Raw genomic sequence first — 576,716 nt, 5'->3', positions numbered from 1 at the left:
AGGCAAGTAGGAATCCCCTTGGACTGCCCTGGCTTCAGGAACAGGCCCACATAAGGGGTATCAGGGCGGCCCTAGAGAACCCGCAGCTCTTTGAATCAAGGAGAAATGAGTCAACTGCTAGTTCTTCTTAACTCTTGAACTTGAACACTCTGAGTTGTGGTTCAGTGTTTGAGGTGGTATGTGCATTTGCGGAGGGGGTGGAGGGTGACGAGGATTCAGAAGGTGATGATTAGGTTCTTTGAGCCGTCTGGGGGAGGAGGGAGAGCATGAAAGGGAGGTGGGTTTCTCCCCAGTGGCGGTGGAATAAAGCAATGTTAGTGGGTCGGTTGGATGTCAGTTCTTTCCCTCCTGGACCGCGGTGCAAAGAGCATCCAGTGGAGGTTTTCTTTGGCAGAATGACTCTGTGTAAACTGGAATCAGAGGGGAAAAAATGCTGCATAGGATTGTCTGTGACAGAAAATCTGTTGTGACCAACTTAATTCAGCTCCACAAGTCATTCTCAAGTATATGCCCAGCAGAAGGCCAGACGTGTTGTGGGGAACAGGAAGAAAGGCTTTTCAGTACTACTACGGTCAATCTTATTAAGAAATCAAGAGCCATCTACATGGAGCAGACAGAAAATGAGATTGGAAAGCTTAAATGCCAAAAGTCCCGGTATAGACAATGTATGTTCTGGAAAATGATGAGGAAAGGGGTCTGGAGGAGGTGGAATGTGAGGGAGCTGGAAAGCCACTTGTTTTGGGGGCTGTGTCTTCTCCTGGATGTGTTTCCCGGTATGAGGCTTTGCCCATAGTAGGTGCTCAATAAAGACCGTTTCAGTGATGGAGAGAGGGCAGGGCAGACAAGAGCAGAGGAGAGTATGTGAAGGTGATCAGAGGGCTGAGAGGACCAGACCGACCTAGCTGAGCAGAGAGGGTATGTGACAGACTTGCAGGGAGGGTGGGAGAGGATGGGGAAAGTAATCCAGTGTCACCATGGGACGTGTGCAGAGTCCGCGGCTTTGTGTACATAACTTGTGGAGTGGGGATTCTACCTGTATTTGTAAAAGAGGGTTTGTCAAGAAAATTAGTAATGTAAACAAGGGAAATGTTAGCCCATGGAAGAGGGCAAACCTTAGCAGCAGCATTTACATTTTAATAATGCTTCTGCTAATTGTTAGTGAATATGTCCTTTCACTAGAGGATTTTCAAGATTCTCTAAAGAGGGGCATGTCTGCTCTCTGGTTCATTTGACACTGTGGCTGCATGTGCTCAAACGAAATAAAACCACATTTTGTTTCAGTATTTGTTCATTCAATTCATTCATTGACTTATTCCACCAATATCTACTTAGTATTCTTTTTGTGTTAGGCACAATGCTAGGCTCTATAGAGATTACGGAGAAATATGAGAAGAAATCTGTATTCTTAGAAAATTTAAATAAAATTGTTTTCTCATTACACTTATTTTCCTTATTTAAACTCGAACCACCACCTTCCCTCCCTTATACTTTCTCCACCAGCATCAAGGCCTTTTGACAGCTACGTGTAAGATTACACTATGTTTAAAGTCCTAGAAGCTAGAAACAGAGAAATCAGAAAGTCCCCATCAGGGTATTTCGAGGAGATGGGCTGGGGACAGGAAATATAGACTAGAAGAGCAGGAGAGAGAATGGGGGGACTGAGAGAGGAGGGAGAGCAGAGAAGAGGGCGTGGTGGGCAGAGGGGTGAGCAAAGGTGGGGGGCAGAGAGGATGGAGCAGAGAGGGAGGGGGAACAGAGAGCGGGGAGCAGGGGGACGAGGGGGGGACCAGGGAGGGGGAGCAGAGGGGGCAGAGGGGAGCCAGAGAGGGGAGCAGGGAGGGGAGCAGAGAAGAGGGGGCACAGGGGAGCCAGAGGGGGGAGCAGGGAGGGGGGAGCAGAGAGGGGGGAGCAGGGGGGTGAGGGGGGGACCAGGGAAGGGGGAGCAGAGGGGGCAGAGGGGAGCCAGAGAGGGGAGCAGGGAGGGGAGCAGAGAAGAGGGGGCACAGGGGAGCCAGAGGGGGGAGCAGGGATGGGGAGCAGAGAGGGGGGAGCAGGGAGGGGGAACAGAGAGGGGGGAGCAGGGAGGGGGGAACAGAGAAGGGGGAGCAGGGAAGGGGGAGCAGAGGGGGCAGAGGGGAGCCAGAGAGGGGAGCAGGGAGGGGAGCAGAGAAGAGGGGGCACAGGGGAGCAGGGAGGGGGGAGCAGAGAGGGGGAGCAGGGGGGTGAGGGGGGGACCAGGGAAGGGGGAGCAGAGGGGGCAGAAGGGAGCCAGAGAGGGGAGCAGGGAGGGGAGCAGAGAAGAGGGGGCACAGGGGAGCCAGAGGGGGGAGCAGGGATGGGGGAGCAGAGAGGGGGGAGCAGGGAGGCGAAGGGGCGACCAGGGAGCGGGGAGCAGAGAGGAGAGATTTCGAGGGAAAGGGTCTGAGACAGGAAAGCAGAGAGCACAGCAAGAGGCCAGAAAGGAGAAAGGAAGGAAGCAGCTTCCAGGGTGCAGGCGGGGAGGAAAGGGCCCAGAGGAGGGAGCAGTGAGGGCAGAAGGAGGCTCAAGGGATGTGCTTACTAAGCTACGGTCCCCCCATCCCCCCACGTTGAATAAAAATGTTTAAATTACGCATGTGAGGTGAGGGGTTTTTCGTTTGAATCGCGGTTTTGTATCTTCAGCCACAGCTAAAAGGAAAGCGAGGTGGAGACGAGAGCGTGGTGGCGAGGCTGGACTTCCAGCGCCACCCCGGCAGGGCCTGGTCTCCATCCGCGGGGGTCGCGTCTCCCGCCCCAGGTGACACTGCCTACAGTCCCTTCGGGACACGAAAGGAGCAGGACCCTGCCGGCCCCGTGCCTGCTGACGCTGAGTCTCCCCTGGCGGCCGAGGCCACCTCCTGCAGCGGCTCCCCTGAGCCCTGCCAGCTGCCGCTTCCCCAAACTGCGACGGCCTCAGAACCGCTCTGGCGCAACCTTGACGCCGCCCTTCCTCTTCCGTCACCTGCGGAGGGAGAGCGGGGTCAGGCCGCAAAGGCTGCCTCCGACTGCCTTTAATTTTCTTCAAAACGCCTTCCCCCTTTCCATTGTCCTGTGTTGTATGTCCCCGAGGCTTTCCTAAAGTAAGAGACTCAGGCTAAAAAAAAGGCAGAACACACCCGGGGCCCCAGAGGCTAAGAAGGAAGAGTTGCGTGTAAATAATCAGTTCACTTTGCCTTGGAGAACGACCAGGCTGGAAGGGCCCGCAGACAGCATAGTTGTTAGCCAAGAGCTGCGGGCCAGAAGCCTGAAAAATTCCACAGTCTGAGCCAAGTGGTCAGATCACTGGCTGCCTCAATCAGCAAAACTCTGAGGCCAGGTCTGGCCAGCCCAGGAATGGCTGCCATCGTGGTGCGTCTCAGCAACCCCGCACTGGTTTATCTCTTGGGTTATGATTTCAAGGACAGAACCATTGTAGACTTGACAGGAAGCCATGCTATTGCATGTCAATTTGGGGGCTTTTAAAAAAATTACACCTAATCTATTTGAAAGATGCTAAGCTATTAAGTACAGTAAGTCAGGCAATTCCTCTCTGAACTGGACTCTGCTGTGTATCTCGGACCCTTCTGAGTTCAGGCTTCCACGTTTCTGTGCCTCATTTTTGCTTTGCATCGTTAGACTCTTAGGATGCTTTTAGGTATTACTCAACTGCCTGGACAGTCCATTTTCTGAACAAACTCACATAGATGGCATCTGCCCAGTGCTTCCAGAGGCTCAGGGCTGGCTTGGAGATGATTACATTTAATTATGCTTGCATATCACGTAATAGTTTGCAAACACTTTCCCCGTGCAGTATTCCACTGAAGCTTGAAACAACTCTGCCAGATGGGTACAATTATTCCCCATTTGTTGATGAGGAAATGGAGGTCCAGAGAGGTGAGCTGACTACCCCAAAGTCTTAGAGCTCGTGGCAGGTCCAGATTTCCTGCCTTAAACTGTGAGCCTTTCCACCACACCTGTTGCCTGTCAATGACAGAAAACTAAAGATAGTAACTAATATGGATTGAGTTTTTACTGTTTGCCAGGCACCATGCTAAGTACGTTAACATGCATTATCTCATTTAGTTTGCTCAACAGATACAAGAGGGAGCTGATGTTATGACCCCTATCTTTAGATAAGAGAACGGAGGCTTAGAGGGATTAAGGAAATTCCTCATCAACACATGAAGTAGTAAAGGGACCTAAATCCAGCACGTTGGATCCCAGAGCTGGTTCCCTAACCCCTGACCGCTTATGCAGCAGGCAAGAGTTAGGGCATCCAGGTAAACTTGGGTCGTTATATTTAATTGTCTAAGTGTTTCCTTGTCTCCTGTTTTAAATTCTCAGTGCTCTGGGATACCAAAAGCCCTGTTCACCAAATCCTCTGCAGACAACACAGTTAAACTGGTTGCCAGGAGCCCTGGTTTGGGGTGATGGAAGAGAGCAGGAGGTTTTGGGGGACAGAAGGGAGCGTGAGCCCGGCATGGAGAAGGAGGAAGGTGTTTTCCTTTCTGATACGGCCACAGTGACAAGGACTGAAGGGCAGGATGGTGTTGGTGCCGTCACTTCTTTCCAGCCATATGTGCAGTCACAGTCTTTTTTTATAGTGCCACATATGGCACTTTCTTAATTGAATTTTTCATAATTGATCTGACCTGTATCATTCTGTTAGTTTTAGCAAAACAAACTCTGACAGGTTTTGATATTAGAACTAAAAATATGTTTTCAACTAGCTGAGGAGCCATAAAGCAGGCTGAAATCATGCTAATGATAATGTACAATCTGCTTGCTACCATAAAGTTCTTATTATTTACATGGAGCAAACCATCCAGAGATAATGTGAGCCTTGAGTCTCCTTCCAGTTTTTACTGATCTTCTCTAATCTACCAAATCTACCTCCCCGCTAAGGGGAGGGCTGAGAAAAGGCTCCCCAGGTCACCTTGCTCTGTCCTTCCTGTTGCCTCGGTGTGTCACGTGGAGAATTCCTGGTGCCACTGCTCAGGAATCTGTGGGATGGCCATCCTCGATGGGGCTGGAGGGTTATTTCAGTTAAAAGGCCCATGTTTCAGGGAGGGGAGAGGCAAGCTCATGTTCTCAGGGGTTTCTTTTCAGGCATCTTCTCTGAAACAATCCTGGTGACATTCAGTAGGGTGGAGTGAGCAGACTGCCCTCACCTGGGCTCCACCTGCACTGGCCTCTTCCCATCCACCTCTCCACATAGGGCAGAGATTCTGCAGGGCTGAGGAACTCCATTCCACTCAGAGCCCATGCCCCTCCATACTTCAGGTGCCAGAACCCCAAATTCCTGCCCAAACAGCCCCAAACCCACTTCCGCACCCAGGCTTCTCCTCTGGGTCTGACATCCTGAGGGTCCGCCATGCTGTTGGTATACCCCCCGAGTTCTGAGGGGTGTCAAGAGGCAGCTAAGGCAGGGGGCTCTGGGTGAAGCTTGGACATATGGTTCTAGGGGTCTGTATACATGTCTCACAGTGTGGGACAGAGCTGGGGGGTGGAAAAGATGGAGTATGGCCTTGGGCTAGGGGCCTCCTTCTACCCATGTTCACTGAGGAGCTCTGAGGAGTTTGAAATTTGAACTTGGCCTTCCAGGTCATCACGAATGTCTATTTGCTAAGGCAGGGGGTTAGAACATATTTTCTTCAGCAGTTCGTTATGCTTACTTATGCCTGTAATGTACTTAGACATGTGATATGGGGCTCTCCGTTGTATTCTTGCTCCAGCCCATGAAAAGGTAATGATGGGCCTGAGAGGGTGAGGACCGAGCTTGATGGAACTTATAGGTGGAGTGTGGGCTGGGCAGACATCGGACTTCTTCTTTCCTCACTCTCAAGGTGATGGGTTCATGGAAAGAGTCTCACTAAAGAATGGGAGGAGCAAGGGACTTGGCTTCTCCATTTGGATTTGTGATCAAGTAGCCAAGTGTCCTGAGCCAGCTCCTTTGAGGGCCTCAGCTTCCCGGTGGATAAAGTGAGAGAGGATGGATTAGCATTCCCCCAAGTGAGTTACTGGACCACTTGCCCTGCCACATGACCTATGAAAAAGGGGTTCCATGGTCAATTACATTTGGGAAACAAAATTCTTCTTTGAGAGTCTTAATGCATATTTGCATAATAAAGCCTTCTAGAAATCCTAGAGTTAAAAAAAAACTGGTTAATTTTAATTAACCTTGTTTCTTACACCAAGCATTTATTGAGTGTTTACTGTGTGCTAGGGTCTATGTACATTTGTTTAATTATCACACCAGCCCTATGATGTAGGTATTATTAGCATTCCATTTCATAGCTGTGGAAACCAGGACTCAGAGAGGCTGGGTAACTTGCCCAGAATCAGGACTGAAGCCTTGCCATCTGACCCTGGGGCTGAAGTTCTCACTCATCCCCAAAAGCAGTCTTGTGATATCTTTCTTTCTTGTGAGTCATGGAATCTTTTTTGTGCTTTTCTCTTCTGGTGTTTATTACCACAGGCTAAGAGAAATCTTCAGTGCACTTCATTTTTATTAGAAAGAAATTTTTTTCATTCTAAACATTTTTAAACATAGGATCAAAAATACAAACGGCCCATAAGCACATTAAAAGATGATCAATGTTATTAGTTTTCAGAGAAATACAAATCAAAGCTACAATGCCATTTTGTACCCACTAGGATGGCTATAATCAAAAAGCCCACAAAATAATAAATGTTGGCAAGGATATGGAGAAATAATTAGAACCTTCAAACACTGTTGGGGTGAATGTAAAATGGTACAACCAATATGGAAAGCATCCTTGTGGTTCCTCAAAATTTAAACATAGAATTAACACAGGACCCAGCCCTTCTGCTCCTTGGTATATGTTCAAGAGAAATAAAACTATTATGTCCACTGAAAAACTTGTATACAAATGTTCATAGCAGCATTTTTCGTAATAGTCAAAAGGTGGAAACAACCCAAATATCCATTAACTGATGCATGATGAACAAATTATGGTATATCCGTACAATGAAATATTATTTAGGCATAAAAATGAATGAGGTACTGATACATGATACAACATGGATGAAACTTGAAAACATTATGCTAAGTGAAAGAAGCCAGAAACGAAAGGCCACATATTATATGAGTTCATTTACATGAAAGGCCCAGAATAGATAAATCTATAGAGATAGAAAGTAGATGAGCGGTTGCCTGGGGCTGGGGAGTAAGGGGGGATAGGTGGGGGAGGTGATAGTCAAAAAGTTTATAGTCCCTTTTCGTGGTAATGCAAATGTTCTAAAGTTAATTGTGGTGATGTTTGCACAACTCTGTTAATATGTTAAAAACTATTGTTTATCATACTTTAAACGAGCAAGTTGTATGGTATGTGAATTATATCTCAGTAAAGCTGTTACCTCCCGAAACCTCCCACCATATTAAAGACAATTTTGAAGAAGAGAGGCTAGCCTACCCCAATGCCACGGTCTTTCATGTTTCATCTTTCCTTCTTATCGCTGTTCACTGCACTGCACAAGCATGTGCACGTATTCCATTACTCACGCAAATAAGACAGCAGTGTGGCCAGTAGCAACGTTATTTATCGATTGATTTCTTTGCTGATTCGCTCACTGATCATTCTTTTATGTATCCGTTCATCCGGTGCACATCCGTTGAGCCCCTCTGTATGCCAGGCACTAGGTGAGGATAGAGCTATGAGTAAAGTAGGCAAGATCTCAGTTCAAAAGAAGCTCTCCGTCCTCTTGGGGCAACTGAAAAGTGCACAGGCAATTGCAGTGCAGTGTGAAAATGCTGAGAAGGGGAGTCTTGTTGTAAAGAAGGTCATGGAAAACTCTCAGAGAAGTGATGCCTCAGCTGCCTGCTGAAGGGTGACACGTCTGGGCAATTTCTAAGGTCTCTAAATAGTCAGAGACAGTTAGGGAGCGGGGTGACCAAACAAAATAGGACCTGATGACCATTTTAAGGAGGCTGTGCTAAAACTTGATGGCAGTAGGGAGTCAGTGAAGGCTTTTAAGCAGGGCAATGGTGTTCTTTTCAAATTACTGTAATTGAAATATCCATACTTGCATGGTCTGTGTGTTTGTGTCTCCTCAAAATTCATATGTTTGAAATCCTAATGCCTGATGTTATGGTATTAGGAGGTAGGCCTTGGTGAGGTGCTTAAGCCATAAGGGTGGAGTCCCCATGAATGACCTTATAACAGAGGCTCCAGAGAGATCCCTAAGCTCTTCCACCATGTGAGGACACAATGAGAAGGTGCCACCAGTGACTGAAAAAGAGGGCCCTCACCAGAACGCGACCTGGATCTGGCGCCTGGATCTTGGGCTTCCCAGACTCCAGAACTGTAAGAAATAAATTTCTCTTGTTAAAAGCTACCCAGGGCTTCGCTGGTGGCGCAGTGGTTGAGAGTCCGCCTGCCGATGCAGGAGACGCGGGTTCGTGCCCTGGTCCGGGAGGATCCCACGTGCCGCGGAGCGGCTGGACCCGTGAGCCATGGCCGCTGGGCCTGCGCATCCGGAGCCTGTGCTCCGCAACGGGAGAGGCCGCAACAGGGAGAGGCCGCAACAGTGAGAGGCCGGCATACCGCAAAAAAAAAAAAAAAGCTACCCAGTCTGCGGTATTTTGTTATAGCAGCCCAAACTAAGATGATACTATTTTGTATTCTCTAATATTTCATTCAAAATATTTTTCTAGGTTTCTACACAGGTTTCATAATTATTGTTTATAAAGGCTGTATATTTAATCAAATGGACACTATGTTTTATTACAATTATATCTCCGTTGTTGAGACATGAAGGGTTTTTTCCCCAGTTTTTCTCTCACAACCCTTCTCTTGTTTTAGTCAACACAGCAATGGACATCTTCATTTTCTCATGCATAAAAATTACCCCCTCCTGCCCATTCCCCATTCTGGTTAACACTGCAATGGACATTTTACTCATATTATTTTTCTAGGAGTTATTTCCAGGACTGACTGTCAAAGGGATTGAAAATCTTTCAGCTCTGACTTGGTTTCACCAATGCACTTTCTAAATAGGCTGTGCTAATTGATACTCTCTTTAGCGGCACAAGATAAGTACAGCATTTCTTCATTTTCTCTTTTCCTCTTTTTGGTGAAGGGACCGTCTTTCTGGGTGTATCATTTGTCTAAATTCACCTGCTGAACTGTGTAAAGGCTGGACTGTTCATCACCTACGAGGCCTGACATACACAAAAGTAAGAAAACCACATAGAATTTGAGATTATTAGTCAGGGATGGAGTTTGTTTGAGAAGGAGAGTGTCAGAAACATGAGTTAAGTAAAGTAAAACCAAGCTTACATCACTAGTGTTGTTCATGCAGTTTTGCCAAGTTCCTTACCCTATAGTTTTCTGTCAGAATTTGAATTTTTTCCTTGAGGGTCATGGTTGCATTATTTTTTAAAACCATTTTGGAGCCTTTTGTCCATCAAGAGAATCCAATAGGGAAAGGCACTGGTCTTTGGTTTCATAAAAACCTATTTAGATAGAATGTGGCATTAATGCCTTCCTCTGAAATACTGTCAAAATAAAAATGACATTTACACATTCTTGTTACTACAGCACATAAAAAAAGAATGACCTCTTATTCTGTGGAGCCCTACAAGTAATAATGTATTTTTATAACAGCAGTAGCAGTTATTTTAGCTAGATTAATGTTTGTCTTTAGCAGGAAAAGTTGGTTCCAGGAAGGTTCCAGCTGAAGGAAATTGTCTTGGCTAATGTTAGGCATGTAGGAGAGGTAATATATAGCATGTTGGCTTCAGAATGATGGATTTGAATCTTGAATGTGGAAGTGCATCACTTCCTCTTTGAGATCTCTCTGCCAGAACACTGGGGTATGGGAAACTTCAAAAGAGTAGAATCTATGCTATACAGAGAGTCAGGAGAAGCAGGATCTAATCTCTACTCTATCCCTAATTAATTCTTTCAGTATCTGTAAGGTCCTGGATAAAAACTTTTTGAGTATCCTGATAAAGCCCACATGGATTTATTGTAGGAAAGTAACAAGGGATGCTTTAGTACTTGCAAGGAAAAGGACATCGAATTCTTCCCGGAGATCGTCTTATCTGTTGGTTAAAACATGTTGGCAATGTCTGGGGCCACCAATGCCAAGCCAGCTTGTTCAGGAGACTGAGGGATTTAGTAATGGGAAGACTTGATGACAGGTACTGTGGAGCATGGTGTGAGTGTCAGGAAACTTGAGTCCTGGCGTGGCTCATCTGCCCTATTGTTGGGACTTGAACATCTCAAGTATCTTCCCTGACTTTTAGGGAAGTATTGATATCTTCAACCATCAGGGGAGTTAGCTGGTTTTGTGGTATCTGTGGATTTCTTCCAGCTTGGGCATTTGGTGGTTCTCTGATTTTTTCTGAGGAAGTTCCAGTCTCTGCATTTATTTCCACATGGAATTTTCATTGTCTTGAATGGACCAGCTCCTGGAATCTCATCATAAATAACTGTCTGTTAAGGTGACTCCCCTGTGCTATTTTGATCATACTGCTGAAGTGTAGTTGGGATGGCATATGTTATCATGTATTGCCAAGTGGAAACAGAGGAAGAAAAAGACAGCATTCATATTTCATTCAGGTTTCCGTAAGGGGTTACACACAGTCCAATGAGTGAAGGGCTTGGAGAACTGGGGGCATTAGGTAGTGGTAGAAGGTCTCTTTTTGTGAAATAAACAGGGTGTCAATAGGATATTCAAAGGTTAGGAAGTTGGAAGTAAAGAAAAGTTGCAGGCGGTCCAGGTAGAAGACCTATGTCTCCTACTTTGTTGAAAATAAATTTTGGTTGATTCTTAGCTCAGCAGGAGAAACCTAAATCATCCCACTGACAGGACTCAGGAGATTTCGTGTCACGTGAATGTCTATTACTTTTCAGAGATCGTGTTCAGCATTTGACTCCTGCATTTTGCCTTGGTGGGCATATGCACCTTATAAATATTATCATTTTCAGGAACAAAGAAGCCCCTCGTGATGTATGAGATGCTTACGTAAGTAGACACTCTGTGCTTGCTGGTTGCATGATTGAATCAATATTATGAAAACTCCCCTTTCATTATGTTCTTCATTGCCATTATGATTTTTTCCTCATATGATTAGATTTTATTCAAGTCTCAGGGTTGTTTTAGAACGGAAAACAACCCTGAGACTTTTCAACCAGCTTTGTCTAAGAAAGGTGAGTGTGGAAGATTGGGATAGGGAAGTGAGGAGGGGTCACTTTGTCCCAGCTAGATCCTTCTCTCTGAAGAGGATTTGGATGCAGAATTAATTAGGCCTTTAGAGCAGAACAAATACATCTTCTTCTGCCCTTGTTTTCTACTTTCTGTTTCCATGAAACCAGCTCACTAGTCCCAACCGCAAGCTCTAAGATTTAAGAGCTGGTGTGGAGTTTGTAAACATCCCATCTTGAAGATGTTCTTCTAGGTTGCAAGAGCTCAGTTCAACGAAGAACACAACTTCCAAACAGCTTTTCTGGGTTCTTGTGACAACCTCCCACCTGTGGGAGGAGTTTGTATTCATACATTGAGCCTTCTCTACAGGCTCGGGGGGCAGGTCACATTATTCCTTGGCCAAGGCAGTAGTTTCTTCCCACAATTAGTACAACTAAACCATAATAGTAAGAGGCTTAGATAATTGTGGTTCATGTACCTGTGGTTTGTCTTTCTGGTTCGCAGCCAGGGAATCCCTGGGATTTACCAAATATTCTATGTAGAAATTAGTTGCTGATATAGGGGAATGAAGATTACATACTGTGATGGTTAATTTTACGTGTCAATTCAAGTGGGCTAAGGGATGCTTAGATGGTGGTAAAACATTATTTCTGAATGTGTCTGTGAGGATGTTTGGGAAGGAGAAACACATGTGAATCAGTAGACTGGGTAAAGAAGATCTCTCCCATCAACGTGAGTGGGTATCACCCAATCCTTTGAAGGCCTTAACAGAACCAAAAGGTGGAGGAAGGAAGAATTTTCTCTCTGTTTGAATTAGGATATCCATCTTCTCCTGCCCTTGGGCATTAGCACTGTCAGTTCTCAAGCCTTTGAACTCAGACTAGGATTTACACCATTGGCTCTTCTGGTTCTCAGGCCTTTGGGTTTGGACTGGAATTACACCACCAGCTATCCTGGGCCTCCAGCTTGCAGACAGCAGATGGTGGGACTTCTCAGCCTCTGTAATCATGTGAGCCAATCCCTCAGAATAAATCTCTTTCTATATATCTATATATATCCTATTGGTTCTGTTTCTCTGGAGAATCCTAATTAATTCACATACTAAAGCTTTTAAAAATTACTACTACTGGGAACAATCAAATCCTTTGATTAATGTACAAGCATTTATCTTCTCAGCATGTAAAATGTGTCAGGCACTGGGGATACCTCCAAATTAAAGAAATGGCCCCTTATCTCAAAGCACTCTCTCTGGTGGGTCAGATTAATAAGCAAACCCCAAAGTACAATAGTGTAATAGTGTCAACAGGGAAAAGACCTGAAAAAGGCATCCCAAACTGAGGGCAACACGTGCAAAGAGCACAGCCCTAAAAAGAACATACCTTTGTAAGAACCACAAATAGTATGGGATGGCAAATGTACAGCGCATGTGTGTATTTAGGGGTAAGGTTGAATGAATAAGTGGTGAGGGATGAAGTTGGAGAGGGAAGAAGAGGCCGAGTCACAAAGGCCCTGCCTCGTGTACCATTTGAAGGAGTTTGATCTTTATCCTTTACTGATAACGTGGGGAAGCATCCAAAGATTTTTTTTTTTTTTTTTTTTGCGGTATGCGGGCCTCTCACTGTTGTGGCCTCTCCCGTTGCGGAGCACAGGCTCCAGACGCGCAGGCTGAGTGGCCATGGCTCATGGGCCCAGCTGCTCCGCGGCATGTGGGATCTTCCCGGACCGGGGCACGAACCTGTGTCCCCTGCATTGGCAGGCAGACTCTCAACCACTGCGCCACCAGGGAAGCCCCATCCAAAGATTTTAAGCATGAGAATGACATTCACTCAGTAATTCAGCAGATATTACCAGGTACTGACTATGTGCCGCGTGGTTTTAGGTCCTGAGTTTACAGCAGTAGAGACTGCTGGGCTCGTGGCAGACACTATATGATGTGCATGTGAGAAGAAACTGTGTGGCAGCAACATGGGGGTAGATTGGGCTTAGGCTAAGTGAGAAGTGAGAATCCTAGGCTCATTGTTTTACCTGCATGGAGACTGTCTGGGATGTGTTGATTGTTATTTTCAGCAGCCCCCAGAGTAGGACAGTAGCTTATTTGCAGTACTTAAAAACTTTTTGAAACACTGTGACCTGGGTAGGTGCTCATGAGAAGTCTGATGAATCAGCAAGCAGGACATTTATAGAAATAAAAGTCACAGTTTTTATATAATAGGTGACTGAAAGATAGAAACACAAGCAAGACAGAAGTTGTACAAAGAATCTGGGAAGTGACCTTAGGACATACCTTCACTTAGGAAAGTGAAGACAGGGAAGAGGTTATATAGCCAGCTGCCCGCCTGGGAAATGGAGTCTAAGCCCACTGGGGAATTCGGGGAGACAGTGTAGAACACAACTGTCTCAACTAAAGGGCTAGGAGGCTGGAGTGTTTATTTCACCAACTCCTAGCCTCTCAGTGGGTAAGGGCTGCTTACAGGGACATCAACTTCCAGTTTGCCCTGTTCATGGACTAACCATACTCCTAAGGCCAGAGGGTCCAGGTGATCATGGTGATGAGGTGGATGCTAAGGAGGGGCAGTGATGGCATCTGTTGTGGGAAGGAATAATTCTGGGATGCTTTTCATTCATTCATAGGTACCGTACTCTGTATTTGCAATAATATGTATAAAACAACAATCCTAAGGATTGATTAGGTTAGTGGTCCTCAACTGGGCAATCTAGCCCTTCAGGGGACATTAGCCAAAGTCTGGAATTGTTTTTGGTTGTCACAGCTGGGCGGGGGAGAGTGCTACTAGTATCTAATAGGTAGGTCAGGGGTGCTGTTAAACATTCAATAATGCACAGCACAGACCCCACCCCTACCCTGCTGTCCCAACCCCACAAAAACGTATCCAGTCTGAAATGTAAGGAGTGCTGAGACTGAGAAACTCTGGGTTATACTACTGCTATTTCAGAAATAAGAACTCCAAGTTTCAGAGAAATTGAATAACATTTTTGGGCTTATAAACCCAGTGCATGGCCCAGCCAGGATTTGAATCAAGGTTTATCTGCTTCCAAAGCCCGCGCTTTTTGATTTATGTTGGTTTGCCTTCCAGAGAGAAATTGAGAGAGAGAGAGAGAGAGAGAGAGAGTGAGAGAGAGAGAGAGAGAGAGAGAGAGAGAGAGACAGAGGGTGGGGGGGACTCGAATACCAGAGGCTCACTGAAAAAAGCCTCAGCATCAGTACTGGCCATGTCTTTTGGCCCAAGACTTCAAAGGAGCCTGGAGCTGGCTGGAACTAGAGGGAGGTGCGGAGAGAGAACACCTTTCCCATCTCTCCCTGGCTTCTCTTTCCTGGGCAAGTTGGGGCAGGCTCGGTGGGCACAGATCCCAGAACTGCATACCAGGGCTGGCAAGGCGCCCTTAGCTGGAAGCCCTGACTCCTTCCCAATGCACAAGGACGCCCTTCTCTGCCAAAGCTGGCTGGTGGTTCTTTCTGGAATGGCAACTCTCCCCATCCCCCTAGACTTGGGACAATCTTCTGGCAAGCATATGTATTGAAGAGTTACAGGTGGTGCAGACACGGTTTGGAAGAAATCCCAGCTGGGCCTCCTCCCAGGAGTCTTCTGATCACTCACCAGATAACTCTAGCTGTTTGCAGAATCCCAGGAATCTTCACTGCTCCAGGAAAGCAGCTTCAAGGGCAGCAAGAGCTTCTGAGAAGCTAGAATAATTCTGGAAGCTGAAACCGATTTGTCCTTTTGTCTCCTTCGGTTAGGACTATTTTTGCAGTACCACTAAGTTCTCCATTTTTTTTTCTTATGGTGGGAATGAATACAAAAATTAAGAGGGAAAAAAATTAAGGAGTGGGAAATATGGAGGAAAGAAGGAAGGCTCAAAACCTGGTGACTTGATCCAGGTACTTCCATGTCTCTGAAATTGACCTCTTTCTTTTTTGGGACGTGAAGTATACATTGTTTTTCTTTAGGCATAGGATATAGGCTCTTTTCAAGAACTTTCAGCTCTGTAGTGTCAAGTCTTCTGGTTTCCAGACCTACATCCTGCCCTAGGGGAAATTCACATCTATCACACATGCTGTTCCTGGTCTGTTTAATCAAACTTTCATTTGATGTTGGTTGGAATTTCACATGTGGATCAAGTATAGAAAAATTAAATGATTCCAGCAGCTTTAGTCTAAAGGGAATCATTAACCTTTGGCATCAAATAAAAATTTAAAACCTAGGACATCTCAGTAATCTGCTTTTGGAGGCATCGAGTAGTAGCTAGTTTACTTGCTTATTCATTATTTCATTTCTTGCACTTACTTGCCAAGTAGTCATTGAGTACTTAGCATGTTGAAGGCTCTTAGTAGAGGCTGCAGGGATATTAAGGTACATATGGTCAAGTTCTTTCTTGTCCTTGAGAGCTTAAAATATAATGGGAAAGGAGAGATAAAAAGCTATCTCACATTGCAGGATATAAATGCTATAAGAAAAGTATGAAAAAGCACAGTGATTCTTTTCTGTTCTACGCTATGAAACAACTCTGGCATGGTGATGAGGCAGCAAATGTAGGCTACCTTTTTAAGAAAATACGTCCTGCAGAGGAAGAGAAAAGAATCTTTTAGTCTGAGGGGTAAAGTTTGGGGAACATATGTTGAGAGGGTTTGGTTCCCAAATAATTGAAGTTGCCTTAAAAACTTCTCATCCTATTCTCCCATAGGAGGCTCTTTAAAGCAGCTAACTTGTACTACATGTCACTGAACTCAAACTGTGGCCTGTGGACCACTGCTGGTGTGCAAACTGTTACCACTCCATGATGAGCTAAGTACAGAAATTGATGGTAATTGTTTGGAAACAGTTCGGCAATTTGACAGTAATTTAAGATTATTGATTCAACTCTAAAAAATTGGGGCCTGTATTTTACATATCTCTTAAAAATTTTATTTTCTAGTAGTTTATTTTTATTGTACTTTTCAAAAGTATCGATCTGTAACACATTGGAAATAAAATAATAAAAAGAGCTATTCCTTACCATCGATCGTTTGAGAAGCACCATATAAGTGATTGCTACATCTGTCTTCCCACTAGACTATACGCTTCTTCAGGGCAGGAGCTGTATTTTCCATCTCTATTTTATTCATTTCCTCTCTGATATTTATTATTTCCTTCCTTCTGCTGACTTTAGGCTTTGTTTGTTCTTTTTCTAAGTCTTTTAGGGGGTAGTTTAGGTTGTTTGTTTGAGATTTTTCTTTTTCTTTTTTTAACATCTTTTTTGGAGTATAATTGCTTTACAATGGCGTGTTAGTTTCTGCTTTATAACAACGTGAATCAGCTATACATATACATATATCCCCATGAGATTTTTCTTGTTTTTTGAGGAAGGCCTGTATCGCTATGAACTTCCAAGAACTGCTTGTGCTGCATCCCATAGATTTTGTTCGGTTGTGTTTTAGGAGTTGTATTTTTCATGTTTGTGTTTCAGTCCCAAGCCTCTGAGTAGGTGCTCCTTAATTATCAGTCGAGTGAAATGGAAACGTATATGGGATTTGTATCAGTCATCTGTGCATTGCTTTCAACCTTTAAAAAGCCTATTTGCATTTTTCAGCTTGAATCAGCTCTTGCATTCATACATTCATTACCTGTGAAAGCAGTGCTCAATGTGATTGTCCTAGTGAGACTTTTAACCCTCAGGGCTGCTGTTCTAGATTTTAGTGTTCTATTACTCTGTGAACGTGTGCTCCCTCATCATATCCATGTCCTCCATGAGCCTAAAGACCAAGTCCTTTCCACCCCTATTCTTACTCCCTCACCTTCCAAACTTAGTATACTGATTGAACCTTTTCCTGTTTTATATTTTTCTTAAAAGGCAGAAACAGAAACTTTTTATAATGCCCACTGTTTTACTGACTTTTCATTCGTTCATTCCATCGATTCATTCATTCCACCACTTATCCCCCAAACATTTATTAAATACCTAAGATGTGCTTGACACTGTGCTAGCCACTGAGGGTACAAATAATAAACAATCTTCCCACTTTTTAGGATTTACAGTCTAGTACGGGAGAGAGGCCTATAAATACAGAAGCATTCTAAGGAATGAAAGGTACTGGGATGGACAGCTATACAAGACACAGAAGAATCACAACATTCCAAGTGGTCTGTTCGAAGGTGGAATCCAGGAGCGGCATCGCAGAAGAGGTGTTTCCTGAGTTGAGGTGTGAATGTGAGAAGGTGCTTGTCAAGGAGAGGCCCTGTTGGCAGAGAGCACTCGGGGAAGATGGATGGTAGAGGGACTGAGATCACAGACTCTGTGCCTGGTGCAAATTCTGACTATGCCACGTCAAGCTGTGTGACTTGGGCAAGTTAGTTATCTGAGCTGGCACACAGGTTCCTTCTAAGTCAGAAGGGAATACTAAGAGCTGCAGATTCAAAGAGCTCTTGTGAGTTTTAAAGGAATATATACATATATACACATATTTGTGTGTATATATACACATATGTATATAAAGTGCTTTTAACAACATGCGTTTAGGGAATTCTATACATTTTGAAATGAAGTTTTGAGGGGAACAACAAACCAAACAAGCCAGTAGAGTTTCACCAGAGCTCATATTATGTGGAGCTTTCTATATATGCTAAAGAGTTTCCACTTTATCCTGAAGATTATGTGGGGTTACTGAAGACTCTTAGCAGGGAGTAATATGATCAGATGTGTGTTTTAGAGGGTTACTTTGGCTCAGAATATGGAACAGAGTGTGCAATACCAGAATTAGCAAAATCACTTTGGAGACTACAGCAATCTTCCTGATGAGACATTATAAAAACATGGAAAGGGAGAGGGGATGGATTTGGCCAGTAACACTGAGATCAAACCAAAAGGACTGAGTGATGAACTGCATGATGGGAGAGGGTAAGGCATGACTCTCCTAGAACCTGACATGGTGGGTAGTTGGGAGGTAGGGCATGGTAGCTTTCACAGAGATAGGGGCTACCAAAGGGCCAGCTTTGATGGAAAGGTGATGAATAAGTTTGTACCAGATATGCCTTATTCACAAATTTATAACAAATATTAAAGTTAATTAGTGATAGAAATGAGGATTATGTCCTTCAGTGCTTCATAAGAATTATGCCAAGCACTTACTATGCATTAATCTTATTTAATTTTCTCAGCAAATATCCCCATTCTTCAGATGAAAACACTGAGGCTCAGACTGGTGAAGTAACTTGCTACAGGTCTTATAGCTAGTGAGTAGAGGAGCAGGGATATGGTCACTCCTCTGGGTGCCTACAGAGACTGCATTTTTATGCCATTACTTAGAAATTGGAGTAAATAGTAGGAGAGTTGACAATTTAGGGAAAATGTCAACTTCCCAAATGGCTCTATCTTTCAGAAGTACTTATTTTATTTTGTTCTAGCTTTCAAAAGCCTGTAGAGACAAGGCAGAGGAAACACCCAGAAATGTTCCCTGTGCCCCAGAGTCTCTGAGCTACTTGGGGGTGGTGCTGGCTCTTCCCTGTGGTTTTATAATGCATTTTCCTCTCCCAGCCTATGTTGAGACTGCTCCAAACAAATGGCAGGTCTGTTATCCTTCCACTAATGGGTAAATTTGTCGACTTACTCTATCTTGACAATTGTCTTGCAAGAAACTTCTAAAAATTTAATTATTGGGAATGTTTAGTCACTGAAAAGAATTTCAAAGGGAATTTAAAAACAGATAAACAAATCCTGTCTTACCTACCCAATAAGATGTAGTGGGGGCCCAATGAGATGATATGTTAACTTTTGAAAATTACATGCATTTATTCAAATAAATATAGAATATGTTATTAGATCTTGACTCTTGTGCCTTATAAGCAAGGGCATCTTAATGCAGTCGCTCTGAAGGAAGTTAAAGGAATAAAGTCTGGGCAGAGATGCTGCAGAGGAGGGACGTATAGTGGGTGTGTTGTTGATCAGACACAGCAGATTTCTAGTTCTGTGACCTTGGGCTAATTTTCTAATACCTCGAAGCCTCGGTTTCTTTATCTGAAAGACGGGGATACTCATAGAAGCTCCTTCTAGGGTTACTGGGACTATTGTATAAGCTAATATGGTACTTAGTATAGGAACTGCCGCAGAGTCAAAGCAGCAAAAATAATAGCTATTGTATTCTTTTTCTTTTTTTTATTTTTATCAGGAATATAGGTTTATTTCATTAAAAAACAAAAGAAAACAGATTCATCCCCCCAAAGAGTACTGTATCCTTTAAAGCAGCAGCAATCACAAGGCACATATGTACAAAATACCTCAAGCAAAATAGAAACTAAACAGTGAAAAATATGTGTTATTTAAAAAGATGTTGAAGACCATTTGTTAATATGAACATATATTATAAGATGACATTTTAAATATAATTTTATAATTAATATAATGAATGAAAAGTCAGTGACTCTTCTATTATTTTTCTTGATCACCATCTTGATCTACCTGATAATTTCACCGGACCAGCTGGGTGAGCTCTTACTTGTCAGCTGCTCTGTGGCACAACTGTTCTGATAGAAGGCCAGGAGGCCGCCTGGTTGCTGACCAGGGATTTTCTTTTGCCCATTAAAGTGCTATCATGTTCTTTATGCAAACCATAAACACACTGGCAGGAAGGAGGCCCTGCCCCAGGAGGTTGCCATGCGTCTGGTTTCCTGCAGCAGTGGCTCAAGAGGCAAAGGAGTGGTTTCACCTTACTTAGGGAGAAAAGATTCTGCTGAGTTTCTAAGTCGGGAATTCCCCCAATTGGCCAGAGTGCTGTCCCTTTCATCACCCATGTTCTCAGGTTCTTCTGAGAAAAAAGAAAAAGAAAAAGAAAAACTAAAAAGGAAAAGGAAAGAGCTCAACTCCTCTCTTGTCCCAGATCGCTTCTTTAATTGGCTGGTTTGAACGTGGCCCCGAGTACCCAGTGGCCGCGTTAGGGTTTAATGACTTGATCAGCTGTTTGCACTAGCACTTGTCCTAGTTATTCAATACTTTTTGCTGTAGGTGACAAAGTGACTAGACATTCTGGTTTTGCAGGGACTGTCCCTAGTGACATGGCTCCCAGTGTTCCTTTTTAGCCACCGTATGATGTAATGTGGCCCCTTAGTATTCCCCTAGCCTCACACAGACTGGAGACATGAAGTGATTGCTCTTGCAATATGTTCATTGGAAGGATTAAATATCACCCTTCTTTCTTTCTTTAAACAGAGGCTGGAATTAAAATGGAGAAGGTCCAGGGTAGCTTGTAATTGCAATCTGAAAAAACTGGGGACTCAAAAACCAAACAGCAATGTAATTTCTGTAGAAGAGGAGGCACAGATTTGGTTCAACGAGTTTGGAGAGGCAGGAGAGCCGCTTATTAGAGCAAATTGGAAATTAAGAATCAAACCCCCTCAGGAAAGTGGGTCCAAGCCAGTGTTAAGAAGAAAATTAATCAGAGGAAAGCCCTCAGATCAAGGCAAAGAAAGTGGCTCATGAAATAGAGTTCCAGCCTTGACACTCACTACAAAGTTTTGAGTAAACACTGTAACTGGATCTTTGCTGATGGTTTTCAATTTGACTTCCTACATTTTAAATGTATTATTAGCCAATGGAATTCTAACACTCTAGGATCAGAAGGGATGTTGGTGGTCATCTAGTCTAACTCCCAGATGAGGATATTTTGAAAGTGTGTGTACAGGCTGGGCTGTAACTGTGTCCCCATCCATGGTTATTATAATGAGATCTAGAGGATTACACTGGAAATTCTTTGTCCATTTGCAAAATTTAAATTGTTCTTGATTAGGTTGCTTCCCAGAGCCTTTTTATATCATTTAGAATAAGATAAACTATGGTGGGGAAAGGTGCTTGAATGTTATCGTTGGGTTGCCTGCCTGCCTTTGAGATGTGGCAGTTTAAATGGTTTAGTTGTGGGCAAAGTGGGCACCTGCCATTTTAGAAAATTTGTGGCAGGGGGTCGGGGACATCTGACTTAGCCAAGATATTCATGGTCATCAGAAGCTCACAAGATGTTGAATTAACTGGTAATCACTCTGTAATTTCTGATACACTTTCTTGGGATTTTTGTATCTGATATCATAGGAAGAAAGAATCACAGCCTAATGATAACAATAATGAAAGTTATTATTACAGCAGCTACTTTTACTGAGTGCTTACCAAGTGCCAAACACTGTTCTAAGTGTGTGTGTGTGTATATATGCGCACACACACACACACTTTGTATATATTTACGTAATTACTTGTTTAATACCCACTATGGGTACTGCTTTTCACATCTTGTTGAAGAAATCGTTCTCTACCCTAAGGTCGCAAAGATCGTTTTTATTTTCTTCTGAAAGCTTTATAGTTTTGTCTTGCACATTTAGCTCTATAATCCTCCTGGAGTTGACATTTACATACAGTGTGAGTTAGGGGTCCATCGGCAATTTTCTCCACAAATACCCAATTGTCCCATTACAATTTATTGAAAGACCATCCTTTTCCCACTAGTCTTCAGTGCCACCTCTCATACATTAGATCTATATATGCATGTGTCTATTTCTGAGTTCTACTGTTTTGTAGTTTTATTTATGTATCCTTGGGCCAATACTACCCTCTCTTAGTTACTATAGTATATGTAGTTACTATACTGTCTTTAAATTATGGCTTGGTAACCGGTAGAGCTAATTCTCTCACCTTGTTTTTCTTCTTTAAGAGTGTTTTTGCTCTTCTTTTTCCTTTGCATTTCCATATAAATTTTAGAATCAGCTAGTTAAAACCATAAAAATAGCTTGTTGAGATTTTTATTGGAATAACAATGACTTTTAGAGCAATGTGGGAACTGACGTTTTTTAATAAGTTCTCCCATTCATGAACATGGACCATCTCTCTTTTCTTTAATGACTCTCTCAGTAAAGATTCCTAGTTTTCCCCATAGTAGTCTCACGCATTTTTACCAGATTTATTCTTAGGAAATTGATGTTTTTGATGCTGTTATAAATGGTATCTTTCAGAAATTTAATTTTCTAGTTTTTATTGGTGGACTGTAATAATACAAATGATTTTTGTGTATTGATTTTGTATCCTATTATTAATTCTTACAATTTAATGCAGTTTCTTTTAGGCTTTCTATGTTCAGAATGATACCATAAGTTGTTTCCATATTGTGGTTATCGTGAATAATGTCTCAGTGAACACGGGAGGGCAAGTATCTCAACGAGATAGTGATTTCATTTACTTTGGATGTATATCCAGCAGAGGAATTACTGGATCATATGGCAGTTCTATTTTTAATTTTTTGAGAAGCCCCAATACGGTTTTCCATAGCGGCTGCATGAATTTACATTCCCACTGACAGTGTGCAAGGAAGGCTCTGCACTTTGACTTTTAACTATCTCACCCACAAATCCACCACAACTCCAGTACGGATTTACAGCTTTTACTTTATATTTGGCAAATGCCTTAGGATTAAGCAACTTTGAATGTTGGGCTTATCTCTTTGGGTTCTGCCTTATCCCAGCTGTTGTCCCAGGAATTTGTTACATTTTTTGTTTGTTCTTTAATACTTCTCTCTTTTTTTTTTAACATCTTTATTGGAGTATAATTGCTTTACAATGGTGTGTTAGTTTCTGCTTTATAACAAAGTGAATCAGCTATACATATTCATATATCCCCATATCTCCTCCCTCTTGCGTCTCCCTCCCACCCTCCCTATCCCACGACTCTAGGTGGTCACAAAGCACTGAGCTGATCTCCTTGTGCTATGCTGCTGCTTCCCACTAGCTATTTTACATTTGTTAGTATATGTAAGTCCATGCCGCTCTCTCACTTCATCCCAGCTTACCCTTTCCCCCTCTCCGTGTCCTTAAGTCCATTCTCTACGTCTGCATCTTTATTCCTGTCCTGCCCCTAGGTTCTTCAGAACCATTTTTTTTCTTCCTTTTTTAGATTCCATATATATGTGGTAGCATACGGTATTTATTTTTCACTTTCTGACTTACTTCACTCTGTATGACAGTCTCTAGGTCCATCCACCTCACCATAAATAACTCAATTTTGTTTCTTTTTTATGGCTGAGTAACAGTCCATTGTATATACGTGCCACATTTTCTTTATCCATGCATCTGTCTACGGACACTTAGGTTACTTCCATGTCCTGGCTATTGTAAATAGAGCTGCAATGAACATTGTAGTACATGACTCTTTTTGAATTATGGTTTTCTCAGGGTATATGCTCACTAGTGGGAGTGCTGGGTCATATAGTAGTTCTATTTTTAGTTTTTTAAGGAACCTCCATACTGTTCTCCATAGTGGCTGTGTCAATTTACATTCCCATCAACAGTGCAAGAGGGTTCCATTTTCTCCACACCCTCTCCAGCATTTATTGTTTGTAGATTTTTTGATGATGGCTGTTCTGACCGGCGTGAGGTGATACCTCATTGTAGTTTTGACTTGCATTTCTCTAATGATTAGTGACGTTGAGCATCCTTTCATGTGTTTGTTGGCAATCTGTATGTCTTCTTTGGAGAAATGTCTATTTAGGTCTTCTGCCCATTTTTCGATTGGGTTGTTTGTTTTTTTGATATTGAGCTGCATGAGCTGCTTGTAAATTTTGGAGATTAATCCTTTGTCAGTTGCTTCATTTGGAAATATTTTCTCCCATTCTGTGGGTTGTCTTTTCATCTTGTTTACAGTTTCCTTTGCTGTGCAAAAGATTTTAAGTTTCATTAGGTCCCATTTGTTTATTTTTGCTTGTATTTCCATTTCTCTAGGAGATGGGTCTAAAAGGATCTTGCTGTGATTTATGTCATAGAGTGTTCTGCCTATGTTTTCCTCTAAGAGTTTTATAGTGTCTGGCCTTACATTTAGGTCTTTGATCCATTTTGAGTTTATTTTTTTGCATGGTGTTAGGGAGTGTTCTAATTTCATTCTTTTACATGTAGCTGTCCAGTTTTCCCAGCACCACTTATTGAAGAGACTTTTTCTCCATTGTATATTCTTGCCTCCTTTATCAAAAATAAGGTGACCTATGTGTGTGGGTTTATCTCTGGGCTTTCTATCCTGTTTCATTGATCTATATTTCTGTTTTTGTGTCAGTACCATACTCTCTTGATTACTGTAGCTTTGTATTATAGTCTGAAGTCTCGGAGCCTGATTCCTCCAGCTCCATTTTTCTTTCTCATATTGCTTTGGCTATTCAGGTTCTTTGGTGTTTCCATACATATTGCAAAATTTTTTGTTCTAGTTCTGTGAAAAATGCCATTGGTAGTTTGATAGAGATTGCATTGAATCTGTAGATTGCTTTCGGTAGTATAGTCATTTTCACAATGTTGATTCTTCCAATCCAAGAACATGGTATATTTCTCCATCTGTTTGTATCATCTTTAATTTCTTTAATCAGTGTCTCATAGTTTTCTGCGTACAGGTCTTTTCTCTCCTTAGGTAGGTTTATTCCTAAGTATTTTATTCTTTTTGTTGCAATGGCAAATGGGAATGTTTCCTTAATTTCTCCTTCAGATTTTTCATCATTAGTGATAGGAATGCAAGAGATTTCTGTGTATTAATTTTGTATCCTGCTACTTTACCAAATTCATTGATTAGGTCTAGTAGTTTTCTGAGTCTAGAGTCTTTAGGATTCTCTATGTATAGTATCATGTCATCTGCAAACAGTGACAACTTTACTTCTTCTTTTCTGATTTGGATTCCCTTTATTTTTTCTCTGATTGCTGTGTCTAAAACTTCCAAAACTGTGTTGAATAATAGTGGTGAGAGCGGACAGCCTTGTCTTGTTCCTGATCTTAGAGGAAATGCTTTCAGTTTTTCACCATTGAGAATGATGTTGCCTGTGGGTTTGTCATATATGGCCTTTATTATGTTGAGGTAAGTTCCCTCTATGCCTGCTTTCTGGAGGGTTTTTATCATAAATCCGTGTTCAATTTTGTTGAAAGCTTTTTCTGCATCTATTGAGATGATCATATGGTTTTTCTCCTTCAATCTGTTCATATGGTGTATCACATTGATTGATTTGCGTATACTGAAGAATCCTTGCCTTCCTGGGATAAACCCCACTTGATCATGGTATATGATCCTTTTAATGTGCTGTTGGATTCTGTTTGCTAGTATTTTGTTGAGGATTTTTGCATCTATGTTCATCAGTGATATTAGCCTGCAGTTTTCTCTCTTTGTGACATCTTTGTCTGGTTTTGGTATCAGGGTGATGGTGACCTCATAGAATGAGTTGGGAGTGTTCCTCCCTCTGCTATATTTTGGAAGAGTTTGAGAAGGATAGGTGTTAGTTCTTCTCTAAATGTTTGATAGAATTCGCCTATGAAGCCATCTGGTCCTGAGCTTTTGTTGGTTGGAAGATTTTTTGTTTTTTTTTTTTTGAGGTATGTGGGCCTCTCACTGCTGTGGCCTCTCCCTCCACGGAGCACAGGCTCCGGACGTGCAGGCCCAGCGCCCATGGCTCACGGGCCCAGCCGCTCCATGGCACATGGGATCCTCCCAGACTGGGGCATGAACCCACGCCCCCTGCAGCGGCAGGCAGACTCTCAACCACTGCGTCACCAGGGAAGGCCTGTTGGAAGATTTTTAATCACAATTTCAATTTCAGTGCTTGTGATTGGTCTCTTTATATTTTCTATTTCTTCCTGGTTCAGTCTTGGAAGGTTGTGCTTTCCTAAGAATTTGTCCATTTCTTCCAGGTTGTCCCTTTTAGTGGCATATAGTTGCTTGCAGTGATCTCTCATGATCCTTTGTATTTCTGCAGTGTCAGTTGTTACTTCTTTTTTTCATTTCTAATTCTATTGATTTGAGTCTTATCCCTTTTTTTATTCTTGATGAGTCTGGCTAATGGTTTGTCAATTTTGTTTATCTTCTCAAAGAACCAGCTTTTAGTTTTATTGATCTTTGTTATCTTTTCCTTCATTTTTTTTTTCATTTATTTCTGATCTGATATTTATGATTTCTTTCCTTCTGCTAACTTTGGGGTTTTTCTTCTTTCTCCAATTGCTTTAGGTGTAATGTTAGGTTGTTTATCTGAGATGTTTCATGTTTCTTGAGGTAGAATTGTATTGCTATAAACTTCCCTCTTGGAACAGCTTTTGCTGTATCCCATAGGTTTTGGGTCGTGGTGCTTTCATTGTCATTTGTTTCTAGGTATTTTTTGATTTCTTCAGTGATCTCTTGGTTATTAAGTAGTGTATTGTTTAGCCTCCATGTGTTTATATTTTTCACAGATTTTCTTCCTATAATTGATATCTAGTCTCATAGCATTGTGGTTGGAAAAGATACGTGATAAAATTTCAATTTTCTTAAATTTACCAAGACTTGATTTGTGACCCCAGATATGATCTATCCTGGAGAATGTTCCACAAGCACTTGAGAAGAAAGTGTATTCTGTTGTTTTTAGATAGAATGTCCTATAAATATCAGTTAAATCCGTCTTGATTAAAGTATGATTTAAAGCTTGTGTTTCCTTATTTATTTTCATTTTGGATGATCTGTCCATTGGTGAAAGTGGGGTGTTAAAGTCCCCTACTATGATTGTGTTACTGTTGATTCCCCCCCCTTTTTTTTATTCAAACAGAAAGTCACAAAAATTATAATCATCCTCTTCAGTTCACTCAGTCCCATGTAATTAATTTTTTTTTCATCTTGATCTTTTGTTAGCACTTTTATGAATTCATCAGTTCTCCATTAGAGTTCTGAAAATGCCTATTCATTCAGTTCAGCAGTATAGTCAGTTACCAGAAACCTGTACTTGTCAGAGTCTTTTCCATGAATTCCTTGAAGATGAAACCCTTTTATAGGAACATATTTGCAAAAGCATCAGAGTATACCCAGAACTTTCTGTAAATGACAAAAGACTTAAAAATGACCACAGTTAAAGATTTGATGAAAGTTCATAATAATGCAATTGACAAGGAAATTTAGTTATTTCTGAGATATACATTTTAAAGTAATAATTATGACTTATTATACTTATAAGATTTTTAGAAATTTCATGTAATGTCTGAAACATTTATATTAACATATTTCCATACAAATAACACAAAGAAAGTTTAGTATTAGTTGTTTTGTTTGTTTGTTTTTCGATTTCCCCTTTTATGGCTGTTAGCATTTGCCTTATGTGTTGAGGTGCTCCTATGTTGGGTGCATAAATATTTACAATTGCTCTATCTTCTTCTTGGATCGATCCCTTGATTATTATGTAGTGGCTTTCTTTGTCTCTTGTAATAGTCTTTATTTTAAAGTCTATTTTGTCTGATATGAGAATTGCTAATCCCACTTTCTTTAGATTTCCATTTGCATGGAATATCCTTTTCCATCCCCTCACTTTCAGTCTGTATGTGTCCCTAGGTCTGAAGTGGGTTTCTTGTAGACAGCATATATATGGGTCTCGTGTTTGTATCCATTCAGCCAGTCTGTGTCTTTTGGTGGGAGCATTTAATCCATTTACATTTAAGGTAATTATTGATATGTATGTTCCTATTCCCATTTTCTTAATTGTTTTGGGTTTGTTATTGTAGGTCTTTTCCTTCTCTTGTGTTTCCTGCCTAGAGAAGTTCCTTTAGCATTTGTTCTACAGCTGGTTTGGTGGTGCTCAATTCTCTTAGCTTTTGTTTGTCTGTAAAGCTTTTAATTTCTCCATCAAGTTCGAATGAGATCCTTGCTGGGTAGAGTAATCTTGGTTGTAGGTTTTTCCCTTTCATCACTTTAAATATGTCGTGCCGCTCCCTTCTGGCTTGCAGAGTTTCTGCTGAAAGATCAGCTGTTAACCTTATGGGGATTCCCTTGTATTTTATTTGCTGCTTTTCCCTTGCTGCTTTTAATATTTTTTCTTTGTATTTAATTTTTGATAGTTTGATTAATATGTGTCTCAGCGTGTTTCTCCTTGGATTTATCCTGTTGGGACTCTCTGTGCTTCCTGGACTTGATTGAATATTTCCTTTCCCATATTAGGGAAGTTTTCAACTATAATCTCTTCAAATATTTTCTCAGTCCCTTTCTTTTTCTCTTCTTCTTCTGGGATCACTATAATTCGAATGTTGGTGTGTTTATTGTTGTCCCAGAGGTCTCTAAGACTGTCCTCAATTCTTTTCATTCTTTTTTCTTTATTCTGCTCTGCAGTAGTTATTTCCACTATTTTATCTTCCAAGTCACTTATCCATTCTTCTGCCTCAGTTATTCTGCTACTGATTCCTTCTAGAGAATTTTTAATTTCATTTATTGTGTTGTTCATCATTGTTTGTTTGCTTTTTAGTTCTTCTAGGTGCTTGTTAAATGTTTCTTGTATTTTCTCCATTCTATTTCCAAGATTTTGGATCATCTTTACTATCATTACTCTGAACTCTTTTTCAGGTAGACTGCCTATTTCCACTTCATTTGTTTGGTCTGGTGTGTTTTTACCTTGCTCCTTTACCTGCTGCATATTTCTCTGTCTTCCCATTTTGCTTAACTTACTGTGTTTGGAGTCTCCTTTTTGCAGACTGCAGGTTCGTAGTTCCCGTTGTTTTTGCTGTCTGCCCCCAGTGGCTAAGGTTGGTTCAGTGTGTTGTGTAGGCTTCCTGGTGGAGGGGACTAGTGCCTGTGTTCTGGTGGATGAGGCTGGATCTTGTCTTTCTGGTAGGCAGGACTGCATCTGGTGGTGTGTTTTGGTGTGTCTGTGATCTTATTATGATTTTAGGCAGCCTCTCTGCTAATGGATGGGGTTGTGTTCCTGTCTTGTAGTTGTTTGACATAGGGTGTCCAGCAGTGTAGCTTGCTGGTTGTTGAGTGGAGCTGGGTCTTAGTGTTGAGATGGAGATCTCTGGGAGAGCTTTCACTGTTTGATATTATGTGGATCCGGGAGGTTTCTGGTGGACCAATGTCCTGAACTTGACTCTCCCACCTCAGGCACAGGCCTGACACACTGCTGGAGCACCAAGACCCTGTCAGCCACATGGCTGAGAAGAAAAGGGAGATAAAAAGAAAGAAAGAAAGAGAAAGACGGAAAGAAAGAAGAAGGAAAGAAGATAGAAAGAGAAAAAAATAAAATAAAAAGAAATAAAGTTATTAAATAAAAAATTAAAAAAATATTAAAAATTTAAAAAGTAATAAAGAAAAAGAAAAACAAAAGAAAGAAGAGAGCAACCAAACCAAAAAACAAATCCACCAATTATAACAAGTGCTAAAAACTATAGTAAAAAAACAAAAAATGGACAGACAGAACCCTAGCACACATGGTGAAAGCAAAGCTATACAGACAAAATCACACAAAGAAGCACACACATACACACTCACAAAAAGAGAAAAAGGAAAAAAAAATCTATGTATAAAAAAATTTTTTTAAAAGGAAGAGAGCAACCAAATCAATAAACAAATCTACCAGTGATAATAAACTCTAATTACTAAACTAAGCTAAACATAAAACTAGAAACCTGTCAACTGCATACAGCAAACCCCAAGTCTACAGTTGATCCCATAGTCCACTGCCTCAATTTTGGGATGATTGGTTGTCTATTCAGGTATTCCAGAGATGCAGGATACATCAAGTTGATTGCAGAGACTTAATCCGCTGCTCCTGAGGCTGCTGGGAGAAATTTCCTTTTCTCTCCTTTGTTCGCACAGCTCCCAGGGCTCAGCTTTGGATTTGGACCTGCCTCTGCGGGTAGGTCGCCTGAGGGCGTCTGTTCTTCGCTCAGACAGGACGGGGTTAAAGGAGCCGCTGATTTGAGAGCTCTGGCTCGCTCAGCCCTGGGGGAGGGAGGGGCACGGAGGGCGGGGCGGGCCTGCGGCGGAGGCCGGCGTGACGTTGCACCAGCCTGAGGCGCGCCGTGCGTTCTCCCCGGGAAGTTGTCTCTGGATCCCGGGACCCTGGCAGTGGCGGGCTGCACAGGCTCCCTGGAAGGGAGTGTGGAGAGTGACCTGTGCTCGCACACAGGCTTCTTGGTGACGGCAGCAGCCGCCTTAGCGTCTCATGCCCGTCTCTGGGGTCCTTGCTGATAGCCGCGGCTCCCGCCCGTCTCTGGAGCTCCTTTAAGCGGCGCCTTTAATCCCCTCTCCTTGCGCACCAGGAAACAAACAGGCAAGAAAAAGTCTGTTGCCTCTTCAGCAGCTCCAGACTTTTTCGCGGACTCCCTCCCGGCTAGCTGTGGCGCACTAGCCCCCTTCGGGCTGTGTTCACGCCGCCAACCCCAGTCCTCTCCCTGGGATCCAACCGAAGCCCGAGCCTCAGTTCCCAGCCCCTGCCTGTCCCGGCGGGTGAGCAGACAAGCCTCTCGGGCTGGTGAGTGCCGGTCGGCACCGATCCTTGGTGCGGGAATCTCTCCATTTTGCCGTCCGTACCCTGTTGCTGCGCTCTCCTCCGCGGTTCCTAACCTTTCCCTCTCCGCCACCCGCAGTCTCCGCCCGCGAAGGGGCTTCTAGCGTGTGGGAACCTTTCCTCCTTCACGGCTCCCTCCCACTGGTGCAGGTCCCGTCCCTATCCTTTTGTCTCTGTTTATTCTTTTTTCTTTTGCCCTACCCAGGTACGTGGGGGGTTTCTTGCCTTTTGGGAGGTCTGAGGTCTTCTGCCAGCGTTCAGTAGGTGTTCTGTAGGAGTTGTTCCACATGTAGATGTATTTCTGATGTATTTGTGGGGAGGAAGGTGATCTCCACACTTACTCTTCCGCCATCTTGAAGGCCTCCCTGTTCTTTAATACTTTTAATGGAACATTTTGTTTTAATATTCTATCCAGTTTTAAAAATTGTTCTCAATAAGAAGATTGTTCTGTTGTAATGGTGTTCATCTAGTATTTTTTTTTTTTTTTTTTTTTTTTTTTTTTTTTGCGGTACGCGGGCCTCTCACTGTTGCGGCCTCTCCCGTTGCGGAGCACAGGTGCCGGATGCGCAGGCTCAGCTGCCATGGCTCACGGGCCCAGCAGCTCCGTGGCATGTGGGATCTTCCCAGACTGGGGCACAAGCCCGTGTCCCCTGCATCGGCAGGCTTACTCTCAACCACTGCACCACCAGGGAAGCCCTCATCTAGTATTTTTTAACTTTATTCCTTTTCAGCAGTGGAGATATTTTTTTCAAATTAAGTCTTAGATGGATTCATAATATATAAAACAGATGAAAAAAGAGCCATGCTTAAAATTACACAGGTATCATTGGGCCATCCATCTCCCAGAAGCCATTTTCCTTGTGGCATGAGGAATTGCTTTCTGCTTCCTGTTTGGACCCTGAGTGGTCTGTACCAGTTTGGTTCCATTATACCCTCACCTTCCACCTTAACGACCCTAACCAGCACCCCTTAGAGGGCTTGATATATTAAAATATTATCAGGACACTGCCAAAGGGAATCATAAGTATTATGCTATATTGAAATTGCTTATCTAACAAATTAATACTGGTGAAAATGTCAAATATTGATTCTCCTCCTAAATAAAAGGCCTGGATCTCATGCTCTTCAGCTACCTTGATATGTCCTGTCTTAACTTTTGGTCACTATCCTTTTGCTGCTATGAATCCTGTTCATTGTCCTTTGCCATCAGAAAAGTGGATTTACACACCTTGTCAAACATGTCCTTGTTGCCCTTCCTTCCTTCCTTTTAGTACTTTATTGATTTTTGCTGGTAGTCGAACAAACTAGTTGTAAACTAGGAAGTATCCTAAGTTCCCTGAGGCTCTACTCTAACAGAGATGGTGAATAGGAATCTTTACAAGATGGTGAGTTGGCCATTTGAAACTCTTCCTCAGTGATGGAGTTAGAGTGGCAGGGAGGAAAGCACATGAACCCTGACTCAGAGTAGTTGGTGGCTAGGACCTATTTTCAATTACGTGAAATCAGAAGTAGAGTTACCAGACATTCTTACTTTATGAAGTTGGAATGCCCTATGCTTTTTGCTTCAAAAGTTGGGTGGAATCCAGGTGGATGTGTAGGAATCTTCAGTAATCCATTAGAACATAATTTATTCATATTTTTCTCCCTCTCAAGCCATTTAGGGAGAAGAAAGCTTTGGTTTATTGCTCCTTTAAGTGAGGAAGATAAAAATGAAACCAACAAAACCAAACAAGTGTCTGAAATCCAGTCACTGAAATGACAACTTAGAGTTTTGCAAATGGAACAAGTCTTTGCATGGATATGAGAACTTGGCTCTGGAATTAAGACTGAGGGGTAAGTGGATGAGTTCCTAATCATATATATATATGGAGTAGCATTTCTTAGGCCAACTTTTTCACGCTCATGCACTGCTAGCAAAGAAGTTATTGTCAAGCTTTACTTTCAAAGTTTGTATTGTGAAAGCAATGTATTTTGTTTTCTAAATAGAACATTGTATTATAATATTGAATGTGCTTTTCGAAATACTGTTCCTTGCCCCTACCCCCATATTGTCCCCCGCTCTCCCTCTCCCTCTTCTTAAGGGTCACCAAACAGCGCAATTCAACTGCCCCGCTCATGATACTACGAATCTACAGCCAGTTCTGGCAAAGTGTCTTAGGGTATTTTTCACAGGAAGTTCAACAGCAAACTTTGCAATGTTAAATAAAGTAGGGGAAGGTTTGGTAATTCTTTAAAAATATAATGCAAATGCAGTGGTTTAATTTTCTCAATGAGACACTTTTTAAAAATTGTCACTGTGACACAAATTATGTTGTTTGAGATCCATGAGATTCAAATGGACTATTGATATCATTATGATTTTTGACTGAGCAAAATCTTTCATTTAGCTCTCCCAAGCCATAGAAGATTCTAATTTTTTGTATTATGTCTAGTGGCTAGAAAAATAGATCATAGGAAAATGCGGGAAAAGGATACAGAGGCAAATTTTTCCTAAGTCAAGAAATATGCCAAAACAAGAATTCTTCACAACTCCTGAGCGCCTAATATAGACCTGGGTGTTTAGGTGATGTTTAGTAAATATGTTTAGACCAGCAATTGAAATTTCCTGTATAGCCTTATATATTTGAGGACTAGTCTTGCTGTTTTGTGGGGAAGATGTCAGATGAGGTAACAGAGACACAGAGAAAAGTGGAATAATATAGATATTGGTTTTAAATGTCATCTTCTGCCTCTTATTATGTGATCTTGGAAAAATTACTTCCCTCCTGAGCCTCAATTTTTTCATCTGTAAAATAGAAATTATAATACCTTGCAACATTATTATTTATAAGGATTAGAAAGAGTATGTGTATAGACAACAAGGATTGCCGTATGGCAAGGAGAACTATGTTCGATATCTTGTAATAACCTATAATGGAAAAGAACTGGAAAAAGGAATATATATATATATATATATATATATATATATATATATATAACTGAATCACTTTGCTGTACACCTGAAACTAGCACAATATTGTAGATCAGCTATACTACAATAAAAAATAACTAATAATAATAAATAAAATTCAAAAAAGAAACAGTATATGTAAAGTGCTCACCCATACTTGTCCCTCATTAAGTGGCAGACACTATTATTATTGGTTAAAAAAAAAAAAAAGAACAACAACAATATTAACTGCAAAATTCTTTCATTAGGGAAAGGTTTCCCTGAGCTAACTCCCTCCTAAATCCCCACAGCAGAGTCTGGCTTCACCCCAAGTTTCAAAAACATGTAGCCTTGGTGTGAACTCTGGACCCAGTCCCTTTTCTGTAATCTTCATAGACCCCAAGTTCATCTGACCCCAAAGTGCCTTAGTCAAAGGGGAATTAATGGGACATTTGGCCAAAAATTCTGAATGGAGATCTTCCGGGCACAGAACATTCTGGAACCCACAGTGTTTTATATCCTCTTCTCACAGTGGCTGGGGTCAAAGCAAAGCTGGAGGGAAAACTGTCTAAGGAGACCTGGACCCAAAAAAGGCCAAGAGTTTTTAATTCTGAATCTGTGTTGTGAATAGTATGTATTGGCATCCTATTTAGATTCCTTTTGGCACATTGGCTGGTCTTATTAGCAATAAAGTCAATTTAAAACAAATGAAACAAATTTTAGCAGTTGAAAAGTAATTCTTTGAAAAACCTTACTTTAATGATTTTAATATTACTTTTTAATGTTATTATATTAATTTTATATGCTATAGCTCAAGTGAGAGCAGTTGTCCCATTTAAAATTTGATCATCTTATTTGCAAATACAATTTTTAAAAACATTGAGAGTCATATAATTGGTAGAAGTATTTTCTGTTAAATTCCCTGGGTGTTTGTGGGGGGTATTTTCTTAAATCGTCTTAGAGGGGAAGTACTTTCTTTTATTCATCTTTGGATCAACAGAACCTATTTAGCATCGCGACTGATATACAAAAGATAATAAATAAAAGTTTGTTGAATAAATGGAAGAGCAAACCAATGAAGTTTGTTTCCAGCATAAAGTGGTGGAAAGAACGCTCCACAGAAACCCAGAAGACCTCCATTTTGGCCTTGGCTTTATCACAAATTTTCTGTGTGACTTAGACAAGTGACTTAACCTCTCTGAGGCAGACTCGTCTGACATCGAGGCAAAGTAGTGTAATAATACTTATCTCATAGGGTTGTTCTGCTTGACTCATAAGACTGGCATGGGGTGCAGATGAAATAGTGAATATGCTTTATAAACCAGAGTGCATGACACAAATGATGATTAAAAAATATATAGAGAACTCTTTGTCATTTCTTAAATTCTCAGTCAAGATACCCACTAGTTTCTGAGAGGCCAGTCGCGTTGGGAATAGCTGATGTTCTCACTTAGGCTGTGTCATATAATGACGTAAATAATAGTAATAATATTGATAATGACTATCATTAATTGAGCAGTTATTACAAGCTACGTCTTGTGCTAGACATGGCACATTATTTTTAATCTTCACAAAAGCCCTGTAAGACAGGAGTTATTATTGTCTTTATTTTACAGACAAGAAAATGGGGGCTTAAGTCATATCCATCACTTGGTCTGTCTGACACCAATATTCATACCCTTTCCACTAGGCCATAATGCCCTTTACAAAAAGTTTTACCAGGTTTTGAGCTCCACTGTGATATGGGTTTCTTAACATAGCAGATTTCACTGAATCCTCACCACAACCAAAGGAGTAGGGTATTATTATTATCATCCTCATTCAACAGATGACAAAACTGAGGCCTAGAGAGGCTAGGTAACCGGGTCTGTCTGATTCCAAAGTGTGGCTATATTTACACAGTGCTAGAATTTGTGATATTTTTTTTGTGTGTGATTATGTAGAAACACACAGTGGGATGCACCTAATTCTCTATTGTCTGAAAGAATGTAGTCATAATGTGTAACATTTCTCCCATAGCAGGTGACCTTTTTCTTTGTAGAAAGAAGTTAAGGGTAGCATGGCTTCAGGGGAAACCTTTCTGTACAAGACAGAAAAGAACTTGAAAATAATCTCAGTGGAATTCAAGGAGGACGCTTGCCCTCCAAATTTGTGCTGTCTCTCTGATTTGGGGAAATGCTCCTGTTAGGAATCTTCTTACCCAGTAGCTGCAGAATTCATGCCCAGACTCCAGTGCTGCTAGCATGCGGGGTGGGACCCACGTCCTGCCGATCCCAAGCTCCCAGTAGAGTCATTCGTTTGGAGGGGAGGGAACACAGAACAAATGGGCTTGGTCTGAGTGCGGTTCTTTCCTTTTTGCTGCAGTGGTGTCTGGCATTCTGTGGAAGCAGCAGCAGAAGCGACAGCTTCCTAGGGGATCTTAACATGCAGTTCCTGATGCAGAAGTGGCTTCGGGGCTGGTGGAAGGGTCCTACAACAGGGATTGAGCAGAGTTCCTGCCTTTCAGTGCTTGGATTTTCTCATCCTGGTCTTGGGCAATGCTATTGGATGCCTAACCTTGATTGGCTTTTCTAACACCCCAGATCTTCTGTGAGCCTTTAAAAAAATAAAATTCAAAATATCTTCCTCCTGATTAAATGAGCCAGGTAGATTCTGTTTCTGGCAAATAAAACTCACGCCAGATTCAGTAGTCAGGAAGTTTAGTGAGTAGGAGGGCTTGGCCACCTCAAGAGACTTTTGCCGTAGCTGTGCTCTAAGCAGAACGTCAGATCTGTCTTCTCCACTGTTCTGTGGCACCAAGTAAGGGGAACCCAAGCCCTATATTTCTCAGAGTGCTTCTGATGCCGTGGTGTGCTGGAGCCTGCTTGTACTGGCTTCTGAAAGCCGAGTGTTAAATTTTCAGGAATTTTATGAGTCTGTTGACAACACTGATAGCTTGAAATCAACTATGTTGGGAGTATTTATATTACAGAAATGAGCAAATGCTACAAATCAGGCCTCCCTCACTTCCCAGTAGGTTAAACATTTACCAGCCTATCCCTGTCCCACTGTCTGGTAATTCTGTACACTTTGCTGCAAGATAGTTTGTGAAATGTCCTTCCCAGCCTCATTCAATGTTGATAGCTTTCTAAGACTTTTACTGGGAATCAATCTCAAATCAGAAAACATGCCTTGTAAGAACTTTGCCAGCGTTGTTTCCTAAACCCAGAGAACCCTTCCATTGCTCTTCTGCCCGGCAAACTTCAAGAGCAAGAACCAATATCACCTTTTGTTAGTCTTAACTGACTCCCCGGACGGAATCAATTATTCCTTCTTCTGAGCGTGCCCCCTTCCCCCTTCAGCACTTGGCATATGAAGGCACTCACCTCATTATTGTTCTTTTTAAAACATTACATGATGCTTATACATGTCACGCTCTTTCCTAAGACATTCTAGTGCCTTAGATATATTCACTTAGTAAATTCATATAACTGCCCAACAAGGGAAGTACAATTATTGGGCCTATTTTATAGACGGGAAAACAGAGGCACAGAGAGTTAGGTAATTTGTCCATGATCACACATCTTAGAATTTACATAGTCTGGCTTATGGTCTGTGTTCTAAGTACTCTTGTTTTTATGTAGCTGCCTTCCCGGGAGATTGTAAAAGTTTATTGTTTGTCTTTTTGTTTAAGTGCATTTTGAGGGTAAGATCTGAGTCTTACCCATTTTTGGATCTATAGTTCCAAGGACAGGATGTACTACCACCAGGCACTGTGCACTCAACCCATATGCAGTAGAGGAAGGGATACATCAGCCCCTTCCTCCTTTTGAAGATTCCTACATGGATGCACAATTCAAAAGATGGATAGGAATAGAGCTGCTCTGGAAGAAAAACGGCCCTGTGGACTTTATCATGCTTCTTGAGGCAGCTTCGTGGGTATCACTGTGGACCCTTAGGCTCTGACCACACCGTTGTGCGTATTACTGCGTTGGACCATTGATCCCAAGTTTCCATCTAGAAAATAAGGTCTCAGTTCCTGCTGCTGTTAGTGCTGAAGTTTTAGTGCTATCAGTGTTAGGGCTGTGATCTAGGGAGGGGTCGGACCAAAACAGAACAGAGAAGGAAAGCCATTTAAGAACAAAGAGGTCCTCACTTCAAGGATAACCAGTTGCTTTCGACTGTGGGAGGTACCTTCAGGAACATTAGCATGGGAGAAGGGGAGACTGAGCTGAGATTTGGAAGGATGGAGCTCCACTCGCTAGAACACCATATTTGCTGGGTTGCACGAGCAGCAGAGGGCACCTCCCTCCCCTGCCACCAAAGCAACAGGCTATCTCCGATTAGGCCTTTCAAATGGCAGTTCCCACCCCCCACCCACCCCCTGCCTTGGACTCCTCTTCTGGATGGGACACACTGCTCATCACCCATGATCCCACTCAAATGTCATTGCCTCAGGGAAGTCTTCTCTTTCCCCCCTATGCAACACCTACTGCGTAGATGATCAGGGACTTTGTGGAATCCATAAAAGCATCTAGGACTATGGCTGATACAGCCAGCGCTCAGTAATCGCCTCCTGAATACGTGAGTTAAGGCCAAGAAAGAAAGGGATTGAGGAGGCTCTTCCTGTGATGACTTCAAAGAAACCATTCTGTTCTTTACTTGCATAAAGTAAATTCTCCACCTGCTTATGGTCTTGGGGACATAGCCATATGTGCTCCTTTGAAAGCTGGCTCCCATCTCCCATCACATCTTTTTTTTTTTTTTTTCCTGGCAGAAGATAACTGGGCTGTGGGAGATGAAGTCAGGCTTGACCCCAGTGTGAAGTGTGGGTCATGTGTCAGGGGGGAATGTTAATTGTCCTCCCTCTGTTGTCCCACCTCTCCAGGCACATCTCTGTTTATGCCATGACAGTTTCTTTACACAGCCAGGGCAGTGTCTGCCATCCAGGAAGCTGTGGAGAAGAGCACATATCCCAGTATGCACCAAGTCCAAACGAAGCATGCCAAGGGACAACAAGTGATAGCCCCAGGGGCAAATTTCTGGTCAATTTGGTCTGTAATTAGGCTAAGTTATTTCCTAATTCCACCTCTGGGGTGTCTCTAGGGAACAGTAGTTGCCTCCCATGGCTCTGTTGGGCATTCTCTGTTCTTCCTGGACAGCCCTGGGGTGCAGACTCTGAAGGAGACTGAGGATGGACACAGCCTATACAAGCACTCAGCTCACTGTTTAGTCTCAGTAATAGACTATAGTAATGCCTGGAGGGCTTGGGCCCTATTCTTATTCAACCAGATCTCTGACTACAGCCAGGCTGAAAGTGGCATGGCCTGCTTAGTAACCCTCAATATCCTCTTATGGGATTCTCTGACTCAGAACTCAGACAGGATGTGATCTCAGCTTCTCGCATACCTTCACACACATGGGCACGGTCCTGTGTTTCCTCCAGTTTCAATTGGGGTGGGAAGAAATGCTAAACATGTGTGTGTGTAAGACAAAGAGGAATTTCTTGGGGAGGATCTTTGAAGAGACACTTGGCTACCTCTAGAGGATTGCTTTTCCTTCTTGACTTATTGCCCTGTTTTCCAGCTCTCAGCCTTTTACCCAAGAGTCACTACCCAGTAGGCACCTGGCTGGTCTCCCTTCCTTCAGTCTCTTAACTCCTTGATTGCACAGAGGTGCCAGAGCCACTGTACTCAAGCACCGTTCCATCGCATCCAGCTCTTTCTATCAAACCAAGTCCTCCCTTCCCCATCCATTCTGGTCAACAAAGTTGTCCATCAGCTTACCTGCATTCCCATCTTCCCTACCTCTTATCGTTCTTTCCTTTAGCTTCTCTGCTGCCAGCTGGTCAGTTTCCTTGTAGTTTATCCCATATCCTGTCAGTTCCCCCAACCTAGTGTTGAAGTTTATCCTTACTGGAAAGGACGTGTGCTTCAAAAGACCCTGAAAATACAACCGTCATCACCATCAACACTATCATTACCATTTATTAGCACATCCTTTACATCAGGCACTGTGCTGAGGGCTTTACATGAATTAATCCATTTAATCCTCACGATAATCCTATGATTATCCTCATTTTACAAATGAGAAAACTGAGGATCAAAAAGATTGAGTGACTTGTCAAAGGCCTCAAGTGTGCTAAGCTTATACCACATCAAGGATTTGAACTTAGATTTGTCTGATATCAAAGCCAGAACTCTTAATAACGATAACGTACAGTCTCCCATTGATCCCATGCTTTCTTACCTTGAATTCACTCTGAGTTTATGTATGTAGTTTAGGGTCCATCCTTGGGCATTTGGGTATTGGAGACAAGGAGGAATTTTTTTAGATCGGATGGTCCAACACCTTTTTTCAGTAGTTGAGAAAACTGAAGATTAGAGGGGCAAAAAAGCTTGTCAAAGAGTCTGAAGTAGGTTAATGGAAGAACCAGAACCTGGTCTCAGGTCTGGTCTCAGGTCCCAGGTCTCCTGACTGAGGCACATTCAGTGCTGGTTCCAGTACGGCACATAGCATCCTTTTGTGTTTTTGAAAATTTGTTCTCCATAAATTTCAAAATTATACATCTTTCCTACTCAATTATAGTACTAGTTAATTAAGGATAGAAGCCATATTTCACACTTTAAAAATATATTTCCAGTCTTATGTAAAATGTGGAAACTAAGTGGTTTACATGGTGGTCACTGAATGGTAAATGCAGAAGTTGCTGGCAGTGCCTGACACATAGTCTGCTCAGTAAGTACTTTTCAAGTGAATGAGTGGATGAATGAAATGGTGTCAGGAAGACTATAGTTGAATTTGAGCTGGGGGGTGTTTCCAGGAATATGGATGAAGTTTTGCAACAAAGGAAAAGCACCCAGCTTTGAATGCTGCTGACAAGCTGGTCTTTAAAGAAAATTACAACACATGTGTATGAAGAGATGAGTCATTGGAGAAGAGTTATTGAACCTGACAGGCATGGTGAAGAGAACAGCAGTGGTCTCTGACTGCTCAACAAATATGCTGAACATCTGCTTGGCATCATCGAGAGCATCTTTGCCTGCTGGCCGATGGGATGTGCCCCTGTGTCAAGTGGTGGCCTCTCATGTTTGGCATTGTTCATCCAGGGCTCTGAAAGATGTGGTTACTGCAGTGGGTAAAGTGCCAGGTGTTTCGGCACTTTAAATGAATCACTTGAGCATCTTTTTAAAAGGCTGATTCTAATTTAATAGGTCTTGGGTATAGTCTAAGATTCTGTATTTCTTACAAGCTACCAGGTAATGCTGATGCTGCTGGTCTGAGAAATACTTTGAGTAACACAGTTCTAGGTGCTCCATGGAAAAATACTAGAGAATGCAACAAATGAAAGTAGCTCTCGTTCACTTCTCAGCATTCTCCTCTGATCAAGGATCCCCATTCTGGACCAGCTTTCCAGCAGTGGGCTGGCCTCCCAGTGGGTTGGTTATGATGCCTCCTTGGGGTATGATTGGATCTAGGAGTCATAGAGATATTATGGGAATGCAAATCAAAGAAGCATCAAAGCTCATACTTCCTAGAGGTTTACACCTAAAATCCATGCAAGGAAGATCTAAGTCACTTAGAGATTCCTCTTCATTTCTAGGGCCTAGCACATAGTAGACCATCCTACTAAAAATGCCAAATGAATGAACAAAAGAAAATGGAGGAGGCTTTGATAAGAAAAATCTAGAGTCATACTACACTAAAATTAACTTTATTTATAGGATTAAGAACTGTGCCAGAAAGTCAAATAAACAAAAATGGATGTTTCAAGAACCGTACCTTAACTCTCAGGCTTATTACTTATGGAAAAAATTCTAAGTCCTCACTCAGAGCCTATTTGTGCTTTTTTATTTTTAAATAAAAGAGTGAAATAGTTTATTATCAATATAGTGATGTGATATCTCACCTTTCGTAAGATTTTATAGTCTGCAGTTCACTTTAAAAATAGCTTTATTGAGATATAATTCACATATCATAAAATTTACCCTTTAAAAGTGTTATTTGTACTTATTTTACAACCTATTTTACAGAGCATGGCTGTCTTTAGTAGATGAGAAAAGGCAAGTTAAAGGGGTTTGGAGAGAACAGGAGACAGATAAAGGCAGGCAAAGGAAAAAGTGCTCATGGTAAGAGAGAAGGCAAAAATAATATTAAAAGAAGCACAGAGATGTACCAAGAAATCCCGATAACCTGGAACTATTTAGTTTGGTGGAAACCCCTTTATACTATGCTTCAAAATATTCCAAGAGGATGACTGTATACAAGCTGGGATAATAATGGGTATTCGTGGTGATGTCCTTGAGTTGTCAAGGAGATGTTGAGTTATACTCAATGTACTCTGCTTAGAAAGCCCAGATAGCTGTGATCCATTAACAGATTTTCATTACAAGGGTGATAGAAATATATTTTTTAAAGTTTTGGGTGCTTTGAGGAGTAAGTCGTCAGCTCTCTCCACAATGAGTCAGTCCATGCGGATTCCAGAAAGTCAGTGTTTTTCGGTATGAACTTCAAAGCTCAGCCACATGCCCTTGGCCCTGCTGGCTCATGAGAGGAAGTCTTTACCAGCACCACGTGTGTGATCAAGGGCATCCAGGCTTCCATGGTGGCACATCTTCCTCCCATGGACACCATCCTTCCCTCCCGTTTTGGACTGGACTGTCTCCTGAGATCCTCCTGATCTTAAAACTTAAACCTTTCTGAATGGGAATCAGAATGGTCCTGTGTCTGAGATGCAAAGAAAATGCTGGAAGATTTTCTGTCAAATTTTCCTTTGGTTTAAAAATCTGAAACTCATTTGCTCCTCTGACCCATTCCCAGATGCCACGGGAAGCAAGCACATGGATACACAATGCCAGGATGCCACTGTCTTCAGTGCTCTTATTTTTGATTGTGCAGAAAGCTTTCTATTCTTTTTCTTTGAGGGGCAACACCATTGCAGTGTTAGGCAAGTCATTTTCTGAGCTTTGGTTTCCTCACCTGTAACATGAGGATGGTAATACCGGTCCTGGGCACGTCACAGGGTTAGCGTGAGGTTTATGGATACTTTTAAAGAGTAGGTCAAACATATTGAGTGCTTACTATTTTTTTCAGGCACCATGTGAAAGGCTTGGCATATATTATCTCACTTAATCCTTACATTAATGCTTGGAAGTCAATAGTTTTATTATCCCCGTTTAACTGATAAGGATATTTTAGCTCATAGAGGTGACTGGCCTAAGATCACCATGGCTAAGAACTGGTGGAGCCTAAATTTGAAGATGGCCCTCTGATTCCAGAAATTAAGTGGGATAATGCCTACAAAAGTGTTTTGGAAGCTGAAGAGGTCTTAGAAAGATATGAAGCTAATTCTGTCTAGGATTATTCTACAGGACCACATTGGAGTCCACCTCCCACCTTCATCTTCCTAACTTGGCCTTCCTACCTGGCCCTCTTTCCATACCACAGTGGACTTTAGAAGCTTCACAGCTTCTTATGCTGCTTTTTCTGATGGTTCTGGACCACAGACGTCTTTGGCTATAGGATCCTGGAGATCATTGCTGGGATTTGAGTCTTCGACATCACTGATACTTGATATATCACTTGTGTTGGCCTGAATCCTCACTGGGGAGACATGCTTCCCCTGATCTTTGGAGAGGAAACATCCAAACTGTTTTCTCCTTTATCATTGGGAAATGCAGCCACTTTGCTTCAAGGATCAAAATGACTCAGATGACACCTCGCACAGATCCCCAGTGGCTGCTGTCTTTCTCTTCCCTTCCCTGTGCCCCATCTCATCTGGAAAACTGCTGCCTGATCCTCTTAGGGAGGAAGGACCGTGCTGATGAGGGCCCCTTAGGGTTGTTGGAATAGTTTCGGGATTTGTGAATATTTCATCTCTGGACTGCCCTTTTATTGCAAAATGTCTGTTTCCTAGGGTATGCTTGCTCTACACAAGGAAAAAACTCCTCAGCCTCAGGTTTCTTCCTGGCTACTTCTGTTTCTTCCCATGGTCAATTCTAGTCGTCTTTGCCCTGGTGTGTGACTCAGTCTAAGAGCATCTCAGTCTTAATCAAGTTTATCTAGCTTGTAAACATATATTACTTTTTTTCCTACTATATCTCACACAGACTCTCCCAAACTCTTAGCATGATTTTCTATTTAGGCTCAGAGCCACAGTCAAGTTTACAATCAAGGGCTGTGCTTTTGATTCCTCTTCTAGCCCTTCTGGACTTCCACCAACCCAAACCTCTGATGCTATCAGTCCTTTACCAACCATCACCCATGGAAGCCTCCGTTGCTAGAGGATCTTTCTGACTGCCACGGCCAATTCCTCTTGCATCACCGCCTTGATAGGATGCCATCAGCTCTACACCTTCACCATTTCCCTTCCAAGCCCACCATTCCACGTTCTGTTCCCTCCTTCTTTTAACTTGATATTTGCTTTTCAGACAAAGGTTAGGGAGAGCTGGTGGTGAGCCCACAGCTGCAACCATGGAAGAAAGCAAGGCATCTAGATGATAGCATTACTTTTTCTCTAATCAATAATTCATTTGGAGCCAGAGTGTTTGAGGAAATGGAGACTCGGCCTGACATAGCCCTTCACAAACAAAAGAAAATGAGCAGAAGTCTAAAACAAAATACAGTTTGGGACATGGACCAAACAAAATGAAAACATCTTCAGCGTGATAAAGACTGTGTAAACATCTTTATGTTTCAATGGGATTGCTTTTGCAAAATGCAGGAGTATGGATTATATTTTCTTTTGAAATGTATCTGTGTTATGTAAATACAGCAACCGTGGCTTTTGACTTGTCCTTGTATGAACGGAAGCACCCTAAAATCTTACATAATTTTAATGCTGCAATTTAATGGAGGGCAAAGGCTTAGGGCACGGTATCACAGCAAGTAAAATGACCAGCAGAGGAGATTGTTATTCTTACACATGAGGATAGGTCTTATCTTCCTCTGGAGAGGGCCACCAGGATCAGGAATTTCAGGAATGATTAACTGGCTTCAAAGGTCCAGGGTGCCCATGTAACACTTGGGCCCCTTCTCCGTAAATGCATTGTTTGTTCCCCATCAGGCCTGTTCCTTGCTTTTTCTGCTCTCTCTCCCATGCCCTAATTTTAGTCACTTCATACTCATGTTTAGTTGCTAAACCTTGGCCCTTTTCATGTTCCTCCCATGACAGGTGACCATCTCAGCCATCCCCATGAGTCACCCCTAGGTGAATCCACCAGTTTCCCCACAGAATGGTCCACGGCTGGGTCCCATTTCACCAGCCTTGCTTCTAGGCCCTGTGTCATCAAGGCCAAAGCCTGGTCTGCTCTCTGAAGCCTCAGAGCCCCAGCCTGAGGTCTCAGGGACCTGTGCGTAGTTCCTCTTCCTCAACCCATCCCAACTGGATCCCCAACACCCCTCTGCCCATCTTTGTTCTGGAGGTTCATTCCCTTCCTTTACCCCCTCTCCCTCCTTTTAGTTTTTTTTTAGAAAATGTAAAACTGCCTTTGTTCACAGACAACATTGCCTATGAGGAAATTATGCTTTTAAAACATTTTTTTTAAATTTAACTATAGTTGATTAACAATATTGTGTTATTTTTAGGTATACAGCTTCAGATTCTTTTCCATTATAGGTTATTATAAGATATTAGGTATGGTTCCCTGTGCTCTACAGTAAATCCTTGTTGTTTATTATACATAGAGTAGCATGTCCCTCCCCCTCCCTTTTCCCCTTTGATAAATATAAGTTTTTTTTCTATGCCTGTGAGTCTTTTACGGTTTTGTAAATAAGCTGATTTATATTATTGTTTTAGATTCGACATATAAGTGATAGTATATAGTATTTGTCTTTCTCTGTCTGACTTAACTTCACTTAGTACGACAATCTCTAGGTCCATCCATGTTGCTGCAAATGGCATTATTTCATTCATTTATATGGCTGAGTAACGGTCGATTTTGTGTATATATATATATATATATATATATATATATATATATATACACATATATATACACACACCCCGCATCTTGTTTATCCATTCCTTTGTTGATGGATGCTTAGGTTGCTTCCATGTCTTGGTTATTGTGTATAGTGCTGCTATGAACACTGGGGTGCATGTATCTTTTGGAATTAGAATTTTCATCTTTTCTGGATATATGCCCAGGAGTGGTATTGCTGGATCACATAGTAGCTCTGTATTTAGTTTTTTAAGGAACCTCCATACTGTTCTCCATAGTGGCTGCACCAATTTACATTCCCACCAACAGTATAGGAGGGTTCCCTTTTCTCCACACTCTCTCCAGCCTTTATTATTTATAGACTTCTTGATGATGGCCATTCTGACTGGTGGGAGGTGATACCTCACTGTAGTTTTGATTTGCATTTCTCTGATAATTAGCGATGTGGAGTGTTTTTTCATGTGCCTGTTGGCCATCTGTATGTCTTCTTTACCCCTGATTTTTTTTTTTTTTTTAATATAGAAGGTTTTCCCAGAGTTGTGGGCAGGATTTCTCACACTGCTAACTCTCTCTTTGTCCTTCTATTTTCCTTTGTGTGTCTGACTCTCAAAGTCCTACAGATGCCCCTTACCTTGTATGAAATATCTGCTGTGAAGTAGTATTGTCACTTTATAGTAAATAAAAACAATTTTTTTCTGTGACTATATGAAGGGGCCAGAGCTTGAAATTCAGGAAACACCTAGAACCTGAGAACTGTAGCCTCAATGGGGAAGGGGATATAGAAGAATGGGGGAACAGAGTTAGACTTAACGCTCCCCTTCTCCGAGTGCCCCCCACCTTGCTTTGCTTCCTCTTCCAGCTCTCCTCCGTTATCACTACTATTCCAGCCTGTAGTTTCTAAAGAGCCACACCTCCAGCTCTCTATGCAGTGCAGACCCTGGCCCAGCCCCAGGCAAAATCAGAGCCCTTTCTAAAAAGCAAATGCAGGTTAATTTTCACAGCAGGGGAGAAAAGAATTAATTAATTATTGTTCTATCGAAATTTCTACTTTCAAAGATAAAGATTTCTTTGATTATGCATTCTTGAGAAAGCATTTGCTAAGACAGGCTGCTGTTTATGAAACAGAGGGTTTGCAGACCATGAGGACCAATCTTCTCTTATGGATGACCATGAGAATGGCAGGACATGTTATTTAAGGAACACAAAACAAAAATTTAAAAAAAGCTTTTGGAGGTAGAGACATATATTAAAGCAGTCTGTTAGTTGTTCTCCCTACTGTAGAAGTGTAGAGTTTAAAGTGTGTTTTACACACATACCTGCACACAAGCAATCAGCTGTCCCTCCTCTTTGTGGCCACGGGAACCATTGGCCTTGGGTTCTCTCTCTGTAGGACCACGAGTTGGCCATTTCGTTTGGGGGTGGGGATTGGGGTGTTTTCTTGCAGGGGGAAAAGGATCTCATATCAAGGGTTGTATATTCTAAATTTTCAATTGCCTTCACTAGAAGTGGCACACTTCTGACCATTTGGATGACTTAAGAACTTTGGCAAGGCTGCTCTACATATATTTTTAGTCACATTCATCGTGAATATTCCCATACGTAGAGATAAGTTTGAAACAAAGTATTTTGTCATTCAGTGGCTCAGTGACACTCTCTTGACCAAGTTTGTCTGCGACCTACATATGTATTATTTCTTTGGCCTTGACTCTTTTTGGCATCTAGATTTAGCTATTGGCTCTGCAGATTCTAATAATAATTTAGATCAAATTTTAGTTTACTTCTTTATTATATATTTGGGAACTGCTAAGAAAATAGCCTATTCATAGCAAGATCCACGTACAAGATCATATGTATAGTGTTTAGTTTGCCGCCTCCTTCTCTTCAAACAAAGTGATATCCAAAGGTACCATGCTTCATCCCAGTGACAGATGCCTTTCCAAACTCCAATTTGACAAAGAAAACTTTTTTTTTAAATATAAAAACAACCAAAACCAAAAAATCAATAGCTCATACTTTCTTGCCGTGCTGTCGTCTAGAAGTGGTTGAACAGATATTGTTCATAGTGAGGTGGTTTGATTCTTCTCCTGCTGAGGATCCTCTGTCAGGCAGGAAAATCCTCTGATTTTCTTTTTGGCTTTCTTTGGCACAGTGCCATAGTTCATCAAAACAGAAGACTGTGATCAAAATAATGCTGGAGTTTTAAGGAAGATATTTCATTATATCTTTTACAGTGCAAAAAATAATTTTTGAATCACAGATGATGGAGCAAGAAAATTAGCAAAATAAAAATAAACAGACATGTGGTTCTCAAATAGCAGATTACTGTTCAAGAGCATTCCTGAGTAGGGTTTCTAACTATCTCAGGAAAAACTCAGGGTACAGGACTGAAGGCCACAGCCATGGACACCCTAGGCATGGTTGCTCCAAATAAATTATGGATTTTGCCTAAGGCAGTGACCCTCTATCCTAGCATTATCCGAATTACATCTGTACAACATTATTCCTACAAGATGAGTAAAGTTTCTATGGTCGAAGGTATTTGAGACAAATTCACAAAGCTGTTAGCAGTCAGGACTCATTTAAAATGTTGTTTAACCCAATATTTCTCAAAGCCACTCCCCACCCCTCTTTTCCCATATCAGACCTATTATTATCCTATGGAGGTAGAGCCCCACTGATGATACTTTGGGAAAAGGCTGTAGCTCTTTACTCCTTGGCTGTCTTGTGTGGGTCCTGCAACCTGCATGGACCACCTGGTTGTTTTTATGAAGAGGGGTGTTCTTAAGGCCAGACAACTTTCTTACAATTTGATTCTTACAGTTTTGATTCTTCTGCTCATTGGCCACATGACATTTATCATTTGTCACTGAAACAGAGGGGAAGAAAAGTGGAAGATGCCCTGATGCTACTAAAGCATTGTGGCATCCTCATCAAATCACTGGGCATTCCATTCGCTCTTTCTTCAACAGTGGAATTCGGTGGCTGAACACCAGATTCTCTCCCTTCCCCATGGATTCTCCCAGCTCTGAGCTGCTGTGATTCTGAGGCACTGTTTCAGATTCCTCCTGCCCTGCCCCACCAGCAACCCCACATCCTCATACCCAGGAAGCATCTCTCTAGGGATTTACAGTCTGGCAAACTTTTTTTTCTTGGAATCTTCAATAACTGGTTAGAGGAGGTCAGTGGGCCCTCTGCAAGTCTTTAGAGAGCTCCAGTGAACATATTTTTGTTGGATTTCTGTCTTTAGCCTGCAATTTTCTGAGCAATCTTTCTTCTCTGCACCCGAGGCTTAAAGTTCATTTCCATGATATAAGTGGGCCACCAACCCAGGTGCAATGTCATCAGGTGTCAAAGTGCATATTTCTTCCAGACTGTAGCTGAGTTCGTTATTCAAGGTTATATCTCAAATAAAATGAAGGAAAGAAAAAGAAAATCTCACGGCCATCTCAGCTACTGTCTGGAAGTGAGATTTTCTTTCTTTTTCTTTCCTTCATTTTGTTTGAAATATAACCTTGAATAATTACTTTTCTTTCCCAATTTGATTTCAAATAAATTGCATACATATAGAAAATGTGAAAAATCATACACACACACGTACACGTGAATGCATTCACGGAGGAAACTAAAAATTACCCATAATTTCATGACCTGGGAATAATAACAGTTGACTTAAGGTCTTTACCTTTCACATAGCTCCGTATATATGCAAGAGTGTGCTTCTGCCAGGGACGTGGGGTCCCGCTTGCTCTCAATCATGCAGCAAGCATAGGGGTAGGTCTACAGGAGGTCCATGGGGAGGCTGGGTGGTTAAATTATGCTGGTTAGGAGTTCAGGATTAAGAAATTTGTTTACCAGCAGATGTAAACCACCATAATGAGAATTAGTTTTTGCTCAGACTTGCAGCAAGAAGGATGAGAGTTGAGTCTTCATCTGCCTTCCTCTTCTAGGTTGTCTCCAACCCGGTTCAGAAGTCAGCAGGAAAGAAGATTGTTGTTTATGGTCCCCTGGAACTCCACCATCTCTAACTCTAACTCTCCATCTCACCTTGAGTCTTGTTGGACTGGCTGAACTGAGGACCAGGTGCAGTAAGTGCTAAAAATGTGACCCTCACCCCACCTCTCCCTTCCCTTGGAGTCTATTTGCACATTATAATGCAAGGGGAATTTTGTTTTATTATGGTGAGGAAGGAGAGTTTGGATTGATGGAGAGAGCAAAAAAGCTGGTATGAATAATATAGTGTCTTATCCCTGCCCACCTTTTACTGGATTTGAACGTTTATGGTTAGAGGGATGAGGGTCCCAAATCACAGAACCATTCAAGAGAGACTGTCAATTTCTGGGCCAACCAGAGCTGCTTTGGGCCCTAGTGACAAAGTGTGGTCCACAATTGGAGAGGAGGACATTTTTTCAAGCTCTGGCTCAAACCCGGCAGTAGTTTGGCACTCTGAGGATTGGAAGTGAATCCTGGGCACAGATGATGGGGTTTTGACTGTGAGCAATGGTGACAATGATGTTTCATGGTCAGAGGGCATTGACAAGTAGACCAGCATGCTGAATGCTGGGAGGATGCTGATGGTGGGATACATGAGACACTATTTTGGAAACTTCCTAAAATTATGGGGGAATATTTTTAAGAGGGTCTAATTTCTAGGTGTTATCCTGGTAAGGATCTGGGTTGTGACAGCCATCCATTTATCTGATAAATATTGTTGAATGCATACTATAAGCCAGATATTCTTCTAGGTTCTAAGGTATCAAGGTGAACAAGGCAGAAAAAGTGCCCTTTCCCCAAGGAAATCAGACTCTAATAGGAGAGTTAGGGAGATAAATTGATGATGGTGTTGGTGATGATTACTTTTATTTGTCTGGTAAGGTCTGGGACATATATATGTGTTTCTGTGTGTATTATATATGTGTGTGTATATATATATATATATAGTACATATACCCATATGGATTACAAAAATTTATTTTTGAATTTTATTTTATTATTTTTTTTATACAGCAGGTTCTTATTAGTTATCTATTTTATACATATTGGTGTATATATGTCAATCCCATATGGATTGGCCATTGCAGCGGGAGAGGCTGCAGTTCTCCTCAAGCCATGTAGAAGGGCCAGTGGCTGCCACAGTGCTCATGGTAGCAAAGCTGTGCAGGGTCTTGTGGTTGAATAGGAAGAGCAACTCTCTCATCTACGTGACTTGCCTTCTCCGCAAAAGTTCCCGAGGCAGTGTTCCTTGGGCCCCAGAGTATCTCAGAGTTTAGTGAAATTACTTTCTGTTTTCCCTTCTCCCCTCCCTCTTCCTGGGCCTCAGATATGACTCTAAGGACTGGATGGGGATGGATGTTAGATAATAACCTTCATTCTGCCTCAGCATCTCTATACCCCTTGCAGGTACAAGCCTTTATTCCTAGGCTAACCTTGACCTGCCTGGTTTCTTCCCTCTGGCTGAGCTGCTTCCCAGGATGCTTTTCAGCCTCTCTCACCACCCTCAACCTGAACTTCTGTACCATTTGACCAGTGTCCCCAGACAAGCCCGGCTCTTTCTGATCCCCAGCAGGGAGCACAGCTCCAGTTCTCCTGCAGCCGGCTCTACCAGTGCTCCAAATATACCAGACCTTCCTGAACCCCCAGCAGTAAACATAGCATGGCAAGATGATCTCCTTGTTCTGATGATCTTAATAGTATTCATATTAATTTATATGTCCCCGATTGTTTCCTTAAGCTAAAATTCCTCGAGGTGAAATCTCTAGGCCCAAGGCTATGAACATTTTTAAGGATTTTGATACCTATTGCTGCATTTGGCCAGACATCAGGCTTGCTTTAGTATCAAACGTGTAGAGAATACAGACCCTGTTCCGTTTTGAGCAGAAGGGCATCTAGTGCACAGAAATTATATAAAACTGTTAGCATCAGTCCTCTCTTTGGTAGAGTAACTCAGTCACCAAAACGAACAATCCTCAAAAGCTCAGGGTCATTGGGGGAAAAAATCACAAGCAAGTCTCTTATTTTTTTCCTTCCTACTCAACCGCCACCCCCTCTGCCCCACCCCAGTGGTCACATGGTGTCACAGGGCTTTGGTCCAGCCAGGTGGGAGAGCTGTTCTCTGACAGCCTGGGAAAGATGGGCTCAGTTATTTGTGCCAGACACACTCTGAGGGGCAGAGTCACTGTTCCGTGAATAGTCTGGAACTGGCGCTTTCATAGGACAGGGCTGCTGAAGGATTCCTCCGTGTCCCATCAGAGGACCAGGCCCTTTGAATTTCTTCATCTTTCTGGAAGCATTTGCTAGAGGTGTCCTCTGGAAATAGCACACATGGCCTGAGAATGGAGTCTGCTGATTGGAGGGGAGCATGGCTATCATGGGCCCTACTTGGGCTGGAAGTCCTGCCTGCTGTGGTGACCAACTCTCCTAGTTCACTCAGGACAGTCCTGGTTTTAGTACTGAGAGTCCAGGCAAACTGGGGCAGCTGGTCACCCTGTTCCCAGATAAGTGCCAGGCCCAAAATTTCCACCTTTGGGAGACTAACAAGTTAGACAATTGGAAGGTGGAGATAATGACTCTGGGGCAGTCTGGTTAAAATGTGGTGACAATAATTGGAGGCTGGAAACCAGAAGCCCTGCGCTGAGTTCCTCTCTTCTTCTTGTGAGTTCTGAGATCTTGGGGAGTTAACACTCTTCCCTGTGTTTCATTTTTTTTCACCTGGAAAACCCGAGTAGTAAGCTTGCCCTGCCTGCCTCACAGAATGCCTGCGAGGATCATGCGTGAGGTTGCCCAAGAAAGCACGCTGTAAACTGGAAGAGCTGGGCCAGCATAACGTGCTTTTATTGTTCTAAGGAATTTATGGTTAATGACACGTGAGTCTCAGTGGTGATTGATTCTATTTTTTCTGAATTCCATTTCTCAGCCTCACCTTTAGTTCAGGGTAAATGAACACACATGTCAAACGTCATAGACCGACTGGAGCAGTGTCTGAGATGGTGGCGAGAGGGTGAGTTTCTAGCAGAGCTGCAGGGAACCTTGCAGAGCAGCTCTGAAGGCATCCCGTGAAAAGGCGGGGTCATTACTTCCGGTGCCTCTGGGCACCTCCACCATCTGTGGGTCTTCTACCCTCTGCTGTCTCAAAGAAGGGAGGATGAGTTTGGGGTGAAGGTGGATTGAAGATTAGTTTGACTCTGTCAGTCACAGAACAAGCTTTTCCAAAGATCCATCAGTAAATGACTCGAGAACGGCAAAAGGAGATGGGCTGCCCTTTTCCCTTCTCTTCTTTATTTTTTCCATTTTGTAAGAGCCCAGTTTAGTGAAATGGGTCTTTAGTGGGTTGTGTTTTAAATGAGACACTCTGTGGAGCACAAAACATGGTGGGCCATGTGAATTGCTTTTTGTGTTCCGAGTTTTGGGTGCCCACATTTGCCTGACTGCAGTTCACTGCTCGAGAGAGAGGCATAGCCTGGAAAATGCTGTAGGCACTACAGAGGGCCCATTATCTCAAAATAATTCTTCCCTTTGAGAAAGTCACCGCAGCCAGGCTGGGGGCACAGAACAGATGTGGCTCCTAGTCAAGAATACTTAGAACCCAAAGCAGAAATCCAACTATGGGAAGAGCTGACACCCAGGACGAAAGGCCATTGTTGGCATGGTCCTTACTGAGCTGTAGTGTCTAGCCCCTTGAAATGCAAATGCTGTTGTTTGCAGCACAAAAGCACTGATTTTCCCTTCAACAGAGCTGGTACTATTAAAATAGCATGTCTTGTGTGTAGTTGCCGCACATTCTTTCCATTTTTTTGTTTTCCTGTGTGAGTCAGAATGCAGATTCTCGACAAGACCAAAAAGAAAGCAAGCCATCTCATTTACATGGGCACGGAGTATCCACATCTGGATAGAGTTAGAGTGAGCGGGAATTATTTGCAGCATTTAAATATAGGCGTGCAGAGCTGCTTTCTCTTGACCATATGAGGCATTCACATATAATTCCATGAAAGAAAAAACGTAAAAAGTCTACTTATTAAAAGGGGCTGTTACCAGAGTGATTCAGCCATTACACGAATGGACCCAAACTTACAGGAACTGACCCAAACCTGGAGGCAGACAATGAGTGGCATGAGGCCACCAGACTCTCACCACCCCTCGGATGCCCAGAGTTATACATCATTGTTGGAGGCATGCTAGAACCCACCATGTCTGTGCCAGGATGCTTGCAGGATCTGAGTTCTGTCCTACTTGGAATTCCCAAGCCTGGTAGTGAGCTACAGATGCTGGGAAAGCCGGATGGAAATCATTGATCATATCAGGCCCCATGCTGGATGAATCTTGGGCATATTAATGCCAGCACCGACAGACATGTTTTCAGTTCAAATAAAATGGGGAAGGAGAGACTACGAATAGCAGACACCCAGGTACCAGGAAAGAGAATATAAATAGCTGGCATAGGCAATAGAAAGACAAGGGGAAAGATAAATGATTGCCTTCTGAAACTGCCGCTCATCAATACCTCATTACTGGTATCTAAGGAAGAACTGTATGGATTTTACAACTGAGCAGATACCTTCATCAGTGTGTGGATGGTGGTGATATTGCTAAAGACCTTAGTGAGGAAATTGGTAGACAAATATAGAAGATTATATCGTTAGAGGGCTAACTAGGCAGAAAATAAGTATCATTTCGTGGACTTGTTCTCAAAATGACTCACAAAGTGTTAAGACAAAGCTCAGCTCTATGGATTTGCTGAATCCCAATTTCTCTATGTTAGATTTGTGTCAGGTGCCATCTGGTAGAATTTTAGGCATCTGACCTTGACTTTGATATCCTTCCCTGGGTCCCCAATAGTCTTTTGAAGCATTATGGTAATGTTATTGTCTTTACAGGTGACTCCATCAGAATTCCTTTTAGGGAGGGTATCTATCTTTATTTAGGAAAAATTCTTGGTGCTGTCAGTGATGAAAGTGAGACTTTGAGGGCATAGGTTCAAAGGGCCGAAGGAAAGGGAAGAGAGAGTGGACCTGCTCTACCCTGGACACAGGCTGAAGAATGAGGGAGTGGTGATGGAGGAGGGAGCAGAGAGGGTGAGGAGAGAGAAGACCATGAGATTGGAAAAGGCTCCAGCCCTGTGGTTGTTGGGTGGCAGGAAGATAAGAAGAGCAATGTCTACTATCCAATTTGAAGTTGCTGTTGCTGCCGTGATGGAAATCCTGCCTCCCCAAAGCCATGGCTTCATAAAGTCAACCTCCCAGATGCAAACTGACTGAGTGAAGACATTTGGGGGATCAATGAACTGGTTGAGTTTGATAAAATAATGAGTTGGGAGATAACGCATTAGCTGTGGAAATAGGAATTTGGAAGCAGAGGTACAGTAAAGGCTGTTAGTTCATTCTTAATATCCATTCTTTCTCTTTCCTATCATTAAAAAAACCTGCTGAACTTTAGCTGGGAGCATTGTTATCCAGGTAGAGACTACATTTCTAAGCCTTTGTTAAAAGTTATGTATGAACATGTGATTAATGGATGGCTAATGGGTGGGGTAGAAATAATATGTATTATTTCTAGGTTGTGCCTTTAAAAGGAATGAACATGCACTTCCCTGACTCTTTCCTCATTTTTGTTGGCTAGTAAGTGTTGGAAGAGTTGGAACACCCACCTCAGACCCAAATAGGGGAGTCCCACGTTAAGGATGATAGCACTGCTCTGCTCGTCCTGGATTGTCAATGTCTGGACTGTTCTATGAGAGAGAAATCCAATCTGAGACATCATCAGTTGCAGAAGTCCTATTACTCAAGAAGAAAAACACACATAGCCAATTAAGCTACGACACAATGTGAAGATGCTATTGATTATAAGACACATTCCCACTTCAGAATTGCTTAAAAGTGAAAAGAATTTTATTTTAAAATTGTTGAAATGTGATAAATCTGTCTTGTTTAAGCCACTGCGCTTTGGGTTTTGTTGTGACAGCAGCTTATGCTATATCCTAACCAATACAGAATGTGCTATCAGAAGGGGCGCTGCCATAACAAAGCCAAAAATAAGTGGCTAGTGATCAGATAGCAGGAGGCAAAGAAAAACATTGCAAACTAGGAATCTGGTGACTCGTGTTATGCCATGGCAGAATATTCGGGAAAATTGTCTACAGTGAAACCTTGGAAGATAAAATGGTTGGTGATAGATCCAGAAATTTTAGTGAAACTGGTTGGGAAAACTCAGAATGTTGATGTGTTCAACCAACCTTTCGCTACTTCTAGATTGATGACCTCAGGCTAATTACAAAAAGTGACTCATATTCTAAAGGGGCAGCTTTGGCAGGTGATAATATAATAGCCCCCAGACTTCCCAATCACATCCCAGGAAGACTTCTCATCCAGATAGTGGGAAGCGATTCAGAAGCCAAAATCTGATGAAGGGTTTTCTATCCCACTGAAACATATTGTTTCAGATGATTTCAAGGGAACTAAAATTAGAGACACAGAGAGAGAGAGACAGGGGTGGAGCACAAAGATGAGTATAAGATCAGTTAAAAAAACCCCACAACTCTGGATGAGCTCTTTGGCCATAGTTACATATGCACGGAATCAACTGGAACCAAACAGCCAAAAGCATGTAATTCTTCCATTCCTCAAAACAGCCCTAATCCCCCAAATACGTCCCAAGCAGGAAGTGAATTACAAAAGCTGTACAGCTCCCAAGGAAGGTCTGCTCTTCGACACTCGTTTCAGAATAACAGAGAAGGAAGAACTTCTTAGTGGGCAGAAGCAGGATCAAATCAAGGACATTTATTCGGTCAGGGGAGGGGAACTTTGGTCATTGCTGTGGACAAGTGGCTGCTGTGTTTTTCCATTTTCCCTTTTCCTAATGGGAGTTTTAAATTGCAGTCTGTTAGTTTCTACTCTACCACTGTACATAGGGTGAGTGTGTGTGTATGAAAGAGGCAGATAGAACTTTAGCGGAACCCGAGGAGCTACATCTTGACCATGGAAGATTGCTCCTATTGGATAGAGCCCAGACTTGGAGCTAGAAACAGCAACCAGATGGGACATTAGGCTGAATCCCTCAGGGATGGGGCAAGTCCCAAGCTATTTGTGGGAAGAAGGGTGTGAGTGGATGTTGGAGTGGTTGGAGATGGGGACCGGGGTATAGACTGCTGGCTGTAACAAATGCAGTTCCAAGCTTCTTTTGTAGCCAGTTGTGCAATGCAATGAGTTCTAGGTAATGAGATGCGAGCAGACATTATATGTACCACTTCTACATCATGACTTTGTAAGGCATGAGCGTGTCATTTCCCTCTTCCTGCTGCCTGGGATGCCGATGTGGGGGCAGGAACTGGACTAGTCACCTTGAACTCAAGCACATGCATTGAAAATGGCAGAGTGGCTTTACCTTCCTTATTCTGGCAACCTCTGGACCATTACTTGAGAGAGGATATACTTCTTCGTTTAAGCCACTGCTGTTTTGAGCCTTTTTATTATAGCAGCTGAGACTGAAACAGAATCAGTAACCAAGAGCATGCCCAGCCCGTGAATTCACAGAAATCTTCGGAAGGGCTTCTGCACTAGAGATTCAAGCCAAATCTTATCTATATCTCAAGGGGCAGATGAGGAGAGAAGATAAAATCTAAATCTCCTGTGGGCCTTCCATTTCCCAGAACAGCCCAGAAAACCCAGACAGGAAGTGGAAATGCTAATATTGCCTTAGCAGCTGAAAACTGGAGGCAACGTGACCTTCACTCTCTGCTCAAAGATGAGGGTAATTTTTATATGCTAAGTGTCATCAGGCCCCTTTCTGCCTCTATTGCTTATAAGCCAGTATTTTACTTCTGTCAGGGAGAGGCAAATAGGTCATTTTTCTTTCCTCACAGAAAATTTTATCCAATAGTTTTTAAACGAAGAGAAATGCAAAAAGATATTTTACTGCTACATTTGTCAGTCACTGGACTAAACTGAGAAAGTTCTGTTATGGTTTTCTTGAGAGATCGTACACAAAACAATAATTAACATCGTGGGATGCTTGGAGCAGTCTCTCTATGTACGTCACCAGGATGCTGTAGCCACAAGTAAAATGGAAAATGTAACTTGCTTTGCTGACTCCAGTCAGGCTTTGATAAGGGCGACTGAAGTAAGTCTGAGCATACGGCCGTTAACTAAATGCTGATCCAATTGCTTATTTTCCCCTCGAGGGAAGCAGGAGTGACTTGATGGTTAGGGGCAGCAGTGGGACTGGAGCGTGGTCTCCCAACATCCAACTCACGGTTCTGCCTCACTCGGTCCCTTTAGAACTTCCACTGGGGACCTTATCAGGGGAGAGACAGTGTAGGACTCCTACTGAGATTTTCAGCAGATTGCTTGAGAGCTCTGAGTTGAAGGTTGTGATATCCACCCCTCCTTTTTATTTATTTATTTATTTTTAAAATTTTATTTATTTATTTTTGGCTGTGTTGGGTCTTCGTTGCTGCTACGGCTTTCTCTAGTTGCGGTGAGCGGGGGCTACTCTTCGTTGCAGTGCACGGGCTTCTCATTGCGGTGGCTTCTCTTGTTGCGGAGCATGGGCACTACGCATGCAGGCTTCAGTAGTTGTGGCACACGGGCTCAGTAGTTGTGGCTCGCAGGCTTTAGAGTGCAGGCTCGGTAGTTGTGGTGCATGGGCTTAGTTGCTCCGTGGCATGTGGGATCTTCCCGGACCAGGGCTCGAACCCGTGACCCCTGTATTTGCAGTCAGATTCTTAACCACTGTGCCACCGGGGAAGCCCCACACCTCCTTTTTAGAAGAAGCTTCCTCTCTTGAAGGTAGGTAGCCTTCTAGGCATTGAACAGATATTTATAGAGCATCAACTATGAGTCAGGTCCTATGGTAGGTGCTGAAGATACAGCAGCAAGAAGCAGACAAAAATCTCTGTCCTCTGGAACTTAAGAGTAAACACAATAGATAAATTATATAGAATGTTAAACATGCAGTAGAAGAAAAGAAAACAGACAAGAGGGATGAGCAGTGCCAGGCTGGGGGTGGAGGCATAATTTTAAATTGGGTGATCAGGGTGGGCTTCCCTGAGAAGTTATTATTCCTGCAAAGTCCTGGAGGAAGTAAGGGAGTGGAGTGTGCCACTATTTCATTGAGGAAACCCCTGGTTGAGGGGAAAAGCCAACTCAAAGGCCCTGAGGCAGAAGGGGGCCTGGCTAGTTAGCAGAACTTTAACTTCTTGCACGCTTTATAAATGGTCATGACTCTCTTAAGGATGCTTTCTTTTCTTTTTCCTTTTCTTTTCTTTCCTTTCCTTTTCTTTTTCTCTTCTCTTATCCTCTTTCTTCCTCCCTCCCTCCCTCTCTCTCTCTTTCCCTCTTTCTTTGACTGATAATATCCTAAATAGTACTGCTGCCTCCTTTACATGGTTCTCTTACAAGTGCTATTACTATCACATATCACACAGTGTTCCAAATGCTTTATATGTTTAATTCACTTAAACCTCACAACAGTTCTAAGAAGTAGGTAATATTATTATATTCATTTTACAAATTGGGGCACACTGAGGTTAAATAACTGGCCCATGGTACAGCAGGTAGTAAAGATGAGACAAGATTTGGACCCAAGGATCTTGGAACCCTAGGATTTTGGTAGGAAAGAACATACTTTTTTATCATAATGTTATAAGATGCTCCACCAGTCTGCTACTTATTGGACATAGTCTGCAGTCGAGTTTGAGTTGAGGTCAAAGGTCTTTGCTAGGTCTCCTAAGAATTAAGCCCACACTTGCTGACTGATTCTAAGTATGATCCCCAGGGTGGAAGTGGATCTTCCATAAACAGGAATAGTTGCTGAAGGGGAAAAAACCCTCTGTTTTTCTTTAGAACAAAAACATCCAAGTTTCATGGGAATGCACCACATGATTTTTGTGAATTGAAGTCAGTTTGGCACCAACAGAAATAACCTTAGGAACAAAGTTTGTATACAGTGTGTTCTTACGGAAACCACAGTTAGAACGTAGAGTAAACTGTTAAAGATAGACTCTTCTTTCTGGAATTGCATTAGCTGTCTTTGGGTGGGGACAGCAAATTGTTTCGTTTATAAGCTTTGTACATCAAAAGCTAGATCTGCTTACACTTTAAAAACCAAAAGGAGGAGAAGGACTTATTTTTAGCTATCTGAAATTTAAACCAAACCCAACATTGACATATGGAAGTCTCAGGCTACACCATGTCAGAAAATTTCTCAGAGATGACATTGAACAATAATATATTATTGCAGCTGTAGAAAGTCAGTGAGGTTCTTCTTTTATAACTTGGTTTAATGGCTACTGGGCCACTGGGATAAAGATATTGGATGTCTCAGAGTTAGGGCCGGCTGTGTGGGATTGGGGTTGTCATATGGGAACTGAGTTGAGTTCCATGAGAATGGGAATATCACTGGATCTAGGAGAAACATTTTCTCGCGTTTTGGGTGGGTCAGTCAGCTGGCCAAAGGGCTATATACTGCATTCAGCTTGTAAGAGAAAGGTTTAATTTTTAAGCTGTGTGTGTATGGGGGGCGGTGGTGGGTAGAGGATATACTTAAGCATTTTAGGTAAGTTTAAAAATATATGTTAACCTTAAAAAATTCACCAGTAATTGTCAGCCTCAAAAACCACTCAACATTTTTGCCTAGACCTTTCCACCTAGATAGATATATAAATATTGAATCGTTGTAGAGCTAGGAACAGATACATAGACATATCAAACTATAGATTACTTTTACTCTATAAAAATGAATGAAACCATCCATACTGTTGAGCAGCCTGTTTTTTTTAAAATGTTTTTCAATATTTCACTTAGCATTTTTCCATGCCATTAGATATTTTTCAACACCATTACTTTTATTGATACTCTGTTTAAGTCCGTGCACGTTCCATGCATTACTCAACTAATACCTATTTTGGTAGGCCCCCAAAGATCAACATGACCTTATCTCTGGAATCTGTGACTATGTTAAATTACATGACAAAACGAATTTTACAGATGGAATTAGGGTTCCCAACTTTCAGATAAAGGGATTATCTTGGATTATTGGGTGGGCCGACTGTAATCTCAGAGCAAGAGGGAGGGAGAAGCACAGGTCATAGTGATGTGATATGAGAAGGACTGGTCCCACTGTTACTGCCTTTGAAGATGGAGGATGGGGGCCATGTGGCTGGTCTCTAGAAGTTGGGAATGGCTCTCAGCTGAGAGCCAGCAAGAAAATGGGGATTCCATCCTACTATTGCAAGAAAACAGGGACCTATTCTCCCCTACAACCTCCATAAGAGAATGCAGCCCTGCTGACACCTTGATTTTTAGCTCAATGAGACTCGAAGCAGAGAACCCGCCAAGCCCACTGCACCTACTGAATTGTGAGACAATAAGTTTGTGTTGTTTTCACCCACTGAGTCTATTGTAATCCATTATAACAGCAGTAGGAAACTACTACACCACTTGTATTTCTAGGTCATTTTCAATTTTTCACTAATGAAATAATGCTGCAGTGAACATCCTCCTAACTAAACCTTGAGGTACCTCTGATTATTTCCTTAGGATACGTTCATTGAAAGGGAACTACTGGGTCAGTGGTATATAAAAATTTCAGGCTTTTGATGTGCAATAAGAACCTTGTCAAGTTTAAAGAGTATGCTTTTCTGATTGGGTATGGAGCAAAGGGCTAAAGGAAGCCACTGTTCTTTTCAGCTATTGGTTCCAGCTGTTGGTTTCCAGTGTATACAAGTATAACTCTTTTCTCTTCTTAGCTGGTCACAGCAGCCTTTGTGTTTTCTGTGCAGATTGAAATACCTGCTGCCTTAGTGGCATAATGGCCAACTCAAGAGATGTTTGAGAAAGTCTCTATGGTGAAGCTGTTCCTTAAATTTGGAACATTAGTCCAAGTGCATCAGACCGAAGTTTGGAATCAAAACGCAACTTGCTTTGCTCTTCAAATACCACTTATGCTGGCATTAGGGAAGGGTTGGGGGGGTAAGTCAAATATCCATTACTGGGCAAACAACTTGAAGTATGTTTCTTTTCTGGGATTCTCTCCATACATATTAGTCAGAGTTGGTCATAGGCTAACTGCCTCTTTTATGAGCCTCAAGGGTAGCTGCTCTCAGATACGTTCAACCACATCAGAACTCAGAATTGTCATTTGGGAGGTTGTTCATCTGGATGAAGAATTTAGAAAAAAAAAATCCCCCCAAGGTCACTGGATGTACCTCAGCCATGGTCCCAGGTCTAAGCCAGCACTCATCTTTCATGTTTGGGATAGCTTAAAGTTTAAATCGGCATTTGATTTCAGATCATGTATTTAACATTTTGGCTGTTTATTCTTTTCTGGAGGCACACACTGATCACACTTTTTTTTCTTTTTGGATACAGAATGCACGGGGATAAAACTTTAGAACTAAGCTATTTTCATATCTGAAATAATTCACAGTAAATAATGTAGTAGCCACATAAAAATTTTTCATTTTATAAAAGGACCCATTTCAGTATTCTTTTAAACAATACTGAAAGTCTCTGGGGAATCTATTGGGTTGGCCAAAAAGTTCATTCGGATTTTTTCCGTAAGATGTAACATCACACTTAATTTACAAAACTCAGAACTATATATAAGTAGTGTATAGTGGGGGTACATCTCTCTCTTTTTCTATCTATTTCTGTCTCTCTCTGTCCGTGTGTGTGTGTGTGTGTGTGTAATTTTTTTTTAACATCCTTATTGGAGTATAATTGCTTTACAATGGTGTGTTAGTTTCTGCTTTATAACAAAGTGAATCAGCTATACATATACATATATCCCCATATCTCCTCCCTCTTTTGTCTCCCTCCCACCCTCCCTATCCCACCCCTCTAGGTGGTCACAGAGCACCAGGCTGATCTCCCTGTGCTATGCGGCTGCTTCCCATTAGCTATCTATTTTACATTTGGTAGTGTATATATGTCCGTGCCACTCTCTCACTTCATCCCAGCTTACCCTTCCCCCTCCCCTTGTCCTCAAGTCCATTCTCTACGTCTGCATCTTTATTCCTGTCCTGCCCCTAGGTTCATCAGAACGATTTTTTTAGATTCCCTATGTATGTGTTAGCATACGGTATTTGCTTTTCTCCTTCTGACTTACTTCACTCCGTATGACAGACTCTAGGTCCATCCACTTCACTACAAATAACTCAGTTTTGTTTCTTTTTATGGCTGAGTGATATTCCATTGTATATATGTGCCACATCTTCTTTATCCATTCGTCTGTCGATGAACACCTAGGTTGCTTCCATGTCTTGGCTATTGTACATAGAGCTACAACAAACATTGTGGTACATGACTCTTTTTGAATTATGGTTTTCTCAGGGTATATGCCCAGTAGTGGGAGTGCTGGGTCATATGGTAGTTCTATTTTTAGTTTTTTAAGGAACCTCCATACTGTTCTCCACAGTGGTTGTATCAGTTTACATTCCCACCAACAGTGCAAGAGGGTTCCCTTTTCTCCACACCCTCTCCAGCATTTATTGTGTGTAGATTTTTGATGATGGCCGTTCTGACCAGCGTGAGGTGATACCTCATTGTAGTTTTGACTTTCATTTCTCTAATGATTAGTGATGTTGAGAATCCTTTCATGTGTTTGTTGGCAATCTGTATATCTTCTTTGGAGAAATGTCTGTTTAGGTCTTCTGCCCATTTTTCCATTGGGTTGTTTGTTTTTTTGTTATTGAGCTGCATGAGCCGCTTGTAAATTTTGGAGATAAATCCTTTGTCAGTTGCTTCATTTGCAAATATTTTCTCCCATTCTGAGGGTTGTCTTTTTGTCTTGTTTATGGTTTCCTTTGCTGTGCAAAGGCTTTTAAGTTTCATTAGTCCCATTTGTTTATTTTTGTTTTTATTTCCATTTCTCTAGGAGGTGGGTCAAAAAGGATCTTGCTGTGATTTATGTCATAGAGTGTTCTGCCTATGTTTTCCTCTAAGAGTTTTGTCTGGCCTTACATTTAGGTCTCTAATCCATTTTGAGTTTATTTTTGTGTATGGTATTAGGGAGTGTTCTAATTTCATTCTTTTACATGTAGCTGTCCAGTTTTCCCAGCACCACTTATTGAAGAGACTGTATTTTCTCCCTTGTATAATCTTGCCTCCTTTATCAAAAATAAGGTGACCATATATGCATGGGTTTATCTCTCGGCTTTCTATACTGTTCCATTGATCTATATTTCTGTTTTTGTGCCAGTATCATACTGTCTTGATTACTGTAGCTTTGTAATATAGTCTTGTGTGTGTGATTATTAACTTCCCATGATGTAGAATAAGTATTGCTTTTGCCGCACCAGAAACTCATTTCTGAGAAGTAACTTTATCAACAGTGAACGTTTTTGTTATTTTTTAATTGGGACTCCAGCAAGTGAGTGCCCTCGGAAATGATACCATTAGCAAGTTCAGTGTGGAAAGGCAGCCTAGTAGAGTGGCAAGAACACAGACTTGGATTTGGACAGACTAGCTTTGAATCCTACATCCCTGAAGTTGCTCAGATACTAGTTGAGGGTATACTGTAAAGTTCTTACTATTTATGAATGTCACATCGAGCTAATCTAGTGATATATGGATTCAAATAGCAATCAATAATGTATCTAAGTTTATCTGTAAAGCTCAACATTCTGGAAGTCTCTGTTGCAACCATACATCTGCCTTGAGAAGTCTCTCTCTGTGGCCCTGAAGCCCTCCAGGTCTCCCACCAGGGTACCAATGCTCAGAGGCTGTGGAGAAAAGGCAGAGTGTTTTCAGTGACTCCATGTTCTTTGTGGATGGGTGCCCTCTCCTTGTTCAGTCTTGAGACTATGGAGATAAGGGAAGAACTAGGCTTTTAAAATCTCCTGTTGCTCTGCCTTTCCTTCAGCATCAGCTGATCAGCAATATAGTCAATGAGGCCAAGGTTGTATAATAAATAATAGAGACAGAGTTTGTCAAAGAGCTCATAAATTCAGACTGGATGTGCCATCAAAAATGTATTAGAGGGCTTCCCTGGTGGCGCAGTGGTTGAGAATCTGCCTGCCAATGCAGGGGACACGGGTTCGAGCCTTGGTCTGGGAAGATCCCACATGCTGCGGGGCAACTAGGCCTGTGAGCCACAATTACTGAGCCTGTGCGTCTGGAGCCTGTGCTCCGCAACAAGAGAGGCTGTGATAGTGAGAGGCCCGCGCACCGCAATGAAGAGTGGCCCCCGCTTGCCACAACTAGAGATAGCCCTTGCACAGAAACGAAGACCCAACACAGCCAAAAATAAATAAAATAAATAAATAAATATTAAAAAAAAATGTATTAGAGAAGGAAGGGATCTAGAAGTACTGGTTTTGCCATTAATATCACTCACATTCATTAATTAATCATTTGTCTCTATCAGTTTCACCTTTTAAGTCCCTATCATCTCCACTCCATTGGTCACTAAGATATATGATCATTTTACCTTTGAAATATCTCTCATTCTATCCCTTTCTCTTCATTCTCACTGTCACTGGACTAGCTTCGATCTCATTTAAAATATTACTCCCTTAATGGTCTTCTTTCCTCTTTTATATTATTCTTTCAATCCATTCGTAATACTGGCAAGTTTATTTTGTTAAAACACAGATTAGACAATATGCTCTCTCTGCCTCAAAGCTTCTAAAGGATCTCCTTCTACATAACATATTCCAAACTCCTCACCCTGGTCCTCAGTATTTCCCATGATGTGGTTCCAACTTACTTTTCACATCTTATTTCGTCACATAAGGACTCAATGTAAATTGAGTGTTGTTTTCTTTACTCATTGGTCACATTCTTTGACTAAGCCCTATGATTCAATCAAATATGTTGATGTTAGTGCTATCCTAGATATTTTGAGACCTGTTATGTAATAAGTTAGAGAAAAAAGAAATGTCAGGCTTAAGCTAGCAATGAGAGGTCATTTTAAAAAATACAGTATTAAGTCTGATTCATTGGGCTCCAAAACCAATAAAAATTTAATCAACATCTTGGAAATAAAAAAGGTGCATTGAAAAACATAGCCAAAAATAGCTCCTGGTCTCGATTTTACTAATCGGTTTCAGTGGAACAGTCTTTTCTTACCAAGGGTCTGTTAATATTTCCAGGAAACAAGTCTCCAAGCTCTTCTTTCCTGGGAAGTATTGCTGAACTGTGAATTTCTAATGTAACAAGTCCAGAGATTATAAGTGAAGACCAGAGAAGATAAGGAAAGTCACAGTTTGAGGAATCCCAAAGTAAATAAATAAAATTAGATCAGCTGTTAAAATGAAATGAGAACATTCACCAGCTTGGTTGGCAAACACAAAGGCAGAGGGTTTAAGCAGACTTGAAAAAAAGCCATCACTTTTTAATAAACGAGCAGATACTAGGAACTTAAATAAGGGGTTCTGGGGGCTGCAGGCAATGGAAGCAGTTATGTTAGATCATGTATTTCAGCAGAAGAGTCACAGTAAAATCTGCTAATCCCATATTTTTAAACCATCAGGATGGAGTTAACATCTTCCATAAATGATATAATGTATAAATGCATAGCCAAGCACTCACACCTCACTATTAAATTCACATAACACCCTCTCTTTCCTCAAAGAACATGTATTTTACACATGTCATGTCTGTTCATCTCTCGCCTCATTATGAAAACCCAGAGGAAAAATGATGAGTGACTCAGTCAAGGTCACAGCGTGATGGCAGTGCTTAGGAGCTGGAAGGGAACCCAAGACACCCCATCTAGTGCCATACGCCTGAATTTACACTGCTGGGTACGGCAATCACATGCATGTTTAAGTGATATCAGTGCTAAATGGTAACAAATGTAATGCTTCCCACTTAGGATATGTTCTTGGCTACCTCTATTGGAAAATATTATATGGAGATTTCTCCATGGTAAAAAAAAAAAAAAATTTTTTTTGAGCAGTTTAAACAAAAACGAACAAGATCTGAAGTCCAGAATATTCCCATGCCCATTTTTCCAAGGGTGGCAGTGGCTCTAGCAACCTCGCTTTACGGATGCTCTTAGGTGTGAAAGCAGAATTGCACAGTTCAGTTATTTTTTCTAGAGAGAATTATCAAATTCACGTAAGCAAAACCACGTCCTGCAACAGAAAGTAATGCCACATAACAAACTGCTTGAAAAAGAACAAAACTCTTTTTTACAACATTGTGCACTCAAGTCTCATAGCTGCGTAACCACGTTGTCCCCGGAGCTGGGAAATGTGTAGGCACCGCAAGAGCTGGCAACAGGCCAGCACATCGGAGCCTGATCCTTTTACAGGCTGAGAAACACTGAAGTCTGCTATGAAGGCTCTTCAAAAAGAAAGAGGACTTGAGCATCCCAGGAAGGTAAAGGGACTCCGGAGGAATTTGTTGTGGGTATGAACTAATCAGTTCTTAGCACTGATCAGTCTATATAACAAGTTAAGAGGGGGCTGGAGAAAACCTCCTGAGGAGAATGAGGGGGTTAGCCTTCACCTTCCCCCAGCATACATTCTGATGGAGGCAGATGAGGGTGAGAGGGTGAAACAGACGTTTACTCCTCATTGTAGATACACATGCTCCCCACATCTCAGCCCCCCTGCAGGTAGATGGCCCATAGGCTGAAACATTTGAAAGCTGATACAAATGAACTTATTTACAAAACAGAAATAGACTCACAGACATAGAAAACAAATTTATGGTTACCAAAGGAGAAAGCGTGGAGGAGATAAATTAGGAATTTGGGATACACGTATACACACTACTATACATAAAATAGTATAGCACAGGGAACTACATTCAATATCTTGTAATAATCTATAATGGAAAAGAATCTGAAAAAGAATATATATATATATATATTATAGAATCACTTTGCTGTACACCTGAAACATTCATTGTAAATCAACTATACTTCTATAAAAAAATTAAAATAAAAAATTAAAATAATTTTTAAAAAGCTGATATGCTTCCTTGAGCTTTCTCTTCCATTGCCATGGTGACCTTAAAACTATGTGTTCCCAGTTTCATAGCTATGGGATGCAAGCAGACTGAGTCTTAGGCTGCCTTGGAGGACCCTTGTACAGGCAGGCAGAGGCCTTGTGGGACTGAGAAGTAAGCCTTTCTGGGCTAAACCACTGAGATTTAGGGAAGTGTTTGTTATCACAGCACAACCTAGCTTATTCAGTCTAAAGCACACAGGACTGAGATAACTTTCTTGTTGTAAGGGAACTTGAATAATTATGACTAATATCTCACTTTTTTTTCTGATCTGTTTCTCACCTTCTCACTCTTAGGACACAGGGTTAAGTTTGTAAAATCTTGGCCAGTCCTTTCACATGGACAATAAGATGTACGTTTGGTATTAAATTTGCATAAAAACAAACATGCACCCTTGCAATACTGGCCCTGAAATATTGGGTGTGCCTCTATTGGTCACAGGCCTTTTTCTTTACTTGAAAATAAATCCTCTGCTGTTTCTTTATCTAAGTCTTTTAAAATGCACTTCAATTTGCTTGACATTCTGTGGATTTCACTTTTTCTTTTCGATAAATTATTCATCCATGGCATCTTTGAAAACATCCCTTCTCACCGTGGCAGCATTAGGGACTTTTTTTTTTTTTACTAAGCTGTTAATATGACATTTCTGAGGTCAGATGTATTCTACTACAATATCTATTTTTTAAAATCAGACTTTACAAGCAGAGTATTATATCAAAGGTGACTGTCAAGCAGAGATTGTGCTTACATGGCTTTTCCCTCTGGACCAAACCCTAAAAGGCACTACAGCTACAAGGTCGCACTATGTAAGAGGTCCACACAATACAACCAGTGGCTGAAGTCTCACATAATTAAAGTCTCAACACTAATTTGTATTCCTTTTTGGATTTATTTAAAAATGAATTAGTTAGCTTTTTAGAAAGCCAACTCCAAATTCTAGGAAATACACAAAAGAGACAATTATTACAACAGTCACCAGCTGAACAATATAAGTAGAATAATTTAGAATTCATTATTCATTTGACCTTTATTTTGCTAGTTAAAATGATCACACTTTTGGAGTCTCTTCTTAGTTGCTCTATGAAAGCAAGACTGTACCTTTTCCTGGTGCCAGAGTCTTGCTTTTAGATTTGAATAACCCCCTAAAATGATGTCGATAGAAACTTTTCTTTGCTGGTAGTCAACAGACATGAGTTCTAGTTCTTAAACTGAGTGTTTGATGATGACTAAGTGATTATCTGAAATTCAGTTTCATCATCTCCCAAGTTTTCTTAGTTCTAATATTCTCAGCTTTCAGGGTAGTGATGTACATTCCAAGGACACAAAGAAAACCACCTATATGTATGTATGTATGTAGCTATCTATCTAGATGAATGTGTGTGGATAGAGATAAAATAATATACATTTTTTAAAACATTTCAGATATGACTTTAAAAGCTTTTAAGGGAGGATAACATTTGACTACTATTTTCTTAAGTCCTTCACTTTATAATTATTTACATTTTTCACTTGTGATTTTGAAGTGTCAATAACATGAGTATAACATGTCAATAACATCCTTACATTCTATGTATTTTAGGTTGACCAACAAAGAAAAGTAACAATTCGGGTCTCTAAGGGGTTGTAGTAATAATTTTGCTATAGAGAAAACTTGTGATGAGATTTAACCTGAAACTATGAACATTACTCTTCCAAGACAATGGAAGTATATGGAAGGAGGGAAGGAAGGAAGGAAATTTCCATTAGGCTGGATGGGAAGCTTCCTGATGTCAGGGACTGATTCTTGGTTTTATTCCCTCACATTCACAGAGCCTTGCACTGTGCTTGGTGCATAGCAGGCAGTCAGGAAATATTTGTTGACTGAATGACAATTTCATAGTGACTGACTGGAGCAAAAGTTTTGGCATCGAAACAATCAATGACTGATTTTAAATTGTTCATCTCTTGACCAGGCATGCAATGCAGCGAAGTACTGGGGGATAGACGTTTATGGCATCTATGTTGTTCTTAGGGTGTAAGAGATGTTTTTCTGTTTATTCTTTTATAAAGTTTTTGTATTTTCACACTTATGTTTTTAGGACCTGGAAACTTAGGGATATGGTAGGAGCCTGCTATTTTTCTTTTTTTTTTTTAACATCTTTATTGGAGTATAATTGCTTTACAATGGTGTGTTAGTTTCTGCTTTATAACAAAGTGAATCAGTTATACATATACATATATCCCCGTATCTCCTCCCTCTTGCATCTCCCTCCCTCCCACCCCTCTAGGTGGTCACAAAGCACCAGGCTGATCTCCCTGTGCTATGTGGCTGCTTCCCACTAGCTATCTATTTAACGTTTGGTAGCGTATATATGTCCATGCCACTCTCTCACTTCGTCCCAGCTTACCCTTCCCTCTCCCCGTGTCCTCAAGTCCATTCTCTAGTAGGTCTGTGTCTTTGTTCCCATCTTGCCCCTAGGTTCTTCACAACCCTTTTCTTTTTTTTAATGTTACATATATATGTGTTAGCATATGGTATTTGTTTTTCTCTTTCCGACTTACTTCACTCTGTTTATACTTTGCACCTTTACAGGTGTCCCAATCAAGCGCGATGGGCATATTTAAAATACTGACTGCCTGCGCCTTTAACACAGCACCCCGCACTCCCCACATTCAAAGCACCGTAACGATGCCGATGTCTGTCTCCTTCTGTGGGCCAGGGATGAACAAATGATATCAGGAATGATTTCACACAAAGGCAGAGGGATAAGGGCCTCTGCCCTGGGATCGGCCCTAAGTTTGAGGTTCCCGTTCTGTGGGACTCTTTCTTCAACTTCTGTGACCTGCTCTGGACCTTTCCTGCTTCCATTTTAGATACTAAACTCCTCAAGATGCATTTGTCTCCCTGGGTTTTCCACCCATCCTCTGCTCTGACATAGAGGGGAAGTGCCTCATTTTCTCTTTCTCTCTCCCTCCCCCTGGGCTTTTCACTCAACATCTGCTCTGATCTTGGTGACCTGACTGAGACTTGAGCCATGTCTCCTGCTGCCTACAGCCCGACTGACCCAAGCAGACAAGACAAACATAGGCAGAGCCATTAGAGACTCAGGCACATAAAGGGGAGGTCTGTGTGGATTACAGAGATTAGGGAAGATTTTTCAAAGGAAGTGGAATTTCAAGGGTGGATTAACTGTTTTCCCTCTTGCTCCTGTTCCAAATGTTGTGTGAACCCACACGTAGTAAAATGGGACCTCTTCTGTATGCTAGAATATTGAGGTTTTCTACTTTCCATATATTATAAGGTTTTTCTGTTTCCCTTGTATGCTATAAACATTTTGTGATTTGAATGGGTTGGGCATAGGATTCTTTTTTTTTTTAACATCTTTATGGATGTATAACTGCTTTACAATGTTGTGATAGTTTCTGCTGTATGACAGAGTGAATCAGCTGTATGTATACATATATCCCCATATCCCCTCCCTTTTTTATCTCCCTCCCACCCTCGCTATCCCACCCCTCTAGGTGGTCACAAAGCACCAGGCTGATCTCCCTGTGCTACACGGCTGCTTCCCACTAGCTATCTATTTTACATTTGGTAGTGTATATATGTCCATGCCACTCTCTCACTTCGTCCCAGCTTACCCTTCCCCCTCCCCGTGTCCTCAAGTCCATTCTCTACGTCTGCATCTTTATTCCTGTCCTGCTCCTAGGTTCATCAGAACGATTTTTTTTTTTAGATTCCCTATGTATGTGTTAGCATACGGTATTTGTTTTTCTCTTTCTGACTTACTTCACTCTGTATGACAGACTCTAGGTCCATCCACTTCACTACAAATAACTCAATTTTGTTTCCTTTTATGGCTGAGTAATATCCCATTGTATATATGTGCCACATCTTCTTTATCCATTCATCTGTCGATGAACACCTGAGTTGCTTCCAAATCCTGGCTGTTGTAAATAGTGCTGCAGTGAACATTGTGGTACATGACTCTTCTTGAATTATGGTTTTCTCAGGGTATATGCCCAGTAGTGGGAGTGCTGGGTCATATGGTAGTTCTATTTTTAGTTTTTTAAGAAACCTCCATACTGTTCTCCACAGTGGTTGTGTCAGTTTACATTCCCACCAACAGTGCAAGAGGGTTCCCTTTTCTCCACACCCTCTCCAGCATTTATTGTTTGTAGATTTTTTGATGATGGCCGTTCTGACCAGCGTGAGATGATACCTCATTGTAGTTTTGATTTGCATTTCTCTAATGATTAGTGATGTTGAGCATCCTTTCATTTGTTTGTTGGCAATCTGTATATCTTCTTTGGAGAAATGTCTATTTAGGTCTTCTGCCCATTTTTCGATTGGGTTCTTTGCTTTTTTGATATTGAGCTGCATGAGCTGCTTGTATATTTTGGAGATAAATCCTTTGTCTGTTGCTTCATTTGCAAATATTTTCTCCCATTCTGAGGGTTGTCTTTTCATCTTATGGTTTCCTTTGCTGTGCAAAAGCTTTCAAGTTTCATTAGGTCCTATTTGTTTATTTTTGTCTTTATTTCCATTACTCTGGGAGGTGGGTCAAAAAAGATCGTTCTGTTATTTATGTCAAAGAGTGTTCTGCCTATGTTTTCCTCTAAGAGTTTTATAGTGTCTGGCCTTACAGTTAGGTCTTTAATCCATATGAGTTTATTTTTGTGTATGGTGCTAGGAAGTGTTCTAATATCATTCTTTTACATTTAGCTGTCCAGTTTTTCCAGCACCACTTATTGAAGAGGCTGTCTTTTCTCCATTGTATATTCTTGCCTCCTTTATCAAAGATAAGGTGACCATAGGTGCGTGGGTTTATCTCTGGGCTTTCTATACAGTTCCATTGATCTATATTTCTGTTTTTGTGCCAGTACCGTACTGTCTTGATTACTGTAGCTTTGTAGGATAGTCTGAAGTCCAGGAGCCTGATTCCTCCAGCTCTGCTTTTCTTTCTCAAGATTGTTTTGGCTATTCGGGGTCTTTTGTGTTTCCATACAAATTGTGAAATTTTTTGTTCTAGTTCTGTGAAAAATGCCATTGGTAGTTTGATAGGGATTGCATTGAATCTGTAGATTGCTTTGGGTAGTATAATCATTTTCACAATGTTGATTCTCTAACCCAAGAACATGGTATATCTCTCCATCTGTTTGTATCATCTTTAACTTGTTTCATCAGTGTCTTATAGTTTTCTGCATACAGGTCTTTTGACTTAGGTAGATTTATTCCTAACTATTTTATTATTTTTGTTGCAATGGTAAATGGGAGTGTTTCCTTAATTTCTCTTTCAGATTTTTCATCATTAGTGTATAGGAATGCAAGAGATTTCTGTGCATTAATTTTGTATCCTGTGACTTTACCAAATTCACTGATTATCTCTAGTAGTTTTCTGGTAGCATCTTTAGGATCCTCTATGTATAGGATCATGTCATCTGCAAACAGTGACAGCTTTACTTCTTCTTTTCTGATTCGATTCCTTTTATTTCTTTTTCTTCTCTGATTGTTGTGGCTAAAACTTCCAAAACTATGTTGAATAATAGTGGTGAGAGTGGACAAGCTTGTCTTGTTCCTGATCTTAGAGGAAATGGTTTCAGTTTTTCACCATTGAGAATGATGTTGGCTGTGGGTTTGTCATGTATGGCCTTTATCATGTTGAGGTAAGTTCCCTCTATGCCCACTTTCTGGAGGGTTTTTATCATAAATGCGTGTTCAATCTATTGAGATGATCATATGGTTTTTCTCCTTCAATTTGTTAATATGGTGTATCGCATTCATTGATTTGTGTATATTGAAGAATCCTTGCCTTTCTGGGATAAACCCCACTTGATCATGGTGTATGATCCTTTTAATGTGCTGTTGGATTCTGTTTGCTAGTATTTTGTTGAGGATTTTTACATCTATATTCATCAGTGATATTGGCCTGTAGTTTTCTCTCTTTGTGACATCTTTGTCTGGTTTTGGTATCAGGGTGATGGTGGCCTCATAGAATGAGTTTGGGAGTGTTCCTCCCTCTGCTATATTTTGGAAGAGTTTCAGAAGGGTAAGTGTTAACTCTTCTCTAAATGTTTGATAGAATTACCCTGTGAAGCCATCTGGTCCTGGGATTTTGTTTGTTGGAAGATTTTTAATCACAATTTCAATTTCAGTGCTTGTGATTGGTCTCTTTATATTTTCTATTTTTCCTTGTTCAGTCTCAGAAGGTTGTGCTTGTCTAAGAATTTGTCCATTTCTTCCAGGTTGTTCATTTTATTGGCATATAGTTGCTTGTAGTAATCTCCCATGATCCTTTGTATTTCTGCTGTGTCAGTTGTTACTTCTCCTTTTTCATTTCTATTTCTGTTGATTTGAGTCTTCTCCCTTTTTTTCTTGATGAGTCTGGCTAGTAGTTTATCAATTTTGTTTATCTTCTCAAAGAACCAGCTTTTAGTTGTATGGATTTTTGCTATTGTTTTCTTCATTTCTTTTTCATTTATTTCTGATCTGATCTTTATGATTTCTTTCCTTCTGCTAACTTTGGAGATTTTTGTTCTTCTTTTTCTAATTGCTTTAGGTGTAAGGTTAGGTTGTTTATTTGAGATTTTTTCTTGTTTCTTGAAGTAGGTTTGTATTGCTATAAACTTCCCTCTTAGAACTGCTTTTGCTTGCATCCCATAGGTTTTGGGTTGTCATGTTTTCATTGTCATTAGTTTCTAGGTATTTTTTGATTTCCTCTTTGGTTTCATCAGTGATCTCTTGGTTATTTAGTAGCGTATTGTTTAGCCTCCACGTATTTGTATTTTTTACAGTTCTTTTTCCTATAATTAATATCTACTCTCATAGTGTTGCAGTCATGTTCCATGTGTTGGTTTGAAAACTCACACTGTGGAGCCTTGTTGCCTGGATGACACAGGCAAATTCCTTCCCTGCTCCCCCTGCTCCCTCACTGTGTATCTCAACTGCAAAATAAAGCCATCCTATCTGCCTCTTACGTATGATTCAAGGATGACATGAACTAATATTTTGTAAAGTGTTTAGAACCGTCCCCAGTACATGGTAAGTGCTTGTTGGATACCTTAGTGCCCATGAAATGTTGGTAGGTGTACTATTATAGAAGAAATAAATAAAAATATCTCCAAGTAAATAAATTCGTTTGGAAAATCTGGGTTGATCAAAGTAAAACACATTTTTTTTTCCTTTAGTACTTAAAACATTTAGTGTGCTGCTCTGCAGGAGAATTTTGAAACTTCCTTGGAGACTGTGGAAGGCATAAGGTATTATTTGGAATTTCCCAAGCTTACTTGACTATGGAGTTGTTTTCATGAAACACTTGCTACAGTCTCAAGGAACTCAAGTGCGTCTCACGGAACACAGTTTGAAATGTGGCTCCAGATACATGGAATTAGCGCCCCAGCTGTTCAACCTTCATCAAAGGTCTCCTCTGTTGGTCTGGTCCTCAGACTCTTCTTATCCAGGGGGATGACTGCCACTTGCTGTGCTGTCTTCTCTTCATTCTTTTCATATTTGTATAAAATCTGCCTTTTGTATTTATACTTTTACTTGAATAACTACTTGCCAATTTTAAAGATTGAGAATAGCTTAGATGGAGGCACCCTGTTGAAGGAAGCAACCAAACATCAGTCTCTACTGACATGGAGTTAAAGAGACTGCCTCAGCCCAATTACATGGCCCAGTGAACTTATCTCTAACTATCCCCAACCTGATAGCAAAGTGCTGGCTTTGTTAAGAAGGAAAGGTGGTCTGTGAGCTCCTGGGATTAATAAGAGTCGGAAATCTGGCTCCATGATGCTTAGGATGGTGGTGTTTTTGTATAAGCTAGAAATTCTTCTCCCCATACTCCTGCTATTACCTGCAAACAGCCCAATGCTCTTACCTGTCACCCAGCTCAATATTCAACAGGCCCCCCAGAAAGCCGAGTCTGCAGCTATAAAACGGATACTGAGCAGGAGGTGAAGGTGTGGGGCTAGACCTCCCCGAAGTCATATGCCTATTACCTCTGCCCAAGAACTGTTTAGAGCCCAAAGGATTGGATTAGGGGGAATTCCCTGGCGGTTCAGTAGTGGTGGGGCTCTGCACTCTCACTGCCGAGGGCTCGGGTTCCATCTCTGGTTGAGGAACTAAGATCCCACAAGCCATGTGGCATGGCCAAAAAAAAAAGATTAGATTAGGGATTAGAGCCTCCTAGGATCTAGGACTCGGGTGGCCCCTTATTACATCCAGAATAAAGCCCTATATATTAGCCAAGCAGTCAAAACTTTCCCAAAGTGGGCCAACCTCACTTCTCTCCCTCACATATCAATGGGACCTTCATCTTCACTCTTCTGGGATCACCACCCCCACCATCAACACCCAGTACTTTGTTGGCTCTGAATCATTGCTTGAATAACCTTGTTTCTATGTCTTTGGTCAAACTCAGGCTTATTTTTAAGACCAAACTAAAAACTATCATACCTGCTTCCCCAATTCTTCTTCCTATGCCCGCCTACCCCCTGCCCATCAGGAGATTCAAGACTCCCTGTTCTATTTACTGCGGTTTCATATGCTCCATTTTGAGTCCATTTCTTTCTACATCATGGCTCTTGGTGTCAACATGATCTCCACTCATAGAAAATAATTTATTTGAGGGCAGGGACTGTGTGGTTTTACCCATGTCTCTAGCCACATCTGAACAAGTTTAAAAATATCTGCTAAAATCAATCATTTAGAATCACTGATCTACTATGTTGTGGTTTCCTTTGTGTCAAAATCTAACATGCATATGTCTACGGGGAGCCATTTATTTTTCTTTGACTTATGACTTAATCTCCTTTGGGCTAATTGTTTTGCAGGCACAGGTGATTTTCTTTATTCTTCTAAGCTTACTAAATATAAAACAGTGTTTAAATGCCTAAGAATGGCATTCAAGACCCTCTACCGTCTGGGCTCAATATACCTTTTGAGCACATGGAGAAGGGGTGTAAACTCTCCACATTCCCTTTGAAGAATCGCTGGGTCTAAAGCAGAGTTTCTCCATCTCGGCATAGTTACCATTTTGTGTGGGGTCACTTTGTTGTCGATGGTCCTGTGCATTTCAGGAAGTTTAGCAGCATCTCTGTCTCTACCCACCAAATGCAGTAGCACCCTTCCTAACTACCCCCTCCTCCTGAGATTGGGATAACCAAACATATCTCCAGACATTGTCACTACTGGTTGAGGATCACTGATCTAGAGGTCTCCAATGTTTTACTCTGAATCTTGGGATAAAATGACTCATGTCTACCTGTCTAACAACTCAGGTGATATCTTGCTCATCTTGAACCAAACTGGGAATGAATGTCACCAGGGTTAGGCAAATGGTTTCTGAAAAGCAGGAACAGGCAATGTACTGTCATTCACTGGTACAGGCAGAAATAGGCCATGATCCAAGTGACATAGGGGTAAACCAAAGAAAACCAGAGAGGAAGTTAGATCAGCATTTTTGAGTCCTGTTCATCATGAACCACATCTTTTGGAGAGAGGATTATAAACGGAGATTGCTGGGCTATTCTCTGGACCTACTCTATTGAAATTTGGATTTTTCACAACTCCCAAGGGGATTCTTATACACCCAAGAGTTTGAGAACCAGTGTATTAGACAACAGTGCTTATTTATTTATCTTAAAAATATTTATTTTTTAAATAACTAGGGACAGCGTATTAATAGCACACACAGAAAATGGAACTTGGCCTCAATATAATAAAAAATATTGTACCTTAACTTTGTTTTCTTTCTTTCTTTTTTTTTTTCTCTCTCTCTTAACTTAACTGCCTCCTAATACAATCCATATGTCCTGGAAAAAAGAAATCATTCTCGCCAGAATGTGAGGTTGGTCGGGCACACTTGAGTGAGTCTATCCACCCCGACACCTGGTGTGTGTTGGATCCAAGTTCCCTTCTGCACAATGTGGGCACCCAGTGCCCTTGCCACTCCCTTTTCCAATCTGCTTGGTCTGTGCTTCTTCTTTTTTCTGACCCAGGAAGAGATATTTTTGAGACTTAGAAGGAAAAAGAAAAAGCTCAGATAAGGTGCTCTTTGGCAAAAGAATAGGATAAAATGCATTCTAATTGCTTCTAAATGAGTTATCTGATTTGGGTCTGTGTTTTTATAAGCAAAGCCCCAAACTCTTAGCCCCCAGTTCCCCAGATGTAGTGCAACTAAAGTCACAGCAGCTCAGATTGTAACTACTTTCTGTAACTACCTTTGTCTTTCTTTGCTACCTTCCCTTGCCTGGTATCAGTGCCAGGCCCACTGTAGGAAATCTGTAACTCCTTGATGATTGGAATTCAGGGCTGCACAGCCCTGTAGGCCCTCTAGTTCGCGGCAAAAAGACACCTGGATGTTGGATTTTCCTACAGTCTGTAAGAGATGGGGAGCAGGGGGGTACCCAGACACTGCATGGACCCCTAGAAAGTGTTTTCCTAGTGTCCTTGCTCCCTGGGAACTGAAATAATCGGTATTGTGGTGCTTATCTGAATAAGACAGAAAAACAGAAAGCGATGCCGGGGGAGGTCTCTATTGAAAAGACACAGCAATCCAGTTTTCTATTGGAACTGTAGCTCCCTAGTTCAAAAACAACCCCGTCATTAGAACTGCAGAGCCAACACAAGGAAATGTAAATACAGCGATATCCAGTAATGGGATACCACCAGAGGCTGACCCTGACTTCGGCAATAAAACCTGGCCCCAATCCTTTCAGATTTATGTTTCTAGGGTCTTTCCTTTTTTGTTTCATTAGCATGCTTGTTCCTATTTGTCAAGCAGTTAGGCTGGTGTCTGGGTGTTTGCAGGTTATAGGGGTGTAGATAAAACATGAAACGGGGACTCTGAGACCCCAATGTAGAAGAACACATTTTCCACAGCCGTTTACCAAATGCTACTTTTATAGATGGTTGAAACTTGAGACTGGAAGGATCTCTCTTTTTAGCCAGGCTTGCCTAATATTCTGGCATCCTACAATTTTGTATACGTTTTAAGGAAAAGGAAAAGGAAAAGGAAAAGGAAAGTGGGGCGGTGGGAGGGTTTGTCTTTCATTATCTCCCTTGGAGAAGTGAGGAAATGTGTTTTATTAATAGGCAAATTTTTCTGGCAAATCTTTTAAAAGTTAGTGGGATTTTATAGATCCTCTCTGCCCACTCCACCCCCTCTATGTTAGCCACTCCCCATTAAAGTCAGAAAATGTCTTTAGTAGACAGAATTATTGGCCTTGATTCTTGTCCACACCCTTTACTGTGTGGCTCTGTAGTCCTTCCCACAAAAGGCAGAGTGAACTTTTCCACTGCTGTTGACTTACTTTGGCCAATGGAGTGTGGGTGACAGGGACCATGTTCCAGTTCTGCACTTGTGCCTTAAGAAGCATCATTGCTCCCATCTCTATGTGAAGAGATTTCCCCAGGGAGCTGCTACCCCTCTACCTGAGGCCTGGATTAATGCATAGGTAACCTGCAGTCCAGAACCAAGTGCAGCTGGATCTAGAGCCACTTAGCTGAGCCCAGCCGAGATGAGCCAATACCCAGCTGACCTGTAGACCTCTGAGCAAGAGTAAATGATTATTGCTTTAATCTGCTGAATTTTGGAGTGAATTACTTGTTAAGCAATGACCTTAGTCCCTTTATCTCTGCAGTTCATGCATTAATTCTCAGCTTAGTGTGTTTAAGGGCGAATGGATAATTTTTTCTGGCCCCTTCAAAATGCTGCAAGAGCTGGTTCTATATGGTGGCTTTGGTGACAACATGTTGTTAGCAACCTGCTCCTCTTTTAATGAAGAATGACTCAGGGGAAGGGACTACAGCTTCCAATCTCTATGTCCACAGCATTGAGCTTGTGCAGGAGACGGTCCAGTCTTGGAATTAAGTCAAGCTTCTGCCACTTAATCACTGGGTAACTTTGAGCCCATGAACCTCTCTGAATCTCCATTTTGCCATCCGTTGAGGTAGTTGGGAGAAAGGAGAGACAATGTACATAAAGTGCTCCACGTCGTAAGTGTTAAATAAATAACAGCTATTAAGTTTGTGGAATAAATCAATGAATGCTGTTTCTTGTCAATGTTGGTGACCCTTTATAAGGTACCTACCTCTTACTTCCTGCCAAATAGGGCTCCTTCCCTGAGTTCTTTCCAGCGCCTGTCTGTCTGGGTCTGATATTGCATGTCAGCACTGTGTCTTCCTTCCCTAGTCCCTACTCAGTAAACTCCTTCATAGTGGTGTCAAGCAGTAGACTTAGCTTTTCTGGTCAGTGGGTCCTGGTCAGCACTAGCAACAATGATAATAATAGACATTGAATGTTTACTAGGTGCCAATGCTTTGCACACAAGGCACACCCCACTGCAGAGACAAGCAGGAGCCAAAGCAGGGTTGTGGGTCCCTTACCTCCCATTTAGATTGACTCCATTTTTGGTGAGAAGCACTGGGAAGGGACGACATCCCTGATGACCTAAACAAGATGGCGTCACCCAAAAAGAATTCAAACTGGAAGAGATTGAGACATCATTCACTGACATGTTTAAAATCTTCCCTTCCCAACTACCCAGTGCAGTGCGGGAACTCCTGAGGAATATTAGATCAGAAATGAAAAAATTAAGAAACTGCATCTCCTCTGCACACCTGAAGAGCAGTATGAGTGTGTGTGAGTCCATGATGTGGTAACGATAGTAACAATAACAGTATAAACACATACCAAGTGTTCACTTCATGCTGAATACTCTGCAGGCATAGTCTTATTTAACCCTCAACAAGCAGCCCTGCCAGGCAGACCTTTCTATTGTGGTCTTTTCCTTACTTCTGAAGACACTGAGTTGCAGCTAAGCTTAGTTATTGGTCCAAGGTGTCCTGGCTGGAAAGTGATGCAGTTCCCAGCCTGGGCGAGTCCAGAGCCCAGATGCCTCAGGATTCCAGCATGCTGCCTCCTTATTGCTGTAGCATTTTGTGTCTATGTCCCAAATTCATCCATTCATTCCTTGTGCCATACTTATAGGACAAATGGTGCCATTCCATTTCTTTTCCATAGCAATGCTTAAAGAGAGCATTTAGTTTCTATTGAGCACTGATTTCTTTTCTCTTGGGAGCTCAAATACTCTTCAGACTGAGAAGGAACTAAAGGGAGCATTTGTTGTAGTAGATGATTCATGGTAGAGGATTTGCCGCACCCAGAGCAACAAAGATCCATTTGTGTGCAGACTGCAAGGGTGGCATCTGTGTCACACTGAATACCATAAGCAGAGCACTGAGAAATGAGCTTCTCCCCAGGCCCCATGGAGTGGTCCTCAGTAACGATGCTTTGTAGATTGAGTTTCTGGATACTTCGTAGCCCTTCCCCTGCTGTTCTTTCTGAAGCAGCCAAGAACTCAGCAGTATCAAAGCTAAAAGTCAATTACACTAAAATGAGTCTTTTTTTGCTTGTTTTTAAAACTTAAAATATTTTTTTCGCAGATATCAGTTTCTAGTTTAATATAGCTTTTGGTCTGGAAACAGTGTCTTCATGAACCTGAGCTTCCTCAGCACTCAGCTTCTTGTCTGAGTATGAAGAACAATCACTGGATATCCAAAACAGCCCTCTAGTTTTAAGAAAGCTGAATCTTTGCAGCTTTGTGAAAGAACAAACTTTTTTTATTTTTATTTTTGGAGTCATTGCCATTGGGTAGATTTAATCATGTTGGAAATTGATGTTTTGTTTACATGCTGACTGTGGCAGATTGAAGATAGCTTGACATTTTCTGATTCTCCTCCCATGGAGCAGAGGGTTCTAGTTCTCCACTTGAATCTGCACTGGCTTATGATGTTTTGACCAATAAAATACGTGGAGGTGATGCTGTGCCAGCTCTGGGCTTTGCATTTAAGAGGACCAGCACCTACAGACTTGGTCTGTTGGAACACCAAGGCCCCGTGTGGAAAGTCTGGCTGCCCTGAGGCTGCTAGGCTGTGGGAAGCCGGAGGCACACAAGTGTCTGGAGGGTGAGTTGCCAAGTAAGGAGTGAGAGAGAGACAGAGAGAGGTGGAGGGAGGGAGGGAGAGAGAAAGAGAGAGAGTGAGCGAGCAGAGCACCGAGGCATCTCTTAGGTGGGTGAGAATCTCAGAATCTCAGAAATGGATCATCCAGCCCCAGCTGGAATCAGAGCCACCAGGCTGAACTCTTCCTAAATTCTTGACCCACAAAATTGGGAGCAAAATGAAAAGGTTGCTTTTAGCCACAACATTTTGGAGTAGTTTGTTACACAGTAATAGATAACCAACTTTTCAACTGCTGATGATCATTGTAGCGAATCCTAAGAAATTTCTAAGGCATATCTTGGATATACTATCATTCTTTGGATGTTAGAGCTGGAAGGGGTCAAAGACATCATCAGTTCCAATACCTTTATTTCACAGAAGAAACTGAAATCCATAGATGTTAAAACAGCAGGGCTGATAGCCACTTAGTGGTAGAGCAAGGGTGTTAACCGCTGTTCTAACAGCCTTGTGACAACTTTCCCAGATAAGAATGTTTTTTGGTCATCACATTTCTTATGAGGATATTTACTGCTGCCACGAAATTCAGAATCTCTCATCACCCTCTTCCCCCCTCCCAGTGCCTGCGCTCCATGGCAGGGCTCCCCCCGAGGGGCCATAGTCTAGTCTGGGTACCCAGAAACCTACCTTTCTTCTTCCTCCACCTCATCCAGGAGCAGAGCTTATTCAACGTCAGTTGTAGACAGAAAGGACACTGTGATTCACATTGTCAAGTTTCCCTCCTTCAGAACAGGAACCTGGGCCGTTCCCCCGAAAGCCAAGAAAGGGCAAACCCGAGGACAGCAGAATGAGGGCAGGCTGCTATGTTATCTGCCTCGTGACTGGGTGCCTGAGTCCCTCAGGTTCGTCCCTCACTTTTCCACAGCTGCTCATGTGTGGCAAGTCAAAGCCCTGGATCCCACCCCCACCACGCCGGCCCACACAGCTGTGTTTCTGTGGCCATGTGCTCTGTCCCGAAGTTAATCATGTCGCTTTTAAGTTCACAGGGAAGGGGCAGCTCACAGGAGACCCAGTTCAGCTGACTTCCCTCAGTTTAAACTGCTCTTGGTGGAGAAACCCCTGAAGAAAAAATCTTTCTGGTATTCTCTGTCATTGTTCTAGCTGAGATCCAGAATAAAGCAGTCTCCACTACACTTGCCCCAGCCTTACTCAATGAAAAGGGACTTTACCTTTCAGAGACTAAACAGTTTCCAAAACTGGAAAAAAAAAAAACCCAGCTGTGCAAATGATGGGGCTCAGGCTTAGTGGGAAAATTGGGGAAAATAGTTAAAAGTTATCCCCCCAATGAACAGAAGGAAAGAAAAAAAATATAAAGAGAGAAAAACATAAACCTTAGACTGGCATTTTTCAGAGTGGTTCAAGGACCATTTGCACTGGAATGACATGGGATGCTTGTTAAAAATAAAGATTCCAGAGCTCCATTCTGGACCTCCTGAATCGGGCTCTCTGGGAGTGGAAATATAAATTTTCAGCAGCTCTCCAGGTGGTTCTTGTGCTCACTGAAGTTTGAGAATAGCTGCGTTAGATTTATTTTACAAACAAATTTCATGAAACATTTTCTGAGAAGTCCATGCAAATTTTAGCTCTGATTTGCTCCTCCCTTTCTAATGCTTGCATGTGCATGTGTGTATATGTGCGCGTGTGCGCGCACGCACGTTTTATAAACCTGTAATGGGGATGGGGGAAAGGCGTGGAGGCAGACTAATTTAAATCTCTCTATGTGTGGTTTTTAGACCTCAAGACTCACCCCCCTCCACTTTGCCTTATCTTCTCCCTTTAACATTTTTTTTATGCATGAAACATTCCCCGCTTCGGGTTTTCTGGCCACAAGGGAAATTCCCAGGTGCAAGAACCTACAGTCCGCAGCCTCAGGAAAGACTCTGATGTGGATCTTTGAAGGTGGAGGAACTTAAATATTAAAGGATCCACCAGGTGCCAATAGAGCTGAGCGGGAGTCCCAAAGGGGAATTTGTTTTCAACATAAATACTAATAATATAGTAATTGTGAAGCGAATATTTTGTAGTGTGTGGAGGGCTCTGATCAGCCCTGCCCTTGCTCTCTTGCGGGATGTCAGGGTGGATGAGGCAAAATAGGAAAATACGGGAAAGTGGTGGCCTGGGGGATTTGTGCTGAACGTGTGTTCCTTTCTGTCCTTCACCCCTGACAATTTTTAGTTCCAGGCCTCATCCTCATTAACCCTTCAGTAAAGGAGCCTTCTGCAAGTGGTCCTTCACGTTGCAGAATAGAAAACCTAGAATTGATTACACAATTGGAAAGGCATCCGGTAAAAACACCTTTCATTCCTTAGACATAATGAAATAGCCAAATATTGCTTAAATGTATCCATTTTTCAAGATGGAGCTGGAACGCCAGATTCTCCATGAAGCACTTACTGCATTACAAATAGTATTATTATATTGTTAGCTTTTTATAGTTTATGTTGTTATACTATTATATATATAATATATATATTATATACATAGTTTGTAGTAATATTATTATACTGATTAATATTATAACATTAACTATATTTTTATAGAGATATAATAATATGCTAGTTTTAGTATGCTAGTAGTGTTATTACCCTGTATATTAATACCTATAGCAATATTACTATTATCAAGTTAAAATAATAGTAGCTGGGTAATAGAAACAGCTGCAACAATAATGGCTAACATTTATTGAGCACTGACCAGGTGTTGTGTCCAGCCACAAGCATTATCTCATCTAATGTTAACCACCATCCTATGAAGTGGATACTCCAAGTACTCTCACTTTGCATATGAGGAAGTGAAGCTTCTCCCAGCCAGAAAATAGTGAGACAGCGATTTGAACCCAGAGTCCATTTTCCCAATTAAGAGATCACCCCTCCCCACTCCTTGGGTCCAGAGCATGATCTGCACTTTTGCTGGAACACTTGATCACCGTCTGCCTCTCTTTATAATGATTTATGAGTTTCCAGCTCCTGGAGGGCAGAATGCGATTTATCTCTGAAAGCTTCAGAACCCTTAGCCCTGTGCCCTGAACACACAGATAAGTGCTGTTCAAACGCCTGTCTGAATCGGTTAAAATTCCACGCTCCCAACAGGGTCAGGCTTGCTGATGACAGTGGCAGCCCGTCCTCTCCTGTGTGCGGCACCAGGAGAGCACTGATTACTTACAACTTATTTCTAGTGACAGCAGAAGGTATTTCCTTCATGATTTCCATGCTCGTTTCATTCAGCAAGGACCAAGGCAACTGTTACCCAAGCATTCACAAAGCGTCAATCAGGTTTAACATGAGTTCCATTAAACTATACAATAATAATGAGAATAGTGATCATTGAGCGCATACCACGGGCTGAGAACTATGCGAAACCCTTTGCAAAATTAATCTCGTAATCCTTATCATAACCCTTTGAGGTAGATATTATTATCTTTTTTCCATAGACGAAAGTTGAATAACATGCCCATAGCCAGCCAGCTGGTGAGTTGCAGTGTTTTGATTTGAAATCCTGTTTGACTCCAAAGTCTATACTTTTAATCATTTAATCACTATTCTAATCAACCTATTCTTCCCTTCCTTCTTTCTTTCCTTCTTCCAAAAATAGTTAACGAATGCTTCTTCTGCACTGGGCCTGTGTCAGGTGGTTAATGCAAAGGTGAGCCGATAAGACATGGTCCTTTCCCTAACAGGGTATTAGGAGAAATCAGAGGTGAAATAAATAATTATAAAATATGGTGGTTAATGCTCTGGTAGAATCTACAGTGTTCTGACAACAGATGCATAACAGCCATGACAGCAGCCTGGGTACCTGCTCAGCTCTTGAAGCTCATTGAAGCCTCACAGCATCCGTTTGGGCTGCGTGTCAGTAGCCCCCTTTGTATGTGACGATGCTGAATTTCAGAGAGGGCAGAGTAATTGCTCAAGGCCACACAGACAGCAAGTGGCAAACTTGCTATAAATTCCAAAGCTTGTGCTTTCCTTACCAGACAAAGTCACCCGGAACTAATATAAAGTAAACTAACCTGAAACGGCTGCCTTTCTCCATAGTGGGCAATGTGTTTTCTACTAAATAAAATGAAGTTAAATTTTTTCCTAGCCAAACTGTCATCCCTCCACATACTTCAGAAAAACAATGTCCAAAATTCCTGCTTTTTGATAATTCTTTCTGTGAGGATATGAAGGAAACCCTTAAGATAACAGATCTCATAATTTCTTCAAGTTCTGCCGTAATGGAGTTTGCTAGGAAAGTTATTCCTCAGTTCATGTTTATTCAGATTTTAAACCTTCCCTACCTGGGATTAAAAGAAAGAAGCAGTAGCTTCATTTTGGGCCATGATGAACTGTTCAAGGACCAGTAGTACTAAAGGCTGAAAAAAAAATACAAAGAAATATGAAGGTCCTTGGAATACGAGGTACTTGATCGCTGGTGCAAATTTAAGGATGTGAGGTTCCATGGGGTACTCGGGCCTGAACTGTTGATACACTGGAAGTTTCGAGGCATTTAACCTCTTGCTGGTCCTCTGAATTTTCTTCTTCTTTTTTTGTAAAATAAGCACAACAGCATGGAATGGCTTCAGAGGAAGGATTAACTGTCCTAGTGCTTTGAGAATACCACATATGCCCTGGAAGAGGAGATGAAAGGGGTTCAGAGGCAATATTCTCCTGTAAGGGCAATGGAAAACTTTCACTTCTCTGACAATGCATTTGACAGGAGTTCAGGACTGCTTTTGAACCATTACTGAAACAATCAACAGAGTAGCAGAGTCACCTATGTAAGTTTTGCAAGTTTTACAGTCATTGGTCCAAATCGGCATCTCAGCTGTAATAGAAATTTTATGCATGTACAGAGCACTGGGGCTCAATAGTTGTCTTTGCTCCTTTTGAGTTCCTGACATTTAATGCTGTAGTGGTTTCAGAGGGTCCAACAAAGCTTTTTCCCAATACAAGTCTCTGCTAACTTCCCGCTGTCCCTCGCCTGTGGTGTGCCCATCCACCCAGAGACATTCTTAAGCCCCAGCACTCTCAGGACACATCACACATTCTGAACCGCACCCTGAATTTTCGTGGTATCTGATTACATTTTCAAAAACTGTTCTCGTGAACAGTATTTGGATGTGAGACAGCTAATTTCCTGCATCATGTGTGGATTTCCAGAACAATGCCAGAGGGGCTAAGAACACTCTTTCTCTGTTAAGGATACAAAAATGTTTTTTGCATCTGCCCAGGGCCAGAATTTTATCTTCTCCAACATATTAAAAACACTACGACGGAGAGCCTGTGTTAAAGAAAGAGCATTTAATTAGTCAAGTGCTTTTGAAATCATCTTTTTGAGTTCTGAGATAGCATTGAAGAATAAAGGGCCCCAACTGGCACTGACCCTGATTACTTGAAAGCAAAATTTAAGCGGAAAAGTCTGGTTTTCCTCTGCCCCTTTTCTTTTAACCCCCTTCTCTCCACGATTTTCTCATTAGTTAAAGGTCAGCAATAGTTGGCTGATGTGGTAGACTGTTAATACATTGTGCTAGTGAAGGTCATTTTCATCTGACCAGTGTCCAAGCTAGTTCAGATTCAGAACTAAGCCATCATTTACTGTTTTTCTCATTACTCTATAAAAGTATTCAGACATCCAATATTTTTTTAAAAAGAAGGCATTGATCTTCTGTGTAAGGAAAAGACAACCCTGAGTGAGACTTATCACAATTTCTTGTGAGAGATGATGTGTTGTGAAAAAGTTCAGCAAGGGATTTGTTAGCCTTGCATGATATAAAATTTGGGATCTGAGGGATCATGCTATAAGTAAGAGGTTATAAACAGGTGACCCACAGGCTACATGGAACCCATAGATGTGCCTTGTTTGGTCTGCAGAGAACTTTCATCCAGCCTTTTAAAATGGGAAGAAAGAAAATATAGGAGAACATCATTATGACCTTGGGCTAGCCAAAAATTTCCTAGATAGAACACCAAAATCATGACCCATGGAAAAAAAACATAAGTTTTTTTTCTGGCAAAATTAAAAACTTGTGTTTTTGGAAGACACTGTTAGGAGAATGAAAGATGAGTCATGTATTGGGAGAAAATATTTGAAAATCACATATCTGATAAAGGACATGTATAGAGATTACATAAAGAACTCTCGAAACTCAATAATACAAAAATAAAAACCCAGTATAAATGGGCAGAAGATTAAATAGACACTTCACCAAAGAAGGTATGTGGACAGCAAGAAAACACATAAAAAGGTATTCAACTGAAGTGGTCGTTAGGGGAATGCAAATTAAAACCACAATGAGATATCACTTCACAGCTATTAAAATGGCTAAAATTTTTTTTAAAAAATGGCTAAAATTAAAAAGACTGGCCATACCAAGTGTTAGCAAGCATGCAGAGCAATGGAACTCTCATACACTGCTGGTAGGGATGTAAAGTGCTAACAGTCATTCTGGAAACAGTTTGGTAGTTTCCTAAAAGGTTAAATATTTAGCATATACATATATGCTTATAAAGTTGTATATTTTATTTTTATTTTATTTTTTTAGTGAAGTATAGTTGATTTATAATATGTCAGTTTCAGGTGTACAACATAGTGATTCAGTATTTTTACAGATTATACTCCGTTTAAAGTTATTACAAAATAATGGCTATATTTCCCTGTGCTGTATAATATATCCTTGTTGCTTATTTATTTTATACAGAGTAGTTTATATCTCTTAGTCCCTATCTTGCCCCTCCCTCCTCCCCTCACTGGTAACAACTAGTTACCTCCAGCCCTCTATAGCTATGTGAGCCTGTTTCTGTTTTGTTATAGACATTCATTTGTTTTATTTTTTAGATTCCACATATAAGTGATAACATACAGTATTTGTCTCTCTCTGTCTGACTTACTTCACTTAGCATAATACTCTCTGGGTCCATCCACATTGCTGCAAATGGCAGTTTTTCATTCTTTTTTATGGCTGAGTAATATTCCATTATATATACTTACCACATCTTCCATTCATTTGATGTGCTTATCAAGTTGTATATTTTAAATATGTGCCATTTATTATTTGTCAATTATATTGCAATATAGCTGTTAAAAATTGGCATATTACATCTAAATTTTTTGGATATTGGGTTTCACTTACAAACTAAACAGGACACCAACAGGCTAGAGCAGGGGAGCCATGGCTTTCATTTGACAGGATGTCTCTCTTGTGTTCACTGTGAACTAAACTAGTTCTGCTTCACTTATTGAGGTTGCCTGCTCGGCCTTCGCAGGCTTTCAAGTCTAGATCCCTAGGCTGCCATGCCTCTTGCAGGCATCTGAGTTTGCACATGTTCTCCTTGCTCCCCAGATTAAGTCCCCTTTAGATAAGTTTTTCAAGTGTAAGCCTGGTGTCAAAGATCACTAAGACAGAAGGGAATTAGGGAATTTTTGAGGCTGAAACACTTGTCTTGGGTCCCACCTGCAACCTGAGACAATTGTTCCCTTACCTGCTCAGGAGGCTGATTTCACCTCTTCAGCTCATAAATAACGGTGGTCAGTATCAATCAAAGGAATGCTTTATTAAAAGAAAAGAAGAATTGATAAGGCATTTCTGTCTTCCATAGCTAAAATCACAGGGCTTAAAAGTTGAGCAGGGCATTTCCCAGTATGACACTCTGTCAGTCCTTGGATGAAGAGTCTCTTCATGCTGGGACTCGATTGGCCTGACAGTGTCCCACAGTCCCCATTGCTGCTTCTAGAATACCTGTTTGCTTCACTAGAGCCTCTGACAAATCGCCTTGTGTTCCCTAGATTTTGGCACAGGGAACTCAGGAATCCCTGTGCTGATCTGAGCGATAGTTAGAACCCTTCCAGAACTCAGAGCCAGATTAGGACTTCCCTTTTTTTTTTTTTTTTTTTTGCGGTACGCGAGCCTCTCACTGTTGTGGCCTCTCCCATTGCGGAGCACAGGCTCTGGACACGCAGGCTCAGCGGGCATGGCTCACGGGCCCAGCCGCTCCACGGCATGTGGGATCTTCCCGGACCGGGGCACGAACCCATGTCCCCTGCATCGGCAGGCGGGCTCTCAACCACTGCACCACCAGGGAAGCCCAGGACTTCCCTTTTTTTTGAGCTCTATGCCTTCTGTTTATGGCTCAGCTGCCTCAGCAGACTTGGAGACCCCAGAATGGGGTCATCGTGTCTGCTCAGCCGGATACAGCTCAGTCCTTTGATGTCAGAACTTGGTCTAGACCACAGGTTAACAGCACACTAAGTGACTGAAACTCCCTCGAATCCCAGTGTGCTTTCCATCTGTCTATAGTGGAATTCTGTAACACTTCCTCAAGGGACCACTTCCTATTTACTCGGGTGCTGATTTACTCCTGGGTTTCTCTTTCAGAAGAGTCTCAGGCCTTTACCATCTTTGGGTATTCATTCCTCATGGAGCCTACCTTCAAGTTTCTACATCCTTATTTTTCTTTTTTAAGAGCTGATCTTGCCATGTTGGCTAAAAGGAAATTTCCCATCATTTTGAAAATCAAAGCCCTGCAGTAATCTCGGTTTTCATTAGGCATCTGCCTCCATCTAAAATCTGCCTTCTTTAAATTAAGGGATTTCATCTGAGACTGGAGAACATCCTTGACTTTCTGTTTCTATCAAAACATGTATAAATGCTGCCTATCTAAAGAAGTGTATGATATTTCTACAAGTGCAAATGGTGTAACACAAAGCTTGGAGACTGGAAGTGAAAAGGGAGTAACTCAGCTTGAATCCGTTTCTGGCCAGATGAAATTTAGAAGACACCCCTTTTATTATTATTTTATTCTTTTTGAGTGAATAGCTCTAGTCTCTTTGAAATGAGTGTCAGTTGGTAAGCAGAAGCATGCATGAGTGCACTCTCTGTTCCACACTCATGGAGGGACGAAACAGTGGTCTAACTAAAGCTTAAATTGTGAGAATGTATACACAGAGTCAGATATGATGACTTTAAATTAATCACGATGGTGGCCACGTCATATTTTTCAATAAAGGGGCCAGCTTCCACTTTCTGAAACATGTCTGGAACTCTTCTTTTTTGCTAGTTTTTGTAAAACCTGCATTGGACTATTTTGAAGGTCCTCAAGAATGTAAAACTCTTTTTTTTTTAAGAGTTTGATTTTGGGATCTGTTATGGGTTGAATAGTGAACCCTCAAAATTCACATCCACCTGGAACCTCAGAACGTGATCTTATGTGGAAATAGGGTATTTGCAGTATAGTTAAAATAAGAAGAGGTCATAGTAAATTAGGGTGGGCCCTAAACTGTATCAAACGGGAGTCATTATAAGGAGAGTAGAAGAGACACAGAGACAGAGATGCACAGGGAGGATGCCATGTGATGATGAAGGCAGAGATTGGAGAGCTATGTCTACAAGCCAAGGGACATCAAGGATTATTAGGGACCATCAGAGCTAGGAAGAGGCAAAGAAGGATCCTCCCCTAGAGCCTTTAGAGAGAGAGCATGGCCTTGCTTCTGAAACCTTGATTTTGGACTTAGCCTCCAGAACTGTGAGAGGATTTCTGTTGTTTAAGCCACCCAGTGTGTAGCACTGGGTGACAGCAGCCCTAGGAAACTAATATGGGAACTAAGTTGGATGTCTGAAGGAGTAATCAAGCTGAGTAATTCTGCTGCTAGTCAGAAAAACTCCATGATTACCTAACAAGACTGTTTTTATCCTATCGATCTAAAACTGAACTTAGATGACGCAAGGAATGGCTGCCTTTGGTGGCCAGCGTGCTAAGACTGGCGCTTTTCAGCATTATATCATTGATCCTCCTAAAACTGTAGTGTAATAGCTTATTTCCATTTTACAAGAGTAAAAAATCTAAGGAGTTGATAGGTTAGGAAACTTGACTATGCTCGTGCAGCTGGTGATGGTCAGAATTCAAAGTTTATGCTTCTTTAACTACATCACCCTACATCGCAATGTCTGAAGAAGCCTTCCAAAAATGTTTGAGCAATAGACACATCTCTGAACTAATTGTACCATACCCCAAGGTGATGGATATGCAGAACAGCTCTCTTGAACAGTAAGTTCTGGTATTTTTGTTTAAAAGACTCCCTGTCATTACTTTATAACCACACCTTATCTATATTATGTTGAATTCTTTGCCTGCCTAACTTATATTATCACTCCCTGAGGAGGGACTGGGACTTCTTTTCCATCTTGCACAGAACTGAAGAAGCTGTCAACGCTTAGTAAATACTCAGTATCCAAGCCAGCACAGTGATCCCTACAAATTATGACCCTCGGGCTAGAAGACAAAAAAAAAAAAATATCCCGTTGTGCAATTTTCCACTCTTTTAGTAATCTTAACAGTGTGGGTCATGTTAGTCCTAGTTTAATATTATAATCCAAATAACATTGGACTGAACACAGAGTGAGGCTAGGGGATCACCTAGGCCATGTGTTCTAAGACAATTCATGGTAGCTGGCTGGGCTGTTTTGACCTTTCCAGTATTTGCAGACTGGCTGGTCTTTCTGTCCCTCCTCTGCCTACATGGCACATACCACGCACATAATAATAGAACAATGGTAACATTTTAATTTTTTTCTTCTTTTTTAATCTTGTGGAGAAGGACCAGCTGAGCCTTGTGGGTTGGGTACGTTGAGGACCAGCTTACATGTTTGCTGGCATTCCAATCCGAGAGGAGTCGGGCTTAAGTGTGTCCATGTCCTCTACTCAAACTGTGAATCTTTGTCATTCTCTGTCCCCAAAGAAATTGGCTCACCCCATGTAGAAGGGGTTATTTACAAACTGCCTTCAAGACTTCACATTTCCCTTTTTCTGTGTGTGAGTGTGTCTGGGTGAGGCTTGTGCTGGTGTTCATGACGTGGTACAGAGGGAGGATGGCCCTATGTTTGGTTCTAAGGACGACCTTTCAGTTGAGCTCAATCTGAAAATCCTCAAATATTAATAACTCCTCTAAGAAGCATTTCTAGACTATGCACTTGATTTCATGCCTCCTTCTTTTAAACCTTTCTTTTTCTGAAATGAAACCTTTGACTTCTTTCCCTTCATTCCCCAACCTTCCCTTCCTATAGAATCAGTTGTACCTATTTTTTTCTTGTGAATATCAATTTCATCGTCTCTTGTTTTGTCACACTTTGTATTCAGAATTGTTTAATAATTAGTTGCTTTCAAGGTAAAATTCAGAAGCCTTGGCTTATCCTTCGAGGCCTACCACAATCCTCAATCCCCTCCTAACTTGCTTGTATAAAATTCATCCATCCATCCATCCATCCATCCATCCACTGAGCAAAACTTTGTCGAATATCTAACAGGTGTCAAACATTGTACTATGTGTGGATAACAGAGTGGCAACACAGAGAAGACTGGTCCTTCTTCTCATGCAGCTTATAGGCTAGTAGCAAAATGGAACAATAAGCATGATCATGCAGTGCAACAAGCTCTATGATAGAAAGCACGGGGGGCTGTCAGAGAACATAGAGAGACATAGAACCTGGATGCTGAGGCCAAGGGCCTCTACAGAGGAAGTGCTATCTAGGCTGAAATCTGACCTGTAAATAGGAGTCAGCCAGGTGAGAGCCAGGGGAAAAGTTTTCTTGGTGAGAAATACCATGTCTGAAGCCCGGAGGTGAGACCATAGCACACTTGGGAATTGAAAGAGGTTCAGCGTAGCTGGAGGGCAGAGTGGCGTAGGGCTGGAAGGTCAGGATTGGGGGCAGAAAACAGATCCTGCTGGACTTGAAAACCTAGTGAGTTGGGACTTTGATCTAAGGTCAGTGAGGAACCACTTTAAACCCTTTTAAACAGGTGAGAAAACTGATAAGATTTATCTTTAAAAAGATTATTCTTGCTCCCTTGAGGACAGTGGATCAGAAGAGTGCAAGATAAAGGGACTGGAAACCCAACTGCAGGCTACAATCCAGACAAGAGATAATTGTAGGAACCAGGAGTAGAGAGAGCAAGAGATGTAGACAGATTAGAGATGTTTAGATGTCAGGCGGGTCCCAAATATGTCACACGATTGCACTCACACTCTACGTTCCCTGCCAGGTAAGCCTTGCTCCTTCTATCCACAGATTCAAGTTCTACTACACTGAGGCTCTCTCTATGTGAAGTCTTCTCTAATTTTCAACCCCAGTACCTGTATGAATGCTTGTAGGATTTTTTTCTCTGCACCTCCTTATTTCACAAAGAAAATTAATTTACAATGTCAGTTCTTGTTTCCTTAGCATATTTATTTTCTCAAGCGGATGGCGAGCAATATGGGTGGAAATCATGTTGATACATCTCTTTACCTTCCTCCCCCTCAGTATTTCCCACTTCATCTTGTGCAGGTGGATGAACCATAACATAAATATCTGTCCTGTTGACCAACTGTGTTGCTACTCCACTTCCAAAAATTCTCCAGGTGGTTCTCTTTCAGGTTTCACTTCAAACGACACAACCAACCAATCTAGTAGGTCATTCATTTATTCATTACCTTGTGCTTTTATTCATTCACTCAGCATATACTTATTAAATGCACTATTCGAGAGCTGACCTTTTACTAAACTATCCATTTCCTTTGGGGTACTGTGCTTTTTATCACAGAGCCAGACCACTTCTCCTGTTTGCCATAAAAAAATGAGGATTGAATGTACTGGAAATGTTTTTCTGCTATAAGCATAGCTGAGCCCATGGTACCCAGATGAGCCATCTTATGGCATGGGAAGGAGCTAAGGTGCGACTGATTCCTTTGGCTTCCTAGATGGAGCGCTAGCCTTCTGTAGTTAGCAAATGTCTTGCCCAAGGGACTTAAACCTTGGTGTTTGAATGTGTTAATTCTGAGTTAATCCTGTCTTGATTTTTAAACTGTTTCTAATGTTTACCCAGTAGAAGTCAGAATTAAATGGCACCAGATACTCCAAAATGCATGAATCAGAAGAATGTTAGAACCCTAAGTCAAAGTTCTTAACGTAAAGAAAAATTTTGCCTTTTGCCCCTGCTGCCCGCCCAGCTCTCCGTCTGCCATCACCCTGCACTCCATATGCTGCCAGGAACAGGCACCGGACTCACTGTGGTTTGGTAGTGAAGCTTCTGAGTTCCAAGATTCTTCTGAACTGTGCTTGCTGTGATTTTTATGCTAGCATTGCATCAAAGCTCTTTTTTGGCAAAGAATTTGCCATATATGATTAAAAATAATTTGGGGGGCAGGATTTCTACCAGGAATTGAACAAACAATGTACTGTCTTATGCTGGTTCCAAATTCCTAATGCATCTGCTTTGTACAGTCCCTGTTTCATAAAACTACAATTCCTCATTTGTCTGAGTTCTTTCTGCTTGTGTGCTAGCAGAGTCACACCCCTTTATTTTTGGACCTAAAGGCACCTTCCCAAGTTTGGGAAAGCCTCTTACTTGAAGTCACAGAAGCCCTAAATAATGCAGTTGTTGCAAGCTTCCTTGTTCAACATTTAGCAAGCTACCCCATCGCTTTTCCCGATCAGGGCAGATGTTGTAAAACGGCTGACTCCTCAGCCAGTTGGCTGAAGAGACCTCCCAGTCCCTGATCCATTTTCCTGCCAGAGCCACCAGCTTGGAGTTTGATACCTTTCCTAGTTTCTCTCTAGAAACTCCCCAGTTGAACAGATGTGGCCACACAGCAGAAATCAGATGTTTTAGATGTTTAATTATTTTTATCTGAAGGTGCCTCCTGAGTTTGTGAATCAGCCTGTAGAAATCTCTAGGTTCAACACGCTTTTGTTCTGGGCCTCAATCTCTCAGCTACGATCCTAGAAGTTTTCCTGATTTGCTGATGCCTCATTTAAACTTAGATATTTCTTGATTTTGTTTGTTTGTTTGTGATACCAGATCTTTATAGCGTTAGGTCACTTTAGCTGGCACGTAACAAGATCCTAGCCTAAACTGGCTTGAACAAAAAGGCAATTTATTGGCTTACCTAACCTGGAAAGTTCAAGGAGGAAGGTAGGGCGCAGCTTGATTCGGGGCTCACAGGGGATTCTCAGGACTCAGTTTCTCTCCAGTTCTGGGCTCTGCCTCCTGCTAGTTGCTTTCGTCCCATGTTTCACGTGCAGGAGTAGTAGCAGTTGGCAGTGGTATTGTAGAAACATCCTCTAATTTCCAGGTCCTGTGGAAAAAAGTGTCCCAAGATGTTCAATAAAATTCTGAACCTATCATTAACCAGAGTTTTTTTCACATACTCATCCTGAACCCATCACTTTGGCTAGGCTTAAGCTGGTTAGTGTAGAACATCCTGATGTGGTAGTCCTGGTAAAGAGTCCTAAACACAACAAAACAGAGGAACTGCCCACCTCAACTCCCAGCTGGAGCGGGGAGCCTCTTTTTCTCTTTCCTTTATCACAAAGAATCCAGGTTAGCTTTAAAGGAGAGCCGACCCTCTAAAACCACTTAAAACCCAGTTATCAAGGTCTGAATGAACCATCATTATAAACATGTGTATATTATTTTTACATTCATTGTCACTACTTTGTTTTTCTGTTTCTTCATTGTGGCAGAATTTGTTTTTCAGTTTTCTTTTCAGTTTTAGCTTTAGTTTTCTTTCCATTATGCCATATTTTAAAAATGGGGTAGTCTAGACTACATTTCCAAAATCCTTCTTTTAGAAAGTTCATCTGTCACTTTAGATGCCATTTGTAGAGGCTGAACAAATGAGTAGAATATATTAGCTTTTATCTTTTAATAAAGATTGTATAAAATCCAACTGTTAAAGAGATCTGCTAGCATTATTTTAAATGTGACATTTTGTCTGAATTGAGACTAAGCAGAGGTTAGCATAAAAAAATCCTATAAAAGCGTTTGAGAAATTTGACTCAGTCAAGGTACTTTATATTGGCCTCCACACAATTGACCCAGAGCATTCTTCTTCCATCTCTTTGCTCCCCTCATCCTTACATGCTGGTCTAAGAGAACACCAAAACTTATCCATGGTAATTATTCTTAATTTTGTTTTATAGGCCTAAAATTCCAGTTATACCACACACATGAAATTTAAATAGAAATTTAAATAGAAGTGAGAAAACTCCTACTGCCTCTATTATTATTACAATTGCTATTACTAATAATTATACTAATGATGGCTACCAATTATTGATTGCCGACTCTGTGCTAGTGACCAGAGAAGGTACTAAGATTCATAATTTAATTGAATATCGTCAACAACCTATGAGATAGGTAACACAACCAGTAAGTTACAAGCCTTGAGAGTTAAATACAAGTCTGCCTAATTTCAAAGCTCACGATTTTTGTTTGGCTCCTGTTAACTGACAGACTAGTCTTTAGGTCTATGCAACAGAAATAACGTTGCCTTGGGAAGTCCTTTTCCCTGGCCTTGATTGACCCATTCTGGAGAGAGGCTTCACTTGGATGGCAGATAATGTGTCCTATGTGGCTGCTCTTCACATTTAGACCCTTCATTATGTCAGTCCTCACACAGGCAAGCCATCTGTACATTTTGCTATTTGATCATTACTTTGTTATGTTTGGTAAAGAAGAGATTAAGGATCTTGCTTAAGATGAGTCGGAAATGGTTGTAGTGTTCACAAAAGCTACATATTTCTATCTTGTGTCTTAATTGCTGGATAAACAGGGATGAATCAATCCATTCCTGGACTTCAGCACACTGTTATGGCCAGGAAGAATTCCATTAACAGTAGGCTCGAAGTACCAAGGCATCAGATGGGAAAGGCTCTTCAAGGAGAGTAGCTTTGCTCAAACTGCCTTAAGCAAGCAAGGGAGTTCGTTCGGCTAACATCATTGCCAAGTTCAGCAGCGTCAACTTCAGGCATAGCTAGGTCTAGGGGCTCAAATAATGTCATCAGACATCTGGGTCTCTCTGCCTCTCGTCTCTGCTGTCCTCTCTTGGCTTAGTACTCCAGATGACAGGAGGGCCCAGAGAGGCCTCATACTCACATTCTATCAGCTTTCAAATGTGGCACAAAGACAGTATCTCTTTCCTAAGAGTACTAGCCAAAATCCTGAGAATGACACTTTGGCTTGGCTTGGGTAATACACCCACCTCCTAAGTCAGTTACTGAAACTGAGGGAAAGAACTGGCCGGGCCTTTGTTGTATACTGTCCTCTGGAGCATGGGAGTGGGTTGAATCCCTCCAGAACCATATATTCTGGAAATGTGTAGAACAATGGTTTTCCAAAAGAAAGTCAGGAAGAAGGGAAACCAAAGCAAGAAACCAACCAGCCAAACAACAGCAGCCATAAAAACGCAGGTGTCCATCATACTTCGTCTAGAACACAATTTCTCTATCTGGAAATAAATCCAACGTCAGAATCCTGAGCTGCTCGGTACCCACTGCTGGAGGGAAGCAGGCAGAGACAGATGTGTTATGTGGGCTGCTGCCCAAGCATTAGTTAGGGTAACAGAGATGGACTCTGTGCATTCTAGTGACCCAGGAGGCCTGGAGGCTACAGTAACTAAGATGAGAGTGTGTTCCAACTGGGAATGTTTTCCAGTTAGGGGGATGGGTGAGAGAGAGCAAGATCTGTCCTGAGGAAAAACAGATTTATGTTCAAACATCCATTTGGGGTGATGATTAAACAAGACATTTAGAACACTTCCAAGCCCCTGCTGGGCTGTGCTCTTAAGATGTGACATTTGGGAGATAACACCCACTGTTACTAGTGCCCAGAAAATAAGGACGAAGTGGCAAAAAGTACATCAGACAATACAGGACAGTCAGGAACAGGAGTGATGTGGTGGCACTGAGTTAATCAGAGGGCTTTTGGAAGGGTGTGGATTCATAGAGTTGGCGGAAATCGCTTTTTCATCAGTTGAGCAAAAATATTAAAAAGATTTGGATTTATGTTTCAACATTTTCAATAAAAAAGAAAGATAACAACCCCCCCCCCCCAAATCGTGTCTTCCCACTGGTAGAAAGTGATCCTCACTCTATGAGTGGTATTTGATACAGAAAGCCAAGAAACCTTTGGTTCAGAGTAGGGGATACTAGGAACATAGTAATAAATTACAGGCCATCCAGGAAAATAAAATAGATGGCCTCAGCTATAAAGAGAAACCCAAGTTAAGAAGCTGCTCTTGGAGTAGAGTAGTTATAGATCAAATAAAAATTCTTATGACTTTTTTAAACTCAGAAATTTAATTCAGTTGGATGTTAGAGAAAAACTCTTGTTGCTTTCAAATTTTAAAAAGGGGGAGAAAAAAATAAAAAGGTACCCTATTTTCTGGTTTCCTGTACTGTGAATAGTGCCAGAGATCTGGGCTCCAGGGCTAATGGATGCCACCTGGAATGGGTGCCCAGGCCACTTACAACCAGCCCTCAGCAGGGACTAAAGTCAGCACCTCCTCCATCCTCAAGTGGATGTTGGCTAAAGCAACCAGCCCTGTGCCTGTCAAAATATAAGCTAAGGATGGCGTATGGGATTAGAGCAGGAGCATAAGACCTTAGATGTTCCCAAGAAAAATGAATCGTATAAGGCCTGGCCTTGGGTGATCTGCAGCACATTAATCCCGCCTTTCCACAGTGGTGGGCGGGCTGCTGGCGATGTGGGCTGTAGGTGGGAAGCACACTTTCCTGGGGTTTTGTTCTATTCTCCAGGCTCCTCTTAGGCACCAGAAGTATTCATTTCCTGGCACACGTGGGGATTTGGAACGCGGGTGTCCAATTCGCTCTTTGGACAGCTTGGACAGCTGGCTGGGCCCTGGAATATTTGAAAGGGCCAGTGGGAACCCACTGTTATGCGAGATTATGCCTGACCCAGCGGTCCTGTCTTTCTGACTCTGCAACACAATCATGGCCCTCAATTGACCTCTCCTTCCTCGATTCTCCTACTTCTGACCATTCCAAACGTTGCTGCCAGATACGACTTCTTAAATCACCATTTAAAGTTGTGAACCCTTGTCTCGAAGGTTGGCAGGGACTCTTCTTTGTTTCCAGGAGAGTTTTGAATATCTCCATCTCAGTCAGGCCAGTGTCCCAACCCCAGCATCCTTCAAACACTCTGCTCATGCCTCCCTCCGAATCTTTGCCCATCTCTTCCCCTGGGCTGGAATGTTCCCTTGCACCCCTCACCCCCCTGCATCTACCTGCCCTGTCCAGACCACCCCAACTCTCAGGGTTTTCGTCAACAGATTGCTTACATTGTACAGTATCGACACAGCTCTTTGGACAATTAATTGTGCCTTTTTTCTCTTTTTATTTTTAGTACATTTTTATATACTTACGTTGATGAGACTATCAATTTCTTCCTCTCTTGTATCTCCCAGAGCAATGATCACACAGGAGATATTTTAAAATTATTGAGTAAATGAATACATAACTGAGGGGCATTGATAGCACTAAAAAATTCTTGTGATTCAAGTAAAACAGGTTAGAAAAATTACAGCCTACCCCCAACCTTGCTATTTCAAAATCTGAATTTGATCTACTGGTAGGTCAGTGTGCCCTTTGTACCACTTGTTTTAATTTGCAGCAAAAAAAGATACTAGAAACATCTTTCATCAGCAGAATATTTCTACTGTCCATCCTTTACTTAGAAACCTCTAGTGATTTCTTATCAGTACAACATTAATAACAAGCTAGCCCCTCGAGTTCTCTGTTCTCCCGACTCCTTGCTTTGATCGGCTCCCGCAAGCTCATCTGGTTCCTACCTCATTCCACGTCCTGGTTCCAGCCTCATTTTCAAGGAGGCTTGAGCAGCCAGTCTTTGCCCCTTCCCTCTCCCAGTCAGATGGCTGCCTTCCCTGCCCCCTGGGCAAAGAACTACGGCCTTCTGAAGTTTTATCTTTTTTTTTTTTAATTTTTTTTTTATTTGTCTACTAGCTCCCTAGGTTATTTCAACCATTTTCATGGATTTATTTATTTATTTTATAAACTTATTTATTTTATTTTTGGCTGTGTTGGGCCTTCGTTGCTGCGTGCAGGCTTTCTCTAGCTGCGGTGAGTGGGGGCTACTCTTTGTTGCGGTGCGCGGGCTTCTCATTGCGGTGGCTTCTCCTGTTGCAGAGCACGGGCTCTGGGCGTGTGAGCTCAGTAGTTGTGGCTCACGGACTCTAGAGTGCAGGCTCAGTAGTTGTGGTGCACGGGCTTAGTTGCTCCGCGGCATGTGGGATCTTCCTGGGCCAGGGCTCGAACCTGTGTCCCTGCATTGGTAGGCGGATTCTCCACCACTGCCACCAGGGAAGCCCCATGAAGGTTTTTTTTTTTTTTTTTGTGGTACGTGTGCCTCTCACTGTTGTGGCCTCTCCTGTTGCGGAGCACAGGCTCCGGACGCGCAGGCCCAGTGGCCATGGCTCACGGGCCCAGCTGCTCCGCGGCATGTGGGATCTTCCTGGACTGGGGCACGAACTTGTGTCCCCTGCATCAGCAGGCGGACTCTCAACCGCTGTGCCACCAGGGAAGCCCCCCCCTCCCCCATGAACTTTTATCTTTAAAGCTGTGTAAAAGCTCCTCTAAAGCTGGAGTACCAAAGTGGGGGAGGTTCAGAAATCTGATTTACCATTCGGTGTCTATGACTTGTTGAGATTAAAAAAATAAACAAAAGCAGGCATATTTGAAACATTAAAGACACATCAATTACTTCCAGCTTGTGCTATTTCCTTTTGAACTCTCATCTTGTGAATGTTATTGTCTCCCTGCTCCTGAGTGCCTTTGTCCCCTTCTTGGGTCTGAGCCCACCCTTCAAGGGAATCTCCCCCAGGGAACAGGAAGCCAGGGAAAGTGTAGCCGTCCCTGAACCAAGCTGGCGACCTGATGGCTTAGCAAACCTTGCCTGCCACTCCCTTGCTACTGACAGAGCTGGCTCTCCACATGAATGTTGGAAATCAGAGCCACAGGTGGATGGAGCATCTTGACTTTCATGGCGGCCAAGCAGCCTAAGCCCTCCACCTGACGGTCCCTGATTCGCAGGTGAGGGGGCTGAAAGCCCAGAAAGAGAATAGTGCTGGTGACAGCAATTGATATGCGTGAGCAGGGGCTGGAATGCATCCCTAGGTCTCATTTTCGCCTTCGGTTATCCCTTGTTTGAAAATCTGCTTTCATTCGCTTGGAGTCAACTTCAGGAAGAAGGGGAGCCTTACAGGATCTCTGGATGGTCAGGGTCAAATCTTCAGGGGGGACTTAGCCCAGGGACAGCAAGTGCTGAATTCTATGATCTTCCCTGGGACTTCAGTCTCGGCCAGGACAGTACCCAACACGTAGTGGACTTCAGCATCTGTGAGAAATGCAAAGGTTGAAAGAACATTATTGTTTAAAGGGACCTGAGAAGCCAGTCTTCTTACATAGATGAAAAACCTGGGGCCCAACACGTATGTAAAATCCTTCTTGGATTTTCTTATTCATTCATTCATGTATTCTGCAAAGATTTATTTAGTGCTTACTGCATGCAAGGCAGAGGGTCCAAGGTCCCTATGCTTGTTTGTAGCACAACTGAGACCAGCACTCAGGGATCCTCATTCCTGGCCCAGTATTGCAGTATTGTTTTCCGTACAAAATGTCATAAGCCAGCATGTTAATTAGTTACTTGGCCATTCATCAAGCTCCTACTAAATTCTAAGCACTCGTGTGTGACATAATTATTTCAATCAATTTTATACCATCCTGGAAGATGCATGATGAGGAAACCGAGGCTCTGAGAGGTAGCACACCATGTTGGGATCCTGCACTAGTAAGCGGTAGAGTTGGGATTCAGTTGGGAGTCCATTTGACTACAAAGCCCAGGCTCCATTTTCACCACGGGGCGTTAGCTTCTCAATTGCTTCCAATACTCCATGCTCTAACGGAGTCGACCTCACTCCCCACCAAGGGGATCCCCTCCTTTTTACCAGCAGACCTTTGGGAATGCAGTTTCCCTGATGGGCATGCCCTCCTTTCTTCCTCTCTCCCTTATTCTCACTTCTCCCTTGGAGCTCACACCTTGATTAGCTCATACTTCAGGAATGTTTAGAAATGATGAAATCTGGCCACCAACTTTTAAGTTAGCTGAGCTTACTGTTTAGAGAGCCATCATTCCTTCAAATGTGTTTTATTTTGTCAGGTTTTACTGACAAGCCCAGGTCAGACTGGCAAACAGTATCGCTACATAAACGTTTGTCAGTGGCCCTTTAGAAAATGGAGGAAGACCTTGACCTGTCTTCTGTCCTCTTGTCTGGAACAAATTGCTACTTGCCTGGGGGAGGGTTATTTGCGATTATTCAGCCAAGTCAGGGAATGCTCTGAATAATCAGATATTCTGTTGAATAGGGTTACATCACACGGATCATCAGCTTTCACAGAATTAGAATGAAATACACTTAACACAAATACTGTACTAAGCATAATATAATTTTCTTGCTGGGTTTGGTGCTGATCCTGTGAGCACCAGTTATCACTGTCAGGAGTTGAGGTGTTACGGAAAGAGCCCTAGAAACCAGGTAAGTAACCTGCTAAGTGATTCTGAGGCATTCCATCTCTCTTTTCTGAGTCCTGTTTCCTCCTCTATAAAACAAACATGTTGGATTAGATTCAGTTTGGTATACATGTTGCATGCGTGCCTTCATACTCTGCTCCTGGGCCTGTGTCAGACATCACTAATCAACTGAGGCACTTTTTCCTTTGATCACTGACAGCCTCAGGATTCCTTTACACCCAATGTTCCAGCAGCAACCCTCAGTGGACTGGAGTTGGCACATGAAATGAAGTCTGTTTGCTATGGTTGAACTAGATGATCTCTAGGGTCTTAGCTTTTATAAGTTGCCTGGAGCAAGTGCATGGTGGGTAGAAAGCTGGATGGTGGATAGTTTGTGGTATTATCAAGCATTAAGTATTTGACCACTCAACTGAGATTTTTTTCCCCCCTCAATCCACTGAGACCTAGGCTAATGTGGCTACTGAAAGCTGTGGCAGGAATCGTATCTAAAATCCTGGGTGGGTAGGTCCGAGTGACTGGTGACAAGAGAGGTCTGGTCAGCTTGGCTCAATGCCTAAGGCTCAAGTCAGCTGTTAACTTCTCTTGGAGCCCCCCTCATAGAAATAGGCAAAAGTCATTAAGCCCACATCTGAGTTCCCTCTGCCCGCAGCACTAGGCTGGGATGTGTCATTCTATGTTATGGTTAGTGCGATGTGAAATACAAAACTCCTAGTGGATTATAAGCTTCTTGGAGTCAGGGAGGAGCTTCTAGTTATCTTTTGGATTCACAGATAACAGACTGTTTAACCTCTGACAAGTTACTTAACCTCTCTCTGCCTCGGTTCTTAATTTATTAAACAGGGAAATAATAATAGTATATACTTCTGGGGTTCGTGGTGCCCATCAGATGAGATCATTGATGTAAGCGCTTAGAAGACCACCTGATACATTCTTGTTGTATTATTATTGTTATAAAATCACAGCCTAGCACAATGCCTGATGAACACAGCTGCTAATGTATGTTGACTGGTTGAGTTTTTAAATGACCATCAGAGGTGAACATGCACCTTTGGAGGGACTCATCCAAGAACCGTCAGGGACCTGGATATGACAGGATCTGTCCACAAGACAGTGGGGAACTGAACAGGGCAGATTTTAGTACAAAGGGTCTGAATCCATCTGCCTTTAAGGCAACCAGAAACTGCTGAAGGGAGTCACATGACAAGGGAGGAAGCTCTGCTCAGTTTTCTGGGCTCAGGAAATTTTTATTCTTTTAACTAGAATCTTCTATATATATATATATTTTTTTTTTTTTTTTTTTTTTTTTTTTTTTTTGCGGTACGCAGGCCTCTCACTGTTGTAGCTTCTCCCGTTGCGGAGCACAGGCTCTGGACGTGCAGGCTCAGCGGCCAAGGCTCATGGGCCCAGCCGCTCCACGGCATGTGGGATCTTCCCGGACCGGGGCACGAACCCGTGTGCCCTGCATGGGCAGGCGGACTCTCAACCGCTGCGCCGCCCGGGAAGCCCTAGAATCTTCTATCTTTTGAAGCATATTCACAAATCATAAAAGTACTTTTGTGAGAACACATCATTCTTATCTCATTGTGTCCTCAAACAAACTTGTGAGTTCAGGCCCAAGGCACTCACCCCTACATGACTAATGAGGGGAGGCTGAGGCCCAGAAAGGTTATGTGACTTTCCTAAGGACACACAGCTTGTATGGGAGGCACAGAGCCTATGCTCAGACTCCCATCTCCACAATCTCCTCTATTCTTTCTCCTTCCTGTTCTCTCCAGAAGCATAGTTCAGTTTTAGGTTTCCCAGCAGTTTATTTTTCTAAATAGCATTGAGAAAAGGCAATTTTATTAATATATTAATATAAAGAATGAGTTGATGAGTGCCTTTTATCTTCCTTAAATCCTCCAACCAAAATATTTCCACAAAAGGAGTCTATAAAACATGCTTGAGCATGATTGGAAAAAGAGGAGCGGAACAGCATCTAATGCTTAATGAAATGTGTAAGGGATAGAACTGGGCTTTTATTTGAAACGCAATGTTCATTTTGCTGCCAAATAAAATAAAACAAGTATGAAACAAGAACAAACCACTGTTGGACGTGTTTCCCTAAAGACTTGGACACAATGTGAAACCAGGAATTTATATGTTGCCTTTTTAAAAAAAAATAAAGGAACATGTACCTTTTGAGTAGACATGACTTTTAGTTTTCTTTTCCATGGTGGGACTAATTTTGCAAGAGACCAAAATCGATTCATCCCTCATTCCTCCTGGAGACCAGGACATACAATAAACCCATTTTCCAAAATGGCACCCCACCATGACTTGAGATGAGTGGGGCTGGGTTTGGACACTTGAGAGCCCCCATTCTCATCATCCTATGGCTTCCCTGATTAAGATGAGGTGACCCCAAGGGGAGCCATAGCTGGCGAAGCCAACGAGATCCCTTTCTCTAGATATTTTCAATCGCAGAGAGGAGGATTCCAGCTGGTGTAAATACTTGAGTAGGGAGAACATGGAGATCGGAGCTAAGATAGCTACATTGGGCCACGTTCAAAATGAGCATGCAGAGAAAAAAGGTGAGTAGAGAAAGAGAGAAAAATGGAGTAGAGACAAAAAGGGTAGTGAAGGTATGAGAAGATATGAGAAAGACTGTGTAGGTCTTGAGAAACAGAGGGACAATTTTTCGAACCCAGATTCCAACTCCAGTCTAGGAGGTCTGGCTGGACTTCTTGTCCTAAGAGTCCATAAGTTTCCATAAGTTGCCCTCATGTCTTGGCAGAGTATGATATTCTATTTGTTGGGTAAAATATTCATTAAATAACCCTCCTACTTCCTTGGGCTACTTTGAGTGGATTTTTGCTCCTTACGTCCAGAGGCTTTGGTTGGTATCATACAGCTTTCTCTAGCTGACGTACAGGTTGGTGGGGTTCATTCCAATGATCAGGTGAGGGTTTTTTCCTCTCTTTCTTTAATGTGATGTTTTATTGTACATTTAACATGTTCCAGAAGCTGTGCAAAATATTTCACTGCATGATCTCATTTAAGTCACACAACAATTGAGGTTAGTACATACAATTTAGTACACACAATAATCAGCAATAAATACTACTTTAACCCAGTTTTATAGAGTAGAAAACTAAGGATAAGGGAAAGAACAACTGGGCTTCTCTGGTGGCGCAGTGGTTGAGAGTCCGCCTGCCGATGCAGGGGACACGGGCTCGTGCCCCAGTCCGGGAAGATCCCACATGCCACGGAGCGGCGAGACCTGTGAGCCGTGGCCGCTGAGCGCATCCGGAGCCTGTGCTCTGCAACGGGAGAGGCCACAGCAGTGAGAGGCCCACGTACCGCAAAAAAAAAATAAAAAAAAGAGTAAGAACAACTGGTCTGACCCAAGGTCATGCAGGTAGTACATGGCAGAGCTACTATTAAAACCTAGAACTGGGCAGGTCATTTAACATTTCTTTGCTTCAGTTCCCTAACTGTAAAATGGGGACAATAGTATTTACAAAGAAGAAATGTTTTGAGATCTAAAGTCAAGAGGTAAAGATATAAAAGTGTCTAACATGGTGCCTGACACTCAGTGCTCAATGAATCTTTGTTTAAAATAACAATAAGGCCAGGGTTCTTAACTGAATTTCACAGATGGGCTCCAGATCTGTTTACTCCCCACCAGGTTACATGCGAATTTTATGTATATGACTATGTCCACTCTTTTTTTTTTGCTCCTGGAGAGAGTGTTTGCTTTCAACAGTTTTCACCTAGGTCGGTGCTGCCTCAACCCCACTCCCAAAGTGAAAAATATATACTTTATAGGATGATTAAGATCCTCCTTTGCTTCCAGTCATTACTCACTCAACTCCAAGAAGGAAGAGTTTTGCAGAGTCACGGTGAGCTAGGTGGAGTTTTTGTGTGATAAGGAAACATAAAAAATGCTTGACTTCTACGTGGGAGTCCTGGCCCTTTTGCTTATATTCCACACTGCTTCTCTCACTTGGTGATCTGTGTGGCTAAAACTGTTAACACTGGGCTGTCTTGTATTGGGGAGATATTTGAGGAGAGGTGGGGTCTCTTAGGCCTCCCCATCCCAGGCAAAATAAATCCTCACAGGTACGTAGGTCTGAGCCCACATGTTGGGAGATTGGGGCCAAATCCTCAGGGGGTAATAAGTCTTCCTTTGTCAGCTCTCCTTATCACGCCCTTATTGTTAGTAGCTTTTCAGCAGGAGAGAATTTGAGGTCAAGATCCCATCTGATATTTCTCTGCCTCTCGATAAAATAGTTTAGCAATTTCTTATCATCCTTTGTGATTACACACACATACACGCACATAATAGCAAAGTCTCAGGTGGAAGGTTTCCATCCATTTGACTGACTTTAGTTGATAAAGATCTAGATAACTTTATTTTCTATTATAGCTTCAAAATTTGGGAAAGTAATTCCATGAATAAAATCAGCCATTTTGTCTCTTTTTAACATATAACCCAAATAAGAGCACAAAACATTTATTGAGCACTCATTTTATGCCAGTAACTAAACTAGTGTGTTACATGCGTTCTCTTTAATTCCTAACCACCCTATGAGATTGGATATATTATTATTTCCACTTGTAGACTAAGAAGCCATGCCTTGAAGAGGATACAGAATATCTCCAAAGTTACCTGATGGGTATCTGACTGGAAACTACAGTGACTAAACTGTCACTGGTGTGCTTCATGCTATGGTAGGAAGTGTGTGATGTGTGAGTGGAATCCCATCTGTGAGGACATTTGGGTTTAATTTTCGTGTCTCTCATAGCTGGAAAAATCAATTCTCAGTTTCTCCACCCAACAAATCAGGTATCCTGATACCTGCCTCCTCCTACATCAAAGATGAGGCCTCTCTCTGAGTGTGCACACATGCTCCCCAAACACAAAAAGTTATCCACTTTAGTTTTTACAATCCAGATTCTTAGAGATCAGCCAGCAATGTCATACTCTCTGAACTTAGTAGGAAAGAAAATCCAAATTTGTTACTGTCTATGGAGCCAGCAAGTGTTAGAAATTAAAGTTTTACTAACATCCTCTATCTTCTTAGTTCTCTACTATTACACTGTAGAATTGTTGTATTGGTCGGCTGGAGCTGCCATAACAAAATATCATAGACTGGGTGGCTTAGACGATAGACATTTATTTCTCACAGTTCTGGAGGTTGCGAAGTTCAAGATCAATGTACTGGCCAATGTGGTTCCTGGTGAGGGCCTTCTTCCTGATTTGCAGATGGCCACCTTCTTGCTGTATCTTCACATGGCAGAGAGAGGGAAATCTCTCACTCTTCCTCTTTTTCTACAGCCACTGATCCCATCATGACCTCATTTAACTCTAGTTATCTCCCAAAGACCTCCCAAATAATATTTCTAAATTGAGGGTTAGGGCTTCAACATATGAATTTTGGAGGGCCACAACTCAGAACACAGCAATTGTAGTTTAAAACAACTGGGGACCAACAAAGGGTTAATAACATTATTTTACTGAGTAACTAATTATTTAAAATTAATTAAATTTCAGTATTTAACACAAAAATAGACTAAAGGAAGGTCCTTTAAATGCACTTAGCTATGCAAAATACACTGGTGTCCTATTTTTTTTATCCCACTATGTACTGACAAAACTTTGTCATAAAGTGAATTTTGTAAACCATTGCTGTTGAAAGGTTTTGTATGACTTTACAGTTGAAGAGACAGAAAATTTACTTTATTTAAAAAAAGTGTTTTGGAGTTCAACTAATTTGTGCAGAAAGTTTTCCTAAATTTTGAACTGTTGGAATTCTGCTCTGAGGCACTGCTTAGTGGCAAAGAAGTTGGGAACACTCAGTCATTGACAGACATTATAATTTAAGATATGTTTATTCAGCCCAAAGTCAAGGACATCAAAGTGGACAATTTTAGCTCTTTATCTGTGCATGGTTCATATAACCCTTGGTTATCCAGTGTAAAATGTTAATTTTAATCTTCAACAAATAATACTAGATAAATAGAATATCAATCTTTGATAAGTAAAACTAGACTCAGAGGTATTAACCCCTGCAAGTAATGTCTACCCCAACTAACTATATATCTCTGGATACAGTTGGAGAAGAATTTCAGCTATTTAAGATTCATAAGGTCCCAGCTCCAGCTGGGACTTCAAATCATGTTTCCAGAACACAAGAACACTTGATAAAGTTGGAGAGAAAAATTTTTTGAAAATATGTCACCAGGCAGCTTGGGAGTGATTTAACAGAACCATCCTACAGGGTATGAATTTAACCTTTGATCTCTGAAATGAAGGTCAGCAAATTTGTTTATACTCTGCATCTCTTATAATCAACTCAGTGTCTGGGTAAATCAGTTTTTAAAGAGGAGGCTGTGTTTGCAGATAAGTGATACTTTCACCCTCCAATTTTTAACCACTTAACCCTCTCTTCCCTGAATTAAATTCTACTGCTATTCTCAACTTTTTGTGGGAAGGGAATCTAAAAACTTAAGATGCCATATATTAGAAAGGGGGAAATGCCATACTGCTGCCTGCAAAAGAAATAAAATGTCCAACAGAATGTTTTAGGGAATTTTTTTTCCTTCTAGGAGATGAACACATGAAAAGATACTGGTTTTTACCTATCAGTTCACCTGAAGTCTTCTTGCTAATAATCCAGGACTGGCAAAGTATAGCCCATGGGTTAAATCCAACCCACTGCCTGTTTTTGTAAATAAAGTTTTATTGGAACACAAACACACTCATTCACTTAGGTATTACCTCTGGCTGCTTTTGTGTTACAATGACAGACTTGAGTTGTTGCAACAGAGATCATATGTCTCACAAAGTCTAAAATATTTGCTCTCGGGGCCTTAACACAAAATGTTTGCCAACCACTGCTTCAAATCAAAGAAAGAGGCTTGGAGTGGTGACATTATGAAAATACATCCTTAGCCCAGATACGCCAATGGCTTGGGGGTAAATGAAGATGGACATCGGTGTTCATCCAAATATTCACTTTGCAGAAACAGTCTGAGAATGACATTAAGGTGATGAAAAGAACAATAGTTGGGGGTGCATCCTAATGAGGTATAGACATAGTGACTAAAATTATTCCTCTGATTCTCCAGCAGTCTATCTAATAAAAATATGCTACGGTGGAGATGAACCCAGAATCTTCAGCTAATGTCAGCCATTTGGGAATAAGAGTTCCTTCTCTGCAGCAGATGTGTGGCTCAAAGTTCACCACGAGTACACTCACAGAGAGAGCACAGCATGTGCTGTTCAGCGAGGGACCAGCACTGGCCTGTCAATGGAATAACTAATTTCGTTAAAGGACTTGGGGAAACAGTGGGGGTTGGGAGCTAGGCTAGAACTGGGAAAAAACAATTTTAACCCTTTCTGGGAATGACTGTTTTACTTCTTAAATAGTGATGATTCTGTCCAAGAAATGCCTATTGAATTTAAACCAGAAGAATGCCATGCGCTCTGTAGCCGTCCTTGCCAGTCATCCTACATGGCTAGCTGCCAGGAGGTTGACACACAAAGGCGATTGTTGCATGCATGGTTATTTCAGTCATAGACACTCGTCATTCCTTGAAATTGCTCCACTCTGAGGATTCTAAACTCCAACCTCCTCTTGCCCATCTTAGAAGTCAAGTGCATGGGCTGACGTGAGTGGACTCCCTCGATTTCCTCCTCCAGCCCACACTGCCAGGTATTCATCCTGGGTCTGTATTTTCACTTCTGTCTTGGAAGAAGAAGGGCAGAGACCCACCTCTGGGCTTGAGCATTGCCATGTTCTCTGCCCTCTTTGGGACGTTGCTTTGTCATCTGCAGGTGCTTCCTTTCTAATGACTCTTTCTGTTTCCCTAACTAATATGCTTGGGTCTCACTTGCCCTAAAAATAAGAAAAACCAAAACCAAAACCATCCTTTCTTGAACTTAATGATTTTCTTTTGCCATTTTCCTGGCTTTCTTCCTTTTCACTATCCATAGCAAGGATAGGACTAGGTCATGCTGTAATAACACACAGCCCCTACATCTCAGCGGCTTTCCACAACCACCCAACTTCTGTAAGGATGTACCTACACTGCTGCCACCTACTTCCTCTGTCCACTCACTGTCGTCCCCACCCACATCTTCTAAAACCTGGCTTTTGTCGCCATCACTCCACTAAAACTACATTTTGTTGTTGTTGTTTTAAAATTTTTTTTTTCTTAAAATGGTCTCTTTGTTATCTAGCTAACCATATTTTCCCTGCTATTTCCTCCTTGGTTTCTTTGTAGAATTTGACCCAGACTTTAATCCCCTTCTTCCTGAAGCCTGTTCTTAGTTTGCATGATAGTGTTTGCAGGATTTTCCAAATTTCCCATGTCCTTTCTATATACTTTTTCTCTGTCTCCTTCACTCATTTCTCCTGCTCAGTGGAGGTTGTCCAGGCAGCTCAGATTCTTCTCTGCACTCTTTCTGTGCTCTCCCTGGGTCTTTATTTAGCCTTTAGCTTGGAGCATGGAACTCCTAGCTAATCCATCCATCCATCCCTCCCTCCCTCCATCCATCCATCCCTTTTTCCAGATCTTGAACTACATTTGAAACTTTCACTTGGATTACACTTGCAAATTAATGTAAATTCACAACCTCTCTGTTAAACCAGCCCTTCTCCTTCCTGTTCATGGAACTGTATCAGTTAAAATGCTGTGGCTACAAGTGATGGAATATCCCAACTCAACTAGTCTAAAATATAAGAAAATTTATTATCTTAAGTAATGGGAAGTTTAGGGGCTTCTTTTGGCACTGACCTGCTCTGTGGCTCCTTTCCTGGTAGGGAGACTATTATAACATCCCTAATGATCATATTCACATACATTGGCCTCCAGAAAGAGAAGCCAAGTTTACTTTGTGTGTGTGTGTATGTGTGTTTTAGAGCAATGAAATCTGTTCCAGAAGTCTCCCTAGCAGTCTTCCTTTTTGGTTGTTTAAAAAAATTAATAACAGCTTTATTGAGATATCCTTTGCATAGCATATAATTCGTACAATTCAGTGTTTTTTAGTACATCCACAGAACTGTGCAGCCATCACCACAATCAATTTTAGAACACTTTCATTGCCCCCAAAGAAAGCCTGTATCCATTAACCATCACTTTCTGTCCGCCTCTCCCCAAAGCCCCTGACAGGCACTAACCTACTTTCTGCCTTTACGATTTGCTGATTCTAAACATTTTGCTCAAATGGAATCACACAATATGTGGCTTTTTGTATCTGGCTCCTTTCACTTATCATAATGTTTTGAGGCCCATCCATGTTGGGCCTCCATGAATCAGTATCTCATTCTTTTTTATTGTGGAATAATAGTATTCCACTGTATGGACATACCACGTTTGTTTATTCATTCCCTAATTGATGAACATTTGGGCTGTTTCCACTCCTTTGTTTCTTTTTGCCAAGAATTTCGCCATATGCTCATGCCTAATCCAATCACTGGGAAGAAAATGGAGCCACGTGGATGTCTTGGACAAATCAATACCCACCCCCTGGGGCTGAGGATAAGTGCATCTTCTCTTAAGCAGTGGCCACTTAGAGAAGGGTGAATATTTGAACAAAATTGGAGGAGGGGAAGAGAGATGGGGAATGTGGGATAGACGAAAAACAGGGTCTGCTAAAGGCAACAATCAATACATTTTTAGTCCGAAAACTGGCTCTTTCTTCTTCCTGACCAGGGATAGCCAGTTGGTAGCCAAGCTTGTATGTTCGATCTCTGCAGTTCCCTCTCTCTCTCTCCCCTCTCCCCGTCCCCTCCTTTGCTGGGTGTCCCCTCCCCTGCCCCTTCATTCTCCTATTCTCATCTGTTTTTTTCTAACAACCTCCTGCTTACGCCAGTCCTTCTCTTGTACCCTTTTTCCCCTCCAGTCCATCTTACACATCTTGGTGAGAGTACTCTTTTCTCACCAGCATTCATCTACTAGGAATAATGTCTCAGCCCCTGCTCAAAAGTCTTCTGCAGCTCCCTTGCCTATAAAACCAAGTCCAAATTTATCACTCTCACAGTTAAGGTCAGCCTCATAATAACTTATTTATCTTCTAAGCTACAAATCCCTTTTTCTATTTATGAAAGTCCTACCCACTCTTTAAGACATCTCAAATAATAAGAGCTAACGTTTGTTAAACTGTGGTTATGGTTATGTCTCAGCCCTGTTCTAATAGTTATGGAGATAATTCCATTGACTGCTCCTAAGAGGTCTATGAGATCCCTCTCTCCCTGCCTCGACTTCTCACTCTCTCCCCCTCTCTTTTTCTCCCTCTCCCTCCCTCTTCTCCTTCTTCCTCTCGCTCTCTTATTCCCACTTCTTCAACTAGACTTCCTGACCCCCAATACATTTTTGTGGTGACCTAATTCATATCCATTTGGTGACGTGATCATTGGCTTCTGAGGGGTTCAGTCTACCAGACTGAATGGGGCAGGGTGCTGAAGGAGAGTGATGGCGCCATCCTTCAAATGAGTTATCCTTTCCAGGTGTACAGGGTTTAACGGCCTTCTAGAATCTGCATTCCCAGATTTCCAAGTCCCAGGCTTGAGTAGACTCAATTCTAGGTGTCACCTGTCATGTGTGACATGCCAAAGAGATACAATAATAACAACAGTTAATATTAAAGGAGCATCTACTATGTGTCAGGCACGGTGACGAGCACTGTACATGCTCCAATCTCATGTCACCCTCACGTCAACACTGTGAGTTCCTTCATTTTACAGATGTGGAGACTGGGGCCCAGAGAGGTAAAGCAATTTGCCCGATGTGTCCCAGGCAGGGCGTAGCAGAGCCAGAATTCCAAACCTAGTCCACTTGACTCCAAACTCTTTCCTCTTTACCTCTCAGCCCCTCCACACTGCCTCCACAGTTGGCAAGCCTGATTGGATTGCAGTCTGCAAGCAATTAGCGAAAGCAGCTCTCCAGCAAATCTAAGAAACAAGCCAATCTGTAAAAGGGGAGGGGAAAGCCATCTTAGAAGAGAGAGCTTTTTTCCTCCCCAGCTGGTTGAGGGGGAGCAGTTTGCCACAGGCTGCTGAGGGCAAGGAAGGGGCGGAATGTTCACTGAATGTTCATTTTCCCAATTGTTTTTCTATGACATTGAGCTCACACTCCAGGGAAAATGCAGGGCCTGAATTGAAATGTCATCCAAAGCCATTCAGCCAGGGCTTTAAAAGAATCTTTTGTTGGTGAAAATCCCTTTACTGTCCTGACTCTCCCTGGGCTTAAGGTTGCTTGATAAAGTACAGGATAATCAGTTCAATTTGAATTTCAGATAAACAACAAATATTGTTTTATTATAAGTATGTCCCGTGCAATATTTGGGACATACTTATACTAAAACATTGTTCATTGTTTATCTGAAATTCTAACTGACCCGGGTGTCCTGTATTTATCTTGGTAAATCTGCCAGCCCTGCCTGAACTTCAGGGAGAAGCCTGTTCCCTTCTGCCCTGATGGCTGACCAGAATCCGACAGGTTATGTCAGAATCTAAGGACGCATTCTGGAAGCTGCATGCTTATGCTTATTCTATGTTGTCCCTTTAAGGAAACTTAAAAAAAAATGATGTAGGCTTTGTATATAATAATGACAATCAATAAGACTAATAATCCTTTCAGGATCTGGGAAATGCCTGGAGGGTTTGGGGAAATCAACTTTCCACTCAAGTTTTTGGAAGCTTCTCAGTGTAATTTGTATTTAATAAAGAGCAGCAGCAGCGCTGCCACAGCATCTTGGGAGAGCATCCCACAGAGGAAGTGGGAGAAGGCCCTCACTTCACGGGAGCGGAGGCCTCTTCCTCAGTACTAGGGCTGAATTCCAAGCTCAGTAAGACCAAGCGACAATGGAGGACGGGGTACAGGAGAGGGAAACGGGAGGATGGAGAAGGAAAAGGGGGCGGGAGAGGGAAGAGGCTTCGGTGCAAATTCAACATCGGTTTCTCTCTTGCGATGCTCCCTGCTTCCCTCTTAGTGATAAATCTGAGAGCACATTCTTGGCATTGAGACTCTCCTACTTGGACCCTTCTCTTTTCTTGGTTCCTGGCACAGTGAACTTGGCCATTTGCTGCAGTGATGGACCATTCCAGGGAGTGCCCCTTCTAACCAGCAGCAGCCCAGCTGTCAGAGCAGCCTCTTCAAAAGGGAAGACACCCTGGGAGGGAGAGTGTTTGCCAAGCAACTAAGTGGCCATGTTTCCAGGTGTTTAGTGTATGTATGTGGGTGTATGCAGCAGCGAATACAAGAAGCCATTGTGTTCTGCACGCTGAAGCTGGCCAAGAGCCTGGTAGCCAGGGTGGGTCACAATTCACTGCAGCTCAACACATTTTTATTGAGCTTCTAAGTCCAATGCCCTGTGCTCAGCCTGTAGAAAATGTAAAGATAAGACTGATCCCTGCTTTCAAGGGACTCAAAATCTAATTGGGGATCAGGCAAAGAGACAGTAACATGACATGCAGAGCAGGGAAAGTATCCTCAGAGGGGTAAAAGCCAAAGTTTTTAAGATGTTCGAGAGAGTGAAAACATTTGCATGGAAGAGAGATCAGGAAAGATGCAATGGAGGAGGTGGCATTCAAAACGAGCCTTGCTGGATGGATGAGATTTCATTAAGTCGGGCATGGAGGAGATATATTTGAAAACTGGTGTTTATTGTATTTCATATGGAAATACATTCATTCTTAACAGACCTAAAATGAATTCCACTAACAGTAAGCACGGTCATACCAGGGGTCGTGTTCAAAGCAGACTGGCTTGACCAATTTTATTATAATGTTTTCTCCTCTTGGAGTAGCCTGGGTGGTATCAATAACTGACATGGTTGGCTAGAACAAAACACCAAGCCCACGTGCCAGACGTGGTGCTGTGTGGTTTGTAGGTTTGTATACCGTATCTCAATACGACGAATGAATGGCAGCCTCCTGAATAATATTATCATCTCAATTGCAAGATTAAGAATATGGTCAAGGGCTTCCCTGGTGGCGCAGTGGTTGAGAGCCCGCCTGCCGATGCAGGGGACACGGGTTCGTGCCCCAGTCCGGGAAGATCCCACATGCCGCGGAGCGGCTGGGCCCGTGAGCCATGGCCGCTGGGCCTGCGCGTCCGGAGCCTGTGCTCCGCAACGGGAGAGGCCACAACAGTGAGAGGCCCGCGTACCGCAAAAAACAAAACCAAAAAGAACATGGTCAAGATGGACCTAAAGATGATCATACTAAGTGAAGTAACTCAGAAAGAGAAAGACAAATATCATATGATATCAGTTATATGTGGAACCTAAAATATGATACAAATGAACTTATTTACAAAGCAGAAACTGACTCACAGACATAGAAAACAAACTTATGGTTATGAAAGGGGAAAAGGACGAAAAGGGAGTGGGGGAGGGATAAATTAGGACTTTGGGAGTAGCGGATACACGCTACTGTATGCAAAATAGATAAACAAGCTCTTACTGTAGAGCACAGGGAGCTATATTCAATATCCTGTGATAAACCATAATGAAAAAGAATATATATATATATATCTGAATCACTTTGCTGTATACCAGAAACTAAGATAACATTGTAAATCAACTATACTTCAATTTAAAAAAAAAGAATATGATCAAGTCAATTTATACAAATCCATCCCATCCACTCAGATTCAGGTATTCTTCCATTGACATTAAAAAGCAATTTCTCTATTATTTTTCTTCCTTCAGGTTTTTTTCATTGAGATACAATTTTTGGCAATGTGTAGATTCAGTAAAAATGACCAGTATGGGTTAATAGATAGCTAATTTTCTCTATTTCTAAATTTATATTGTAAAAGTATTGCACAGGTGGAATCCTATTTGTAATGCATTTCAGTAAAACACAGGTTTTGGTTTTGGGAGTTATGTGCCCTTTTGAGCTCTTGTCACTGTGGGCTGCTGTATGTATAAATATAGCACATTTATATTAATTAAGAAATCAGGTATAGTAAGTTTTTGGTAGTTCCTGATCAATATTTGTCCACCTCTTTAGAAATTTTTGAACTTTCAGTAGAGTAGGTGATGATTGCTACTGAACACATATATTATACTTTAATACCTTAATAAGATATAGGAAGGTTTCTAATATATTTTAAGGAAACTGTGGTATAACGTTGTTTGAAAGTGGCTGGGTTTTGCTTAATTGTGGCATGAAGTTCTAGAAAAGAAAGGCCCTGGCTCCTTTAAGAAAGAGGTGGAGAGTTTTGGCAGCCTGTAAAAACTGCTGGCACACTCCTTGGAGCAGAAGCCACTTTCCAAGTCAATGAAGTCTTGATAAAGGAAGGAGAAGTAGAGCTCTGAGCTGGCTTTATGGGGGCCTAAGTAACCATTTCCTGATTTAGAAAAAAAAAAATTTTCACAGGGAAACAATATCATATAGGCCTTGATCGTTTAGCTTTCTTTATAACTAATCATCTTCAAGGGATCAAAAGAGTTTTTCATTTTTTCTTTTAACTTACCAGCAAAAGGAAAGGATACCCTTGAAAGTAGCCCTCCAGATATATTGATGAGGGTGGGTACCAAGGTAGATGGTTGCCTTCTCGCAGGAGGGCTCAGCACAGAGGCTAGTCAGAGAGACAGTGGTACAAATCAGGCTCTGCGAAGATCTCAGGCAAGTGACTTGTTCCCTTCACATTTGAATTTCCCCATCCAGTAAACTGGCCTCCTGCTGCTACTTCATAGGGCTGATAGGAGAATGTATTTTCTCGACAAATAGGTATTGGGCACCTCTCGTGTATCAGCCCTCCTCAAATAAAAGAGACAGCTCCTGCCTCCATGGAGTGATTAAATGAGACGATGCCTTCAGAGTCCACCGAAAGGAGCCAGTACCTGCTGTGGGGAGGCTATTTTCGCAATGATAAGACGTGCAAGTGAATGTAAAGACCCATTTCCCAGACTTCTATTGGAAGAATATCCCGATCTGAAGCACTGATAAGAAGAGTGATACTTAGAAGTTCTAGAGTTTAGGTAGACTCCCAGAATGAGCTTTCCTTAGGCCTGGAAGTACGATGGCATTGGGCAAAGTGGGGGAAAGATCCCCAAATTATATTTCTAGGGTTGGAATTTATTTTTCCTTTCAACTTTCTTATATTGACATACTTGTTATGTGTACGAGTCATTAGCTAATAAGTGGTTAAATCACGTATGTGGATATTTTAACAGAGTTTCTTCCTTCCTTCCTTCCTTCCTTCCTTCCTTCCTTCCTTCCTTCCTTCCTTTTTCCTCACTTGCTCTCTCTCTCTTTCCCTTCCCCCTCCCTTACTTTCTTTCTTAATACAAAAAGCATCAAGACTAGATCTTGTACTCTAAAAAAACCTGATTAGCTCATCTACCGAGCATCTCTCATAACTAAGGCTCCTCAGAAATGGCTGTCATGGGCCTACTAGAAATTAATCAACATCTCTGTCAACAGAAAACGTCACTGCAGTGTTGCAATATTTGTATACTTGCTGTCTTATTTTACTGCATAAAACACATTATTCCCTCTTAAATACTGGTGTCTAAACCTAACTTGAGACCACAGAAAAGGTCTTCTAAAAAATATTTCTTCTAAGTACGGTCTATAAAAAAGTAGCAGAGAATGACGCTTTTTGTGTACTGCAACTTCAGCTGTCATATGGTACAGACCAGACTGTATTTTTAATATCTATTAATGAACAAATTGATCTGTCAACAAACAGTTGTTGAGTATGTACTTTGTGCAGAAACTCATGTTGGATCCTGAGGGGGTTACCTCCAAAATTTACGTAAACGAAAAATAAGACAGAATTTTCCCTTTGGGGACCATGAAGTTGGGAAGATCACAAAAAGTTAATTAACAACTCAAAGCCAAGTGATAGTTGTCCCCTCCAAAAATGACAAAGCAGAGAGTATTGAGAAGGCTTTGTCAGGGAAGTCGTTCTTCAAACACAGGTAGGGTTTAGGCAATTCATTTTCTAAAACTTGTATAATGACAAACCAGGGACAAATGTCTTCCTAGCAACCTCAGCTGCCATGTGCTACAAAAACAGACTGTATTTCTCATATTTATCAGCTAACAAATTCCTCAGTCAACAAGCATTCCTTGAGTATCTGCTTTGTACAAGAACCAATGCTGGATCTTTTAAACTTGTTTTTTAATTTTGGAACTTAATGAATTTCAGAACATATGTGTTGAATATTTGGAGGACAGATTTTTTTAACCTCTGTAATGTTCTGGGAGAAGTTGAGTTCAGCTTCCAAGAGTCAGCCTCCTCCCCCACTTCCCAGAGCCTCTGAGGCGATGCATTCAGCATCCCCCAGAGCACAGATCACTTGAAAGCCCAAAGTGTAAGAATGATGACATGCTGCTGAGCCCTTCTCCACTCCCAAGCACTTTGCGTCTGAGTGAAAGGGAAGTTGAGGCTAGGAGATGGATGAATCTTGAGGGGCTACTTCCTTAAACTTCAAAGCAAGCAAAGTTCCAGGCATCAGACAATGGAATTACTTTAGTTTAGAAGGAACTCAATGCGCAATAACCTGGTAACTCCCAAAGTGAAAATACGGACTTGCTCCTTGTTCATTCCCAGGTCCACGGATCCAAGCCATGAATGAAGAGTGCTTGGCTCATTAAGAAGGACAGATCTGGGGGTGTGCTGTGGAGCCACCCAGGTTTTCTGAGGCTGGGAGTGGGTTACACAAAGGGCCACAGAGTGAGAAAGGACGATGTTTGGAAACAGTTTTCTGCTGCCAGTGCTGAGATTGCAAGCGTTTTCTTAGCCCTGTGGATTCCTCTAACAGCCTGGGGATTTCCAGGTTTCTAAGAAGCTTGAGGTGGTTGTTAACCTAATACACAGTCGAAGGGAGCCAAGACAGCCTCCCTATGCCAGCCGTGTGGTAGGATGTCTTCGTAAAAGGCTCTTTAAAATCAGGGGTGTAAGGGAATCCTTCTCTCCTGAACTAGGGCCTCTGAAGCTGGCTCAGTGGCTCTTATCCTCATCTTCCTGCTTGCTCTGCTGGAGCATGGTGTAAGCAAATAAATAACAACCAATTGCTTAATGATTTTCACAAGGGGCCGTGTTTTCAAGGCAAGGGGCTCTCCTGAAATGTTTGATCTACTCCATATGACTCTGTTTTCCAAATGGCCGGCACATGTCGAGGCCTGCTGTCCTCTGGGTTACAGGAAGACGCCTTTGATGGGTTAACCACAGAGTAACTGAACTCTTTTTCAAGTCCCTTTCAAAAGTTCCTTTGTCCTGCTGTGGATCCTGCCCCTTGGATGATGGTTCCAGCAGGAGATTGCTCCTGGCAAAGGGTTCTAGTACCTTCTCCCTCTGATCTGGGTTTGGTCCTTAGGTAATACAGTCTGTAATCTGGTGTCCCAAAGGTTTAAGCACCAGGCAGTTATGAAATAATTACCAGACTCTAGATGGGTCACTCATACTTTTCTGGCACTTGCCACCCAACTCCACACCTGAATGAATTTCCTTAAGGCCCAATGAAGTCATCGTCATTCTCGTAGGGAAGCCCTGATCTTACTCTTAACAAAACTTGTTGGCAGCTGCCTGGTGCTGCCTGCTGTAGGTTGTGACTGCTTTCAAGGTGGCCCTCCATGCTCTATAGTCTTGTCCACTGGGTCCACTGCATCCAGCCTGGGAAAAGAATGAACAGTGGGATGTTTAACCAATGATTTTCCTGACACTTTGCATATACATAGGAAAGTGGTGATTTAGTTTGGTTTATTTCTATAGATTTTGATATGATTCAGATCACAGCATACTGAGTGGGACATACATAGATATTAACAAGTTGGGAGGGAAAATTGAAGAAATGAAGAGGGAAGAAAAAGGCAATTCTTGTAGCTGCCAGCATGTGGACACAGTGCTTTGGGCACATGGGAATCCTTGAGGACCAAAGTATTAACATTCTGTGATTTTTCTATACAAATTAAACCTGTTGTGAACAAAGCTTAACTTTTAATTCAAAAATGTAATATTTATAAAAACATAATGGAATATATGATAGAGCAGGATTTAAGAAAAATGAAAATATCTTTCCCTCTTTGCTCTGTTTTCAATGTTAAAAATATTTGTATCACTAATATTACCATTATTAGGTACTTCTTAACCCTAGATTAACTATGTACTTCCAAGGTAGACTTTATTTTTTCTTGCCTGCTGTGATGCTGGGTACCCCACAGCCTCAGCTTCTCACTCATTCATACAGTCTGTAAACTGCTGGTAGCTTTGGCCTGATTCAGTAGGTGTTTATCAAGAGGCGACTTTGCCAGGCCCAGCTCCAACGTGGGCTTCAAAAGCAGGTAATGCTTTTCTCTCTCTCTCTGTCCTGCTATTAATTGAAATCCAGTGATGGCAAAAGCTCTTTTTCAGGCTGCTGAGTAGTTCTCTTAGTTATTTTACCCTCATGCAAGAAGACTTGCTAATTTCAGACAAATCTTCAAACTGCATTTTCAATTTTGAGTAATTGAATTACCATCCACACAATCACCTAGTGCAGAAAGCCAGGAGTCATAATGAACTCCTGTCTCCTCACTACGACCCTCCTCCCACGCCCAGTCAGTCAGCAGCTTCTATCGGTCTTCGTCCTAACTATGGCTGAAATCTGCTCTCCCCTCTGCCTCTACCATCAGGACTTTCCTCCAGCCTCTGAAGGCTGTGTCTCATACCTGGATTTGTCATGATGACCTCATAATTGTTCTCTTTGCCTCCATTCTCTTTCCTCTTCTCATCCACTCATTTCCTTTTTTGTACAAAGCTTAGATTGTCTTTACCTGAATTAAAATTTATTAACGAATAAGTCATGGAGATATGATTCATACCAGTTGGCAAAGATTTTTTTAAAAATTATGAACAGGTGTCGAATTTCCCTGAATGTTTCCCATTATGAATTGTAATATGTCAATGTGATAAATTATATGATTGATTTTCTAATGTTAAACAATTCTTGCATGCCATGTAAAATATACTTTATATGACATTTATATATACACACTCATTTCGGATTTCTTACTTACATTTATTCAGCATTTCTGCTTCTTTGTCCATATGTGAGATTGATTCTTATTTTGTCCTTCTCTGGCTTTGACATCAGGATTATAATGACTTTATAAAACACGTTGGCAAGTTTTCTCTCATTTTCTATTCCCTAGAATGGTTATTTGTGAGGGGTTATTATTTCTTCCTTGAAGTTTTGGGAAAAAGTTGTCCGTGTACTCCTCTGGAGCTAGTAGTCTTTGTGGTGTACTTTTGACTGTGGAGTTAATTTTTTCCCCTTACTGGTTATGGGTTTATTCAGTGTCAATTTCTTCTCAAGTTTATTTCCATAATTTATGCTGTCTAAAAATTGTATGGTGTATCTAAGGTTTCAAATATATTGCCCTGAAGTTGTTCACGTGATTCCCTTATGATTTTTAAATATTTACTTTTTTCTGCTTCAATATCCCTGTTCATATCTAGTACTGTTTAGTTCTGCCTCTTAAAAAAAAACCAATCATGCAGGAGTTTGTCTATTTAATTACTTTTTTGAAACAACTGGCTTTTCATTTTGTTGATCAGATGACCAACCATTCATTCTTGACAGCACCGCAAGAGTAATTTTTTGGAAACTCAAATCCACTTTTGAAAACCCATCAGTGGCTCACCACACCACATTCTAGACCCAGCCTCCTAACTACTTCGCCAGTTCATCTCTCCACACTTAGCCTGTCTGCTCTCTCCTCCAGCAATATCAGATTCCTTCTGGGCCCCTTCATGCTCTGTGCCTTTGTACAGAGTTTTCTTTTTTCCTCCGTTATGCACTTAGTCAAAGTCTTTAAATTCCAGCTCAAGTTTTCCTCCTTTGTGAAGCTTTTCCTCACCTTTTCCTTCTCTCTCTAGGTAATTACGTCCCCTCTACCCTATTTCTGTGCCTTGTACCTGTTCCTATTTTTCATCTCTCATACTGTTTCGTTAATGTGTCTGCTTCCACTTCTGGACCGTGAGATCCCTGAGGGCAGGTGCAATCCATTTTTCATCTTTATTATTACTAGCACTTTTTTGGGGGGAATATTTGAATTCCATTTAAAAATTTTTTTTATACAGCGGGTTCTAATTAGTTACCTATTTTATACATATTAGTGTATATATGTCAATCCCAATCTCCCAATTAATTCATCACAGCCCTCCTCCCCACCTTGGTGTCCATACATTTGTTCTCTACATCTGTGTATTACTAGCACTTTTAACTTGTTTTTCCTATCCCCATATCTTTCCTGTTTTCAAAAAGAAAGAGAAAAATGTAGAGAAAAGATGATATTATGTCTTTTTCCTCTACTTTAAGAGAGGTTGGCATCCACATCCTCCCACTTAGTTGCTAACTAAATTAATTTCCCTCTTCCTGCTTTGTCAATGTGCACTTAGCACCGAGTCACCTGTGTACTAACATCTTTAACCTTCCAACTTTTCAAACCAATATTTTCCTCTTATAAGACCCAAACTATTTTATGTCTGGATATCTCAATGCATTTGAAATATCGGGGTATATATTGTCTTCCTCACAGAGAGTTTATTTACGAATATGTGCACTATTTAATTAAAAGCGATGGATGCTAGTGTTTCACGACCAACCCCACTACCTTCATATTTAGGCAAAATATGGCAAGTAGGTAATTGAAAGAAAGCTCTGCTTCAGCTCATAGTTTTTCTTATCTAGGAACGTACACTTTACAGTAGTCGACCCAGATATGAATACACAAAATAAGATGCTATTTTAAAAAGGCAGTTAAGTGGTTCTGAAACATGGAAGTTAGAAACCTAGACTTGAATCCCAGTTCTACCACTTACACGTCAAGCAAAGAACTATAATCAGTTCTAGCACCATCATAGCCCCCAGGTACTTGTGAGGGTTAAATCATATCATGTGGGGGAAATGCCTTGCCCAGTGCCAGGAACCCAGCACAGTGATACTCGCTACCTTTTAACTGGCATGATAAAAAATCACCAATATACCTACCGTGCAAATGACAATTTCACATTTACAGCATTATTACGGAGGCATTCAGCCTCAGCCTACTGAAAGAAAAGCCTACTTTCCTTGAGGCTGTGCTTGCTTTCTGAACTTTGGGGCCTGGAGCAATACCTTTTGCTAACCCATTTTATTTTCATTGTTTTAGTCAAAGGACAATGAATCAGACACTGGGGTTTGGGAGTCTTGAGTCCCATTTTGAGCGTGCACAGTCTGGCGACCTTGAACAATGAGTGGAATGATGCTGTTTTGGGAGCATTTTCTTGCATCGCGCGGAAGGCAAAGCATTCGTCCTCTCCCTCCTTTCTGCCTGCTCAGCACTAACTTGTCAGGACATCGATGTTTTAATTCACAAGAAAAATCCAATTCATGTAATATCTTTATCCCTCTATGAACTGTGGGGGAAAGGCAAGTAACCAAGCCTAAATGTTCAGCCAAAAGCATTTGCCAATATCCCTTTAAAGTAATAACCTCTCCGCGAGGCCAGCAGCCCTTTAACTGACACCTCATTTTGCGGCTGGAAAGAAAACCTTTTCTGCACTCTCTGCTCCACCTAAACTGCTCGGGAGCTGCAAGTCACTTTGTTTCTCCAGTCACCCTCGGCAGCTACACGCACCTTACCCGTCCCTTCACTGTCTAAGTCACGGGCTGAGGAAAAGTCCCCGTGGGAAGCGTGGATAGCCAGCAGCTGCGTTGGCCTGGCCAGCTGAACTTCAGCTTGCTCGTTGGCTCAGCCCCAGGACTGATAAAGCCTTTGCTAAGCTTTAGATTTCCCAGGCTTTTGTGAGCAAAACGAAAGACTGCTTTCGTCTGTCCCGATGGCCTCTCCGTGTTCTTTGGGCCTGTTAACTCTTGTCTTGGGTAGCAAGAGAGTGAGGGGGACCGGGCCCGCTGTAGGGTCCACAGGCTTCCAGCCTTCTTCAAGTTGTCATTCCAGTGACACACACCAGATCCGAGTAGGACAGAGCTGCCCAGGGGGCCGCCCACCCCTCCTCCCCCTCCTTCCTCAGCCAAGAGGGCAGCCAGATCTCTTGTCAGCCCGATGGCATGACAGGGCTCGGGGGTGGGGGGGGGGGATGAAGGGGGGCTATTAGGAGACGAGACCCACGCAGCATGAGCCTCGGGTCCAGCCCACACTCCTCCAGGGAGCGTAGCAATAAGCAGAAGGGCGCAGACAAGCCCATCTCTTGGGTTTGTTCAAAATGATTTCCTTCCAGCCATTGTTTTTGGAATGCTTTGCTGCGTTTCTTTAGAGTGGGCAGATGGCAGGATCCTGGAGGTGTAAAACAGCTACAAAAAACAAGATGATTCAAACAGAAGGAATATGTATAAACCCTGCTGGATCATCCTGATATTAATCAGGAGAATTGGCTTTTTTTTTTTTTTTTGGTTTCTTTTCCAGGATGTTTAAAGTTTTCACCGCCCCCTGCCCTTTTGAAAAAGAAGAACACAATGTATAAATAGGCCACTTTTAGGGCTTTGGCTGGGAAAACTGGTGTCGTTTTCTGTACTCAGCTTATTTTGAGGATGAGCCCAGTTGAAAGACTTTAGAATAAGACCACTTGCTTTGAGTCGATGGAGGAAAGCGAAAATGGAACCCCCATAGAGGCAAGCTGAAGCTGGGCAGCCAGGGCTGGTGCCATCCAAAATACAGGAACCGTGCCTGAAAGAGATAATTTCAAGTTGAGCTGCGGTTTACCACAGTGTCCTCGTGATCAGTCGAGTGGTCAGATGTCAGGGGTGACTGAAAATAAGTTCATTTTCCCACAGTGAAAGAAAAAAGAAAAGAAAAAAAAAAGAGCAGCTTTGCGCATACGAAACCAATACTTGCATATTTCAGAGTTTGGCTGGAGCAGGCTTGAAAATGTACCATCATCCTTGTGACTTTTGCGAAGACAGCTGAAGAAAAAACAACAGTTATTTGCTTTTGATTAGCCTAACAGTTTACCCGCTCCACTCCCCCCTTTTCTTCCCTTAATGATCACAAGTAGTCTTTCCTGGTGTGATTGCTCTGTCCCATCATTCGTTCTATTCGGAAGATCTTCCGGGAGCGAGGGTTACGCATTTATGTCACGACATTGCCGGTGGGGAGAAGAGAAGGAGTCACGGACTGATCTCAAGTTGAGGGCTTTGGTGATCATGTGCAACCAGACCTTTCTCCTTCCATCTCCGGCGCAGCCTGGCTTTAGGGTGGCAGCTGCCGAGGCATCTTTTCCTGCTGGGTGTGTGCAGGAGGACTCTGGGAATCAAAGCGTTAAAGTGTCATCTGCAATGGGAGACATGGCTTAACCACAAATGCATCCTGTGCTGGTCTAGTTATGTGTTACTGTGTGTGTGTGTGTGTGTGTGTGTGTGTGTGTGTGTGTGTACTTTTTTTTTCTTTTTCCATTTCAAAACTGTTCTCTTTCATGAGCTCGTATCCTAAAATGTCTCCTTTCTAATTCAGTAAGAGGGATTCCATCCCCAGTTCACCGCTCAGAACAGGGTGCTTTCTCCCATCACATCTGCCAGAGAAGCACTGAAAATCTCAAAGGTGAAAACACAGAACATCAAATCATTGACTGGAAGACCGAAGGCTTGATTTGGAAACCACACACCAGGCAACCGGAAATCCCACTGTCCTGGTGCCTCTTCTTTCTCTTTGTCTTTTCGCTCATAACGCATGCATCCTGACCTGATCTCACCGAGCCAGCAGCACCTTGAGCGATTCAGTGGCTGTAAAATCCCCTGCCGACTTTGTTTTGGCTGCAGTTGCAACCCACATATGGGAGAATTAAGCTAAAACATCACAGAGCTAATAGCGTGCCTCTGTGCAGTGGTAGCAGATCAGTAGAAAACGGTGACATCATGGATATTCCAGAACTTCAGGTTTGCAGTGCGAAGCGGCTTCCCTGCTGCACGTCAGAGTCCAAACCTGGATCGGAGACAAAAACAACTCTCTCTTCTCATAAATATCTGCTCTGGAGCTCGAAAAATATTCTAAGTGCAATGGCTCAGAAATTGTCCCTTTCCTCGGAGACCCATCTGATTTTCCGAATCCAGTCACAAACTTTTTAATAGCATGTCGTGAACCTCTCAGCTCATTCTTTCTCTTCAAAGGCCTCTGGTTTGCCAGCTTAGAGCCTGTGACGTGTTTGATGATGTGCTGTACCATAAATAAATGCATATAGTACATGCTAAAGTCCATCCTTCACTACTCTGGCTTTCCCACCAGGAATACTGCCATGTAATCAGGGTTGTGTGATTTGCAGCAATTCCTCTGGATTGGTCTTTTTTTTTTTTTTTTTCTTTTAAACACACCCAGTGTGTAACGTAGGTAATAGAACAGATTTATCACGTTTATCTAAATCCCATTTTTTCTCTTCCTGTTCCTTCCCCTCTTCCCCCACCCCCCTCTCGTGTTTAGGACATTGGAAGTAAAGAGGGTAGGAATATAGACAGGCCCCCTAAACCAGCAATCACAGCTTTAACCATTCCTTACTGCAGGAAACCGACAGGTTGGATAATTTACCATGTCTCTAATGCCCAGTGTTCCCTCGGATGTTTTGAAGTTGTGAGCAGACAACCGTTTTACATGTGTAACCAGCCATGAAGGTTAGCATACAGAGTGGAGGTTATTGTTGTAATCAAATAAAGCTCACAGAAGCTAATCTGACATGTGTTTTGACTAATTTTTGATTGCATGGTAATTAGGCAAAAATGGTAAGCAATTGACCCAAATAACTGTCACTTGTATTGTTTTGTTGCAAATAATGTGACATTAAAATGGTTTTGGGAAGCGGGGGGGGGGGGGGCCAGGGACATAGGAACACATGGATCCTACTCCCAGTCAGACTCCTTTTCCTGCAGTCACAGAGGGAAATAGACGGGGAGGGAACAAGGGTGTGCAAAGGATCTTTTTCTTAATACCTGGGGCTGTGGACACAAAGCCCATTGCATGGCCCGAGGAAGCATCGCCAGAAAAACTGCCTTGGCTTGGGCTCCATGCTGTCCCAGGACTAGGACCCAAACAGTTCAGGTCTTGCTTATTGGCTGTGGACTACATCACCTGGGATCTTGTTAGAAATGTAGAATCTTGCAACTCCTCACTCCCCACCCCGACCCCTCAACCCTGCCACAGCTGAACGTAGATTATAATAAGATCTTTGCTGATTTCTATGCCCACTCAAGTCTAGGAAACACAGGCCCAGTCAACTTACTCTGTCTTCCTTCCCTAGATCAGTGGTTATCAAAGTGTGGTCCCTGGATCAGCAACATCATCAATACCTGCAAACGTGTTAGGAATGCACATTCCTAGGCCCCAACACAGACCTACTGAATCAGGAACGGAGGGCAGGGCCAGCATTCTGTGGTTTAAAAGGCCCTTTGTGTGACTCTGAGGCCATTAACGTTTGAGAAGGACCACTCTCGGCCAAGAGTTCTCAAGCTTTCATGTGCACTCAGATCACTTGGGGGCTTCGAAACCTTCTGATGCTCGGGCTGATTCCAGGATCAATTGAATCGGAATCTCCAGGCCTGAGCCCCTGGCATTAGCGGTGTTTAAAACTTCCCCGATGTAGAGCCAAGTGTGAGCGCCCCTGCTTCTGAAACTTCGGCGACCTGGTAAAAATACAGAGCTCCAGGCTCTCTCCTAGTGCAGTGATCCTGGGCTTCAGGTGATGAAACCGAAGTCTGAGAATGCTTCACCACTGCTTCTCAAAATGTGGTCCAGAAACTAGCCAGACCAGCACCCAGCCACCTGGTGGGAGCTTGCTGGAAATGTAATTTTCCTGACCCCACTGCAAAGTACTGATTGGAAATCTCCAGGATGGCACCCAGATGAAGCGCGAGTGATTCTGGTGCACACTGATGATTGAGAGTCCCTAGTCTAGACCACCTTCCCTAATGTGCTTGTTTTCCAGGCTGAGCTTATCAGCGCTGGCCTCGTGAAAGAAAGACTGCTGAGAAACAAGAGGAGCTACCCAAGAACAGGTGTATTTATCCTCCTCCTACATGGCTCTTTCTTTAAGAAATGTGGTCCATCCAGTGTCTTTGATTTTGACCAACGGTGCTCATAGAGAGTGGGGTAAGAAGAGGCATGGACTTCTTCTGAACATTAGAGGCAAAGTCACTTTCCAGTTTTCCAGTATCTCTAAAGAGAAGTCATTTGAGTGTTTCCCATGTCCTCACATCCACAGCCAGGACAAGCTCACACACTGTTATTTAATTAATTTAGTACTCATTGAGATGCTACCAAACATGCTCTGAAGCGGTGGAGTTTGGTATCATGGCAGAGATGGTTTTAAGCACAGAAGTAACTCAAATAATCATGTAATTACAATCCTGATGAGCAAACACAAAGGAGGAATACAGGGGGCCGTTAGAGGGCGTAATGCAGGCCCTAACTCACTTTTGAGTGGCCTGTGTAAAGCTGGGACCTGAAGGGTGAGGAATTACCCGAGCAAAGGAGCCGGAAAGCCAGGCTAGAGGAAAGATGTATGCAAAGGTCCTGAGCTCGGGAAGAGCTTGATGAGTTCAAGGAGAAGGAAGGTGGATACAGCCGGAGTGAGGAGAGCAAAGGGAGACAGTGGAAGGAGAGATGAGGCTGGAGCGGGCCGGGGGCTGGTTGATTCAAGGCTCTGATAAAGACTGGGGATTTAATTCTAAGAAAAGACTGAAATGTACACAGGTGATCAAGCGTAGCTATGGTACACCCAACAGAACTACTTGGCCTCCTCTGTGGTATCAGAGAAGGCTCCCCTGATTGAGTGGCATGTGAGTTGAATTTGATGGATGAGTAGAAGGTAGCCTGGTGACGAAGGGAAAAGTGGGTGCTAAACAGAGGCAACAGCATATACGAAGGCCTCGAGGTAGGAAGAACATGGTGAGTTTGTAGAAATGAATAGCAGAGCTGGACAAGCCTGGCATGGAGTCCCCAGCCTGCCATTTACTGTGTGACCTTGGGCCGACTATCGTCGCTGAACCTCAATCTTCTCATCTGTAAAAGTGGGGCAGAATAACACCTACCTCATAGAGTTGTAGTGAGGATTAAGTGAAGTATGTTAAAACAATGGTACATAGTAAGTGTACTCGTCAGCATTCTGCAGAGAAGCAGAATCAATAAGATAGATAGATGGATAGATAGATAGGTTTATTATAGGAATTGGCTTACGTCCTTATGGAGGCCAGAAAGTCCCACGATCTGTCATCTGCAAGCTGGAGACCCAGGAAAGCTGGCGGAACAATTCAGTCCACATCCAAAGGCCTGAGAACTGGAGAGGCAATAGTGTGAGTCCCCCCATCTGAGCCTGAAAGCCCGAAAACCAGGAGGACTGATGTCCAAGGGCCGGAGAATTTGGATGTCTCAGCTTAAGCGAAGACAGGGGACGTGCCCTTCCTCCACCTTTTTGTTCTGTTCAGGCCCTCAACAGACTGGAGGATGCCCATCTGAGGGCAACGAGGGCGCAGTTCTTTCCTCAGTCCTCTGATTCAAATGCTAACCCTTTCCAGAAACACTCCCACAGATACACCCAGACATACTGTTTTACTAGTTATCTGGGCATCCCTTAGCCCAGTCAAGTTGATCTATAAAGCTAAGCATCACAAGAAGTTCTTGTGGTAGGCAGCATCATTGACCCACACAAAGATGTCTGTATCCCAATCCCCAGAGCCTGAGGGTATGTTATGTGACGTGAGGAGAAGGAGAAGACGTTTCCTAACTGCTGACCTTAAAGTGAGATTACCCTAAGTACCTGGGTGGGCCCGATGTAAATTACAAGGGTCCTTTGAATGTGGGAGGGGGAGGCAGGATTGTCACTGTCAGAGTGATGCGATGTGAGAAGTTTCCACCTGCCCTTGCTGGCTTGGCGGATGGAGAGGCCACTAGGCAAGGCATGCAGGCAGCCTCTGGAAGCTGTAAAAGGTAAGACAACAGAGTCTCACCTGCAGCCTCAGGAAAGGAACATAGTCCTCCTGATACCTTGATGTCAGCCCAGTGACACCCATTTCAGACTTCTGACTTCCAGAACTGTAAGATAAGAAATTTGTGTTTAAAGACAACCTCAGAGCAGTCAGTCCGCTTACACGATGGCTCAGGGCTCCCAACGAGAGTGTTCCATCTAGTATAAGGCAGAAGCTCCCTTTTGTGTCCTAGCTTCTGAAGTTACACAGCATCACACTCCTCCTACTCTGTTCACTGAAACAGTCACAAGTTCACCCAGATTCAAACGGGGTTGGTGGCGGGGGGTGGGGGGGGTGGCAGGGACACATCCCTCAATGGGAGAAAGGTCAAAGAACTTGGGGGCCATGTTTTAAAACCACCCATTCCTGGGTTAGCGATTTACAATAGGAAACTGCTCCATTTTCCTTACTTAGAATGTTTTCTGTTTTCCTGGTTGGACCCTGAACGTTCAGTGCAGTTATGTTCTCTACTAAAACTCTGTAAATTCCCCTGATTAAAATTGGTCGCTCCCACCTTTGTACTACTGTGACTCACCATAACATTTGGAGAAGCTGTTCTAATCACGTACATGTTTCTCTCCCTCACTAGTCCATGGGCTCCTGGAGGAACCGAGTCCTATTTATCTGAGACTCTTTCATTCTTAGCACACACCTGGAACATAGTAGACAATAATATTTGTTGAGTGAATTAATGCATATTTTCCTCTAACTCCACGGATCACCAAAATCATTTTGCACTCAACACCTGGAGAAAATTGGTTGGAAGCCTCCACAGAGCTTTGTAAAGATTTTGACCCCTGATACTAAGCAGAGGTCATGAACTCAAGGGCCAGCAGGGCCTGGCATGTGTCTGAGTGAGTCAGGCAGTTATAGAGGAGACCAGGGCTGAGGGGGGCTGTGGCCAGTGTTCTCCTGTCTAAACAGGCTACCCCGTAGACAGCCCTTGTCAATTCATGCTGTCAGTGAGTGAGACTGTGGCTTGGTGTTTCAAGAACTTCTGATTTTGTAGGAGAAGCTAGAATCTTAACTTGTATGTAATAATCTCCTGATTTTTAAGTCTTATGAAGTAATTCAAAAATTTAAAAACTGCTGTGTGGGCCAACACTCTGCCAGCCAAACCAAATATAACCTTTGGCTGAGACCACACATCTGTGTCCTCTGATTTAAAGTTCCCTGGGAGTGATCCACAGATAACTTCATTAACCCAAACTTTAATGGCTTGAGATCATCATCCTAAAAATACAGTTTGTGGAAGAGGCATGTAAGTTTGTTAACTAGTTAGACTCTGTAACAAAGCAGACAGTAATCTCAGAGCTTAGAAGAGCAAACTGCACATTGATTTGCTCCATTCTGCCAACCTTGATTGTTTTAAAAGCTGGAACCCTAAAACTCATGATAATTTTATCTGTTGAGGTCGAAATAATTTCCTCCATGTTTTGCCTTTGATCAAAATGCTTGCATAGTCAGAGAGAAGGTATAGATTGCTATCTAGAGATTAGATCACCCTTCCATGATTACCCAGAACCAAAAACATAAATTCCAGGTTATAAAAGGAGAGCACTGGACTGGAAGTCCAGATAACTGCCTTCTAGTCCTTGCACTTGCCAGTGCATCATGCACAATGCCCAGCATGAGGTAGGCACTCAGTAATAGCTGCATGAATTTATACATGAAAGAATGAGCAGCAGCGGAATTTTGGACAATTCGTCTCAACTGGTGTGTCCTTCAGTTTCCTTGTGTGTACAATGAGAAATCTGAAACGGTTATTATTATTTATTTTTTTTGCGGTACGCGGGCCTCTCACTGTTCTGGCCTCTCCCGTTGCGGAGCACAGGCTCCGGGTGCGCAGGCCCAGCGGCCGTGGCTCACGGGCCTAGCCGCTCCGCGGCACGTTGGATCTTCCCGGACCGGGGCACGAACCCGTGTCCCCTGCATCGGCAGGCAGACCCTCAACCACTGCGCCACCAGGGAAGCCCTTTCCCTGTTCATCTTGACAGAGATGAGGTTGCTAGTCAACAATCGTCAGATAAAAATCAGCCAGTGAGTTTCTACTCGTAAGCAGCAGCTGGGTCACCTGGCCTGCCCAGTACCTCTTCCTTTACTTCTTTCCTCCACCCCGGACGCTTTCCCACCTCCCCTCTCTTCTCTCTCTGGTCTTGCAGGAGTTATTTATCCCACTCCCCCTGCTCCCTGGCACACAGTAGGTATTCTACATATTCAATGAATTATTCAGATTGACTTGACCAGTTTGTTTTGGCAGAAAGTTCTCTAAACCGCCTATCAGAAAGTCAGATTTGGTAATAATTCCTGGAAGAAGGAAAGCTTTTGTTTTCATTTCTGAGTGTCCAGCTCCTCACGCCATCCAGCTCTCCATGGAGATGTATAGGCTTGTGCTACTTTGGCAAACTCAGCTCACCACTGGCTTCATGATATGTGGTGGGTCAGAGGCTGTGGCTGGAGGGTCTAGGGCTACAGTTTTGTTTCCCATATTCCTCTGCCCACATCCTTAATTTCCTTTAGGACTCCTCAGATCTAGTCTTTGCTCTCAGAAACCTTCTGACCCTTCAAGATCCTGCTAAGTTTCTGTTGATGCACTAAGTCCTTTGTCCTTAATCCCACAAGCATTTATCATCTTGTTCTGTCATTGCTTCTGTACGTATCTTTTTCCCTTAATGGACTGTAGACACCTTGGGGCCAGACTGAGTCTTATTCACCATTTTATACTCAGCTCCTAGTGCACTCCTGGGCACAGAGTAGGTGCTCAATTAATTGATGACCTTACTGAATAGATGCCTCTTTCATAAATGTGTTAGGTAGATAACTTTGCAGGTCTACACTCCATAGGACACAGGCCTCAGGCTACAGATAAACACTGCTGAAATTGCAGAAGTTGGTGATATTAAGGGTTTCAGTTAAGACAATAGTTGTGGACTTAGGTTACCAGGGGATAAGTGGGGGAGGGATAAATTGGGAGACTGGGATTGACATATACACACTACTATATATAAAATAGATAACTAATAAGGACCTACTGTATAGCACAGGGACCTCTACTCAATACACTGTAAAGGCCTATATGCGAAAAGAATCTAAAAAAAAGAGTGGATATATGTATATGTATAACTAATTCACTTTGCTGTACACCTGAAACTAACACAGCATTGTCAATCAATTATACTCCAATAAAAATTTTTTTAAAAAAAGACAATAGTTGTGGAAACAGAAAGGAAGTGTCTCTAGCTTGATCTTCTAATTTGGGCCTTGAATACTCGCTCCTTAGGGGGCAGTGAATTTCTCTGGAGCTCTGGCCTTATATAGTTTTGCTGAAGATAAAAGCAGAGTTTAAGGAAACATTTGGGCAATGTCTCAGGGCAGCCAACTTGAGCAATTTCAAAAACAATGTTTCTACTCTGCAGCTCGGGCTGTGGATGTGATTTGCCCACTGCATTTCAGAGCCTGGGGCACTGTCCAGGCAGGAGTCTCAGGGGTCTGTCTCTGGGGTAGGAGTGAAGCTCTCACAGTGCTCTCAATGTTGCTTCATGAGTCTTTGGCTTTAACATGACAGTGACCATCTGTCCTGCCCAGTCCTTGGGGGAAACGCTAGGGGCAGCAGCACACTGACATTCAGGCTGAGGAAGCAGGGTGCCAAAGCCGAAATGGAGAGACTTTTCCAGGGTTATCCTCACTGCGTCCAGGGGTGGGACCCGGGGACAGAGTGCCAGATGGGCCCAGAACCTGCTGGGGTGAGCGTGGGCATATTTGTTTCTATAGAAATGTTTCTAGAGGTCTGTAGGGTCTTTAGAAGTTGGCACCAGCCTTGCCCTGAAAACCATGTGGTGCGTTTCACAATGTTTCTGATGCCTTTTTATTTACCAAGGGAGTTTTCTGGTAGCTGCCCTGTCTCGGGCCTGAAATTCACTGATGTCCTGTGAAAATACGATGGAGACTTCAGAATTCTAAGCCAGGCATCTGCCTTTCCAGGAAGAGAGGGTCTGGTCACAGTATTCATACACCGTGAGGAATAAGAAGCTTGTCTCCAGTGCCCTTGGCACGTCCCTGCTCCCTCCCTTCTCTTCCCCAGGCCTGGATCTGTCCCCTGGGGCCTGGCTCTGAAGCCAGTTGTCAACTAATCCTTGCTAAGGTGTTAGGTGGCAACTGGCTCAAGGGTTAGCAGCTTTCCACATTAAACAAAGTTTTGTTACTAAATTAAGGGGCATTAAAAAAATCATCACTGCAGCATAAAGACAATTTCCTTACGATCCCTTTAGATCTTTACATTTATAAGTGAATCTAGTTATGCTTACAACATGTATGCTATATTTGTGGGGTTTTTTTCACACAGAAGGACATTTCATACATTTCTTCACATTTCTAAATGCCCCATTTTCATCATCATAGTAGTTTGAAGGTACTTTTTATAGCAGCTGTACATCTCATGATGATTTCTAACCCCCATACCTGACTGCCCTCCCTCTCTGCCAGCACCCCTACCAATAAAGTGGGCCCCAGGTAGAGGAGGCCATCGTATAGCTGTGACCTATGCCTGACCTACGCCTGAGCCCTGCCGTGGCTGAGTGAGCAGGGCTAGAGCCAGATTCAAGGTGAGTCCGTCAGAGTCTTTCCCCAGAAACGTGAAATTAAGGCCAGGAAAAAAGACCTGTGTAGGTCTCTTTTTAGGGACCTGAATCTGCAATATGTCAGCTCAGGAGCTGAGAGGTGGGTTTTCTCCACCAATGACGTGGACCTGAGAAGAGAAGAAGCCGAGAGGAGCATAGAGCGAATGTGCAGACCAGGAAAGAGGTATCCTGAGGCCCAGGTACATTCCCGCCCTTGGTTTCTGTGAGACACACCTGTTATTTTTTTTATTAAGCCAGGTTCATTCTTTTTTTTTTTTTTTTTAAGGAGATGTTGGGGGTAGGAGTTTATTAATTAATTAATTTATTTTTGCTGAGTTGAGTCTTCGTTTCTGTGCGAGGGCTTTCTCTAGTTGTGGCAAGTGGGGTCTACTCTTCATCGCGGTGCGCGGGCCTCTCACTGTCGCGGCCTCTCTTGTTGCGGAGCACAGGCTCCGGATGCACAGGCTCAGTAGTTGTGGCTCATGGGCCTAGTTGCTCCGCGGCATGTGGGATCTTCCCAGACCAGGGCTCGAACCCGTGTCCCCTTCATTGGCAGGCAGATTCTCAACCACTCTGCCACCAGGGAAGCCCCAGGTTCATTCTTAATCATTTTCAAATGAAAGAGTCCAAACTAAGTGTAGTAATGATATTATTGACTACATTCAGCATTTGCCATGGGCCAGCTACTCTACTCACACTGGCTCGTTTAATCCCTTCAGCTACCTAATGAGTTAGCTCAGAGATGTTTAGTCATTTTCCCAGGATAGTACACCTTGGTGAATTATGGACCAGGATTTGAACCCTGATCTGTCTGGTGCTACAGTCTTTGGTTTTAACTATTACCTTAAGTGACCTCCTAAGGTAAGTGTGTCATCCCGGAGGTAGGATGAATAGAAGGAAGAATGAAAATGCCCTCAGGAATACATTTCAAACACTCTACTTACAGAAAGAAGACATTTTGAGGCAGAAGCCCCTCCCTGCTCAGCCCCCTCAAACAACTCCATGCAGATGGCACTGCTCTTCCTGTGTCCTAGCTCCTGGCTGTCCTCGCCTGGACTTTGGTACCTTTGAGAGGGCTACCCTCTCTCCAACAGCAAGAGAAACCTGTGTTGAGTCAGTTTGCTGCATACAGGTGCTATCCATGTGTGGATTATCTAGGGTACATTTGCAAGGGTTCTCCTCATGCCATCAACCCCACACCAGAACCACCTTTCGTTGCCTCTGGGTGGTATATTCTTAAGCTGTTCAAACTAGTGCCCATCCCTCGTGCATTTATTCACTATCTACAAAATGTCAGTTGGCCCCAGTCTCTGGGCCTGTCCTAATACTGGGAGCACAAACAGGACAAATTAAACGCTATCTCTGCTTCCTTAGGGATCACAATGGCATCTGAAGACACCGCCTAACAAAATCACACATTCATACCAGATGTGAGGCACCCACAGGCTGTCTTGGGAGCTCAGTGAAGGGAGTAACTCTGAGGAACTAGGGAAGGCTTAATGGAGAAATGGACTTTGGAGGCCACGAGCTTTTGTACTAACCTAAGCAAAGCAAATTCACAAGTTGTGGTCCGCTGTGATCAATCATCTGTTGGGAACCCATAGCGAGTTGCAAGGCTGTGTCTCCCCTTGTGTCCCTTCAAGGGCACCATGATCTCAGGAACTGACAGGATGGGTTTCAAAGCTCCATAATGCACTAAGGATTTCTAGCCAATCATCCAGGAGTATTGCCTCAGCAAAGAGAGAGTGTTTGAGTGAAGCCCTGGCTTCATAGTTCTCCTGAACAGTAGTACGTCTCTTCAGAAACATCCATCCAGTGGAGGGGGAGGATGGTCCTCCCATGCTTGACATCTTCAACGATGGCAACTAGGAATCATGACTATGTGCAGAATTTCTCTTCCTCCAGGATGGGTACAGGGGAGCAAAGTTATAGCTGCACCAGAAAGGGCAGAAAATAAGAGTTTCAGGAAATGCAGACAAAACGAGCCCGTTGGGACTTTTTTTTTTTTTAATTCCAGGCAAATGACTGGATCAGAATACAGTCAGTGTTCCAGTGTAAAGACTCTCCCTTCTGGCTATTGATCTTGCAGTAATTCCGAAAGCTCTTTGCAGGGAAATGGTCACTCTTTCCCTTTACATAACGTTCATAAACGTGCAGGCAAATTAAATGTGTCATAGATGAAATTACCAACCAGAGTACCACCCGGCTGTCTCATGTGAGCTTGGTTTATGTATCCAGCGTTCTCCAGCGAGCATCACAAATCCACATAATGTTCCTGAGTGCTAAATCTGGAGCTCTGATTTAGCTGACAGATGTTTAAAATCACTTTTAGTTGGACAACTCCCTGAGGAGGACACAGCTGCAAATGTGAAAGAGCGCAAGTTCTTCCAGTTAAGGTCGGCGGGAACTCAGCCTGAAAGCCTTCCGTCTCCATCTGCCTTTTTCAGACAGGATAATACGGGCGAAGGAACATGTTCAGGCTGATTCCACCCACCTTTGGCCAAACCTCATCCCCTTGTTGAACTGTTGCCAAGATAGATGCAGAAGTTGCTTTTGGGCGAAGTATGGGTGCTCCAGGCAGCCTTAAATGAGTACAGAGGGGGCTACTAGCTCTTTCAAAGCAGGCACAATGCCACGTTTTGGAGCCTGCTTTGCCCTTCTGGTGGCATCTTAGGCCTGCAAATGAGTATGATTCTGGGATTTTGCACTTCAGGATCAGTTATTTAGATGTCGACGTCTCTGGGTAGGTTGAGGTCCCCGTGCTGAAGGAGGATGGAGAGGAAGATGGTGCCATTCTTCTTCACTCCCTCCTCCGCCATCCCAAACAGTTCCTCCTTCGTTTTTACAAGACAACAAATTTAAAATTATCCTAGAAATTTCTTTGCAGAATCACATATTTTAGACTTGTCTCAAGACTCAGACTGAAATGGATTTGTTTAAAAAAAAAATTGTCTGTGTATTTGATGTGGGAGACTAGTGACCTTTGGTATTTTGTGTTAAAAAAAAAATGTTTGATGTCTAAAATTTCCCTACTGAGCTTGCATTGTTTCTGGTCCCCTTCCGTGATTTTTCCATCCTCCATCATTCTCCACATTCAAAATCAGTTCTTTATTTACTCAACAGAGGTTTTGACATAGTTATGAGCTCACTCTGATGGCAGCCTCAAATCAATGTAAATCACATTATAATGTCAAAATTGATGTGATGTGAGAGTAAGTTAAACGATTGTAAACCAATTTTAGGACAGAGCCCAAGAGACACTCTTACACTGTCAGGAGAGTGGCAGGAAGGGATTAGTGGATGGATCTGCTGCATTCAGGGATTTTGCACTTCAGGATCAGTTATTTAGATGTCCCTGTGTGTACCAAGACTTCACTCCCGATTTAAAGTTCTTGTAAAGTCATCTATAGACACCACAAAATACCCTCAGCAGAAATTGAGGGGCAGCTGGCTAGGGTGACAGAGTGGGTTTGGTTCATAATTTTTATGCACAAGGATGAACACATATTATGTCAAGTGGGTGAGAAACTGGGAACATACCGAACTCAACAAGTGCCAATTAATCCTGGGAGCCTTGTTTGTAACTGGTTAGGCTGAGAGGCCTGGAGCTAGGAAGATGGATTCAGGCATGAGATGAGTAGGGGATGCAGCAATAGACTCTAGGGTCAATGACGGAACCTCAGATGGATTCCTGTGCTAAAAATTATCAAAATCACACTTCCTGACTTCCTGGAGGACGTGCATTTTACTACATGACTCGGTCTATGATATTATCTTAGAAACCGTGGATTTTCATCGTCTGGAGTGAAAGTGGGAGATTATATACCAATCCATTGCCATGGATAACTTTGGGAAGGTGGAATTGGAAGAAGAATGAGGAAGGTGATTCATCTCAAAATCAGATCTGTACTGTTTGGTTTGTCACAACAAACACTGATTCTTTTACCTAAAAAAATCCAATAGAATAATTAAATCACACATGCATAAAAACACACATTCCTCCTCCCAAAAGAAATTTCATTGGATGAAGAGTCAGGAGACTTTACAATTGCCTAGGCAAATTCTTTGACCTCATCTCTCAGGAATCATAGTATTTCTGAGAGAATAAAATGCATCAGCTGATATGGATAGTACTTTGAGAAGTTGAAAGGGAGTCTGGAATGTAAAATGTTACTGTCATTATTCTTGGTAGGACATAAAGGGTAGTTTATAAATATCATTGACTGACTGTGACTTTAACAGTAATTACTGTAAGAGGGTCTTTTAGGCATACATTTTCAGAGGACTTTGGACACCGAAGATAAATGTTTAAAACTATGCATTCTGGATCCTATTAAATAAAACCTAATTTGACTTGTAGAAAGAAGAGTCTTTAAAGTCATGTTTGCACCCTGACTTCATAACTCATTTGTTTTGATACGTTTGAGTAAATTAGTTAATTTCTCTGAGCCTCAGTTTCCATGGCTATAAACAGAGGATATAATAATGCCTTTCTCCTAGGGCCATAGTGAGAAATACATGAGATAATTAATATTAACTGTGTAACCCTGATATGTATGCTAACCAGGACTGCTCATTTCCATGCAAAGCACAATTATTATTTGATGATGGCAAATGGTCATTCTTCTCTTTTACAAGTGGACAGACTGAAATAATGGGGAAAGTGATAAACTCAAAGCTGCAAGGTGAGTTAAGGTGATGGTTAGTAATAAATCCCAGGCCTAAGATTTGGCCATTAGGTCATAATAGGAACCATTTGATCAAATTCTGTAGAGGTACTCCTACCTTGGAGTGTTAGGGGCTTGTGATGTCTGGATGTTGGAAGAGACAGCCTCATCCCTTCGCCAGAGACCTGGGGATCCTTGGCATAGAGGTCATGAGGAAGTGGGGGAAATAAAGTGCAGTCTCTGTTGCTCTGTTACCAATAAGCACAAATCTCTCAAGCTGAAGAGCACTGTGGATGCCCCTAGTTTCCCGCACATGGGAAGGAGGTAGGGGAGAACTTGCTTAGATATCCCCTGAAGGAATAGCTGCTCTACCATTTCCTGACAATGGCTGGAAGCTGGAAAGGAAGCAACAATTGGGATGCTCAGTGTGGAAGAAGATTGATTGCTTTTCTCCTTCTCTATTCCTTAGTGGTCTGGAAGACAAGCTCTATCATTACACCTAGCAGAGTTCAAATCCTCACTCTGCCACCTACCACCTGGGTGACCTTAACTCATTTATAAAAAGAGGATAATATTAGACCCTCTTGGTATTAGTCAGAAAAGGCTAAGTCATGCTGCAGTAACAAATACAAAATATCAGTGATTTAAAACCACAGAGATCTATTTCTCACCCATACTGTATGTCCAGTGTGGGTCAGCAGAGGGTGACTGAAGCTTCCCCACCTTATGACGTTGCCTGTCCAACACAAGGCTTTAGGGCCCACCATTGCAGGGGAAAAGAGTACCTGTTCTTGGGTAATTCTATGTGGAGGTGACATATATCACTTCTGCTTAAATTTCATTGGCCAAAGCAGGTCATGTGGCCATGTCTAAATTTAAGAAGAGAACCAGAAGCCTTGGTGAGCACTGGTAGTATCCACCCCTACCACACCCTCCCTTTAGGATTATTGTAGGGATTGAATGTTACTGATATTGTTACAGTATTTTTAGTACCCACTAGAGCCTAGGCAGTACGTGATTAAAAAGATGACCAACATTGGGTCTCTGACTTTAAGCAGTTCAGAGTTAAATGGAGGGAATAAAATTAAACCAAGAGCCAAAATAAAATGTGGCAAGTGCTAAAAGCCCTGAGAACCGTGCATTGAGAGAAGAGAAAAGTGATCAAACTAATCCTTTCTGGATGAATGGGTGGGGAATGTGCTGTCTTCATGGGAAGTTTCACTGTGAAGGTGACACCTGTGAATTTTGATAAATGAAGGAATTCCTATGGTGGTGAGTAGGAGGAAAGGCAATCCAGATGGAGAAAGCAGCCTACACAAAGGCTCAGAGCAGAGAGAGTTGTTAGGGACTGAATGTTTGTGTCCCCCTCCCAAAATTCATGTGTTGAAATCTAATTCCCAAGGGGAGGATATTTGGAGGTGGGGCCATTGGGAGGTAATTAGGCCATGAAGGTGGAGCCCTCATGAATGGAATTAGTGCCCCCTCTTTCCACCTTGTGAGGATACAGCAAGAAGTCGGCTGTTTGCAACCTGGAAGAGGGCTCTCATCAGAACCCAACCATGCTGGCACCTTTATCTCAGACTTCCAGCCTCTGGAACTATGAAAAATAAATTTCCTTTGTTTATAAGCCACCAACTTCTGGTATTTCATTACAGCAGCCTGAGCTGAGACAAGAGCGCGTAGGGAGTACTTTCTGGGAAATATAAAGAAGAAGGGTTCATACTGGGGAAGTGCAGGAGATGATGGTGATAGGTAGGCAGAGCCCAGACCAATGAAAACCTTGCATGTGTACGTCATAGATAGAAATTTTTCTAAAAAAAGATCACAGGATTACTGATCCTGTGCCCAATGGTATGTCTTAACCATGGGGCAGTGGAAAGTCCTCTATCCTAGCCCCATAATCAGTTCAGTTAGTTTTCTGAATGAATGATGCTCATGAGCTCTGTGACTTTTGGTATTTCAGGGTCTCACTGCCTTCATCTGTAAATGAAGGGGGTTTGAGCTACATAAATTTTGAGCTTCCTTCAAACATTGAAGTTCGAGGAACGTGACTCAGATATGCACTCTCCATGGTGCTTCAGCCCCAGGAATACTGCCAAGCCAGTTTGACCAGATAATCTGACACAACCTCTCTAGTCTCCTCAGGCACGCTTCCTGGTTGGCGACCCGTTTTCAGGGGAAGCACAACTTTCTGGTGTGGGTAATTTGATAATGACGAAAGACGTATAAAACTTATGATAAATATGTAAATTCAGGCACTGCCAAGCTTATTTTGTGGGTTTCAGCAATTGCAACCCAGGGGGAAAAAATGTCTTTCTAATCAATTAAATCACATATTTCAAGGTCTTGTATGTCTCAGAACTGCTGACTCGACTTGAAATATATCTTTGATCTTGCACTGTTCACAGGTGCCTAAAGGGGATCCTGATCAAGGCATTAAGTCTGTGACTTACAGAGCATCTAGCCTTATATTTGGTACTTTATCAAGACATTGTAATTATTGTACTTCATTCTGGCCTCTGTGGAGTCTGCCTGCATTAACGTCTGATGGACCTAGGCTATTGGAAGCCCTCTGGCGTAATGGTTAAGAACGCAGCTTTCAGAGACAAGCTGTTTAATTTCTCAGGGTTTCGGTTTCCTCATCTGAAAAGTTTCTAACAAGCAATGAGAAAATTGCTTAGAGCAGTGCCTGTCACCTCTAGTAATGTTAGTTACAATTATAATTATTACTAAGAAATTGAAAGTGAGGCAGATCAATAGAGATACAAGGATAACGTGGAGAGAACCTGAGCAGGTGGGGTATGACTCAGATGCAGAGGAATTATATGGTGGTTGGGAAGGGAGCAGGTGGGGTCTCTAAGCACTCAGAACAGCTTTGTTTTCCAAGGTAAATCCTAAAATCCTAATCCAACCAGATTTTCATATATTTGCATTTGAAGAATAATTATTATTCTTCATGGTAACATTGTTGGCAATAATGGCAGTATCACAATCAAAGCGGATTTACTGGGAAGGTAATGGAGCTTAAGCTTCAGCCTCCCTCACCTGCATGGACCCCTTCTAAGGCCCTGTACTGAATTTTGTTTTCATATACATTTTTCTTTTTCTCAAAGAGGGCTGCCTCCCGCCAAACGTGTAAGCTCAGGGTCCCCCAGAGTCTGAATGAGCCCTGATCACGATGACTGGGAGATAGGGAAGTGTGGTTAAGGGTCCAGGCTCTGGACTCAGAATGGCCTGGGTTCAAAAAAGCTCAGCCTTTTGTTCCCTGGGTTAGTTCAGGCAGAAAAGTTAAGCACACTGAGACTAGATATCCTCATTTCTCCAAAGAGGATTATAAAAATACTACCTTCTTGATAGGGTTGGTCTAAATATTAAATGGGATCATGCAGAAGTGCATAATTAATATTGGATACTGTAACTGGTTCATCTTCCCTTTTGAGTAAGAGGGGGGTCTGAGTTTACTTGAGTAGGGAATTGGTCTGTCATCCCATTAGGGTTTGCATCATGCAATACTTTTCTTTGAATCCCTTTTCCCTCATCTCTCAGGCATCCAATGGCTCAGGTTAGAGAAATTCACATAGAAGACATCATAAAAATTGTAGAAATGATTGTCATTTGTGGGGCTTTCTGATATGGGGCATTTTATTGACAGAAGATGGGCTGGTAAAATCTGGTGTGTGTAGCATTCCGAATGCTTTTTTTATGAGGCTGGTCAAGACAGGTGACTGTGAGCCGTGAGGTCCCTTGAATGGGCAGACAAGTCACTTCCCAGGAAAGCTCACCGTCTCTGATGACAAAGATCTGCTTCTCTGCAGTCTCCCTTGAGAAGGTGAACGTTGAATTTGTAGCAGATTTGTGCAAAAAAGCCCTGTGGAGAAAGAAACACGGGCCAGTGGAAAGGACTCTCAAGGCTTATGCTCTTCAGAGCTTTGGAACTCAAATGCGAATGTCTGGGTCACTGATGCTGCTGCTCCCGAAATAACTCCCCTGATCGCCGGCCGGAACAGAGGGCTTTCCCCCTTTATGATTAACACAGCATGGTGGATGCCCAGCAGTCCCAGAATACTTTGCACTCTTGGCATTCCAATTCTGTTCCTTTTTAAAGTGGTGAATTTATCCTCTTTCAACCAGGCCAACAGTCTAGAAGTTGCGAGTGAGACCTGGTCCTCCAGACGGAAAGATCCTATTCTGGTTTTGATGGTTTTATCATGTCACAGTTCAGACCCCTACTTTCAAGGCAATCTTCTTTCTTTTAACTACACACCCCACACACCTTATGCCAAACTGACTTCCACTTTTAACATCCCCGCAATGCCATATGTGGCTGCCAGGAGGGGTACCACTCGGATCTGCCTTCCGGACAACCTGCTGCGAGGGAGGTAGTTGGCTGTTGGTCAGTTGCTGAACTGAACAGACTGGGGACACGGGAGTTGGGCCGTTTCTGCCTGAGCCCTTTCTTCCTCTACCAGGCAGGCGGTCTTTGCTCTGGTGCCCTGGTGCTCACAGGGCCAGCCTGAGATAATCTCAAGGTTGCACTACCCAGTCTTCCTCCTTCCTTCTCTCCTTTCAAGGTGTCAGACCAGCATCGTCGTCTGAAAGCTCTCCACACCTGCTTCTGCTCCTTGTACTCTTTGCCCTTCACAGGCATTTTCCCTTCTACGTCTCATGGGATCTCAGTGTCTGCTTTTCAGAATGCCAAACTGATAGGTCATAAATTCTGTGTTTAATGAATTAAAAATTTTACAGAGTGAAGACCTTGGTAGTTTGGCAGACGTTTGAAGATACATTGCTGCCAACCCAAGAAGCCACATAGAAGCGACGCTGCAAAACACAAGAAGTGGTTGGGTTCCTGAAGGAAAATACTACCCATACGTACGCTAACCCTAAGTAGGGAGAATGTGTAACCTACACATTGTAGACATTTGAACAATATAGTCAGACCTCCACATTTTGGGTTTGGGTACATTTTAAAAAGATGCCTAATGAGGGAAGGGAGGCATGAGAAGGAGTGACGAGGAAGAGGGGAACAGAATCTGGAAACGGAGACGGAGAAGGGCAGACAGGACCAATGTCTTTGTAAGGGGTTCAGAGGCCACACTTGGAAAGGATGAGAGCCTGCCAGGGCTGGCTCTTCTCAGGGAAATCTGGATCTTAAATATCTTGGGAAGGAAGGAATTCTATGTGCTTATCATCATAGGGAGAAACTTTGCTGTAAGATTTGCTCATACGCAGAAAAGGGTCTATGAATGGTTGGCAGTGGTCAAAGGACGCACTACAGATTTACACTTTGTTTTAGTATGTGCTTTTCACAGACTTTTGAACTTTATTTTGATTTTTCTATTAAAGCAACCCTAATTGGATCTCTTTTCTACCTGCCACCAGTTCTAGGTTGGATTATTTCAATATCTAACTTCACCGTCTAGGGGACTATTGACAGTTTGGGTGGAACTATTCTTTGTTGGGCAGAATAGGTCTGCACCTTTCAGCCTGTGTCCACTAAATGCCAGTGGTGCCCCTGCCAACCAGTCATTGTGACAATGGAGAACTTTCCATACATTTCCAAATGCCCTCCCCTGCTTCAGGGCCAACCGTGTCTGGTTGAGAAAAAAGCAATTGCCACTGACTAGATATGGCCCTAGTATGAAAAGGGGTGGGGAGGAGGTTGGCCCTATAGCTCCCACATGTTGTATATCTCTCTCACTTCATTGAAAGTTCCTTAAGGACAAGGTCAACATATGTCACTTTTGTCTTTAGTGCTGGCACAGTGCCTACCACATAATAGGTGGTCATGGGCCATGGGGTCAGGCACATTGGGGTTTAAATTCCATATCTGCCACCTTCAAGCTATTTTACTTTTTATTTTATTTTATTTTATTTTTTGGCCACGCTGTGCAGCATGTGGGATCTTAGTTCCCCGACCAGGGATCAAACCCATGCCCCCTGCAGTGGAAGCACAGAGTCTTAACCGCTGGACAGCCAGGGAAGTCCCAATGCCACTTTCAAGCTATTATCACATTGGTCATCTCAGTGTTCTTATCTCTAAAATGGAGATAATAATAGTACCAATGAGCTGATGCGTGGAAAGCTGTAGATATAGTGCCTAGGGGAAAAAATCTTCAATAAGTAGGAATTACCGTGCTACTAGTAATAAGTAATGTTGGTGGACTAAACATATATACATCAGAAAAAGCAACAATTCTTCCTTTCTAGGAATAGCGCCATGGTCATTGCATAAATTAGAACTTGTTATGTTCCAAGTGACGTAACCTGAGTCAGGTTGGTTTAAGCCAAATAAGAATTTATTGATTCACATAACTAAAAAGGCCAGGGAGGGATTCGGGCTCAAATGATGGCTTCAGGTGTCAGTTCATCTCCAGTTCTTGGCTCTACCTTCTAGTGTGTTGGCTTTATTCTTGACCTTCCTGTGGGAGTCCTGGCAGCTTCCTAGACCTGCCCTCTACAGTGGCATGGCTACAGAAGCTCTGGTGTCAGATCTGCTCAAATCCAAGTCCAGTGGAAAACTCTTGCAAGGTCCCAAGCTTCAGTCTGATGGAATGAGTTTATTTCATATTTATTTTACCTCGATCCAGTTTCTGTGGCCAACACAGCGTGAAGCGCTGATTAAGTCAGGCATAGTGGTGATGCCCCATCTTGGACCACTTGGACTGAGGATAGGAAAAGAGAAGGTATCCAAAAGAAGTCTTTGGAAAGAAAGGCAATAGGTGTTAGGGAGACAATTGACAAATGTTCACTGGAGTCAGCAAATTGTTGGAGTCCACAATAAAAGATCAGTGAGACACAAGGAGGCATATCCTCTTTGGGGGAAAAAGCAAAATCCAGGCGAATCAAACCTATCAGATTTCTTTGGCAACTTTAAAGAATATTTTATAACCATGAGATTGAATAAAATGTTTTCATGCACGAGACTCTAGTTTAGCATTCACAAGGAGTGGGTGTGAATTGACAGTTCTCTGAACAAAGGAGTATTTACAATGGGATTCCTGAGAGCAGGTTCTTCACATGCGAACAGAATTAGTATACTAAACTAATGTCCTGTGCATGAAAGAGTTTTATTAGTTTTTTCTCCCTTAATTTCATATTTTTTTATTGCTTGTCTGTTGCGGTGGCAGAAAACCAAAGCGACAGTGACATTAACTAGTTCTGAGTGGTCATTCTTACCCATCATCAAACCAAGGCCTGGGCGAGCTCACTTCTAGAGGGTGGATTTGCTGAAATAGGACACTTGGGGTTCACAAGGTTTAGATAAGGCATTTGGACGACTGCCCCATGGTGGGTCAAGGACAGAAGTCACAAATTCTGAGGGGCATCTGCCACAGGGCCACAAAGTTCCAGAATCAGCCAGCAAGGATCTGAGAAGTCCTTCTTAGTCATGGTTTAAACTGTACTTTGAGGAACTCTCAGAGGAACCCAGGGGGAGTCCTGTTTCCACCTGAAGGCTGCTCTTCCTGTATGCGATTCATTTATTTACAAGACAATAGAAGATTTTGTCTGAATAACAACTTCCATGACTAAAGCATACTTGGAAATCCACTTATTTCACCCAAATCCTTTATATTCTGAGAAGAGGACCCAGAAGCCTTCTAAACTTTGAGGCCATTTTAGGTTATGGGAGAGAGATGACCTCTTTGACAAGAGGAGAGAGGGGTAAAAAACAAAAAACCCAATGACATCTATGTCTTCGTATATAATCTCTATCAATTAATTGACCTTTGTACTGCCTGGTGATTCTAAAAACCAAGAGATGCAGATTCCATCTGTTTGAATCCCTCCTGTGGTCAAGGTCTCCTTCCTACTAGACTCAGGGTCAGGTTTGTCTTCCAGCTTCTCTCCACACCTTTTATTCTGAAGATTTAGCTGACTTTGCCTCAGTCTTCAGGCCAGACACTCCAAGAGCAATTCGGGGCCACTCCCTGGCTGTTAGATACTGGCTTCCTTTAGCCTCAGTTGCTGTCTTGTGCCTCCGAGGTTTCTAAACCAAAAATGATAGCCAGGAGTGTCTTTGCTGTGACACTGTCTCGAGAGGGGACCCCATGCTTCCGTCTGCTCAGTGCTTCCCTTCAAGAGCAACTTGAGTCCGATTCTTCTCAGCGTCCTCGGAGAAGGTTGCACAGCCCTTGTCAGCTAGCTAGCATTCTGTAATGTTTGCTGATTTGCATCCATAAGTGAAATCTACCAGGGAAGAAGGCCCTTGTGAGATCCTGAGGTTCACTTTCTTGCTAGTTAGTGAGAGAACACATTTTTCAAATACTAATATCTCACACTGGATGGGAGGTAGGCACCGTCCCAGCTCCCAGGCAAATACCTTTTCAGGGTGACCCTTGCAGAGCCCCAGGAATGAGCTCATTTCTCAGAAGGGGGTTCTTCACCTAAACAACAGACCCTTGCTTTGGGGAATAGAACAAGAAATTCCTTTGAGATTTCTCTTCTCACGCTTCTAGAGAGCCGGTCTTCTGCAGGCGGAGATGGCTTCCAGGCTGTTCATACGTAAACTGTGGCTGGCAGGCTGGTGGCCTTTTTGATATTCTGAGGTCTAGCAAAGATTTAGCTCCAAGGGGTCACCAAGAGGTCATGGTCTCCATGATTTCCTCTGTTATTTATCTTTGGCTTGTGGTACTGGAGCCTGCTTTTGATAGAGGGCATTTCTACCACAACTGCACGGAATCAAGAATTTCAGTGCTTTGGTTTGAGGTGGGGAAGGGTTGGCTTCTAAGCCTGTGAACATGTCACCAAGTGTATCTGAGAGTATCTCATTCTGCCCTTTTCTGATGAGCAAATTCATTTTGGGGGGTTTACCAACAGCAATCCCCAGACTCGGGTCGGGAAAGGAATCGTCCTGGTGAGGTCAGCAGTTTTTAGTTTGAGTAATTCCATTTTTCAGTTCCTTAAGAGATACTCTTGCCGTGAGACGGAGATGAAAACAGCATTTCTCAGGCCTCCACACTGCTGGTGACTCACCTATGACCGCCCTCCGTGCAGCCAGGGGACCATTTATGCTGAACTAGCCTTTGGATTCCTCTTCTCAGCGACAACAAAACTTGCGTGGCCAGCTCACAAGTCGACCGCAGGATCATCCCTGGTCTGGTCAGTTCAGCGGGCTCTCAGGTCCCTGAGAGGACTCCTCAGCGCATTTTTCATATGGGTTTGCTAACCCCATCCTATTTCATTTTGATTTAAGACAACCGTTCTCTCTCATCTGGGTCAGAAAGTATGGGCTGCATAGGATTTCAACCAGACACAAGGGGCCTGAATTGAATACCCAGCACTTTGGCCTGGAAAATTGGTTGTGTTATGCCTTGTGTTCTTGTTCCCCCAAAAAGCATCTCAGCAAGTGGCAGCATTTGGTCTCAGAAGTTCCTTTCTTGCGGTGGCTCTACCTCTGCCACAGAGTGCCAGGACAGACGGTGTGCTGTGCTATGCTGGGTCCTTCAAAGAAAACGATGTGACATGCTGGAGACATTGCCATCTGTGGGAGACTGCAGCTCTGGGCTCTATGCAGAAGGAAAAGGAAGTGCCATTACGTCCGGAATATGGCCAGTGAGTCAAATCCCCAGAGCAGCCAATGCTTCTCAAGGCAGTGGATGTGCCCCAGCATCTCAGCACACCCGGATTTGGATTAAGGGAGAACTGTTGGGTTCAGGGGCTAGAGAGGAAAAGAGAAGTGATCTATTTTGTATATCATTTTCCAGCAGTGGTCTTCTACATGAAACCCAGCTTACTTAGTGACCCAGGGCATGCAAGCAAAAGTTTTAGGAAATAATAGTGCCGCTTACTGTGTGTCAGCCTTCTTATTTTCTCTTTCTGTTTTTTTCTCTTTTTCTGTTCTTTTAATTTAAAAACATCTTGGCTCACTAGATTGCTATTATAAACCACTATGGGTCAAAGCCCATATTTTGGAAAGCAGCACTGCATTAGTGTATATAAGCAACATCTCAGGAAATTTTATATAATATGGATCCCTGGGCCCTTCTCCAGAGATTCTAATGCACTCAGTCTTGGGTCCTCCAAATCTGCATTTTATGTTAACCCAACTCTAACGTGACCAGTGTGAGGGCAGGAAAGTGTTTGGATCTCTGGTATATATCCCGTGGTTTGAATACAGAGCCTAGTACAGAACAGGCCCTTGATCAATGTTGGTTGAATAAACGAATGAATGCAAAAGCATGCCTAGTGATTTAGATTTAAGTGGCCTAGGGATTACCATTGTGTTTGCTTTGTCTTTTAATTATCTTTTTTGGGGGGGCAGGGGGTTAACAGTTTATTTTAATAAAATTTAATAAATTTAATTAAAATTTAATAAAAGCTTACTGAAAAGATTCAAAAATAGAACAGAGATGTCCATTTATCTTTTACTTAAATTTCTAGTTTAGCTACATTTGCATTTTCTCATCACCTTATCTAATTTTTTTTTCTTCTGAACCATGTGAGAGTTAGTCGTAGACAAAAAATTCCCCTTTACTACTAAATACTTCAGCATGTATTTTTCTAAGAAGAAGAACATTCTCCTACTCGGGTTACAACGTGAGGGGCCCCTAGATTGGAGGTTAAGTGCCGAAATTATTAAACACTGGGCAGTGGTGATCTTCACGTGACTCCGTTCTCCATCCCAGCCCCATCCAGCATACTTCCCTTTTTATCTGTACTACTCTCCTTGGTTTTATAATGTAAATAATCAGACAATCTCCAGACTTTTGAGTCTTAGACTTGCTTTGAGTTCCCACACTGGAAGCAACCTTAAATCTTCTAATCTGCGGATTCTCCAGTGCAGAAATTATCTAGCCGCCTCTGAAACCACTGGAGAAATTTAAAGAAAATGCAAATTTCCAAAGCTCAGCCTTGGAGCTTCAATTCAGATAGGTGGGGGGTTGTGTGGCCCAGAAATCTGCATTCTACCTCCTCAAGCCCCATCTCCCTTGCCTTCCCCCAGCTGGTGATGGCTCAGCCAGAGCTGAGAAGCACAGCTCCTGTGACTTCTCCCCACGGTAGAATACTCTACTTAGTGATCACATTTCTCAGGATGGCAGAGAGAAGCCCCCAGAGGTCTGCACATGGGAAACTTCTGCTTCTTAGAAATTTCTTTCTCATATCAGCTTCAGTTGCTTTTCTAATGCTGCTGGTCTTGGTTCTGCCCTCTGAAGTACCTTAAAACAAGGTCAATAGGCAGCCTGTCTGCTCCTTGTAAAAATACAGAAAAAGTATAAAAATCACTCAAAATCTCACCACCTTGAGAACTTTATTAAGATTTTTATATTTTCCTATAGCCTTCATATGTGTATATATATAAACGCACATTACACACACCTTATGTTTTAATAGAATGAAGATCATAATACATTGTGGTTCTACTGTTACATATTTTGGGTTTTCTCTCTTAACATTATATCATAGAACTATTCGAAAGTATGCTTTGAGAGCACATTTTCAAATGACTGCATTAAATTCCACTGTTTTGATCTATTGGAATTTATTCAACCGTTTCCTATTAATGTTTATGTAGGTTGTTTCCAGTTTTTCACTATCCTAACTAATGCTTAAGTAAACATTTTACAAATTATTGTCTGCATCCTTGATTATTTCTTTAAGCTAGATTCCTAGAAGTATAAATATTGAGTCAAAAAACATGCTTAAAAAATGTGATATATATTGCCAACTTACTATGCAGAGGTTGTGAAAATTTTAACTTCGAACAGTTTTGATCTCTTTTTAGAAGTTAGTAATTTTTTAGAGGTGTCAATTTGATCGGTTAAAACTTGCATTTTGCTGTGGTTTCTAACCTGCATTCCTTTGTTTACTCATGAGGCTGAACATGGTTTTTATCTATTTATATATATATATAAACACATACATATATACACACATATATATATAGATTACTTACCAGGCAGAGCATATTCGTGTGTGTGTGTGTGTGTGTGTGTGTGTGTGTGTATTTTTCCCATTTTTTTGGGCCATTTCTGTTAAATAGGATGTTAGGGGTAAAGAAATAGACTGAATCTATTTTTCTGCTGGAGAAAGGGGGCCTCATGCTTCTCTTGTAGGTTTGTAAATACCCTCCTACCCTCTTTTTTACATGTAATAAATATCAATTTATTCTTCTCTTTTTTAACACTGTGGTAAAATATACACAACGTAAAATTTACCATTTTAAAGTGTACAGTTTGGTGGCATTAAGTAAGTTCACGTTATTCTGCAAGCATCATCAGCGTCCATCTCCAGAATTTTCCCATCCTCCCTAACTGAAACTCTGTACCTATTAGACACTAACTCCCCAGCCCCTGACAACTACCATACTACTTTCTGTCTCTATGAATTTGACTCTAGGAAACCTACATAAGTGGAATTGTGCATTTATCCTTCTGTGACTGGCTTATTTCAGTTAGCATGACGTCTTCAAGGTTCATCCATGTTGTAGCATGTGTCAGAATTTCCTTCCTTTTTTAAGGATACGTAATATTCCATTGTGTGTAGATACTATGTTTTGTTGATGCGTTCATCTGTTGATGGAAGCAACTTGGGTTGCTTCCACCTTCTGGCAATTGTGAGTAATGCCGCTATGAATATGGGTGTACAAATATCTATTCAAGTCCCCGCTTTCACTTCTTTTGGGTATATACCCAGAAGTAAGATTGCTGGATCATATGGTAATTCTCTTTAAATTTTTTGGGAGCCATCATGCCATTTCCCACAGTGGCTGTACCATTTTATAGTCTCACCAGTAATACACAAAGGTTTCAATTTCTCCACATCCTCACCAACACTTGTTATTTTCTGGAGTTTTTTTGGTTTGTTTTTGTTTTTTTGAGTTTAGTTTGTTTGTTTGTTGTTTGATAATAGCCATCTAATGGCTTGGAAGTGGTGTCTCATTGTAGTTCTTTTCTCTTTAATCAAATAAAATATGACAGCCTGCCCTGATTTCCAGCAGCTAGATGGGAAATTCAATCTCAGTCATTTGGAGGGGGAGTCTCCCTACTTCCTAGAATCACACCAGTGCTTGGTGCCAGGAAATTAGAGGACTGTCAAGTAATATCAAGGTCACCAGAATTGCCTGTGATAGCTCCTTGTCTACACCCTTCATGGCTCTTTGCTTCCAGGGAACATGTGTAGACTTGAAATGCGTTGGGTTCTGGCGCCATAGTGGTCTTGCTACCTCCTTGGGGATCTGCTACCAAGCAGGCTCCCCAGTCTCTTACCGCATCCTAACCTGGATGTACCCATTTTAATTATGGGAAAATTTCATCAGTTGGCTTCAAGGTATTCTTCACAATATTTCTTTTTTATTAATTTTCAAATTATTAAAAACATACAGAGTAGAAAAAATATATAACGGATTCCCTTGAACTCACAATTTTAATACATTTTAACATTATGCCTTATAAAAACTCCTGCACAAGTGTACAAAGAGACATGCGCAGGACATTTATTATAACAATGTTTGCAAGAGTAAAAAATTAAAGCAACTTAATGTCCATCAATAGGAAATGGCCAAATATATATATATATAAAACAATTTCTTTATCCATTCATTCACTGATGGACACTTAGATTGTTTCCATATCTTGGATTGTAAATAATGCTGCAATGAACATGGGGCTGCATATATCTTTTCAGTTTAGTGCTTTTAATACTTCAAAAGCTATTTAAAATTTTTTTAATTCTTAAAAAATTTGAGCCAAAGTTTTAACATTTGTTAATAAGTTTTCTCTATATTAGGGATATTAATACTTTTACTATGAGCCATTTACACGTGTTTTTTCATAATTGGTCTGTAAACTTTTAGTTTTGTTTTCTGGGGGTTTTGAATATTTACCTAAATTTTCCTTTCTTTTTTAAAGAGAAAATGTATATTTGTTTATATTTGCCTCTTTAATCCATCTAGAAATTATTGTAATATATGGTATAAGAATAGTATCCCATTTGATTTCTTTTTTCTTTCTTTCTTTCTTCTTTTTTAACCAAATAGTTAGTCAATTTTCCTTAAATCATTTGTTAAATAATTCTTCCTTTCTCATTAGTTTTGTAATGCTTCCTTTATCACACTAAGTGCTTTTATAGCCATTATTTCCATTGATTTGTGTCAATTCTAGAATCAATAGTGAATTGTTTTATTTATCTAATTTTACAATATGTCTTAATAGCTAAGTTCAATGCTTATGACCTGCTTGCTCATAAACTTATCAGTTACATTCACCTGTCAGTTTTTTCCAGATGAACTTTAGAATTATTTTTTCATATTAACAAAATCCCATTGTGATCATGTTTAATCTATAGATTAATTAGAGGAAAATGGAAAAATTCATAATATTCAGTATTCCCCTTCAGGGACATGGTATATATTTCTACTTATTCAAAAATTTTTAAATATCATTAAAAAATTTTAAATGTTTGCTTGTAAAAATTCTGTATATATCTTCCTGGAGATATTCCTTTGTATTCTATGTTGTTTGTTAATAAAAATACATAAAGATATATTTGCATCGATTATTATGGCATACAGAAAAATTATTGAGCTTTGAGTATTTATAATTCAGCCTCTCTAGTAGTGACTAGAAGTGTCTTATTAATTCTAAAAGTTCACCTGAGTTTTCTAGGAGTATAATCATATTGACAACAATTAGTAACCGTTTTGCCTTTCTTTTCCAATGTTCACATCTCTTAAATATGTTCCATGCCTTAATGCATTCCCTAGGAATTTCAAAAACATCGATGCAAGGATCTTTGATGTCTTCCCAATTTAATGTAGATGATTCTAGTAATTTGTTCTTAATTGTGATGTCTGTTATAGTTTTAAAATAGTTTTTTTTTTTTTTTTTTTTGCGGAACGTGGGCCTCTCACTGCTGTGGCCTCTCCCGTTGCGGAGCACAGGCTCCGGACGCGCAGGCTCAGTGGCCATGGCTCACGGGCCCAGCCGCTCCACGGCATGTGGGATCTTCCCAGACCGGGTCACAAACCCACGTCCCCTGCATCGGCAGGCGGACTCTCAACCACTGCGCCACCAGGGAAGCCCTAAAATAGTTTTTATCCCTCTAAGATAGCATCCTCCTTTTATGAGTTTACCATAGGTTTTATCAGTAATATATGTTAATTTTATGACAATTTTTAGCATCTCTTGAAATAATTATAAGGTTTTCATTATTGCTACTATCAATATAGTTTATTAAATGAACAGATATCCTGGTTATAGGCACATTCTTTTAGCTCTTTCCTCTAATATAGAGCTAATTTGTCAGAGTGCTGTTCACCCCAGATAATAAACTCTTCTCAATGCAGTGACATGTGCCAGTTTTTGTTTTCTCCACAATGGCCTCTGTATCATTGACACTTTATTTTTTGACAATCTTTTGGTTTGCATTAAATAGTTTAACTGTTTTCCAAAGGGTAAATAAACATGGTTTATTTGAATGGTTAAAATATACTGTGTGAGTTTGAAGTTGGTGACTTGTCTTGTAGAAGTGGGTCCTATACTAGATCTAACTCTTGTCACCTTTAAATCAATTCTAATAAAAAGAATACCAAGAAAATAAAAATGTGAGCCAAGAAACCCTGAAAACATGTTGTTGGGAGGTGATAAACCAGAATGCAGAACACACTGCCACAGGAGCTATGCTGATTGTTTACACAGGGAAAAGCATCAGTGTCCTCCCCTCCCCACTCTGGCACATGTGTGCATCGCAAACACGCCAACTACACAGCGAGGGCCCACTTAAGTATCAATCATTTAACCATTCAACAAAAATTTATTCAGTGTCTACTATGTGACCTACTCTGTGCTAGGTTTTGGGGATATATTTTAGACAAGTTAGACATGATTCTTGTCTTTATGGAGCTTACATATTAATAAGTAAGACTTGAAAGCTTTTTCATTTTCATTTTTTTGTCTCTTGTCAGACTTCATAAGCTGTTAGTTTTTCATTTCTTTTGCTACATCTTTTAATTATATAACACAGCTTCCTAATTGCTGATGGTCTGAATGTTCTTGGATTATTCATTCAATACGTGACAGGCACTGTTCTGGGTACTGAGGATTCCAAAGTGAAGAAAAAAAGACAAAAAACTCTGTCCCCACAGAGCTTACTACATTCTAAAGAAATCCTGATTCCAAGGCTTTGCAAGATTCATTCAACTTTAATATGCCATGTATACCAGAGGCACTTAAAAAAAAAGAAAAAAGAAGTGAACCAAGCATTCAGGAAAGACAGAAATGCAGAAGTTGATGCAAGAAAGGATTTCTAGTTAATAATGATTTAAATTGAAATTCAGTTAACCTCCCTCTCCAGGTAATTCAATTGTCTAGTTTTTAACAAATTTCAATATATATGACTCCAGCTTTTCATAAAAAACACAAAAGACTCATCAGGCTTCTTTAGTCTGGTGCATTTCTTTGCTCAAATTTTTGGCTTCATAGGCAGAAATCTTTAAACAAGAGGCAAAATGATAAGTGAAGTACAGGTGTTTATTAGGCAGTTTCAAATGGTAGATAGAGCAGCTCTCCCGTATTCTCCTTGCCTCCAGAAAGGACTTCCCAAATAGTGGGAGGCAGCACAAAGTAGGGACTTTCTGAGATCACCTATTAACTGAATAGAGACCAAACAGGGAGAATGTAGGTACTGTTGTAATTATCTCCTCCACTGAGGATAAGGCTGGTACGTTTTTCTTCTATGGGATAATTCTGTATCAGCAATGTTTTACTTTGGTACTTGATGCAATTAAAATAAGAAATGTTCATTAGTTGAATCCATTCATTCATTGGATCAACAGAGGTTTACTGAGTACCTCCTACGTGCCCGGCCCCCTGCTTCTGTGGATCTTGCAGTTTTGGTGGCAAGTAGATATTGAACCAGTTAGTACAATACACATGGGATTGCTATCACAAGAGTGGGGAGACTAGATTGGCGGAGGAAAAACAGGATCCTGTGCAGGGTATGTTAAGGAGCGTTACAATAAACCGTAAAGCATTTATTCATTCATTCACTCAAGGGTCAGTAAGAATTTCTGAGGAAAAATGACTCTAAGGCCAAACTCACAGCGGCACTTCAGTACAGTCCCCACTGAGTTTAATGACTAATGCACTGGCTTCCTAGCGAGATTTAAAGCTACCTAGAGGTGCAGTGATGGTCCTGAGAGGGAATGATTTTCCTAAGTCATATGTCTCTAACAATAATAGTAATGATAAGAGCTCGCCTTTGTTATTTTCTGTGAGCAGGGCACGATGCTAAGCACTTTACACAGTGCTCTCCATAAGACTCAGAGTAACGCCAGGCAGGGAAATCCGTAGCCCCATTGCACAGATGCAGCTTCTGGGGCTCAGAGACGTACGAAACCGGTCCAAGGTTACGCATCTAGAAAGCGGTAGGTTCGGGATGTCATAGAACCTACCAGGAGCTGGGCTTTTTAAAATGAAGGCCAGGGACAGGAAATACATCTGCATACCTAGCCAAACATGTCAAGAATGTGAAATAACTCCCTCCCAGTTTTCACAGCGTTTCAGAGAGTTAAGTAAATAATCTTCAGCAGAATCCACTCCAAGCGCGCAGTTCTTTGCATTCGGCACACACACTTGCCGAGGAGAAGACACCGTTCATTGCGGAGAATGCTTCTAGTTTACTTCATCCCTACTCCTGGTAATGACCTAGCCCTGGTTTCTCTTCAAGGACCACTTTAGAGCAAACCCCCTTTTCCCCAAGCGTCTACTTACCAAAAAAAAGAAAAAAGAAAGTGGCCCACAGCTGGGTTCAGGTAGCCCCTGCTGTTCTGTTTCATGAAGGTTTTGAAGAAACCTAGAGCTGTTACCGAGTTTCACCATCATTTAATCAATGGACAAACTCTCCTTACCATCAACTCTCCTACTTGTCCTACGCAGATGCAGAGGAAACTGGCCTTCGCAGGGGCCTCAGAGGCACCAGGAGGATCTGCTTATACTTTCTTCCTCCCTTTTCTTCTTTCCCTTCATCATCACTACCATCATTGCTATCATTTATTAAGCACTTACTGTGTGTCCAGTACTCTCTTAAGGTTTTATATATATTTAAGCCTCAGAACAATCTTATGAGGCAGCTACCACTAACTCAGTTTTCAGTGATGAAGGAGGCTGTGAGGCTATTTAACTGCAAGGTCACACAATGAGGAGCAAAAGTCTGGATTAAAACACAGATCTGTTTAACTCCAGGGGATGTGTTTTTAAGTGCCAAGCGGTACTGCTCCTCTTAAAGGACTTACAATGGGGCAGAGGATCACGGAACAATGGACTGGATGTGTGGATCTAAGATATGCCTATATTTACATAAAGCAATAGGATGGAGATTTAGATGTTATTAATCTGAGGTCCATAGACCCCCGGGTGTTTAAAAATGGATTTTGGAGGGTTTGTAACCCCCTAAAACAGGAGTCAGCAAATTTTTTCTTAAAAGATGAGGTAGGAACTATTTTAGGCTTTGTAGGCTTAATGGTCTCTGTTGCAAACACCTCTCGCTACTGTTGTAGTGCAAAAACAGCCACAGATGATACACAAACAAGTGGGCAAGGCTATGTTCCAATAAAACTTTATTTACAAAAACAGGCAGCTAGCCAGCAGGCTCTATGTGCATCGTTATTTTTGTTGCTGTTATTAGGAGAAAATCTTATAGCTTTCCATAGCTTCTCTAGTAGGTTCAAAATCCAAGATGGCTAAGAACTGGTCTAAATGGTCTCCAAGTTGCTCTAAATTTAGACATTCCAGGATTCTATGATTTTGCATGCCTTTTCAATTAACACACTCTTTAGAAATTCTTTTTCCTTAGCAGGTTCATTTGATGGATTCTGCTGTGAACTCTTAAGTGGACTATAATTACTGTCTGTTGAGAAGGAAACACAGGACACAGTACCATTTCAACCCTCCCTGGCTTACCTGGCTGAAACACAAGGACATTCCAGACTGGATTATAGCAGCTCAGTCCTGAACTAGCTAGTCTGAGGTTTGCCAAGGCTTTTTCCTTTTCCCAGAGACTACATTCTGTGCTTCACTGAGCCTTCTCCACAGAAAGTATTCACTTATCCTGACCACTCTGATACACAGTCTGGATTCCTAGAGTCAGCCAGGTCTGCCCAGCTGTGGTGTGGAGGGGAGGGATGCTGTCGGAAGTGTTTTCTTGATGGATCTCTGCTTCTGTTTGGAGACCCTCTCTCTTCCAAGGAAACATGGTTCTTTCTCTTAGGATTCCCAGTTTCATGAGATACAGCATCTTATTTACTATCTGCGATTCCACCAACATGTACCTTTACCATGCCTCCCACTCTATGGGACCTCTCTTCCCCTAACTAGCATCTTTAGGTGGAGATGGCTAATTATATTCCATTGTGTCCACCACAGAGCCTGATACCATGATTTGCATATATATTTTAGGTTATTAGCACTGAGATCCCTGAAAGCTACAGAGAGTTTTGAATTCTTGCATTACTTTTGAAAAATCAAAATAATGATTATCCTATCAACTTGAATAAAATGCAGCATTGGCTGCTTTAAATTTTAGAGAAAAGAGATTATATTAAAGCAAAAAAATTACAAATGCTATGAGTCATAATGTGATTGCATTTATATTCCAGATTTCTGAGAAGGGACACAGGGTAAGAAGTAGGAGGGAAAAATAAGAGGGGAGAAAGAAATGGTAGAAACTAATAGAGGAGAGAATGAAACAAAGGGAATAGAGAGACAAAGAGGAATACAGAAGGAAACACTGAATGCAGAGGAAGCCTGTTTGCTAACCAACTACTGCTTGGTTGAAATTCAGTGTCATTAGGATACAGCCATTTTTCACAGCAAGTGCCCCCCAAAGAAGGAAATAAACCAGCAAATGAAAATGACAGGAATGTAAATCACTTAGCTAGTACTTACGGAGACTTTATTCTATATTAGATCCCTGTAGACATCACATCAGGATTAGTGTTAGCTCTCTGAAATGAAACATCCATAAGAGGACCACATGGTACTGACTGCACCTCCAACTAATATTTCAGTTCAGCTTTAATTATCATGTTCATCTGGCACCGGCATGGTGCCATGTAAATAGAAATGGGTCATGGGAGGCCTGGGTTCTTGTCCTGCATTTGATGATGTGACCTTGGTTGGCCAATCTCTGTGCCTCAGTTTCCTCATTTGTCAAATGTGAATAAGAATTCTCTGCTCTGTTTATTTCACAAGATGTTAGGAGGATGGAAATATATATATATATATATGTATAAAATGCCAGATAAATGTAAAATTGACCTTGTTCTTTTTACTTAACAAGGTAGTAAGTAGGCGGAGGGGTGGTGATGGTGGCATTCTGCACAGAAGACTTGGTGACTCAATGACGTGTCTTCGTTTCTCTCAGTAATATCTGGTCTGGGATTATTACTGCTTTCTCGATGTTTTTAGGCATACTTTTCCCCTTCAGAAATGCCAGAGGTGAAAAATACTATTTGACTGCTATAATTTGTCACCCTCGCTGCCTGAGCAAGATGTGTATAGACAGTTTAGTAATTAAGCTTTTCAACCTGCATCATAAAGTTTTATTCCAGCAAAGTCTATATTTATCAGCTAACAAGTATTAAATCATCCCACTGCTCAAGCCGTTTCTCACTTGAATATGCTCCTTTCAAAACAGAGCAGACTTCCTTGGCTGGTTTAATAAAAGTTCTTGCTTGGCAGTACTGTGGTGCTGTGTGGTCCTGTGGCGCTGACATACATACACCTTGGTAACTCTGCCAAAAGGTGCTGACCCCTATTTCTCAGGGGACTTAGCTGCCTTTGCCCTGGGTCATTTAGGGCATCCTGGCCATCTGAGGCTTGATGGCTTCTAGCACAAGATATTCCCATATCCATTTCAATTTCTAAAGAGGAAGAGGTAAATGAAAATAGAGAAACAAACTTTTGAAACATTTTCTTTCCTTATTTGAGCATCAGGGAATTGGTCCGTTTCTATCAGAGATGGATCTAAATGTAAAATGAATTTTCAAAATGATTAAATTAGCAAAGTAACAATGATCTACATACTAAGCAGGGTTGAGTGCATTCCCGTATTGCCATAGTCTTCTTTAAGCAGATACACAATTATTAGGGAAACACACTTCGAATGAATAGATATTAAAAGTCGTCAGTAATGGCTTAGAATAATTTCTGCAGGTAACCCACTCCACCTTATAAATCATTTTCTCTCTCTTCTTGGGAGTATATACACTCATGAGACGAATATAACACTGCTTTTAAATCTTCAGTATGCTTTCACTCAAATGGCTCCAGAATTATATTAGTTAAAAACAGAATAGTTACTTAATATATTTGAATGTACTATTTTACCATATTTTAAGGGTATAACCAGAATAAAGACAAATGTTAATCAAATATAGGCCAAAATGATGAAAGAAATCTCAATATTTTTATCATATCATGCCAGAGATCACAGTAATTTCCCTTTTCCTTTCTATGCTTTCAAAAATAAGTGATGTTAACCACATGTAGGCATTTCAGTTTTCCATGAATTGATTGCTGATAGGAGATGTATAATGACATTTCATAGAATCACAAAACCCACTCTGTAGTTACACAAACAAATTCTGCCTGTGCCTGTGTGTGTGTGTATGTATGATAGTGGGCACGTAAGTGTGAGATTTTAAATACTACCAAGCTAAGGAGTCTTTGGTTGAACTTTTCTCAGTTTGAGAGGCTACAACAGTTTCTTTCCTTTCAAAATGGCAAAACGGAACTCACCATTTCACTTTCCAAATTAGCAACAGGTAGCTTGTTTGGAAGGCTGGGGATCAATTTCTCTCCAGCCAGCAAGTCATGGGGTTGTCACTGAAGCATGTGGGTGATATGCTGAACCGCTAAGTTGGCAAATATTGAACTGTTTTAAGTGCATCTATTTTCTGGTTCAGTAAATTTTTTTGTATTAAATTCATTAAACTTGACAGAGTCTAAATGCCACAGCACATACTGCAGAGGACATAAAAGTAAGAGCACTAGCCACAGGAGACAGCAAAAGGTAAAGATCAATATAATTTCTCTCAGTTTCTCTTTAATTTTTATCTTTCCTATTAAGACTGGATTTTTTTCCCCTAAGGTTAAAAAGTACTGTGTGACTTGGAAAGTCAAGTTGAATCTGGTTATTTTCTGAAAATTTGAAGAGACATTTCTTTGTCAGTCAAGTTGCCCTCCAAACTGCGTTCTTAGAGATGATGACATATGTGACCTACAATTCAGGATCATTTAATAACTTGGAAGAGAAATGAGAAACAAAAATTACACTCTGTTATCCACAGTTTGGAGGAATCTTGTAGTTTGGCAATTTGTAAAAATACTGAATCAAGGACATACTTGAAGATTTATAATGAGGCCTTGATAATGATTATTCTTCACTTGGGATTGAAATTTTCAAAAGAATAATAAAGGTTTCTGAACATGAACTGTTACTTTGATTTGACATAATTTGGGGGGAGAGTCATTTGTTTTTCTTAAGCACTACTTTGCCTCCAACAAGGAGTAGACATGGCAATTCAGAAAAGTGGAGGAAAGTGTAAAGTACAAGGAATTTCATTCTAGCATGAGTTGTAACTATTGAAATTATAAAATTGATTTTTTACTCCATATGAAAAATAACAATCAGTAAAGAACAATTTTCCGGTAATTTCTCTCAACCAAATATAAAACAAAATAATCAATGACAGAAAATTGTGAAAACCCCAAAGTACATGTAAAAAATAAGAATACAGGTACTAAATATGATCCTTTAAAGCTTCCAGAACACATAAGGCAGAAGTGATGCAGCCATCAAAGTTGGACTGAGTAAATCCATCCCCTCCACACACAAGAAAAGGTTTGAGGTGAAGAGTCATTTGACCAGGAGAGTTGGCAGCAGCATTTGTAACCTGAAAATGTTAAAAAAATAATTGAAATTGACATTCTGTGCTCTGTTGTGCTGTCACGTCAATGTCTACCTGGGGAACGTTTCTCTACCTGGAGAAATCAAGGTGTTTCACAACGAGCAATGGAAAACTAAGCCAAGGCCCCTTGGCTAAGTTAAGGATTAAGTGCAAACAATATACATTCACAGTTTGACTAGCAAGGCTACATCACAATTTACAAAGTTCCAGATTAGTGCTAATTGTCATTCAGCTTGAAATTTTTCACCATGTGGAGGAAAAAAAAAGTGAGGACCTCCTCCTTCCTCTACGAATGAAAACATTTTCCTAAACCAATCAGTCACAAGGGCAAGGACTACTTTTCCTTTATTCCCACTAATTAGAACACCATATCCTTTTATTGTCAATTATGTACTGACTTTCAATCTTGGTAAAGAAGATAGCCTGAAAACATAGAATATTTCCAACTAGTTCCATAAATTGCTCCTTTCTGCAAATGTAACCATATCTGGTCTCCCTGGAAGAGCTGAAGAATTGCATGATTCTCGCCCAAGTGTTTACATTGAAATTTTTAAATGTTTACTTTTTCAGTTATTTGATAAGATAACCAGAAGTGTATTGAACTTCAAAATTCATAGGTCATGATCTGCTAAATTAGTTGAAAGTACAGTTAATCTTTTCATTAGGGAGAACAAAATTCATGAAATCATTCACCTATTATTGAGGACCTGCTATGTGCCAGACAAGGTAGATTCAAAAGAGATTTAAAGGGTCATGTCCTTAAGGAGTTTCCAGTTCAGCATGACTGCTGGCATATAAGTGTCTAAGGCCTAAGACAGAGTGAAAGGCAATGTGCTATAAGAACACATGGGAGGAGGCCAGCACACCTGACAGAGGACAGAGAAAGCTTCAAAGGGGCATGACTGGTCACTTCATGTGAGTTCTGATGGACACATAAAAGTTTGCCAGGGGAGGAAACAGGTATAGGGCTTTCCAAAGAGAAGGAGAAGCATGTGTAAACATCACAGTCTATGGGTACTGTTTAGGAATCTGTGGGGCAGGTCACAGTGTGTGTGTGTGTGTGTGTTGGGGGAGAGGGCTGACAGGAGGAAGGGACATAACTGAGAGGCAAAATAAGAGGAATATTGTGTTTCAAATTTTAAAAACACAAAATTTATAAATAAAGTCTATTAAGAATTTAGAATTTACTATATATGCACCAAAAGTAGGGAGAATCAGCTGAAGTCTGGGACTTATTTTATTTTGTAGAACCAGGTTTATAATATTTGAAATGATGAAAAAGGTATAGAGGTTATTTCCTGGAAAAATTATTCTCTAAATTGGAATGTATGTTGTTAACAAGCATTCACAGCAAGGGGAATGAGCTGGAGATGAATGTATTTATCTTGGACACTGGTGGTTTGGCTACTGAAGCACCAAAAACTCCCTAAAAAACCAAATTACACAAAGCTATTATAAAGGCAATCTCACTTGGGACTACTTTCCCGCACAACTTCAGGGGGCGCCATTCACATAGACTACAACGTGGCAGTCTGGTCTCCTTTATACAGTGTTTTCATGAAGAGTAATAGAATAAGGCCCATGAGGATTTGCTTGTTTAAAAATCACACCAAAAAATCAAGAAATGTATAAATGCTATTTGGATTATGGAGCTGATTTAGGTTTTTGATAGGCTGAGTTAGTATATGCTTTTATAATTTTTTAAAACCAGAAAAACTTTGCATAGATATTTTTACTTATATGCCATATTTTGCTTTAAAAAAAAGAAGTGATACAATTATTTCCTTCTTGAATCACTTAAGATATGGACCTTTAAAGACATGTATCAAATACAAATGTAAAATGTTAAAAGTATCCCCTCACGTTTCTGGAGGTCACTTGATAGCAATATCATCTATCATAGACATAGCAGATAATCTTTTAAGAAAATTAGGTCATAGTTTTAATTTATTATGTTGAATCATAATTTCTTTCCCCCCAGCTTTATTGAAGTATAATTGACAAATAAAAATTGTATATATTTAAGATGTAAAACTTGATGTTGTATTATATGTATACATCGCAAAATAATCACCATAGTCAAGGTAATTGATAAGATCTGCTCTCTTAGCAAATTTCAAGTGTACAATACAGTATAATTAACTATAGTCATGTTGCTGTACATTAGATTGCTAGAACTGATTCATCATATGCAACTGAAACTTTGTACCCTTTGACCAACATCTCCTTATTTTCCCCTCCCACCAGTCCCTGGCGATCACCATTCTACTCTCTGCTTCTATGCATTTGACTATTTTAGATTCCACATGTAAGTGTGATGGTGCACTATTTGTCTTTCCATAGCCGATAACCTTGAAATGGGTAGAAAAGACCTTTGAGTGGCTAAAATAGATAGCACATAGTACAGACACTGAAGCACAGACTTGGGTGTTCAATCGGAGCTTTTTAATCTCCTGCTTTAGATGGAATTTAAACAAGTTGGATGATTTGATTTGTCGGTGAAACACTAAGGGAGAAAGGAAACTGCTGGGCTCCTATATATTAGCGATTTTAGAACATGACAATTCGTAGTCTGAAAGCAAGGGATGCTGTAGAAACACTCGAAAACCAGACAGGGCTGGGAAAAAGCCTGGCAGTCTGGGGTCATTTAGTGGAGGGCAAATAACTTTCTGGCTCTTAATAGTCCCCAAGGGTACTAGCTATTAGTCTTCCTGCAATCATGAATGCTCATGATGAAGGCCCCAATATTCCAGAATCAACTCTAATATGCATAAAGTATTAATTGTCGGCATTTCTTGAATGTTCGCTGCATAGCAAATGCGTTACGCGCACACCCCACTTAATTCACACAGCAACCTATGAGGTAGTTGCTATTATTCTCGTTTTATAGCTGAGAAAGCTGAGACTCAGAAAGACTGTTACTTTCCTGAGGACAGAAAGCTCAGAGGTGAACAAACATTCAAACAAAGCAGAGCTCCTGAACTCGCCCCTCCAACCCCTTCAGAAATGTTTCCATAAAGACTTAATTTAAGTAAGATAAAACAAAAATGTTTAATAGTCATCTGGAAAATTCACATAAATGGGATAAATCATTCATACATATTCATGTACATATACCTATATGTGTGTCTGTGTTTATACACACACATATATAAATCAACATTTGTAGTAAAGTTTTGATACATTCCAGCTGACATCCCTGTATGGATAAACCATGGCACTGTTAAACATTAGACAAGTATTAAGCAGGAGGTAGCTTAAGGAAAAAGGTTCTGCCTAGGGGTGAGGTGGTAATTCATCGGTGCTGTGTAATTTCATTTGATGAGTGCTAAGTGCCAGATGCCAGATCACATGGCTGGAAAACTGGGCCACTGATTAGCCAGTCTGCAGTTGGGATGAAATCAATCTTGCTGCATTTAGGTGGATTCGCCCATCTTACAATTACCCAACGAGGAAAATATGAAAACATGAAGGGTGTGTTGGCAACCTCCTTCACCCATGTGAAGTAGAGAGCCCTGCAGTGGAGCAGCACGTAATTGTCAAAGCCACAATCTCTCACAGTAATGCAGCCTTTGGCTATGCTTCCAGCCACAGTGAGGAACCACAGCTCAATGACTGTGTTTAAGAGAGATGTCAGGGCTGAAACAACCCCTTGGAAATCCAGGATGCTTGGGCTCACATGTGTGCCAGGGCGGGTAAGAAAGAACTGAAACTGCAGCAGCTGATACTGTGGGTCGCTAATATAATGGTTCTATATACTTAGGTGATGACTGGACTGGACATACAAATTCAAAGCAGGAAAAGCAGTTTTATAGCTAAGTGATTTAAACCCATGTGTGTCTTGTGACTCCTCTCCACCTGTAGAATAAACTGCAAACTCCTCAGCCCCCCATGGAAGGCCCTTCATAACCCAATCTTACCTCCATCCAAGCCTGCCCTCTTGCTGCTTCTCTCACTTTTGCCATGTGTCCTATCTACATTCAAACTAAGGTTCTTCAAGCACATCCTCCTTTGTTGTGCTTCTGTGACTTTGAACAAGTCATTCTGCTTAGTGATGTTGTATTGTTCCCTCTCTTTCCTGCCAAGTAATTTGCTTATCCTTTAAGAACTAGCACAAATGTCACCTGCTCAGAGGTCTTCTTGCTCTGCCAGGCAGGGTAACTGCCTTTTCAGCATGTTATTTATATCTATTATGTTACTTGCCATTTTGCACTGTAATGATGTCCATGCCTGTCTCCCTTCCTAGACTGCATGCTCTGAAAAGTGAGGACACTGTGATGCACTAATCTTTGTACCCAAGGCTGAAAATGGTGTCTAGCCCACATGAAGTGTGCAATAAATGTTTATTGAGTTTAAAAAAAGACAGAATATCGTACACATAGTTGATCAGATGGTGTTCACAGGGAACCAGCTACACAAGAAGTGTTGTTCAGTGGCTCCCACAGAGCTGGCAGAAGCTCAAATGGAAGAGCTATTGTATTTAGAAGGCTCTCAGTAACGATAAATGTCTCTGCGAACTGCTGTATGTGAATGTCTCCTATGTCATGTATTAAATTAAACTACATAAATTTGCTGATTCTGTAGGTCAGAAATGGTAAAATACTGTCAACTTTTATATGATTTAACCTAATAGTTTCTTTTTATAATGATTATTAATTGTGAAAAGTCATACAAAAATAGTCCCTTGGGGGTGAGAATGAAATTAAAGATGAAAAGAAAGAGGGAGGCAGACAAGTAGGCTAAATGGGTATTTCCACAAAATTATAGTTGATGGTTAGCAAAAAAATTCAGTGACACACATGACAATGTACCTTCTTTCTTCCAAACCTGTGTTGACAGCTAAAGCTTGTCCTTGGACTGTCAGAAGTCTACCCATAGAACAATCTCATTGATTTGGCCTACACGGTGGCTCCATTTTAGGGTGACCAGTTCTAGTTGTCCGTTCAGCCCACTTGTTTACTTTCTGAAATATGGCACTAGGTGATATTCAAGTGACCTAGGCAAGAGTTAAGGTCTCATAAGCTTTAATCCTAGCTGTGCAGGTAACTTGAGAGAACTCAGACAACCTACGAACAATCAGGTGCTTGCTGCAGCTTGTTATGGGTGTAGATTATACTGCATTTCATTGACGCTAAGGCATCATCAATATTTTCAGTACCAATGAGAAATTTTTAAAAATGGTGTCAGCATGACACAAAGCTTCATTTTATACTTACTAGAGAAGTTCTTTTAGAATTATCTACATGTAGATCTTTTGCAAACTAAAAAGGAAATAAAAGAGGAATAAGTTGGTTAGCTTTTCCAGAATCTTCACATTCAGAGTCTGACTTCTGTGAAGTACCCTTCCACTAAGGGTGTCAATGTGCACGCTCTTCCCCACACAATCTGTCCTCCGCGCAGCCTTGAGTGCTGGCCATGCACCGTTTCTTACAAGGGTGCTCCACTGAATTGTCCTTTCTGGGGTTTTCCTCCAAGACGCTGATACCTGTTCTCCAAGTTCTGATTGTGCACTTTCTCTCCAGTGGGAAAGAAAGGTTTTTAGGGAGGAACCAAGGCTCATATTCTGTCCTCAAATGGTCCTTAAATTATTTGTTACTTTAAATATCAAGGGGTTGCGGTGGTGGTCCCACTGTTAGACCACTAAAAATAACCAAATTCACGTGTGTGAACACCACATCCTGACTGTCTCCTGGTGCACACCGATTTGATGGCATCTTACAATTGATAAAATACGGCAAATATTAAATAGGGTAAGAGAAGAAGTACTTGTTATGCATTTACTAACTTACTAGTTAGTAAATGCATAAGTAGGACAAAGATACTGAATGGTAGGATCCTTTAAGCAGGGCCTTTTCAGGCAAGCAGCATCTCAGTGTCAGGATTTCTAAGGTCTTCAGCATTGCTGGTTTAAACCCTCCATCTTCTCAATTCACCCAAATGAGCAGCCTCAGGTGAAACTGACAGAGATGGACTGGTTATCACAAAAATCGATTTGTTCATTCACAAAGGTAAATTTACCGATTCCAGAACCGAATCTTGTTGTCTGCCTAGACCATTCATCTTAGTAGGCAAATTTCCTCAACTGTAACATAGATTATAGGGGTGACACATGTGCGGTATCTCCTGACAGACATCACTAATCAATTGTGGCATTCTTCTCCACTGAGCCCAGAAGTGGCCTCAGCATCCTTCTCACTTCATCGCTTCAGGCAGCCACTACCAGTCAATTGGAGTTGGCACTTGAGAGGAATCCTATATACCAATCCTGGATTAGAAGATTGCAGAGCAAACACGTAATTAGAAATAAGAGAATTAAATATTCTTTACTGTTTTTTTCCCCGTTTTTCCTGTTAAGCCAGGAGAGTCTGATGCATTGCCTTTGTCCAATGCAGAGATATTTCAATGCCAAGAATTAGAATCACATCGGGAGCCATTTCCTCTAATGATGCTGGAAGCTCAATTCCAATTCCTTCTAATAACCTTCTAGTAACCTCCTTCTAGACCATTGCCCTTCCATGGGTCACATCGGGTCTTTGACTGCTGGGTGAAAATAAAATACATATATTTTGGCTACAACCATAGTTCTATAAAGCTGTGTGTTACAAGTATCAGGGCTTGTAGGAAGATAGAGTTGGTGCAGGTAATTCAAAACCTAAAGAACTTTGAAAGCAGTAACAAAAACAATAAAGTGACTAGCAAGATTAATAACATTTTCCCAGCCTCTAAATCTAGGGACATCTTTGCAGCCTAAACTCTGGGGCTTATGCTTCCTCCTTTGAGATGTAATAGGTCCTGAGGGGAAGCTGCTTCTAAAAGAGACCAATTTGACCAAAATTAAAAATATCCAGGATATAGCCTTCTTCATCAGTCCATCATTTTACCAAAGGGGAAATGTTATTTCATCGGCACTTACACTTTTGCTGAAGAGCATAACATGGTGGAAAACCCAGTGGTTCTTGAGGCCTCTGTAGCGGCCACTATGGCACTAAAGGAAGAGACTTCTGGAGATTTTCAGTTTTTTTCTTAAGATTTTCATATTTGCTGAAGCAAATATTTGTTTGCTTGTGAGAAAACGTAAACATGTACAAAACCAATATGATTCCCCTGTGGTACTACTGCCCTCCTATTTCTCAATTGCATTTGAAAGAATTCACATTAAAAAAAAACGCTCTGGTGTTGTTAAAGACTGTAGGTGATTTTATTGTTTGCATATGTTGCTCTACATTCTTCAGGGTCACTTTATTTAAACTTGGGTATGCCTGAGTCTTGACAGCAGATGGAGATGTCTAAACCATCACTTGTGCTTTTGATACACACACTACATCTTTTGAATCGGTTTTTAATCAATTCCAATGTCAGAGGGTGACTTTCCTTAAACTGTCCCTGGATTTCAAGGAAATCTTATTGTCTCCTAGTTGCACACTAACTTGATTGGGGTAAGCTCTGAGTCATAATATCGTTGTGTTGGCATTTCCCCTGTCCATTGTGTTTGTGAGGTACTGACCACACGGGCAATATGAATAGCTAGGAGGCCTGAGATGGTATGGAGCTGATTCATACATTTCTTCACTTCCTCTACTCTGCTGCCAATGTAAACCTGAACCCATGCCATAGTACATAAACAGCAGAAATGGAATATTTGGTTAACTTATTCTTTTAGAGCCCCTATGCAAAGCTCAAAGGTAGTGCTTCCCAAAAGTCAATCTATGGCAAGAAGAGAAAAAATAAGAATTATGAACTTTTAAATAGAGCAAAATGTATTCTATTTATAAATTGTTATGAGGTGATACCTTTACTACATATTTTTGGGTGGGTTATTCTTTGCATTAAATTCTTGTAGCTATGTTTTACTTTTTAAATTCTTAATTGCAGAATAAAAAGATAGCAATATTATATTGGTTCCCAAAATAGTTAGAGGGATTTTACTAGTCCATGAAGTAAACACGCTTGGAACCACTGCTCTGGGGTGAGGTGCTTGATGTGGCTCAGAGCAGAGTCTCTGTCAGCCTGAGGAATGTTGCCCGTAAAAGAGGGGTTGGGGAGAAGCAAAGGTCGGCTTTGAAAAACTCTCAGTAATCTCAGGTAACACTGGACAACCTAAGTTTGGACTTGGTGAGTGGATGAGTAATTTTAAAAAATGGAATAAAATCTTGTGCAAAACTTACTTCCCAGAAACTTGCACAACCTCCCTTTTATACAAATATTAATCTAGACAGACCTAGAATCTGGGGTAAAACATTTTGTTTGTTTACCTGAAGCGAGATTTTCAGGTAGTAATCATAAAAGGTGTGGAGAAAAATAGGAATGGGGGAAAAAGACTTAATCAAATGTGGAATACATACCTACCTCCAAATTGCAAGTACCTAGAAGGTAAATGTGGTTTGTATTGATTCTCTGTTTACATCTTCTCATTCTTACCGTATTCCCAAGGCATTGATTATAAGCATCTATATATGCCTGTTTACAAAAACAGGGAGAAATGTAAGTAAATGAAGGAGAGACCATAACTTATGCTGATGTCAATGGAAATGTTTGTTTACATATTTATAGATGGGGAACTAGTCCAGGCACTCTGATAAAGATGAGACTGTAGTGTTGTGTCAATAGTGAAAAATACTACTGACCCCTAAGTAAATTTCTATGATACAGGAAAGGGAGATATGAGAAATGAAAGTTGAATACAGATTTTTTTTTAACAGTACAAAATGTTTTCTATTGGTCAAATTAAAAATGTAATGTGTCTATCCCTTTCTCTTATTTTTTTTAAGGTCCCTCTGGAGTTTGATGAAAAGGCAGTAAGATGTCGTTGATTCCTCTACATTTAACTCACCAAATTACGACTTGGTAAGAGATACTTGATTTTTAAAAGCCTTTTGAGTCCTCAGAAATGGAAAGCTATGGGAACTGTGTTTTATTCATTCTTGTATTTCCAGCATCTCCATTTACATCTCCATTGTACATGGTTGGTATCGAATAAATGTTTGCTCAAAGGATGTACGTACATGGGCGAACAAAAAACTAATTCAAACTTTTGGAAGCTTTAAATTCTCAGTGTTCAAGTGGTCTTTAAATGTGGAGGAATTTTTTTCTCTATGAAAATGACTTCCCTTCGTTTCTCTGTCTCTGAATTTTTCTTTTTCCTTCTGTGTCATCACACCTCACCATTCTAACTCCTTTCTTGAGCAACTTCACTGTCCAGGAAACAACTCTTCTGGTGTCCATAATCCTTGTGCTGACACTTACATCATCACTCCTGGAAAGCTGAATTCTCTATCTCTAGCTCACATTTTGTGGAGTCCAGGCAAAGGCACTAGGAATATTTGAATCAGTCTGAACTTCAGATAGGTAGTAAAGATGGTTTCATACCCAGATAATTCACCCTCATCTCATAAAATGCCATTGTATAAAGAATACCTTGAAAGGGGTATAAAATAGAACTAGATGAGTGTGTATGTGTGAATGCCTATGCATGTGTGTAAAGGGATATACAGATGTCTGCCTTTATTTCAAAAGACGGAGACCACAGTGACACAGTCTATGCTATTTCCATAGATTATAGCTAAACTGTGCTAAGCCTGCACAGACATAAAGTCTAAATAATCCTTTAAATAACTTTTTCCCTCAGAGATGGTAAATACATTCTTGAAAGCTACAAGTGTGACAAAGGATAAAAAACACAATTTTTCTGGATGACCTAGCCAATTTATGTCTAATTATTTTATCTTTTAAAAATTCTTTCTTAGAAGAGTCAACTCTCCATGTGCAGATTTTTGTGGCACAGCCAGAAATCACAGACATATGGAATATGTTTGTTACATTCTTAAGAAAAGTGTTGATAAGGATTATTTCTTAACCATATACCGCATATTACTGAAGATAAGTGATACTCAGAACTGGGATAATAATGATACATTCAGGGTGCTGATGATACCATTTAATCTATTTTTAGGTATATTTCCTTAAAAAATATTGTACCTCTTTTGGTCACTTGTGTTTGAGGCTCTCAATCCTATATTATGTTATAGTACTTAAAATTCATAAAGAGCTTTATCAACACATGGTTGCTTTCCTGCAGAGACGGTACATTTTAAATTGGTTCTTATGTGTTATGTGCATCATCTTATCTTGCCTCTGTTCTACTCATCTCTCCAGTGTTCTATTATATTTAACGGTGATTTCATAAACCTGTTTCTTTGTTGTGCTTTAGGGAAAGGTTTGCTTGTATTTTGGGCTTCTGGCTACAGAGCTCTGTATCTGGTACACAGAGAGCTGCTGTAAAATTACTATTGGTTGCAATACCCTACGTGTGAAGAAAGTGATGTGGTTTGGTCAATTCTCAGTGTAGCTTTTCTCTTTATTGGTATTTGTCTATTCTATTTTAATAAAACATTGGGTAGATGCAGGCAGAATGTGCCACACATCAATTCTATGATCCATGTAGCAGCTTTAGCGGGCTCGAACTGCAAAGGACATACTTTGCTGAAATTGTATATTCAATTGGTGATGTCTACATTGAATTCTTTTAGACCTATTCTGTCTTTTAAAGTCCTGAAAACACTGGAGCAGTCTACTTTGATGAGCACTTATTCAGAACAAGCACACAATAAAGGAGATAATGAGATACTGTTTTCTCTGTAGTACTGTGGCAGTAATAATGGACAAAGCAACAGTCATATTACATTTCCCTTTAACGTTTTTAATTTAATAGAAAGTCGTTCTGTCCTTCAGCAAGTTTTAGTATATTCGTTCATTAACTCTTCAAATATTTGTTGTGCTCCTGGTAGCTGCCGAGCACCGTATAAGGTGTGAGGGTAGAAAAACCAGTTCCTGCTTACAAGGTGATTTAACAGACTTGAATCCTTTTGTTTTCATCTAAATATAAATGTTGCATCACAATCTCTCAAAGGATCCAATTGCTTGGGCTCCAAGGATGTAGAGGGCCAAAAATGCTTTATATTTTGAGTCGAGAGAGAAACTTTAAAAAAAAAAAAAAAAAAAAATCATCTTTCCTACTCAGCTGAGTCTAATCACTGCTTCTCCCCCCCCACTCAAGTTAATAGCTGCTTAATTTCCCACTAATTCAATCCTTCTTCATCCCTTCTCCCACTCCCTTTCCCTTCTTCTTGACAACCCAGAAGCATGGCCATTATTTCTTTCTGGTCTTCATTCATGTTGAACAGACCCAATAGCTTTTTGGTTGGGTTCTGAAATTATGGCAAAATGACTGCAGCCATTTTGATCTTCAAGGTCTAGAAACAACCTTCTTTCTACTTTTAATACTGTGAAAATAAAAGGGTCAATGCTTGTGCTCCTCAGACAATAGTGGAGGTTAAAAAAAGAGTGGTTTTTAAAGTCAGATTAATTGAGGTATAATTTACATACAGTAAAATTCACTCTTTTTTATGTGTACTGTTCTATAAATTTTGACAACGTACACAGCTGTGTAACTACCACTATAAAACAATATAGAGAATGTTCTCATCAGCCTTCCCCAAATTCCCTTGTGCCTCTTTTTTTAGTTAACCCCATTCACCCAATCACAGCCCCTGGCGTGAGTGTTTTGTCCCTACAGTTTTGCCTATTCCAGAAAGTCATACAAATAGAATAATACAGTATGTAGCCTATGAGTCTGGATTCTTTCACGTAGATAATGCTTCTGAGATTTACTCATGTTTATTGCAAATATTATCAGTTTGTTCCATTTTATTTCAGTGTAGTTTTGCATTTATGGATGTGCAACAGTTTTGACCATTACCAGGTAATTAATATTTGAGATATTTCTAGTTTTTGCCTATTATTAATAAAGCTGCTACAAACATTCACATATAGTTTTGATGTGGATATATGACTTCATTTCTCTTGGGTAAATTCCTAAGAGTGGGGTTGCTGGGTCATATGGTAAGTGTATATTTAACTTTGTAAGACACTGTGAAACTCTTTTCCTAAGGGGCCATGCCCTGCTGCACTCCCACGGTGATACGTGAGAATTCCAGTTGCTCCACATCCCCGCCAGCATTTGGGGATGAATTTTTGATCTGAGCCATTCTAGTAGGTGTGCCATGGTATCTCATTGTCATTTTAATTTGCATTTTCCCAAGGACCAATGATGTTCAGCATATTTTTGTGTGCTTGCTTGCCATCCACATCTCTTCTTTTTTTTGGTGGGTGGTAAAATACACATAACATGAAATTTATCATTAGTAGTCACTGGCAAACATTTATTTTCTGTCTCTATGAATGTGCTTATTCTGGATATTTCACATAAATGGAATCATTCAAGATGAGGCCTTTGTGTCTGGTTTCTTTCACTTAGCGTAACATTTTCAAGGTTCACCCATTCTGTAGCATGTACCGACTTCATTGCTTTTTATGGCTGAATGATATTCCATCTTATGGGTATACCACATTATATTTATCCAGTCATCAGTTGGCTTGTTTCTGCCTTTGGCTATTGTGAATCATGCTGTTGTGAACATTTGTGTGTACAGTTTTATGTGAACACATGTTTTCAATTCTTTTGGGTTTATACCGAGTATTGGAATAGATTGATCATACTGTAATTCTATGTTTGCTTTATTGAGGAGCTGCCAAACTGTTTTCCACAGTGGCTAAACCATTTTATATTCCCACCAGCAAGGTACGAGCATTCCAATTTCTCTATATCCTTACCAGCACTTATTTTTCGTTTTTTACAAAAATTATAGCCATCTTAGTGGTTGTGAAATGGTATCTCATTTGGTTTTAGTTTGTGTTTCCTTAATGACTAATGATGTGGGCATCTTTTCATGTGCTTGTTGACCATTTGTATCTTCTTTGGAGAAATGTCTATTCAAGTCCTTTGCCCAGTTTTAAATTGAACGGTTTGGCTTTTTGCTATTGATTTATAAGAGTTCTTAATATATTCTGAATAGTAGACCCATATGAGACAAGTGATTCACAAATATTTTCTCCTATTCTAGGGTTGTTTTTTCACTTCCTTGCTAATCCTTCTGTGCACACAAGGGTTGAATTTTGATGAAGTCCAAATTACCTACTTCTTTTTCTTGTTACTTATGCTTTTGGTTTTATATTTAAGAAACCACTGCTGAATACAAGGTCATAAAGATTTACCACCTATGTTGTCTTCTAGGAGTTTTATGATTTTAGTCCACATATTTATGTTTTCAGTCCATTTTAGGTGAATTTTTGCATGTGGTGTAAGGTAAGGGTCCAACTTCATTCTTTTGTATATGGATATCCTGTTGTTCCAGCACTATATGTTGAAGAGACTATTCCTTTTCCATTGAATGTTTTGGGGAACCTTGTTAGAAATCAACTCACCACAGGTATGGGTTTATTTCTGGGCTCTTGATTCTATTCCATGATCTATATGTCTATTCTTATGTCATTACCACACTGTTTTGATTATGGTAGCTTTGCAGTAAGTTTGGAAATCAGAAAGTGTAAGTCCTCCAACTTTATTCTTTTTCAAGATTGTTTTGGCTATTTGGGGTCCCTTGCAATTCCATGTGAATTTTTGGATTAGCTTTTCCATTTCTGAAAAGGCCATTGGGATTTTGATAGACACTGCAATAAATCTGTAGGTCACTTTGGATAATATTGTCATCATAAAAATATTAAGTCCTACGATCTATGAACATGAGATAACTTTATTTATTTAAGTCTTCTTTAATTTCTTTCAGCAATGTTTTGTGGTTTCATTGTAGAACTCTTACACCTCCATGGTTAAATTCACACCTATCCTTTGTGAAGTGCTCTTTCAAATCTTTTGCCCAGTTTTAAATGATTGGGCCATTTGTTTTCTTATTACTGACTTGTGAGTGTTCTTTATGTATTCTCGATACCAGTCTTTTATCAGATATATGTTTTTCCAAGTCTATGGCTTGTCTTTTCATTTTCTTAACACTGCCTTTCAAAGACATTTTAAAAATTTTGATCAAGCCCTATTTATCAATTTATTTATTATTATTTTTTTTTTGCGGTATGTGGGCCTCTCACTGTTGCGGCCTCTCCCGTTGCGGAGCACAGGCTCCGGACGTGCAGGCTCAGAGGCCATGGCTCACGGGACTAGCGGCTCCGCGGCATGTGGGATCTTCCAGGACCGGGGCACGAACCTGTGTCCCCTGCACCGGCAGGCAGACTCTCAACCACTGCGCCACCAGGGAAGCCCTATCAATTTATTCTTTTATGGTTTGTGCTTTTTGCATGCTATCTAAGAAATGTTTGCCAAGCCAAAGACTGTAAAGATTTTCTCCTATGTTTTCATCTAGAAGCTTTATAGTTTAAGGTATTATATTTAGGTCTACGATCCATTTTTAGTTAATTTTTGTATACAGTGTGAAGCTTGGACTTTTGAATGTAAACGTGACATATTCAGTGTCTATTTTGCTGCTCACTCATTGCGTCATGTTAGGCAAACCAGTCAATTTGAACCTTAGTTTCCTCATTTAAACAAAGATGCTTCCTGATCTGTCAGAATTGTTGTGAGGATCAAATGAAAACAAGTATAAAAGTACTTTCTAAAATCAGAGTATAAACGTTAATTATTATTTCTAACTGACAGCAGCCAACAGAATGATGGTAGAAGAATGTGTCATAATTGGAGGAAAGCCAGATCTCAATTACCATCAGTAGAGTGAGTGTTTAAAAGCACTAGATTTTAAATAGACCTGTGTTTGAATTACATATTTGCCACGTCCTAGTGGAAGAACCTCACACAAGGCACTGAGCTCTCAACTCCCCAACTTTCTGACCTATGCAATGGGGAAGAAGTATAAACCTTCACAGGGTAGAGATGAAGCGAGTTACATACAGAGCCTAGTGAGCTACACAGAGTAGGGGATTAATAAATGGCATTTTTGAGAGAGAGAGAGAGAGAGAGAGAGAGAGAATGATTATGCATATACACTGTCTAATAAAATGATGATGTAGATTGTCATGGTTTATATGAATGCTATAACAGATGATGGCAAGATCAAGATGAAAAACAAGACTGTATCTTGCACTCTCCTGCCTCTGGGAAAGTGTACACAATGTTAGAACATCATTCCAACATCATTCCCTTTGCCCCTCTGACTTAATCTTGTAGGATTTAGCTCAAATAACATGTTCGTTTAGGAAGCTATTTATTACCACTTTCTCCTCAAATCCGCTCTGTGTGCACACAGTCCATTGTGTATCCCTTTCTTAAAACAAACTGTACCATATCATGATTACCTGCTTATTGGTCAGCCTTACTGATTATATGGGAAGGTCCTTGAATGAAGGGAGCTGTCTTTGAGTCTTTAGAATCCAGTATAATGTCTGGCACATAGTAGGAACTCAATAAATGTATGCTAAATGAAAAGATGAATATATATTATTCATTTCTAATGTCGGTATAAATAGCGTTTGTTAACTAAACTTTTTAGTTCAGCTTGTTAGTTCTAGAGCATAATACTGACGTCTACTCTAAACAGACCAAGTGGACTTCCCTTTATGGGAAAGGGCCTATTTCTTTTAGGTTGTCCACACCCATATAATAACATCCATCATCCAGTTTCCAGTAGTAATACTGGGCACAGATGAATATATTTTGCATTTGTACAGGAAAAATGACACAGACTCCTTTTTAAAGTTTTCTGTAAAGTAATGCTGTTCAAAATAGCTTTTTTGAAAAAGTGTGATGCTGACTATGTGGCAGGGTAAGTTCCTGTCATGAGTACTTGAAAAAAAAATGATTTAATTAAATTCATATGTGTTAAAGCATTGAATAGCTCATATAATATGGAATTTTATGAAAAGGGGAAATATCTGCCCATAAACTTCAATTAAACTGTGACTGAACATCCCTAATTCAATGATCAGAATTTCTCAGCTGATGATCTCATGCATATGTAGTTACCTCAGAATAACGTGAAGCAACTGGCTAGTTCTGTGCCAGTGAGAAAGAGGTGAGAGATTACTCAAAGGAATGCTCAGGACTGACACCTGTTAGATTTCCTGCTCTTGGTAGATTGGGTCATGCCATAGTCCATAGATCCCAAAGGGCCTGTTTTGGCTCTCCATATTACCATAAACTTACAGCACATAGGCAAGAATGCTCTTGTGGCCATAATTTCATGGCAGGAAATTGTGACCCATGTCATAAATTGTGTTAAATTACCATACAAGATAGTTTCGGAATGAATGGCAAGAAGCTGAAAATCTATAAGCTGAAAAAAACTGACAAGAGTTCCTTGTCCTTGTGTCTACAGGGATACACCACTTTTATCTCATCTTGTCTGATGTTAACAGTCCCTATGGTATGACTTAGTGTCACAGCCCCTGGCATTGAGTCAGTCCTTCTGAAATATCCTTGTCCAGAACTATTTGTGTATGTGAAACAAAGAGAAAAGACAGAGACTCTGAAAAGAGAAGAGAGTAAGAAAAAATAAAAAAGTAGGACAGCATGTGGGCATGAAGAGAGGTACCAGAAAAGACAGCAAGAGACACACAGAGCTCATCTACTAAGAAATAACCATGGAATCACTCCTCTCCTCCTCCTCTTGCTACCCCTATTTAATAATATTAATTGAGAACTTGCTTTGTGCTAGTTTTGTAGTAACTTGCTTTGTGCTAGTTTTTCTACTGTGTTCTCTCCTTTTATTCTGACCACAACCCTATGAGGGAGGTTCAGTTGTACCATATACAGATGGGGCCCTGAGGCTTAGAGTTACAGTCTAGCTTGCTCAAAGGCACAGGGAGAGCTGAGGTTCGAACTGAAGTCTGTCTGACTCCAAAGTCCAAGATCATAATCACACCACGTTATCAAAAATCCAGGAATTACAAGACACAAATATGGGAGAAAAGTCTTAGTGGCAGAATGACCAAAAGAGCATGATTTTATCCTAGAAATAAATTACAAAACAAAACATCTAATGTATTTAACTGATAAACACAACTGATTATTGTCTTTCAAAGCGCTTATCCTAGAAGGCCTCATGGTTAAATCTGTAGTGATGCACTGGCGAATGTCTTTTAGGGGTAGCTGCTTTTAGAATCAGCTTACTAGACACATTAAAACAGATTAAATACAAGGATCTATATTTCTTTAGTTCTATAAAAACATTTAAGAAAATTGTCAAGATTGGTCATCCATTTTATTAAAAAGATTTAAGTCCAAATGACTTTGGTTGTTTCTAAAACATTAAATTCAAGCTCAGCTTTCAAAGACCTGATTCAGCTGATTACATCCTGAGGAATATGTGTCTGGCTCTGAAAGAGATGCCTGATCTTGTTAAAATGAGGGTGTGGCTTATTAGGGTGACTGACTATGTTGAAGGGGGCAATCATTTGGATTCATAATTTTGGTATATTCATACAATCAATCAGCCCCTGCTTTTCAGTTTCAACCTGCCTAAGAGAAGAAAATGAGGATAAAATAGAAAATACATAAGAAAGAAAAGGAAAAGATGGAAATATCAGTTACCACCTGATCTTCCAATGCTGAAATCAGACACAGCTACCGGCCAGAAATTAATCTCATGAGGGAATAATGTAAGTACGTGGGTGACGTCAGGCTTTTCTGTGTACACATCCCCCTCCAGACACCAAACACAAACCTCTAAAGAAAATTCTGGCCTTAAGCTGTTGCACATTTCCTCTTTTCTCTTTTATTCCTTCTAACTCCTGGGCAGTACTATGTCAACCAAGGTAATCAACGGGGGAAGACCTGAGGAAGCCAAAATGGGGAATTTGCATTGAAAAGGATTTACTTATCTAAGAAGGGGAAAAAAAGAGATAGAGTCAAAAGTGAGGAATGTGAATGGGAGGCTGAAGAGAGGAAAGAAAAAAAGAGATAAGCCTGCATGGCTGATTATCAGGGAAAACTCTGTGGAAAACTAGAGTTAAGGGTGCAAAAAGATTTGAGGGAACTTCTAGAAGTGGGATATATAAGAAATGAGAAGGGAAACTTCAAAAAGTACTGCTAAGGATGATGAATTTTGGATATTCTATAAAAGTTCTATAAAAGATACTAGTAAAGATGAGAATTACTTTACATTCCTTTTGCTTGTTGAATTTTGTCTCTTAGACTACAACACAAGACTGGGCTAATGAGGGGTTCTTGATTTGTTTGGGTTATAGAGTATTACATTTACAGCAGGTGTCCTTAATGCTGGATTCATGGGAGGACTTTTAGGTTGCTTATATTGATAAATTTTCATAATTGATAAATTTTCATAAAAAAAAATTTTCATAATTGATGCAATTTTGTGTTTATGTGTACATGTATATTTTGAAAGGATGAGCATCTTCATATTCATAGCTTTGATCAGATTCTTAAAGAGTTCATCATCCTTCTCCTTAAAGAATATAAAAGGACTGCCATTGAGGAGAGAGAAAGTACAGTCTCAGGGCAAAAGACCAAGTGAAAAGAACGTAACTATAGAAGATAACTAATTTCTAACTTTACAGCAGAAGCTTGATAGTCTAATCCAAATCCATTTATTTTTGCCAAAGATACCAAGGTATTCATTTACCACCTGACTCTCCTCCGCCCATCAAACTCCTCTCTTGATCTCCTTGGTATTTGAAATAGATTCAGTGATTTTTAAAAAATAAAGTAATCCATGAATGTGCTAAGTGAGAGAAAAAGCCACTGAAATTTTCAGGAACTACAGAAAGATGGGGGAAAATCAGCATTAAACTCGCAAGCAAATCATACATTTATTATAGTTTGGGAAAGGCATCATGATAGACTTGAAACAAAGGAAGGCATAGCGAATAATAATGGTGAGAGTATTAGGGTTATCAAACTGATTAAGTGTCCCCTGTCAATATACATGGAAAGGTGTTATCAGTTATTACTCTTCTGCTGAATGGATTACTGTATCATACTTGTTACAGAAATCTTAATTCAATGCATCACAGCCTAGGCATCAAGTTATATTAACTGGATAAACATTTAAATAATGGAAGGCAAATATCTGTAAAAGGGAGGAACTGAGAACCATGAAAAAAATGCCATTGCTTTGTTATGTTTGTTTGAACCACCTACTCAAGTGTTTTATTCAAACCCCAAATGGGAGGCACAGAGCAGCTCCCAAGTCTTTCAAACACGCCTTCTTTCTTGATTTGCCTCTTTCCTTAAAAGCAGCACCCACAAAAAAGCAGCGTTATCCTACTCAAGACAAAAAATTTGACTTAGTGTCTTAGGAGAAGGCTTTCAGCAAAGATTAGTCTCTAGGATTCCATGGGCAGAGTATTAGACATGTCCTAGGCATTCGTTAAATGCTTGTGGAATAAACGACTAACCAAATGAATAAATGAACAACCACGTTTCACCCCCTGCTGCCACTGTGGATATATGACATTAGGGGCAGCAGAAGGCACAAAGAGCATCATCAGGGAAACAAAACTGCCCCCCCAACAAAGTACTCCCTTACCTCCTTCAGAGAGCAGCCGCTTCCTAAATTGGCTGCTCTGAAAGCTTTAAAGGGCTAGTGCTCTCCCCAGAGGTTTTATGACAGGAGTGGGAGATACTGCCTCATAAAGGAATCTACCAAAGAATTCTGGGGGAAAGAAGGGTGTGCTACGCAGAAATAAGGCTCCCCCCACCAAGATGTCTACATCCTAACCCCTAGAACTTGTAAGTGTTAAATCTCAAGAAAGAGTTAAGGATACAGCTGGAATTAATGTTGCCAGTCACTGGACCCTGAGATGAGGAGAGTGTCCTAGATTATGCAGGTGGGTCCCATGTAATCACAAGGGTCCTTTAAGGAAGACTGAGGCAGGAGAAAAGGTCAGAGTGATGCAATATGAGAAGGACTTGACCTGCTGTTGCTGACTTTAAAGATGGAGGAAGGGGTCTCAAGCCAAAGATTGGGGGCAGCTTCTAGAAGATGTAAATGGCCAGAAAATGGATTCTCTCTTAGAGCCTACAGAAAGAAACACAGCCCTGCCGACACTTTGATTTTAGCTGAGACCCTCATTGAGGGTCTCACTGAGACCCATCTTGAACCTCTGACCTCCAGAACTGTACGATAATAAATTTGTGTTGTTTTAAGCTTCCAAACTTGCAGTAATTTGTTACAGCAGCCATTCAAAACAGAGGGTCAGTGAAGAGGAGGGAAGGACCTGAGAGGCAGGTAGACTAGTTTTGTCATTACTAGCCATGGGACCTTAGGGAATTTATTTCACGTCTTTGAGGCTTTGTTTTTTCTCATCGCTGTAGTGGGTTAAAAATAGCAACCTCATAAGGCTACTTTTGATGTTAAATGAGATCACATCTTTGAATCGCCCAGCTCCAGGCCTGTTGCACTATGCAATGTGGGTGTTCATCATTGTGATCTCTCTTCCTTTTCTTCTTCTCTACCCTCCACAGTCACTGAGTGCCAGGATGCAGGGTAGGCAATACAAAAGAAGAGAAAAATGAAATGCATGGAGATGGAGAGTCCAGCCTGAGAGGCCTGGGATAGGGAATCCATACCACCCACTGCTTCCTGAGGCAGGGACCCCAGTCCTGTAGTCTATCTAGGATTTTATAAAATGAGGGTTTGAAGGGCTGTATCATTTGTTTGTCAGTGAGAAAGAAGGGAAGGAAGCGGGTGGAGAGGGAAGAACAGGAGAAGGTATGGGTGAAGCAGGACAGAGGAAGGAGGAAAAGGAATGAAGGGTGAGACCCAGGCTGGAAGAAATAAAGGGCAGGATTCTCCTGCAAGGGGAATCAGATGAGGGAAACTTCAAAATCAGTTGGCTGTTCTTTCTTTTTTGTCCGTCTTTCTACACCATTCTTCTCTTCAGTTTAAGCACTACATTAGACCATATTTATACACAGACATTCATTAATTCATTTCAGGTGGAGCTTGTGTCCTGGGATGGCAACGGAAAAGGGTGACTTGACATTTATGTTAAATTTCAAGGGTTAAGATGAACCTTTTAAAAACATTGGAGAAGCATTCTCTTGGGAATAATAACTGAACACTAACTAGCTAAATGTTATTAAGTCTCTGGACCTGTCACTAATTAGCCTTTCTCCTAAGGTGATATGGGAGATCTCTCTCTCTCACTCTCTCTATTGAACAATGTAGGTAAGATCTCTGCTCTAATGACGTTATGTTCTGTAGAATGTTGGTCAAGGTACTATGAATAGTGGAAAATACAAACCTCTAAATTTGAATGACATCTTATTCCCTTTCAGGCTTTGCAGCCAATGTAGATTTCATGACTTTAAATGTACTGGGATAATTTCAAGGGAGAACATCCAAATTGTAATAAAAATCATTGTTAGAGTTTGGATGTACTTCGTGTTCAAAGATTTTTTTTTTTATTAAATTTTGTGATATTGCACAACTTTGACTAAGTCATTTTGTGGGCAAGTCAAATCTATTTCTACTAACACATTAAATTTTAGGAAATAAGTAGATTTTAACCCATCTTTTCAGTTTATTAATAAATTATTTTGAGGAAGTCACAAGAAGAAACTCAGAAACTATCATTTCTTCTAAAAGAATGTATATAAATTGCAAAGTGACTTGCTGTGTAATATATCTACCTTCAAATTATATCAACAAGATTATTTCTTTGTATTCTTTTTCAGGCCAACTTAAGATTAAGTTAAATATCACTTAAAGACATTAGCTATTGAGATTTTAAAAATTGTTTTAAAAGGAAAAAGTAAAGTCTTTTAAAGTGACCATGATGTGTTTAAGTAAATATTTTCCCAGAAGGTTCAGTGTATAATTTAACTTGAGAAGAGATGGGTAAACACGTAGACCTGCTGCAATATTTTAGGAAGTAATTTACCATTTCCTCTGATTTTGGAAAGTCCTTTAAAATAAACAAAATCTGCTGCGATTTCTCACAACCACTTTTTCTAAAGGCTTCACAGCTTTGGTAATCAATAGTGCTGGTAAGTCAGGTAATCAATGTGCTCAGAAATCTTAGGAAAAAATAGACAAGTCACTGCTTCTTTTCTCTTTCTGTCCTTTGCTCCATTGTCCCCAGATGACTTCACAACTGAGTTTACAGATCAAAAGACTTTTTCTGTGAATACTCACAAACTTCTGCTGGAGTATGCAGAGATTTTCAAAAAAGTCAACATTTACTTAGTGTAAAGAGATTTTAAGTTTGAACTAGGAGAGCGATCAGCAGGTTTATCTAACCCTGAAAAAACAGCTCAACTAGCTGTTGCAGGTATTCATCTTTCTCCCCCAAACAGCTCTACTGGCAGCAGTCAAAACCAAAGTGGGAACTTAATAAAAATGAAAATTGTGGTAGCAAAATACACTTACAAGGTTAATTCGACATATTGCAAAAATTTGGGAGGTTATAGTGGTTTCTATATAACCACAGTACTGATTTAGAAAAACCCCAGAGAAACAGCTGCATTTTGATATATAACCTGCCTTGCCTGCATAGGAAACCCCAGATCTTCAGGGTATATAAGTCTTGAGATGCTAGAATTTGAACATAACATCGGGAAAAATTATATGTATCTCTTATTGAGAAATAACGGGATAATAAAACCTGCATGTAAACTTCCTTATTAGGCAAACACATATTTGCTCCCAAGATCATGTTAATTTCTTTTACTAGCGAGTGTCAAAGGATGAGAAAAAGTAAAGTCAGGTCTGATTGAGAAAACTGCATATACCACTGGATTCTCTGATTACCTGTGAATGTCTCCATTTCTGGCATTTGGTAGCAACTGGCTGAGGCAAACCAGGCAAAATATTTTCCAGCTGCTGGAAGATTAACTCCTGCACATCTTCAGTGCTGTGTTCCAAGTATGTAACTCCAAATGAGACAGTGGTGTGAATCACAAGGGAAGGCCCGATTTCCGATGACTCTAGTGTAAGAGGAACATAAAGATACACCTTAAAGTGGGTAACATGTTAGTGTCTCTCAGCATTTCAATCCGGATTTAAGAGTTGATCACAATAATCAGACAATAAATGAAGGGAAAACAGATTCTAATCTTTGAAGCATAAAATTAGGCTACTTCTGAAATTCAAAATCAGGCTTCACTGATGTGGAGGACAGATTCAAGATGCATTTTAGAGAACACACTTTCAGGTCTTGTTAAAGAACCTGAAGGAAGGTAAAATGACCTAATATGTACTGCTTTGGGTATAATTAAATTTATTGGTATGTTTATCTCTCTCAACCACTAAATCGTAAGCTTATCAGGGCAGGAACATTTCTTTTTTTTTTTTTTTTATGTTAGGGGTAGGAGTTTATTAATTAATTTATTTATTTTTGTTGTGTTGGGTCTTCATTTCTGTGCGAGGGCTTTCTCTAGTTGTGGCAAGTGGGGGCCACTCTTCATCGCGGTGCGCGGGCCTCTCACTATCGCGGCCTCTCTTTTTGCGGAGCACAGGCTCCAGACGCGCAGGCTCAGTAGTTGAGGCTCACGGGCCTAGTTGCTCCGCGGCATGTGGGATCCTCCCAGACCAGGGCTCGAACCCATGTTCCCTGCATTAGCAGGCAGATTCTCAACCACTGCGCCACCAGGGAAGCCCAGGAACCATTTCTTATACATAGCCTATATTCGCTTTAAATTCTGAGAATGAAGTAGATGTTCATCTTCTTAATTTTATGTTAAATGGACTGCAAAAATATCTTGTTGAAATTATATAAATGCCAGAATAAAATACCTAAAAAAACACCTTTCTCAAAACAAGCTTGACCTCATAATGTTCTTCATCTTTTAAGCAGCATTAAAAATAAAAGTCTGAAACAAAAAGTCTGCTTCATTCATAACATGGAGATACTTTCCTTTTTTGTTTGCCATTGAATTTTTTTGGCTATATTTTCACAGTGAAAAATAACAAGTGCTTCACATCTTTCACTCTTTAGTAGAATATAGAAAATTGAATAAAGTTTGATATTGAAAGCAAAGTGACTGAGGCATTAGAGAATACAACCTTGGAAGGAATGTTAACCAAGATTTCCTGTTATTATTTTTTGTTTAAATTATGCAGAAGAGAAAAGTTGAGGGAAAACAAAATAGATATGAAATGCATGAAATTATAATATGAAAGTTGGTGCTCCCCCCTGCTGAAAGAAGAAAATATGAAAATCTATAAGCTACTGACAGGGGTTGGGAAGACTGATACTGAAAATTCTTTAAATTGGGATTACGAAGTTCTTTTCGGGGTTGTTATAAAAGGCAACAATCTCTTTGAGATAGGTTTGTACATCTTTACACAGAAAAAGTAATTTTACACAGAACAAGCCACTTACTTGCTCTGTGTCCACTCAACCTCTTTACTTTGTGTGTATGTATGTAGAATGAGAATAAGTTAGCATCTACCACACTGTTCTGTGGTCTGGATTAAACGACATAATGTGTATGAAGTGCTTAGCACAGTTTCTGGCACAGAGGAGGTGCTTAAAAAATGTAAGCTATGAGAATAAAAGCAATATATCAGATATACCCAAGGGAAAAGTTCTCCTGGTGTTGTCGAAATGATAGGTGTGAGTTAATTTTTTGTTAAAGTACTTCATTTTCCTGTTGTGCTCTGGCTTATGAATTTTACAGCAAAATACTGTAAAAGAATTTGGGTCTCTCTTCTGAGAGAAAATGCTGCGAGCACTTTAAAGTGGCGTGTTCTCAAACATTTTAATATATATGAAGTGGGAGATCTGACTTCAGAATCTGTGCTGTAAATGCAACGGTAAGAAGATTGTCCAGTTTTCACCTCACAGTAGCTGGAACAACTTGAAAGGGCAAAGAGAGGACCCTCTCTTTGAACCTTCAGTGTTTAACTTGCCAGCGTCTACTTTACTGGTACCACACGGGAATGCAAAATCTCAAATCTTTCACTGAATACCACCACTGTGAGAAACCTACTGCATACTGCCTCAGGGAGTGTTATCTATGTTGTCAGTTAATACATTCAGGGAGGCTTGTTAACAGAAAGGGGTGGCAAAAAGGTCACCCCTCTTCCATGAGGTTCCCAACCCTCCCAGAGACAGAGAAAGCTACTGGGTCAGCATTCGGAAGCAGGAGAGTTGGGGTTCTGAGTTGACTTATCTATGGCAGTCTTCAAAGGGAAACAAACTCAGCTGTGTGCCTGAGGTTGCGCTGACCCAGCCATTTGTTCTAGTGGGGAGCTCCTATAATTGCTAAGGGTAGTGATGGTGCGTTGCCAGGTTTCTCCCATTTACATTAGCCATCCACTCCAAGGAGAGCAATAAAAAAGGAAATTTAAGACCAAAAATGAAACAGTTCTTGCATAACAATGAGAGAACAACCTGGCTACTTGTTTTTATTGGAATCAGACAAAAATTTTTGAGAATTTCAAATAAAATTTGAACAGCCGCAACCTAAGACAATGAGTTTTAAGGGAAAGACCCTCAACCCCAAAATTAAAGGGTATTTTCAGAAGCTAAAGTGCACAAATACAAATAGCCAACTGGAGTTTAAACGTGACCAAGGCTTGGAACTAGAGCACTATAAAAAGCCACAAATATGTTAATAGGATTCAGAGCGTAAACTCAGTGTAATCATTATTCCTTGGTTCCTGAGAACGTAATGATGTTATCTTTCTTTTTCTTTTCTTCATTCAGTTTAACAAGCGTAGCACTTTGCTTTTGGCATTTTAAATGTAAAGTTCATAGTAAGTTGACAACTATTTCTGTATGTTGGGAGATCAATGGCTTCAGTCAGAAGATAAGTTATTTGAATCTTTGCATCCTTAATAGCCCAGTGGTCTTGGACAACTTAATCTCTTAGGCTCCACTGTCTTCCATCAATTAGAGGGGTGTAATACTACTTACCTTATAAGGCTGTCACGGGATTAAATGGGTTTGGAGATTAAATGGGTTTGGATACATAAAAGCCTTCTTCAAATATAAAGTGCTATACAAACATAAGGCACCCCTAGATAATATTTTTGTTTTGACCTCTGTGCTGTGGTAAGAACAGCTTTAGAAAGGGATGACAGAGTTGACTTCTCTGAAAGTATTAAGACTGATTCTTATATTAACACCCCAGGAAGAGTGGCAGACTATTCCTGGGTAGAGGCACAGCAGCTGTTTTTATTATGGTAAAATATATATAATATAAAATGTACCTTTTAAACCTATTTTAAGCGTACAGTTCTCTGGCATTAAGTACATTCACATTGTTCTGCAACCATCGCCACCATCCATCACTAGAACTTTTAAAATCTTCCCAAATTGAAACTCTATAGGCATTAGAAAGTAATCCCTCACTCCCCACTTGCCCCAGCTCCTGTCAACCACCATTCTATTTCTGTCCCTATTAATTTGACCACTCTAGGTACCTCATATAAGTGGAATCATACAATATTTGTCCTTTTGTAATGGGCTTATTTCACTTCTCTCCAAGGTTCATCCATGTTGTAACAGGGGTCAGAATTTCCTTCTTTTTTAAGGCCACATAATACTGCATTGTGTGTATATACCACGTTTTGTCAATGCGTTCACCTTTCGGATATTGTGAGTAATGCTGCTATGAACATGGGTGTACCATTATCTGTTCAAGTCTCTGCCTTCACTTCTTTTGGGCGTGTACTCAGAAGTGAGACTGCTGGATCATACAGTAATTCTGTGTTTAAATTGTTGATCAATCACCATATCATTTCCCGCAGCAGCTGCATCATTTCTTCATTCCTACCAGCAATGCACAAAGGTGCTCATTTCTCCACACCCTTGCCAACACTTGGTATTTTATTTTTTTAAATAGCTATCCTGATGGGTATGAAATGGGCACTGCATTCTTTTTTTTTAGTCTACAGTTTTGGGTGGGGGTCAAGAAGTCAACTCAATTTGATTGCAGGTAATTCTTTCATATCTCGATGCTTATATTGTTTTCTTTTTGCCTTTGGTGTTCTGCAGTTTTACTTGAATATTTTGAGGTTTTAAGTTTCTTTTTGCTTACTTTCTTTAACTTCATTGTGTTTTCTGAACCTGAAGACTCATTTTTGTCATTAATTTTGGAAATTGTTCAGCCATTAGTTCTCTCCATTCTCCCTGTCTGGTAGATACAGTACTCTACTTAGAAATATGATAGATATTCTCATTCTATCTTCATGTGTCTTGATCTTTTTATAATGTTTTCCCTCTCTATGCCAGATTCCATGTAATTTCTTCTGATTTATCTTTCGGTTCACCATTCTCCCTATATATGTGTTTATTCTGATGTTTAATTTGTCCTTTTAATTTCAAATTTATTTTGTTTTTCATTTTAAAAAATTATTTTCCAAATCTGCGTGATCAGTTTTGATAGCTTCTTTCTCCCTAGTCACATTGTCAGTACTCTCTTTTATTTCTTTAAACACAATCAATATATTATATTATCTTTAGTTATTTAAAAATCTGCAATCTTTAGGAGTTTGAGTGTTTTTGTAGACCTATAAATACACACCAATCTATTAACATTCTTCTATTAATATTAATAGATGTATATTAATAAGTACATTTTTTCATATTAATAGGTGCAATCAATCGTTGTTGCTCATGATGGTGTGTTTCCTTGTGTCTTACGTGATTTTTTTTTTTCTATTGTGAGCCATGTTCCTATGGTGAGCCTAAAGTTCCTAGGAACTTTGTCTCAGAAATTCTTTGAGGCCTGAGTTTAAAGATTATTCCTTTGGAGAGTTACTTTCATTTCTGCCAGATACCTTGGAGGTAATACTGCATATGACCACTTTAACTGGATTTTTAGAACATACTAGAAGAATGCATTCTGGCACCAAATCTGCCTGAAGGTGGATATGTGGTTTGGCATTTCAGGGGAGACATTTTATTTCATTTTTGTTTTTTTCCACACCACTTAAAGATAGGCAAGCATCCCCACTGTCTCCCTCTGCCAGATAGGATATAGCAGATACAGATAAGTTCTTTAAAGCCAAAGAAGTGTACGTGTCCATGTGAATAAAGTTTTAAATCTAAAAGAAACAGGCTAATTTTTCTTGGAAAAAAAAGTTACCAAAATTAACTCAATATAAAAGAAATCAGTATAAACTAAAATACATAAAAGAAATAGAAAACACAGTCAATAAATATTTAAAACAAAAAAAGACTCCAGGTCTTAAGTGTTTTACTTGTGATTTGTTTAAAATTGTCAAGCTAGTATAATGCTGATTACAGACATACACATCACATTTACACATATAAACACACACCAAACTATAGATCATTCTTCTATTAATGTTAATAGGTATGTTCTTTCATATTAATAGGTACAATGAAAAGAAACATGCTAATCTCAACATGTATTTAAAAGGCATCCATTAACAATTAATATCAATTCATGGAAAAAAGATACAACGTGAAAAAAAGTGACCTTCTCAAAATGAGACAGAATATCTTCCTTAAGCGGTTGGTCTATAGCATACTTTACTATGAAATAATATAGATTTTTCACAGTAAAATCAGCATAAACCAAGGATGCTTAGTAATACCAATGATATTTAACATTGCTCTGGTTAATGTACTAAGATAAAAAATAAAATTTATAATTAATAGAAAGAAGGAAAATCATGATTTAAAATAATAATAAGCCAACATAAAATCCATCAAATTAATTTTAAAAATTTGATATTAAATTGATTTCCCTATATACCAACAATAACTAGTAAGAAAAAAGTAATTCTTAATTAATTCTACAAGTTTTTTGGAATTTAAAAATTGATTCTAGGGCTTCCCTGGTGGCACAGTGGTTGAGAGTCCGCCTGCTGATGCAGGGGACGCGGGTTCGTGCCCCGGTCCGGGAGGATCCCACATGCCGCGGAGCAGCTGGGCCTGTGAGCCATGGCCGCTGAGCCTGCACGTCTGGAGCCTGTGCTCCGCAACGGGAGAGGCCACAACAGTGAGAGGTCCGTGTACCGCAAAAAAAAAAAAAAAAAAAAAAAAAGATTCTAAAGGAAAAATAAGGCAATGAGAATATTAAAAATTAAAAAGAAAAGATCAGTGAATGGAGACTTATTTTGCCATATAATTAAATGCATTATAAAGACACGGCAGTCAAATCAGCCTAGTACTGGCTGATAGTAATAGTCAATGAATCAGAATACATCTCTCTGGGAAAAAGTCCTAAAAATATAGTAAGTATTTAGTATAGGACAACAAACTTAACAAAGCAATGGAGGAAGAATGCATTTTTACACTGTCTTAGAAAACTGGATATGTGGACAGTTTTAAATTAGAATATTCCCTTCCCACTTCTGACCCAAATTTGTCACCATTTCTGACTACCTTCTTCCAAAATTATATGAGGAATCTACACTCTACACTCATATAGCAAGCTCAAACTTACTGAGACATCCTTATTTACATGCAAATACTTCAGAGACATTTTCCATCTGTTAAACTTTGGTTTTAGCCATATCTATCAAGGGGCAGAAGTTGGGTTCCCCTAAAACCAGCTCTAGATTCCATTTCTGACAGGGAAGTAGAGGATTAAAGAAACTTAAGGAGTGGCAGACACTATAGCTGCAGACCAAGAGGATCAAAAAATGCGTAAAAATGTTTCTTTAATTACTGATTCAGTCAAATGAGCGTGTGGGTGTTTAGTGCAGTTTGGTACCAAGAGAAACTCGGTTAGGGCCTTTCAGAAGCTTACATCTTAGTGGGGGAAATGGCGCCCAGGCAAAACAGTTAGAGAGCCGTTATCTCTAACTGGTATGGTCTTGACAGTGTGTGCAAATTAAGTTCAGGAAACAGATTCCTGGGAAGAGAGAAAAGGGACCAGGCGTTGAGAGCCACACAGTTTGAAGGGGTGGGTGGTCAAGCTCTCCTTCCTCCTGGCAGTGGTATTGGTGGTAAGTTTCCCTCTCCCTCCCAATGTGGAACTGGCTTAACTAGACTTGCCCTCTAGCCAGGAGAGCTCTTATTGTAATTTAACTCCTTCATATGGCTCCAGAGCCCAGCAGCAAATGTAACGGAGAGTAAGTCAGTCGCATCAGTAAGTCCAGCAAAAAAAAGTAACTCACTCTTGATGATGAAAGCATAGCAGAGGGAAAGGGAAGGAAAAAGAGTGGGGAGGGGAAAAGGAGATAGAGATGGAGAGATACGTGCTCCTGTTGTCTCTCTTTCCCCTTCCAACCCAAACAAGCATCTAACAGTCTGCCATTTGGCATTCCATCTCCTTGGCAGCGTGTCTGCTGTTCTGTGTGTCTGCTGCTGCTGGCCCTGAATCAGGAACTAGGCCTCACTATTCAGAGGGACCACCTGCAGGTTTTATTTGCTTTTTAATAACCGTCTCAAACCTATTTCTTGTATATAAGTTACAGAAGCCAAAATTCACTTACAAGAGCCCTACTCATGTCCTGAGCAACTTCATTACCTCCAACTTTATCTGCAGGAGGGACTTCTCCATCACTGAGTTGGAAATATCTTAAAAAAAAACTAATATACTTATTAGTTTCTTCTCTTCTTTTGGTCCTTGACATGTTCATTCTAGGCCTGTGGCTATCTAGGGATGTATGCGTTTGCCATTTTAAATAGAGGCTAAGAAGGAAAGTTTTAAAACTGATACACATGTATGTTTGTAATCCTTGTTATCCCAGGCTACATATGTTTGGATTTCTTATGTTTAAAAAGACACACAGACATCCTCTAAACAATTCTGTGTAAGGTAACCATTCTGATAGGCATTTAGTTAAATATAAACAAGTGTGTAAAACCCCACACGATGAATTGAAAATAAAATGAGAATTCCCCAAAAGTTCATACTTCCAGTTTCAGAAGATGTTTCCCTATAGCTCCAGTATAAACAAATGTATACAAATTCAGGAAATAATCTTCCAGCAAACAATGGAAAACTGTTCACAGAAGAGTATGTTTGCCTTCTCCAGCCAGCTGAGAAAGTAAATAACATTCACCAGTAATCCAAACTACTTGAATAATAAACATGTTGCCTATTTCCTCAATACCTAAGAGGACTGAATGCCTGCGGCTTTGGGTTGGGGTCGGGAGGGTGAGAACAGGGGCTGGGATGAGCTACTGGGGATAATTCTACTGATTAGAGGGGCATGGCTCTTCTGTGGCAACAGTAGCTAAATTTTTGTTTTAGAAGATCAACCCTCCCCCACTTTCAGCCCAGATAAAGGTGATGGAAGTTAAACTGATTAATTAATCCATTCCTAAGTGATTAATTCAGCAATGGGTACATAACTCAAGGCAGGCCAGTCAAGTCAGTGAGATTCAATTCCTGGACTAGTGTTGAGCTTTTGGGGAAACAGGTTCTTTTTTTGTAAGACTTGGCACTGAAATGCTTGGTACTATGAATGAACCCAATCCAGCAGAAGGTAGAGTCAAGAAATAGAAAAGTCTTCATGATGTTGACTGAATTAATCCAGACATGTCTGGAGCTTTACTCCTGGATTTTTCAGTAACAATACCAATAAATTCCACCCCCTCCTATTTTGGGGGGGAGGGGATAAGCGAACCAACTTGGGTTTTATGTCATTTGTAACCTAAACTAAGTTAAATGTGTGAAGATCTAGTACTAAGTCTAGCACATGTATGCTTGTTCCTACAAATGCGTTTCCTTTCTTTCTTCTTTTTTCCTCCTGTCTGCCCTTAATCTTACTTTATATCTCCAATATATAAAGATTAGATTTTAGCAGTTTCTTTAGAAAACTTGACCAATAATTGTGAAAAAAAAAACCCAAAGCAAAAAAACAACCTTCTTCTGGGCCTCAGTTTCTTCATATGTGAAGTAAGGGGTTATAAAAGTTTATTATCTTCAGATCCCTTTCAGCTTTAATTTTCTGTGACTATAAAATGGAGGTCCAGGTAGTGGTGACAATTTGAGAAGTAAAGCTCATCCTTTCTCTAACCACTCCGTGCTGTCACTAGGGCAGAAATTCCTGGTCCTCAAAGAAGAGACTAAAACTAAGAATCCATAGGACCAATGTGATGAAAATACTTCTCTTCATCTGAGCTTTCTAAGCCTTGAGTTTGCCCTAGATTTCAGGGCTTTAATTTCCATCCCATTTTTGAGTTGAAATCCAGTGAGCTATTTTGTAGTATGGTAAGAAAACACACTACATTGTTTAAGAATTCCTTGGTCTGGATTCAGCTCTGCTACTACCTAGAACAGTTCTTGACATACCACAGATACTCAATTCACACACTGAAACAGATAAAAATTCACAAATGTTACAGCTCTGTGGAAAATCATGTGTAACTAACAATAGTTAAATTAACATATCCAGGATTGAGAATATTTTTCTTTTTAAAGATATATTAAGTTGGAATCAAGTTTATTCTGAAAATAACATTACTTTTGCTTACGTGTATTTTGATATATGTGATCTTGAGTGTGAGAACGCTAGGCCTCTTGAGATTCCTAATAACTTGAGCTATCCTCATGAAGTGTGTCATGAGTATGAATAGCATTTGTCATGTGAGTGATGGTAGAAGAACTGGATTTCCAAGGTTCTTTCATTCCCAGGATTCTCAATGTTGGGCTGGTGGTAGAGGAAGGCACTGAGAATTTGGCTCACCCAAATCTGGGAAGGGGGTGAGCGGAACATGTAAAATTTCAAATAACACATTTGGTGTTATTATCTCATCTTTAGAAATGAATTTTAAAAGCCACTGTTAATTTAAATATACAAATGACAGAAGGTATAGGTTAAAGAAGAATATGAGAAAGAATCTTGTTTCCAGGTATCAATCAACCTCATTGTGTTCTAGGGTAGGTGCTGGGGCAAGAGATAAGTCTCCATGGGGAGCTTTTATTCGTCTCTCCAGCACAGAGATTTTTACTTTGATCAAAAAAGTATGATTCAGAGATAAACAAAGCTCAGGCTGAAGTCATCGTTTTATTTCATTTCTCTAAGCTTTACTTTCTTCACTTATAAAAACAGGGATAATGATATTTACCTCAGAGAGTTGTTGTAAAGATAAAATGTAAAAAACAAACAAACATAAAAGCACTTAGCACAGTGCCTGTCTTAATAAAGATTATGGGTATGGAGTTTAAAAAGGTTGAACAACATTGTTCTGGTTTTTCTTTTCATTCTTTGTTATTTTTCAAACTCCTGACATAAGCTGTTCTAAATTCAGGCTATAGAAAAGTTCTCTTTGCTTCCTACGTACAAATATATTGTAATAGAGGAGAAATACATTTTCTTATTTGTAATTTGAGACATAGCACACATACAAGCAAATATGTATACACTGATATAGCAAGAGGGAAGAGGAGGGTGACTCAAGGCTGTGGGGCAGACTCATGTTTTCCCCCCAAACCCAGATATACATTTGGGAAATCAGAGCTCAAGACTCACAAGTATTTCTACATTATGGAGGGTCTTAGATAACATTTTCCCCCATGAGACTTCTTGATTATTCCAATCACATTTAGCTACTAAATTGGAAATTCCAGTTTTGTTTTTTTTTGTTCAAATAATTCTGACCTTTTCAGAGAAAGCAATTTCTTAAAGACTTCCATTATGGAAAACCAAGGAGGCAAGATTTCCAGATTCCATGGCAAAGAAAAATCCTTGCAGATCAACAGAATCGCTGTGGCAGAGTGTCTCAGGAGGTTCTGTGTCAGGGAAGATTTCCACTTGGTCAAGAATTCATGTTTGAATCCATCCCTCTCCATCATTCCTTAGGCTCTTGCCTTTATTTGGAGGAAGCAGATCTGGTTTTGTGAGACAGATCTCTCCAGAGGAGTACCTTTAGGCAAGCTATACAAGCATCGCTCAGAGATATTGTGGGTTTGGTTCCAGACCACCACAAAAAAGTGAAGATCATAGTAAAGTGAGTCACATAAATTTTTGGTTTTCCCAGTGCATATAAAAGTTATGTTTACTCTATACCATGGTATTAAGTGCACAATAGCGTTATGTCTAAAAATATGTACATATCTCAATTTAAAAAAATACCATATTACTAAAAAAATGTTAACCATCATCTAAGTCTTTAGCAAGTTGTAATCTTTTCGCTGGTGGAGGGCTTGGCCTCAATGCCGAAGGCTGCTGGCTGATCAGGGTGATGGCTGAAGGCTGGGGTGGCTGTGGCAGTTTCTTAAAATAAGACAACAGTGAAGTTTGCCACATCAATTGACTCTTCTTTTCATGAATGATTTTCTCTGCAGCATGCACTGCTGTTTGATAACATTTTACCCACAGTAGAACGTCTTTCCAAATTGAAGTTAATACTCTCAAACCCTGCTGCTGCTTTATCAACTATGTTTATGTACTATTCTAAATCCTTTGTTGTCATTTCAACAGTCTTCACAGCATCTTCACCAGGAGTAGATTCCATCTCAAGGAACTACTTTCTTTGCTCATCCATGAGAAGCAACTCCTCTAAGTTTTATCATTAGATTGCAGCAATTTAGTCAAATCTACGGCCACCACTTCTACTTCTAGTTCTTTTGCTATTTCTACCACATTTGCAGTTATTTCCTCCACTGAAGTATTGAAACCCTCAAAAACATCCACTATGGTTGGAATCAACTTCTCCCAAATTCCTGTTGATGTTGATATTTTGACCTCTTTCCGTGACTTACGAATGTTCTTAATGGCATCTAGAATGGCAAATCCTTTCCAGAAGGTTTTCAATTTACTTTGCATAGATCCATTGGAGGAATCACTATCTATGGCAGCTGTAGTCTTACAAAATGTATTTCTTAAATAATAAAAGTCAAAATTACTTCTTGATCCATGGGATGCAGAATGGATGTTGTGTTAGCAGTCATGTAAACAACATTAATCTCATTGTACAGCTCCATCAGAGCTCTTGGGCGACCATATTCATTGTCAATGAGCAGTAATATTTTGAAAGGAATTTTTTTTTTTCTGAGCTGTAGGTCTCAATAGTGAGCTTAAAATATTCAGTAAACCATGTTGTCAACAGATGTGCTGTCATCCAGGCTTCATTGTTCCATTTATAGAGCACAGGAAGAATAGATTTAGCATAATTCTCAGGGCCCTCGGATTTTCAGAATGGTAAATGAGCATTGGCTTCACCTTCAAGTCACCATCTGGATTAGCCCCTAACAAGAGTCTGCCTGTCCTTTGAAATTTTGAAGCCAGGTATTGACTTCTCCTCTCTTGCTATGAAAGTCCTAGCTGGCATCTTCTTCCAATACAAAGCAGTTTCATCTACATTGAAAATCTGTTGGTTAGTGTAGCCACCTTCATTCATTGTCTCAGCTAGATCTTCTGGATAACTTGCTACAGCTTCTGCATCAGCACCTGCTGCTTCACCTTGCACATTTATGTTATGGAGATGGCTTCCTTCCTTAAACTTCGTGAATCAACAACTTCTGCTAGCTTCAAACTTTTCTTCTGCATCTTCCTCACTTCTTAGCCTCCACAGAATTGAAAAGAGTTAGGGCCTTGCTCTCGATTAGGCTTTGGCATACGAGAATGTTGTGGCTGGTTTGTACTTCTATCCAGACCACTAAAACTTTCGCCATATCAGAAGCAAGGCTATTTCACTTTCTTATCATTTGTATTCACTGAAGTAGCACTTTTCATTTCCTTCCAGAACTTTTCCTTTGCATTCACAACTTGGCTGACTGTTTGGTGCAAGAGGCCTACTTTTTGTGGCCTCTCCTGGCTTTTGACATGCCTTCCTCACTAAGCTTAATCAGTTTCAGATTTTGATTTAAAGTGAGAGATGTGTGGCTCCTCCTTTCAGTTGAACACTTAGAGGTCACTGTAGGTTTATTAATTGGCCTAATTTCAATATTGTTGTATTTCAGGGAATAGGGAGGCCTGGTGAGAGGGAGAGGGATGGGGGAATGGCCGTTGGGTGGAGCAGTCAGAACACACACAACATTTATGGATTAAGTTCACCGTCATATGGGCACAGTTTGTGGCACACCAAAGCAATTACAGTAGTACCATCAAAGATCACTGATCACAGATCACCATAACAAATATAATAATTATGAAAAAGTTTGAAAACTTATGAGAAGTACCAAAATGTGTCACAAAGACACAGAGTGAGCAAATGCTATTGGAAAAGATGGCACCGATAGACTTGCTTGACACAGGGTTGTCACAAACCTTCAATTTGTAAAAAGTAAAATATCTGCTAAGCACAATAAAGTGAAGTGCAATAAAATAAGGTATGTGCCCACATAAATAAGGAGGACAGACCCAGGAGACTGACTTCAAACTAGAGAACTGTCTCTACCTTCTTCAGTGCAGCAGATACGGCCTCAGAGCTTATTACTGTCCCTTTAAAACAAGGTATATTTTTATATCCCTGTAAGTGTAACTCAAGGATTACTAAAGACCTGACTAGGAATACTGACCAAATGAAAAGACAGTGTCCTACAGAGATATTGATACTTCAATTCCACAAACATTTGCAGAACTAAAATAACAAGGACACAAGAGAATATCAGATTAAACACTGTTGAAATTTTGCTGATAAGGAATTCTAACTTTTTATCATTATGCTGGAATAGGTTTAAATATTCCCTGGCAAAGGTAAGCAGTAGAAGAGCTGTCTTATTCACCTGAACACCTAGAACAATGTCTGGCCCATAGCTGAAATGCAATAAATATTCGAGTGTATGACTGATGAATAACTTGTGGAGACAGACAATTTGGGGAGCAAAGAGAACATATAGATATTTCTTTTCTTATAAGGATCATTTCCTTACAGTCAAGTTTTGGACTATAATATTTTACTTTTGAGAGGAAATGTACCATAGAATTCTTTTAAAATGACCAAAACTTATAGATTATATAGAAAAACCATGGTCATAAAATGAAATTATTACAAAATGAGCATTTTCCTCTATTACACATTAAAAGTCTTTGTAGAAAAGTGTCTGGGGGAGACATGAGAATAAGACCCTAAAGATTACTAACCAGTGAGAATATTAACATAAATGAGGTAAATTAAAATTTAAGAAAAGCTTTTCTAATTTGGTAAAATATATCAACTATAGTATACCAATATGTGTGGTTTATAGTACCTTCATATAGCCAATTTTGTTTAATATTAGGAAATATATTTGAACTATTTTTTACACTCTCTGGCAGAGATAGTTCACTCTCACTAAATAGTCCATGTGCTCCCTGACAATTCCTAGTCTATGTGGCAGTTAAGCTGGAGCCATATAACTAGTCTTGGTCAGTGGACATGAGGGGAAGTGAAGTGTGTTCCATTTAGTCCAAGGCTATTAAGAGCTATTATGTGCCTTCCATTTCTTTCTTACCTTCATGCTGACTTTAGGGGCTCATGCTTCAGTTAGCAAATCTACAAGATGAAGTAGAGATGCCCAACCTGCATGCGACTTTGCGTAAAAGCCACAATGTGTCAACCACAAATGCCTTTGTAGTACCAAGATTCTGAGGTATGCCTATGAATTACACATCCCTTATTTCAGGTGTAGAACTTTAAAAATGATATATCTTGGAGATCAATGGACTTAAAGCATTTCGTATTTTAGATCTGAGCCCAAATTGTTATCTTTTGTTTTCCTCTGTCATGTTTTGATTAGATCTCATTAACTCATTATTCATTTAACACACATTTAATTGAGAAATTACTATATGTGAAGCACTGTGCCATGTGCTGGAGATACAAAGAGGAGCAAAGCAAATTCAGTCTCTCCACTCATGGACCTTACAATATGAAGGTGAAAGAGACATTAAACAAATGATTACACAAATCAGTGTGTAGTTACTGAAAATTAAAATATAAGGTGTTAAAGAAGAGTATAATAGGAAAACCTAATTAAATTAGGAATTCAGGAATGGCGTCTGTGGAAGTAACATTTAAACTGAGACAGTCTAGGCAGAGAGAACAAAATGGACCATGGTCTTGAGTGGGAAAAACCATGGCAGGAATGAGAGGTGTGACTAGAGATCCAAGTAAGGAAGGGAGGAAGGAGCTAGTGAAATAGGCATGTGCTAGACCAGGGGCTGGCAAACTAATCTGGCCTCCACGTGTGTTGGTAAATACAGCTTTTCTGGAAGATGGTCACACCCATTCCTTTATATAATGTTTATATCTTGTGTGACACCAGCAGAGCTAAGAAGCTGCAACAAGAGACCGTATGGCTCACAGAGTCTAAAGTATTGACTAGCTAGCCTTTATAGAAAAAGTTTGTGGCCCCTGTATGAGATCACTCAGGATCTTGTAGGTCATGATAAGGATCTGAGATTTAATCCTATACGCAAAGGGAAAGCAATAAAGGGCTTTAAGTGGGAAAGCGAATGGCATAAACAGATGTGTTTGAAGAAGATCATTCTGGCGATGTGACAAATGAACTGGAAAGGGGCAAGTATGGAGAGACTAGTTAAAATAAGATGGTGCTTGGGTTGTGACAGCAGTGATGAAGAGAAGTGAGTTCAATGAAAGAGAAAAAAAAAGCAAGGATGATTCCTGATTTGGGGCTCAAGGAGCTAGGAGACTGGTAGCTCCATTTTTAGAAACAGAGAACAAGTTCTGAATTTCCAAGGCAGGCAATCAAGAGCCAGCGCTTCACATGTTAAGTTTGATTATATATATATATTTTTAAAAAAAGGAATAAAATAACTCTGGCAATCATATTCTGAATTCTACTTGCTTCCCAGGGCTGGAATAATCTTTCCTCCAAGTTCCTTGCAGTAATTCCTTTAAAAATTCCATAGATTCTACCCATTTAGCGAATGGGGCCACATTTAGTGGGACTGCTTATATTTCAGGATCTGTTTGGGAGAAGTTTTTTCTTTGGCTAAGACCTCCCACGTTTTAGGAAAACATCTATTTATCATGAGACACAAGGAAATTTTCAGCCTGTTGCAGCTTTTATTGGCACTGCCAAAAGGAAAGATGGAAGAGTTTCAATGGTCCTTTAACTGGGCCTTTAACTGGGCCTACCCAGGTCCCCAGAGCAGGGGATTTGTCCTGACTCGCACTTGGTGTTCCAGACCTCGCTGGAGTTCTTCCACAGTGTGTAAGAAAGCCCTGGTTTTCTATGATGACAGTCAACTAAACTGTGCCACTTTCCCAACACTCACCAGCAATAAGCAGTCATCCCTTATTATACATCGTTATTCTGGCCGACTCAGCATCGTGCCCTCTATGAAATTTTGTGTGTTGAGTGGTATTATGATTGGACTCTTTTCCTGAAATTGGGCAAGCATACTGGTCTGCTCTAAGGATATCACTTTATCACTGTAGTTGCATAACTGGGTTCAGCTTTAGACTTTTAACTGCTCAGAAGGATACCATGACCAGAAGAAATATATCTCTGGGTTGGAGGATTTGGCCTAATATCAATACTTTGCTCTAGTTCATTTGGTGCATTAAAGAGAAAGTTTTGCCTTGACCTTATAAAATGTTGAATTTGAAAGACTGAGACTAATCAGATGAAGTTTTTATTTATGATGTGTCAAAATATTTCTGGTGCTTTTGATAGAGGAAATTTATTGGTTTACTGTAGACATTCTTATCTCCTTTACTAATAAGACCAGTGAAATTATCCTTCCTGTTATATTTTGACAGGAAAAAAAAATTGAATCTGGGTATTTTGGCCAAAGTTCTTAAATCAAAGGGACTGTAATCCTTTTAACAATATCCTTTATGATATTGTGAGCTACTCCTAAGAAACCAATATTATGAATATAGATAGTGGAAAAGGGAACAAACAGGCATTTTATGTTTAATAAAAAAGAGTGGATTAGGTTCAAATGAGCCCAAGGTTCTAAAATGCCTTTCCTGACTCTTTTAAATAAGGATATAGAATATCAACAACAAAGAATTCACTAGGTATATGTATAATAGAAATCTATTTCAGTGAGGAAAACTATATTTTAAATTCAAGGATGCTTCATTCTTACAAACATGAATTTGGAATATTTTATACTGAAGAATTCCCCTAGTCCCACAGAGCAGTTATAAATATTAATGGAATTTCAATAGATTCTTTTCAGATTCCGATGTTTAATATTCATTCATATTATGCAGGGAATTCAAGGTCCTGTGCAGTACATGTAGATGCTTCTCATTATCTAAATGAGCACATATATGAAGTCTGTAGGGGCAATGATTATTAAAAATAGCAGGGTCCACATATGATCTTAAAGGGCATATCAAAGCCTTCTCAGCTCACTTAATAACAAGAAAGTCATTGGTAATAAAACCAAACGACTCTTTAGGCTAAATTGATTCAGTAATGTCACATCTGGGCAAAATGATGGATTGGTGATTCTGGACAGAGTTAAAAATGCTAACTGATATAAAGTATTTATGAAGCCCAATGAAGCGATTTCCTGTGGTGAGATTCTGCAGTCACACTTTGAAACCTGCTCTTGAATTAGTCTCAGCTTTGATTTGCTGACAACTTACTTCATAGTATCTAACTCCTCTCGGATATGCTGGAGTGCAAATTTTGGGGGAATTATTCAAAAAGGGATTTGAGATTCCATAAAAAGAAAGAAGAACCACATTTAATTTAATGTTCTCTGAGTTTAACACCTTATTCGGGAAATGAGATATTGTTTAACTACCCTAACGTGTAAGTGTTTTTATTTTTAACAGAAGATAATATAATTTAACTAAACTTGCACTATTGGCATTATCCTTCCCTTTTTTCTTTCTCAAAATGAAAAAAAAGTTTATATAGCTGATAGACTGAAACCATAAAATAATTTATGTGACAACAACTGTAAAGACAGAATTTACTACGTGCCTCCGGTGTGCTAGGCATGGGGCTAGGACTTTTGGATACACTATTCAACCCTTATTACATTTCTGGGAGACACTATTAACCTTACAGTACAAATAAGTGAAGCTCAGAGAGACTGAGAAACTTAACTCATGGTTACAGAGCTATTAGGTTGAATCACATGAAAATGCTGGTATCTGAACATTTTAAATTACAAAGACAGCAATATAATATAGTTCAACCTTATTCTAAGTATAGAGTTATAATTTGAAACTAGGTTTGTGTGATTGCAAAGTCCATGGAACCATGGAACAGAACCATACTTGATAACACTGGTTATTTTTGACCATCCATGATAATAAAAACCAAATCATGAATTATACAATAAGGAATTCACCACTTACCAAGCTTGGGTTAATATGAACTCATCATTTGTGGCAGGGTTCCTATGCAAGATATCATTTTAATTCCATTGAGATACAAAAAAGAGATAACTGCTAAACCATGGAAGAGGAATGGCACATTTGCAGAGCTTCTCACATATTTTCTAAGTTAAATATCTCAGCTGGAGCACAGTTGTTCTTCAACCAAGTATTTAAAAAAAATCTTTCACAAAAAGAATGGTGGGATCCTTTGAAGTGTAACCTTAGAAATCAAGGTCTGTGTTACAGGGCGTCATTCAAATCAGATGCATATTCCCTAGAGACCTCGGTAAACTTGTTACCAAGAATACTTGGATCTCCTTGGGAAGACAGCTTGATAAAACTTCCAGGTCTTACTGGCAACACCTCTGATACTATGTAGTCAAGTATTCCCCATGTAATAGGCATGGGACAGGGTCTCCAAAAGAGGCTTCTGATCATTCTAATCGCCAATAGCTCACATGTGTTTTTTCAACAGCTTGCAGATTTGGCAACTAGAGAGCTCATTCATTTTATATGATTTAGAGGGCAGTAGTAACAGATACCTAGGTTGTCTTAGGGGTGAACAATTTGCTGACTACCATTACTTTTCCTTGCCTGCTAAGTGGGTGACCAGTGCTGAAGTATTAATTCTCAATGTTATTTCGGAACAAGGGAAGGGCATCTCAGAGCTGCATAAAGGCTGACTGGCTCAGCAAATATTTCCTGAGCACCGAATACACACTCCTGTTATGCCACGATGTTAGAGTCTATCTCTTATATTTTCAATCTTAATGGAGATAAGAGGGATCAATTAATGGATCACATGTGTGATAGCGGCATGTATTCCTGCTAAAGGAGAGAGCTCTAATCTGGAGAAAGCAGCAGCTCTGCAAACAGGGCGTATCAACTCTTTAGCCCATGAGACATTCCGATTGATGTGAGGAAGAATTCTTGACAGTGAGAAAAATGGTGAAATCTTTTCTGAGGGAGCTCTAGGCAAAGGAAAGTTTCCATCTCTTTGGTATAGTGTTGTGGTCCCAGATAAAAATGGACCAGAATGAAGACTTGCCAAGCTCTCATCCAGTTCAACAAGTCTTTACTGTCTCCCAGGACCTGAGGCTCACAAGCTGTCTGAGAGTTACACAGTTTTACAAGACTATTCTCAATCTGCAGAGGTTCTGAGATGCCTCCAGAATGATGAAAACCAGGCCCTTGTCTGGGAAGCAGAGCAGAGCACATCATTTTGAGCCCTGGCTTAAAACCCAGGGTGTTGACAGCTTCACTTCAGGCTGCAGTAAGGACTTAACTTCAAGATACTTCAAAACGTTCAGTCCCATAGAGAGAGCATTTTCCCAATTTCCAGCTCCCTCAACAGATTGACCTGGTTGCAGGTATTATGGAAACAGTAAGTTGAGCTTGCTTTACTTGAGGTCCAGCCTGGTGAGGAGTTCTGTCTGCATTCAAAATAAGGTTCTCAAACAGATGTGGGGTTTCTCCATAGAGACAGCAGACTCCAAATCTCTGCACAGGAGCTAATGTGAAGAAACCATAAAGTTCCTAATAATTTCACCCTAGATACTCCAAAAAGTGTCTGGACTACATTGATTTACAAAATAGCTCTCCAATAAAAAGCACCCATCGATTTAAAACAATTGCTCAATCCAGAACTATACTGAGGTGGTAGGGACTTGTGGGAGGAGGGTCACAAAGTAAATTATATAGCAAACGAGTTACAAGTCTACATAGCAATCCCTCGGGTCAAGCCAGAGTCTCTACTACTCTATGTAGTATTCTCTTTCCTCTTTCCCTTCTCTGCTCCTCGCCCTCCCCTTAGTCTCAGAGTGTTTGAAATTTTTTCCTCAGTTAAGCAAGACAATTTAGCTCTCATTCTCACTCTCAAACTGGCATCTAATCTCTCCTAGGTGCTTGGCAGACAGAAGAGCCATCACTTAAAGGGATCATAATTACAAATAGCAAAAATTAGACGTCATTACGTTTAATACAGCAGTGCCTTCATTACACGATAGCTACATACCAAGTTACTTGACTTTTGTTAGTGAAGAGGTCAGAGGGACTGTGGCAGTTCCTACCTGTGCACCTCTGCTGATGTTTCCCTCCTTGAGGTAGACTGGCCTTCCTCACCTCCTTACAAAGCCAACAGAGGGTTTTCCCTTGCTATTGCCTTTCTAAATTGGCAGCAATGATGGCAGCCTCTCAGTTTTTCTGTTGTTCTCATCTATACGCTGTAAATTTCAGATCCATACATTTATTCATCATAAACAGTCATCTGATTCTCATTCCCCTCTTCTCCCCCTAATAGTGGATCCAAACTACACTCAGTCACCAACACATCTGGCTCTTGTGTTCTGGAGGAACTCTTGGACAACCTGAAGATCTTTTGTAAATCTCAGCCTGACAGCCACACGTTTAGGCCAATACCACAAGTGAAAATACCACTCTCAGAGGTCAGGGCAGGCAGAACACAAAGGTGGAATGTTGGCACAAGAGGAGACTTGCAGATGTAATGTTCAAGACTCACTTCGTAGTGTGGATGCTCTATACATCTGCAGTTTGGAATTGTTTATAATTACAGAAATGCCAGGCAGCTGTAGACTCTAGACTTTCTTTATCCTTTTGCTCACTGCTTCTTGGACATTTCACAACTTATTTGTATTTATTAAACCTTTTAGCAGCCCCAGGAGAAAGTTAAATAATAGGCTATGCTAAAGTTTCTGATTTTTTCATGGATTTAAATGTTCCATAGTCCCCATTTTTCATTTCTTCACCTGAAGAAAGAAGATTATTAGATTCATGTTGACAAAGGTCCCAGGTCTAAAGCATCCTTTTAAAAGATCATAATATCGTCATGAGGCAGCATGACTCTCCCCAGTTTTGATCATACATGTGAGCTGTTGCTCTCTATACTCAATGCGTCTATTTATATTTATGAGGACTCATACTTGACTCCAAGTCGTTAGTCCAACAGAGCCTCATGTATCAATTTCCTTCAGAATTTCTCATTTGAGTAGACTTCATAAACGTTATGTTTCATGAGGGCAGAAACTATGGAATCCTCATTTCCAAGCAGAGTGCCCAGCACACAGAAGCATCCAATACATATTTGTAAATAATTATTTGACCGAATAAACTGAGAATGGAAAACATATAAACAAAATATTTGTGAATTCAGTTTTTCTGAAGGAAACTTCCATGATATATATTTTTCCCAGTAATACACTCCTTAGGATATTTTAAAGGTTTATTTTTGATGTTACATATTTAGCTGCTTTTCCACTTCCCTCTGTCTCTGGCATTGATTTTCAGACTGAGTTCACTTGCTTGGCAAGTGGGAGGACAAGTGTTATCGTGGATGTAAATCTTTCCCATTGAGGATAGCTTGATAGGGAAACCAGAGGCTGAAAGGGATCTGTTTGTTTTTACTTTATGTGCAAATGTTCTCCTTACAAAATGGACTGAGTTATCTCATTTTCTAAAGAAAACCGATTTTTAAAAGTGGCAAATATTACGTGAAATAAGAGTAATCTGTTTTATAATTTGTGCCTATTACTTTAAATGACAACATATGATATTCATTTTTATGTATACATATGTACATGTTTTATGTAAGTACATTTATACATTACAGACACACATATATATGTGTATATATATACGTATACACACACACACACATACACACATACATATTTTTTCCTTTCTGAGAGAGCAAGGAAAAAGATTTGATATTACAATCATGTAACATTCTGTGGCATCACTGTAATAGTGAGATGGATATTTGTAATTAGCACTTGACTGCTGTTTATTAAATTGCCTTAAAAGATTCATATGGACAGCGTCAGTTACATAATTGAATTACAAATGACTATGTCTATAACATAAAAAACCCAATATTATGAATTTTGTAACTGGTTACTGCTTGTTATTTTAAGATGATGATTGCTGTCTTATCTGAAAGCTCTGTTTCTGGAGTTGATATTTTAAAGAAATAGCTTGAACTGGAAACCTGACAGTTTTTCATCATCCCAGGTCTTTCCCTTTCCTTCTCTCCCCCTTGTCCCTTTTTCTTCTCCCTAGTCCTTTTTTTGTTCAACTTATAAAGTGTTACCTATCTGGATTGCATTTTCTGCAACTTTAAGGACAAATAATTGCACAATGTTTCAAATCCAAAAGCAGATATTTTGTGTGGTCAATTACATGGCTATCGCTTAGTTGGAATAATCATGTACTCCCCTAAGTGAAGACAAGGTGACTGGATTTATGGCCCCAGGCCCATCCCAATTATTTACAGAATTTCATATTATGCTCCTATCTTTTATAAAGAGTTGATGTAACAAACAGTTATACGGAATAATCTTTCTGCATCTTTTGTAAAAGAGCCTTTAAAGGCATTATGCATTATATTAGTGTTTGTTACTCAAGGATCCTAACAATACAATCCTTGAACATATAAATTCCATGTGATGCAAAAGTTTGTTCACTTGTTTTCTTTTTGGATGAGTCGGATTGTTTTCTTTAATGAGATATTTAAAGCTATGTAATTATGGTCATTGGCCATCACATTTCTAGAGTTGCAGATTGTATTAATCTCCTCAGATTGCTGCCTATTAGTGATTGTACTGATCATTAACACTCTTCTAGATGGTGAACAAGGAAGGATGCTAAAATTCTGACCAATCATTCTGAGGGTTACTTATACATTTTATTTATTTAAGCCACCCTGACTCCTATCTGTCCTGGTAATGTAGGGTTGCATTCACTTAAGTCAGGCTTTTATATTTATGCCTTTTGCTTTGGAGAATATAATATCTGAATTAAAGACTGGAATTATTAATTATAATATTAGGCACCATAGATACTGACATTATTTACTAAGTGCTATGTGAAGCTCTTTATATGTTTAAATCATTTCATCTTCGACCCTTTAGAGTTGGTATTACTTTCCTCATTTTATTGATCAGTAAACAGAGAGTTTAAGTAATTTATCCAAGGTCACACAGCTAGTAAGTGGTAGAATTGAGTTCAATATAGGAAGTTTGACTCCTGGCCAGTCTGACTCCAAATTTAAGATGTTGGGAAGGATCTCAGAGATCTTGGGAGGTGTGTAAAACTATATATATATATATATATATATATATAATTTTCCCCTCAGTTCCTGGCACAGAGGTCCTAAATCCCTTGGAATTTCCTGGGTGATAGAAGTGTCTTTTGTTCTAATGAGGTAACTCTTGGGGGACTCCTAGCCAGCTTCAGGATAGGGGATAGGGGTTGGTCACCAGAAAGACCAAGCCATGATTAGAAGCTTAGAACTTTCAGCCCCTCCTCTCTCTATCCTCCACGAAGGGAGAGGGGCTAGAGTTGAGTTAATGACAAATCATGCCTACATGTTGAAGCCTCCATAAAAATCTCTAGTATGGGGTTCAGAGGGCTTCTGGTGAACACATCCTTCCTGGAGGTGTCACACCCCAACTCCACAGGGACAGAATGTCCTGCACATGGGACCCTTCTGGACCTCCCTCTATGTACCTCTTCATCTGGCTGTTAATTTGTGTGCTATATCATATCCTTTATTATACAATAAATCAGTAAGTGTAAATAGGTGTTTCCCTGAGTTCTGTGAGCCATACTAGCAAATTATCAAACCCAAGGAGGGGGTCATAGGAACACCAGTTTATAGTTGGTTAGTCAGAAGTACAGACGACAGCTTGAAACTTGCAATTGGTATCTGAAGTGGAGGCAGTCTTGTGGGGTTGGACCCTTTGCCTGTGGGATCTGCTGCTAACTCCTCAGAGATAGTGTCAGAACTGAACTGAATTGCAGGGCACCAAGCAGGGGTTGCAGAATTCCTTGAGGTGTGGAAAATCCATACTTCTGGTGTCAGAAGTGTTGTGAGTGTGGTAGGAGTATGAGAGTAAAGGAGGAACACACAGGAGTGTTTTCCCTATACAGGAGATAAATGTCTTTCACTTGCCCCACTGCTCCCCATGCCCTCTGCATGACAGACATTGCCAATTGTTGGTAGAATCCTTTTCTACTGAGTCTAGAACCAGTCTTGGAATTGTTCTTAGTTTTTGCCCCAGGTGATGATTACCTGTTAAATGATTGGCACCTGTGTTGAAATCTATTTATCATCTATGTAGATCTAATCTGCCTCTTTCACAGAAGGACTTATGCTAAGTGCTCCAGCAGAAACTGGCTAGATGTTCACCAACCCACTTTTTATTCTTCCTACATGCACGGGTAGGCTATGATTCCAGCTTTCCTTCCAAATAAGTATGGCCACATAACTGTTCTAATCAATAAAACGTGACCCCTCCTGATATGTACCATTTCTAAGTCTAACCCTAAAAGTATCCTATGTGCTCTCCTCCATTCTTTTCTTCATCCACTTGTTTGATTCCTATGAGCACAGTGACTCTATAAGCCACCTGAGGAAGCTGATAGAGTCAAAGGGTGGAAGGAGTCTGGGTCTCTGAATCACCTCTTTGATGAAACCTACCTTCCAGTCATAAACACCTGTTTGGGTCTTACGTGAAGAAGAAACAGACTTCTGTTATGTTCAGGCCATTAAAATTTTTTATTGTGTTTGTTACAAAACCTATTGTTACAAAACAAGGGTCATACAAGATCACATCATTAGCAAGTTTCAGAGCCAGAATTTGAATCTGAGTCTTTTAAAGTCCAAATTCTTCCCACAGTGATATCTTATTGATAATTTAAAATATTATCCATGTTAATGATAATTCATATGACCTTATTTCAGACCTTATTTCAACCTACATTGTCTCCAGTTATAACCCTACCAAGTTTTGAGTTCATCTGCAAAAAGTCTTCTTCCACCTCTAAAAAAACTCAGTATCTTCCCACTGATGACTTCAGGACTAGACTTCCCCATCCTCTCATCTGGCTTACAATTCCTGCCCAAGTACAAAGCATAAACGGTGACATCAAGTCAGGCTTTCTTAAGTGTGTCCTGGGGAACAATTTCTGTGGGATGTTAGCAGGTTTGGTGCCTAAATAAAATATTCCATGGTCAAGTACATTTGGGAAATCCTAGATTAAATAAAATGAGAAGGTGTCTTCTCTATAGGAATATCTTTTAATAGGATAATATGCCCTGAGATTCTCTAAAATAGCGGTAAAGTCAGTAGCATTTTGCAAACTTATTGATGACAGAGCCCCTTCACAAAGAGCATATCAAGGAACTGATGTTCCGTTGAACACATTTTGGAAAGCACAAGCCTAAGTGTATTGGGTCATACCCATAATCGCTGGTATGAATCTAATACGTCTTGGAATTTAGCCCCTCTGCCCAAGGAGACTTTTGTTTCTGGTTTGTGTACTGTCTATTCCTGACATTTGACAAATAATTACTCCTTGACCTTTGTCTGGTTTGGGCTACTAATCCTGTATCCTCTGGCTCTCTTCAAGACTTGACAACAGACTTTATTTTGTGGACAGCTCTGCCACCCTTTGTCTGTCTTGTTGCTGCCCTACCTGACAGAACACAAATGTTTCCCTTCATTGATTGTGTGTATTTTTTTTTTTTTTTTTTTGCGGTACGTGGGCCTCTCACTGTTGTGGCCTCTCCCGTCGTGGAGCACAGGCTCTAGACGTGCAGGCTCAGCGGCCAGGGCTCACGGGCCCAGCCGCTCCACGGCATGTGGGATCTTCCCAGACTGGGGCACGAACCCGCGTCCCCTGCATCGGCAGACGGACTCTCAACCGCTGCGCCACCAGGGAAGCCCGATTGTGTGTATTTATAGTATTAATTCTTGTTTCAATAGAACACCCCAAATAAAGGGTAGAGTTGGGTAGTATTAGTAACATAAAGAGACAATTCTTACTGGCCTACTTAAATATCAATGTCAATAAAATACAGTGGAGTTACACTATATGGACATTTATATTATGTGAATTCAAGTAGATATACTTAACACCCTGGCCCCAGATAGTGAGAAAAAATAGTTTAAATGCAAGGCAGTTAGTTAGATTTTATGTTAGGGAATGCCATTACTGGGGGTCTCTTACATTTTAAAACTTGCATAATCCAAAATTAATTTTTCATAAAACTGATGAAGGAAGGTATTCCTTTGCTGTCTGAAGTGGCACCACCATGGGCTGTAGAAAAAAAAACATGGTTCCCAATTCACCTGGCCCTCAAGATTTAAAATTGTGTGATTGTTAATATAAAAAAAGATTATTTTCGTATTTCTATTATTTCAAAAGCTGCCAATCTTGTGAGAATTTATTAATATTTTTATGTTGTACTCTTTCAAATTTGCATAACTCTGATTTTATAAATTGCTACTACACAGTGGTGTGGGTGCTTTCACTCACCATCCCACTCCATTTGCACAGCGATTTAATCTGTTAGGAGATATGACTGCTATTTCTTTCTTTCCTGTGTGCCTTTCATAGTAGAAGATATTACTGTCCCATAAATGCAAACCAACAATTTCATCTGGCCTCACCCGAAGAAACTGAAATCTATTGAATGCTCGCAAAATGCTATGCTGAATTTACTGAACATTATGTTAGTCTCCAAAATGTCACGTAGTTTTAAGATATTTTCAAAGATAATTTTGAATATACATGATTCTTCTCTTTCTGTGCCAACTTTACAATTTTTTCTCTCACATAAGATGTGAATCTACTTGAAGATAATGGACATTATTTGTTGCCAACCCAGCATCCACTATTCCCTCCTTTCTTCCTAACAAACCCCTATTTTAGTCAGGTATCTACCCTCATATGACTAAAGGGAAGATGATCCTGATACCAGTTCCAGGAGTAGATCTTGATTTGTCTAAGGTTGTAATGGTAGTCCCACCCCCCTTGCCAGTGATTGGTTTCAGACTGGTTGAGTAACCCAGTTATGACCTATGAGATACAAGATAGTCAGTTGAGGGGTTTCTGGAAAGATTTCCTTAATTCTCAGAAAGGGACTGAGATAGTAATAGTCCGTCTTCTTCCTAAGCCATGTTGCTGGGTCTGGATATGACTCCAATAGTCATTGCCATCTTGCTACCAGTCCTCTGAGGATGTCAACATTAAGAGTGGAAGAGAGCAGAGATGGATAAACCCTAGGTCCTTGAAGATGTTGCTCTGTTATTGAATCAATCAGTCATGAAGTCTCCCCAACTTCTTCCTTTTAGATAATATTATCAGTTAGCTTGGGCTGCCATAGATTGGATGGCTTAAACAAAAGAAATTTATTTCTCTCAGTTCCAGAGAAGGAAGTCCAAGATCCAGGTGCCAGCTGATTTGGTTTCTGTGAGGACTCTCTTCCTGGCTTGCAGACGGCCTGCCTTTTAACCTTCTCACTCTCCTCACATGGCCTTTCCTTGGTGTATGCCCAAGAATAGAGTTCTCTCTCTCTTCCTCATTTTATAAGGCCAGCCTTATAATTAGGATTCCACCCTTATGACCTCATTTAACCTTAATTACCTCCTAAAAGCCCTGTCGCCAAATATAATCACATTGGGGGGTTTAGGGCTTCAAGATATGAATTTGGGGGGATACAATTCAGTCCATATCAGATAATATAACAAATGTCCATATGTTGTTTAAACAAGTTTAAATTGGTTTTTCTGTTATGTATTACTAAATATACCCTAACAGATGTCATATCTTATGAAGCAATACACAAAGGATAATGTCTAATTCATGACATATAACAGAAGATCAAGGGCTATTTTCCTTTTCTCAGAACAAAGCAGTTGTCGAGTTAAAAATGGTTAGTCCATTGCTGTTACAGGGCATTTCATGAACTGCTGATTGTACATATATGTGGTATCATGCTAACATAAACAGTCCAGCCCTTAGGGAGTTTTAAGTTATAAAAGAAACATTTTTCTAAGATCATGTGCTCTGATATAAAAACCATACTCTAGCCCAGTTGTATCATTATAAAGTTCTGGCAAGCCAAGAGACGTTAGTTGGTGATTTTATCAGGCAAGACTTCTAACTAATGCTTGATGAAACCATCACTGCACCATAAAACACCGTAACAAATTGCAGTGACTATTCCTTTCAAGAATTTAGTCATTTTAGATCATTAACGTTTATTTCACAAAAAGCAATTTCTTAGCAATCACTACAGTCCTACAAATAAGAATATACTTTCACCTTGTGCATGAAATGAATGTTATGTTTATTCTTGCAATTCAAATCTAATTTTAATAACTATCTTCAACAAAGAAGGTGGCGTGTAGACTTTATCCCATTCTAGTACAGCTCATATGAAACGTTTTACCTATTATTTTAGTTGCATTGTATACAAAGTAATTTTATGTAGTTTTCCAGGTGAAAATTAAATAAATACAATTATATTGAAGTGAAGGATTTTCATAACATAGTAAAATTCACTTTTTATATCTAGCCTGGGAAGTGGAAAGAGCAGCACTCGTCAAATTTTAAAAACAAAACCAAACAAACAAAAGCAAACTCCACCAAGAAATAAATGATGAGAGATAAATTTGCATATAGATGGATCCATATTAAAGCAATAGAACTTGGGCCATTTTGAAATCTTAAACCTTCTGACACTATTTTCATAAACTCAGTAATACAAACCATGTGGTGAATGATTTTCTGAAAAACTTTGCTGGTTTCACTGTGTATTTTATTATTGGCCAAATGTGACATTAAATTTTATCCCCTGTGGCTTGGAGTTAAATGCTTGCTCTGTTCAGAATGGCAACACTCAATTAAACAGCATTTTTCATGATCTACACCCACCATTGTTACTGTATTTAAGGGAAATAATGGGGGTACTGACCTATATTGCGTTTCTTATTATCAATGGAGATGAAGCGAATGCAGGGATTACTGGTGATGTACTGCCCAGCCCAAGGGACATCAATCTTCGTGCCAGCTTCATAAAAGAGGCCCAGCGCGTAGCGAGAGGAGTAGCTCACAGACTCCAGTTGCTGCCTTTGGCATTCACTAATTACTGTGGAAGAAAAAGTACAGGGCATCAAACTTTAAACTATCATCTTTCCTTTTAGTACATCAAATACAAAACTCCTTTAAACCAGTTCCAACTGTTTCTACCGACTCCAGCTCACTTATGATGAATTTTGAAAGGTAATGTAAAATAGCATCAGGTCTAATTTCTTTGCAGAGTGATTACTGTCCTTGGCACACTTGTTTTTATCAAGCTGTAGGTCCAAAGTCTTTAGACTGGCATTTAAGTCTCTCAAAATCTGACACCAAGTTGCTTTTCTAGCTTTGTGTCCTAATTATTATCCTGGGACTGGCTGGCAACATTATAGATTCCATACACTGAGCAAGGTTTTTGCCAACACTTAACACAAGCATTTCACCCTATTTTAACAACCACTGTATAAGGTAGAATATTATTCCCATGTTACCAGTGAGGAGACTAATGCTCCATCTCTTATGGACTTCTTTAAGTTCTTCCATGTCATACAGTCATTTGTTTGCCTGTCATCTTTCTGTCAGTGGACTATCATAGTTTCTTAAGCACAGGGACCATACCTTAGTCTTTTTTGTTATAGTCCTCTACCCTATTAATTACAGAAATACAAAGGAGGAAAGTATAAAGAGATAGAAAGGCAAACACAGACAGGCAAAGTTAGTTAAAATGTAGGAGGTAAATAATCAACAAATGGAAAGACTGGGAAAGTAATTAGGCAGGTTTGGGTTCAAATCCTGACTCTACCACTTACTGGGTAGGTGACCGTGGGCAAGCCATTTATTCTAATTACAGTCCTTTTGTCTTTAAGTGGCAAAAATAGTACAGGATGCATTAATCTGTTGTGAGGATTACACGAATAATGCATAGCACAGTGCTTGGCATATGATAAGTGTTCAGTAACCATTTTTTCTATTATAGAGAGAAAAATATTTAGCAAAATGGGACAATGCTCCATCCTGGGATGAAGAACGAAAAGACTTCCCTCACGTTTTAATTTCCATCTCCAGTCTTCCTACCTTTAAGGGTCTCAGGGAGCTGCTTGTTCATGTACCACATTAATAATTTGGGTTTCAGAGAAGGCAATAGTTCTATTCTGAAGGCTTAAGTCAGGCCAGTTCAGAAATGGAGCATATGAAAAATTCTCATTTAATTGGTGAAAAATATCCTAATCTAAATCAGTAGGGATTGGCAAACCTCAAGGATGGGGGTAACTTTAGCTAAACCTTAGAGAAGTGGCTTTAGGAGGAAGAGAGAAAACATGAAGGATACTCAAATTATTTAAGCACAGTAATAATCCTACACATTATCACAGCATATTCTTGGCTACAAAACATTTTTAGAACTAAGACCTCATTTAATCTTCACAAAAGTCCTGCAAGATCTACCATTCTAATTTTACATCTCTGTGAAGCTGAGATTCAGAGAGGTTAAGTAATTTTCCCTAGGTTACACAGCTTCCAAGTCTGTGCGGTCAGGATGAAGCTAGAATTCCCACATTGGAGTCATGCCCGTCTTCTTTACTCCACACTTCCCCTCCTGATCTGTAAGTTTGAGCTTCAAAATGAACTTTAGCATTTCTTTCTATTCTGACATTAATGGTTATTTTGTACTCAGAAGTAAAAGCCATCATTCCCTTAAACCATCATTTTCTGTCTTAATAAAAGATTTATCTACTTGATGAACAAATGATCTTTTGACACTGGCCTTGTTACACTCAATGTATCCTGGGCTTCATTTTATTATTTACTCTACTTTTAGAGTTATGGGGCCCGATATTATGGTTACTGCTTTCTGAGCTGGAGGAGGTGAAGGAGACTAACACTAGCAGTTGAGCACATATTGTGTATTTGGGGGGTTATCACTAAGTTTCCCATTTTTTCAATTAAAAAAAATAAACCTACAAAAGAGTGAAGTCAGTTATTTAGCAACTGAAAGGGCCTAAAACTCTTTTTTGAAAAAAAATTTTTTTTTTCTTTTTACCAAAACCGAAGGGTCAACTAGGTTGACAACCAAACTGGACCTTTTCCTCCCCGCCACACACATTTGCACATTTAGCTAGTTTTTAGACAAGCTGCCAAGTGGCAAATCCCACTGGGAAGACTTTGAAAAGGTAATTGATATCTATATAGAAACAGAGGTTAACCTTAAACACCCTTGTCTGCTTCAGGGGCTCTACAATTCATTCTGAGAACAGGGAGGTGAGACTTTTGACTCAAACAATCTCAACTTCTGAACATATTCATTTACAAAAAACTTACCTTCAGGGCCCAGAAAGTTTATCATTGTTGCAGGACCTAACAAAATGGTTTTATTTTGTTTGAAAAAATTTTTAATGCAAAATGCTGGAGGGAGCAGCCCTAGGTCATGGATACATATATTTTGGCAAGAAAAATAATAGGTTCTTTACTATTGTGTATTCAAAAGGGCCATATATCCACAAAATAAGGCTCATATAAAAGTGCCTGATTCCAATATAATGAATCTTTACCAGGACGTCATCCTCATTTAATTCTGAACCACTAGGATTATATAATCTCTGTAATTATACACACACAAACACACATACATGTATTATATATATATATATAATACATGTATGTGTGTTTGTGTGTATAATAATATATTTTATTTATATATATTTTATATATAATATAAAATATATATATTTTATATTTTTTTATATAATAATATATTTTATGGCTATCTGATGTAAATAAAGTGGCTATAAATTGCATTGAATGGGGTAGCTTACATTCATACTTCTGTCAGTTAGGAGAACTGTCCTTATCCCATTCTCCTTGCGCCTATGCCTGTGTGTGCACACATGTATGTACATGTGGGTATGGGGGAGGGGAAGAACAGAGGGAGAAAGGAAGAGGCGGGGAGAGCAAAACAGAAGACCGGAACTGTACTCCTCAATAACATCAAGAGAGTAATTTCATTTTTTTTGTTTTCTAATGTAATTTTATTCTTTTAGTCTCCTAACATATAAAAGAGGGCTAGACATACATATTCTGCCTTATTTCCTGTGTGGTTTGGTGATGATCTCATTCATTCGTTCATTGCCTACTTTATGGTGCCAGGTATCGTTCTAGATGTGAGGGATATAATAAAGAAAGATAAAGTTCCCGCTGTCAGGTAGCTTACGTACTAGTGGTAGAGAGACCGATTATCAATAAATAACTAAGTAAATGGTATGTCAGTTGGTGATAAGAACTATAAAGAAAATCAAAGCCAAAGGGATGAGAGTGACAGGTCTGCGTAGTGAGGCTACTTTAAATAGGCTGTCAGGGATATATGTCTCCTCTGAGGATTTTATTCTGATTGACAGGGGAACCATTCCTACTGGTTATAAGCCAAGGACAAATATGACCTGGCTTCTGCTTTAAAAATTATCATTCTGGCTATAGGTGAAGACTGCAGGGATGCATGAGAGGAACTGGGGCAAACAGCTATTGCAGTAGTCTTAGATGGGAGGTAACAGTAGAGAAGGTCAGAGGTGGTTACATTTTGGATGTAATATATGTGTGTCTGTATGTGCATGTGTGTGTGTGTGTGTGTGTGTGTACACATATGCATGTATAAATACATACCTTTGAATTATATATATTTTATAAATATATGTGTGCATGTATTATATATATACGAATGGCACATACACACACATACATATATATAATGTAATTTTAACTGAGGTTTAATTATGACTACAGAAAAATAGGCCTTGAATTTTCATAAAGTGAATGCACCAGTATAATCACCAGCCAGATTAAGAATCAGATCATTACCAGAACCCCAGAAGCTACCTTCTTCCTCCTTTACAGGTACTCCTTGCCAAGGGTAATCAGTAATCCTGAATTCTAACACCATAGATTAGTTGAGCTGTTTCTGAATGTCACATAAGCAGAATGATGTTGTATGTACTCTTTGTGTCTGGCTTCTTTCACTCAATATCATGCTGGTGATATTTTAATTGCTGTTACACGTAGTTGTACTTAATTCTCTTTATGGGACAGTATTGCTTATATGTATCTATCCATTCTACTATTGATGGACATTTGGACTGTTTGCAGTTTTGGGTGATTACAGAGGTACTGTGAAGAACATATGTATGTGCTTCTCTTGGGTGTATACTAGTATAGGAATTCCTGGATAGTGGGGTTCCTTATGTTCAGCTCTGGTAGCTACTGCCAAATGGTTTTCTAAAATGTACCAATTTGTGCTCCCACCAAGGGTGTATGAAAGTTTAGTTGCTCTACATCTCCATCCACATTTGCTACAATCTGCCTTTTTAATTTGGGATGTAGTGATATCCCATTGAGGTTTTAATTTGTGTTCCATGACGACTAATATTTGGAAGCTTTTCCATGTTTATTTGGATATTCTTTTATGAGTGCCTGTTCAAATCTTTGCTTATTTTTCTTCTGGGTTATCTGCCGTTTTCTTATTGCTACGTAGGAGTTCTTTATATATTCTGGATATGAGTCTTATATGTGAATTATAAAAGCTTTTCCCCCCTCAGTAGCCTGTCTTTTTACTCTCTTAATAGTGCGGTTTGATGAACAGAGTTTTAATTATAATTTAGTACAATTTACCATTTTTTCATTTATAGTTAGCTCATTTATGTTCTGTTTAAGGACTCTGCCTACTCCAGGGTCTTGAAGATATTCTCTTATTTATTTTCTCTCAGAGCTTTATTGGTTTACCTTTCATAGGATTTTGGATATATTTTGAAGATAAATCAGCCAGAATTCCTGTTGGCTTGAAAAGGTGGTGTGAGGGAAAGAGATCAAATGAGAATACATGGAACACTACTTCTCACCTACCCTAGTTAATAAACAACAACTTTGTTGTTCTATAATTTTAAAAGTTACAATATAAAAATAAGACACTACATTATAAGCAACTTGAGGAAAAAGACTGTGCCTCATGACCTTTGTGTGTCCAGATCCCAGGACAATGACTGATGCAATGTGGGCATTCCATAAATATTGATGAATACATGTCTATTTTAGAATATTTGGAAAGTACACATAGGTATAAAGAGGCAAAAGGGAAAATAATAAACACTATATTCTCATTATCGAAACAGCTATCAATATTTTGACACTTTTTCTTCAGTATTTTCCCGACTTTTTCCCTTAAACATGGCTGTGACCATATAGTACATACAATTTTATATACTGCATTTTACAAAATATCTCATTGTAAACATAATTTTTAATGCCCCCATACAATTTTAAGGAATGGATGTTGTGTAATTTGAATTTAACCACTTCATTAATGTTGGACATTTGTTTCCTTTTTGGTCCCTTATAATTAAAGCTGTTATGTACATCTTTGTGCACAGATCTTTATTTACGTTTCTGATTATTTCCTTAAGACAGAATATTGGAAGTGGAATTACTGTTAAATTGACATTCAGAAAGATGCACCAATTTACACTTCCAACAACAGTGTATAAAAGACCCATTTCACTGTTTCCTTGCCTGTGATTATTAAATTTTCTCTTGATAACTTAATAGGAAAAACAGATCTCATTTTAGTTTTAATATATATTTCTTTACCGACGAGACTAAACATTATTTGTATATCTACTAGTGCACATAGTCTCTTTTGGAAAAAAATCTGTTCATGTTGTTCTGCTAATTGGTCTATTAAATTCTTCATGTTTTTAAGTTGATTTTTATCAATGGGTGATATAGAGATTCTCCATTTATTGTACATTATAAAATTTTTCCTATGTGCTGTGCTGTTTATTTTTAGTATTGTATATGATATCATAATATTTATTTAATCTGTTTTCTCCCCTTCCTTCCTTCCTTCCTCCCTCCCTCCATCCCTCTCTCTCTCTCTCTCTTTCATCTTTCTCTTTCTTTCTTTCTTTCTTTCTTTCTTTCTTGCTTCCCTTCCCTTCCCTTCCCTTCCCTTCCCTTCCCTTCCCTTCCCTTCCCTTTCTTTCTTTTCTTCTTTCATTTCTGAAGGTCTGTGTTTTCATAAAAAAGTACTGCTCTCAACTGAATTTCTCCTTACCAAAGGCTGATGTTTTTTGGCATGACAATGAATATTTCAATATCGATAGTAAAACAAACACCTTTTAGCATTAAGTCGGCATTCATTATCAATATTGTAGTTCATGGTAAATGTTCACATTGATGGTCACTCTGTGCTAAAAGCAGTAACCTCCTTCTTAGAAGTTTTGTTGTTTATAGCCAGTTATAGAGGATTGCTAATTTCCCAATTTGCTACCATATATAAAGAATTTCAGCTCAGGGACAGTTGAAGTTAGGAAGTCAATTTGTATTATAATTATTTAAGCTCTGCATCAGGGAATACTGGCTGCTCTTGATTTGCTTATTATTGCTTTTATCTTTTATACTGAATTCCAAGAATGTCAACAAGTTTTATGCACAAATTCAATTCCTAATATTAGACCATCTAGTTCTGTGGGTACATGAAGCCAATAGTATTTTAGCCAGAGTAGCTGGTTTCTCTTTACTCAAAGTGGTTGTAGAAATAGTGTTGAAAGGCCCATTTTCCATGAATAGTTCTCCTACCAGGCCAGTAGAGTGTGAACTTTCACCATTCGTGAGTCACCCCTCTCGTGTACAAGCGTCCCAGAGCCAGTCTCGTTTCACTTCACCTGGAATAAATTGAATGTTCATGTGGACTCTGTAGGTATAGAAGTCATAACTCCTGGAAGCACATTTTCAAATAGTTTTCTCAAGCAATAAATCTAAAGTTTACTGGGGACAGACTTCAGCAGTTATATCTATGTGGGATTTCCCCAGGGAAATATTTCTTTCATCCTGAGAAGTATCTCTGGAGTCAGAAAAATTTGGATTTGAGTTCTGGCCCTGACACAGAATCTGTGTGATCTTGGTCAAATTGCTTAATCCCTCTAAGCATCTGTTTTCCTATAAAATGAGAATGATAACAGTGCTGGCCTTAAAGGATTAAGAAAATTAAATGAGATAATATCAAGTGCTTAGCACAATGCCTGGCAAATTAAGTGTATTGCAAAAACCCAACACTATAACTCTTGAATTTAAAAGCCTTTAGAGGTGTCTATATGTGTAACATACTTTATAAAAAATTTTTAAAAAGCCTTTAGAGGCAACATCCTAAGTTTCAAGCATATCAGGATAATACTAAAGTTATCTCTTTGGTAAGTGGAGTATACATACTGGATACACTTCACTTTTCAGAGCACAGGGTAAAAAAAAACAAAGCTTTTCTTTGAAAAGTAAGGAGTATTAAAGATGCTAAAACCATTTCAGATAATAGTTTTTGAAAAGTAAAATAAATTATGGGCTTCCTTAGCTATCTAATTTAGAATGCTGACTGTTTCAAAGATTTATCTTTTGAAAGGAATGAAAACCCATATTTTCTGTCATTATTCTAGTATGTCGGCATTACATTTTCTTAATCCTAATCCTATCCCAGGATTATATAAAAATGAAAGGTTTCAAACAAATAGACTTCTCTGTATTGTCTTTTGGTCACTTAATAAAAATATACTGATTAAAAATTTTGGATTAAGCTGGTTTCATACTCACATGTTTAGGGAGAACGCTAATCATTATCTGAATACAAATTTTAACAGGTGCATTCCATCTAGTTGCTACATATTGCTGTTTTCTGGAAGTCATTAGAACACATTAAAAATCATAGGCATCTTAGGACAATTAAGTTCATATCTAGTAAGAGAAGGTTATCATGTTTCCCAAATTTTGTGGGATCCTAAAATCAATGCATTAAGTGGCATTAAAAAGGGAAGAAAAGAAAGATACTTCCTACTCGCACTTCACCAGATGAATCAGAAAGTGAAGGAAATGTAAGAATTTAGGTGCTGACGTTTATTTGTCCCAGTGGGCATTCCAGAGTTGTGAGGTATTTGAGGGGATAGATACTAAATGGCTGTCTGGGTCAATACTGCCTTAATGAGAACATTTGCACTTCTCACAATTGTAAAGTTTCCTTCCCCTCATTTTGGTGACCAGGTATACCACTAAAAATGTATTTGGTTTTTTGAAGTTCACAGGGTATTAATATGTTGAAATACTATGTAAATTTAAAGAAGTCATAAACCGCATTTATTGCCTTGGTAAAAAAAAAAAATTCCATAAAACACGGAGACATAAAGATACTAAAGTTTCTAAGATCCAATAACACTTAATTGATCGTGACTTTATCTTACTTTGTGGTAAAAATAAAAATAAACAAGGCATTATTTTAGGAGCAAGTTCTTAGGCTTCCATGATTAAATAGGCCCGTCTGCTATAAAATGTCTCTGCAGTACTGTGAAAGCGAAAGCCCAAACTGTTAGTGCTGTTACCAGCACTGATGATGAATCAGGTTCCCTCCCCTCTCCCCAGTGATCCAGGAGGGATTTTTAATCCCTGCTGTTTCCCATCTCTCTAATCATAAGGAATAATCTGTCAAGGACAAAAAAAACATTGTTTTCTCTCTGGTCTCTGTTTCTGCTTTCTTGCCACTCTGTGAAAAAGAGGACTTAGCTATACAGATGTGCCTGTAGTTGGCTCTTCATAAAGTCTTTGACTTTCTTGCAATCATATGAAGTCTCTGCTGTTTCACAAACTTACTACCCACCCTCCTCTTTCTCTGGATGGAGGTTCTGTGAAACTAAAATGATAGTCAATTTTTTCTATAGCAACTAGTTCTAACCATGGGATTAGAAAAATAAACATTTTTTAATGTAGAAGCTGTTTCCTGAAAGAACGTGGGATTATTTAACTCAAGCATTGTTTACTGTAAGTCCATTATGCATCCAGCACTATGCCAGTCACCATAAAATACCTCTTAACAAAACACTTAGAAGACTAGGATAGATTTTGCACTGAGACATTAAATAATTTTACCCTGGTTATTATCAATTTTATCCCTGGGAACCTTCTTTTTGGATTTCAGAATAGAAATGTGATTGGCTTTTCCTGTTCTCTTTGCAGAACACGTACAGTAAGTCTGGAAACCACAATAATAAGGTTGGAAAATGCTTGCCTTGTTTCCATACATTCTAAATTTTTAGATTATTATGCCATCATTCTTATTGTAGGAAAAGTGCTGAGTTTCAGATGAGAAAGAATATAATAATAAAGCATTGTGTGTACTCTTATACAAAATGTCACAGAATATCATACATATTTTACAGCTGCTCTTCCCAGCCTATCCATTTAATTACTTTATGGCCATGCCATTCATGAGCAATATAGTCATTCTAAAATTCATAATAGTAAAAACTTTATTACATGTCACCTCATATTTTTATACAGATATATATTTTTATATTTATGGCTAGAGTTAATTTATACAGGGGCAATGACTTGGAGAATTAATATTGTAATTCAAAACTTTCATAGTTTTAGAAATTAGAAAGCAGTATTTGCTAGGATCTGGAATCTTCAGTATTAAGGCAAAATGTCAGAGTCTGGTGGTGTAAGCTCTAGGACACTCGGAAATATGTTCACCTTGTACTTTCCAAATCCGCTAGCATCTTTTCTGTTTACATAATAACAACTCCCACAATGCTTAGATAAAGCCAAAGCAAATAAAGTGGACTTGGGAAAAAAAAACTGTAAGTGGCACCAGACTTCCTTTAGTGGAAGCCTACAGCATTTTACTTATTTTAAAACCAGCATACTCCCATAACTAACAAAAATCTCAATTTGATGAAAAGCACAATTGTTTTAAAAGCTTTTTTGTTAATTTACCGGTAAAATATTGTTCATTTTTCTTTGTTATCTTTGTTTTGTTCCCATTTAAGTTTTTACTGCCAGGTTTCAATCGTTTCCCCCTATTTCTCATCTTACCTTCACATCACTGTGAATGTTTAACATGAAAGATTTGACAGAGGTTATCCTTAATTGAACACTTGCTTTTCTGAGCCTCAGCAAAAACCTTTCTGTGTATAAATAAGTGCATATCAATATAATGTGATACACATATTTCTCCTTACTGAGCGTCAGTTTCCTCAATCTGTTAAGTAGTGGTATGACCTAGCTTAAAGGGTTGTTATGAAGATTAGAAATTTTGTTCTAAATATTATTTTAAAAAGTTTTAGAAGTTTTATATTCTAAATATTATAAAATTATATATACACTTGGCACAAAATAGGGACAAATAAAAAGTAATAATAACAAGTATTGTTCTTGTTCTTGTCGCAGGGAAAGGGATTAACAAGATAGCCTTAACTGATATAGAAAGGTACAGGAAAGTATAGGAAGATACAGTTGTTAAAAGGACATTTAGAAGTGGGAGCAAGGAAGGAAGAAAACAGAATTTTTCCTAGCTCATCTTTGGAAAGATATAACTTTTATAGCCAATTGTATAGCCTCAAGGTGTTTGCTTCTGATCTATAACTTAACTTCATTTAAGCACTATTTTATAAAATTTATTAAAAAAATATTTTACTAGGTATGGGTTTTTACTAGGTATCTGTTATTAATCAAAGTTAGTATATAATTTATATTAATACAGTTAACCAAAGTATCTCTATAGGCTGGAACACAGTAGGTAGTTTTCTTCCTTCTTATGACATATTCCAGACTCATGGTTCTACCATTTGTGGTAGAAACATAAATTCCTCCTTTGCTTTCCTGTCCTCAAATACCTGTTTACTCTTTGCTTGCAGGTAAATGTGTACATCTGCTAGGGTATGATCTCCATGATGGGATGACAAATGGGATCTTATTGTATTATTTAAAGAGCAAATTCCAAAGATCAACTCTTTCTCCACACCTGTGTCTGCTTAGGGACATTAAAATGGAGCTAGTCTCATTGATTACAAGCAAATTTAGAGTAATATTATCGGATTACTTGCTGAAATCTTTTCAGACATATCTGGTTTCACCCTAGGTTATGGATATCTCATGTATATGAGAATTCAATGGTAGATCCTTTTTCCATGCTTCCACCTACCCACCTCACCCTCACCTCCAGCTTAGGCAGCAAACATGCTGTCCTGGTTAGATGGACACCTGATGGCTTACACTTGCCACCTCCTTTCCTCTACTACAAACCCAAATACCTCCTCCCACTAGTCCTCTTCCTCATCCAAGTTGTCCTGTAATCTCTTCTTAGGTCACCAAGTGCCTTCTCTTCTCTTCCTCTTTTATTCTATTTATGAACAAGACATGGGCCACTACCACAATAACAGAACAGAATAATCCCTTGAGCCCCATTTTCAATAAATTGAAAATGGCTTTAATACTTGGTGATGGAAGGATAAGGAAAGCCACATGTTTTGTAGAGATATTAGAAGTAATAAATGATCTAACTTGTAAGAGTTCCCTGGAGCCCTCTTCAGAATCTCACAAATGACTCCATCTACCTCCTCATCTGGCTTTTTCTCAATAACCAGTGTCCAATATAAATAGAACAATTGTATTGTTCTCTATTTTATTTGAGCAAATGAATAGTATTTCTATTTTATTAATGGTAAATAAGTTTTTGTGGGCAAGACTGAGATAGCAGATTAGAACATTGTTTCTATAAGAATATACATTCCTAATTCAAAACAACCAGATTACCAACAGAGAGTTTATAGACTAAGAACTGCCTGGAGTGGGAACTGATTTACGCTCTGGTTTCTCACTCAGTACCAATTTTACTATGCTAGGTTGTCCTCTTTGAAGATGCAGGGACATGGTACAAAAGGAGAAAATCAGAATAGTCAGCCCATAAAAAAGTTAATTCACCTCTATTTCGAGTAATACATATTGAGAAATTGAATTGAATGATGCAGTGAATAAAATATTTATTTCTTATATGTAATATAGATGAATCAATGTCACTCCAAGAAATTTAACTTTTTAATTTGCTAGCTTGGTATTTGTATTTTACCAGCAAGTGCAAAAGAATAACCTATCATTCTCTTGCAAGTGTCAAAGAGATGATATTGAGGGGAAAGCAGCTCCAGCTATTACTCCAGGATGGCTGGAAAAAGCAGGCACTCTTCATTTTTCTTTGCTAGTCCCTGAACCCCCTGCCTTTATTTCTATGGTGCCAAGAACCAAAATCATGGTGGGATTATGAATTTGCATAACAGTATATACAGCAATCCAGTTGTATGAAATTAATGCAAATCTTCTGCTATGTACCGTGTAGTTAACTATACAATTAACATTATGTAAATATCACAGGTACAGTAAATAAACATAAAATCATACATTCACATTAATAATACTAAAAGAACACAGATGGCTTTGGTAAAGAACACAAAACATTTTCTTTTTGGAAAAAAATTTTCTCTGTTTTAATAGTCATGGTAAAAATACTACCCTATATGCTAATGCACTTAACAGGTAAAAAAACAACATAATACTTTAAACTTCACCAGAAATAGCAACCCATTAGTTACAAATCAGTTATTAAACTTAAGAAACTCTTTTATATAGGAAAATTCTCTTGAAGCAAAATGATATTTGTATGGCTTATTAAAATCATGAAATTATCTGCATGAGTTTCTTGCTTTCTTGAATACAATTCAAATAATTCTTTAAAAAGCTCAAATACAAAATAAGGTGTATTCTGCATGTTTCTCTCTCTCTTCCTCTCTCTCTCCTCTCACCCCCTCTCTTCTCTCTCTCTCTCTCTCTCTCTCACACACACACACACAAACCATTTTTGTTATTCACTTCTAAACTTAACTCCAACTATAAAATAGGGGGAAAAAATGCAATTTTATGTTCAGTAGTGCATATGCTCTAATGCTGAAGAGTGAGTTAAATTAAGGACAGAGAATTTCTTTGCTTTTGTTTACTTAAATGTGAAAATGTATAGCTATTTAAGTGGAGTGTGCAAAATTAGTAATTTTTCATATTCTAATAAAATGGCCAGTTTTTTGGGGGTTTTTTTTGCGGTACACGGGCCTCTCACTGTTGTGGCCTCTCCCATTGCGGAGCACAGGCTCCGGACGCACAGGCTCAGCGGCCATGGCTCACGGGCCGAGCCGCTCCGTGGCATGTGGGAACTTCGCGGACCGGGGCACGAACCCGTGTCCCCTGCATCGGCAGGCGGACTCTCAACCACTGCGCTACCAGGCAAGCCCCTAACTCTTTTTTAAATTGAAGTATAGTTGATTTACAATATTGTGTTAGTTTCAGGTGTACAGCAAAGTGATTCAGTTCTATATATATATATATATATATATATAGTAATAACCTATAATGGAAAATAACCTATAATGGAAAACAATCTTAATATTTATATATAATATATTATATATATTATATAATAATCTGAATATTTTATGCACATATTTATATATATAGTCAGATTATTTTCCATTATAGGTTATTACAAGATTCTGAATCATGACCAACACTTCAATCCATCTTTAATTTATTATTTTATATGGTATGAAGTAGGGGAAATTGAGCTCCTTTGAAGTGGATAGTCAGTTGTCTTTATATCATTTATTTAAATAATCCATTCTTTATCCACTGATTTGGAATGCCTCTTTTATCAACTAAATTCTTAAACATATGTCTATTTCTGGACTCTATTCTGACTCACTGATCAATTTGACCATTTCTATAAAAATGCCATTTTATTTTAATTTCTATAGCTTTTTGGTATGTCTTAACATCTGACAGAGCAAGTAACCTAGGCTGGTTTATTCCCCATGCCTCCTGACACTCCAAATTTCTTCGTGAATTTTAAACATTTCATCTTTCAGATGAATTGCAGAAACAACTTGCCAGCTGTCTTAAGAAAATTGTTCTGAGTTTATAGATTAATGTGGGGTTAAATGACATTTATTGTATTGAGTTTCTTCTTGACCATGAATATGGTATACTTCCTTATTCATCCAGGTCATCTTTTAGGTCATTCAGTAAAGTTTTAGTGTTTTCGTCATCCAGTCATGTGCAATCCCTTGTTTGATTTATTTCTAGGTAGTCTACCGTTTTTGTTATTCTTGAGGATAGAAGTTTTTTTTTAAGTATTATATTTTCTAATTGGTCATTGTTATAGTATAATAAAAATACTGAATTGTGTGTGTATTTATACATATATGTATCTAAATATATTTTATATTTCTTATATTTAGCTTTCTTTTCTTCTATTTACTACTTTATTAGTGTAATAGGTTTTCAGTTGATTCCCCTTGAATTTCCTCTTGAATTATAAATGACCATCATGTCATCTACAAATAATGATAGGATTACCTCTTCCTTTCCAAAATGTGTATCTTCAATTTCTTTTCTTTGCATGATTGCATTGGCTAATGTCTCCTTTACCAGTGCTTCTTGAACTTTAATGTGCATGAAAATCACATGAGGATCCTGTTAAAGTGCTGCTTCTGATTTTAATGAGCTGTCAAGTGATGTAGACCACATTTTGAGTGACCAAGTCCTCTACCCTGTTAAGTAATAGTGATGATACTGGTCTCTGTGTCTTACTTATGACCTCAGTAAGAATTCTAATTATCTGCTCATTTATGTAGATGAACAAATTTAAATATATTAGGGACCTTGCCCATGTGGCAAATGTCAGAGCAAGGCTCAGCCCTAAGTGGGCAAGTTCAAAGACTTTGTTCTTAATATTTACTCTACACTAACTTTCTGTGCTAAAAGAAAGATTAGTATTTGTCTAACAGAGCCTGTTTTAAAATGCAGATCATGTATCTATCATCTACTTTAGAAAATTTTGCATCAAATTTTTAAATTAACTTTAACATTTAGTTTCTTAGAACAGGGGTTGGTAAAAGATACCCCATGGCCCATATCTGACCCCTACCTGTTTTTGTATGGACCTCCAGCTGAGAATGGTTTTTAAATTTTTAAATGATTGAAAAAATCAAAACAAAAATAATGTTTTGTGACAGACGAAAATATATGTATTCAAATGTTGGTATCCATAAATAAAGGTTTATTGGAATGAGCCATGCTCATTTTTTTACATATTGTTCATTGCTGCTTTCCTCCTACAGTGGCACAGTAAGTAGACTGGTTGTGACATAGTTGGTGTATGTTGCTCTTATCACTTTGTGGTGCTGATTAGGTGCACTACAAACCACACTGATGTACTTATGATTTGACTTTAAGTGCCATGCTGTATTGTGACATCTTTTATTATTATTTTTAAATTACCACTGCATACTCATCATGACCAAATAAGAAGAGAAATGTCAACTTCAAATGGCAAGTAGAGTGGTGTGTGGATGATTCTGTTATCAAATTAGATGGCAAAGCATTGTGCTTATTGTGGAATGATACTACAGCTATGCTAAAAAATATACTTAGGCAATACTAGATTTAAATACTAATCACAACTCGCAGGAAAGCAATTGGTCATAAAATCAAAGAATTTTAGATGGAATATCTCATCACAGCAGAATTTTTTTTCCTTTTTTACAAAAATTAAAAGTGAAAATGAGGCTTCAACCAAAGCAAGTTTCTGACTGTCTCCTTTGCTTCCTAAGCAAGGAAAGCTATTTGCCGATGGTGAGTAAATTAAATTGTGTTTGACTGCAACAGTTGAAGAAATTGTCTAGACAAATAAACTTGTTTAAGGCTTGGCTTTCCAGGGAGAACAGTTGCTTGAAGAGTTCAGAATATTGGGAGCAACATCAATAGTCAATTAAAAAACAAGGCAGGGACTTCCCTGGTGCTCCAGTGGTAAAGAATCAGCCTTCCATTGCAGGGGACACGGGTTTGATCCCTGGTCGGGGAACTAAGAGCCCACGTGCCGTGGAGCAACTAAGCTCACATGCCGAAACTACAGAGCCCACGCGCCCTGTAGCCTGCGCACCACAGCTAGAGAGAAGCCTGCGCTGCAATGAAAGATCCTGCATACCTCAACTAAGACTCAATGCAGCCAAACAAATAAAGACAACAAATAAATATTTTAAAAAGAAAAAAAAAACAACGCAAATGATTTTGGGTGGTTTTGCCTGGCTCTTGATGAATTGACATATGTTACTGATACTGCTGAGTTGTTATTAATTTAAAGAGTCAGTCCTGTCTTTGAAGATACTGAACAATTAGCTTCTATGAACTGTCTGCATTATAAAAACTATAGGTGAGAATATTTTTGAAGAAATTGAGAGAACACTAATTCAGTACGACCTGAAGGAGAATCTTCTAAGATGTGTTCCAAATGATGGTGGTAAAAATATCGGTTTTTAAGCAGAAAAAAGGCTTAGTTATATAAATTTACAAAGCTTATGAACTTGTAAGGCATTTTAAACCTATGGATATTCATTGTATTATTCACAAGCCAGTGGTTTGTGGAAAATATTTAAATATACCATGTATAATTGAAACAGTGTTCATGGTGAGCTTCCTTTATTTTTGTAGACTTAACCATTACAAATTCTGTATTTGTCAGAACAGAATCTAAGTCTGCTATTTCTATACTATATAGCAGATTAATTGCTGAGCAGTGGTAAATTTTTTGTGATTTTTTTTGAGGGCCAATGTTGAAATTTTTGTAAATGGTATGTGCTACCATCAACTACTATCATTGGACATTGAATGGATTTGGAAATAAGATTTTGTTGAAGAATTGATACTGCTTCTTAACAAATAAAACCTAAAATTACAAGGCAAACCAGCACTTAAAAGTAAAACTTATACTGTAGTCATTTCAACGACAATTAATGTTGTTTGAGTCACATGTAATGTTAAGCTGCTTTATACACTTCTTGTGCTGTCAAAAGTTAAAGAAAGCAAGGCCTCCATTTCCACATAAATATGCACCAGATATATTTTCTGAGTTCAAACTACAGTTCCAGCGGCATTTTTTTGGACCTTGATGCAAGTGCAAATGAAATTTCCATATTTCAAAATCTACTTAACTGTGCAATTGAAGAGCTTCCACCTCCCCTTCAATTGGAAGTAATTAATTTAATGACATGCTAAAAGGCAAATATCAGGAGACAAATCGGATAGAATTCTTTAAATGCCTTCCAAGCAATGAATGTGCTCAATTAAAATCATATGCTCATAGACAGATACTACTATTTGGCAGTACCTATCTGTATGAAAAGACATTTTCAAAAATGAAATATGTAAAACCTCATTATGAATCAGCATTAACAGATGGACATGGGCAACTGATTCTGATGACAGGAAACACTAACTTTGAACCCCAATTAAGTGAAATGATATCCATCCTCCACAATAAAAGAATTCCCTTCTTCTCATTAGGAGACCTGTATTACAGAAAATTGTATTCAGTTGTTATTATTAAATTTTCAGTTTAAAAAAAAAGATTTGTGGAAATTTGTTCTTTCTCTTGTTATGAAACTGCCTAAATAATATCCTTGATTTTGTCTCTTGGCCTGCAAAGACCAATATATTTACTCTCTAGCCCTTACAGAAAAATGTTGCCAATTCCTGACCTAGAATATTCTCTTATGTCTCTTGTCACAAGTGCCAAGTAAAGATAATTCTCAAAATCATCTTATAAGCTCATGTGTGTTGAGTGCTCACTATGTACAAAGCTTTTTCCTTGTGAGAGAGGCACTATTATTTCCAGTTTATGGCATGGAGCCTTTCCTAACGTTGTGTACGCTAATAACTGAATTAACCATGATTAAAACCTGGTGTTCCTGGCTGCAAATCCTAGGCTGTGTGACCTTGGGGAAATTACTTAACGTCTCTAAACCTCAGTTTCCACATCTGTAAAATGAAGATTATAACTACAGTATCACCTATATCATAGGGATGATTTAAGTATTACATTAATATATGGAAAGCCCTTAAAATAGCTCTAGTGGAGGGAGCTATTCTTTTAGCATGTCATTAAATTAATTACTTCAGTCAGAAATGGACTGAAGGTCCAATAACAGGAAAAAGATCAATAAAATAGTTTATTCTTTAGAAGGAGCTGATGGAGAATAATTCCCAATTCAGCTGGCAAATAGAGCTTTTCACTTATAGAATCTGTGCTATTGGCAGAGGTTTGTCAAGAAAAAAACCCTAATATGTTATAAACATGCAAAAATTAAACATTACATTTAAATCTGACTAATGCAGATATACTAAAGTCGTTGAGAAAGCCAGCTGGGGTCATACCTGGCTTATTCTAACCTTTGCTACTTATAAGTGGTGTGACCTTGGCCAAGTCACTCAACCTCTTTGATCCTCAGTATTCTCCTTTGTAAAATGTAGATTATAAGTAGTTTACCATTCAGGAATGATGTGAGGATTTAAAAAAAAATCATGCATCAAAGTACCTAATACAAGGCTTGGTATAAGAATGAACTCAGTAAATGCTAGTTCATTTCCCTTGGCCTTTCTAAACTGATCCAAAGCAAAACTAAACAACAACAAAATCAACCAAAGTGAAAAACTCCAAACAAAAACCCCCCATCTTATTGATTGGGTGTTGGAGGATTTGGAGACTATTGGGAAGGAAAAAAATGAAAGGACCCTGCTAGAGCTGCTAGATAAAATACAGGACATCCAGATAAATTTGAATTTCAGCTAAACGCCATTTTTTTTCTTTTTCTTTCTTTCTTTTTTTTTTTTAGTATAGGTATACCCCAAATATTGCATAGGGCATACTTATGCTAAATAAATTATTAACTGTTTATCTAAAATTCAAATGTAACTGGGTGCCAGGTATTTTTATTTACTAAATCTGGCAGCCTAGACACGACAGGATTTAGTAAGAAACCTCTTGCCCTGCACAGCCAACCACCCCCAGAATTCAAAAGAGCCGACTGTGTTTCCAAGTCTCTAACTGCAAAAACTTCAAGGAAAATGTTGACCCCACCCTCTCTGTCTGTGCCAAGCAAAGGGCCCAGACGGGAACCCCCATGTGACCGATTCTGCCTCCTGCGCGCGGCTCCGTGGGAGCTGGAGCAGAGGCTGCTGGGGAAACCGTGGCAGCCGGCCCACTGTCCCCTTGGGTCCCTCTGCCCCAGGCTTTCCTTCGGGCGGGGCCCTGCGGTTACAGTGCGGTGACTCTTTGTCACTGCACCCCTGCCACGCCCCGCTTAGTCCACCTGGAGGTGGGGGCGGGGTGAGGGAGAGAGAAAACAGGTTGGAGGAGGAAAGAAAAGGCTTATCAATTTAACATTTTTCTTCGCTGGGTTGTGCTTTGCTGTTCTGGTCTGCAAAACTTTAATTATTACTTTGATGCAGGGTGGCTGCCGATTGCCAGGCCTGATTTAGTAGCCTGCTTGCACAAAGTCCGACAGAGATTGCTTTTGTTGCACTTTCGAACAGCTCGTGAAGGTGGCTCTTTTACGTTGAGGAGGAAACTCTGTGGTTAAACTGTAGCCTAGGTATTTTTAGAGCCGTTACCATGTTAACCGAATTTCGTACATTTCACCTGCAGGATATGCAGTAGCGCTTAGGGCCTTCCTTAAACTCTAACAAAAAATATGATTTAACAGTTATTAATGCTGTGCTTAGGACCAACTACATGGTATTAGAAAAGCTACTCACCGAATACGTGGGCTGCCTTAGAATTCCTTTTTGGACGGGTGGTACTACGCCATCAGGGAGTATTTTTTTCCTTGATACGGAATTATTTGAAGGAACCTAACCAAAAGGCTAAAACTGGTTAGCTCTAAAGGTCAGAGCCTGAAGGCAGTGACCCATTTGTTAATCATTAAGCTTTTCTAAGCCGGCTCTGACAGAATTCTGGCTTTCTGCCACTTCTCTGGTCATTTTAAGCTGCAAATTCTTGTACTGTTTCAGTTTTTAAGTAGGTAGCAAAGGTTATGAGAAAGACATCACTTGTTAGTTATTTTTCCTTATCAAACGTCTTCAGGGTTTTAGAAAGCAGAGCTGTTCTGTGTTAAGGGAATCTTCTTAACATCCCAGCTATACAGCATTTAAAGATGGACCAGCAGATCCTCTAAAAAGGGAGGGTTTCTAGCTATTATTCCCATGTTAATTAGCTTCCAAAGATAAACAGGAAGTGAAAGAACACCCACTTAGCCATTAGGTATTAGTTCCCAAATCACTGCTATCCATGGTTTTCTTCAATAATCCCAGCACTGAAAGTTGAAGAAACAGGAGCATGATAAGCACAATGTGTTTATCATCTTATGTCATCAGTTAAAAATTGTAAGAGCTTTAAAATATTGTGACTGTATTTCGTGAAGCCCAATGAGGTTCGAGTGATATGTTTTCACTCCCAAATTTAATGCCAGTTTATGCTCTAGTCTATCTGAATTAAAATTGATTTGTACACCGAAAGCTCCCATAAACAAAACTAAATTGTATGTAGCCAAGGGACATTAAGCTGCTAAAATACTTGCTACAATATTGAACATGGAATAGTTGTTCTCTATTTCTTAAAGGAAAAAAATACAGTCAAATCTTGCTTATCCATAACCCAAACTTCCGGAAGGCTTAAGTATTTGGAATTGCTCCAAACCCTGAACGGAGAGTGGGTAGAGGGATGCAGAGGAAAGACAGGAGCAGGGAGGGGGAGAACGGGCGAGGGAGGGGGAGAGTGGGTGGGTGGGGGAGAGAGAGAGAGAGAGAGAGAGAGAGAGAGAGAGAGAGAGAGAGAGAGAGAGAGAATGAGAACCAACAGAACGCAAGCAAGTCAGCTTTTAGAAGTAGACCTGAAGCCCTAGCAACACTGAAAAGAGACCTGGAGGTTACATCTGATTGGCTTACCAGCCAGAAGGAATGGTGAGCTCTGATTGGCTGGTGATGATGTCTCCAAATAACCAGCCTTTTTCAGGAAAGCAATTTATGTAGCAGAAGGGACAAGAGACAGAAGAAGCAGGCAAGAAGAAAGGAAAGAGAACAGGGCAAAATGAATGGCAGATTATTTGTAGCAGAGGTGATGACTGAGATTAAAATGAGAAAAAGAATAACATCTATTTATAGTACTGCTTACAAGTTTACAAAGTGCTTTTACATGTAATCATTGACATTGTCTTCTCAAAGACCTGCAGGGCTCCCAGAAGTTAAAAAGCATGCCCTAGGTAGCTCAGCTACTCAGAAAAATAGTGGCAGTTTTCTGGTCACAAATCAACACTTTTGGTGCCACACAGGTGTTGTGATGATTTGAAGTTGTCCTGAAGGACAGAGAGTAGTAAATGCTCTGAATGTAGAAAAGGAATCAGAAGCCACATCAGCCTGCAGTTTAGTAGGAAAGGTAAATGGAGGTGGGGGGAAGGTTCTCAAACCTCAGACCTTGAAAACACAGACATAGGGATCATATCTTGGGTATTTGGAAGAGGAGACAATAGTGGTATAAATGAGACTTGTGTCTTAAGAACTCAGAGGGCAGCTCTGAATCTATTTCAGTAAGGTGTATCACTGTCTTCTTGCACTTATCATGTAGAAATTGGGTACCTATTACTTCCCACCTCTTGCTTTGAAAGCCATTCCTTTCTCGGGCCTAGTAAATAGCATCCACATTTACCAGTTGCTCAAGCTAAAAACCTGAAAGTTATCTTTGTCTTTGTTTTGTCCCCATATCTAATTTATCCGCCATGTAGATTCAATTTCCAGGATGTATCTTGAATCAGGCTACTTCTATCCATCTCTGCAGTCACCACCATTTTCTCCTCCTGGACCAGTGCGATACCTTCCTACTTGATTTCTCTAATTTCTTGCACCCCATCTTCTCCAACTTGTGTTCCCTTCCCTTCAAACCCATTCTCTGGATCATGACACCTTCATGCTTAAAATTTGCCCTGAGAATATAGCTCAAAATCCTTGGTATGATTTGGCCCCAGTTTACTGTGCAACACTCTGCAAACTCACCACTGTAGCCACTGAGGCCTCATTTCAGTTATTAAAACATACTGCAGTCTTTCCAGCTGAAGAGCCTTCAGTACTGCTGCTCCCTATCTCCATATCATCAATGGCTGGCTCTTTCTCCTGTTTCACGTAACCAACACAGATAGGGCTTCTCACACAAGCCTGTCTAAGTAAGACTTTCCCTTCCTTCTCAGTCATAGTACCTTTTTATTAACTTCTGGTGACTCCTGAAATTCCATATGTTTTTATTTGATTCCTTGCTTATCATCTTCTTTTTATATGTCTTCCCGCTACTCATCACCTAGCTCCATTAAGGCAAAGACCAAGTTGATTTCCCTCACCACTGTATCCCCAGAGCCCACAACAGTGGTATGTGGCAGGTAGTGTTAGCTGAATGAATGAATATCAGGGAATTAACATACCCTGTGTGCCATATCACCTATGCACTCATGGAGCCATGGGCACGGTACACTGTGTTTCCTGTTTGTGCCCTGTTATTTGTTAATTCCTGTTGGAGGTGTGAGCACTGACACAGCTGCCATCATTTGGGAAGTTTTGTGGAATCCCAACACCATGAATTCTGAAAAAGGGAATGGAATCCTATTTGGGTTGGGACTTGAAGGATATTATAAATTCACTCCCAAGGTCTATTAGTAGTAAACAATTGAAATCCATCCTGAAATTGGTGCTTTACCAAAGACAACTATTTTGTAGCATGTGGGAAAGTGTGAAATTGGTTTGCCTCCTAAGATTCATGTGCTGAAAGGCATTCATTCTTTTTTAGAGCTAGAAAAGTAGAGGTCCCCACTCCCCAACAGTCAAGAAAACTGCCATTTTCGTGACAATTTGTGGAGCTCACATTGGCCATGATAAAGCCTGTGTCTATTTTTGATTTGGAAAAGTTGTGCCTATAAATGATGAACACAATCTTAGCAAAATGAATCATTCTATAGAGATTTTAAAATCACAGTGGAATCAATGTCTTGGTCAATATATTGCTGCTTTAATTACATTCGTTTCAACATTCTGGTTTTGGGGACTTTCTTATCTGACCTACTGCAGGTCCCTTTGAAAATGAAGTTTACCATGGTGCCCTCTGGTGGAATCCAATCTGGACATTTTTAAAACTAAAGCCTTGCACTTCCCTGGTGGCACAGTGGTTGAGAGTCCGCCTGCCGATGCAGGGGACGCGGGTTCGTGCCCCGGTCTGGGAAGATCCCACATGGCCACTGAGCCTGCGCGTCCGGAGCCTGTGCTCCGCAACGGGAGAGGCCACAACAGTGAGAGGCCTGCATACCGCAAAAAAAAAGAAAACTACAGCCTTATCTAGTGAAAATGCATCCCTCTATGTTAAAGAAAAGGAGCAATTCTAAATAAAAATGTCCACAAACTATAAGAAGGGTTCTGTTGCTATTGAGGGACTGCAAGAAATATATGTCTCAGAATATCTGTTTGTAAATTCAGGGATACAGACTGCAGGGGTTGCAAAGGAAAGGCCATTATATAAATGTATGTAATTCCAATTCCGTTAGAATGAAGGCTCGGAGCTACAGCATTTCACATCACCTGGCAACATGGAAGCTGACTAATTAGGTATTATATTCAGAAGGTCAAAAGAAAGTTGTAGATATTTCAGCACTTGCAACAATATTCATAAAAAGTCATGAACCCAAAAGGGAAGTAGAATTTGGTTGCATTTTACTCAGAACCAGTGGAGATTCATTTCATAGGACTTTTGTTATTAGATTCCTCATCATAGGTGATAAAACCATAACGTGTCCATCAAAAATGGCAAAGGTTACAGTGTTGGTTCCTTGACACTGTTGTGACTGTGAAATTTAGTGACCCCTTCATAAAGCAGCTCTCACTCATCTCCACAAGGGGACAAAGTGAAGGTCTCTTGGAGACAATCTGGGTTACATATCACAGGAACCCTACTCAAGGCATCTGAGTACCAGCCAATTATAAAAAGATGTCAATGGAATTACAAAGCCCTTAGCTGAGGACTTAGGGTCTTAAGATGGAGGCAAACAGTGTTATTCCACATAAATCAGTTTTATATTTGTTCATCTGAATGTACTAAATAAAACTCTCATTTAAAATAAAAGTTAAAAAGGAAAAAGAAAACAAAGTGTTTGTGCATCTAATCCATCAAAGTGTCTGCAAATTATTTAGTGATTATTTCAGCATTCAGTATTCCTGAAAGGTAGAATGTAGGGCAGAGTAAACAGTGAATTGTGAATATAGCACACTTGTATTTGATCAGCTTGATGCTTTTCTTACTGGGAACCTTTCTTTGAAAGTTTGTGCATATCAGATTAAAACAAAAACAAAAGCAGCTACTAAATCCTCTAAAGCAGTGATTTACAAAGGAGTGGTACTGCCCCCTAGGGGGTGTTTGGGAACCATTTTTGTCAGGAGGGTGTCTCAAAGTGTATAAATGATTATGTGGCTGTTACTGACATTCAGTTGGTAGTGACCAAGGATGTAAGGAGCAGTTCCACATCATGCTAGATTTTCCCACCAACCATTCATGTACATTAATTAAAAAACCACCTGTATGTAATTATCTAAGCCTAGGACCAAATTCAGTTTTACATAAAAACACCAATATGCAAGGTTTTAATATACACTGAATTTTTTGGAAATGTTAGTCCAATGTAAATTGAGGAAAGACTGTACTTTGTTTTGTTTGGAATTTTATAAAGAATTGTTCAGCATTTTTGAAAATTGTAATACCAATGGTTATATGTGGTATGTGAGTACTCTAAAAGCACAACCATAATCATTTCTATTTGTAATATCCAATTCAAAATGATTGTACAAAGAGGTGTGTTTGACTCTTTCATTATATCTTCTAGTGTAGTTGTAGCCAAGCATTTTCTATTATTCATATGTTTGTTATATTATAATTAATTATATTGATAGTTTTGAAGTTATGTGTATTGGTAGGTTATATTATCCATCAATTTCATTTTAGGAAGTAAAGGGTACCATTAAACATTATTTGTTATTAAAGGAGTATGCTGGAATACATGAAAGGATGCTCAACATCACTAATCATTAGAGAAATGCAAATCAAAACTACAGTGAAGTATCACCTCACACCAGTCAGAATGGCCATCATCAAAAAATCTACAAATAATAAATGCTGGAGAGGGTGTGGAGAAAATGGAACCCTCTTGCACTGTTGGTGGGAATGTAAATTGATACAGCCACGATGAAGAACAGTATGGAGGTTCCTTAAAAAACTAAAAATAGAACTACCATATGACCCAGCAATCCCACTACTGGGCATATACCCTGAGAAAACCATAATTCAAAAAGAGTCATGTACCACAATGTCAATTTCAGCTCTATTTACAATAGCCAGGACATGGAAGCAACCTAAGTGTCCATCGACAGACAAATGGATAAAGAAGATGTGGCACATATATACAATGGAATATTACTCAGGCATAAAAAGAAATGAAATTGAGTTATTTGTAGTGAGGTGGATGGACCCACAGACTGTCATACAGAGTGAAGTAAGTCAGAAAGAGAAAAACAAATACCGTATGCTAACACATATATATGGAATCTAAAAAAAGAAAAAAAAATGGTTCTGAAGAACCTAGAGGCAGGGCAGGAATAAAGATGCAGACGTAGAGAATGGACTTGAGGACAAGGGGAGTGGGAAGGGTAAGCTGAGACGAAGTGACAGAGTGACATGGACATATATACACTACCAAATGTAAAATAGATAGCTAGTAGGAAGCAGCTGCATAGCACAGGAAGATCAGCTCGGTGCTTTGTGACCACCTAGAGGGGTGGGATAGGGAGGGTGGGAGGGAGACGCAAGAGGGAGAAGATATGGGGATATATGTATATGCATACCTGATTCACTTTGTTGTGAAGCAGAAACTAACACACCATTGTAAAGCAATTATGCTCCAATAAAGATGTTAAAAATATTAAAAATTTTTTAAAAAGTATGTTGGATAAAAAAAATTAAATTAAATTAAAAAAAAAAGAGTATGTTGGGGTGATATTGAAAAATACCAGAATAAGGAACTCTAAAAACCCTCTCATCTATAAAAGCAATGAAAATACTGGCAAAAATTGTCAGAATAAACTTTTTTCAGAACTCTGGGAATTAACCACAGGCTTGCAGCAATCAGAGGAGCTTTTCTTCAAGGAAAATGGCTGAATATCAGTAAGAATAGATTAGTCTGATTTTACCTTGCTCTATTCCCATCACACCCCTTCCCAGCTCTGCAATAATCTTGAAAACCAAGAGCCTGCAATCATGGTAAAAACCAGCAGCCTGGCAACCAATGGAGGGCAATACAGGGTTAGAGTTCCTTCTAAGCTCCATTCCCAGAAAAATTGTCATTATTTGACCTGTCTGATAGTTACCTGGAACCACCAGAACACTGTCTATATTTAATTTGACTCAGAGCTTACCGACTCACTGTAAACAATCTTTTTCTCAGTAGAAATAGTTTTCTATTATTTGTAGAAAGAGGGGTAATTGTTTAACATTACAGCTGCGAGATGTGGTAGATAATAATTGGGGCAAATAACAGAAGCTTAAAATGAAAAGCTAGGGAAAGGCATGTGCATAGGGATATTTGAAGAGCACAGACATATTCCTAGTAATCCAGAAGGCCAAGCACATGCATAGAGATGTGACCATATCCAGGGCTAAGTTCAGAAAAGAGCTGAAAAGAATCTAAACTCTCACTTCTGCCTAACCTTGAGGCTCTGTGAAAACAGGAAGTAAAAGCTAAGGCAGAGCTGCTCACTGCCTGTTAGAGTGTTGAAGATTCTCCCAAACACACACAGAGCCTGGGGGGACTCATTGGTTCCAGGCATTTAAGGAAATCTTTGTCCAATCATAAGCCAAATGCTAAGCTAGCCAGCAGAAACTCCAGTGGCCACCCATGATGAAGAAATCAGACATTAAAAAAGTTAGTTTAGAAAAATCAACAAAACAAACAACAACTGAGACAAACCACTGGGAGGTGGGAGAATCTGATTTTTAAGAGTTGTCACGTTATATTATTTAAAATGTAAGTTTTCAACACAAAATTAGGAGACATGCAAAGAAACAAAAAGTATGGCTCACATAGAGGACAAAGTCAGTCAATAGAATCTGTCCCTGAGAAAGCCCAGACACTGTACTTACTAGAAAAAGATTTAAATCAGCTATTTTAGTTGTGTTCAAAGAACTAAAGAAGATTATATCTGAAGAAATAAAGGAAAGCATAAGAATGACTTCTCACTAAATAGAGGAGATCAATAAAGAGACAGAAATTCTAAAACAGAGTCAAATGAAAATTCTGGAGTTGAGAAGTAAAATAATAGAAGTGAAATTTTCACTAGAGGGGCTCAGTAGAAGATTTGAGCAGGTAGAAGAAAGAATTAGCAAACTTGAAGATAGATCAACTGATATTATCAAGTCTAAGGAAGAGAAAGGTAAATGATAAAGAAAAAATAAAGCCTCAGAAACCTGGGAAACACTATCAAATTACCAACATATGTATAATGAGAATCACAGAAGGAGAGAGGAAAGAAAGGAGTAGAGAGAATATATAAAGAGATAATGTCAAAAACATTCCAAATTTGATGAAAACCTTTAATCTACACATCTAAGAAGCTCAACAAACTTGAAGGATAAAATCAAAGAGAGTCACACCTAAACACATAATAAAACTGCTGCAATACAAAGACAAAGAGAACTTTGAAGTGGCAAGAGAGAATGACTCATCATGTAAAAGGGATCCTCGATAATATTAGCAGCTGATATCTCATCAGAAACCATGAAGTAAGAATACAGTGTCAATGACATATTCAAAATGCTGAGAGAAAAGTACATCAACCAAGAATTAAATATTCAGCAAAACTATCCTTCAGAAATGAAGGTGAAATCAAGACAATTTCAGAAAAACAAAAAACTGAAAGAATCCATTGCTGGAAGACCTGCCCTATTAGTATGAGTAATACTAATACTTCAGAATAAAATGAAAGGTCACTAGACAGTAACTCAAATCCACATGAAGAAATAAAGAGCACTGGTAAAGATAACTATATAGGTAAATATAAAAGACAGTATAAAATATTTTTTGTTTGTAACACTTTATCTGATTTAAAAGACAGCTTTATAAAGCAATAAATTCTAAATCTGTGTTTATGTGCATGCAATGTAAAATGTAATTTGTATGACTGTAACAGCACAAAGTAAGGGGGAGAGAATGGAGCTATATAGGGACAAAAGTTTTGTGTACTAATGAAATTAAGCTGGTATTAATCCAAACTAGATTGTTATAAATTAAAATGTTAACTGTAAGCCCAGAGAAACCACTAAGAAGATAACTTTTAAAAACTATAGTAAAAGAAACAGCAAGGGAATTAAAATGGTACACTAGAAAATATCTACTTAATACAAAAGAAGGCAGTAATGGAGGAATCAAGAAACAAAAAAGACATTAGGAAACTAGTAGCAAAATGGCAGACGTGAATCCTACCACCTCAGTAATTACACTAAGTGTAAATGGCTTAAACATTCCAATTAAAAGCCCAAGATTGTCAGATGGTTAAAAAACCTGATCCAACTCTATGCTGTCTACAAGAGACACACTTTAGATTCAAAGACACAAACAGGTAGAAAGTTAAAGGATGCAAAAAGATATATTATGCAAAAATAGAACTGAAGTGATTATACTAATACCAGAAAAAAGAGTTTAAGACAAAAACTGTTACTAAAGACAAAGAAGGATGTTTACAATAATAAACATATATGCATCTAACAGAGTACCAAAATACATGAAGCAAAACCTGCCAGAAGTGAATGGAGATATAATGGTAAGAGACATCAATCCCTCACTTTTAGTAATGTATAGAATAATCAGACAGGAGATCATTAAGGAAATAGAGGAAGTGAACAACACCATAAACTGATTAGACCTGAGAGACATACTGAACACTCCACCTAACAAAAGTGGAATAACACATTCTTCTCCAGTACACATGGAACATTCTCTAGGATAGACCTATGTTAGACAATAAAACAAATTTCAGTAAATTTAAAAGGATTGATGTCATACAAAGTATGGTCTCTGATCACAATAGAATAAAATTAGAGATCAATAACAGACAGAAATTCAGAAATATGTGGAAATTAAACAATGCACACCCAAATAACCAAAGACTCAAAGAAGAAATAAGGGAAATTAGAAAATACTTTTCCAGCTTTATGGGATGCAGATAAGCAGTGCTTAGAGGAAAATCGGTGTCTGTAAAGCCCTATATTAAAAAGAACAATGACCCCAAATCAATAAACTAATCTTCCACCTTAAGAAACTAGAAAAAGAAGAGCAAACTAAACCCAAAGAAAGAAGAAGGAAGAAAATGATGAATATTAGAGTGGAAATAAAATAGACAATAGAAAAATGACAGAGAAAATCAATGATCTACAGATTCAATATAATCTCTATCAAAATCTCAGCTGAGGGCTTCCCTGGTGGCGCAGTGGTTGAGAGTCCGCCTGCCGATGCAGGGGACACGGGTTCGTGCCCCGGTCCGGGAAGATCCCACATGCCGCGGAGAGGCTGGGCCCATGAGCCATGGCCGCTGAGCTTATGCGTCCGGAGCCTGTGCTCCGCAACGGGAGAAGCCACAATAGTGAGAGGCCCGCGTACCGCAAAAAAAAAAAAAAAAAAAAAAAATCTCAGCTGACTCCTTCAAAATTCATATGGGAATTCAAGGGACATAGAATAGCCAATGCAATCTTAAGGAAAAAAAAAACCAGACGATACACTTCCTAATTTCAAAACCTACTATGGAGCGACAGTAATCAAGACAGTGTGGTACTGGCCATAAGACAGACATATAGATCAGTGAAATAGAACAGGGACTCCAGAAATCAATCCATATGTTATGACAAATTGATTTTGACAAGGTGCTAAGACCATTCAATGGGAGAAAGAATGGTCTTTTCAACAAATGGTGTTGGGGCAATCAGATATCCACATGCAAAAAAATGAAGTGTTTTAATGTAGGTTTTATTATTATTTAGGTATGGCAAGACCAACAGATCAGGAGATGATTGTAACAGATAGTTTGTTATACTCACAGATCCCAAGAGAAAGGGGCATGCTACATTATGGGGTACCACACGAGGAAGCATCAAGTTCAGTCAGGAGGTAGAGGGAGAGGGGGAAATTGTGGGCAAGACCATTTATAGTGGTTTCTCTGGTAAGTAACAGGTAAATCAGGATAAACAGGTTTAGAACTGGCTAATTTGAATAATTTTAGCAGGCTCTGAGGCAGAGGGGCTGTCCCTAAATTGTATGGTACATGGCCCTGGGGTAATTAAGACAGGTGAATAGTAGCCCAGAGTGTGAGAGCCTGATGAAAGATGTGGCTGAATGTATGGGCTTTGGATTGGTTGGTTTGCATTTGAAAGGAACACTCAGGGTTGAATTGTTTATTATCTCTAAGAATTGGCTAACCCTGGGTGGGGCAATTTTTCTAGGATCAGCAAGACCCCAGATGTTGAATCATCAGAATACAGAAAATAAAAGACATGGTTAATACAAATTGGACCCCTATCTCACACCATACAAAAATTAACCCCAAACAGGTCAAAGATATAAATGTAAGAGCTAAAACGATAAAGTCTTAGGAGGAAACACAGGTATAAATCTTCATGACCTTGGCTTAGGCAATGGTTTGTTAGATGCTAATAGTGTAAGCAACTAAACTAACAATAGATAAGTTGGACTTCATCAAAATGAAAAACTTTTGTGCTTCAAAGGACACTATCAAGAAAGTGAAAAGATACACACAGAATGGTGAACTATTTGCATATCATATATGATAGACTTTTATCTTAAAAAAATAAAGAACTCTTATAATTCCATATAATAAGATAAATAACCCAGCGAAAAAGTGGACAAATGATCTGAGTAGACATTTTTTCCAAAGAAGATGTACAAATGACTAATAAGTATATGAAAAGATGTCAACATCATTAGTCATTAGGGAAATGCAAATTAAAACCTCAATGGAATAATACCACTTCATACCTCCTAGGATGGTCATAAAAAAGGGACAGTAACAAGCATTGACAAGGATGTAGCAGCACTGAAACCTTCATACTTTGCTGTTGGGAATGTAAAATGGTGAAATGCATTTGGAAACCAATTTGGCAGTTCTTAAAAAATTATACATAGTGTTAGATATGACTTAGCAATTCCACTTATAGGTATGTACCCAAGACAATTGAAAATATATGTCTACACAAAAATTTGTATATGAATGTTCATAGCAGTATTATTCATAATGGCCAAAATATTGAAGCAATCAAAATGTGGATCAAGTGATGAATGATAAACAACTGATGAATGGAATATTATCCAGCCAGAAAAAAGAATGAAGTCATGCTACAACATGGATGATCCTTGAAAATATTACTAACTGAAAAACAGGCTGACACAAAAGTCCACAAATTGTATGATGCCACTTATATAAAATGTCTGGAATAGGTAAACACACAGAAACAGAAAGAAGATTAATAGTTGCCAGAGGTGGGAATGGGGAGTGACCATTAATGGGCATAGAGTTTCTTTTCAGAGTATGAAGATGTTCTGGAATTAGATAGAGGTGATGGTTGCAAGTCAAAACACAACTTTGTGAAGGTACTAAAAACACTAAATTGTAAACCTTAAAGGGTGAATTTTATGATATGTGAATTATATCTCAATTAAAAAAAGAGGACACTGGGTTGATATTAGTTTCCTATGGCTGCTGTAACAAATTACCCCAAGCTTGGTGGCTTATATAACAGAACTTTACTTTCTTACAGTTCTGGAGGCTACAGGTTTGAAATCAGTCTCGCTGGGCCAAAATCAAGTTGTTGGCAAGGCTGTGCTCTCTCCAGAGGCTCTAGGAGAGAAGCTGTTCCTTGCCTCTTTCAGGTTCTGGTGGCTGCCAACACAATGTTCCTTGACTTAAACTTGCATCACTCTAATCTCTGCCTCTGTGGTCACAGTGCCTCCTCCTCTTCTGTGTTTTGTGGTAAATCTGTCCCTGCATCTCTCTTATAAAGGCACTTGTGATTTGATTTAGGGTCCACCAGATAATTCAGGGTAAACTCTTCATCTAAAGACTTAACTTAAGCATGTCTGCAAAAATTCTTTTTCCTTATAACATTTACAAGTTCCAGGGATTAGAACCTGATATATTTAGGTGTCCATTATTCAGCATACTAAAGGGTTTGATTGAATTAGGAACCACCAATCTATAAGATCACAGCTCCTTAGAATGATGTAGAGGAATCCCAATTTTCCTCCACCCTCCCTTTGCAGCTTTATCTCTTCCCCTTGGATTCTCTGATCTAGCCACACTGAACTTTATGCCATGCTTTGTCATCCTTTCATGCCTTTGTGTATATTGCTCCCTCCATAAACATACTCTCCTCTCTTTGTCACACTCCCAATCTTTCAGGTCCTTATTAATGACCTCTCTGTAAATCCTTTCACAGCTTCTCTAAGAAAAAGTGACATCTCTGTCCTCTTTACTGCTATAGCACTTCTATTTTGACACATATCACTTGGTATTTTATTAATCTGTTTACATATTTGGTTATCCTACTAGACCATGTTTCTTAAAGCAGGGACAATATAATGTTAATCTACATATGTGTTAAGCAAAATGTTTGGCATATAAAAGGCATAAAAACACATGTATTTTGAATGAATGAGTTAACAGTTGATTATCAATGGTCATTGTAAGTACCCAAGTAATCGCTGCTCATTAAGAACAGGCTTGAATTAAATTTTACTCATTCAGGACTTTTGCTGCTTGTGGAAATATCCTGCTCTCTCAATTTTTGAGAGTTATCCCAATGGTTCTATGTGACCTAGATTTGTTTGGAAGAACATTTGATTTTTTTTACAAATATGGATATGTAAATCAAATTTCTCAGTGTGCTATTTAATATAATTTCTTGAATTTTACTTCTTGAATATTATCATATTTAAATAGCATTCAATCCTGTCCTTTAACAAAACGTTTTAATTTTCCTTCAGAAAACAAGAATTCAAATTATTCTAGATGTTAAATTCCAGGACTTCCCCCAACTTTTTTCCCTCTTTCCCCATCACCCAAAGACTACCATTGACTTGTAAGGTAAATTTTACCTTTAGGAGAGACATCAGTTAGCAGAAGTGTACTTCTGATTATTCTGAGAAAATAAACTGAAAAATCAATGCAACAAGAACATAAATAAAAATCAACATGCTTTCCATAAACCAGAAGGATATAAATTCTTTCTAAATATAGTAATACCAAATACTTTATCCATTCTCAGTAAATTAGCCATAATAAATATTGAGACAGGTTTTTTAATCATATGTTTGGAATTTGGTCCCAGAAAATATTGGAATAGTTGGACAGAAATCAAATACCTTTAGCATTCACAGTCTCAGACTGTCAAAACACCACACACTGGAATGGGGGGGTCTAATTGAATGAATTCTCTAGTAAACTAAAAGTTAGGCAGAGATTCTTTTTTCCTGATAATTCAAGATTCTGCATTGCTCAAGAATCACGATTATCATGAGCAATTCTCTAACAGTTCTGCTATAGGATAAAAGGTGTCAGAGATATAATTGAATATGGCCAGGCCCTAGGAAATACCATACAAGATGGTGTTTTGCATCACCTTTTTGATGCTGATTTGCTTATTTTTTAAAAGATAATGCAGGGAGGATTCTGGGCAGATACAGCACAGAAGTAATTATGTTCTATAAAAATAAAACAAGTAGGGTAGAAAAATTAAAAGCCTGCAGACAACATCTCAAACAAAATGAAGTGACAAAGTATCACACAAATCCTCATACATGGCTGCTGAAACCGGGAGAGTGCTCTGCATAATCCAATTCATAGTTAGTGCAAAGCATCTGTGATTCATTAGATCTGAAGGTGATGGACCCGTCTGGGCCATATACATTCTCACAATTAACAAACCAAAGCTACCTAATAAGACAGAGTCTCACACTATAGAGAAAGTTTTGGGAGGAGAACCCATTGAACACACTGGAGCGAAAGGATAGAGGAAAGAAAAGGGCCAGTCAAAAGTGGGATAGAGAGCAGAGGAAGCAGATCTCAGAAAGTATGAGGACATATTTTTGATCACACCTTTCAAAAGAAGGAGCTTCTCAAAATCTATTTTGCCTCACACCTCCCTTCTCAAAGTATAGGAAACCTCATTCACTGAAACTAAGCAGAATAAAACTGTTCATACAACGTTCTGTTCATACAACAATAAGACAAATGAGAAGAGGCAGAATAATTTCCCTACAGATGATACAAACAGGCCAGAGAGTTATACGATGGAAGTTCCAGAGGAAGAAAACCAGAGCAACGAATAGAACAAATACTAAACATAGTTTTTTAAAAAAATATGATCAAAACTATATATTGAAAGAGTGCATCATGTCCCTGGAACAATCAACCAAGAACAGCCATTGCTGAGATATATTCTAGTAAAACTTTGGGACTTTAATCGTCTTAAAGCTAAAAGTTTCTTTAAAAAAATAAATCTTTTGAGTATCCAAACAAAAAGACCAAGTCAATTATAAAGAAAAGAAGCTCAGATTATTATCAGACTCTTTGACAGCAATATTTTATGCAGAAGACAATGGGGTATCACATTAAAACACTCAAAGGAAGAAAAATGTGAGCCACGGATTTTATAACCAGCCAAAATGATTTTCAAGTAAAAAGGCCATATACAAACTGTGATGAACATTTGAGAACTCAGAAAATATTAATTACCTACACTTTTACTGAGTGATGTCTAAGAGAAGAAGGTTTAGATAAGCAATTATTGAAGAGATATTGACACAAGTAATGATGAGCAGCCCACTAGTTAATGAATTGAATTTTCCTTAGAAATAATCTAGCCAATAGACTAAAATATCACATTTTTTAAAATCTCTAATGAATTAATGGATCTTGGCAATGATCATTAATAGTCGACAAGAGCTTACCTCTTGATAGAAGAATACGGTATCACTTACTAAGTGATCTTCACTAAATATGAATCTGAGTATGATCTGAATATGATCAACCTTCTCTATCTACCCATCAATTTATAGGAAATACTGGCTTCACATGAACATGTTAAGTAACACCATGGAGAAGCATTCAGCAAAATGCAGACTGTAGAAACTATAAAGGATAAACAACCCCTGGTTTCCTCAACAAAAAAAAGGCAAGGGAGAAAAAGAAAGGATTAAAAGGAACTTAAGAGACATAAATCCATTGCTCATATTGCAATTGCAGTTATAGTGTAAACTCTTATTTTGATCTCGATCAAACACACAAACTGTTACGCACACACAGATATGAAAATTAGGGAAATATGAACATTGACTAGCTATTTGATAATATTAACTAATTATTGGCAGGATAGTTGATATTTAGAAATTATTGTTAATATTTGTGGGTGTATTTAACTATTGTGTTTATGGCTTTAAAGAAATTCACACTGAAATACAGATAAAACAACAAGATGCCTGAGATTTCCATAAAATAATTGTGGGGGACATGGGGACCTAGATAAACAAGTATGACCATGTACTAATGATTGCTGAATCTGGATTCACTATTCTACACTCTCTACATTTATATACATTTGCAGATTTATATCATAAAAATTTAAAAATAAAAGTTCAGTGGGGAGAACCTATTTTGATTAATTGAAGAGTGCTTGTAGATTTTTTTTTTTTCTGGCTAACTGAAACACATAAAGTCTTCCAGTATAACACAGGATAGAATTCTAGTTTGTAATGCCTATACTATTCATTAGTAACATTGTGTAATTTACAATAAAAGCAATTTTCTATTAAATTCCTTCAAATTTACAATTTCCATACCTTTCTCATTTGGCAGTCTTACTTGGAAACTTTGTTAGTGTAACATAAGGCAGGTTTAAAGGCTTCAGTGAGTTGTAGAAAGGGCATGCAACCGAGAATCGTGTGACCTTGGTTTCTACCCTGCCTCTGCCCCTGGGAATCTCTGTGACCTGGCACAAACTGTTTAATCATTCTAAGTCTTAGTTTCATCATCTGTATAATGAAGGAGTTGGACTTAACATTTTCTGCAGTTCAGACCTCTGCTATCTCTATTTTTTTTTTTTTGGACATTTTATTCTGAAAAACTATGAAAGGATTTTCCTAAAAACAGATAGGAAGGAGTTTAAAACTATTTTCTAAACCCTTAAGTCATGGGCCAAATAATATTCAAAATGGAACAGTAATTTACCCAGAGAAGGAAGCATAATTTTGAATTAGAGAAAGGGGAAAATTCAACTCAAGTTTAAAGAGAAAAATCTGAAGATCATAACAAATCCTGATCTTATCAGGAAGAAGCAAACTGGTGCTACAACGGAAAACTCAAGCTTCATAACACAAGGTACATAAGTAACATAGTAAAGAGAAACCATGAGATAACCTGGACACTTAACTCAGCATCACCCCAATTCCATCTAGTTTATTCTTGGGTAATTTTAGTAAAATCCAGTATACTTGGGATTATCCAAAACACAAACATACAAGCATTGAAAGGGTTACGAAATAGGCAAAGCTAAGGGAATTAGGATCAGTTGGCCCAGGGAAAAGAATGCTGGAGTAGAGGGAAGCTATAATAACAACCTTCAAAAAGGCAAAGAAATATTATCCAGATGAAGATAAGGAGCTGTTTTAGTCAGCTGGGCAGAGTCAGGGCTTATATTACAGAAGAAAGAATTATAGTTAGGTTTAGGAAAAACTCCCTGGCACCTGGGAAATTGGAAATGTTTCTTCTCTGGAGATCTTTAAGCACCGGGAAGGCAACTGACTACCTTGAGATGATTTTAGTGTAGGCTTCTTGAAGTTGTGAGGATAACTAAATGATGCATGTCTAGTGATTTACTTCCAAATCTCATAGATGTGGGTGAAAATAATTGCTTTGGTGTGGACTGCAGATACAAATCTGGCAGACATAGATCAGGCCTCATTTCCTTCTCTGATTCTTTCAATTTCCTGCTCCCTTGAACTATCATAATTGTCAACATCAAAAAGTTCTTATTTAGCTTTAGGTGCACGTGGAATATGCCAATCCACTGCCAATAAAAGAACATAATCTCCATCCTCTTGAGTATCTAGTTCCTCTCCCCAAGAAAAAATGCAACATAGTCATAGGGATGTAATGTACAGCACAGCACAGAGCATATAGTCAATAATATCATATTAACTTTGTATGGGGTATAATCTATGAAAATATCAAATCATTATGTTGTACATGTGAAAAAAAACCTTTTGTTATAAAAATGCAACACAGAAAGGCTGGCTTATGGTTTTCATTGCTGATTTAGTTTGATTTGTGATTCTTTTTTCTACAGTTACACTCTCTTAGGTTCCTTTATGGCTGAGAGGGTAAGAGAAAGAGAGATGACTGTGTTATATATGACTGATGTGTTAGGAGAGAACAAATACTACTAGTGCAGAGGAGGAGAGGGGCGTGAGAATTAAGATAATAGGTGATTGGACTTCCCTGGTGGTGCAGTGGTTGAGAGTCCACCTGACGATGCAGGGGACGTGGGTTCGTGCCCCGGTCCAGGAGGATCCCACATGCCGCGGAGCGGCTGGGCCTATGAACCATGGCCGCTGAGCCTGCACGTCCGGAGCCTGTGCTCCGCAACAGGAGAGGCCACAACAGTGAGAGGCCCGCGTACCGCAAAAAAAACAAAAAAGATAATAGGTGACATCATCATATGAGGAAAATGGAGGGAAAATAGCAGGAGTTAGTGTAAATAAATGAAGAAAGGCCAACTTTAGCTTCTTTAGTAGGTCAACAAATATTTATTAAGTGTTAGGAACAAAATGCAAATGCACGGTTCTAGTCTTCATGGTGCCTGCCACTGCCCTGCTACAGCTGCTGGCCTAACCAAGGGGATCATAATTACTGGGGCTAAAAAGGACAGCCATGCCCCTGCTTTGAAAGTCATTTTTAGAGCACTCTGATTTCAGTTTTAGTATTTGACTCTGTAATACAGGGAAATCTGTTTTTTTGTGGGCAAAACATGAATGACATTGGTGACCTGACTTGCAGACTTGGTTAACACACAGCATAAAATGCTTCCATCTAAGGAAATAGCTATTAGTATGAACTTTGGCTCTTCTGTCCTCTCTACTGCTTTGCTGAATTTTTTTCATACTTGCCTTTACCTCTGCCCCCTACTTCCAGTGCTAGCTCAAAAAAGATGAAAGAAGAGGCCAGCTGTTAAAGAGATGTACACATATCACATAAATGCAATTGTTTAATGTGTTTAAACTATACCTTCAGCACCTCAGGTAAGGGTGTCTGGAAAGTGGCCAAAATACATCTTAAAAAGATAATCGTGGTGACTTACAAGGAAAAGAGTTGTTCACTTAGATGTGAAAGTTTTTCTTTTCCATTTCTTTTTTCTTTAATCTGTAAGCTTTATGCAGTGAGATGAAACTTCTCCCTTTCCACATTTTAGATACTGAATAATACTGAATTTTCAATTTGGTGTTTTACATAATGTAAATTTTTTATTTGGAAAATTCTTTTTGGCTTATTGTTCAATAGTTACTTTTATAACTTTCCTTGTTCCAAAAAGGATTTGAGTTGGCTTATTGGTAAATTATTTCTTTATGAAAAGTACGATTTGTTTTAATTGTGTGTGTGTGTGTGTGTGTGCACGCATGTATATGTGTGTTTTGATAATGCATTGAGGAGAAAAAACCATAGTGGAGACCCATTTCTGAGAATACAATTTAAATAAATAAAATAAAATTCAATTTACAAAAATGTTACTTTACACCAAATTGTTCAACGGTTCAAGAAATTATCTACTATGTAAAATTATTTACACATATGGTATGGATAAAAACAAATAAGAATCTATACACAAGGTCATTTAGTCATTTGTTGAATGTTCACTGATACCACCATTTCCAATCAGAGGGATCAGGAATGACTTCTCAGTTTCAGGTATTGTTTGTGAACATTTTCAGAGTAATGCGATTAGGAAGTAATTTAATTAGCCTTATTTTCCATTTGGGATCCAAAATCAGGAAAAAGAACATGTGCAAGAACACGCATCTCAAGGCATTTGAAATGCATTTCTCCACCCTGTGCCATAAGAACAAAGTTCATGTACTAATATTAGATGAATCACAATTTCTTTCTTACTTCTGCAAGAGCCATCACATATATGAATCATTAATTTCAGTTTCAAATGATTTAAATAGAGCCCAGAAAGATTTTATGAGTCATTAGAGCCTCTGACTTAGTGATTTTGTATCTCACTCTCCACTTTCTCATAAGAAATCAATTCTAGACTGCAGGCCATCTCCCTATATCTGACAATGAATGTCACTTATGATATTCAAGTGATTAAATAAAGCAACAGAGTCAAATTAATCACTTACTATGCATATAAAATGCCCTTTACTTTAAGCTTCCAAACTGAAGGAACTCTGTCAGTTAGTTGTTTGAAAAATTGCTGGTGGAGTTGAAATTCATTTTTGATAGCTGACAGCTTTTTGTTTTCAAAACTTTTTAGCTTTCGTTTTTTAAGAGAAATTACCTGGAAGTCTGTCAGCGCAGTAGCTCTGGGTTCTACACTCTGAAGAGCAGGCTTCACTTATTGATATTTGTCTTAATATCTACTGCCATATCAAAGGTCAGCAAACTTTTTCTGTAAAGGGACAGATCGTAAATATTTCAGACTTTGTGTGCCATACAGACTCTGTTGCAAGGACTCAACTTTGACATTATATAGCATGAAAGCAGTCACAGACAATACATAAATGAATGAGTGTGTCTGTGTTCCAATACGGCTTTATTTGCAGAAGCAGAAGCCTGGCTGGATTTGGCCCATAAGCTGTAGTTTGCCAACTTTTGGTCTATATAATGGCAATATTCATGAAACAGTGGAGAATACAGGAAAGGTTCTATGCCAAATTTAAGGGCATAGGAGTAAAAATTCAAAGACTTTTTTCTCTTAAAATTTCTTTTTCCAGTTTTATTGAGATATAATTGGTATATAACATTGTATTAGTTTTAGGTGTACAACGCAGTGATTTGATATATGTATAAATTATGAGATGATTACAATAAGTTTAGTTAGTATTGGTTATGTTACATAGTTATAATTTTTTTCTTATGATAAATTTTAAAATGTACTCTCTTAGCTTCTTTCAAATATACAATAAAGTATGTCAACTACAGTCACCATGCTGTACATTCCATCCCCAGGACTTAGTTATAACTAGAAATCTGTACCTTTTGATCACCTTCACTCATTTCACCCACACCCCACCATCCACCCTAGCAACCACTAATCTGTTCTCTGTATGTATGAGTTCAGGTATTTTAGATTCCACATATAAGTGCTCCCAATAATTTAGGTATGAACATTTAATCATTGTTCCATGTTCTAGAACTTATATATACCCCTATTCATTCCTTGCTTCTGAAAAGGTAGAATTTGTTTCCTCACTGGACCATGGGGAAAATATATGTTGCACGTGTGTTTGTTGTTAGGCGGACTCTAATTCTGTTTCACACCACCTTCATCATTGATTTTGCAAATCTGCCTACTTACTCCTGGTTGATACATTTTCACATACATACTTCATACTGGCTCAAACTCCATGCTTTGTTTTCTTTCCTTTTTTTTTTTTTTCACTTCCATTCCTGCCAAAACACTGAAACTCATTGTTTACGTAATTAGGTCAACAAACATGTATTGATCGTTCTAGGTGCCAGGCCCTATGAAAAAAATGGGACACAGATACAGTCCCTCATGGAGTGCATACTCAGTTAGGAAGACAAGCAAAATTAACAGGTAAAACACAATGTATGAATTAGATAATACTGAAGCACGTCAGAGGGAGAACTAACTATCTGCTTTAAGAAAAATTATAAAAGATGTAATGATGAGCTGAATATGAAGAACACACAGAAGTTATCCAGGCAGAAAAAGAGGGAAAAGTCTTTCCAAGTAGAGCAAAAGTCATGTGCAAAGGCACAGAGGTGTGTGAGCATACAGAGTGCTCTGGAAACTACAGGTAGTTCAACATGGCCAAAATGAAGGGTGTGGGAGGCTGTTATGGTTAATGATGCTGGAGAGATGAACCTGGGTCACACCATGCTTAGGAGTCTGGACTTTGTTCCACTGAAGAATTTTAAGAAGGAATGTGGTATAATCAGATTTGCATTTCAGAAAGTCTGCAAGTGAGAAATAAAATGGAATCAATGAGAGATGTAAGACAGGGGAACTGTTGAGAGGCCATTCAAATATTTCAGGGAGGAGACGAGAAGGACCTGAAGTAAGATAGTAGTAGTGCAGATGGAGGGAAGGGGAATGAAAATAGAACTCTTATGTTGATCTTATTATTCTAGTATGTACCAGGCATGATGCTTTACCTTCGTGAAATCCTTACAACAATAAAATAAGGAGGATGTTGAATGAAACTACAAGCACCTCATTTTACAGACGAAGAAACTAACTTGGTTAAATAATTTGCTCGGGTTTATAAGACGACAAACATGAGATTTGCACTCCTATCTCTGTGGCTCCAAGCTCACTTTATAAAGTTTTAGGAAATACTACACCATTGATAAGAAGACCAGGGAAGGTGGGAGTTTTGACAAATAGAATGATCAATAATATCAAATGCCTCAACAGAAATTAAAAGAAGAAAGACCTGAACAACATCCAAAGGATTAGAGAGTCATGGATGACCCTAGAGAAGGGTAGTTTCCTTGGAGCAAGGAGGCTTGAGATCAGATGGCACAGGGAAGAGAGATTAATGGGGGGTGAGGTGGTATGGGAAGAACCACTCTCTCAAGACACTTAGCAATAATGAAAATAATCTTAAATATTCTGTAGCTTCCCAATTACTCTCTGTAGATTATACCTCAAACTACTGAACTACGTGACATATAAAAATCTTTACCCATGCTTAGAAAGGTATCTGTTAAACAGTGGGTGCTCTCTAAGTGTCTGTGGAATGAATAAACTTTCTTCTTTACAACTGATTCTGAAGAAAAACTAGAAATATTTAAAATCTATGTTTTGGGTTGCATGTATCTTTTTGAATTATGGTCTTCTCCAGGTATATGCCCAGCACTATTCATTGCAGCACTATTTACAATAGCCAGGACGTGAAAGCAAGCTAAATGTCCATCGACAGAGGAATGGATAAAGAAGATATGGTATGTATATACAATGGAATATTACTCAGCCATAAAAAGGAATGAAAAGTGCCATCTGCAGAGATGTAGATAGACCTAGAGACTGTCATACAGAGTGAAGTAGGTCAGAAAGAGAAAATCAAATATTGTATAATGTCGCTTATATGTGGAATCTAGAAAAATGGTACAGATGAACTTATTTGCAAAGTAGAAATACAGACACAGCTGTAGAGAATAAAGTTATGGATACCAAGGGGGGGAAGGGGGGTAGGATGAACTGGAAGATTGGGGTTGACATATATACACTGCTATGTATAAAATAGATAACTAATGAGAACCTACTGTATAGCACAGGGAACTTTACTCAATGCTCTGTGGTGACCTAAATGGGAAGGAAATCCAAAAAAGAGGGGATATATGTGTATGTATAACTGATTCACTTTGCTATACAGCAAAACGAATACAGCATTGTAAAGCAACTATACTCCAATAAAGTTAATTTAAAAAGTAAAATAAAGTCTATATTTTGGACACAGATCTGTTGATGATGTCCAGCCCGAGAAGAATATTCATTCACTACAGTGTTTGAGGAATCTCTTTGGTTCCTTTAAAGGGGGGAGAAAATGTCAACTCCTGTTATTAAGAAGAAAATATAAAGCCAGATCCTTCACCTGAGGTCACATAATGTACCACGGTGGAGGTTGAAGACAAAGATCGCCTGGTTCCCATTCAAATGCTTCCAGTTACAATGCTCCCAAATCCTTCTGCTCTGGCAGTAAGTGTCTTTTTCTTTCCTTGATCTTCTTCTTCTGCTCCACTCCCCTTCACTAATCTACATATTATGTTACAGTTCTGGTAATAGCTTTTGCTGACCTGCAGTTTTTTCCTCACATACAAACTAGATCTCCATTCCCAACATTGCCTGACATTCACTCACTCATTCATTCTACAAATACTAAGTATCTGTGTACCAACATTGCTTTTGGCATTGTGAAAACAGCAGTGAATGGCAGTGTGTTCCCTTCCCTCACTTTAAAATGAGCCCACGTTTAAGGGTTTCCACGTACTTGGTGTTATACTGACTTGATCTTACATCAACCTGATCTCACACCATCTCTGCTTTGTATTTATGGTCTTCTTCCAAGTAGCTGACCAAATGTTCACTGCTCTATTTGGAGCTTGGCCCAAACTCTTAAGCATCACTGAGGTGAAATGGTGGGGGGCATATTTTCCATTTAACCTTAAGGGCCTCTTCCTTCCTCTTTCACATAGCTCCTTTCGGTGCTTCAGTGGTTTTTTTGGTTGGCAAATCAGACTCTTTTGCTTTGTCTCCAATTCTCATGTTCAGATATGTTTCAGACAATTTATCTGGTCAGATCTGACCCATTCTATTTTCTATTCCTTTTGCAGACAGTTACAAAGTTTTCCCATGTCAATATCTTCTACTCATAATTTGAGTTTAATAGGTCAGCAACTGAGAATTCTGACCTTATTTTGATCTTCTCATTTTATATTTCATAACAAAGGAAAACAGTCTCCACAGTCACATCTATACCAAAATTAAAGATATAGAAAATACTTTCTATCTACAGAAATTAATACAAATAACATGTCATTTTCTTATTTAGGCTGATTCTATGTACACACACCTTCCACTTTAAAGAAACTGTAAGGAGTTTAGTTCTGTTAGTTTATTTTTTGATGTCTGGTTACCATGAAGCAAGTATTCTGAATCCATTTGGAAAGATACACAGAAGGCTTACAGTTGGGTCTTCTGTTAATCTAAGTTTGTCTTGAGAGACTGTATCATTACTACTCCAGGAGTGTAATAAAAAGCTTTCCATGAGCATCAGAAAAAAGGTGGTCAAAAAGTCTTAGAGATGAAGGGACATTACCCAAACTCCCTAATTATCTCTTCCCCCCTGGTAACCATAAGTTCATTCTCTAAGTCTGTGAGGGTGTTTCTGTTTTATAAGTTCATTTGTACCATTTCTTTTTAGATTCCACTTATAAGCGATATCATATGATATTTCTCTTTGTCTGACTTTACACACTGCTATATTTAGAATGGACAACCAACAAGGACCTACTGTATATATTACAGGGAACTCTGCTTAATATTATGTAACAACCTAAATGGGAAAAGAATTTTAAAAAGAATAGATACATGTATATGTATAACTGAATCACTTTTCTGTATACCTGAAACTATCATAACACTGTTAATCAACTATACTCCAATATAAAATAAAAAGTTTAAAAAAAGAGATAAGGAAATTCAAATTGCATAATTTTACATATGAGGAAACTGAAGCTGGAAATGATGAGGTTGTTATTTAAAGACTAGTTCAGGGCATAGTTTCCACTTCTTTTCTTTGCTCTACAACTGCTTACTTCATGGGATCTTAAAATGCTATATCTACATGTGTGTGCGTGTACATACCCCTCATCAGATTCTTGAAGAAGATTATGGTTACTATTTGAGACTTGATTTTAGAGGTTCAGCATTGACTATGATGCCTTCTTCTGTGAAATCCTGAAATGTATGTGTGCATTTTGCTTACTGTATGAACAGGAAAATTTAAAAAGCAGAAAGGCTCTTTTGAAGTTTTAGTCAAATGCAGTCACTAGCAACTTTTTGGACCTTGTTAACTCTTATTTTAATGACATATAGGGTGGGGGTTAGGAGTTGTAAGTATTGAAAAGACTCCCTTGCTCAGAAATGACCCCTCCAATCAACCTGCCCATTAGGGATTCATTTAGTTAACCAAACTTATCTTTTAAATTGATTGTGATTAGCTCACCAGATTGCTTCTGTGCCTCTTAGATCTAGTGCAATGAATACACTGAAGTTTGATTTTGGGTAGGGAGGAATGCTTTTGAGAAGGGCAGGCAGAAAATCAGGCTGTGGGTGGCTAGAACTCTGGGAGAAATGGATAGAAAGGAGACTGCAAAAGTACCCCAAATCTCTTTCGAGGCTGCCTCCGACCAAAGTGCCAGATGGAAAGCACACAGAGAGTAAAAAGTATGTGTGAACAGTTACTCAGATCATGCTCTGGGCATGGTTAAAAAGGTCCAACTTTGAACAAAGATATTCCATGGTGTTGGAAAGACAACAGAAGATCAGGGTGAAAGTTCAAGAGCATATGGGCAAATGAACCCATAATAGATGGTTTTATGAGATGGTAAAATATTTATTTCTCTTTGCTTGTTAATGATGTCAGCTCTCACCTCTCTCCAAATAAATAATCCCGGCTGGAAATAACTAGAGCTCATTATGAAGCACAGAAAGGGTATGTGGCATTTGAAAGCACTGGAATTCAAGAGTGCATAGGTTGTGTTTATGTTCAAAAGATAGATTTTGACTGGATTGTCTGGTTTGATGGTATATCCAAAATCTCAACCATGCCATTTATTAGACTGAGTTGATTTGTACTTTTTTGAATGGCCTTTCCCCCCAATTCCATCAATAAGGTGACTACAGTGTCACTGGTTTCTGTGCCTATAGAAATACTTAAAGAATAAAAGTTGACTTCATATACATTTGTTGGTTATATGATTGAGCTAGTTACTTGATCTTTCTAAGCTTCAGTTTTACTATCTGTAAAATGAGAATAATAGTAGTCCTGTCTCACTGAGTTGCTGTAATTTCGTTAGGATTAAATGAGATGCACACATACAAACCTTAGAATAGAATCTGGCACATAGTAAGCACTCAGTTAGCGTTAGCCCATTACACTCTATAAAGGTCATCTGTTCTTGTTCCCAGACAAGAATGTACGTGAATTGGCTAATCTGAAAATCAAGAACAGGTGGAAGAGAAGGACATACCAATAAGGTTTCAATGGCAACAGTTCTGGTCCTCAAAGTTTCCCCATCCTGTGGCTGACCTGACTTCTGCACTCTTCTGTAAACCTAACCTGTGGGGCTCTTCCTGCCTTCCTCTCCTTGGACCTTCAGTGTTCGGACCATGCTTAGCATGACAAAGCCTATTTCTGCCCTTCCATAACCCTGACCTTGATTTTTGTTTCTGTATTTGCATCAGAGCAACTCTGTCTTATAAGTTGAGGCACATTAAAAACTCCCACTCTCTTTTCCTTAGAGAAAATGCTGCAGTGAATTCTAAGTAGGTGAAGGTTTCAAAATTATTCAGTTGCCACCTGATAACCTGACCTCATTTCTTCTCTTTGCTCTTAGAAGAGAAACATGATAATTATGTTAAATTGGCAAGGTGTATTAAATTTTTTTTGATAACTTTTTTTAACTTTATTTCTACCTGTATTCTTCAAATGTTTTACAACAAGCCTGTGCCATTTTTTGTGATGTAAGAAAACCTTCACTGGCAAATATAATCATATTACCCTTCTGCTTAAATTTGATATGTCCTATGTCTCCTAGCTCCCACCTTGTTGAAAACTGGATAAAAAAACAATGGGGGCGATTTGACAAATATTCTTATGTCTCTTTATGGCAGTAGAGTTGCTGAATGACCGACTGAATTCTTGGGAACCCAGGAAGTAGTGTATTGAAGCCCCAAGATTATCTTATCCCTGTTAACATCTGGGGCTTAATTGAGGGCAAAGATCATATCTTAAAGAATTTTATGTTTATTGTTTATAAACCAGATTCTCATCCTATATAGCTCTATGAGAATTTCCGCAAGGGAGGTTTCTGAATTCTTTCACAGATTTCCCTAAGGGAATTCTCACGGAATTATATAGGACGAGAATCTGGCCTTCCTAGGCTTTATGATATGTTTGGAGAGGGGAGTGGGAGCTCAGCTAGGTTATTTTTATTTTCTGCTGAATTCTTCTGGGGGAAGTTGTACTTTTTGAATCACGATTGTATGTGTTTTAAAATTTCCAAAGACTTTTAAACAGCAGGGTCTAAAGAATGCAGTATTGTTTAACAGCTTAAAACTTGGATTCGTACATGTGGTTTGAGAAGATATTTCCCAAACCTTTTAAATTGGTGTTTCTTCTTATATGCTTTCTATAAGTAGAAAATCTTGGTATAATATACCATATTTAACTTGGAATTTAGATTTAAAAGCCTTTGATTATTGAAGTAGTTATTTTTTTCACTGACAAGAGTCCAAATTTATGGTGAATTATTATTAGTAAAACTTTACATTAGAACAGCTGTAAATAGTCTACTATGTTAATATGACAGGCAAATTAACAAATAGTGTAACAGCGTGAAACATAATACAGCATGTTTCCCAAAAAGGTCAAAGTGCCAACAGTACTGAATAAAACGATCCTCTTGTTTCTTGAGATGACTTGAAGGCCAGCTCCTGAAATATGAATTGTAGCCCTTTAAATGTATACATTATTATGGCAATGCTGAGGACTTCAGCCATAATTTCAATATCTCCCCCGGAGAACAGGAACAAAGAAAGTGCATTAAAAATGTTCTTCATTTTCACTTCATGAAATTTCAAGCTTAGGACCTCAGCAAATCATTTTCTCTGGAATCTTTATGATTTTTGGCTTTATGTTGCCCACATAACTTTATGTACTGTAGACAAATTCTTTTTAAGATGCAGCTATGAATACAGTTTTATATTCATGTGTTATATAATCACTCACTTTCCCTTTTAGAGTTAGTGATCTGAAGTGGATATCCATGGACTTTTAAAATACATGAAAATATCCTTAAAAAATGAAGCTAAGGTTCAGCAATCAACTAGTAAATTCAGAATGGAAACAATGAGTTTTTTTTTTAATTCCTTGCTGGAGATGCAGAAATAGGTAGCTACCTTTTTGTCTTGATGAAGCTAATGATTCATCAGAATTTCCTTTATTTCATGCCTATATGTGCTAGATGCTTTCACATGTTATTTCATTTTCTTCTTGCAACAACCCTGGTAGGTAGGCATAATTAATCCTGCTTTACAGTTGAGGACATAAAGGTTCAGAGGTAAAAGGACTTTTCCCAGGTCACTCAACTGGTGTGTGGCATGTTTGAGAACTGAATCCAACTCTAACACTGAGCTCTGCTCACTATAACACTGCACAAAGCTTAGAGTATATTAGGGCTTCCCTGGTGGTCCAGCAGTTAAGACCCTGTGCTTCCACTGCAGGGGGCATGGGTTCGATCCCTGGTTGGGGAAGTTCCACATGATGCATGGGGCAGCCAAAAAAAAAAGTTAGATAGTTATTTTGGGGGGTATTTAGAAAGCATGCATTGTTAGTCCACCATATTGTGCCATGTCTGTGCACACTTATTTCATTAAGACATTATTGAAAATAGCAGTATGCCCTCAACTTTGGCCATCTAAAATGATGGTATTTGTTTCACCAAAGGCTTACAAAATCTGTCTTAAGGAATACCCTGAATGAATGGCTAAAAAGGCTCTCATTCAAGGTAAGAATCAAACATACACTCTCCATATTCTGTCTCCATTAGCAGGATTCTCATGGAATTGCACAAGCAGTTCAAGTGACCAGGATATTACGTTGGTTAAAAATCTCCATCTACTGGTTCTTTTTTTTTTAATCTTTGCACAAACTATTTTTAATCTTGAAAATAAGCTAATGCACTGATTCCCTACAGCCATCACTGTGACTTTTAAAGAGAAGATGTTCCTGAGTTGTCTGTCATGGTTTTTCTGGTAGCTGTTGCAAAGGGAGCCCCTTCAATTGAGCCACAATGTCAGCTCAAAAGTGCAGAGATATCTGGGGTGGGTACAGTGACAGGAACCATGGTGAAGCCCAGTGTCCTATGGTTGTTATTAGGGTTTCATCCTGTAAGTGGTTTTAGTCCGAATTCTGGATTTAGAACCCTCCTTGCACTGTACCTCTTTCTTTGGAGATTTTGAGGCTCTTTCTATTGACCTGATTTCTTCTTCTTCTTTTTCTTCTTCTCTCTCTTCTTCATTTTCTTCTTCTTCTCCTTCAGACTCCTTCTTTTTATTCTTCATCAATATTTCCTCTAGCTCTTTCTCCAGTTCTTTATTTCTTATTAAGGGTATAATGAAGTTTTTCATTCACATCATCAAACTTCTCCTCTGCTTGTCTGGCTCTGGTTACAACTTCTATTAACTTCTCCTGCGTGCATTCAATTATACCCACTGCATCAAGATACTTTGGGGCAATGTACCTTCATTAGCTGATTCTCTCCGAGAAGACAATACATCTGTTCCAGATAGAGGTTGGGAATGGACATTTTCGTGTACTCCAATGACTTGAATGAATTTTTCCTTCTCTGTAGATGTTGAAGGGTTTCTCTTCTGCTTTCTCTTCTTCCTTTTCCTCCTCAAGTTTCTTGTTATCCCTATTTTCTTCTTTATCCTCTTTAAGAAGCTTGTCTGCTTCAGACTCAGTTAATTCTTTTACAGTGTCAATTCAGTGGACAAGAAAATGCTATGGCTACTTAGAGTCACAGAGTAGGAGCACTTAATCCAGATCTGGTATTGGGTGGGGGTGAAAGAGAAGGTTAATCAGGAAGGTTTCCTGGAGGACATAATGTCTGAGTTTCTTTACCATCTACTAGTTCTTGCTGAGCACTCTCAGGTATATGCATATACACCAAAGCATAAACTGCATGTTGGGTTTATGTTCCTGGGCTAAGGAGTCTTTACAAATGTAATGGAGAACTTTAGGAGTGACGCACTGAGGCAGATAATCTATGAGACCCAGAGAAGGAGCCTTTATGGAAAGGTCTGTGTTCTTAAGCACATGGACGTCCCCTTAAAACAATTTTTCTTTTATTTTTATCATCTTTTAAAAAAAATCTTTTTTGGAGTATAGTTGCTTTACAATGTTGTGTTAGTTTCCACTGTACAGCAAAGTGAATCAGCTATATGTATACATCTATCCCCTCTTTTTTGGATTTCCTTCCCATTTAGGTCACCACAGAGCATTGAGTAGAGTTCCCTGTGCTATACAGTAGGTTCTCATTAGTTATCTATTTTATACATAGTATCAATAGTGTATATATGTCAATCCCAATCTCCCAATTCATCCCACACCCCCCATTCCCCCTTTTTATCCATACTTTTGTTCTCTGCATCTGTGTCTCTATTTCTGCTTTGTAAATAAGATTGGCTATACCAATTTTTTCGGATTCCACATATATGCGTTAATATACGATATTTGTTTTTCTATTTCTGACTTACTTCACTCTGTATGACAGTCTCTTTCTAAATGACTTTACTCTAAGAGGCTGGTGGGCTTACTCTCTCATGCTGATCCCTGATGGCTGAGTCTCAGCTTAAGCAGAGCTGCTCAGACACCACATTGGCTGACCTCAAGGAACAGTGTCAGGGTTAGGGAGATTACTTAGGACTCCTTGTAAGTCTGGCAGTTCCTTAGATTTTTTGCTAAAGTCTATTGCAGGGTGAATGTGGCTCAGAATAGGGCTTTAGCGGCCCCCTCTCAGCCACAGACATGCCATCTAAGTATATACAGTGCCTTTGATATGCAAATGGAATTTCAAGGAGGTCTCCTAGCTCTGCCTTCCAAGCAAACTGCTGCTTCTAAAACCTCTAAGCCCAGAACTGGCACTGTCAAATAGGGAACATAATGCAGGAATTCTGCCTGAGAGATCAGTCACATCACTACTGCCAGAAGATACACGTAAGCGGTCTGTGGTGGGGCCGCTCACTCTCTCAGGATCTGAGGACTCCACTGACCATCCAGAACTCTCTCTAACCTCTTCATGGAGGGTAAGAGGTGAGAGGAACAGAGGAAAAGAAGACTGGGCTCACACTTTCTTTTTCTCCAAGTCACTGTCTTTATTTTCCAGCTTTAAACCTGTTCCTCCTTTTTATTTATTTTAAATTTAATTTAATTAAATTAATGTTTTATACAGCAGGTTCTTACCAGTTATCAATTTTATACATATTAGTGTATATATGTCAATCCCAATCTCCCAATTCATCCCACCACTACAAGCCCCCCGCCACCACTTTCCCCCCTTGGTGTCCATACGATTGTCCTCTACATCTGTCTCTCTATTTCTGCCTTGCAAATCAGTTCATCTGTACCATTTTTCTAGATTCCACATATATGCGTTAATATACGATATTTGTTTTTCTATTTCTGACTTACTTCACTCTGTATGACAGTCTCTAGATCCATCCACATCTCTACAAATTACCCAGTATCGTTCCTTTTTATGGCTGAGTAATATTCCATGGTATATATGTACCACATCTTCTTTATCCATTCGTCTGTCGATGGGCATTTAGGTTGCTTCCATGACCTGGCTATTGTAAATAGTGCTGCAATGAATGTTGGGGTGCATGACTCTTTCTGAATTACGGTTTTCTCAGGGTATATGCCCCATAGTGGGATTGCTGGGTCATATAGTAATTCTATTTTTAGTTTTTTAAGGAACTTCCATACTGTTCTCCACAGTGGCTGTATCAATTTACATTCCCACCAACAGTGCAAGAGGGTTCCCTTTTCTCCACACCCTCTCCAGCATTTGTTGTTAGTAGATTTTCTGATGATGCCCATTCTAACCGGTGTGAGGTGATACCTATTGTAATTTTGATTTGCATTTCTCTAATAATTAGTGAGGTCGAGCAGCTTTTCATGTGCTTCTTGGCCATCTGTATATCTTCGTTGGAGAAATGTCTATTTAGGTCTTCTGCCCATTTTTTGATTGGGTTGTTTTTTTTTTTACTATTGAGCTACACGATCTGTTTATGTATTTTCGAGATTAATCCTTTGTTCATGGATTCATTTGCAAATATTTTCTCCCATTCTGAGGGTTGTCTTTTCGTCTAGTTTGTAGTTTCCTCTGCAGTGCAAAAGCTTTTAAGTTTCATTAGGTCCCATTTGTTTATTTTTGTTTTTATTTCCATTACCCTAGGAGGTGGGTCAAAAAAGATCTTGCTGTGATTTATTTCATAGAGTATTCTTCCTATGTTTTCCTCTAAGAGTTTTACAGTGTCCGGTCTTACATTTAGGTCTCTAATCCAGTTAGAGTTTTTTTGTGTGTATGGTGTTAGGGAGTGTCCTCATTTCATTCCTTTACACGTAGCTGTCCAGCTTTCCCAGCAGCACTTATTGAAGAGACTGTCTTTTCTCCATTGTATATCCTTGCCTCCTTTGTCATAGATTAGTTGACCATAGGTGCATGGGTTTATCTCTGGACTTTCTATCCTGTTCCATTGATCTATATTTCTGTTTTTGTGCCAGTACCATATTGTCTTGATTACTGTAGCTTTTATAGCCTGAAGTCAGGGAGTTTGATTCCTCCAGCTCTGTTTTTTTCCCTCAAGACTGCTTTGGCTCTTCGGGGTCTTTTGTGTCTCCGTACAAATTTTAAGATTTTTTTCGTTCTAGTTCTGTAAAAAATGCCACTGGTAATTTGATAGGGATTGCACTGAATCTGTAGACTGCTTTGGGTAGTACAGTCATTTTCACAATATTGATTCTTCCAATCCGAGAACATGGTATATCTCTCCATCTGTTTGTGTCATCTTTGATTTCTTTCATCAGTGTCTTATAGTTTTCTGAGTACAGGTCTTTTATCTCCTTAAGTAGGTTTATTCCTAGATACTTTATTCTTTTTGTTGCAATCGTGAATGGGATTGTTTCTGTAATTTCTCTTTCTGTTCTATTGTTGCTAGTGTATAGGAATGCAAGGGATTTCTGTGCATTAATTTTGTATCTTGCAACTTTATCAAATTCATTGATTAGCTCTAGAAGTTTTCTGCTGGCATCTTTAGGATCCTCTCTGTATAGTATCATGTCATCTGCAAACAGTGACAGTTTTACTTCTTCTTTTCCAATTTGTATTCCTTTTATCTCTTTTTCTTCTCTGATTGCCATGGCTAGGACTTCAAAAACTATGTTGAATAATAGTGGCGAGAGTGGACATTCTTGTCTTGTTCCTGATCTTAGAGGAAATGCTTTCAGTTTTTCACCATTGAGAATGATGTTGGCTGTGGGTTTGTCATATATGGCCTTTATTATGTTGAGGTAGGTTCCCTCTATGCACACTTTCTGGAGAGTTTTTATCATAAATGGTGTTGAATTTTGTCAAAAGCTTTTTCTGCATCTATTGAGATGATCATATGGATTTTATTCTTCAATTTGTTAATATGGTGTATCACATTGATTGATTTATGTATAATGAAGAATCCTTGCATCCCTGGGATAAATCCCACTTGATCATGGTGTATGATCCTTTTAATGTGTTGTTGGATTCTGTTTGCTAGTATTTTGTTGAGGAATTTTGCATCTATATTCATCAGTGATATTGGTCTGTAATTTTCTTTTTTCTGTAGTATCTTTGTCTGGTTTTGGTATCAGGGTGATGGTGGCCTCATAGAATTTGTTTGGGAGTGTTCCTTCCTCTGCAGTTCTTTGGAAGAGTTTGAGAGGGATGGGTGTTAGCTCTTCTCTAAATGTTTGATAGAATTCACCCGTGAAGCCATCTGGTCCTGGACTTTTGTTTGTTCGAAGAATTTTAATTGCAGTTTCAATTTCATTACTTGAGATTGGTCTGTTCATATTTTCTATTTCTTCCTGGTCCAGTCTTGGAAGCTTATACCGTTCTAAGAATTTATCCATTTCTTCCAGGTTGTCCATTTTATTGGCATAGAGTTGCTTGTAGTAGTCTCTTAAGATGTTTTGTATTTCTGCGGTGTCTGTTGTAACTTCTCCTTTTTCATTTCTAATTTTATTGATTTGAGTCCTCTCCCTCTTTTTCTTCATGGGTCTGGCTAAAGGTTTATCAATTTTGTTTGATAAGAACCAGCTCTCAAAGAACCAGCTTTTAGTTTTATTGATCTTTGCTATTGCTTTCTTTGTTTCTATTTCATTTATTTCTGCTCTGATCTTTATGATTTCTTTCCTTCTACTAACTTTGTGTTTTCTTTCTTCTTCTTTCTCTAGTTCCTTTAGGGGTAAGGTTAGATTGTTTATTTGAGATTTTTCTTTTTTCTTGAGGCTTGTACTGCTATAAACTTCCCTCTTAGAACTGCTTTTGCTGCATCCCATAAGTTTTGGTTCAACGTGTTTTCGTTGTCAGTTTTCTCTAGTTATTTTTTGATTTCCTCTTTGATTTCTTCAGTGATCTCTTGGTTATTTAGTAATGTATTGTTTAGCCTCCATGTGTTTGTGTTTTTTACCTTTTTCCCCCTCTAATTGATTTCTAATCTCATAGCATTGTGATCAGAAAAGACACTTGATATGATATCAATTTTCTTAAATTTTCTGAGGCTTGATTTGTGACCCAAGATGTGATCTATCCTGGAGAATGTTCCATGTGCACTTGAGAAGAAAGTGTAATCGCTGTTTTGGGATGGAATGTCCTATAAATATCAATAAAATCTAGCTGTTTTATTGTGTCATTTAAAGCTTACGTTTCCTTATTAATTTCCTGTCTGGATGGTCTGTCCATTGTGGTAAGTGAGGTGTTAAAGTCCCCCACTATTATTGTGTTACTTTTGATTTCCTCTTTTATAGCTGTTAGCAGTTGCCTTATGTATTGAGGTGCTCCTGTGTTGTGTGCATATGTATTTATAATTGTTATATCTTCTTCTTGGTTTGATCCCTTGATCATTATGTAGTGTCCTTCCTTGTCTCTTGTAACATTCTTTATTTTAAAGTCTATTTTATCTGATATGAGTATTGCTACTCCAGCTTTCTTTTGATTTCCATTTGCATGGAATATCTTTTTCCATCCCCTCACTTTCAGTCTGTATGTGTTCCTAGGTCTGAAGTGGATCTCTTGTAGACAGCGTACATATGGATCTTGTTTTTGTATCCATTCAGCGAGCCTGTGTCTTTTGGTTGGAGCATTTAATCCATTCACATTTAAGGTAATTATCAATATGTATCTTCCTATTACCATTTTCTTAATTGTTATTGGTTTGTTTTTGTAGGTCCTTTTCTTCTCTTGTGTTTCCCACTTAGAGAAGTTCCTTTAGCATTTGCTGTAGAGCTGGTTTGGTGGTGCTGAATTCTCTTAGCTTTTGCTTGTCTGTAAAGCTTTTCATTTCTCTGTCAAATCTGAATGAAATCCTTCCTGGGTAGAGTAATCTTGGTTGCAGGTTCTTTCCTTTCATTACTTTAAATATATCGTGCTACTCCCTTCTGGCTTGTAGAGTTTCTACTGAGAAATCAGCTGTTAACTGTATGGGAGTTCCCTTGTATGTTATTTTTCCCTTGTTACTTCCAATAATTTTTCTTTGTCTTTAATTTTTGCCGATTTGATTACTATGTGTCTCAGCATGTTTCTCCTTGGGTTTATCCTGCCTGGGACTCTTTGTGCTTCCTGGACTTGGGTGGCTATTTCCTTTCCCATGTTAGGGAAGTTTTCGACTATAATGTATTCAAATATTTTTTCGGGTCCTTTCTCTCTCTCTTCTCCTTCTGGGATCTCTGTAATGAAAATGTTGTTGAGTTTAATGTTGTCCCAGAGTTCTCCTAGGCTGTCTTCATTTCTCTTCATTCTTTTTTCTTTATTCTGTTCCATGGCAGTGAATTTCACCATTCTGTCTTCCAGGTCACTTATCTGTTCTTCTGTCTCAGTTATTCTGCTACTGATTCCTTCTAGTGTATTTTTCATTTCAGTTATTGTATTGTTCATCTCTGTTTGTATGTTCTTTAATTCTTCTAGGTGTTTGTTCTTTAATTCTTCTAGGTCTTCATTAAACATTTCTTGCATCTTCTCAATCTTTGCCTCCATTCTTTTTCTGAGGTCTTGCATCATCTTCACTATCATTCTGAATTCTTTTTCTGGAAGGTTGCCTATCTCCACTTCATTTAGTTGTTTTTCTGGGGTTTTATCTTGTTCCTTCATCTAGTACATAGTCCTCTGCCTTTTCATTTTATCTATCTTTCTGTGAATGTGGTTTTCATTCCTCAGGCTGCAGAATTGTAGTTATTCTTGCTTCTGCTGTCTGCCCTCTCTGTTCCTTCTTATTCTTTTGCCTTTTTAAAGATATAGCAATCAGAAGGGGGAGAAAAGCCTACTAAAATATTCAGATGCCTTTTGAAAAAAGATTTCTGCCTTTCCTAAACTGAAGAAGTGTTTTTCCCTTCCTTGAGATTCTGTCCTGTTGCACGTGTGCCACTTAATGGAAAGAGCATCAGATTTAGAGCCAGGGAAAGTCCTGGTGTGGCCTTAGCTAGATATGTGGTTTTATCATCATTTGGTCATTATTTCATCATTTGTAAAATGGCAGTTTAAACCTATCTCATTGGATTTTGGGGAGAATTAAATGAGATAATGTCTAATAAGAGTGCCTGGTATACAGTAGGCACTTATTTTATAGAGCCAATATTATTAGCCTGGAGAGGTAACTGAACTTCGCTTTTCCTCTAAGGATCCTCCCTTTTCTGAGTTTCAGGTGGACAGGAAGCATTATTAATATTGCTGATGATATTTTACCCATATCTCGTGATTTTGTGCATTCTGCCCTTTCTGTGCAAAGGCCTACTCACTTAGAACAAAATGAAGCTACTCTTCATTTACTTCTGGAAGAAAAACAAAAGCCTTTGATCAAACTAGCAAGCATTAACAATTAAGGATCCAAATGACTTCTGGTTATATAAGCTTTAACAATAAGTCATTTGTAATATAGTCTTGTCTCTCATGCAGAAACTCTCCAGAAAGTCTCCACACCTTCAAAAAGTTTCCCACATGTGTTCCACTGCCATCTCCCTAGACTGTGCTGTCTACACACATCTGGAGTTGTGAAGTAGCCTCTTAATTAGATCCCCTGCCTCCAGTCACCCTCCTTTCTAATCCATACTGTAGCTGATACAATGTGTATACTCCTTTGCCCCCATTACACATGAGATTAATCAAGATCTCCGATGACTGCCTTATTGCCTACAGAAGGAAATTCCAATTTCTTAGCCTGGCAGTTAAGTCTTCATACAACCTAGAAATAACTTTTTGTTTCAATATTTTTCCTCTTCTAGGCAGTCTGGTCCACTAGTTTGCCTCAACCATGTTTTCTCCGACCCTTGCTGCTGGCTACTCTTCTGCCCAGAATGTTCCTCATCTTCCCCTCCTCCTCCTTTAAGAAGACCTCACAAAAGCCCACACATCATTGTTCTGTTTACTGTTTGTTACACAAGGTCACACTGTATTGTAATTAATCTTTTATGTACATGTCTTTTCGCTTCATCTTGACTTGGTTCCTCAAAGGCAGGATTTTTTTTTTTTTTTAATCTCTTTCTAAGCCCAACACTTCTACTGTCCTTCATACGTAGCTAACTCTTGATGAGAATAAAGCTCTGGAGGGAAAAGCTCTACCTTTATTTAATTAACTTCGGCTCTATTTGAAACAGTCACTTAAATATTAAATGATAGCTCCAAATATTAAAGGTGGTCTTCCTATAGGATAAATAAGAATGCACTATTCCTTTCTATCTAATCTTGTTTTCTGCTAACCTTGCCTTACTCAATGCACTCATGATTTTAAAACTGTCTTATGTTGAAGGATGGGACATACGAATTAGAAGCCTAGAAGAAAAAAGTAGTTTCCAGGAGGTATATAATTTTACTTCAGATGGTTACTGTTTCAAAACAAATCTACAGCATATAGCAAGTCACTAAAAATATATATGGCCTTTTCAGTATTTCTTTCAAGGATTTGGAAATGGAGTTTTTTGATGGCCCGGATTTCCTTTAATGGAACATCTGTTGTTGAAGTGTGCTGCTTCCTTACACTTTCTTCCAGATATCCGGAAATTCTGAGCATTAACTAATTTAAGCTTCATCAGGGTTCTGTTTACTAATTGTCACTAAATGTCAGGACATATAGCTGATCTTTGGTTTGAAGTTGTTCCTATTTCATAATTTAGCATTCCTTAAGTGAGATGCTTGATAGAAATCCCACAAAAATAAGATTAAAAAGGCAAAGAAAGGAATGATTTCCTTTTTGTTTTGTTATGGCCATTTTTCCAATTAGGTAGATTTTTATAAAGGGGACACTTTTCAAAAATGCAAGGAACCTTGGTGAGAAATCCCAAATCACAGAATACTAGTTCTGTTTTAAGGTAAGATATTTGTATTTTTTCATGCTTTCAGAACATTTTACATAAATCTAATTTCTATTTTCCGTAACAGCACTGTTGATGACCCTGAGTTGTAAAAAGACGGCATGATTATGCTTGCGTTGAGTTTGCATTTATGCTACACACACGCTGACATGCAACCTGTCAGCATTTTCCAGATCTCTTATGCCATGAGGACATGCTCTATTTATTTGGGCCCAGGAGTATTATTAATAGGCACTGTGATGCAACCACTGCTCTTAACACTTCTTTAGAAACTAATTTTGTGGAAATGGACAAAGACTGACTTTGTTAAGGTTAATTACTTAGTGTTTGCCACATCTGAAGGAACACTGACTGAGAGAGTTGCCTTATTGAACAAGGAGTGTGATCCTGAGGTTATGGATTTAAGACTCTCCTGAAATTAGCATTGCTTATAATTGTAATAGATTTGTAATAGATAACTGTAATAGATTTAAGTCGTATACAACAATTTCAAACTGAGACTTGTAAATGCTCACAAAGCCTACTGATTGAATAAAAGGAATGAGATGACTGTATTGGCAATCTTGGTATTTATCTGTTAAACCTTATTTATTGCTTAGTCTGTTTTCAGTCAACTGGGCTGTGCATCGGTATTGCACTTTCTCCTCAATTCCTTGGGTTCTTGCACCTGAATTCCTGCTGGGATTGCAGTGCTACCTACAGCAGGTATGGACTTTCCCCTGGAAATACTCTAAGCTATCCAACATAGGATGGCGTAGGATCAAGAGCACAGCTTGGCACATTGGTAAAGAGTCCAGGCTCTTGAGCCAGGTGGCCTGGTTTTGAATCTGGCTTGGCCACCCACTAAATGTGTGACCCCAGGCCAATTACCTGTCCCTCCTGTGTCTGTTTTCTCATCTGCCATGTGAGGCCTTGCCTGAACACCCCACCTCCTGCCCCAACCACCCATCATTCTCCTTTACCCTGTTTTATTTCCCTCCATTGCTTTTATTGCCACCTGGCACATATGTGTTTGTCTATTTGTTTGTTTACTCTCTGACCCCCTCCACTGGAACTGAAGGTTCATGAGTGCTGGAACTTGTCTTGTTTACCCAATACATATAATCGTGCTTGGCACACAACAAGTCAATCTACATAAGTTGATGGAAGGATGAATGAATGGATGAATGGATGGAAAATGGAGACAGAAGATGGATGGGCAAAATGTCAGTTCTCTGTGTTGCTCCTGGAAGACTGACTAGAGTAAGCAGAGAAAAACTGAAAGTTCATCATAGGAATAAAGGAAATAATCCAGGAATGGGAAGAGAGCTTCATACTAATGGAAAGAAGAAAGGGATAGATGGCATTAAAGCAGTTTCATGGAAGCTCATGAACAGTGAGTCTCTCAGATGCAGGCCATAAGAAAGGCAGCGTGCCAAACTGAACCGAGGTAGAGGTTCATTGGAGGAGATGGCTCTATGCCTAGCTGATGACTTGAGGCAGCCCACACCAGTCCTAAAGTGTTCTGTCAGATCCTAAAACAAATGGATGTTGTTCTTTCCTCGGTGGATATACAATCAAAGGCAATGTTAATAAGGTGATGAGTGAAGGAAGCTGCTGATCTAGCTCCCTGCAATGCTGACACATTATCCAGGTGGTAATAGTCAGACAATGAATAGATATAAAAAATTTTAATGCAGGAATGCAGAGTAAGGAAAATGCATGGGACCAGATGCTCTTGGCAACTGGGGCAGAAGAAGTGTCCAGTGTCAAAGACAACCTTGGTCCTCGGCACGGATCAGCTATCATTGTGGCTGCTCTGAGATTTGGAGCAATGGTTGGTAATGCTTTTCCTTTCATCTACATTTGAGGAAGACTCATTGACCAGGATTTAAAATATGAACAAGAACTTACATGACCTTCCAGCATCCTGCTTATTTACAGTTCTTTACACTGCTTTGGGTTTGGTAGCTCCATGCATTGTGATAATCAGGATGCTCAAATATATTGCCACACACTGTAGATCTGGGTGATATCCACGCCACAGTCATTAGCACTATGTTCCTGACAGGTTTGAAGAGGAGGAGGGAACTGTGCCTATAACACTTCACCCCCATCTACACCTTCCCCACATTTCTTCAGAACAGATGGCAGAGAGGCATTAGTTGGCTCATGTTTTGTTTTGAAATGTTTCATTGTAAAATAAACAATTCTGCAGTAGAGTTTTTATTTCTTAGCACATGGAACTAGATTTAAAGTTAAATGCCCTTACCCCACTATGCTTGCCCCAAAGCATGAATCAAACAAAAATAAAAAGATGCATCAAACCAAGTAAAAAGAAAGCACAGAATCAAAAGGAACTAATAAAGATGAAACTCTGCCTGCAACTTACATCTTTGTCCTGATGTGTTTCAGCACATCGAATTTCCCTATTTACTGACAAATTAATGTTTTAATTGTGCTGAGTTAGTTTTATTTTGCATTGCTGTCTGATGGTATAGACCAAGTCACCCCAGTAGCAATTATTTATTTATTATTGCACCAAGTGGGAGGTGCAGTGCTAGGTATAGAAGGGTAAGACACGGCCATTGCTTTCAAGGGATTTAAAATCTGGTTAAGTATTTTAATTGAAAAATGATAACTAAAAATATGCAACAGTACATACTAAGTGACAGCTATTGGTTTAGACAGCAGCTGCTATAGTAGGTCAGAAGAAGGTGAAACAACGTACACTTAGAATAGAGAAGGAAATGTTCACGTGAGATGTGAGCTGAGATTCATATGAGTAGAGAAGGCATTCCAGAAAGAAAGGACAGTGAGAGTAAAGGCACAGAGACAGGAAAACACAAATTATGTTGGGGGGTGGCGGACAATGAACTATGGCAGGAATGGTGACACTAGGGAGGTGGGAAGTCCCAAAATAGAATACATGAGACTTTCCCTGAAAATTTAAAAGTTCCAGGATTACCCCAAAACTTACTTGGACATTTACTCTGTTGCTGAACAGAGGGCTAGCATACTATACTTTGAATGTGACTTCATTCATTCATTCATTCATTCAGTTATGTGGCAGTTTACTGAACATTTCTGGGTATGCATTAGGTGCTGTAGATACAGTGAAGTTAGGATATGGTCCTTTGACCTCAAGAAGATGACAGTTTAACGTGGAATACAGAGAAAATGCATGTGAATTACAACCCAGGTTGAAAGTTGTATTCAGGTCAAAATTGGAGTACCTTTGATAATTTACGAAAACCCTGTTTTAATGAACCCTCGTGTGAGTAACGAGGAAGCCCAGGGAGGGACTCATCATTATACCTTCAACAGAGTACAATTGTACTGACAACATATGGGGCCAGTATGTTGTATATAGATAACACTTTGCCCTCCTTCTTTTATTATTGGGGAAAAAAAAGAAAAAGAGATCAAGGGGAAAAAAGTCCTCACAATAGAAAGTCAGGACCCCAGAATAAACAGGTGCTTTCAGAAGGGAAACAATGAATACAGTCTGTTACTCCTAATTGCTAGCATTTAATCATAGTTAGCGCTTATCGAACACATATTACTTTCCTGGCACTCTTCTAGGTGTTTTACATGTATTAACTTAATTATCACAATAACTCCAGGAGACAGGTATTATTATTATCCTTTTTTATAGGTACCTAGTGATTAGATAAAGTTGCCCCAAGCACAAAGTCAATAAGAGGAGGAGCTAGGATTCAAACTCAGCTGTGTTCTTAAGCAGTATGCCCTACAGCTTTCTCACATGTGGGAAGATCCCACTGGGTAATGGTGGTGCAGGGGAAGCGGCGGCGGGGGAGGGGGGGCCGCTTCAGAAAGATATCAAATAAAGATCATTTAAACCCAAGGAAAGTTAGAATGGGTGGAGCAAATCGATGTGACAGCCCATAGTTTTTGCTTTGTTTTGTTTTTACATTTTCTCATTTTATAACACTGTAGTTAGAATTAAATGTAAACAGGGAATGGTCTCTTTTAGATAACTCATAATGGTATTTAATATTGATTGAACATCTATATGTGCCTGGTACTCCACACAGGTACCATTATTATCTCCATTTTACAACAACAACAATGAAAACTGAAGAGACTCCTATTACATAGAAAGAGGTTTGTTTAATCTTTATCACAATCTACACAGTTAGCAAGGACTGGAAGACAGGTGTGTCTGACTAGTCTTTACCATCACACTACATATTAATTATATGTCCAGGTTATCGGCCTTGTTGATTTGCTGGGTTTGCCTTTCGTCCACTAATCTGTTAGGATGCCAAAAGCCCTGCTGTGCTGGAGTGGAGTTAGGACATGGCACTGAGCGGATAAGCGTAGCTGGCTCTTTATGGCATTTTAGAACCAGAAGAACTATTTGGGGACCATTTGGGACAATCCATACCTCTGCCTCTACCATAAGTGTGGAAAATTGTGGCCCTCTTTCCAATATCTAATATTTAAATATTTATCAATGAACTATTCTTTCTCTTAAAGTAAGAAATTTTACCTACCAGACACATTTTAAGTTATAAGTTCCAGAAACCGAACTGAAAATCACACCTTATTTCAAGTTCCAAAACAAAGAACCATAATCATCAAAAGTACAGGATTTGGAGGTTGCACTATTTCTATTAAATTTCTGATGCCCAAATAAGAATTTATTTACTGTTTGATCCAAATAAGGATACATGCCTCAACAAAGGTATAGAACAGAGAGAAATTAGTCATATTCTTAAATTCATTAAGGGGAAAGTTAAAAATTGTGCTTATTGGATGTCTCCTACATGTCTGTCATGTTACACATTTTACAGTAACTCATTTGGTTCTCACAATGACATGTGTATTGTGAGCTCATTTTATATATGAAACACTTGAACTTCAGCATGGTTAAATAAATTCCTCCTGCCCAGGTCAAACAATTAACAAGTGGCAGAGGCAACTTAGACACACCTTGGTACGCTCTCTCTCCCTCTCTCTCTCTTTTTAACTACGTTGGCCTCTACTAGGAGAAAGAAAAGAAACCAACTCTCTGTTCCTGCCAGCATTGTTATAAAAACACTCACAACAATAGAGAAAGAATAGAGAGGTTTATAGGCAGAAATAATGCAAATCAAAAAGGATAAAAACTGTTGCTCGTGTCAGACAAAACATGTACATGAGGCACTGGAAGTAAAGTATTTTACTTCCAACCATAGTTTTCCAACCTCTTGCTCCCTTTATGTTTCTCTGGATGCCACACACGTATGATACTAAATTTGTTTTCCAAGGGAAAGGACTAGGATTACTACTATTAAGAAAATATACTTTTGCATTTCTCTGGATAGCTTTATAAAATGCACTCCCCCTTCCAAATGTTAAATGCTTGGCTATAATGTGAAAGGCTCACTTTTTATTCATTTACAGTTCTCAAATATTGTCTTTTGCAGTAAGTATAGTGGTCTAAATTTGATTCTGTTAAGGACACTACTTTGGCTTTCAAATGGCTTATCCGTGTCTAGAAGCACAATTGAAGAATAATCTGACTGAGACTGATAAGACTGCTCATGTGGTTTTGACCCTTAGAGAGGATAGTGGGTGGATATTATCCTTTCTACTTTGTGCCATTCTCAGAGGACAGTCACAGATGTGTAAACAAATGTGAAAGAGAAATAAAGGGGACAGCCAGATTGTCAGAGATCCATTACTTTACCCCTGGGGTATGTGGCTATTACAGAACTGGGGCAAATGCCAAGAGCACTGAATTCAAAGGGAGGCTCCCTGAAGTGAGTCATCTATTTAGACAACATCAGAGGAATATCGGGTCAGCTCCTACTGGGTGAAGAGGTTACACCATGGGCATTTGGTAGTCACTTTGGGAATTGCATTAATTTACAGCAACCTGAGTACAGAGTGGCAAAGTGTCATTAAAAGGCTAAGGCAAATTTATTTCTATACAAGATAGAAAGGGCAGTTGGTCATGCATCTTTTTCCGTTAGCCATAGTTACAAACATGGACGGTAGCCATGATAGGTTTGAAAGATAAAGGATAGATATCTAGTTCACTAAGTAATATCCTGGTGTCTCGAGAGAGTTGATGCTGTCATTAATCTTTTCTTCTAGCAAAAACTGGCTTCTTTTTAAAAATCAGGGACAAATTCACCATTCTGTATAGAGAGGCAAAGTGAGACAGTAGAAAAACAACCAGACTCCAAGATCAGGGAACTTGTGTTAGAGTCTGGCCCTACCACTTTCTAACAATGTAACCTTGGGTAAGTAACTGAATCTCTCTGAGCCTCAGTTTAGTCATGTGTAAGGTGGGCATAATAAGAGTATCCTCTTTATAAAAGTTGCTGTATAATTAAGATGATATATAGAAAGCCCATCTGTAACTTTAACAATGTTATGCAAAAGTCAGGCATTGCTGCTATATTTAAAATTTAAAAAAGAAAAAGGATTCTTAGGCAACGTAAGTCAATTTCAGTTTCCTAAACAAGAATGTTGAGTGAACCTTGAGTTCAAGTTGATCTGTCTTCCAGGGCTAAGAAGGACAAGGGTGGTTAGAGTCATTTGCTAAGCTCAAGTCCCATTCACTAATTTTTTCTTTTCTGGATTATGCTTTTGGTGTTATATCTAAGAAATCTTGGCCTAATTTCAAGCCACAAATATTTTCCTTGAAAATTTTTTTATAATTTTAGGTTTTATATGTAGGTCTATAATCCACTTTGAGTGAATCTTTTATATGTTTTGAGATATAGATCAGAGTTCTTCTTTTCTATTCTTTTTAGTGTATAGCCATCCAACTGATCCAGCACAACTTGTTGAAAAGATTATCTTTTCTCCACTGAATTGCTTTTGAATCCTTCTCAAAAATCAATTGTCTATCATAGTATGAGTGTGTTTCGTGTTTGGTAATTACAATCATTGTTGCTTTTGTTGTGGTCATCCATTTAAAATGCTTGGTGTCAGTTTATTTATCTCTTGTAAAAATAAAATACAGTGTGTGTGTGTGAAAAAAAAATCTATTGTCTATATGTGTGGAACTATTTCTATTCAGTTCCATTGACAAGCTTTCTATTTTCATGCCAATGTCACACTGTTTTGATTACTGCAGTTTTCTGATATTCTTGAAATCAGGTAATGTTAGCTCTTCAACTTCATCCTTTTTCCAAGTCGTTTTCATTATCCTAGGTCCTTTGCATTTACACATGAATTTTAGAATCAGTTTGTCAATTTCCACCAAAAATCGCACAGGGAATTTGATTGGGATTACATTAAATCTACAGATCAATGTAGGGAAAGTACCGAGTCTTCCAATCAATGAAAAAGGTGTATCTCTTTATTTACTTCGGTCTTTATGTCTGTCAGCAATGCTTTATAGTTTTCAGTATATGGGTCTTGCATATCATTTGTCAGATATATCCTGAAGTGTTTTCTTTTTAATGTTACTGTATATGTATTATTTAATTTTTAAAAAGTTTGATTGCTTGTTGTCAGTATATAAAAATATAATTAATTTTTGCATATTGATCTTAGAGTCTGAAATCTTGCTAACAAACTCACTCTCTGTTTTTGTAGATTTTGGATTTTCTATCTAGATGCTTATACGATCCGTGAATAAAGACAGTTTTATACCTTCCTTTTAATTAATTAATTTTTTTATTTTTGGCTATGTTGGGTCTTCGTTTCTGTGCAAGGGCTTTCTCTAGTTGTGGCAAGCGGGGGCCACTCTTCATCGCGGTGCACGGGCCTCTCACTGTTGTGGTCTCTCTTGCTGCGGAGCACAGGCTCCAGACGCGCAGGCTCAGTAGTTGTGGCTCATGGGCCTAGTTGCTCCGCGGCATGTGGGATCTTCCCAGACCAGGGCTCGAACCCGTGTCCGCTGCATTGGCAGGCAGACTCTCAACCACTGAGCCACCAGGGAAGCCCTATACCTTCCTTTAAATTTAGATACTTCCTTCCAATCTAGATACTTCATATTTCTTTTTCTTGCCTAACTGCAGTGGCTAAACCCTGAGTGTAATGCTGAATAAAAGTGATGACAGCAGTCATTTGGTCTTTTATTATGAAGTATGATATTGGCTGTAGGTTTTTCATAGACACCATCATCAGATTTAGGAAGTTCTCTTCTATTCCTGGTTAGCTAAGAGTTTTTATCAAGAATGGATATTGAATTTTGTGAAATGCTTTCTTTGCACCTATTGAGATGATCATAGATTTTTAAAAGTTTCTTAACATAGTGAATTACATTGATTTTTTGCAAGTTAAACCAACCCTGCATTCGGGAGATAATGCCCATTTGGTCATGATCCTTCTTTTTACAAAGTTGGATTCCATTTGCTATAATTTTGTTTAGAATGTTTGTTTCTATGTTCATAGGAATATTGGTCTGTAGTTTTCTTTCAATGTCTTTGTGTGGTTTTGGCATTGGGGTAATAATACTGGTCTCATAGAATGAGTTGGAAACTATTTCCTCAACTTCAATTTTCTGGAAGAATTATGTAGGATTGCTATTTATTTCTTATTGTTTGGTAGAATTTCCCCAGTGAAATTATCTGAGCCTGCAGTTTTCTTTATGAGAAGGTTTTAAACTGTAAATTCAATTTTTTTAGTAGATCTAGGGCTATTCAGGTTTTCTATTTCTTTTTGAGTGACCTTTGGTAGTTTGTTTCTTTCAAGAAATTTGTCCATTTCATCTAAGTTGTCACATTTACAGGCAGAAGTTGTTCATAGTGTCTCTTTATTATCCTTTTAATATCTGTAAAATCTGTACTGATGTTACCACTCTAATTACTGATATTGGTAAAGTATGTCTTTCTTATTTTCATGATCAGTCTGGCTAAAGGTTTATTAATTTTATTTCATCTTCTCAATGAACCAACTTTTGGTTTCATTGACTTCTCTATTGTTTCTGTTTCCTATTTCATTAATTTCCACTTTGATCTTCATTATTTCCTTTCTTCTGCTAACTATGGCTTTATTTGTTCTTTGTTTTCTAGCCTCTTATAGTAGAAGTTGAGGTCACTAATTTTAGACCTTCTTCTTTACCAATTTAGGCATTTAGTGCTATACATTTCCTCCTAAAAACGGTTTTAATAGTATTTCACACATTCTGATATGTTGTATTTTTTCATTCAGTTCAAAATACTTTATAATTTCCCATTTGATTTTTCCCTTGATCCATGGACTATTCAGAATTGTGTTATGTAATTTCCAAATATTTGAACAATTTTCAGAGATATTTCTGTTATTGATTTCTAATTTAATTCCACTGTAGTCAGAGAATACACTTTGGATTACTTGAATCCTTTTAAATTTACTGAAAATATTTTAATGGCCCAGAATGGGGTCTATCTCAGTAAATTTTCCATGTGCATGTGAAAAGAATGTATTTTGCTGTTGTTCACTGGAGGGTTCTCTATAAGTCAAGTAAAGTTGATTGATAAGTATTATTCAAGTGTACTACATCATTGATGATTTTTTGTCTCTCTGTTCCATAAATTATTGACAAAGGGGCATTGATATCTCTGACAATTATTGTGGAGATCACCATTTCCCCTTGCAGCTCTACCAAGTTTTTTTTTCCCCCTATGTATTTAGAAACTCATTAGGTATATGTGCATTTAGGACTCTTTCGTCCTCTTGAATTGGCTCCTTTATCATTATGAAATAACCTTCTTTACCCTGTTAATATCTTTTGCTCTGAAATCTAATGTTAATATAGCCATTCAGCTTTTTTTGATTAGTGTTAGCATGGCATATATTTTTTAATACTTTTTACTTTTAATATATATATGTCATTATATTTGAAGTGTGTTTCTTTTTGGCAGCATATGGTTGTGTCTTGATTTTTTTAATTCAATATAACAATCTCTGCTTTTAATTAGGGCATTTAAACAGTTTACATTTAATGTCATGATTGATATGGTTTGATTTAGGTCTTTCACCTGCTATTTGTTTTCTGTTTTTCTCATTAGTTCTTTGTTCTATTTTCTCTCTTTTCTTCTGGATTAAATGAATTTTTTTTTTTTATGATTCCTGTTTCATTTTTTTTGTTGGATTATGGGCTATAACTCTTGGTTTTGTTATTTTAGGGATTGTAAAGCACTTTTTAAAGTCAAAAGTTTTCACTTCAAATACCAAGGAGCATATAAATCTGACCCCCTTTAAAAAGTCTGTGGTATGTGTCTTGTCTTCAATTTTTGAAGAGGTAGTGAAATGAATGGACTGAAAAGATCATGCTAAAATGAATGTCTGCAATTCATAATCTTTTAAATGGAGCCAAAATGCCAGAATACACTTTACTGCTTTTAAACCAAATTCATCATAGCCAGTACAGAGCTGAAGTGAGATTTTGGAACCAGCTGAAAATTCTTCTTTTTAAATAATATATAGCTCTTAGTGATGCCATGCTGAATTTCTTGATAAGTTCTGAATATCAGAAATTGTGTTTACCCAGGCAAAACATTAATACCTGACACTGAAAACAATGAACTAAAAAGTCATGTTAATCTAGTAGTCACAGAAAGGAAATTGTTATTTCAGTAAAATAAGGAGAAACACTAGATTCAATTTTACGTATCTTTGTGATTTTCTGCTGAACATACAGATAGGTGTGATGAGTTGAGTTGGGGGCAGAACAGAGAAATTTCAAGAGTCCTGTGGTGTTAGTGAATCCTGAGACCCATATATTTATAAGGTGAACATCTTCATCTGAGGGATGAAAACTAGTATTAGAAAACCCCAGTGGTCCAGACTTGTTCTTCTGAGTATTGCTGGAGAAGCAAGGCAGTGTGGCATAAGCATGCAGATTCAGAGACAGATAACTGGAGTATGAGTTTTCCTTTCATCACCCTTAATCTGTGTTTGTGTTACACAGGATGTCACTTAATTCTCAGAATGTTTCCTTATTCTAATAACTAAATATCATACTTTAGCTATAATCTAAAAATCATAATATTTACTTTACAATGTTTTGATGAGCATTAAAAGAGGAAATTTTATAGACAGCTATGATAAATTAAGCAATAACAAATGTAAAGTATTGTTTCTATTATTTTCTTCCTTTGTTTTACATTAGAGCAAAAACAGAAGTAAGGCAGTAGGGATGTAACGAATAAGATAAAATTCCCTTCTTGGAGCCCAGATATTCATCTCAATAGCCCTGTGAACATATGGTAGTTGTTGTTATTACTAGTATTATTAACAACAATAGCTAATGAGCTAATGAAGGGGAAAGAATGGACTTAGATCAAACCTCTTTATGCAGAGGCAATGAAATTTCACTTCAGTGATGCCACTCATCGTTGATACCTAATGTTTTCTGCTTTCATACTCTCCTACCCAGAGTACAATGATCTAGGTAACAGTACCCAAATCAAAATAATGTAATGCCGTGTGCTTATAATTGTTTCATTACAGGCTCTCCATTTTTTCTCCAGTTGACAATAACAGTCTCTTAGAGGTCCTCAGTGCAATGTGGTTTGTGTTATTTGAAGTGTCTACTAGCACTATTAAAAATCAGCATGGTCTACTAGACCCCCCAGTTGATTAGACTCTTCTGTAAACTTCTGATTTGTCAGTGTTTTCTCTTTGATACAACTAGTTATCTCTCTTTTATTTCCAAGTACATTGCAGAACTACCTTAAAATGAAGATGCAAAACTTTTGGAGCTTTGAGCCCATATTGGAAATCTTTTGCAAACCTAAGGGCTAGTTCTTTGATGTATACTTGCATAAAACATCAATGCATTATTGGATGTAGTCATATCAAAAACAAGCCAGGTCTTGCCATTTGTAATCTCCAATAGAGTAAGGGTGTGTGTGTGTGTGTGTGTGTGTGTGTGTGTGTGTATTAACAAGATGACTTTGAAAAAGGGCTAATAACAGGACCAAGGAAATTGAGGTAGTGAGGCTTAGCATAAAGGTACCTAGAAAGGTTGAGAATTAGGAAAGCTGGGTTCTGCTTCAGGTTCTATTCTGTGAGGTCTTGGAGTACAGGGGGATAAAGCTTTTCTTTTATCCTGAGTTCTTATTATGTACCAAGCATTATTTGCTGCACATGTAGAAATATTTGCTACATGCCACTATTAGATGTGAGTTCCTGGTCTAGTCACTTAACATTTCTGAGTCTGATCCCTCAACAATCAACTGGAGACAATAGTCATAAAACCCTACAGGCTATACTGTGTGAACTAAGTGAACTATTGAACGTGATTATATATAAACTGGAAAGCCTATAATGAAAATCAGAGTACATATTTGTTGGGAACACAGGCTCTGGCCTCAGAGGACTTGATCAGAATAGATAGGATCTCAGATTTTTATCTGCATTCTTTAAACTAATTATAGTTATTTCATCTGTGAAGTGGGAGTAAATATTGGTTCAAAATGGTAGATAGAATCCAGGAATCCTACTGCCTCCTATACAAAATCCTACGAAATGACAGAAAAGGTATTTTTAAAAAGAATTATAAAACCATGTAGCACTGGAAAATAAGGACTTGTGCTACCAAAAAGCTAGAGATTTTTAAGCATTCCTGAAAGTTAGAAATCAGAGACTAAGATTGGAGGAAACTATGCCCCCAAATATGAGGAGAGCACCCTGTGAAGATGAGAGCAGTTAAAAAATGTGCTCTGTGCTTAGAGAGAGATACATGTAGCAGAGGCATGTCTGAGTAATTTGCAAACTAACTTCTGATCAGCCATCTTGTTACTCCCCCACCTCAAATCCTCCATTTGCTGAAACAGTGAAAAAGGGCCTTGTGACTTGGAAGACAGGCACAACCAAAGATAACCAGAGACCTTTAAGAGGGGCAAAGCAACCCCAAGCCCAGAAAGAAATTTCCCAGCACACTACAATGAGCATATATTTCTCCTTTCCCCTTCATTCAAGAGCACCTGTAATTAGAACCTGTATCTTCTTCCCTCAACCCTCCCCCAAAAGATTTTCAAACACAAAGTGTCAACACAAATAAGAAACAAATTAGTAAATACTTGGGGTAAACCAAAAGCAACATGAAAAATATGAACAAAGGTCAACAAATTATACCCCCCAAAAGTACATAAGGAAACAATTAATAGAACCAGTAGAATACTTCAATACTTAAATAAACATAACATTCTAAGAGAGAATCTAGAGGATAACAGCACCATAAAACAAGAAGAGACTGTTATAAAAATGAAATAATTAAAGAATGTGGAATTAAAAATTTCCAGAAAACATAAAATATGTCTCTGTAGATGGCTGGAAAGCAAAAGGGACACAGTTTCAGTGCAAAAGGAAATGAATAAAAAGGTACAGAGTGGGGATAATAATAGTGGCTCCTATTAGAGGATTAAACAAGAGAAACCATGTAAGATTGCTTAGTTCAGTGGCTACCACGTAGGAAGGTTACAATAAAGAGCTACTTCATTGCTATTATTATAGTTGTTATAACCATACCACATAATTCTTAGTTACTAATTTTACCACTGTTATTACATTATTTTATCACTAAAATGAGGTCTCAATTGCTGATTTCTCTGCAAGGTCCTAGATATAACACTCTAAGAGCTGATGACATTGAAAGGAAGATAGAGGCAGAAAGGAGCCAAGAAATAGGATGCCAGGCTCTTGGGGCAAGGTGATGACACCCATTAGATAGTTTAGGTGAGGGAATGTAGGAAGCAAGGTGTGAGGACAAGAAGGAAAGGGGAATGGGAATATAAAGAGGAATTCCTCCCCTGATGTTTAGGGAGGAGCATCTACCAGGCTGATGTTGTAGGTTCATTCTGGGCTCAAAAGTCTGATGGTACCAGGGGCCAGATGGAGGCCCCACGTCTGTCAGAGGCCACACAGAAGGCCAGCATTAGACTCATCCTATGGCTTCTCATTCCCTGCCCACCAAAACATCCTGTGGATTCTTTGGATCACAGATAACCTTGGACCAGATGTGTCTCCCAGGATGGTTCTGAATTAGAACAAAAAATTCAGGCCTCTGTCCTACAGCAATTCCACAGAGTAAAAAGGTTTTATATTTTATTTCCATCAAGGTCGACAAGGCCACTCACAATTTCTTAATCAATTAAAGCTTCTATCATTTAATATGGATACTGGCACCAAAGTAATTTTCAGTTTGCTTGTGAGGAATGCTGCCAGGCTACAGACCATTTTATGCATTCACAAACCCCTAATGTGGGCACACTAAGTGCTTTTTAAGAGTTACTTCTTTAAAACTATCCTTTGGGCTTCAAGTTGGTCTTTGTCCCTCAGAATTCTATCATTTACCCCTATACCTAAATAACTTTATATCAAGAGAGATATGCAGGACAGCTTGGGACCCATTTCTAGATGTTTTAGAAAGAACTCACTTAACACAATATTATAGTTCATTATCATTAAGTGTCCAATAATAAAATCAGTTTGCAGATACCATCTCCATTTCCATATATTATTTATACAAGCTTGAGGTTTGTAATTTCAAGACCAAAAATGTTGAAAGAAATTTGCATATTATTGAAATGGCATAATTTATTGATGAAGAACACAAATAATAGAGGTGATGCTTACAGCAGTTTGGAGGCTAATGTATAATTTACAACACTAAATGACTTCACGAACAAGAGTGAAAATTGCATATTAGGCCCTGCCTGAGAAAATACTAACTATACAACTAATGCATTTGAGCTTTATTTTTTGTAACAAGGAAAATTTGTTTGTGGGAAACTGATACGACTATTGGCTTTCAATCTGAGTGCACAAAGAAGCATCAATTGACCTGAAGAGAAAAGACAGGCACAGTCATCTTCTTGCCTACGTGCCTCTCAGTCCTCCATCTACACCAGCCTTTCATTAACATCTGCATGTAGAAAGGATCAATAAAAGATTGTGTTTAAAGCCTCATAATTGATGGGGCTAATTTTTGTATCAACAATGTTACTCAAAACTAGAAAAATTTACAATTTGAAATAATTTATTTAGAATCAAGACATTATCATAAGAATTGCTGCAATTATTGTATCCAAGGTTTATGTCTTAGGGGGAAATCCAATTCAAAGTTTACCCAACATACCAGCTTCCAGCTCCCAGGATAACAGACTGTGTTGGACACTGTTGGAAGTCTTCCCAATTCTTACTCCCACACCCTACTTTCTGATAAAACTTTGATTCCATTTGACTACCCAGTTTAAGATGTCAGTCCTGTTGGCATCCTAACAAACACCTCCATGGATACACAGTGCTTTAGCTTAAAGCAGTCATTAAGGGCCAGGATTGCAGGTCTGGTGTTAGATTGGTAGGAGAGATAATCTGTAGCTGGTACTCTTCCAATCAAAGTACCTAGACCGACTTGGATTTCAATTATTTGCAGGGTCTGCCCAGACATGAATATAAAATGTTAATCATAATAGTATTATTCAAGATGCAAAGAAAGAAAAGCCCCATTCACTTTGACTTAAATAATAAGGAAATTATCTCACATAATGCAAGCCCACAAGGAGAAAAGATTTCATGTTTGGCTAATTCACTAGCCATACCATATCCCCCTGGGCTAAATTCCTTTTATCCGTCTCCTCTATAATCTGGTGTTGACTTGTTCCTAAGGCTGGTTCCTCTCCTCCTTGTTAGATATGTGCTCCTAGCAATGAGAACTACATAACTTCCTTATTCATGTCTCGCGTGAGAAAGAAAACCCCTGCCCCAACTATGCAATAAAAATCCTTCCTGTGGTCTGAAACTAGGTCACATGACCAGCTAACTAGACTTATTACAGTCATTACAGGAGAATCTGATCCTGCCTAGCTTAGAAATTCAAGACTGTCTCTGGACCTTGGGATGTGTTTAGCTTCCCTTCAGTCTCCTGGGCTGCTTGGGGGAGGGGTGGATACCTGAACAAATTCAGGTTCTGTTTGGAAGAAGGAAGGAGGGGTGGAAGCTTGGTAGGGAATCATCAGTATACATGATCTAAGGATGACAACTCTTCAAATTGTAAATTAGCATAAATAACCTCTTTTACGGAATTTTGAGCTAAGAGAAAGAAAATCATTTTCTTTTTATAAACAATCATGTGGTATAAATAATACAAATATGAATACTTCAGTGTTATTTTTCCTTTGGATCAAATGAGTTATATCGTGATGACTTATGAATTGGCAAATCAAGGAAAAATTCTTCTTTTTCATGTTTAGTAATGTACTTTTGGGAAACTATGACAATTTACAAACCCTCAGACTGAACAATTTCTTTCTCAGAAAATTCATTTGAATTTTCCCTTTGAAACCTTCCAAATTCCTATCTAGGCAGCACTAATTTAGAGTGAGCTCTTCCTTCCCGCCTACTTATATAAAAGTTGATGGTGATTCACTGAAATCCTGCTATGCTGATCATGGTGATTAAGGAGGGAGTGGAGTGCTGGGAAGTGGGCATTTTCTCAAGATTAAAAAAAAAAGTAGATACTGAAAGGCAAATTGCTTATGGGTCTTAAAAGTCTCCCAGCATATTTGCAGCATTTAGTGCTATCCTCTCTGTGTGGAGAAGGTGAGGAAATGCTAACTCTGGAATGCCTGGTATTCCATGATTTGGGATATTTGGAATCAATTCTATTTCCACTGTCAAGCATAGGTGTGCTGTGTCCAGTCACAGCCTGCTTGGTGGGCACAGCAGTGAGGGGTGCATTTCCAAGTACGTGAAGTAATTCAAGGGGTATATGTTTCATGGAGAAGAAGTCATTTTCTAAGTAAATACAATCAAGCAAACATCAAAGATGGGCTAGAGATGCAATGGCTGTATTCAAATGTTACTGTGTTTATTCCATGACTAATAAACATAGAAAGGAAATGGAAAACCTTGACAGATCTTAATGGGGCTCCTGAGTAGGACAGCTCCCGGCTGTGATGCTCTCACTTACCCACGCAGCCAACTCGAACTTTTTGTGTGCAGGGAAGAAAATAGCTCCTTTGAGGCAGAGGCGGCAGGGTTACTATACCCTACGGTGATACCCTCGCAAAAGCTTCTCTGCCACAGGAATGACAAGCTCACATAATATGACAAGAGGCTGGAAACATTTCTTTGGAGTTTGTTAACTGTTCAGAAGCCCTTCTGCAGAGATCCTCCTGAGTCCTCAGTGATATGATATAAAACCGAGGAGGGGATATAATTCTTTTAACATGTAGGTTAATACAATTTTATGGAGGATTTTGTTGTTGTTTAGTTGTTTTATTTTTTTTTAAAGGACATCCAGAGAAAACAAACAGTTTACTGCTCCAGGACATTTCTCTCTTAAGTACCTTTTGCATATATTATACAAAAACATATATACATAAATGAGTTTCCCTTATATTACATGTCATAGTTGGACATTTACCTGATCAAAACTTGGTTTTAACACCTCAGAATCTGGTTTAAAACGACCCCCCCCCCCAGTTGATACATCACCCTGACTTTTCTTTCTTGTTAATCTGGAAAAAGCAGAACTCAGTACTTATTCTTTCCTTAAGCCACAGAGTTCTGTGTTCATACTTTCCACTTGTTCCCCCATTACTTTTCCATCCTTAATTTACAGGAGCCACATCATAAGCACCTGCTGACTTAGCCCTCCTTCTTATCTCTTTTATCTCCTGGATTCTGTGCCTGTCTCTGCTGGCTCTCTTCTCCTCCCACTAGTTCCCTTTTACTGGTCTCTGAGGGCTCCTCTTCCTTGGCCTGCACCATGTTCCACAGGATTTTCTTCTTCTCCTTCTGTTTCTCCATGTTTTCATATTTCTCCTGATAGATCATCTTGCCCAAATTCATGCCTCTAACAATCACATCAATGCTTCCAGCTCCACTAAGTCACAGATCCTAATGTGAAGCTCTCCACTAGACACCTCTACTTCATGTCCCTCGGGTGTGTCAAATTTAAGACAGCCAAATCTGAACTTGATATTTCCCCTCAAATTTGCCCTTCCCTAATTCAGAGATTAAAACTGCTATTTTCATAATCACTGAGTGACTAGAAACTTCAGCATCATCCTCCTTTTCCTCAGCTCCCAATTCCAAGGCCTGAAGATTAGACCTGCTATACATCTTCCATATCCTCCCCTCTGCATTTCGTCATCTGTACTCAGCTTCTTACCACTCATCTAAATTTTGCAGTAATCTTATAACTTTTGTCCTAATTTGAGATCCACCTAAAAATGTAATTCATTCTCTACATTTTCGACACTGTGGCCAGAGTGACCTTTCTAAAATCCTTTTTAAGGATTTCCTTAAAAATCCTTAAATCCTTTTATTTCTTTATAGAAATAATTTTCTTCATATTTTGCAAAGTTAAGTTCTTTATAATTCTTCACAGTTTTCAAAGTTAAATTCAAATTCTTATTAAGCATAAAAGGTCCTTCTTAAACTGTTTATTGAATACTAATCTCTCTTCTCTGATCACCAAAGACTCTTTATTTTTTCTAGGCACAATTAAATAGTTGTAATTCCCAACTATGCTCCCATTTATTCATACATGTAGATCCCTATGGATGGAATAAAACTCTCCTTGACATGTTGAACTCACTGAACCTTTAAAACTCAGCTCAAGTGTCACCTCCCCTAGGAAGCTGTTTTGGATTCCTCATTCTGATTTATATTTTTCTCCTCTGAGTCATCTTGGTTTACTTTCCACTTTCCTTTTACTACCTAACAGTGAATTTTATTAACTCATGAAGGACAGGAACTGTCATTCACCTTTTTGTCAACAGCTCTTGGTATTCAATACATGTTTGCTTAATGAATGAATGAATGAATAAACCCAGGTGCTCTGAGGAAGACAAAAGACTTTTCTGCCTTATTCTATGCCCTAAATAATTTTAAAGAAATTTAATACTGAGTCAAGAAATTAGAAGACAATTTAAAAATGGAAGGGCATATAATTAAATATGGAAAGTTGGTATGGGCCACTTGTGTAGCAAAATAATATTATGAAATCCACTGCATCTTTCCTTTTCTTAATTAAAAAAAAATTTGGTCTTTCTAACAATAAACTAAAGAAGATTGAAGTGTTGTGCTTTAGGGAAGGGAGGACACAAAGGCAACATCAAGAACAAAAAGTGCAATTCTTGGCTTTGAGTTCCAAAATAGGTCCTTGAAATTAGAGTCAACAGTTTTGAAAGCCAAAGAGCTTTTGATTCAGAAGAGCTGGGCCTTTTGAGAGGAAAAAATATATATTTGTAAGTTGCAGTAGAGTCTGGAAGATTTAAAATGTATAAGTTACATCAAGAATATTATAGTAGGGAAAGCTACAGACTTGATGCAAAAGGACAGAAAGAAGAAATCAACACCTTTCTTGGGATAAAGGGTGGGGCTTAGAGAGAGACAGGCAGAAGAGAGGAGAGAAGCTAGACATGAATATGGGATGCCTGTTCTCTGTCACCCATCCAAGGTTGAACACTTTCAGAATCACATGACAGAAGGTAAGTTGGTAGAGCCTGGGAAGCCTGTGCATATCAGAAAATTCCCACCCTATCATGCCATCTGTGAGATAGTGTCCATGCAGATGGATCTGAGGTCAGGTTAAAGGATTTGAATTACCCCAACAAGAGGTAGGGAGACCAGCTGAGAGATTTCAGAGCCCTTTGTGGAAGGTCCACATGTACTGAGAGGGCTATCAGACTAGAAGTCATGGGAGGACCATGAATAACAGAGGAGGCCAACACAACAATACAGACCAAATGAAACCCCCAGAGTTCAGTGAGGAAAGAGGAGGCCTGCAGACCAATACCCTCCTTGGAACTCAGATCATCCATCACCCAAGAGAAAGAGAAGAAAAGGACGGAAAGGAAACTTGAATCAATAACCATGCTCACTGTTAATCAGCATTTGTGTCATTGAAGCACATGCTCTTTCTAAGATCTTTCTCTATATCTCCTTGTTTGATTTGAGTTTACTTGTTCAATGCTTTCCATATATTCTTTTGGATATTACCACTCTACTCTGTTTACATGGCTGCCTCTGCTACTAGTTTTTCTTAAAGGCAGAGACTCTTATCTTTGTATCCCCACTATTTACTATCACACAGCAATTTGTCAACAAATATTTATGGAATAAAAAAAAAAGAAAGAATATATTGATCTGGAATATGGATAGTGGTTTGAATTAGTGATGTAGATTTCATGATGGCACATAGACAAGAGTAGACACTATGGGAGTGGATGAAACTGCTAACGGATTATGCATAGAGTAAGAAGAGAAGATGGCTTATCATAGAAACACCAACACCAACACCAACGCTGAGAAACACCAACTCTTAGGGGTAAACAAAGAAAGAAGAGCCCATGAAAGAATGGTTGGTGAGAGAAAAGGAAATCAAGGAAGGGTATTATCCTGGAAGCCCAGGTAGAGAAAAATCCAAGAAAGGAGTACTCAACAGAGCCAAATAACAACTGGAAATAAATTAAAATAAAGGCAAAGAAATACCTATTGGATTTGATAATTAGGAGGCCATTGGTGACTTTTTCCAGTGACATTTTGGTGGCATCATGGGAGGAAGTACATTCAGAGTCAATTTTGTAGCTCAAATTTTTCCTATAGGTGGTTGCTGCACTGATATCTGGGAAACATGAGGCACCAACTTCAGCTTCCTGTTTAAGACGTTCTCTAATCCCACTTCAGCTGGGGACTTTGTTCTTTAGGAGTCTATTGGGGTTTCATTAATAATGCTTTTATATCCACATGGCTCTTTGATCTATTTTCAATGGTTAGAATTTAGAGAGGTCAGGTATATGATTATAACCTTCAAACCTCCCACAAGGTCAACTCCTTACTGAAAGTTATAAAGCCTAACCCAGAATTACTCAGAGCTCAAATAAACAGAGGTGGTTAAGTCACTCAAGGGAAACATATTAAGGTCAATTACAGCTCAATATGAGTAGGTTTATCAGATTTCTTTCCCCTGTGACCAAATAAGCAAGAAGTAGAACTTGTTCCAAAGTGTGGGGATAAAGGTGGGGGTGTACCTGGAGGTTGATGGAGAGCAGAGAAGCCAGGAACACAGATAACCTGTGCCTATTTCCCTGAGAGTTAGTTAAGTCTGGACATGTTTCTTGCATGTAAACTATTTGATTTATACAAATACAATTCAACAAATATTTCTTCAGTACTGTTATCTGTCAGGCACTATTTTAGGAACTGAGAAAATAAAAAATAAACAGGATGGCATTTGTCCTCAAGGAGTTCACAGACTAGTAGCTAAGAAAACATACAAAATTACCATATGATTTTAAAGGTATTATAAGAGTGGTACCTACAAAGTGGGATGGAGACACAGACAGAGCACTGCCGTTAGCCTGGGAGGGAGGTACAAACGGGAATGCTGCAGGTTGATAAGAACAGAGTGCAAACAAAGCAGAGGGGAGAAAAATCTTTTGTTTTCTAGAAAAATCTATAGAATGATATGTTCTAAACCTTGTAGGGCAACAAGTTCTGGGCTATTAAAACCTATTCAGAGAGGCAATTATTCCTGTAATTACCTCTAACTTCATGGCCTTATAATTCACTTTAAGCCCTCTCCTTTCTCTTTTTTCACAGAGGAAAAAAGTGGGAACAGACAGTTAACATGGTATTTACATTTTTGTTAGAAGTGTCTCCCAACAATTCTGTTATCTTCCAGAAAACAAAACAAAAAACTCCCCAAATCACTTTATCCCACTGCACACCCATTCATCATTTAGTCTTTTTGTTTTAAAATGAATTCTAATCAACCTCTAGTGAAAGGCTCCCAAGGGGCTTTAGCTCCAGTGAACATGAAACAGTTTTACCTGATGGGCTTAAGGGATGGAAGAAGATGTACAAGAAATCAGCAAGAACATTCTTTGATAAAACTAGTCCTAATCAAAATTCTTAAGATTTGGAAAGGGCATCATGTTTGTCTTACTGCCAGGGGACTCTCTTATTTCCTGTTTCAACTAAGTAACTTAGGAATGGTTATTTCCACAGTATTTCTCCCCATGCTAGGCACTAAATCTCAACTTATCCCAAACTGTGTTTCCAAGAGGGCTCAATAAGCACCCGAATTCTTTAGCAGAATTAAAGTTCTTACAGTTTTCCTGAGGTACATTTCCAGCTTGCTTTTGTTTCTATTACATCTTCCCTTGATGAGATATAATTATATATATATATATATATATATATTTCTTACAATATACTAAATTGGTAATTACTATGGAATCTGTATTCAAAAATTCACAAAAATATTGAGAGACAGAGAATAAAAAGTGAGTATGAGATAACTTTAGAAATAGAAAGGACTATAAGGACTATTTATTGGTAAGGCAAGACTAAGGTTCTATGGCTTTCCCAAGGTCAAGTAGCTATTTACCAGCAGAGCTAAGAAGAACCAGCTGAAGGAACCAGGTCCCCTGCCAGCTACATCATAGGTAGGGATGCCTACTACACAATGCTAAGGGCAGCATTCACACAGAATGGCAACAACACACCCTGAATGTACAGCAGGGACCAGGCCTGGAACGAACCCCAGTGGGGACTTGGATGAGTCCTGTAACACAGTGGCCTCGAAGCCACCAGCAATCCATCAATTATTTCATTATTATGTTTAAGATGCCTTGCTTAAAAAAAAAAAAATCAAGGTGGGACATATTCTGCCAGTTCTGGTTCCTCAAGAGAAGTGGGAGGTCTCAAGGTTTACCAGTACACCTCACCATAATAACTCTTATGATTTAAAAGTGTTTTTCTCACTGCTGTTCTGCTCAGTATCAGTGGCTTTCGGAAAGATCCTACTGAGTCATACTTGTAGGATTTATATAGCATAAGCCTTCTAAATGGTTTGATAAAGCAGAATAGAAAATAAAGGCAGCCTTCCTCCTCCACCCACATTAAAAAATAATCCACAAGTTTTAGGAAAAATCCCGGCTCTAGCTAAAATCCTTGAAGACCTGTGAAGACTCCGAGTTTTCCTCCCCACCATTACCCAGGAATTTATGCAGCAGCGGCTTGAAGAATTTAAATTTGAGGCAGCCATCCTCATTTATGCTGTTGTTTGAGCGACATGGTTCATACTACACACCCCAGTGGCTGCCCCCACCAAACATAACATATAACGGTTGTTTTTATAAAGAGTTTGGAGATTTATGTAGCTAAAGGAGGTAATAAAGTGTGACAAAATCATAATACTAAATGTTAACTCATTATCTGAAGCCTTGGTCCACCTCAAGGAGGAGAACAGCAGCAGGGGGCAGGAACAATGAAGATGAAGATGATGCAAATCATTCAAGAAAACCATTTGCTGCCTCAACTGCATAATAAAGCCGATCCAGCCTGCTATAGCCCTACATTCACAGTAAACCTAGTGAATTTTCTGCTGAATGAATGCAATGGCATTCAGACCAATGTAATGCATTGTCTTTGGTGTGAGGTCCATTACAAGAAAAAGGATGTGGGATCTATGGGGTTTCTGCTGTTGATATTTTGTGATTTTTAGCAGAGGGTTTATGTTTTAACTTGGACCCAGCGGGTACAGTTTATTAGGATAAGTTCCTCCATTAACTGTCAGTCCTCAATATCTAAATGTCTTTGTGAACACAGCGTCCAGATTTGACCTCAGAGGCAGCAGGCGGCGGAGAGGAGGCATGCCATCTGCTTGTGCTGAGTGCCCTACCACAGACGCACAGGCAATCAGCGTGCTCATCTTCCATTCTGGAGACTTTGGGGCCAGCCAGACTATCTGAAGATAATATGCCCTCTTATATGCACCGTTCAGCCTGAATGGTAGCCTTCTGGGTACCTCTCCTGATTCCCCACCCAAATCCTTTTCCCCCTTAAGGAGCCTGTCCTCCCAGGACATCCATTATGGGGTAAGCATAAGAGGGGCCCCTATGCCCCTCTGGACTAGCCTTGCCTTCCAGCATGGCATATTAGCCAAATGGGTTTCAAATTGTTTTCACCGGTCTTGCCCCACAATTCTCCATCTAGGTGCTCGGCCACCTCCATTCTGCAAATGCCAGGCACACATGCAGCAGAGACCTAGCAAAATCTACCACGTGCCATATGAAACACTTGGCTCTTTTTGTCAATTCTGTTGGGCAAATACCAAATGGAGCATGGAGCTTCTTTTTTATGAAGCAAAGGCCCTCCTTGCACACAGTTCTTTCCTCCTCTGTTAAGACCTTCTCCCTCCTCTCTGTTCCTCTCCATCCTTCCATCTCCAAACACTTCCCAGGACCATGCCCACCCAGCCCCCAGGGCCAGCCTCTCAGGAGTTCTCCCAGCCTTACTCAGCAGCAAGAACCACTGGGAACAGTTCTCTGTTTTCTGCTGAATTCTTATTGTGCAGCAAGGACATACTACTTGGTTGGCTAATTTTCTTTTTCCATATAGACACCTTGAGTTCAGTGTGCTAAAACTCTCTGGAAAATGGGACTTTGTCTAATTTGTCATTCTCTCTCCCTATAGAATACTGCACAAAGACTTCAAAGAACAGTATTTGTCTATTGATTAAGATAGAGAAGAAAACCATGGTAACAGTCCTCAATCTCGCTTTGAAAAGAGCAAATGTGATCCTCAATTCTAGTTTTGCCCAGGTTTATATTTTAGAGATGAGCCTCTGGCTAGAAGCCAAAGGGCACATTCTCCAGGGATCACTAGAAGATGGCTTATAAAAATGAACAGCAGAAGGCTTTTTGAGTGAGGAGTAAAAAAACGAAGGAAGGACGGAGGGAAGGAAGGAAGGGAGGAAGACAGGGAGGGAGGGAGGGAGGAAGGAAGGAAAGACAGACTACACCGTAGCATGGGCCCGCAGAGCTAGAACTTCAACTTAATGCTTCCAATATTTTTTCATATACCAGAAATTCACTGTTCAATGGAAAATTATGGTGTGAATCTTTCTTTCTTTCACTTTGTTGTTGTTGTTGCTGTTTGGATGGTAGGGATAGAGAAGAGAGAGGATCTGGTGGTGAGGGTGGAGGGTGGGGGAGGTAGGAGAAGGGGAAATGACTGTTTTCAAAAAGATTTGCAGTAGATAAGGGGTTCTCCCCTCCCTTTTCCTTTACTTTTTAAATTTTGCTATTAAAAGATGCATTTTACAGCATCCCTATTTTCCAGCAGTTATGTCCTTTGATGGAAACATGTTCTGATGTTTATAGTCATTAAGCCTGTCAGTGGGTAAATTCAGTGTTCAATTTAGAAACATAGCCATGAGACCAAACCCACCACTTTTTATTGGAAATGTCAGGACTAAGGAAGAGAGGCAATTCATTCATTTTAAGCCTATATCGATGGAGCAGTTTGCTCTTTTTTGTCTGTTCGGTATTACGCCAGAGCAGAACTGCTGTGTGTACCTCTGCTACTAGAACGGTCCAAGCATCCCGGGAGCTTGCTAATCAATTTTAGTTAGAATCAACAGAGCCCCAAGACATGGTTAAGAAACTCAAGGTTTTCAGTGATGATAGCTGAAAAGGAAAACAAATGATGGGGCCTACTCTTCTCTGTTTCCACACTGCTGGGAGGAGAACAAATAATGTTTCCTGCCAACAGAATGTGATGTACCAGTGACTTCTCTCCAGCCCAGCTTCAGCTCTCAGGCCAGCCCTCTGTTCACTGAAAGGCACTTGTGTACCTACATAACGGTGCTCACGATTAAAGGGGACTGGATCACGTCAGACATTTCACAGTACTAAATACACTGTTAGGCAGAACTGAAACTGAGGTGACCTCTACAATTCCCAGCTCCGAAATATATTAGCCACTGAATAATTACCTCACATCCTAGACACATTTTGGTATCTTTTAGCCTGGCACTGGAAACTGAAGGCAAAAAGGGAACAAGCAAATACGGAGGGAGCATTTGTTGAGTTCAGCATGGTGCCAAGTCATTTACCAGTTTATTTAATTCTCACCAAATCCCACTGAAAGATGAGTTTTTATGCTTCTTTTACAGAAGTGGAAACTGAGGGTCAGAGGGGTAGAAGAACTTTGTAACCCTACAAGAAAGTGGTGTGGCCAGGAAAGATGCCTGAAAAGCATCCCTCCAGGGAAATCTGTTCGTTAATAGACAAAAGAGAAATCTGATCAGTATATTTTTTTCTTCTTTTCTTACTTCCATTTTCTTTCTGGCTACATGAAGAACAATGATACCTACTTCAAGCATTTGTTACAAGGCATAAATGAAATAGCTCACGCTATCTCTATGTTTGTAGTTCCCTCTGCCTGACGTTTTTGCATAGCTGACTCCTTCTCTTCTTTCTTGTCTCAGCTTAAATGTCATTGTCTCCAAGAAGCCCTCCCGGGTTACCCATCTAAAGCATCCTCAGCCTCTTGGCTTGCTATCACATTTCCTCTTATCATCTTCATAGCACCTATCACAATTTGTAAATTTGTAATGATCTCATTATTTTCCATCTTCCCACAGAATGAAGCCTCCTTGTAAAAAGGACTGTTTCTATGTTGCTTATGCTCTACGCCTAGGGCTTAGCACAGTGCCTGGCATGCAGTTGCTGCTCAAAAGTACTGGTTGAGTGAGAGCATGAACGAATAATAAATCACCTAGACATTTAGAGCTACTAAATACACAGAAGTTCCCTTCTATTTCCTCTGACAGTTTCTGGGTTCACTTCCGTTTGACCTCATTTTTCATCATGGTGACCAGTGATCCAGAACCATGTTACACTGAGATCCAACTGAAGCAGGAGAGGAACGCTAGCCTTGCTCCTGCTCTGTAGCAAAAGGACTTGGGCTGTTTTTCTCTTGTTATGGAAAAGAGGCCTTTCTATTTTGGGCCTGAATGGAGAAAATGTAAGTGGGTAGAAATCGAAGATCTGGTAACTCCTGTGTCTATAGAAGGGTTGAGAGACTTAATGATGGGAGGGAAGAAATGGCTCCTATTGTACAAAGAAACTTGCCCTGACGGTCCCCCATCTTCCTTAGAAAGCTTCTGAAATGCTTCTCCATGGTGCCAGTCTGCCCTTAGCTTGCAGGTCATAGCAACAGTCAAAAGCCTTCCTTGGATCCTGAACTTCTAAACTTAGGTTCTTCCCTCAAGACTTGGATCTATCCAGAGCTCAGATGGGGAAGGGAGGGTTGCCTGTTCTTGGACTGAGGAGTGAGAGGAGGCCCTCACGTGCTTTCAGCTGGGCTCTGCAAATTCAAAGTCAAGTGGGGGTGAAAATGGATGGTCTGACCACCTCATTAAAGTGTCTGCCAAATTTTAAGCTACAAGACTTTCTCCATGAAAGTCATCTTCTCTTTTACTTAGGTAACCTTTCAATAATTACAGCACAAAGCATTGCTCAAATGTTCGTGGTCCCTGTGAGCTTTCCCTGGCTTTCCCAGGCACATAGAAGAGCTCTCTGATTTCCTACACCACCATCTCTGTGCCTTTTACAGGACTGACTTACTTTGTGTAATACTCACATTCTTATGCGTCTTGGACTAGTTTATGGTTCCATGGAGGTAATGTGTTTCATACATTTTTGCATCCTTCAATCAAGATCCCAGTATCTTGTCAGATGCTAGGAATATAGCAAGTGCACAGTATATAGTTATAGGATATATATTTGAATAGTAGAATTTTGGAGCTAAAAGGGATGCCAACTAGTGGTTTGGTATTTTACAAAGCCCAGAGAAAGATGAAGTTATTGCCCTAGGTAGCTACAAAGTAGCAGATGGGAGACACTCTAATAAATATTATTTATTACTTGGAACTAAATCAGCATGATAAAGACTTCCCAAAAGTTTTAAAATCTAAAGCAATTCAAAATACTTTCTATCAAATTTTAATGTTTAGATTTAAAAAAAACTTTCACAGGGTTTCAAAAGATCGTATGTTTTATACTTCTGAGAATTTGTCAAATAATGATTGTCCTATAAATGTGTTAGTTTTTCTATAATCCTTGAAAATACCTGCTTGATAAATTCTAATTTGGGTTAATATTCACTACTTTATATTTACATATCTTGATAAAATGTTGACCAGATATTAGGTGTATAGACTATATTAGATAAAATTTGAAGTGAGATCACTTCTAGTTTTAAAATGCTATGCATCTATGAGCTCTTCTATGTTGATTCCATCTTAGTGAGCTTTTATTGGCTGCTTAAAATATTCCAAACATTATGTGCCGGACACTGTACCAGTTACTGGGGAAATAAAAAATGCACTTTATTTATTTATTTTTGCAGTACGCAGGCCTCTCACTGTTGTGGCCTCTCCCGTTGCGGAGCACAGGCTCCGGACGCACAGGCTCAGCGGCCATGGCTCACAGGCCCAGCCGCTCTGTGGCATGTGGGATCTTCCTGGACCGGGGCACGAACCTGTGTCCCCTGCATCGGCAGGCGGACTCTCAACCACTGCGCCACCAGGGAAACCCAATAATACACTTTAATAAATAAGATAGACAATCCCAGTCCTCAAATTACTCACAGTCTAATAGCGGAGTCAGGCATCAAAACAAACAAACAAAAAATTATTTTAATGAGTGCAGTTGTACAATGGAGGCATGTACCTAATACTGTGAGAACAGAGAAGGGAATAATAACCTGCCTGGGAGGAGTTAGAGAATGCTGTCTTCTAAATAACCTTTTTAAATAAATTGGAGTTGGAAGTTGAGGATCAAGAACTTATCATAAATTAACTCAGAGTAAATGAAAATATTTGTCATGCTGAGAAAAAAAATAGACAAGAGGAAAGCCTGCAAAAATCAAGGTAGTATCTCAAGGTGATGAAACAATTTATTATATTCTTAATCTCCAGGTAGTGTGGTCTTGAATTATAGGGACTTTTAAATAAAGTACATGATGGATTTAATGGTATTAAATGAATAATTCAAAGTAAATACTTGCCACCTGTATTTTCTTTTCTTGATAGATGGGAAACCATATTGCCTATATTTAGGTTTTTCTTGTTTGATGTAACTAATCAAATAATTAACCTTTTCTTAAATAGACAGTGTTATGGGTTGAATTCACATGTTGAAATTCTAAGCATCAGTACCTCACAATGTAACCTTATTTGGAAATAGGGTTGTTGCAGATGAAATTTATTAAGATGATGTCATACTGGAATAGGGTGGACCCCTAATCCAATATAACTGGGGTCCTTTGATAAAAAAGGGGAAATTTGGACACAGACATGCACACAGGGAGGAAGCCATGTGAAGATGAAGGCAGAGATTGGGGTGATGTTTCTATAAGCAAAGGAATACCAAGGATTGTCAACAAACCACCATAAGCTAGGTGTCATGGACTGAATGTTTTTGTCCCTCCTCCTGCATCCAAAATTCATTTGTTGAAATCCTAACACCCAAGGTGATAGTACAGTATTAGGAGGTGAGGCCTTTGGGACCTCGAAGAGATCCCTTGACCCTTCTACCATGTGAGAAGGCAGCCATCGTTTATGAACCAGTAAGTAGGTTCTCACCAGACACTGAATCTTCCAGTGTCTTGATCTTGGACTTTCCAGCCTCCAGAAGTATGAGAAACAAATTTCTGTTGTTTATTAGCAACCCAGTCTATGGTATTTTGTTACAGCAGCCCAAAGAACTTAGACACTAGGGAAGAGGCATGGAATAAACTCTTCCTCACAACCCTCAGAAGGAACCAACCCTGCTGACACCTCAGTCTTGGACTTTTAGCCTCCAGAACTGTGAGACAATAAATTTCTCTTATTTAAGCAACTCAGTTTGTGGTAATTTGCTACAGTAGCTGTAACAAACTAATACAGACTATAAATTCTTTTTAGGGACATGGTAGAACAATAAAAATTTTAAACTGGACTCTATACAATACTGGAACATTAACTCAATTGAGAAAAAAAATCTAAAGGAGTTAAGAAAGTACTACTCCTTTTCCAGTTTTTCTACCTAGTAACTCCCTAAAAGCATTCAAATATATAACATACTTTAAAAAATTTTTAATTTTAGGTCAGTCTAGCATTTGGCTAGAAAATTAAATACAGTTTTTATATCTCTTCCTGCTAGGTTCTTGGAAAGCTACTCTTGTGGTTATGTGTGTGTTATTCTTTGGAAACTTAAATCTGTGAGGGCTTTGAGCTCTCAAAATAATTGGCTTTTACAAAGTAAATTTTTCTTTAACTTTTCCTCTTAAGGTATAATATCGACCATTATTTCAAACAAATAAACTTTGAGGATGTGGAACAATAGAAAGAGCACTGAACTGGCTGTCTGGAGACCAAGTGTCTAGCCTCAGTTTTGGCCCTAACAAACTGTGTGGCATTGGACCAGTGCTTAATTTTCAAATAGCTACCAGATCAAGAAAAACTTGGGTCAGAGTAGCTTTTGATATTGGCCATGACCCACAGTTTGCAAAAATTTCTATTGGAAGTGGATATGCTTCAAAACGAGAAAGAACTAACAGAAAGCTCATAAGAAAGGCACTGCAAATCGATATCATCAGCAAGGAAAGTAAATGATGGCGAGAAAAATATCCCTTTATTTTCTTCATTTTAACAAAAGAATCCCTGCTTATCATTTCCCCCTCCTCAGTGTACAAAGGCAACCTTAAAATATGAGTTAACAAAAGCAAATGATTCAAAGCTAGTATGTTGTTGTCTTTAAAGTTACAGCAGTATCAGATGATTTTATAGCCCACTGGGGCCAGAAAAATCACTTGGAAGCAGAGTGTACCTAAGTGAGCAAGTTGTACTACATAAAGTGGCAAATGATCTTAGACAATTACAGAAACCTTTATATATCAATCAGTACCCTGGAGACAGCCGATAATGTTGGCATATACTGCTAAAACTGTCAGCAATAAGATGTGAGGAAAACCCAAACCAGAACTTTTAACAAATTATGAGGTTCTGAAAAAGAGCAGAAACCTCTGTGGTAATGGCTTACATTAACAATACAGCTGCCTCTTCAAGATCCCCAAGTCATAAAACACTTAACAGTGAGGAACTGAAAGAAAAACATGTGCACACTACAAGGAAACCAAGATCAGGAGAAACTGCCTTCGTATGGGAGTATGGTGGCTGCCAAACACAATGTTGGAGACTGGCAGTCCCCAATGTGAAAGCAGACTCAACCATAACACACTCATAGGTAAGGGCCGCAAGTGGGCCTCGTCATCTCATCCACATAGCATGGTACCTAAAGGTGGTTCAAATTGGGATGTCTGGGTTTGAACCACTAGCTGCGATGACATAAGCAAGTAGCTCAATTTCTTTATATGTCAAATATGGATGATAGCAGCAGTGAAATATTATATAATACCCATATAATCCATCATATAGGCTGTTGAGAAGATCAGATTAGTTTATGTAGGTAAATCACCTCGAAGAGTGTCTGGTAATTGAATATCCAATAAATGTTAGCTTTACTACTTCTGCTCCTATTGCTACTACTAGACAATGTCCTTGTCAAATAAAACAAGACCATTTTTTTCCCCAAATATTCAGATAAAACCAAAAAGAATAATGGCAAATAAATTCAAGAGTTGTTATTTAGGTTCAAGTCCCTATGCTTCCACTTTGTTCATGTATTAATTTTGATTTATACAACAAATATTTATTGAACATGGTGCTAGGGCAGTGTGCTACATACTTGGGTTCCAACAATGAATAAGATACATAGTCTCTAAACCCAAAGACATCACAGCCTAGTAGGAGAGTAGACAGACAGAATTCTGAGGAGTTATGTTTGAGCCACGTGGAACATACAGAGGGAGTACAAAGAGTGAGGAGGGAGGAACACTTGGTCCAGATTGAGTGGGTGGGGTGATGGTCAGGTGTCATTCCCTAGAGGTGACATCTGAAATAAAATGTGAGGCAATACTGGTTTAGTTAGAATAAAGATGGCCAATCAAATTGGGTAATACCCAGAAAACCTTGGTTTCCCTCTATCACTGACAAAGAGCCTAATGTATGTTTTTTTTTTTAATTAATTGTTTTTGGTTGCATTGGGTCTTTGTTGCTGTGTGCAGACTTTCTCTAGTCGCGGTGTGCGGGCTTCTCATTGTGGTGGCTTCTCTTGTTGTGGAGCACAGGCTCTAGGTGTGTGGGCTTCAGTAGTTGTGGCACATGGGCCCAGTAACCTTTATATATCAATCAGTACCCTGGAGACAGCCGATAATGTTGGTATATACTGCTAAAACTGTCAGCAATAAGATGTGAGGAAACCCAAACCAGCCTCGCAGGCTCTAGCAGGCTCAGTAGTTGTGGCGCACGGGCTTAGCTGCTCCGTGCCATGTGGGATCTTTCCAGACCAGTGCACAAACCTGTGTCCCCTGCATTGGCAGGCGTATTCTTAACCACTGTGCCACCAGGGAAGTCCCTAATGTATGTTTCTAAAGTTAATGCCTACTTTTGTTTTTTCTTCTATTGGTGGTTGCTTATGGGATCTTTATGTGTCATGATTTTATATTTGCTCTTTCAAAGGAAAATATTACTTTTAATGATTACAGCATATATTAGTAAAGAGTAATTTGCTTCAGTCATACTTATGTAAGGTCTTTTTGGATGCATGAAATCCTGTAGGGCCTCGGGTTGACCACTACTGACCAATAAATCAGAAAATTTTCTAGACTTAGAGCCCTAGGGCAGAGCTACTCTGGGCACCAGTGTATAACTGGGTTTTTGCTATGCCACAGTCAGGCAGGAGGTAAAAGTGATGATGCTTGCATCCACTGTGAAAGGGAGAGAAAAAAGATAGGGAAAAGGAAACAGTATGAGCAGATGGGATGCTAATGAGAGACAATAGATGATGTATTGTGAGAAGTCTAATATTGTCCTGCTCAGTATGCCATTGGAGGAACAATCTAAACCAGAGAGAGGAAACAGTTCCTTTCTGAAAATGAGGAGAGGTTATCTCAGAAAAAGTCCCCAACACCAATAAGCAGAAATCAAGATTTTGTCATGAAATTGACCAACATTTATCTTAACAGGTACTTATGACAGAGACATTTTAGAAACTCCTTAAGAAATTTTCAGTGGAAGCCTACAAATAGTGAATAGGTTTTCTATTTTTCAATTCAGCTTTCTTCTTTTGTAACCCACCTTTTAAAAACTGTGCAACAGACAGGATCTTCAAAGAACAGAATTCTGTCCCACCCTAGTTCTGCACATAAAAAATAGCAAAGAACATTTTTATTCTTTCTTATTGAGTTGTGACTCTCAAAACGCATTTCCTTAATTCCAAGAGTCCACCAAACATTTGATAATTTAAACATTTGGTTTAAAAATATACAAACAGACTAGGTTTCATTTCTTAGAAATCAAGAGCACTTGAAGAACAAATAGAGAGAGATGCAAAGAATGCCTGAGCATAGTAGATACTTCATTCCTCTTAAAACCACACTTCACTTGCTCAATGAAAAAAAAATGTCCTTTTATTTTTAAAACCTCTTTCGAGCTGAAATTACCTATGTCCAAGAGCAAAATTTTACAGCTGAGTAACAAACCTTTTAAAACTTAGGTTTATAATGTAAATGCTGTCCAAGAGTTAATTACAGTGGGCTCCAATAGGGTATCATTTTTTTCATCAGCTTGGAGTTCGGAGACAACACCATCTTGAGGTGACCATTATTTATCCCGAACTTCAGACTCTATAATTTCATTTTGTTGGGTTGTACGGCAAAAGCCAGTGAGCAGGGCCCTCCTTTCTTTACTTTATAGGCTCCGTTTGCACAAAGGTTTCAGAAAAGAAAAGTTCCTGTAAGAGAAGTTGGCATCGATAACAGTTTTAAATTAGGATGGCCTAAGGGCAAAAAAGATGTCCTGCTTGCTCTTAAGGGAGAAATCAACCGTACACTCTTAAGAAGGACAAAATTTAATAAAAGTTTATATCTTAACTGTCTTTAGACTTCTTTTAGGACTTTGACAGGGTAGGGTTTACTCTTCCTAGGAGGTCTGTTTTCTGAAAGAACACCTGGCACTTCATCAACAACTGTAGAATTTAGCCTGAGACCTAAGAGACTGGGCGAGATATTTACCAACGTTCTGTCCTAAGCTAGTGCTTCTCAAATACTAGAATCACCTGGGGGAATTAAAAAAAAAACAAAAAACATCTGCCTGAGTCCCACCAACATTGGTGTTTCAAATTCAATTAGCGTAGAGTGTAGCCTAAGGGTCAGGAGACTTAAAAGCTCCCTAGTGGATTTTAAGGGGCAACCAAGACTGCTCTGTGTCCTTCTACTAAATGGGGAGACCATGGACCAGCAGCATCAGCATCACCTGGAAGCTTATTAGAAAGGCAGAATCTCAGGCCCCACCCCAGACCTGATGAATCAGAATTTTAACAAGATCTTCAGGGATTTGTTTGCACACTAAAGTTTAGGAAGCACTGTCTTTTACTACTACCACCCCCAAATAACCTCCTGACAGTCTGAGAGTCAGTCTTACAAGAATTCCAAAGTACTCACTAAAAATATGACCCGCCTTACATTCTATGTAATAAAAATAGTAGATAGGGAGTGTTCTTCATCTGATTAGGAGTTGGAAGAGAACAGCAGGATAGGACTGAGACGGGTGTCTCGAAAGCTTTCTGAGCTCTGGGTACAGGACAGATACAGAGCCAGAAAGTAGGACAATGGGAGGGAGGGGAGAAGGGCAGGGAAGCCAGTGGCTGAAATGAGTTATGACTCATCAATGTTTATAATGTACCAGTCATTACATATTTTGAAAATCATCTCTGTTTTTCTGTTTTGCCCTACCTCCAGAGCACTCCTTGTCATTACCTGAAATATGCCAGGCTCTTTCCATCACAGGATCTTTGCACTAGATTTTGCCTATGCCTGGAATGCCCTTCTCCAAATCTTTGCATGGACAACTACTCCTTAGCCTACAGATCTCAGCTTGTCACTTCCACAGCAAACCCTTCCTTGACTACTGATTCTAAAGTGCCCACCCAGTATTTTATAACATCATCCTCATTTTAATTCTCTTCATTGCACATCTTACATCTAATAACTTTCTTATTTGTTGGCTTATTCTCTCTCTTCACTCTTTAAAATTTATACTTCAGGTTAATAGGGACCTTGTCTTATACAGTGCTGTATCTGCATTCACTCACTCATTCAACTGCTATTTACTATTTATTGGCCATCTATAATGTGCAGGTACAGTTCTAGATGCTGGGGATAGAGTACTTTTAACAGTGCCTGTCCTATAGTAACTGTTCAATAAATATTTATTGTCAAATTAACTCATACTCTTCTAAATACAAACATTTTTTAAAAGGCCATTATAGACTATTCAAAGTGCTCTGAACTGGAGAATTGCAAATGCAGTTTCTAGCTACAGAGAGTTCATATTCTACTATAAACAATAGACATATATACACCTAACAATAATACAACCTGAAAAGCACTGAAGTAGCCTTCAGAACAAAAACTATGGGCATGAGAGGGGTGAGTCAAGAATTCTGCTTAGGAAAGTGTTGAGGGGAAGCAGTATTTGGGGACAAATTCAAGAGGAGGGGACATTTCTAGTGTACTTCGAAAGGTAAACCAGGTGGCACTAGGCAGAGAAATGACAGAACATTCTAGTCAGAGGACTAGGCTATGCAAGAAATGTTAAAGAAAATGAAATGGGTGAAGAGGCTAATGGGGCTGGAGGGAAAGTTACATTCAGGAAGAAAGTGCCAGAAATAATGCCGGAAAGTCATATGGGGCCCAAATGTGAAAAGTATATCGTCAATGATATTTTGATTTGGTGTACCTTTATGAAAAATAATTTAGTTGTATGTATCAGGAGTTTTTAAATTATTCATTCTGTTTGACTCAGTATTCCCACTTTCTAGAATTTATTTAAGGAAACAATCACATATCTGGACAATAACTTATGTTTAAGAATGTCTGTGGGCCTGTGGTGACCTAAATGGGAAGGAAATCCAAAAAAGAGGGGATATATATACATACGTACAGCTGATTCACTTTGCTGTGCAGCAGAAACTAACACAATGGAGATTGGCTCAAGATGGCGGAGTAGAAGGACGTGCTCTCACTCCCTCTTGCAAGAACACCAGAAACACAACTAACTGCTGAACAATCATCCACAGGAAGACACTGGAACTCACCAAAAAAGATACCCCACATCCAAAGACAAAGGAGAAGCCAAAATGAGATGGTAGGAGGGGTGCAATCACAATAAAATCAAATCCTATAACTGCTGGTTGGGTGATTCACAAACTGGAGAACACTTATACCACAGAAGCGCACCCACTGGAGTGAAGGTTATGAGCCCCACGTCAAAATTCCCAATCTGTGGGTCTGGCAACAGGAGGAGAAATTCCTAGACAATCAAACTTGGAAGCCTAGCGGGATTTGAATGCAGGACTTCAACAGGACTGGGGGAAACAGAGACTCCACTCTTGGAGGGCCCACACAAAGTAGTGTGCACATTGGGACCCAAGGGAAGGAGCAATGACCCCATAGGAGACTGAACCAGACCTACCTGCTAGTGTTGGAGGGTCTCCTGCAGGGGCAGGAGGTGGCTGTGTCTCACCGTGAGGACAAGGACACTGGCAGCGGAAGTTCTGGGAAGTACCCCTTGGCATGAGCCTTCCCAGAATCTGCCATTAGCCCCACCAAAGAAACTCCCATAAGCTTAAGGGCTGATTTCTCAGCAGAAACTCTACAAGGCAGAAGGGAGTGGCATGATATACTTAAAGTGATGAAAGGGAATAACCTACAACCAATATTACTGTACCTGGCAAGGATCTCATTCAGATTCGATGGAGAAATCAAAAGTTTTACAGAGAAGCAAAAGCTAAGAGAATTCAGCACCACCAAACCAGCTCTACAATAAATGCTAAAGGAACTTCTCTAAGTGGAAACAAAAGAGAAGAAAAGGACCTACAAAAACAAACCCAAAACAATAAAGAAAATGGTCATAGGAACATACATATCGATAATTACCTTAAACGTGAATGGATTAAATGCTCTAACCAAAAGACACGGGCTTCCTGAATGGATACAAAAATAAGACCCATATATATGCTCTCTACAAAAGACCCACTTCAGACCTAGGGGCACATTCAGACTGAAAGTGAGGGGATGGAAAAAGATATTCCATGCAAATGGAAATCAAAAGAAAGCTGGAGTAGCAATACTCATATCAGATAAAATAGACATTAAAATAAAGAATGTTACAAGAGAAAAGGAAGGACACTATATAATGATCAAGGGATCAATCCAAGAAGAAGACATAACAATTATAAATATATATGCACCCAACATAGGAGAACCTCAATACATAAGGCAACTGCTAACAACTATAAAAGAGGAAATCGACAGTAACAAAATAATAGTGAGGGACTTTAACACCTCACTTATACCAATGGACAAATCATCCAAACAGAAAATTAATAAGGTAACAAAAGCTTTAAATGATACAACAGACCAGATAGATTTACTTGATATTTATAGGACATTCCATCCAAAAACAGCAGATTACACTTTCTTCTCAGGTGCACATGGAACATTCTCCAGGATACATTACATCTTGGGTCACAAATCAAGCCTCAGTAAATTTAAGAAAATTGAAATCATATAAAGCATCTTTTCTGACCACAATTCTATGAGATTAGAAATGAATTAACGGGGAAAAAATGTAAAAAACACAAACACATGGAGGCTAACCAATACATTACTAAATAACCAAGAGATCTCTGAAGAAATCAAACAGGAAATCAAAAAATACCTAGAGACAAATGACAATGAAAACACTACGACTCAAAACTTATGGGATGCAGCAAAAGCAGTTCTAAGAGGGAAGTTTATAGCAATACAAGCCTACCTCAAGAAACAAGAAAAATTTCAAATAAACAATCTAACCTTACGCCTAAAGGAACTAGAGAAAGAAGAAGAAAGAAAACACAAAGTTAATAGAAGGAAAGAAATGAAGATCAGAGCAGAAATGAAATAGAAACAAAGAAAACAATAGCAAAGATCAATAAAACTAAAAGCTGGTTCTTTGAGAGCTGGTTCTTATCAAACAAAATGGATAAACCTTTAGCCAGACCCATGAAGAAAAAGAGGGAGAGGACTCAAATCAATAAAATTAGAAATGAAAAAGGAGAAGTTACAACAGACATCGCAGAAATACAAAGCATCTTAAGAGACTACTACAAGCAACTCTATGCCAATAAAATGGACAACCTGGAAGAAATGGACAAATTCTTAGAAAGGTATAAACTTCCAAGATTGAACCAGGAAGAAATAGAAAATATGAACAGACCAATCTCAAGTAATGAAATTGAAACTGTGATTAAAAATCTTCCAACAAACAAAAGTCCAGGACCAGATGGCATCACAGGTGAATTCTATCAAACATTTAGAGAAGAGCTAACACCCATCCTTCTCAAACTCTTCCAAAAAATTGCAGAGGAAGGAACACTCCCAAACAAATTCTATGAGGCCACCATCACCCTGATACCAAAACCAGACAAAGATACTACAAAAAAAGAAAATTACAGACCAGTATCACTGATGAATATAGACGCAAAATTCCTCAACAAAATACTAGCAAACAGAATCCAACAACACATTAAAAGGATCATACACCATGATCAAGTGGGATTTATCCCAGGGATGCAAGGATTCTTCAATATATGCAAATCAATCAATGTGATACACCATATTAACAAATTGAAGAATAAAAACCATATGATCATCTCAATAGATGCAGAAAAAGCTTTTGACAAAATTCAACACCATTTATGATAAAAACTCTCCAGAAAGTGCACATAGAGGGAACCTACCTCAACATAATAAAGGCCATACACAACAAACCCACAGCAAACATCATTCTCAATGGTGAAAAACTGAAAGCATTTCCTCTAAGATGAGGAACGAGACAAGGATGTCCACTCTCACCACTATTATTCAACATAGTTTTGTAAATCCTAGGCATGGCAATCAGAGAAGAAAAAGAAATAATAGGAATACAAATTGGAAAAGAAGAAGTAAAACTGTCACTGTTTGTAGATGACATGATACTACACACAGAGAATCCTAAAGATGCCACCAGAAAACTTCTAGAGATAGTCAATGAATTGGATAAAGTTGCAGGATACAAAATTAATGCACAGAAATCTCTTGCATTCCTATACACTAATGATGAAAAACCTGAAAGAGAAATTAAGGAAACACTCCCATTTACCACTGCAAACAAAAGAACAAAATACCTAGGAATAAACCTACCTAGGGAGACAAAAGACCTATATGCAGAAAACTAAAAGACACTGTTGAAAGAAATTAAAGATGATACCAACAAATGGAGAGATATACCATGTTCTTGGATTGGAAGAATCAATATTGTGAAAATGACTATACTAACCAAAGCAATCTACAGATTCAATGCAATCCCTATCAAATTACCAATGGAATTTTTTACATAACTAGAACAAAAATTCTTAAAATTTGTATGGAGACACAAAAAACCCCGAATAGCCAAAGCAGTCGTGAGGGAAAAAAATGGAGCTGGAGGAATCAGACTCCTTGACTTCAGACTATACTACAAAGCTATAGTAATCAAGACAATATGGTACTGGCACAAAAACAGAAATATAGATCAATGGAACAGGTTAGAAAGCCCAGAGATAAACCCATGCACCAATGGTCAACTAATCTATGACAAAGGAGGCAAGCATACACAGTGGAGAAAAGACATTCTCTTCAATAAGTGGTGCTGAGAAAACTGGATAGCTACATGTAAAAGAATGAAATTAGAACACTCCCAAACACCATACACAAAAAAAAACCTCAAAATGGATTAGAGACCTAAATGTAAGACCGGACACTATAAAACTCTTAGGGGAAAACATAGGAAGAACACTCTATGACATAAATCGCAGCAAGATCTTTTTTGACCCACCTCCTAGGGTAATGGAAATAAAAACAAAAATTAACAAATGGGACCTAATGAAACTTAAAATCTTTTGCACAGCAAAGGAAACTACTAATAAGACGAAAAGACAACCCTCAGAATGGGAAAAAATATTTGCAAACAAATCAGCAGACAAAGGATTAATCTCCAAAATATATAAACAGCTCATGCAGCTCAATATTAAAAAAACAAACAACCCAGAAGAAGACCTAAATAGACATTTCTCCAAAGAGGACATACAGATGGCCAAGAAGCACATGAAGAGCTAGCTGCTCGACCTCACTGATTATTAGAGAAATGCAAATCAAAACTACAATGAGGTATCACCTCACATCAGTTAGAATGGCATCATCAGAAAATCTACAAACAACAAATGCTGGAGAAGGTGTGGAGAAAAGGGAATCCCCTTGCACTGTTGGTGGGAATGTAAATTGATACAGCCACTATGGAGAACAGTATGGAGGTTCCTTAAAGAACTAAAAATAGAATTACCATATGACCCAGCAATCCCACTACTGAGCATATACCCAGAGAAAACCATAATTCAAAAGGCACATGCACCCCAATGTTCACTGCAGCACTATGCCAGGTCATGGAAGCAACCTAAATGCCCATCAACAGACGAATGGATAAAGAAGATGTGGTACATATATACGATGGAATAATACTCAGCCATTAAATGGAACGAAATTGGGTCATTTGTAGAGACGTGGATGGATCTAGAGACTGTCATACAGAGTGAAGTAAGTCAGAAATAGAAAAACAAATATCGTATATTAACACATATCTGTGGAACCTAGAAAAATGGTACAGATGAACCAGTTTGCAGGGCAGAAATTGAGACACAGATGTAGAGAACAAACGTATGGACACCAAGGGGGGAAAGCCGTTGGGGGTGGGGGTGTGTGATGAATTGGGAGATTATGATTGACATGTATACAGTGATGTGTATAAAATGGATGACTAATAAGAACCTGCTGTATACAAAAATAAAATTAAATAAAATTTTTTAATTTAAAAAAAACGAGAGAGAATTTTTTTGTGCATTAATAGGGACTGGTTAGGTTATGGTTCAGCCATATTGTAGAATCCACGTAGCTGTTAAGATTGAAGTGGATCTGTTTCTACAGTGGATGTGGATCGATGTCAGTAACATTGTTGGGTGAATAAAGTTGCAGAGCAATGTAAAAAGAAAAGAAAGAAAGAAACTAACACTACATTGTAAAGCAACTATAGTCCAATAAAAATTAATAAAAAAATAGCCTATTAATGGAAAACAAAACAAAACAAAAACCCCAAAAAACAAAAAACCCCTCCAAAACCAACCAAACAAAAAAGAATGTCTGTGGTTAAATGGTTAACAAAAGCTTTCCCCCTTTCTTCAAGAGAATTTGATCTTTAGTTACCTGTGTAAAAAATTAATAAGCAGAAACCTAAATTAAATACAGTTGGGAGACCAAAAGAGGGGGGTCCTCATACCCTGTAATGATAGCAGAGTCCAACAGGAAGAAAGACTCCTCTTCCTTTTTGGCAAGGACTCAGCCAAGGAAAAGCCATGGACTCTTTGTTTACCCTAGCCCTCCCAACTTCCTTTTCCCCTCTATAAAAGAGTTCTTCCCTTGCTATGTAGGGCCCCACACGTGCCTCACCATGATTGCAGACCCTGAACTGCAATTATCTGCTTATTCCAAACAAACTCATTTTTGCTGGAGAAATAACTGGCTGTCTATTTGTTTTAGGTCAACACCTGGTTACCTGATGAGGGGGCATGTCAAGTATGTTGATAACTAGTCAACACAACTTATGGGAAAACTGACCCTGGACAGGTAAGTGGCATCTATACTAGGAGAACTATAAATAACTGACAGGAACCATAGCTTTGAGCTTCCCCGAGTGTGGCTCTTGTAACTGAACGTGTCCTTTACAAGGCCCCTGAAACCTATCCCTATGGATTTGCTGTAAGAGCTACTGGCTTCTTTAGGGGGGAATAAGGCCTTTAAACCAGGACAGATCCCACACTTACCTAATGTGCATCTCATCGTTTTGCACATGAATTACTATGGACCACTGCAAGGACTCCTATAGGAAAGGGATGACCATCACTGCCCTTCTAGCAAGCCCTGTTCCTATCCTATACCTTTTGGAGTAGAATGATGTCAAATGTGGCCTTGTGAGTCTGAATGTTGAGTTGAACCAAGAAGAAATCCTGATGCTGAATGTGCAACCTAGAACTTTTTAAAACCAAAACTGAGGACAAACTAAATGCCTAACAATGGTTCATTCACAACATGGACTATATGCAGCTCTAAAAGCACATGTTTTTGAAGAATAACGTCAATGGAAAATAAATTTTCATGCTATATTAACTGAAAAAATATAATGTGAGAATAAATATATGGTATGTATATACAATATTTGTTTTTATAAAACCCACAAGGAGTTTCAATCAAAAAGTACAGAAAAAGAGAGTAAGGCAGCATATTAGACATCCTGTATTTTGTCACCTTTTCCCTCCTCTCTTTTTCTTGGGGCAACTAATTCTCCCCACTCTAATATTTGTGATTCTTGCCATTTTGGCCATCATAGAGCATAGTGCCCTGGCCACAGTACTCAGTCTATGTCCCAGGCTGGTCAATCAAGATATCTTATTTCCTTTTCCATAGTGGCTGTTTGGGGCGTGTTGCTCAGGTAGAGTCAATTAGAATCATTCCTGGGCATCTTGAATGTTCAAATATTGGGACAACTAAACTGAGGCTCTTGATTTCTCTTTGGACAAAGATGAGAAAATCGCTGCTGCCAGTGACCAGGTTGCTAAGATAGAGGAAGAGGCAATAGTTACCTTTCATTCTGTGGGCTTCCCGGGTATAGACAGTCAAGAGGAGTTATATGGTCACATAATCCAAGAAATACTGAATAAAGAAGGGCTTTTTCTTTTTTTTCAAGTCCTATTTAATAAACACATTTCCACTAAAACAAGGAGAGCATGCAACATGCAGTGTCTGTCAAATTTATTTAAACAACAAAACTTTTCTTTTTTTGCTTTTTCTTTTCTTTTTTGAGAAAAGCTGCTAGCATGTCTGCTGATAAGATTCATTTTTAGAATACAGAAAAGAAATGCTACTCTAAGAAAATAATGGATCAGTCCATTATTTTCTTCTTTGTGCTTTGCTTCATTTTATACATTTTTCTACAACTAAAATATTATGTTTAATAAAATTTTCTAAATTATCTACAACTAAAAAATTATGTATATTTATATATAAAAGTATAATGATATTTAATACAATGTCTGCTTCTATCTGTGAAAGGATGCAGGCATGCTTTCCTTTCATAAATATATTAGTAGCATTACTAACATAGTAATACTTTTTTTGCCCAAAATTTAGGATCAAGAGTACCTCCCCTTTTACCAATGGAGGCACACAATTTTTATTTTTAATTTGAGATCCCTGTCTTCCCTGTTTTCATATCCTTGCATGAGGGTAGCCAAGTTTATCATGTAATCATCATTCTAGCATATTAGGAGAAAAGAAGTTGTTACCTGTTCAGTAAATTAATGAATCTTACTGCATTTTTTAGTTCCTATGCACATGTGTGTATATATAGATATGGCTTACAAAAATGGTAACATATTATACAATATTTTCATAATTTAATTTTAAACTTAATAATATATGATAGGCATCCTTCCATGCCAGTATACAGGGCTCATTAACAACTCTTTATTAGCCTAGTATGAATTGTAAGGATGGAGTCATACAGACCTTAGCTATGTGTCCTCATTTAACCTCTAGGTGCATCAGTGTTTGTCTAAGTGGGGATAATTTACCTACATGGAAGATTTGCTATAAATTTAAGTGGAATACTGTAAGTACAGCACTTAGCACAGGGCTAGAACAGAATGTGCTCAGTAAATGGGAGCTTTTATCATTGGGATTAGTAATAATTAAGGGATTATTCTATTAATATTGCCATCAATGGATGATTGGGTTATTTCTAATTTTTGCTTCTGCAAACAAGACAGCAACACATTCAGTACACCCTTGTGTAAAGATTTCTATAAAATAAACTCCAAAAAGTGGAACTGCTGGGTCAACAGTATGTCCATTTTAAGTTTTTCTAACACTGCCAAATTTCTTTTCAGAAAAGTGTTTTCAGTGGGCACTATCACCAGCAGAGGATGCTACTTGCTGCCTGCCTTTCTGGAAAGGCAATGTGGCAGGGAAGGGATTTTAGCAGGCACTTGAAAATGACTAGGCTATGGTGAGGCAGAAAAGAGAAGGCAGTGCTACGGGGGTGTGTCAGGAGTTCTCAACACCATCTTTTGGCTTGATGATTCATGAGAAGCACTCACAGGACTCAGAAAAGCTGTTAGATTATTGGGTTATGTTTTATTACAGTCAAAGGATACAGATCAAAATCAGCAAAGGGAAAAGGCACAGGGGGGAAGCCCAGGAGAAACCAGGTATAAGCTTCTAGGTGTCCTTCCCAGTGGAGTCTTATGGGGACAAACTTAATACTCCCAGCAACAACATGTGACAACCCATGTGAAATGTTGCCAACCAGGAAAGCTCACTTGAGCCTTGGTGTCCAGGATTGTTACTGGGGGTCAGTCACAATAGACATGTAGAGCCCACTTGACTGATCTCAGCTACTCAGAGTCTAGCCACCCACTATAGCCAAAACAGGTTTTCACCATAAATCACATTGTCAGGATACACTTATCTGGTCAAACTGGTATGCCAAGGCCTCAGGCATACAAGTAGGTTTTTACCATAAATATAGTAGGGTCCAAGGCCTTAGGCATACAAAAACACTTATCAGGAAGAAGATTTCAGGGGTTCAGAGGTTATCTCCCAGGAGCTGGCCATGGACTAGAACTGAAGACAGGCATTTCTTTGGAAGGTGCCTGGTTTGAACAACCCAGGCCTGCTGAGTTAACCCTTTTCTGCCCATGGGGAAATGGCATGAGCAAAGATAGGGAGATGGAAATGCATAAACCACGATTAAGGAAAAGAGTGTAAACTAGTATGGTTAAAGAGGAGAGCAGAGGGAGGTTAAGTGGAAATGTAGCTTGGGTCAAGAGTCTTCAATGCAGATAAGCATGGGATTGGGGACTATTAATTGATAGTGGTTTAAAAGCTGAGTTGGAGTAAAAAGAATCTGGATTCCAGAGAATATTTTGACAAGCCAGAAATAGGAGGTCCTGAAGCAGTGTGACAGCCATGGAGATGGAAAGGACCTGTGCAAGAAACAGTGAGAAGCAACCACAGTAAGACTTCAACAGTCAATGAAAACAGGTGGACAAAGTAAGGGGGAAGTAGTGTTAACGCATCTTCTAGGACTGTAAGTTCATGTGGTTATAGGTAAAAGCCTCTGTTGACAGAAATAAGGATGTCAGGACAGCCTCCAGATACATTCATATATCCAACAGCTATTTATCAAGGGCCTACTAAATGCTAAACCAATTGTCTTCAAAGTACAGTCCATGAACCACCTGCACTCCATCACCTGGGGAGCTTGCTGACAAAGCATATTACGCCCTTCAAGAGCTACTAAATTCAGTTCTCCAGGACAGGGTTTGGAAATCTGCATTTTCAACAAGCTTTCCAGATATTCTTATCATAACTAAAGTTCGAGATTCTCTGTTTTCAGCAGTTCCCAGAAAATCATTTGTATATCTGATTTTAAATATATCTCAAGTTGTGAAAATAGGAAGGAGAAAAAACGGTATAAAGAAACAGACACTTTTTTCTTTCAGGCAATTCAGGATGGGAGTTTCAAAGTTAGGTACAAGAATGAGGCTGAAACTGCTACTGCACATTTTTGGGGTGGCAAAAAAAATGGTGGTGGGCCTTGACGTCAGGAAAGGATGGCTAAATTGTGCAGACTTGGGCATGTTCAAGTGTATGGTCCAGGTATGCAATCTATGATTATGAAAAGCACAACTCTCCTTTAGCAAGTGTAACAAGGTCTTTTGCCCAGCATAGCCTAAAACTGCTACAAAAAAAAATAAGACATATATTTTGGAAATAAGCACATTTAAAAGATGCCTTTATATGTGAATCTTATTTAAATGTGGACAATGCTTTTGTATGTTTATGAAAAAGATTTTTTAAAAATAAGCAGCAAAGATTACAAGTGACAGCTCAGAGCTTGGTATATAAGACTAATTAAATAAAAATCCAAGTATATATATTTTCCTCCCTACTAACCTCTTTACCTAGTTTTCCCCATCCCCCTTTTTTTCCTTTCCTAAATGAGTCCTTTCCACTCCTGGTTGACAGTAAAGAAGACAGCATGCTCCAGATAAGGCAGCTTTCTTCATTTAATATAATGTTGATGGTTTCTTTCATTGAGTTTTAGCATCCTTCTGAAAATCTGGCAAACACTATGATACATGCTGTCTCCATTAAATGTATTAAAAGAACATTCAATCAGGAAATTAGCTAACTATTCTTTAAATAAATTATATTTGAGATGTTACATATAAAATATGATAATTCTGAGAGGAAATCAAATTATGCATAATATTTTAATGTACTGTGTTGAATAGAGTGAAAGAAGCATAAGCTTTAGAGCCAGACAGATATCAGTTTGATTTATGGCTCCAGATTCAGGGAAGTTATTTAGGCTTTCTGAATCCATTATTAGATTCTCATCCATTATCATCGTTTCTGAATGGGGCATCACTGGCATGTGAGGCAGGATAACTCGGTTGCATGAGGTGGTTCTCAGCATTGCAGGACAGTTCTCACCACTACACTCTTTGTTTTAGCTATTAAATCCTAGTAGCATTCCCAACTCCAACTTCAGGACAACCAAATGTCTACAAATTTGCAAATGCCCCCAAGGAGGTGCTTGTTAAGAGCTAGTGCCTTAAATGGATTATAATAATACCTCTTCAGTTGGGAGCATTTTCCTGACACTTCTGAATAAACAAAGAGGTAGTTAAGAGAATGCACTGAGGTCAGTCAAACCTGGGCTAAATCCCAGCCCGGTCAATAGTGGCTGTGTTGCTTCATCTAAGCCTGAGCATCTCATCTATATACAATTATGATAGGAGTAATACCCGACACAGACGATTATTATGAGAATTCACTGAAATAATGTGTGCTCAGCACTAAGCACTGAACCTGGTGCAGAGTAAGCCCTCAGTCAAGCCAGCCATAGTTCCTACAGTCATTATTGTTATTAAAGCCAGGTGCCTGAGACTAAGGAGAGGGGAGGTGGCAAGGAAATAAGACACCTTGTTTAAGAAGTTCTGCAAAAACGAGAAAGTGGGAAATAAAAAGTAGCTAGAGAGCGTAGATTTGTCAGCTTCCCTCGCCCCGCCCCCCAAGATAGGTAAACGCTGTGTATATTTGAAGACAGGGAAGATAGAAAATGGTGAAAATGAGGCTGAGACTCAAGCGTATAGAAAGGGTGGCTATGTGAAGCAACGTGATGAGGAAGCCAGCAGGCTTGGGCACACAGAAAGAAAAGAGATCACTGGCGTTCCGCTGGGGCTTTTCCAAACGTGAAGCTGTGGAGTCTGCCTACTTTCATGGAGATTTTCACCTATTCCACACTTTATTAGCGCCTCACTCTCAAAGCAATGGCCAGCAAGCAACAGAGCTGCTTTAATGTTATCAAACCAGGAGAAAAAAAAGAATCTGGACTTGAAAGATGTGCTGGTTTAATAAGGGAGAACAATCTACTAGGAAGTGAAGCAATCTCGTCCCCATAACTTGTTCCTGGCACTGGATCTTGGCCTCAGAGCTGATATCTGATAGCCTTTCAAAGACCACTTTTACAGTTTCTTTTTGGATGCTTCTACTCCATTCATTATTTTTTTTAATTTTTATTTTATTTTATATTTTTTAACATCTTTACTGGAGCATAATTGCTTTACAATGTTGTGTTAGTTTCTGCTGTATAACAAAAGTGAATCAGTTATATGTATACACATATCCCCATATGCCCTCCCTCTTGTGCGTCCCTCCCACCCTCCCTATTCCACCCCTCAAGGTGGTCACAAAGCACTGAGCTGATCTCCCTGTGCTGTGCAGCTGCTTCCCACTAGCTATCTAGTTTACATTTGGTAGTGTATATATGTCAATGCTACTCTTTCACTTGGTCCCAGTTTACCCTTCCCCCTCCCTGTGTCCTCAAGTCCATTTTCTATGTCTGCATCTTTATTCCTGTCCTGCCCCTAGGTTCATTAGAACCAGTTTTTTTTTTAGATTCCATATATATGTGTTAGCATACGGTATTTGTTTTCCTCTTTCTGACTGACTTACTTCACTCTGTATGGCACACTCTAGGTCCATCCACCTCACTAAAAATAACTCAACTTCATTTCTTTTTATGGCCTAATATTCCATTGTATATATGTGCCACATCTTCTTTATCCATTCATCTGTTGATGAACACAGGTTGCTTCCATGTCCTGACTATTGTAAATAGTGCTGCAATGAACATTGTGGTACATGACTCTTTTTGAATTATGGTTTTCTCAGGGTATATGCCCAGTAGTGGGATTGTTGGGTCGTACGGTAGTTCTATTTTTAGTTTTTTAAGGAACCTCCATACTGTTCTCCATAGTGGTTGTATCAATTTACATTCCCTCCAACAGAGCAAGAGGGTTCCCTTTCCTCTACACCCTCTCCAGCATTTACTGTTTGTAGATTTTTTGATGATGGCCATTCCGACCAGTGTGAAGTGATACCTCATTGTGGTTTTGATTTGCATTTCTCTAATGATTAGTGGTGTGGAACATCCTGTCATGTGTTTGTTGGCAATCTATATATCTTCTTTGGAGAAATGTCTATTTAGGTCTTCTGTCCATTTCTGTATTGTGTTGTTTGTTTTTTTGATATTGAGCTGCCTGAGCTGTTTGTATATTTTGGAGATTAATCCTTTGTCAGGTGCTTTGCTTGCAAATATCTTCTCCCATTCTGAAGGTTGTCTTTTCATCTTGTTTATGGTTTCCTTTGTGGTGCAAAAGCTTTAAAGTTTCCTAAGGTCCCTACATTTTCTTTAAGCACTTTTAAATGACTTATTTAACCCTCAGTTGCCCTTTCATTTTTCCTCTACCTTCATGAGTAGCACTAAAAAACCTTTTCATGTCTGATTTATTCCAATGTCCCTTCAGATCCTAATTTTACCTTTCTATGCCAAGAAGAATTTTTCAATACAATAATTTTCAAGTCATCCCTCACATAAACTGCAGAGGTTCATTCCAGATTCTCTGTGATGATCCAGAAATCATAAGAAAAATGTAGTCTCTGACTTCTAGGAGGTGGGGCTTTGTCTTGACCAATCGGTCATATATTTTTTTAACTAAAAGAAAAAAAACCATATTAGAAAAATGGTAACATTGACTACAGTGGTAACAGTATAGGGCATGTTCCAAAAGTTAAAAAATAAGGAAAAAAATCAAGTTTGGAGAATCATAATGCTGTACTAAAGCTGTGTAAGAAATAACTGAAAAGTTAAAAATAGCTATGGAATATTTTTTTCATAGTCTTCTCTACAGGACACTCTGCAGATACTCTACAAATCCAGGGTTTTATGAGTTCAGAGACTCTGCTTACCCTTCTCCTACCCAGGAGGTTTGCAATGCAGTCCCTGAGGAGTCCTGAAGAACCCAGACTTATTTTATAAGTTCTTCCCAAACTTATTTAAGGGTAGTATGCACTTTTTATGGAATACCTATTAATATCCCACAGAACTAGTGTTCTGTTGACCAATGTGGTGAAGGACCAGAATTTACTTTTTGTCTTTGTTTTGGTTGTTGTTACAGTTTTTCATTTTTTAAAACTTCCAATCAATTGATGACTAAGATTTTTGTTAAATACAGAGGCATATGTTTGGATGTCATTGCAATGTCAAATTACCAGGAAAATTTCTAAGCCCTTACTCTCAATCTCTGACTTATCCTATCCTAGATTGGTAGCAAAATGTTTGCAGGTGGGCACTGGTCCATGGATTCCACAGAGAAGCAGCTGAGTCATTCACTGTGTACCACCCTTAAACTTGCTGGAATGCATATAGCTAGGAAAAGGACAAGGGAGTACATAAAATAAGCTCCCCCATAGTCCAAAATGAGTAGGTGACATATTGAAAAGCAACATGCTTTTATCTTGAGGAATGTTCATCAAAGCCACTTTCTAAATCAACAATCTTGTAGTACTTCAAAGCAGAAGTCTGGACACAATATAGACTACCCTCATTAATTATTGTTTGAGAAGAATGCATCCTAAACATGAATCACTTCCCCTATAGATGTAGGTATCAGCAATAAAGAAAAGATAGCCAAATTTTTTCCATTATCTATTTTTTTAAAATCTGCATAAATGGGTTGAGAGGTGAGTAAGAGAAGCCAGTTCTCCATTTTGTGTTTGCTAGGGTACTGATGTTCATAAAACATGCAAGCCCAAGGCATGGTTAAACAGCAAATGCAATGTCGTTCCTTAACTAGTAAGGTTTGCTGGAATTCACATCTAATTAAATCTTTTTTGAACAAGGGATGTCTCCGTAAGTGCTTTATGCTGTGTTCCTTTGCCACAAAAAGGTTGACTGCAATAATAGTATGACGTTTTTGCAGCAGTTAACTTACTATAATATACATGAAACTCAAATTTTTGGATTAACCCAAACAAGAATAACTTAAGCAAATTTTAGTTTTGTATCAATATCATTAAATGATAACTATTTATTATTAGGAAAAGAACAGGAGAATGGTGCATTGTGGCCTAAACTGACAGCAACAATTCAGGGACATTCCATGTCTAGATTTGCCTCTTAAATAGTAATATTCAGTATTTGTTCACAGAAAAACTTAATAGAGCAACAAAGCAGGTGCCTATCACCTTGAGGAATTTCCACCATGGAGGCTAAAAATGATGGTGATGATGGTGACCACAGGGATGACAATGATAACAGTGATGGAAAGGAAAATGGTGAACAGGGATACTGATGATAGAAATGACAGTGCTGATGGAGATAAAGGGGATTCAGAGATGATGACAGACAATAACAGCAGCATCTCACCCTCCCTGATCATCCTCTGTGTGCCTGGCACTGGACTAAAGGTTTTATATGCATCGCCCCACTTAATTCCCACAATCTTCCTATGAGGTGGGCACTGCCATTGTCTCTGTTTCACAGCTGAGGAATTTCGCGGTCAGAGAGGGTCAGTATTTTGCTGACTTCACACAGCTATCCTGTGCAGGAGCTGGGATATGACCCAAGTTCTGTCCAACCCTAGAACACATACTGTTGCTTTCTAATCTATGCCACCATCCGCTAGGTAATACTCTCTAGGAGTTCATAATACATGTTGAATGCATGCATGGAATTTTATGAGGCCATGTGGTCCAGATAGATGAATGTTTATCCTGGTTAGATTTTTTTTTTTTTTTTTTTTTTTTTTTTTTTAATATATATATATTTATTTATTTATTCGGTTGTGCTGAGTCTTAGTTGCAGCAGGTGGGCTCCTTAGTTGCAGCTTGCTGGCTCCATAGTTGTGGCAATGTGAACTCTTAGTTGCGGTGTGCATGTGGGATCTAGTTCCCTGACCAGGGATCAAACCCGGGCCTCCTGCATTGGGAGCGTGGAGTCTTATCCACTGCGCCACCAGGGAAGTCCCTATCCTGGTTAGATTTTATCTTTTTTTTTTAAACCTACAAACATTAAAACTTGAGAATCAGCTGCCTCGGATTCTTTGTGGACTAAGGACCACTATCAATAAAGGCTTTAGAATCTATTCCAAAAGGCTCTCATGTTATCTTTCAAACATTTAAAAAAAACATTTACTTTCTCCCATTTAAACACATTCCTTGTGCCCGTTTCTTAATGTCTGCTTCCAGTGCCACAGTCTTCCTAGTCTCCAAGTGTCCCTGGCTTGAAAACATGAGGTCATCTGACTCTTCCCTCTCTCTTATTCCTTATATCCAATCAGTCTTTGATACTTGGCAATATATTGTCAACACTCCGGTTAGATTCCTTTCCTTTCTATTCCCACTGCCACCATGCCATTATGAAATCATCACCTCAGGCCCACTTGCTGATTTTAACTATATGGCTGGGTTTAATCATATGACATGGTTCCTCACTTCCTGTCATCTCAAGTTCAAATAACTCACTCTGTCACTAAAGATCCCTTTACATGTGGTCTCACTTCACCCCAACATTACCTGCCTCTAGTCATCAAAGCATTCCAGGGCAGGTTGGTATCCTTAAAGGCTCTCCACTGTTACCCCAAATAAAGAATGAACCCACAATATGCAGGCCTCATCCGTCCTCAACTCAGCCTTTCCAGCTGCAAATCCCTAATTACCTCCAATTACCTTCTGTGGTAACACTTCCATTACTTTGAACCATGTGACTATTCTCACCTGCTCTCATACTTACCCTGCAGCCCCTTCTTGGATTGGTTCATTTGTACCTCTCCACTAAGACCCAGGAATAACAGGCTTCCTCTGTGAACTTCAGCTTATCCTCTGCACAATCGATCCTTCCTCGACTCCTCTTCTATAGCATTTATCACCCAGCGTTGTCATTCTCTGTGCTTGTTGAACTCCTATCTGCTGCTTTTTCATATCACAGCAAATGGCACAGTACATGGCCTATAGGAGGGTCTTAATAAATGCTTATTGTATGAATGAATGAATGAATGAACTGTTCACTCCAAATATGCTCTCTTCATTCCTATACAACCCACTTATAATGTACTCCCTTCCATGTTCAGGCCATCTCTTTAAGAATGCTGGAACTACTTGTCTAAACAAGTGCAAACTGGCTTCTCCCTTTTCCTGACTTCACATAGCTTTAACTACATTACCTTGTATTGTTTCTATCTATCTATATAGATTCTATCTCTCCAGCCAAGTGAGGAGCCAGAGTACCTGGGTTTGAATCACATATTTACTTTAAATAGATTTGTTTGTCTTTGAATCTAACTTGTGTCACTGTAGAGAGCATATAGCTGGATCTTACTTTTTTAAATCTAATATGACAATCTATGTCTTTTGACTGAGATGTTTAGACCATTCACATTTAATAAACATGGGTGGATTTACATTTTTCATTTTGCTATTTGTTGTCTGTATGTATCCTGTCTTTTTTGTTTTATTCCTTCATTACTGCCTTTTTTGTGTTAAGTGTATTTTTAGAGTACTATTTTAATTTCTGTGTTGATTTTTTTTAAATGATTTTATTTGGAGTTATTTTATTAATGGAGGCTCTAGGGATTACAATATGCATCTTGACTTATCACAGTCAACTGCAGATTACTAATAAATGAGTAAAATATAGAAAATTGGCTCCTTTATAGTTCCATTCCCTCTCCATTCTTGTGCTATTATTGTCCTATATATTACATATATATGAATGTATACATATATGTGTAAATGAAACAGTATAGTATAATAACTACCTTATAGAATATTATGACTTTTGCAGAAGTCATGAGTAGAAATATGCTTATATAGCCTTTTATATTAACATATATTTATCATTTCCAGTGTTTTTCATTTCTTTCTGTGAATTTGAGTTATCTTTTAGTGTCACTTCCTTTTAGTTGACAAGATTTCTTGTCCTGTGGTATTCTTGTAAGGCAGATCTGCTAGCAATGAGTTCTCTCAGTCTTTTTTTTTTTTTTTAAATCTGGAATGATTTATCTCATCTTCATTTTTGAAGGCTAGTTTTGCTGGATATACAATTTTTGGTTGGCATTTTTCCTTTCAGCACTTTGAATATATCATTCAACTGCTTTCTGGACTCCATTCTTTCAAATGAACAGTCAGGCATTAATTGCATTAATTCTTCTCATGTCATGGGCTGTTTCTCTCTTACTGATTTTAAGTTTTTCTTTTTTTCTTTGTCTTTCAACAGTTTGAATATGATGCGTCTAGGTGTGTATAGTTTTGTGTTTATCCTTTATAGGATTCATTGAGTTTCTTGAATCTTTGGAGTAATGTTGGTTTTCAAATTTGGAAAGGTTTTGGCCATTATTTCATCAAATGTCTTCTTTCTCTGCTGCTTTCTCTCTTTCCTCTCACTTGGGACTCCTATTGCATGTACGTTGGTATTCAAGATGTCCCACAGATCTCCAAGGCTCTCCTCATTTTTCTTTTCCTTTTTTTTTTAAGTTTCATGAAATTTAATTTTATGTTCTGTCTTTGGGAAATCACATGAGGGAAAAATATATTTTAGGTAATATTAAACATTGCATTATCCATGCCATGAGAAAGAGGATTTGCCCTGGGAAGTGACCAGTACTTGGGTTCTGAATATGGCATTCAAGTTCCAACTTAGACACTGAGAAATCTACCACACTGGACTGCACTATCTTCTTTTTTCCTTTTTATTAAACCATAGATGAAATGCAATATTATATTAATTTCAGGTGTACAACATAGTAATTTGACATTTATATACATTACAAATTTATCCCCACAATAAGTCTAATAACCATCTCTCACCATACAAAGTCATTACAATATTATTGACTATATTCTCTATGTTGTACGTTATATCCCCATGACTTATTTATTTTATAACTAGAAGCCTGTACCTCTTAATCCCCATCAGCTATTTTGCCCAACTCCCAAATCCCTTCACTTTGGCAACCACCAGTTTGTTCTCTGTATCTATGAGTCTATTTCTGTTTTGTTCTGTTTGTATGTTTTGTGTTTTAGATTCCACATATAAGTGAAATCATATGGTATTTGTTTTTCTTTGTCTCACTTACTTCTCTTAGCATAATACCCTCTAGGTTCAGCCATGTTGTCACAAATGACAAGCTTTTATTCTTTCTTATGGCTGAGTAATATTCTATTGTCTATATATACCACATCTTCTTTATCCATTCACCTACCAATGGACAGTTAGGTTGCTTACATATTTTGGCTACTGTAAATAATGCTGCAAAAAAACACAAAGGTCATACATCTTTTCAAAATAGTGTTTTCATTTTCTTTAAATATCTAGAAGCGGAAATGCTTGATTGCATGGTAGTTTTATTAATTTTTTGAGGGACCTCCATACTGTTTTCCACAGTGGCTGCACCAATTCACATCCCCACCAACAGTGCACGAGGGTTCACTTTTCTCTACATCCTTGCCAAGACTTGCTATTTGTTGTCTTTTTGATAATAGCCATTTTGACATGTGAGGTATCTCACTGTGGTTTTGATTTGCCTTCCCCTGATGATTAATGATGTTGAACATCTTTTCATGTCTCTGTTGGCCATCTGTATGTCTTCCTCAGAAAATCAAAATCCCTTTGCTCATTTTTAAATGATTGTTTTGATTTTTTTGATATTGAGTTCTGTGAGTATTTTATATATTTTGAATATTAAAATCTTGCCAGGTATATCATGTGCAAATATCTTCTCCCATTCAATAGGCTGCCTTTTCATTTTGTTGATGATTTCCTTCATGTGCAAAAGATTTTTAGTTTGATATAGTCCCATTTGTTTAGTTTTGCTTTTGTTGCCCTTGCCTGAGAAGACAGATCCAAAAAACATTGCTAAGACTGAAGGCAAAGAGCACACTGCCTATGTTTTCTTCTAGGAGTTTTGTGGTTTCAGGTCATACATTTAAGTCTTTAATCCATTTTGGGTGTATTTTTCTATATGAAATAATAAAGTGGTCCAGTTTTATTCTTTTGCATGCAGCTGTCCAGTTTTCCAAACACCATTTTTGAAGAGACTTTCTTTTCCCCACTGCATATTCTTGGGTCATTTGTCATAAGTTAATTGATCATATAAGTATGGGTCTATTTCTTGGCTCTCCATTCTGTTTCATTGATCTATGTGTCTGTTTTTGTGCCAGAGCCTTATTGTTTTCATTAGTATAGTTTTGTACTATAGTTTGAAGTCAGGGAGCATGCTACCTCCAGCTTTGTTCTTTCTTAAGCTTGCTTTGTCTATTCAGGGGTTTTTTTGTGGTTCCATACAAATTTTAGGATTATTTCTTCCAGTTCTGTGAAAACTGTCACTGATATCTTGATAAGGTTACATTGAATTTGTAGATTGCTGTGGGTAGTATGAACATTTTAACAATATTAATTTTTCCAATCCATAAACACATAGTATCTTTCCATTTATTTGTAGTTCTTCTCTGTTCCTTTCTTCTCTCATTCTCCTCCCTTGTGATTTGATGACTTGCTTTAGTGTTAAGTTTGTATTCCTTTCTCTTTATTTTTTGCCTATCTGTTTTAGGTTTTTAATTTGTGGTACCCATGAGGTTCATATATTACAACATATGTATACAGCAGTCTATTCTAAGTTTATGGTTTATGTTAAAGTGCATTCTAAAAGCACTGCATTTTTACCTCCACCCCAGTTTCATGTTTTTAATGTCATATTTTACATCTTTTTGTTTTGTATATTGCTTAACTAATTATTTTAGATATAGGTAATTTTACTACTTTTCTCTTTTAACCTTCATACTAGCTTTATAGGTGGTTGACCCACTACCTTTACTATATGTTTACCTTTACCGGTAAGATTTGTTCTTTTACAATTATCTTGTTTCTAATTATGGCTTCTTCCTTTCCATTTAAAGAAGTCCCTCTAACATTTCTTGTAATGTCAGTTTAGTGATATGAACTCCTTTAGGTTTTGTTTGTCTGAGAAACTCTTTAACTCTCCTTCAATTCAAAATAATACTCTTGCTGGGTAGAGTATTCTTGGAAGTAAATTTTTTCCTTTCAGCACTTTGAATATATCATGCCACTCCCTTCTGGCCTGTAAAGTTTCTACTGAAAAATAAGTGGATAGTCTTATGGGGGTTCCCTTGTATGTAACTAGCTGTTTTTCTCTTTCTGCTTTTAAGATTCTCTCTTCAACTTTTGACATTTTAATTACAATGTGTCTCAGTTTGGGTCTCTGGTTTCATATTGTTTGGAACTCTCTCTGGTTTTTGGACCTGAATGTCTGTTTTTTCACCAGGTTAATGAAGTTTTCAGTCATTATTTCTTCAATAGGCTTTCTGTCCCTTCTGGAACCCCTATAAATGTGAATGTTAGTATGCTTGATGTGTCTTAAAGGTCCCTCAAACTATTCTCATTTTTAAAGTTCTTTTTTCTTTTTCAATTGGGTGATTTCCACTACCCTATCTTCTAGATCACTGATCCATTCTTCTGTGTCCTCTAATCTTCTGTTGATTCCCTGTGATGTAGTTTTCATTTCCCTTAGTATATCCTTCAGTCTGATTGGCTCTTTTTTTATATTTTCTATCTCGAAGTTCTCACAGAGTTAATCCATTCTTCTCTTGAGTTTGTGAGCATCTTTATGACTGTTATTTTGAACTCTTTATCTGGTAAATTTCTTATCTCTGTTTTATTTAGTTCTTTTAGGTATTGTCTTATTCTTTTGTTTGGAAGGTATTCCTTTCTCTCTTCATTTTGCCTAACTCTCTGTATTTGTTTCTATGTATTAGGTATATGAGCTATATCTCTCAGTTTTGAAAGAGTGGCTTTATGTACAAGGTGTCCTGTGGGGCTCCATGGCACAATCATGGGGCTCCATGGTACAATCACCTGTGGTCACCAAAGCCAGGTGTTCCAGGGGTATCCCCTGTGTGGGCTGCATGCCTCCTTCTGTTGTGGTTGGGCTGCGACTGCTGTACGTTGATTGTTGGGCAGGGCAGGCCCCCAGCACAGCTGACTGGGAGGTCCAGCCATGACTGCTGCTAGTGCATTGATTTGTGGGGTTGGTCCCTGGTGCAACTGGCAGCAAGGCCTTTTGAGACTGTTGTAGGCACACTGGTGTGCAGGACTGGTCCCCTGAAGTGACAGCTGTTTTAGAAAGGCACTGGTGCCAGCTAAGGCTGCCTGTCAAGATAGGTTGTATCTAGCCCCCAAGGTGGGAGCTGCTTTGGAGGGGGATCAGCACTGATTGGGACTGCTTTGGAGGGGCACCACCAGATGGGGTGGGGCTGGAGCTGCTTTTTTTTTTTTTTTTTTTTTTTTAACTTAAAAATTTTTTTTTTACTTTTTTACTGTTTCCCTGGAGCTGCTTTGAAGGGGCCAGACAGGGTGGGTGGGTTGGGTCCTCATGGGAATGCCAGGGGGGGCACATGGTGTTAGGTAGGTTGACTGAGAGTGACAGAAATGGTGCCTGCCAATGCCAGGTCAGCTAGGTGGAAGGAAAGTACAAAAAAATGGCACTCACCAGGGCTTATGTCTCCAGGGAAAGTTCCACTAGATTCCTGCCCCTCAGGTACCCACCCTAATATCAGTCAAGGAATCTCCTTGTATGACCCAAGTGCTTTTCAAGCTGTTGCTTCTGTGCTGGAACTTGGAGACAGTGAGTTTGTATGTGACAGTCTTGTTTTCCCACACCCCTCCATCTCTCCCAGACATAAGCCCTGCTGGTTTTCATAGCCAGGCATTATGGGGGCTCATCTTCCAGGTGCAAGTCCCCTAGGCTGGGGAGCACCATGTGGGGCTTGAATCCCTCACTTTTCAGGGAGGCCCTCTATGGCTGTGATATCCCTCTTGCTTGTAGGTCACCACAATGCGGATGTGGATTCTGAATAGACTGCATCTCTTCTCCTCCTTTGTGGCCTTTCACTTATATCCTTTGCTGTAGAAAATCTGCTCTGCTAGTCTTCAGGCCTTTCTCAGAGAGAGTTATTCTGGGTATAGTTGTACTTCTGGTGTGTCCATTGGAGGAGGTGAGCTCAGGATCTTGCTACTCTGCCATCTTGATCTGGAACTCTCCATTTTTCTTCAGTCCTTTTTCTCTGTGTTCTTCATATTGGATAACTTCTATTGATCAGTCTCAAGTCCACTGATTCTTTCTCCTGCCATCTCAAATCTGCTCTTGAGTCACTTTAGTGAATTTTTCATTTCAGTTGCTGTACTTTTAACTTCAGAATTTCCATTTGAATCTTTTACTTTTTATAATTTCTACATACTTATTGAGATTTATAACTTGATTCATATTGTCATAATTTCCTTTAATTCTTTAAAAATGATTTCATTTAGCTGCTTTGAAGTCTTTGTTTACTAAATCCAACATCTGGGGATACTCAGAGACAATTGCTACTGACTGCTCCTTTTCTTAGTCACACTTTCTAGTCTTTTAACTTTTTGCTGAAAACTGAACATTTTAGATAATATATTGCAGCAACTCTGGATTCTGACTTCTCCCCCTGATGGCAGTGGTTGTTGTTGCTTTTTATTGTTGTTGTTTATTTTTTGTTTAGCAACTTGCCTGGGCTAAATCTGTGAAATCTATCTCCCAGTGGAGAGCAGGCCCTGATGTCCCTGCCCAGTTTTCTTTTATTACTCTTGTTCTAACTTTTAAACCTAGATCCCTAGGAGTCACCCTTGGGACTGAATAATTTAATGGTCAGCCAATGATTGGACTGAGGTTGTGCTCAAACACCTTGAGTTAGTAAAGCTTCTATTTTCTGATGGATAGATCTAACATTCAATAGTTTTTCAAGCATTAAGCTTCTCAGATTATTATATGATTTTGGTTTTCTACAGAACAAATGGTTTCTTGTTAGTTTTTTTGTTTGTTTGTTTGTTTACAAGTTTTGTCCAGTTTTACAATTGATGTTTTTGGGAAGAGGATTTGCCACGCTCTTCCCTTCGCCACAGCTGGGAGTCCTTGAAATCAGGACTTTTACTTCATCTCTGTATTCCAGCACTTAAAACATAATAGGTTTGCAGTGAATGTTGGCAGAATTTCACGTTTAAATTTCCTTTATTTTAAGATGGATACGTTTCCTAAAGGCTATGTAGAAAAATTTCCTGTTAACTGTGATTTTTCAAAATGATAGCTACTGATTCCCTGATGACATTTATAGGTTCCCTAAATGTCACATGAGGCACATCACAAAAGCTGCTTATTTGAATAAATTTAATCCTTCTTGGTACTCTCCCCTCCACCTATATATTGATATATAACATTGTATAAGTTTAAGGTGTATAACATGATGGTTTGATACATGTATATATTGCAAAATGATTATCTTGGTGTTCTTTAACTATTTCTTCTTTTATTCCAGCTATGTTTTTTATATTTCTGTTTCTCAAAGACCAAGTACAATTTTTCTTGACAAGTTCTAGGTTACATTCTGTGCTTACTTCTCTTTGTTCACAGCCCTTCCTCCTAGAGAATCAATAAACTCACACTACATAATAAGAAAAAATAACCTTCATATTTTATACTGTGCAAGTAATTTTACTCTAAATTAAGTTACACAAGAACTTTGCAAACTGGTGGTAATAATGGAGAATCTTTTGCAATTTACCTAATTTTGCAAATTAACAATTAAGTGAATATAATAAAGATAATTAGGGATACTGTATCACAATATGTATTCTTTATTTTATCAAGAGTAACGTAGTTTTAATTATGCCTTGTTGAAGATACTCATAAATAATATTCAACTTACTATACCTCACAATTCTGAAAAGTATGTCTTGGTAACACACACCTCAGCTGTAACTTATATCAACTCTCTTATAAGATGTGAACTGAAAGCAAATTTTCATAAGAATTATTAATCCTAAGTATGAATAACATAAAAGTTTATGAGGGTTCTCAGTAATAGCTTGTTTTAATCTCAATAGCTACCAAGCAAACTCTATTAGATAATTTAACAAATTTCAAAATTCTAAATCTTTATTATAATGACAAATCTTCTTCAAAAAGATAGGCTTCACTCTTGAGAAATGCACTTCACATATGTTGTGAGTGTTCACTGATAAAACACATTAACAAATTTAGAAGGCAGCATTTGATATTTAAATGTGCATATTTGTACTTTCCTACTATTGCCAATCATCACTCGTCTATGGAAATGTGGGGCACAGAATGGGGACAGAAAAGATAAGTGAAATCCCTAAACACAGCATTCAATCTCTTTTTCCATAAAGGCTTTTAAGAACAGGGAAAAAAGAATTTATTAGTTTCATCTCATTTCTTCTCTCTACTCCTATCTACCCCAGAAGACACTAATGAGAAGTGAAAGTGCCAGAAGTAGAGAAAAAAATTGAAGAAGAGAAAGAACAAAGTGCCTAGATAATACATACAGCAGCTAATGATTCTATGAATAATTTATTTATAAACAACCCTTTTCTAAACTTTCCATCAATCATTTTTTCATTAGTAACTGAAGGTAGAGACAAATAGCACACCTTTAAAGTTATTATATCTTAATTTCTTTGAAGTTGGACTACAAGCAGAGAGGGAGAAAAAAAAACACAAGGCAAATAAAGCATGACAAATTTTTTAAATGGCCAGTTGAAATATATGTATTCAGGTCTTTAATTTCTCTCAGCAATGTTCTGTGGTTTCAGTGTATGTATCTCACACACAGTCAGATTTATCCCTAAGCATTTATTATTTGATGCTTGTTCATGGGTCAAAAGACTCAATATTGTTAAGATGTCAATTCTCCCCAAATTAATCTATAGATTAACAAAATCCCAACCAAAATCACAGCAAGTTTTTTTTGGAATAAATTGAAGAGCTAATTCTTAAATTTATTTGGAAATACAAAGAACCCAGAATTGACAAAACAACTTCAAAAAGGAAGAACAAAGCTGGAGGGATAACATTACCTGATTTCAAGATTTATTATAAAGCTATAGTAATGAAGACAGTGTGGCACTGGTGTAAAGACAGACAAGCAGGCTAATGGAACAGCATAGAGGGTCCAGAAATTGACCCACACATATACAGTCAATTGATTTTTGACAATGGTGCGAAGGCAAGTCAGTGGAGAAAGAATAGTCTTTTCAATAAGTTGTTCTGGAACAACTAGATAGCCATATGTAAAATATGAACCTTGTTCCATACCTTATACTAGATATAAGAATTAACTGACAGTGAATCATAGGCCTAAAATCTATAACATTTCTTGAAGTAAAGTTTGAGAAAAATCTTTGTGACATCAAAGATATGATTATAAAAGAATAAATTCATAAATTCCGCTCCTTCAAAATGAAAAAACGTCTCCTCTTCAAAAGATACTGTTAAGGAGAGGAAAAGATAGCCACAGGCTAAGAGAAAATATTTACACGGCATACATTTAATGAAGGAGTTGAATCTAATATATATATAAAGAGTTCTCAAGACTCAAAAATAAGAAAAGAAGCAACCAAATAAAAAATGCACAAAAGATTTGAATAGACATTTGCCAAAGATATACAGATGGCATATAAGCACATGAAAAGATGCACTGCATTATTAGTCTTTAGGCAAATGTAAATTAAAATCACAATGAGATACACACCTATTAGAATGGCTAAAATGAAAAAGACTAACTATATTCCAGGTTGGCAAGAAGGTGGAGGGAAGGTGGAAGAACTGAAACTCTCATACACTGCTGGTGAAAATGTAAAATGGTATAATAATTTAGAAAACCACTAGACAGTTTCTTAAAAAATTAAGCATGCACCTAAGATATGATCGACTCATTTCACTCCCAGGTATTTATCCAAGAAAAAGGGAAATTCATATTTATACAAAGACTCGCACACAAATGGTCATAGCAGTTTGATATAACCCCGAACTGGAAACAACCCAAATATCCATCAAGAGATGAATGAATAAATGCACTACTATACACCCATACATAGAATACTAATAATCATTAAAAAGGAATGAACTATTGATACCTGCAATAATGAGGATGACTTTCAAAATAATTATGCTGAGTGAAAGAACAGACAAAAAAGAGTACAGACTGTATGATTCCATTTATATAAAATTCTAGAAAAGGCAAACGTATCTATAGAGACAGAAAGCAGATCAGTGGTTGCCTGGGAATGCAAGGGCTGGAGGATGGGAGGAGGAATGGATTACACAGAATCGTGTGGAAATTTCTGGGAATTATGGGTATAATCACTATCGTAAGTGCTTTTGTATATAAAATTTATACATATAAAATTCATCAGGTTGCACACTTTAAATATGTACAGTTTATTGTATGTCAAATATACCTCAATAAATTTGTTTAAGGAAAAAAATGGCCACATGTCACCTGTTAAAAACTTCAGAGATAACTTTAAAGACCAATGAATAAATTAGAGAAACTATAATATTAAACTATGAGAAAGTGGAATGAAAAATGAAATAAATATGAAAAAAGAGAAGTTGAAGGCTAAGAGAGCAAAAGTACCAGAAGCCAAATTTTCTGTGATTACTGTCATAGCAATGAGTGTGCTACATTCTTATGTAAAGACAGAAAGTGAAGTAATTTGGCTTCAATTAAAACATTTAAGGGAGGAATTTGGGTCATAGTTGCGAATGGCAAAGTAGCCAACATTTAAAATAAAGTGTATGCATCTGAATATTTAAAAGATTTTAAAAAAAATCTTTGTAGTCAGTTCGGACTGCCTGGCCTCTTTTAAATTGCGATGTGCTCTTCAGGACAGACAAATGGTTAAAGTGAGGATCATTATATGTAATAAGACATAATGTATACAGCAGTCTTGCCTTGAAATCTGAGAGTTCTAAGTCCTGGTCACAATTCCATTATGGATCAGAAGTCAGCTTGAGAGCAAATGATTTTTCTGATATCTTCCAATTTAAAAATGGGAGAAGAGAGGCCTGTGTTCTTTATGGGAGAGGTCAATTAGGGTTTCCAATACTTTCAGTTCCCTGGAGCTAGTCACTGCCCAGGTGAAGTTATTAATTAAATTGCATCTTTGCCTTTATCATTACTATTCTCATAACAAATGGTAAGTGTCCTCTTACTCCCGTTGCTTCTAAGAAGATTGCTTTTGTCTGTCAGAAAAGAAAAAAAAGAAATCAATCCTCCAGTACACTGACTGATTACCTATGTATTTCAGTGGCACTTTATCACCATGGTACCCAGGTTCTCAGACCCTGGCAATAAATTGAGAACAAGAACATCAAACCATAGCTCCCTGTGATGAGGCCAGTATAAATTCTAGAACTCGAGTCCTTTGAATCTGTTCCCTTTGTGTAAACAAGTACAAAGCCAAAATGGATGCGGAGCCTATGTTTCCCAAGGTGATTTAAATTGGAACTTAATAGCAAGGACCTCATCAATTTGAGTTCCCCATTTTCTCACAAGAACAGATACCTCTTGCAGAGAGGGCCACGTCATGCATTAGTCCTGTTGCACAGATGCTAATGTCGACAAATTCAACCAGTCATGTCTGTTGGATCTGTAAGACTCAGCTCATCATCTGAGATTTTAAGACCATCAATTTGTATTCTAGTTTCTTTTACATCAGAGCAGGGTATTCAGGCTGTAATTTCTTGTGAGACAAGAAAGAAAATTCAAAAGTCTGGCCTTGATTGAACTACAGACTCTTTTATGAATTACTGATTTTCTGTATTGAGCAACTAGAGGTGAGATATTGCTAGCAGGCTGTCCATTGTATAGCTACAGGGACCAGCTGTATTGGAATATTGATTAGAATAACATGAGAAGTCTCTTAAAACTTCTGAAACTAAACTTTCTGTATGGATTTTTGGCTAGATTTTTTTGTTTTTCTTTGCGGTACGCGGGCCTCTCACTGTTGTGGCCTCTCCCGTTGTGGAGCACAGGCTCCGGACGCGCAGGCTCAGCGGCCATGGCTCACGGGCCTAGCCGCTCCGTGGCATGTAGGATCCTCCCGGACCAGGGCACGAACCCGTGTCCCCTGCATCGGCAGGCGGACTCTAAACCACTGCGCCACCAGGGAAGCCCTTTGGCTAGATTTTATAGGGAAAAATTATGTTGTGAAATGGTAATTTCAATTTGTGCTCCTAATAGTCATCCAAAAGACATGGTTTAAGCTGATTTTGGAGCAAGCTGTAGCAAAACATTTACCTTTAGAAACTGAATTAGTGAAATTACTTTGCAGTGCCTCAAGATAATTCTCCACAATGTGATCTCTAAGTTTATTAAATATCAAATAGTCTGAGGTTATTTTAAAAGAAGTACATGTAGTACGCAGTTGCTTTAGTTGTAGCTAATTCTCTATTGCATAAGTTTCAACTGAAGGACTTTCTCATCTCTAACTTTTTAAGCTTATGAGTGGGAGCTCCTATAATCTTTACATAAAAGAACTGTGTGCACACAAAGTGAACATTAGCCACAACTATGATGATAAATTACTAAAAGAGATCAGATAATACAGAAAGTTGTTTATTGTTTTAAAAGTCAAGAATCCTGTTTACTGTAGCAAATGTAAACATACATTTTCCAGGAGTATATGTTCTAGCGCTCCTAAAAATAACTTTATGGACTGCAAGTTACAGCAACAACCTACTTAAAAATATGACATATTTATTTTTTAAACTTTATTTATTTTGATGCACAGCCTTTTCAGATTCTCAGAATTCTAAGGTTGTACCATAGAGCATCAAAATACCAATCTCTTTTACCTAAAACTGGGATTTTCAAAATTTTAAGTTTTGTTTTTCTTGTAAAATTTCATGAAGTGACTAAAGCTACATGATTAGGCCACAGCATGCAAACCGCCTAGGAGTTGTAACATATTAAAGCCTAAAATAGGAGGGAAAAAACAACCAAAACCCTGGGGCATTTCAAAACCTTATTAGAAATATTTTCCTTTGTTGTGAACCCCCAAATTGGACTGAAATGGACTCTATTCTATCAGTTTCTATTGTCTCTTGAATACACATGAGCTAACTAACTAACTAACTAACTATTCCCAGAAAGCCTATTTAGCACTCTGGCCTGTATTTCAAAACTGTATTAAAGGTATCCAACTAATTTTTTATTAATAAACTATTCATTTATTAGTATTTCCTCATCATAATCAAGCAGTGCTGAGAGTACTATGTTGACAGCCCCCTGCATCTGTGGAATATGTGGAAGGAAAAGGAGCATTAACTACCCGTTATAATCATCACTGATAGCACCACAGATCTTGAAGAGGTAGCAATGATGTGAAAAGAAAGCAATGAAGGACCATGACAATGAAGGCTAGTCCAATGTTTCCTAAAGTGAGGGTGCTAGTTCTTAGAGATGTTAAAGGGTATTAGAGTAAAAGAGAATTTTCAAAATAAGGTAAAATAAAATAAAAGGTTAAAATGGTAAAAAAAAAAAAAAAAGTAGGTTTGAGAAGAGTTGGGATAAACAAAGTTAAATAGTTTGCCATACAGAAGAATTTTATAAACATGCATTATGTATGTCCAGAGGAAAACAGACTGTGTGAGAACCTAACAATCTCATTTTATCAGGAACTCGACTCCCAGTCCCATCATCCTCCAGCCTGCAGAACATTTCCTAGGATACACTGTGGGAAAGATGCTCTACTTCATTTTAGAAAGTAATGTTTGACGTAGCATCTAGTCCTCTTAAGAAACATCAGAAAAAGTCCAAAACACAGCCATTAGGGGTAGCTCTGGGAAATGGCATGCAAGCTGCTAATGTATTCACAAGAGTAAAATGTAAAATATTGACTTGCTTTTTTTTTTTTTTCAACATGACTTTTCTCCCAAGTTTTGTGGGTGTGCAGTTACCTAATCTTTTTCAACCTCATCATCCCCAAATATTTACTAAAAGACTATCTGTAGATGGTTCCTGAAAGAAGGAGAATGATCAAACTTAAAGACATGATATTTTCTCTTCTCTTCCAATGTTTACAGCAGTCCCCTTTCCCCCTGTATAAAGTTTTGAGTTTAGGATTTTTAAATTTGGAAAGAGAATAAAAGTATGAAACTAGTTAAATATATTTCATAACCTAAAACATTTGTGGACAAGTGTTACCTACAATAACTGACATATTACATTAGTCAACTTTTTCTGTTATGTAAGAAATTAAATCAATGTAATGGACCTTTATTTTTCACTAGCTCACCAGCACAAGTCATCTCTGGTCCTGACATGTGTTTTTTTGCAAGCCAGCTTTAAATAGACCATTATGATAATCTGATGAATAGTTAGGAGAGATGATAAATGGATATTTAATGGGAGTTACATTTATTATAATTTTTTTTCACCAATGGTATATATTCTGATATCCTGGCAAATTAGATAAGAAATGTAGTAAATGGATATTTAATAAAGGCTTAAGCATATTATAATCTTGTTTTTCCCCATATCATGCAGAGTATCTTTTGATGTTAACAGAAACTATATATAGGAACAGAGGGAAGCATGTAAATTGAGCATCAGTTATTAGTCAGTAAATAGCTACAATATGACATCAATTATTCTGTGATTTTTTTTAACACTCAGAAAATTATTCTCCCCTAGATCTCTTTCTAATTTGTAAGTTTTTCATTGTTTTTTTTTCCCCTGAACATATCTTTATTTTTTAAATGATGAGTGCTATACTTGTTCTTATAATTTACAAACCAGCACAAGACCACCACCTTATTGCAGGGTTATATCTATGAATTTAGGTCTTTTAAAAAAAAATGTGGGTTTCCCTTCTTTCTCTCTCTCTCTTTCCCCTGTCCTGTTTTCTGCCCTCCCTTTTTGTTATAACTGCAACAACTTGAAAGGCACAAATCTCAACTACCCTGATTTTCTCCTTAGGTGTAATGGAGGAGGTGAAGTCATTCAAAGTTATATTTGTTCATGTTGCCTTTTACCGCTGCTGGCGACTGGGTTATAAAAATATTCCCAAACAGTTCTGAACACTAGCAGAACACAAGCAAGATGGAAAACCCTGAAAGACATTTAGATGACAATGTCTTGACCGCTGATTCTAAAATTAAACTAAAATAACACTGATTATACCTTGTCGTTATAGTATAAAATGAATGCCAAGAGCTACCCCACATATGCCCAGTAGACACACACACAAAAGTCAGGTAAGGGGATCTTGCACTGTTGGTGGGAATGTAAATTGATACAGCCACTATGGAGAACAGTATGGAGGTTCCTTAAAAAACTGAAAATAGAACTACCATACGACCCAGTAATTCCACTACTGGGCATATACCCTGAGAAAACCATAATTCAAAAAGAGTCATGTACCAAAATGTTCATTGCAGCTCTATTTACAATAGCCAGGACGTGGAAGCAACCTAAGTGTCCATCAACAGATGAATGGATAAGGAAGATGTGGCACATATATACAATGGAATATTACTCAGCCATAAAAAGAAACGAAACTGAGTTATTTGTAGTGAGGTGGATGGACCTAGAGACTGTCATACAGAGTGAAGTAAGTCAGAAAGAGAAAAACAAATACTGTATGCTAACACATATATATGGAATTAAAAAAAAAAAGAAAATGGTCAGAAGAACCTAGGGGCAAGACGGGAATAAAGATGCAGACGTACTAGAGAATGAACTTGAGGATATGGGGAGGGGGAAGGGTAAGCTGGGACAAAGTGAGAGAGTGGCACGGACATATATACACTACCAAATGTAAAATAGATAGCTAGTGGGAAGCAGCCGCATAGCACAGGGAGATCAGCTCAGTGCTTTGTGACCACCTAGAGGGGTGGGATAGGGAGGGGGGAGGGAGGGAGATGCAGAGGGAAGAGATATGGGAACATATGTATATGTATAACTGATTCACTTTGTTATAAAGCAGAAACTGACACACCACTGTAAAGCAATTATACTCTAATAAAGATGTTAAAAAAAAAAAAACCTAGCCTGACACAGACTTGCTTTCAAAGGCTAATATTACCAATGATGATGGGGATTTATCAGAAGACCATTAGATCTGGGACTGGAGAACTTGGCCCAAGTCCCGGTCCCATTGCTTTACTAGCTGTGTAATTTGGGACAACTCTGATAGGTGCCTATCAAAATCAGTAATGAACTTTTCTCTAGGCCAGACTTAATTGTTGATTCTTTTAAATTAAACAATCAAGTGGAAATTTCTGGAAACCAGCTAAACAGTTACTCTGCTGTACTTATATTCTATATTCAAGAGAATAATAAGCAACATTCAAATATTACCAATTTCTTTCTTTGTCTGAACAAATTTGGACACATCCCTGCCGCCCGCCCGCCCCCACCCCGCCTTAACTTTTTGTAGGTTAGACATTGAGATTTGCCTCCAATTCAGCATCTGCTTTTATTGTGGAAGGTGTTCTATATACTTTTTTAATAACCTCTACTACAACAGGTACAATCCTATTTCCACTACCTAATTTTAGATATGTTAAAACATCCTGCTCTGTTTTTAAGAAGCAACGTTAGACAATAAACTGTTACAAATTCTGGACAAAGATTTTGTATAGAGATTTTTCAGTCATTGCACGTTTTACTTATTACAAAAATATAAAATTTATCTTTCTGAGAAAGATGCACACAGATGTTGGTATGACTTGAGAAAAATAGTTAATAGCTTGAATTTGTTATCTTCTTCTTTAGACCCAAGAAGGAGGGGAGATCATTAGATAAACTGAGTGTGACAAGGGAGCTTTGGGTCTGTAAGTCTTAGACAACGGGTTGTGTTAGATGTGTAAGTTAAACATTCCAAACATCAGTTATTATGTTTGTAAAATGTAGCATATAATACATTTGCTCTCACTACCTCCCAGACATTGTGTCAAAATAAATAATCTTCATTTAAGTGAGTGGAGCATAGCGAAAAGAAGGGAAATCAAAAGGGGCTACCAGTGGCGGGTGGAGAGGAGGGAAATTTGGGGAGGAAGGGGAGAATGCAGAAATGGAAATGAGAGAGGGCAGTGTATGGGTAGAAGTGGGTATTTAGGAAGGAGTAGAGAAAAGAAAAGGGGAGAAACGGGAGGAAAACTTGGTCTGGATTTAGTTAGGGGGAAGCCTAACTAACAAAGGAATTCAAGATCAAGGGCAACAGGAGTGGAAATGAGAGGGTGTACCTTAGCATTTTTTCTTTTGGTTTAGGATTTTGATGAGTGTCATCTTCAAGTGGGAATTTTGAAAGGAAGAAAGGCAGAATGTATTTGAAAAACTGGGGCAGGACAGAGGAAAGCAGTTTTTAAAAGTTGTGATGGGAGATGCAGAAGACAAAAAGGGAAAGAAGGCAAACATTTTTAACTTGTCTACTTTGCCTTCCATATGGGGTGCAGAAGGCAAAGGGGATAGAAGGAAGAGGGGAGAGAACACTTATGCAGCTTCTGGAAGGGGAGGAGTACCCCAGAAGTACACTTTAAGGAAAAACTATTTGAAATTATCTATGAAAGCAGAGGGCAATTGCCCAATAGAGTGATTACAAACTATATTGCATGAATTAAATTCAGTAATTAAAACCCCTGGAATTAAGGAATTGATAGGATTTTCAAATTGTACATCTGGGATCCCTTGGTGGATTATATTATGAGAAAAGGATCCAAAACTTCCAAGAAAACTATTTAGAATTTCATTAACCTAGCAAAGGCTAAACCCAGTGCACACTTCAGGAATAGCATAGGAGAAGGAGGACTCTGTGGCCTGATGATTTACTTCTTTAGGTACTGAAATGCAGGAAAAAAATAGCCCGATTGACTTTTTGACTAGAGAATATGAACTTGAGCCAGGACTTGAGAACGGGAGACAGAATGCTTTTAAGAATTTGATGAAACCATAAACTCTCTCCCAAGAAAAATGACTAAAATCTGCCACAATTTCAAAGCTTTCAAAGGCTATCTGTGATCATGTGCCACCTCCCTTTGCCACATGCAACACACAACAAACTAGATTCCTTTTCATTTTTTTAATTTTTTGGCCACTCCATGCAGCATGTGGATCCTAGTTTCCCAACCAGGAATCGAACCCACACCCCCCGCACTGGAAGCCCGGAGTCCTAACCACTGAACTGCCAGGGAAGTGTCCTGGATTCCTTTTAAAGAATACTTGATTTCACGGAAGAGAAAGGTTAAAGCTGGGAGAGGCAAATACATGCTAAACAGATCAAGAAATGGATCTCAAAAAAAATTTCAAAAGAGAATTTCCCTATGGTGTACAGCTTGGGAAGTGTTCAAGCTTGAGAACTACAATTTACCTAGTATTTTTTAAGAGGGCAACTATATGGAATTTTTGTGGGAATACAGATATAGCTATGGAGATGGCCAAACTGTGGGGCATTCTAAAAGGGAGGAAAGAATAGGTACACTAAAGGTTGAGAATCTCAAATTGAATATATTGCTTCCCTGGGAAACATATCAAAATGAAAATGCAAGGGAAGGGAAAAATGAATAGGCTATATAATGAGCCCCAGTGAGAATGAACTTGACTGCTAACAGCTAGCTACACAGGCTGGGGGAGGATACAGAATATGAGGTAAATGGAAAATGAGTAAATTAATTTTAAAAAGTGAGTTCAAAGCTGTTTTGAAAGACAAACTGAACTTGTTGAAAATATTGGAGAAACACAACCTGAAGGAAAAAAAAGAATAATACAGAAAAAGAACACAAGTCAGTTTGCTGGAAGCAGACAAGAACAGTACAGAATTAGCTTATTTTCATGTTTTAGCGTTTCAAGACAAAAGTAGGAACAACCATAGAGAAGCAGGCTTCAAATTCCAGTAGCCCACACTGAAAGAGACTTTAAATAGCTTGATGAAGGTAATTTTCGAAAGTTAAAATGGGAGAGACACAAAAAGGATATAATAAATAAAATGGCAGATTTGGAGAATAAAAGCCTTGGATTTAAAACAACAACTAACAACAGGAAAGTCTTTTACAAAGAAAGATGTCAAAGCCCTAAACTTGAGAAAGAGAAGTAGACATATTTGAGGATGTGGGCATTAAAAAGAAAGGGTTTTTTTGTCAAAAACCAGGAAGAGGGAGGAGAAAAACTAGGACAAAGCAGAAATGTCATGCGAAATATCTTATATAACAAACTGATGGCTTATGCCACTAAAAGTTCTGGGAGAGTGGAAGCACCTGTCCAAAGGGAAGGTGTGAGGAGGAAGAGACACAACAACACCTGGACTCTTAATCTACTATAAAAAGATTTTTGGAGCCAACTAGGATTTTGGAAGAAACTCTGAGTAAAGTAGATTTATAAAATAGTGTTTGTCTCTAATAAAGATGTTAAAAAATAAAATAAATAAATAAATAAATAAATGCAGAATGAAAGAACCAAAAAATAAAATAAAATAGTGTTTGTGAAGCCATTCAGGAGAGAACAAAGTAAAGTCCTGGTCAAAGGAATAAAATTTATCTGGATATGATTTAAGCAAGAATCATTGATGGATGCTAAAACTAGTGGGTGGAAAGTTGGTTAAGAAAGAGGATATTTACATAGTCTCAAAGTATCTCCCTACAAATTACTTATTAATTACAAAGAGGAAAATAGTAACTTAACAGTGGAGAAATCTGACAAACAGTACCTGAACCAAGTGATCACCACCAATTAACACCATCAGGTTAGCATCACCAGTGATGGGATAAGTCAATATCATGTGTTGTCTAAACATAATATTCTGAGAACGACACAATATCACATCCAAATCCAAAATGCAAAACCTGAATCTAATCATATGGAAACATCAGACAAACCAAAATCAAGAGGCACTTTGTATCACAGCTGTTCACAACTCTTCAACTTTTCAAAAATATCAAGGTCATGAAAGACAAAAACTGAGAAACCATTCCAGATTAAAGAAAACTAAAGAGACGTGACAACTAAATGTAACATGTGATCCTGGACTGAATCTTGGAGCAGAATAAAAAAAAATTTTTTATAAAGGTCATTACTGAGACAATTGGCAAAATATTAATAAAGTCTGTAGATTAGACAATCATATTGTATCCATGTTAATTTCCTGATTTTGGCAATTGTATTACAGCTATGGAAGAAAATGTCCTTGTTTTGAGGAAGTACACACTGAAATATTTGTGGATATGAGGCATCACCCTGCAACCTACTAACTGTTCAGAGATTGATAAAACAAATGTGGTAAAGTGTTAACATTTGGAAAATCCAGGTGAGAGATATACAGGGATTTTTTGCATTATTCTTGCGTCTTTTTTTCTACGTTTGAAATTATTTCAAAATGAACAATGAAAAATTCTCTGGAAAGAACAAACTAATAGAGTTGATGAACTTTGATTGGATCCCAGGAAAAAACAGCCATGAGACAATTTGAGAGAATTGGGGAAATCTGAATATGGACAAAATACTAGATGAAATTATGGAGTGACTGCAGGTTTAACAATGGTAGTGTGGTTCTGTAGAAGGATGTCCTTACTTTTAGAAGATGAGGGTAAAAGTGCAACGCACGTGGAAGATTCCACTGTTGCTCACTAGATCTGGCAGCAGCAGCAGGGCACTCACCAGTCTGCACTGCTCTGCCGAGCACAATATTTCTTTTGTTCCTTAGCTGGGCACTGCACTTCTCTGCCAGTGACTGTCTTGATCCCTGGGATGCAAAGGCTCCTGTTTGATTAACACTGTTAGATGGGTTTTAAAGCAGGATTTCTTGGTTCCAGTGAGTTCCAAATTTAGTGAAAATGGCCATTCAGCATCTCCTTATAGTTCTCTCTCTGCCCCTAGGACTCAAGCCTGTGTTTGTAACAGCTAATATGTTACAAGCTCTTACAAAAAATATTTGTTATTGTGACTGCTTTGACAGGGCTGGCCTTTTATTCAGGGCTGGGCATTGGATGTATTCTCCTCCTTTCCTACCCCCTCACAGGAGGTTTCACAGCTGCTCTGCAAATAGATTTATTTGGACCACCCCCACAGTAACTAGACAGACATGAATCTCAGAAGTGGACATGGCCTGAGTTATTCCTCAAGAAGCTTTTTAGGCTCCTTCCCTCCCCCACCATCTCAGCAATCAATTTCTTCCAGCTCTGTCCTAGCGCGTATGTCCTCATATGCCCGAAGCCCTCAGGGAGCCCTGCTTATCATCCAGCTGAGATCCTGAGAAGTACATGTAAGAAATAGGCAGACAAGCAAGAAGGATGTACTACAGTCTAAAGACAAGTGTCAAACAGAAGGAGGGAGTAATAACCTTCTGCATATATTTATAAGACATGCAAGTTTTTAGAAATTTTCCTATTGGCAGGAAGAGGCATGCAGAAAGAATTATGAAGGTGTATAATCATAAATACCCTTTACAATGAACCTGTAAAGATTTAATGAGAGCAAAGCTCTGGTTATGGTTAGAGTACAATTTTAATAGTGTTTTTCTGAGCAGCCATTTCTGTTGATGCACCAAATGGAACTTTTGACTAACGGGACATGAAATTTGAGAGCTCATTCTCAAATACATGTTAGCTCCTGCGGTAGTCTGAACAGGAGGCCATTGATTCATTATTTCACCGGAGGAATCATCTCCCACGCTAACTCCGCTAGAGACAGTGAGCAGGGCCACGTGTCTCACTTGGAACACTGGAATTAAGACAATTATATAACTTGTTCCAGCACTTATGTCAGACATGTTCTAGAGCTGAATGAACTCATCTGCTCTTGGGAGGTCTATATTTTCTAAACTAGAAGTGAACTTTTCTCTGGATAACTTTGGGAGTTAGTTCTGGACTATCGTTTAGGAATTCACAATGGGTTAATACTACTGCAGTCGCCTGGGTTTTTTAGAGTTGCACTCCAACTTTTATATCACTGTTTAGTTTCATTCAGGATAAAAGCAGTTCTTCAAAACTGCAGATACAAGCTAAGGCAAGCAAATCATGCTACTTAGTGCTGGTATTTCTCTGAAACTGAGAAAAATATAATGCTCACTCATTGGTGTTTAATCCAAAGACATATTTTAAATCACCACCCTTTTCAAAAAGTTTAGCTTGACTGTTATATTATTCCTATGATCTTACTCATCCCTTGAAGAGATTACTCACAAGCAGTGTAGTAGCAGAAGATATGTAATAAAAGTGTAACCATGTCTAGAAAGTAGATGAATTACATTTGCTTTCCCTTACCCTACATAAACAGCTATCTATATAGCGACACTATGGTCTTAACTCAGGAGACGATGCGAGATGGATTTATATATACTAAATACTATACCTAATTCATAAGTACTCAATAAAAGTTAGCTATTTTTTTTTTTTTTTTTTTTTTTTTTTTTTTTGCGGTACGCGGGCCTCTCACTGTTGTGGCCTCTCCCGTTGCAGAGCACAGGCTCCGGACGCGCAGGCTCAGCGGCCATGGCTCACGGGCCCAGCCGCTCCGCGGCATGTGGGATCTTCCCGGACTGGGGCACGAACCCGTGTCCCCTGCATCGGCAGGCGGACTCTCAACCACTGTACCACCAGGGACGCCCGCTATTATTATTTTGATGCTGCTGAACTAGGAGTATCTTTCTTCTGCTTAGCTATTATTAGAAAAACTTAATATCAACAATATTAATTAAATTTCATACTAAGGAGTAAATCATTTGATCACTTGGAGATAAATTTTACCTGACTGATAGTTATAAATTAGCTGTAAAAGTCATTACCTTTAAATCTGTGTCCTTATCATTAAAATGGGAATAATACCTATTTCATAATTTGGTTGTGAAGAAAAGTGAAGATTCACAGCATTCAATTAAATGTTAGTTTTCTCCCCAAACCCTTATGCCTTCCACCACTATGCCTAGTAGCATACAATCCTATTCACAAAATATATTTTAACTGATGAATGAGGCAACCCAATGGTAACAGCTGGGTTCTCAGCAGCGTAGGCTCTTAATAGTCTATCTATCAGTGTTCCTGAGCAGAGTTGAAGAATTAAAAAACTGACTTTGCCCATCACATTCCTGAGCTTCTCTAAGGTCTACCATGACATTTCAGTGAGTTGATCTTGTGAGCTACAAGGTGTTAGTTTTTAAACTACTTTCGTCATTTGCACATTTTATAGTCAAAGCATGTGGATTTCTTTAATCAATAACCTAAAACCCTGGCAATTATTAGAGCAGTCATCTAAAAATGAATGATTTTCAGCACTTGACAAGACTAGCTTGAAACATCTGATCTTTAGAAAAGCAAACAATGATATATTCCTTTATATTTTCAAAGCTCTTGTTATATTCTGCTCATCCAGACAGGAAATTTGCTCCCATATGATCTTCATTCCTTGCTGAGAGCTGGTAGCATAATGCAGAATCAGCCCAATTACTGATACTCCTGTTATAACACTTTGTGCATATCTTTCTGCTCTAGTAGTTTGCAAGTTCCTTTAGGAAATATAGCATAGTGTAAGAACATCACTTCATCCTTCTATCTATCATACTGCTTTACTCATAAGAGTGCCCTCACTATAAATCCACAGAACAGTGTATATCAAATTGGAGTCCACCTATCACTGGAATCAGAAACACCAGAAGTATTTGCTTAAAATGAAGAGTTTTTTATTCCACTGATTTATTCTAAATTATAATTGCTGGTTTGGGGACCTGGGAAGATTTTAACAAGCTCTGTAGGTGATTCTTACATTGAGTAAAGTTTGAGAACTCTCTCACAGAAGAAGGGCTACACGTTAGGAACTTGACGTTCCTTCTGATGAGCAGAAAACTTGATAGTTATCAGAAGAACTAGTCAATTTGTTTTAATGTTCAAAAACACTTATATTCCTTTACTGCAATAAATCTTGAAGGACAGAAAATTAAAAGAGGTAGGTTTTCTTTTTTTCCTCCTCCCCTCTTTGTTTTTTTTTACTTCTCATTATTGGAACACACACACACATACACAACACATATATATATATATAATAGTATGAGCCCTCAAGTATCTTTCCATCATCCAGCCTCAACAATCATCAATTTACAGCCAATCTTTTAAATCAATCACTCCACCCATTTCTTCCCACTCTAAATAGGGTTTGTTTGTTTGTTTTTTTCGTTATCATTGTCCTAAAACATTACAACAAAAGCTAAGGTACTGAATAGCACAGATGTGTAAGATGATCTACTGAAATTTTATATTGGGACTAGTCATAGAAATTAATTTATAACCTGGAAAAGCATTAAAACTATAAAGCTGAGATTTGATAGAGGTGTAGTTCTACTCTGGAGCAGTACAAGATGGTTGTTAGGATTAAATGAGATAACAATTGTGACATTATATAGTACAAGTGCTATCACAGAAAAAGTGTTTTGAGATTGAAGTCTCTGTCAGACAATGTGGTAGTTTAAAGAATATCAGTATGTTCACAAATTTTTGACACTCCTCCCCCCAAGAGGTGGCGCTTATTCACCTTCCCTTTAGTGTCATCTGGACCCAGTGACTTACTTCTAGTTTAATTAAATATACCAGATATGACCAGATGACACTTCCAGTATTAGCTTATGAAAGGACTATGGTTTCTGCCTTGGATGTGTGCATGTGCTTTCTCTCATCATGCATTCTGGAGGAAGACAGCTATCATGTCAGAAAGTGGCCCAGGGGAGAAGGAAGCCAACTGTCATGTCTTGAGGATACCCAGGTGCCTATGGGAAGGCCCAAGTGGCAAGAAATAAAGGCTTGTCAGCAACCATATAAGTGATCTAGGAAGTGGATTCTCCAACCTCAACTGAGCATAAAATAACTGGTCCATAGCTTTATTGCAACATCATGAGAGACCGTAAATAAGGCCAGCTAAAAGCTGCTTGCATTGGTTACCACAGCAAAAATTTGGAAGCAACCTAAAAGCTCATCCACAAGACACTGATTGAATTATCTATAATGCAAAATGGGATATATGTACTTCTGAGAAAGAATGAGGAAGATCTTTATGAACTGGTATATTCTGATTCCCAGAATATATTGTTAAATGAAAAAAAAAGATGCCAAAGAATGTGTATAATATGCTCCTTTTGCATAAGAAAGAAGAGTAAATGTACACATATTTGTTTACTTTTGTCAAAAGAAACATAGGAAGAATAAACCTGAAACTAATGAATACAAATGAGTTTGAAGCTTTTTGATTTTTACATAATTTTGACTTTGACCTTGTGAATAGTTTACATATTCAAAACATAAAATTAAATCAAAACAGTTGGAAAAACAAACCCTGAAATAGAATAAAAAGAGCAACTACTACAATAAACTATATCAAATTGATAACACAAACACAAAGAAAAATAATTTAAGAAACTTTTGAACACAGCCCTCAGGCTATATATACTCTAGTAAATTCTAAGGACAAAAAAAATTACAAGGAAATCTAATTTTCTTAGTAGTTTTACTATTGTTGGTTGAAGTATTATTACTGTAATTCTCAATTTATTTTATATGGACTGGAGCAAATGAGCAAATATTTATGCATATACTTAAATTAAAAAATTTTTTTGAATGTTTTGAAATTTTTTTTGAGAATCAGAGTTGTTATTGTGGATGACTATGGATACCAATGGGGACTGGAGGAAGATGAGGAAGAACTCTGGTGCTGCATTTGAATTCATCACTTCTTAAAAAATTAAATCTTAGGTCTGTCCTCTGAAAGGGTGTAGGAGCAATGACACCCTGGTAGTAATTAAAAAACCCCAGGACCCAGACAATGGCTTCTAAATAATATTCCCAACAAAAAGAAACTAGTTGTCCTTAGAGAAATGGCTGATTCCAGGTCTAGAGCAGAAAAAGTACAAGGAGAGATTTGAACATCTTTTGCCAGACAACAAGAAAGTGCCCAGAAGGGGTTATCACTGGATAAACCTGGGAAAATTTGAGTCTCAAAAATAATAACAATGGCAATAAATGATAACATATTGAATTTTAAAAATCTTGAACCATAGTGAAACTCAGAAGAGGGGTAAGCAGGTGGGAAGGAGAAGTAAAGAGGGAAAAGGTGAGGGAGAGAGCAGAGAAACAGTATGAGAGAGAGAGAAACTGTATGTGTATGTATGTCTGTGGGAAGGAGGAAGAAAGAGAGAGAAGGAGGAAGAAAAACAATATTATTCTTCTTTAAAGAATAATAGAATAGTGACAACTGATTCAGACAAGGATTATCACTAGATACTAAAACCAGGCTATTTAGGAATAGAAATTCACAGTTTCTCCCTGCAGATTACTTATTACTTACAGAGTATTATTCCATAGATAACTAAGAACAAAGTAGAATGATCCTTTACAATGGTGAGACCTAGTAGTCACCAACTTAACCAACCAAATGATCAAATTATCATTGGCAGAGGAACAACCTGCCACCTTGTGCCCTTGATGTGATGCAGTTAAGAAGTACACAGGTCATCTATGTCAAAAATGTTTAACCTGGTGGTTCTCAAAGTGTGGTCCCTAGACCAGCAGCATCAGCATTAGCATCAGCATTAGCAATGCAAATAGGTCCAACACAGACCTACTGAATCAGGAACTTTGGAAGTAGGCCAAACAATCTATGTTTAATAAGCCCTCCAGATGTTTCTGAAACATGTTAAAATTGGAGAACCAGTGGTTTAACCTGAATTTAATGAGAAAACAGTGAGACAAGTTCAGATCATCAAATTTTCTACTGGCCTAAACTCTTCAAAAAAGTCAAGGTTGCAAATAACAAAAAAGTAGAGTCCAGGAGGGGTTGTAGGAGGAAACTTTAAGATTAAAGCTAAAGAGATTAACAACCTAATGCAATGAATTTTAATTGGGTCGTGAATTTAAAATAATAAAAAATAACCAGTTATGATGTCTGCAACTTATCAACCTACTTTCAAATGATTCAGGAAAAATAAACAAAAACAGGTAAAAATAAACAAATACAAGATAAACAGGAATTATCTATATATAAAAAGAGAAAATAAATCTGAAACAATGGTAACAGTTGATGTATATAGATGTCATTGAGCTATTTTTCAGCTTTTCTGTAATTTTGAACATTTTCATAATAAGATGGAGAAAAATTAATGCAAAAAATATGTCTAGAAACCATAAGAAAGGTGAGTATTCTAAAAACAAAAAAAGTCAACACACAAAACAATTCCATAAATTCATTTTCACAAAGTGAAATAAAGTATTTTGAAGCAACTAAATGCTTGACAACTGAAGTGGCAGAGTTGAGATAAGTGGGTTAGTCACTTACTCAGCTCTGACATAGTTTTCATCCCCATATTTTATAGCCACCCACACGTGGACTATATTAAAAAGTGCTGCACTTCCAATTTTCCCCTTTACTACAGAGGAAATGCAGAGAGAGTTAATAACACCATCAACCATAAGCTTTTAAGGTTCAGCATCCTAATAAAACTGATGAATCTTGACTTGCAGCCTCAGCAGTTAAATTACTGCTATGAAAATCACTGCCAATGGCTAAGTTGCATGAAAGAATAATTATACATGTTTACTGTTAACCATCAGTCAAGTCCAAGAGCTATAAGATGAAATATGAAATGCAATTAAATGTGAATGTATAATCTGAGGGCCTACCTGCCCCAATCTCTCTCTCTCCTCCCTACCTCCCACCCCGCCTCTCTCTCTCTGTCTCTTTCTCTCTCACTCACATACACACACACACACACACACACACACACACAAGAAATGAGTATAATATTTTCTTTGGATATTTTTCCTGGAACTTTAAAAAAGCTATTGAAAAATACAAGACAGTAAGTCCTAAATGACATCCCTAAAAGAAGGGGTCCAATCAACTGCAAACAAATCAATAAGGAAAGTGCTATGTTAATGGAAGTATTAAACCTTTCATTTTACAATCATCTGTTCTTGAGAAACTGTACTATCCATAGCAAGATGCTCTCCCCATATTTAAAGTATATGATTTACGGCTGACTTTCTTCTATAGCTTTTATGAGAAAGAATTTTTTAGCTGTCCCATGTGAGTTGCTAACATCTGCACTGATGAAAGAATTGAAAAGAGCAAAATTCACCATGGATTACCACTATCAGATTTTTAAAAAGAGAAGCAATACATTGTAATTTGATGTACTGATAGTTTTTGAAGTACCTTCCAATGTAAACTTCAAAAGATCATAATGAATATTTAATTTCAATGTAGCACACATTAAGAGTTCAAAATTGGGCTTCCCTGGTGCCGCAGTGGTTGAGAGTCCGCCTGCTGATGCAGGGGACACGGGTTCGTGCCCCGGTCCAGGAAGATCCCACATGCCGCGGAGCGGCTGGGCCCGTGAGCCATGGCCGCTGAGCCTGTGCGTCCGGAGCCTGCACTCCGCAACGGGAGAGGCCACAGCAGTGAGAGGCCCGCGTACCACACAAACACAAAAAAATTGGCCACTAGGAAACTAAATCCACTGATAAAAGAATATAACCACTTATTATATCCACAGGCATGATTTTGAGCTGTGATTATATGTAAATCAAATGTCTCTACAATTGATAACCGTAGGATTACTGGATATTTCTGCAACCTTAAAATAGAGTAAACAGTCAATAGTGAGAGGAGTTAATCAGTTAATGGATAGCAGTTGCAGCTGCAAAGTGAATTACCATTCTTTGAAAATCTGAATTTTAATCTTGAATGGTCTCTATACTATAAGGAAGAACTATTTTGAAGCCTTTTATTAAGGCTCTTGTCCTGTCGTCAGTTGCCAGCTGTATATCCATCAGACTTGGGGAAAAGTGCAAATTTCAACTGGTGAACAGCTTGAAATTGAGAGTTCTTGAGTGAAGGTTCTCAAGTGAAACAGGGATCTAGAAAGAAATTGTAGCCTTGTGGCTAAGACCGTGTTCTATGCAGACAGACAGGCCTCTGTTTGAATAACTCCACCACCTACAAGCTGTGTAACCTAATGAAAATTACATCAGTTTTCCATGCCTTTATTTCCACATCTGTAAATGGGGATATTTATCTCATGATTATCTCACGATTCCATGAGATAATGTAAAGTATCTGCCAGAGTGTCTGACACATAGTGAGTATTCAGTATATTGCTGTTCTTGCTATTTACCGTTATTATTTGATACAATCCTAATGACCTCTACTAGTGTTTCCCCACCAGTAGCTTGTGAATTGTGGGTGATGGTGGTGGTTGTGATGATAGTGGCTGTAGTAACCATGGGGGTGGGGAGTTAAAAGACCACAGTCTTGGAACTCTGTGTCTGCTGGTCAAAGCCTGTTTCCTAAATTCCCCTCCACTGCTTTCCCAGTATTCTACCCTGTCTAGGAATGTCCCTGTGAGACAATGTTTACATAGAAGAAAACTATGCAGAAATTTAAAGAAACATTGGCATGGATAATGTCAAATATTCCCATTCTCAGCTTAATCCCTAAATATAACTGTTGATTTACTGATTTACTATCACTCTCCTCCATCCTTTCTCAAAGGCACTGCATATTTCCCTCTGGGTTTCAGGATGCAATAGTTTTCGAATGACTGTTTTTCCTTTAGCAAGACACTTTTTAAAATTTTGTGTGTGGGGGGGGGGAGGGGAGATGGCTCTTACACCTCTTCTAAGATTGCCCCTGTAGAGTTCTCCTCCTGTATTCCTGAGCTAAATTCCTCTGTGGTTCTTATTTGGCCTCCAGGAGAACAAATGCAGAACTTTAAAGTTCAATGTCACAACACTGATGAGTGACCAGGTGGATTCACCAGTTTCTTCTCTATTTATATGATCATGATTTTTGTGACAAGCTGGTCTTTGACACTGGCAAACAAAGACAGGCAATTTTTGCCCATTGTCCTAAATAAAAGACAGAATTGCTTTTGTCTGTGAGCTCCATGAGAAAACAGACCCCATATATTTTGTTCTTCACTGCATTCTCAACACCTAGCATAGTGGCTGGTGTGGGTAGACATTGGGAAAGTATTTGTTGAATAATAGAATGAATGGCAGAAAGTAAGAGACAAAGTAAGAGAGAAAGGGAAGGCAGAAAAAAAGAAAAGCAATTCTAGTCCCAGTTCTGAACTCAGAATGAAATATATAAAACTGATTGCCTTTTTCAAAAATGCCACAAAATGGTTAAGTTGAATGTTTAAAAACAGTTTAGGTTAAAAAAATGAAGGATTAGGGTACAACTCAAAAGTAAATGCAAAACGTGATTATACAGGTCATCTGTTCTCTACCAAGGACACAATTATATAAAAGTAAGGAGGCTTAAATAGTAACACCTACAAGGAAGGATATCCTTACAACTATGATTATTAAATACCAAAATAGATGCCAATTGGTGATATAATCTTTCTTCCTCAAATATTTTTGAAAACACAAGAGTGATACCCATCTGCCTGGAACAATTTAGGAATATTTCTGCCAAGATGACTTATCAAACCCCATTCCAATGCTAATAAATTTTTCATAGTCTCCTTTCTAGCTATGTCCAAATGGCCAATGTAAGTAATCCCCTAGGATATTAACATTTGGAGTACATGTGCCTACTGAGGCTTTTAATATAAATGAACATTTAGAGAATAATTTAGGATTAGAAGTCTCAACCATTTCACATTTCATGAAAGTATGTCAAGTTTATGTCAGATTTTTAAGTGAAGGACTATGTTTTCCCCAACAGAACAGCATGGTATGTATATAAATTGAATGCACGCTTGGGATAATAAGCAACTGTATGATGTAATAGAATAGAAAACACCACATTTAAAAATTATAACAAAAAACATTTGGGCAGATAATTCTAACCATCCTGATAATAACAGGTTAAAAAAATAGCACAGAAAAAGAGAAAAGAAACCTTTAAAATTTTTCAATTATTCAAACTAGCAAGAAATTATTTAAAATTTTATTTTAAATAATTTTAATTATTTAAACTTTCCACTGACTCACATCACAAGCAGCTTCAGAATAAAGCTTTGCCAAACTTCTCCTGTCCCTAAAATGCTTCATTCCATAGGGATCAAATTATACCAACATCTCTATTAATAAAGAGGATATACTGTATCATCCAAGAAGAAAATAAATAACAGATAAGCAAGTTAATATTTATTAAAGGCTTACCATGTGCCAAGCACAATATTCATTAACACCTAACATACACTTACAACTTTAATCCACATGAAAAGACTATGAGGTATATACAATTATTATGCCCATTTTACATATGAAAAGACTGAGGCTCTCAATGGAAACAATAGGAAACATAAGCATACAGATTAGGGTGAGGGAGAAATCTATCCATTCTAAAATGTGGATTCTCAAGGTAGATAGCTAGTGGGAAGCAGCCACATAGCACAGGGAGATGAGCTTGATGCTTTGTGACCGCCTGGAGGGGTGGGATAGGGAGGGTGGGAGGGAGGGAGATGCAAAAGGGAAGAGATATGGGAACATATGTATATGTATAACTGATTCACTTTGTTATAAAGCAGAAACTAACACACCATTGTAAAGCAATTATACTCCAATAAAGATGTAATATATATATATATATATATCAAAAATATATATATATATATATCTCACTAGGTAGGAGTGGTGGAAAAAGAGTCTGCAGACTAGCCTTCCAGGAACAATGCCCCAAGCTAAGCTGCAGTACTGGCCTGATGAAAAACCACTACCACTGCATTGGTGCTGCCCAGCTGGAGGTGCCAGTTTCCTTCCCAGAAACCAGCACATGCACTACATCTGTACCAAACAAGCCCTGAACACTGGACAATGACACCATCCTTGCGAGCAAAACGGACTCTACACCTCCCTCTTCTCTCTTCAAACCTTATACAAGTACCTCTCATTATTGGAGCCTGGACCTATTCCATAAACTCAAAGGAGCCTGGAGAACAGAGTTTTCTAGCTTTTCTTTTGAGGGTCTTGCAAGGAAAGAAATTCCCCATACACAACAAGGGCATTTGAAATGCTCTGCACAGTCAGAAAACATGAAAGCATCCTTTGCAATCACAGCAGATTTTTGAATACTTAGTACCAAAAGTAAGAATGCAAATAATTTCATTATTAATGTTTTGTGTTAATTACATGCTGCAGTGATAATATTTTAGATATTTTGGGTTAAATAAATAGATCTTTAAAATTTAAAAAAATAATAATAAAAATAAAATGTGGATTCTCTAGGGCATTATCTCCCTCCCTCCCTATCAAGCCAATCATTGGTAGGTTCCTGGCCTTTAGCTGTACTGAGACGTTGAGGCCCTCATTTCTCAGGAGAATCATTTCTCAGTGATACACAGGCCAGGAGTGATTGCATCAGCTCCCTCACTTCCTAAATGACCAAGATGTGGGGTGTGAAAGAGAGAAGTTAAGAATAATACCATAGTTTTTGGCTTGAGCAACTGGAGTTAGATAGTAGTGTCATTTTCTGAAATGCAGAAAACTGTGGGAGAAACATGTTTGAAAAGGGAAAAATCAGAAGTTTACTTCGGATGAGTTAAGTTTGAGGTGCTTATCAGACAAGCAGGTGGAGTTTCCAAGTAGGCTGGAGTTCAGGGGAGAGACCCAAGCTGAAGATGTACATTTGGGACTTAAAGTCATGAAACTGGATGAGGAGGGAGTAGACGGGGAAGGGAAGAACATTAGGTTGAGTCCTGGACACTCCAACATTTAGAGGTCTAGAGAAGATCAGAGAAAATGAGCAGAGGACATGAAGATAAAAGGTAAGAAAGATAAAAGGAGTGTTGTCTGGGAAGCCAAGTGAAGACAGTATTTCAAGAAGGAGGGAGTGAGAGTAATCTACACTCAGGTACCCCAGGTAGGTCAAGTATGATGAAGGCTGAGGACTGATAGCTGGATTTTGCAACCTAGAGATAGATCACTGACTTCCTTGACAAACTGATAGTCATGCTGTAGATAAAATTTTGTTTCCTATTTTTTTCACTTGCCATTAAACACTCTTTGAAACCATATTTTTAATGCCTGCATAATATCCCATAGTATAAATGTACAATGATTTATTTAATTGAATTGTTATTGTGGATACTTAGATTATTTTCAATTTTTTACTTTTGTAAATAACAAGGCAAAATCATCCTTGAATGTAAATCAGTCATACTATATTTAAGTGAATTCAAATGAGTACTATAGCATGCATTAAAATAGTACAAAATACAAGGGAAATTTTGCCACTAAATAGCATTTACAATTACATTTATTATTCATAACATTTATATTATTTATTATAATATTTAATTCTGTAATATTTAATATTAAATAGAATATTTATAATTATTACTATATTTACAATACAATATTGTAACAAAGAAGGTGGGAAAATCCTGTACATAGCAATCCCTTGACAGTGCTGACTATTCTTATTAGCTATTAGTATTTTCTTTTTTAAAGGAGGGTGAGATTTAGAGAAGAAAGTGTTTGTATACTTTTATGTCAGCAACAAGTCCCCTTCTGCCATAATTCTTGCTGCAGTAAACTGTCAGTGAAAGTTCTATTTGGGAGGTTTTTATTACATATAAATAAGGTTTTCTTCATATGTGCGTATAAAATATGAACATGACAATTTATAATGAAAGTGCTCTACAGTTCACAAAACATTTTCCATTCCATTTCTTGACTGATGCTCAGAAAGTAACATGGGTAACAAAAGCTCCCCATTAAGCCCGTTGTCTGAACTTGTCATTTTTTACTCTTCTCTATCCTTCCCCATACATGGTCAAAAAGAAACTCATCTTCAATATCATCCATGGCTCCTAAATGTCTGTAAGATAGAGTTCACAATTCTTAATGTGGCATCTAAGTTTTCTTCATAATCCAGCCTGTCATATTCATTTTCATTCTCTCCCACTACTCTCCACGATGCATTCTGCACTCCAGCTACTCTGTACTGCTTGAGTTCTCCAGTGAGCACTTCCCTTCCCACCTTTGTGCCCTTTGCTCAGGCTGTCTCCTCTGCTTGGAATGCAGTTCTTCCTTGCACTACTTGGCAGTGCAAAAGGCAAAGGTTTTGGAATTAGTAGACCTATGTTCCAGCTGTGCCTTTTTCAGGTACTAGTTGTGCAGCCTTGGCAAATTTTTGATCTTCTCAGAAACTCTTTTTCTCAGCTGCAAATGGTGACAATAACGCCTATCTTGCTGGATGGCAGTGAGAATTATATAAAGTAAGACATCAAAAGTATCTATTATGTTTTCAAACTCTACTTTTGAGTAGATAGTAAATGCACATGACTCAAAACTCAGAAATGTATGAAAGAATATATCTTCCTTTCATCCCATCCCTCAGATGAAGTCCCTTAACAGAGGCTATATTTTTTTCCAATTTTTTGCACATACTTTAAGATATTATACACAAATGGTGGTGTACATACACAGTCTTTGACATCTTTCTTATTTCACTTCATAATATATCTTGGAGAGTCTTCCCTGTCTGTACATAAACATCTGTCTTTTCCTTTTTTTAAATAGCTGTAGTTAGTGTTCCATCGTATGGATGCACCATCATTAGATAAGCCATTCCCCTATGGATAGACTTGAAGATTACTAGCAATCTTTTTTTCCCAAATATTTTATTATAAAGGTTTTCAAACATACACAAAAGTTTAATTTGCAGTAAACACTCATACACCCACCAGCTAGATTCTATAAATAATATTTTATGATACACTTGTGTTATCACATATCTATCCATCCCTCCTATATTTCTATTAATTTCAGAATATGTTGCAGATATCATCACACCTCCCTTGAAATACTTAATGTGTAAAATTTATTATTAGATATTAAAATTTTGCTATTACAGTTAGTGTTTATACAGCTTTTCACTGCAGCACTATTTCACATTTGTGTGGATATTTCAATTAGAAATTGAACTGTTAGAAATTTGTACTTATAATTTTGAGGGATATTGCCAAACTTTCCTCTGTCAAGATTGTAACAATTGACACTTCCACCAGAAATGTAGGTATCTGCTTCTCTTTACCTTTATAATACGTTATCAAATTTAAAAATATCTGCCAATACCAAAGGTGAAAATATCTTGTAGTTTTATACTGTATCTTTTTTTTCATGTGTTTAAGAGCCACTCATATTTCTTTTTATTTCAACTCTCTAGTCCTTTGTGTATGTTTCTACTGAATTACTGGCCTTTTCATACGGATTAGTAGAACTCTTTATATTTTAAGGAAACCAGCCCTTTGTACTATAAGCTGCAAATATTTTTTTCAAGTTTTTCATTTCTGTTTTGATTTTAATATGACTTATTTTCCCAAGCATAATTTTATTTTGTTAATTTCCTTCCAAGCAGTACTTAATACTGATTTAGTATTTCTCCATTACTTAGTGCCTCAGTCTCACAACTGCTTCACTCAAACTCTCCTGAATTATTTTCAGGGTCTAGATGTCCTGTGTCTTTCCCACCTATGGGATCCTGTACATGCTGTTTCTTTGTGGAGCATTCTCTCAGTTTTCTTCTCCTGGCTGATTTCTACTAGTCATTCAAAACTCACCTGAAGACTGCTTCTACAGTAAAGGTTTACCTTAATGCCCTAATTAAGTGAATTAATTCCCTAAATAAGTGCCTTATGTGCACACTGATCAGAACACTATCCTTCTGTAATGTAATTAACTACTTTCTCACTTTCCCCTCTAGATCTTTGGGGGAAAAGACTGTTATTTATTCATTCATCATTGTATCTTCAGCCTCTAGCCAAGTACCTGGCATACAAGTAGGTGCTCATAAATGTTTAAGGAAAAAAGTAAGAAAAGAAAAAGAGGAAGGAGCTGGGAGAGTGGGAGCAATTACATAAAAGGTGTTATGGGCAGAACTGTACCCCTCCAAATTCATATAATGAAGCCCTAACCCCCAGTACCTCAGAAAGTGACTCTATTTGGAGATGGGGCCTTTAAAGTGGTGAATAAGGTAAAATGGGGCCATTACTGTGGGCCCTTAACCCAATCTGTCTAGTGTTCTTATAAAAAGAGGAAAATTGGACACACAGAGAGATACCAGACATGCATGCAGACAGAGGAAAGACCGTGTGAGGACACAGGAAGAAGGTGGCTGTCTACAAGTCAAGGAGAAAGGCTTCAGGAGAACCTACTGATGCCTTGGTCTTGGACCTGTAGTCTCCAGAACTATGAGAAAATAAATTTCCATTGTTTAAGTCACCCAATCTCTGGCATTTTGCTATAGTAGCCCTAGCAAACTAATACACAGTCCTAGAAAACAAATACAGAGGGTTAGAGGACATAGAAGGGAAGATGCCTGGGTTAGGGTCTATCTAAGTGTAGTGCATTAGAGGCATATGAAAGATTCATATGTCCTGGCAAGTATGTCAAACTGAGAAAAAAACGATTCTTTATTTTCCATTCAGAACAAAGAGGAGAGGGTGGTTTTAAATTAAAACCTCTGTTCTCTAGATTATAATGTGAACATATAATTAAATTTGATCTTGATTGGGTAAGGCTCTCTCAGTTATAATTCTCATGGATTTAAGTCATAAACTATAATGGACTTACATGGTGTGAGAATTTAGTCTGATTATAATAAGCCACTCAAGCTTAAGGAGGCACATGCATTCACAGCAATATTGCATTGTTGGGACTGTTGAGAAATCCCTATAATTTTTAGTCTGTCTATAAAGTTGGATGGCATTTTATGATTTAGTGTTTCCCTCTTCACTACTGAGTTAGTTTCAAAGAGATACTTTTCTTAGAAGATGAAATTTGACACACTGGCATACTCAACGGCATTATGAAAAAGGAAAAATTAATCATGGAACATGAAGTTCTTGAGAGCTTTTTTGTGGTCGTATGTTTCATCTCTTATCATGGCCATATTTTTGTATTAAAAACTATATGCTAACTTTGAAAAACTGTCTATTTCCCTTCATATTTTGGGTAAGTCAATATATCTATGACAGTATATAAATCATTAAGTGAAATCAAGTAATGTCTGGTTTTCATCTCAAAATATGATTGAAATGTGTGAAATTATATTCTGTCTGTATTATGATAGCTATGACCAGGAGACAACATGGTTAATGTCCCTGACAGACTATAAAATCACCCAGCCAGGAATGGTGAAAGCTGTTAATCAGGAAGATAACCTTTGAAAGCCTTGTGCCTTTCATAATTGTTGCTAGTTAAATATGAACATCTGGGAAATCGTTACGAATTCATTGTGCATAAATCTATTGCCTATGTACAGAACTCCTTTTTATCACAAACAGACTTTCCATAATAAGGAAAGAATAAATGTATCAACTTTTTTTAACCATACACATATTTGATGTACCATTTATTAACAAAAATTGACATTGCCCTTGGATGTCCATAACGCTGGCTATAAAATGGGGATAATAATATTTAGCTGAGAACATATCTAAAAGGTTTAATGTTTTAACAATGCTTTGAGAATTTAAATGCTTTGAATGTGCTAATTTTTATGATGTCTCAGAGGTTCACTTTAATATTTATCTTATGATATATGAAGTAAACTGAGTGAATGGCCTTCTGTTTTACACATACATACATACATAACATAGGTTGATAAATTTTTGTGATTTCCACAAGCCAGTCCTTATTCTTCTAATATTTTTTACTAGTAATCTAGAAATAATCTTTCAACATGGGCACTTACACCATTCAGTGAAGAGGTTTCTTATAGACTTCTTATAGACACAAATGCTGAAGGCCTAAATTACTTATGAAAAGTGAAAAGCCAAAGACAGTCATATAATTTTTAACTGAATAAACATTCTCCCATCTAACAAAACTTGATTATCAATGCCAGAAGATTTTGAGAGGCAATTCTCATGCCATTTGAAAAGGAACACTGAATTTTACACAATGGGAAACAATGAACAGATTACAGCTCTGCCTAATGGTGTTAAGATACTAAAACTCTTCTGTTATAAATCTTAATTTGCTGAAGTATATAACTAGGACAGACCCTAATCCCAAATGAAAATTAATTGAAAGTTGTTTTTAAAAACATGGTAGGAGACATTTCTCTTTTTAATGCTGCCAAACAGAACTGACTCTGGACATTTCTTCATTGCCCTTTCAGCCAACTTAGACCATAATGAGAACCAGTCCTTTTGTTTTTTAATCCAACAGCTTACATAAAATTTAAAATCTAGATTCTTTATTAAAATACGTGAAAAAGGGCTTTCAAAAAGCTTGGCATTAAGGGTATACATATTTATCCATAACAGTAAGTAACATACATATGTATAATATAACCCACGGGCAAAATAATAGTGTACATCTGTCATTTATACTTGTGGATAAGGCATATCTATTCCCTAGAATAAGCTCTCCTGTATTAACATTGGAGAAAAAATTATTTCAATACATCAGTATGAAAAAAAAAATCATAGCTGAAACAGAACGCTAAAATACTATGTAAATTAGGTCAGAAAATCTTACAAGAGATCCTTATAACATGTCATTTAAAATTGTAATTGAAAAAATATTTGTGTAATTGGTTTGTTACTCATCTCCCCCATTAGTTTGTGAACTGAGGTGCTAAAGTACTTGTTTTGAAGAATCACTGTTTACATAGAGAGAGGGAAAAAGGGCAAGTAAGAACTAAGATTTATTGCCTACTTAGTACAGGTCAGCTCCTATGGTATAGAAGCTTCATTTCGTTTAATACTCACAACAGCTCTGGACAGAAAGTATCAGAGTCTCCATAAGCAGCTAAGAAACTGAGATAAAAGAGATTAAGTGACCTTCTCCATTAGCAGAGCCAAATCTAGGACTAGATCCCAACCCAGTACTTTTTCCATTTGGCCATGGTACATCCTTAAGGAAAGCAAAGATAAGCCTTTTATAAAGGATTGATTGGCTTTTGTTTTTATAAAGCAGAAAATCAGTACTTTCTCCAGCCTCCAACCAGTGGTTCATAAGCTTTACTGCTCATCAGAATCATCTGAGGAGCATTTAAAAAGTACCTGGGTCCCACAGCAAGAGACCCTGATTCAGAAGGTCTGGGGCAGGCGTTTGTATTTTTAAAAATCTCCGTAGGTGAATCTGATGCTTATTCAGGCTCGAAGTTCTGTTCTTTTCCAAGTCTAGCAAATGTTCCATCCCTATCCTTTCCTAAATTATAAACATCTTGAAAGGGGAAGATTAGAAGTCTATGCAAACTAATATCTTCTGTACTTAAGTTCCAGGCACTGTATAAAAGGGTTTCATATATATTACTCCCACCCCCTCACATAATCTCATTTAGTAGGCAGTAGACATTGGAGCAATGCTTACCTATGCCCAGTTACCAATTTTTTAAACTTATGAAAACAATAAAGGCATATCTTATTTCTAAAGCACACCTTATGTCTCTCTTAAATATTTCAAACATCACTGTTCAAGATTTAACAAATCTTAAAAAAAAAAAAAAAAAAAAAACCACCCAGGGAAAAAGCCTTTCTCTAAGCCCAAGAAATTTAAGAATTCACATTGTGCTGCTTCCTGACCCTACCTATTAAAGTATCTATAATCTCTAATGCCCTGCAAAGCCCTTTGCAAATATTTATAGACCTCCAAGGGTTCTCTCATGGGTGCTCTTGAACAAGCCCTGTCAGCTACTACATGTGGTCTGGCACTTCCCTCTTCTGCTTTGGATAACCCTCACCCTCATGATAGCTGAAATTAGGCCTCTGAGATCTTCCATGATGTGTAAATGTGTTTATCAGCTGCCTCTGGTTGACAGATGACTGATCTGCCACCATAACCTGCTGGACACTGCTGCCTCTGCCAAGTACTGTGCCCGTTTCCAATGAATACCACTATCTCCTGTTGTTTTCCTGCCAGTGAGCCAGCTCTTGAAGCTAAAGTTGCTTTGGGCTGTCTGAAGTTCATAACATGTAGAAGTTACTCTGTGTTGCATGAAAAGCAGCTGGGTGGCTGGGGATGTCTCATTTTCTGATTCAGTGTTGATTTTTCCACGTGAGTACAGAAGCAGTACTGCTCCAAAGGCTTCCAGGACTTTAGTGTGGAGCTCTCTGCTTCTCTTTGTAGGTCCCTCCTGCCTATGTCTCCATACAATTCACATGGGAATTTAAGTGGGAATGGCTGGTAGATTAATCAAATGATAGACACAATATTCTCAGAAGTATCACTCCTAACAATTACTAAAGCTTTATTACTAGGTTAACTTTGTCTAACTTCATCTTCCCTGCACAGGCGTTCTCTCTCCAGAAGTTCTATTTAGTCTCTCCTATAAACTGTCTTCTGGCTGATCAGTTGCACCAGTCCAACAGATGTGCCCAGACTGTCTGTGATGGGCCTGGCTTAGGTCCAGAGTAGGGACCACCACGATACCTACATCAACGTGAGACTGGTTTGTAGAGTATGAGATAAGAAAAGAAAAAGATGGTTGCAGTGGTTAAGGGGCACTTTACAATTTTCTTTGCCTTCCTCTATATCTCATACATAGAATATGAACTAGCCACATCCCTGAATAAATATCTTCCTGAACACATATACAGGAAAAACTTCCATCTGGAGGAAAAGTTCTGAGTCCACAGTAGAATTATGTCCCCAGAACACTGGCCTATTGAAAACAAAGCTGGGAGAGCTGTAGTAAGGGGTGGGTTATCAGAAGCTAAGATTCTATGTAAACATCAGTTTTTACTAACTTATCAGACAGTCCTAGAGTTTTGGTTTGTTTTTCTTTTTTTTCTTCTACGGATCTGTTCTTCACTTCTGCTTCCATCAAGGTCCATCAAGGTCTTTGCTAGGATTTTTTGTTCTCTCTCATGGGTATCTTTATTTCCTGTCCATTTGTGTTGTCTTTTTCAGGCCTTGCTGGGAAATGTGCTTAAATTTTTTTCTGTCCAAATCATCCTGTTCCTAAGTTAGCCTTTTTTAGCTCAGATCCTAACCACAGGTACTCTGTTTTTCTTGTCTCAACTTCAAAGATATTGGCTTTTAGGGAATAGATTGGATGGTACTGAAGGAGGGTAGGAGCAGTGACAGAGGCAGGATTGTAAAATAATTGTGTTTAATATTGTGACCCTGCCTTCTTCCTGGGTTTGTGTGTCTTAAAATTTTGGGACTTTATCTTGTAGATGATGGGGACCCACTGGTGGTTTTTGAGAAGTGTGAAGTGTGATATGATGAAATTGTCTGCCCATAATGGGTAATCTGGATTAATGAAAGGAGATGTCAAAACAGGTTATTAGGATACAATGGAAGGAAAAGGGGACAGAATTTTTTAAATGAGGTTTTAAGTGGAGGATGTATATGTCAGCAATAGAAATGCAGCTATCAGAACTGGCAAATAATTTGGGAGAGAATAAAATGTACTAAATTTGGGGTAAAACACATTTCAGATAATGGTGTTTGAGGTGGCTAATGATATAGAACTGGAGCTTAATAGAGATGGTATAAACATAAATACAGAGAAAAAGAGTTAAAATTGTTGCACAGGGTCACATTACCAAATAAAAGAACATAGAGAACCGAACACCAAGAACCAAATAAACCCTGGGAACACCCACAGTCACCAGAATGGAAAGTGAAAAAAGGAGATTCAGATTTTAGCCAAAAAGTGGACATTAAAGAGTGACTCTTGTTAAACAGAACAAGAAGCAGTAACTGTTGCTTCATTTTTACCCTGGAGTAAAGGCTCAAACAAGCTCTAGCAGGCTTAGTTCACTGGCTGGCACTACACCAGAACATCACCCTAATGTTGTCTTTGAAGACTCTTCTTCTGATTGGGGTTTTTTATACTTCATTAATTGCATTTCCCTAAAATGAGTCCAATGCACTCTTGCCTTGGGCTGAAACAAAGTTATATTTATCGATACATTAAAAATGTGCATGGTAGGACAGGCAGTGCCTGAAATATAGGGGTTTAATAAACATGGCAAAGGAATAAGCGAGGGATTAAATGTGCAAAGCTTTAATTCAGCACAAACTGGGTGTAGAAATTGGAATACTGAATAAAATTCAAAATGGCAATAATATTGTAGAAGTTGGCCAATAGATGCAACAATAAAGACTGAATAGAGTAGATTTTTCTAAGTAAAACCACTCTGAACCAGTAAAGATTTAGCAATGGTATTGAATATCCATGACAAAAAAACCTGGGTCCCTATGAAAACTGCAGGTTAAATCTGAGCCAATGATGCTATGCTATAATTTAAAAACCAAGTTTTGTACAAGAGTATTTTCAGCATGTTACTGATAGTAAATACAGGATAATTACCCCTTTAGGCTCAGCACTGGGCAAGCCTTAATAAAGGTACTGATTAGCTTCAGTTTTAGGCCCTGAACACATCTATAGAGGATTTGGAAGGAATCCCAAGAGGACTGATCAAAGAGATTAAAGGAATAAAAAATGATAAGAAAATTGTCCCCAAACAGAAAGACAAAGAAATGTGGTTTATTTAACCTAAGAAAGAGAAGGCTGATAAGCAAGTAACAGTCTTCAAGTATTTTGCCAATGTGGCGAGCAGCTGTTCTATTTCCCTGTAGGCAGGACAAGAGAAAATGAGCTTCCACAGTGGAGGAAAGCAGGCTGCACCACTGGTTTTTTCCCAAAGAACTTCCTCCCTGCAGGGGCTGCAGTGTACTGTTTGAGAGGACCCTAACAGGCAGTGGCATTTCTCTTTCTCTGGTCCCTCCTTAAGGAGGGAATGTGCAGTTATGTATCTAAACAACTGTCCAGGGAAAAGGGAGAAATTCTATAAACAGAGAAATCCTTTGCTAGCTTTATAGTCCTCAAAATCATCTCCCATACACTTAGGCATCAAGAGATGTGAGAAGGAATTTTCTTAAGATTCTTAAGAGGGTGAATTCTGAACCTTAAATCATATAAAATATTTTTTTAAAGAAAATGTTGCCACTTATTAGCTATAAGTCTGCTCTGCATATGTCCTACTGTGCCACTCAGAAAATAACTTTATTCAGTTAACTATATTCCTAGCCAAGGGTAAAAGGACACTCTACTTGCCATTATTCTACAAAACTGGAAGTTTGCAGACTTTCTGAAAATAAGTTACAACTCTTCTGAAAGGAATTATTCAAATGTCAGTGTAAGCCTATAAAGCAAAATGGCTAGATGATGGCATTTTTATTATTGCCCTGTTCCAATTCTTTTCTCCTTTAGAAGTAAGGGATCACTTTACATCAGGTTCTTAGCTCAGGAACATTCGGCTTCAGTCCATCCCTCTGAATTTAGAAAATTACGAGGAACAAAATGAAAGATGACTCTCTCCCATCTCTTTCTTGGACTCCAGAATCTCAGATTCATGAGTCATTAGACTTTTTGAGTCACAGACTCAATTTAAAAAGAAGCCAAGGAAAGTCCTTTGGGGTTACTGTATGATTCTCAAGGCAAGAGTGGCTTCAGAATCACCTGCAGAATAGCAGAATCACTATTCAAATTATAAATTCGCCCTTTCCTCCCTCTCTATTGAGCCAGGACAATACATAAGGGGAATGAGTGAGTAGCAAGCTCATACCTCATTCGACCTACATTTGCTTGCTAGATGCATTTCACTTGGGGGTTATGGTCACTCGGCTGTACTTTGGAATAATGCTGTATCCTGGTTGAACAGCAGCTTCCTGGGATGTGCTAATCTTGCAATAATTTCTACTTGGCTTTGGCCCATGTTTCTGTTTTAGCTTTTTAAATTATATCTTATGGTAATTTTTGACCATATATCATTTCTTCAAACTGATTAATTAAAACAAATTCTTTAGGTGTCTTGGCTTCTGTCCTCTTTCCTTGGATGCAGGAAATGTCCCTGAGGGCTTCCTGTGCCCTGTTCTTCTTTCTATCCTGTTCTGTAACAGCAATAGAACCATTTGCCCCTCCAACCTCACTTGGTCAGTTTTACATATATGTTGTAATCTTAAAAAGGTTCCATGTATTTGGGGTCCAATTTAGCAACAGAAAACTCGTTTACCTTAATATCTAGCATAATATAGTTAAGATATAGTACAGTATATAGTAAGTACTTAGTATTTGGTGAATAGATGTGTGAATGAATGACCTGTGTCATAGTCAAGCTACTGGCAATTTTCTGTTTTATAAAGTTCAAAATAATTTTACTCTGTTACCTATATTCTCAGGCAATTATAAAAGAACATCCTATTATGTATTAGCTATTTAAATTTAATTGAAATTAAACAAACTTTAAAATTCAGTTCCTCAGTCACACTATTTCAAGTGCTCAATACCCACATGTGGCTGATGCCAACCACATTAGACAGTGGAGATACAGAACATCTCCATTATCACAGAAAGTTCTACTAAACAGTACTGGATTAGACCACTTTCAGATTTATCAATACAGTATTGGCTTTCTATATAATATTGTGCCAAATACTGGCTGTATCTAACCTTTCAGTACACTTCAAGAACTAAAACTCCTTGCCCTAGTCCAAAGCAGATCACACAACAGTTTATTTCCCCAATCTGGCAACACAATGACAAGAAACATCTAAACTCCACATAAAAACTATAGCAAGGAGAAACTTCACTTGTCTAAGTCACCTAAGGAGCAAAAGACATTGCTGTGTGTGTGTGTGTGTGTGTGTGTGTGTGTGTATTTGTGTTTATATGTATGTGTGTGTATATAAGAGATACTTGAATCAAAGATTTAAAGCCATAATTAATTTTTTCATTTTATATTCCAACCCCAAATTTCCTGTTGATCATCCCCAGCATGAAATATATTCTACAGAACAGAAGGAAACCTGTGAACCTCTTCTTTTCACAACACAATAAACTTTCTTCACATTTATAAAGGACCTAAGAAAGCCCTAAATAACTGCATGTAGAGCACCTAAATAATAAAACAGTTCAGATGGCTGAATCTATGGCAATGCCTAAAGGCATTCAAAGCTAAAGGGAGAGTATTTTCTCTAAACAGGTTTTTAGCAGGCCTCATTTTTATTTAAAAATATTTTTTTGTTAATACAGAACTAGGTTCACAAATAATGCTCCATGAACTTGCAATAGCTTAGATGTACAGTTATATACCTATATCTATCTATATTTATAAACACACACACACACACACACACACACACACAAACACCTACTGTCATTCAAATTGATCCTGTGATGAAGAAAGTGATCCTCAGGTTTCTAGGTCACTGTATCTTACTAAATTAGATATTCAGGTTTGTTATTAAGATTTTACAAATAAATATTTACCCACAAAGAAGAATAATTCAGTTCAAGTGGGTGGTAAAGAACATTATTTTTTATTTATTTGACTAGAGTGCTGCTGTGGGGTACAACTAGGCTAGTAAAAACATTATATGGTCTGGTATATTTCTTTACTTGTTTGCAACATTAAATCACAGTTTTAGCAGACACTAGAGATTATAATACTTCCTAGTAATAATACAAATATGCATTAGCTACCCAGGTCTCCTCAGTCTCTTAGGAAGTCACAATATGACCTTCACTAAAAAATCTGGCCCAACGCCTACAGAAGCCAAACAAGATTTGTGGGATGATGTGAAATCCAAGTGAATGTGCTTACCGAGGTGCAATGAATCTAGTGAAACAGCACCTTAACCCTTGTTTAAATCTACTTCATCTTAATAATCTTGCAAAGGATCATAACACCTCAACCACTGCCAATGAAGGTCAAAAACAGATTCTGTCAGAGCAGTGGCTAAGACGGTGGAGTAGGACCTTGAGCTCACCTCCTCCCACAGGCACCTCCAAAATTACAACTATTTACAAAATCACTATCTATGAGAATGACCTGAAGACCAGAAGAAAAGATTTTTCACAACTAAGATATAAAGAAGGAACTATAATGAGACAGGTAGGAGGGGCAGAGACATGGTATAGTCAAGACCCACACCTTGAGGTAGGCAACACACAAAAGGTAAGACAATCACAATTGCAGAGGTTCTCCCCAAGGAGTGAGGGGTCTGAGTCCCACATGAGGTTCTCCAGCCTGGAGGTCCTGCACCAGGAAGAGACCCTAGAATGTCTGGGTTTGAAGGCTAGCAGGTCTTGCATATAAGAAAGCTGGAAGACTGTAGGAAACAGAGACTTCACTCTTAAAGACTGCACACAAAATCTAACACACTCTGAATACTAGTGCAGAGGCAGTAATTTAAAAGGAGCCTGGGTCAGACCCATTTGCTGATGTTGGAGAACTTCCTAGAGAGTCAGGAGGCAACCAGGACTCCCCCTGGGGACACAGACACTGGTAGCACTCACTTTTGGGAGCTTGTTCTACCATGAGGACACTGGTACTAGCAAGCACCCTTTTGGAGTGCTCCCTCTAGCTTATTAGTGCCAAGCGCTTACCCAAACCAGCCATAGGACCTCACAAACTATGTATCTAGCCATTCCAGGACCTGGCTCTGCCTACCAGTGGACCAGTGCCAGCCCCACAATCCTCCAGGCTGCACAGTCAGTCACATCGGAAGCCAATTCTGCCCACTAGCAGACCAACAGCCACTGCACTTGTAGGATCTGGCAGCCAACTGGGCCAGGGAACAGCCCCACATAACACTGCTCCCACAGTAGTAAGCCCTGCCACAACAGAAGGGTCCATGAAGCCCACATAAGGGGCACCCCTAGAACATATAGCTCTGGTGACCAGAGGGGAGTGTGCTGCTGGGCCCCATAGGACATCTCCTATATAAGACCACTTTTCCATGATTTAGAAATGTAACCAAGTTACATAATACATAGAAACAAACACAGAAAATTGGGCAAAATGAGAAGACAGAGAAATATGTTCCAAACAAAGGAACAAGACAAAACCCTACAAAAAGAACTAAACTAAATGCAGATAAATAATCTACCTAATAAAGAGTCCAAGGTATTGATCATAATAATGCTCTATGAACTTGGAGGAAGAATGGATGAACACAGTGAGAAGCTTAACAAAGAGTTGGAGAATATAAAGAGGAACCAAACAGAGTTGAAGAATACAATAACTGAAATGAAAAGTTCATGAGAAGGAATCAACAGAAGATTAGATGATACAGAGGAATGAATCTGCAAACTGGAAGACAGAGTAGTGCAAACCACCCAAGCTGAAAAGAAAAAAGAATTTTTAAAAAAAGGATAGTTTAAGAGACCTCTGAGACAACATCAAGTACACTATCATTCACATTATTGGGGTCCCCCCCAAAAAGAGAGAAAGGGGCAGAGAACTTATCTGAAAAAATAATAGCTGAAGATTCCTTAACCTGGGAAAGGAAACAGACATCCAGGCCCAGTAAGCACAGATATTCCCAAATAAGACCAACCCAAAGAGGTCCATACCAAGACACATTATAATTGAAATGGCAAATATTAAAGATAAAGAGAGAATCTCAAAAGCAGTAAGAGAAAAGCAACTGGTTACATATAAAGGAACTCCCAAAGAACTATCAGCTGTCTTTTCAGCAGAAACTTTGCAGGCCAGAAGAGAGTGACATAATATATTCAAAGTGATGAAAGAAAAAAAACTTACAACCAAGAATACTCTACCTGGCAAGGCGATCATTCAGATTTGAAGGAGAGGTAGTGTTACAGACAAGAAAAAGTTAGGAGTTCAGCGACACTAAGCCAGCTTTACAAAACTGTTAAAGGGACTTCTCTAAGCAGAAAATAAAAGGCCACAACTAGAAATATGAAAATTACAAAAAGAAAAATCTCATTGGTTAAGGCAAAGATACAGTAAAGGTAGTAAACCACTTAGAAATTTAGTAGGAAGGTTAACAGACAAAAGTAGTAAAATCGTCTATATCCACAATAAGTAGATAAGGAATACACAAAACAAAAAAGATAAAAAATATGTCAAAAACACTGAATATTGGGGGGCAGAATGCAGGGTTGTTAGAATTTGTTTGACTTAAGAGACCATAATCTTAAAATAATCACATATATATACAGGATGTTATATATGAATCTCATGGTAATCACAAACCAAAAACCTATAATAGATACACATACACAAAAAATAAAGGAATACAAAATAACACTAAGGAAAGTCATCCAATCACAAGGGAAGAGAACGAAAGAAGAAAGGAACAAAAGGAAATATAAAAATACCAGACAACAATTAACAAAAGAGCAATAAGTACATACCTATCAATAATTCTTTAAATGTAAATGGACTAAATGCTCCAATTAAAAGACACAAAGTGGCTGAATGGATAAAAAACAGGGTCTGTATATACACCACCCATAAAAGACTCACTTCAGATATAAAGACACACATAGACTGAAAGTGAAGGGATGGAAAAAAATATTCCAAGCAAATGAAAAATGAAAAGAAAGCTGGGGTAGCAGTACTTATATCAGACAAAGTAGACTTTAAAACAAAGACAGTAACAAGAGACAAAGTACACTACATGATGAGAAAGGGACCTATCAAACAACAAGATATAACAATTGCAAATACATGCACCCAACACAGGAGCACCTAAATATGTACAATAAATATTAATAAACATATAGGTAGAAACTGATAGTAACACAGTCATAGTAAGGAAATTTAACACCCTACTTACATCAATGAACAAATCATCCAGACTGAAAATCAATAAGGAAAAACTGGCCTTAAATGAAACATTAGACCAAATAGCTAATAGCTATATATAGAACATTCCATCCAAAGCAGTAGAATACACATTCTTCTCAGGTGCACAGAGAACATTCTTTAGGATAGATCACATTTCTAGGTGACAAAATAAGTCTCAATAAATTTAAGAAGTTTGAAATCACATCAGGTATCTTTTCCAACAACAGCTGTATGAGACTGAAAATCAACTACAAGAAAAAAAAAACAAAACAAATATGTAGAGGCTAAACAAAATGCTCCTAAACAACCAATGGCTCACTGAAGATCAAAGAGGAAATTTAAAAAATACTCAGAAACAAATGAAAATTGAAACAAAATGATTCCAAGTCTATGGGATGCAGCAAAAGCAGTTCTAAGAGAGAAGTCTATAGCAATACAAACATAACTCAGGAAATAAGAAAAATCTCAAATAAACAACCTAACTTTACATCTTGAAAGAGAAGAACACACAAAACCCCAAATTAGTAGAAGGAAACAAAAAATAAATAGCAGAAATAAATGAAATAAGAGACTAAAAAAATAATAGAAAAGACCAGTGAAACTAAGAGCTGGTTCTTTGAAAAGATAAACAAAATTGATAAACCTTTAGCCAGATACATCAAGAACAAAAGAGAGAGGGCCAAAATAAATAAAATCAGAAATGATAGAGAAGTTACAACCAATACCACAGAAATCTCCAAAGGATCCTGAGAGATTACAACAAACAATTACATGACACTAAAATAAACATTCTAAAAGAAAGAGATATATTCCTAGAAGCATATACTCTCCCAAGACTAAATCAGGAAGAAAGAGAAAATATAAACAGAGCAATTGCCAATTATGAAATTGAATCAATAATAAAACTTTCAACAAACAAAAGTCCAGGACCAGATGGCTTGACAGGTGAATTTTACCAGACATTTAAATTAGCATCAACACCTATCCTTCTCAAATTATTCCATAGAATTGAGGAGGAAGGAAAGCTTCTGAACTCATTCTATAAGGTCAGCATGCTGATACCAAAACCAGACAAAGATACCACAAAAAGTGCTCTTTGTACATTACAAAAATTAGCACATAATTTCAATTATAACCTAAATTTTATTTATTACAAGAAAAATAAGTTTATGTTTATAATTTTTAGTTTCATTTTTCAAGTTAAAATCCCAATCAACCCTTTAATTCTTATTTACTATGAAATTTTGGTCCCTGTTTGATGTGGATTCCCCTTTTCCCTAGTACCAATCATCCTTGGTTAGAGAGGACCACCAAGTTTTGCTTTTGGCTTAGGATATAAGGAAGTGATAGAAGGAGGGGATCTTGAAGGATGGACTGGGTCTTAACAGAAGTGAGGAAATGCTTTCTATAGAAAGAAAGAAAGTTAGGAAAAGACACAGAAATGGAAAAGTGTAGATATGTCAGAAGGAAAAGAAATAGATAAATTTGACCTGAAAGGTCAGTTTAAATCAGACATAAAGGAGCTTTGAGGGCCCACTTTTAGTTGGTATGCACTGGGGAACCCTTCAAAGTTTATATGCACAGGAGAATAAAATAATCTGAGGTTCTCTTAAAAAGATTACTTTGGTTAGGAGCATTTTGTTTAACCTCCACAAATTTCTGTTTTCTGCAGGTTTTTTTTACTTCTTGTAGTTGTTGAGGTGAAGTAGGATTTGACTAGTAACAGAAAGATCCCTTAAGGAGCTTCTATAAAAGTACAGGCAAGAGGTAAGCAATACAGGGGGCCATGACAGAGAGAATGATAAGCCAATGGGATGACATTACACTACACATAAAGGGAGGAACAGGTTTGGCGAGGAGAGCAGATGCTGAAATTATCTTTGTACAAGTTGAATTCCCAAGCAGCCTGAACCCCAGGTCTAAATCTTGGAGAAATCAGGGTTAAAAATAAAGATTTGGGGTCTACTGCACAGAAAGGCTTGGGGTAAATGAAATTGGTAACAGAGAGAGCAAAGAAAAGGAGGGGATTTAAGACAAAGCCTTGTGTACTGCCTATATTTTAGGAGGAAGGAAGAGGAATAGTTAACAAAGAAGAGAGAGAAAGTGTGATCACAGTTAGAAGGAAAAAAAGGAGAGTTCAGCTCCAGAGTAGCCAAGGGAAGATGAGCTTCATATAGGAGGCACTGAAATAAGGAGGGCTAAAACTGAGAAAAACTTCAAATGTGATGATGAGGAGGTCATTGGGGATGGCCTTTAAGAGAATGGTTTTACCTGAGGATTAATAAAAGAGGTTTAAATTTGTTGAATGGACCTGCTCATAGACTTATTAAGCTGGAGACCTGCAGCATTATGTGACAGAGAAGCCCCGGACTAGGTGCCATGAAGCATGGGTTCTATCACTAAGTCTCCTGAGTAGCCATGTGGCCCTGTAATGGCCATTTAACCCCTCTGGACATTAACCTCCTCACTTGTAAAATAAAAGATGGCAGAGACTTGGGAGAGGAGCTGGAATTGCATACTACCTACAATTACAAGAAATAATAAAAAATAAATTCCTTCTCCAATGAACAAACTTTTGAGAGGTTTATTAAAAGCATTGGCTTTAGAGCCAGACACATCTAAAATTGACATTAGCTTGGGCGCCTAAGATCTATAGTATTAGACAAGTGATTCAACCTCTAAACTGTGGTTTCCTCTTCTGTCAACTGAAGTCAATACCAGTACCTCCCTTGCAGGCTGTAGTAGAAATTACATGAGGTATGGAAAAGTATTAGTATAGTTCCTGGAACTTAAAAAAGGTTCATAAATATTCGTTTTCTGAATGAATTAATGTCAGCTAGTATTCTTAGGATCAGAAATAGGACAGAATCATGCAAGGAAGAGCATATGAAGGGGGTGAGAGCTTGAAATAAATAAAAAGTGAGAGGGAAAGGGCAGAGGTTTACAGAGACACGAATGAAGAGTCAAATATCAGCTGGGCTCAAATGTCAGCTCTGTCACATAGTGGTAGTGTGACTTGAGAAAGTCGCCATTTGAAACAAAAATGGCAGGTTCTTTACCTAAATTAAATCTGAGAATTGGGTCCATGAATGTTAGCTATATGGTTCTTGGTTCTTTTTTTGCATATTTGTAACACTTCATAATTTAAAATTTTATTACTTTATGTAAGTTTCAGGTGTACAGAATTATAATGCACCATCTGTATACACTACAAAGTGATCACCACTACAAGTCTAGATACCATCTGTCACCATACAGTTGACCTCTTTCACCCATTTCTCCTACGCCCAAACTCCCTTCCCACCTGGTAACCACTACTCTGTTCTCTGAATCTATTAGTTTGTTTTTGTTGAATTTTGTTTGGTTCTTTTTTTTTTTTTTTTTTAGAGTTCACATTTAAGTGAAAATAGTATGGTATTTGTCTTTCTCCATCTGGCTTATTTCACTTAGCATAATACCTTCAAGGTCATTCCAAGTTGTCACAAATGACAGGATTCCATTTTTTTATGGCTTAGTAGTATTTCTCTGTGTATATACCACATATTCTTTATTCATTCATCCAATAATGGACAATTACGTTGTTTCCATGGCTTGGCTATCACAAATAATGTGAAATTAACACAGGGGAGCATATATCTTTTCAAATTAGTGTTTTTGTGTTCTTCAGATAAATGCCTGGAAGTGGAATAGCTGGGCATTTGCTGGTTCTGGTATTAAGTTTCTTTAAGGAATCTGCATACTGTTTTCTGTAGTGGCTGCACCAACTTACAATCCCACCAACAGTGCATGAAGGTTCCTTTTTCTTCACATCCTCTCAGACATTTGCTACTTCCTGTCTTTTCCATAATGGCCATTCTAACAGGTATGAAGTGGCATCTCATTGTGGTTTTGATTTCCATTTCCCTAATAATTAGTGATGTTAAACATCTTTTCATGTGCCTGTTGGCCATCTGCAAGTCATCCTTGGAAATATGTCTATTCAGATCCTCTATTCACTTTTTAAGTGGATTGTTTGTTTTTCTGTTGTTGAGTTGTATGAGTTCTTTGCATATTCTGGATATTAACTTTTTATCAGATATATATCTTCTCTCATTAAGTAGGTTACCTTTTCGTTTTGTTGATGGTTTCCTTCGCTGTGCAGAAGCTTTCTAGTTTGATGTAGTCCCATTTGTTTATTTTTTCGTTTGTTTCCCTTATGTTTGGAGTCAGATCCACAAAAACATAGCTAAGACTGATGTCAATGAGGTTACTGCTTATTTTCTCTTCTGGAAAATTTATGGCTTCAGGTCTTACATTCAAGTATTTAATCCATTTTGAGTTAATTTCTGTGTATGGTTAAGACAGTGGTCCAGTTTCATTCTTTTGCATGTGGTTGTCCAGTTTTCTCAATGAAATTTATTGAAGAGACTATTCTTTCTCCATCGTATGTTCATTCCTCCTTTGTTATAAAGTAATTGTCCATATATGTGTCGGTATATTTCTGGGCTGTCAATTCTGTTCCATTGATCTGTGTGTCTTTTTCTGTGTATGCCAGTACCATATCGTTTTGATTACTGTAGCTTTACAGTATGGTTTGAAATTAAGGAGCATGATATCTCCAGCTTTGTTTTTCTTTCTCAAGATTGTTTTGGCTATTTGAGATATTCTAACATTCTATACAAATTTTAGAATTATTTGTTCTAGTTCTATGAAATATACCATTGGAATTTTGAAGGGATGCTTTGAATCTGTAGATTACTTTGGGTAGTAGGAACATTTTAATAATATTGATTCCTCCAATACATGATCATGAAATATTTTTCCATTTATATGTGTCTTCAATTTATTTCATCAGTGTCTTTATAGTTTTCAGAGTACAGGTCTTTCACCTCCTTGGTTAAATTTGTTCCTAGGTATTTTATTCATTTGATGCAATTTTAAATGGGATTGTTTTCTTAATTTCTCTTTCTGATAGTTCATTATTAGTATCTAGAAATGCCACAGATTTCTGTATATTGATTTGGTGTCCTGCAACATTACTAAGTTCATTAATTAATTCTAGTAATTTTTTGGTGGAGTCTTTAGGGTTCTATGTATACTCTATCATGTCATCTGCAAAAAGTGATGACAATTTTTTACTTCTTCCTTTCTGATTTGGATGACTTATTTTTTCTTGCCTAACTGCTGTGGTTAGGACTTCTAAACCTCTGTTGAATGAAAGTGGTGAAGGTGGGCATCCTTGTCTTGTTCCCAATCTTAGAAGAAAAGCTTTTCCCTGTTGAGTATGATGTTAGCTGTGGGGTTGTCATATATGGCCTTTATTATGTTGAAATACATTCCATTTGTACCCACTTTGTTGAGAGTTTTTATCATAAATGGATGTTGAATTTTCTCAGATGCTTTTTCTGCATATACTGAGATGATCATATAATTTTTATCCTTCATTTTGTTAATGTGATGTATTACCTCGATTAATTTGAGGATGCTGAACCATCCTTGCATCCCTGGAACAAATCCCACTTGACTGTGAGGTATGATCCTTTTAATGTATTGTTGGATTCAGTTTGCTAATATTTTGTTGAGGATTTTTATATTTATGCTCAACAAGGATATTGGCTTGTAATTTTCTTTTATTTATTTATTTATTCATTCATTCATTCATTTATCCTTCTCTGATATTGATATCAGGGTGATGCTAGCTCTGTAAAATGTGTTTGGAAAGTTTTCCTCCTCTTCAGCTTTTTGGAAGAGTTTGAGAAGGAAAAGTATTAAATCTTCTTTGAATGTTTTGTAGAATTTGTCAGTGAAATTGTATGGTCCTGGGCTTTTGTTTGTTGAGAGATTTTTTATTATTGTTTCAACCTCCTTACAAAAATTGGTCCATTCTGATTTTCTATTTCCTCATTATTCAGTCTTGGAAGATTGTCTGTTACTAGGAATTTGTCCATTTCTTCTAGGCTGTCCAATTTGTTGGTGTATAGTTATTCATTGTAGTCTCTTATGATCCTTTGTATTTCTGTAGTATCAGTTTTAACTTGTCATTCATTTCTAATTTTATTTGAGTCCTCTCTCTTTTTTTCTTGCTTAGTTTAGCAAAAGATTTGTCAATTGATTTTTATTTACCTTTTCAAAGAACCAGCTCTTAATTTTACTGATCTTTTCTAATTTTTTTAGTCTCTATTTCATTTATTTTCTCTCTGATCTTTATTATTTCCTTCCTTCTACTAATTTTTGACTTTGCTTACTCTATATTTTCTAGTTTCTTTTAATGTAAAGTTAGACTATTTATTTGGGATTTTTCTTATTTCTTGAGGTAGGCCTGTATTGCTATGGACTTCCCTCTTGGAACCACTTTTGCTGCTTACTATGGCCTTGGTATGTCATATTTCTATTTTCATTTGTCTCTAAGTATTTTTGATTTCTCCTCTGATTTCTTCTATGACCCATTGGTTTTTCAGTAGCATGCTGTTTAATCTCCACATTTTTTTCCTTTTTTTTTTCTTGTGAATGATTTCTAGTTTCATACCATTGTGGTTGATATGATTTCAATCTACTTGAAAAAATACTATTAATTGCAACAATATTATCTATGCAACGTAAGTATTATGTGAGGGTAAAATAAAATAATTGTAAAAAATATTATAGCAGTGTTTTTTCCACACAGTTCTCAATAAACAGTTGCTGCTCTTATTTACTACTATAAGTATCACATAATTACTATACCATTCTAGGAGACAGAAGTAAAGAGGGAGGAGTAAGCATAAGTATATAATGTGTATTAGTAGGTATGCAGGGTGAGAGGAGGTCAGTGAAAAGGGCAGAAATGAAACTAGCTTGATTGAAACCAAGAGGGCTGGGTAACTAAAACGTTAAGTTTCTGTGATTTAGAAAAAAATTCTACCAACTCAACATGGTACCTCTGGTTCATTCATGCTGCTCAGAAATTCTCAGTTATATAAATTTTTCATCAATAAAATTGAGAAATTAAAATATGTTGATGATCTCCTATGTATATATAAATTTCTCACCAAGTAAATGTACAAGACTCTTCATAGGAGCACTATTTGTAATAGCATCAACTAGAAAACTACCCCAATGCCCATCAACAGTGAAATGGATAAAGTGTGCTATATCTACACAATGTAATGCTACAGAGCAGTAAGATGGAACGATTTTAATAAGATAATTCTAACAAGTAATGGTAAGTGAAGGAAGCTAAACTCTTGTAAGGGCACATACTGTTTCATTTCATTTAAATGAAGCACTTAACAGGCAAATAAAAAATCTAGAAGTCAGGGTAACAGCTACTGGGAAGATGGAAGAGTTAGTGACTGGAAGGGAAGGCAAGTGAGGCTTCTCAGGGTGCTAATGTGCTCTATTTCTTAATAGGAGTGCTGGTTATATGTGGGTATGTTCCATCTGCAAATTCATCAAGATGTATACTTAACATATGTGCACTATTCTAGATATATATTACATATCAATAAAAAGTTTTTTAAAAAGGCAGGAAAAAAAGATGGTGTTGATGATGACAATTTTATAGGCGAACTCTTTCCAAATCTAGGCTTCCCAGGAAACTTTGGAGGAGAAAAGAAGAATGATGTACTAGTTGAGCCACTTGAGAGTTTCAGTAGGAGAGAAATGTAACTGACATTCAAGAAATGGTTAATGTAGCACAACTGTATGATCACAGAATCATCTGTGATTCTGACTGGAAAAAAAATTTTTCATTGGAGATTAACCTGTGACTTTCACAATTAATGAAAGTGTCTGGCATCCACATAGGGCAAGATTGACTCTGGGCCCAGAAGTTTGCTGATTTTGAAATGGATTTTAAGAAATAACTTTATTTAAAAGAGTTGACTAGAAACAGCTGCACTTTGTCATCAGAATAAAAATCCACAACTATTCTAAGATTTCAAAAAATATAACAAACAATGTGACCTCATTAACCCTTAGAAAAGACATTTCTGCCATGGTTGTATTTGATCACCATTTCTCTCTCCTCAAAATGTCTTTTAATGCCTGTCTTCAGAGATGTTTCCAGAAAAGTCTAAAGAAAGCAGAACTTGAAAGAAAGAATAAAATACTCTTTCATTCCTAGTGAAAAACAATGCTAGTAAAATCTGATTTTCTTTTTTTAAATGTTTTGAGCATGTTCAGTTGCAGTTTATCCTTAAAAGGGCTTAACTATGGGTCGAGGCATTTAAAAAATAATAGAAAAATTTAGGAGATAGTTTTAGACATTATCCTGTCATTTCCTTTGTTTTCCACATGAAGGAACTGACTTAAGAAAATGTATGAAGAAAATGTATGTGACTGCTGACTTAGGTTACTTAGGTAAATTATAACATCTTGTTAAAAAATGTTTAAGAAAAAAGTTAACTGGCCCTTTTTAATTATTTGGAATTCCTTCTCCCCAAAGGCGGTGGCCAAATAGGGTGTCTTCCAGATTTATGATTTCATTTTCTTCTCTACTTCCATAAACAATATTGAGAGTCTCTAATGGGGTGACACATTCTGTGCCCACCAGAAAGTGTAGCTCTAAACCATAGTGAACATAAATATAGTTTCAAGGGATTTAGAAATTGTTTCTACAAAGACTAAGTGATGTAGACAGTTGATAAATTAACTAGCTAAGTCAGGCAAAAAATACCTCTAATTTTTAAAATGGAGGAAAAAAAGACCTTCAGATTAGCTGTTTTCTTATTATCTGCAAAACTGTGTGATTGTGTGAGTGTTTACTTTGTTTAGGTACAGCTCAAATGCTTTCTTGTTGAATAATAACACTACCTTACAGTTAAAAAAATTTACAATCTACAAAATGCTCTCACATATAGTACTCACATATTATATTACATATTGAAAATACTAGGAATTTGGGGAATAGGGCAATAGCAATTAAGATGACAATGGAGAATTCAGAAAACCATAGCATAAACTCTAATCTGAGAGCTCTTTAAAGACCATGAGTCCAAATTCATCACACTTCAAAATAAAGAACAGAACCCAGAGATTTGGAGTGAGAACTTTTCCATGCAATACGGAGTCACCACAAAAACTTTTAGTTTGATCTCTTCTCTCCAGAGCCCTACAGTCACTAGAGTATAAGCTCATCTAGCAGGGGTGCTACCTGCTTTTCCACCACATAATGCCCAGCATCTAGTGCAACATCTGGAACCACAATGGTTACTCAAGTAAAATGTGTTGAATGAATTAATCTCTGTAAATACCTAACTTGCTTTTTAAACATGAACACATCTAACACTTTCTTGAATCTAACTTCAGGTTCATAACATACTCAAAAGTTAAATCATTTAAAATAAAGATTTACTAAAGTAAACCTGTATTTACCTTTAAATACCTGTCAAGCTATTATAATGTATCAAATGTTCATAATCTAATTTTTCAATATTCACAGTCATTTATTCCATCATTTTTTTTTTTTTTTTTTTTTGCGGTACGCGGGCCTCTCACCGTTGTGGCCTCTCCCGTTGCAGAGCACAGGCTCCGCGGCCATGGCTCACGGGCCCAGCCGCTCTGCGGCATGCGGGATCTTCCTGGACCGGGGCATGAACCCATGTCCCCTGCATCGGCAGGCGGACTCTCAACCACTGCGCCACCAGGGAAGCCCCCATCAATAGATTTTTTTAACCACCATTTACGGACAAAATACTGTGTTATTATTTTAATAATATAAGCCACAAACTAACAAAGATGAGTTAAATTAGATACTGCTTCCACCAGAAAAAAGTCAACATAATTTCAAATATGAAATTTATGTTGTGATAAAAAGTATTTCAAGTAATTATCTGGTTTTCAAAATATAGGTTTTTTCCTATTTTGTGAAGTCTTACTTTGTTAACAACACATTTTTACTAATAAAAGATGTAGTTTTAAAAAATGCCTGTGGAACTATTATGCTAGGCTATGTTATCATGACTCCTAAAAAAATTACAAGATCACATACTCCTCCAAAAGTCAACAACAAGCATTTCATAAGCTATTATGGAGGCTATCAGAACAGCAGTTGTATTCAGGTTCAAGGAAGTAAATATTTTCTAAAACAAGGCATCCACTACTCACTATTGGATGTGTTGACTATGAAGTATTATATTTTGTCAACAAACATGTAAGAACTAACACATACATACAATTATGCTGTTTCAAAAGTGATGTTGTTATACCAAGTTATTACTATTATTGTAAACATTTTGAAAAGTCCCCTTCTGGAATTGCTTTTAGAGAACACAGCTCATTTTCTGAATATCTGCGAGGATAGCAAATCTTTTCCCTTTGAAAGTGGAAATAATTTTAGAGGAGTCAAAAATTATTTAGGCCATGGCTAGAGAATAGGTGTGTATCTAAAAGAATGTGTGGCTGCAACAGCAATTTGAAGAATTTTTCCAGGGTGGCTCCAAATTCCCAAATCCATTCTCATGCAGCTTCAAAAAAATACTCTGTTCTAGTTTCATTTAAAAGAATTGACTACAACTTTTTAAAAGAACTTTCCAAAAGTTTCAAAAAGTATTTTGAGAATTGTGGAACAAGTACAAATTTCCAGAGGAACTCTCTCAAGGACAACACACGTTTTTTAATAAAGTATATATAAATAACTTAAAAACCAAGTCTCATTACTTTGTATGCATGCCACGTATAGTTTCTTCACATGTCAAATCTAGATTAAGCAATGTGTGTGGTAATTTGCTAGACAGAAGGATAATTTCTTATCCTCAATCTGAAACAGAGTTTTAGAAACTACAGGTTGTTCTCTCATGATCAGGAATCACATTCTGATATAGTGTGGTCACTACAGGTCTCTTCTTACTGCATTTCTTATTTCTTACTGCATTTCTTAACTAGCTTGAAATTAAAATTCTAGAATATGGTTTCAATAAAAGAAATGCCAACTTCTACCAGTTGTCTCCCATGATAAGGTTGCTGACTGTGAAAACTGTAGTCTGAGTATTTCCATTACACAGAGAGGGAATATTTACACTTTGTGAGCAGTTTCAGAATGCACTATAAATCAATACACAAATTGAATTCTCTAACTAAGTTTTCTAAATTGCAATCAAAAGTTTAATACTTTGGGTTTTCCTAGTGGCACAGTGGTTGAGAGTCTGCCTGCCGATGCAGGGGACACGGGTTCATGCCCCGGTCCAGGGAGATCCCACATGCCGCGGAGCGGCTAGGCCCGTGAGCCATGGCCACTGAGCCTGCGCGTCCGGAGCCTATGCTCCGCAACGGGAGAGGCCACAACAGTGAGAGGCCCACGTACCACAAAAAAAAAAAAAAAATTTAATACTTTTTTAAAAAAACAAAGCTACTTCGATAACAATTGAAAGGAACAATGTGTCTGTGTACGTCTTAACTCTTTTTCATCACAATGCAATTCATTTGCTTCATGTTGATTTTGGCGAATTCTGGCTTTTCTCAATGAAAACGGATACTTGGCCATGTTTTGAAATTAAATGCTGAAACATGATGAAGCATATCCTCGAATTCCCACATATCCTTTTTTATTAATATGTAGTATGTCATACAAATGACCCACTGCGTCTGACACATTCAACCCCTTTGGACTTCGACAAGTAGCAACAAAATAAGAAGCACATGAAACTTTCTAGACTGTTCCAAGAATTAGTCTTGAGAACACATTGTACTATGGTGCACCAGAAATCAGGAAATCAGCGTGGGAAGATTATGTTTACAAAAGAAAATAATTCTAACCTTTTTTAGCTTGAGAAGACAACTGACCCTAACAACAGCTCCTTCTTTGGCCTTACAATTTATATTTCTATATTCTGGTCAGATCCAGGTGTGGGTCAAGTTGACCCCTGAGACAAGGAGAAATATACTTGTTGTGCCACTTTGAGTCAACATATAGTACTAACAAGAACTTCCTACCTTTGATGTTTACTTGAGGATACTTTATGGAGGAGGAAGGCTCAGCGGCTGAAGTGTCTATCTGGTGAGGGTGGAGGTTTGAGGGACAAAGGGGTAGGAGTGATAGGAATATTAAATGGAACCCTCCACAGCTCACCCAAGGACATAATGAGACATTTCTGAGGGTAGGGGGGCTAAACTGGGGAGAGACACCTTTGCATTTTGCTTGGGGAACCAGTCATGGGACTATCAAGTCTTTCCACTGAGTTTCTGCTTAATTACAAGCCTTGATTAAAGATGGATCCCTGTGACATAAAAATCCAAGGTTACAGTGAATGGAGAGCTAGCACATCAGATTAATGCAGGCTTATTTTATAGTTCTCCCCTCTCTAAGTCCTTAAACCTAGCATCTTGGAATCAGCTCTGGAACTTAAGCCTGAGGCTACATTCAAGCATGATTATTCTATGCTGCAGGCACAGGAATTCTGGTGAGAATTGAAGGAAGCCCAAGGAGCCAAGCATGTGACTGGGAGTGAGGAGCATGGATCTCCCTTTTCAGTTCTGTTGTGGACTCATTAAGTGCACTTGAAAAAATATGCTCCCGTTTGCTTTCATTTCTTCATCTGAAAAGACAACAGGTACATCTTCTGGAGAGGGTGACATTCACAAATCCAGCACAAACTTTCTTCTGTCAATGTGAAGCTTTACTTAGTGTGACACCAATGACCTCATAGTGAGGCCTGTGTATGGGGCAGAAAAGGTTAAATGATTAATTTGCCAAATTCAATTGCTAGGAAGAGATGGGACAATTCCAGGCAGTATAAATCAGCTATGCATTTAGAAACTATTATCAGGAGCACTAGACAGCACTGCATGATGCTCTGCAAACCACAAGTGATGTCAAAGCTGCGAGGCTGCATGGCTGCCAAAGGCTCAAGCATGGTAATAGATGCTAAATTACTGCTGAAGAAGCATATTTGATTAAGGAGGGACCCAAGAGAAGTAAAGCCCTTGGAAGGCTTCCCTCTGAGTTTTACAAGAAGTAAGATAAACAGCATCTCCAACTGTAATCACAAAACATAATAAAAATGCTCTGAGCTCTCATAGGACCTGCAAGAACATCTCCCTTGAGTGGTATAAAACCATTCCATTCCTAATACACAATGATGAAGACAAAGTTACCCCCAAATTGAGGCAAAGTCTAGTTCATGACACAGACAACTCCATGAGGAGTCTTTTAAAACTGTGATTTTAAAAGAGGTGGACTTATTTAAATTGACCCAACGTATGTGTTCCCACCTCTCTGCCCTTTCCCTTTATCCTCAAGTCTCAGTTATACAATCCTTTTCCTCAATATTTCCAGCCTAATTCCTCATGATATTTGATGAACTGATGTGGCTGCCAGCTTTCTCCCAACCCCCACCTTCCCTCCATCCTCTACCTCCTCCCCCATTCTCATACCCAGCTCCCCATATTCCCACCCTAGGTCTTGCCCACGGTCTCTCTCCTGTCATTTGTGAAGTGGAAAATCCAAACACTAATAACTGTAAGAAAAAAAAAAAAAAACCCTACATGTGAAGAAATTCATTTCAATTTTTTTTTTAAATACTTTCTAAAAGTGGTTATCTAGGAGTTCCCATTTTCTTCTGAAACTTCTTAAATGTCACTTCATACTTTCTCCTTATATATTTTAAAATTCAGATGGACCAATAGGTCATCTAGTGGCTGCCTAGTACAATCCAAATTATCTTTTTAAGAAATTGTATCTAGTTAAGAAAAACACATAGGAGATGAAGAAGTTTAGATAAAATATCTCTGGAAAAGCAAACCTAAAATTCACAAAGACATTTATTTATCAGAAACAATTGGTTAAAAGGTACTACACAAAAACACTTTATACACCTTATAAAATATTTATAAATTAATCATAATAAAATGCAAGACATGCAAACTGCAAAGATTTTCAATGGCTTCAAATGACAACAGAAGGCACCTTAACCACTGGGTTCCTATAAGCTAGTCTACATGAGAACCAGTTCCTAAAATAGGTCTCAGTGGCCAACTGATCATATGAAATCTGAATGACCAAAAAGGAATTAAACCCCCCTAAATAATATATATATTATTTGCTTTGTTTGAGACACCATAAGAGTTTTGCTTGTAATTGGATAAAGTTAGGGGATATTAATAGTGTGATTATGGAGATACCATTTTATCCAAAATATCTATTTTCTGTTAAGTCTGAAAAATTCAAGGCACAACAGTCAGGAAAAAACCTGACAAGGTTTGTCTAATTATTTTGCTATCAAACTAAAAGTTTTGATTTACAAGAAACTTTTCAGGGTTCTTCTGCATTCTGACAATCCAGAAATGACTTCAACTTAAAGTGTCAAATGTGGCATATGAATAAACAACTCTGAGAAGAATGGATGCTCTGCTTTGCTTAATTTTGAAATAACAAACCACCATGGATGCCTGAATAACATACACCACTCTATGAGACAACGCTTCCATTCCTTAAGTGTACTTACATGAATGGTGACTTTTCAGTCTTCTTTCATGATTTAGGTGGGAAATATCACCACGGAAAGGATACTCTTATATAGAAGACAGAATTTTGAGTTTGATTTTTTTTTTTTTTTTTTTTTTTTTTTTTTTTTTTTTATGCGTTACGCGGGCCTCTCACTGTTGTGGCCTCTCCCGTTGCGGAGGACAGGCTCCGGACGCGCAGGCTCAGCGGCCATGGCTCACGGGCCCAGCCGCTCCGCGGCATGTGGGATCTTCCCAGACCGGGGCACGAACCCGTGTCCCCTGCATCGGCAGGCGGACTCTCAACCACTGCGCCACCAGGGAAGCCCGAGTTTGATTTTTTTAAATAAGCATGCTGTTTGTGATGTACAGTGCAGAATGCAGAATTAACATTCCAATCTCACGACCTATACAGTCGGTCGTGACTGGTTAATCCCCATTTGGCAGCTGTTTGATAAAGGCAGTAACACCTCAGGGTGTGCTATCCTGGATACCTCTGCTTTTTTTGGGTCTCTACCATTAGCACCTTCTCTGATAAGGTCCTTTGCTGCAGCATCGTCTGACTGTAGAAGCCCCCTTCTTATTAGCTAGAGCTGTCCGTCTGAACTCATTGTTTCTCAAGCATTTCACAACATAATCTCTATTTTCAATGCAGTAAACCACTAAGAGGCACCCTGTATCTTATCTCAAACTTCACTTTTCTAGAACACTCACCAAAAACTTAAATAAAGTAAACAGAGAAAGACTTTTTTTTAAGAAGGGAAAAGTAACAATGTAGAGTCAGTATAAGTTTAACAGCACAAGTCAGCATTATACTGCTATTCTGTTAAAGGGCTGACACTTTAGTTCCCAGGAACTTCATTTTGTCAAAAACATCAGTTTTTCCATTCTCCCCAAAATCAATCTACAAATCTAATGAAGTTCTAAGAAAAAGCCTACAAATTGGTATTCAAAGGCAGAATCAAGAATAGTCAAGAAGACTTGTATCAAGCAAGAAGGAAGATGGATGTTATCAGATATTTAGAGTTTTACACTATATAAATCCATAGTAATTAAGAAAGTATGGTATTGGGCATAGGATGGTTAAAAGGTCGATGGCAGAATAGAAAGCCCATTTATGAGGAGGAAATTTAATACTGGTGTTTTCCTTTTTCTTTCTTCATCTATACCACATTAGAACATTTTGAGGATGATTTTACTCAATTTATACAACCCTGCTGTTTCACTAAAGTAGCATTTACTAGAAAATTTGTTTCCAAGCAATAAATTAATATCCTGACAACCACAAAAAAAATCAGTTTTTGTCAGTTTATGCCATGATATATCTATCTATGCCTATATCTAATTAGAGACAATATGAGACTTGCTGTTTCAGGAAAAAAATACTCAAATGGATACACTTCGATTAACTGGAAATTTTATATAAAAATTTCTTTATCAGCAGCACTAATAAATGATAACAGTTAGCTAAGATGATCATTCTGAAGTATTTCAAAAATTTCAATCACCTATTCACTCATTCAATAAATAATTATTAAATAAAAAATTACGTGTATGGTCACATGAAAGGAAGTGTCCTAAATTTGGGGGTGGTATTGAGAAAAAATATATATGATAAGTACAATGCCACTGAGAAGTAATTATAAAGAATGGAGAATATATTCAATATTTACGTATTTTAATGGCAGGATAATTCTGCAATTACTTCCACATCAAGAATGAAAACTAAAATCCAACCACATAATTATCCAAGTATTGTAAGTATATCTGTCTGTGGCATATTCATATTAATAGATCAAATTTCATATTCACTTTTTATATATACCTATTGTGAAGTCATTCGTAAACGCAAAGGACTATTTTGACACTGTTGCTTGGTCAGAACATTTTAAATTGTTATAAAAGGAAAAAACATGCTTTGCTGATCTTTCCACCTACTTGAACCAGATATAAAAAGAATAAAATTCTAAAATAAAGAATGGTGACTTTTAAAAACTCTCAACAGTTAAAATAAAGATAGAGCTCACTGGTTTAAGTTGAGAGCAACTAAGTAAAAGAATTAATCATTGACCTTTGTTTTTATTGCAGATAGACACAGTTTTTCTTACTTTCATATGAGAAATAATAAGTCAATGAACACCACCACTAAAGAAACTTCTGATAATGATTGTGGTTAAAAATATTCGGTTATTGGCTTTATGTTAGGGATTAAATAGAAATTTTGTAGTTTAATCCATGAATCAGAAAATTTATGTCATATGTCAATGATTAAACATTATCCAGGCAAAGAATGTTGAAATCTTTCTTAACTAGTCATAAACTTATTATTGAGCAGGCTAAATAAAATTTCAGGATAATAAGTGTTAGAAAATCCAACAATATTACTTCAAAGACAAGAATTTTCAAATCATAAACTGATTGCTTACCAAGAAACAAAAATAATGGTTAGACAACAGACTGTACCATGTAAATGACAAGAATGATAGAAGGATTATGCTGGACCAACAACAGATGTCTAATAAATACTGAACTAAGTTTATTGTATGTGGCTATGTGCATTAGTGTGTTGAGAATGAAAGGTTGAGGAGAAGTGAGTGTGAGCTTTTTCATTTCATTATTCTAAAGCAATGGTCCTGCAGGGGATATCAACACCTTGAGATAATCTTCAGAGATATCAAGTCCTTAGTTCAAGTCTTCCTTTTCCTATTTACTTTTAAATTGTTTTCCCTCTTTTTACATTGGTTTATGAGAACACTAATGATCCAAGTACATGATCACTGAGCTCAAAGCAGAAGTTGATATGGAAGGGCTTCCTTCCATCTGCCTGTCCTGGCACGTGCATGTTAGTACTGGTATGCTATCTTGAACTGTTTGAATTTGAAAAGCACTCTTCTCTCCAAATAATTAGTAGGGTTTTTACAAAATTTACTAACAGACACATCCTTGCAACATGCTAAGTGAAACTAATTGCAGATAAAGTAGATTTTATCTCAAAGTAAATATCTTTCTAAAATATCAGCATTTTGAAACTTCAAAGCAATTTTGGCTTTTCCAATTATGGGTTAGAATATAAGTAATCTTCTAAGAAGGGGCAAGAGAATTATCTTATTCAAGGTCTATGCCTAAATAAATTCCTAGTCACTTCTAAGTGAATTGCTCAAAAGTTCTTTTAAACAAGTTAGACTCTTAGAACTTCACCTAGCAAAACTGTAAGGATGTAAAGATTACTTATTCCAAACTTTCAGAGAAAGCAGTCAACTGGAATTATTTATGAGAGAAGAGAGGCAAATTCCTCTAATTCCTACATAGAGTATTCAGTTAGAAATGGATATAATGTTCAATATGACTATCATTCTTAGATGAGAATGAGCTAGTTTCATGAAAAACATTATTACTAATGAAAACAATTACTGGGTTTATTAGTTTTCTCTTGCTGCCGTAACAAATTACTGCAAACACAGTGGCTTAAAATAACACAATGTATTATCTTACAATGCTGGAGGTTGGAAGTCTGAAATGGATCTTAGGCTAAAATCATGGTGTCCACAGGGCTGTTTTCCTTCTTGAAACTCTGGAGGGGAATCTGTTTCTTGCCTTGTCAAACTTCTAAAGGCTGCCCACAGTCCTTGCTTTGTAGCCCCTTTTCATCTTCAAATCCAGCAATCATATCTTTCTGAACTTTGCTCATGTCATCACATCTCCTTATTGGCTTCTGATTCTTCCCTCTAGCTTTCACTTGTAAGGACCTCCGAGATTACATTGGGCCCACCAGATAATCCAGGATAAACTTCCCATCTCAAGATCCTTAACTTAATCATATATGCAAAGTCCCTTTTTCCATGTAAGGTTCCAGAGATTAGGAAGTGGACATCTTTGAGGGGTCATTATTTTCTGCCTAATACACTGGATATCAAAATATGGGAAGTGAAAGATTGTCCATCATGCCTTTCTACGATGGTTCTACTATACTTGTAAACTCATGGTTCATTTGTGCAGTATAAAAAGCAGGAATAGTGAGAAGGAGTACAGTGTAGTGGTTAAGGCCTGGCCCCTGGATTCAGCCTGCCTGGTGTTCCAATCCCAGCTCACTCATTAACTCTGTCACCTTGGGCAAATTACCTAAATCTCAATTTCTTCATCTTTAAATTGGGGTAATTGTACCTATCTCTTCATGTTGCTGTAAAAACTAAGTTACTAAAAAAAAAAAAAAAACCCCAAAACTAAAAACTAAGTTACTTACCATTTTTGAAACACTATCATATCAGAAGTATATAATATCAAAATACCTATATTATCTTTTAATGTTAAACATACTTAGATCTTTCTTTCAGGGTTTCAGGTCAGAGGAACTGTTATAATAGTTCAAAATTTTTGCTCATGTTGAAGCTATGGAATCATTTGAGTTACCTACGTAGGACACCAGTTTTACCAGGAATAACTTGAGATTTTAGTGCAAATTCCAAATAACCATCATATGCTTTGGTAGTAGCCTGAGAAACTAAGAACTGCAATATTGAATATGATCATGAAAATTTAAAGTTGAATCAGAGAATGAGGTTCCTTTTCTTATTAACTATCTTTATTAAAATATCTCCAAATCTCTTAAAACAGATCACATTGGCTCACAATTTCCTTATACTTGAATACAGAAGAGTGACTGGTGAGGAAGGTAAGTTTCTGAGCCCTGATAAATTACACAGTTGTAAACATTTGTTTCTTTTTATACCTGGATCAATTGTTTTGTGACTCTCCTTTACTGTGCTGCTTTTAAGGACAGAGACTATATTTAAATATATGACATACAATATGTGTGTTCAAAATATAGACATTTGATAAATGTTAAATATCGTGTCAGTCCCCCCTCCAATAATTTCAATAATTTATATAGTACATTTCATTAGAAGCTTAAAAAAATTTTTATGAGTAAGCTACTATGAACAACATTGTGGAAATAAAAACAAAGCCTCCAGAGAAATGTCTCCAAAAGCCAAAGTATATTTATCAATACACTCCCTAATCCCAGAATCCTCAAAACATTTCTGGAATTTCTTGGCATAATCTCCATTTCAGATTTTGTGACTTCTAACAAAATTTCTCTTATTACTTTCCAACCATATTTTATTTATGACCCAAAACCAGTTTCCCCTGGCTTGGAAAAGTCCACTTTACTTAGTCATCAGTCAAGGCTGATGGCCTGTCTTAAAATATCAAAGGGTGAAGACCTATTACCTCCGAAGTTAATATAAGAGTAGGCAAAACTACAATCGTGGAAGAAGAATTCTAGATGAAAATGCTTGAGGAGGCAGCATCACTACAATGAGTCCTACATTAACTAATTTAAAAGATAAACTAAGTAAATTTTTAAAAATTACTTAGGTACACATCATGAGATAACTAGTTTTATTATATTTTTACAGCATTATAAATACATCCCTACACATTTATGAGAACATTATATATTTTTAAAAGTCTACACATTCAAAGATCAACATTATAGAAGCATTCATTTAACACACCTATAGTATCTAACATTCTGCTAGGCTTCAGAATACAAGAATAAAGGCACACTCCTGGCTGTCAAAAAGGTGCCACATTAATAGCATCAATCATGCATTAAGATATGGTTATTCAGAATCATTAATAAGGAGAGTGAACTGATACACATGAATGTATGGCATAACTCTAGTTTCACAATTAGGGGAGAGATACTGGCAGCACTGAATGGTTAGATTCAGTGTATTAAATGCATAATAGATTGTATTCAATGTGAAAAATCCCGGTGAATGCTCCCATGCACACTTGGACGCAGGAACACAGGAAAAGCTAGAGTTTTTGTCATATACTTGTAGCCTGATACTATCTCATCTCCTAAAACTTGGTCCCATATATAACAAAATAAAAAATATTGTCCATCATGTAAAACTATATTTGAAAAATACCCAAGGTGCCTATTATTTAATTTTTTTTCATAATACAAGCTACAAAATAGGGGACTAAAAAAAATCTTGTTTAGAGGAGATAAACAGAAGGGAGTGAAAAAGCAGTGTAGGAGAGATGAATTTAAAGAGGTAGAGAAATGCCACTCTAGAGTCAAGCTGGAAAGCCAGTGTTACAGCCAATTGATCAACTGATTTACAAAATCAGTGAATGTTTGGTGCTGAAAGAACTTTAAACATCATTTATCCCACTCCTTTCATGTCATGGTTAAGGAGATTAAGGCCCAGAAAAAGAAATGGTGTTTTGTTTTGTTTTATTTTGTATAATTGCAAATTGAAATCCAGTTTTTAAACTTCTTCATGTATAAAACATTATCAGATTTGAAAACAACTAATACTGAAACTTTTTTTTTTTTTCGCTCACGGGCCTAGCCGCTCCGCGGCATGTGGGATCTTCCCGGACCGGGGCATGAACCCGTGTCCCCTGCATCAGCAGGCGGACTCTCAACCACTGCACCACCAGCGAAGCCCAAAACTTATTATTGTTAGAGTTGGTTCTAAACTCATGAGTTGCTTCAGAATATAGCCAAATAACAGTGTCTTTAAATTCCATTCCTCCTTCAATACAATATCCACAGTCACACCTATCCCTCCCCGTCCACACACACAATTCCCAAACATTTTCTCTTTTTTTGGTTGTTGCTATGTTTCGTTGTTGCTTTGGATATACCATTTTGCAAATGGGAGAAAAGCCCTACCCAAATTTCTGCTGTATTTCATTCAGTGGTTTCATTGTACAAGTAGAACTGCTTATAGAAATAAAAATTATTTATGTTTATAAAACTCCAGCTAGCCATCAAAAATATAGTAGTTTGCTTTTCTTTAATGAGAGTTCAGTGAAGGGACAGGGTAAGTAGAGGATTCTTTTTTTCCTTTAGTAACTGATTTTTTTTTTTCCCTTCAACATAATGTAGGTACACAGTAGGTGATGAGATAGTTGAGGCTAAAGAGAGTGCAAATTGAAGTCTTATTTTTTCACAGTTGTCCATAGTGGTAATCAGGTACACTGAGGATTTTATAATTAATTCATTCATTCAAGAAATATTGCTTGGGGCAGTGTAAGGTGGCAGAGATAGTATAAGACTCAAGAAACTCAAGTTTAATGGATAAAAAAGGCAAACTAACCATTATCTAAAATAATAATAATAATAATTGAACCTTGGTTTAAATACAAGCCTTTTTTTTCCTCCCCCATAATCTAATGTGCTCAGGAAAGGTGCAAGCTTGTTAACCAAGGTTTTGTAAGCAACAATGAAGTATTTCTCTCTCACTCACCCACATTAACATTTTCTAAACATACTTTCTGACATCAATATTCTATGAACTCATGTTCGAATAAGTCACATTTCAAACAGTGATCACACACACACATCTGCCTTTTTACAGAATCATTTTGGATTAGATTTAGATTGAGAAGGGATCTTAGAGTTCTAGAGGTCAATGGTCTCATTTTACAGAGGAGGAAAATGAAGTCCAGATAGACTGGCATTCGCCCAAAGTAACCATTTAGAAGCTGATACTGAGAATTCTACATAGAATTCTACATTCTAATTATTCTAATTCAATTTAAGAGTTTGTTCAGTTTCTCCATGGAAAATACATACCCATAAGTTCCTCTTTCTCAAATCAGGAACTCTTGCTACACTGAACTCAGAAGGCAATGGCTCAGCAACTGAGCCATATGGGCCAGCTGTACATCTCCTTCATTGCATCATCTCTTTATGCCTGATGTCCTCAAGCTACCAGAGACCACAAAGCACTAAATAAAGACAGAGAACTACTCTACCAAAGCAAGCACAGATTGTCAATGTTTACCCCTTATGATTAAAGAAAAGTCAAAATATCAAAACAAATCTTTTATTAAAAATCAGCGATAAACTTTTATCAAAATTTTAAAAATATTTCCAAAAGCCTAAAGAAGGAAAGCACTCTCCCCAGTATCCCTCCCCTTAAAAAGAATTCTACTTTCAGATGACACAGAAAAATTAACTGATGCAGACGGCAAGATCTGAGAAGTTTGGGGGAACTTTGGTCTGTCCATGGACTATCAGTCATACTTACTTATAAAAATGTAGATCTCTATATCTTAGCTTGTTAATGACATCATCGGGCATCCAGATTTTGAGAGTTTGAGATTGTGCTCAAATGAAAACTTCTACTGCTTATGATCAAAATGCACATCCATTTTTCACAAAAAAATTGTTAAAGCATTCAGAATTAGAATGGATCTTGGAAAGAATGTGTGGTAGTAAAATAATGATAGGCTTTGGAGTCAGTATTTTCGTTCTTCTAGCAGGTAGTTTCATCACTACTTTTTTTAACATCTTTATTGGAGTATAATTGCTTTACAATGTTGTGTTAGTTTCTGCTGTATAACAAAGTGAATCATCTATACGTATACATATATCCCCATACCCCCTCCCTCTTACGTCTCTCTCCCACCCTCCCTATCCCACCCCTCTAGGTGGTCACAAAGCACGGAGCTGATCTCCCTGTGCTATGCAGCTGCTTCCCACTAGCTATCTAGTTTACATTTGGTAGTGTATATATGTCAATGCCACTCTTTCACTTCATCCCAACTTACACTTCTCTCTCCCCGTGTCCTCAAGTCCATTCTCTACATCTGCGTCTTTATTCCTGTCCTGCCCCTAGGCTCTTCAGAACCAATGTTTTTTTTTGATTCCATATATAAGTGTTAGCATACGGTATTTGTTTTTCTCTTTCTGACTTACTTCACTATGTATGACAGACTCTAGGTCCATCCACCTCACTACAAATAACTCAATTTTGTTTCTTTTCATGGCTGAGTAATATTCCATTGTATATATGTGCCACATCTTCTTTATCCATTCATCTATTGATGGACACTCAGGTTGCTTCCATGTCCTGGCTATTGTAAATAGTGCTGCAATGAACATTGTGGTATATATATGACTCTTTTTGAATTATGGTTTTCTCATGGTATATGCCCAGTAGTGGGATTGCTGGGTCATGTGGTAGTTCTATTTTTAGCTTTTTAAGGAACCTCCATACTGTTCTCCATAGTGGCTGTATCAATTTACATTCCCACCAACAGTGCAAGAAGGTTCTCTTTTCTCCACACCCTCCCCAGCAGTTACAGTTTGTAGATTTTTTTTAACATTTTTATTGGGGTATAATTGCTTTACAATGGTGTGTTAGTTTCTGTTTATAACAAAGTGAATCAGTTATACATATACATATGTCCCCATATCTCTTCCCTCTTTCCTCTCCCTCCCTCCCACCCTCCCTATCCCACCGTTCTAGCTGTTCACAAAGCACTGAGCTGATCTCCGTGTGCTATGCGACTGCTTCCCACTAGCTATCTATTTTACATCTGGTAGTGTATATATGTCTATATATACACTACCACTCTCTCACTTTCTCCCAGCTTACCCTTCCCCACCGTGTCCTCAAGTCCATTCTCTAGTAGGTCTGTGTCTTTATTCCTGTCTTGACGCTAGGTTCTTCATAACCATTTTTTTTTCTTTTTAGATTCCATATATATGTGTTAGCATGTGGTATTTGTTTTTCTCTTTCTGACTTACTTCACTCTGTATGACAGACTCTAGGTCCATCCACCTCATTACAAATAACTCAATTTCGTTTCTTTTTGTGGCTGAGTAATATGCCATTGTATATATGTACCACACCTTCTTTATCCAATCATCTGTCGATGGACACTTAGGTTGCTTCCATGTCCTGGCTATTGTAAATAGAGCTGCAATGAACATTGTGGTACATGACTCTTTTTGAATTATGGTTTCCTCAGGGTATATGCCCAGTAGTGGGATTGCTGGGTCATATGGTAGTTCTATTTTTAGTTTTTTAAGGAACCTCTAAACTGTTCTCCATAGTGGCTGTATCAATTTACGTTCCCACCAACAGTGCAAGAGGGTTCTCTTTTCTCCACACCCTCTCCAGCATTTATTGTTTGTAGATTTTTTGATGATGGCCATTCTGACTGGTGTTAGGTGATACCTCATTGTAGTTTTTGCTTTGTTTTGTTTTCCTCATTGTAGTTTTGATTTGCATTTCTCTAGTGATTAGTGATGTTGAGCATCCTTTCATGTGTTTGTTGGCAATCTGTATATCTTCTTTGGAGAAATGTCTATTTAGGTCTTCTGTCCATTTTTGGATTGGGTTGTTTGTTTTTTTGATATTGAGCTGCATAAGCTGCTTGTATATTTTGGAGACTAATCCTTTGTTAGTTTCTTCATTTGCAAATATTTTCTCCCATTCTGAGGGTTGTCTTTTCGTCTTGTTTATGGTTTATGATTTGTGACCCAAGATATGATCTATTCTGGAGAATGTTCCATGAGCACTTGAGAAGAAAGTATATTCTGTTGTTTTTGGATAGAATGTCCTATAAATATCAATTAAGTCCATCTTGTTTAATGTGTCATTTAAAGCTTCTGTTTCCTTATTTATTTTCATTTTGGATGATCTGTCCATTGGTGAAAGTGGGGTGTTAAAGTCCCCTACTATGATTGTGTTACTGTCGATTTCCACTTTTATGGCTGTTAGCATTTGCCTTATGTATTGAGGTGCTCCTATGTTGGGTGCATAAATATTTACAATTGTTATATCTTCTTCTTGGATTGATCCCTTGATCATTATGTAGTGTCCTTCTTTGTCTCTTGTAATAGTCTTTATTTTAAAGTCTATTTTGCCTGATATGAAAATTGCTACTCCAGCTTTCTTTTGATTTCCATTTGCATGGAATATCTTTTTCCAACCCCTCACTTTCAGTCTGTGTGTGTCCCTAGGTCTGAAGTGGGTCTCCTGTAGACAGCATATATATGGGTCTTGTTTTTGTATCTATTTAGCAAGCCTGTGTCTTTTGGTTGGAGCATTTAATCCATTCATGTTTAAGGTAATTATTGATATGTATATACCTGTTAGCATTTTCTTAATTGCTTTGGGTTTGTTATTGTACGTCTTTTCCTTCTCTTATGTTTCCTACCTAGAGAAGTCCCTTTAGCATTTGTTGTAAAGCTTGTTCGGTGGTGCTGAATTCTTAGCTTTTGCTTGTCTGTAAAGGTTTTAATTTCTCTGCCAAATTTGAATGAGATCCTTGCTGGGTAGAGTAATCTTGGTTGTAGGTTTTTCCCTTTCATCACTTTAAATATATCCTGCCACTCCCTTCTGGCTTGCAGAGTTTCTGCCGAAAGATTAGCTGTTAACCTTATGGGGATTCCCTTGTATGTTATTTGTTGCTTTTTCCTTGTTGCTTTTAATATTTTTCCTTTGTATTTAATTTTTGATAGTTTGATTAATATGTGTCTTGGCCTGTTTCTCCTTGGATTTATCCTGTATGAGACTCTCTGCACTTCCTGGACTTGACTGACTATTTCCTTTCCCATATTAGGGAAGTTTTCAACCATAATCTCTTCAAATATTTTCTCAGTCCCTTTCTTTTTCTCTTCTTCTTCTGGTACCCCTTTAATTTGAATGTTGGTGCATTAAATGTTGTCCCAGAGGTCTCTGAGACTGTCCTCAATTCTTTTCATTCTTTTTTCTTTATTCTGCTCTGCAGTAGTTATTTCCACTATTTTATTTTCCAGGTCACTTATCCGTTCTTCTGTCTCAGTTATTCTGCTATTGATTCCTTCTAGAGAATTTTTAATTTCATCTATTGTGTTGTTCATCATTGTTTGTTTGCTCTTTAGTTCTTCTAGGTCCTAAACATTTCTTGTCTTTTCTCCATTCTGTTTCTAAGATTTTGGATATCTTTACTATCATTACTCTGAATTCTTTTTCAGGTAGACTGCCTATTTCCTCTTCATTTGTTTGGTCTGGTGGGTTTTTACTTTGCTCCTTCATCTGCTGCATATTTCTCTGTCTTCTCATTATGCTTAACTTACTGTGTTTGGGGGGGTCCTTTATGTAGGCTGCAGGTTCATAGTTCCCGTTGTTTTTGGTGTCTGCCCCAGTGGGTAAGGTTGGTTCAGTGGGTTGTGTAGGGTTCCTGGTAGAGGGGACTGGTGCATGTGTTCTGGTGGATGAGGCTACATCTTGTCTTTCTGGTGGGCAGGACCGCATCTGGTGGTGTGTTTTGGGGTGTCTGTGAATTTATTATGATTTTAGGCAGCCTCTCTGCTAATGGGTGGGGCTGTGTTCCTGTCTTGCTAGTTGTTTGGCATGGGGTGTCCAGCACTGGAGCTTGCTAGTCATTGAGTGGAGCTGGGTCTTAGTGCTGAGATGGAGATCTCTGGAGAGCTCTTGCCAATTGATACTACGTGGGGCCAGGAGGTCTCTGGTGGTCCAATATCCTGAACTCGGCTCTCCCACCTCAGAGGCTCAGGCCTGACACCTGGGCGGAGCACCAAGACCCTGTCAGCCACACAGCTTGCTCTCGGGAGGCCACGAGCTGGCCGGGTTGTGTGGGGTGCGTGGTCAGTTTCATCACTTAAGAAAGTAATTTTTATCTCCCTTGTCTTCTCCTATATAGTAGGAATAATAATACTGGGTTGTTTTAAGGATTATTGACAAGATATAAAATATCTAGCACATAAAAGATGCTCATAAATTGGACCTATTGCTATTTACTTTAGTTTTAAATTGCCACTGGCCAAATGTTTGAAGAACGGATAACAGCAAGGGAATGAAAGGGAACTAAACCTTAGCAATAAGTGCCAGACATGTGACAAATACAAGTTAAACAACAGCAGCAGCAGTTTGCTTTCATTGACCACTGATCATATGCCAGCAATTTATTAGGTGCTTTAATACATTATCTTATTTAATCTCCCCCAGTGCCCTGATGAGGTAGGAATTATCACCTCAATTGTATAGAATAGGAATCAGGGAGTTAGAGAGGTTAAGTAGTGTTCCCAAGGACACAGAGATAAGCAGCAGAGCCCAGACTAGGAAGAAGGGCAGAAGAAATGGTCAGAAGTTGCTCTTAAGCCTAATTATATATTAAAAAATACATATTTCAGAAGCAACGAGAAGAGAAATGCAACAAATATTCCCACTATGAGCTCCTTAAGAACCGGGGCTAGGGCTCATTAACCTAGGTGAACTCAGAATCTGGGACAATGGGACAATTCCTGGAATACAGTGAGTGCTCATTAGATGTATGTGTATGATAGTTAATTGGAAAGCAGTTGGCAATGGGGGCAATAAGATATCACAGTGTCTCAAAGCAAAGTCTTTGGGATGACAGTAAATATAAAAGGTAGAGTAATGAGAACATTCATGCATAAGGACAATAGTCGCAAACTAAAAATATCTTTATACATCTACTGTTTGATAATGACTACTGTCTATCCATAGAGCTTTTCCCCCATTATACTATTATATAAAGATTTCAATCACTACGAGTAGTATTATCTTAAAGTGTGTAGGGCAATGAGGAGGATACACACACACACACACACACACACACACACAAACAACACACATCTGTATTTTGGGGGTAGCCTAAAATTCACTCCATTGTATATGGGAAAAAAGTCTAAATGAAAGAAAACTCTCTGTAAAAATTTTTAAAATGGGGCTTCCCTGGTGGCGCAGTGGTTGAGAGTCCGCCTGCCGATGCAGGGGACACGGGTTCATGCCCTGGTCCAGAAGGATCCCACATGCCGCGGAGCGGCTGGGCCCGTGAGCCATGGCCACTGAGCCTGCACGTCCGGAGCCTGTGCTCCGCAACGGGAGAGGCCACAACAGTGAGAGGCCTGCGTACCGCAAAAAAAAAAAAAAAAAAAAAAAAAAAATTAAAAAAATGAATCAAGAGCTTAATTCTCTTTTATTCAAATAATATCTATAATTTTAAGTCATGACAAGATAAATTCATGATTGTGTTAGATTTGGGCAACTACATTTATACAAGTGTAATCTCAGTAATTGGATAGCTTGCTCTTTTGGTGGGTGGGGTGGAATGGGAGTATTATGAAAACAAAGAGAACCTCAGTCTATCAAAATTTTCAAAGAAAATAACACTTTGGCCAAACCAAAATTCCCCACAGCAACAACCTACATACAGCCACATCCAGTGACTAAATTATGTTTATGCTTTTCTTAAGCAACAGAGTTCATTCTGACAATTTATCTACTAAGACTTGCGCCAGAAAACTGCCTATTCATTTTCTATATTCTGTTTGGCAAACAAAGCATGACACATAGCAATATAAAAGAAAAATATAATCGCAATATGCATGTGCAATCATTGTAGAGAAGTGTTCTAAGTTGTCTCAGGCCTGTGGCATTGGCTTTCCGAACAGCATTTAAACACTGCCGCATGCTGTTCATCTGTGTATCCTGCAGCCTGTGGGCACCAGCCTGGCCCCAGCAGAAGAATGAATCATACGCCAAATCTATGAAGCTGTTAACTCTTCAAAAGCACTAACTGATCTTGAAAAAGGAAAGTATAACAATCTTGAGAATTAGTAATTCTTTAAGAATTAGTCATTTCTAATTAAGATTCTATGAAGCATGCAATTGTAGTCATGACATAGCACTCTCTGTGAGCACCCTGTTTTCTGTTAAACAGATTTTATAGATAATATATTGAATTTACTAATGTGCTTGAATTTTTTATTTTACAAATTTCATTACATTCTTTATCAGTTCTAATTGCATGTGGTACTACATAGGAACCATGTTCACTAAATATATTAGTTTGAGTATATCTTTTGTAGTCTAAAGTCAATTATATACACCTCTTCTAAAAGTAGTGTAATATCCAAATGCCTGTAATGTACTTCAAGGTAGAAATCATGTTATATTCAGTTTTGTTCTTCTTGTGGCTGATGAAAGAAGAGACTCTGAGAAAATGCTTGTTAAATTAATAAATGGATGAATGAATAAGCATAGTCCAGAATTTCAGAAATTTCTAGCAAATGACTACCACATCCTCAAAGAAACTACCATTGACTTCTTGTTTCCTTTTTATAAAAATAATATATTTAGAAAGAGATTCAAACAAGTTGTCATTTTTACATCCTCTTCCATATTCAGCAACAGCATCAGCTGAAACAAAGGCACTAAATACCCTTGCTGATCTTAGCTACTTCGATCAGAAAACTTGAACCAGGGTGTGCTATACTATGTTCTTGTCTAAAGACCTTAATTTTAACAAAATCAAGTATAAAACATTCCAATTAAAAACATGTCAGTTTAGTAAATTGAAAAAATCTTAGGTAGCAACATCATAAACTCAGTATTCACTCACTTTAGTCATTTATTCATTAATTCAAATACTTAAAATATCTAATGTGCTTAGAGGAGATCAAGTGCTAGAGGGAAAAAATATTCACTGGTCTTATTTTAAAGTCATAATCACTAACTTCAAGTGGATCTTAATGCTGCCAGGCTACCCTCCTTCATTCTGCTCAGTTCACTCCCCTAGATGACTATGTCACACCTCTCCTCTCCCTTTAAACCTTCAAAACCTCCTGCCCCTCCCCAATCTCAGCTGATGATCTTGCTTCTTTTTTCACTGAGAAAACAAATCGTTCAGAAAAGGACATCCACAGGCTCTCATCTCCAAATATATCATCCCGTCCCCACCTGTGCTCATGTGCTCTGCCTTCCCTCCTGTTATAGTGGGAGAACTGTCTGGCTCCCATCTAAGCCCCCATCCTCTATCTCCTCCTCAAGACCATGACTCCTGTAACTGTCAAATCGTGGTCTACAACATCAATTTCCCCCTTTCTATTATATTCTTTCCAACAGCACACAAACATGTTATAATGTATCCCATCTTAAAAATATAAAACAATAAAATCATGATCCAACCTCCTTCTCTAGCTACCAGCCCAATTCTTTGTCCCCCTTCACAGAAAAACTCCTCTAAAGGATTGTCTAAACCATGACATTCTCAGTAGGAGTAATATCACCCTCAAAGGGCAAAAATTGACTCTTGAAGGACAAACAATTCTTACTCTTTTTATATATAAAGCATATATATATATATATATATATATATTATGTAGCAAATATAAAGTATATCTATGATATTATAATTCCATTGGGGTGGGTGGAGGACAATTAGGAAAAAGTGTCTAAAAAACTCTTTAGGGAGATGATAATGAAAAAACCGATTGAGAAACACTGGTCTCACCCACTATCTCAATGTCCTCTCTTCCTGTTTCTTCTTGAGGCTTCTCCAATCTGTTTTTCATTCCTAATACCCCATAGAAACTACTACTGTCAATGTCACCTATGCTTTCCATATTGCTAAATCCAATGGCCAACTCTTACAGGAAACTATAGGCAGCATTTGTATAGCTTATCACTTCTTCTTCCTTCAAACATTTTCTTGGCACCGCTGATACTTGGTTTTCTCCCTAACTATCTGAACACTTGAGATCCTATATGAGGAAGAGAACTGATGCAAAAACTATTGATTATTGTACAACTGGCTTGCAACCATTTTTCAACACACCACCTGCTACAACCCAAGCTACCCTCATTTCTGCCCTGTATTTTTATAGTATCAGTCCATCTGGTCAACTCAACTCTCTTACAGTCTAAATTCCACACAACAGCAGGAAAACACCTCCTCAAATCTAAGTTAGATCACGTCATTCCTTCAATGGCTTTCTATCTCATGTGGAGTAAAATCCAATGTCTTTATCGCAGTCCACAAAGCCCTATATAATTGGGCCTCCTGCTTCCTCTCTGCTCTAACCTCCTACCACTGCCCCTCCTTATGCACTGTAAACCAGCAACAATGGTCCCCTTGTGAAACTCCTCATTCCTTGGGGCTTTTCTACTTGCAGCTACTTCTGCTAGGATATCCCTCCAGATAATCTCATGGCTCATATTTTCACTACCTTGAAGTCTCTGCTGCTCAAAAATCACTTTGTCACAGGTCTGCTCATACTATACACAAAAGTACTCCTGGTCACTTTTTATTTCCATATAGCAGCTTCATTTTCTTTCCCAGTACTTACTATTATCTCACATAGATATTTTACTTATTTTTCCTCCTCCCAGTGGAATAGAATATTATAGAATATTATGCCTCCTACCACTGGAACAGAAGTTCCTTAGAACTTTTATTGTTTGGCTCACTGCTGTATTCAGGGTGTCTAGAACAGTTTCTAGCACACAGTAGATGTTCGATAAATATTTATATAATGAAAAAATAAATTCAACATCTGAATAAAATATTACAATTGCCATTTTAAAAAAATAAAACTGGAATTTTAATTTCTCTCCTTGGAATAAAATTTTATAATCTCTTATGCCTGTGGCAAGTAAAATTATAAGAGCTCACAGAAATGGAAAGCAAACTCTGCCTTGGATATAGTAATTTTCTTTGTCTATTTCATGGAAGAAATTTTGGGAGAGACTGATATTTAAATAGCTTCTTCAAACCAACAGAGAATTCTACACTGGTAAACATAAAATGTTCTGTGCTAGCTACTCAAGTATTTTTTTAGATTCTCCCTCTCATTCTTTTCTAGAAGCAAACATTGAGGTCAGAATGAAAAATGTCAGACTCTGGAAACTAGATTTCAGAAGAGTGATAGAAGAGCAGAATGTCTGGTCAGCAGATAGCCATATCTCATAGATCTGATGCAACAGAATAAGAAACTTCTTAAATTAGATACATTGGTGGAAAAGAAAAACAAATTTGAGAAAAACCTTATCCAATGTAGAATGTTGGTATTCTTCTATTACTCTCTTGCTCTCTTTTAATCTTAAATGTTTAAAATTCCCTGTTCTGGGCTTCCCTGGTGGCGCAGTGGTTGAGAGTCCGTCCGCCTGCCGATGCAGGGGACATGGGTTCGTGCCCCGGTCCGGGAAGATCCCACATACCGCGGAGCGGCTGGGCCCGTGAGCCATGGCCGCTGAGCCTGTGCATCTGGAGCCTGTGCTCCACAACGGGAGAGGCCACAACAGTGAGAGGCCCATGTACCACAAAAAAAAAAAAAAAAAAAATTCCCTGTTTTAAAATTAGTAGTTGATGGTGGTAATATGTTCTTATTTGTGTTTAGCACATTTTATTTGAATCTTCAGATTTTTCTACCAGAAAGCTAAGAATCTTAGTTCTCAAATTTATTCTCTCTTTAAAATGTCTCTGTCAGCCAGAAAGCTAAGAATCTTAGTTCTCAAATTTATTCTCTCTTTAAAATGTCTTTGCCAGCTCAGATGGGGAAAAGTTTAATTCAATTCAGTTGGTGACTCAGTTGGTGATAATGACGCAATTCAATGAATTATAGCTCTCTGCTCTTTCATCTCACCCCATCTCTAGTTTTGACATTTCTTTTTAAAGCCTTTCTGTTATCGAAGAACTCTGAATGAAAAATAGAGTTCTAAGTTTGGAAGGAAGTACACAGCAGTAAGACAGCATTAAGAAAGAATCTTTTCTTCCTTTAGAGAAGCAACCTTCTGGCCTAGTTTCAAACATCATACATCTATTGACAGCATGTGTACAAGAACAAAAAAGTCCAAATATTTACATCATAGATTCATTTATATCAAGCATGGGGAGATCATACACATTAGTGCCAGATAAAGAGGCCAAAAGGTACCTTGCCCCAATTACTAGAGCCTAGAGAAAATCTGGATTCCAGATCTGCCACCCAAAAGCTATGTGACATCAGACAAGTTATCTTAATTTGCCTGAGTCTCACTTTCCCCTTGTATAAAATGGGATAAAATAATGCTCATAAGGTGACTGTAAAGAGTAAAAGATATACTGTAGGTAAAACGCTTAATGATAGAAATTCACAAAAACTCTATTTGATGGTGGTTATCATCATCATCACGAAGTTAATTCTCTTGCTCTTTTTTTTTTCCCAACACAAGTAACTCGTTCCTCAGAAGGACATTTAAGTAGGAAAACTCCCTCTGTCCTGTCAGGACCTGGAGTGTGTAATAAGCACAAGTATTGATAATATCAGTGCCAGATCACTCTAAGCTCCAAGGTGAATGAAAGTCTCTGCCATTTCTGCTGACTCTCAAGTTTTGGGAGGGTGGAAGAGAGGCAAAGATTAGCTTGGGTTCCCTCTCAGGCACTTAGAGAGAGAATATAAGATTAAGTGGAACCAACTCTCCGTGTCTAATATTTTTTAAATAATAATAAGGACAAGTAGATGAGGCAGATATGAAAGGTGAAGATCAAGATATAATAAATAAAAGGAATTTAACAGTAATAATTATTTTTTTGGTCTAAAATTGAGATCTCAGTTCATAAGCTTGCAGGAAGCCCAACAGAACAGCTAATATCTAAAGAAGTTTAGAAATTGAATTATTTCCCCTCCTATGGAGATGGTCTGCTGGAAAAAGCAATTAAGCATATTATTTGATGAATAAAGGACTTTTGTTTCCTGTGCTTGTAATCAAAATCTTTTCATCAAAATCTCAAGGAAGAATGAAGAATTTAAACTTCTTTTAGTAAAAAGAATTGGTTCTCATTATTCCATCAAGGATGAAGGGAGATTCTAGAAGTTCTAGGAAGAAGGTTGAAGGCATTCATTATGAGTAATATTTTATCATTATATTCTATGGTACATAATAAGTTCTGAGATTATGCATTTTTGTCGTATAGATTACCAAAGCTCTAAGTTAAGTCTGTTTAAGGAGAGTATATGTGTTAAGATTAGAAGCCTTTTGAACAGTGTTCCCCAAGTCCTCAAATGTTTTTTTCCTCCCAATCCAATTAGGTAAAGTCGTTTCCCATCTCAATGTATCTAGTCAGGTTTTAAAAGGTAGATGCCATATTTTTTGATGAACTAGGACCTCTGTTGTTTGTTCAACAGATGTTCACTGCATTCTGCCCCAAATCCACATTTCCAGCTTTATCTCCCCCAAATTCCCCACTGCAAAGCCTTTACTCCCACTAAGCCAATCTATTTTCAGGCTCCAATATATAAAACAAGTGTTTCTACTTCCAACTTTTTGCTAAGACCTGTTTTCTCTCCAAAGCCTCCTCTTCCTCTCCCTCTGCCTGTCCTTCATGATGTATTTCAGACTGGTCAGTATCCACTGAGTAAATAGAGACTGGAGGTGTACATGTGTGAGGCGCTCACAAGCAGTAGGTAAGTCAGAACCAGCTCCTGTCTTCTTATGCTTTATATTCTTAAATTCTACCAGGAAAGACACACATTGCACAATGGATTAAGCCATTAGTTAATTACAATTGTGATAGTGTTAAAACATGAGGCGCAGGAAACTAGGCTAACATGTAATGGGAGAAATAGCCTGGTCTTGGTGGTTGGGAAGATATTATTGTGGAAGCAGTTTTAAATTGAATTTGAAGGCCGGGCAGAGGGCTAAAGTGGGGCAGAGGGAGGTCAACAAGCAAACTTTTTTGATGGGGGCATGGTTATTATTAAATTGGGATATATTAATAAAAGCATAGTAAGGAAATGCTTGCCTTCCAGACATTAAAACTGTAACAGTATTTTTGCTCCTTTATCCTGGCTCTCTGTAAAGTTAGGGATAAAAAGCAATAAAGAAGCCACTGGAGAAGGACCTGGCCATCTGCTCTCAGAGTTCTGAGAAATTACCAGTAAGAACTGGCCTTACTGCTCTGAGCCCCACTACCCAGTCAATATAGGAAGAAGACTCAAGGGGATATGAAAGCTCTCTCAGGAATGTCATACTCCTGGAGATAAGTTTTTTCCCCAAATCCTGTGAGCTGGGAGGAGGTGATTCCCCTTCCTAGGAGGTCCCCAGAGGATAATTCAGAAACAAACCCTGGGGAGGGAGCTCCAGGAAGGTTTGACAAGGACCATGTTTTCTGACTACGTACTTGCCGAACTGCAGAACCTGCAGGGGCTGGGGCAAAGCTCTGCTGGTGTGCTGACTTCACTGCCTCTAGGCTATAGGAGGGGTTTGTTAACAGCCCCAGAAAGGTTCAGTGTGAAGCTGAAATCTGCCCACTGGGCCAAGAAAACACACCACACACTGTCTACATGGAACCAACACTAAGCATCAGACAACAGGAATGAAGCGCAGGGAAGCCAAGGCTACCTTCTTACCACCAACAAGCTGCCAGTCATAGGAGCAATCAATGTCTCCTGGAGAATATAGTCTGAAGGTGGGGGTAGGTAGATATTCAAAGAGAGACTGAAGGGGTGTGTGTATAAAACAGACCCCACAATTCACTCTGCCACAAGCCCCTAGTACCACATACAGGTCTACCTGGCACTGAAGTTCAGAAATAAACACAGCTGTGTCTTAAAAACCAAAATGAGACTATTCCAACAGCCAAAAGTGACTAGAAAGTTGGAGCAAATGATCAAGATGTCATTAAGGCACTCACTCTCTAGAAAGACAGGGAGTTCAAATAGGGAAGTGTGAGAGCAGTTCCAGGAAAAAATAAAACTTCCTCATGTTTACACCCATATAGTTCAGACTCCTTAAAAATGAGTTACAACCACAAAGTGATTATAAAGAAAATAGTGATAGTTTGGCAAAGGAGTAAATAAATGGAACAGAATAGATATCCAGAAACAGATGCACGTATGTAAGGAACTTATCATATAGCAAATGTGGAATTTCAATTTAGTGGGAAAAAGAAACTTATTAAATAAATGGTGCTGGTAAAATTGGTACCACTATGGGGGAAAATGCCCACAAAGCTAGATCCATATCTCATACCTTATAAAACACATATTATGTCAATAGATAAAGATTTAAATGTAAAGCATAAGAATTAAAATTATTAAAATATAATTTATAATATTTATATGACTTTAGAGTGAGAGAAACAGTTCTTAGCAAGTCAGGAAATCCAGAAAATCTATAAAAGAAAAGATAGACTTGACTAAATAAAAATCTTAACAAATTATTATGGCAAATGACATAAACAAGAGCAAAATACAAATAAATGGTAGTCTGGTAGATATCTGTAATACCATATGAAAAACTTTAATATCTCATATATAAAATGCTCCTAAAAGACAAATAGCCCACTAGCAAAGAAAGTGTAGGAGATGACCAGGACATTTACAAAAGAGGAAATCTAAATGTCCAATAAACTTATGGAATGAGGCTCAATCTCACTTTCAGTCAAGGTAAATGCAAATTAAAGCAAGAATGATGTACCTGTTTTCATTTATCAATTTGGCAGAAATCTTAAAAAGATTAATAAAACATTAAAAACGTCCAGTGCAAATGAGTATATAGAAAAACAGGCATTCTCAAACATTAAGAATGAGAATCATCACAAAATTTTTGGAAAGTAATACGGCAGTATGTATTAAAACATACAGAGCTTTTGACCCCCAAATTCCAATGTTGGTATTTTATCACCCAATTTAGCAATAAACAGGAATAAATAGGAAAAAAAGAGAAACCACATGAATGCTATCAATAAACAATGAGATGAAAAACTAAATTCTGGTACTCCCAAACTAGAGAAAATCATGCAGCTGTTAAACAGAAATAAATTAGACGTACTTATCCAAAGGAATTAATTTAAAATGCCAATTTCAAAACAATACATTTAGAAGGTGCCCATATGCCTGAAGCAAGGTGGAAGGGCACTCACTAAACTGTTAACATCAGTTACCTCCAGGGAATGGGAAAGGAAGACAGCACAGGGAATGAATTACTAATTCAACTTTGGATTCCTTCATTTTTTATAAGATTACTAATCAGCTTTGTCATTTAAAGTAATAAAAAAATATACTTGGGGAGAGGAAAAAATAGGACTACTTAATTTTTTTAACTTACCCAACAAAATGTAATACAGTAGACTTTAAAAAAATATTTGTGGAATGAGGTAGAGAGAAATAGGAGGGAGATGGGATATGTTTAAATTTAAGTGTGTTTGTAAGGGATAAGAAGATGACCATTAATGGAATGACAAAGCACTGTAGATCCTATAAATAATGTGAGGAAAGGAATAAGAAATACTTGATAAAGCTGGCAAGTAAGAAAGTGGAAAAAAGTGAAAAAAAAAAGTAAAATAAGTAAGTAGACATAGATGTAAAGGATAAATACAATATAGTTATTATTCCAATAAATGTAAAAGTGTTGAATTCTCCTATCAAAAGAAACAGACTTTTCATGTTAGATTTAAAAATTCAGCTAGGTGGTGTTCTCTGTAAATACCTAAATAAACATAAAACAACAAAAGTGATATTACTCACAATCTCTACAAATATAAAAGATTCCCCAATACGCCTAATAAGAAATGTGTAAGTTCTTAAGATAAAAGCTACAAAATTTTTCTGAAGGACGTAAAAATACCTAAATAGAGAACTTTGATTTTCTTGGATGAGAAGATGCAGTACTGTAAAGACATAAATTCTTCCTAAATTAACACTCAAATTCAATGCAATTCAAATCAGTAGTCCAACAGGATTTTTAATGAAACCTTATTCTAAGGCACACAGAGAGAAATAAAACATCAGATTAACAAAGAAAACTTAGAACAAAAGTCATCAAGAGGACCTTATTCTACTCTATATGAAAATAACTGTTTGCATCCAGTATGGAGTTTAGTGCAGAAAATTTTTGTTTCAGATTTGCACTATCAAAGCTACACTTTGCAAACTTGGAAACCTCCTAAATGTTCATCCAACTGGTTTAATACATAAAGGTAAATACAAAGAATAGAACACTATATAGTAAAAATTATGACAAATGTGAACATTCACTGGCATTGAAAAAATTTTCCTAAGATATTATAAAGTAAAAAAAACATTTTATTTCTACCTTAAAAATACCTAGAAATATGTATTAACTGGGTTAAGATCCATGGGGCTGGAATTATGAATGCATTTTATTTTCTTTTTACTTTCAAGTTTTTCATCAATAAAGTGTATTAATTATAAAATAAAATTCAAATTCAAAAATCACATAACATTAAAAGAAGAAAGATACTGAACAATTTTGTGTATGTCAAGTACAGCATTAAGGTGCAAATTGGTGGTAGAATATCTGAAACCAGAGTATGTAGCCAGAGGTTAGAAAGGAAAACAGAGTGAGGTGACAGCCTGAGGAGCTCTGTTTTGCTTGCTAGAGCACCGATGTGAGAAAAGAGGGGGAGAGTACATAGGTGACTACTGAGAAAGTGGTTATTTCCTGGGACATCTTTAGAAAGTTAAAAATGTACCCCTAAGATTTTTAATAGTTCATTAAAAACCTACCATCTGTGAATTTACTAAAACTTTTAAATGACTACACTTCAGGCGAACAAGTGTTTCAATTTTTAAAATGTAAGCCAAGTAAGCATTTTTTAGATGCAGTCAAATAAATAATATTTTATTGGATTGAAAACTTCTGTACTTTGAAGTAAAGTGGCATTTCCTTAGTCTAAAACTGTGTACCTTAAGCCTTGAAGGTTTCTGTTCTTCTTTTGGTGGTTGTATTCTAGAATTTTAATAACAATCTCAGATTCTCCTAATTTATAATTAAATATATATGTATACATATATCTCTATTGCCATTGTAAATCTCCATTGTACAGCTGTGGAGTTTTATATTTCTAGATAAAGGATTTTTCATTTCTTTTAGACTATATTCATGTATGCATCCTTTAGTTATTATAGTTTACATTCTTGAGACCTATAGGTTTATTACATCTTTGCTATAATATAGCAACCAGAAATTAAAGAACTCACCAAAATAAATCATTTAGGGAAAATCAACTCTCCTTTCTCCACCCTCCAATCTATGAAAGAGATGCTCACTGTTGTGTTTCTAAAGGTTGGGATGCCTCCCGCCTCACATACAGACACGCGAAAGTGAAGTGTCTTTCTTTTTCAGAGTCTTAAGTTGGATTCAGCTAGTGGATTCCTGAAAGTGGGAGTGGGTAGGGAGTGGAGATGAAATGTTTAAGGGACAGGGGTTTGGGGGAGAGAGAGAGACCTGGCTCTCACTTGTATACCCAGCCCAGCTGGGATCTTGCTGCAGAATGCCTTTGAAGCATGTCTCTCACCCTGGAGAGCAGTGGAAAGATCTCAGTGTCAGTACAGTGTTATCCCTAGAAAGGCATCCCTGAGTCCACACAAGGCAATGTGTCTAACCCATGTCAGAGGACCAGGGCTGGCCCAGCCCCACACAGCAGAGGAGGAGCAATAATGATGGCAACCTTATGGACTTACGCCCCACACCTCCCCTGTTTTCTGGCACTACAAAAGCCTGGGGCTCCTGTGTGATCCCAAAGGGAAGGGAGGCAGCTCTAATGATGACTGAGGGTGGGTTTCCTGTCAGGTGGATAAAAAGATGCTCTAAGCAGATAATTTGTATATTTAGAGAAATGAACGAACAGACGATCCTTTGCACCCTAGTGTTGTAAATTTTAACTCAAGATGACCATACGATATTCTGGATACAAATACACCATTGTCTTGCACAAGGGCAAAGTAATGTTTCTCACTGTGTTTCCAATATCCTTATTACTGATATCCAAAATCCTTACTAGGATTTTTCTGGCTGCCTTTCTGTGGGCACACATTTGACTGATAATAATGAATCATCTACAGAGACATCTCCCCCACTACCATTTGCTTATTCATAACCAAGAGCTCAGACCACATCATCTTATAAAAATGCTTTCACATCAGTTTCCCCTAACACAGAACTTTTACACTGGTCAGACGTGAAGCTCATCTGTTATTTTTGTGCCCACACACAGCTTCATGAGAACACCTGGCCAATGGGCATGGCATCTTCTAAATTACTTGAGTTAGCATTTAGAAAAATGGCAGGAACATGGGGACACTTAAGAAATATTCCCATAATGATGCTTCCTCAGAGGTATGGGTGATCCTATGAACAGTGTGCATGGAAGTCACGCAGGTGGGGGTAGATCTTATGACAAGGTGTCTATTCTCTAACTCTGGTACAGGTTTGGGGGTGTGGGGTGAAGAGGTGAAGGAGGGAGTGAGGTTGTACCTCCCTCTAAAAGAGGTGGCTTTCATAAAAATGTCGCTGTTGACTTGTGAAAAAGCTCCAATAATGACTTACTCCTCTTAAAAAAGTAAGTTAATTAATGTAGAGTTTTCAAGGCAGTTGTCATGTTCTTTCACAACAAGGAATATGTCTGTAATGTATCCTACTTGTAAAACCCTGAAAATAAAATAGCCACCTTTGTTTAATCCCCAACACCAAGCATACAACCCTTTAAATAGACATCTCAGACCTTTTCCTTAATGGTAATAAGTCACAAACACTAAAAAGTTACTGGGAACATTAACTTTAATACTTCTAAATCCTCTACTCAGATTACCTCATGTAATCTTCACTGTAATCCTATGTGATTAGATAATGTTATTTACCCTCATTTTAGTAACATGGAAATCGAAGCTCAGAGAGGTTAAGCAACTTGCCCCAAATCACCCAGACAGTAAGTGGCAGAGCTGGGTTACGAATCCTGGCTTTGTCAGTCTACATTCTTCACTCCCTCCACAGAGTAGCCAATGCTAAATAAGTGGTATAAAACCCAAGTGCTAGAGAAGGTTCTGAACGCTTTCCCTGAAGCACAGAGCCCCCAGGAAGCTCTGAAGAACTCAGAGGCCCAGAGCTAGGTCCTGAAGGACAGAGAACACAAAGGATGTGTCAAATTGTTCCAGGCAACGGGAGCTTTGTGAGTAAACACACAGATGAAGAATGTGTGGTTCATTCAAGGAACCCAGAGGAGACCAGGATTCCTCTAGAAAGGAGGCCAGCTAGATGACTCTCCTTGCCTCTCTCAACTCTCCTTCTGGCAGCTCTCCTGATCTGTGGCCACATGCTCAGCATGGACCACACTTTTGTCTGCTTTCTGAAGTAATGTTAGGGGGCTTGAGGGCTTTGGTCCAAAATTAGCAGTGTTTTACAGGGTAAGGGTAGGGCAGGACTAGCACATTTTCTCCCCGGAGGGTTACTGACATGTTTCTGCTCAGATGAATATGGTTCTCACCTCTATGGATTCATCTGGTCAGAGCAGGAATGCACGTGAGCCTACACGGGGATAGGAGGAGTGGCTCTCACACGGAGAGTCCAGCTCCAGACCCAGTCTGTCTCCTTCTCTCTCTGTGTCTCTCTGCCTCTGTCTCTGTCTCTTTCTTTCTTTTTGCCTTCCTTCCTTTCCCCTGCCTTTCCTTCATTCCTTCCTTCTTTCCTTTCGTTTTATAAGAAAAAAAAATTAGCATTCTGGTTTTAAGGATGTGAGATAGCATACCAAACTATAAAGGAAGATTATTCATTAGGAGACCTTTAAAAATATGCATTCCTGGGCTTCCCTGGTGGTGCAGTGGTTGAGAGTCCACCTGCCGCTGCAGGGGACACGGGTTCGTGCCCCTGTCCGAGAAGATACCACATGCCGCGGAGCGGCTGGGCCCATGAGCCCAGCGTCCGGAGCCTGTGCTCCTCAACGGGAGAGGCCACAACAGTGAGAGGCCCGCGTACCGCAAAAAAAAAAAAAAAAAAAAAAGCATTCCTTTAATATGAACATGTGGAAGAAACCCTGAGGAGCCCCATGTCAGAAGCGGTCTGATGTAGAGAAAAGAAATTTTCCATGCTCCTCATTCCTCATAATCACTTACCACATCCCACCTGTTTTATTTTACATTGTTTATCCCACATCCTTTCCACTGCCTCCGCCACTTTCCTAGCAGGAGTATGAAAGAACTATGGCAGGAAAGTCAGGTTTGTGGATTTCAGGCCCAGATGTTCCATTACAGTTGATGAAGAGCTCTATTTAAGTGTGTAGGAAACATGAAATCAAGACAATAATGATATTTGAAAGGCGCCTGCTTTTTTCTTGACCATACTTTCTCCTGTCCAGCCCCTAATAAATTGTATGAACTTGTACAGGGCAGATGATGTCTTAAATTCCTCATCGGAGTGGAAGAAGCAATGAGCCTCAAGCTTCCTCCTAGTCCTAAAATTCTATGATCCATCCAAGGTTCACGCTTTCATCCTAGTACCGTGACTCAGGGACCAAGCCAAGACCAGTAGACTCTAAGATTAGCTGAATTCTAGGAGCTTATAATCAAGTTGGGAAACAAGACAGATGCTCAGTCATTTGGCAGATATTGACTGAACAAAAATAGTGGTGTGTGGGTCTGCATGCACCTTGGTACTTGATGCTGGGTGGGGATGCGGTGGTCTATAGGAGCTCTTTCCTCCTGGATTTTATGGTTTAGTGGGAAAGAAACTTACTGGAATATAAGAATCATAATAAAATCTGATGAGTATAATGATAAGGCAGAATGTCCCAAATAGGCCTAACTGGGAGGAAAAAATTCCCATAAGGTGCTTGTTAAAGGTATGGATTCCTGGGCCTGACCCAAACCCTAGCAATCAAAACCTTCTCAAAGGTGCCCCTTAAGTGTTTTCAACTCTCAATCTTCATTAGGCAAGTTTGGAAAACATGGTGATCAAAAATGAGCGGGACACGGTGGGAACTCACAAATACATGAAACAATCAGTAATAGGGTAGTCTGATACCGTGTATAACGGTGGTTACATGTGTGGGCTCTGGAGTCACACTACTAAGGCTCACATCTCAGCATCACCACCAAGAATGGAAATAATAGTAATTAGGATTGTTGTGAGGATTAAGTGAGCTAGTTTTTATAATATTCATATATAGAGAGTAGCACTGTTATAGAACCAGATGGCAAATCATGAATCATAAGAGGTTCACTATATAGTTCATAAAGCTTCCCTGTTCTCCTAACTGGGAGAACGTAGTAAGTGTAATAAGTAATTGCCAAAACAACCCTAGCTCTGTTTCTTTCGTAAAAAGGAAAATAGGGAAAGGGAGGATGGATGAGGGAAAATCCAGACCACACTGTAATCAAAAGGGACGTCTTTCATGTAAGAGATGGTACTATATTGATTCTAGGGGGTAGACATGATTTAAAAAGAGAGACAGAGAGAATGAAAAGACAAGCACAAAGAAAGCCAAAGACACAGGGCTGCTTATAGTTTGTATGAATGTGAGACCTGTAGCACAGCCCTAGTTCTGTCACTAATTAGCTATGAACTTTTGGGTAAGTTAATTATCATGGACCTAAATTTATTTCTTTGTGTGAATGGAGTTTTTTGAATTATATTATAGTTTTATAGCCTATATTTCGGTCATCTTCATAGTTCTCTAGTTAAAAAAATTTGGAGGGGAACGGCAATATATACTGCGTCCACTAGATGGCAATAGATAGCTTTGTAAATGGAGGTCTTTCACAGAAACTGAAGATGTCTAATAAACAAGCAAGAGTGTATTTAAGGTTCTCGAGAAACAGAGAGGTGACACTAATTCCTCATACTGAGGTCCTTATTGAGATTTATAAGATAAATAGAAATCATATGTTTTTAATCCCTTTGTTTTAGACCCACAGGTATTCAAGGGTCATGTTAGGACATTCTGTTTTAAACCTTTACTGCTAAAATGGGTTATTTCATAACAACGAAGCAAACAAAGAATTGCTTGCATGAGGTCCAATTCTGAACTGAGCCAGTAAAACCCCCCAAAGATCCTTACGCTTAATCAAAAGTACTAAGTCAATCATTCTTAAACTTTTTCATCATAAAGAGCCTACATATCCCACCACTAAAAAAGAAAAGGAAAAAAGATCTATTTCCTCTTCAGCATGATACACTTTTTAAAATTGTGTCACCATTATCATTTTTTATAATAAGAGTAAACTATCCTTATTTTTAAAGTTACGACAGTTCAAAAAATTGTATCAAAGAAGATGAAAATCATCTTCAAGCAATAACAATGTTATTAAACTATTTTGGATAGATAGAAAAGAAATAGCAATACATCCTTTTATCTTTTTTAAATTAAAAATATTTTTAAATCTTCCCATGTTAATAAATATATTAATGATCACTAGCATTTAATAGTTCACAGCTAAATATTTACAAATTTTATTCAATATACTTTAACTAAAATGTCTGGCCTTCTGTGACAACACTTTCCTTCACAAATTGACAGAAATGGCCCCATTTAAAGATGAGTAATGATTAGACAGGGACCTATGCAGAGAAAATGAGGAAGACAACAGAACGTACAGAACCTAACAAATGAGCTGATGAAAAATACATATCAGAAAAATTTTTCCAGGAAGCAGACTAGTTCAACAAACACTTAGGCAATGACCTGAAAACAGTGAAGGAATATATGACCTCTTTGAAACAATATCTCAAGGAAGGGAGCAAAAGGAACACATTTGAAAACTACATGAGTGACATAGAGGAAGGCTAGAAATAGAAAATAAAAATAATGCAAAGACCAAAACTGACAGTGAGTTGAGACAAACGGCAGATATGGAAGGGAGATACTTTGAATTTTTTAAGATACTCTGAGATCATAATAAATGGAACAGATATAGATAGATGGTCATGTAAGTATTAGAAGGAAACAGCTGAAAATAAGGGAAAAGCTGAATCTTCAAATACAAAATGCACAACATGATTCATGAAAAACTGACACAAAACTATTAACAATAAGATATATCTTTATGAAATGACTCAACTCAAAGATAACCAAATACAAAAGAGGTATTTCTAAAATAAAATATCTCTGAAAGGCTAAAAGTAAAAAGGATGCACCAGACAAATGAAAATAAAACAATGAGCATCTCATTTATCAGTCAAGAATGATACGAAAGCAAAACAGAATGAAAATGACACTAAAGAAAGAACTTAAGTTAAAGGGTAAATTTTAATGAAGAAATACTATGAATCAAATAATGTGGTATCAAAAAAATCATAAAGCAAAGAAATTTGTTTTCCAAAACCCCAGGAAAGACAGAAATACAATAATAGTAAAAGGATTTAAGTTATCTCTCTCAGACCAACACAGTTCAGCTACTCAAAAAATAAGGATAAAGATGATCTAAATAAAATTATTAATTAGCAGGCCCTTAAACATCTTAGGACTCAGTCTATGCCATGGTATTATATTTTATATGTCATTTAATACAAATATTGAGAAATAAATGCAACATTGAAGGGTCTCCACATACAAAACTATGTAGCTTTAAAAAATTGGAATATGTAATTTACAGTACCACTAAATATACTAACCAATAACTGTGTTTTAGTTAAGTTACAGTATGTTATTTAACACTCTCAAAATCAATCCAATTATTACAGAATCCGAGGCAATAAATTATCCTACTTTAAAGTGACTTTGGCAACACACTAGAGGTAGACTCATGAAAGAGATCTTTGAAATTCGTTTTTTAGTTTGCCTATAGCTATCTAATAAACATTCCAATCCTTTCTATATGTCTCAGACTATACAACAAAAGAAGCTATATATTGCTACTGCATGGTAGAACTGATAGTCAAACTGCTTTCAAGATGTAATATGCAGCTACATTCTTCCTCAGAGAACAATCTCTATTACAGTTCTAAATCTAGGATCTATAAATGATATTCATTACCAGTTTTCTTTCTAACAGTGGCATAAAAGGCTATTTCTCAATCAAATCCAATATCACCTTCAGTCATGCCACCAAGTCAAAAGCTACAGGCATGGCACATCCCCAAAGCCTTGCCACCATCACCAGACTCTGTTTTGTTATAACTCATGGACTTCAAAGCAAGATGAGGTATCCTCCAGAAATCAATGACTTTGATGTGTCAGGGTCAGTCAGACATGATGAAAGGGAGGAGAATAATCAGTTAAACCTGGCATAGGTAGATACAAAACAGAGCTATAGAAAAGCTTTTCTTAAGAATCCAGGTAACAGGGAAATCTATAGAGACAAAATAGATTACTGTTTGCTTAGAGTTGGAGGCAGAGATGGGGGATGGAGGGACAGAGGTGAGAGCTTTAGGATATGGGGTGTCTTTCTGAGGTGATGAAAATATTCCAAAATTGAGTGTGGGAATGGTTGCAGTATGTCGTTGGATATACTAAATACCATTGAAATATACACTTCAAATGGATGAGTTGTATGGTATGTGAATTAGTCTCAAAGCTGTTTTTTTAAAAAGGAGGTGGGAGAAGCCAGGTGAAAGGTGAGTCAACAAATCACAGTCAGGGAAGAACATGAGACTCACACTCAAGAACGATCCAAGGTAAGGTTTACCAGGCTTGTCACATAATCAATGCTTATATCATAAAAACCTTTATTCCAGAATGGCCACAAAGAGACTGTTCTTCTTTTGGGCCAAACTACTACATCTCCATCAAAAATACTTACTTCTTAAAGGCAAGGAAAAAAAGAGAAATATTCCATTTTTAACTGGGTTTTTAAAAATCTGGATTTCAATTTGACCTAGACTAATATAATGAACCAGACCATAGTGTCAGTTTTTAAAACATGCAAATCAGTAGAATCCCTAATATACCCTTTGCTAAGTCAGTTAAACTGAATTCACGCTCTCTCAAAGGGAGCCCATTCCCTAAGGTAAACAGTGCAGGCTGAGACTCACAGTTGACGATGTCACCTTGAAGCTGCAGAATCTGGGGAGCTGGCATCGTGAGGACAGCAATATCAAACTGCTCAGGGGAGCCTGTTTCCCTGAGGACTTCCCACTTGTCATTTCTCAGGTTGATCTGGGTCACACATTGTCTGAAGTAGACATCAGCACCTGTTCCAAAAGCAAAATCATATTCACATAATCAGGATTTTCCATACGAATGAGAGGGAAGAGAAGAGTCACAAACTGGATCCACTCAGATGAATAAAATGGAAAAGTTCTTCTTGTACAGCCCCTGGGCTTCACTTTCTTTACTTTCTATCTCATTTAATGGGAATCCCTCCCTTCTGGCACCCTTGGACCTCCCTAACAATGCCTGCTCTGGGGAAAAAATAATAATACTACTACAATTAATAATAATAGAAACCATAGATATCTTTCATTAATCATCTACTGTATGTCAAGACTATGCCAAACACTTGATATACATTATACCAATTCATTTCCCAGATAAGGAAACAGATTTAGAAATGTCACACCATGATTTAAATCCACATCCACCTGACTCTAAAGTTCATTATCTTTGTAGAGCAAGTATACATCTTAGTAAAGCTGTAAAGAATTCTCTCTAGTAATACCAAGAAAGAGCAATATTTCCTATTAAAAGTATCAATATTCCCTATTAAAAGTATCAATATTCCCTATTAAACCTGAAAAAAAAAACTCTGAAGAGAAATCCAAGTCTCATCAATGGATCAACTACCTTTATGACAAAGAATCAAAATGAAGAGAAATACAATCTGGAATATCCTCTCATAGCATTTCCCTTATTTGCATTTATCACAAAGATATTTTAATAATTATTTGAGTAGTTATATGATTAATATTTTCTTCCCTTTTAATTTGTAAGCTCCATAAGCCACAAATTATGCCTGCTTTTTCTATATATAGCATATAAAGTATTGTACTTGGCATGTACTAGGTATTTAATCAATATTTGTTTAAGAGAATGAATTATGAACCATAAACTGAAAGATAGGAAAATATAATTGGATCATTAAGTCTCCTTGGTAATACTAGTACTTACCTCACATTCCAGTTGTGAGAAAAATTTGATGTTAAAGCAAATTTACTTTTATTTGGCCTCGTGAATAGAAAAGAAGTAAATAAAAATGGAATAAGGGGGGAAAAGCACAATGAAAGATCCTGTCCATCACTGCATGGGACACCTCATGCTCCTAGCCACTAAACATCCAGCTTAAATCCAAACTTTGCCATGTCCGCGGCTACTCCAGCTCAATGTGATCCTTCTCATCTCGACAATCACTGCCTTTACCACTCCTTCTGACATTGATCCAAAGTATCTCTGTGCTTTAGATGTGTCTTATCTATCCCAACATACTCTCTCTGGCTCGTCCATGTCAGGTCTCCAGATCTCATATACCTTTACATCTTTCACATTCCCCTGAATAACTCTACAACATAGTAATTACAAATTTTTTTAATCAAATGCAAATATAGTAGACGTAAGGAGGCCCAGGGGTCAATCTCTTTGAGGCAATTAGCATCATTCTGCTCAAAGATTAGAGCAAGGGCTTCTAAATAGTGCTTCAACTTGCCTGAGGGTTTCTCTAAGGCCCCTCCCCTGGGAAGGCACAAATAACTGGAGCTTTCAACTCACACCCACCATCTCCTTTACTCCAACCAGAATGGCTCCACTTCCCTCTGTTCTATTGATTAGGAGGTCTCACCCCTCACTTGCCTCACTCTAGTCCTGGCCCTGACTGGGACCTCAACTAAGTCAACTGACTTTATATGTTTCATTCAGTTGTGTTTTCACATAATATTCCCTTTGAAAACAGCATTACATTGGTTTTGGTTTTGGTGGTGAGTAGGTGTGTGTGTTTAACAGAATTGAAGTCCACTAACTAGAAATTCTCCATATCCAGTCAAACGTCTTGGACATATATCCCAGGGGTCCCAAAGTGTTCTGCAAGATGTATATCCGTCAGCACCAGCAGCACCTTGGAACTTGTTAGAAATGCAAATTCTCAGGTCCCAACCCAGACCTACCAAATCAGAATCTGGGGGTCAGGCCCAGTAGTCTGCATTTAACAAGCCCCCAGGTTTGTTACCATGTACTTTAAAGTGTGAGACCACTGGGGTAGATAGATAGACCCAAATCTAACACCACCACTGGCAAAGTCTCTCAAAAAATAGCATTTTCCGAGAGTTAGGGACAATGGTGTAGCTGCTCTGACTGACCAGGAAGTTTTCCTGTCCAATTGCTAGGAGTCAGTTTCAGGGAAAGTGGCATTTCCTTGTGAAAGTAACTAATAACTTTTGAAAGGACCACATGACCAAATCTATAGGCTCTGGAAAATCATTTTTAAACACTTAAAGAACTAGATAATATCTCTCAATCTGAGCTTAGTAAATTTGACCATGTCCCTCTCTTGCATAAAATCCTTCAGTGGTTTCCCACTGCATTTAGGATAAAGTATAAAATCTTAACGTTGCTTACAAAGCCCCTTATGATCTGGCTCCTGCTTTACTCTTAAACTTCACCTCTTACTGTTTTCTCCCTCATTCACTACGCTCCAGTCATGATGACCTTTTCGTTCCATAAATGCACCATCTTCCTCCTACTGTAGAACAGTTGCAACTTGATATGCCCACTGCATGCAATTCTCACCACTCAGCTGTTGGCCTAGTTCACTCTTGCTCACCTTTCAGGTACCCATGGAAACATTAGCTCCTCAGAGATGCTTTCCCTGACACATTTCCCATACCTCACTCCTCTCAAACTCACGTTAGTTTAGGTCCTATTATTATAGCTCTCTCATAAGGCTCTCACTCTTTCTCCTTAGCATTTATTATGTACCCTTTTTATGTGTATGAAATTAGTTTTTGTCTTTTTCCCCCACTACACTCTATATTAACAAAGGCAAGGTCCATGTGTTTTATTTACCACTATTTCCCCAGCACATATTTCATAAAAATAAAAAAGTCTGCAGATAACTACAAAGATATCAGAACACAAAGAAGTTTTAGCCATTTTACAAAGGCAAATATGTTTCTGTTATTTATTTATTCAATGTGTATCCCCTGCCTTCTTCCATTTTAGAGAGAGAATCTAAATTCATTTTCCTCCAATAATTTCCTACAAAAGGTTTCAGCTCAGAACTGCTGAGATGGACCTGAAGAGATGTAAGCAATGTCTAACTAAATGCACTGCTTAAACTGTGGAATGCTTATCCAAGGCTCCTGGGCTATCTTCTACCTTTTCTCTGACAGACACTGTTATGGATGAGTGCCACGATCACCCGCCTAGGAGAAATTTTGAGACAGAACTGCCCAGCCTTAATTGTCTTACATCAATTTTAGAAAGAAAGTAAACACAAAAGTAAAAGGGGAGAAAATGATAAAAATTATATATTACTAGAAAGAAATCACACTAGCTGATAGTATCTGCAAATTAAACCATCTTTTCTAATAAATCGATCCTGTCAACTTTGACAAGTTACATTGCCCATGTTGACTTTTGATTGTTAGTCAATGTCCCTTTTGAAGTAGACGGTAAAATAAAAACAAATAAATGCAGCAACAGTTCTTCCTATGGGAGGCCAAACTAAATAAAAGATGCTCACCCTGTCCTGGAAACTAAATTCATCCTCCTATGAATGATTTAACAACATGGGCCTTATTCAAAAGCAAAAAGACTTGGTTCATCACTGTCTAAAGGTCATAGGCAGGAACCAGCAGGTGACTGATCTTCCTGTTTGCATAAAGAAGTAAAATGGCATTACTCCTTAGTAGCCCCTTCTCCCTGGGGCAGGGACTAACCAATGAAAGAGGGGGACTAGGGGAAGGGCACTATGAGTTTGTTCTCTTGAGCCAGGTGTCCATTGACATGTAGAACCAGGGTAGGATGGGAGCAGTCTCTCATACTGTAGGGGAAAACCTGGAAAGGAAAATATGTTAAATCATAGGTATGAGACCCTTTCATTGTCCTCCATGAGATCATTAAAAGGAAATGACAACAGGGTCAGCTTAAAGAGAGTGCTGGTCTCTCACTTACTAGTTAAGCCACCATAAGCAAAGTACTTAACCTCCTGGAGTCTCATTTTTCTCATTAGCACATGGGGAGAATGATAACCACCTTGAATGGCTATATGAGAATTAGAAATGATGTATGTTAAGAGCCTAACATAGTATCAGATAAATAGCACTTAACAAATGATAGAGTAGCTTTTGTTCTTTTGAATTTCTCCCACCCCCAACAATGACAACCAAAAAAGTAAAACAACAGAAAAAGCACATTTTACTTACTCAAGAAGATTGTATTAATTGGGAAGACAGGCAGTAGGTAAAACTGATGTCAATAAACGCAGTTTTCTCTGTAATAAGCTTAATGTGAACACGAGACAATAAATGAGAACAGACCATAAGGTGAAGAGGCATGTGCCTATTTCCTCCTGCCCTTTACTACTTATTCTGGGAAACTGGTCTACTTAAATATTGGCTTTAGAGAGTTGAACCTATTCTAAAGCATACCTGATTAGACATACCCAATACAGATAATTTCCCTGGAAGTCTAGTCCCAAACTAAATAAAACTGGTTGGACCATCAGACTGTGGGGTTGTGAACTCAACTGATCCCAAAATGTAGAGTATTTTTTGGAATGACTTGGCAATTTGGGTTCTTATGCGCTGAGCACATGCAAAGGTCAGCTTCATTCAAGTAGACTATTTTTTAAACTAACATTTATCAAGAGATTTCTATGTACCTGGCCTATTATTTGCTTAAATTGACAATGAGTGCATTATATCCTTTATTCCTCACAAAACTTAGTTCTAGGTACTGTTACTGCTCTCATTTTTCCAATGAAAGAACCAAGGTATAGATTTTAAAACTTTCCTAATATTGCATAGCTAGGAAATGGTGGTAGAATGTGAATTTGAATCCAGGTCATTCTGATTACAGGGACTCTCTCGACTTATATTGTGGAAACAACTAAAATAAGATAGAAACCATTTATAGCACAGAAAGCTTTAAAGAAGTTTAAAGAATGCTTAAATGGATATAATTATAAAATTTTAAATGGTATAGATAGGGTCTACAAAGCCTCTAATAATGGATCTGGGTAGAGGGTGGAAAGACCTCTTGAAGCAGTACAAAGATAATATTTCAATAAACTAAGAAAAAGTTTATATACACTCAAAATATGTAGACCTTGAACTCAATTATATAAAAACTCATTTTAATAAAAAGCAGAAAGTATGTCACAAAATGGACTTATTGTTGATTTATATATCACTTTCCCCTGCTATTTTTCTGTATTTTCCAAATTTTCTACCAGTAGTATGTAATTCTTTTTTAAAAGTTACTTTTGAAATAAATATTTTACATAGTAATAAGAAAATCTAAAGTACTCACACTCTGAACAGACTGTACAAATTGAAAGAATAAATAGGTTTTTACTAAGAATTGGCTAAATTAGAATGAATATATGTATATTTATATATCTTAGAAATCTAAATCTATATCACTATACCTACCTACTATGTACAAGGTACCATTAGATTCTGTTTGAGCTACAAATAATTAAATATGACCTCTTCTGCCAAGAGTTTCCAAAGCAAAATTGGAAAATAAAGCATATATTCCCCCAAACACGTAACACAAAAGGGTGTAGGTACAATGTATTCAAGGAGTGTCCCTCAGCTATATGAGGCAGGGACTTTGGTTCATGTATCATTAGTGCCTAAAACAGTATATAGTAAGCACTCAGTAAATGTTTATTGAATGAATGGATGTATGCATGCATGCATGGTTAGATATATAATACAATTAGTAAGTACTTGGAAATTTTAGTAAGTATGCACATCTAATTTGGGTTAAGTAAAAATCATGATGGAAATGAGATTTTTTTTTTAAAGTTGTATGGTGGCAATATATGAAGTTGACGGTGACATTCTACAAAATGTCCAAATGGTGTCACCATCTGTGATGGTTAATTTTATGTGTCAACTTGACTGAGTCATGGGGGTTCCCATATATTTGGCAAACATTATTCTGGGTATGTCTGTGAGGGTGTTTTTAGAAGAGATTAATATTTAAATTGGTAGACTGAATAAATCAGGTTGCCCTCCCTAACATAGGTGGGTATCATCCAATCAATCAAAGGCCTGAATAAAACTGAAAGGCTGACCCCTCCCAGGAGTAAGACAGGCAGTAGGTAAAACTGATGTCAATAAACGCAGTTTTCTCTGTAATAAGCTTAATGTGAACACATGAGACAATAAATGAGAACAGACCTATGTTCTGTTCTGTTCAGTTCGAAGACGATAGCCTTATTCTCCTGCCTTCAGACTTGAACTGAAACATCAGCTCTTCCTGGGTCTCAGGCTCACCAGCCTTTGGACTGGAACGGTACCTTTGGCTCTCTGGGGTCTCAGGCTTTTGGACTGAAACTAAACCATCAACTCTCCTGGGTCTAGCAGATCTTCAGACTTGCCAGCCTCCAAAATCACATAAGCTAATTCTATACGATAAATCTTTATCATATATATATCGTATATATATATATCCTCTTGATTCTGTTTTTCTGGAAAATCCTGATGAATACACCATCATAGACTAAATCCTAGATGGAGAAATGGCTTCACCCAGAATGGTATTTACTATGTCCTCATGTTGTATATTCAATCTCACTGGCCCCTCCCATGCCCAGTATCAAGGATTCTCAGGGTTCCCAATTAGTAATATTTGATGAAGGAGACCAAAAAAAACAGTAATTATTCTAGAAATAGCTTATGAAACAAAACAAATACTCAGCCTTATACTTTTCCTCAGTGCTCTTCAGTTGGGCAATTATTTATGATTCATCAAGAAGCCTATTTCTGTTTTAAAAAATAAATCATTTATCATCCAAGATTATTTATCATCTTTTTCAAAAAAGTCCATTTTAAAACACTTATAATAAACATAAAGAACAAATGAAAATCCTCATAGAAAATGGGCAAAGGTTATGAATAAGACATTCACAAGAAAAAAAAAGCACAGATGTGGTTAGCAAAACAAAGATGCATAAACTCACTAATAATTAAGTAAATGCAAATCAAAACACAAGGAGATACCATTTTAACCCATCACATGGGCAAAATTTTTAAATTTCCATAATATCAGAATGTGTGGAAAGAGACATTCTCCTTCACTATTGATGAGATACTCTTTAAAAGGAAAAGATGGCACAACCTAGTTAAATAAAAAATGCACATACCATTGACACACCTACTGTACTGCTAGGAACTGATCCTACAGATATGCTTTCAAAAGTATGTCAGGGTTAAACATTGCAGTAATATTTGTATTAGCATAAACCAAAACAACCCCTCATCCCCCCCAAACAACCTACATGCTTAGCAGAAAGTTAACAGTTAACTAAATAACAATACACACATACCATGTAATACTGAACAGGCATTGAAAAGAATGAAGCACACTGAATTTGCTGATATGAAAATAGACCCAAGATATGATTCACTCTATGATTATGCATCAGTCAGGAATCTCCAGAGAAATAGAACCAATAGGATATATATAGACTTAGATAGAGATAGAGATTGATTTATTATAAACATAGATGAGAAAAGTATAGAATGGCTTATGTAAAATAATCTTGTTTCTGTTTTAAAAAAGAATATATACAAATATATGAATAGGTAAATAGAGACAGCCACATAGAACAATAGATAGATGCATAAACATTTTTCTGGAAGCATATATTGGAAACAATGATTACTTTAGACGAAGACAACTAGCTATTGAGTGGTGAATAGGAGAACATTTACTTTATTTTATAACTTTCTTTATAGCATTAATATTTACTTATGTGTATAACTTTTATTTTAAAATGCTAACTTTAAAAGAAGGCAGAAAAAATTCTCTTCTCACCTGATTCTTTCAAGTAATGGTTAATAATTGAAGAAACTCCGTGAGGTGCCACAAAGTTACAATCTCCTTCTTTTATCACCATTCCTTCAATAGGAGAGGTCAGAGGCTTCAGAACACCAGGAGCTAACAGTTCATCATAAAAACTGAAATAAATCAATATGTATAACATAACTATAAGCTATACTTAGCTCTAAATACTATAGTCTCTTCCAAGAATTCTTAGAGATTACAATCCTAAATAATAACTAGAAATCTTCTATGAACAACCCAACATATGTTTTATGTTAATAAAAACTATAATTCAGGTGAAGAATGGAAATGTTTTGAGAATCCACAGTCTTTTGCTAATCTTAGTCAAAGGTCTGTTTTCTCATATATTTCAAAATTAAAGACAGTGAAAATCAAAAGAAAGATATTCAATACACCAGGTTTAAATCTGGTTAAGATTGACTTCCATCACAGCTATCTGTCCTCTTCCTCAGCACCAACATATGAACTCTTATTTATTGAGCCCTTACTATGTTCCATGCAACATCTCATCTGATGGTCACAACAACTGGATGAGGTATGTATTACAATTTCCCCGCTTTACTCAGGTTAACCTTTTACTGCTAATACGATCAAGGATGATAATATAATTTCACTATATTACAAGAGTCAAAGTTTAACCCTGCTAAAAATGGATGATTTGTATCTTTTTACATCCTACAACCAGTAAGACTGATTCCACCCCTTTCAACTGACTCACCTCTGGTGTTCTTTGGCTTAATGAGGAGTGCAGGTGATGTACTGGGCACCCAAGTCCACTGTGCTCTGTGGATTATGAGGACTGCTGGCTGTGGTCATTCTTCCCCCTTGAATTAGTCCCCAGGAAAATGTCTTAGTGCATTAGAATGAACCTTTTGCAGTTGACGCTATTCACCCCAGGTTACCACAAAGAGATTACTTAGAACTGTTTTAGGAAACATTTTAAATTTTTAAAAGAATTTTTTTACTTTCATAATAATTAATATATTTTTAAATATTCTGTTTTCTCCAGATTACAGACATCTAGAAAACGTTTTTTTATACCGAAGATTTTGTCATCTAACATTGTCAGGAAGTAATTAAGAGACAATTTGGTCACTGAGTGTGAGATATTTTTTTAAACGAACTCATGAATAATGCGCCACCCTTCAGCACTGTGACTGAGGCATCTATTTACCTATCTGAGTAAAAGGAATGAACGAACAGACAAAAGAAAACAAAATAATGAATGAAACGTCAGAATGAACGAATCAACGAATGCTTTCCCTCTTGCAGTCAGATTTCAGATGGACAGGATGCTGTCAACTAAATCTTCGTAAAGTCTTGGTCAATGGGCACTTGAGGATTCTCATAATCTAGAGATAAGCCTCCAAGGCACAGAGCGGCCAAGAAAAAAATCCATTTCTTAGCGACAGCGGCAGGCCCAGGATTTGCAAACTCCAGTCAGGATCCCTCCCAGGCCGCTCAGGCCGCCCTCTGAAGCGCTCTCCGCACTCCCGCCCCACCCCCCAGCCCAGCCGGGGTCGCCGCTTCCACCCGCGCGCCCTCTCAGGCTTTACGGGCGCCGGAAGTCTCCGATCACGTGACCAGACGCCCGCCGAGCTGCTGGAATTTCTTCACAGACTTACCCCGGGAGGGCCCACGCCACCTCAGAAGCCATGGTCCCCGCCGGCTTCTTTCCCCCCCCGCCCCCCGTTTCGGCCGGGAGACGACCCACCTGAGTCCCCGGCCTTGTCCCACACAGCGAGGTGCAAAGGACGAGTCGCCGCCTTCCTCAGCAGCGCTGCGCACAGGCTTCCCGTCAGCCCGGCGCCCACGATCAGCACCCGCGCCATGGCCCGCTGTCTCCGCGGCGGGGTGGCCAGCCTGCAGTAGGTGGAACAGCCAAAGCTCAGCGGGTTAGAGATGTCGGCTCCGCGCTCCGGGCCCCACCCGGTCCTTGAGCAGTTCCTCGGCTGGCCTGCAGGGGGCGGAGAGGAGGCGACCGGGGCCGAGGGGATGATAAGCGCTGAAGACCAGCAAACCTTGGCTTTCCCCTTGGTTTGAGGGCCAGGAGCTGGCTTCCAAGACAGGCTGGCCCCATCCGATAAGCTGTGAATTCCAGCCTGCCCCTCGCCCCTTGTAAACCTGTAAATCATGTAGGTTAGAGTGTGAGACCCCGCCTCGCCACAGGGTTGGTGTTGATTACCGCGGAGACCCAGCCCAAGGTAACTTACTAGGGTAACTGTGCCTTGCTGGAACCTTTGCTAGCTTAGTATTCTAAGTCCTAACGGAGCTTACCAGCGATGCCAGAGCCAGCTTTTTTCAATAGACCTTAATGGCCACTATTCACATAATAGGAAAAGAGTTTTGGAGAGATTCTCTTAAACTAGCCCTCGGGCTTTGTGTAAGGGATATAACATTTTTGAACCTCAATTTCGCCATCTGTGAAAGGGGGCCAAAAAATTCTACATTCCAAATTGTTGAAAATTAAAGATACTTGGTTCACTAGAAAATTTTAGATCACTCATCTCTTCAGTAGATATTAAGTTTTATGTCAAAACACATTCCAAATGCTATAAAGGGACATGAAGATGAGCAAGACAAGGATTCATGCCATTACCACTAGTCTTTGTTTTTTCTAACGTTGCCCCGGAGGTTCTCAAGGAAACAATAAAAAGCAAGGATAAGACTGAACTATTAAAAAATTAAAAACTAAGTTACCCTGAATTGCAGATAAACTATTACCTGGAAACCAGAGAAACTTGAATAGCTATCAGAATTATAAGAAAGTTGACAGTGGTAGCCAATTACAACGGAAACATTAAAAATTAGAAGTTTTACTTTATGTACACATCATGAAGCAATTACCAGGCATCAAGTTGGTGATAGATTAATATTACATATATCTAATAAAAGATAATAGAACTAGAAGATACAGATGAACATATGTAACCTAACAAGACATTCCTAAGCAAAGAAATAAAACTGAACATAAAAATGGAAATGAAGAGAAAAACATCGAATACATAATCATTTACAAATTATGTTCAAAATATACAAGACAAAATACAAATAGTAAACAAATTTTTGGAGCATATGAAAGATGAAAGGTTCACACCTTATTATAGAAAATCTTCCGATAATTTTTTATTGATTAACAATATTAGTTTCAGATGTACAACATAGTGATTCAATATTTTTATAGATTATATCCCATTTAAAATTATTTCAAAATAATGGCTATTTTTCCCTGTGCTGTATATTCTTGTTGCTTTTATATTTTGTACACAGTAATTTGTATCCCTTAATCCACTACCCCTATATTGCCACTTCCCCTTTCCTCTCCCCACTGGTAACCACTAGTTTTTCCCTATATTTGTGATACTGTTTCTGTTTTATTATACTCATTTGTTTATTTTTTAGATTCCACATGTAACTGATAACAGAGAGTATTTGTCTTTCTGTGTCTGACTTATTTCACTAAGCCTAATATGCTCTAGGTTTCATGGAAGACAATTTTCCCACAGATGGGGCGGTGGGTGAGGGAGGGAATGGTTCAGGTGGTAATGTGAGCAATGAGGAGCAATAGGGAGTGGCAGATGTAGCTTCATTCACTCGCCACTCACCTCCTGCTGTGTGGCCCAGTTCCTAACAGGCCCTGGACCAGTACCAGTCCACAGCCTGGGGGTTGGGGGCCCCTGCTCTAGGTTCATCCAGATTGCTTCAAATGGCAGAGTTTCATTTCTGGGTTTTTTTTTGCGGTACGCGGGCCTCTCACTGTTGTGGCCTCTCTCGTTGCGGAGCACAGGCTCTGGATGCACAGGCTCAGCGGCCATGGCTCACGGGCCCAGCCGCTCCGCGGCATGTGGGATCTTCCTGGACCAGGGCACAAACCCGTGTCCCCTGCATTGGCAGGCAGACTCTCAACCACTGCGCCACCAGGGAAGCCCTACCACACTTTCTTGATTACAGTAACTTTATAGTAACTTGATTAAATCTTGAAGTCAGGGAAAAGTCCTCCAACTTATTCTTCTTTCTTAAAATTTTTGAATAGTCTAGGTTCTTTGTCATTCATATAAATTTTAGTATTAGCTTGTCAACTTCTACCAAAAAGTCTGCTGAAATGTTTACTGTGACAATATTCAACATATGGAAAAATCTGAGGAAAATTGACTTCGTAAAATACTGAGGTAATGTCAGGATCAAGGTGGTGAAAGATATGCCTCCTTTTTGTCCTCCTTTTTAACAGCTAACAATTGGCACCCACCCACAAACAAAATACTCCTTTGGGAGTTGTGAAATCCAGCACAAGGGACCCAGGAGAAGTCCCACCCACTGTTCATCTGGTAATAGACAGACATACCTCCATATGGACTGCAGAACTAGCAGAAGCCAGCAAACCTTCCAGTCTCTCTAAGCCAAGGTTGGGAAAACCTGGGAATGCTGTCTTGGGCAGATACCCACAGATGAAAAAGACTTTGTAGAAGTCCAGCCATCTGGAAGGGAGAGTCCAGTACACCACTGGAGAAAAACAAAAACCAAAAAAAACCCCAGCACCTAGAGTCTGTCATACAGAGTGAAGTAAGTCAGAAAGAGAAAAACAAATACCTTATGCTAACACATATATATGGAATCTAAAACAAACAAACAAAAAAGGTTCTGAAGAACCTAGGGGCAGGACAGGAATAAAGACATGGATGTAGAGAATGGACTTGAGGACACAGGGAGGGGGAAGGGTAAACTGGGATGAAGTGAGAGAGTGCCATGGACTTATATACACTACAAAATGTAAAACAGATAGCTAGTGGGAAGCAGCCACATAGCACAGGGAGATCAGCTCAGTGCTTTGTGACCGCCTGGAGGGGTGGGAGGGACACGCAAGAGGGAGGAGATATGGGGACATACGTATATGCATAGCTGATTCACTTTGTTGTGAAGCAGAAACTAACACACTATTGTAAAGCAATTATATTCTATAAAGATGTTAAAAAAAATAATAATGCTGCCCATAAAACTTGATCTAGATCAGAAAAAGTTAATTCTTAGATGTTTGTGAGAAACGAACATACATCTAAGTGCGCATGTGTGTGCTTGTGTGTTTGCTTTCTAGAGTCGCTTAGATGTGTATCTAGCACATAATCCAGCAGGAACTTCAGTTCAAAACGCCCTCCACTGGAGTCAGGTATCACTTCAAGCTGCTAAAACTTTTTTTGTGGGCCTAAACCATTAACAATTTACCTAAAGCACAGTCTTAAAATATTCTGTCAAATGCTTCTAAAAGGGAATTTTTCTGGCACGTGACTACCAGATGAAAATATCTATCAATCCACGTGAATGAAAATCCTACAAAAAACAGGTGCTTTGGGTAACAAGAAATAAATGATGATTATGACTTGAAATTATTTCAAGCAAAGCTGCATTTAAACTTGAATAAATTCTTGTGGAGGATTAATAGTCTATTTTTGGAATGAGAAAAAAATTTTAAATAGTATTTAAATTAAAAGTAAACTACTTGGAAAAGTTGGCATTTTATTATTTACATAGCCAAGTGACTTTTTAATTTCCTTGTGTCTTTAATTTCTCTACATTAGGCTGTTAAGTCTGGGAAATTCCAAGGTTTTGACTGGGGAACCCCAACTCAGAACCTACTGCATTATAACCAGGTAAGCATCTTAAGTTGAGGTTATTTGCATTTTGAAAGACAAAGATATAAAAAGTTAAAGATGAAATTACGATAACTGCAGGTATTTTCCAAAGGAATGTTGTTGCCTAGACCTAGCCTTAAGGAAATTATAAACTAGATGACTCTATCCTTTGAGTCTTTTTGTCATGTGGAACATCACACTGGTCTCTAATTCCTCCACTGAGCCTTCACGCTCCAGTGTCTGTGCTCATTCAAGCTGCCCTCAAAGTACCACACCACTGCAGTGAGAACCTTCTAGATCTTATCACCCCTCGCTGCATTAGACAGATCTGCCCTGTATCCCAGACCCCCGGCATGCTGTCTTCTCCTTTCCAAAGTGCAACTAACTGTTATAATAAACCAATAACTCCTTTTTTTTTTTTTGGCTGCTCTGCGAGGCTTACTAGATCTTAGTTCCCCGAACAGGGATCAAACCCAGGCTCCTGGCAGTGACAGTGCAGAGTCTTAACTACAGGACCGCCAGGGAATTCCCTAAACCAATAACTCTAACTGTTCATGGGATAGAGCTGTAATCTCTGGTCTTCTTAAACAATTTCCTATCCTTTGTTGATGGCCAGAGTAGTTTTCTCACCATATTCCCAGACATAAAAGAAGGATGGTATGCTTGCAGTTCAAGGCTGGAAATATTTTTCAGCAGACAAGAGCCTTGTATGCAGGTAGATATACTGAGCATTCCTCCCACTTGTGGTACAAAGAAGCCAGGCTTTGGAGTCCATCGTACCTGAAGTTAATATAAGTTGAGACAATAACTTTTCATCTCTTCACCCAGACTGAGGGAGTTATTGACAGTAATTAATGGGTAATGTCAGCTCAGGATAAACTCTCAGATTGTCACAGGCTAATTTTGAATGAGAGAATTGCTCTGTGTTTTTTTGGTAATTCTTTCCCCTTCTACTTCACCCCACATCCAATTTTCCAACCAAGTAACAACCCTATTAATTTTCGTCTGCTTCAATGACTCAATATCTACAAGGGATTTATATCTTTTCACCACAATGTCTTTTGTGTGAAAAAGATGGCCCAGCCTCCTTGTTTTTACATCTCTGATGTCTTTAAAGAGGTTTTCTGAACACAATCAGATCAAACATTTGTTGTAAAGACTTTTCCCCCCAACCATCACAACCTCAAACCCCCCCAGACACAGACTCTATTTTTATACTGGGCTCTAATAGCAGTAATCAGAGACTCCGTCTTGAAGGGCCAAGTGGGGCATGAAACACCCACTCCCAATTCCATTCTCCCTTCAACCAAGCCAAACTCAGGATGGTTTCAACTGACTGAGGGAGTGACACTAATTTAAGAGCCAGAAGCTAGGTTCTGGAAAACACTTTGAATAGTGGAACATGAGTAAAGAAAAGTAGATTTATTCTTATAGATATTCTCCACAATTTTCCCTTTTCTTCAACATATAAAGGAATATAGTAAAGTATTAAAATACTATGAAAAATTGCATATAATAAAATATTTTTCTTTGGTGAATTGGCTATTACATAAGGATAAAGAAAATATTCATAATAGAATTCTTGAGAATATCGTCTTTAAAAACTAACAAAATTCTCTGTGAACTGTGGGAAAGTTAGTGGTGATTCTCTTGTCCCCTTGGCCTGCTTTATGAATCTCTTTAAAATGTCTGTGTGAATGGAGATTTTGTAGAAATAGGAAATGGGGCTACTGATAGATTTTCTCAGAATTTGAACGTATATTTATTAAAACCAGGCAAGTATTTAACAAATACAGCTCCTTAAATGAAATGATTACCTATGGAATGACTATACTGGGAGGCCATACAAAGCCAAAATAAATGACTCAGGACATTTTGAGTAACTATTTGTGTAGAAACTATCTATCACAGTTCAATTCAGTCACATTTACTTCCTTCAGCTTGAGTTGAAATCTAAGTTTTTACTTTGTAAGAATTATTATCTAAAGCCCACCTATTCAAAGCATGGTCCAGGACCAGCAGCCTCAGCATCGTCTGGGAATGTAGAATCCAGGCTCTTCCTCCAGATATACTGGATCAGAGTCTTCATTTTATTAAGATCCCCTAGTGATTCACAGGGCCTTTAGAATTTGAGAAGCACTGATTTAAAGCATTGCATCCATGTTCCTCTGTGGATAAAGGTAACTCTGAGCAATAATTGTTAAGATTTACTTATGAAACTGGGTCATGCCACTTGTGACAACATGGATGGACCTTGAGGATATTATGCTACATGAAATAAGTTAGACACAGACAGATAAATATTGTATGATCTCACTTACATGTGGAATCTAAAAAAAATTTAAAAACCTCATAGGTATGGAAAACAGATTGGTGGTTGCCAGAGGCGTGGGCAAAATGGGTAAAGGTGGTCAAAAAGTATGAACTTCCAGTTATAAAATAAGTACGACCTGGAGATGTAATGTACAGCATGGTGACTATAGATAATAATACCGTACTGTATATTTGAAAGTTGCCAAGAGAGTATATCTTAAAAGCTCTCATTGGGCTTCCCTGGTGGCGCAGTGGTTGAGAGTCCGCCTGCCGATGCAGGGGACACGGGTTCGTGCCCCATTCCGGATAGATCCCACATGTCGTGGAGCGGCTGGGCCCGTGAGCCATGGCCGCTGAGCCTGCGCGTCTGGAGCCTGTGCTCCGCAATGGGAGAGGCCACAACAGTGAGAGGCCTGCGTACCGCAAAAAAAAAAAAAAAAAAAGAAATACTTACTTTGAGAATCATTGTTCTAAATCTATTAAGAAGACACCTTGTGTTATGGTGTTGTTGATTTGCTTTCCTTTGGCTAGGCTTTATAATCAGAAACTCACATTTCTAAATACTTATACCTATTGTAATCTTTATGTCATTGACTCTGGTAAGTAACACATTTCTTATTAGAGACACTTCTCATATCTTGTAATGTGGTTCAGCTTTGTGGCTTTTATACTTCTATTTCAGACGAACCTTAGCTGTTATTGATGCTGAAAACTCGGCGTCTGTGCACCGGTGCCAAATTGAATCTCTGAGACAGAGTTTTGGGTGAAGTAGAAAGAATAACTTAATTGCTTTGCCAGGCAAAGTGTTAACGCAAGTTCGTGTGCTCAATGTACAGTGAGGCCAAACAAACTGAAACGTAGGAATTTGGAGCAGAGAAAGGTTTATTGCAAGGCCATGCAAGGAAATGGGTGGTTCATGCCCTAAAAGCCCCAAACTTCCCGAAGGGGTTCGGCAAAGCACTTTTAGGTGAAGGAAGGGGGTGGCAGGGTATGGGATCAGCTTGGACACAATTCTCTGATTGGCTGATGGTGAGATAACAGGGTGGTATCACAGGGGTTAACATTATCAATCCTTAGGTTCCAGGAGGCCTGGGGCTATATGCTCATGGTCATCAAGTAGTTAACATCTTACATTTTTTCGGGGGGAGGGGCACAGTTCACATCTGCAAAACAACTCAGGAATTGTGCATCAAATACTATTATCTAGGTACTTCAGAGAGGAGCTAACAGAGGATATGGGGAAGGCCTGTCCCGGGAAGGCCCCATAGGGTCCTGCTTGGTTACAAAAGGGGGACAGAGTGGGCTTGTGCCTTCAAAACTGTGTGTCCCAATGTGGGGGGAGGATTTGGTGAGGAGTTTTATAGCAATGGTTCAAGGGCGGGGTTGCTGATAAGGATCAGGGTGCATGTGGGGCTTGCACTCCTTTAATCTGGACTCAGATGGTCTCCTGATGAGCTTCTGTGATTCTCAAGGTTATCAATCTGTGACCTTCTCTCTGGAATGAAGAATGCTTCAAGTAGTTAACATCTTCCATTTGTTCAGGGTTTTAGTTCTGCAGAAGAGCTCAAAGATATTGTTATATGTATCCCTTGAGGCAGGACGAGGATCCTGTCCCAAGGCTGCACTATTGTTTCTTGACTGCCTCTCCCTTGTCTCTGCATCCCCTCCCTTCCCTGATTAACAACTGCTTGAACTTGCCCTTTGGAACTCAGGGAAGGTCATGGAGGCTAAAGCCTATTTCCAGCAAACAAGAAATGGTGTACAGAAAGGCTTCCATGCCCAGGAGTCCCACGGGGTCCTGCTCGGTTTCATTATCAACTTCAGTTTATCCAGATATGAAACAAAGAAACAGTTGAAATAAAAGAGAAAAATTTTTGCTTGTGATATTATCTTAATAATCTTAATGGTAATTTCATGCCTAAAGCTGATATAATGACATTCTAGTCTATAACTACAAGGTGCACTGATTGAAATCCAGAACTGCAGGAGATAAAAAAATTTCCTCTACCCTTCTATGTACTTTGACTGGTCTAATAATCAAACTGACATAAGACATATAAACAGGAGAAAACCAGATTTAATTATGTACATATGGGGACGCCACAAAGACAATGAAACCCAAGGACAAGGCAGACAATTGAGGCTTATATGCTATCTTGGGCTAAGGAACAGGATAGGGGCTTGGGGCTTTCAATGGGTGGAGGTGACTCACAGGGCAGCGAGGAGGGCAGATGTTTGGTAATTTGATGTTTGTCCTGCCACACAGATAGATCATTCAGATAAAAAGTTATCTCTTGGTAATAGCTCTCTTTCTGAGTTAGACCCCCTATCTAAATTGTTTTACCTTGTTATTGAGTCTGCTGGGTGTGGCTGCCTTCAGCTCAAAATAGTCTGCATAACAAAGTGGCATATTTGGGAAGGCTTCTTCTGAACCTCTTCAAATTCTTTCAAGAGTGATGATCATTTTCCATCTACTATAACCTATTCTTGGTTTCTTCACCTATAAAAACATTTTGAAGTCAAAATTGAGTTTTAAATAAGATAATAATGATCTCGGAAAGGCAGCAGATCTTATTTCCCGGCCCAGGAATTGAACCTGGGTAGCCTGGATGAAAACAAGGAATCCTAGCCACCAGACCCTCTGGCCCTTGCCCCCAGTGAAAAATGCATTTCTCAAGGAGGCAAAATCTGTAGAAACAGGTGCAAAATTAATTATTAGAGACATTGCACAACAACAAGTGGGAGAGCACACAGAGAAACAGCTTGTTTAGTTAAGACAGAAGCAAGGCAAAGATGCACACCCGGAGAGAAAGGGTGTGGGCGTCCATCCTAATAAGGAGTAGCGAAGTGAAGAGGCGGTTAAGTCACTTATATAGGTCAGTTCTTCTGGGTCTTTGTTTACCTTTGGCCAATTATCTGGTTTCTTTTTCCACCTGACCCGCCCTAGCCTCCCCAACATGCGTGCACAACTTTTTTCCAAGATGGATTCCAGCCCAGAGGCCTAAGGGACGGTCTTAGCATCACATATTATGGGGTGGTGCCCCCTCCTTTTTGACCCCCAAGGAGCCTTTACGCACAGGTGCAGTGTCTCTCTGGCCCCAAGGATGGGAAATATGTGACCTGTTGGTCCTTTACTCAAACAAGGGTTAACCCCTCTCTGTTCCTGCCATGACTATTATCTTAAGAGGTACACAGGACACAAAGTCTGGCTATTTAACCTGCTTCTGTTGTTACTTCCATTTCGGTGAGTAAACAGGAGGCTGATTTTAAATGTCTAACCTGGATCCCACCTATCTCCTGTTTCAGGAAATGCAAACAGGAGACTAGTTGTAGCTGTCCAACCTGAAGCCCACTTTTTCCTGCCCCATGAAATGTAAACGGGAGGCCGGTTGTAAATGCCTAGCTTGGGGCCCATCTATCTCCTGCCTCAATCATATTTAGATATTTCAGATTGAACACAGATCCGGAAACCTATGCCATTAATATAAAAATATGCTTAATGGTTACATGAGAATTCCTGCAGATCTGGCAGTGTTTTTTGTTTTACAGCTCTAAAATTTAACTATTTTATGAAATAAATTCCTTAAGTGGCCAGAAGGGAACATGCAGCTAATAATCTTAAGAGAAAAACACTTACTGTTATTTAAAATAGTATTCTCATATTCACAATCTATTTTCAAAAGAAATGCGTAGGAACTATGCAATTACCCAAATTCGACACTAGAGGGAAGATTTGGAAATTTGCTTCTGTTTTTCCTCTTAATCCAGGGCATATACATTTTATCAATGGTGGTTACGCTCATTTTATGTAGTATGTTAAGACTCTGTGTAAAAATTGTGGAAAATTTATCTTAAAAAATAGGAATTGAGTTTTAGAGAAGTTCACAAACTTAAGGTAGGGAAAATAAGCACTTTGCTAAGTATTAATACTTGATAATGGCATCACAATTCCCACAAAAATACTACAAAAGTGACAATATTATACCAATCTTAAAAAGTAAGGATGCTGAAGATAAATTTTGTGTGCAAAATCTCGCAGCAAATAGTGGAAAGGTAATTTTAATTCAGTTCTGCCTGACTCGAAAACCCGTTTGTTCAATATTCCACACCACCAAATTCTACACCCCAAATCAAGTCCTAATACAAATAAATCTTTCACATGATACCATGCTACAAGGTACATTTTTACCTCTGTTATGGTTCTTACCATTTTGTTTTGCACAGTAGGTATGTTTGATGTGTTTTTAATCACTTCTTCTATGTTTATAAAGTCTATAAATTCAGGGAACCCAGTTTGCTTCTTTTTATATCTTCTCTTCTGCATGGCACAGGCAGAAACATAGGAGCTTTTTTTTTTTTTTTTTTTTTTTTTTTTTTTTTTTTTTTTTGCGGTACGGGGGCCTCGCACTGCTGTGGCCTCTCCTGTTGCGGAGCACAGGCTCCGGACGCACAGGCTCAGCGGCCATGGCTCACGGGCCCAGCCACCCCGCGTCATGTGGGACCCTCCCGGACCGGGGCACGAAACCGCGTCCCCTGCATCGGCAGGCGGACTCTCAACCACTGCGCCACCAGGGAAGCCCCATAGGAGCTTTTGTTTTAATTATTGAAGCTTATCATTATATGCATCTGTAATTAATGCCTTTACTAATTTTGTGCAACAAAGAATCGAACAAATTTTTCTCCATGTGCCTAATCTGTCCATTTCTTTAATGTGCCAGATTCTCTTAAAATCACATATAAATAGCAAACATATAAAAAACATATTTACATGTATAATAGCAAATCACATATCATAGCAAACAATCATTACAGCACTTATTCCTAAACTTAATATAAAACTTACAATTCTCTGAGTTTGATTTACTTCATCTCTTATTCGTTATTTTTTTTAATTTTAGTTTTGAAGTTTTCAAATGTAACAATTGAGAAAATACTTTAACCCCCAAATATCTATAGTCCAGCATAAATCATTATTAGTATATAGCCAATTTTGTTTCATTTATATCCCACCACACCCAGCAACAGATTGTTCTGTTTTGTTTTGTTTGCGGTATGCGGGCCTCTCACTGTTGTGGCCTCTCCCGTTGTGGAGCACAGCCTCCGGACGCACAGGCTCAGCAGCCATGGATCATGGGCCCAGCTGCCCTGTGGCATGTGGGATCCTCCCGGACCAGGGCACGAACCCGTGTCCCCTGCATCGGCAGGCGGACTCTCAACCACTGCGCCACCAGGGAAGCCCAACAGATTGTTTAAAAGCACACTTCCAGACATCATATCATTTCATCTAGAAATATCTTATTATATAACTTTAAGACATAAGACAATTTATAAACATAACCACAATATCAATATCACACCTAAGCACCAAGCAAATCAAAAATTCCTTAATATTATCAAATATTCAGGCAATGTTCACCTCTCCATGATTGTCTCATAAATGTGTTTTTTATAATTAGTTTGTCCAAATCAGGACATAAATACTCCCGTACACTGTATTTGGTTTATAAGTATCTCAAGACTCTGTTTATCCCAGTTCTTCCTTCCTGTTTTCTTATTTCTTGCTTGCCATATATTTACTGATGGTATTCTCCAATCCCGATAATATAATCCATCCTTGAGAATACTTTATATTAATTCTTTTTTTTTACCAAGTGCAATCCTTTTCCTCTAAGACAGTAAGGTATAACCAATTTATAATCCCATTTTACTTTTTAATGTTCCCTTTTATTTTTTCCCAAAAATCGCCACATTAAGTTCAATCTATGCAAGTGCTATATTCCTAATAAAATTCCACTCCCCAGCCCCTCTTAAACACATTTTCCTACCATATAACATCAATACTATTAGGCTCATCCTCAACCTCATGCTAGAGCTGGACTATTGAACCCTTAGTTTTTTGACTCCATCTCTCCTGATTGAATCCAACATAAGAAGCCTCTCACAATTTCCAGCTTTTGATTTAACCAACAGAGGCTTAATTCCTAAATCAGAATCAAGTTGATTTCTGAGTTTCTTTTAAAAAAGTCTTTTCCCTCATGATATGACAGACCTGTAATATTAATAATATCCTTATACAAGCATACCTCAGAGATATTGTGGATTTGGTTCCAGACCACTACAATAAAGTGAATACCACAATAGAGTGAATCACACATTTTGTTTGTTTGTTTCCCAGGGCATAAAAAAGTTATGTTTACACTATACTGTAGTCCATTATGTGTGCAGTAACATTATATCCAAAAAGACAATGTACATTCCTTGATTTTAAAATACATTATTGCAAAAAAAATGTTAACCATCATCTGACAATGCAGGATTGCCACAAACCTGCAATTTGTAAAAAACACCATATCTGAAAAGCACAATAAAGCCAAGTTCAATAAAACAAGGGTATGCCTGTACATTTTTAAAAAAGAAGCAACAGGCTCAAAATGGAGTCAGTTGTGTTAAGCCCCATGTCTGCAACGAAGACCTAATTGCAGTTACAGCCTCACCCAGGAATAAGACGTTTAACCAGTCAGTCTGGAATTACATGGCCAGCACTAATGAGGTAATCCATCCGATAAACACCTGCCGTCTCCCAAAGGAAGATCATCTTGCCTGAAATAATCCTTTCTTTTGTTTATGACTTCCTTGCCCCAATCCCTTTCTGCCTGTAAAAACCTTTCCTTTTCTGCCGCTCTTTGGAGCTCCTTTCTATTTCCTAGATGGGATGCTGTTCAATTCATGAATTGTTGAATAAAGCCAATTGAATCTTCAAACTTACTTAGTTGAATATTGTTTTTTAACAGATTTTGTTAAACACAGATATGGCACCATGAACCCTTTTGAGTTCTTTGTCTTCTCCCCATTTCCAAGGGCCATATGTAAGTTCCTTTCGTTTCTGAGGTCCACTCTCTTTGCATGGAGCTTCTGATCTAATTGACTTTCCAACACAGGGCAGGTCAGCTTGAGCTGACAGATGGTTCTGATTGGAGCCCAAGCCCTTAACCTTTATTCCAGATCACAGTTGTAATTTAATTAATGAAAACTCTTAGCCCTTAATTCTGTCCTAAGATCCACTTGGAAACTGTTAGTGGCAGTTCACAGTTCCCCATTAATGTAGAGCCCCCAGTTCGCAGTCCCCAATCCATCCTTTCCCCAGTCCAAGTTTCCATGGTGGGAGCTGGTGGTGGTAAACCCAGGGCCTTCTCTTGGCCAGGATGTAGCAACATCTCTTGGTTACCTGATACATTAAGATGCACATGTTTATTTTCTTTCTTTTGTATAGTTAAAGGCTACTGCCAATGGGAATCTTAAAAGCCAAAAAGCCACAAAAATTGGTGAGCATGGATTGAGTATTTAGAAGCTGTTAGAGCACTTACCACCTAATCTAAAGACTCCTGTGTTAGGATATATTGATCCCAGAGTGGGCTAGATTGACACTAGGTAACCCACCAACCTCAAGAAAAATTTTGTGCAACAGGTTACACTGTAAAACATCACACAATTCCCAACCCAGTAGCGCATACATTTTAAGTATCAGTTTGGCTCTGAGAGCCCCCAAAACTTCACTAAAATAGATAAATAATAAAAGATGGGACCCTTAAATTCTCAAGAGTTAAGCATGCCACCTTCCAGCACACCTGCTTATTTTATGTCTAAGAACTATGGTCCTGGAAGGTATAAATGTCTATGAAAGTGACAAAATCTTACTCAGAGCATCTAGATTTTAGACAAGATCTTTGTTTTGTTTCCTCAGAACTTAGCTTGGTAACCATCAGGTTGGGGGCCCCAAGATGTGGCTGGACAGACATATGGGTTCTCCTTATTTGCAGCTAAGGGTCCTACCAAACTACAGGCAGCCCTCAGGGAAATTACCATGACCGTTATGAGGAACATTCCAATTAAATAAGATCATTTTAAAAGCACACTTGAAAATAAGATTCCCAAAGTAACAAACTGAATGGGATTCTTCATAATTGAAATTGCTTCATTAAAAAAATTGTCGCAAAGGCTAATGAAAATTAAAGACACAAGAAGTACCCAAAACAAAAAACGAGACTGACGTCACTCCTACTGCTCTCCTCTCTCCTCTTTCATTTGAGTACTCATTCCAGTAATTCTCTGTCTAAATTGTCTTTCCATTATAAAGAGACCACAATATTGTAAATAAAAGGTCGCCTAATTAGTGAGTCATATCTACCCTTAAAGGCACCCTCATATCTAACCTTAAAGGACAGCCACTGTATGGTCCTCCAAGGGTCAACAGGACTCTGAAGGATTTTCTAGTAAACTGCTAGTTATTTCCTGAAATAGTCAAAAGAAAACTAAAATTAAAATTAATTTAAAAAACCTTTCCAGGGCTTCCCTGGTGGCACAGTGGTTCAGAGTTCGCCTGCCGATGCAGGGGACATGGGTTCGTGCCCCGGTCTGGGAAGATCCCACATGCCGCGGAGCGGCTGGGCCCGTGAGCCATGGCCACTGAGCCTGCGCGTCTGGAGCCTGTGCTCCGCAACGAGAGAGGCCACAACAGTGAGAGACCTGCATACCGCAAAAAAAAAAAAAAAACCTTTCCAAATTTTGGTGGGTACCTAAGCTACAGATGGTATCCTGGGAAAACTAGCAGAAGCTCACAAAGGGTGAGAATTCTTACCAGAGTCAGCTGTCCCAGATCTCTGTCTGTAGTACCAGGTAGAAAGAGGAAAATAAAATATCTTTTGCACCCTTACTGGGGATATCACTTGAGCTCAAGGTGTTGTTCAATACTACTGGTTTGCAGGGCAGAAATAGAGACACAGATGTAGAGAAACAAACGTATGGACACCAAGGGGGGGAAAGTGGAAGGGGCTGGGGGAGGCGGGGTTGATGAGTTGGGAGATTGGGATTGACATATATACACTAATATGTATAAAATAGATAACTAATAAGAACCTGCTGTATAAAAAATAAATAAAATTCAAAAAAAAAGTTGCTCAATACTGCAGAAATATTTATTATTTGTCCCAGCTAAAAACTGACAAGATATTTAAAAGAATTTCATTTAAATTTTTGGCCTTTTCCCATAACCTAAAATGAAACTATGTCACTATTGCAAAAATATTACAACTCACTGAAGGCTCAGGTGATGGTTAGCACTTTTTAGCAATAAAAGATTTTAAAATTTAGGTATGTCCATTTTTTTTAGACATAATGCTATTGCACACTTAATAGGCTACAGTATAGAGTAAACATAACTTTTATATGCACTGGGAAAGCAAATAAAATCATGTGACTTGGTGTATTGTGATATTCACTTTATTGCAAGTGATCTGAAACTGAACCCACAATATCTCTGAGGTATGCCTGCAAATATGCTATAATCAGGAAACCTTCCTTAACTCTTGAAAGTATTGGTGATAGTTAAAACAATAGCTGCTCATCGAAAATCCTTAGACTCACTGGCCAAAGTTGTTCTTGTAATACCCTAGCCCTGAATTATCTTTTAGCTGAGCAAAGAGTTGTCTGTGCTGTGATCAATATCGCCTGCTGTACCTGGATTGACACTTCTGGGGATGTTGAGATTCAGTTACATAAGATCACTGAGCAAACCAGTTAGCTTAAAAAGACTACTCCCTCGGTGGGTTCTTTCTTTGACTTATCTGATTTTGATTGGTTTGGGTCTTTGCAAACATAGCCTCCAAGTGCACTCCAGACATCAGGAATTATTCTGTTTATAATAATCATGGTAGTTCTACCGGTGCAATGTACTCTTTCAAAGGCTTTAAATGCATGTCACAGCCACTAAGCTCAAGCACATGGTCTCCTTAAGACAGGAACATCAAAAATGGAATGAAGAGAATGATCAACTAAAACAAGAGTCAACCTGAGACTGTGACCTGGGACTACAACAGAGATTCAACAAAAAAAGTCATGACCTGTGAATACCACACTGAGGATCATCAAAAACTGGGAGAACTCCAGAGCAGTAGCTGCAAGTGGCACTGGTATCTTAAATTTTGATCACATCTCTCAATTAATTTGAGAATCTGATCAAAAGTGGGGAAGTGTTTTTAAAAAAGGCTCAAAATGAAGTCACTTGTGCCAAGTCTCATGTCAGCAAACCAAGACTTAATTGCAGTTTCAAGCTTTCCCAGGAATGTGAAATTTAACCAGACCATCTGGAATTACATGGCCAGCATTAATGAGGTAATCCACCTGATCGACCCCTGCCTTCCCCCAAAGGAAAGTGGCCTTGCCTGGGGAAATAATTCTTTCATTTTTAAGACTTTCTTGTTCCATCCCCTTTCTGCCCTTAAAAGCATTTCCCATTCTGTAGCTCTTTGGAGATCCTTTCTATTTTCTAGGGAAATGATGCTGATTCATAAATCATTGAATAAACCCAATTAGATCTTCAAGTTTACTCAATTTTTTTGTAACAATATTTAAGAAGTTGTTGTCGTTCCCTGAACTTCCACCTTCTCATCAAAATATCGAGATATGCTTTCAGGAATAATTAGGATGTAATGAGGAGGTTTTCTTCCTGGACTTGTTTGGTTACTCCTTTACCCATGTCAGAATTTGATTTCATTTACATCACCTATGAGCCAACTATTCTTATTAACAACTAAAAGCTCTTTCTGGAATCTTTATTATATTCATTGAATAAACAGCATGGTGGAATCAGAAAGACAAATCTTTCCAGAGGAGCCCTGATCATCAGGGATATAGGAAGGTGGTTAAAAATACCTGCCACTTGTTCCGCAATTGCTGCAAGTTTCCAGTACAAAGTCATTCTTATGTGTTCTCAAGTTATTAAGGCAAATGTCCTCATTCAAAAGTATTTCCTGAGCCCAAGTTGCAAATGATACAAGGTATAGTTCTTCCTGTATGTTAAAGTTGAACTCAGTGCATTCCACAATTAGGGAAATGCATTTAGGCTGATTACTGAGCACTTTTGGGGATAACTGTGCTGTCAGTCTGAAGTGATTGAGCCAAATAGCACAGCCAAACATTTGAGCTCTTAATAAAAGTATTTTGACCAAGATATTAAAATATCTTAAAATGCTTACTGATCTTAAAGTCTTGGTTAGTTTATACAGAAGACATAAACATAGGCTCATGAGAAGATTTTTTTCCCCGCTGTTTAATCCATATATTTTGTTCTTTATTGCAAGGCAGAATATTAGAACATATGCTTTAGAGCTGGGCCCAAATCCAGATTCTGATTTTTGACTAACGGTGTCAAAGGGGAGCAAAATTTGTTACCCCAAGATATGACTCTTTGGCATAATGATTATTTTAGGCTGATTATTTTTAAGAAACAGTACGCATAGGAAAGGCTCTAAAAACTGAGTAGAAATTACCATTTTGTACGAGACATTTACATTTATAAGGGAAATCTCCATTGGTAAGGCAGTCTCCCTCTCTGTAGTACTAGAAAGAGAAGAATGACTCTAAATCTCTAGACACTCTTAGGTATGGAGAAGACAACAACCTAACTGTGCATAACTACCTACCCCTTGTTACTGTGTTTTGCTGTTCACCTCTCATAATTCCTCCCCCCTTCCAAGATCTTGTTTTGTCCTTAGCTTGAGGTGGTATTTAAGGTCGTGGCTTGGGCCATTTTTTGGAGTTACTCAGTTTTCCAGGGTCTCTCCTATGTTGTATACAGGAGGTATACATGTTATGAAACTTGTTTGTTTTTTCTCTTGTTAATCTGTCTTTTATTACAGGGGTCTCTCAGCCAAGAACCTACAAGGTTAGAGGGAAAAGTATTTTTTCTCCCCCTCAGTGTCAATTTTGGATAGGTTTTCTATCATCTCAAAATTTGAGAATGTTTTATAATGATTCTTTCTAAGTGTGATGATTTTCCTCTAAGATCCCAAGACCTATCCAATTTGTTTTGCCATTTTAGCCTTTAACATACATGTACCTTTTATTCTCCACTGAATGTATATTATTTTTATTACGTATCTTACAATGTGTTATACATTATGTTTTTCTATTTTATAATTGCTTTTAGTCTATCTGTTCTGCTTTGTAAATCTGTGGTCGATTCTTATACTATGCTACACTCTTAAAAAATTTAATAGCCTTAAAACACATTTTAAAAGATGTAAGTACCTGTCCCTCAGTTCAGGACCAAGGAAAGAACTTCAACACGGCAACTTGGAGAGGGTAATGTATATACCCTGCACTTTGGGAAACAGCAGCCTGATGTCTGACTCCACCTGGAAGGCTAAAGATCTAGAGATTTCCTGACTGGCTGAACTTTAAGCTAGGAAAGAAGTGGGATAGATGTGGGCAAAGGAGAGACAGTCATCATAGGCTTGAATGGGAGAAAATATTTGCAAGTGATATGACTGGTTCATATCCAGAATATGTAAACAACTTATACAACTCAACATCCAAAAAAAAAAAAAAAAACTGATTTAAAAAAAAAAAATGGGCAGAAGACCTAAACAGACATTCTTCCAAACAAGACATACAGATGGCCAACAGGCATAGTTCATCATCAGAGAAGTGAAAATCAAAACTACAGTGACCTATCACTGCACACCTGCCAGAATGACTATCATCAAAAAGGAAAGTTGTTTATAAAAAAGCCCCTATAAAATTTAAAGAAGAGATATTTGGGTCTTGCAAAATCCTAAGTGATTTCACTTCATGATATGCCAAAGCATGCAGGTGTTTTAACTGGGCACTGTAGCCCGTCCCATTCACAAGCATAGTACAGAGTAAGAAAAGCAGGGGACAGAATGAGATTTATTACAAAATACCATATGAAAAGCTCATATACAATGCTATGTTACAATGACTCTTTTGCATAAAACGGAGGTTGAAAATGTAGGAGTGGAGATCGGAGACAAAGATTAAAGGCAATTTATACGAGATAAGAGTGAACAAAACAGTAGAGGGCCCTTACATGGATAAATAACTCATTCACTATAAAAATTTCCCAATGACAATGATCTGGATTTCCTTTGCCAAAGGATGCACTGCAGAAAATTTTTGGTAAGATGTTCAACATCAACTATGCCATACTTGGAAACCTTACCTTCCTATTTCTTTTGCTCAAGAATAATCTGATTTTCTAGCATAGACTGGATTCCAGTTGCTTATGTATTGCCAACATATGTACTGTCTATCCATTTGGTTTTGTTTTTCTTTTAGAGACTCAAAATGACATGTTAGCAGAAGGTATTGCTTGAAAGTGTAATTGACTGTTAAAACCATAGGGGTACAAAACTTTTCTAATAAAGCAAATAAATCTCTAAACAATTTTAATTAAAGTGCTGAAACTATTAGGGTAACAGAAGCAAAACCAATTCCAACTACAATTTTGAATCGAATCGACTCCAATCTAATTACAAATTGATACAATCCAGAAAAACTTGAAGGTGTTTTAAATCATCCTCTTCCCACTAAGTTCTAGCTGCCTGACCAAAATGCAACTTCTGAGACTATTTGCAGCCATCTCCTATGAGTTAAGTTGACATAGATATTCCTGAATCAATGATGAAAATTCAGGAAATAATTCCGGAATTCTCTTCCTCCTCTTCAGATGATTTTACACATGTCAAATGTTAATTTTGGATCATTTTAGCAGTTTGGTTGATTTATTTTAAGCAAATTAGATCTGCACTCTTGTAAGTATGAAAGTGGAAAATAGAAGTCTATGCAATTCTAAAATTTTTTACAGGTTATCTAACACCAAACCTCCTCTGCCCAGTGCAGACACAGGGGCTGCTTACATGGTAGGAAAGAGACTGGTTAGAGAGTAGGAGAAAAACTCTTCTTGTTTGTTTTGTTTTGTGTTTGCTTGTTTGGTAGTTTTTTGCTTTTAGCTAGGTGGAGATCTTAAATGAGACATTGTTTTTCTAGGCTCTAGTTGAAAGGATTGGAAACAACATGTTCTGTGTTTCCTGCCAGTTCTAATATGCTAATTTATAGAACAAGGTAGAGAAAATTTAGGAAAGCTAAAACAGTAATTGGGAATGAATAGCATTACAGGTGTTGTAGTTGGATGATGCAGGGGGTTTAGGCGCTTTATAGAGATGCTTATATGACTGGGTCATTGCACCATTGTTGGGTGAAAATTATTTTCTGAATGGAGAGTCTATATTCTGCTGAGAAGCTTTCAATCCATTTAGCCCTTGAAGCACACAACTCAGGGACTGGCTTGGCAGGAGCAGGGACTTTGGTCCGTTACAACTCTTTTTTCATCACTGGCTAAGAACTCACCTAACAATGTTGTCTGGGTAGCATGTGTTGCATTTCAAGTCATGATTAATGTGCCTCCAGTTGAGAAATTTCTGGTTTTCAAGTCATGATTAATCTGCCTCCAGTTGAGAAATTCCTGGTTGCAACATGTTCTGGGCTGTATCAAACAGACCATGCTCTATTGACCGCTGTCTCTGAAAGGAGCTGAAATCTATCTGAAGCTCCCAGGACTTGAAGACAGATGCCCGGAGACTTCAGAGATTGGGTAATGACTATTGATCTATTTGCACAGTCTGGATCATGCTATTTCAGTGAGACATGGAAAATATTTGGAGGTACAGAACTTTAATTGTTTGTGAGGAACATCGTGTTTTGATAGCAAAACATAGCAAGAGTAGAATGTGATCACTCCAGATGGAGAAGATACACTGGAGAGTTTTCCAGGCATGTTAAGATGAGTTTTCCCTTTCAGAAAGCTGTAGCAGTTAACAAAGCAGACGTTGCTATTTTTGAATCTCAGTGAGAGGTGATATCACATATCGATACCTGGAAATACTAGTGAAAGATACTTTTAAGAATTTAAGAGATCTTTCTTTGGGATTGCATCTAGGACTTTGGGAAATAATATTTAAATAATGTTTTTTAAAATGTTTAGCGTTTTCAAAAAGCCCTTTATTGTCTCATTCCAATGGCCTTGAGCCTGAATATTCTTAGGAGCAAGGTCATCTGCAGGGAAATGTGGCAGGAATTGGCAGGAATCACTGTACTAAGTGATACGCCTGCTGATGGACCCTTATGATCTGTGAAGTACCTGCCGTTTCCTTCCCCCTGCTTCATAGTGAATAGCCTTGCTGAGTGTTGTGTGAAAAAGTGGTTCATATTAATGTTGATGTTATTTAAGAGTACATGCTCTTCCCGTCCTCATAAGTGCAGACCTGCATTCAAGTCTAGGGAGATGAGGACGAGCCAACCTGATGGACTAATATCCCCCCGCCAAGACGTTGAGAGATCAAATGATTGTCCTTTAATTCTATATATCAAAGTCAAAAGGTTGTTATTTTTTGTTTGGTTGCTTTTACAATACACTTATTCTTTCTTTCTTTATTTTTTATTTTATTTTTTTGCGGTACGTTGGCCTCTCACTGTTGTGGCCTCTCCCGTTGCAGAGCACAGGCTCCAGACGCGTAGGCTCAGCAGCCATGGCTCACGGGCCTAGCTGCTCTGTGGCATATGGGATCCTCCCAGACCGGGGCACGAACCCATGTCCCCTGCATCGGAAGGCGGACTCTCAACCACTGCACCACCAGAGAAGCCCTTTTTTTTTAAAAATACTTATTCTTTATTTTCTGTTTCCAGAATTAAGAAAGAAGTTGTCACCAGATTTTCCTCATGTCTGAAAAAGATATATAATCACATATATCAAATATATAGTCACTTTAGCACACAACACTTCAGGCAGGAAATATGATAGTGTGGAATTAAATTTGGGGATAGGAACATGATATTAAAGGAGTCATTTTACTATAAAGCAGCTTGCTTTAATATTTCTTCATTGGCATATCTTGTGTCTAAAAAGAAATTGAGGGAAATTTTATTTCCTCCACAGCTCCTCTTTTGCTATTTATTTTATATTAAAATTTTTAAGCAGCAATCTTTCAGAAGCTATTTTGCCAAGCAGAACAAGTGCTTCTTCCTTAGTATTGTAGAAGAGCCATGAAAATTAGTGCCTTCTAGATATTTGCTATTTATTTTTCTTTTCTCTTTTGTGTCTGTTCTTCCCCATTCACCCTGGTACTCCTTTGTCTTCTGATGCCTCTGGGCTTGGAGCACAGAGCAATAGCTCTGGGCTCTAAAAAGCCTCTCAGTGCTATTTGAAGATCCTATCACAGCTGCCTATTCCTTCTTCCTTTGACACAAAAATACTTAATCCTCAAATGTGAAATTTTCAGGCCTGGACATCTGATTGTGCAATCATTTCCTTTCTTTCACTTGTTTATAGCCTCATTAATCTTCCTGATTCATTAACTCTTTCACTCTGTGGGTGGGGGAATTCAGAAAACAGAGAAGTAATTTAAATCTAGATTCTGATTAACTTTGCTACCAATAGTTGTGTAACCTTGTGAGTCACTATACTTTGGTAACAGATGAGAATATCAGAGTTTTGTGAAGGATGCTGAGGTAAGGGCAAGACAGAATCTAAATTTTTGTAAACACCCTAATCAGTTTTAGATTAAAAGTGTCACCTAGAAAGAGAAATTGTGTCAGAGGCCAAGATATTTTAAATGACAGACAGCAGGCTTCTGGCAAACCCAGTTATTTGTGTCACTGACAAAAATCTCATTATTAAGAAAAACTATGAGGAACTGCCAAAATGGTTATAACAAGGTGGAAATACTAAAACTTGTGGACTTTGCCCCATAAGCTTCTAGAGCCTTTATTCAGAGTTCACTGCATTTAAATTTACAGCTAATTATTTCTAAGTATTCTTATTTAGTGTAAGTATATTATTATGTTTTATATCATAAATATTCATTATAATAAATATTTGAGTATATTTTTATTGTGAGAATAATTCAAACTAATAAAGTCATTGAGGAAAATATGTAACCAAGAAGTAAATTAGTAGAAGAAGGAAAATTGCTATTCCTACTATTTGGATATAACCATTATCATTTTGCAGTAATTCTTCCAGTTTCTGAAGATCATACTTTTTTGATTTGCTTATTTGTTTGAGATATTCAAAAAATAAAATTGTAGTTGCTTAAAATTTGGTTTTATTACTATAGGCCCAAACAAATTTTGCAAAACTCTATAAATGTTTACATATTTTTAGGCTGATGTATGAAAAATTTTTATCATAATTCTAAATAGTTTCAAAGGATGTACTTTAAGGTACCTCACAAATATTGCCAGTTTAAATTGAAATTGTTATACAATTTAAAAAATATATTCAATAGAGTAGTTTTTTAATATCCAAGATTACCCATTGAAAAAAATATTTTAATTAATGGAATAAAATTTTATATCTTGTGCTTTCTTATTGAATTCGTATTTCCATTCCACTTCTTTCTTACAGGTGTTTTATATATTTCCATAAATATATATTCTAGTGTCATTCATTTATATGCTTAAAAAGTCTTTTATTGATCAATTGATCTTTCTTCTCTGGAACTAAAAAGTGGATATACAGTAAAATTTATATTGTTTTCACTTCTTATAAGGTTGCATTTTTCTTTTAAGTTTTTAATGATTTGTCTTTGTAATTTTTATTAGAATACAGTTGGTCAAAGGATCATAAATATATTAAAAGTTCAATGAATAATTATTAAGCATTAAAATCAAATTTTAGTAGCAATGAATCTCTTAATGACATGAATGAAACATTTCCTTTTAATTCATACACACAATGACAATTATTATTTATTCACAGATGACACAAAATTTAGAATCAGTTCTTTTCCATTTATTTGACAGATGTAAATTGCTGAAAAACCATGTTTACCTAATGCCATTCAGCTCTGAACTTTTCGAAGCTGTATCACAAATCACAGTGATGCATCTACAAAAACAATTTTTAATGATTTACCTCCTAACAACTCAAGTAGATCTTTTTTCAGTGTTTTGAAAGCAAAGAATTAGAAACTACAAGATTTGCAGAGATAGTTGCTTTTGAAAAAGGATTGATACTTGATTAAACTCTCCTTTTCCCAATACCCATGTCAATATTGTGAAGTGTTCCTTTGTGAGGGGCCTCAGAATTTTTTACAACCTGGGACAATTCACCATAGTTAAGATTCAAAAGAAGAGAGAGTTTCACCTTACCTTTGTAAAGTAGAGTTAGAAAACGAGAACCTCCTTGAAGTTAGAAATCTCGGGCCATATGAATTTTAGGAGAGAATATATCTGAGAGTAAAAGATCTAGAATTTGATTTTTAAAAAACTAGTTATGTGTGTATATATTTGTGGAAAGTCTTTGCATACCGTAGCATGAAGACTAACCCTTCCTCCAAACAATAATTTTTTCCCCATTGAACATAATATTACAAGTTTGTTTTCATGTTATTATATAGTCTTCATATACATTTTAATGGCTTTATCTACAAAAGTTAATTAACATAGTTTATTTAAGCAACACTTTATAACTAAAAATCTGTTTTTAATTTTTTATGATAAATAACAAGCATTAAAGTAATTTTATACAAAGGGTTCTCCTCCACATTCAAACTGAGAATTTATCCTCTTAGTATAAACTTATTGAGCAGAACCTCTGGGACATAAGATAAGGATGTTCTTAAAAACTCTGTAAATATAACAACACTGTTCTTAGTATTTTGGTGTTTTTTTTTCTTAATTGTAACAATTTCTTCCTTAAATATTTTTAAAATAAATTTATTTATTTATTTTTGGCTGTGTTGGGTCTTTGTTGCTGCATGCAGGCTTTCTCTAGTTGCGGCGAGTGGGGGCTACTCTTCCTTGTGGTGTGCTGGCTTCTCATTGCAGTGGCTTCTCTTGTTGCAGAGCACAGGCTCTAGGTGCATGGGCTTCAGTAATTGTGGCACGTGGGTTCAGTAGTTGTGGCTTGTGAGCTCTAGAGTGCAGGCTTAGTAGTTGTGGCACACAGGCTTAGTTGCTCCATGACATGTGGGATCTTCCGGACCAGGGCTCGAACCCATGTCCACTGCATTGGCAGGAGGTTTCTTAAGCACCACGCCACCAGGAAAGTCCTTTTAATTCACTTTCATCACAGTGTATAATGAATAGAAAAAGAAATAAATATCAAACTAGAATTTCCCAAGTGTATTCTTTGGAAAATATGGGTCAAGTTATGTTTAATTGGTGTTATTCAAATGATAAAATTCTAAGAGCAAATAAAACTATGGAAAAGTAAATTAAATAAGTTAAACAGAGTCTTGATTGCAGGACCATATTGAGTCTTAATTATGATATTGTAATTTAAGACTCTCCAAGCAAGTCATGTATATAGCTTGTATATATACATATATAGTCTAAAAAACATATATTTATGTCTAAATATTGTAATGTATGTTTTCCATGAGTTCTTTTTACAAATAATATCTTATGAGAGTCATGTTTTATAGGAAAGCAATGTGAAATGCTTTAGAGTAATAAAGCAATATAGTCTGTGTAGATTACATATATATATATATAAACCTATAATAAATAAATCTATATTGATTTAGTCTGGGTTCTTGAAGATAAGGGTCTCCTCTTTAAGGACTAAAAGTCCCCTGGAATTTATGACGTCTTCTCTCTTCTTAGTCAAACATCCATATATACATTAGTGTGAATCAGCAGGAGGTCAATGTAGGATGCATTCATCAGGAAGCTATCCTAGAAACAGGTCAAAGAGATTAGAGGATCGTTGGAGTATCATTAAGCAGAAGTGCCTGAATCAGGTGGATTTACCCAACAATGATAATAAATATTGTGAGGCGCAGAGCAGGTAAACATGTTACAGAGTCCAAGCTCACTGCTCGCCACACGACAGGCCAATAAATCAGGAGCCAAGGTGTTGAGGCAAGGAACAGCGACTTTATTCAGAAAGCCAGGCATCTGAGAAGATGGTGGACTAGAGTCCTAGAGAACCATCTTACCAGGGTCTGGATGCTAGCTTCTTTTATAGAACAGAGATGGGGGAGGTGAGCAGGTAAAGTAAAAAGGCCATAAGTCTTGCATAATAACTCCTGGTTTCACCAGACTCAGGGAGGGGATGTGTTAATTTCTTCTTTCCTGCAGCCATTCACAGGTGGGCAGGGTCAGGATGTTTCCCTGTGAGGTGAACAAAGGTAGTTTAGTTTAACATTCAGGCAGAGGGGGCAGGGTTCCCTGAGACAGGTCATCATGCATGCTTATAGCTATAGACAACATCCTTTCAGTGATTACAGTAACTTGCAACAAAAGCAACAGAAAGCAAAGATTAAAGTAAAAGAAACAGATCCAACATGGAGTCAGATTTGTTCTTCCCTATTACAAACACACGCCTAGAAAGCGCAGGTAAGCACAGCCCAGGTGAGAAGTGCCTGAACAAAGCCTGTTTGGTTAGAACATGCTACTCTTTAGAAAATATAACACAGAGACACCTCTTGCCTGGGTGTGTCACCTTTCCACACCCAGATCCATTACACAGAAGAACAAAACAAAGGTAGCTGAATGGGCTTTATGTCATGGCTGCAAAATACAAAGTGTCATGACTAGTACACATTCTTGTTCCATCTCTGGGGACTAGACTTCAGCTCTTCCTATAAGCAGCACACAGCCCTCCTCCCTGCATCGTTACAAGCCACACAAGCTCTCCAGCCTGCCCTTTTTAGAAGAGGGTCAGATCTGCTCTAACTCAGGGGTCCCAGGGTCACTTGCCAATGATTGTAACCCAGAGGCCTCAAGTATCAATCACTCAAAAGATGTTGGAGCATCTAAATTGTAAATGTCTTGAGAGAAAAGGCTAATTTTTTAAAATTGCCCTACTACCTTCCTGTAATATACAGACCTGAACTAAGGTATTAATCAGCTCTCACTGTCAAAAAGAGAGTAGCAATGCAGTGGGGTAAAATGAAAGCAGGCAAGAAAGATATGATACAAAATAGTGAGTCAATTTGGGATAGTCTTTAAGATTAAATGATGTACTCATTCTCTTTCATCCATCTGTCTATTTGGCAAACATTTATAGGAAGTGTCGACTAAAAGATATATACACAACCTAAAAGTTGAGAGTTATGTTTTATTGAGTGGGCCTACTGAGGACTTCAAGCCCAGGAGGCAGCTTCTCAAGTAACCCTGAGAAAACTGCTCCTAGGAGGCGAGGGGGGAGCTAGGGTATATAGGAGTTTTGCAACAAAGAGCAGGTAGTAGAAGCAAAAGAAACTGTTAATGAAAGAAAACTAGACCTCTCAAGTTAAGGAATTTAGAACATTTCTATTTATGGGAAGATGCAAGAGTCTGGACTCACTGAAATCATTCCTTTGATACGCACCTCAGCTATCGGGGGCCAGTATCCTGTGTTTTCACATGCTGAATTTCCACAGGGCTCACTTTTGGAATGGCTGCAGTCTGATGCCTGCTAGATGGCAGGTATTCTTTGTTTCCTTCCTGAGTTCCCTCAGGACTCACCTGCTCGCCATTGAAGGGCTGCAGTCGCTGATGACTGTGACATCCTTTGTTTACTGATATGACAGGCAATATTTCATTTCTCAAAACCTTCATGCTGGGTCTCAGAGAGACAAAAGTGAGAATGAAACATTTTCTCCTCTCAAGGAATCCAGTCAGTCTTTCACAGGTTGGGAATGCACATGAATCCCTTGAAATGAGGGTTTAAAATGGAGATCCCTGGCCACACCCCCATAGATGCGCATCCGGTTTGGCTGGGGTGGGTTCTAAAAGTCTATATTGTTTTTAATGGTGATTATGATCGCTGTGGTGTATAGGCCACAGGTAACCCTAATCAGGTGCTTAGCAGAGAACCCTAGTATGTCTATTCTGAATGGACTGAGTGGTTAAGATCATAAAGATTCAGAGCATTTCCTTTAGAGTCAGACAACCTGAGTTCAGATCCTGGCTCCATCACTACCTCTTTGACCTCAGGCAAATGACTTGAACTCAAGACCAGGTTTCATTTGAAATAAAATTGGAATAATATTTCTTATCCCTTGGGATTATTTTGAGAATAAAATGAGATAACCACAATCATGTCTGATACTTTACTTGGCACATAATAGGTGCTCAAAACAAGTTGTAATAGTAACAATAATTATTGTGGTGGTATTATTATCACTACCATATTATAATAGAGTTTCACCAGAATTTGGCTATATTAATCAATATTAGTTATATATAAATATATTACATTAATATAAAATTACATATGTACTACCTAATTCATATATAGTTAATCATATTAATTATGGTATAGATTAATTATATTAATACATATAGTCAACAGAGATTATGACTTGGATAAATCCAAGAGAGGAGCTCATGGAATTTTCTGTAACACTAAAGTGAAGGCATAGTCTGAAAAATCCTTCCATTTCCTACAGGGTGAGATTTGCCATCTCTCTTATATGTTAATTTGATATAAAAATCTATTTGAAATGTAGAATTGGAGCAATTTGACAAAGAAAGAAAAGAAAAAAAGGAAGTAGGGGAAGTGGTGTTGAAAGCACAGAGAAGAGAGAGAAGTGACTGTTCTGCTTTACAGAACCCCATAGTACACATTCAGCGCTTCGTATCTGTGAGCTCCACATAGAAAATATTCAGAAAAATAATTCCAGAAAGTTCCAAAAAGCAAAACTTGAATTTTCCATGTGTTACAACTATTTACATCACATTTATACTGTATTTACAAACATTTATATAGCATTTACATTGCATTATAATACTTACATATTATAAGTAATAAAGAGATAATTTAAAATATCAGAAGGTTGTGGATAGGTTATATGCAAATACTATGACAATTACATAAGGGACTTGAGCATCTGTGGATTTTGGTTTCCATGGGGGAGGTAAGTGGGGGAGTTCTGGAACTGATCTCACCCGATACCAAGAGAAGACTATGTGTATACACAATTCTTATTTGCCTGGCCTAAGCAAACGCATGATCCTGTCATAAGGGCATTCGCTTTGGAGCTAAACTTACTTTGGCTTAAATTTTGTCTTTATCTCTTTCTAGAGGAAAATAAAACAGATTAGCAGATAGTGTGTTTTCTAACATAATTTGAAGATCTTCATTTTATATAGTAGTTAATGGGAAGTCTCCTGCAAAATGTCCCCCTCTGTTACTTTTGCAGTTGTTGTTTGCTTTTAAACTGAAGTAGTTTCAAAGCCAAATGAGGAAAAAAAAAAAAAAAGCCAAATGAGGAATACATGTCATCTTTTCCCCCCATAATTTTCACAATTTTCTATTTGAAAAATAACTTCCTTCTTATGATAAAATAATACTGGATATAGAAAATTTAGAAAGTATGGAGAATCCTTTAAAAATGAGAACATAATCACCCAAATAGTTACCACCTAGATATAACCATAATTAAAATTTGATGCTTAGTCCTTTTTTTCTCGTTATATTTTGTTATCAAAATGTATGTACAAGTTACATTGTTTTGCCCTTAATATTATATAATAGGAATTCACATATCACACAAAAACATAATACTTGGTGGCTGAATAATTCCTTTCTTCTTTCCCCATAATTTATTTTATCAATGTCTTATTTTGGCAAATTTCACTATGTTAACATAGACAATAAGGGATAATTTTATAAATGATGCTTGTATATATATATTTTTCTTTTGGATAGACTTTTGGAAATAGAATTATACTGAGTGAGGGGCATAAATATTTTAAAATTCACAATGCATGTTAATAAATCTCTTTCCATTAAGGTTGTGCTAATGCTCACTCCCACCATCAGAAGAGTACTAATTTATCTGATAACTAGAGATATTAAATGTGCTTTGATTAATACATTTGCCATTACATTTTTCTGTGAATTATAAATCTCCTTTTGTTTGATTATCTATTGGAGATTTAATTGATGTTGGTTTCTTCTTTCCTCGTTTTTTTCTTTTGTTTTTTTCTTACTAAAAAGTCACCATTTCAGATTTTTCATGGGATGAGTCTTGAATAATTAAGTATATTACTTGTTAAGACACAACCTAAAAACATCTTTCTACTCCCTCTCTCAGTAGTGTTATAGAAAGATTACACTGAGTTTCACTTGTAGAATTCTCTTTGATGACAAATATATTAATATTTCCTTTCCCAGGCAGATTCCAAATGCGGCAGCTTTTAACAGCAACATGCTGGATGTTTCTTCTTGGACCTATATATGGTAGTCAAAATGAAGGAAGCTCAACAAATCCGGAAGCTAATATGAATATTGTAAGTCACTCATTAAGGAAAAAAACTAAGAGAAGGAATTATTAAGCTATTGTCATTTTAGATGCAATTGGTATGCCTGTCTAGTTTTTAAGAATTCTAAACTGATTAAGTCTGTGTTTCCTCCCTTGTCCCTTGGCATAGCTACCTAACCAAAGAATTGAAAGACCTGACCCAAATTGGGGCAGTAATACTCCCGTTGCTGGTAGTTTGAGCTACCATCTCATGGTGGTTTCCTGAAGAGAAGGTTCATGAATTCCTACTGATGATCTCTATGGAGTATACTTGAGCTCTTCCGGAGGCTCTTTCTAGAGCAGTTCCTTTAGTTTGTGAACTATATCCATGTACATTTTCAGTTTAGTAAGCCAGATTTGGTTTGGGTTGCTTATAAACAAAAGTGTCTTAACATGCAGGAATTCATACCAGAAGTGGACTGGAATAAAGTGAAACGGAACAGATCTAGGCAAAAAACAAAACCAAGACAAATGACAAATGTTTGCTAAATGCTTCATTCCAATGGAAATGTACAATTTCTTGTGTACATTGTGCACCCTGAAGTCCTCACCCATACCCAAGTTTGTATTAGAACTTTAAGAATGGAACTGTCGATGTTTTTAAATTAGTGTCTCTTCTCGTTTCTCTCTCCTAAGTATCCAGCAGGTACTCCTAAGCTTCTGCCACACTACTGAGTTCACATTCCATGAAAATATTTTCCTCCTCCTTCCACATTCACAGACACTTTCTTCCTCCCTGGTCTGGCTGCTTTTTGGCTATTCCCTAATGATAAGAAGAAGAATAAACATTTATAGAGCACTTACTGTGTGTATAATTGTCACAACATATCTGTGAAGAGATACTATTATTATCTTTATTTTGCAGTTCAAGTAAATGAAGCACAAAGGAGTTAAGTAACTTGCCCAAAGCTGCATCGCTAATAAGAGGAAGAGCTGGAATTCAATGCCATACAGCTTGTCTCTATAGTCTGGGCTCTCATAACCAGTGCTCTATATAGCTGCACAATATGTGCACACCTCTTGTGAGCGCCCGGCCTGGGAACATGCATAATCCTGTCATAAAAGCATATGCTTTGGTGCTAAACTAACTTTGACTTAAATTTTGTCTTTATCTCTTCCTAGTGTTCAGTCTTGGATAGATTATTATTCTCCCTGAAATTCAGTTTTCTCAACTATAAAATGGATATAATTCTATCTCAAAGACCTGTTATATGGATTAATAAAACAAGGGGTATTAACCATCTTCTATGTGGAAGATGACCAATAAACGGTAGTTCCCCTCTTCCTTATATATCTGTGGATGAGGTATCTTCTGTTTTTACCCCTTTAGATCCACTCTCTAGTCTTTACACCTTTCTTTCTGCCCTGTAAGAACTAGGTCAGTTAAATTCCTTTGACCTTTGGTTTTCAGTTCAGTTCAGCCAATGGACATATTGAGCAGGAGATCAGAAGGTGGGAGAGGAGCGAGACCAGATGGTTTACTGCCCTGGTTCCATCCATAGGTCATCTTGGGCAAGTTGCCTCCCTCTGCTAAAGGTCACAGCCCCTCTCAATATGGCCCTCTTTACTTGACTTTCTCATTCAGGGTCTTGTAACCACTCTCTCCCATCTCCCTTCAGATCTAAGGTTGGTAACAACTCACTTGTTACTAGCCACAGGGTTCTGCACAATGCCGTATGGTTTCCTTCGTAAGATGAACATGCCATTTTCCATCAAACATTTGGAGAGTGAACTAGAGTGCATTAATAATACCAGGCTAAGAAAACCAGCATGTATGGAAACCCACCACCTTGCCTTATCCATGCCTTTGCAGGCATCCTCCTTTTAAAACCCTCCTCAAGTTATCCTGATTTTCCTGCTACATTCTGTTCCAATACAGAGATGAACAGTAGGTTGTGACTTAAAGTACTATATTGAAATGTGGGTGTAAAAATCAAGAGATTACATCATGAGGTATACCTTTCCGTTTCCTCTTTTTAGAGCCAGATTATTTCCTACTGGGGTTATCCTTATGAAAAATATGACATTGTGACAAAAGATGGTTATATCCTCGGAATTTACAGGATTCCTCATGGAAGAGCATGTCCAAGAACAGGTGGGATTTATTTCATGATGAAAGCAGTAGTGCCTAAGGAGAGATTCCTGGGTGCGATGATAGCAGCGGGGCAGCTTTTATTCTGAAATAGAGCCTATTCTCTTCCGTAAGTGGAGGCAAATCATCACCACCACCTCTACTATTTCATTTGCGTAACACTTTGGAGTTTTTAAAGCATTTTCACATACACTATTTACTCTTTCCTTTCCTCCATCACTTTGTCCTCTTTCCAAACAAACACAGAAACAAAAGAAAACTTGGTCTTACTCTAGAGATACCACTTTCCAGGCTTAAAAACCGAAACTCTAGGGTCATTTTGGTACTTTTCTCTCCCACAATTCCTATACACAGCCAATAAGCAAGACCTATCAATTTTGCCTTCCAAACTTCTCTCTAATCTGAAAACTCTCAGCTTCAATATTGCTCAAGTCCAGGCTTCAACTTCACCATTATCTTGTGCTCCAGCTACTACAACAACTCTCTAACTGGGATTATTTCATTTGTAATTAGTTCTCTATGCAAGTCACTGGGATTTTATTTTTTAAAGTAAATCTAACCCTATTAGTTCTATACTTCAATGCATTTAGAGCCATTTCTAGCTCCCTACAATATAGGTTGATATCTATAGAGAAGAGAGGAATCCACTTGGCAAGAACTGTTTGCTTTCTTCTCTCATTTCTTAGCTCCTTTTGTTCTCTGGAGCATTGTATAACCAAAATTTCCAATATCAGAAGGGTTAGATATTTAAAGAGACAATCTAGATTTTAAAAAAAAGAGAGAGAGGTGGAACGGTGCTGTTCACTTTATAGAACTGACCATCCCCTAAAATAACTCCATTACCTTTGGAAATACTCACAAGAACTTTGTTTCCACAAACTTTTATCTTATCAGTTCTGCCAGGTAGCTGCCAAAAGGCATGCGATGAAAGCTGTCTCTGCAATGAGAAGCTGCCTAAGGGCTCAGATTAGAAAGGGGCTATGGGTTATGACAGCTCTTTGGCTGTAATTTAGCAGATTTAGTAACACCTCTTCTTTCTCTTTTTCCTCAAAAGATGGATTAATGGATATAAACTTTATCCTCACTTCCAGACGGCTGAGGCTTTCTGAGAGGCCAATCTAGCCTACTCAATCTCAGGAAACTGGTCTAGCTCCAAAGGTGACCTAAGGGAAAGTCCTGGGGTACCAACGCAGCATCACAGACCATTTATAAAAGACAGAAATATCCTAGTCACTTCTCTTTCTCTTCTCTATGTTTTCAGCACCACTTCCCAGTTTCTTTCTTTTTTTCTCTTTCTTTAGTCAAATTGTTCCAATTCTACTTGTGAGTAGGATTTTTACGTCAAATTAACAATTTTACCTTGTGTAAATTGCACTTAAAACCTTGCATTTTGCTTTCTGACAATGCAAATTAACTAGCATAATGCCGGGCATTCAGGAAACATTCAATAAATGGCATTTTTATTGTCTTTGTTATTATCTTGGAAAAAGCTTAGTTTTGTCACCAGATGCTTTTTGAGAAATAAAATGTCATTAATGTGAATAATTGTAGAGCAGATATTTATTGTGTATTTTATTATGAATTTTGTGTATTTTTTTTTTTGAATTTTGTGTATTTTAATTCTAATTTAATTCTTATAACTACACTATAAGATAGCAATTTTTATTATTCCCCATTACAAAATAAGTTAACTAAGGCACAAAGAGGTTAACATGTAGCAGAAGAGATTTTAAATCAGGGCAATCTGACTCCAATAGCTGTATAAAAATACAATACACTGCACATAATTCCAATCTTGCAAAGAGAAAAACAAGACACAGAGAAGATAAATAACTTGCCCAGCTTCAGAAGTAGTTCAAAACCCTAGAACCTCGGCTTGCCTGGTGCCAAATTTCATCTCTTAACTTTCCTTCTGTATTGCAGGGAGTCAGGAAAAAGAATTTTCTGGTAAACACCAAGGAAGTTCATATAAAAAACTCCTGTTACTTGTATTTTGCAGCTGCAAAGCCTGCTGTGTATCTACAGCATGGCTTAATTGCATCTGCCAGTAACTGGATTTGCAACCTGCCCAACAACAGCTTGGCTTTCCTTCTGGCAGATGCTGGTTATGATGTATGGATGGGGAACAGCCGGGGAAACATCTGGTCCAGAAGACACGTGAAATTGTCAACCACATCACCAGAATACTGGGCCTTCAGGTAAGGAGAATACCACCAATGAATAAAGTGTGTACGTTGCTCATTTATATGGATGACCGCTCTTAGAATTTTCCCTTTCCGTCCAAATGCACACTATGGAATCTACAAGAGGGAAATGGACATTTCTTTTTCTACGCAGGTTTTCTTCACAAGCTCTGAAGAAATGCCCTTATTATTGCATCGAGAGTTGTTTTAAATACTCCACTTGGCGTGTGTGTATGTAAAGTACATACGCAAGAAAAAAAAATCAAGATGTAAAGGTCGACTTTAGAAAGGTTAATTCCAGGATTATCATATTGTCAGTGTGCACCCCAGAAATTTACTTGGTACCCTTACTAAAGAGGAAAAATGAAACTGATCGAGGAATGGGACCAGAAACAAGGCTCTGGTTGAAAATCCTGGGAAACAGACATTCATGATAAGCCAACATGAGCCAAGCCCTTTAGCATAGATGACACTCCAATTCACTGAGTAGTAAAGGAACTCTACCCTCCATAGGCTGGTGGTGCTGAAATCTGTCCCTGGAGCTGAGTTGCCAGCAGCCCCTGTGGACGCTATCTTCCTTAGAAGTTAGGCCAGCTGAGTCACAGAGGCAAACCCGGCTCCTGTAGTGGAGCTAAGAACCATTCCTTGAAGGTCACTAAAGCTGTTTGTTCCTTGGCCTCATTCCTGGAAGCCAATTTGCATTCCCTAATTCCACATTCCAGGGCAGTTGTGTCATGGCACAATTGCAAATAACATCATGATTCCCTAGATGAGTGTTTTCCCAACTCCATACAGGAAAGAAGCACCTGAAGTGCTTGATAAATATGCAGATGACCAGGCCTATTCCCTGGACATTTTGATTCAGTCTGTCTGGGCCGAAGTCTGCAAGTCTCTTTGTTTTATTCTGTTTTTAAAATAAGCATTCCAGGTAATTTTTCTTTTCAAGGGAGTTCGGTAAATCTGCTATAGAATTAAGTGAAAATCCTCTGGAGGCTTTTGCAAGTCAGATTTTTCTGATTTCAGTTTCTTAACAAAGTTATTCTTGCAATCAAGGTGATATCCTCAAAAGTTGCACAGACGCATGATATCACGTATTGATTCCAGTATTACATTTAACAAAAGCTAAACATCTAGGTCTGCAATGAATATGTTTAAGTATTGCAAGCCTAAAAATGAGATGGTTTTTTTGTCCAATGTTGTTGTTCTTTCTCTTTGGCAGTTTGGATGAGATGGCTAAATATGACCTTCCAGCCACAATCAATTTTATCATAGAGAAAACTGGACAGGAACGACTCTACTATGTGGGCCACTCCCAAGGCACCACCACTGGTGTGTTTGGGGCAGGTGTGATCTGAGAGTGTCAGGGGATTTTCTTCATATTCACAAAAGGGGTCAGGATTTCTTCCCTCTGTGCAGTCTCTAGCTTGGGGACTCTGAGCTGGGAAACAATCTTGTCTGGCTGGCTTCTAAAGAGTAAATAAATAAAGTGTGGATGACTTAGGGATTTTCCCCCCAGGACTAAATCTGGAGATTGATGGATAAGCCTGAAAGAGAAACAATTATTTATTTATTCATTTGTGTACCCAACAACACTTGACAGACACCAGGTTAGATACTGGGGAACCAAAGATAAATAAATATGGTATGTATCTTTCCCTTAAAGAGCTCACAGTCTAGTGAGGGACACTAAAAAAAAAGCAGAGAATTACAAATCTCAGTGATTATATGTCACAACCAGTGCGACTTTTAGTCAGTTCCCAGTGGGTGCTGGGATAGGCTAGATGTGTGTGGGTGGGCTACGTTGGCAGTGCCATAAGGTACTCCATTCTCTTCACTGTTCTCTGTTCAGCTAGAGACCTTGACAATACCGACAGCATTTACACCAGTTATTTGAGAGCATTGTCATCCATATTTTACAAATGGCTGAATTAGGAATCCTTTCTAATGGTGATAAAGCCAATTAGAAAGTGTGTGTGTGTGTGTGTATATATATATATATATATATATATATATATATATATATATATAAAATCTAACCTTCAAAAGAATTATTCTATAAGGATTCTATTTTCCATATTTATAGACAGAGAAAACTGAGACTTACACAGGGGAGGTTAAGTTGCCCAAGTTTTCACATAGCTAGCAAATGGGAAGCCAAAATTATAGCCCAGTTTTGTCTGATAACAAAGACTATCGTCAAGCTCGAATGGCCCTTGGAGTTTACCTAGACATGCCCCACACTGTATGTTATTATTTTTTTATTTTTTGCGGTACGCGGGCCTCTCACTGTTGTGGCCTCTCCCGTTGCGGAGCAACAGGCTCAGTGGCCATGGCCCACGGTCCCAGCCGCTCCGCGGCATGTGGGATCTTCCCAGACCGGGGCACGAACCCGTGTCCGTTGCATCGGCAGGCGGACTCTCAACCACTGCGCCACCAGGGAAGCCCCCACACTGTATGTTTGAACCCTTTCTGCAACATTCTCTATAAGTAGATTTGCATCCTTCAGGGACAGGAAACTCACTTTATTCTGAATTAGCCAGTTCCACCTTCAGAAATTTAAAAATCCTTCCCTAAAAATGGTACTTACTCTGAGTTTCTTTGTTTTATTTTTTAAATATAACTACTTTTACTATAATTTAAAATGAATTAAGAATTGTTCTAAATCTATGAATTAGTATCTTCTTCCCTTTCAGCTTTCATAGCATTCTCTACTAATCCAGAGCTGGCTAAAAGGATTAAGATATTTTTTGCATTGGCTCCAGTCACCACTGTGAAATACACCCAAACTCCTATAAAAAAATTAACAACTCTTTCCAGAAAAGTAATCAAGGTATGTAACAACTTTCCCCCAAGTTTAAATCTGTAGTAACTAAAACTAGCCCTATTTCCATTGATTTCAAGAGAAGACAGCTTGAGACAAATAACATTTTACAAACATCTAGGAATGCTCGAGATACACATGTAGGTTTACTGACGATGTACAATTTTGCCAACAGGGTTCAGGGTGCTCAGTCTGCTGCCATTCTACTCTACTGTCTTCATTTTTAACTTAGAGGCTTGTCTCTCATGTCATTCCTCAGTCACAGATACAGCAAGAGCTGATTTGATTGATTGATTGGTTTAATCTAGTAGGTTAAATTTCTCTCTGGTGCCCCCTAGTTTATCAGGGACAGTATAGTGTAGTAGTTGAGATCACAGCGTGTGATTTTAGGGTGCCTGTGGGTAGAAATGAACTCAGGGTCTTCCTACTCCACTATTTTGCCTACTCCCCTCTGCACTAGTGCGTTTTAAATGTGACCTATTATCTACACAGCAGTTCTACTTAGTGCATATTAATTTTCTATTTTATAGTTGAAGAAATTCAGGATAATAGAAATTAAATACTTTCCTAAGGTATAAGGGACAGAGTCTAGAATCAAACCAAGGCAACCCTGACTCCAAAGGCTTACCAATTTCCTATGGGGACTAGTTTTTTAGGGGAAGTCCCAAAAAACACTCCAAGTAAAAGATCTTGGGAAAAAGCTTGATGGTATCTTAAATCGATCTTGCAGATGTTGTTTGGTGACAAGATGTTCTATCCTCACAAATTTTTTGACCGATTCATTGCCACCAAGGTGTGCAACCGGAAGATATTTCATCATATTTGCAGCAACTTTCTATTTACTTGGAGTGGATTTGACCCCAAAAACTTAAACATGGTACGTGTAAGCAGTCAGATCCAGGAAAGCAATTGTTTTGTTGCACAGAGGTAAGGAGAGTTCATTCTAAACTGCATGGAAACCACATTTCAAAGTCTCCTTTTTGTCTCCTGGAATATAGCTAGCATGTTTACGGCTTCCAACCAAAGCTGAGAGTCCACCTGCTTTAATGGGAGGATTTGAGAAGTCTCTGCCACTGAAAAGTCTCACCAATTCTTGTTGTTGGACAAAGTGCCACCATTAAAGAGTCCTTCACTTAGGCTATGGTTTTGAAATTTATCTTGCTATGCCTGAGCCCTATCTCAGACATACTGACGTAGAATTTCAGGGAGTGAGCCCAGCCATCTAATTTTTAACCAATTTTCTACTTTCATAGGTGATTTGGACATAGTCATTTTGTGAACGACTTATGTCTTTTATCCAAAGGGGTAAAGGAATGGCTCTTCAATAACAGCTACAGACTCACCGTTCAAGTGATATGGAGAGGGATAATTGTTGGGGTTCTTATCAAGTCCTTTCCAACTTCACTGAGAGCCTTTCCTTTCTTAGCTACCTCTAACTGATCCGAAGGGTGGGAGGGAGAAAAAGACGAAGCTACTGTCCCCAGCTAGAGTGGAGACAGGTTTGAAACCAGGGGTGGGACAAAGTTGAAGTTGGTCTCCGTCTGTCTCACAGACTTCTGCCTAGAGCCTTGCCTCCCTCAGTGGATAGCGGTGATTAATATTTTCCTTGATTTCAAGCAAGATTTATAAAAGGCTGTTTATGCAAAGCATGCCTTAGCCACTGCCTTTCACATGACTTTCTTACTTTCTCAATTTACTAGGGAAACCATGCTTGCCTTTCGCTTAGATGGAAGTGTACCGTGTAGAGCTAAGTAAAAAGATCTTTAAGCGAACTCAATAGAGACAATTTCAAAAAACACCCTCTCAACATGGCCTAAGAGTTTGCTAAAGAAAGACTTCACAAAATGACAATCTAGAACATTCGTTGGATGCCCTCATTGTACATTTATATAGTCAGATTGCCCATTTTCTCTCGCTGTTGTGGACTGGATTATAGAATATTAGAGTGCCTGCAAGGATGTTTACTTTAGTGGAGCATAACTAGGGCTACATAAGTAGAGTTTGTAGAGCTTTCAAAAATTACACATGTCCAGAACTCAACCCTAGAGATTTTGGTATTGTTTCATAGGTTTAGGTAGCTCATAAGTAGCTATATTTTTTAAAGCTCCAAGATGTTTCAGATACTCTGGTGGAAAATAACTCTTTTGTATACTAAAGCAAACAAAATGCTGTTGGAAATATTTAAAAATCAAGATTTTTTTGATTCAAAAAGAAATCTAATCATTAATAGAGGTTTAAATACTGGATGGATTATGTCCCACAAACTGTCAAAGAGTCCTGCAGAACATTTACCAAATTTTTAAGAAGGCATGATAAAACATTCAGATCTGTTCTCAATCTTTCATGATGAACAACTTTCTGGGAATGTCCCTTAGGACTTATCACAGGGTGAAGGAGAAGATCACTGGGGATTTTGTCTCTTGACTGTCTATATTCTTAGACCTGTCTGAGGTGAGGCTGGAAAGAAAAGGTACATTACCTTTTGTCTTTGACCAGCAGGATGTCCTCTGTGGGCTTTACAAAGATACTGCCCAGGACAGAAGTATGGAAATGAGGGAGAAAAAAGTTCTTAAAGACGGACTTCTTCTTTGGTTAATGTCTTTAGAGGGTATGATACATGTTTATTCCTTGAGAGAGAGAGGAGAGAAAGAGAGAGAAAACAATACTCAGATTTACTTGTGGTGTGATTATATGATTAGCCTTCAGGTAAGACTCTTTTTACTTTGCAGAGTCGCTTAGACGTTTATTTGTCACAAAGCCCTGCGGGAACATCTGTTCAGAATATGCTGCACTGGGCCCAGGTACATGCTCCCTGTTCCTGATATGACACAAGATATCTCTGCAAGATCCCTGAGGAGCACTCCCAAGAGAGCTCACTGCAGGGTTTTGCAGGTTCTGCTACCGTCAGGTGGATGTTTCTGGAATCAGCATCAACTCATGTTGATTTCCTTTACTCCTGTCTATTCTCCATGTCCTCTGTATCTGGTGTTTGGGTTCCCAGGTATTCTGACTAAATTCTGACCTTTAGATTACTCTGAATTGCCTTTTTCAGGAAAAGCTTGTGTTTCCTCTTTTGCGAAATCATTAGCTCTAATAGAGCTTTATATAACATGATACAGGCTATTCCAAAAAGATCTGTTTATCCTCTACTTGGGATATGGGCGATTTCAGAGTGTGGAAATATTGCTTAATTCAGAGGAAATTAAATGTTAGAGAGAGATTAAAATAGATTGTTTCTGTTTTTACTCTCAGTTTAAGGGTTATGGGTTTTTTTGTTACTATATTACTCAATACTTGGCAAGTCAAATTCTGTTGGTATAGCTTTCTGAGCCAAGTATGTATGAGTGTGTGTATGGGGGGAAAGGTCTTCCCAAAGTTTTAATATTTAATTACACATTTTGAGTTTTAAATACTTTAAAACATTTAATAGGGATCTGAGATCCCTAGGAATTTGAATTTTAACCTACACCCTGATAAATTTGTTCCATGCTTTAAAGTTGAGAATCACTGCTATAGATAGTCTGAAATACTGGTTGAGGATTTCTGAAATTCTTTGAAGAGTTCCATGCCCAGAAGATAAGCCTTCAAGTTCCTACAGGAAGAAAGATATTCTGGACACAGAGCCTCCTACTTGTGAGGAGACAGGTAGACTCTGATAAGCATGCCTTTCCAGGAAATACAACTTCAATTTCACATTTATTGAGCACTTATTATGTGTCCTTGTTGTCCAAATATACGATTTAATTCTGTCTCATTCTTTCTTATGAATTCTCATAACAATCTTTCAATGAAGGCATTGATATTCCCATTCTACAGATGTCATAACCAACCCTTTACACATCTCACAGCTGACTCTTCTTAAAGATATCTCTTCTTTGACAGAAAGTTCTCTTCAGAATAGAAATAACTGGGCATGGGGAGATAAAACATTTGGTCATAAGTTATGTAGAGAGCTAAGGCACGGATGATGATGATAGTGATGATGGTAGTAATATTAATAAAAAGAATGATTTCTTGACCATTCCCAGGGACCACATGCTTCTTATGCATGACCATATTTAATCTTCACAACCCTATAAGAAGAATGTTATTGTCATTTCCATTGCACAGATGAGACAATAGGTTTAGAGAAGATATATATCTTGCCTGGATCACAGACTTAATAATCCATTAAGCTTGGATTCAAACAAGGTCTGTTTGATGCTAGAACCCAAGTTCCTAACTTGTACACTCTATTGCCTCTCATTGCTGAAAACCTACAGAATTTCAACAGCTGCAGACTACTGCCTCTGTCAATATAAATCACAATGAGAACCATTTCAAACATAAAATCAGAACGAAATCAATGTCAAAAAAAATCTGAGATTCAAGTTAAGGGAAAAAATAAATCCTTGGAGTAGTCTGAGAATAATTTAATGAAGTGCTTGAGGTAAAGGTAAAAATTATCTGTCTCCTCAATCCAACATGGGTAGCAAATAACAGAAAAAGGATCCCCTAGAAGTATTAATGCTTCTACTCTAATATCTGAAGTCTAAAATTTAAAATGAAAACAGGTTACATACGCTGTCTCAGACACTCAGTCCATGGCCATATTACTGACAACATGGCAGGCTGCTTGGCTCTACAGACAGGAGACAGACAGACAGAGGCTATACCTCAGAAAGCCCTGAGGGTGTTCTTTGAGTGAGCATTCCTTTCAAAAGTAACAAAAATGTTTAAGAATAAGGAATATAATCATAATATCCTAGACCATCTGACAAGGATGATATGGCATAAAGTTTTAAAATAATAACAGCAGTCATTTTTTAAGGTAAGAAGTGTATAGTTGGTGCCTTTTAAAAATAAATATATATAAATTCCTGAAGCCAGGATATTCAAGAATCATTCAATTTAGCATCTTTCAAACATTTTCTATGTATACAACATTGTAATATTTAAAGCCGTCACTGCTTGAGGATTTTTGTTGGAAAAGTATAGAGGGGAAGAAAGGATTGTAAGTCAGTTCCATGAATTAGTATCAATTTTTATCATTTTTATTATTTGACTTACTAAACTTTATTGACTTTTAGCTCATGTGCTAAAGAGTGGGACATTATGTCAAACCATTTTGTAAATTTTTTGTTAACTGTCTTTAAATGTATGTTGTTTTCTTGCATCATTTTAACATGTTTATTATTTTTATCTTATTATAGGCTGTTAATTCTGGTCAGTTCCAAGCTTTTGATTGGGGAAACCCTGATCAGAACATGAGGCACTTCCACCAGGTATAATATCAACAATAATCAAACAATTGCATACTGCAAATGAATTTAAAAAATAGTATCTACTCATCAAGCACCTACTAGGCCCCATTCACTATGCCAGACATTTTGTATAGATCAGATGTTGCTTATTGGGTTCTTACCATGTGCCATAACTTTATTTTTGATCCTCAGAATGACCTTCCAAGGTAAATATTATTGTCTCTATTTTTCCAGAAGCTCAGAGAGTTTTAGGTAAATTGTCAAAATTATTTAGCTTATAAAGAACCAGAATATGACACAGGAGTTCGTGGGTCAAAAGTCCGTTCTTCTTCCACTACACTTATTCCTTTTCAAAAAATAAAAATTCTCAGCACTTAATTAAGACCGTATTTTAAAGAAAGAATTAAAGATACATAATTTTGTTTCTGGAGCATATTCTCTGGCTTCTTAACTGTCTCTCATAAAATGAACTAACATTTTCCTAATAATTCTTTGGGATGTCATTTACTAGTCATTTTTTAAAAGTACATGAATTATTAGAGATATTCCAGACAGGAATATCACCTGTAGGGAGAAACAGTCCTATCTGCCAGATAATGATATGTCAAAATATTTCTTGACATTATACATGAAAACTTTTGGAGCAAAAACTCTATATTAAAGCAAATAGGTGTTGTTGTTATTATTATTTTTTTTTTTTCAGTATGTAAGGAAATCCAATGATGGCTTTGGCTTCTTGCTGATAGACTGAGCTTAAATTAAACACATAGTCATCAAAGATACATGGGTTTTTCAAATCAAGGATATGGACGGAAATTTGGAAGCTTAAAAAATCAATTTCAGTGCCACCATAATAACTACAATAGTGAAAATGCATAATTTCAACTAGTGTGAAAAATCTGATTTTTCTCCTAAACTGCTATAGTTATATGTGTGTGCGGTGGTGTGTGCCCACACACACAAACTCACACACTGTGTCAAAGTACTATTTACTCTTGTAATTAACCAATTCCTTGTCCTAGCAAGAGTATATAGTTGCTTTAAGAAAATCTTTTTAGATGATGACCTTACTCTGTAAGACTCAAATACCTATTTGAATGAGAGTTGAATCACAAGTATTAACTTCGTCACTGTGCTTGCAGATTCTATCAAAATACATGGCCATTCAGGTTCAAATATGAATCTTTTGCTTGGAACTTTCGGGGAAAAAAAGAAAACCTAAAACAGACTGAGGGTGAACAATATACAAGTTTTAAACATCAGTAATCTTTGTCACAACTGTAAGTAAGAGCCCCATAAATTAGGCAGGTGTGATTACCAATATAATCACCAATCCTGTAAAACTAAGAAAGTAAAAAAATTATTTCTTGGCCAAAGGCCACCATATATCATTTGGATCTTGATCTTGATGTTCATTTTTGCTTTGCCATCTTCTGGGCTCCCCCATTCATTCTTAGCAGGGTATTAAATTATTGCAGTAAATGTATTCTCATTTCAGAGGCCCCTGAGACCCACTTGTGCCTTAAAACTTGCTAATATTTTTGCCACTCTGTGCTGTGTTGTTTTTCTATTCTTTATGTCTCTCTATCCTTGCATTTGAATATTTATGCTTTGCATTATTCTGCTGAGAAAACTGTCAAGTCAGGAAGAACATGCCTCTTTTTTCATCAGTTGCACTTTTGCACTGGGGCCTTGCACCAGGCTTTTCTGAGTTCACCCTTCCCTCAAGCGCACTACTGTTCAGTGCTAATCTGCACTCACTTCCTTCTTTGCCCTTCACATTGCCTTCTCATAGCTACACATTCCCATTTACCAGTTGCTCCTAAGCCCAGGTCCAAGGCCTCCCAGTATTACAGGGTAGGGGAATTATACTTGATATATTTGGTAATGCAAAGACCCATCCAGTGACAGTGAAATGTGGAATGACTATACCAATGCACTCTGCCTCATATCTCTCTACTAGGAGAACTCAAGGTGCAGAGTCACCGAGTCAGGGGTCTCCCCCAGGCACATTTCTAGTCCTCTTAGAAACCTTTCCCTGGCCAAAGTTACTGTTTCCTAAGGATTTATAACCTGGTCCATGTTACCTTTTCTTCCTAGTCTTGCTGCCAAAATTAACTATGGTGTATTAATCTCCTTGGGCTACCATAAAAAATCCCATAGACTGAGTGGCTTAAACAACAGAAATTTATTTCTAAGAGTTCTGGAAGCTGGAAGTCCGAGATCAATGTGCCAACGCAGTCAGGTCCTAGTGAGGGCTCTCTTCCTGGACTGCAGAAAGCCACCTTCCTCATGTGTATCCACATAGCCTTTCCTCTATGTGGTTGACGAGAGAGAGAGAGAGAGAGAGAGAGAGAGACATTAATCTCTCTCTCTTCCCCTTCTTAGAAGGCCACAAATCCTATTGGATTGGGACTCAAACCTTATGACCTCATTTAACCTTAATTACTTCCTAAAAGCCTTGTCTCCAAATACAATCACCTTGGGGTTAGGGTTTCAACATATGAATTTGAGGGGAACACAATTTAGTCCATAGAGTATGCAACTCTTTCCATTGTAAGTAGTAGAAATCAACTTTATTTTATATTTTTAAAAAATGTTTTAGTTTTACTGAAATAAAAGGTATAGTGGTAAACGCACAATAGCTAGGAACTTATATACCGTTCTCAGGCTCTCTCTTTCCCTCTCCCTCTCAGTCTCTTTCAATTCTGCTTGCATATGCTGTTTCCATTCTTAGGCTATTTCCAAGATAGTAGTACAATGGTAATGGTGTGTACCTAGCTCATGAAGCTTTTTTTAACTGCAAACTCAAAGAAAATGGCAATATTTTCTCAATAGCTCTGGTAAAAAGTTCCTGAGAGAACTCTAACCCAATTTTAGTAATGTGCCCATCGCTCATACCATTATACTGCGGCCAGAAGAATGAAGGACTAATTGACCAGGACTGATCACCCTGGACCACACTGGAACTGGGGTTTTGGGATTTGTTGAATCAGCACAAGAAAGGTTGTGTTACCAGAAAGAAGGGAAACTTGCCAGGGGATTAGCATCATAGTCACTCTATTTCTCTGTAACGGGCTGGCTCCTTTTAAACATTATTTTCAAATGTCTTTTTGTACATTAGTCTCAATGCCCCCTAAAGAGTCTTCTCAAGTGTTACTAACTCCCCTGAGCCCAGCTTTCTGCATATAAGAAGGGGTATTATATTTATTCTATCCAATATTTTGTTTGAAATGGATACACTCTCAACCTAAGTGCTACTAGAAAGATGGTCCCCCATAGAAATGAGAGCCTCTCTTCCTCTGGGATCCTTTTCTTTTTTCCCAAAAGTGAAAATCAGGAATATAATGGTTGTCTTTTTTAAATCCACAATTCATATTATTGCACAAAAGTACTTTCAAGTATTTTTAACATGTTAATATTTATGTATCATTAAGTATGTCCTAATTGCACATTTTTAGCATTTGAAGAACTTGCTTAACAACTGACAGTTAACGTTACTTCTATAGTGTGGTTTTCTGTGAAAACTCTTTTTCTCTCTCTTCAATTTTATTTAGCGTACACCTCCCCTATACAACGTTTCTAAGATGGAAGTTCCAACAGCAGTGTGGAGTGGTGGACAGGACCCTGTGGCTGATCTCAAAGATGTTGAGAATTTACTTCCTAAAATTACCAGGCTTATCTATTTCAAGTTGATTCCACACTACAATCATGTGGATTTTTACCTCGGACAGGATGCACCCTATGAAGTTTACCAAGACCTAATTAGATTGATGGAGGAATGTTTGCAAAATTAAATACACTTTCCTTTCTCTAAGGAAGCGGGTTTTTGTCATAAGAATGTGGCGCACAGATCCTAAGGTGACCCCTCCAATAATTTTCACCTCCCACTGTCCATGAATTTGTGTAATCCTCTCCCCTTGAGTGTGGGAGGGACCTGAGACTTGTTTCTAGACAAGAGAATTGGCAAAGGTGATGGGATGTCACCCACTGATGACATTCTATTATATAAAAATCCATCTTAGTAGACTGGCGCAAGAGATTCTCCTTGTTGGCTTGAAAAGGCAAACAGATATGTTGAGGAAACCCACATGGGAAGGAACTGTGTGTGACTTCTAGGATCTGCAGGTGGCCTCCAGCTGATAACCTGCAAAAGATTGGGACTCTCAGTCATACACCTATGAGAAAATTAATTCTGCCTAAAACCAGGATGAGCTTGGAAGCCCATTCTTTCCTAGTAAAGCCTCCAGTTGAGAAAGCAGTCTGTCTAATACCTGGATTGCAGCCTGGTAAGACCCTGAACAGAGGACCTAGCTATGCCATGCTTGGACTACTGACCCATGGAAAGTGAGATAATAAATATATGTTGTTTTAAACCACTAAATTTGTGGTAATTTGTTATCCGCAATGGTAATAAGCTACTACTATTAATAATAAATTATTATGAATATCATTATTATTATTGTATCTCTGGTTAGAAGCTTGAGAAACCCAGTTTCTTATTTCCATTATTTCCCTGTGTCTTATTTCTCTTGTCATGATGAACTTCCTTGAATATTTCTTGTTCTGCAGATTGCTAATACTCCATTCTCTCAGTGTTTGTCTAAGAGTCAATTTTGCATTTCCTTCTTTCTTCCTTTCTTCCTCCTTTCTTTCTCTTTCTTTCTTTCTTTCTTTCATCTTTCTTTCTTTCTTTTTTCTTTCTTTCTTATTATTGTAGTAAGGACACAACGTGAGATTTACCCTCTTAATATATTTTTAGTGTATTTTTAAGTGGGTCCTCTACCCAGGGGTGCAGGCCTTGACTATACTGCATCTTCACCCCTCCTTCCTGTCTTGTTCCTTTTTTATATCTTTATTTGTGGAAAATATTTTCTGGTAGCTTTCAGGTCATTATCATTGACAGTTGTTCTATAAATAGTTGTATTTTGGTGTGCCCATGGGAAGAGTAGAGCTCAGGGTCTTCCTACTCTGCTATCTGGGTCACTCCCCCCTACAACATTATATTTCTTAATCAGGTAGGGTTTTCTTGTTTTTATTCCTACATCTTAAAAATATTCTATCTTAATTTATAATTTATTTTCAGTAGGAGTCTCAAGGTACATCACCATCATTCTCACCAATCAGATCAATTTAATACTTTTACTTTGCTTTTGTATTTCATGTTCAGGAATCTGAACTAGCAGCTTCTAGAGGGGAGAACACTTTAACATGGAACCATTTTTCAGTTCCACTATAAGCCCACTTTGCACAGGACTTGGGGAGTCACAGTCTCCTTGGTGATAGGGTGTCTTTGTAATCCTTACCAGTCGATATAAAAAAATTTACTCTGCACCTTTTGTGTGTTAGAGGCTGGAGATATCTGATGAAACAAGGAAAACATGGTTCTTACCATTTAAATTTATATTGAGTTGAAAATATGCTGGGGAATTTCAACCCAACAGAGATGTAGTAAAAATAACTAACATTATTTGGCACTGGTTGACTTGTTTAGCATTTATCAAAGGCAAGGCCAAAGCCATCTATTTCTGCCCACATCTCTGTGATACAGGTACCATGTTTATCTTATTTTAAGGAATACCACTGATGCTCAGAAGACTTAAATACTAGCTAAGGTCAAATATTTAAGAATTAGAATCAAATCTGGATCTTGAGCCCAGAGTTACCTGAGTCCAAATTCTAACTCTTGTTACTTCTTTGTTTTGTTCCCCCTAAAGATTAGATGAGGAAACCCAACATAGATTGTCCTGGTTGGGCAAGGTCCTGCTTGTTAGAGAATTTCTGAGGCTCTGTACAGTGGGTAAGGCCAGAATTTAATACATTTTTATAGTAAACGGGGACACTAAAGCAAAATCACCAGAGCAACAGAAAGGAGTGGTTGAACCAGAAACAGGGACAGGGTATGAGATGGGTAATGTCAGGACAGAAGAGGAATGTGGGTGAGTATGTGAAACAGGCTACCCAAGTTGAGTCAAAACCAGGTTGGCCCAGAGCAAAGCCAGGTCTGGCAGCCTGGTTGCTATTTACCTGACAATCTGTTGATAGATGTGTTGTTATAGCTTTTCCATAGTCACAACACTTTAAGGAGCAGAGTCATGCATTTGACCCTACCCAATGTAATTCATATCAATGAAGCCCGTCCTGCAACACTGGAGAATTACCCAACCCTCAGCATAACAATCCTCCTTTCTATATTTAGTAGAATCAGAAATTTTGGAAAGTCACTATTCTTTGTAAGAAAAGGCCTTTCCTTTGTCTTCAGACCTGAGATTTCCTACATGAGGCTGAACATTTCACACTTTTTAAGTTCCATCCTCCAGATCTAGTCCTTTCAGCGTTGGTTCCAACCAATGCATCCTACACACCAATATGGTGTTAGATGGATACATTTGACTTAGTGAAATGAACTAGTTCTGTTAGCCCTTCCTTTAAAGGACATCAAGGATAATGCCAATAGTTATAAAGATAATCATAACAAAAAACACTCTCATTTCTGAACCACTTCATGTTCTATTCAAAGTGCTTTCACAGCTATAATTACCTTCCTTTTTATTTTTGAGAGGTAACAAGGAATGGCTATGTATAAATGCTCATGTTAGCATTAGCCATTGGAAGTTCCAGATCTAACTCCATAACTGATTAGCCATGTGACCCCAAAAAAATCATTTATCACTGATTCCAGCAATTTCCTTTTCTACAAAATGGTGACACTCTTTTCTGCCTGCCCCATCTTCTGTCATGGAGACCAAAGATGTACATGAATCATATTTGCATAGCCCAGCACATGGGCCTTGAAGTCACACTGTTTAAGTTTGGCTCCTAGCTCCATTATTATCTTTATATCCATAGACAAGTTAATTAATCACTCTAATCCAAATTTTCCTATCTGTGAAATGGAGATAATGTTTGTACCTTTATTATTGAGTTGTTATGAGATAATGCATTAAAAAGATTTAACATAATGCCAGTTACATAGAAAGAGGTTAATGAATATTTTTATAAAATGCTATATAAAGATAACTGCTTGAAATTTTATTTATGAACAAATTCCCATACGGAAAAATAGTAACTTAATTTACATAGGAATTAAGTATTCCAAGACATTAAATGACATATGCAAAGTCATATTTAATCATAAGTCCTATTTTCTTGCCCTCTTGTGATTTTGATATATTTATCTGAATAACACTAAAAATAGAAATCATCTCTACCTATTATTTTGAAACACTTAACATTTGCCAGGCATTATACTACGTGCTTTCTATGCATTATCTTGTTGGATTCTCCTAATAGTCTTGAAGATGAACTCCATGTGGCCTCCATTTTACACGTAAGAGACTGAATCTTTGAAAAGTTAATAACTTCCTGAAGTGGTAGACCCACTTTTTTTGGGGGGGGGGAATAACTCCAAAGCTGCATCACTATAGGGGCCAGTGCTGTTAATTAACCATGACGCTATACTACTTCTCACAATGTAGTATTGCCAGAATATTAGTATTTGTTAGTCAATTATTCTCCATTTATTCACACAATCAGTTAAATAACCTCTAATATTTTATCCAATGATGTGATCAAAAAATAGTTGTTGAGTGGCTGGGAATGCCATCTTTGTCCTCCAGATACTTGATTGGGTCCTATGGAAACTGGAATACTTTTAAGACATGTAATTAATATATATTTGGCTAAGACTCATTTCTCAACATTTTCCTAGCATACATAAATAAAGGGGCTGTAGAAGTGAGGGGGAGGGTATTAAATAAGATCTGAGCCTTGACAGGGGAATGCTGGCTGGCAGGGCACCGAAGGGCTTCACAGGGAGGCACCTCTTCGGTGACTATGGCCTACCAGACTGGCCAATCCCAGCACTTGACCTTGTCAGTGTCCTAGAAATAAATTGCACTTACACATGCTGAGTCATATAACTGAAGCTTACAGGAAGCTGCAAAGCATAAACCAAAGCATGTCTTTATAATTTACATTTAAAACTATAATTGTTAAGAGAACTATATCATTTTTTTTGCCAAAATAGTTCATTCTTTCCCTTTAATAAAACACGTGGGAAGTTCTAGTATAAAAATGTTACTTGCTTGTGCAAGGGAATAAAACACAGAGGAAGTATGGGGTTTAACAAAAGTCATCACCTACACAATCATTCAAGTACACTGAGCCTTTTTCCATAAGGAAATAACAGTGTAAGCACTTTACACGAATTATCTTATTTAATCTTAACAATAGCTTTATAAAATGGTACCTTTCTTATCCCTACTGTATAGATTAAGGAATTGAAGTTTGGAGATATTGGGCCACTTGTCCCAAAATATCATTCTCTAATTCTGGAATCTTGACTTTAGATGCCAAGCTCTTAATCTTTATGCTATAATGTTGTGAGTATTTATTATGAAGTAGCTAGGCATTCAGAACATGAAGAGTAATAAGGTAGACACTGTTCCTTCCCAAGTGGAACTTACAGACTAATGAAAAAGGTAGATATTCTACAGCTGCTTACTCACATAATGAAATCTTTAATTATAATTGTAATGAATCCACCAATAAGAAGACCACTCTCATCAAGGGGGACAGGGAATTATTCTTTGAGGAAATGAAATTTTGGCTGAGATCTGTAAAATCTGCCAGATGGGACTACAGGCAGGGGACTAGCTCAGGTGGCAAGGAGCTAGATTTACCAAAGGAAACTAAAGAAGCACAGGGAGCCAGGTTGGAAATGGGACGAGATGAGTTTGAAGAGGTAGAGCCTAGTTTTACACCTTCCTAGCCACTCACAGAATTTTGAATGTTAAGCCATTAAAGAGTTTTAATCTCAAAAGCCCTTAAAACAGAATCAGATCTGTGATTTAAAATGATGACAGGGCTTCCCTGGTGGCGCCGTGGTTAAGAATCCGCCTGCCAATGCAGGGGACAAGGGTTCGAGCCCTGGTCCGGGAAGATCCCACATGCCGCGGAGCAACTAAGCCCGTGCGCCACAACTACTGAGCCTGTGCTCTAGAGCCCGCGAGCCACAACTACTGAGCCCACGTGCTGCAACTACTGAAGCCCGTGCGCCTAGAGCCCGTGCTCTGCAACAAGAGAAGCCGCTGCAACGAGAAGCCCGCACACAGCAACGAAGAGTAGCCCCTGCTCGCCACAACCAGAGAAAGCCTGCACACAGCACCAAAGACCCAACGCAGCCAAAATAAATTAATTAATTAACTAAAAAAATATATATATAAAATAAAATAAAATGATGACAATAGGTACAATATGGAGAATGAATGAGGTGGTTGTGGGGAATCTAGTTGGAAGGTTGCAGTGGTCCAGCTAGTGATGAAGATAGCTTGGGCTATTATGTGGCTATTGAACTAACCATGAACAAATAGTTCAATACTGAGGAATCAGCGCTCTTTTGGGGACAATTTGTGTTGATACCTATGGTCTCAAAGCAAAATCTCTCAAGTAAGCTGCTATGTTACTTATACACATATGTATCTGTTGTTCTTTATCCAATCAACACTCTCAGAAGCATTAGATCCAGGAAGCTGTCGAACATGTAAATGATTTTAAAAAATAACAATTATTTTGGTGACATTTTCTCTATTAGGAAATGTTAAATCATCAAAAAAAAAACCTTTTAAATAATAGTTTGGCATTTGTTATTGGATAGAGTCAGTGTAACAAGCCATCCTTCCAGGTTTAGCGACTTCAAGAACAGTGGTGGATATCATGCTTTTGATAAAGGACTATAGCTAAATAGTTGTGCATATGTCTTTTTGCTGGACAATAAGAACTCAAAGCTCATTTGGGGAGCAGAGGTCAAGCACTTGAGAAGATACGTTTGATGGTTCAAATAGTAGGAAGTTTGATAGGCAGATATTCAATTCAGGTCAATCTATGATACAAAGTTATATATTTGGGATGAGTACTATATGAAACAATAAAGAATGTGGTTGAAGAAACATTTCAACAACAAAAAGAAAAAGCAGCATAAGGCTGAGAGCACAAGCTACACTCTCCAATACATGCCATTAGTCAGATGTGGCTATTTAGCACTTGAAATGTGGTTAATACTGATGGAGATGTGCTATCCCTGTAACATAATATTCAGATTTCAAAGACTTAGTGCAAAAAAAAGAATGGAAAATCTCTCATTAATAATAATATTGATTACACGTTAAAATGATAATATTTTGGATCTATTGGTTTAAAAGAAATAAAAATAGAATTACATTTTATTTATAAAATGAATTATAAATAAAAATTTGATTTCATCTGTCCTTTATGCTTTAAAAAATGTGGCTGTAAGAAATTTTAAATTGTATATGTAGTTCACATTACATTTCTTTTTTTTTTTTTTTTTTTCACATTACATTTCTATTGAACAGCACTGGTATAGAGAAAAGAGTAAAGGTAATTATCCCCAAAGAAATCTGGTTATTTGCAGAAAATTTTAAATAATTCTGCATTTATAAGATTTTTCTAAATATATAGAGAAAATGAGAGAATATAGATTGTGTGAAAGATATCAGATTGTGCCATAGCACTTACCAAGTTTAAGGATAATTTGGAGACTGAACAGCAGAACAATTATTATTGAGTAATAATCTGTTATTGTATTAGTGTGCAATGCTATTTATGAATAATAGTGGATTTATTCCAGATTAGTACGAAGCAAGGTTGTTCATGCCTATGAATTTACTGTAAAGTTTATTATGTAACTTGTATAAAATTTACTATATTTATATTAAATTACTATTAATAACTATATATTGATGTTAAGAAAAATGTCCTTTGATGTTGATGGTGATTAGGAAAAGGATGAAACACAGATACTATGATATTACAAGCCATTTACACATTTTTCAGTAGTGCTGGGGACATTTGAGGTGATTTAACTGTAATTTAACCAAGTAAAAATTCAGGAAAGAAACAGGAGCATATATCAAAATAGCCAGTGTTACCTTTTTACATACTCTAATCATCATTTATTTACCTACATAAATTGATGAAACTATTAATGTATCTAAAACTAGATTCAGTTGGAATTTTCGGTAAGCATTCTGTGTGTGTTTAAAAAGAAAATCTCTATTTGAATATACCTCTTACAGGAATTCAAATACAAAATGAGCTGTAGAGCATACCATACATAAACTGTGCACATTAAGTAAGCAGTTAAACCTACTTGGAGGAATGGATGGTATAAATTTCCTTCTATTCAGTTGTATTACCCTTCCTCTCCATTCTCACAAGCTTTGACCTTGGCCACCAATTAAGTTCTGATCCTGCCACTCCAGGACCTGGATGTCCTTAAAGACAACCTCTTGAACTTTTGGGTTTTGGTATTAACTTCTCTTTAAATGTAAGTGATCTTTCCTTTGAGCATTTTGGATTGTGACGGGTGTACACTGGATTAGCTTATTATGGCCTCTTTTCAAAAACCTTAATATTTCAGTCATTTATGGCAGACAGAACTTTGTCATTTCTCTCTGTGCCTCTTTGTCATAGCCATACTGTGTTTGAAGGCGGGTGTAATAAAGTGGAGCTGAAATGGGGATTCATTGACACCAACCCTGAAGAGAACATGTTCTACTCTAGTAGGTAATCTGAAAAACAAACATCATTTCTTATAGATATCATAAACACTGCCAACCTTGCTTTATGAGTAAACAAAAATTTTAAATGTAATTTAAAGTGCCTTTTCTAAAGCCAAAGTGTGCTAATCTATCATTTTACACACACATACACACACACACACTCACACACACACACACACACACACACACACCACTTATGGCTTTCTTGAGCCCTGTCTGAATTTTACGATGCATAGTGGATTAGATAAATTATCTAGTGGGCAAGTGACAAGTTCCATGTTCCTGTTCATGCAAGGTATTTTACTCAGGGCAAAATCTGTCTCAAAGGTGTAAGATTTTAAATTATTTCTTTTCCAAAATTCTCCTTAGTTTCTATTTTGTTGGTTATAGCCTAATCTTTTTAACTTTACATTGTTTTCAAGGGGAAATTATGCCTCTTTTGATACAAAGTCATGTGTTAAGGAAAAGCAGTCTTTGGGGAGAAAGAAGCAAACTAGTAAACAAAAAAATGAGACATTATAATAGCAAATGTATTTTGAATTAGAGCATTGGAAAGAAAATAACAATCATGTTCATAAATAAGACACCAAGTTCAAAGATCTATGTTCAACAGTCTATTTTCAGCCATCTTGATAATGAACTGGGCAGCGACCATTGACAATTTGTGATATGATCCTTGGGTCAAGATATCAGAAATACCACAGGCCTTCTGAAAGTTTGTCCCTTAATCTACATTTTGCTCAAGATCCCTTTCCAGTTCTAATATCATCTAGTTTTATGAAAAAGAAAAAAAAGCAGGGAAAATTTGACCCTCTAGAGAATAGGAGTTATCATTTTACATTTCGCAGCACGAAGGAAGAAGTTTCAATGTCTTTTGTTTTAATTCATTTCAACATATTGAATACTTATTCAAATAGCAAGGTTACATAAGAAGAATGACGAACGCATTTGGAAAAGACTAGTTTCATTTATTTGAGACAACTTTGTGTCTGTACAAGAAAACAGATTGAAAGAATTCTCCAGATCATTTAGATAAACCTCAAAGTTGAGTAAGAATATGAGAAGGCAATGGTGTAGAAATTCTTCTGGGTTTTAAGCTAGTCTACAATCCATAAAGCCCTGAGAAGTTTAACTATAGTCATTCTATTTCCAAATAAAGTCATGACAACAAAGCAACATTAATAATCTTAACATTGTGCTTCCTAGAACTCTCCAAAGAGTCCACTGAAATTTTCTTAGAAGGGATTGTTTTTAACGGTCTCACCCATGAGAGGATCCAGGCAAGTCCACACCTCTCTGCCATTGACACATACCGTTGCGCAGTGTCATTCAGGGCAAAGCGTGGTTCGTCTTTCATCAAAAAGACTGAATGAGTTTGGACTGGTACATAAGCTTTCCACCTATCCCAGCAAGCTGAGTGCTTCCTTTCACTCCATATTTGTTTAATTGGCTCAAGTGGAACCGATCTTAGGATTTGGACATACATGAATGTTTGTTTTTGAAAGGGGTTGAGTCCAAACTAATAGAACTGAAACTTCTTCATGCTGGGTAGCAACTGACCCTTCTTCCCACTGGGAGATGAAAGAGATTCAGTTACTCCTTGGGCTTTACTGGCATAAAAAGTGAAGTAGAGGGCTTTCCCTGGTGGCGCAGTGGTTGAGAGTCCGCTTGCCGATGAAGGGGACGCGGGTTCGTACCCCGGTCCAGGAGGATCCCACATGCCGCGGAGCGGCTGGGCCCGTGGGCCATGGCCGCTGAGCCTGCGCGTCTGGAGCCTGTGCCCTGCAATGGGAGAGGCCACAACAGTGAGAAGCCCGTGTACCGCAAAAAAATTGTGAAGTAGAAAATGGTGGCATTTCTGCCTCCATTATCCAGTATTTCTGGTGGAGCTTATGTTGCAGCAAAAAATAGAAATGAAGTTTTCCCTCTCCTGAGAACAAGGAAAATAAAGGGACCAGTGAACAGGCTAGAGAAGAAACATAAACTGGCCTGAGGTAATCAATCCTAGTTTTAACTGTTACTAATCTGTAGCGTCTGTAGTTAGATTTGTCATTCACAAAACTAACCTGTCACCTCTAATCCTGTGTAATTTAGGCAGTTTACATTCTGCCCCTGGTGTTTGCTCCTCCTGTAATCTCTTGTAGCAAATCACCCCTTGTAGCTGTTTGCATTTCAGAAAGGAGGTCGCAGACTGTTAACCCAGAGACTACCGGACCCAATTACTGGGTTGCCCGACTCCAGCAGTGACTCTTTCGAAATAATGCAAGAAGAAGAAGACTGCTAGACGTTCACCATTTTGACCCTTATCACTCACTTCGGACTGAGAACTTCCCTATAAGAATCCCTGTAATTCCTCAGGAAAGGGGGGCACAGTTCTTGAGGTGCTAGCCTACTGTGTCTTCCCTTTGCCTGGCAAGGAAAATAAAAAGCCTCTCTATTTCTTATCCTCCAAATCTCTGTCTCCATATTTCTATTCGGCATCAGTGCACAGGGAGCCAGAATTTGTTGGCAACATTTAGAGCTAAAATGTCTTCATTCTCCTCAGGTCCCTTTGGCCTAAGGATATTGTTTCCTCTGCTAGTTCCAAACCCTTTTTGGCCTCAAAAGTGAGTCAGGCTGGCCTCAACTTCTCAACGGAGTTATAATCAATCACTTTCCTGCACATTACATGGTTGACATCAGTAGTTTCACAAACATTGCTTCAGTTGACTCTCATAATGAACTCTGGTGTTGAGAAGATAGATATTGTTAACTCTGATTTTGTCTTAGGACACTGAGTACATACTTCCACTTTTGACACCTTGTTTTGAAAATGTGGCTGAACCCTCCCAACGGTGACAGATGCTCAGTGGAAACGTGGAGGATTTAGTCAAACTGGTTATTTGTCCCTGGGCGTGTGTCACTGACCAGGGTTTCTTCACTTCCATGGGCTTCCTGTCTCTCATGTCTCTGGTTTCTAACTGCAATCGTATCTCATTCTTCATTTTGTCACATGCAAAAGTTCAGAAGTTCTTCATCGCTAAGAGTCCTCAGGAACAAGGGGAGCTTATATAACTAGGTAAGACCAAAATTTATCACAATCGGGAGACGGGTTGGGAGTGGTAGCCAGGTGTAAGGGCTCTGTGCTGAGGCTGCCTTTGTTCCTGTCCTAGTTCTATCACCTCTCTGTTCTGTAACCTTGGGCAGATCTTTCATCTCTCTAAGCCTTTGTTAATTTCATTGACAAAAACGAGAATGATAACAGTAGCTGCTTTATGGCGTTTCTCTGAGGTTTAAATAACACAATGTGAAGCATTTAGAACAGTGTCTGACACAAGCTAAGCCCTCAATAGTTATTAGTTTCTAAATGTTTTTAATTATATAACATTTACAAAAGTAAAATCGTCTTCATCCAGATTTCAAATTTATGGAAAGCTATTTAACTTCAAAAGTAAATTCTGAATTTCTAGAAGTCTGTCATTAATTGGTTACAATAAAGCCTCTCTGATGTTATTCTCTTGTTCGTTTTTAGATTTTAAAAATATAGTGAAAGCTCACACTGGGCTTAGTGCTTTGTGTGTCACTTAATCCTCCCTACAGCCCTATAAGGTAAGTTACATTATTATCCTAATGCTACCAGCGAGAAAACCAGGAGACAAAGCTACTGAATAACTTACCCAAAGTCAGAAATCTTGTTCATGGTGAGGCTGGACTTCAAACTCAGGCCATTGGACTGCAACTCCCCTATGATGAGTAATCTGCCTTGCGATTATGGTCAGGCTGGTTTGAGGAGACGTGCTTTTAAGCCGTGCCAAGGAAGAGACAATGGACATTTAAATGTGCCAAATTTGCCTTTGGGTGTCCACAAGAAAAATAATCACATCACTTAAAACTGATCATAAGCCTGTCTGTTTGAAGCTTCCTTGTTCGTTGCTCTTGTTTTTTTGTTGGGTTGCTGGATGAGACTAGAGGATAACTCCACTTTTAGCTTTGCCATGGTATGGAAACTTGTCCTCTGAATCTTTATGTGTTCTGGCAACTCACAGGTGAGCAAAGATTTAAATTAATTGAAAAGCTTGGATTAAAATAAAACAAAAAATAAGCCTTCATACTAGATTGAATTCATTTCATTTCTGGAAGTGGACTATGTCAGGGCAATTTCTACGTGAAAAAAATAGATGAATAGTGCTCGGAGTTAGCTCACTGTATTTACTCCCTTCCACACTGTCTCAGCTTTCTCAGGATGTTAGTCAAGTTTTCATTAGGGGACTATTTTAATTTCGTAAATCAACTTTGACATACGACATTAATCTGTGGTTATTAAATGTTTTACGCCAGGCATTCGCATGATGTGGCTGTTTTTAACAACAACCTATTTGATTTGTGGAACTTTAAATGCCGGTGGATTCTTTAATTTGGAGAAAGAAGCAAATCCTGAAGTGTGGATGAACATTGTAAGTGATGGAAAATTCTAAAGACCATCAAATAAAGCAGATTAATTGATTGTGAGATATTAAAGTTCCTGTATGGCAGAAAAATCTCTGATAAGAAAACATAAAACATGGGTGATTTTTAACAGTTCTCCAAGAGTTAAGCTAGGTAGATCTTCTTTTTTGGCTGAATAAGTAATACTTTCTAGGAATATAAAGCAGAATTATATTTTTTATAGATAACTTCCTCTTTTGAATTTACATTTTTAAGAATATTAAGAATTTCTATTTTAAGCCCTCTGGATCATATATATGACTGCCCTCTACTGGACTATGGTTTTATTATCTTTAAACCAAGAGGGGTCTCAAAAGACAATTGACACATATTTATGTATAACTTAATCACTTTGTCCTATACCTGAAACGAACACAACATTGTTAATCAACTATACTCCAATATAAAACAAAAAGTTAAAAAAAAGTGGTATATATATATATACATACACACACACATACATACACACACACACACACACACACACAATGGAATTTTACTCAGCCATAAAAAAGAATAAAATAATGCCATTTGCAGCTACAGTGATGGACATAGAGATTATCATACTAAGTGAAGTAAGTCAGAAAGAGAAAGACAAACACCATATGATGTCACTTATATGTGGAATCTAAAATATGACACAAATGAACTTATCTACAAAACAGAAACAAACTCACAGACGTAGAGAACAGACTTGTGGTTGCTGGGGGGTGGGGCAGGGGAGGGTTTGGGACTAGCAGATGCAAACTATTACACATAGAATGGATAAACAACAAGGTTCTATTGTCTAGCACAGGGAACTATATTCAATATCCTGTAATAAACCATAATGGAAAAGAATATGAAAAAGAATATATATAATACATATATGTGTGTATATATATATATATAAAACTGAATTACTTTGCTATACACCAGAAGCTAACACAACTTTGTAAATCAACTATACTTCATTCAAATATATATATGTATACTTTAAAAAAAAAAGACAAATGCCTTGAGAATATAGTTTTGTCAGAAGAGTGGGTCAATGCTAGATATTATCTCCAACCCCCCAAAAATTTACACTAGCAGACATTTTCTAATAGTCTACTTATTTTTCTATCAAGACTTTATGCAGTAAATTAATTTTACAGTTACCTGGGGCTACAGATTTCAGATAATTTACCCCAAAAAGCACACACTAGTTGCTTTTTTCTAGTTCCTTTCGACAACCTTTAGAGAAGATGTTTAGCTAACGCTCATATTTTTACTGGGCAGAGTGAAATCATCACCTACAATGGCTACCCCAGTGAGGAGTACGAAGTCACCACTCAAGATGGGTACATACTCAGTGTCAACAGAATTCCCCATGGACGAAGAGACAATAGGAGCACAGGTAGAAGATGTGTCTCTCCTGAGAAGGAGAATTGCATATGACTAAAGTTTATTGCTGGCTGTTCATTAAGACAATGACTGATTTATCAAAATTGGTTTGAATTTTGGATTAGTCTTTACATTGTGAACAGGGAGTCTCATTCTTTTCCAATTCTCTGAAGACAGGCAAGAACCTACAATTACAAAGAGCAAGACTGATCTTCTTGACTGCCGCCAGGCTTTCTTCTTAGGGAGTAAATGCAGAGGTGGAGCCTACATTTTGTTAGCTCATTACTGATTTCTCATGTGGAAAATTGCTGTATTCCGAATAGTGGATTTCCTCACTGTTGGAAAGAGATTGGCTGGGTTGTATGAAGCTGGCTGCAGGGTATCCCAAAAGAGTCTCTCCTGCCCCCTCTAGAATCAACAGGCCTCCTTCTGCAGGATAAAAAAAACCCCACGAAGGAAAACTTTAACATTCATGTATGCTTTGACCTGACGAACAGACAGTTTATGCAATGAAAGAGCATGGGGTCACTAAGGCTCCATTCTAGAATGAGGAACGAGCCATGCAAAAGCAGATGAATTACACTCTTTAAAAGGGGAAATATAGGGCTTCCCTGGTGGTGCAGTGGTTGAGAGTCCGCCTGCTGATGCAGGGGACGCGGGTTCGTGCCCCAGTCCGGGAAGATCCCACATGCTGCGGAGCGGCTGGGCCCGTGAGCCATGGCTGCTGAACCTGTGCGTCCGGAGCCTGTGCTCCGCAGTGAGAGAGGCCACAGCAGTGAGAGGTCCGTGTACCGCAAAAAAAAAAAAAAAAAAGGGAGGGGGAAATATAACTGCCAAGTCCCTGAGGAGGGAGAGAGAAGAGCAAGCAAAATATCTGCAAAGCCCCAACGGCCTTTACCTACCAAATCATTTACCATGAGATGATTCATGGTAAATGAAACCATTTACCATGAATCATCTCATCTCCCCCCATGAATCATCTCATCTCCCATCCACATTCAGAGGCAGCTAAAGTCATGTAGTTCAAGAATTCAAGAGTTTCACAATAAAAACTGTGAGTGGGACATGGGTAGGATTACTATCTAAAATATGAGATGCCCAGTTAAAGTTGAATTTCTGATAAACAGCAGATGAGTTTTTCGTGTAAATCTCACTTTATGATGTACTTATATGACAAAGTTATTCATTGTTAATCTGAAATTCAAATTTAACAGGGCATCCTGGGTTGTTTTGTTTATCTTTGCTTTGGTTTTTGCTAAATCTTGCAATATTAGGCACGGCGAGGGGTGGGGTAGGGAGGTGCTATGAAACATAAAAGGAGAAAACTTTTACAAGAAAGGCTTTACTTAAGGAGGGAGAATTTGGGGAAGATTTGGAGTTAAAAGACATTTATTAGGTGTATCTTTCTAAATGCTTTAAATGAATTAAATGAATTAAACCTCCCAGAAACCCTATGAAGTTGGCACTATTAAGAGTTACCATTTTACAGATCATGAAACTGAGGTAAAACAGGTTATGTAATAGGCTCCAAGTCACACAAGGGCAAATGACAGAACCAGAATTCAAACCCAGAAAGCCGGACTCCAGAGCCTGTGCTCTTAACTACTAAGTTATAGAATCTTCCATCCTGGTTCTTTTCCTCAGAAACTTGAGAGTTCACAAGAGGGCATTGAGCTGATTTTACTGCTATAGTTTTCAAATACTCTTCAGGGGGCAGAGGCCGGGGGTTTGACTGGAAGTTTGGTGAGGAAATAGTCATTGTGCATTGATGCTCACCTGCCCCTCCTTCTGGAGGAGGCATAAGACTCCATCAAACATGAGCATCTTCATGTCTCTGTAAGTCAAACCCAGGAGATATGTAAAAGTGAATACATAGTGCAGAGCAGTTACAAGCACACGCTTTGGCACGAAACAGAACCAGGCTTGAGTCCTACCCATGTACCTTATTAGCTGAATGACCCCTTAGGAAAGTTACTTAACTACCTTAAGTCTCCACATGTATAAAATGAGGATCCTCAAAGTAGGACCTACTTTATAGAGTTATTGTAAGAATTTAATAAGCTCATGCATGTCAACCAATCAGCTTAACACCAGGTACAAAGTATGTGCTCAAAAAACTTGTTATGTGATTACAACACTCTACACTAATGACAAGAGGAAAAGCGAATGCTGTTTTTGGTTTTTGCTTTTCCCAGTGTGTGCGTGTGTGTGTGTTTCTATCATGTTCCCGAGATGCTCTATTTATTATAAATTTCTCTCTCTTCCTTCCTCCCTCCTTCCAGGTGCCCAGCCAGTTGTATACTTGCAGCATGCTCTGTTTGCAGACAGTGCCTCCTGGCTTGAGAATTACTCCAATGGCAGCCTTGGATTCCTTCTAGCAGATGCAGGTTACGATGTATGGATGGGAAACAGTCGGGGCAACACTTGGTCAAGGAGACACAAAACACTCTCAGTGAATGAAGAGGAATTCTGGGCCTTTAGGTAAACTATATCTATGAAAGTTCATGAAGGCAATTTGAGACAAGTCCTTTAAATATAATAGTGTGGGTGGTATTAACAATAATGTATGATACTTGGAGTCACGCAGCTCCTTGTAATTTCTATTAACATCTCGAAGGAAATAAATAGCAAGAAGCTCTGATTTCCATTGATTCTCCCACAAGCGAATTATATCATTTCAACAGGGTCATTTTAACATACAATTCTATCCAATACTATACATTATAAGTATGTCCCAAGGGACAGCTTAGGAAATTCCTGTGACCAAAGTATGCACTCATTCAACCAATGTTTATTGAGTGCCTACTCTATGCACTGTTCTAGGCCCTGAGCATTCAAGAGTGAACAAAGTCTCTGCCCTCATGAAGCTTATGTTTATCCTAGTGATGCTATTACAAGTTTTTTCTCTTGGACAGCCAATCAGTTTTGCAAAGATGTGTATCAGTGCCATATTTTATCTACAGAAACTGTGGTTGAGAATGTATAGAATACCATTTTCAGGAAAACAAAACCTTGTTAACCTTGTTAATAGGCAATAGAAAAGAATCTTTTGATATGCTGACTGCTTCTCTTAATGGAAGTGTTTTCTGCTGTCACCAAAGGACAGGCTGATGCCAACAGTGGACATCCTTTCTCATTCTTAAACTCCCTGTTGGTTTAAAGCCTGCTGCTAGAGCAAAACCACATTAATGAAATATTCAGTACCCACTGACAAGTTGGAAGGAAAGAAAGAATAGATGAAATTGTTAGGGTCAGACCTTTTGCCCCAGGGCAAGCATTGGGAAATATTTTGTGTGGTTGGTCCTTGGCTGGGAGCTTGGAGCTTATTTACTATAAAGCATCACAACCATTCTCTTATACTGGTGAGTACCGATCTATATTTCCTCTCATGTTCTTCTAATAAGCAGGCCCTTAGTTGCTGAGGTACCTAATTCTACTATATGTTATTTAGGCCTTTTTTGTTCTCTTGCATTAATGTTGGTCGAACTGGTACTATAGGATTTTGGTATATATTGAATCTATCTCTATATGGACAGAAATATTAATAATAGTAACATCTGACTGAGTGTCTAATAGCAGCCAGAGTCATTCCTTTAATACTATCCAACCCCTATAGCAGCCCTGCCGTATAGTATTATCATGTTCATTTCACAGATAAGGAAACTTAAGCTCAGAGCATTTAAGTAACTTATGAAAAGTTACTCAGCTAGTACATGGTAGAATCATGATTTACAACCAGTTCTGTTTCCAAAGCCGGGTATTAAGTGGCCCTAAGAGTCTTGAAGTTCCCTGGCGGAGACTGAAGTAGAGGCATGCAAACCAGGCAGGGAAAGGACAGCAAAAGAAATGCAAGAGAAGGGAACGAAAAGGAAGAATGACAAGATTAAACTTCGGATAATGTAGTTTACACAAGTCTCAAAATCATTCCTGTTATTAGAAAGTAACACATATAAGTGTAGCAAAGAAAAGCTACAATAGCCTGTATGTAACTGAATAAATGACGAAATACAAACCATGTAAGTGGACAGAATTCTGTGTGTAAAAATAAACAAGCAAGTGCTCTGAGTTTTGAACTTAGTTGGGAATATTTATAAGTCCCTGTTTTATTTTTCAGCTTTGATGAAATGGCCAAATATGATCTCCCAGGAATAATAGACTTCATTGTAAACAAAACTGGTCAAGAGAAGTTGTATTTCATTGGACATTCACTTGGTACTACCATAGGTACGTTTACAAGGGTCAACACTTTACAAGGGTCAGAGCCATGCAAAAGTTCACCTTTGAATTGGAACAGAGTAACTGTTTTACATTTACAGTGTCCTTAATTCTCTGTCCTGTGTTGGGCACATAACCCTAGTTCCCTAAGTGGCTGTGAACCTGAACTCCAGAGACTGTGAGTATGTAGGATGAGCCTTTCATCTATTTCCGGTCACCGCAACACATTTGTAATGGTGACGTAATTTCCCAGGAATAATGTGTGCTCAAAATCCAAACAGGTATTTCCAAAGGGTAAGTCTCTAGATCACCTCCAAGCTGAAAAAGTAAAGCCAAATGCCGTGAAATATCCTTGAAGAACGTTAACTATGCATCAATCATACCTTCCTTACAACCCACATGGAATTTTAAAAAATAAAAAAGAGAGGCTTATACTCATATTTGAACAAATTGAAAAGATATGGTAACATTTTGCTTGTGAATCAGACCACATAAGCTTACTACAGGAAATCAACTGGGCTTATCCATTTAGTGTATGATTTAATATTTATGGAGTAGCAATTAATTGCAAGCACTATATAGATTTTTTTTAAAGTCCAGGAAATGTACTTTGAATGTGTGGTTCCTAGATTTTTTTCTAAGAAATCAATAGTCTAGCTCCACATAAAAATTTAAAGGAACCCATACTACTAAAATTATAAATTTGCTAGTAATCTTCCACTAAAGTTTCCAGTTTTAAGAGACTGGGTTATATGAAAATGCAGTATTTTAGTTTGGGTGAAACTGTGCAAGAGACAATAAATATTCCTACAGTAGTCTCATTATCACCATTATCATCAAGAGCAAATCGATGTTTACCAGTGCTTTGTACTGATAGGCAGCTTACAAATTTAGACTAGGCAGTGAACATGAGAGCGAATACTCTAAAAGAGGATCAAAGAACTAATAAGGGGACCCAACCCCACCCCCCAAAAAACTGTCACTAACAGGAAAATAATTACACCATAATAGCTAACACTTAGGAGGCTTTACTATGTTTAGGGTCCTCTGTTCAGGACCTTTCCTACAATCTCTCTGTCTAAGCTTCAGAACAATCCTACCATTATTATTTCCATCTCATAGAAAAGGAAGCAGAAGTTCAAAGAAATTAAGTGGCTCTTTCAAGGTCTCTTAATACATAAGAGGTGGCACATTAATTCAAATCAGGTCACTTTGCCTTCACCGACAGGGCGCTTGGGTGCTGTGGAGAAACTGCAGGGAGAAGGACGACTTGAGTGGCGTCTAGAAAAGTGGAGAGGACTTAGATATGCTCTCATATCTGATTAGCAGAGAAAACAGTAAATTTCATCATTAGGGCCCTGCGTTGCATTTAGGGCATGACATTTTTCAGTGAGCACTGTTTGCCTTTTGAGCAGAGACATTTTTGTTATGTGGGAAGGACCCACTCTTCATAGGACATTTAACAAGCCAGGTCCTAGCCCCTTAAATAACAGTTGGGCTCCCCAGTCAGTATGACCATCAAAAACTCACCTCCAGGACTTCCCTGGTGGCGCAGTGGTTGAGAGTCCGCCTGCCGATGCAGGGAACATGGGTTCGTGCCCCGATCTGGGAAGATCCCACATGCCGTGGAGTGGCTGGGCCCGTGAGCCATGACCACTGAGCCTGTGCTCCGCAACGGGAGAGGCCACAGCAGTGAGAGGCCCGCGTACTGCAAAAAACCAAAAAACTCACCTCCACACATTTCTAGACATCTTCTGGGGGAACAATTATGCCTTTTTCAGTCTTTGTATCAATTACTCAGCCAGTTCCTTTTCTGGCTAAGACAGTTTCAATATTTCAACAAGAAGTTCAGAAGAAAAAAACTCCTGCTATGGCTATGTACACACACACACACACACACACACACAGTGGAGGGGGGCCCAGGAAAGTATCTCGGGGATCCCAAACACAGAGATCCTCCACATAGCCTTTCCTGTGTGAGGCTGACCCCCACCCTCATCCTCGCAGTGCTAGATATGGATGCAATGCTATTCCTGAACAGTCAGAGCAAATGGAGACATATGGTCCTTACTGGGACCATGGTGGACTGAGGGAAATCCCGTCCCCTTTCGGATGCAGGGAAGATTCCAGAGGTTTTGGTAGGCATCCAGTGAAGCACTGAGAGCAATGAAATCTCATCAACTGTGAGAAAGAAAAACTGTGGAATAACTGGACGATAGTGCAGAGAGCTGATTGATTCACCTCCCACAAACTGATTACTTCTAGAGGCTCTGTGACTCACTCTGACATCTCAGAGTTGGTGGTAAAGTGACAATATTGCCAGCACTTACCCCATGCTTGGGGAGTGAAGGTGTCCCCAGTTTACTTGGCAGGAGTTGCTTCAGCAACTTATCCTTCACTTTCCCCAACCCAGTTAAATTGTCCAGAATAAGAGAAAAATGGAGACTTGAGAGCAGAGAGGGCTGAAGGCAGATTAACTCTGCAGGATAACTTAGAAGAGTTTCCCAATTCATCTCCAAGATGAGTGCAGTAAAAGGATAAAAATGACAAAGCAGAGTCCCACTTTTGTTAGTAGAAACATTGCCTAAATACTTCTAATTTTTACAAGATCGTCTTGTCTCCTGTTCTCTCAGGGTTTGCAGCCTTTGCCACCATGCCTGAACTGGCACAAAGAATCAAAATGAATTTTGCCTTGAGTCCTGTGATCTCATTCAAATACCCCACGAGCATTTTTACCAGTTTTTTCCTACTTCCAAGTTCCTCAGTCAAGGTAGGCTCTTCCTTGTGCCAAAAAGTATATGAGGATCTCCTTTTGGATGATAGATCCTTATTATTTTAAAATCTATTATGAAACAAAAGTAGTACATTTAGATGAAATCTGTAGAAACCAGACTCTGGGATCATGTGCTTGGAGTGCACGTGTCCTTGTGTGTGTTTGTCTATGCCACAATGTCTACAGCTCCCATATGCAATTCACTATACTCAGTTATTAACAGACCTGAGTATAAATCAGAATTTCTAACTGAGCTGACTGCCGTGTCAGTTTAAGATCTACTCACAAGTTTCCTTGTTCCACTCTTATTCCCCTGGGCATGTCAATGAATTCACAGTGCCCAAATGGAAGACATTTTCCAAGTCACATGGGATCACTGATATCCCTGACTTTGATATTAGAAAAGCCTGAATAATATAAACCTTCCCATATGGGAGCTTGCTCTAATTTACTAAAGCTAAGACTCCAAAGAGTAAATGTCTTACAGCTGAATTGTTAATTCAAGTATTTATTGGTTATTTTCCAATGGTTGGAAAAATAGTTTGATGGTCAGTTGTGAGTCTGGGATTTTATTCTTTGAGAGTTTTTTTCTGTTTGCTTTTTGTTTCTCTAAAGAGGTCATTGCCACAATGAACACAGTATTTTATCAAGATTGCCCCTCAAATTTGGAGAGAAGGATAGAATAAATTTTGACCAAAATGAAGTCAAGGAGACCAATTAGGGTATCACAATAATTCATATATATAGTGAGGTCCTGGTCTGAGGTGAAGAGGTAGAAATGGGAAAAAAAGTATTTGTGAGCTAACACAAGGAAGAATTCCATGAGGCCTAATGATTGGTTTGATAGTAGTTTTTTGGTATTGTTTAGTAAGCTCAAGTGATATAACTTCCCTTTTTTGTCGTTGATAGTTCTATTTTAAAGCGTGCTGACATCAGTTAGTTTTGGATGTTTACTACATTTGGGCAGAGCTGAGCAGACAAACTAGTTGAATTAAATTCAGAGATAGACACATCTATTTCTAAATACACCAGTTTTGCATGTGTGGCTTTGCCTACATAGGTCGGGTCTGAGGCACATATTGTCCCTGACTTATCTCAGTTTCTTATCCTCTACTGTCAAACTTCCCGCCACTTTAAGCCCCATTCTCTGGCCCACCCACCATTTCATAATATCCATTGCCCCTAGAGGCTCCAGTCCTCCCATCAGAGATGCCCACCCAAGCTTGCTTTTCCAAAAGCCCTAGAAGTTTTAACTATGCTGCCTCCCAAGACATCATTTTTTTTTCTGTCCAGTGGCACCCTCCCTTCAGTACTCCATCCTCTACCTTTCAGCATAAAAGCTGGCTACTCTGGAACACTACCAGAAACGTGATGTGTACACGGGTAATAGGGAAAAACCCTTCTTTTCCTTCCTATTCAAGGCAATATTTGACCTTAAGGAGAAACTGCTTTACCTTTCTTGCCACTTAATGAGAAATATAGGCAATCGCTGATTGGACAGAATGTGGGAGAGCTTCACTGTGGAGAAATTAGCTAATTTGAGGTTGAGGGTCCTTACTGCAGTCTCCTTGTAAATTATGTTTGATGATACTAGCTGGGTGGAGACCGATTCATAAATAGTAACTTTTCCTGAATGACTTGGTCTCCTTGACCAAAACAGCAAATAAATATAAAAATATAAGTAGAGCCCCGATAATTCTCATTCCTGGGATGAAGGGAATGTCGAGAAGTCTGAAAATGGTCCTCGAAAGAATAATTATTTTTTATTTTTACAGAAGATTTTTGGTACCAAAGGTTTCTTTTTAGAAGATAAAACAGGGAAGTCACCTTCTACCAAAATCTGCAACAATAAAATATTATGGGTGATATGTATTGAATTTATGTCTTTATGGGCTGGATTCAACATGAAAAATGTGAACATGGTATGTATAATGATTCTGGGGCCATTCAATGCTTTTAGAAATTCCAGGTTTTCTTTGATTGATTTTGATGTATCTATTATACTACATAAATTAATGTGGTATTCTAAACTTAAGGGCAGAGATTATGCATAGATGATTAGATATTCAATGGACCACGAATGTGAAGACTGAGGAATAGGCAGCTTCATCTTTTCATACCTGGTCAAATTTAAGAAAATAGTTGTTCCACACTAGGTAGTGGTTTCACATGTTCACAATCAGCTACCACTTACTACAGTCAACTTGATTTTATTTCAGTACAACACAGTGCATTAAAAAATAAAATAAAATCCTAGAAAAGAAGTACATACAAGCATTAAATTTATTCCATGTATGCCTTCACTTGTTGGGTGAATTTAACCTCAAATAAAATTCGTCATTTAACTTGGAACATAAAGACAGAATGGAATGGAGTGTAATCCCTTTCCTATGAAAGAGCAGAAGTCCTGTTTCATCAACTCCTTGATTCCTGTTGCTGAGAATTCAAGGAGGACGAGGAGTTCAGACTACAGACCAGTGTGGTTGAGTAGTTATCTCTGTCATATTCCAAATGGCAGCCAGTGAGACTGTTATAGTGAAGCTAGTTCCAAAATAGCTTTTCTTGGCCAGCCACCCTACCCCCATTCGTTAAGAGGATAAGTTGTGTTAGACCAAAAACCTTGAGGGACAATTGTTCAAAGCCTGCTTCTTCAAAAGTAAAGATTTTTAATAGTTTCCTTAATTTGTTCCATTATATTCTAAGACGTACAATTATCAGTACTAATTTATGTCTGCAATTTTCATCTCTATTATATTTATGAAGACTAAAGTACAGTACACATGGAAGTGATTGATTTTTAGCTTTTTTTTGTAGTATTTTATTTTATCCTTACAAGAGCACAACAAACTGTAGTATGATTTTTAGCATGTCCATTTAATAGATGAAAATACAGAAACTCAGAGATGATAAATAACTTGCCCAAAGTCACAAAGCTTATCATTAACAAAGTTAGGTCTTGAACTCCAGGATTTTTGATCTATTGATCTGTGATCATCACATCTGTACACACACACACACCCCCAGCCCCCCCCTCCCAAACACTTGCACAGAGTACCTTTCTTGGTTGCTTTGCTCCGTGATGTCCATTGTTGCTTCTGCCTCAAAATAAGCAAATTATCCTACAGCTTCAGAGCTGATGCAAGTTTGCTCTCAAGCAGCCCATGCCACCAGTCAGCCCATGGTTCACCCACATTCAAGTGCCTGACATGAATTTGTAATTATCTAGATGATTCTTCCTTGCCACTTTCAAAACCGCAATATTTGTTTATTAGTTTTTAGTGTAATTAGGATCTGCTTCTGAAAGGCATAGTTTTTTCATTGGGTGGTTAATGCTGTAATAAGTGTCCTTTTTCCTTCAGAGCCGAATGGATGTGTATATGTCCCATGCTCCCACTGGATCGTCAATACAGAACATCCTGCATATAAAACAGGTAGGGTCTTTGTCATGGAAAACTATTCCCTTAATTTTCTTTATATATGAAAGGACAGAGTTAGCATGTCTGTTCTAAGAAACTTAGCAGCTGTCTTCCTTTTTGCCCTTGTCACCCTCTTTATGGTTTGATTTCCCTGGATTTTAAGAGAAGGAACAAGGGATGGGGCAGACCAAGTAGGTGACATAAATGAACCCCATCTTAAATCAGAGCTTGTAAAATAGGCCCTGAGCTGAAACAAAAGGTAAACTGGGAGAGCCTCAGAACTGAGCCTTCCCCAGAGAGAGAAATACCTGAGATTTGATTTCCCTTTAATGAGGCTTGGTTTTCCACTAGCTTTTCCTTCAAACCAAGGAGATCATTGCATCACTTTCTGTCGACCTTGTTTTTCATACTGGTAAAATTTATTTATATCTTTCTGCTCATCCCGGAGCCTTATTTTCTTCCCAGCGTACGGTGCTTTTCTAAGATTTGCTGTTAAAAATCATGATTCTTACTGTGAATATTACTTTTCTATAAAACATTTAATTCAGCTTTACGGATCTGATGAATTCAGAGCTTATGACTGGGGAAGTGAAGCAGAGAACATGCATCATTACAATCAGGTGAGCTATTCAGAGTGACCCCAGGAGGGCGGCTTTGAAGACTTCCAATGATAAATTATTTGAGAGTGAAAAGAATCCTAGCTGACAATTGGCCTCATTCACATTGGTTGATAGAGACTTTTTTTTCAAGTCTAGTTTTAATATGCATTCATTTCAGAAAATCTAGAAATAAAAGAATTATATACTAAGGGAGTTAAGTCATTTATAATCCCTCCACCCAGAGATAATTATAGTAGATGTATCAATATTTTATTACATTTATTCCAATCTCGACATCACTGCTTTTCCACAACTTTCAATCTTGCTTTTCTATTTACAGTCATAGCAGAACATAACCAATGTTACTGAGGGGTTTTTTTAACATTATTTTTAACGGCTGCATAATAATGAACATTGCTTTATAAAAAAATCTATAAAAATTTACAGAGTAAATGAATACACGCTTCTTGATAGCAACAGAAGAAAATTAGGATTACACGTAAAAGTTAAGAGAATTTTCCACCCATGCAGTGTTGAATCTTAAGGCAACTTTTCCCCTCTAACTTGATACACCAAAATTTATAGACTCATTTAGCCTTCCTATACTTTTAATCAATCCTGTTGCCACCTTCCTTTCTCTAAGTCAGGGGCTGGGCTTCTCAGTATGAACTAAGCACATTTTTCTGATGTTTTCCCAGACTGACATATTTAAGGCTATTAGTGCAAACATAGATTGATGAAATTGTTTCTGAACATCAAATCAGTCAATCAGACCAGTCAATTTCTCAGTAATGGATTGAATTATTAGAGAAATGATTCTACTAGGCCTTAAGACAAAGAGAGCTATATATAATTTTATTATTATTTTTAATCAGCTTAAGGTGTGATTTACATACGGTAAACTTCGCTAATTTGATGTGTCTAAACTCAGTGAGTTTTGAAAAATAGATTCGTTCATGTAGCCACACCACAAGCAAGATATTGAATATTTTCATGACCCGCAAAGGGTTTTTCCTGCTCCTCAGACAATGTTTATTTACAAATGCATATATTTGCAAATGCTTAGAAAAAGGCCAGAAAATAAATAAACAGCAAATGTTAAAGTGATAACTTTCAAAAAGGGGAAGAAAGGAAGAGTGAAGTGGATGGACATGAAAGAGAAAAGGAGGCTCTCATTTTGGATTTTACATACATTTGTCTTTTTTCATTATTGTAATGAGCATGTTACATATTGGTTACATTTACAAGAAAATAAAACAAAACACACACACACCCGTAAGACCATTATTGTCAAGTTCAGCTTTATTGAGGTAAAACTGACCAAAAAATATTTAAGATTGAAGTGTACAACGTGATGACAAGTATTGAGAGTGTAAATGTCCTCAGAATTTACACACAGTTAGCTAGCTGGTCCTACCCTACTCCAGGCCAATCCTGTTTTATTTGTTTGTAATTTTAGATCATTGGAAGTCAATTTTCATTACATTCAGAAGTACACACAGTTTGTCTTCTCCTTAAGTTCCCAGCACAATCTCTGTGTCCACTGTATGTTTTTTTAAGAATAAGAGGATTAACCCATGTAAGCCTCATGAGAGTAGGAATTTCCTTCTCTTTTGTTCACCAGTATTGTCTCACCTGGCAGAGTATCTGGAACTTACTGGCCCCTTAATACTTATTTGTTGCACGAATGAAATTTGTTAACTTCCCTCTAATCCACCTTAAAATCTCTGTCTTCTTGATTCTCTCCTTCCTTTCACTCTCAGAAAATGAAGGTCCTCTTATTATGCAAGTTATCCTGATCTTGTGCCCTCGACCCCATCTCTTCTTATATCTTCTTACTGGCTTCTCTTATTATCTTAAATGAACCCCTATCCCTTATGAAAAACAAATAAAAAACCTTCCCTCAACCCATCAATCCTATCAAGTCATCCTACCATCACTCTGTTTTTATCAACATTTTTTAATATTTAAAAGGGAAGTGGAGAAGTATCTCCACTTCTCCACTCACGCCTGAACCCTGGAAAATGTAGTTTTGGTCTTCATCTTCTTATTACAGCTACTCTATTTAAAGTTGCTTGTGGCTTTTAATTGCCAAATATAACTGCTTATTCTAACCTATATCTTGTGTTAGTTACCACAGTCTCCTTGCAACTCACCCCCCTGATTTGGACTTCTGTAATATAACCATCTCTGATTTTTTTCCTTCCCCTTTTGATTGCTCCCTTTGTCCTCTGACTGGCTACTCCCTGTCCCCCACTGCTCTCAAATTGTCAGAATTCCTCCAAAATTCTTCAAATCTCTCTCCCCTTTGTCTTTGGAGAACTTAGCCATCCCTATGGCTTCAGTTACCCCCTTATGTGGGTCATCCAAACTGCTTGTCTAGATTTTGTTCAGGACCCATTTCCAACCTATTTCTTCTTCAAGTCATCCCACAAACTGATGCCTATGCAATCATGCTAAGACTGAGAAATGACCTTGCCTTGTCTTCAAAACTTCTGAAAGATGCCCAGCTGCTTCAGCCTTTCATTTAGACCTTGACTGTCTCCAATCGTATACCCTACAGTATTCCCTTACATATTTTCTTTTCTGAGTACACTGGACAGCTTGCCATTCCTGACCATGGCATACATGCTATTCCTGCCTGCTGGAAAGACCTGCCACCTACATCCTTGTCTGTAAAATCCAACCATTCCTCAAGAGTCATTTCAAATGACTGCTCTTTATATGAAGCCCCAGTTGGAAATAATTTCTTCTTTGTCTTCAAAGAAGACAAATGTTTTATAGCATTGAATATACCCTACTTTGTTTACAAAAGTTTATTTAGCCATCTTGCCTTGTTCCTTCACACTCCTTGAATATAGAGCCCATTGCATGCTTTCTTCCTGTGGTCATAGTAAATATTCAGTAGTCTCTATTTATTTGAAGTCAGTTGTTGCTCTGAGGAGCTTCCTCTCATGAATGTACTTTCTCTCTCTTCCATAGAGTCGTCCCCCACTATATGACCTGACTGCCATGAAAGTGCCTACTGCTATTTGGGTTGGTGGAAGTGATGTCCTTGTAACACCCCAGGATGTAACCAGGGTACTCCCCCAAATCAGGAATCTCCATTACTTCAACCTATTGCCAGATTGGAACCACTTTGATTTCATCTGGGGCCTCGATGCTGCTCAACGGGTGTACAGTAAAATCATAGATTTGATGAAGTCATTTCCCTGACTGCAGTACATCTACTCTTCAGTTAAAAGTTGCTTCCAAGCCCATAAGAGGCTTTGGGCAAAATACTAATCAGCAATGAGGTCTACTCCAGCATCCTTCACCTTGTTGCCGTCGCTGAGGTGTTCCCTTATCACGGCATCCCAGCTAGGAATTGTTTGTACTGTGCTGCTCTTTCGGAAATGTCCACATCTGAAATCTTAGAATCTTCCCCTCAGTCAGGGCTAGGTCTATTTTTAAATCTAAGTCCTAGTAAACTCTTCTCTGCTAACTGTACACTTCAGGGAGGAGTTAAAAGAGGCCTTTCTCTTTCTTATTTCAAATATATATAGTGGTTTCATGCAAATGATAAACACTCCCCATCCCCTTTTTCAAAGGATTGGATATAAGCATAGGAGTGCTGGCCTAGATAAACCTTGTCAAGAGAGTCATTTGGCAATATGTTTTGGGTGGCTGTGATCTTGTGGCTTTCTTGAAATCACAATTAGGGCAATAGTCATATAGTCATCTATAGACAAGCTATGAAACAAGCCTGACCCACATCAAGCATGAAAAAATTAGCAGAATGGAAAACTAACCAAATTAAAGTATTCCAGGAGTTTGTTTTACTGTTACAAGCTAGGGGGAAAACTAACTCTTAGTAAGCATATGACTCAACTGGAAGGAGTGGAAGGATGTGGCTGTAATAGATTAGCCTACTAGTTATGAACATTTAAGAGGCATTGGACAGCGGTTGATATGTTTACAGAGAGAAAAGAAGGCATTGGTTAATATAAGAATCTGGTTAAGTGGGGGTCAGTTAAGAGAGCTCCTATGGGATTTGTCTTATTCAGCTACTGCTACAACAATGCTTTGTAATAAACAACTCAGTGGCTTACAACAGCAAACGTTTATTTTTTTATGCTCACAAGTCCACAGTCTGGCTGGTGTGGCTCTATTTTACACTGAAATCACCTGGGCTTGGCTCAAAGCTGTGGGTTGGGTCCAGGTCTGCTCTACATCTTCTCTTCATTCTGGAACTAGCAGCTCTCGGGGTTATGTTCTTTGCATGACAGATGCCAAGAGCACAAAAGGGCTAGCTAGATCACGCTAGCGTATTTGAACCTCTGCTTGTGCACATGCCTTTGGCTAATTCAGGTCGCATGACCAAGCCTTACCTCAGTGGGTAGAATAGTCTGCTTCACCTGCAGTGTGAAGCTGCAAACCACGTGGCAGAGGCTGTGGATGTACAATGCTATTATACAGGAGCGCAGAACTGGGGAAGATACTCCATTCTACCATATATAGGCATAAAATTCAAAAGACAAAAATAGGGAATACAATAAAAAGTAAGTCTTCCTCTTTCTCCCAACTCTTGTCATACACTCTCCACTTCAAAGACACATAACTCTTACCAATATTTTGTGTATCCTTCTACAGACTATGCCATGCATATTCTGATGGGTCCACAGATACCCATTTAGTTTTTTCTCCTATATGTACCGTACTATTCATACTTTTCCATGTCTTGCTTTGATCGCTTAGTATATCTTGGAGATCATTCCCCATCAGTTCATATGGAACACTATTAAAGGTTACATGGAAATTCATTATTAACAGAGATTAAGATGAATTAGGATTTTTTGTAATTACACACAGTGTTGTAGAAAATATTGTACAAACATCAGTTTATACTTTAAACAAATATCATTTATACCTAGAGGATAAATTATCTTTGAACCAGTAATTCTGGTTCAAAGAGCATGTAGAATTTTAATTTTGGATGAAAATATTTTTTAACTTCGTTGGTTGACATGAAATCGCAAATCATAGCTGTTAGGGTGGCTATTACCATTAAAACAAAAGGCAACCAGTGTTGACAAAGAAGTGGAGAAATTGGAACCCTTGTACATTGTTAGTGGGAATACAAAATGGTGCAGTCTCTATAGAAAGCAGTATGGAGGTTCCTCGGAAAGTTAAAAATAGAACTACTTTATAATCCAGCAATCCCACTTCTGGGCATTTATCCAGAAGAAATGAAATCAGGATATCAAAGAGGTATCAGTTCTCTCATGTTCAATGCAGCACTATTCACAATAGCCAATGTAGAGAAGCAAACTAAATGTCCATCGACAGATGAAAGGATTAAAAAATGTGATTGATAGATAGATATAAACATAGATCTAGACATAGATATAGACGTAGATATAGATATCTCACTATGGAATTTTATTCAGCTTTCAAAAAGAAGGAAATCCTGTCATATTCAATAACATTGATGAAACATGAGGGCTTTATGCTAAGTGAAATAAGGCAGTCACAGAAAGACAGCTACTGCATGATTCCACATACATGAGGTAGCTAAAATAGTTAAACTCATAGATGCTGAGACCAGAATGGTGATTGCCAGGAGCTGGGGGTAGGGGGCAATGGGGAGTTATTAATCACAGGTATAAAGTTGCAGTTTGCCATATGAATAAGTGTAGAGAGCCGCTGTACATTGTGCCTATGGGTAAGAATACTGTATTGTATACTTAAAAAACATGTTAGGAGGGTAAATTTCATGTTAAATGTTCTCACCACAATAAAAAATTATTAAGCTTTATATTTATAATGTGTGCATTTTTCCTCTTATATATATTTCTATAAAAAATTTTTTTTAATTTAAGCTTTTCTACTTTAAATCAATAAGCTGAGAACTATAGAAGAATGCCCCACTCTTACCAATACTACTGCTTTTTTACATATTTTATACTTTAGCTCTGCATATGATAGCAAGTATATTGACGATTATAGGTCAGAGTGAGAGTTTACTCTTGGTTAAGAGTTCTACCTAAAATATCTCTTTTAAAACTTATAACCCCATGAGACAGTACTATGGTATGGTCGTCTTTACAGATGAGAAAACTGAGACACAAAGAAAACTGAGGCATAAAAGTCAATTTGCCTAAGATTGTGTAAGTGAAGGAGTCATGGTTTTAACCCAGGAAGTCTGACATCCCCGAACCCACACTACAGCATATACTTGTACAACTGGGCTCAAATGGTATATGGAACACCATAGAGGTCATACTTGCATTACTCTAGACTAAAATTACTTGGAAAATTAAGGCAGGAGATGGGAAAATGGTTTTTTCTTTTTAAATTTTTTGTTTTGCAAACTCTAACTTTCAAATTGAGATGAGTGGATAGAAGTACCATATGATCTAGCAATCCTACTTCTGGGTAAGTATGCAAAGAAAATGAAATCACTACCTTGAAGGAATATCTGTACACTCACGTTCATTGCAGCATTCTTTGCAATAGCCAAGACCTGAAACAACCTAAGTGTCTATTGACTATGACACTTAGGTAATGAGAACGTGATATATGTATGTATGCATATATACACACATACATACATATATGTGCATATATGTATATACAATGGAATAATATACAGCCTTTTTGGAAATCCTGCCATTTGTGACGACATGGATGGACCTTGAGGACGCTATACTAAGTGAAATAAGTCAGACTGAGAAAGACAAATACTGTATGACCTCACTTATGTGTGAAATCTAAAAACATCAAACCCGTAGAAACAGAGAGTAGAATGGTGGTTGCCAGGGGCTGAGGGGTGGCAGGAATGGGGAGATGTTGATCAAAGGGTACAAACTTTCAATTATAAGATGAACAAGTTCTGAGGATCTAATGTACAGCGTGGATGGTGACTATCGTTAACAACACTGTGTTGTGCACTTGAAAGTTGATATGAGAGCAGAGCTTTAATGTTCTCACTGTAGCAACAAAATGGTAATTATGTGAGGTGAAGGATGTGTTAGCTAACCTTATTTGTGGTAAATATTTCACAATATATAGGCATATCAAATCATCACAATGTATACCTTAAACTTACACAATGTTAAATGTCAACTGTATCTCAATAAAGCTGGTAAAAAATTGAGATGAGTGTAAGATTTCCAGGCAAGTCAATTATAACACATTTTCATTATTTTATCCGAAATATCAGTATCCTTACAGGTAGGCACAGAGTCTAGCAATCCACTACGGATGAGGAATTTGGCTACAGACTTTGTCATACAAATTTATGGAAATTTTGGCAATGGTTCTCCTTTTTGTCTTAACCTTGCATTTATGCAAAGCAAGAAACTCATGCTCACAACCCCGTAAAAGGCTCATTATATTACTATAGTTTCCCAAGCTTAAACATCTCACTGATATTTTTTAATGGAACAGGTAAGTGATAACATTAATTTCAATCAATGCAAATTCATGTCAAATGTAAAGTCTTTGGTGAATTTCTTTCAGGAAGTGTAATCAGTTTCAGAGAGGTGAAACCAGACTAAAATAATGGCTTTCTGAGACTCATTAATCCAAAAGCTAGGAAGATATTGACCATCAAGGGCCTTGCTCAGCTCCAACCACTTCCCCATTCTCCTCCCATGGGAAGCTTACCCACATCTTCCAAGGTCTGGCCAAAACACCACCATATCTGAAAAGTTTTTCCTGAGCCTCATGCTCCAAAATTAATAGTGCCTCTTAATAAGTCTTTTTTGTTATGCTCCAGAATTATCTCATGTAAGAGTTTTGTGTAAATCTATCTTCCTAATAAATTTCAGGAAGAGGACACGAGTGACGTCTTTCTTATCTTTTAACTTTTTAAAAACTTTTTATTTTGAAATGATGTAGATTGATGGGAAATTGCAAAATTAGTATAGAGAGGTGCCACGCACTCTTCACTGTTTCCCCCAAAGGTAATATCTTACATAACTATAGCATACCCTCAAAGCCATGAATTTGACCTTGATACAATCCAGAGTCTATTCAGATTTCACCAGTTTTATATGCACTCGTGTGCACGTGTGCGTGCGAGCACGTGTGTGTACAGTTCAGTGTAATCTTATGTGTAGGCTGTGTAACCACTATTGCAATTAAGACGTAGAACTGTCCATTACCACAAAAATTTCCCTCATGCTATCCATTTATAGTCAACAACCACTCCCATCACCCCCCATCCCTCCTTGAACCTAACCCCTGGCAACCACTAATCTGTTCTCCATCTCTATATTGTTGTATAAATGGAATCATGCAATATGTGACCTCTTGATGTTGGCTTTTTCTCTCAAAGCAATGCCTTTGAGATCCATCCGAATTGTTAACCTGTATGTTTGTTCCTTTTTATTGCTGAGTAATATCACAGTATGGACCGGCTATCGTTTATTTAACCATTCACCCACTGGAGTACCTCTGAGTTGTTTCCAAGTTTTAGCTTTATGTTTTAACTTTTCATTGCTTTCAGCAAGGGGACTTGAAAACAGAAAGCACTCAATTAGGATTCATTAATTTGAATTAATTCCTAGTCTCACCCAAAGCTGAATTCTGTGCTGATACCATCTCTAACATGTATACGGACCTAGGGGGAAATGTCAGTTCTCTAAAAGCTTCCATTGACTTACTACACCATTCTCCACTCATATTTTAATCTGACATTTAGAGATTACAAGATATTGATGTGGTTCTTATTACGTTTTAGAGTTCTAATGTGATTTAAGTGCTTTGGGGTAGAGTGAAAACAGATTGCTGGTATTCTTGATAGGTTAAGAAATACTTTCCGTAGCCAGTGTCAAGGTGTGACAGGGTTTTAGTCCCATCAGAACTTCAGTCACTTTTAAAATAAAAGAAACAAAAATTTCATCAGCATCATCACATCTCCCACAGAGCCAATCCAAATCCAAATAATAATGAAAACAATATTGTGCAATCATTAAAAACATTATATAAAGTATAAATAAAAGCACCAATAATTTTTTTGTGTGCCAACTGCTCTCCTAACCAAACCAGTCAACTGAGCTGAGAAAGTTAATTTATTTGCATCCTCAGTAAGCTTCATCAAAATTAGCACTTAAAAAAAAAAAAATACCTTCCACACGCTGCCACTTCCTCCTCCCCCAAGAAAAGATTCCTGGAAACTCTGCTATAGGTAATGAATACCTGGTCCCAGACTGTCAAAGCGTGTCATCAACAGTGTGGGATGCAGAAGCTCTGCACATTGGAAACAGAAGTCAGCAAATCAGCATTGGGGTGGAGCAAAGGGGAAATTACGAACTACATACTGTACAAGACTTATCATAAGGCTATGTGGTGATAAGTTTTACGTTTATAGTTATAATGAAACAATACTATTCATACTATAAAAATAATATACATGTATGATGGAAAATTAGGAAATGCAAATGTTATTAAAATTGTTTAATACTAGGTAATTTCTTTAAATAGATTTGGGGGGCGTGACATTGGTGTAATGTGTATCCGTATATCCAGTTATTTAAGGTTTGAAAGGCAAATACAGAAAATCACAAGTTCTTAAAAAACTATTCTTTTACTGAAAAGACAGTTTTTCTAAGTAAGCAAAGATCTGATAACGACAGTGTGAAGTACAGGAAATATTTAATAAGACATAGAATCTTTGCTTCTTAGACAGATTACATAAAAGGCAAAGAAAAAACTTTTATAAGCTTTTAATAACAGAAGACCCATAATCTAAGATATCTTATGATTTTAACAAAGAGGAAATTAAACTCTAGTTTTGTATCAGCACATTATGAGCAAGTCTGGCAAGGTACTCAGGAAACTTTTCTAATACTGAGGATGACATCAAGGGAAAACCTAAAGTGTTGGCAATGATGAAGCCGCCACCTTAAATGCCTCCTGGGGAAATTCCTGGTAAAGTCCCTGAAGAAAAACTGTCTTCATGATGAAGAGTTCCTTGATCCTCCCCATTCTCTCTCTATTCCATTTTCACCCATCCCCTCTACCTTCAAGCTGAAGGGGTCATCTCCCTGTCTAAACTCTGTAGTTCTTTATTGCTCCTTGTCTTATGGACCTGGCCCTTTCCTACCTTACGTTGCCCTGATTTATAATCATCGACCAGAGCGAGACCGCCTGCATGCAGGGACTTTCCTTTACCCCTCAGAAAGACTTGCAAGGAGATTTGCACTGATCCGATGCCCAATGCATGATATCCCACAGATTTTCCGTTGTTGATTTGCATTCTTCATGAATGAGAAGGAAGGTTTTTTTCCCTGTCTTGCTGACTCACCCTCTACCATCTACAGAACCAACTGTCAACAGAGGCAGAAAGGAAATTTTGTCAGTTCACCAGAGGAGGCCTTATGCAAGACAAAGTGAGGGACAGAGTCATCCCTGGATTCCCTGATTCCTCCCTAATTTTAAGTAGGGTGGTGTTCTACTAAGGCAATATTTCCCAAACTTTAGTCATTCACATTCCTCATTCACAATGTTTGCCCCATCTGTATGCCACCTATAATACTGCTTATTTAAAAGTCTCAAAATCAATTTGCCTATTTAATTAAATAACTTTTTAAAAGAAACTTTCTACAGTTACTGAAAATGGGAGGAAAAAGTATTATTTGCCAAAATTTGAGGATAACCATAAACATAAAAACAATAAAAAGGAGATAATTAATAATAAATTAGATGACTAGTCAGGACACTTGAGTTTCAGAACTGCCTTCTTTTTGTTAAATATGTGCTCTTTGTTTGAAAGAGAGATTAGCGAGTGCTAGAAACAAAGACATAAACCAAAGTTAGACTTTCTTCTTGATGCACTCAAAAGATTGAAATAAATTTGAGAGGAAGACTATGGTAGGATGAATAATGCCTCCCGCAAAGATGCCCATGTCCTAATCCCAGAAACCTGTGAATATGTTACCTTACATGGCAAGAGAGACTTTACAGACGTGATTAAGTTAGGGTACTCGAGGTGGGGAGTTTATTCTGGGTTATCTGCATGTGTCCAATGTCATCACAAAGGTCCTTATAAGAGGGAGACAAGAAGGTCAAAGTTAGAAAAAGGAAATATGACAATGGAACAACCAGAAGTTGGCATGATACACTAGGAGCCATGGAATGCAGGCAGCCTCTAGAAGCCAGAAAAGGTAAGGAAACAGATTTTCCCCTGAAGTCTCCAGGAAGAATGCAGCCCTATCAACCTCCTGATCTTAGATTTCTAACCTTCAGAACTGTAAGAGAATAAACTTATGTGATTGTGAGCCACTAGGTTTGTGGTCATTTGTTACAGCAGCAGCAGAAAACTAATATAGAGACTAACTCTCACATCATGTGATTCAACATTATTTAATACCATGCACATGTACCAGTTAAAATCTTCCATAGCCCCAGCGGTGTATACCTACACTTGGGAAGCACTGCATAATGAACTCCACTAGGGCATCAGGGAAAATGGTAGTCACAGATTAAAGCAACTGTAGAAGAATTTAGGCCTGAGGCAGTGAAGCTGGTTACTAAAATGGTAGCTGATTATAGGGGAAGCTCTGTGTGGTCGGTGTCCTGCTTCCTCCTCTGCTTTGGCCTCCCTTTTTACTGTAGCACCTGAGCCTGAGCAGACAGCATTCCTGAATCAGCCTTCCTTCAGTGAATGGACTCTGTAATGACATAGGTCTAGCTAGAGTTCTTTCTGCTCCTAAATTACACTGCCTTTCTCTTAGATTAAAACAGGCTTGGGAATATTTTCTCAAGTTAAAAAAAAAAACAACACTTACTGTGTTTTTGTACCATTGTGAAAGTAAAATTGTTTATTACAGACATTTTTAAACATAGAGAAAAGCTAACAAAGAAAATAATAACTAACCAGTAACTTCAGCCCCCAGAGAAAACTACTTGATTAGTATTTTGATAGATTTTTCTCTGGTCTCATTTCTACTCATGTCTGCTTATAACTTAAAAAATATTCAATAAATACTATGTAGTAGCCTTCATTTTCCCCATTAAAACATATTATGAATACTTTTGTATTAGCTATAATACACGTCTACAATATTTTTGTAATGACGGAACAGTATTGTGTTGTAAGGATCAAGTAGAATTTCTGTAACCATTTCATTCACATGGCTATTTATGCTGTTTCCAACTTTTCACCCTCTTCCTTATAAATATTTTTGTTCACTGTTGATGGTCCTTAGAAATAAATTTCTGAATCAAGAATACTTAAATTTTTTATACATATTGCCAAATTTCCCATCAGAGAGTTATAAAAATTAACATTGAAAAAGAAGGTTTTTTTAAAGAGAATTAAATGCATGTCTGAGTAAATAAAAGAGAGGAAAATAAGTGATAACCTTTTGGGAGAAGAGAGTAAGAAGAATATTTCATATTTTATATGATAAGCAAGGGAATATGCTTGCCTGTTTCTTGACTTGACCATCTACTGGAGAAAGAAGAGATGCTCTGGAAATGGAGTGACTTCTTAAAGGGGAAAAAGATAAGTGAGGAAAATTTTTAAGCGTATTTAGATGAATTTATAAACACCTCTAGAATCAGTGTTTTCAGGTTACAGAAAGGTATAGCAGGTGGACAATCCCCATTATGGCAAAATGTGGAAGGTCTTTTCAAGGCCATTGCCTATTTCAGAAAAGTCTTGTGGAAGGTACACACTCAACCAATAATAGATTTGATGATTTAATCAATACAGACAATCAAATTGTGTAGACAAAGTAAATTTCCGCTTTAGCTGTGTACACAAATTATCAGTTGGAGAACTTCCAAATTCCTCACTTGCTGGGTGCTGTCAAGGGAAAGCCCATGGCATCCACAGCAGCCTAGCCCATCCAGGCAGCTTCGCCTAGACGTCACATGGCAAACTTTATCCACTCAAGAGCATGGTCTGTTGTCGGGATCACCCATTCCAGGTTCCATATCCATTAAAATATGAGGTAGAAAATTTCCAAGTAAGCCTTCTTTTCAGTCTTCTCCACCTCAAGCCAAATTGAACAGAACCCCAATAATAAGGACAACAATAAATAACAGCAACATATTAGGTAGCTTCTGGATGCCAGACGTCACTCTGTGCACCTCACATATATTTCACTTAAGCTTTACAACAATGCTGCAAGAAGGTGTTATTATTATTAACTTATAGGTAAGAAGAGAGAAAATCAGGAAATTGTCCAAGGGTCCACAGCTGGTGAGAAGCAGAGTTGGGATTTGGACTCAGGTCTGTCGGATTCCACTACAGTTAATTGTCCCTTCCAGGTGGGACTGCCTGCTAGGTGTCCCTGTGAATTGAGGCCTCAGTTGGTATTTCCAGGCTACATAACTAAACCTACACATTCTCACACTTACCCCTTTAATGACCCTGGGAAAAAAATTTTAAAGAAACTCCATGACAGCTAGAGTCTTTTATAATCCTCAATTGTACCATCCTTTATTAGGTATATTATAGGTTTTAAAGAGCAGGAAAAAATTGTTTTTCTTCTATATCTTTAAGGGCATTGTTTTAAAATTGTAAAGTTTCTAGAATTTTCATTGTTTGTTTTGATCTATTTTATTTGGTCTGTATCAATGTGATTAATTATCGGCTGCATATTCCCTGTTGGAAAGATATACTAGAAACATCACAGACAATCAAATAAACATTTCAGGGCAGGAGCCCTTGGGGAGAATCTTTGGAAATCATACAACATGTTAGTAACAGAGTGAGGTAGGCGATCAGCTGCTATGTTCTGGGAACAAAGAGAGTCTCAAAATCAAGAATGCTCTTGCACTGCTGGTGGGAATGTAAATTGATACAGCCACTATGGAGAACAGTATGGAGGTTCCTTTAAAAACTAAAAATAGAACTACCATATGACCCAGCAATCCCACTACTGCGTATATACTCTGAGAAAACCATGATTCAAAAATACACATGTACCCCAATGTTCATTGCAGCACTATTTACAATAGCCAGGATATGGAAGCAACCTAAATGTCCATCGACAGATGAATGGATAAAGAAAATGTGGTGTATATATACAATGAGATATTACTCAGCCATAAAAGGAGTGAAATTGGGTCATTTGTAGAGATGTGGATGGACCTAGAGTCTGTCATACAGAGTGAAGTAACTCAAAGAGAAAAATAAGCATCGTATATTAACGCATATATGTGGAATCTAGAAAAATGGTACAGAAGAACCTATCTGTAGGGCAGAAATAAAGATGCAGACATAGAGAACGGACATGCAAACTCAGTGTGGGAAGGGGAGGGTGGGATAAATTGGGAGATTAGGAGTGACATATATACACTACCATGTGTAAAATAGATAGCTAGTGGGAACATGCTGTATAGCATAGGGAGCTCAGCTCTGTGATGATCTAGATGGGTGGGGTGGGGGGATGCAGGGAGGGAGGTCCAAGAGGGAGGGGATATATGTATACATATAGCTCATTCACCTCAGTGTACAGCAAAAACTAACACAACACTGTAAAGCAATTATACTCCAATAAAAAAAAAAAGAAAGAATGCATAGAAAGGAGAGGCAACCTCTGAATACAGAGACACTTACATCTAATGACTTTACAGGGGGACAGTGGCTGTTGCTAGGACATCCCATGAATGCTAGTGAGGTGATAGAAGGGGCCTTTATTTATCCTGTTTCCTCTCGAGACCTTCTCTCTGTTTTTACTCCCCGTGCCGCTTCCTTTCCTTAGCTTCCATCATGCTGAAGCTGGTCTTACACATTTGGGAAAGTTGTTTCCCTCTCCTGGGCCTGTTTTATCCGTGAAATAAACTAGTTGATCTGTTAGGTGTTTGTTAATCTCATTGTGCTGTATTCCTATAAATGTGATTACTTTAAAAATCAGGGCAGATGAAAGCAGAGTTGAACACCAAGTACTTCCACACCCCAGCAGCCAGGGAAATTCCAGTGCCTGCCACTTTAGTGCCTTTGCATGACCCTTTCTATGGTTTAGCTCCCCTCTCCCTTCGTAAGGATCTATAGTGCTTCATGCTACTCTCTGTCTGACCCCAGACCTTAAATTTGGATCCACCCAAGCCTGACTCATCTTTCAAGTACCCCTGGACTAAAATAATTCCAGCCATTTCTCTACTGCCTACATCAAAATTTTCAAAATCTCAAAGGGTGACAATATAAGTAGAGACCCTGCTTCGGTTGCTTTAGGGTGGGAACTGAAGTCAGCATCATCAATCAGATGGTTCTCAGTCTGATTTTCTTGCATATGAGAGGTAAAATCAAGTCTGAAAACTTCTCCCTCACCTGGTCCAGTAAAAGCCAGTGCTTTGAAATGAACACACAGTTGATATATGTATCTGTCATCCAGAAGATAAAACACTGTGTTCTACAGTTGGTGAGCATAAAATATTTTAGTTATGAGACTAAAGAGCATCGCGGAGAAAAGACAATGAGGAGAGGTCACATTTTTTTCTCAACTGCAAAACAGACAGCTTCTAAATCATGAAAACAAGCTCATATGCAAAGCAACTCTAAGAGGATTTGTCGACGGACACAAAAAAAGCAATAATTTTAAATACTGATTTAAAAAATATGTTCACATACCTTTTCTAAGTAGAATTATTTTTCAGATTTATATTCATATACTGTGATGACTCTAGGCCAAGGTTTCTCAACCTCAGCATTACTGACATTTGGGGTTGGGAAATTCTTTGATTTGCAGTCCATCCTGTGCACTGTAGGATGCTTAGCAGCATCCCTGGCCTCTAACACTAGATGCCAGTAACATTCCTATAGTGATGACATCCAAAAATGTCTCCACGCATTGCCGAGACTCCCCTGGGAGATGAACTCACTCCCAGCTGAGAAGAATTGCTCTAGGAAAATCTTGTAAGCTCAGAGGCTTCAGGATTTTGTAATATAAGATGAAAGTGTAAAGGTGGCTTTCATAGCAGTGGAATCAGAAAAGACTATATAGTAAGTGATCCTGGTAAAATTAAATAACTACTTATAAAAAATAACTCAGATTCAATACCTACCCATACTAAAAATAAATTTCAAATGGTCCAGAGTTCTAAATGAAAAATATTGTAGAAATATTGAAAAGAATATAAACTATATTTGTATAACCTTGGAGTAGAGAAAAACTGTCTTAAAACTCAGAAAATCCAGAAACCCAAAGTGAAAACCTCAAGAGACTTAACTCATAACATTTTAACACTTCCGTATGATGAAGTAATAACTAAAGAAAGGCACCACAATCAAAAAGTTTAAAAGAGAAAATATTGGCAATATGTATAACAAACCGTGATCAATATTCATAAAAAATTAAAAGCCCAGACCAGTTTTTTTAAAAACACAGAGAAAACAAGCTAATAATTTGCAAAGGCAATTCATAAAAGAAAATCAAAGAGCCAAAATATTTTAAAAGTCTCAATTTCATTATAACTTAAGAAAATGCAAACTAAAATTACAATGAGATGTCTTGATCCCATCATATTGGCAAAATTAGAAAGATTTATGAAGCGCAGAATTGATGAAGGGAGATGTGGAGAAACAATCATGTTCATGCCCTATTAGGAGAACTTACATTCGTTTGGTCTTTTGGAGGCAACTTAGCAGTAGCTATGAAAATGTAGATGGCATACTTTACAGTATAGATTTACATCTATAAATCTTTTCTATAAAAATACTCTCATATGTGCTCACTATATATATATATATATATATATACATACAAGGGTAGTTGCTATGGTATTATTCGTAATAACGAAACATTGCAAACAAGCTAAAAGCCATCAACAAGGAATATTTGATCCATCATCATATCTTGATACATACAATGTGGCTTTATGCAGTAGTTACATAGAATGAGATAGTTTAAAATATTGAAATGGAAAGGACTTTTTATATGAAAGAGACTTTCAAAGCTGTATATAAATATATAAATATATGCATATTTATGTAAATAATGTTATATGTATCAGTATGCATAATTATGTATATATGTAAACTTATAAAAAGTGTCATAAAGGACACACATCACACTATCAATGGGAATTAATTCCAAGAAGAAAAGTAGGAGGTACATCTCATTCTATGTGTTTCATAGTGTTTGAAGTTTCACCCCAAATATGTATTCTACATGCTATGTAATTTTTTAAGAAAAGTGGTAAAGTTGAACTAAATGATTTCAGAAGTGTATGATTTGGGCTCTAACAAACTATGACTTAATCCTGGTTTAGACCTAAATCTGAAAACTTAAGCCACCAAGCTTGTGTCCATATCACAGGACCCTTTAAGAAGAAAAGATAAAGGGAAAGGAAAGACAGTTCTTTAAGCACCCACTATGTGCTTATTCCATTTGCATACATTTTCCCATTTATCCTGATAACACCTCATTTTTACTGAGACTCTGAGAGGTTAAGTGGTTTAACAAAACTCACAGGGCCAGGAAGGGGCGGAGTCAGGATTCACACCTGGACCAGTCTGTGGGGGATACGATTGCTGCTTTCTACATCAGAGGTTTCATAGTTTCACTAGCTGATGAAGACACTCTGGCTTACCTTACAAAAGTCAGATCAAAGCACAGAGGGCCATGACTCCACAAGAGCCAGTGTGCGCACAGTTGGGCTGGTTCTTTCTCTCTCCCCAGTCCCCACCATGATGGGTGTGTCTGCAATCGGTGCCCGATCCCTAGCTGCTGGACCTGAAGGCACTACTGAGGGTCCCAAGAACACTTGCAGTCACTGTGAGCCCTGTAGCACTCACCAAGGACCACACAGCTGTCGACGCTGTGGATCCCAGCAATCTGAGCCCACGAGACGTCACTCCCCGGTGCCACCACACACTCCTGCACTTGGTGCCCTGCATAACTAGACCTGAGGCCATAGCACACTTCAGCATGCCCCATCCACAGGTAAAAGTCTTCCTTTACCACAGTCAGACCATAAAGTCTGGAAGAGATGACTGTGTCTCCAAATACAGACACCTACACAAGGATCACGAAGGATGAGGAATACAGTAAACCTACAGGAACTGGCCCCAGAGAAATGGAGAACCAGGAATTGTTCAACAAAGAATTATAAACAATTGTTCTAAAGATACTCAGGTACAGGAGAACACAAATAAACAATTTCATGGTATCAGGAAAATACAAGAACAAGATGGGAAGTTCAACAAAGAGATAGAAAACATATAAAGAACCAAACAGAAATTTTGGAGCTGAAGAATACAATGACTGGTACTGAATAATAGAGAATTTCAAAGGCAGACTGAAACAAACAAAACAATGAGTCAATGAGCACGAAGACAGATCAATTGAAATTATTGTCAGAGGAACAGAAAACAAAAGATAAAGAAAAGGAACAAAGAGAGTCTATAGGACTTACAGGATAAATTAATGGAAACAATGTACACATCACTAGAGTCCCAGAGGGAGAAGGAGAAATTCCCAAATCTGGGGAGCAATTTGGACATCCAAGTTCGTGAAGCTAATAGCTTGCCCCAAAATATCAATTCAAAATGACTTTCTCCAAGATACGTTATCATAAAACTGTAACAAGAAAAACGATAGGGGCTTCCCTGGTAGTGCAGTGGTTGAGAGTCCGCCTGCAGATGCAGGGGACACGGGTTCGTGCCCCGGTCTGGGAGAATCCCACATGCGGCGAAACGGCTGCGCCCGCCATGGCCGCTGAGCCTGCGCATCCGGAGCCTGTGCTCCGCAACGGGAGAGGCCACAACAGTGAGAGGCCCACGTACTGCAAAAAAAAAAAAAAAAGAAAGAAAGAAAAACGATAGAAAAACTCAATGGAACACTGAATTAGCTTTTTGAGTAGATAATCAAAATTGACAAACTGTTAGCTAGACTACGGAAAAAAAAGAGAGAGGACGCAAATAAATAAAACTAGAAATTAGAAAAAGGCAACGTTACAACTGATACCACAGAAATACAAAGGATCACATGAAACTACTATGAACAATTGCGTGCCAACAAATTGGATAACCTAGAAGAAAGGGATAAATTCCCAGAAGCATCATGATGTTAATGGACCAGTACCGTATATTCTTGAATTTTCTAGAACTTCATAAGGTGATAAGTTTAGATATGAATATTTGTGTTTTTAGAAACCAACTCACCTACAAAGGTTATACCTTCTATAATACCAGCAACCTCAACATTGTGCCGTGGTTATTTTAAAATCCTGTAGTTTTCCTTGTCCTTCAGCATAAACATAAGTACATTCTGTTGTCTTATTTTTCAATAATCTTTAAAATGTTTTCCCAAAGATCTAAATTTTTTAAATTTAACTACAACTTATTTGAGAGATTAATAACTTTATTTTAAGACAAAACAATTTATATTTAAAAAAAAGAATCATCACATGTTGATTAGTACAGCTGAGAGATATTGATTGGTGTCAAGATGACAATTGTATATTTTTAGGCATGTCTAACAAACTGGGAGGGCAGATAAACCAAGAGAGCATTTGCCTGATGGCCCTGAGTCTCTTGTGAGATAATTCATATTGAGAGAAGGAGTAGGGCATCCGTTTGTACAAAAGTTTTGGTCATTTGATCATAGAGTGATTCTGACGAGAGCACTGACTTGGACCTTCAGGCAGATTCCACGGCACAGTCTTCACTGGACTTGAGGTTTTGGATTATAGAACCTGAAAGATTTGTTTTAATAAAGCTCAATTCAACCTTGGGGGAAAGCAGCACTTGAGAGCCCTTTAACCTGCAACTCAAATAGCAAAGAGGAATTCACTCCCAGTTTTGCTTTTTTTTTATACTCTTGTGTTACTGGTGTGTGTGTGGAGGTCGGGGTGTCCTGTTTTGTTTAATTGATTCAATTTTTTATAATTTTTACACACAGTACATCTATAGGTAATGATCCTTTTTTCACTTTTTTCTTAGCTTTTCCTTAATCTCTCTCCTATTTGACCTGTCCCTTTTTATGTAATTTTGATATTTAACTGATTTATAGATAGTGCTCATTAGGGGAGATGTATTTTCTTAGTTTCAAGGTGTCAGGGTACTTCAGATCCTCCTTTGTGTATTGAGATGGCAAAAAAACCATTTTAAAATATCACAGCGTTCCTTGATAGAAACTTCTAAAGATAAATCTCTCAAGATAAACAATTCCAAGTTGGAGGTCACACTGGCACATTTGGATCCCCTGTTCTCTATAATGATAATTTCCACAAGCTGTGGGTTGCTCAGGTGTTGAGGGCATTGTTAAAATTCTGCAGTGTGGAAGAGCTATACTTATTTCATATTTGTTCAAAATGTAGCTCTTTGAGCTAGACCTTGCATGTCACTTTCTTGCTTCCAAAATGACAGTTGTGAGCTCATAAAGTCACCCAAGAATTTGATAGCCAAATTGAACTCTATTTTCTCTACATTTGCTTGTATGCAAGGAGGGCACAGTTTCTAGAGGCCGTAAAAGAGGCCGTGTTGAAGGGAAGTAGTCCTACTATCAAAAACCTAGGAGTTTTTCAGAACTAATCAGTTTTTTGGCATCAATTCTTTCAATAATAAGTCTATACAGTATTCACATGTATATTATGTGAGAGTTGGCCTTACCTGAATATATTGGAACAATGTGAGATTATATGTCCCAAATTTATAATGAAATTATTGAGAATTGTTTTGAATTTTAAATCCAGAGAGAACTTTTAAAGAGACAATTCACAGAAACTGATGTAATTGCTTTCGATCGTAGGTGAGCCTTTGTCCTTGAATGCGGAACATGGAACTGTTACATTTTATTCAAATGCGTTAATAATATTCAATGATGAATTAAAACACCTGGAGTTTAGTTATGGCCTTGCCACAATCTAGCTAGGTAATAGTGGGCAAGGCTTTTTAACCTATCTTCCCAAATGAAAATGAAAGGGCAGAATGAGATTTTCTTTCCTTCTGGTTATATAACTTTTTTTTTTAATTGAAGTATAGTTCATTTACAATGTTGTGTTAGTTTTAAGTATATAGTAAAGTGATTCACACACACATATATGTATATTATACATGTATTCTTTTCCAGATTCTTTTCCATTATACGTTATTACAAGATAGTCAGGACAGCTCCCTGTGCTATACAGTAGGTCCTTGTCATTTACCTATTTTATATATAGTAGTGTGTATATGTCTGGCTGATTAACATCTTAAAAATCCTAAAATGTCAACACTGGGAGCCCAAGTTCTTTTCCAAAATTTTATTTTGCATAACTTCGGAGTGAGCTCAGTGGGTGCTGAGGACCTGGGGCTCTGCCAAGTGTTGGGCAAATGCTTCCTCTGCTCTCCTAAAGTAGGTCAGATCGCTACTCCTTAGCACACATCGGATCACTAGTGTTGGGAATGTTGAGACTGCTCCAGATTAGAGCTGCAAGCTCACCTCATGACATCTATGCAGGCAGCCCAGAGTGGGTGAGGCTTGAGAGTGTGGGCGGCTGTCTACACACAGACTCACCATTCCTGTTCTGGCTTCACCTCCTTCACCAACCCACATTCCGAAAGTCTCTCAATTAGCGTGGCTGCTGGTAGCTCAGTTCTGAAGAGCTGATGTAAAAGTAAAGAAATATTTTACTTTAAATAGTATTTTTTCTTAAATTCTAACACATTCTTTACTTAAAATGACAATAACTATTCTCCTGGCCTGCTTAAATATTAGTAGGCTAAGGAATTGCTCACATGGCCACATAGTTGATTGAATTGGGGCATTTAGTTCATGAAAATAACTAGGCTGCAACTCCTTTTAGTTATTGCAGATGATTTAATGACCGGGTATCCATCAAAGTAATCTCTCAGCAATTAACCAGTGATTACAAACCCAAATAAAACGTTTCATGTCTATTTAGCTGAGCTACCTAGAAATGGCCTAAACATGGAAGATTCATTTTCTTCCAATCAATGTTCTTACCCATAACTAAAAATAGAAAATGTCCTAAAATTTTTGACATTCTTGATAGGTAAAAATGCTTATCACTACATTGACCTTCAGCCAAAGGTCAGTGATCATTGAAGCCCCAGACTGTGACTCTAAAGGGTCATAAAGTTTCTGCAGACTTCATACCTTTCTACCTATAAAAGATAGATAAGAACTAGAAAAAGTTCATTTGTAACCTTTTTTTCAGATTCTACATATAAGCAATATCATATGATATTTGTACCTATTTACAAAACAGAAATAGAGTTACAATTTTCTACAGGTGTAAAAAATAAATTTATGGTTACCGGGGATAAAGGGGGGAGATAAATTGGAAGATTGGGATTGACATATACACACTACTGTATATAAAATAGATAATTAATAAGGACCTACTGTATAGCACAGGGAACTCTACTCAATACTCCATAATGGCCTATATGGGAAAAGAATCTAAAAAAGGGTGGATATATGTATACGTATAACAGATTCACTTTGCTGAACATCTGAAATTGATACCACGTTGTAAATCAACTATACTCCAAGAAAACAAAATTTTTTTAAAGAACTAGGAAAAAAAGAAAATGATGCTTCCTATGGTGCATATTACCTGATGATGAACAGGGATTTTATGAGTTGTATCATATCACATAACTCCAGGTTGCGTCAAAGAAAGTTCTTTCTACACACCAAGTTGTTTGAGGGAGTGGGCGGAGCCAGATAGTATTGAGACATCCTGGATGTTGTTTCCATTCTGCTTTATGTTCTTTTGTTCCTGTCAACCAAGCTTGTTTACCTTGCTCCGGAATTTGGAGAAGAAATTACAGCTGGAAAATATATGAAAGAGTTTTTAAACTTACAGATTCTTCTGACTTTAGAATCAGTTGTTATATTACCAAGAACAGATAAATGCAGATGTTGGACCATGTCAAAAATCTTGTCAAGAGAGTGGATTGTTTCACACAGAAACGAGATGTGGCTTCTGATTCTGGTGGCGCATTTGTTCCAGAGAAATGTGAATTCAGGACATATGCCAACTAAAGCTGTGGACCCGGAAGCATTCATGAATGTTGTAAGTTGGGATTTTCCATACTTGGGGGGAAACAAAGTACCTTACATGTTATTGTTTGTCTCTGTGTATTATCTGCATTATATATTATATTTATATGTGGTGGTGATTTCTGCTAGTAGAACATAGTTGTAAATTAACATATTGTACTAGAAAGAACACTAAGTTGGGTGTGGGTAAACATGGGTTCATCTTCAACAATTTCAGTAAACTTAGGCAAACGACTTAATCCCTTTGAGCTTCAAACACAGTTTAACTTTTTCTTGAATTCTTAGGCTCATTCCAGGAGCAGTTAAATCATTGCAGTATCTTGGGTCAAGCTCAGACCCATGATTATTTCCATGTTGTCTGTGCTTTCTGTTCTTTTTCTACTTCTTCCAACATTAGAAAGATGTTAGGCCTCCTTTCATACTCTCAGGACAGTCACTTCTAGTAACACCCTGTGCCACCCTATTTAATCCTGGTTTGAGTTGGTAACTCTGTGGTCTAGAAGTAAAAGGACCCCTATGAATGCTAGAGAGGTCCTCCTATGAGTAAACTTCATGAAGTGAAATTTCTAGGTATCTCAGAGAATACTTTTTGGCTTACTTTCACATTCTTAGTTGAATTTTAACAATGTCCACCATATAGTCATATTTATCCCATAGCAGACATCGTGATGAAAGCTGTAGAGATACTGTTTGATTTTATCTCTCTCTCTTTTTTTTTTGATCATCTCAATAGGTCAGAAAAAGCTTTTGATTTTATCTTCACTGCCCTATTCCATAGATAGGACCATACTCATTTTTCCAATCAAGGAACTGAGATTAAAGAGGTTAAACAACTCAAATCAGGCCACACCCCTGGTAGGTGGTAGAGCTAGAATTTAAATCCGGGTCTGCCAGAACACAAAGCTCATAATTGTGACAACTATGCAATAAACGCTCCCAGGGAAGGAGAGGCTACCTCCAGCTGGGTGAGGTGATTGTGTGTAATGTTCATGCTCCATACGTGTATCATAGATTTAACATGCTTTTATACAGATTTAAGACCTTGTTTACAGAAGCCTCCTTGAATGAATTCTAAAACTCTGACAGGCTATAGAAATATCCTGAATCTACATGAATGCCAAATATCAGGTTTCTTTTGACCATTCCAACTATTGACTGTCTTTTGATGGTTTGTCCAGATAGTTAGCAAATTGGTGTGGATCCTTAAGGGCCATCCGTCCGGCCCTGAGAAGTTCCCATACAAATTCCTCTAGGTCGTTAAGTGAAGGGGATCTCTTTAGGTGTAGGTACAGCCAATCTCCCTGGGCCTCACCCACTGGGTGTGGCCAGCACCTACACACTGTTTGGGCTTCAGGAGCTCTAAGACTAAAATCCAATGAATTGGACTCTGCTATTTAGCAGTCATACATGGAGAGGCAAAGTAAGATAGAAAATTCTTGTAATCTCTCATATAAATTAAATGAAGTAGAATAAAAAGTGCTTCAGAGTCTGAATGGGTTTGACTCTGAGTACTAATATATATGGATATAATTTATTCTGTATTTTGGTATACAACTGTCCTCATTCAGGTATTTTTCTAGCTAGTGTTAGTTGAGCACCTATTTGGCCCTGATACTGTGTTATGCACTGAGGTTACAGAGATCTAAGTGCCCTGATTTCATGGAGTTTACAATCCAGCAGAGAAGATAGACACTCAATTCCTAATCACTCAAAAGAGAAGTGAAATCAAAGAAGAAAACATAAAATAGGGGGACTTAGGGAATTTAGGAAAGTTTTTCTGAAGAAAGGTTTCTTAACCTGAATTCTGAAAGGTGAATAGGAGTTACTTGAAAGGGAGGGTGGGGGTGATTTTTAATTATAGTAGTAGCTAATGCTCCTTGAGTCCCTACTATGTGCCAGCCAATCTTGTTAGTGTCATATGTGCATTATCTTTTTACAGTATAAACCACTGGTATACCTACTTTACAGACGAATAAACTGAGGAATAGGGACAAGTTAACTAAATTTCCTAAGATCACACAGTTAGTTTATGCATTAGTGTGAGAGCCAGGATTTAAAAACCCAAGCAGTGGGACTCCAGGGCCTTTCTCTTAACTATTATGCCCTTTTGTCTTGTATACTACACTGGGCATTTAGCTTTCTCCTCCTTTGTTCCTTTAAAAGCAGCAGCTAATAGAAATAATTCCCTCCTTCTCTAAGTAACTACAGTAGGCAGAAACTGAGGATACTGAGGAGATCTCAGCAGCTTTATATATATATATATATATATATATATATATATATATATATATATATATAATTTATTATTTTTTTTTTTTATGGTACGTGGGCCTCTCACTGTTGTGGCCTCTCCCGTTGCGGAGCACAGGCTCCGGATGCACAGGCTCAGAGGCCATGGCTCACAGGCCCAGCCGCTCCTCGGCCTGTGGGATCTTCCCGGACCGGGGCACGAACTCATGTTCCCTGCATTGGCAGGCGGACTCTCACCCACTGTACCACCAGGGAAGACCAGCAGCTTTATATTTTACAAAGAGTTTCTGTATGTAACAACTGTATGGAGTAGGAGTCCTTAACCAGGAGTCTATATATAGGAAACAGGAAATCTGAAACCCCTGAAAGTATATGGTGTGTCCATGTGTATATCCATTTCTATATTTTCCTCAAATTCACTGAGGGATCCTTAACCTAAAAGTGTTAAGAACTACAGTCAACCCTCCATATCCGTGTATGCGGAATTCGCCAATACGGAGGACTGACATACTACCCCATTTTATGTAAGGGACTTGACCATCCTCAGATGTTGGTATCTATGGGGTGTCTTGGAACCAATTCCTCACAGATACTGAGGAATGACTCTACTGCTCTTGAGTCTGTGGTTTTAGAGCTGAAAAGAACCTTAGGGAATACATGGACCAGGGGTTCTCGTAAGCTGTCCTGTCCCACTGGCTGCACTGGAATTCCCTGATTCCCAACCCGAAGTGGGCCCAGGAATATTTATGTTTAAGTGTCTCAGATGTTTCTGACACACCCAGGTTTTGGAATCCGTGTTCTTTTCCAGTGGTTCTCAAATATTAGAGTGCATCAGAATTTTCTAAGGAGCTTGTTAAGACACAAATTGCTGGGCCCCAGCCCCAGAGTTCCCAATTCAATAGGTTTGAGTGGAGACTGACCATTCGCTATTGTTACCAAGTGCCCAAGTGATGCTATGCTCTCGGTCCAGAGCCCACATTAAGAACTACCCTTCTAGTTCAATCTCTACGTTAAAGATAAAGAAAATGAGCACTGGAGAGGGTTTGCTAATTTTTTTTACAATAACATAATTAGCTGGTGAAAAGCAAGGAATTACCTTATAATCATTGAGAACATAACCATACAGAACTGAACTCAAAAAAAAAATTGTGTTTTTTCCATAGAGTGAAATCATCCAACATAAAGGTTATCCCTGTGAGGAGTATGAAGTTGCAACAGAAGATGGGTATATCCTTTCTGTTAACAGGATTCCTCAGGGCCTAGTGCAACTTAAGAAGACAGGTATGGTTCACCCTACGTTACCCCAGCATAGCAATCCTTCCTACATTAAACACCTCCTTGTGATTTGAGTGTGTAGAGGGAGCCTGGGCTCTTGGTACAGACTGGGCCCATTGTTCCAGCCAAAAGATGCCTTTAGCTACATCACCGTCCCCATCACCACTGCCCTATCCCCAATTATTTCAAATAAACATAGTGTTTGCTTTTCAAAAAACACCTCCAAGAAAAGTTCATTTCTTGATCCCTTCTAGTATTTAATTCATTCCCCAAACCCCTCCAATATAGATATTCTAGAATATCCACTGATGATCTCTTAAGCAGATGACGCCAACCCTTGCTCATGAAGAATGCAGACTCTGCCCTGGCATCTGACGCCCACCCTAGCACACTCTATATTCCCCATCCAGACAGCCCTTTGAATATTTAAGACATTGCCCAGCTTTTCACTAAAGTCTTTTAAAGAATTGGGCACTATGTGTACATTAAAAATTTTTGGTACGTGTTTCCATATAATCCTTTTTTTCTCCTGTATGGGATTTTTGGCTATTGTTGGCTTTTAAGAAATTCACCTTCATTACTATTAAAGTGTAATAGTACACTATTGCCTATCCTTCATCTCTATTTGGCTCTATTCCTTTTAATACTCTAGCTCTATGTTTATAGCAGCAACTACATTATCTGTCATGTGTACAGATAATGTAATTCTTTATTGCTTTCTTTCTGTATGCCAGGTACAGGGCTAAGTGCTTTATTTGTGCTAGTCTCATATAAGTTTCACAATAATACTGAGAAACTGCCCCTCACAGAAGTTAAGTAACTTGCCCAGAGAGTCTTTGCTAGTCCTTGCTAGTATGCTGCAAAATCGGCGCTCAAATTAAGATTTGTCAGCCAGTGTAGCCCATGCTCTTACCTAGGACCAGAAAATGCTGGGTGAATGCTATTGGGCTTTGGTATAAAGAAGCTGCAGGGTTCTATTTTATTCCAATTTATATTTGTGCAGCTTTTTGAAAACCAGCTATTTTTACACCAGCTGAACAGCCATTCCTTATATATGTCCAGCATGCCCTTATCTCAGTGCCTTTGAACTTGCAGTTCTCCTTCTGCACCACTGTTTCATCAGATATCCACGCAGTTTGCCTTGGCCCCTCTTTCAGGCCTTCTCTTTCCCATTCTTCCTTCGACCACCCTATTCAAAATTGTAAGCCCTTGCCAGCTACTGAAATTTAGCCCCTAATCCTGCTTAATTTTCCTTATAGCACCACTGATATGATAGATATTTGCTTGTTTGTTTATTATCTGTCTCTCCCAACCAGAATGTAAACTCAGAAGGCACAGAAAATTTATCGATTTTGTTCAAGGCTATAAAAAGTACCTAAAAGAGTGCCAAGCACATGGCAGGTGCCAATAAATATATGTGGAATGAATGAATGAATTTTATATAAATACATGTATAGCCTGGAGACACAGAGAGAACTTTCTCACTAAGCTCCACAAATCGGAAGACTGTGGCAGTTCATAAGCTTAGGGGTCACCTGCAGCGCCTATTCATGGAAGGAGTTTTGTTTTCTCACGTCCTCTTTATTTAGACTGTTCACTCATTGCCCAGGCGATTGGAGTTCAAGGTATCGGCCTTTAAGGTCCAGTCGGTGCCGAATACTCCCCTCTAGTGTCTGATGTTGTTCTTGCAGCACCCGTTGGCCTCTTTAAGGAAGAAATCTCCCAGCCACGAAGGAAAAAAAGATTTCTAACCGTCTCTTCAAAAAGAGGGCCAATGTTTTCTTTTTTTGTGTCATCTTTGTCTGGTTTTGGTATCAAGGTGATGGGGGCCTCGTAGAATGAGTGTAGTAGTGTTCCTCCCTCTGCAATATTTTGGAAGAGGTTGAGAAGGATGGGTGTTATCTCTTCTCTAAATGTTTGATAGAATTCGCCTGTGAAGCCATCTGGTCCTGGGCTTTTGTTTGTTGGAAGATTTTTAATCACAGTTTCAATTTCAGTGCTGGTGATTGGTCTGTTTATATTTTCTATTTCTTCCTGGTTCAGTCTTGGAAAGTTGTGCTTTTCTAAGAATTTGTCCATTTCTTCCAGGTTGTCCATTTTATTGGCATAGAGTTGCTTGTAGTAATCTCTCATGATCCTTTGTATTTCTGCAGTGTCAGTTGTTACTTCTCCTTTTTCATTTCTAATTCTGTTGATTTGAGTCTTCTTCCTTTTTTTCTTGATGAATCTGGCTAATGGTTTATCAATTTTGTTTATCTTCTCAAAGAACCAGCTTTTAGTTTTACTGATCTTTGCTATCATTTCCTTCATTTCTTTTTCATTTATTTCTGAACTGATTTTTATTATTTCTTTTCTTCTGCTGACTTTGGGGTTTTTTTGTTTTTTTTTTTTGCTCTTCTTTCTCCAATTGCTTTAGGTATAAGGTTAGGTTGTTTATTTGAGATTTTTCTTGTTTCTTGAGGTAGGATTGTATTGCTATAAACTTCCCTCTTAGAACTGCCTTTGCTACATTCCATAGGTTTTGGGTCGTCGTGTTTCCATTGTCATCTGTTTCTAGGTATTTTTTGATTTCCTCTTTGATTTCTTCAGTGATCTCTTGGTTATTTAGTAGCATAATTTTTAGCCTCCATGTATTTGTATTTTTTACAGTTTTTTTTCCTGTAATTGATAGCTACTGTCATAGTATTGTGGTTGGAAAAAATGCTTGATACAATTTGAATTTTCTTAAATTTACCAAGGCTTGATTTGTGACCCAAGATATGATCTATCCTGGAGAATGTTCCATGAGCACTTAAGAAGAAAGTGTATTCTGTTGTTTTTGGATGGAATGTACTATAAATATCAATTAAGTCCATCTTGTTTAATGTGTCCTTTAAAGCTTGTGTTTCCTTATTTATTTTCATTTTGGATGATCTGTCCATTGGTGTAAGTGAGGTGTTAAAGTCTCCTACTATGATTGTGTTACTGTCGATTCCCCTTTTATGGCTGTTAGCATTTGCCTTATGTATTGAGGTGCTCCTATGTTGGGTGCATAAATATTTACATTTGCTATATCTTCTTCTTGGACTGATCCCTTGATCATTACGTAGTGTCCTTCTTTGTCTCTTGTAATAGTCTTTATTTTAAAGTCTATTTCATCTGATATGGGAATTGCTACTCCAGCTTTCTACATGCCAATATCACTGATGAACATAGATGCAAAAATCCTCAACAAAATACTAGCAAACAGAATCCAACAGCACATTAAAAGGATCATACATCATGATCAAGTGGGGTTTCTCCCAGGAATGCAAGGATTCTTCAATATATGCAAATCAATCAATGTGATACACCATATTAACAAAGTGAAGGATAAAAACCATATATCATCTCAATAAATGCAGAAAAAGCTTTTGACAAAATTCAGTACCCATTTATGATAAAAACTCTCCAGAAAGTAGGCGTAGAGGGAACTTACCTCAGCATAATAAAGGCCATATCTGACAAACCCACAGCCAACATTGTTCTCAGTGGTGAAAAACTGAAACCCTTTCCACTAAGATCAGGAACAAGACATGGCTGCCCACTCTCACCACTGTTATTCAACATAGTTTTGGAAGTTTTAGCCACAGCAATCAGAGAATAAAAAGAAATAAAGGGAATCCAAATTGGAAAAGAAGAAGTAAAGCTGTCACTGTTTGCAGATGACATGATACTATACATAGAGAATCCTAAAAACTCTACCAGAAAACTACTAGACCTAATCAATGAATTTGGTAAAGTAGCAGGATACAAAATTAATGCAGAGAAATCTCTTGCATTCCTATACACTAATGATGAAAAATCTGAAAGAGAAATTAAGGAAACACTCCCATTTACTATTGCAACAAAAAAAATAAAATACCTACCTACCGAAAGAGACAAAAGACCTGTATGCAGAAAACTATAAGACACTGATGAAAGAAATTAAAGAAGATAGAAACAGATGGATAGATATACCATGTTCTTGGATTTGAAGAATCAACATTGTGAAAATGACTATACTACCCAAAGCAATCTACAGGTTCAACTCAATCCCTATCAAACTACCAATGGCATTTTTCACAGAGCTAGAACAAAAAATTTCACAATTTGTATGGAAACACAAAATACCCTGAATAGCCAAAGCAATTGAGAAAGAAAAACAGAGCTGGAGGAATCAGGCTCCCTGACTTCAGACCATACTGCGAAGCTACAGTAATCAAGACAGTATGGTACTAGTACAAAAACAGAAATACAGATCAGTGGATCAAGATAGAAAGCCCAGAGAAAAACCCACATACATATGGTCACCTTATCTTTGATAAAGGAGGCAAGAATATACAATGGAGAAAAGACAGCCATTTCAATAAGTGGTGCTGGAAAAACTGGACAGCTACATGTTAAAGAATGAAATTAGAATACTCCCTAACACCATACACAAAAATAAACTCAAAATGGATTAAAGACCTAAATGTAAGGCCAGACACTATAAAACTCTTAGAGGGAAACATAGGCAGAACACTCTATGACATAAATCACAGCAAGATCCTTTTTGACCCACCTCCTAGAGAAATGGAAATACAGACAAAAATAAACAGATGGGACCTAATGAAACGTAAAAGCTTTTGCACAGCAAAGGAAACCATAAAGAAGAATAAAAGACAACCCCCAGAATGGGAGAAAATATTTGCAAACGAAGCAACTGACAAAGGATTAATCTCTAAAATATACAAGCAGCTCATGCAGCTCCAAATCAAAAAACAAACAACCCAATCCAAAAATGGGAAGAAGACCTAAATAGACATTTCTCCAAAGAAGACATACAGATGGCCAACAAATACATGAAAAGATGCTCAACATCACTAATCATTGGAGATATGCAAGTCAAAACTACAATGAGGTATCACCTCACACAGGACAGAATGGCCATCATCAAACAATCTACAAACAATAAATGCTGGAGAGGGCGTGGAGAAAAGGGAACCCTCTTACACTGTTGGTGGGAATCTAAATTGATACAACCACTATGGAGAACAGTACGGAGGTTCCTTAAAAAACTAAAAATAGAACTACCATATGACCCAGCAATCCCACTACTGGGCATATACCCTGAGAAAACCATAATTCAAAAAGAGTCATGGGGCTTCCCTGGTGGTGCAGTGGTTGAAAGTCCGCCTGCCGACACAGGGGACACAGGTTCGTGCCCCGGTCTGGGAAGATCCCACAAGCCGCGGAGCAGCTAGGCCCGTGAGCCATGGCTGCTGAGCCTGTGCGTCTGGAGCCTGTGCTGTGCAACGGGAGAGGCAACAACAGTGAGAGGCCCGCGTACCATGAAGAAATAAAAAAAAGAGTCATGTACCACAGTGTTCATTGCAGCACTATTTACAATAGCCAGGACATGGAAATAACCTAAGTGTCCATCAACAGATGAATGGATAAAGAAGATGCTCACATACATACAATGGAATATTACTCAGCCATAAAAAGAAACGAACTTGAGTTATATGTAGTGAGGTGGATGGACCTAGAGGCTGTCATACAGAGTGAAGTAAGTCAGAAAGAGAAAAACAAATACCATATGCTAACACATATATATGGAATCTAAAAAAAAAAAAAAAGGGTTCTAAAGAACCTAGGGGCGGGACAGGAATAAAGACACAGATGTACAGAATGGACTTGAGGACATGGGAAGGGGCAAGTGTAAGCTGGCACGAAGTGAGAGAGTGGCATGGACATATATACACTACCAAATGTAAAATGGATAGCTAGTGGGAAGCAGCCACATAGCACAGGGAGATCAGCTCGGTGCTTTGTGACCACCTAGAGGGGTGGGATAGGAAGGGTTGGAGGAAGACGCAAGAGGGAGGGGATAAGGGGATATATGTATATGTATAGCTGATTCACTCTGTTATATAGCAGGAACTAACACAACATTGTAAAGCAATTATACTCCAATAAAGATGTTAAAAAAAGAAGAGGGCCAGTGAAATTCATCCTGAAAACAATGAAAGATGTCTATAAGCTTGTGACAAAAGACTTTTTAGGTACTTGCCTGGTGTCGCAGTGGTTAAGAATCCTCCTGCCAATGCAGGGGACATGGGTTTGAGCTCTGGTCCTGGAAGATCCCACATGCCGCGGAGCAACTAAACCCATGCGCCACAACTACTGAGCCTGTGCTCTAGAGCCTGTGAGCCACAGCTACTGAGCCTGCGAGCCACAACTACTGAAGCCCTTGCGCCTAGAGCCCGTGCTCTGCAAGAGAAGCCACCGCAGTTTGAAGCCTGCACGTCACAACAAAGAGTAGCCCCAACTCGCCGCAACTAGAGAAAGCCCACATGCGGCAATGAAGACTCAACACAGCCAAAAACAAAATAAATAATTTTTTTTAAAAATAATACTTTTTAAACTTTTATTTTATCAGGTTGGCTTGTGGGTCCTTTTCACATGAGGGCCCGTAATCATCAAACCATTACATATATATACACACACATATATATGTATACACTCAAACACATACATATGTATATATATGGTAATATTAACATATACACACATATATATGTGGTAATATATATACACACACATATGTATATATCCGTGTATATATGGCAATATTAATAATTATATATAATATATGTTTATTTATTATTAATATAGCAAATATATAATATATTAAATATATTTGTGTATATATGTATTTTTATAAGTGTGTATATATGTGTGTATATTAACAGTATGTCAATAAGTATATATACTCTATAATACTATATAATATATATTAATTTTATATTGTATATTAATTTTATGTTAATAGAAATGTTATATAGTATATATTATTTATATTGTAACATTAATATATACACATATATTCATGTATAATTCTATAATATAGAAATAATATATTAATATATAATAACATAATTTCTTTTTATTAATATATAGTAGCTATGATTATTATATATAATTATCGTAATCATTATATTATACTAACTCCTGGGGAACTTCCAATTTTCTCTGATCCCAGACATGTCCAGTAATAATAATAACTACACAAAAGCAACAATAGAGGCCAAACTTTATTGATTCTTTCTCTGTGCCAGGCATTGTGCCATCTGCTTCTTTTTTTTTTGAATTTTATTAGTTTTTATACAGCAGGTTCTTATTACTTGTCTATCTTATACATGTTAGTGTATATACATCAATCCCAATATCCCAATTCATCCCACCACCACCACCACCACCACCACCACCACTCCCACCCCCGCTTCCCCCCTTGGTGTCCATACGTTGTGCCATCTGCTTCTTGTGTATTATTTTATTTAATCATAACAAAAATACTATTTTTTTCACGAGGCAATCAAGGCACAGAAAGGTTAAGTAACTGGCCAAGATAATCAAGCTAGCAAGCAGATGAATCAAGATTCGAACACAGGTTTGTCTAACTTGAAATCTTTTGCACCTTAAGGGATAACGAGAAAGGCGTAGAATATTTCACGCTGTTGAAATTCACTTCTTTGTAGGTCCCAGGCCTGTGGTGTTACTGCAGCATGGCCTGCTTGGAGATGCTAGCAGCTGGATTTCCAACCTGCCCAACAACAGCCTGGGCTTCATTCTGGCAGATGCGGGTTTTGATGTGTGGCTAGGGAACAGCAGGGGAAACACCTGGTCTCGGAAACACAAGACCCTCTCCATAGACCAAGATGAGTTCTGGGCTTTCAGGTATATGAAAATCTTGAGAGTGGAGGTGGACATGGATGGCTTTGGGAGAACTGGGTAAAGAATTATGGCTTCTGATAAAAAGAAATGAAATTGAGGGCTTTCCTGGTGGCGCAGTGGTTGGGAGTCCGCCTGCCGATGCAGGGGACACGGGTTCGTGCCCTGGTCCGGGAAGATCCCACATGCCGCGGAGCGGCTGGGCCCGTGAGCCATGGCCACTGAGCCTGCGCGTCCGGAGCCTGTGCTCCGCAACGGGAGAGGCCACGACAGTGAGAGGCCCACGTACCGCAAAAAAAAAAAAAAAAAAAAAAAAAAAAGAAATGAAATTGAGCTATTCGTAGTGAGGTGGATAGACCTAGAGTCTGTCATACAGAGTGAAGTAAGTCAGAAGGAGAAAGACAAATACCGTATGCTAACACATATATGGAATCTAAGAAAAAAAAAAGAATGTCGTGAAGAACCTAGGGGTAAGACGGGAATAAAGACACAGACCTCCTAGAGCATGGACTTGAGGATATGGGGAGGGGGAAGGGTAAGCTGGGACGAAATGAGAGAGTGGCACGGACATATATACACTACCAAACGTAAAATAGATAGCTAGTGGGAAGCAGCCGCATAGCACAGGGAGATCAGCTCCGTGCTTTGTGACCACCTAGAGGGGTGGGATAGGGAGGGGGGAGGGAGGGAGATGCAAGAGGGAGGAGATATGGGGATATATGTATATGTATAGCTGATTCACTTTGTTATAAAGCAGAAACTAACACACCATTGTAAAGCAATTATACTCCAATAAAGGTGTTTAAAAAAAATGAATTATGGCTTCTGGTATGTAGATAATTTACTTTGGTTGGCTCATCAGTATCCCAACATAATATCTCCCAATTGGCTTAACTGACTAGTGATTCTTTGGATTATGTAAATTGGGTTCCCCAAGTAGAAGGCTAGTCTGGTGAATGGGATGAGAATAGTGGTTGGAGTTAGGTGATTGAGACTGGAATGGGAGAAGTGTAGGTTCCTTTCCTTTCAGATGAATATCCTGGGACTAACTCTTCCCTGAGTGATGACAAGGAAAGGACTAGTACCCCCAGAAGGAGACGAGGCCAGGCAGTATTAAAAATATACGAGGAACTAATAAGCCTTAGGGACCATCAATTTGATTAACACATCTCTCACACTCTTACAAAAGTTTTTTAGTGTTTTTATTTAAATTAACTATCGATATTCAACTTTCTCTTTATCCATTTCACCAGAGAAAGGCCCCTGCAGCATCTTTAATACTTTTCATATAAAGAATCTGAATGGCCCTGTGCTGTTCTGCTAATAGAATAAGAGGACACCTCCACCAGCAGGTGGAGCTTATGCTCACTAAATGCTCATTAAGATGGTTATTTCTCTATGATAATATCCAGAGAAAACAACAGTCTGCTAACAGCCTGTGACCCCAGAGGCACCCATGCATCACAGGTTTGAAACAAGTCCATTCTGAGTCTTGTAAGGGGCACAGTAACAAGCTGATGGGGTCAACAATTCAAGGCATTGTTTGTAAACCATGGGGGCTGCTTTTGTTTGTTCTGATTATAATTTTTCATATAACTTTGTCTTTTCCCCTTGTAGTTATGATGAGATGGCTAGGTTTGACCTTCCTGCAGTCATAGACTTTATTTTGCAGAAAACGGGCCAGGAAAATATCTATTATGTCGGCTATTCACAGGGTACCACCATGGGTAGGTTCCAAAAAAATCAGGTTTGTATACTCAGAAGAAATGTGAGCAAATGGCGCACAGCCAAGCCTGGGATCAGGCATTGCACACTTCTCTCTGATCTGGCCTTATCCGCTTCAGGGTCACGGGATTCTAGTTTCTCTCTGCCCACCCTTCTCCACAACCTGCAAATATCAGCTTAAACAGAGAGTATACAGGCTCTTTTGAAATAGACACATAGTATTTCAAATATAGTGGGCATGCCCTGGCTGTATATGATAGCCTTTTCCTCCCAAAGGCTCCAAAGAGATTGTCCCTTTGTAATTGGGAGAATTAGTCTCTATTTTACAGGTATAGAAACCTATACCTAGACTTAACCAGTGTCCCATACCTAGTCTACGGCAGAAATAAGAGTTGGAATCCAGTTCATTAGACAACTTGTCCACTAGATTATGTTCCAATTTGGGTTCCAGAAAAGTTAGAGATCCAGGAAAACAAGCAAAACTCTGCTATCTCAACACCCATTACGTTACAGAACGTGCTTCTTATCAATAAACAAGACTATTTCTTTAACTCTCGATTTCTCTCACTGTAAAGATTTATTAAAAATACCCCCAAGGGGCTTCCCTGGTGGCGCAGTGGTTGAGAGTCCGCCTGCCGATGCAGGGGACACGGGTTCGTGCCCCGGTCCGGGAAGATCCCACATGCCGCGGAGCGTGAGCCATGGGCCCGTGAGCCATGGCCGCTGAGCCTGCGCGTCCGGAGTCTGTGCTCCGCAACGGGAGAGGTCACAACAATGAGAGGCCCGCGTACCGTAACGCAAAAAAAAACACAAAAATACCCCCAAGAATCTGAGAATTAAACAAGAACCATGAAAGTCTCCTGCAAAGTGTCTAACATATAGTTACCTCTCAAAGTCCATGTTATTGGACTCACTAATTTAATTTAATAATTCACTGAGAACCTAGTACTGGGCAACAAGTATCTAAATGTCAGAGGGAACACAGAGCATTTGTTGCTGCTGTTGCTTTTCCCTGTCAAGGAACTTATAATTTCACAGGAGAGTTAAAACACAGTCACATGTAATTGCTGAAATATCTTGATAAAAGTAAAATAAGCACTTTATTAGTTCTAGGATATTCAATATCCATGCTGACATATTTCTCTTTTGCAGGCTTTATTGCATTTTCCACCATGCCAGAGCTGGCTCAGAAAATAAGAATGCATTTTGCTTTAGCACCCATAGCTACTGTTAAACATGCAAAAAGCCCTGGGGCCAAATTTTTGTTGCTGCCAGATGTGATGATCAAGGTGTGTGACTCCTCAGAAAATTCCTTGTCTATGCACAAGAGTTTTCCAACCCATTTGCTAAGACATACACTTTTACGTTAGAGACACTTCTTTTGACTGTAATGTAATGACTATTCCATTTCATATTTTTACAGGGATTGTTTGGTAAAAAAGAATTTCTCTACCAGACCAGATTTCTCAGACTGTTTGTTATTTACCTTTGCGGCCAGGTGATTATTGATCAGATCTGTAGCAACATAATGTTACTCCTGGGAGGATTTAACACGAACAACATGAACATGGTAAGTGGGAGCCTAGTGAATTCTCACTGTCCCAAAGCAAAGTGAGGAATTATTAGTCTCACTCCTTGAGGGTGAGCTAATGCCAGGGAAGACTTAGAGAAACGATACTCCAAGAAGCTCCGTTTTCTTCAAACCGTAATAATGTGTGGAAAATGCTTCAACATGGTCTGAGTCAAGGTTAACACAAGGGCATGACTACACATTAACTTCATAGATTAAAGATCGAAGAGGTCTGAAAGCAGCTTTACTACAGTGAATCAACAGATGCAAAAAAATATGATTAGAACCCAGAAGTCAAAAGAGAAAACTGCCATGCGTCACCTACTTCTTCTTTCTACTCGGGTGCTTCCAGTTTGTAGCTTAAGTCCTGTGATAGGCTGTCTGGGAGTTTCGGTTTGGCTAAAGCATAGCTACGACTTGGTGAGTGTGACAGTGGGTTCCCCAGGAAGCATAGTGTGAGATGGAGATTCATGTGCAGAATGATTTGGGGTTAGGTCCTTGGGATAACATCTAGAGAAAGGGAGGAAACAGGATTTGGTGGATTAAAAAAAAGTCCAGCTGTGATGCAGTCCCAGTGGGAATCTCAGTTGATCCTCTAGGGACCTGTGAAAATGGGATGACCTTTCAGAATTGTCCCAAGTTAGCATCAGAGGGCTGGGTCTTTATACCCCCATATCAACTAGTCATTTAATGCAGACAACACCAGTAATCGGGAGATATTGGGCAGAGCAGCTCTCTGCAGAGGGAGGAATATCCCCAAGGACAACAGACAGCGGGGGAGCTATCTGCCAACAGCTGGAGGAGCATGTTTTTAATTCCTGAGGATTTTTTTCTTTTTAATTAATGATACGATTAATAGCTACCTTTTGATAAGCATTTTATTATATGCCAGGCTGTTAGTCCCCGTAACAACCCTATGACACAGGTGTTATCAATATTCCCACTTTACAGATTAGACGTAGTGGATTAAGTAATGTTCCCAATTTCACCTAAAAGTTATATAGCAGAGGTGAGATTTGAATACAGGCCCAGCTCCTGAGCCTTCATCTTTAATTACTCTAAGGAAGTTTTTTAAAAGATGAAGTCATGATGTCTAATGAGAAGCTTTTCTCTGATGAAGAATATAGGATACGTTTAGTGGCATTTTTTTACTTATGTGCTTGTGTATATTCCTGTTTCATAGATAACTGCTGATAGTTTAATGATGTTCCCATTTCTTAGTCTGATAACCTGTAGATTTGGTCTTGACAAGGTGCACATCTTGTGAGTTTTTCCACGTCCCACAAACTACTCATGCTTTATTACAGAGCCGAGCAAATGTATATGTGGCTCACACACCTGCTGGAACATCTGTGCAAAATATCCTGCACTGGAGGCAGGTAAGGATGCTGAATTTGTAGTCTTTGTTAAGGGTCTTTGTGCAGTTTGTCTGGAATAGTTAAAGGAGGCCCTTTGGACAGCCCACGGGTTATTTCACATTTATTCCAAGATGACTTGTGATTCTGTCAACGCTTTTTCAACTGTGAGCTTGATCTAGAACACTGAAACTTTTCAGGATATGGGAGGAAAGGATTGGCCCTAGGACATCTTTAGTGGACCTTAAAAGTGTGAATTCAGATGGTTCAAGTGAGACCTTTCTCAGTCTTTAGCCATCTCAAAGATGAGGCTGGAGATCACATTTCCACATTCTCCTTTCGGCTCTTCCAGCAAGACAGTGTGGCCAAGTAGTCATAAAAATGCAAATGTGGACCTAATTACCCAAGGAGATTTTCACAGGAGTCCTTTGTGCTGCAGATTTCACCTAGGTCACAGGAGGGAATGTCCTGATTACCAGTCACAGGAACTGTCTCTAGGCACTGCGTGATGGGTTCCTTCAGAATTAGTTCAAGGACAATGTGACTGCTAATTATTCTTTCACATGTGATGAAGTACTGAACCTAATATTGCTCATTATAGATGATACTATAGAGTGACCCCAATTGGCTGTGGAAATAAGAATGTACATAGGACAGAGAGCTAAGCATCACTAACCTTAGATTCTCACCTACTAAAACTACAACTTTGTTTAAAAAAAAGTGGGAGACTTTTAACTTGAGCAAAAAGTTTTCATAGTGATGATGACACCTATGAGTCATAAATATTGGTCCTATCTGTTTTTCTAACAACTTAGAACCTAGTCAAATTTTTCTTCAAATGTCATTGTTGTGTTTTAGTACGTGTGTGAGAGAGAGAGAGAGAGACAGACAGAAAGAGAGAGACAGAGAAAGAGAGACAGAGAGAGAGAGAGATTTTATAATCAAAACCAAACAAGAATTCTACACTGGATTAAATGTTGGTCATCTTCTCCCAGAATCACCATGTTGCACAACTCTAGGGGTTGCTCTCGCATTGTAGCCTACAGAGTTGTGCAGGATATCCCCCTACATAGACTACAATGGGGATACACTTTTTGGAGTTGTATAATATGGTGGTCAAGTATTTCTATAGCACATTTTTCTCTCTGAAAGGACCTTATTCTTGCCTTTACACTCTCCCGAAGATTATCCTAAAGTTGAACCATAGAGCAGCCTCAGCCTTTGTTCTCTGCTTCCCTCACAATTGCAGACTTGGTAGCACATTTTCACCCCTCCTCCCACCGTTATCCCGTGACACATTTGAATGTCATGTAAATTTTTGTTTCCTTTTAGGCAGTGAATTCTGGGGAACTTCAGGCATTTGACTGGGGCAGTGAGACTAAGAATCTGGAAAAAGGAAATCAGGTAACAAAAGCAAATACCATCTGCTGAAAATATATCCCTTTGAAATGTGTGAGAGGGAAGTTATACTGGCCGTTTATTCTAGAAATCGGAGTAAAATACAAGAATTCAAGTAGAATGGAATACTACTCAGGCATAAAAAAGAATGAAATAATGCCATTTGCAGCAACATGGATGGACAATAGAGATCAGCATACTAAGTGAAGTACATCAGAAAGAGAAAGACAAACACCATATGATATCACTTATATGTGGAATCTAAAATATGACACAAATGAACTTATCTATGAAACAGACTCACAGACATAGAGAACAGACTTGTAGTTGCCAAGGGGGGAAGGGGATGGGGGAGGGGTAGATTGGGAGTTTGGGATTAGCAGATGCAAACTATTATATATAGCATGGATAAACAACAATGTGTCCTACTATACAGCACAGGGAATACAATGGAAAAGAATATGAAAAAGAAAGAATTCAAGTAAAAAGTAATTAGTTCTGGTTCGACTTCATTTGAAAATGGAAAATTTCAAAGCTTAGCCAAGAGACTTTTTTTTTTTTTTTGGCTGTGTTGGGTCTTTGTTGCTCTTCGAGGGCTTTCTCTAGTTGAGACGAGCAGGGGCTACTCTTTGTTGCGGTGCGTGGGCTTCTCACTGCGGTGGCTTCTCTTGTTGCGGATCACGGGCTCTAGGTGCACAGGCTCAGTAGTTGTGGTGGGCAGGCTCAGTCGTTGTGGTGCACGGGCTTAATTGCTCCACGGCATGTGGGATCTTCCCGGACCAGGGCTTGAACCTGTGTCCCCTGCCTTAGCAGGCAGATTCCCAACCTCTGAGCTACCAGGGAAGCCCAGCCAAGACACTTTTAAGGGTTAAAGAGAACCACTTTTATAATGCAGTAGGAGAACTTTTTTGATGGGGCTGCCTCCATGAACAAGGCACGGGGCTTCTTAGGAGCAAGATGGGTAGACTTAGTGAAGGGAAGGGTGTAGTCTGTGGTGGCTGCTAGAGGATCTTTCAAGATTAAAAACAACAAAAACAACAGAAGAAAACCACAAATGCGGATGGCAGGGGTGAGGTTGGCTCATGGTACAGTAAAAAGAGTATTAATGACAAGCGAGAATTATTCTATTAGTTTTGCTTTTGCACTACAAATTTGTATGATCGTGGCTAGGCTGCTTTGATTCTTCAGGGCTCAATCTCTTTCTCTTTAAAATAAAAATTACTGGACTAGATTACGTGTAAGAGTTCTCCCTAGTCACACTTTTGATGAATCTGTAATTTGCAAGTGAAAAATATAAAACAATATTACCCAAGAAAATCTATGTGTGTAATCAATGTTGTGGAATAAAATTTAAAACAAAAGTTATGGAGAATTAGAAATGAGTATTAAACTTTTCTAAGCATGAAAACTTCACTGAAGATTATTGGTTAGCTTGTGTGAGAATGTAAGCAAATATTGACTACACACATAAAGCTGGAGGGAGCAGAAAACACACACAGGCTAATCTTTGAGAGTCTCATATCACACTTAACATCCACTTCTGTAGATGTACTTCTGTATATCTAGATATAAAAGTCTCGGAAATTGGACAGACCACTGTCGTGCCTCTGAATAGCAAACCCTCAATCACAGGTACCAGCTACATTTTTAAGATCCTTCTTCATTGTTTCCTAAAATATATCTTTAGAGAAAGCATCCTACTTCCAAGATAAGATTTAATTTATTAACATTTAAGGTCATGAGTTAGAGAGAAAGTGACTTGTGCAGAGCAGGTGCCAGAAAATGGTCATGGAAAGAAAGAGAAAACACACATGCAAAAAGGTGTCATAGACTCACAGAGCCTTAGAGCTACACCTGACATTCAGTTCAGTCTTTTCACCTGTTAGATGAGAAAAACATATTACAGGCTCCATCGAATATTCCAACCTTTCGTATCTAAGTTACTCTATAAAAAACTTCGTATCTAAGTTACTCTACTCTGACCACCAAATTCCAGTATATGTGTGTGGAGGGGAGTTTCTCCACATGAACAAGCAATTCTCCAACACCAGGTGGGTGACTTAGAGTTTAACTCAATTCTGACACTGTCTACCCAGAGATAACATCAGATTCCACAGGTTGAGGGCTCGGGCCCACAAGACTATCCTCCAGTGCGGATGCCAATCTCAAGCCCAGGCTGTCACCTGTGTGTCTGACCCACTGGCTATAATTCAGAGGTTCCCATGACCCCCTTCTCAGGCTGAGGTTTGATTAATTTGCTAGATTGGCTCAGGGAAACACTTTACTTACTAGATTATTGGTTTATTATAAAAGGATATAACTCAGGATCAGCCAGATAAAAGAGATGCACTGAGCAAGGGAAGGGGAGCAGAGCTTCCATGTCTTCTCCATGGGGCCACTCTCCCCACATTTGCACGTGTTCACCAACCTGGAGGCTCTGAACCCTGTCCTTCTGGGGTTTTGTGGAGGCTTCCTTAGAGAGGTCCAACTGGTTAAATAATTGGCCACTGGCGATTGAACTCAATCTCCAGCCCATCTTCCCTCTCCAGAGGTCATGAATGGGACTGAAATTTCCAACTCTCTAATCACTTGCTTGGCTCCACTTCTGGAGCTCAGCGCCCATCCTGTTCAAAAAATCACCTCATTAACGTCACAAAACACGCCTTTATGGCTCCTGTCACGTAGGAAACTCCGAGGGTTATTAGGAGCTCTGTACCACAAATGTGGATGAAGACCACATGCATATGTCTTATTATAACTCACAGTATCAGATGCTATAACTTCAAATTCTTAAAAGCCACAAAAAGAAACGAGGACTGCCGGGATTGGAACCCCGGCTTCCAGGTGGATTTTCTGAGTGAGAAGTGGACCTTGACATGTCTGTTGAAAGTTCTGAGTGTTGGTTAACCTCAAGGGCTCTCAGTCAGCCAGCTTGATCTAGTAGATCTGTTTGAATAAGTGAAGTTCTCAAGACTTAGGAATCCTAGATAACCTTCTTTGGGTGATGTGGGACTGGACTCCGAATTTAATTTTTATCTCCTCTTGATCCAACTCCCTGAGTTCCAGTGCCATTGACTTCCCCATGTTTCTGGAGACACAGTCAAGCTGGGTGTGCCCCAAGGGCTTTCTGTTAGGACAGAAAACCCCTGTGAACACCCAAGTCCTTTTCAGTAGGTTCCATCCTCTTGCCTTTCTCTGTAGAGTATCTCCAAATCTGGCCTCATGAAACTTTGTGAAATTATCTTTGAAAAAGATAGGAGCGTTAACTTTTAAAAGGCACTTTGTGTGTTAAATATTTATTAATAGGAAGGAAAAGAATTGAACATGTAATGTTAAAGTGCTAGGCAATTGAGATGTTTTCTCATTTAACATAGTAAATTATTTCAGATATCATCCCCATTTCGCAGATGAAGAAACTGAGGTTCAGTGAGGCTAAGTCAATTTTTTTCCTTCAAGTAGAGGTTCGAGCAGAAACTCTTAATGCAGTTCTATATGGCTTTAGTGCCCACGCACCTTTCATTACAACACAAGGCTTATTTACTGTGTTTATTAGAAAAGTAAATTATGAGTCTGGAAGTCCAAATGTTACCTACAGTTAAAAACTATTCCTTTATTCTAGACAGCTCCTGCAAGGTACAAAGTTAGAGACATGACGGTCCCTACAGCAATGTGGACTGGGGGTCAGGACTGGCTTTCAAATCCAGAAGACGTGAGAATACTGCTCTCCGAGGCGACCAACATCATCTACCATAAGAACATTCCTGAATGGGCTCACGTGGATTTCATCTGGGGTCTGGATGCTCCTCACCGTATGTACAATGAAATAATACATCTGATGAAGCAGGAAGAGACAAGTATTTCCTAGGGAACTGTCAGTGTCAGCTTGTGAAGCATCTGATAATGACAAGTCTTAGGAAAAACCTCATGAAAGATGGGGCCGGCGTACGTGAATGGAGGACTTTGAAGATTTCCAGCATTGGAAACCTACCATATTAGTAGAAGGGAAGGCAGAAATACAGTACGCATTCCTTTAGATTTTGTACATTTGGCACTAAAACTGGCATTTAATTTTTTCAATTAATTAAATTACTCATTGGGTGAACATACTTTTCATGTGCTATTATGTGTTCTGCCATCTTGAAGGGTAGGTTTTACCTGACAGCTAGAAATTAGTCTAGACATTCTTTATGTCATTCAGGTAAATTTCCTTAAAACATTTATTTTTTTGTCTACGAGCCACATTTTTGGAACAATAAAATAAAATGACAAATTGGGGTCACAGATCTTAAATCTCTGGATTGTTGTTGAATTTGACAAAATAAGCTAGATGTTTTCACCTTATTGCTACAGATACATAACACTACCTCAGGAAGCCAAGCTGCTTTAACCAAAAAAGAAAAAGAAGGGACTTCCCTGGCAGTGCAGTGGTTAAGATTTCGCCTTCCAATGCCGCGGGTGCGGGTTCATTCCCTGGCCGGGGAGCTAAGATCCCACATGCCTCGCAGCCAAGAAACTGAAGCATTAATCAGAAGCAGTATTGTAACAAATTCAATAAAGACTTTAAAAATGGTCCACATGAAAAAAAATCTTTAAAAAAAAAAAAAGAAAAATCAATGTACAAATAGAGATGAAAAGGCCGAGTTTTGTAGTTGAGTGTCAGAGAAGATAATTTTGTAGGGTATTTTGAGTTTTCTAATTAATGCAATATGCATTGCGTAAAGCATGCATGTGTATTTCAGTACCTAGGTTCTAGTCCAAGCTTGTTTGAGAGTTTACAGCTTGCTGCTAGGAGAGCTTCTGGTTTCAAATGTCTGGCCCAGGTTTCTGCCTTCAAAAATTAAATGCTGGGAAGAAAGTTTTAAAATGTCATGAGCATAATAAAACATTATGCTTTGATCTTGACAAAGGTACTATTAGACAATCACCCAACTTATTTATAAATCTGGATTTATTTCTTTAGAAAATTGTCCAATATTCACACAGCTTCAAAGACAACACTTATAAATTACATGGCATGGTAATTTTGCGAAACTCTGACACCAAATTGAAGGTATACTGGCAATGTGTTGAAAGTATACTGATGTGTGACGTTTCACTTGTTTTTTCTTTCAATCCTCCGTCACCTGATAACTCAGCTCAATGTGAATGGATCTTAAATAATGTAGAAAGAGATGTTTAAGGGCTTCAGAATCTATATCTACATACAACTACAAAATATGTGCCTTAAGACACTGTGTATAGTTCAATAAATATTCCTGGATTTGATTTTTATTAGACCTTTGTTCTGTTCAAGGACGGTAAATCTTTCATTCTTAGACTATATTTGTTACCACACAGTGTGGCTTAGTCCATGTCTAAAAATATTCATGATTCAGTCTTGCTTTGCAAAATTCAGTCTGTTTTTTTAAAAAAAATAAATTTATTTATTTATTTTTGGCTGCGTTGGGTCTTTGTTGCTGTGCGCAGGCTTTCTCTAACTGCAGCGAGCGGGGCCTACTCTTCCTTGCAGTGCGCAGACTTCTCACTGCGGTGGCTTCTCTTGTTGCGGAGCACGGGCTCTAGGCGTACGGGCTTCAGTAGTTGTGGCTCGCGGGCTCTAGAGCGCAGTCTCAGTAGTTGTGGTGCACGGACTTAGTTGCTCCGCGGCATGTTGGATCTTCCCAGACCGGGGCACGAACCCGTGTCCCCTGCATCGGCAGGCGGACTCTCAACCACTGCGCCACCAGGGAAGCCCCCTCAGTCATTTTTAAATGTGCTTATTTCTGCTCTGTGTCACTGACAGAGGACTTGAGAGAGATATATTGATATTCACAATCTCTCCTCTAGAAGTATAATCCAGACACTACCTCATCATATAGCTCTATTTCTTGTAAAGAATTACTTTATACAAATTATTTACAGTAATAGTTTTAATTTTATGAATAAAAAATAAACAGTACTAACAAGATTAGTAACTGCTTTGCATTCACAAGAGAATCATAAAGCTATTTTTCAATAAACAACTTGATAGTTACATAATGTTTTTCAAAATCAAGACGGCTGTTATTTGTAAATTGATAGCAAAACATCTAGAGGTATGCTGGTACACTGGCTCCTTGGAAAGGAAAACAAGGCTCTGACTTGTAGCATTTGCCAATATCTGTGGTGACAACTGATAGACGATTTTGTTGAAGCTGGAATATTTATATACGAATCTCTAAGCCGGCACACATACGCACACCATTCTATACAGATGTGCATGCTTTGATTCTTCCTCAAAGGAGCCTCAGAAGAACAGTTTTTCTCCTGGGGCAGGATATGGATGGGACAGCCTCTTTATAAGAGCAACACAACTGAAAACAGATAACATGGATAACGCTGATCCTCTCCTTTAGGAGAGACTGAGTTTGAAACATCACCTTTTTTTGACTGCAGTGGAGAATCCGACAGCTTTAGTGTTTCCTCTAGAAGGATTTTGACCACAGTGAGCTCCACTGAGCAAAAAAAAAACATTAGAAATACAAAGCTATTCCAAAACATTACCCATGGCAACCATAGTTATCCTCATACCATGGTGACCCCCAGATTGAGTGGTCCACAGACCAACAGTCCAAGATGGAAATAGAATCCAGTCCTTTTTGTACTTCTTCATATGAGGTCATAATGATTATGACGCTTTCCTTAGCAGTAATTCAATCTGGGAAAATTTTAATCTCTGTGCAATATCCAGGGAACTCTCACCATGCTGAGGAGAAAAAGAAATCATAGCTATTTATCTCCAAGAAAGTCAAATGTCAATGCAATGACAATGTCATCCTATTAATGCTAGAACCGAATGACAATGTTGACTGTCATTTGGTTCTAGCATTAATAGGATAACTTGATTCCTTAATGAGGACAATTGATTTGCTCTTAACTTCAGAGGCAATTAATTCATGTCAACACAAAGCCAAAGTTAGAAGGGTATGATGATAGAAGAACCTCAGATCATGGTCCAAGGATCCTTACCTTGTTCTTTATCATGGGGTCTGCATGGGCTGCAAGGAGCAGAGGGATGAGAGTCTGGTTTTTCATTTTGCAGGCATAATGTAGCGCAGTGCAGCCATACTGAAACACAAAGGATCGACATCAGTTGGAATCCTTACACACTGCAGCATATGGCTTCTTTAGCAAGCACTTTTCATATTTTGTAATGTACAGCTAAGCCAAACAAACAGTCTACAAACCATCTTTGTGAAACTACTTCATGCAAGTAAACTTTTGAGAGAAGAAAATGAGTGCAAAGGTTTGGGGCCAAAGGTGAAGACAAAACCTTATAAACAGGGAGAAGTTAGCCGATGGTACTCCTGTTATCACTGTTCTTACTGTCATTTGGATTTCTCTTTGACCTTTGTCCTTATCTTTCCTTAGTTTACAGATGGGGCCCTTCTCACCGGTGGGTTGGGATCTTGGCTGCAGCAGCAGCTGTTAGGATTCATTGAGCACTTACTATGTGCCAGGCACTCTGCCCAACACTTCACATAATGATCCCTATAAGACTGCCAACAAACACATGAAAGAATGCTCAACATCATTAATCTTTAGAGAAATGCAAATCAAAACTACAGTGAGATGTCATCTCACACCAGTCAGAATGGCCATCATTAAAAAATCTACAAACAATAAATGCTGGAGAGGGTGTGGAGAAAAGGGAACCCTCTTGCACTGTTGGTGGGAATGTAAATTGATTCAGCCACTATGGAGAACAGTATGGAGGTTCCTTAAAAAACTAAAAATAGAATTACCATATGACCCAGTAATCCCACTACTGGGCATATACCCTGAGGAAACCATAATTCAAAAAGAGTCATGTACCAAAATGTTCACTGCAGCTCTATTTACAATACCCAGGACATGGAAGCAACCTAAGTGTCCATCGACAGATGAATGGATAAAGAAGATGTGGCACATATATGCAGTGGAATATTACTCAGCCATAAAAAGAAACGAAATTGAGTTATTTGTAGTGAGGTGGATGGACCTAGAGTCTGTCGTACAGAGTGAAGTAAGTCAGAAGGAGAAAAACAAATACCGTATGATCCCTATAAGTAAGGACTAGTGATGTTCCCATTTTACAGATGAGGAAACCGAGAGTCCAGTATGTTTAAAACTTGCCAAAACTCACATAGGTAAAAAGTGACAAGCCTAGGTTTACACATAGGCATTCTGACTCCAGCTTAACTACTGACGGTGGAATTTTGTAATCAGAGCCTGCATTTTTCTTAACTCCCCACCAGTGGTGGGGCAGTTCTTTTAAAAATATTCTATATTCAGTAAAAATGTTATTCGCATGAGTTCAGTGACAGAATATAAACAATATCAAGGTTGTCTGATGCAGTAAAAAGGAAAGAAGGAAGGAGGGGAAGGAAGCAGAAACTAAATGTACAAGTGTTTTGGAAAATAAAGCGAGCAACTTTATAGTTGACAAGTAGACTACCCACAAATACCATTTGCAATGTTATTTCAAAGTGACTAAAAATATAAACTTACACAATCTGTAGCATTAACTTCGGCACCAGCGTTAAGTAGCATTCGTACAAGAGACTCATTCTGTTTTGTCTTTGATACCTATGGCAAACAGCAAGCACAAGAACAAGAGAGGTTTATTTACAAACATTGTCTCCCTCTTACGTCTGGACTATTCTAATCAATAGGCTTCATTTTAATCCCAACACCCCTACGTGTCTATGCATCTTTCTTAAACTCTTCCCCACCTCCTCACTGCTCTTTAATATTAATTATGTAAAGTCATGGTTGTCAGAGTGTGGCCCTGGAGTAACAGTATCAGTACCTTGGGACCTAAAAATGCAAAATCTGGGGCCCTACCCCACTCCTGCCAAATCCTACTGAGGATGGAGTCCAGTGGCCGGTCTTTCCCTTCCTTGGTCAAAACCCTTCTATCATCCCATTGCTCCGGGGGCTAAAGCAAAGTCTTCAGCCTGTGACAAGGTGCCATATATTTTTCCCTCTGCTTATGGCCCCAGCCATCTCATCCACAGCCCCGGCTCACCTTGGCCTTGGTTAGTCTTTCATTCCCACCAGGCTCCCCCGTGCCATAGAAGAGCTGCCCTGAATGTTTCTTCTGCTAGAAGCCTCCTTTCTCCTCTTTGCCTGTTAAGTTCATCTTTAATATATCAGCCCAGGCCCCTCTCCCTCCAGGGGCTCTCCCTAACCTACCTGTCCAGGCGACATCCCTCTCCTCTGGGCTCTCCTAACACTGACCACCTCTCTCTACCAACTACCTCATAGGAACTTCACATGTGTTCTGTCACTATTGGATTAATGACTTATTCTTCACAATAGAAGAATAAGTGGCACAGTAGTTAAGAATCTGCCTGCCAGTGCAGGGGACACGGGTTGGAGCCCTGATCCAGGAAGATCCCACATGCCGCGGAACAACTAAGCCCGTGAGCTACTGAGCCTGCGCTCTAGAGCCCGCAAGCCACAACTACTGAAGCCCGAGCACCTAGATCCCATGCTCCGCAACAAGAGGAGACACTGCAGTGAGAAGTCCACGCACCTCAGTGAAGAGAAGACCCCACTCAGTGCAACTAGAGAAAGCCCGCATGCAGCAGTGAAGACCAATGCAGCCATATAAATAAATAAATAAATAGATAAATAGATAAATAAATTTTAAAGAAAGAAGAGAAATAGTAGGGAGGGGATTCTTTTTAATATTCAGGATTTTTGCTTTTCCTTCAGAAGATTCTTAAACAAATTTAATTTATTTTTCCTAATAAACATTGCACAGATGATTTTACCATTGACTGATTTACCGGGCTACCTTTCTTCTTGCTTTACTTCAGTCATAGCATTGCATGTATGTTAGAGATGCCATTTGTAGAATACAAACAAAGAGCTTGCTTTGTTACTTTTTATTTACACCTCACCAACTTGGCAAAATTTAATGACTCATGCTGTCGATCTCTTACTCATTTGTACTCATTTATCTTTTGCTCTCACAAGTGTTGTACTCACCATGAGGAAATAGCCAATAAGCAGGACAGGCATTAAGAGGATAATGAGTAGATAATCAAAGAAGGTAAATCTTTTCTTCACAGCATAATGCAAGCAGGTTCTCTGTTTCTAAAAAATTAAGAAAATGACTATTTATTAATAAATATTGTTTTAAATTGCATATTTTTAGATTACCCTATCAAAAAATTTAGTCCACACTTTTTATTTTTGTGGTATCCATGGCATCTCTTTCTGTGGAATAATTCTAATTAATAAACCCAGAATTCCATTGGTCAGAATATTGAACACAGTACAGTCTAAAGGAAAAGTTGGGCCATAGAAAGACAAGTGAAATGTACATTTTACGAATCATCAAAAGACAGATTCTCACATTCATTTTGGTTTGGGGAAAAAATACATGGAGATATAAACATAGGACAATTTAGTATGAAAACCTATAGTTACTCCTTAATCATCTATGGTACACAATTATTCATTTTGTGGTTTGTTTACAGGAAAATTTTAACCACATGGCAATTTTTCCATGTTCCTACATGAACACAAGCAGTGCCGGACAAATGGAAATAACTCAATTTAATTCTTCAAATACATGAATAATTATCAGGTGACAGATTTAAGCTTCTAGGAGTTGCGGGGGTTGTAAAACCTCAGAGCCTCATAATCAAAGCAAAGGTAGACCGAAACACGCACAAATAAGCGTAATGCAAAACAAGCTATGGTGACTGGAATTCCAACCAAATCAATGAGAAGAGAGGAAAGTCAGGAAGAAAAGAGAAGTTCATTTCTACTCTTCTTAAATAAGAATATTTTTGTTTTTCTAATGGTATCTGTGTTCTCTGTAAAAATTTTGTAAACTAGACAAGAGTATAAGGATAGAATTTAAAATCACCCATTATCCAACAGCCCAGAGTTAACTGTTGATAGTTTGCTGTATCTTCTTCCAGTCTTTAAAATGCATATATGTGGAATTTTTCAGTGTAGGATCATACTGCACATGCAAAATTATACCTGCTTTTTTTTTTCAATTAACATGTAGAATATGTGCATTTTCCTATGCCATTTAATATTTTTAAACACGTAACTGTTATGGCTGCACTGTTTACCGTTCTATGGAGGTGTTCGAATTTATTTAGCCAAACCCTACCTGTTGAACATTTCAAGTAATTTTAACTTTTCATTTTCACAAATAACATTGCTTGACTCCTCATGTATAAAGCTTTGTCAACATTTCTAAATGTGTCCTTAGCATAAGTTTCAAAAGATAGAATTTCTGGCATACAAGGAAGGCATTGATGCCCCTCACACTGTACTGCTAAATTGTGCTCTGGTAAAAGGATAATGATTTAAACTTCCTTCCTGATCAGCATTAGATTTTCTGTCTTAATTCTGGTCAATCTGGCACACCAAAACAAACAAACAACACAACAAAAAGATATCTCTATGTTTTAGTTTAATTTGCTTTCCATACAATCCATCACTCTGTTAGGCATGTATGTACATCTGTACCAACACCAGAGCTTTTTGTTTGCTTGCTTTTAAGGCCTCTGTTCAGTACTTCTGAAGACAACTCAAGTATAGATTTAAGAAACGGGAAAGCACCAATTCAGATTATTAATGTACAAGGATTAGTATTGGGGGAAATGGAAAAGATTAAACCTTTAAAAACCATTGAAAATATTTTTTAAATGGACAGTTGCAAACCAAACACTTCTCATAAAATCTCTGCTAAGGTATCCACTGAAGTCCTTCCCAGGATTTCCATGAGCAGCCTGGCTCAGGTTCTCTGCAAAACAGAGATAAGCATGCCTCCTCAGCCCTGTCCCTGTGTTGACAAACATCTCCCTCCCTCAGCTTCCTAACCAGCAAGTCTCCTGAGAGGGCACAAACCCAGAGACATCTGTCTTGGCCACCCCATCTCACCACAAGGCCAGACACCTGGTTCTTCAGCTGGGTGCTGGGGCAATCATGTCACACTCCACTAAGCAGCCTATCTGTTAGATTAAAACAGCCGTGACTTGCTTTTAAACCCAACCCACAAAAAATAGGAAGCACAAACAAGAAAATCCAGTAGTGGACTTCCCTGGTGGCACAGTGGTTAAGAATCCGCCTGCCAGTGCAGGGGACACGGGTTTGAGCCCTGGTCCAGGAAGATCCCACATGCCACGGAGCAACTAAGCCCCTGCACCACAACTACTGAGCCTGCACTCTAGAGCCCATGAGCCACAGCTACTGAGCCCACGTACCACAACTAGTGAAGCCCGCGGGCCTAGAGCCCGCGCTCTGCAACAAGAGAAGCCACCGCAATGAGAAGCCTGTGCACCACAACGAAGAATAGCCCCTGCTGGTGGCAACTAGAGAAAGCCCACGGACAGCAATGAAGACCCAATGCAGCCAATAAATAAATAAATAAAATTTTAAAAATAAAAAAATTAAAAGAAAGTCCAGTAGTGATCCATTTTCTGATAATATATTATTACTCCCAATGAGCTAGACTTTAAACTGACTTGGAAGGGAGAAGTGGGGCCCTACAGGCTATTTTCCCTCATTGAATGTACTTGAGTGGGTACAGGGCATTCATAATTATTACAAAGAGTGACTTTTTATATTTACTTAGTGTACTTTAAATGTTGCCTTTACTACGATGCAGATACTGGATGTTCCCATGGGGTTCCGAAAGGATGTGCACGGCATGTCCTGCTCTTCCTTAGTTCTGAAGACTCCAAGTCAGCTAATAATACATATGTAAGTATATTCTTCATGCCTTTCTGTCTGGTTTCAAGTAGCCTCTGGTTCGTGAGCATATTTGTTCTTGGCAAATTTCTCACTGAAATTCTTTTATTCCACAAGCAAATTATAGGACCTTCTGGAGATCAGAACATTGACAGAGTAGGTAAAAATCTAACTAATGAAATAGCACCACCAGGTCAATACTTGTTTTCCAGGAAATCTTTCCTTTTATTTCTGCAATAGTGAGGAAGAGGAGTAGGGAGAGAGGAAGGGTAAAGAAAAGCATGGGGGGGAGGAGGAAAAGAAAGGAAGAAGCTCTATCCAGACAAATGAGTGAGCCTTTTTTTTTTTTTTTTTAGAAATACAAGGACATAATTAGACATGAAACCCACAAAATATGTCTGTTCATTGACCTATGTTTTATTTTGCTTTTTAGCCTGGTAATATGGCCTCAGTGTGTGTCAGTCTCTCTAAAGTAAGGTCCCCCAAAACTGTTGGTATTAGGAGCTACAAACAATAAGCAAATGACATCCACTTCTTCCATTGGTGCGAGGAGAAAGGAGCTGCCATGATCATGGCCTCACCCGGTTTTTGAGGTTCACATCAGCGTTTCTTCTGAGAAGGAAGGAAACGATTCTCAGGTGCCCTTGCCTGCAAGCGCAGATCAGGGGGGTGTCTCCATTAAAGCCATCTTGAACGTTGATACAGTTGCCGTCTTCCCTCACCCACTGCCACACTTGACCCAAGTCATTCTGATAGGCCGCCTGGCAGATGGGCTGAGGAGAGGAAAACAAAAGCAGGTTTTGAAGTATAGAAATAATTAAACCACACCAAGAAAAAAAAATCACCCGACACCTTAAAATCCCATGTTTCCAAATTGTAATCTACTGCTTTGTTGATGAGATTTGGGGTCTCAGTTATGTCTAGCCGTAAGTCTAGAACAAGGGTAGGGCCACCAGGGACCCCTTACTATTCCCTAAATTGCCTGGCACACAGGAGTGTTCATTGAATGGACGAATTAGTGAAAAGATGGATGCAATATTGCCAACTCAGTAAGGAAAGTGTGTGTTGAGTTCATGGATAAATGATGCCTGTCAGAAAAGCAGGTTTCTACTCAAGATAAAATTTGCATATGGGAGGAGTTTAGTAATGGGACACTAAGTAATGGGACAAAGACGCGTGGCCCCCTGTACTCAAGGAAATCAGCACAGTGGGAAAGAGCTATTTTAGACAAATAATATACAAATAATGAATTATGCAATTAGCTGCAACTAGATGCTTTTTATTTTAGAAAGCACTATAAGGAATTTTGCAAAGCACGATGGGAGTTTAACAGCAAGATCTGAGCAGACATCATCTTGCCTACTTTCCCTCTCTTCTCTCCCTCTGGACTTTTCTTTCTCTCTTTTTTTTTTTGGTACGCGGGCCTCTCACTGTTGTGGCCTCGCCCATTGCGGAACACAGGCTCCAGATGCGCAGGCTCAGCGGCCATGGCTCACAGGCCCAGCCGCTCCGCGGCATGTGGGATCTTCCCGGACCGGGGCACAAACCCATGTTCCCTGCATCGGCAGGCGGACTCTCAACCACTGCATCACCAGGGAAGCCCTGGACTTCTCTCTTTTTTCCAATATCTCATGTTTAGTTTCTTCTACTGGGGCCTCTGCCCTTACTCTACAAAACAAAGAAACAAACAAAAAACCAAAAAAACAGCCACTTTTTCACTTCTCTCTTCACCTGGCTAACCGCTAGCTCATCCTTCATGTCAAAACTTATTTTCATTTTATCTGTCTTTCCTGAGTCCAGCATTCCTTCACAGCAACTGGCAAAACTACACCTCTTTTCTTAATTATTTATAATTGTGTGTTGAAAGCTACTGTGAACGAGGAGGGGTTGAGGCCACAGTGAGTGAGGGAAAGCACTGAAGTTTCAGGCTATAAATTCCACATGAATAGAGGCTACTTCACTCCATTCACTGCCATAGCCCCAGCATATATATAACACAGTACTGGGCACATGGTAGGCACACATTAAATAGTTTCAGATTGATTTTAATTAGACAGTATAAGAAAGCACTTAGAATACCTGGCACATGAATGATGCTCAGTTTATGGAGGTTATTATAATTGCTTATTAAGTATTAATTAAATTAATTAGCGATATCTGCCAAGAGGTAAAGAAGTGATGGTCAGAGCAGTTGCAGGAGAAATCAGAAAAAGACATGGTACAGATGCAAAGGAGGCAAATTTTTTAAAAAAAGTTAGAAAATTAAATTAAATTACTAGACATCACATTGTGTTTGCTGCCCGAGGTGTAAAAGCAGCTGAAAAGGTTCTATGCTGTTATAAACTCTGTCTCCACTAGGGGGCAGCTCAGGGTCCTAAAAGCACTGACAACAAGTCTATAATCCGAGGGGACGGGAAAAAGTCTGTTAGAATTAGCTCTATGGAAAAACCTACTTCATTTTTAAAAAAAATTTCACATACACCAATGAAAATTTGCCACTGATGACTACTACTCACGGGCTAGCACTCGGGAACTGATGGTCTTCTACGCAGAACTTGAAAACAGGTGGCTATAGAGTTAATTTTTCTGCTAAAAAGTTAAATGCCTTCCTGGCTCACTTAGACATCACATACAAATTGTTAATTCTTCTTTTCCTAGCATTTTAATTTACAGTATTTCAAAAGCTGGAGTTTTTCATGTAGTGATCTGACTTTCCAGATTCTCTTTAAAAATTGAAAGATTTGGCAACACCGGGCCCACATGCACACAGGACACCACACAAAGCTCTCTCTGCTCGAGCGCCTCAAAATCTTCCCTGAGAGTTAAGCATAACGAGGAAAGGAAAAGTGGAGAGTTTTCCTGCAAGAGTCGCACGGGGTCTTGGAGTGTTTCTCAATCCCACTTGAGCAATATTACTTCCAATATTAACCTGACCTTATTTTTCCATCTTTCTTAGGCTGCCTATTTCCTAGACACACAGTTTCTGTGCTTAGCAATACCTGCTAAAAAAAAAGTTTAAAAGTTTCCAGAAGGAAGATAGAGTTAAGAGAATCAAGTGCAAGGTAAGATTGCTGGATTTGATCACTAATGACCATTCAGAGATGAATCTCATACAGTGTCAGACAAAAGGCAGAATACAGGGGCCTGAGTTCGCGGTCTATGAAGAATTGGAGTGTGATCAGAGAGGAATTCGTGGTAAGTTTGGTAGTGAAAGCTAAGCGGGAGCTAGTGAGTACCCAGAGGGGTGTAGCAGCGTCCAGCCAAAGTTCTGCACATTTATAGGCAAAGTGGTGGCTTCAAGTGGTTATAAATACAGGCACTGGAAACAAACTTTCTGGTTCCAATCTCAACTCTGCCACGAAACAGTTATGTTATTTGGACAACTTACTTAAACAATTTGTGCTCAGTTTCTTTCTCCATTTAATAATCACATCTTCTTTATCAGGTTACAGAAAGGATTAAGCATGACTGTATAGATGAAGCACATAACTCAGGTCTGACTCATAATAAACCCTCAATTAATGTAAGCTACTCTTACAGTTATTTTTAAAAAACATAGCAGCCAGTGAAGATGGGCAGAGGTGGTTATCAAATAAATAATTACTGAAAGAGAATGAAGAGATGATGGGATAGTGAACAAAAGTCGGAAGAATTAACCTTACTAAACAATGACAGTTTGGTTCTAAAGCCAAAGCAAGGGAGGAAAGATAAATATTCAGGATAGAGAGAACTTTACATTAGCTGAATTTTTTGTCAGAAAGTCTGAGCTTTGATCTTCATGCCTTATGCTAACATGTATTTATCATCAATAAATGGATAGACATAGATATTCAATAAACAGCAATTATGTTTAAATACATGAATGGGTTAATGATGTAGGGGAGCAAAATTTGCCACCCCAAAATGTGCCTCTTTGGCATGAGGATTAATTTAGGCTGATTATTTTTAAGAAACTGAAGACTCAGAAAGTCTTTTTACCTCTCCCTCAGCTGCCTAAAGAATTTAGATAAAAGATTCTCTGACATAAATCATACCAATGTTTTCTTAGGTCAGTCTCCCAAGGCAATAGAAATAAAAACAAAAATAAACAAATGAGACCTAATCAAATTTACAAGCTTTTGCACAGCAGAGGAAACCATTATAAAAAAAAAAGAGAGAGCCTACAGAATGGGAGAAAATATTTGCAAATGATGCAACTGACAAGGGCTTAATCTCCAAAATATACAAACAGCTCATACGACTCAACAGCAAAAAAACAAACAACCCAATTGAAAAATGGGCAGAAGACCTTAATATACATTTCTCCAAAGAAGACATACAGATGGCCAGTGGACACATGAAAAGATGCTCAACATCACTAATTACTGGGGGAGGGATAAACTGGGAGATTGGGATTGACATATACACACTACTATATATAAAATAGTAATTAATAAGAACCTACTGTATAGCACAGGGAACTCTACTCAATACTCTGTGATGACCTATATGGGAATAGAATCTAAAAATGAGTGGATATACGTATATGTATAACTGATTCATTTCGCTGTACAGCAGAAACTAACACAACATTGTAAATCAACTATACTTCAATAGAAATTAATTTTTAAAAATCACTAATTATCAGAGAAATGCAAATCAAAACTACAATGAGGTACCACCTCACACCGGTCAGAATGGCCATCATTAAATAGTCTACAAATAGGGACTTCCCCTGTGGTCCAGTGGCTAAGACTCTGAGCTCCCAATGCAGGGGGCCTGGGTTCGATCCCTGGTCAGAGAACTACATCCTGCATGCCGAAACTAAGAGTTCGCATGCCGCAACTAAAGATCTCACATGCCGCAACTAAAAGATCCTGCATGTGGCAATGAAGATCCTGCGTGCTGCAACTAAGGCCCGGCTCAGCCAAATAAATAAATAAAAATTTTTTGAAAAGTCTACAAATAGCAAATGCTGGAGAGGGTGTGGAGAAAAGGGAACCCTCTTACACTGTTGGTGGGAATGTAAGTTGGTGCAGCCACTGTGAAGAACAGTATGGAGGTTCCTCAGAAAACTAAAAATAGAACTACCATATGATCCAGCAATCCCACTCCTGGGCATATACCTGGACAAAACTATAATTCAAAAAGATACACGCACCCCTATGTTCATAGCAGCACTGTTCACAACAGCCAAAACATGGAAACAACCTAAATGTCCATCGACAGATGAATGGATAAAGAAGACACGATACATACATACAGTAGAATACTACTCAGCCATTAAAAAAGAACAAAATACTGCCATTTGTAGCAACATGGATGCAACTAGAGATGATCATACTAAGTGAAGTAAGTCAGAAAGTGGAAGACAAATACCATACGATATCACTTATATGTGGAATCTAAAATATGGCACAAATGAACCTGTCTACAAAACAGAAACAGACTCACAGACTGTTGGTTGAAATCAGACTGTGGTTGCCAAGGGGTGGCGGCGGGGGTGGGGGAGGAGGAGAGGGATGGACTGGGAATTTGGGGTTTGTAGATGCAAACTATCACATTTAGAATGAATAAACAACAAGGTCCTACTGTAGAGCACAGGGAACTATATCCAATCTCCTGGAATAAACCATAATGGAAAAGAATATTAAAAATAAGAATGTCTACATGTGTAAAACTGAGTCACTTTGCTGTACAGCAGAGACTGGCACAACACTGCAAATCAACTCTACTTCAATTAAGAAAAAAACAGGGGTGAGGGGCCCCTGTTCTGGAATAGAGCTTTCAGCAGAGATCTCTGCAAAGAGCATGGGGGAAACCCAGCAGGGCCTAAAGATCAGAGTCCACTCTGTGTCCCATTGTCTCTGCAGGCCCAGCAAACATTTACTTACCAAACATCTGCTTTTTCATCTTTTGTGAATTACCTTCCCCCTCTTCAAAGTCCCAAATCACTACCCCCAACACCCTCTCTGTCTTTAGCTGAAGATGGTATTTAATGTGAGGGTTTCAGCCATTTTGGTGAGTTATTCAGTTTTCCTGGGTCTCTCCCAAGTATACATGTTATTAAACTTTTGTTTGATTTTGTCCTATTAATCTTTCTCACGTCCATTTAATTCATAGACCAGCCAGGAGAAGAGGAAAGGTACGTGCCTGGCTTTCAAAATAGCTGATAACTGGGTACTAGAGGCCCACCCCAGTCCCACTTTGTATCTCCCTTTTCCAGGCCCTAAAATTTAAGTGCCTCTGGGGAGCACAAGACATGTTTAGTTTGTTGATGATTAACTAAACTATTCTGTATGGGTTATTTAACATAACCGTGTTTTACACTGCTCCAAGTAAAATAGGTATCACAGCTGGAAAAATATTTGACATTATTTTAGTACCATGGAGGAATCTGAGCTGCTTGCACTGTAATAGAGGTGCTGAAAAGCAAAGTTCCCCCACCATCCCCACTTTCAGTAATGCTTCCCCTGAAATATAGTGGATCCTCCCTAATTGTCAGTCTAAAGAAAGAGACTTTGGAACTCTGCCTTGATAAGTTGCTTATTAACCATCTCCATGCTGAAGCTCCCCGCATTTAAAATGTTCCCTGGGCTTCCCTGGTGGCGCAGTGGTTGAGAGTCCGCCTGCTGATGCAGGGGACACGGGTTCGTGCCCAGGTCCGGGAAGATCCCACATGCCGCGGAGCGGCTGGGCCCGTGAGCCATGGCCGCTGAGCCTGCGCGTCCGGAGCCTGTGCTCTGCAGTGGGAGAGGCCACAACAGTGAGAGGCCCGCGTACCGCAAAAATTAATTAATTAATTAATTTAAAAAACAATAAAATGTCCCCTAACAATTTCTGAGGAGAATCTGTGGTTTTTGATGCAACACGGTTCGGATAGTGTACAAGATAAACGTGTACACTAATGAAATATCTTCCCAGAAAAGGCAAGAAGATGTTTTCTTCCTCTTCAACTTAGGAAATCTTAGGGAATGATAATGAAGGCTTTATTTTATTCGTACAATAAATCTCAAGCCTTTCCTTCTGATGACTCATTTCTTCGCATACTGTGATTTAAATTTCTTAGTAAATTCTTTCTTTCAGATAAATAAAAAAGGCACAGGAATTTTTTTTTTTTTTGTCTTAGGTCCACTTAGCCTTTATGTGACATAAAGGACAGTCCCAGCAGTGGTTGGATTATGAGGATAGTAACAGTGAAGGGCAAATCAAGGAAGGACACACATTTATCTATTTTCTATTCCTTCTCCAACAAGGTCTTTTTGAGAACATGACGTCTTCACGGCCAGGAAGTTAAAGAAGCTTCGTTACCACACTTGAGACCTGAGAAGCTCTGAGGCCAGGGCAGGGCAAGAAAGCCTTTGCCTCCAATCGTGAGGAGAAAGGGTGGAGGAAGAGTGGGTTCTAGCTGCTTGATCTAGCAAATCGGAGGCCCTGGTATCTCCCTACTACCTCAGACCACCAAAGACGTAAATGCAGGGCTTTGAGGAAGCAGTAGTGTCACTCTCACTGCCTCCTGGCCTCCAGGACTTTCTGCCAAACAATGGCTGCCCAAGGGTAGGGATGACCATGTTAAACTGTTAGAATTACTGGAGCACCGTGATGACAAAAAGCAAATCTACCTTTAGTCAGTAATATTAGTCTCTAAATTCGGAATAGACAATAAAACATCTTATTGCCTGTACCTAGATGAACTGCTTTCACCCATACCTTTCATATACCACTCAGTTATTCCAACTGGCCCAACTTCCCATGCTTCAGATTCTCCATACGTACACCCCTTGTCCAGAACACGCTCCCCAAGATTCCCAAGACTAGATTCGTATTCCTCAGAGTTCAGCTTGAATGTCATTACCTCACTGGGGCCTTTCAGGTCAAACCTAATTACATATACACACCCCTCTTATATACTCTCTCTTTATCCTGTTGCTTCCTTGACTTCTCTTTCACTACTTACAATTATTTTTTTTTAATTTGTGTATTCATTTTACATTGGTAGCTCCAAGAGGTCAAGATCTACTCTTATTCATTTATCACTAAGTACCAGGAGCTAGCATGTGCCTGGAATATAGTATGTGATCAATAAATATTGTTGATTAAATAAACGGATGACTGAGTGAATGAATAAATATTTACAAGTGTTTAGTGATGGTTTCTGTTCATACATTGAAGTTATCATTTCCTTTTTAAAATGTGATTATCACTTGTAAAATACTTAAAATATACAAGGAAAGAATCAAGAAATCAATTGGGATAGAAGCTATTTGGTGCTCTTTTTTAAATATACAATGCCAGGGCTTCCCTGGTGGTGCAGTGGTTAAGAATCCGCCTGCCAATGCAGGGGACACAGGTTCGAGCCCTGGTCTGGGAAGATCCCACATGCTGCAGAGCAGCTAAGCCCACGAGCCACAACTACTGAGCCTGCGGGCCACAACTACTGAAGCCTGCGCACCTAGAGCCCATGCTCCGCAACAGGAGAGGCCACCACAATGAGAAGCCTGCACACCAAAGTGCAGAGTGACCCCCGCTCGCCGCAACTAGAGAAAGCCTGTGCACAGCAATGAAGACCCAACACAGCCAAAAATAAATAAAATAAAATAATTTTTTTAAATAAATAAATAAATAAATATACAATGCCAAAATCTTGAAAGGATTCAATACACAAACTAAGTAGATAGAGATTGTGAGGGTGGCATTTTTTTCAATTGCCTTTGCCTTTCCTTTTCCCTTATCATGGAAGGACACAATGCTTCATGCTGAACCCGATCTCACCCAACTATCCTGTTTTACATATCAAAACTGTGACCAGAAGAGGTTAAGTGATTTACCCCAACTGCCCCGAGTTTCTGGCACAATAGGGACTAAATTCTAGGTTTCCTGGGTTTCCAGTCCAATGGCCTTCCCATTCATTGCATCTCTATTCCTGTTCCCCCTGAGTTCTCCTCCTCGATGGTACCAGCTCTCTCAAAAAGCCCTAAATTGCTTTCTCTGGACACTGTATATTTCAATATGATCCCCTTCTTCTTTAAACCATATGCCCTTTTTCTATGGTAACATCTTCCTGTCTGAAAAACAGATATATTCCTAAAACATTAATATTAAGAGTGTGTGTATGTGTGTGTGTGGGTACCACTGTTCATAGGTAACTTTAACATTAGACTTTCCCCAAGTTTAAAGGGATACATGATTGTAATATAATTTTCTAGATATTCCTTTTAAGGCCTTGTTTTCCCAGCTGACAAGGACAAGAGCCTGGAGAAGATTCTATAGATCTAAGCACAAATTCTTGAGCTCTTTAAGTTCTTATACAACTTCCTTCTTTCTAATTTTTGTAATACTTTGCAGTGCGCAACACTTCTCTACAGGGTGGGAGTAAAATGTACCTCATTGGAACCTGGATTTAGCTTACCCTATTCTTCTAACAAAGGGGAAAGGACAATAGTGTAACTTCGTGGGGAAGAGTGCTGGCAAAAGAGCAGAGTGGTTAAGACCGGCTTATTTATGGAGGGTGACATGCCTGTTGAGAGAGCTTTAGGGAAAGAACTTAGCATGTTCATCAGGACATGAGCACAACTTCCCTGAATGTACACAGGTCTCTAGCCAGTAAGTACTTTTTAGCTGCGTAACTCTAGGCCAGTTCCTGAAACTATCTTTGCCTCAGTTTTTTCACTTGTAAAATAAGGATAATTATAGTGACTCTCTTATATGGTTGGGTGAGTATTAAATGAGTTAATACACTTAAAATGTTTAGAACACAGCCAGGCACATAATAAAGGCCTAATTAAATACTTATTATTATTGTAAATAGTATGAACAGGTATGTGTGATAAGGGTTTAAATCAGCGGTCCCCAAACTTTTTGGCACCAGGGACCCGTTTCATGGAAGACGATTTTTCCATGGACCGGGGGAGGGGGGGATGTTTTCGGGATGATTCAAGTACATTACATTTATTCTGCACTTTATTTCTATTATTATTACATTGTAAGATATAATGAAGTAATCATACAATTCACCGTAATGCAGAGTCAGTGGGAGCCCTGAACTTGTTTTCCTACAACTAGGTGGTCCCATCTGGGGGTGATGGGAGACAGTGACACCGAAGCCTGTTGCTTATGTCCAGTCTGCTCCGTAAGATGCGGCTTAATTGTCACTTGCCACTCACAGGTAGGGTTTTGATATGTCTGCAAACAATTGATTTATCGTGGTCTCTGTGCAGTCAAACCTCTCTGCTAAGGATAATCTGTATTTGCAGCCGCTCCCCAGCGCTAGCATCACCTCCAAACATCAAGCGTTAGATTCTCATAAGGAGTGCTCAGCCTAGACCCCTTGCATGCACAGTTCACATTAGGGTTTGCGCTCCGATGGGAATCTAATGCCGCTGCTGATCTGGCAGGAGGTGGAGCTCAGGCGGTAATGCGAGCGATGGGGAGCGGCTGTAAATACAGATGAAGCTTCTCTCACTCACCTGCCGCTCACCTCCTCCTGTGCGGCCTGGTTCCTAACAGGAGTTGGGGATCCCTGGTTTAAATGAATCAGCCCTGTTTAAAAGTCTGGCCTGCATAGCTGGGGGTGATCAATCCAAGCTTAGTTCTCTCACTGAGCTCTAAGCACATCCTCTACTGCAGAGGTTAGGACCCACTCTGGGACACCACCTCATTCTCTCCTTCTTTCTTACACATATATTAGAAACAACCTAAATGTCCATCGATGAACACATGGATAAAGAAGATGTGGTACATATACACAATGGAATATCATTCAGCTATAGAAGGAACAAAATTTTACCATTTGCAAAAACAAAGATGGACCTTAAGGGTATTATGTTAAGTGAAGTAAGTCAGACAGAAAAAGATAAATACCATATGCTCTCACTTTTATGTGGAATCTAAACAACAACAATGAAAAACGACAAACAAACAAGCACACACACACACACACAAAAGCACATGAATATAGGGACTAGATTGGTGGTTGCCTGAGACAGGGCAGCAGGTCGGAGGTGTGAGAAATGGGTGAAGAGGGTCAAAAGGTGCAAATTTCTAGTTATAAAATAAATAAGTCATTGGGATGTAATGTACAGCATGGTGACTGTAGTTAATAATACTGCGTTGCATGTTTGAAAGCATCTAGGAATGTGGATCTTGAAAGTTATCATCAAAAAAAAAAAAATTTGTGGGCCTCCCTGGTAGCGCAGTGGTTGGGAGTCCGCCTGCCGATGCAGGGGACACGGGTTTGTGCCCCGGTCTGGGAGGATCCCACATGCCGTGGAGCGGCTGGGCCCGTGAGCCATGGCCGCTGAGCCTGCGCGTCCAGAGCCTGTGCTCCGCAACGGGAGAGGCCACGACAGTGAGAAGCCCATGTACCACACACACACACAAAATAAATTTGTAATTATGTGTGATGACAGATGTTAATGGATTTATTGTGGTGATCATTTTGCAGTATATACAAATATTGAATCATTCCTTTGTGCACCTGAAACTAATGTTATGTCAATTATACCTCAATAAATATATATATATGCTATATATATAAATAGCATAACTATTAGCAATGCAAGGCTCCAGAGGGTAGCAGACTATGCATCCCGATCTACACCTCTTAGTGTAACAGTTATTTTGAGCTAAAGGCAATTGAGAAGAAGCAGATACAAAGAGTGTTCTCTGCCCTCCCCCTCTTTAGCTAAAAGCAGGACATAAATATGTGAAGGTGTTGCCCCTTCTCTGTCTACCAGGAAGGACAAAATTACCTTTGTCAGCCCAGAGAAGTCACCAAAGTAATCTACAGAGTAACATTTCTAACTAGCCCTTGTCTTCCATTAGCTCCCCTACATATTTGCCTTCCCTCAATTTGCTGCCTTAGAAACTCAAAGTACTTTTCCTTTGTCTTGCCACTCCTCTAAAAATTTATTTTTCTTTTGTTAAGATGCTATGTGAGCCCAAGTTCTAAGTACCTCTTTGAGTTACTCAAAGTAGTATCACTTGTGATACTGAGTTGCATAGAAACACCATTTATCCCAACACGACTTAAGACTATTGCGAAATAAAATATTGCCTGTCATATCAGTAAACAAAGGATGTCACAGTCATCAGCGATTGCAGTCACCACCAGCCACCAAAGGTGGGTCGGTGAGCCCCGAGGGAATTTAGGAAGGAAACAAAGAATACCTGCCATCTAGCAGCCATCAGACTGCAGCCACTCCAAAGGTGAGCCCTGTGGAAACTCAGGAGATGAAAACACAGGATCCTGGCCCCATATAGCTGAGGTGCATATCAAAGGGGTGATTTTAGTGAGTCCAGACTCTTGCATCTTCCCATACATAGAAAAGCACTAAATTCCTTAACTTGACATATCTAGTTTTCTTTTATTAACAGTAACTTTTTCCTCCTACTACCTGCCCTTTGTTGCAAAACTCCTATCTGTCCTAGTTCGCCCTCGCCTCCTTGGAGCAGTTTTCTCAGGGTTATTTGAGATGCTGCCTCCCGGGCTTGAAGTCCTCAGTGTGTCCGCTGAATAAAACATAACTCTCAATTTTTAGGTTGTGTATCTATTATTTTAGTTGACACTATCTTTGATTCAATGTTAATTATGAGCTTTGAATAATTACTTATGAGCTTCTAGGTAAGTTAGGGTCTTTTAGGGGTGTGTGTATACGTGTGTGCGTGTGTGTGTGATTGTCGTATTTGCTTTCAAATATCATAGTAGATTCCACATTGCTTTGTCCTCAATATATCTGAAAAGTGAAAAGTTCACTCCACTTCTGGGGATATTCTCACTGATACTTATAAGTATCAACGCCTTGCCTTGACTCAACCACTTGCCAAATCCACACCCCATCAACAAACAATTACACGCAAAGACTTCCTTAAGTAATTATTTCCAGGACCTGGACTGTAGGCTACAGTCTGGGTTCGCACCGCATGGTCCAGGGCCAACAGCATATTGCAGAGCTGAAATGCATTATCTTATGCCCCACCCAGACCTACAGAATAATAATCTGCGTTTGAACAAGATCTTTGAGTGATCTGTGTGCACATTTAAATCTGAAAAGCACTAGCCAGAGCAGTGTTTCTCTCCCAGGGGTGGTAAACTGATCACCTACCTCAGAATCATTTGGGAGGCTCCCCTAAAAAGCAGGTTTCTGAACCGTACCTCAAACTGAGTGAAACAGACTCTCTGGGGTAGGGGCCCTTGAAACTGCATTTTCACAAGTTCCACTTCCTGGCTCTTAGGCAATCTAGGGCTTAAGAAAGGCCAGAGGGGCCTCCTGGGGCTTCCCTGGTGGCGCAGTGGTTGAGCGTCCGCCTGCCGATGCAGGGGACACGGGTTCGTGCCCCGGTCTGGGAAGATCCCACATGCCGCGGAGCGGCTGGGCCTGTGAGCCATGGCCGCTGAGCCTGTGCGTCCGGAGCCTGTGCTCTGCAACGGGAGAAGCCACAGCAGTGAGGGGCCCGCGTACCACAAAAAAAAAAAAAAAAAAGAAAGGCCAGAGTAGCATTTTAGAACATTACATGTGTTGACATTTTTATATATGTGAGTTTTCACTAGCCTAAAGTCACTGGGCAAGACATATCTAGAAACATAAACTAATGAAAGAAAAGTTGACTACAGAAAGACACACACACACCCCTGGCATTAGACATAACTGCCAACACTGAGAAACTGCCTTTAGTATTAGAAGAAGCACCCAGAGAGGTTCTGTTGAGCGTCTGCAATGAAATGCAGACCGACCGGTTATTTGTGTCAGAGACGAAAGGGAGCAAGTCATGAATAATAATGTCATTACACCTCTTGGACTCTTGTTGAAACATCACTCTCTTGTACTCCTTTGAAACGTTGTTAAAAATCTATTTGATTCTAATAGGTTACTTTCGATACAGGAAAAAGCATTTCTGTATCCATCAGCTGTGAAAAGAAAAAACTCAAAATATCAAAACTACATTCTGTTTTTATCTTTCTTCTATACAGGGATAGACTTTATTAGTAATTGCTAGAGGTGAAAATCTCCTTTCAAATATCAAGCGGAAAGGCATTACTCTATACACACATTTCCATAAAAGAGCCAGGCTATCTTTAGTCTGTTCAGAAAATCCAGTTGAAGACAATTTTTACTTGTCCTCTAGATGTTTGACATCAGAAAACACAACTCCATTAACTCTCTTTTCCTAAATTTCATTTTACAGATCCAGATTACCCCCTCAAACATCTGGACATCATGACATGTATACTATATGGCTCTCTACAAGCTACTATCTAGCTAAAGTTTTAGGATTGCAAAATAATTTGCCTTAAAATATTAAAATATCAAAAAGACTAGCACACTGGACTTTGTTTTGACTTAAGGCTCTTACAGAAAGTTAGACAGACGAAAAGGAGACATTAATAGGGATAGGAAATTCCATTTGAAAAGCATGAGCGATTTTTAACATCTTGGGAATCTTATTTCCAGAGAGGTTACATACCTCAGAGTATAGGATTCCCATGCTGGTCCTTCACAGAATTATTTCACAGCTTCTTGAATCTTCTGGAGGTATTTCCAATTAACATCAAAATCCTTCCCAGTCAAGAGAAAGGTCCATAGAAGCCCAGGTCGGTGGCAAGTCCTTTCTTTCCACACCTGTGAGTGTTCTTCCAGCCACCTACACAGCAACACACCTTCCAGAGAGCCCAACCCAATGAAACAAGGGCATTAGTTTACCGTGTAATGAATCACCCAAGTTGCGCATCATCTAATGTTACAAACCTGAGGAACCGGTTTCTGAGTCATACCTACTCTGCCAGTGGTGACATGTGGAAAAAAAGGAAGCAAAGACGAGGGGGGAAGAAAAGTTCTCACACGGGCAGAAAGGACTCAGGGCTCAAAACAGGATATTGTGTTTAGGACATTTCCTAATTGAAATCTGGTTTTCAGTGGCTATTGACAAAGGCTAAGTGCAAACAAACTCGCTTGTTAGAACCATATTATGTCTGCATAGGACTTGACCTTCATGAAAAATAATCTTTAAAACTGATGGATTATTGCTATCTTTATGCACACATAAGTTTATTTATTATTCCTTGATATTTTTTATTAATATAGACTAATTAAAATAATAAAGTCAATTTATGAGCTATAGTATTTTATATATATAAATGTGCTCATAATCACATTCAAGGGCATCTTTGAGTAAAGTTTGAGCAACCCAAATTAAAAAAACCTAAACTTGGGCTTCCCTGGTGGCACAGTGGTTGAGAGTCCGCCTGCCGATGCAGGGGACGCGGGTTCGTGCCCCCGTCCGGGAAGATCCCACATGCCGCGGAGCGGCTGGGCCCGTGAGCCATGGCCGCTGAGCCTGCGCGTCCGGAGCCTGTGCTCCGCAACGGGAGAGGCCACAGTGGTGCGAGGCCTGCGTACCGAAAAAATAAAAAACAAAAAAAAACCTAAACTTAAAAAAAAAAAAACCTAAACTTTTTGAAATATCAGTCCCATTTACATTCTAGTGAATTCAATTATACTAAAAGGTTTAAATTACACTTATAGTATTACCATATTTGATTTTCCTTTATAAGCGCTTTAATTCTGAGCCTAGAGTAATATTTTCCCAGCTAAACAATCTTGTAAATCTAATAAACTAAACTCACTCTAATATAATAAATATTAAGTCATCCTAAACATTCTAATACTGTTTTCAAATTTAGTCAATTTATAACATTCCATTTTAAAATCATAAGTCTAAAATCAATTATTCTATTATACATCAATTACTCTCTTAGACATTTTAAATGGAAACACCAGGCCACTTGTGTGCTAACGTGCGAACATGCCAAGTCTCTTAAACATCCAAGATATTTTATATACGAAATATGATACCAAATATTCACACGTTTTCTCTGAACTGAACACAATCACAGCAAAGTGCTAAACTTTCCCAGAATTCAAACACCCATACACACACCCATGAGAGAAAGAAAGCGTTCAACCATCCCAAGCAAACTGATGTGATCAGTTAAGGTTCTTTGTGGCCAAGATTTGGCGCCAGGATCCAAGGCCTGAGCCTATATATATATATATATATATATATGACTTAGCTTTGGGACCAACCTCCCAGGAGTTTTAAGAATTAGCTAATTCTTCTGTTGGAGACGGAAGCCTGCAATACCCACTAAGATTGCAGCTGACTTCCTCTTTGGCTTAGTTTCATTTTGCATTTCTTTATTTCCTAAGACATTTAAGTGTCTTTCCCACTGACTTAAATCCTTCACTCTCTTATGCAAATCTCTCATAATCCCCTTTAGCTTTCTTTGTAACCTCTTCTAACTAATTTGTAGTTTCTGCAAACTCTTTTCACCCTAACTGAACTCAAAAGTCTTTAGGGAACTCCCTGTCAGTCCAGTGGTTAGGACTCTGTGCTACCACTGCAGGGGACACAGGTTCAATCCCTGGTCAGGGAACTAAAATCCCACCTGCCATGTGGTGAGGCCAAAAAAAAAAAAAAAGTCTTCTCTAATTTCTTATCAGGACCGCAACTCCTCTATTTGGATTCTGCATCTCTCCCTTGACTGCATCTCTCCCTTGAAGGTGTAAGGGATCCGGACAAGCTTCCCCAAAATGTGCCACTTTGACATGAGGATTATTTTGAACTAAAGGCAATCAAGATCCTGTGGGTTCAAGGGAAACTACTGCCCCTCCCTTGACTACCTAGAAGAACTTAAGTTGGGGATTTTTCCCAGAAAAATGTTATTACTGGAGGTAAATTTTATCTAAGTGGCCCAATTAATATGGCAGGGCAAATATTTAATTACTAAACATGTCCTCTTTTTATTATTATCCCATGAATGAACTTCCTGTCCTTGGAAGCCCCAGGTCCCTGTCCCATTCCCTAGCTCAGGATGGCACACATACCTTATTTTACTTTTCTGTCACTGAACCTCTCATGTATGTTGGGTTCCTATACGTACAAAATTTAATCTGATTTTTTTCCTGTTAATCTGTCCTCTGTCAATTTAATTCTTAGACCAACCAGAAGAACCTAGATGGGTAGAGGAAAGGTTTTTTTCCTTCCTGACAAAGGGTAGCAGAATGTGTCACCCTAAAATATGTCTTTTTAGCATAAGGATTATTTTGAATTGATTATTCTTGAAAAACTGCAGATCTCTGAAAGCAGTAGAATTTACCCTTTTGTAAGGGAGATTTACATTTATGAGGGAAATCTCCATTTGTAAAAGTGTCTCCCTCACCGTACCAGGAAGAAAAGGATGACTTCTGGAAATTTATCAGTGGAGAAGGCAATGACTTAAATCTGCATAACACCCTTACCCTTGTTTTCTGTGCTTTTCTTGGTCACCTCCCATAACTGCCCCTCCCTCAACATCTTCTTTTCTCTTTAGCTGAAGGAGGTATTTAAGGTGGTGGCTTGGATATCTCCAAGAGTTTTCCTGGGTCTCTCCCATGTGTACATGAGGTGTACCTGTTATTAAACTTCTGTTTGATTTCCTCTTGTTAATCTGTCTTTATTACAGGTGGATTCTCAGCCATAGAACCTAGAAGGGTAGAGGGAAAATTCTTTTTCCTGCCCTACAGTCTGGTTCTAAAGGCACAATACTTATTATAATTGTGAAAGATGAAATGTTTGAATGGATGGATGACACTAAAAACAAAGTAATAAAAAAGCAGTTGATTCATTGCAAGTGGTGAAACACTTGTCTCTAGGCCAGTGAACATTGACCAGGGATGATTTTTTTCCCCAGGTAAGACTGCCAGATCTAGCAAATAAAAATACAGGGCACTCTCTGGAGACATTTTTGGTTGTCACAACCAGGTGTGGGCATGATACTGGCATCTAGCAGATGGATGCCAGGGATGCTGCTAAACGTCCTACAGTGTACAGGGCAGCCTCTCACAGACAAGAATTATCCTGCCCAAAGTAGTGCTAAGGTAGAAAAAACCTCTTCTAGGCCAACAGGAGAATTAAAGATGAAGAAAGAGGACTTGGATCACTTACACTGTGAGAATGGAATATAGTCATAGAGGAGGAAAGAAAACCTTTTTCTTCCTACCCTTCTAGGTTCTTGCTGGGGTTCAACAAAAGACAGACCAACAAGAGAACAGCAAAGGGAAGTTTGTTAGCCTATATATCTTATATATACATGAGAGGAACTCAGGGGATGTGGAACTCCAAGAAGTGTTTAGAATTTACGACTAGATACCATCTTAGGCTAAAGGAAAGGTGTTTAGGACTTCTGGGGAAGGTTGGAAGGGGAGCGGAGGCAAGTTATGGAGAGGTGGCAGGAAAAGTGAGGTAAACAAGGGTTGAATAATAAAGTTTGTCAGGCAGATTTAAGTCAATGCCCCCTTTATTGCTACAAGTTGTTCAGTGTCTTCTACTAATGTCAATTTCCTTTATAGATATAAATTTCCTTCACGAAAGGAAAACTTGTATCCTGTTTTTAAATCTTGTCTTGCATCTGCTGGTTCTCAATGGCCTTTGGCTCAAAAAAATAATCCATATGCCAAAGAGGCGTATTTGGGGTTAGCGTGTTCTCATACCCCTCATGGTGAAACTGTCCTAATGAGGTCTGAGAAACAGATAATTTTTTTAAATTGTTTAAGTTTCACTAGATGGCAAACTGAGCCATAATTACAAAAACAGAAGAGAAAAAGTTCTAGGAAACTATTTTCACACATGAACATCTATCAAGAAATAATATTTGAGTCAGACACTACAGGCTTAAAATTAAAGATGTCCATTTCCTATGGCTGTGTTTATAGCCAACCCCAGCTGACCAGCACCTAACTCCCTGTGAGGAAAAAGAGGCTCCTTCAAGGTGTAAACCCAAAGACTTGACCCCCAAGAGAGGTTCAGTAGAGCATACCTAGGGATCTTAACCCACCACATTATCTAATGGCTCCCACTGGAAGCACCTGATTAAAGGAGTGTCATGATCAGAATTTCATTTATATAATAAAGCCAATACTCTGGCCAATGTGTGGAGAGTGGATTTGAGGCAGACAAGAGAGAAAACAGCAAGACCAGTTAGGAGGCTACTGCATTAGGTCAACTGAGATATTATGGTACCAAACAAAGGCAGAAGAGCAGCAGTGGGGATGGAGAGAAAAGGAGGAACTCTGAAGGACGTAGGGTGCCACGTCAGCAAACCCAAACTTACATAACTTTCGTGTCCTTGTAAATGCTCTGCTTGACCAGAAACACAGTATTTCCAGCCAGTCAGTCCTCAAACACCAAGAATCTGTTCTGATATCCTTGTTCTAAATAAGGTTAGATATGCAACCCCAGGGTAATCAATTTAAGCCAAATACATTTTCCTTATGCCCTAATTGACCTGGTAGCCTTATGAAGAACTCACCAACCTCCTAACCAATCATGCCCTATTTCTGTGTTGCTGCTTCTAATAACCCATACAACTCACTCCTGCCCAAACATCCTTGGAAAGAGTACTGTACTGATTCGGAGGCACCGTACTCCTCCTATCCATTGATCGTTTCCCCTTAAATAAAGGACATAAAACGAAACGGTTTTATTTTCGTCATTTGACAGCTACTATCTCCCGGCACCAAACACACTTGTTTATATTTTGTTCTGTGATGCTGACACTCGCTCTCTGTGGACTCTATTTCTTTTTTCCCCACTGACCTCATGTTAGGTTCTCCCAGTAGGGAGCCCTCAAGGGAGACTACAGGCTAAGGAAGGAGAAAGAGAGCGGCTCATTCCATGTTTGCTGATCCTATCAGTTTAAGCCCAGCAATAGTTTTTCACCCTAGAAACAGCCATTGGTCCAACTTTTTTTTTTTTTTTTTTTTTTTAATATTTTGGCCCAGTCGCACGCTGCATGTGGAATCTCAGTTCTCCGATCAGGGATGGAACCCGTGCCCCCTGCAGTGGAAGCGTGGAGTCTTAACCACTGGACTGCCAGGGAAGTCCCTTGGTCCAGTTTCGTTTCACATTCCCTGAACCGGCCTAATCATCTCCCGAGAGGCCCCAGCACCAGCTGTCTCCCCTCCCACTGCCGACTTGATGCAACTCCTCTGCTGAGCTCCTGCAGCATTAGCGACAGCCAGACAGTGGCCCCTCTTCAAGCCTGGGTCCCAAGAATTTCAGGGTCCTTCCCCCAAGTTCCTAAATTCTGATAACCCCAACCTCTGCTCTCTGTTTCTCCAGTCCAGGAAGTGGTGGCTGCCCCCTGCAATCCTCTCTCCATTACCTCGGGGTTATCTCTTTCCCTTTTCAACCTTCCAACACCCACTTAACTGCGTCCTTATAGTAAATCTTTCTGTTGAAATAACTAGTGTGGTTTTCCTTACTGGACCCTGGCTGATATAATATTCTAGAGATATTTAGACATTAGAAATAGCAGGAATTCTTACTGTGACATAAGATACATGCAAAATAGCATATCAAGGATGACATGCATGTTTGCTCCTTGGGAAATCTGGTAGATTTTGATACCTTTCACTGAAAGTCAAAACACTGGAAGAGGAGTCAGACTAAGGAAGGGCTGGGGAGAGATGATTTGTTCCAGCTTGCATAAGTTGTGAGTAAGGGACACAAGTGTAACACAGGTAAGGAGAGATATCCAAAAATAAGTTTGTTATGTGGTTTCAGAACTTTGGAGTAAGAGTTGTTCTAGAGATAAAGATTTTGAGAATTATTAGTGTATCAACAGTAGTTTTCAGTGTAATAAACGAGAGAGTTTAGATACCTTATTTTAGACTTTTTTTCTCATCTACAGCCTGTATAAATTCCTCGGTTGTATAGGGTTATTTCTTCTTTAAATAACGCAAGGACATTGGCTTTTCATTTGAGCACCTTTTTAATGCTAAGAATAGCTATTTAATCATATAAGTACTTTTGCTAATCAGAATGTTTGTGTTTCTGAGTTTTATGTGTTGGAGCCCTGCCATCTCATTCTGTAATTCTCTCTTGTTCTGTCAGTGCTTTTTATATCATTTGTTCACTTACAATTAAGTCCAGGATTCAGAAGCTAAACAGCAGTAATACTTCTTGTTTTGTACTAATATAGGGTTTTTACTTCAAGAATTAAAAAATCTTGTCAGATTTGAAATCACTTTTGAATTTTCCAGTAAATACAGAAATTTATGGTAATGGAGAAGGAAATGGGGTCAGCCAACCCTTAAAATAAAAAAAATGCTGGCACTGCAAGTTTAAATTTAAAATAGGTTATTTAACGGTTTAGCTCTTACGCAATGATTAATTCCACAGTGTGTTCTATTTCTGTGTCATCCTTTACCATGTGCTTACAGAATTAGTTATTATCATGTGCTTTAATGGAAACACAAAGAGTAAATACCATGCTCGTGGTCCCATAGTCATTGGAATGCTGAGATTTTTGTTTCTTAATTTTGTTAGATAATTTAACATATCTGAGACAAGAGAGTTTATTTCTTGGTAAAAACAGAAAATAAAACTAGGAAGTAAATATATTACTGACAAATCCTGTTACACTGGATGGCTGTCTCAAGACACAGCCACCTACTTCTGCAAACTTTCCACTATTTCTCCACTGACTCAAGAATCTGCTGGATGACTTAAATTGTAAGTCTCTGTCAATCTCACAGTAAAGCCAGTTTCACCGTATGAGACAAGGTATACACTTCAGGGTGTGAGTTTACTACTCTGACCCATGATGAAGAATGTAGCCCACTTTACCGTGTGACCTATAATTTTCTTTTATCCCTGATGTCTTTCAGGGCTTAAAAAAGAGATGATTTATGTCTACTCCCTTATGAGGTCCTAATGTTCATTGGATTAGATTCAGCTGCAAGCCTATGAAATGCAGTCTCAAGTTTTTATGGGATTTGTTTGGTTGGCTCTAGTTTATAATAAAGTGTTTTTCTGGTATATACCCTCCCAATCTTCTTCCTATGGAAATGTACACTTTATTTATTTGAAAAAAATGAGATTTTTGGCATGTTTTTTTGCATCTTATATTTGCCCTTCAACAGTACATATTGACACCCTTCCATGTTACAAAATAGTCTTTAATATCATTTTTAGTGACTACCTAGCATTTCCTTGATATCAAAGATAACAGCTCTCATTTATTTAGCACTTACCATGGGTTGAGCCCACTGCCAGCTGTTTATCGTATATTGTCAAGTTCAATCCCCGTAGTAATCCCTTGAGATAATAATAAAAAATAATGGCTAGCCTTTATTGAGTGCTTACTGGGCAGACCTCAAGAACCTCATCCACCTTACCTCACTCAGTGCTCTTTTACAATAACCCTCTGAGGTTAGTAGTATTATCACCATTTTTACTGATGAGGGAACTAAGACTTTGAGAGGTAGGGTTACCTGCTCAAAGCCAGCAGCCGGCAAGTGGCTGAGCATAGCCAAAAGCCTTCCCTTGAGCTACTGTGCACTCCTGCTACCTCTAAGAGACTGTAGTGCATTTGATCTTAACGTGCTTTAGACCTCAGAGGCAAGTAGACTTCTTGCCGTTATGACAGTTTTTTGGTTTCCAGATGTTTGTGAGCAAACATCTGTTCAGTTCCCCAGACACCACTAGACCACAGAAACTCCATATTGCCTTGTCATGAGCTTGGATTCCCTGAACTTTTAAGAATCCAACTCGGGGACTTCCCTCGTGGCTCAGTGCTTAAGAATCTGCCTGCCAATGCAGGGGACACCGGTTCGGGCCCTAGTCAGGGAAGACCCCACATGCCGCGGAGCAACTAAGCTTGTGCGCCACAACTACTGAGCCCGCGCGCCTAGAGCCCGTGCTCTGCAACAAGAGAAGCCACCACAATGAGAAGCCCGTGTACCGCAAGGAAGGGCAGCCCCTGCTCGCTGCAACTAGAGAAAGCCCACGCGCAGTGACGAAGACCGAATGC

General features: G+C 38.8%; 5 protein-coding genes across 6 annotated transcripts; 3 read left to right on the top strand and 2 right to left on the bottom strand.

The window, feature by feature from the left end:
• Window positions 1-162,558: 162,558 nt before the first annotated feature.
• On the bottom strand, window positions 162,559-429,962 carry RNLS (renalase, FAD dependent amine oxidase). Its single transcript, XM_065894749.1, is given in 7 exon segments — window positions 162,559-162,711; window positions 185,361-185,536; window positions 214,508-214,681; window positions 420,153-420,311; window positions 428,101-428,243; window positions 428,849-428,954; window positions 429,845-429,962. Coding segments are annotated over 7 exon segments (1,029 nt in total).
• Window positions 429,963-460,046: 30,084 nt separating this feature from the next.
• On the top strand, window positions 460,047-476,298 carry LOC136136646 (lipase member K-like). 2 transcript variants are annotated; one of them, XM_065894873.1, is made up of 9 exons: window positions 460,047-460,151; window positions 462,143-462,257; window positions 464,353-464,452; window positions 465,657-465,766; window positions 467,131-467,267; window positions 467,989-468,135; window positions 469,988-470,059; window positions 472,451-472,522; window positions 476,059-476,298. In XM_065894873.1, exons 1-9 carry the CDS (start codon window positions 460,047-460,049, stop codon window positions 476,296-476,298), a joined length of 1,098 nt encoding a protein of 365 aa, XP_065750945.1. The 2 variants fall into 2 exon arrangements, with proteins under 2 accessions (XP_065750945.1, XP_065750944.1); XM_065894872.1 differs by having other exon boundaries at window positions 464,254-464,452.
• Window positions 476,299-488,411: 12,113 nt separating this feature from the next.
• On the top strand, window positions 488,412-504,134 carry LOC136136012 (lipase member N-like). Its single transcript, XM_065893905.1, has 9 exons — window positions 488,412-488,519; window positions 489,811-489,928; window positions 492,198-492,396; window positions 494,030-494,139; window positions 496,764-496,900; window positions 498,679-498,825; window positions 500,263-500,334; window positions 500,868-500,939; window positions 503,901-504,134. The coding sequence occupies exons 1-9, from the start codon at window positions 488,412-488,414 to the stop codon at window positions 504,132-504,134; spliced, it is 1,197 nt and encodes a 398-aa protein (XP_065749977.1).
• Window positions 504,135-523,739: 19,605 nt separating this feature from the next.
• Window positions 523,740-545,024, top strand: LIPM (lipase family member M). The gene is made up of 9 exons (XM_065894871.1): window positions 523,740-523,886; window positions 527,287-527,404; window positions 534,919-535,117; window positions 536,729-536,838; window positions 537,989-538,125; window positions 538,260-538,406; window positions 539,714-539,785; window positions 541,094-541,165; window positions 544,779-545,024. Exons 1-9 carry the CDS (start codon window positions 523,740-523,742, stop codon window positions 545,022-545,024), a joined length of 1,248 nt encoding a protein of 415 aa, XP_065750943.1.
• Window positions 545,025-547,805: 2,781 nt separating this feature from the next.
• Window positions 547,806-561,716, bottom strand: ANKRD22 (ankyrin repeat domain 22). Its single transcript, XM_065893903.1, has 7 exons — window positions 561,575-561,716; window positions 559,554-559,582; window positions 554,467-554,658; window positions 551,156-551,263; window positions 549,668-549,745; window positions 548,147-548,245; window positions 547,806-547,883 (listed from the first exon to the last, which is right to left on the bottom strand). Exons 1-7 carry the CDS (start codon window positions 561,714-561,716, stop codon window positions 547,806-547,808), a joined length of 726 nt encoding a protein of 241 aa, XP_065749975.1.
• Window positions 561,717-576,716: the final 15,000 nt, after the last annotated feature.

Source organism: Phocoena phocoena, chromosome 16 (assembly GCF_963924675.1).
Source record: "Phocoena phocoena chromosome 16, mPhoPho1.1, whole genome shotgun sequence".
In the NCBI taxonomy this organism is placed as follows: domain Eukaryota; kingdom Metazoa; phylum Chordata; class Mammalia; order Artiodactyla; family Phocoenidae; genus Phocoena; species Phocoena phocoena.
The sequence above is the reverse complement of the archived record's forward strand: the minus strand, read 5'-3'. Positions and strand labels throughout refer to the sequence as shown.

Bases quoted from the DNA above. Each gene is read 5' to 3' on its own strand.
- LOC136136646 (XM_065894872.1), top strand. From the start codon at position 460,047: ATGCGGCAGCTTTTAACAGCAACATGCTGGATGTTTCTTCTTGGACCT. The intron at 460,152-462,142 runs GTAAGTCACTCA...TCCTCTTTTTAG, and splicing joins CGGAAGCTAATATGAATATT to AGCCAGATTATTTCCTACTG. The intron at 464,453-465,656 runs GTAAGGAGAATA...TCTCTTTGGCAG, and splicing joins CCAGAATACTGGGCCTTCAG to TTTGGATGAGATGGCTAAAT.
- LOC136136012 (XM_065893905.1), top strand. From the start codon at position 488,412: ATGATGTGGCTGTTTTTAACAACAACCTATTTGATTTGTGGAACTTTA. The intron at 500,335-500,867 runs GTAGGGTCTTTG...CATTTAATTCAG, and splicing joins ACATCCTGCATATAAAACAG to CTTTACGGATCTGATGAATT. The intron at 500,940-503,900 runs GTGAGCTATTCA...TCTCTTCCATAG, and splicing joins ACATGCATCATTACAATCAG to AGTCGTCCCCCACTATATGA.
- ANKRD22 (XM_065893903.1), bottom strand. From the start codon at position 561,716: ATGACATTCAAGCTGAACTCTGAGGAATACGAATCTAGTCTTGGGAAT. The intron at 549,746-551,155 runs GTGAGTACAACA...TGTTTGCCATAG, and splicing joins TTATTGGCTATTTCCTCATG to GTATCAAAGACAAAACAGAA. The intron at 547,884-548,146 runs GTAAGGATCCTT...TTTTCTCCTCAG, and splicing joins ACCCCATGATAAAGAACAAG to CATGGTGAGAGTTCCCTGGA.
- LIPM (XM_065894871.1), top strand. From the start codon at position 523,740: ATGTCAAAAATCTTGTCAAGAGAGTGGATTGTTTCACACAGAAACGAG. The intron at 535,118-536,728 runs GTATATGAAAAT...TTCCCCTTGTAG, and splicing joins GATGAGTTCTGGGCTTTCAG to TTATGATGAGATGGCTAGGT. The intron at 536,839-537,988 runs GTAGGTTCCAAA...TCTCTTTTGCAG, and splicing joins TTCACAGGGTACCACCATGG to GCTTTATTGCATTTTCCACC.